The 560,792-nt window shown below is 49.3% G+C and overlaps 7 protein-coding genes across 20 annotated transcripts; 5 read left to right on the top strand and 2 right to left on the bottom strand.

The window, feature by feature from the left end:
- The first annotated feature begins 5,976 nt into the window (after window positions 1-5,976).
- On the top strand, window positions 5,977-11,394 carry SPATA24 (spermatogenesis associated 24). 2 transcript variants are annotated; one of them, XM_041766686.1, is made up of 6 exons: window positions 6,013-6,178; window positions 7,530-7,595; window positions 7,829-7,959; window positions 8,044-8,114; window positions 11,037-11,139; window positions 11,246-11,394. In XM_041766686.1, the coding sequence occupies exons 1-6, from the start codon at window positions 6,062-6,064 to the stop codon at window positions 11,373-11,375; spliced, it is 618 nt and encodes a 205-aa protein (XP_041622620.1). In that variant the 5' UTR covers window positions 6,013-6,061; the 3' UTR covers window positions 11,376-11,394. The 2 variants fall into 2 exon arrangements, with proteins under 2 accessions (XP_041622621.1, XP_041622620.1); XM_041766687.1 differs by lacking the exon at window positions 7,530-7,595 and having other exon boundaries at window positions 5,977-6,178.
- Window positions 11,395-13,035: 1,641 nt separating this feature from the next.
- On the top strand, window positions 13,036-17,790 carry PROB1 (proline rich basic protein 1). The gene has a single exon (XM_041766669.1). The coding sequence runs from the start codon at window positions 13,311-13,313 to the stop codon at window positions 16,377-16,379; it is 3,069 nt and encodes a 1,022-aa protein (XP_041622603.1). The 5' UTR covers window positions 13,036-13,310; the 3' UTR covers window positions 16,380-17,790.
- A 553-nt stretch (window positions 17,791-18,343) lies between these two features.
- MZB1 (marginal zone B and B1 cell specific protein) lies at window positions 18,344-20,626 on the top strand. The gene is made up of 4 exons (XM_041766688.1): window positions 18,344-18,672; window positions 19,508-19,635; window positions 20,006-20,116; window positions 20,216-20,626. The coding sequence occupies exons 1-4, from the start codon at window positions 18,469-18,471 to the stop codon at window positions 20,370-20,372; spliced, it is 600 nt and encodes a 199-aa protein (XP_041622622.1). The 5' UTR covers window positions 18,344-18,468; the 3' UTR covers window positions 20,373-20,626.
- A 1,817-nt stretch (window positions 20,627-22,443) lies between these two features.
- Window positions 22,444-37,037, top strand: SLC23A1 (solute carrier family 23 member 1). Its single transcript, XM_041766224.1, has 16 exons — window positions 22,444-22,599; window positions 23,913-23,974; window positions 24,606-24,740; window positions 25,197-25,354; window positions 26,061-26,149; window positions 26,310-26,377; window positions 26,753-26,934; window positions 27,047-27,167; window positions 27,435-27,591; window positions 27,899-28,046; window positions 28,590-28,695; window positions 28,854-28,983; window positions 29,082-29,225; window positions 29,662-29,757; window positions 31,917-32,183; window positions 36,515-37,037. The coding sequence occupies exons 1-15, from the start codon at window positions 22,518-22,520 to the stop codon at window positions 32,162-32,164; spliced, it is 1,926 nt and encodes a 641-aa protein (XP_041622158.1). The 5' UTR covers window positions 22,444-22,517; the 3' UTR covers window positions 32,165-32,183; window positions 36,515-37,037.
- PAIP2 (poly(A) binding protein interacting protein 2) lies at window positions 35,005-59,058 on the bottom strand. Of its 2 annotated transcripts, XM_041766226.1 has the most exons (5): window positions 58,909-59,028; window positions 58,041-58,243; window positions 39,770-39,933; window positions 38,262-38,441; window positions 35,005-36,025 (listed from the first exon to the last, which is right to left on the bottom strand). In XM_041766226.1, the coding sequence occupies exons 3-5, from the start codon at window positions 39,905-39,907 to the stop codon at window positions 35,969-35,971; spliced, it is 375 nt and encodes a 124-aa protein (XP_041622160.1). In that variant the 5' UTR covers window positions 39,908-39,933; window positions 58,041-58,243; window positions 58,909-59,028; the 3' UTR covers window positions 35,005-35,968. The 2 variants fall into 2 exon arrangements, with proteins under 2 accessions (XP_041622160.1, XP_041622159.1); XM_041766225.1 differs by lacking the exon at window positions 58,041-58,243 and having other exon boundaries at window positions 58,909-59,058.
- Window positions 59,059-147,603: 88,545 nt separating this feature from the next.
- ZMYND11 (zinc finger MYND-type containing 11) lies at window positions 147,604-276,779 on the top strand. Of its 10 annotated transcripts, XM_041765561.1 has the most exons (17): window positions 147,604-147,738; window positions 198,891-199,025; window positions 229,063-229,222; window positions 235,999-236,043; window positions 238,633-238,794; window positions 250,400-250,477; window positions 252,483-252,575; window positions 254,726-254,813; window positions 255,353-255,408; window positions 260,080-260,157; window positions 261,155-261,273; window positions 265,905-266,112; window positions 266,336-266,404; window positions 267,139-267,411; window positions 267,692-267,877; window positions 268,403-268,474; window positions 274,758-276,779. In XM_041765561.1, the coding sequence occupies exons 2-16, from the start codon at window positions 198,910-198,912 to the stop codon at window positions 268,454-268,456; spliced, it is 1,785 nt and encodes a 594-aa protein (XP_041621495.1). In that variant the 5' UTR covers window positions 147,604-147,738; window positions 198,891-198,909; the 3' UTR covers window positions 268,457-268,474; window positions 274,758-276,779. The 10 variants fall into 10 exon arrangements, with proteins under 10 accessions (XP_041621495.1, XP_041621492.1, XP_041621488.1 ...); XM_041765558.1 differs by lacking the exon at window positions 268,403-268,474 and having other exon boundaries at window positions 147,606-147,738; window positions 255,356-255,408; XM_041765554.1 differs by lacking the exon at window positions 268,403-268,474 and having other exon boundaries at window positions 147,607-147,738.
- A 22,053-nt stretch (window positions 276,780-298,832) lies between these two features.
- Window positions 298,833-550,317, bottom strand: DIP2C (disco interacting protein 2 homolog C). 3 transcript variants are annotated; one of them, XM_041767644.1, is made up of 38 exons: window positions 550,118-550,317; window positions 458,668-458,739; window positions 457,107-457,274; window positions 449,406-449,516; window positions 432,374-432,499; window positions 421,559-421,768; window positions 412,788-412,922; window positions 410,393-410,512; window positions 409,019-409,216; window positions 397,238-397,329; window positions 392,701-392,811; window positions 381,190-381,313; window positions 380,804-380,913; window positions 380,622-380,724; window positions 379,805-379,869; window positions 378,597-378,690; window positions 378,369-378,488; window positions 377,162-377,276; window positions 369,389-369,528; window positions 368,928-369,064; window positions 367,653-367,861; window positions 366,385-366,499; window positions 365,694-365,895; window positions 363,856-363,965; window positions 362,714-362,794; window positions 358,000-358,123; window positions 357,433-357,554; window positions 356,603-356,714; window positions 356,406-356,515; window positions 346,202-346,332; window positions 336,043-336,211; window positions 333,865-334,035; window positions 320,361-320,422; window positions 309,323-309,380; window positions 307,680-307,754; window positions 305,600-305,774; window positions 304,318-304,441; window positions 298,833-301,916 (listed from the first exon to the last, which is right to left on the bottom strand). In XM_041767644.1, exons 1-38 carry the CDS (start codon window positions 550,200-550,202, stop codon window positions 301,664-301,666), a joined length of 4,839 nt encoding a protein of 1,612 aa, XP_041623578.1. In that variant the 5' UTR covers window positions 550,203-550,317; the 3' UTR covers window positions 298,833-301,663. The 3 variants fall into 3 exon arrangements, with proteins under 3 accessions (XP_041623578.1, XP_041623579.1, XP_041623580.1); XM_041767645.1 differs by having other exon boundaries at window positions 457,107-457,271; XM_041767646.1 differs by lacking the exon at window positions 457,107-457,274.
- Between the last annotated feature and the right edge of the window lie 10,475 nt (window positions 550,318-560,792).

The raw sequence follows: 560,792 nt of genomic DNA, 5'->3' as shown, positions 1-560,792 counted from the left end.
ATCCATCCAAGTGTGAGTGAGAAAGCTAGGAAACTGCATGCTAGACTTCTTTTGGTATCCCCCCAAAGGGCCACACATAATATTTGTGCCCTCGTGTAGTCCCCTTTCTAATCGGGACTGGCCTTTGATCTTTAACCAACAGAATGTGCAAAACTAGTAGCTTCCATTTTTGCCCTTAGGGGAAGCCAGCTGCCATGTAAGTCCAACCATCCTGAGAGCAATAAGCTAAGCACATGGAGAAACCATGCAGAGGAGAACCAAACTGAGCTGGTAGCAAGAACTGAGAACCCAGACAGAAAATCCAAGCCGAGCTGTATAGGCCACCCAAGCTGACAAGCAGGATGGAAATGATCTGTCCAAGCCCTGTTCAAGCTGCAGAATCATGAGCAAATGATAATATGGTTACTAGTTTTTCCTTAATATTTAAATTCAATTTGCCAACCTATAGTATAACACCCAGTGCTCATCCCATCAAAGGCCCTCCTTAGTGCCCATCACATAGTTACCCCAGCCTCCCAATTATGGTTACTGTTTTAAGTAATGACATTTTGTGGTTGTTTGTTTGCAGCAGTAGACAACAAGAACATGCTGGCTCTCTTTTTCCCATATACCCTCCTTCATTAAATCCTATCATTTTGACCTCCAGAACATCCTAAGTCCAACTAGTCTCTTCATCTCCTCTGACCTTCTGACTCCAAAACTACCAGGCACTTTTTCTGATAAAAACTGCAGTAGCCTCCAGATACCTGGGGGCACAGCTGGTCAAGCCCCTGACTCTTGGTTTCCATTCAGGTTTTTTTTTTTTAATTTTTATTTATTTATGATAGTCACACGGGGGCGGGGGGGGGGGGCAGAGACACAGGCAGAGGGAGAAGCAGGCTCCATGCACCGGGAGCCTGACGTGGAATTCGATCCCGGGTCTCCAGGAATCGCGCCCTGGGCCAAAGGCAGGCGCCAAACCGCTGCGCCACCCAGGGATCCCTTCCATTCAGGTTTTATCTCAGGGTTGTGAGATCAAGCCTGTTTTAGAGCTCTGCACTTAACACTGAGTCTGCTTGTGACTCTCTCTCCCTCTGCCCCTCCCCCCTGCACTGGCTCTCTTAATTAAATAAATCTTAAAAAAAAAAACAACTGCAATAGTTCCTTTTTTTTTCTTTCTTTCTTTTTTTTTTTTTTTTTAAGTTTATTTAAGTAGGGGTAGGGATCCCTGGGTGGTGCAGCGGTTTGGCGCCTGCCTTTGGCCCAGGGCGCGATCCTGGAGACCCGGGATCGAGTCCCACGTCGGGCTTCCGGTGCATGGAGCCTGCTTCTCCCTCTGCCTGTGTCTCTGCCTCTCTCTCTCTCTCCCTGTGTGACTATCATAAATTAAAAAAAAAAAAAAAAAAAATTTAAGTGGGGGCGCCTTGGTGGCTCAGCAGTTGAGCGTTTGCCTTTGGCTCAGGGATTGATCCTGGATTCCCAGGATCAGTCCCACATTGGGCTCCCTGCATGAAGCCTGCTTCTCGTCCCTCTGCCTGTGTCTCTGTCTCTGTCTCTCTCTGTGTCTCTCATGAACGAATAAATAAAATCTTTAAAAAAAAAAAGTTTAAGTAATCTATACACCCATTATGGGGCTCAGATTCACAACCCTGAGACCAAGAGCTGCATGCTCTGCTGACTGAGCCAGCCAGGTGCTCCAAAACTATAATAGCTTCTCAAGTATAAGTAGTTTCTATGCATCTATTCAGGGCCACCCCCAGTCTGTATACCTTATTGCAACCAGAGAGATGTTTTCAGAGCATAAATTATGTCATCCTCTTGCCTAAAATATTGAGTAGGTTTCTTTTGCTCCCAGAATAAAAACCATAAAATTCTTAGCATGGCCTAACACTTAATTAAGGTTTACCAAGTTTCTGGCCATGGACCCTTCTTGCACTGTACATCCTTTTCTTTGCTCCATACTAACCTTTTAATGACTACACTCTTCCAACCCCTTTAGCCCCAGAGACCTTTCTGGAACCCTTTCCAACTCACCTGCCTCTACCTTTTTTGTTAAGTACCTCTGGGTAATCTTAATAGGTTTCAGCACAAACGTCCCACTTCCTCACAGAAGCCTTCCTCGACACCCCAGATTTGGCAAAATTTCCCTTTAAAATACTCTCATTCTAGGGCATCTAGCTGGCTTGTAGATAGAGAATGTGGCTCTTAATCACAGGGTCATCTATTCAACCCCATGTTGGGCATGAAGCCTATTTAAAAAAACAAAAACCCACCATTCCTCTCTTTCTTAGCTCCTGTCACAGCTATAATGTTATTTAAACAATGGCTTACTTTGGGATGTAAGTGGGTATTTATTTGATGAAACCCCACTAGACTGAGTTTCATTCTGGTTTTATCTGAGCTGAACCTTGAGGAAATGACGTCATCTGCCAGGACTTCCACTGGAAGTGCAGCCCAAATTCTTTGAAACTACTTTCAACAGGTGTTCCTTCTTGAATCTGAACTCTGAGGCTCCCTAACAAGTAGAATATAGAAGAAATTACACTGTGCCAGTGTTTAGGCCCAAACCTTAAGAAAATGGCCATCTTCCATTTCCCATCACTTCGGATGTGTTCTCTTAAGCCTAATCACCACGTTATAAGAAAATCCAAACAGCCCATGGAGAGGAATAAGAACCTTGGTTCTCAGCCTCAAATGAGCTCCCAGCTTGCCAGTTATGTAAGTGAGCCATCTTGGAAGTAGAATTTCTAGCCTCAGCACCTCTCCTCTCCTCCTCCCCACCAAAAATCCTAGATGAAACAATATGGAGCAGAGATGAGCTTTTACTACTGAACTCTGCCCAAATTGCAGATTCCTGAGCAAAATGATTTTTTTTTTTAAGCTGTAAATTTTGGGTGGGTCATTATACAGCAGTAGATAATGGGAACATCAATCAGAATGACAACCCTGTGCAGAAAGGCAACACTTCCCCGGTCAGGATCACAGAGCTGTTTGTGATGTCATGTTATGCTGACCCTCACTGAGCCCTGACTGAGGCCAGGAGCCTGTAGTATTTGCTGATATAAAGAGTGGGAGTCTGTGGCAGTCCCCAACCAGGGTGACCATCCTTCATGTCCATGCTGGTATGCAGGATGCAGACCAAAGGTTCTCCCTTGCTCATAATCTCCTATCCCCAGGGAACTGGCTGGTGGAAACTACTACATTCCAGAGTTTTGCCCTGGAGGGCAGTCTGTTCCAGCTTCCAGAGGTGAACATGAATGGCAAGGGACATCCAAGTAGCACTGCATGAAAGACTTAACAGAGAGGACACAGGTCAAGGGGAAAATCCAGTGATCTGCCCCATAGGAATGTCCAGCTTTGTCCAGACTGATTCAGATGAATACTCCTATTTGATAGACAAAATTTCAAGGCAGCTCTATGCTGAGGCACACAAGCCACACAGCACCTTCTAGGCTCATGCTGTCCAACACAGTACCACTAATTACTATGGCTATTTAAATTTTAATTTTAGGGGCACTTGGGTGGCTCAGATGGTTGAGCATCTGCCTATGATTCAGGTTGTGATCTCAGGGTCCTGGGATAGAGTCCTGAGCTGGGCTCCCAGCTCAGCAGGGAGTCTGCTTCTCCCTCTCCCTCTGCCTTTCCCACTGTGCTCTCTCTCTCAAATGATTAAATAAAAAATCTTTAAGAAATTTTAATTTTAGGGATGCCTGGGTGGCTCAGCAGCTAAATGTCTGCCTTTGGCTCAGGGTGTGATCCTGGACTCCCGGGATCGAGTCCTACATCAGGCTCCCTGCATGGAGCCTGCTTCTCCCTCTGCTTATGTTTCTGCCTCTCTCTGTGTTCTCATGACTTAAAAAAATTTTTTAAATGTTAACTAATTAAAAATCTTTAAAATTTAAAACAATTCCTCAAGTCACACAAGCGATGTTTCAAGTGCTGAACAACTAGCTATATGTGGCTAGTGGCTGTAATACTGGACAGTGCAGATGTAGACTATTTCCATTACATAAATTTTACTGGACTGTACTCCTATAGGCCCTTTATGATTGGTAAACAGAAATAGCCTTGCTCTCTTGGGGCCCTGGGTGGCACAGTCGGTTGAGGGTTGGCTTCAGCTGGGGTTGTGATCTCCAGGTGGTGAGATACAGCCTCCAGTAGGCTCCTTGCCGCCCCATGTGGGGCTCCACCCACAGCACGGAGTCAGCTGGACTGTGTGTCTCTCTCTCCCTCTGCCCCTTACCGCACTCATGTGCTCAATCTCTCTCTCTCAAATAAATCTTTCAAAAGCAAGGAAGGAAAGAAGGAAGGAAGGAAGGAAGGAAGGAAGGGAGAGAAAGAAAGAGCCTTCCTCTCAAGGATGTGAGAATAGATAGAAGAAACACAGAAAAATGAAACAAAGGCTACTACTGGGAGAAATGGCCACATTTATCAGGCCACAGATTTCAACCCTGAAATAGGCACGTTGAGGAAGTTTGCAGAGCAGCATGAGTGGCCTACCTGAACTTTCAGTTCCCCTTCCTGGTCACTGATAATACTTTTTTCCAAACTTCTTAATTGAGTCATTTCTTGCTTTAGGGTATCAAATTCCACAACCTCAGTATCCATTATGTTTAACAAAAATGAAACACAGCATCATGGTTAAGAACATGGACTCTGGAGCACCTGGGTGGCTCAGTGGTTGAGCATCTGCCTTTGGCTCAGATTGTGATCCTGGGGTGCTGGGATCAAGTCCCACATTGAGTTCCCCGCAGGGAGCCTGCTTCTACCTCTGCCTGTGTCTCTGTTTCTCTGTGTCTCTCAGGAATAAATGGTTAAAGTCTTTAAAAAAAAAAAAGGAACATGGACTCTGGGGGGCACCTGGGTGGTATAGTTGGTTAAGTGTCAGACTCTTGGTTTTGCTCAGATCATGATCTCAGGGTTGTGAGATTGAACCCCACATCAGGCTCCACACTTGGTGCAGAGTTTGCTTGAGATTCTCTCCTTCTCTGCCCCTCCTGCTTGTGCTCTCACTCTCTCTCTCTAAAATAAATAAATAAATAAATCTTAAAAAGAGAGAGAGAGAGAGAGAACATGGACTCTGGAATCAAACCTCCCATGTTAAAACCCTGTTCCAAAGCTTCTTAGCTTGGGTGACCTTGGCAAGTTACTCATTCTCATAGAACGTGCATTTCCTCATCTGCAAAATAAGGATCCTACTTCCCTACTTCTCAAGATCATTGTAAAGATCACATGAAATAGTGGTAACAAGGCATAAATGCCACAAAATAATACTGAGTAAATATTAGTTCTGATTTTTCCTAAGGTTAATCTTATTTGAGTTTCAAAAAAAAGCCCTCCAAAGAGATTTGGTGATGATGTGTGGTCACTTTAGATCACTTTATCCTTCTGTATCTCTCTGTTCCCCGTCACTTTCATGCCCCTCCTCTGCTCTCCTGATCTCTCCAGGGTCCTCTCCAGTACCTTGATATGGTCCCATATGGGTTCAGTGTGGCTGTCAACAGCCTGGTACCAGAGTATGAGGACTCATCTTGGGTGGCATCACTTTCCCTTCCTGATCCTGGGCTTCCCTTCATTGCTTGGGTTCAGGCCACCTAAGTACTAAGTGTATTCATACTTGGAAGAGAGATCACAAGAGGCTGGAGTTTCATACTCTGGGGGAAATCTAGAGATTAGGGCGTAAGAAGGAACCCTGTCAAGTTAAAGATGCTGGGGTTGCCTTAGGCTCCCACAGACCGCTCCGCAGGTCTTGCATTTAACAGGCACTGGGAGAAGGCTGAGAGAGTCGTTGTCTAAGTGAGGCCTGTCCACTTCCTTAAGGAAGTATAAGCCGGGCGCCGCCTGCCCCTCAGGTCTGCGTGACAAACACAAGATAAAACAGGTGTGCAAAATAAACAAATTCCTAAGGGTAGAGGCGCTTTCAGAGAGCGGCTCCTTTAAGAGGCGGGCCCCATCCCTGTTAGCCAAGGAGTCTCCGCCCCCGGTTGCCAGGGTGCTCTATGGCGTCGCATTCTCATTGGTGGGCGGCGGTTAGTGAGGCGCCTAGAGACTGCCATTTCCAACTAGCCGGCGGGGGCAGAAGATGGCGACGCCCCTTGGGTGGTCGCAGGGGGGGTCGGGGTCGGTGTGTCTCGCCTTCGATCAACTGCGGGACGTGATCGAATCTCAGGAGGAACTGATCCATCAGCTGAGGAACGTGGTACGCAGCAAGAAACGCTGGGGGAGAGGCCAGACTGGACACCGATATGGAGGGGGCGGGGCCAGACTCTCCGGACGGAGACTCTCGTGGGGCGGAGGCGGGGCGCGCTGTGTCCCGGCGGGTGGCGCTGGAGCCAAACCAGCACGGTCTTCACGAATATTTACTGGGGAATTTAAATCAAAGTCAGGTTGTCTTCTCCTCTTCGCCTGGTTGTGTAAGGCCTGGGAGTTATGCGCCGGTCTATTCACTGGGCTTCACTTTCCGCATTTCTTTTTTTATTTATGATAGTCGCACACACACAGAGAGAGAGAGAGAGAGGCAGAGACACAGGCAGAGGGAGGAGCAGGCTCCATGCACCGAGAGCCCGATGTGGGATTCGATCCCGGGTCTCCAGGATCGCGCCCTGGGCCAAAGGCAGGCGCTAAACCGCTGCGCCACCCAGGGATCCCATTTTCCGCATTTCTAATTGGACTCACTGGCTTCCCAGGGCCCTCAGGTGCAGGCACTAAAACTATAACTATCTTTTCTATTATGGACTTCCACCTCTTATCCCCCAGCGTCTAAGACAGCGCCATGCTGAATGAAGTAAGCACAGGTTTGTCCCTTGCACATGTTAACTTAAGGCTTCCGACCCCTTGATGTCCCGTTGCTTTTGCCTTCTCAATCAAACCCTAGTTCATGAGTTCAAAGCCCCTGGAGCCACAGATTACCTGTATGGGCACGGAAAAATCCTGTGCAGCTGGGGTTCATGCTTTTCCTGTTTTTGTTTTCTGTCTTGATAAGAAGGTCTTGAGATATCTCTATCTCAGAAACAAAAATGACTTAACATCTGTTTCTCACTCTGATGGGTGAATGCAGCTCTAGGCACCGAATGACCTGCAATTCCCTGAGGGTACCCCAGCTCTTTTTCTTCGAAGCTGGCCTTCCCATGTATGTTCTCCCATCTGGAACACTTCGGTTCCACCCCTGTTCCTCCTCCCGCAGGCCAGCGCCTGTTTAGCAGTCAGATGTCCTGTCTGATGACCCCTTCTCTGGAAGCAGTGCTGACCTTTCCCCAGGCTAGGGGCTGCCTCTGGGCACCAACAGCCCTTTGTGCTTCTCCATTGTAGCACACTCATGTTAGCAGGGCTGGCCAGGAGCTATCTCCTATATCAGACTGGTTGCTCCTTGAGGGTAGGACCTAGAACTGAGACTCTGTGGATCTTGTGGAACCAAATTCTCCCTTCTCAGAGCCCAAGTCTCATCCTAGGTGCCCTGGGTATCATCCCACTGTCTAACCTTGGTCCTGGTTCCTAGAAAGCACCCCTCCCACTCCAGCCCCAGGCCCTCCCTGAGCCAGGCTCTGTTGCAGATGGTTCTCCAGGACGAAAATTTTGTCAGTAAAGAAGAGTTCCAGGCAGTGGAAAAGAAGCTGGTGGTAAGTAATGGTCTCTGCAGGTTCCTGATCTTACCCCATTTTCTGGGATCCCTCTGGATGGGTAGAGTTATTCAGTATTGGCTCTGAGAGCCTCCAGCCCCAGTAGTGAGGACAAAGTCTTCTTGGGTCCTGGCTTCCATGTGCCTCTCCGAGAAATGGAGCTGGTTAAAGGAACCTAGGAGACCCAGGGTGGCTTGGGGGTAATGAGGTCACTGCTGCTGCTGCCCCTGCAGGAAGAGAAAGCTGCTCATGCCAAGACCAAGGCCCTCCTGGCCAAGGAAGAGGAGAAGTTGCAGTTTGCCCTCGGAGAGGTTGAGGTGCTGTCTAAACAGCTGGAGAAAGAGAAGCTGGCTTTTGAAAAGGCGTGAGTGGGCCTTGGTAGGGGGGGTGAAGGGTTGGGGGTCCAGTCTGCCTGTCAGCCTTCCCACTGTTTATCTTCTCCACTCAGGCTCTCCAGTGTCAAGAGCAGAGCCCTGCAGGAAACCAGTAAGAAGGACCAGCTTATCACCAAGTGCAATGGTAGGCGGGAGGCCCGTGCTCCCCCCCACGCTTACATGCATGGGCTCTTCTCTAACAGCCCAGTGCCCGTATCCAGGGCAGGGTTTCACCCCAACTTCTGCCCCCGGCTGAGGATACAGGCAGGCCCAGGCGGGCCACACCTTCGCAAAGGCCTTCAGGGACCAGGCAGGCCACGGAAATGAGGGAAGCAGTCGGTGTACAATATTCTTCATGGCCATAAAGGAACGGGCTCGCTCCCATTTTTCTTGAAACATAAGACCTTCTTAGTCCACCTTTTGTTTTCCCACTTTTGATGGGTATCAGAAATAGCGTACTTTACTTGTAACTGTTACAGGACGAACAGCAGGATAAGCACAGTCGTCTTTGGGAGCTGACCCCTACTGTCAGGGTTGGGGACCCAGCAGGGAGGAGAGGGGACTGTGGTGACAGGAAGAGCCATGCCACCTCTCAAGGGTTTAGTGCCTCTGCCATGGGAATGGGGGCTGAGTATTGGCAGATCCTTAAAAAAAGAAACCAGAAACCAGGTTCTAATGGAAATTTTTCTGATTTTTTTAGTGTTGGCAACTGACTTAGAAACTTTAAAACTATTGTATGGGCCAAGTAACATGTGTCTGTAGGCCATTAATTTTCATCTCCACTCTGTGCAGATGCCTATGGCCACTTGTTGGCTCAAGGTGGTGCTGTGAGTTTTGGGGTATTTTCTGTCAGCCACCCAGTGTCCCTAGATATCAGGAACCCCCTTTTAGTTTCCCAGAACACTAAATTCCCCTTAGCTAGTCTAAGAAATAGACATGAATTCCATATGGAACATTTGCTTCATGGATTGCAGCCGATTTTAGGTAGGCCACAGATCAGAGCCCAAGTCCAAAAGAGATTCAGGGTCCCTCCTGATGGGCTGTCATCTAGAGTCTTGGGTACCCCGTACCCACCAATCCATCCCTCTCTCCCTGGGTGAGTACTCTCACTGGTAAGATGCCAGCAGGCTGATACCTTGATCTCACTAGGTGGGCTGACAGGCCTTATGGCAGTATGAGCAAGGGCTCCCGTGGGGGCCCCCAGAGGTCCAAGTGAGGGCAGGGGCCCCCTCACTGCCTCCACATCCAAGGCCACTGGGCCCCAGTCCTTCCTCCCTGTGTACCTATCCCCCCCCGCCCCCAACTTTCCTAAAAGGAACCTAGAGTTCTTTCCTGGTGGTGCCCAAGCATTTTCTAGAGATCAGCCACAGCTGCAGGGCTCTGTGTCTACTTGTGCAAGGTGTGTGTGGGGGGATGGAACCTGGCTGCCTCCCCGTAGAATGTACTAAGCACCTCCAGTGGGACACAAGCCCTCACCTCAGCAACTCTCATGACCCAAGCCTTCCCCTGGCCTATGCCCTCCCCACCCCTCAATCTCCCTTTATGTGGGTTTAGTTTGGTTTTTACACTTACACAGTTTCTTATTTTTCTCAAAGGGATTTTTCTAACCATTCTCTCATTTGGCTATTTATTTTAAATTTATCTCTCATTTATTTTAAAAATTCACAGAAAGTTCTGATGCTTTTTCCCAAAAGAACTTCACAATCAATCTGGGTGACCTTGAGAAGAAGGTTCAATAGTTCTGGTCCTATGATCCACGGAACTCATTTTCCTTCTCTTCCTTCCCTTGCATCTTAGTCTCCTCTTTTGTATGTCGCGTCTTAATTTTTTTATCAAATCTTTTCTTCTGAAACCTTAAATTGCTTCAGCATTTCTGAATTTTTAGAGTTTGTGTTGTAGTTAATGTTTGTCCAGCCTTTAAAGGCAGTGGGATTTTCTTCCTATGAGGATAAGAATTTTCCAGGACTCCCCAAGGGACAGTTTATATAAATGAAGCACCCTCCGCCCCCGCCCTGAGATTCCTACAACCACTTTCAATTTTGATTCAAGACACAAAAATCATCTTTGCATCTAATGAGCACTTAATGTAGGGGGCAAGCTTTGCCACACTATCTCCCTGGGTGCTCCTCACACCCCTGTGGAACAGGGGCTGTTCCTATCCCCATCACAGATGAGGAAATGGGTCTAGAAAAGGAGGTAACTTGCCAAAAATGGTAATACTGTCTCATTGATATTAACACCGTTGAAACATTGCCTTATTCTGTTCAGTTCCTGAGTTTTAACTCTCTTTCAGGAGCTGCCTCCTTGAAGGTAGGGGACCCTGTCTTTTCCCCTTGTGAAGCCCTAGCACAGGACTGGATACCTAGCTGGTCCTCAGTAGGTCTGGTTGGATTGAGATGATGAAACTAAATGATGTTTTTAAGTCCTAAACTCCCAGAGTGTATCCTGTCCATTCATTCCCCAAATAAATTCATTGTGTCCCATCCATGTGCCAGGTACTATTTTAGGCCTTAGGGTTAAAGCAGTAAATTGAAAAAAATTTTTATCCTTGTGTATTTCATGGATATAAATCCAACTTGGGAAGAAGATAGGTGAGTAAAATATATGGTATGTTAGCTATAAGTGCTAAGAAGAAAAAGAAAGCAGGAAAAAGGGATAGAAACTACTGAGAGGGGTTGATACTTTTAGATTGGGAAGGGTCTTACCAAGGAGGTGATATTTGTAAAGATTGGCAGGAGTTAAGGGCAGGAGCCATTCATCCTCCTGCCTTTGGGCAGCACTGTCCACCTCTCTGCAGGGGCCTTCGCCTGCCCTCATGTGGGTCACCTGGTCCAGAACAGAGTTGTGAAATCACTGACACACATCAGACATTGCGCCCCTTAGCCACCATCCTGTCAAAACTCCATAATAAACTCATTCTTACTAAGGTGTTAGCAGCTACTTATGGAGCACCCCTGGGTGGGGGGAGCCAACTTCTTAAAATACCTGTTAGGGAATGAATGCCTTATCTCAGGAAGAAGCCTGTAGGATGGGAACCACCACTCCTCCCTGCCTCTCTCCCCCACAGAAATTGAGTCTCACATTATAAAGCAAGAAGATATACTTAATGGCAAAGAGAATGAGATTAAGGAGTTGCAGCAAGTTATCAGCCAGCAGAAACAGATCTTCAGGTGAGGGGTCTGGGCCAGGCTGGGGATTGTTGATGGAAGGGGGAGCCAGCTCTCTGGCCCCTATCCTAGACTGCCCCCAGCCCATGCCCAGACGGCTCCATTGCAGGAATCACGTGTCTGACTACCGGATCCAGAAGCAGCAGGAGAACTACATGGCCCAAGTGCTGGACCAGAAGCATAAGAAAGCCTCAGGGATGCGTCAGGCCCGGAGCCACCAGCGTCCCAGGGAAAAATAAAATGGTCGTCGCCTTCCTATTCTCTGGCTGTAATGCCCGACCTCTGCCTTCCCTGCTGTGGGGGTCCCCACCCCTGCCCTTCCTGTCCCTGTGGGTCCTGGCCCCTGCCAAAACAGACTTCACCTGGCCTGATTCCCAGGGAAGAGGCAGAAGGCACTCTTTTTTTTTTCCTCCCTGCCTGCCTTCTGGAGGGCCTTGGTGACAGAAGGGAGAATCAAGTTACCAGGGACTGGGTGGGGAGCAGGCCTTGGGCCACCGCCTTCCAGGCCACTCAGAAAAGGATGCTGCTCAAGTCCCCAGTCCCTGCCACTTCCCTTCCTCCCCTGGGTCGTAGGGGGAGGAGAGGTGTGGAGGTCTAGCCTACAGGAGGACAACTTTGTTGTCTAATAGGCACTGTTCTTCCTACTCTTGGTATTTAATCTCTCCCTATGTAAACAGCTCTGGTTACCCCTGGTTACCTGTAAACACCCCACTCTACTCCCAGTGCCCTGGTAAATTTAACTCTCCCAACTTGGCTATAGAGCAGGAAAGGCTGTGTGTGTGTGTTTGAGTGAGTATGTGATAAGCCCTGACTGGAGACAACAGGCAGTGGGTTCCAAGACCACAGTGAATTTGGGAAATCCATTACCATCATATAACAAGAATGTTACACCTGTGAATCATACTTGTATCCTCTTACACTTCCCCCAAACAGAGGCTTGAATCTTCACAAGGGGAAGGAAGGGAAAAGGACAATGCTATGTCTTTTTTTAAGGTGGGGAACAGTCTCTGAAGGGCCTATGACTTGTTAAAGTTGTATATGCAGCACCAGATGATAGGCAGGCTTGATCCTTTCACAAGCCATCACTGATGGCTAGATGATCATGGGGACACACCCAGTCAGGGTACCCACTCAGAGGCTGAGTCAGATTTGTCAATCTAGCCTAACCTGAGTCAGTGTGAGTGCATGGGGTGGGGGGGTTGCTGTGTTTTTGCCCGAAGGCCAGCTAGGGCCTGAAACATAGCAGGAACTTAAAGCCGGAAGTTTAAGGGCAAATGGTGCTCACTGTCATTATCCCAGGGCAGTGACAAGTGGTGACTGCTTCCCCACCAGCACCTGTCCCTGGGGTGAATCCTGAGGTGGTGGGGGCTGGAGTGAGGGCCTTGCAAGTGCCAGAGCTCTTTCTGCCTCAGAAGGGCTTCAGAGAGGGGTCATGGCTACCCCAAAGGTTCCTAAGAGACCCCACATCAGTGTCTTGTTTTAGGTGCCAAGGCCATCTGTGAAAGCTAGAGCTAGCCACCCCAGGTCCTTCCGGTATGGTCCCACTAAAGGCAATGGGTCCAGTCAGGTACAGCTTCCCGAGGCCCTAGTGCAACCTGGGGACTTGGGGGAGCCCTCCAAGCAAAGCTCCATCAAAGATCATGGGGTGATGGGTCAAGGAAGGTGGTGGGTGAACCCTTACATACTCTAGCTGGGACAAGTGATGAGAGGGCCAGAGAGAAGGGGTGTGCTCCGGTGGTAGGAAGACACTGGGGGGTTAACCGGAAGATGAAATTGCTCAGAAGACCCCGAAAGTCTGGTCCTGTTCCCCTGGCTCCCATTCTGACCCACATGGGCCCTGCTGTGCCCTGCTCGGCCTGTTTCTTAGCCTGTGAGCAGAGTTAGGCCTAGCTCCTGGCTTCAAACCTGCCCTTCTCTCACCTTCCAGTCAGCCCAAGACTGGAGAGCCATCCTAGGCCTCTGGCCCGCGCCAGAGGGGAACGTTGGAAAAGTAAAGCCCAGGACCCAAGGCTGTCCTGTGGGCGACGCCACTGATTCGCGATCGACTGCAGCCGCGGCCGCTTTAAGGCGCGGTGACCCCACGACATCCGCGGGCGGGGCGGGGACAATGCGGGCAGCCGCAGCACCCGCGGAGGCAAACGTGAGGGAGGTAGTGCGCGGCGCCCAGCCCCGCCATGCTGACCGCGCTCGCCCGGCCGGCCCGGCCTGGGCTCCCGGGGCGGCTGCCTGCGGCCCCCGCCCGGCGTCAGGACTCCTCTGGTTCGTCAGGCTCCTACCACACGGCTCCGGGTTCTCCAGGGCCCCCGGACGTTGGGCCGGACGCAGAGTGCCGGGCGCATTGGCCCGGGGTGGCCCCTGCGCTGGGGGCGGGCGCGCAGCCTCGCCTGTCCGTCAGCGCCCAGAATAGCCGCCAGCAGCCCGGGCCCGGCTCGGGTTTCCCGCGAGGCCGGGGCTCCAGCCCGCGGCCGCCCCAGCCGCAGCTGCGCATGCTGCCGTCGGGGGAGATGGAAGTCATCTTCGGCGCAGGGGCCCTGTTCGGCCGCTCCGACGCGGCGGATAGCGAGGTGCAACAACTCACCGCCCGCGCTTTCCGCAGCCTCTCTCCGCCCGGGCCCGCGACTCCGGCTCCCGCAACACCGACGCCCCAGGCCCCCGACGGTGGCTCCCGCTGGGCCACTTACCTAGAGGTACGGCCCCGCGGGCCGAGTCCTGGGACCCCAGCGCAGTTCGAGTGTGTGGAGGTGGCGCTGGAGGAGCGTGAGGCTCCCGCCAGGTCCCGCACGGTGCCCAAGCGTCAGATCGAGCTGCGCCCCCGGCCCCAGAGTCCGCCGCGGGAGGCGGGAGCACCGCCGCGCCCCCGGCTGCTCCTGCGCACTGGCTCCCTGGACGAGTCGCTGGGCCGCCTGCAGGAAGCCGCTGGCCTGGTGCAGACAGCACTGGCCAGAAAACTGAGCCCTGCAGCCCCTGCCCCAAGCAGCGCCACCTTCGGGCCCACGGGGCGGCCGGAGTGTGCGAGCCGAGAAACGGCCCGCAGTACTCGAAAGGTCCCGGAGGAGGCCAGGTCTCGGCCACCGCGCGTGCACTATGGTTCAGCACCCACCAAGGCACCGCGGCCGTGGCCCAGCCTCCGAGAGCGCGCGATTCGGCGCGACAAGCCCGCGCCGGGCACAGAGCCGCTGGGTCCGGTTAGTTCCAGCATCTTCCTGCAGTCAGGGGAGAAGACTCGGGAGGCACAAAGTCAGGAACTTAAGACTCGGTCCCCGCGACAGACTCCGGATCGAGCCATTCTGAGAGCACAGAGTCCGCCTTTCGAGTCGAGGGGCCCTCGGGAAGTTCCGAGTAAGGCTGGGAGGCCATGGAGCTCGTCCCCGCTGTGGCAGGCTCCAAATGGGACCGTACGGGGTCCTCCCTGCCCGTCCCCCCAGAATCAGCCCCCGTGGAATCGGGCTATTCGGAGGGTAAGTAGCCCGTCGTTCCCTGAAGCATCCCGTGCATGGGGAGATCAGGATCCCGCTGTCGAGGAAACTGTCAGCAGAAGAAGCCCCTCCCCACCGACTGTTTCCCAGTGGACTCAGGGTGTCGCCAGGACAAGAAGCCCATCCCCTGAAGCTCCTTCCCTCTGGGAGGTTCCTCAACCGGCAGTTGGGAATACCGCAGAGGGCAGTAGGAGCGCGTATCCACCGGCCTTGTCCTCCTCATGGGAGGCTCCAGATCGTACTAATGGGACGTGGAACCCATCGCCCCAAGACACGTGGGGTCCCACACCACAGGGCTCATCCATAGTACCTACGTCTAAAGCTCTGAATGGGATAGGAATGGAAGAGCTGGAGCTGCCTAGGCCGTCCACACCTGGGACTCTGGAGCTCACGGAGGCGCAAGGTCAGCCCCTGCGGGAGGTGCAGGATCCTGCTTTCCGAGGCAGTCCGCCGTCGCCAGAAGCGGCCGCACCTGAGCTAACCCTCAGTCGCCTTGTGGGCCCTGCGGATGCCGATGCGCCCCGGGAAGCCTTGGGCCTTGGAGAGGCCGCCTCGGGACGGCCTCGCGTGGCCATCCCGCGGCCCCGCGACGTCCGCAAGATGGTGAAGACCACGTACGCGCCAAGCTTCCCCGCGGGAACCGCAGCTCTGCGGCTGCCTGCGCCTCCTGTGGAACCCCGCGCGGAGGAGGGCGGCGCGTCCAGGACGGAAGCGTTGCCGCCGCTGGCGTCGCCAGCCCCAGCTCACTACACTTCGGTTTACCTCAAAGACTTTCTTCCGGTCGTGACGCACCCCTACGAGCCCCCAGAGCCGCCCCCTGACGCAGTCGCCCGGGACGCTCCGCGGCCCAACGGCGTCCTGAGGCGGAGAGCGGAGAACAGCACGGCCAAACCCTTCGCACGCACGGAGGTCCGCCTGCCCGCCGCACTGGCCGTGGGCCGCCGGCCGGAGGGAGCCGGGGGAGCCGTGCGCGGTCCTGGCGGGGAGAACCGGGAGGCTGAGGCGCGGCGCCTGGTCCCCGACGGCGAGGGGCGAACCAGCCCCTTAGGCGGCGCGCGCGCGTCACCCCAGCCGCCGCCCACGGGCCCGGGAGGGCCCCAGCCACCCCGACCACCGTGCCCCCGCTCGCCTCAGGCGCACCCCAGCTCGAGCGCCGGGACAGCACCCAAATCGGAGACGCCTCCTGTAGCTCCCGAGCCGGCGACTGCGATCCAGTCGTCTCTCCTGCGGGAGTCCCAGGCGTCGGCCGGCAGAACCGGCCCGCCCCAACCCCGTGCTGCCTCAGCGCCTCCGACGGACCGGCCGCTCGAAGGCCCCTTCCACGGGGCACGCAGGCCCCCAGGGACTGCGTACCCGGGGAAGGTCCTGGTGGACCCCGAGAGCGGCCGTTGCTACTTTGTGGAGGCGCCGCGGCAGCCTCGGCTACGGCTACTCTTCGACCCCGAAAGCGGGCAATACGTGGAGGTGCTGCTGCCGCCATCGCCCCAGGTGCCACCACGCCGCGTCTACACCCCGCTGGCCCTGGGCTCTGGCCTCTACCCGCCCGCCTATGGGCCTCTCCCGGGCCTCTCAGTGCCACCGTCCCTGGCCCCACCGGGCTTCAGCGGCCCCCAGGTACCCTGGGCCTCGGAGGCGGGGCCCCTGGACGGGATGTACTACCTGCCAGTGAGTGGAACCCCCAGCCCCGCACCCCCTCTGCTCCTCTGTGCTCCGCCCAACAGCTCGAGTTCAGCCCAGCCCGGCAAGGGGTCCTTGTTCTCAGGGTGAGGCCCCAGGGCCTATCCTGGGTATTGGGGCCTGTTTGATAGCCTTGGGGGTTCTGGCATCTAGTCCCCTGCCCGTTCCTTCTATCACCTCTTCCTTTTACGCAGCCCACCCAGTCTTCACACTGGAAGTTACCTTCAGAGGATATATCTGAGACTTTGGGACTGATGGAGCTGAAACTCAGAAAGGGGCTGCCTGCTTTCTCCCCCCAAAAAATTGTATACTCCTTTCCCAGGCATCCCCAGAGTGTGGTGTGTTTGTGTGTTTGTGAGGAGTCTCTGGAGTTGTTCCTAGGAACTGACTTGAGGGGGTGTTGGAGTTCAGGAGGAGCAACAAGAAATAGGATCAGCAGAGGGCGGATGTGTCCCTCCCTGAAGGTGGATCCAGCTGCGGTGGAGTAGGCTAGTGGGCACTGGTGCGATGGAGGGAGGACTGTGGCTAGCAACTCTGTTGTTCTTTGGAAGAGGATCTGAGCCTTGGCCTGGGAGGTCGTGTGGGAAAGGCTAGTGCAGCCCCTGGGTCAGGCTGGATCTGAGGAAGGGAGCTGTGGGGACAGCAGGTGGAGGTGGAGCAGGGAAGTTATATGGAAGGGGCTATGGAGGGTCAGCCTGGAGATGGGGATTGGGTAGGGAGGCAGCTATAGTCTCCAGCTGGGAGCCCCGCTTCTCATCCTCCCCTCAACCTCAGCATCTAACTTGGCTTCTCAAAGCCATCAGAGCTGAGCTGGCTCATCCTGGGGCCAGGAGTGGAGGTTTAAGCCATTCCCACCCAAGATGGGGGCCAGATGCAGTGACTCATCAGAAAGGACTTACAAACAGGGAGGATGTTTCAGCCTCTGGGAGTAGTGGAGGATGGGTTAGGGCTGCCAGTAAAAGGGATGCCATGGGGGTGGGGAGCAGGGCAGGGAGACTTGGAGCCCTCTGCTGATTGCACTCCCTCAGTAACAGATGTGGCAACCATGCCCAGAGAGGTCCTGGCTCAGCAGACTGGTCACAGCAAGGAGGGAACAGGACCCAGAGCCTGTGTGCTAATTGCCTTGAGATAGCAGGAGCGTCTGAAGAGGGCTGAGAGAGATGCATGGGGTAGGACATGTGAGTCTGTGTGTAGTTCTGAGCTTGAAGTGGCAGGGCCTTGTTGACTGATATGTGATAAGATGAGTTTGGGGAAGAACAGTTCCCATTAGGAGCAGTTGTTAGGGATGGAGATTGATGCCTTACTTAAATTCCAGGCCCCTAGGCAGTCTGAGTCCCTTGAAGTCCCAGACTCCCTGCCTTGGGCTGAAAGTTGACTGGGAGAGCTATGAGTCAGAATAACCTGAACAACTTCTCATGGCCAGGGATGCTGGTTCTGATGGCATGGAGGGCCCTGGTCCCCTCACCTCATCCTGGTGTGCAATAAATCACTGATCCAATGAGCCACGATGCTTGGAACAACTGGTGTAAGTTGTCTGATTTCTAATTTACTGCTGTCACTTCTAACACCCCCTTTAACACTCTTCTCTGCCTGGGTATGGTCTGGGTGGAGGCGGCCCTAGGGCTCAGGGAAGGAGCCCACGTGTGTCTTTCATGGATGTGACATCCTGGCCTCAGCAAACTCACCTCCCAGGGAGGAAGCCCTAGGCTGGCAACCACACCTGGCAACCTCATTCATCCTGGTGACTGGGTGGCCAATGGGCTTTAGTTACTCAGGCTTGGGGCCTCATTTCAGTATGGCCCTTCTAGTGTATGGTCTTGGATTCATCACTTCTGTCTAAGCTTTCCTATGCTCATAAAAATGACACAAATCATCTCTTCCCTCAAGGTACTCAGTTCAGTGCCCACTGAGTGGCCAGACTTCAGGGGAGGGATCTGCCCCCACGTGCCCTTGCCCAGGCCCAGCTGCCCCCTATGTCACTGCTCCCTATCTGTGAAATGGAGCCCAGTTGGCTGCGATGGGGATCCCAGGAGAGGAGATGCACACGTGGCATCTCTAGGCCCCTGGAGGAAGGAAGAAAGTGGGAGGGGTGAGGTGTTGGTTCCCCATTGGTCTGGGTCAGGCTTTCCGGGGTGGCTCCCTCTGTACACATGCACATGCACACCTGCACCCCAGCCACATGCTCACTGAGCCATCTCCACTGACCATGAGGCTGTCACTGACACTGACACTGCTGCTGCTGGGAGCCTGGGCCATCCCAGGGGGCTCTGAGGACAGGGCCCCACTCACAGCCACTGCCCCACAGCTGGACGATGAAGAGAAGTACTCAGCTCATATGCCTGCTCACCTGCGCTGTGATGCCTGCAGGGCAGTGGCCTACCAGGTGAGTACCTCCCCCCATACAGCTCCCCTGCCCCTGTCCAGGTCCCTCCTGAAGCCAGTCCCCTCCATCTACCTCAGATTCTACCACTGGCATTGATTTCCAAACCCCCACCCTGAGCCCTGAGTTAGACTCAGCTTTCCATGATATTGCCAACTGCACCTCACCGAAACCCCCATGCCTCAGTTTACCCATCTCTCGGCCCAACAGAAAGGAAATAATCTGGGACACCCCACAGTATCTTGAGACCCCAGGGAGTCACCAGCCTATCCTTTCAGACTTCTCCGTTTCCAGGCTTATCCTCAGGTCTAGACTCCTTCCCAAAACATGACTGGGGAGTACTGGTGTATTTGTGCATGTATGCACATGGGTTGAATGCATGAATATGAGTATGTGTGTGTCTTGAGTTCACACAGAAACCTATCCAGCATGCCTAAGTAACTCTGGAGCAAGGCAAGCCTATGAGTACACGTGTCATTGAAGACTGGGCTCTATTTTGGGTTTTTTTTTTTTTTCCTTTCCTTGTTCTCATGGTTTAAAATAGCATGGCTGATGGGCAGGTGTGCACTGGGGAAGGAGCCCCAGTGCTCAGGCCTAACTTCCTACTTCAGTGTTTCCTACCCACACACCCCAACCCCGGGAAGTGGATCCTACCTCAGCAGACCCAGTCCCAGCTTTCAGAACCTGGGGGAGGGCTGTGAGGCTACCTGATAAGAGCTTCTTGCTTAAAAGTCTCCCTTGCCACCTCACTCTCTCCCAGAGACCCAGGCTCCTGCCTGACCCTCCCCCACCATTGAGCAGTCTTGAAACCCTGGGTCTTAACCCCTCCTTGTTCTAGATGTGGCAACATTTGGCAAAGGCAGAGGCCAAACTTCACACCCCTGACTCAGGCGGGCGGCGGTGGGAGCTGAGTGAGTCGGTATACATAGACGTCCTGGATAAGAGCTGTTCCCAGAGCTGGCAGGGGTGAGTCAAGAATCTGGCCCCTACCATCCTCCTCTAGCAGTAGGGCTGATGGGTAGAGATTCCCACTCTCCCACTCACACCAGACACATAGTCCACTAGGGCTTTGGTCCAAGGTAGGGGGCTGGTTGGGATGAAGTCTGAGATCTAGAGCTGGGGGCAAGTAGAATGCTACGTGGCTTGGGGACAGGGTTGCTGTGTGACCTCAGGCCAGGGGCTTTCCCTCTTTGGTTCTGTTTCCCATCAGGGAGGATCAGAAACTGGGCTCTGAATTCAGCAAATGCCTAGTGTGCCCAGGTTCATGCGGGGATATTATCCCTTGCTGGCAGGGCTCCCATTAATGCTATATGCCTCTCCTTCCTGCTGCTTCCAGCTATGGAGTTCGAGAAGTGAACCAGGTGAAACGTCTCACAGGCCCAGGACTCAGTAAGGGGCCAGAGCCAAGCATCAGTGTGATGATCACAGGGGGCCCCTGGCCCACCAGGTGACAGGAGTGAGGGTGGGGTGGGATGGAGACTTTGGAGCCTTGATCAGCCCCCTGAGGGGCAGGCAGGGGTCTGAGGCTCCTGTTGGGTTCCCCTAGGCTCTCCATGACATGTTTGCACTACTTGGGCGAGTTTGGAGAAGACCAGATCTATGAAGCCCACCAACAAGGCCAAGGGGCTCTGGAGGCATTGCTGTGTGGAGGACTGCAAGGGGCCTGCTCAGAAGAGGCACCTGTCACAAGGACGGAGCTCTAGTTCAACTCCTTCCCCTTCCTGGTCAGGCCCTGAGGAGAGCTGCGGTGCCCTCTGGATTTGCCCCACTCCTCTCTGCAGGCTGCCTGGAGGGCAGGGGGGCCATGCTTTTCCATGCTGCCATGCCCCCTCCCTCCTTCCAGCTTTAGGACATTGGGGCCAGGTATATGTTGGGGGCAGGAGAGGGTGGGTAGGGGAGAGGCCTTCCCCTCTGGACTCAAATAAAACCCAATGACCTAGATTTCTTGATTCCTTCTCTGCAAAAGGCTCTTGTAGGGCTGGGAGGACAGACATTGGCATTTCTGCTGATGTTGTACCTAGGGAGGGCCAAATATACTTGCTTCCCCACAATTTCCCAGAGGTAGGTGAGGTGTGTCATGGCTAGAAATGTAAGTGAGCTGTCAAAGGATGGACCTAGTTGCATGGATGGTGAAACTGCAAATCCATCACGAGAGAAGAGAAAAACCAGTGAAAACTCCATGAGCAGGCTGCCTGACAGGCATACCTACTCAGCCACTCTGTACTGTTTGGGCACCTCCCTGAACACTAGTATAGTTGGGTCTATGCCCAGGAGCTGCTCAACGTCTGGACTTTCCCTCTGAGCCCAGCTGACAAGGTTGGGCCCTATGTGTCTGCCTGGGACTAGGCAGGGCAGAGTTTCTGGATCGAGCTGGATTCAGTATCTTGGCTCTAAGTCCTGCTCTCTCCAGAAATTCCTTTGACGTGGGACCTTTCCTTAGCACTGGAGGAAAACACCCCACTTGGGCCCCGCCTAAGAATGGGAACCTGTGGGCAAGCAGCCCTGGGAGGTGGACAGAACAAATACTCTAATCCCCAGTTGAGAGACACAGAAACTTAGGCTTAGAAAGTCAAAGAGGGGGCACCTGGGTTGGCTTAGTCAGTTAAGCACCTGACTCTTGATTTTGGCTCAGGTCATGACTCAGAGTGGTGAGATCGAGGCCCTCAACAGACTCCACATAAGAGCACAGTCTGCTTAAGATTCTCTCCCTCAAAAAAAAAAAAAATTATCTCCCTCTCTTCCTACCCTGCCCCCCAACTTGTGTGTATGTATGTATGTGCATACACACGCTCTCTCTCTCACACACAAAAAAAAAGAAGGAAAGGAAAGGAAAGGAAAGGAAAGGAAAGGAAAGGAAAGGAAAGGAGAGAAAGAAGAGGGGAGGGGAGGGGAGGGGAGGGGAGGGGAAAAGAAAAGAGGCTCAGACCAAGTCCCAGGCTGAGTAGTGGCAGGGCTGATAGGGGATTCTGATTCTGGGGGTGGAGGAAGGTCACTCCTGGAGAAGTGGGTGTGCTCTGGGGAGGCCCTGACCTCCCCAGCCTGCATGACTTATACTGCAACTGCAGCCTGGTCCCTTTCATTCCATTACTTGCTGCTCCCTATCTGCCTGAGGCCCCTCCTCCCTGGCCTTCACCCCAGGAGAGAACCCCTAGTCACGGGGAAGAGAGCCAGTACCCACGGAGCCAGCTGAGTTGTCAGTAGTACTGGGTGTGGAGATGGGAGCCTGTGACAAGGACCTGGGTGGCCGTGTGTTCCTATGGAGTCATTTAGACACACTCTGCAGCACAGTCTGGGTGTTATGGGTCCATTTGTTGTGTATCTGAAACCATGTGTGGGGGATCCCTGGGTGGCTCAGTGGTTTGGTGCCTGTCTTTGGCCCAGGGCATGATCCTGGGGTCCCAGGATCGAGTCCCATGTCGGGCTCCTTGCATGGAGGCTGCTTCTCCCTCTGCCTATCTCTCTCTCTCTCTCTCTCTCTCTCTTTCTCTCTCTTTCTCTGTGTCTGTCATGAATAAATGGATAAAATCTTTTAAAAAAATAAGATAGAAACCATGTGCAACTTGCCTGCCTTGTCTCTGTGTATATGGCGTGTGTAGTTTGGGTTGAACTGAATGTCCATGGGACTGTGCACCAGAATGTAAGGGGTGGGGCTCTGTCTCCACAGCCCACTGGGGAGTACAGGGGTGGAGAGAGGCGGGGAAGAAGGTGCTAAGGAGCAGTTTCAAAGCTTCAAACTGGTCAGACAACTTTGGGACACCTGGGAGCAGGAACCAAGGAAGGAGACAAGGAGATAGGCAGACAGAGGAAGAGCTGGAGGCTGGACAGGCTGCCAGATTCATAGCTGTGGCATGAAGCTGCTGCCTAGCTGGAGAGCACAGCTGCCTACGGGCCCTTGGAGCAGGGCCTGGCCATGGGCCCAACAACCCAGAAGTAGGTGGGCCCTGGGGGGCTTGCCCTGGGGCAGCACAGAGAGAGGCAGAACCAGGAACCTTAAGCCCTGTCCTCATGGCTGAGGAGCCCTAGCTCCTCGGACCCTCCCCAAGTCCCTTCAGCCAGCTCCAGGCCTGTGAGTGGAAGAGAGGACAGGCTGAGTCCAAGGCAGGCGTCACTGGCTGGGTGACATGCACTTGCACAGGGCCCAGTGCTTAGAAAGGTTTGGTTTAATTTGATTTAATACTCTGTTGTTGTTGTGTTAAAATTCATAATACTAAAAAAAGAAAACTCATAATGCTTTTGGAATGAGGGCCCCAAATCTCAATTATGCACTGCAGATTATACAGCCAGTCCTGACTGGGAGGGGAAGGGAATTGTCCTGACATAGGGTACAGGCAAAGCTGGACCAGCCTGGGCAGCTTCTCCTCCAGAGGCCCATCTGTTCTGTGCCTCTGTGATGCTGAGGGGTAAGTGGCCATGTGTGGGGAAGGCAGCCCTTTATTGAATTTATTTTTTTATTTTAAAAAATATTTTATTTATTTATTCATGAGAGACACACGGAGAGAAGCAGAGACACAGGGAGAGGGAGAAGTAGGCTCCCTGCAGGGAGCCCAATGTGGGACTTGATCCCAGGACCCCAAGATCACACCCTGAGCCAAAGGCAGATGCTCAACCAATGAGCCACCCAGGCGTCCCAGCCCTTTATTGGATTTAATGGCTAATTTATAGCATGAACTCAGGGGTTGAGGCCAACCTGAGTTTTTGGAATGGTGTCTAAAATCTTGCTACCTCAGTCAGATCACATCTCCTAGATCTGTTTCCTCAGCGGTAAATGAGGTTAACACCACCTAACGCCACAGCAATACATAGCAGTTGCTTGGCAGGCAGTGATTCCTCATTATGGAGAATGACTACTATGATGATAATTATTAACTTGATATTAAAAAGTGGGGAAGGGTTTTATTCAGAGTGTGACCTAATTAAGTGCCCACTGCCATTCTCTTCTGCACCACCCAGGGCTTGGTGAACTGTCCACTCCTCACCTCCACCCTGCCCTCTCTTAGAAATAAGAACAGGGCCCTTGCCCAGGCTCAGGTGCAGGCTGGGATGGGCAAGTGCGCAGAAGGTAAATGTGGCAGAGGCTTGGGTGGCCTTTACCACAACGGCCGTAGTTAATACGTTACCTCCGCCCAGGCCTGCCTTTCGCAATCAGAGCTGGAGATCTGGTTACAGATTTACTTCAAACGATGTCTGATGTGTGGACTAAAGTCCTCCTTGGCGTTCGTAAAGCCATCCTCTCTCTTCCTCAGGAACTGCTCACACCTGTGCCCCAAAGATGAGGGCCCAGGAGAACCTGGAGAGCCGGACACAGGTGCTGGGAATGGGTGGGAGCTGGGTGGGCACAGGCTTGGGTGGTGGCTAGAGAGCCTGCTAGTGCTTTCCCCCTGGGAAGGCAGAGACAAATGTTCCGACAAACTCGATTGAGAGTGACTATTCCAGGCAGAAAGTAGCAACTGGGGGATGGGGTGCGGGTGGCCATGAGGGTGCAGGAGTGGTCAGCTTGGGACTGGCTGACTCCTGCTTAAGACCAGCAGGGACCCAACCTACCCACCTCCAGGGAAACCCCAAGGACCTCCAAGTGGCAAGGGTGGGACCAGAGGCTGCCCAAGAGGGCCTGTCCGCAGACTTCAGCCCTTTGGCCCCCTCTCCTGTTGGCCCTTGGGGCCTTCTTAGAGGCCATCCCCTTGGCCAGAATGCCCTGTTCCCAAGGCCTCTGGGAGCCAGCACAGTGGACTCATCCCTGCACAAAAGAATGTGAGGAGGGAGCCACAGGTAGCCAGGTCAAGAGACAGCTGGTTGGATGAACCAAGAGGGAGGGTGGGGCTTGGACCCCATTCTGAGGATCCTACAGGCCACTCAGGCTACCTGATTGATTCTGGGGCAGAATGGACTCTGCTGGTCCCCATCACTCCACCCTGAGTTACTTCTCCCTGTTACCCTAGCATGAATCCGTGGGCTCAGCAGGGACCTCCACGAGGGATCCCACAATGTCCCTGCCCACAGAACCCAAGTTTGATATGTTGTACAAGATCGAGGATGTGCCACCCTGGTACCTGTGCATTCTACTGGGCTTCCAGGTGGGTTTTTTCATAGGGTTTCCCCACCCTGACTCTGCATTCTCCCCAGGATCCCAGTCCTGTTCCTGGCCAACAAGTTTATCTTGGGTAAGAGCAAAAGAAACCTAACGTCAACAATAGTGAACTGTCACCGAGCTGGGGTGGGGAGAGGGGTCTGATGGGGCCTGAGAGATTATCTCTGGGAACAGGTGTCACCAGCCAGACAGAATAGAACGTCAGTCACAGGGAGGAGGACCCACTCTACAAAGCCACAGGAATAACCTAGGGGCAGATTAGTAAACCAGAAAGAGGTGTGACCAGTAGCTCTCTGGGAATCCCACGTAGGAATCTCAGTCCCAGATGAACACAGTGCTAGGGTTAGCAGGGGGTCAGGTCCACTGAGGCAGACATGAGAATTTGAGGGTGTCCCTGTGATCTCGATGGGCCCTGCCCCATGCACTCTCCCCCATCCCCTAGCATTACCTGACATGCTTCAGCGGTACCATTGCTGTGCCCTTCCTTCTGGCTGAGGCGCTGTGTGTGGGCCGTGACCAGTACATGGTCAGCCAGCTCATCGGTACCATCTTCACCTGCGTGGGCATTACCACCCTTATCCAGACCACACTGGGAATCCGGTAAGCTGCCCTCCCCTGGCCTCCCCACCCCCAATATATAGTGGTCCACACAGCAGGAGCAGGTGGTTTCTCTGAGGGCTCTTTTTAGGGAGAGAAAAGTCGCTGTCTGCTCTCACTTGCTACCCCAGCCATCCTTAGAGGCAGGCAGCTGGGATCCTACCCTGGGCCCCTGAGGCTCCTCAGAGGAAGGGAGTCGGTGGGCTTAAGGGAATGTACCCTAGCTGGGCTCTCCCCCTGTTAAGCCCCACTCTGGATAATCAGAACCCACCCAATCCTGGCTTTTAGGTTCTGTGTGGGCCCCTTCAATGGCCCATCCTCCTGAGGGTACCCTGCCCCTGGGTGGCCAAAAGATGGTTGTGTGGTGGGAGGATGGAGGAAGGTTGTGAGTGGAGCTTGGATACAAGAGCTGAGCTGTCCATCTCCCTGCATGTGGCTCCTCAACCATCAGGAGCTGGGGTTGAGAAGGTAAAAGGGAAGGTTGTGGGCCAAAGACTCCATTTGTTTTCTTTCTCGGGCCTCCAAAATGTTCGAGTCCTGCCTAGGGCCACAGTGACTTTTCTCAGCTCTGCCCTGGCCCTTGTCCCTCTGTGTCTTGGCCTCTGGGTGTGATTTTTCTCTCCTTCTCTCTGTGCGCCTCTCTCCCCATCTCCCCTGTCTCTGTGTCCCTGCCCACCCCACCCCTGCCGTTCTGTGCCTCTTCTTCTAGGCTGCCGCTGTTCCAGGCCAGCGCCTTTGCATTTCTGGTCCCAGCCAAAGCCATCCTAGCCCTGGAGAGATGGAAATGCCCCCCAGAAGGTGGGCACACTTTTCGGGGGCTGTGATGGAGAGGGGAGGCCCAGGAGCCCGGAAGTGTGGACAACTGTCCCGAGTCTAGACCGTGGGGTACATTCATGGAGCACCTTCTCTTCCTCTCTTTCTTCCCTGGCCATGTGTGTGTCCCTGTCTCTGCTCCCAGAGGAGATCTACGGTAACTGGAGTCTTCCCCTGAACACCTCTCATATCTGGCACCCGCGGATACGAGAGGTGGGTTTGCACCTGGGATGTTAGAGGCTGGACCTGAGGAGGGAGCTAGATGGGAGTGAGGGCCATTGCTGAGTTGGAGGATTCAAAGAGGTGGTCCAGGAGCTTTCTTTAAAATGTAGAAGTCAGGGGCAGCCCTGGTGGCTCAGTGGTTTAGCGCCACCTTCAGCCCAGGGCCTGATTCTGGAGACCCGGGATCGAGTCCCACGTCGGGCTCCTTGCGTGGAGCCTGCTTCTCCCTCTGCCTGTATCTCTGCCTCTCTCTCTCTGTGTCTCTCATGAATAAATAAATAAATAAATAAATCTTTAAAAAAATAAAATAAAATGTAGAAGTCAGAGCCTCTACATAGTGGTTTACACTAATCTTTGCTCTTCTAGGTCCAGGGTGCAATCATGGTGTCCAGCATGGTGGAGGTGGTGATCGGGCTGATGGGGCTGCCTGGGGCCCTTCTCAGCTACATAGGACCTCTCACGGTCACCCCCACCGTCTCCCTCATTGGCCTCTCTGTCTTCCAAGCCGCTGGTGACCGAGCTGGCTCCCACTGGGGCATCTCAGCTTGGTGAGCGGCCACCAGGCCTGATCTTTGCCCAGCCCCAGCACTTTCACCCTTTTCATGTCCTGGACCCAGCCCAGCCTACCAGCCATCATTCCTTTGTGTCTTCTGCCCCTAGTTCCATTCTTCTGATCGTCCTCTTCTCCCAGTACCTGCGTAACCTCACCTTCCTGCTGCCTGTCTACCGCTGGGGCAAGGGTCTCACTCTCTTCCGTGTCCAGATCTTCAAGATGTTTCCAGTGAGGAGCTGACAGGCAGCTGGGGCTGGGACTAGGGCAGGGACTGAACCTGTGTCCAGGGCAAAGGTTGGGGGGCAGGCCCGGGACAGCAGAGGAACTAGAGCCAGAGCACAGATAAGGTCCTTGTCAGGGTCTAGAGAAGGTATAAGGGCCCAGGTCTGAGCTAGAGCAGGGTAAGGGCTGGGGCTAGGCCTGAGTTAGGGGCTGGTGAGCCTGGACCAAGACCTGCGGGGCCCTCAGTGCTCCCCTCACACTACCCCACTTCAGATTGTGCTGGCCATCATGAGCGTGTGGCTGCTCTGCTATATCCTGACCCTGACGAATGTGCTGCCCTCAGACCCTACAGCTTATGGCTTCCAGGCACGAACAGATGCACGAGGGGACATCATGACTATCGCACCCTGGATCCGCATCCCCTACCCCTGTGAGCCACCCTACTGGCCCCTCTGCCTCCAGTCAGATTACCTATGAGGCCCCTGATAACAATCCAGTTGATGACGTAATTAGCATTAGCTGTCCATTTATAGGATACTAGGCAGGCTGTTTCCCCAAAGCTTCACTCCAGCTTCATAACTCCGAGTGATCCCAAATAAGCTCCCACAACTGTATAGCTCCCGCCCCAGCTGGAGGTCCCTAAACTCCACTCCCCCTCCCATGTACTGCCTAGCCTAGTCCCCTCCCTGACCCAGCCAGCAGCACTGTACCCACCCTCCAATCTCCCTCTGATCCAGGTCAGTGGGGCCTGCCCACAGTGACTGCAGCTGCTGTTCTGGGAATGTTCAGTGCCACGCTGGCGGGCATCATTGAGTCCATTGGAGATTACTATGCTTGTGCCCGCCTGGCTGGCGCACCGCCCCCTCCAGTACATGCCATCAACAGGTACAGCCACCTGCCCTCTCCCACATCTGATCCTCTTAGGGGCCACTCAGGAAGCAATCATAGAGACAGGGTTGAGAACCAAGTGTGGACTTGATCAAGTAGTACTTTCCAGACCTTGTTCTCTGTATTTACGAAATGGGGATGCTCTCCTCACCAAGTGTTTTGAATAGCTGAGATAATGAAGCCTAAGGGAAACTATGGTCATCGACAAGCTTTCATGTGCCTAGCTAGCCCTGTCCACATGCATTCTCTTTTGCAATATACTAATGACTGTGAGACAGGTACCCTTATTATCCCCATTTTACAGATGAGGAAATTGATGCCCAGGGTCACCAGAGGGATTAAATTCAGGGCACTGGGACTAGCACTCTGGACATGGGCTCTTGGCTCCCAGATCTACCTTTGGCTTGGAGTGGGGAGTATTATGGACAGAACTGCAGCTTGGCACAGTCGCAAGAAGGCGAGCTGCCCGCCCAGGGTGAGGGGAAGACACAACCCAGGGCAGAGCCTGGACTAAGCTCTCAACTCGCCTTTTTCTTACAGGGGCATCTTCACTGAAGGCATCTGCTGCATTATTGCAGGGCTGTTGGGCACAGGCAACGGGTCTACCTCGTCCAGCCCCAACATTGGCGTTCTGGGGATTACCAAGGTGCCACAGAACAGAGTGGCACAAAGCCCTACCCTGTCTTTGGTGCAAACAAGCCCAGGCCCCTCTGTGCTGGCTTTTATAACAGGCCTTCCCCCCTCCCGGAACTCACCCTGCCCAGCCTGGCCCCAGGGCCTAAGCTGGCCCTGGCTCCTTTGCAGGTAGGCAGCCGGCGCGTGGTGCAGTATGGCGCAGCGATCATGCTAGTCCTGGGCACGATTGGCAAATTCACTGCCCTTTTTGCTTCGCTTCCCGACCCTATACTGGGGGGCATGTTCTGCACCCTTTTCGGTGAGTGCTGCGTGTGGCCGGGCGTCGCCTCGCAGTCTTGGTATGGTGGAGCCCACCCTGCCCACGTGGCAACCCCAGCAGTTATCCTGTGCCCTCAGGCATGATTACGGCTGTGGGGCTGTCCAACTTGCAGTTCGTGGACATGAACTCCTCCCGTAACCTGTTCGTGCTTGGATTTTCCATGTTCTTTGGGCTCACGCTGCCCAATTACCTGGAGTCCAACCCCGGTGCCATCAACACAGGTACCTAAGCCAGTCAGAATGTGTGGGTTGGAGGGAGGAGGTGTGGTGGACTCAACTCGGCATGGCTCCCTCCCCCCCCCAAAGGTACCATATTACAGAATCACAAATCTTGCCCAACTCTGGATGTGAAGCTGAAGCTGAGAAGCTATTGAGCAGCTGTTCTTTACTAATACACTTTCTATGGCATGGAGCTTTACATGTGCTCACTTATTAGGTACAATAGCTCCAGGAAACAAATACCACTGCCCTTCTCCACATGACAGGAGGAAAGTGAGGATCAGAGAAATTAAATTATTTGTCCCAAGACAACAAAACTGGGATTTGAATCTAAGGATGAGAAAGGCAGAGGTCCAAATAGGTGTGAAAGTTGGGATTTGTATGCTTTCATCGCATGCTTACTTGCCAACATGCCCATTGGCCTTGTCTTATTCCACAGGCATTCCTGAAGTAGACCAGATTCTGACTGTGCTGCTGACCACAGAGATGTTCGTGGGTGGGTGCCTCGCTTTCATACTGGACAACACAGTGCCAGGTATGGGTAAGCCCTGGGAGGGAAACACAGAACTAGGCTGGGCTCATATGCATTCCAACAGATGGCCCCTCAGTCAGAAGTGTGGCCAGGACCCACGCAATGCAGGCCCTGCAAGAAGCAGGAACAGTTGGGCTGGCAGAGTGCCCACAAGCTGGAAGGAGAGACCACTGGCTAGACAGAAGCACAGACATGCCTCATAGGTCTCCAAGAGACCGAGTCTAGGAGTTATTCCCAGGCCCTGGGCCTCGTGACTTGTTTATTTCTTGATAGTCATCAAGTTGAGGGGTGCCTTTGGGAGCCTTTGTTTTCTTACATTAGGGCAGATACAAATGAAGCATCAGTTTGCTGGCATATTTGGAGTGGGTTTTGCCAACCAACCTGTCACACTGGCTACTAGGAGAGCCCCTAATATTTCCCTTTGGTATATTGGCTTTTTGCAGGGATTGTGGAAGATACTTTGTATGGGCCCTTGAGAACCTGACAGGCCCATGCCCTCTAAAATACAGAAACTAAATGCCACCAGTTGCTCTAACAAGTAACAAGCATAGTTAACATTTATCAAAGATCTACTGTGGGTCAGGCATGACACTATGTCTCACTTCAGTCTCAACAAGTATCCTGTTAGGCAGACATTTCACAAGGAAACAGAATCAGAGAGGTTGACTCACTAAAGTTCACAACATTTGCAGATTTAAAAGGTTGCAAATCTGGGATTTTAACAAAGTCCACTGGATGCAGTCTATGGCTTGTGTCCCAGCCACTGTACCATACAGCCTGTTGAAGGTTTTCAGAGGACCTGGAAGATCAGGGAAAGCTCTGTGGAGGCAGAGGTTAAAGACTGCATCAGTCCAGGGCAATCAGGGATGGAAGCAGCAGGATGATGGCCCTCCACCCCCCACCAAATACAGCTGCAGGGTTGAAGCATGGGCAGGAAGGGCCTAGGTGCCATGGTCCTTTTAGGGATTTTAGCATCAGACGATGAGAGAACTCTTGGTAGCAGCTACCCCTTGGGCAAATGGGAGGTACCCGCCCCTCTCTGCTTAGAGGAAACCAGGTTGTGGACCAGACAAATGGCAGCCACAATACCCAGGGAACTTGGGGAGATGGAGGGCATCAGGTAGACAGCTGTATATAGAGGGGCTTGTGATTTGGAAAGCTGGATTAAGCTACCCAGATGTTAACAACCTCAGACTGTCCTGAGTTCCTCACACCCCTGTCCTTCAACCCAACTACCTATCAGCAACCATCTCTGCTAGGAATCATGTATGTTATGCTACATAATCCTCAGTAGTCCTTCAATGTACATTGATGAGGAATCTGAAGTTCAGAGTGGTCAAATCACTTGCCTAAGGTCATACAACTTGAATTCACACTCAGGTCTAGCTAACTTAGAAGCCAGTCCTTAACCATGCAATCACACACTTTCTTCTGTGTGATGGGCATTTTGCTAACAGGGTGCTTTGCATTTGCTCTTTCCCCATCTACAGCCCAAACACAGAAGGGCAAATTAGTTTAGCAAATGCTCCATCAGTCTTCTTTCACCCCAGCCCTCTTGTGAGATCCTGAGACCTCATGCACCCCTCCACCTCCCGAGGGAACATTCCCCTAGATGTAAATATATTTTGTATATCCATACTTCCAACAAAGATTTTACTTGGCTTGACTTCTTGCGGTATTACAAAAAGTTTATTTTCTTAATATGGAACCCTAATATTCAAATATTAGTACTGATTACAGTGTTTCTAAATATCCCTCCCTGCTCCCAAAGCAGAGACTGGACACAGTTAGGTCCTCCCTCATCAGCTTAGCATGTTAGCCCCATACTAAAGATGTAATCTGACAATTACTTAACCTTTCTGCCAGTTTCTTCATAGTTTTTGAAGAAATGAAATAATGAAATTAAAGCACTTAGCACAGAGCCTGGCACACTCTAGATACACAACAGATACTAATTATAACCAGTAACTTTTAGGGTTTCCTAGAGCTCTGGCCAAGTTAAGAGCCGAGATATTATGGATTCAGTAACCTCTCAGTCCCAGAAAATACTTGAGAATGAAGACAATGGATTCTAGAAATCTGTTTCAGGACAAGGTTATAGAGGTATGGAGGGGAGGTAGTGGAGGGCTGCTGGCCCTGCTAATCTCACTGTCCTATTGCAGGAAGCCTAGAGGAACGAGGTCTGATACAGTGGAAGGCTGGGGCCCATGCCAACAGTGAGATGTCTACGAGCCTCAAGAGCTATGACTTCCCCATTGGGATGAGCATAGTAAAAAGGATTGCCTTTCTGAAATACATTCCTATCTGCCCCATCTTCAAAGGATTTTCTTCAAGGTCAAAAGCTCAGCTTCCAGTTCCAGAAGACCCTCCAGAAAATATACAAACTGGATCTGCATGCACCAAAGTCTGAAAAATAACTCCTAGAAAAGGTAGGACATACGTTAAGACTGTCTTTTGTGGAAGCGTTGAAAAGTCACAATATTCTTTAAACAAAGAAAATCAAAACCACTCAGTTTCCATTTTTGTGACTTATTTGACTCTTCAAGGGAAAGGTGGACTGGGTAGAAAGTCAATATATGGATTCTGAGTATAACTCCTTAGCTATTTCGTAATGAGGGTAGAACTTTTCAACTGTTGTGTGTCACTGAGGTTACAAGTATGCTGACATATGGATCCCTTCAGCCTTCCGAGTATCTAGGCATGAAACTGTAGCCCATATGAGACAAACTCTAGCCATAGGTAGCCCCATCTTTGCAATTCAGTATGCTAAAAACAAGCCCCCCTCCCCAAAACCTCACAACACTTTATGACATGAAATAGATTGAGAATTACTGACACTGCACAAAAACAGGGAAAATTCTCTTACATATGCTGCCTTGTTTCAATAGTGTTAACAAAAACTCCTAAAATCAAAACAGGATGACTTCGATTACCCTAAAGCTGTGCCACATAGGCCCTGATGGGAGGATCTGTCTAAATGACATCAAAATTGAATAGCTGGGGCACCTGGATGGCTGAGTCAGGTTAAGCATCTAGCTTCGGCTCAGGTCCTGATCCTAGGGTCATGGGATTGAGCCCTGCATCAAGCTCCCTTTTCCTCTGCTACTCCCTTTGCTTTTTTCGCTCTCTCCCTCTCTGTCAAATAAATAAAGTCGTTAAAAAAAAACCTACTGTTTTTTAAAAAGATTTTATTTATTTATTTATTTATTTATTTATTTATGAAAGAAACAGAGAGGCAGAGACATGCAGAGGGAGAAGCAGGCTCCCCACAGGGAGCCTGATGCAGAACTCAATTCCAGGACCCTCGGATCACGACCTGAGCCAAAGGCAGATGCTCAACCACTGAGCCACGCAGGTGTCCCCAGAGAATAACAGATTAAAAAAACAAAAAACAAACAAAAAAACAAAATGGAATAGCTGATGCTCTGAAACTTGCCATCTCTACCTGTAATGCAGATGCCTGACTCTCCAGTTAAACAACTAAGCAGTTGTAATATGCAGTTTCCCGGACAACCAAAGTTCCAACAAAATGAAAGCCAAGCCTAGAACAATCACTTAAACAGAACTTTCTGTGTGTCAAGGACTGTCTTAAGTGCTTGATGTGTATTAATTTTTTTTTTAAGATTTTACTTATTATTCATGAGAGACACAGGCAGAGAGAGAAGCAGGCTCCATGCAGGAAGACTCTGGAATCATACCCTCAGCTGAAGGCAGACGCTCAACCACTGAGCCACCCAGGTGTCCCATTGATGTGTATTAATTAATCACACAATCCTGAGACAATTAGTACTGCCATTTTATTTTATTTTTAAATTTTTATTTTTTTTAGTCATCTCTACACCCAGCCTGGGGCTCGAACTCATGACCCTGAGATCAAGAGACACACGCTCTTCTGACTGAGCCAGCCAGGTGCCCCTATTAATACTACCATCTTAAGCAGGTGAAAACTAAGGCACAGAGAGATTAATTGACTTGTCCATGATCACTGGACTTACAACTAAGAAGTCTGGTTAGCCTATGCTCTTTATCATTAGGTTACAATGCCTCTTTAATTCAAATTTATAATCTCCAATTATACTACATTATGGTAATTTGGCAGTATGTGGAAATTAACTCATTTATCCCTGTATGAACTTAGAGGATCTGTAAGCTTCACACATTTGGCACCCTGCTGTGCCACTTGTGGTATTTAGTTGTTAGAGACAGAGGGGACTGGCTGTATCATGGCTCCAAAAAGAAAGAGAGCCAAGTAGGATTATCTCTGCTTTAGAGTTTCCTAAAAATCTACCTATTTTGGGGTGCCTGGCTGGCTCAGTCAGTAGAGCATTAGATTCTTGATCTTGGGGTCATTAGCCTGAAGCCTGAACTGATGACCCCAAGATCAAGAGTCACATGCTCTACTGACTGAGCTAGTTAGGCACTCCAAGATGACTAAAACAACAACAGGGATCCCTGGGTGGTGCAGCGGTTTGCCTCTCTCTCTCTCTGTCTCTCTGTGTGACTATCATAAATAAATAAAATAAAAATTAAAAAAATAAATAAAATAAAACAACAACAAAAACCCTACCTGTTTATTGTCTTTTAAGGGAGCTATTAAAAAACACTGGGGCACCTGGGCATACCAAGCCGCCCGCCCCCCCCCCCCCCCCCCCATGGAGAATGTGAGCCAGAAGAGACTACATGGCCTTTTTAACTTTGAGCCCAACAAACTCAAGAAAAGCACAGAGGACAGTATCAAGAACTGAGAAGGGCCATGAGGCAGAATTTTATGTAGAACCAGGGAATTGCTAGTTGGTTGACAGCCTATCCCAAAATAAAGACTAGCCACAAACGTATTATAAATAAGCTTGTGTAAGGGGAAAACAGAGATGACCCAGGTGAATCAAAATATCAAATCAGACCAGCAATGGCTTGTAAAGGGCAGAAGCCAATGGAGATTATACCAGAGTAAGGTTACCATTATATTGATCAACCAAAAAGTTTCCTAACATGGGTATCTACAACTGCCCTGACACTACAGCCTGAGGCAATCAAAGTGGGTTATGGAATGGGATATGGGGTTTATTTTACTACTGTATTTTGGACATTACATGCATAATGACCTACTTGACACTATGGAATCGAATAAAGCCTGCTCTCTTAGCAAATCTTGCCAGCAGGGTTGTCCTGAAGTACTGAGCCCACATTAAAGTGAGTATCAATCACCACAGGAGAGTCTGCATTCCAGCACCAATAAACACAAGCATCAGCTGAGTTCTACTATTATTTATTTTTTTAAATATTTTTGAAAAAATATAATTTTTTTACAATATTTTCAACTTAAACACTATTCACACTGAACACGTATGGCAGCTTAACCTACTCAAGTATGAAGTTTAAGAAGCCAAAACTGTTCTAGCTTTGTTAAAAGAAAAGTTGTGCTGTAGACTATTGTAGTGATGGTTAACAAAGCAAGGAAAAGCACCACTCAAATCATGTTACCATTACTTTGTTCAGTTGGATTGTGGTGGGTCAAATGTTACACTTCACAAAGGCATAGCTATGATGCAGTGACTGCTTAGAAGATGCAATTCTCAAATTACGTACTTCCTCAGTTGTAACACTAGAAGAATTCACTATGTCTTACGTGATTATATATACCATTGAAGCCAGGACTAGTTCTCATCTCATTACTACCTTATAACCTCAGTAACCAGACATACTTGTCTATACTGAATTCTTTCAAATTAACAAGGCCTTCTTCAGAAAAAGGAGATTGTTTCTGATAGTTACAAATGCAAATTTAAGTCTAAACTGAGAAATATGCCTAACCAAAACTTAATTTAAATGTACTCATTTAAAAAAAGTTTAGACATTATTAACAAGTGTTTGCTAACCCTAAGGGACTAGTTTATCCTCAAAAAAAGACAATTCACTAAGATTTAGAGGTCATTTTAATTTGGGCTTTGTCACAACTTGACTGGTGCTTCTTTCCTCGCTGTCTTCACATCAAGCCATGGGGCCAATTCTATTTTCAGTAAATGTTTGACAGCTTATTACTTAATAACAGTCTCAGCACTTTTATTAAGCATGCAAGACTAACAAAACTTTGGCAATGCATAAGTGTAACACAGTGACAAGAGAGAGCTTTTACAATTAAGTCTTCTAATACTGCCTTCACAGTGTGGAAATTGTGCTACATCCACCAAAAGAGGGCCCCGTCTACTCAAATATTTTAGTACTTCACCCCAGGAACAAACTCCTTTGCATTTGGATTCAGATTGCTCTTGACCTGGAAAATAAGTACATAAAAAAAGCAAGTTCATTAACAGATGGTTTCAGATACTCAGAAGCATTCAACCCAGATCCACATGCAAAAATATCTTCCAAAGAATGTAAGATAAAAGAACTCAGCTTGTAAGGTTAAACTTAACCCCCAAAAATCTATCTATAGCAAGGAAAGAAGGAACCAGATATAAATTATATATTTATATGAAAACTTATCACCTTCTATAGGTAAAACAGGAATTGAAATTAAACTTGCTCAAGTGTAACCAGAAACCCACTAACTTTACACAAGTTAAAAAGGAGTCATAGAATAATGAATTCTGTTCATTTAAGTATGATATTTGATTTTAATTGTTTCATACTATGCAAAAATACTTAATGTTGAAATGACAAAGTAGATTGGGGAATTGTTTATGCATTAGAGTTTTGTTCAAGATCCTCATTCAAAATATGGAGTTGTCTTCATAAGATTGCTGTATTCTAATTCCCACAGGAAGCAAGGTTTATAACAGGAAAAGAAAACTACATGTGGAATCAGAAGACCTAAGATGGAATTCCAGTTCTGCTCCTAACTAATTTCCTATGAAAGCCTGGATAAGTCACTCTCTCTGGGACTTTATTTTTGTCTAAGTTAGGGGAAGAATGGGCCAAAGTCTCTAAGAACCACTCTTCTATACCTCTAAATCTTTACTTTGCTAGGCAGATATGTCAGCATACTGAGAATAGCTGGAGATTTGACTCCACCATAGTTGATAAAAGATGAAAAGAAATCAAGATGTATTCCAGGCTCTGAAATGTAGGAATGCTAATAGGCTTTTAGATAAAATCTGTACCCCTATATCACTTACTTCAAGACTAAAGCATATTAAATAACATGTTGGGGCAATAATTTAACTTTAGTTTCCTAATATATATACAACCGTTTCCATGGACAGGACATATTCTCACTTTTCTCAAGGGAATTGTATCTAAACTTTAAAAGTGTGAGGTTTAAATAAAAAAGCAGCATTCTTGAATGTGTAATCTTTTGTCAGCTAAAAAATAATGAGAAGGAAAGAACAATCTCAAATAGACTGCGTTGAATAAATCACTTTCTAGACAATTATACTGGGTCCACATTAAAGTTATACATTATGACCAGCAAAGGATTTTACTTATCAGAGCAAGCAGGATTATTGTGGAATGACTAATGCAGCCATAAGTAAGTTTATCTCAACAGACTATTCAGATCACACATCTGCTCAACTGGATTGTAATTTATTGCAACAAGTCTATACTACAATGTAAATTTCAGTGTTCTCCACATAGCCTGTTAGAAGAATGGTTCCCAAATGCCTGATGGGCAAGCTGGCAGTACGCTCTATGAAGGTTTTTTAAAAATTTACATGCCTAGACAACTGATTCTGCAAGTCTGGGATGTAGCTGAGGGACTAATTTTTGTTTTTATCGCCAGGGTAGGAAATCACTGCACAGTGAAAGAGAACTGCAAAAAATACTTCGGAGTCTAGGAGTAAATTCTAGAGAACTATCCTGTATAAACAATTAGAGTGTCAATATGGACAGAAAGGTCAACATTATGACTTCAAATCATTTATCTTAATTTTAGTAAACAACTCATTAGGTTCTACTCTAGTGCTGATGTTTATCATAATTCCTAAAAAACCTTTTACTGCAAATATATCACCCCAACAATGAGACATGGAGAGTAGCTAAGAATGCAAATAGGTTTGTGTTCTTTTTCTATCAAGAGCTTGCGGAAGTCCGTTAAATCCCAGTTCAAAAGGAAATTATTAGGCAAACTCAATGAAAATCTTGGGTCAGAAAAAACAACACTCCAAATTACCACCTTTCAGATAAAAATCTGCAAATTTTGCCAAATGTTTAAGGCAAAATGAAAGAGCAAAACTTCTTCATCATGCTACTTTTGTATAGGCAAGTCACATGAACATACTGTGTACTTCCTTTGGATTAATGCTTTTAAGACATCCTCATATTGTAGGGCAACACAGTTCTTAAAACTAAAAGCAGTGGCAAGAAGTCTGTTAGTCTGAAACTAGCCCCAGAGTGTTGTCGGAAGTCATTCCATGTCATAAGTGAGACTGGGGGGCCCCTGTGTCCATAGTAAGCAGTACAATTTCTGAAGGGGAAGAATGTATAATTCTTCTTAAACAGATGATTGCTGGCTTTCCCATCTTATGGGAAAGATGAGCTAGTTTTAATAAGATGAAAAATAACTTTACCACAAGATCTTCCAGAGAAGAGCCATCATTGATAACAAGGTCATTAAATTGGTCTTGGATTTGGTCCATAGTTTGTGGGAGATCTCGAGCTGGAATAAACCACTCATGTTCTTCTTCTTCTTCCAGCATTTCTTGGAAACAGCGTTCAATAAATTCTTCTTCCCATAACTCCTCTTCTATCTAGATTTATAATATATAAACAATAACTTATAGCACATTTTGATAGGACATCACTAGGAATGGCTTAAAATATCTTGAATTAAAGTATTTAAAACCACAATATTGTAACTTTCTACTTTGCTTCTATGCCAAAAAAAAAAAAAAAAAAAAAGTGTCTACCATAAGACTAGGGAAGATCTGTTTAGGGTTTTGCTATCTTTCTTAGCAGAATATTCTTTTTTCCAATGAGGGTGGTGGGAAAGTAATAAAGGAGTGTTTTCATTGAGGAATTTGTCAGAATTACCTGTGATACTATACAAACCCTAAACCCACCCAAAAATAACTAAAATTCTGTCAGGGCATGGGCATGGATAATTAAATCAAAACAGGGATACCTGGGTGGCTCAGTGGTTGAGCGTCTGCCTTTGGCTCAGGTCATGATCCTGGGATCCTGGGATCGAGTCTCACATTGGTATCCCTGCGGGGAGCCTGCTTCTCTGCCCCTCTCTCTCATGAATAAATACATAAAATCTTAAAAAAAAATTAAAAAATAAACCCAAAACAGCCCAAATCATTCTCATTTGAAATAAGACTACATTGTTTTACTCTTGAATATCCATCACTGGATATGACAAAATCAAATTGGCTACTGATTACCAAAGCCATGATCAGAGAGGAACTGGACACAAGATGGAAACAGATGACAGAAATATAGCAATAAAAGACAACATTCATCAATGTATGAGCATTCTCTAAAAAGAACAGTGGTGTCAGGTTTTCAGGCTTATCAGATTGAGAACCTCAGGTGAAAACAGCACAATTCTATACCCTAGTACACCTATGTCTGTCTGCTCCTAAACTTATATTCTCTTAAGAGCAATCTGATTGGTGTAAGCAGTAGTTTCTAAACCTAACTGCACACTGGAACCATTTAGGAAGTTTTTTTTTGTTGTTTTTTTTTAATGGTTTTATTTTAAAGTAATCTCTACACTCAACATGGGCTTGAACTCACAAACCTGAGATCAAGAGTCACCTACTCCACCAACTGAGCCAGGCAGGGACCCCCGATCTAGGGGCTTTTAAAAAACAAGTTTCCCCAGCTCCACCCTAGTCTTCCTGAATGAGAATATCTGGGGAGGGACCCTGGAAAAAAGCTCTTTAAGGTTAGTTATTTCAGTGAGCATACAAACTTGGTTGTAATCAGTATACAAATAAAATAGGAGTGGTGGCACATAAATCCATATATTTCACATATAAGGGACCACATAAACACATTTCAGGGATAAGTACAATTACACTGAGGGCTGTCAGGGGCTATGAGAAAGATGATGTTTGTAAACAAAACTAACTTGTCTGTTGAATTCTTCTTCGTTTTCCATCCACATGTACTCTGCAAATGGATTGTCATCTTCATGAGAATGACCATTAATAATCACATCTTCATTGATGATGCTTGGGCTGGTACTGCTGCGACTTGGATCTTTCATGGTTGGCGTTAGTTGTCGTTTTTAACCTTAAAAGAATAGTATATTTTGTCAGTCATTCTTTCAGTTCTTAGCACCTAATACCACTAGGCATCATGATTAGGTACCAGTTACACATGATAAACAATCATGAACATGATTACAATGAACATGAGAAATCAAGCAATTGGAAAGTTTCTTTCTCAAATGATCTTCATGTTTAAGAAATAGCCAAGAACAGCCTAGATTCATTTAGTGATGTTTTCTGATAATAGTCAATGATGGTAATCAACTGCTTGAATGTAATTCCTAAATCATCTGATTTTTAAAATACTCCCTATGGGGATCCTTGGGTGGCTCAGCAGTTTGGCACCTGCCTTTGGCCCAGGGCATGATCCTGGAGTCCTGGATCGAGTCCCACGTCGGGCTCCTGGCATGGAGCCCGCTTCTTCCTCCTCCTGTGTCTCTGCCTCTCTCTCTCTCTATCATAAATAAAAATAAAATAAAATAAAATACTCCCTATGCCTTGCTTTATAAAACAAGCATGGTCTGGAAGACTTAAGTCATCAAGTGACTTTATGAAAAGCAAAATTCTACTTTTAAAAACTGGTACTGGTACTAAAAAGCCCAGAGACTACAAATGAAAACAGACTTCTTAATAACTTCTCAGATCTTTTGACCTCATAGCACAGTCTCTATTTGCTTTAAATCTGGGACCATGTCAAGTTCCATGTCTGGATTTGTCCACTATACAATGAATTTCAGGCATCTAATCTATGTAATATGCATGCTTTAAATGAGATAGTGTATTTCCAGACTGCTTTTTAAATTGTTTTATTTCATTCACAGTATATAATCAATATCTTTCCATCCAAGTTGATCAAACTACCCTGCTGAGAGAAAAACTTCTAGACTAAGTCCAAATGAAATCTCCAATAAGAAAAATGACATTAACATCTCAGGTTCACAGTAAAGGGTACATTAAGAAAATGCAACTTTGGGAAGTAGGGACAGCATTCAAAGCATAAGGCAAAACTCATCATGACTGTCATGGTGAGGAGGGATCTCCTCTAAGAATGTGAAAACTAAGAAAAAAAAAAAAGTGAAAACTAGGGACGCCTGGGTGGCTCAGCAGTTGAGCATCTGCCTTCGGCTCAGGGCAGGATCCCAGAGTTCCAGGATTGAGTCCCACATTGGACTTCCCACAGGAGTCTGCTTCTCCCTCTGCCTCTCTCTCATGAATAAATAAATAAAATCTTTTAAAAAAATGTAAGGGAATCCCTGGGTGGCTCAGCGGTTTGGCACCTGCCTTTGGCCCAGGGCATGATCCCGGGATCGAGTCCCATATTGGGCTTCCTGCATGGAGCCTGCTTCTCCTTCTGCCTGTGTCTCTGCCATTCTCTCTGTCTCTCATGAATAAATAAAATCTTAAAGAATGTGAAAGCTATACCTCATATGAAGCTTCCTAATTTTCCTCCTTAGTGCTCTCTTCTCTATGAACCATTCCATATCATCAGCATCTCCATCTATCACGTCAAGGTTAGTGACAAGCCTATTGGACATATCCTAACATCATGGGCAGGTAGGGCACAACCCACTCTAATATTTCCTCCAGGCTCTTGGCCTTTACCACTTCCCAAAGGGTGGGCTTCTTTTTCATTCTGCACTGGAGTAAGCTCTTCTTCTTTACTTTCATGGGGGACATTTTCCATGTTTGGATTTTTCTCCTGCTTCCTCTTCCTGCAGGAATCAGAAGCAGTCTTCCTCTCTTAGCCTTGAAATCTGGGGCATCAATTGACCTAAAGACCTGTAACTTCCTCCTTACCTGGGCTATAGGCTCACTCATCTTCCAGGCATTAGCAAATCCGTACCCACAAATGACTACCAAACTCCAACTAGCTCAAGCACTTAATCTCTTTTTATGTGAGTAAAAGCAGAGCAGTATCTAAATATAGTAGGTCTGGTTTCTTATATACTACTCAATAGGTGATGACATGGTCTAACCCAGCTGATATATTGCTGGCTCAAAGTCTGAAGCATAAGGTTTAGATTCTACATATTCTACTAATTCATTAAGTATGAAATTGCTAAAATTATATTTACATATAATAGGAGTCACTTGTACATAAAATCAAACAGCAGAGTGACTTGCGCCAAAGGGAGAAATCAGCATATCTAATATGAGAACAGAGTTTTGAAATCTTTAGGCTTGGGGCACCTGGGTGGCTCACTTGGTTAAGTGTCTGACTCTTGATTTTGGCTTAGGTAATGATTTCAGGGTCATGATATTGAGCCCCAAGTCGGTCTCTGTCCTGGGCGTGGAGCCTGCTTAAGTTTCTCTCTCTCCCCTTCTCCTCCACCCTCCAAACAAAAACAAACTTCAGGCCTTTTTACTCCAAAGTTACCATAATGAAGTAAAACACTAAAACTAAAACCTCCTACTACAAGTAGTTTTTTCCTTGGGTTTAAGGTTCAGTCCTTTAGATTTTTTTTTTTTTTTTTAAAGTAGGCTCCAAGCCCAACGTAGGGATGGAACTTACAACCCTGAGATCAAGAGTCAGAGCTTGAGTAAGAACTTACTGACTAGTAAGAGCAGTAAGAGCTTACTGACTCAGCCAGGTACCCCTCCTTGGGTGGGATTCATTTTATGGACTTATCCTTAAAAGTATGTAGAATATAACCTCATTCTGTTCATATAATGTGAATTTAGTTTAAGGTGGGAGTGGAGGGGGGGTGGCTTCTAGCCTAACACACACTCGCATATTCTGAAATCCTGAACACTACTGACAATACCATCATGGCAGTGACATTTTTAGGTAAGAGGTCCTCAGCTAAAAATTACTCAACTTCTGCTCTACTTATTATTGTATACATGTGAAAGAGAGGCAGAGACAGACTGAGATTTATGAGTGGGTAGGATGAAAACATGATTTGGGTTAGGAAAAAGAGGCACTATAAAAGCAGGACAGAAAACAGACAATGGCTATCTTTGATTTATTTATCACTAATCTTGTATGAAATAAAATCCTTTATTTTGATAACAAGTTCTTACTAAAAACCAATCAGTTCCTCTGAAGAAAATTACTCATTCTCCTATGTTAGGCATTACATTTTAGATTAGCCTCAAATATTATGAAAAGCAGGAGTCAATCCTGTTTTGCACTGAATGAACTCTGTTTACTTTGCATGAGCTGATCAGCAGGTTCAAAGACACTGCAATTAATAACAGCTTTTGTTATTTTCCCAACATGTATCCTCCAACTTATACCCCTTAAATACTTCCTTTCGGAAGACCACAATATTAACAAGAGACTTATAGCTTTAGTTAAAATAAAAAAAAAATTTACCACAGACTATGGGATATTCAATATTCAAATGGAATTGTGTAGTTAAGTAGCAACCATATGTTTGAGACATGTCCATTTAGAAGTACTTCTAACTTGTTTTGAAATAAGCCTCAGTGACTGAACGTACATCTACAGAGAAGTGCAAACTATGTTTTTAAAGAAAAATAATTTTCCATACAATTTATGAGTACAAGCCTTGTGTAAACAAGAAAAATCTGCCTCAGCAAATTCTATAGTTTGAGAATCCCAGGGGACTCCCTTCCCCCTTTGTTTGATGCCAACCATTAACAGAATATAAACAGAGTTTAGGAAAAAAAGGGCCTAATCTCTGTTTGACAAGGCCGTAAGTCAGCTTTCTGCGCATTATCCCCTTATCAAACAAGTTGTGGCTTTGGTATAGATCCTAGTGAAAGAGTCCATAAAGGACCATAGGTAAAATTACCTTATCAAGCAATATTTGGAAAGCAAATCATAACTGAAATCAAGAAAAAAGAACTGAAACCTGGACACTGACCATATACCTTAGAGAGCCAAGGGAAGGAACAACTCCTTACCAGACCACATTTCTGGCTACAGCCAAGCAAAGTGAAAATCAGGGTGATAAGGATCACTTACTTTCAGAACTCTGATAGACCTACAATCATTGAACACAAGGTGTTCTAATGTAATGTATCAAATTTTTAATTTTCTTATTCTTGACCCTTTTTGGACCACACTCTTTATATTTCATCTTCTGTGTGCCCTCCTGTTTTTAAAAAATTGGGTATGGGGTCACCTGGCCGGCTCAGTCTGTAGAGCACGTGACTCTTCTTTTTTAAAAAAGATTTATTTTGGAGAAAGAAAGAGAGAGTGCACAAGTGAGAGAGCACATGCGCAGTGGGGAGGGGAAAGGGAAAGAGAGCCTTAGCAAGTTCTGTGCTGAGCCTGACCAATGGGGCTTCATCCCAGGACAACCAAGAAATGGACATTTAACCAACTGCGCCACCTATGTGCTCCTTGTTGCTTTAAAAACTGGACTTTTTAAACTTTAAATTAGGTACAAAAAGCCATAAAAATGAGGTCTCATCAAATAGAGCATACTAATACAGAGAAATTATAAAAAACAACAACAAAGAATTTCTCAGTTGAAAAGTACAATAACCGAAATGGAAAATTTACTAGATGGATTACAACAAATTTGCTCAAGGAGGAAAAAGAAATCAGCAAACTTGAAGATTAAGTCAATTGAGGTTATTGAGCTTGAGGAAAGAAAGAAAACAATGAAGAAAAAAAAAAGAACCTTAGAGACCAATGGGAAATCATCCAATGTAACAACATACACATAATGAAAATCTTGGAAGGAGAAGACAAAGGGCCAGAAGACATGGCTCCTTGGGGCACTTGGCTGGCTCAGTCAGTAGAGCATGTGACTCTTGATCTCAGGGCTGTGAATTAGAGCCGCATGTTGGGTGTAGAGACTGCTTAAAAATAAATCTTAGGGGTGCCTGGGTGGCTCATCAGACTTCAGATTCTCTTTCCCTCTGCCCCTCTTCCTCTGATAAGTAAAATCTTAAAAAATAGAAAAAAAATCCAAAAAAAATAATAAACCCAAAAGCCAAAAAAACCCAACAGCCCCAAACTCCTCCAATTTGATGAAATCTGTGTTACTCTACACATCCAAGAAGTTCAACAAACTCCAACTAAGATAAACTCAAAGTGATCCACATCAAGGCATATTATAATGAAATTATTGAAAGACAAAAGGAAGCGACACTTCGAAATCTCCAAAATAAGATTAACAGTTGATTTCACATCAGAAACCAGAGGCCAGAAGACAAAGTGCTGAAAGACATTCAAAACAAAACTACTTTTCAAAAATTAAGCAGAAATTAAGACATCTCCAGATAAATTTAAAAAATGAGAGGGGCACCTCACTGGCTTAGTGGGTTAGCATTTGCCTTCGGCTCAGGTCACAATGTCAGGGTCCTGGGATCTAGTCCCATGTGGGGAGAAGGGGTCCCTGCTCAGCAAGGAGTCTGTTGACTCCCCCTTTGCCGTGCCTCCCCTCCCGACTCATGCTCTCAAATAAATATGTAAAATCTTTAATAAAAAGCGGGGGGGTGGGGGCGTGGAGAACCCTGGGTGGCTCAGCAGTTTAGTGTCTGCCTTTGGCCCAGGGAATGATCCTAGAGTCCCGGGACAGGCCCTCTGCCTGCGTCTCTGCTTCTCTCTCTCATGAATAAATAAAGTCTTTAAAAAAAAGGGGGGGGGGGGGGGAGAAAGCACACATTACCGGTACACCTGTCCTATAAGAAAAGTTAAGGTGAGTCCTTCAGGCTAAATAAAACAAGGACACTGCAATATTAACCTGAATCCGTCTGAAGAAATAAAGAACAATGAAAAAGGTAACGACACAAATACAGAAATTAGTAATAATGTATTTTTGGCTTTTAACTCCTTTTTCTCTTAAAAGACAAATGCATAAAACAGTAATTATTATGCATGTTAATGGGCACACAATGTATAATTTTTGACAATAACATGAGGGGTGTACAGTGCTATAAAGGAGCTAAGTTTTTGTGTACTCTTGAAACTAAATTGGTATTAATTTAAGCTTGATGTCACAAACTAAGGTGATTACTAGGGAAATAACTTTTTAAAAAACATTTTTATTTATTCATGAGAGACAGAGAAAGACAGAGTGAGGCAGAGACACAGGCAGAGGGAGAAGCAGGCTTCCTGCAAGGAGCCCGATATGGGACTCGATTCCAGATCCAGGAATCAAGCCCTGAGCTGAAGGCAAACACTCAATCGCTGATTCACCCAGGCAACCCAAAAATAACCTTAAAAATATACAGTAAAGGGTATATAGCTGGGGCCTATCATCATCCTATCTGGAGGCAGCCAGAAAGCAGCAGCTTCAAGATTCCAAAGAGTCTGTGAGCTCCCAGCTTCTCTAACTAGGAAAAAGGTTTTCTTTAAAAAACAAAACAAAAAAATATAAGAAATGCTGGAAATAAAAGAGAAGTACCTGATTTGCTTGAGTGATGTCTGAGAACACAAAGCAGATTATGACTTGACAAATCACACAACTGGAGGGACACCTAGGTGGCTCAGCGGTTGAGCTTGTCTGCCTTCAGCTTGGGGCATGATCCCGCAGTCCCAGGATAGAGTACCACGAGGGGCTCCGTGCATGGAGCCTGCTCTGCCTCTGTCTCTGTCTCTCTCGTGAATAAATAAGATCTTTAAAAAAATAAAAATAAAAACACAACTGGGAACTAAATCATACCGATCTGTTGCTATGCATCAGACCCTTTAAAACTGGCAGAAATGGGGCACCTGGCTGGCTCAGTCAGTGGAGGGTGAAACTCTCAATCTTAGGGTTATAAATTTGAGCCCCATGTTGGGTGCAGAGTTTACTTAAAAATAAAATCTTAGGTGTGCCTGTGGCTCAGTTGGTTAGGTGTCAGACTCTTGGTTTCAGCTCAGGTCAAGATTTCATGAGTAATGGGATGGAGCCCTGTGTGGGGCTCCAGGTTCAGCAGGGAGTGGGGCTTGAAGATTCCTCCCACAAGCACACCCTAGCTGTCTCTCCAATCAATCTTAAGAAATAAATAAGATCTTAAAAACAAAACTGGCAGAAATGAACTAAGAAAGCCAGTAATTTCCCAATTTTTTAAAGTTCACTATTTACTTCAAAACCATGATCATGCTATAAAATTCTCAAATTATCAGAAAATAACTCAAAAATTATAATTTTGAGAAATTATAATTTTCATCCTTAATCTCATGCAAAGATTTATTATTCTTGAACTCAGGACTTCGAGATTAAGAGTCATATGCTCTATCAACTGAGCCAGCCAGGTGCCCCTTATGCAAACAATTTTTAAAATAATATCCTGGGGTGCCTGAGTGGTTAAGTGGCTGACTGTTGGTTTTGGCTCAGGTTATGACACATGCTCAGCTGGGAGTCTGCTTGAGGATTCTCGTTCTTCCTCTCCCTCTGCCCCTCCCTCTACTTACCCTCTCTCACTCTCTAAAATAACTCTTGGGGAATCCCTGGGTGGCTCAGCAGTTTAGTGCCTGCCTTTGGCCCAGGGCGTGATCCTGGAGTCCTGAGATCGAGTCCTGCATCAGGCTTCCAGCATGGAGCCTGCTTCACCCTCTGCCTGTGTCTCTGTCTCTCTATGTCAATCATGAATAAATAAGTAAAATCTTAAAAAATAAATAAATAATAAATAAATCTTTAAAAAAAAACAGTAATACTAACTCAGAACTAGTTTAATATATCTAGTAGTTGTTTGTAATAAGATTTCTCTAAATGAAAACCACAAAATAGTAAAAACAGTAATGTATCACCTTATACTTGCTTTGTTTTAAAGAATCATTAAAAATTTTTCATTTTTTAAAAATATTTATTTATTCATTCATTCATAGAGACACAGAGAGAAAGAGAGAGAGAGAGGCAGAGACACAGGCAGAGGGAGACTCAGGCTCCATGCAGGGAGCCCGATGCGGGACTTTATCCCTCGTCTCCAGGATCACACTCCGGGCTGTAGGCGGCATAAACCACTGCGCCACCGGGGCTGCCCCATTAAAAAATGTTTAGACGGGGGGGAGGGGAAAAATAAGTTTAGATAGCAGGTGTTCGTATACAGGAAATTTTGTTGGAAAAGAAACCATCAAAGTGAAAGAATGTATATGTAAACCATACACTATTTAGAGAAGAAACAAATACAAGATAGATGTACAAAACAGGTCTAATACTGGGCACCTGGATAGCTCATTGGGTTAACTGTCCAACACTTATTCTCAGCTCAGGTCTTGATCTCAGAGTCGTGAGTTCAAGCCCTGTGTTGGACTCTATATCCAGTGTGGAGCCTACTTCAAAACCAAACCAAACCAAACCCAACCCAACCCAACCCAACCCAACCCAACCCAACCCCCAGGTCTAACAAATATACATTTTTTTCCTCTCCATCTCTACTCCTATCCAGAGGTAATCAGTGTTAAGAGCTTAGTATGTATCCTTTCATATCTTTTTGCTTATATAAACAGACACAGAGGATTTTTATATTTTAAGAGAATCATGCTGTAAATAAAGATCCATACTAGTCAACATGTACAGGTATACCTCACTTTCTTTTTTTTAAGATTTTATTTATTTATTAATGAGAAACACAGAGAGAGAGAGAGAGAGGCAGAGACACAGGCAGAGAGAGAAGCAGGCTCCATGCAGGGAGCCTGATGTGGGACTCGATCCCAACCTGAGCCAAAGGCAGATGCTCAACCACTGAGCCACCCAGGTGTTTATATCTCACTTTTTAATGGATGAAGCAGCACTAATAATTACTAATAATTACTTAACTACTTCTCCCCTCTGATGCACATCTACATTCCCAGCTTTTTGTTGTTGTTACAAACAATCCTACTCTGATCACCCTTGCACACATAATCCTTTTCTATTTATGCTATCTGTATAATACACTTTAAGTGGGAATAGGAGTCAAAAGCCAAAAGCCATGAGCATTTGTAACTTTAAGACTGATTATTAGCCGAAATGTGGTAATGTACAATCTTGAAATACACTGAGTGCTCCCACTTCTCTATCTTAACAGTTCTGGACATAACTAATATATTTTATTTATTTATTTTTTAAACTTTTCACATTTATTACAACTCATTGTTCTTTTTCTCATTTTGTTTGTTTACATGCAACTAATATATTTTAGTTTTGCAATCAGACTCAAAGTAGAATCTCACTGTTTTTTCCTTTACACCCTCTGGGATATGCTTACTTGCTTAGGAAGTCTTTTCCTACTCTGAGGTTTTATTTTTATATTTTCTCTCGTTAGTTTCACTTTTTTTTTTTTTTTTACATTTAAATCTTTAATTCACATGAGACTAAGTATGATGTTAAGGATCTATATTTTCCCATGAATACATCACACACCATTATTTAACCAAGGCTTATTCCACGTATTTATAATTAAATTCCCACTTGTACTATGTTTCTAGAATATTTATTCTGTAATTATAAAATGTATACTGCTTTATCTTCAACTACCTTGAGAATTTTAAACCATAGTACAATGAATGCTTTGTACCTTTCGTCTACAATCACCAACTGCCAGTGGTCATTTTCTTTACAGAATTTTTTTTTGCTTAAACCTAAGTTGCAGGGGCTTAGGTGATTGGGCACCCGACTCAATTTCAGCTCCAGTTATGACCTTGGGGGTCAAAGAGTTTGGTCCCCATTGGGCTCTGAGCTTAGCACGGAGTCTGCTTGAAATTCTTTCTTGCCCTCTGTCCTCCCTCTCTCTATCCACACTCTTGTTCTCTTTCTAAAATAAATAAATCTTTATTTTCTTTAAAATTTTTTAAATTATTTTTATTATTTTTAAAATTTTCTTTTTAAGGTTTTATTTATTTGAAAGAGAATGAGAGCAAGAGCTAGAGCAGGGAGAGGGACAGAGGAAGAGAAGCAGACTCCCTGCTGAGCAGGGAGCCCAATGCGGAGCTCAATCCTAGGACTCTGAGACCATGACCTGAGAGGATGGCAGCCGCTCAACCGAGCCACCCATGCACCCCAATAGATAAGTACCTAAAAAAAAAATGTAAGTTACAAACATCGTGATCATTCATTGTTAAATATTTCAGCACAGTATCTTATTGTTTTGATTACAGTAGCCTTTCAGTAAGTTTTTTTTTTTTTTTTTTTAGTTTTAATACTTAGTAGTACAACTCCCACCTCCTGGTTTCTTTCTTTGGGGCAGGGGCAGTGAAAATCTTGTACATATATCTTCATACGAACTTTAAGGTTTTTGGGGGGAAGGGGGGGAACACGAGCAGAGGTAGGGGCAGAGAGAGAATCTCAAGCAGACTCCTAAGCCTGGAGCCCAACATGGGGCTTGATCCTACCATGAACATCATAGCCTGAGCCAAAATCTAGAGTTGGATGCTTAATTGACTAAGCTACCCAGGCACCTCTTCATATAAACTTCTTGTCCATTAATAGTCTGACTGGAATTTTATTAAATTTTACAACTTAATCAGGATTGATACCAGTCTTTCCAATGAACACTAAAAAATGCTGGAGGAGGGGTGCATGGGTGGCTGAGTTGGTTTAGTGGCCAACTTTTGGTTTTGGCTTAGGTCAAGATCTCAGGGTAGAGAGTGAGCTCCACGTCAGGCTTTCTGCTCAGCAAGGAGTCTGCTTCTCCTTTCCCTCTGCCCCTCCCTATACCTGCATATTTTCTCTGAAATAAATTAATCTAAAAAAATAAAAATTAAGGTGTTAGAGGACTTTAAAAAAATTTACTTGACAGTGTGATAGCAACAGAGAGAGTATGAGCAGGAGGGAGTGGGAGAGGCAGCCTCCCTGCTAAGCTGGGACCATGACTTGCACCAAAGGTGGACGCTTAACAGACTGAGCTATCCAGGCGTCCCTGAATGACATATTTTCAAAGAAACCTTTAAAAGCCCTCAAGTGGGGCAGCCCGGGTGGCTCAGCGGTTTAGCACCGCCTTCAGTCCAGGGCGTGATCCTGGAGACCCAGGATCGAGTCCCCTGTCGGGCTCCATGCATGAAGCCTGCTCCTCCCTCTGCCTGTGTCTCTGCCTCTCTCTGTGTGTCGCTCATGAATAAATAAATATCTTTAAAAAATAAATAAATAAAAGCCCTCAAGTGTTGACATGAAAGTAAAATGGGAATTCAGAGAACATGGTGGAATTTTAAAGATTTATTTACTTAAGAGAGAGCATGTATATGTACTCTGATAAATGAAAAATCTTAAAAAAAAAAAACAAAACAAATGGCCAATAAATACACGAAAAGAGGCTCAATATTATCAACAATAGGGGAAGCGCAAATCAAAATCACAATGAGATCCCACTTTACACTAAAATGACTGTAATAAAAAAATAGATACTAACAAGTATGGGGTGAAGGTGGAGAAATCCCTCATTTACTGCAGATAGAACGCTAAAATGATGCAGCTGCTTTGAAATAGTATGGCAGTTCCTCAAAAGATTAAACATGGAACCCAGCAATTATACTCCTAAATATATACCCAAGAAATATGAAAATACATGCCTACACAAAACTTGTACACAAATGTTTACAGCAGTTATTATTCATAATAGCCAAAAAGTTATTAAAACCCAGTGGTCCACCAACTATATAAATACTATCTATGTCCATACTACAGAATTTTACTCGATAATTAAAAAAACAGGGATGCCTGGGTGGCTTAATGGTTGAGTGTCTGCCTTTGGCTCAGGGTGTGATCCCGTAGTCCCGGGGTCTAGTCCCACATAAGGCTCCCTACAGGGAGCCCGCTTCTCCTTCTGCCTATGTCTCTGCCTCTCTCTCTGTGTGTCTCTCATAAATAAATCAATAAAATCTTAAAAAAAAAAAAAAAAGGTTAAATACTTGATACATGCTATATCTTAAATAAACATTGAAAACATAACAGTAAGTAAAAGGAGTCCATCACAAAGTGCCACGTATTATATGAAAGCTAAGGGGTAACAAGCTTCTAAAATTGTGGTGATGGATATACAATTCTATGAATATCCTAAAAATCACTCTGCCGTATACTTTATTTTTTAAAGATTTCATTTATTTATTCATGAGACAGAGAGAGAGGCAGAGGGAGAAGCAGGCTCCCTGATGCAGGACTTGATCCTGGGACTCTGGGATTGCACCAGGAGATGAAGGCAGCCGCTTATCTACTGAGCCACCCAGGTGTCCCTCCCTTAGCTTCTGATAAACTGATCTCTTCCTTCCTCATATCTAGTGTTTCCCAACTTTATTAGAATGCTTTTCAGACTAACACTATTAATGGATACAAGTAAGAGTTCGTGAAACAATGCACACTTGGATTAAGATTGACAGCACATATGGTCCTGGGCGAATTAATTAAAGTATGGACTCAAAATATAATACCAGAAGCACTAACCCCGGGACCACGCCCTGAGCTCAAGCAACCGCTCAACCACTTGAGCCACCCAGGCATCCCTGCCCTTTACTTTAAATGAGTGACTTCTATCTAGCTCATGAGAGCTGTTAAAAAAAATATTCATTACCTACAGGGATTAGTAGGTGGCAAGAGATGTTTTGTTACATCTTTTGAGTTTAAAATGGATTATCTATTAAAAATTCAACTTCAATAAGCCCCTACTTTAATTCCATTGATTTTTTTCTACTTTTTAAATTTTTTTTAAGATTTCTATTTATTCATAGAGAGAGAGAGAATTAGAGGCAGAGACACAGGCAGAGGGAGAAGCAGCTCCATGCAGAGAGCCCGACGCGGGACACGATCCAGGGTCTCTACGATCACGCCCTGGGCTGCAGGCGGCACCAAACTGCTGCACCACCAGGGCTGCCCTTAACTTGTTCTTTCACTCTATTTTCCTTTCCTCTCTACTTAATTTCAGCCAATTTACTGTTTTTCAAGCTGACAAATGTTTTTCAACCTTTCATTTAATAAAAAATTTTAATCTATAAATCTCCTATACAGAACATAGTTCTCATCAATCTTAGCTAATTACAAATTATTTAATTTATAATGAACCACAGATTATATGGAAGAATATTTTTAAAATTTCCAAGTGGTGTGAGAATGGTGAAAATTAACAAGACAGGAAACAACAAATGCTGGAGAGGATGTGGAGAAGGGGAACCCTCTTGCACTGTTGGTGGGAATGTGAACTGGTACAGCCACTGTGGAAAACTGTGTGGAGGTTCCACAAAGAGTTAAAAATAGATCTGCCCTACGACCCAGCAATTGCACTGCTGGGGATTTACCCCAAAGATACAGATGCAGTGAAACACCAGGACACCTGCACCTCGATGTTTATAGCAGCAATGTCCACAATAGCCAAACTGTGGAAGGAGCCTCGGCGTCCATAGAAAGATGAATGGATAAAGAAGATGTGGTCTATGTATACAATGGAATATTACTCAGCCATTAGAAACGACAAATACCCACCATTTGCTTCGAGGTGGAGGGACCTGGAGGGTAGTATGCTGAGTGAAATAAGTCAATTGGAAAATGACAAACATTATATGTTCTCATTCATTTGGGGAATATAAAAAATAGTGAAAGGGAATAAAGGGAAAGGAGAGAAAATGAGTGAAAATATCAGTGAGGGTGACAAAACATGAGAGACACCTAACTCTGGGAAATGAACAAGGGGTAGTGGAAATGGTGGGCGGGGGTTTGGGGTGACTGGGTGATGGGCACTGAGGGGGGCACATGGGATGAGCACTGGGTGTTATGCTATATATTGGCAAATTGAACTCCAATAAAAAAAATAAATTTCCAAGTGGTTAAGGTTCTTTTGGTTACACTTTGGTCCCTGACTTCTAGTTTTATTTCATTATGTTATAAAATGTTGCCAAAAGAATCTTCATTTTTTGGGACTTATTACAATTTTGTTTGCAGACAGCTATGGTTTTTGCAAAATGTCCTTTGGGCCTGAAGAGAAAAATATGTGATTTCTACTTTAAGGTACACACACACAATATTTACTTTATCTGTTAAATTCTGAAAGTGGTGTTGAGAGATTATTTGACCCAGCTCATAAAATTTATCATTTTTTGAAAACTGATGTTTGGTTTAATGTCTTCCATCATAAGTTCATGTTTATTTTTCCTAGTTTCTTTTTCTGTTAAAGGATTTTATTTTTATTTATTTATTTGACAGAGTTAGCCAGATCAAGTGAGCTTGAGCATGGGAGAGAGGGTAGAAGCAGGCTCCCTGCTGAGCAAGGAGCCAAAGTGAGGCTCTCAGGGCTGGATCCCAGGACCCCAGAAACATGACCTGTGCTGAAGGCAGATGCTTAGCCACCTAAGCACCCCTTTCTTAGAGCTTCTTACATTCTATTCCTGTACTCCCCCCCCCCCAAATTTTACATTTAAGTGATGTCTACACCCAACGTGGGGCTCAAACTCACAATCCCGAGACCAAGTCACATGCTTTACCAACTGAGCCAGCCAGGCATTCCTATTTTTTACTTTTTAAAAAAGATTTTATTTCAGAAGAGAGAGTATGTGCACATGTGAGCAGGAGGGGCAGAGGGAGAGGGAAAAGCAGACTCCCCACTGAACAGGAAATGCGACTCGGAGCTTGATCCCAGGACCCTGTGATCATGACCTGAGCTGAAGGCACATGCTTAACTGAGCTACCCAGGTGCCCCTATTTTCCTATTTTTTAATAGAGGTTTTAAGATACTGCATTTATTTTCTGTGACTTACAAACTACTGAGGAGTATCAGTTTTCTCCCCCAAGTATGATATAATTGATATCAGCACCGTAACGTTTAAGGTGTACAGGATAATAATGTGACATATCTATTGTGAAATTAGGATAGATTTACACAGATCTCTATGAATTAAAACCAGGCTCTATATACCCCCAACTAATTCAAGACATTTTCTTTTAAAGTTATTTATTTGAGGGATGCCTGGGTGGCTCAGCAGTTGAGTGTCTGCCTTTGGCTAGGGTTGTGATGCCTGGGTCCTGGGATGGAGTCCCAAAATCGAGACCCACATCGGGCTTCCTACATGAAGCCTGCGTCTCCTGCTCTCTCATGAATTAAAAAAAATAAAATAAAAATTTTTTTTTCAGAGAGTGAGTGAGAGCCAGCAAGCACAAGCCAGGGAGAGAGGCAGAGGGAGAAGCAGACTCTCCACTGAGCCTAATGAGGGGCTCAATCCCAGGACCCCGCGATTATGACCTGAGCTGAAGGCAGACACCTAAGCAACTGAGTCACCCGGCGCCCCAATTTAAGACACTGAGAGTGCTTTCTCTTGTTCAGGCTATCCAACCCAATTCCTGCTCCCAGACAAGAACCTTTACTATGATTCTACTTAACCCCATTTCCTTCCTCCCTATCTCCGTGTTTAATTTAAGCAGTGTTAATTTCATACTATTTCATTTTCCCTTAGGTATAGATCTTTTAGAAGAATTTCTGAACCGAACACTTAAAATTCACATTATTGTCTGTTTACAGTTTATTAGAATCATTGCTCATCATTGTTTCTTTTATTATCTTCCCCTAACCTGACATGTTAGTTTTGGCTTTATATTTCCTCAAAAGGTTACCTGAAGGTATTTATTTCTATGCCACTGCATGTCTGAAAATGGCTTTTGCTTTCATGTTTGAATAGTAATTTTACATGAGACAGATTTAAACTTGTCCTTTCTATCATCTGCAAATATTCCAGCTTTCAGTGTTGTATTCTTTCTTTTATAAAGATCCTGTTCTGGTGAGAGTCTAACATGAGAGCTTAACACATGAAGAAATCTCACCAGATTTTGGTTAAGTGAGAGCAGTTTTTTCCTATTAATGCTATTAATGCTTTCAATCTACAAACTCACATATTCAGCTGTTTCTTCCCTCCCAAAATGCCTCTTTCACCTAATGGTTTCTAGAAAAAATTTAAATATGGAAATCTTTTAAGTCTTACAAACTTTTTCCCCTTGTTTCACCTCTAAAGAATTTTCATTAAAATTCAAATAGAAGTGTACCTGGGTGGCTCAGTTCATTAAATGCCCAACTTTTGATTTTGGCTCAGATCATTATCACAGGGTACTGGGATGGAGCCCTTTGTCAGGTTCAACACTCGGTGGGGAGTATGCTTGTCCCTCTCCCTCTGCCCCTCCTGCTCATGCTCTCAGATAAATAAAATTTTTTAAAAATTCAAATAGAGTCCTCTCTTCTTTCCTTAATCTGACTCCACAGGCACCTTTTCTTATTCCACCAGGCTGTCTTCTGAAGTACTGTGATTTCTTAAACTTAACTGTAGACACATTATTATCATAATTAGTTGTCTCTCTAGCAGTTAGTGAGAAAGGATAAAGAAATTTCTACTTCAGCTTGTTTTCCACTCAAATTTGTAAGCAGTACTGAATTTTTCGTTTTAATGTTTGGCAGTATACATTAATGATTAAAAGCAGGGGCTCTAGAATCCAAGGGCAAGTTATTTAACCCCTTCATGTCTCAGATTCCCCATCTATTAAGTGGATAATAATTACAGAATCTAGGCACAGAGCCTGGCCCATGACACTATTATCTATTTTGGTGCTTATTAAACATTTAGATCAAAGGTTGCTGTAGCAAGGTATAAGGTAAAAAATATAAAATTTCAAAAACCCGTAGGAGTCAAACATCAAAAAAACGAGGACTTTAGCCCTAATCTCAACTAGGTGTAACAAAGGTGATCCGGTGAGAATAAGGATGGCTCAGCACTGCGTATCACATCACTACTGACAAAAGCTCAAAGCACATCAGAAACGCCATTCTTATTCATAAAAACTGATACAAAAAATAAGCAGATGGGGGTACACCTAGATGGCTCAGTCGGTTAAGCATCTGACTCTTAATTTCGGCTCAGGTCATGATCTCAGGGTCATTAAGAATGAGCCCTGTGTGGGGCTCTGCACTTGGGTGTAGAGCCTGCTTAATTAAGATTCTTTTCCTTTCTCTCCACCACTCTCCTCTCCCCCTACTGCCCCACTCACTCTACAAAACAAATCAATAAATGTAAAAATATAGAAGGTTAAAAAATAAGCTGAAACAATTCAAACCTCTAAGTCTACACTATCCAATGCGGTGGCCAATAACTACATACGGCTATTTAAATCTAAACTAGAGGGGATCCCTGAGTGGCTCAGTGGTTTAGCACCTGCCTTCAGCCCAGGGCGTGATCCTGGAGTCCCAGGATTGAGTCCCACATCAGGCTCCCTGCAAGGAGCCTGCTTCTCCCTCTGCCTCTCTCCCCCTCTCCCTCTCTGTCTCTTACAAATAAATAAAATCTTTTTTAAAATATCTAAATTAGAATAAAAATACGTACCTAATAAAATAATCTCTCAAACTTTTATTTCCTCAATTTCAAAATGGGCAAGATAAAACTTGCTCTGCCTGTATAAGGTTATGATAATGAGTAACTTTGTAAATTACAAAAATATGTAAAAGCACCAAAGGAAGGGGCCTGAGGTCTTATTTTCTACCTTCTTTCACCGCTCACAACATCCATGAAATTGCTACGCTAACAACATTTTACAAATGTTTATATTTTCTATCGAAATTGGAGCATCATTCACTAGTCATAAAGGGATAAACCTGAATAAGGTGTACAGTGCTTACTGAAGTAAGAGCCTACTATAAACTTACTCTGTTCTGAAGAGGGTAGAGATCATCTACCTCAATTCATGCTCATCAGTAGCAACATATATATAATAAAACCCTCCCAGCTCCCAAGCCTTTAACCATCCCAGGGAGCTTCCACTGCCTAACACCCAACCCTTAAAGAGATAAATAGGCTGTCATTTTTGGAAAGTCACCTATCTTTATTTGTTGCAGACACTTATTTGTGAGAAAAGATTAGTCTTGTACAAATTTACAATTAACAAGTAGCATAAACAAGCTAATGTGTCCCAAATAGCCTTTCACAAACCGGAGTCAGAAGCACAAACCAGCAAACACATTAAAAATCCTTAGATCCTTTTCTTATTTCCTAACATAACCCTGTAGCGGTTGGAATATCAAAGGCTATTCTGAAGAAAATGCAAACACCACCTGCTCAACAGCAATTTGTGAAAAATCATGCCATGAAACTACAGTATTTGGCAGCACACGAAAACGGGAAGTTATCTTCTCTTGAAATAAATGTCAAAACCTGTCAGCTGTTAGACTTTTCCCCACGGAAGATCAGAAGCCAAATCCCTTCCTGAGTTTGAGGTTTCGGTGAGGTGATGGGGCTGCAAAATCTGGGCAAACAAGGCAACAAAAGGAAGCAGAAAAGGCCCCTTTTTGACTCACCAGAAAACCAAACTGCTGGCTGTTTCAATAATGTCTCGAAAAGACAAATTTCACCACAGGCCACGTAATTTTAGTGGCAGTGGGGAGTAGGCACATAGTGGAAGAGAAATGAAGAGGACGGGAATCCAAAAATATGAATCGGATGGGCCTTAAAGTTCATCTGGCTCACAACCCTCCCGGAGTAAAGGTCCAGCCCTCCAATCCTGAGCATGGGAAACGAAAATAAAATAAAAATAAACTGAAAATAAAAGAAAGAATAAAGAATGAGTGAAGGTGAAGAAAAGGGAGAAAGCGGATCAGAACGGCACTGGCCCGAGGACGACCGCAGAAGGCTCCCCTAGAGCGCTCGCCAGCCCGCCAGTCCCTCCGCCCCTTTCTCTTCCCCTGCCCCAGCTACGGGAGCAGTGCGCAAGCGCCGCAAGTAGGGGCTCCGCGTGGCGACGCGCAGGCGTAAACAGGGGAGAAACAATGAGCTTTGTTGCCGTAGCGGCGGGGGGGGGCGGGGGGCAGGGGAAAGGGTACTAGCGAGGAGGTGAAGAAGTGGAGGGGGGAAGGCACGAGAAAGTGCTATCCCGGCAGCCCTCGCGCGCCATCGAAGACCCGGATAGAGTGCTGCGAGATCCAAATCATAAATAATAATGACAATGAGAAAAAAAGCGACGGCCATTTCTCAGAGAAGAGCCGAAGTCAGTCCCAGCTCATCGCTCGGACGCGACTAAGGGTGCAAGGAATAAGGAAAGCCATACGAGACTTGGCGGCCAACAACCCGGGGGACCCTCCAGGTCCCTCAACCGTTGCCGAGGTGTTGTCCCTCGACCGCCGCGGTCGCCGCACCCTTCTGGCCGCTCTGCCCGAGGGAACCCCTCACCCAGTGCACGGCAGCGGGGACGGCAGCCAACGAATCCGGTCGGCCTCCGCGGATCTCCACAGGCAGCGCCGCTCCCCCGCTCGACGCGCGCTTCGCCCGCCGCCTCCCTTCTCCAGTCCAAACAAACACCCCAGTCCGGAAGTGACTTCACTTCCGCCGCCGCCGGCTCCGCCCCCTCGTTCTGTCCCCGCTGCCCTTTGAGACCACTAGAGGGCGCGAGAGAGAACGCGCGACCCCCGCGTTCTCTTCTTACCCCAGGCTGCACGCGTGGTGCGAGTGCGGGGGCCTTTCCTGCGTTCCTGGTGGACTCCGGAAGTCTTGTTGGATTCTCTTTGGGAGAGCGGAGTTGGGCCGAGCCTGTGCCCCGACACCCGCCCATCCTTCAGGAATGTTGGCATGCAGTGAGTGGGGGAGTTGGGGACTGAAAAATAGACCTTACCGCAACAGTTACCTAAAATACATTAACACCAAACAGGAACGTCTGTATAACGACAGCGCATTCACACGCTCATACCCACACCAAAATGATACACCGTGTCACACTAACGGTGACATGCACCTAGTGACATTCAGAGATCCTGAACCAGACATGTAATAAACAGAAATAAATAAGACAAATTCACAGGAGGATACTGAGCTGTAAAACTACCTTCATTTAGACACGTTCAGGTGCACACACGCCTTCTGAAGCTAGATTTTTTTTTTTAAGATTTTACTTATTTATTCATGAGAGACACACAGAAAGAGGCAGAGATACAGGCAGAGGGAGAAGCAGGCTCCCTGTGGGGAGCGCGATGTGGGACTCGATCCCAGGACTCTGGGATCTGACCTGAGCCTAAGGCAGACGCTCAATAGCTGAGCCACCCTGTGTCCCTCTGAAGCTAGATCTTTGTCACAGTCTCAAATTAGGAATAGTTGTTTCCCAGGCAGCTTATGGAAGCTTCTTTGTGGGTATGGGAAGAAATATCCAGTCCAGAGACAGTACAGAAGGGTGGAACCTCAGGGTCCAAGAGCTTCCTAGTTCATCATCCTGGATGCACTGCCCCCCCCCCCCATACATTAATCTTTGCAGTCATCACTGGCAAGCCTAAATATTTTATTTATACTAATCAAACTACAGTGTATAGCATGTGTAAAAAAAATTGGATGTTTGAATATGTAGACTCTGGATTTGAAAGGGGACATGCAAAATAATTTCTTACCTTTGGGGAAGGAAAATGAGGGACTGAGGTTTACCTTTTTGCTCCGGTAAAACTTGAATATTAAAAAAAAAAAAAAGCACATAAGGGGCTTCTGGCTGGGTCAAGCATTACAGCTTGCAACTCTTCATTCTGAGGTCCCAAGTTCAAGACCCATATTGGGTGTATAGCTTACTTTAAAAAAAATGCTTTTAGTATCTACTAAAACTAAGAAAAGAGGGGTGGCCTGACTGGGTCAGTTGGTTAAGTCTGCCTTGGGCTCAGGTCATGATCTCAGGCATGGAGTCCCTGCTCACTGGGGAGTCTGTTTGTCCCTCTCCTCTTACTCCACCCCATCCCCCACTCATGCTGTCTCTTTCTTGTGCTCTCAAAGAAATGTAAAAATCTGAAAAAATAAGACTACTAAGGAAAATTCCCTTCATGTGAAGGAATCCATAAGATTCATAAGACTCATCTTTAGGTCCATTTCATTCATTTAAAGTCTGCCTTAAAAAAAAAAAAAGTCTGCTTTAGGGGTTTTCCAAAGGCCCAAAGAAGTTGTTCTGCCATAGTTCCTAGGTGAACCTCTTTGGCCACATTTTCATATCTGTAGCCCAAACTGGGAGGAGGGGTTTGACTTTGTTGCTTGTTGAGCAAAGAGCTCTGGGAGGAAGGAGATAGTGCTGTTTTACAGGTCTGTGGAGTATGATTCATACAAGGAACCTGAAAAATAAACTATCAGCCTTGAGACTGGAAGAGGCATGAACCAGATGGAGGAAAATAAAATCAAAATAGGTGGAGTTTAGGGATGCCTGGGTGGCTCAGCAGTTGAGCATCTGCCTTTGGCTCAGGGCCTGATCCTGGGGTCCTGAGATCAGGTCCCACATTGGGCTCCCCGCAGGGAGCCTGCTTCTCCCTCTGCCTGTGTCTCTGCCTCTCCGTCTCTCATGAAGAAATGAAAAATCTTTTTAAAAAGTGAGGTTTACATTATCTGTACTTGACTCCCTCACTTAGAAGCCAATCTTGAAAAGATTAGAATTTGTGATTTAGTAAACTACTTGATTACATTGATAATATTGAAAAATATCATTGATAAATCCTGGTTTATTTTTTAAAAAGATTTGTGAGAGGGTGAGAGTGAAAGCAAGCATGCAAACATGCACATGTGCAGGGATAGGGGCAGAGGATGAGAATCTTCAAGCAGACTCCCCACCAAGGGTGGAGCCCAACTTGAGGCTTGATCCCATGAGCATGAGGTCATGACCTGAGCCAAAAACAAGAGCCCAATGCCCAACCAACAGAGCCACCAGGTGCCCTACTCCTGGTTTGTTTTAATCTGAACCATTCAAAGACTTGCATTGATTTTCTTACACAAAGGGATTAAGATCTCAATTTCTGGGGCACCTGACTGGCTCAATCAATAGAGCATGTGACTCCTGATCTTGGGGTTGTGAATTCAAGCCCCACCTTGGAGACAGAACTTAATGAAAGAAAAAATTTAGTATATAGTTCAAATACCATTCCCAGCTCACAGAGTTCACCATTGTGCTTGAGAAAAGCTTGATGGGCCCAGAGTACTTACTTGGTATCCTCTGGCTGTCCTTTCTTCCAAGATCCCTCTGCTCATTTGCAAAATGGGGTTCATAATGTTCATGGCATGTCTGGATGGTGGTCGTGATGGTCTATAAATGGAAAATGCTGTTACAGAGCTAACAACAATTTGCCAATGACAAAGACAGACACTTCTATGAGACTCCTAGAGGTCCAGTTTAAAAATACTGCAGAAATACTTCTCTTTAGTTCAGTTAGTAAAATGAATCCTAACTTGAGATGGAGATTGAAATAGGAATCAGAAGAGAGTATGACTAACGAAGGTCCAGGATGATTGTGAATAAGCTCCCAGTGTAAACTACTACCTTCCTGCAGACTTTTATTTATTTAAGTAGGTTTCATGCCCAATCTGGAGTCTGAACTCAGGACTCTAAGATCAGGATTTACATGCTCCACAAACTGAGCCAGGCACACCATTTCTGCAGATTCTTAAAGAAAATAGTTTATTTATTTGAGAGAGAGAGAGAAAGAGAGAGAGAGAGAGCACAAGCAGGGGGGAGGGTCTGAGGGAGAAGCAGACTCCTCACTGAGCGGGAGCCCAATGTGGGACTCAATCCCAGGACCCTGGGATCATGACCTGAGCCAAAGGCAAACACTTAACTGACTGAGCCACCCAGTTGCCCTCCTGCAGGCTTTTAATAAAATGTAAAATGTGCAGATGTTCTGACTCAAACACTCCACGTACAGGAATTTGCCCAAGGAAAATAGACATATGTAGAAACATGTAAGGCTAGTCATAGAAACAAAAAAATCTATCAATATGGAATTGTCAAATGAGTTATGATGCAACAGAATAAAACATTGGTTACTAACAAGATGTATAGCCTTTGGTAGGGTTGATACTTTAAAAAAAATTTTTTTACAGCTGGGTTGCTCAGTAGGTTGAGCATCTAACTCTTGGTTTTGGCTTGGATCATGATCTCATCATGTGAGATCCATTTTGGGTTGCAGAGAGCCCCACATTGGGCTTCGTGCTCAGCAGGTAAACTGCATGAAGATTCTCCCCTCCTCCCCTCATTTTCTCTCTCAAATAAATAAATCTTTAAAAAAGAAAAAAGGCTGCAAAACATCACAATCTTCTAAAATTACATATGTAAAAATAAGCATGTGGGTATAAATGCAAATATCTCCCTGAAGAGCAGCATCTATCATTTCACCTCCACACCAACTGTGGAGAGGGTGTGCTAACCCACCCCGGTGACAGGCTCAGTGTAAGCTGAAGACCAGGAAAGCTGCTTTCTCAGTGAAAAGTACCTGGCCCTCAATGACCAAGGCTGGAGCTAGCGGCTCACCTCCCTCAGGTGTGAGGGCTCATTGAAAGTTTCCCTCCGGAAGGGCTTGGTTCTCAGCCTGAAGCCCACAGCCTTCCCACTGCCCAGACTTGTCTTCTGTGAGACTTTCCTCACAGAAGGGGCCAGTGGAGAGCTGCACTCAGGAACTGTGTTGTCCCAGAGGCCCTCCAGGGCTTGGGACAGCCCCTCTGGACCTTGTGGGGAGACAGGTTTGAACTCCCTTCATCGAGAAGCTAGCCTTCTAGGAAGACCTGAGACTCAGAACTCAGGCCAGCTCTGGGATCCCTGGGTGGCGCAGCGGTTTGGCGCCTGCCTTTGGCCCAGGGCGCGATCCTGGAGACCCGGGATCGAATCCCACATCAGGCTCCCGGTGCATGGAGCCTGCTTCTCCCTCCGCCTGTGTCTCTGCCTCTCTCTCTCTCTCTCTGTGACTATCATAAATAAATTAAAAAAAAAAAAAAAAAAGAACTCAGGCCAGCTCATTTCCATTGCGCCTCCACAGCTGCCGGGGGGTGGGGTCTCACAAGCCTTCAGAAGAGGGAGGCCTAGTGGTGAGCATAATCAGGGAGAGCTGGGCAGCCTGGGTGGTGGCTCGGTGGTTTAGCACTGCCTTTGGCGGGGGTGTGATCCTGGAGTCCCGGGATTGAGTCCCACGTCCTGATCCCTGCATGGAGCCTGCTTCTCCCTCTGCCTGTGTCTCTGCCTCTCTCTCTCTCTCTGAATAAATAAATAAAATCTTTAAAAAAGATAATCAGGGAGAGCTTTGTCCTCAGAGGAAAGTAGCCTGCTTTCCCTTGGTGCGGTCACCACTGCTGAGACACCTGTTCCCACTCCGTGAGGTGAGAAGCTAGTTAGAGTTAGCCCTAACACTACCTTTACCTACCTCTACTCCTCCAAGTTCCCCTCACCTGAACCCTACCTCCGTCCCTACCCCTACATCTAATCATATCCCTACCCCTTCCTGTACCTGTTAACCCACCACCTACCATTCCACACCTACTAAATCAACCCTATAACTACTCTTACCCCTGCCCCATAACAACCTCTAACCCTAGCCCTACCCCCTAACCCAGACCCCAAAACCTACACCTACTCCTAACCCTACTCCAACCCCTAAACATAATCCTACACATAGCCGTATGCTTACTATTACACTGAACCCTTAACCTACCCTTCCCTTCCCCTTATACCTACACCTACAAGTAACCCTAACCCTACCCCAACTACTATACCTAATACTACTCGTATACCTACCCCTACACATAACACTACCACTATCCCTACCCTACCTCTATTTCTACCCCACTGTTCCCCTATACAAACTCTACACCTACCACTACCCATAACTTTAACACCTACCCCTACACATACCCATAAAACTAACCCGTCCCCAAACCTAACCCAAAACCTACCCTATGCCTAACAATAACCCTGACCATACTCATACCCCTATGCCTAACCATACCCCAACCCTAAACCTACTGCTAACCTAATCCTACCCCTACTCCTACCCCTACCCGTAGACATACCCCTACCTCTACATTAAACAAACACCTAATCCTAGCTCAGTCCCTAACCCCACAACTACACTACCCCTATGCCTTACCCTACCCTAACTCTAACCCTACACTACCCTCACACCTACCCCTGTGCCAGCTCCTACCTCTCTGCCTGCTTCTATCCCTATTCATACATCTATCTCTACACGTTATACTACTCCTACCCCTACACCTACACTTACCCCTAACACTACTCCTACTACTAACCCTACCTCTAAAACAACTCTTACACCTACACTTATCTGTAAGCCTAACACAAATCCAAACACTACTCCTATACCGACCGCTACCCCAACCCCTACCACTATGACTGCACCTACCCCTCACCTACACTAATAACTCACACTGAACATACCCTACACCTACCCTTACCTTTAACCCTACCCCCAACCATAACCCTCCCCCAACACCTATGCCAACCCCTACACATACACTTAACCCTAACCCTATAGCCACCCCTACACCTAACACTACTTCTACCCCACCACTACCCTAGACCCTCAACTACACCTAACACTACCCCATCTCTTACTCTTATTGCAACCGCTACCCCTACTCCTACCAGTACCCCTAGCCCTATTGCTAAACTTAATCCTATCCTTACACCTACCAATAACCCAACCCTTATCTCTATACTTACTGAAACACCTACATATTTATCTACCCCTAACCTGCCCTACCTGTACCCCTTAACTTACCACTAGCCCAACAGTAAAACTACCACTAACCCTAATCCTACCCCTACCCATAACTCTAACCAAGCTCCTACTTTTACCCCTAACCTTACCCCTAATCTTAATATTATCCCTACACATACCCCTATCTGTGATCCTACACCTAACTCACACCTACCATTCTCATATTTCTAGCCCTAGCCTACTCCTACACCTAACCCTAACTATACCCTTGCCCCTACCCATACTCCTACCCCTAACTCTATGCCTATGCCTAACCCTATTCCTACCCCTACACCTACACCTAACACTACCCTTCCCCCAACTCCTAAGCCTACTGCTACCACAACCAATAAACTTACCTCTATGCCTGCCCCTACCACTAATCCTTTACCTACACGTAACCCTACCTCTATCCCTACCTCTAACTCTCCCCTACCCCTCCTCCTACCCCTAACCTTACCTATAACCCTAACCATACTCAAACCCCTGGGCACCTGAACCCTAAAATTTCCCAGCTCCTACACCAATGCCTACCCCTAAACGTAACTCTTCCAATACCCCTAACCCTACTCCTACCCATACCCCTACCCTTTAACCTAACACTACACCAACACCATCCCTACATCCTACTATACTATACATTTTCCCCAACTCCTATGCCTATTGCTACCCCTACCAACTAACCATACCTGTAACTCACACCTACCCCTAACTGTTGTCCTAACCTTACTCCAACTCTGCTTCTAACCCTACCCCTACCCCTAACTCTACCCCTACCACTAACCCTACCATTACTACTACCCCTAACCCTACCTTACTGCTATATTGACCCCTACCCTTAACACTTCACGTAATCCTACTTTACTCCTATCACGACTACTGACCGTACCATTAACCCAGGAACTAGCACTACCCCTACCCCCATGGGTACCCCTTCTACTCATACCATTACCCATGACTATATACTTAACCCTCTCTTATCTCTAACCATAATGCTACCTCAACTCTTAATCCTACTCCTACACTTACCCCTACCTCTGCCACTAAACCCAACCTTACCTGTCTCCTACATCTACCACATTCCATAGTCCTAACCCTAACCCTACACTGACTTGTACCCTAGCCCTACTCATACCCCTACCCCTACACCAACACCTAACGCTGAACCCTATCCCTAACCCCAATCTTACACCTATACACACCGTTAAACTTACACATACACCCTACATTTAACCCTACCTTAAACCTATTCCTACCCATAACCATATCCCTACACCTATCCCTACCCCATTAATACACCTAACCCTAACCCTACCCCTATACCTATGCCCACCCCAACACCTAACGCTACTTCAACCCCAAATCTAACCCTAGACCTACAACTACATCAAACATTAACTCTACCCCTACTGCAAAGACTATGTCTACATATAACCCTACTCCTACACCTAACTTATATACATACTCTCTCCCCTACCCTTACTTCAACTGATATTCCCTACCCCTACCACTACTCCTATGCCTAAACTTACCTTTACACATACCTCTGACACTACACCTACCACCACTCCAAGCCCTAACCTACACCTACCCCTAAGCCTAAACCCTGTTTCTACCCCTAAACTGACCCCTACAATTACCCCTACACCTACCTTGAACCCTAAACCTACCCATTACCCTATTCGTACCCTACAACTACCCCGACTCTACCAGTACCCCAACCCCAACCCCTAACACTAACTCTAATGCTACCCCTACTACTACTCGTACACATACCCTTACACCTAAGTATAACTCTACCCTACTGTTACCCCTAAACCTACCCCTAATCTTACACCTACTGCTAAAACTAAAACTACCCCTAACCAACACCTACCACTACCCCAAACCTTAACCTGAATGCTAGCCCTATCGTTCCACCTCACCCTAGCCTACACGTACACCAACCTCAAGCCCAACCCCTATCTCTGCACTTACAACTAACCCTATCCCTACTCCTACCCTACACCCAGACATTGCCCTAACACTAACCCGACCCCAAACCCAACCCCTTCCACTAACCCTAAACCTATCTCTACACCTATCCCTACCACTACACCACAGCCTGTACCTACCCACAACCCTACTCCTACCCTTAAACCACTCCTATCCCTATTCTTACCCCTAAACCTACCCTTAACCTTACACCTAACCCTACCCATAATCATACCGTTAGCCCCAACCCATCACTACACTTAACCCTTCGTCAACACCTAGCCCTACCCCTAACCCTGAACTTACCCTTACCCCTCTGTTACCAATCTACTACACCTACCCCTACCCTACATCTAAATCTACTCCTTACATTATCCATAAACCTACACCTCAACCTACCCCTACCCTAATCCTGACACATTTCCTAACATTACCATTAAACATACACATAAACTTACCCATAACCTATACTTACACATACCTGTACACCTACCCATACCTCTACCCCTATAACTAATCCTACTCTTACCCATAACCCTACACCTACTCCTAACCCTACTGATACCCCTAATCCTAGCCCTCACTCTAAACTTACCCCTAAACTTACATGTAACACTAACTGTACCACTTACCAAATCCTACCTTTACCCCTAACCCTATACCTATGCTGCCCCCTACCCCTAAATCTAACCCTACACCTAACACTACTCCTACCTCTAAACCTATTGCTATTCCTAATCCAAACCCTCTTCCTATCCCTACCCATACCAGACCACCTAACCTACCCTACCATTAACCTTGCCCTACCCTAACACTACCCCTAAACCTGCCCCTACCACTAACACTAATCCTACACATACCCCAGCCATAAGCCCACACCTACCCTTCACTATTCATTCCCTAGCCTACCCTACACCTAACCTTAACCATACCTTTATCCCTACCCATACACCAACCCCTAACTACCCCTACAACTAACCTACTCCAACACCTATGCCTACACCTACCCTACCCTTCTCCCAACTCCTAAACCTACCGCTATGACTACCCCTAATTATACCTCTATGTGTACACCTACCACTACTCCTAACCATTACCTCTATAGCTACCCCTACCACTTACATTTTACCTATCCCTAAAGTTCCCACAAACTCTAACCCTCCTTTAGTCCTACTCCTACCCCTGCCCCTAATCTTATTTCTCACACCAATCCTACTCCAAACCCTACCTCACCCCACACTAAATTCCCCACAACCCTATGCCAACACTTACCTCTATCACTAACCATGACTCTTCCCTATTGCTAACCCAACTCCTACCTGTACCCCTACCCTTATCCCTAACCCCACACCAACCACTACCCCTATGCCTAGCCCTATATTTCCCCCAATCTAACTAACCATACCTCTAACCCTACACCTACCCCGAACTGTTGTCCTACCCCTCCCCCAACCCTACACTAACCCTACCCCTACCACTACCACTAAACCTTCCCCTACCACTATCCCTAACTTTATCTTACTGCTACATTGACCCATACCTCAACCCTACCCATAACCCTACTCTACCCTTTCCCCAACTCCAAACAATATCCCTAAACCTCAAACTAGCCATACTCCTATGCCTTTTGTTACTACTTCCCCTAACCCTATCCCTTCCCCTGACCCTATACTTAACCTTCTCCTTCCCCTAATCCTACCTCTTCCTCAAACCCTAAACCTATTCCTATTCTTACTCCAACCTATACCCCTAACTATAACCTTACCACTCCCCTACCCCTATCACTGTCTGTAGCCCCAGGCCTACCTCTACTCTTTCCCCTACCCTTACTCCATGCTTACTTCTACCGGCAGCCCTACCCCTACACCTAGCCCTAAACCTATCCCTAACACTTCATCTACCCTTAACCCTAATCCTATCCCTAACCCGTCTAATCCATCCACTAACCCTAACCCTTACCCTATTCTTACCCATACCCATACACCTACCCCTACCCTTACCCTAACCCTCCCTTACCCCACACGTACTCATACCCCTACCCATAACCCTACTAGTCCTACCTCTAACCCTATCCCTACCCCTACTACTAACACTATCCCTAACCCTACACCTAATCCTACCCCTAACCCTACAACTACACATACACCCAACACTTCCCCTACCTCTCTGACTACTGCTACCCCTATACATACACTTACCTCTACACCTACCACTGTGTCTATTCCTACTCCTAATCAAATGGTTACACCTTCCCTACAGTACAGTGCATTTCCATTGCACCTCCACACCTACCCTGAGATAGGCTTTAACTCCCTTACATGAGAGGCTAGCGAAAGCAGCAGCATACAAGGAGATCTTGTTTCTCAGTTAAGTACAGGGTATTTCCAATGTACCTCCACAGCTACTTTTGGAAGAGGTCCTAACTAACTCTCTTATGTGAGATGGTAGTTGAAAGCTGCATTTAAGGAATGCTTGTTTCACAGGGCTATGTAGGGTGAATTTACATTGTGCCTTCGCAACTGCTTTGAGATAGATTCTGACTCTACTTATGATAGGGACAAGGTGAAAGGTGCATTCAAGGAATGCTTGTTTTTCGGAGTTCAGTGCAGCACATTTCCATTATACCTCCATATCTAACCAAACCCTACCCCTACACCTAACACTACGAATACCATATGGCTAACCAGACTCCTACACCTATCACTATAATAACCCCTATCTCTATCCCCCCAACCCCTACACCTAACACTAACACTACACCTGTCTCTATGGCTAATCTTATGGCTAACACTAATCCTACCCATAACCCTATCCATATGCCTACAATGATGTTAACCCAACACCAACCCCTACCTATAACCCTTTCCCTACCACAAACTTCTCTCCTATCCCTGCTCCTACTCATAACCCTAACCCTATCCCTGCCCTACCCAACAGTATTCCTAAGCCTCAACATACCCGTATATAATACTCCTAACACTACACCTAATACTAATCCAAACCCTATATCTACACCTAACACTAAATGCTGTTTTTACCCCTAAGCCTACACCTATAACTACCCATACTGCTTCCTCTATGCTTTATCTGACACATGCCCCACACCTATCCCTACACTACCAGTCCCCTTACCCTATGCCAAACCCAAGTGCTAACCCTAATGCCTCCCTTAACACTACCCGTACTCCCAACTCCAACAATACACATACCTTAAAACCTAAGCATAAACCTACCCTACACTATTCAAACCCTAACCCTAATATTACACTTACTGCTAAGCCTAAAACTACCCCTAACCCTACACTTCCCCTTACCCCTACCTTTTCCCATCTACTACACTTACCCTTACCTTACACATAAACCTAATCCTAACACTATCTGTAAGGCAACACCTAAACCTACCCCTACCCTAAAGCTAACCCTACTCTTACACCCACTCCTAAACCTAACACTACCGCTAACCCTACATCTACCCTTACCTCAAACCTTAACCCTAACCGTAGCCTTACTACTCCAATTCACACTAGCCTACACCTACACTTACATCTAGCCATTCACCTAACACTCCTACCCTTACTCCTACACTTACACATCTACTACACCTTCCTCTACCCTACACCTAATCCTACTAATAACACTATACATAAACATACACATACCCTACCTATACCCTAATCCTAACACTGCTTGTACCATTACCCATAACAATACACCTAAACTTACCCCTACCCTAGCCTTAAACGCACCCCCAAAACCTACCCCTACTTCTAACTCTACACGTAACCCTACTCTTACTAATAACCCTACACCTGGGATCCCTGGGTGGCGCAGTGGTTTGGCGCCTGCCTTTGGCCCAGGGCGCAATCCTGGAGACCCGGGATCGAATCCCACGTCGGGCTCCCAGTGCTTGGAGCCTGCTTCTCCCTCTGCCTGTGTCTCTGCCTCTCTCTCTCTCTCTCTCTCTCTCTCTCTCTCTCTCTGTGTGTGATTATCATAAATAAATAAAAAAAACATTTAAAAAAATAACCCTATACCTAACTCTACTCTAACCCCTAACTCTAACCCTGACTCCACATCTATCCCTAAACTTACATGTACCGCTACCCTACTTCTCACCAAGTCTTCCTCTTAACCCTAAACATGACCCTACGAATACCCTGTCTGCTATTGCTAAATCTAACATTTTTTAATAATAAATTTATTTTTTATTGGTGTTCAATTTGCCAACATACTGAATAACACCCAGTGCTCATCCCATCAAGTGCCCCCCTCAGTGCCCGTCACCCATTCACCCCACCCCCCGCCCTCCTCCCCTTCCACAACCCCTAGTTCATTTCCCAGAGGTAGGAGTCTTCATGTTCTGTCTCCCTTTCTGATATTTCCTACCCATTTCTTCTCCCTTCCCCTCTATTCACTTTCACAATTATTTATATTCCCCAAATGAATGAGAACATAGAATGTTTGTCCTTCTCTGATTGACTTATTTCACTCAGCATAATACCCTCCAGTTCCATCCACGTCGAAGCAAATGGTGAGTATTTGTCATTTCTAATGGCTGAGTAATATTCCATTGTATACATAAACAACATCTTTATCCATTCATCTTTTGATGGACACCGAGGCTCCTTCCACAATTTGGCTATTGTGGACATTGCTGCTAGAAACATCAGGGTGCAAGTGTCCTGGCATTTCACTGCATCTGTATCTTTGGGGTAAAACCCCAGCAGTGCAATTGTGGGGTCGTAGGGCAGGTCTATTTTTAACTCCCTGAGGAGCCTTCACACAGAGATCAATGGAACAGAATAGAGAATCCAGAAGTGGACCCTCAACTTTATGGTCAACTAATATTCGACAAAGGAGGAAAGACTATCCACTGGAACAAAGACAGTCTCTTCAATAAATGGTGTTGGGAAAATTGGACATCCACATGCAGAAGAATAAAACTAGACCACTCTCTTGCACCACACACAAACATAAACTCAAAATGGATGAAAGATCTAAATATGAGACAAGATTCCATCAAAATCCTAGAGGAGAACACAGGCAACACCCTTTTTGAACTCGGCCACAGTAACTGCTTGCCAGATACATCCACAAAGGCAAAAGAAACAAAAGCAAAAATGAACTATTGGGACTTCATCCAGATAAGAAGCTTTTGCACAGCAAAGGATACAGTCAACAAAACTAAAAGACAACCACAGAATGGGAGAAGATATTTGCAAAATGATGTATCAGATAAAGGGCTAGTTTCCAAGATCTATAAAGAACTTCTTAAACTCAACACCAAAGAAACAAACAATCCAATCATCAAATGGGTAAAATACATGATAGAAATCTCACAGAGGAAGACATAGATATGGCCAACACGCACATGAGAAAAAGCTCTGCATCACTTGCCATCAGGGAAATACAAATCAAAACCACAATGAGATACCACCTCACACCAGTGAGAATTGGGCAAATAAACAAGGCAGGAAACCACAAATGTTGGAGAGGATGCGGAGAAAAGGGAACCCTCTTACACTGTTAGTGGGAATGTGAACTGGTGCAGTCACTCTGGAAAACTGTGTGGAGGTTCCTCAAAGGGTTGAAAATAGGCTATTCGGGGTCTTTTATGATTCCACACAAATCTTAAAATAATTTATTCTAACTCTCTGAAGAAAGTCCATGGTATTTTGATAGGGATTTCATTAAACGTGTAAATTGCCCTGGGTAACATTGACATTTTTACAATATTAATTTTGCCAATCCATGAGCATGGAATATTTTTCCATCTCTTTGTGTCTTCCTCAATTTCTTTCAGAAGTGTTCTATAGTTTTTAGGGTATAGATCCTTTACCTCTTTGGTTAGGTTTATTCCTAGGTATCTTATGCTTTTGGGAGCAATTCCAAATGGGATTGACTCCTTAATTTCTCTTTCTTCAGTCTCATTGTTAGTGTATAGAGATGCCACTGACTTCTGGGCATTGATTTTGTATCCCGCCACGCTACCAAATTGCTGTATGAGTTCTAGCAATCTTGGGGTGGAGGCTTTTGGGTTTTCTACGTAGAGTATCATGTCATTGGCGAAGAGGGAGAGTTTGACTTCTTCTTTGCCGATTTGAATGCCTTTAATGTCTTTTTGTTGTCTGATTGCTGAGGCGAGGACTTCCAGAACTATGTTGAACAGCAGTGGTGAGAGTGGACATCCCTGTCTTGTTCCTGATCTTAGGGGAAAGGCTCCCAGTGCTTCCCCATTGAGAATGATATTTGCTGTGGGCTTTTCGTAGATGGCTTTTAAGATGTCGAGGAATGTTCCCTCTATCCCTACACTCTGAAGAGTTTTGATCAGGAATAGATGCTGTATTTTGTCAAATGCTTTCTCTGCATCTAATGAGAGGATCATATGGTTCTTGGTTTTTCTCTTGCTGATATGATGAATCACATTGATTGTTTTACGAGTGTTGAACCAGCCTTGTGTCTCGGGGATAAATCCTACTTGGTCATGGTGAATAACTTTCTTAATGTACTGTTGGATCCTATTGGCTAGTATCTTGTTGAGAATTTTTGCATCCATGTTCATCAGGGATATTGGTCTCTAATTCTCCTTTTTGGTGGGGTCTTTGTCTGGTGTTGGAATTAAGGTGATGCTGGCCTCATAGAACGAATTTGGAAGTACTCCATCTCTTTCTATCTTTCCAAACAGCTTTAGTAGAATAGGTATGGTTTCTTCTTTAAACGTTTGATAGAATTCCCCTGGGAAGCCATCTGGCCCTGGACTCTTGTGTCTTGGGAGGTTTTTGATGACTGCTTCAATTTCCTCCCTGGTTATTGACCTGTTCAGGTTTTCTATTTCTTCCTGTTCCAGTTTTGGTAGTTTGTGGCTTTCCAGGAATGCGTCCATTTCTTCTAGATTGCCTAATTTATTGGCATATAGCTGTTCATAATATGTTTTTAAAATCGTTTGTATTTCCTTGGTGTTCGTCGTGATCTCTCCTTTCTCATTCATGATTTTATTAATTTGAGTCTTCTCTCTCTTCTTTTTAATAAGGCTGGCTAATGGTTTATCTATCTTATTAATTCTTTCAAAGAACCAACTCCTGGTTTTGTTGATCTGTTCCACACTTCTTTTGGTCTCGATTTCGTTGAGTTCTGCTCGAATCTTAATTAACTCTCTTCTTCTGCTGGGTGTAGGATCTATCTGCTGTTTTTTCTGTAGCTCCGTTATGTGTAAGGTTAGCTTTTGTATTTGAGTTCTTTGCAGTTTTTGGTTTTTTTTTTTTGTTTTTTTTTTATTTTATTTTATTTATTTATGATAGTCACAGAGAGAGAGAGGGAGAGGGAGAGGCAGAGACACAGGCAGAGGGAGAAGCAGGCTCCATGCACCGGAAGCCCGATGTGGGATTCGATCCTGGTCTCCAGGATCGCGCCCTGGGCCAAAGGCAGGCGCCAAACCGCTGCGCCACCCAGGGATCGCACTTTGCAGTTTTTGAATGGATGCTTGTATTGCGATGTATTTCCCCCTTAGACTGCTTTTGCTGCATCCCAAAGATTTTGAATGGTTGTATCTTCATTCTCATTAGTTTCCATGAATCTTTTTAATTCTTCCTTAATTTCCTGGTTGACCCTTTCATCTTTTAGCAGGATGGTCCTTAACTTCCACGTGTTTGAAGGCCTTCCAAACGTCTTTTTTTTAAAGAGTTATATATTTATTTATGAGAGAGAGAGAGGGAGAGAGAGAGAGAGGCAGAGACACAGAAGCAGGGAGAAGCAGGCTCCATGCAGGGAGCCTGATGTGGGACTTGATCCCGGGACTCCAGGACCCCAACCTGGGCCAAAGGCAGGCGCTAAACCACTGAGCCACCCAGGGACCTCTCCTTCCAAACTTCTTGTTGCGATTTAGTTATAATTTCGAGGCATTGGGATCCCTGGGTGGCGCAGTGGTTTAGCACCTGCCTTTGGCCCAGGGCACGATCCTGGAGACCCAGGATCGAATCCCACGTCGGGCTCCCAGTGCACGGAGCCTGCTTCTCCCTCTGCCTATGTCTCTGCCTCTCTCTCTCTCTCTCTCTGTGACTATCATAAATAAATAAAAAAAATTTTAAAAGTTTAATTAAAAAAATAATTTCAAGGCATTATGGTCTGAGAATATGCAGGGGACGATCCCAATCTTTTGGTATCGGTTTAGTCCCGATTTGTGATCCAGTATGTGGTCTGTTCTGGAGAAAGTTCCATGTGCACTTGAGAAGAATGTGTATTCAGTTGAGTTTGGATGTAAAGTTCTGTAGATATCTGTGAAACCCATCTGGTCCAGTGTATCATTTAAAGCTCTCATTTCTATGAAGATGTGTGTTTAGAAGACCTATCAAGTGTAGAAAGCGCTAGATTGAAGTCACCAAGTATAAGTGTATTATTATCTAAGTATGTCTTAACTTTGGTTATTAATTGATTGATATATTTGTCAGCTCCCATATTCTGGGCATATATATTGAGGATTGTTAAGTCCTCTTGTTGGATAGATCCTTTAAGTATGATATAGTGTCCCTCTTCATCTCTCATTACAGTCTTCGGGGTAAATTTTAGTTTATCTGATATAAGGATGGCTACCCCTGCTTTCTTTTGAGGACCATTTGAATGGTAAATGGTTCTCCAACCTTTTATTTTCAGGCTGTAGGTGTCCTTCTGTCTAAAATGAGTCTCTTGTAGACAGCAAATAGATGGGTCCTGTTTTTTTAACCAGTATGAAACCCTGTGCCTTTTGATGGGGTCATTAAGCCCATTCACGTTCAGAGTTACTATTGACAGATATGAGTTTAGTGTCATCATCATACCTATTCAGGCCTTCTTTTTGTGGATTGTTCCATTGGACTTCTTCTTAAAGAGGAATTTTAAGAGTCCCCCTTAAAATTTCTTGCAGAGCTGGTTTGGAGGTCACATATTCTTTCAGTTCCTGCCTGTCTTGGAAGCCCTTTGTCTCTCCTTCCATTCTGAATGAGAGCCTTGGTGGATAAAGTATTCTTGGTTGCACGTTTTTCTCATTTAGGACCCTGAATATATCCTGCCAGCCCTTTCTGTCCTGCCAGATCTCTGTGGAGAGGTCTGTTGTTACCCTAATACTTCTCCCCATAAAAGTCAGGGATTTCTTGTCTCTTGCTGCTTTAAGGATATTCTCTTTATCTTTGGAATTTGCAAGCTTAACTATTAGATGTCGAGGTGTGGAACGGTTTTTATTGATTTTAGGGGGGGGAATCTCTCTCTCTCCTGGATCTGAATGCCTGTTTCCCTTCTCAGATTAGGAAAGTTTTCAGCTATGATTTGTTCAAATACATATTCTGGCCCTCTGGCCCTTTCGGCGCCCTCGGGAACCCCAATTAAACGTAGGTTTTTCTTCCTCAGGCTGTCATTTATATCCCTTAATCCATCCTCATGGTCTTTTAATTGTTTGTCTCTTTTTTCTTTAGTTTCCCTCTTTCCCATCAACTTGTCTTCTATGTCACTCACTCGTTCTTCCACCTCATTAACCCTCATCGTTAGGACTTCTAGTTTGGATTGCATCTCATTCAATTGATTTTTAATTTCTGCTTGATTAGATCTAAATTCTGCAGTCATGAAGTCTCTTGAGTCCTTTATGCTCTTTTCTAGAGCCACCAGTAGCTTTATAATAGTGCTTCTGAATTGGATTTCTGACATTGAATTGTAATCCAGATTTTGTAACTCTGTGGGAGAGAGGACTGTTTCTGATTCTTTCTTTTGAGGTGAGGTTTTCCTTCTAGTCATTTTGCTCAGTGGAGAGTGGCCAAAAACAAGTTGTATTGGGAAAAGGAGAAAAAGAGAGGAGAGAAAGAATGAAAGAAAAGAGAAAATGAAAAAAGGAAGAAAAAAAAAGAGAAAGAAAAAGAAAGAAAGGGAAAAAAGGGTGGGGGAAGCAAACAGAAATCAAAAAGAAAAAAAAAACTCGGGGGAGTATCTTCTGATTCTGTATACTTTAAGTCCCTTGACTTCCCCTGAAACTTGTCCGTCTAGCTGGTCTTCTGGGGGAGGGGTTTATTTGTTGATGTTCAGGTGTTAGCACTTGGGGGAGCTGCTCAGCCCCCTGCCTAGTGCAGGGCTCCGTGGGGGTTGTTGTTTATCCCGTGAGGCCCCAGGAGGAACAACCACAGTGGAGGCAGCCAGCTCTGGAGCCCTGGATTCAGCTCCCACAATAGCTACAGAGCTCTCCATCTGCAGGGGTCTGGATGCTCCGGGGTGGGGCCGCTGATCTGCTCAGCTCAGGGCAGGAGCGTCCTTGCTGTCCTGGGCCCTCCTGGCCTCTGCCTGTCCCAGGGGGAGATCGGATCCTGGGCTGTGTCCCCCAATGCCCAGGGCTCCGGTGCCTGCGCTGTTGGATTCACGTTCCCATCTGCGCAGCCTCCTCTGTGGAGCCGCCGCCCGAGCCCCTCCAAGCTGCTCTGGGGTCCAGTTCTGTGTGCACTGCAGCCCGTTAGGGAGCTCAACCGCAGAGTGTGGCACACTCTCCCTGGGGCACAGGTGTCTGTTAGTGTCCCAGGGACCCTGAGGGTATCCCCACTCTCCTGGTGTCCTGCACTAACTCCCTGCGAGCGCCTTTCCACCTGGGAAGATGGGTGAAGCTCCTACTTCTCTGGGACGGAGTTTTCTGTCCTGGGGGCACTCGCCCCTGTCTTAACCTGGCTCCTCATGGGGTCCCTCCACCTTGGATGCCTTTTGTTTTCTAATTTCTATTTTCCCCGTCTTCCTACCTTGATAGAAGCACGAACTCTTCTCACTGTAGCATTCCAGCTATTCTCTCTTTAAATCTCAAGCCAAATTCATAGATTTTCAGGATTTGATGGTTATCTAGGTAATTTGGTGGTGAAAGGTGATTTGGGTCCTTTCTCTTCCCCAATCTTGCCCCTCTTCTGTAGATGGAGTTTTGAACATACTCAATAGAGATGTTTGTCAGAAGCTCATGTGACGCAACTGGAAAAATGCAGGCTTGGAAGGTGTGTCTCCAGGTGCAGTAGAGCAGTATTCATGGAACCTCCTCGCTTAGAATGCTGCTACATTCTCACACCAATAAGTACGCAGCTAGTTGAAAGATGGCTTAACTCCTAACCCTTACCCTAACCCTAAACCCTAACCCTAACTGTAACCGCTCACCCTCACTCCTAACCCTAACCCTAACCCCTAACCCTAACCGTAACCCCTAACCCTAATCCTAACCCATAACCCTGCCCCATCCCTAACCACTAACCCTAACCCCCTAACCCTAACCCCTAGCCCTAACCCTAACACCTAACCCTAACCCAAACCCTAACCCTAACGCAACCCTAAGCCTAACCCTAACACTAAGCCTAACCCAACTCTAACCCTAAAACTAACCCTAACACCTAACCTTAACCCTAACCCTAACCAGCTAAGTCTAAGCCTAACCTTAACCCTATCCCTAACCCTAACCGAAACACTAACCCCTAACACTAACACTCACCCTATCTCCTAATGCTAACCCTAACCCTAACCCCTAACCCTAACTCTAAACCTCAAATAGTAACACTAACCCTAAACGTAATCCCTAACCCTAACCCAAACCCTAATCCAAACCCTAACCCCTAACACTGAAACTAAATCTAACCCCTAACCCTAACCCTAACTCTAACACTAATGCCGAAACCTAACGTAACCCCTAACCTGACCCTAACCACTAACCTTTTTTAAAATTTTTTTCCTAACCCCTAAACTTCACCCTAACCCTAACCCTAACCCCTAAACGTAATCCTAAACCCTAACGCTAACCATAACACCTAACCCTAACTATAACCCTAACACTAACCATATAAAAATAACCCTAACCATAACAATAACCTTCTTTTTTTAAATTTTTTATTTATTTATGATAGTCACACACAGAGAGAAAGAGAGGCAGAGACACAGGCAGAGGGAGAAGCAGGCTCCATGCACCGGGAACCCGACGTGGGATTCGATCCCGGGTCTCCAGGATCGCGCCCTGGGCCAAAGGCAGGCGCAACCGCTGCGCCACCCAGGGATCCCCCATAACCATAACCTTCTAACCCTAAAACTAACCCTCTAACACTAACCCTAACCCTCACACTAAACCCTAACCCTAAACCCCAAACTCTAACCCTAAACCCTAACCCTAACGCTATCCCAAACACGTAATCCTAACCCTAACCCCTAACCCTAACCCTAACACCTAAACCTAACCCCTAACACTAACCCTAACAACTTATCCTAACACCTAACCCTAACCCCTCAACCCTAACTATTATGCTAACCCTAAACCTAACCGTAACACTAACCCCCTAACCTTAACCCTATCCCCCTAACACTAACCCTAACCCGCTAACCCTAACAACCCTAACCCTAACACTAACAACCCTAACCCTAACCCTAACAACCCCAACCCTAACCGTAAAACTAACCCTAACGCTAACCCTAACCCCTAACCCTAAACCTACCCCTCGCCCTACCCCTAACCCTAACGCTCACCCCTAACCCTTATGCTAATACTAAACCCTAAACCTAACCCTAACCCCTAAACCTAGCCACCTAACACTAATCCTACACCTAACTCCTAGCCCTAACCCTAACCCTAACCCAAACCCTAACCCTAACCCAAACCCCTAGCCCTAACCCTAACCCATAACCCTAACCCTGCCTTAACCCATAACCCTAAACTCTAACCCCATCCCCAACTCTAACTCTATTCCCTACCCCTATACCCTAACCCCTATAACCTATCTGTAACATAACCCTAATCCAGACCCTAACTCAGTTTCCTAATCCCTAATACTATAACTTAACTCCTAACTCTTGACCCTTACTCCATCCCTCACCCTAATCACTAACTCATATGCATAACCATGATCACTAACCCATAACATCTGACCTAACTCTAACCACCTATTGCTCACCCTAAACCCTAACTCTACTGTCAATTCTCCCCATTCACTTACCTTGTCGTTCTGAGTAGCCCCTGCTGATGTGGATGTGACTCTGAACAGTGCCTCCAGGGTCCTCCAGCGGGTCCTGAGGAAGCTGGGCTCCTGTCATGGCAGTCGTGGCCCCATGTCTTCCTGAGTCATAGACAGCGGGTCCTGAGGACAAGGGGGGTCCTGTCACTGTGGACTATGCCTCACATCCTCCGGAAGCCTCCCCGCGGGTTCTGAGGAGGCCAGGCTCCTGTCACCGTGCACGCGGCCCCACATGGGACTGAAGCCTCCCCGCGGGTACTGAGAAGGCCGGGGCTCATGTCAGGGTGGACGCGGCCCCACGTCACCCCCAAAACTCACCGCGGGGCCTGAGGAGGCTGGGGCTCCTGTCAGAGTGGACCCGACCGCACATTTTCCTGAAGCCTCACCGTGGGTCCTGAGGTGGCTGGGGCTCCTATCAGCGTGGACGCGGCCCTACGTCCTCCCTCAGGCCTCCAGAGCGCAGACCGGCTCCTGTTAGTGCCAGGGGACGAGGCCTACTGCGCACGCGCGCCTCTGGTCCAGACCTCGGCTAGGGGGCCCCCTGCGGGACGCTCAGGCGCTGCAGGAGGCCGTGCAGGAGGCAGCGTCCCAACGCCCAGGGCCGCACCTGCCTCCGTCCAGGCTCCAGCTGAGGCGTGTGAGCTTCGGAAAGGTCGCGCTGAAATGGAGCCCAACACGCGGCTTCCCCAGAAATACTGAAGAACAATGAATTGGAGCCCACAGAACGCGAAATGAAATGTGGACCAAACTTTTACCACGTCCTGCAAAACTCACTCAACCCTCTTCCACTGTGGGTGGGACTGCGGGCTGGTGCAGCCGCCCTGGAAACAGTGTGGAGGCTCCTCAGGAAGTCACCGATAGAGCTGCCCTGCGATCCGCAGGTGCACGGCCTGGAGCTCACTCCGAAGATACAGATGCAGTGAGACGCCGGGACACCTGCACCCCAATGTCCACAGCAGCCGGGTCCACAATAGCCACACTGTGGGAGGAGCCTCGGTGCCCTCGGGCAGATGATGGATAAAGAGGATGGGAGATAGATGATGGTCATAGATGATAGACAGATGATAGGAATGGTACTCAGCTATCAAAGAGAAGGAAATCTTGCCATTTGCAATGACGCGGATAGAACTAGAGGGATCATGTTAAGTGAAATAAGTCAGTCGGGAAAGACAATGACCGTGTGGTGTCTTTCATAGGTGGAATGAAAGAAGCAAAGCAGATGAACATCTGTGAAGGGAAGGAAAAACAAATAAGATGAAAACAGATGCAGGAAATACAGACTCTTAATCATAGGAAACAAACTAAGGGTCGCTGGAGGGGAGGGGAGTGGGGAGGGGATAACAGGGGACCAGCATGAAGGAGGGCACGTGATGTCACGAGCACTGCTGTTATCTCCAACTGGTGAATCCCTGAATTCTTCCTCTGAAAGTATAATACACTATACGTTAATGTCACCTGGACCGGATGACTCTGGTCCGCCTCTGGGCCTCACCCAGAGCTGGGGACTCTGGGCCTCAAATGGGCCTCAACGGGACCTGGTGAATCTACTCCTCACTTGGGCCTCATCTGGACCTTGTGACTCTGGTCCCACCTGGGCATCATTGGGACATGGTTACTCTGTTCCCCACCTGGGACTCACCTGGACCTGATAACTTTGATCCACACTTTGGCCTCACCTGGCTCTGATGACTCTGCGCCCACCTGGGCCTCAATCTGGACCTGGTGACTGTGGTCCCCATCTGGGTCTCAGCTGGACCTGGGGACTCTCATTCCCACATGAACCACACCTGGACCTGATGACTGTGGTGTCCTTCTAGCCTAACATTTAACTGGTGACTCCGGTCCCCACCAGGGCCTCACTTGGATCTGGTGACTCTGGCCTGCAGGTTGACCTCACCTGGACCTGGTGAGTGTGGTTGCCACCTGGGCCTGACCCATACCTGGTGACTCAGGTCCCCACGTGGGCCTCACTTGGACATGGTGAATCTGGTCCTTACCTGGTCCTCACCCAGACCTGGTGACTCTGGTCCCCATCTGGATTTCACCTGGACCAGGTGATTCTGGTACCCCTCTGGGCCTCAACCAGACCTGGTGACTCTGGTCCACAACTGGGCCTCACCTGGACCTGGTGAATATGCTCCCCACCTGGGCCTCATCTGGACCTGGTGACTCTGGTCCCTACCAGGGCATCATCGGGACATGGTTACTCTATTCCCCACTGGGACTCACCTGGACCTCGTAACTCTGCTCCTCACTTTGGCCTCTTCTGTACCTGGTGACTCTGGCCCCACCTGGGCCTCACCTGGAACTGGTGACTCTCGTTCCCACATGGACCTCATGTGGACCTGGTGGCTGTAGTGTTTCTAGCTTCTCATGTACCTGGTGACTCTGGTCCCCACCAGGGCCTCACCTGGACCTGGTGAGTGTGGTTGCCACCTGTGCCTCACCTGGACCTGATGAATCTGGTCCTTACCTGGTCCTCACCCGGACCTGGTGACTCTGGTCACCATCTATGCCTCACCTGGCCCCGGTGACTCTGGTCCCCACCTGGACCTGGTGACTGTGGTCCCCACCGAGGCCTCACCTGGACCTGATGACTCTGATTCCCACCTGGGCCTCACCTGAGTCTTACCGGGACCTGGTGACTCTGGTCCTCAATTTGGCCTCAACTGGATCTGGTAACTGGTCCCCACCTGGGCCTCACCTGGACCTGGTGTCTCTGGTACCTATCTAGGCATCATCAGGACAGGGTTTCTCTGTTCCCCACCTGGGACACACCTGGATCTGTTAACTTTGGTCCTCACCTGGCCTCACCTGTACCTGGTGACTTCGGTCTCCACCTGGGCCTCATCTGGACCTGGTGACTGTGTTCCCCACCTGTGCCTCACCTGGATCTGGTGACTGTGTTCCCCACCTGGGCCTCACCCAGACCTGGTGAATCTGTTTCCCACCTGGGCTCACCTGGACCTGGTGACTCTGGTCCCGTCCTGGGCCTCATCTGGATCTGGTTTCTGTGGTCCCCACATGGGCCTCACCTGGATCTGATGGCTCTAGTTCCCACATCAGGTTCACCTGGACATGGTGCCTGTGGTCCCCTTCTTGGCCTCACCAAGGTTGGTGACTCTGATCACCATCTGGGCCACACCTTGACTTGGTCGCTCTGGTCCTCACCTGGGTGTCATTGGGACCTGGTTAATCTGTTCCACACCTGGGCCTCACCTGGACCAGGGGATTCTGGTCCCCTTCTGGGCTGCTCCTTGACCTGGTGACTCTGGTCCCCTCCTGGGCCTCACCTGAACCTGTTGACTCTGGTCCTCAGTTTTGCCTCACGTGGACCTGGAGACTGTGTCCCGACCTGGGCCTCACCCAGACCTTGTGACTTTGGTCCCCACCTGGGCCTTACCTGGAGTTGGTGAATCTGGTCCCCACCTGGGATTCACCTGGACCTGGTGAATCTGGTTGCCACCTGGGCCTCACCTGGACCTGGTCTTTTTGGTCCCCACCTGAGCCTCATCTGGTCCTGGTGGCTCTGGGTCCCACATGGGTCTCACCTCTACTTGGTGACTGTGGTCCTCACGTGGTCCTCACCCAGACCTGGTGACTGGTATGTGAGGAGTCTGCTCCAGATTCCCCCTCTCCCTCCACCCCTCCCCACTGCACCCTCTCTCAAGTAAATATTCTGAAAATTAACATCAAGACATGTGAGCATCTTTATCCCCTCTTAAGAGGTGCCTTCGTATGTGTAATGACCATTTTAATGCCTTTCATGGACCCACCGTGAGTCCCATCAGAAACCCCTTTTCTTTGATATTATTGAAGTACAGTCAACACACAATGTTACAGTAGTTTCAGGGCTATAACTTAGTGATTTGACATTTCTGTGCATATTCAGATCTCCCCACGAGAAGTGTCATCACCATCTGTCCCCATACAAAGTTGTCACAATAGTACTGTCTCTATGGCCTAGGCTGTACTTTCTAAATATCTGTGAATTATTTATTTGAGAACCAGATGCTTATAGCTCTTAATATTCTTTTTTAAAAATTTTTATTTATTTATGATAGTCACACAGGGAGAGAGAGAGAGAGAGGCATAGACACAGGCAGAGGGAGAAGCAGGCTCCATGCACCGGGAGCCCGACGTGGGACTTGATCCCAAGTCTCCAGGATCACACCCTGAGCCAAAGGCAGGCGCCAAACCACTGCGCCACCCAGGGATCCCGCTCTTAATATTCTTCATCTGTTTTGCCCATCTCCCACCTGTGTCCCCTCTGGCTATCAGTCACCATGATCCATCACATTAACAAGAGAAAGGACATGGGCAGCCCCAGGGGGCTCAGTGGTTTAGCGTCTGCCTTTAGCCCAGGGCGTGATCCTGGATTCCTAGGATTGAGTCCCACGTCGGGTTCCCTACATGGAGCCTGCTTCTCCCTCTGTCTATGTCTCTGTGTCTCTGCCTCTATCTGTCTCTCTCTTCCTCTCTCGCTCTCTGTCTCTCATGGGTAAATAAATAAAATCTTAAAAACAAAAACAAGAGAAAGGACAAAGGCATACGATCCTCTCAAGAGTTGCAGAAAACGCATTTGACAAAATACAACATAAAAAGCATAGCGGGTTTTTTAATTTTTAATTTTTTGGCATAGTGGGTTTTGAGGAAACGTATATCAACAGAATAAAGGCCTTGTAGGAAGGCCCACAGCTGACATCATCCTCAAGGGTGAAAACTTGAAATCGTCTCCCCTAAGAGCAGGAACAAGCCAGGAAGTCTCCTCTCAGCACTGGAAGTCCTACCGTAGTCAACAGACAGGAAACAGCAAAGGTTCCACACCTGCAAGGGGGACATCACACTGTCCCTATTTGCTGAAGACGCGGTACTAGAAACAGGAAACCCGAGAGCCTCCACCAAAACCTGTTAGAACTGAGGAGTGAGTTCAGTAAAGTCACGGGACACAAACTGAACCTACAGAGCTCAGTAGCCTTGCTGTGTCGCAACAATGAGCACTCAGGAAGGAAATTAAGGACGTGACTCCCTTCTCAGGAGCATCACAGAGAAAAAATAATGAGACTGAACCAAAGGAGCACAAGACTTGTGCACTGAGCCACACCAGGCTCTGGGAGGCTGTCCTGGGCTCGTGGGGTGGGAGCCTCATCTTGTGAAAATGTCCGCAGTTCCTGAAGCCACCCTCAGTTTCAATGTCATTCCATCAAAATCATGGTGGCAGATCTTAGAAATAGGAAAAAAAAACCATAACATCCATCCGCCCCCACAAATGACCCTGGACAGCATATCAGTATAGGAGAAGCAGGACAGAGCGGGACGCAGCACTTTCCTATTTCAAACGATGTCACAGAGACACAGGATAAAGCAGTGTGGTTCTCGGGCCCCAGGCTGTCTCCGTCGGTTAAGCATCTGACTCCTGACCTCACCCCTGGTCTTGATCTCGGGGTCATGAGTTCTAGCCCTGTGCTGGGCTGTGGACGAGGCATGGAGCCTACTTAAACAAACCAAACCCACAGGGGTGTGGTTCTGGCATAAGCTGAAGGAGCAGAATAGAGAGCCCGGAAGAAAATGCACTCTGATACAGTCAACTGATTTTTTAAACTTAATTTAATTTAAACCCAATTAATTAACAGTATAGTGTATTATACTTTCAGAGGTAGAATTCAGGGATTCACCAGTTGGAGATAACACCAGGGCTCATGACATCACGTGCCCTCCTTCATGCCCGTCTACCAGTTACCCTGTCCCTCCACTCCCCTCCAGCGACCCTCAGTTTGTTTCCTGTGATTGAGTCTCTTTTTCCTCCATCTCTGTTTTCATCTTATTTGTTTTCCTTTCCTTCACAGATGCCCATCTGCTTTGCTTCTTTAATTTCACCTACGAATGAAACCATACGGTAATTTTCTTTCCTGACTGACTTATTTCACTTAACATGATCCCTCTAGTTCTATCCACATCATTGCAAATGGCAAGATTTCCTTCTCTTTGATAGCTGAGTACCATTCCTATCATCTATCTATCATCTATGACCATCATCTATCTCCCATCCTCTTTATCCATCATCTGCCCGAGGGCACCGAGGCTCCTCCCACAGTGTGGCTACTGTGGACCCGGCTGCTGTGGACATTGGGGTGCTGGTGTCCCCGAGTCTCACTGCATCTGTATCTTCGGAGTGTGCTGCAGGCCGTGCACCTGCCGGTCACAGAGCGGCTCTATTTGTAACTTCCTGAGGAGTCTCCACACTGTTTCCAGGGCGGCTGCACCAGCCCGCAGTCCCACCCACAGTGGAAGAGGGTTGAGTGAGTTTTGCAGGACGTGGTAAAAGTTTGGTCCACATTTCATTTCGTGTCCTGTGGGCTCCAATTCATTGTCCTTAAGTATTTCTGGGGAAGCCGGGTGTTGGGCTCCGTTTCAGTGAGACGTTTCCGAAGCTCACAGGCCTCAGCTGGAGCCTGGAAGCGGGCAGGTGCGGCCGGGGCTCTGGGACGAGGGGGAGCGCATGCGCACTAGGCCTCGTCCACCTCCATTAACAGGAGCCCGCCTGTGCTGGGGAGCCCTGAGGAGGACGTGGGGATGCATCCACGCTGATGAGCCCCAGCCACCTCAGGACCCGCGGTGAGGCTTCAGGAAGATGTGAGCCCGCATCCACGCTGACAGGAGTCCCTGGGCCACCTCAGGACCTGCGGGGAGGTTTCAGGAAGATGTGGCGCCGCGTCCACTCTGGCAGGAGCTCCCGGGCCCCTCAGGACCCAAGTTGAGGCTTTTGGAAGATGGGGGCTGCATCCATGGTGATAGGAGCCCGGGCCTCCTGAGATCTGGCGGTGAAGCTTCGGGAGGACGTGGAGCCACGTCCACACAACAGGACGCTGACCTCCTCAGGACCCCGGTGTAGACTTCGGGAAATATGGGGATGCGTCCATGTGGACAGAAGACCCCAGTCTTGTCAGGGCCTGTGGTGAGGGCTAAGAAAGATGTGGGTGCCGCATCCACACTGACAGGAGTCTCCGGCCCCCTAGGGCCCACTGTGAAGGTTTGGGAAGATTTGGGCCCACATCCATGCTGACAGGAGCCCCCAGCCTCCTAAGGTCTTATGGTGAGGCTTGAGGAAAATGTGGGACCATGTCAACACTGACAGGACCCCCGTCCTCCTCAGGACCTGCACTTTGGCTTCGGGACATATGAATCTGCGTCTATGCTGACAGGAGCCCACAGCCTCCTCAGGACCCGCGGTGAGTTTTTGGGGGGACTGGGGCCATGTCCAGGGTGACAGGAGCCCCCGGCCTCCTGAGGACCTGCTGTGAGGCTTCCAGAGGATGTGAGGCATAGTCCACAGTGACAGGAGCCCCCGTCGTCCTCAGGACCCGCTGACTATGACTCAGGAACACATGGGGCCACGTCCGCACTCACAGGAGCCCGGCTTCCTCAGGACCCCCTGGAGGACCCTGGAGGCGCTGTTGGGGGCCACGTCCACATCAGAAGGGACTACTCAGAACCACAGGGTAAGTGAATGGGTAGAATTAATGGTAGGGTCAGGGGAGGGGAGGCAGTTGGTGGTTAGGTTTAGGTTAGATGTTAGGGGTTAGTGTTTATGCTTATGGTTACGGATTAGAGGTTAGGGTGAGGGAGAAGGGTAAGAGTCAGTGGTTAGGAGTTAGGATGGGGGTTAGGGATTAGGGAAAGGGGTTAGGGTTAGGGTTAGGGTTAGGGACAGGATGTAGAGTTAGGGTTAGGGTTTAGGCTTTAGGGATTAGGGCTGGAGGTTAGGAGTTGGGGTTAGGGTTATGGTTAGAGTTAGGGTTGGGCTAGGTTTGCAGTTAGGGTTAGGGGTTAGGGTGTGAGTTAGGGTTAGGGGTTAGGGTTAAAGTTAGTGCTAGGTTTAGGGTTAGGGTGAAGGTTAGGGTTTGGATAGGGGTTAGGGCTAGGGTTAGGGTTAGTGTTTGGTTAGGGTTTAGGGTTAAGGTCAGGTCAGGGTCAGAGTCAGGGTACGGTTTTTTGAAAAGGGTAAGAGATAGGGTTAGGGAGTGGGTTAGGGGTTAGTTTTAGGGTACGGGTTAGGGTACAGTTTGGGGTATGAGATAGGGTTAGTATTAGAGGGTTAGGGGTAGAGTACAGGTTAAGGTTAGGAATAGGATTTGAGTACATTAAGTTAAGGTTAGGGTTAGAGGTCAGGGTTAGGGTTAGATTGAAGGTAGGGGTCAGGGTTAAGGGTTTAGAATAGGTTTAGGAGTTACTGTGAGGGTTGGCAGGAAGGTTCAGTGAATGTGTTTCGGTCTTGGGGTTTGTGTTTGGTTTTTGATTAGTGATAGGTCTTGTTTAAGGGTTAGGTTAACATTAGGATTAAGTGTAGGGTTAGGGTTATGTCTGTGTACGGTTAGAGTTTGGGTCTTGGCATGTACCTGCACTGGGACTCCTAGTATCTTCGGCAGTTTAGTTTTATGCAGTATATTAACTTTTGGATTCAAAGATAGCCTGACTCCACCAAGTCAGTGGACTCCCCAGAGAATCAAAATCCAGGCTTCTGCTGGGGTGAGAATAGACATGGCAGGCTTCTCCTGAGCTGAGCTAAGGAGGGGATTTGTGGTTCTAAATACTCTTTATTTGGATTTTCAGTTGCCTTTCTGATTTTATCTCTTGTGCTCACATGGTTCATCAATACTACCAATTATTATTTTAAGTTTTACTTGAATTCCTGTTTGTAAACACAGTATGACATAGTTTCAGGTTTACCACATAGTGATTCAACCCTTGGACACAACGCCTGGTACTGGACACAGGTGCCCTCCACTATCCCCATCCCCTGATTCCCCATCCCCCCCCCACCTTCCTCTGTTATTTATTAGTTTATTCTCTGTGGTTAAGAGTGTGTTTCTTGGTTTGCTTCTCTCACCGCCCCCCCGCCCCTTTGCCAGTTTGTTTGGTTTCTTAAAATTCACATGTGAATGCAATTGTATGGTATTTGGTATCTGTCTTTCTCTGACTGACTGAGTTCATTTAGCATAAGTCCTTTCCACTTCTCCCACATCATTGTAAATGGTTCATTTCATCCCTTCTGATGACCGAGTGATGTCGCAGTGTGTATATTTACCACATCGTCTCTGCCCATTCATCTGATGATGGACATCTGGGCTGTATTCACAGTTTGGCTGTTGTTGATAACGCTGCTACAAACACTGGGCTGCATGTCCCTCTTCGAATCTACTAAACTACATTTGTATCCTCGGGGTAAATACCTAGCTGTGCAATTTTGGAATCGTAGGGTAGCTCTACTTTTAACTTCTTGAGGACCCTCCACACTGTTTTCCACAGTGGCTGCACCTGTTCTCATGCCCACCAGGAGTGTAAGGGGGCTCCCCCTTCTCCATAGCCTCACCAACACCTGTTGTTTCTTGTGTTGTTAATTTTAGCCATGCTGACGGCTGTCAGGTGACATCTCATTGTGGTTTTGGTTTGCATTTCCCTGATGATGGGTGACACTGAGTGTCTTTCCATGTGTCTGGTGGCCATCTGGATGTCTTGTCAGACACAGAGTCCATTCATGTCTTCTGCCCATCTGCAGTTGGATAATTTGTGTTTAGGATGCTGAGATTTATATTTGCTTTATGTATTTTGGATACTAACTCTTTATTGGATGTGTTGTTTACAAATATCTCCTCTCATTTTGTATGTTGCCTTTTAGCTTTGGTTGTTTCCTTCACTTTGTGGGAGCTTTTCATTTTGAAGTCCCAATAGTATTTTTGCTTTTGTTTCCCTCGCCTCAGAGGCATATCTAGAAAGAAGATCCAATGGCCAATGTCAAAAACGTTGCTGCCTATCTTTTCTTCTTTTTATGGTTTCAGGTCTCAAATTTAGGTCTTTAATCCATTTTGAATTTATTTTTTTATATATATGGTGTAAGAAAGTGGTCCAGTTTCATTCTTCTGCGTGTGGCTGCCTGGCTTTCCCAACACCATTTGTTCTTATCCTGGGGTCAGGGTTAGGGTTTGTTGAAGAGACTGTCTTTGTGCCATTGGATATTCCTTCCTGCTTTGTTGTAGATTAATGGATCATAGAGTTACAGGTTTGTATGTTGTTTCGGCTTTCCATTATGTTCTATTGATCTGAGCATCTCCTGTTGGGAGATTTTTGATTGCTGATTCAATTTCTTTGCTGGTTATCTGTCTGCTCAAGTTTCTTATTTCTTCCTTTTTCATTTTTGCTATGTTATATATTTCTAGGAATTGATCTATTTCTTCCAGGTTCTAGGTTGCTGGCATATAATTTTTCAAAATGTTCTCTTATAATCTTTGTATTTCTCTAGTGTTGGTTGTTATTTCTCTTTTCTCATTTGTGATTTTATTTGGGTCCATTCTCATCTTTTTATCTTTTTTCTTTTTTAAAGATCTTATTTATGTATTCATGAGAGACACAGAGAGGCAGAGGTATAGGCAGAGGGGAAATGAGGCTCCATGTGGGGAGCCTGATGTGGGACTTGATCCCCCAGGACCCTGGGATCATGACCTGAGCCAAAGCAGATGCTCAACCACTGAGGCACCCAGGTGCCTTGCTGATTCAATTCCTTTGCTAGTTATGGGTCTGTTTACATTTTCTATTTCTTCCTATTTCAGTTTTGCTCATTTGCACATTTCTAGGGATTTGTCCATTTCTTCCAGGTGTCCCAGTTTGTTACCGTATAATGTTTCATAGTGTTCCCTTTTAATTGTCTTATTTTTCTGGTGTTGATTGCGATGTCTCTTCTCTCATTTGTGATTTTATTTATTTAGGTCTTTTCTCTTTTCTTGTTGATAAGGCTGGCTAGGGCTTGATCCATTTTATTAATTTTTTTGAAGAACCAGCTCTTAGTTTCGTTATTCCATTCTACTGTTTTGTTGTTTCTGTATTGTTGATTTCTGCTCTCATCTTTATTTTTTCCCTTCTTCTGTAGGCTTTAGGCTTTGTTTGCTATTCCTTTTCCAACTCCTTTAGGTGTAGGGTTAGGTTGTATATTGGAGACTTCTTGTTTCTTGAGATAGGCCTGTATTGCTATGTACTTCCGTCTCAGGACTGCCTTTGCTACATCCTAGAGGTGTGGAGAAACATGTTTTCATTTTCATTTGTGTTAAATTTCCTCTTTAATTTCCTGATTGCTCCATTCATTCTCCAGTAGAATGTTCATAATCTCCACGTATTTTTGGTCTGTCCAAATTTTTTCTTGCTGTCGACTTTGAGTTTCATAGCATCGTAGTCCGAAAACGTACAGGGTATGATATCAACCTTCTTGTACCTGTTGTACCTGTTGAGGGCTGATTTGTGGCCCATGATATGATATGTTCTGGAGAATGTCCCATGCGCACTTGAAAGGAATGTGTATTCTGCTTTAGGATGAAATGTTCTGACTATATCTGTTGAGTCCCTGTGGTCCAGCGTGTCAAGGCTATGGTTCCCCTGTTGATTTTCTGCATAGACGATTGGTCCATTGCCATAAGTGGGTGTTAAAATCCCCTGTCATTGTATTATTATCAGTGAGTCCCTGTATGTTTGTTGTTAATTGGTTTCTATATCTAGGTACTCCCATGTTGGCAGCATAAATATTTAGTTGTTTGATCTTGATAGAGTCTTTTTAATTATGAAATAATGCCCTTCTTCATTTCTTCTTACACTATTTGTTCTTTCTTTTTGGAAATTTAAATATTTTATTTATTTATTCATGAGAGATACACAGAGAAGCAGAGGCAGAAACATAGGCAGAGGGAGAGGCAGGCTCCCCAAAGGGAGGCCAATGTGGGACTCGACCCTGGGATCCCAGGGTCACACCCTGAGCTGAAGGCAGATGCTCAACCACTGAGCAACCAGGTGTCCCCCAGGGTTTGGTTTCAAATCTAGTTTGTCTGATATAGGTATGGGTCCTCCAGCTTTCTTTTGATGTCCATTAGCGTGATAGATGATTTTCCATCCCCTGACTTTCAATCTGCTGGTGTCTATAGGTCTAAGGTGAGCATCTTGTAGGCAGCATACAGATGGATCTTGTTTTTGTTTTTTTTAATTTATTTATGATAGGCACACAGTGAGAGAGAGAGAGAGAGGCAGAGACACAGGCAGAGGGAGAAGCAGGCTCCATGCACCGGGAACCCAATGTGGGACTCGTTCCCGGGTCCCCAGGATCACGCCCTGGGCCAAAGGCAGGCGCCAAACCGCTGCGCCACTCAGGGATCCCCGGATCTTGTTTTTTTTTAATAAAGATTTTATTTATGAGAGAAAGAGAGAGAGAGAGAGAGAGGCAGAGAATTAGACAGAGAGAGAAGTAGGCTCCCCACCAGGAGCCCAATATGGGACTCGATCCCAGACTCCAGGATCACACCCTGAGTCAAAGGCAAGGCTCAACCCCTGAGCCACCCAGCATCCCGGATCATGTTTTTAAGCCACTCTGATACCCTATATCTTTTTTTTTTTTTTACCCTATATCTTTTGATTGGAGCATTTAGTCTATCAGCATTCAGAAGATTATTGAAAGATATGAATTTAGTGCCTTTGTGTTACTGGTAGCGTTGGTGTTTCTGGTGATGTTCTCTGATCCTTTCTTTTTTTTTTTTAATAAATTAATTTTTTATTGGTGTTCAATTTACCAACATACAGAATAACACCCAGTGCTCAACCCATCAAGTGCCCCCCTCAGTGCCCGTCACCCATTCACCCCCACCCCCTTCCCTCCTCCCCTTCCACCACCCCTAGTTCATTTCCCAGAGTTAGCAGTCTTTATGTTCTGTCTCCCTTTCTGATATTTCCCACACAATTCTTCTCCCTTCCCTTATATTCCCTTTCACTATTGTTTATATTCCCCCAAATGAATGAGAACATACACTGTTTGTCCTTCTCCGATTGACTTACTTCACAGAGCATAATACCCTCCAGTTCCATCCACATTGAAGCTAATGGTGGGTATTTGTCATTTCTAATGGCTGAGCAATATTCCATTGTATACATAAACCACATCTTCTTTATCCATTCATCTTTCAATGGACATGGAGGCTCCTTCCACAGTTTGGCTATTTTGGACATTGCTGCTAGAAACATTAGGGTGCAGAGGTCCCGGTGTTTCATTGCATCTGAATCTTTGGGGTAAATCCCCAACAGTGCAATTGCTGGGTCGTAGGGCAGGTCTATATTGAACTCTTTGAGGAACCTCCACACAGTTTTCCAGAGTGGCTGCACCAGTTCACATTCCCACCAACAGTTTAAGAGGGTTCCCTTTTCTCTGCATCCTCTCCAACATTTGTGGTTTCCTGCCTTGTTAATTTGCCCCATTCTCACTGGTGTGAGGTGGTATCTCATTGTGGTTTTGATTTGTATTTCCCTGATGGCAAGTGATGCAGAGCATTTTCTCATGTGCATGTTGGCCATGTCTATGTCTTCCTCTGTGAGATTTCTGTTCATGTCTTTTGCCCATTTCATGATTGGATTGTTTGTTTCTTTGGTATTGAGTTTAAGAAGTTCTTTATAGATCTTGGAAACTAGCCCTTTATCTGATATGTCATTTGCAAATATCTTCTCCCATTCTGTAGGTTGTCTTTTAGTTTTGTTGACTGTATCCTTTGCTGTGCAAAAGCTTCTTATCTTGATGAAGTCCCAATAGTTCATTTTTCCTTTTCTTTCTTTTGCCTTTGTGGATGTATCTTGCAAGAAGTTACTGTGGCCGAGTTCAAAAAGAGTGTTGCCTGTGTTCTCCTCTAGGATTTTGATGGAATCTTGTCGCACATTTAGATCTATAATGTGTTCTATAGTATTTAGGGTATAGATCCTTTACCTCTTTGGTTAGGTTTATTCCTAGGTATCTTATGCTTTTGGGAGCAATTGTAAATGGGATTGACTCCTTAATTTCTCTTTCTTCAGTCTCATTGTTAGTGTATAGAAATGCCATTGATTTCTGGGCATTGATTTTGTATCCTGCCACGCTACCAAATTGCTGTATGAGTTCTAGCAATCTTTTTTTTTAATTTTTTTTTAATTTTTATTTATTTATGATAGTCACAGAGAGATAGAGAGAGGCAGAGACACAGGCAGAGGGAGAAGCAGGCTCCATGCACCGGGAGCCCGACGTGGGATTTGATCCCGGGTCTCCAGGATCGCGCCCTGGGCCAAAGGCAGGCGCCAAACCGCTGCGCGACCCAGGGATCCCAGAGTTCTAGCAATCTTGGGGTGGAGGCTTTTGGGTTTTCCACGTAGAGTATCATGTCATCGGCGAAGAGGGAGAGTTTGACTTCTTCTTTGCCAATTTGAATGCCTTTAATGTCTTTTTGTTGTCTGATTGCTGAGGCTAGGACTTCCAGTACTATATTGAATAGCAGTGGTGAGAGGGCACATCCCTGTCTTGTTCCTGATCTTAGGGGAAAGGCTCCCAGTGCTTCCCCATTGAGAATGATATTTGCTGTGGGCTTTTCGTAGATGGCTTTTAAGATGTTGAGGAATGTTCCCTCTATCCCTACACTCTGAAGAGTTTTGATCAGGAATGGATGCTGTATTTTGTCAAATGCTTTCTCTGCATCTAATGAGAGGATCATATGGTTCTTGGTTTTTCTCTTGCTGATATGATGAATCACATTGATTGTTTTACAAGTGTTGAACCAGCCTTGTGTCCCGGGGATAAATCCTACTTGGTCATGGTGAATAACTTTCTTAATGTACTGTTGGATCCTATTGGCTAGTATCTTGTTGAGAATTTTTGCATCCATGTTCATCAGGGATATTGGTCTCTAATTCTCCTTTTTGGTGGGGTCTTTGTCTGGTGTTGGAATTAAGGTGATGCTGGCCTCATAGAACGAATTTGGAAGTACTCCATCTCTTTCTATCTTTCCAAACAGCTTTAGTAGAATAGGTATGGTTTCTTCTTTAAACGTTTGATAGAATTCCCCTGGGAAGCCATCTGGCCCTGGACTCTTGTGTCTTGGGAGGTTTTTGATGACTGCTTCAATTTCCTCCCTGGTTATTGGCCTGTTCAGGTTTTCTATTTCTTCCTGTTCCAGTTTTGGTAGTTTGTGGCTTTCCAGGAATGCGTCCATTTCTTCTAGATTGCCTAATTTATTGGCATATAGCTGTTCATAATATGTTTTTAAAATCGTTTGTATTTCCTTGGTGTTCGTCGTGATCTCTCCTTTCTCATTCATGATTTTATTAATTTGAGTCTTCTCTCTCTTCTTTTTAATAAGGCTGGCTAATGGTTTATCTATCTTATTAATTCTTTCAAAGAACTAACTTCTGGTTCTGTTGATCTGTTCCACAGTTCTTCTGGTCTTGATTTTGTTGAGTTCTGCTCGAATCTTAATTAACTCTCTTCTTCTGCTGGGTGTAGGATCTATCTGCTGTTTTTTCTCTAGCTCCTTTATGTGTAAGGTTAGCTTTTGTATTTGAGTTCTTTGCAGTTTTTGAATGGATGCTTGTATTGCGATGTATTTCCCCCTTAGGAGTGCTTTTGCTGCATCCCAAAGATTTTGAACGGTTGTATCTTCATTCTCATTAGTTTCCATGAATATTTTTAATTCTTCCTTAATTTCCTGGTTGACCCTTTCATCTTTTAGCAGGATGGTCCTTTACCTCCACGTGTTTGAAGTCCTTCCAAACTTCCTGTTGTGATTTAGTTCTAATTTCAAGGCATTATGGTCTGAGAATATGCAGGGGACGATCCCAATCTTTTGGTATCGGTTCAGACCAGATTTATGACCCAGTATGTGGTCTATTCTGGAGAAAGTTCCATGTGCACTTGAGAAGAATGTGTATTCAGTTGAGTTTGGATGTAAAGTTCTGTAGATATTTGTGAAATCCATCTGGTCCAGCGTATCATTTAAAGCTCTCGTTTCTTTGAAGATGTTGTGCTTAGAAGACCTATTGAGGGTAGAAAGAGCTAGATTGAAGTCACCAAGTATAAGTGTATTATTATCAAAATATTTCTTCACTTTGGTTATTAATTGATTTAAATATTTCGCAGCTCCCACACTCGGGGCATATATATTGAGGATTGTTAAGTCCTCTTGTTGGATTGATCCTTTAAGTATGATATAGTGTCCCTCTTCATCTCTCACTACAGTCTTCGGGGTAAATTTTAGTTTATCTGATATAAGGATGGCTACCCCTGCTTTCTTTTGAGGACCATTTGAATGGTAAATGGTTCTCCAACCTTTTATTTTCAGGCTGTAGGTGTCCTTCTGTCTAAAATGAGTCTCTTGTAGACAGCAAATAGATGGGTCCTGTTTTTTTTTATCCAGTATGAAACCCTGTGCCTTTTGATGGGGTCATTAAGCCCATTCACGTTCAGAGTTACTATTTACAGATATGAGTTTAGTGTCATCATCATACCTATTCAGGCCTTCTTTTTGTGGATTGTTCCATTGGACTTCTTCTTAAAGGGGAATTTTAAGAGTCCTCCTTAAAATTTCTTGTAGAGCTGGTTTGGAGGTCACATATTCTTTCAGTTCCTGCCTGTCTTGGAAGCTCTTTATCTCTCCTTCCATTCTGAATGAGAGCCTTGCTGGATAAAGTATTCTTGGTTGCACGTTTTTCTCATTTAGGACCCTGAATATATCCTGCCAGCCCTTTCTGTCCTGCCAGGTCTCTGTGGATAGGGCTGCTGTTACCCTAATACTTCTCCCCATAAAAGTCAGGGATTTCTTGTCTCTTGCTGCTTTAAGGATATTCTCTTTATCTTTGGAATTTGCAAGCTTCACTATTAAATGTCAAGGTGTTGAACGCTTTTTATTGATTTTAGGGGGGGATGTCTCTATCTCCTGGAACTGAATGCCTGTTTCCCTTCACAGATTAGGGAAGTTTTCAGCTATGATTTGTTCAAATACATATTTTGGACCTCTGTCCCTTTTGGCGCCCTCAGGAACCCCAATTAAACGTAGGTTTTTCTTCCTCAGGCTGTCATTTATTTCCCTTAATCTATCCTCATGGTCTTTTAATTGTCTCTTTTTTCCTCAGTTTCCCTCTTTGCCATCAACTTGTCTTCTATGTCACTCACTCGTTCTTCCACCTCATTAACCCTCATCGTTAGGACTTCTAGTTTGGATTGCATCTCATTCAATTGATTTTTAATTTCTGCTTGATTAGATCTAAATTCTGCAGTCATGAAGTCTCTTGAGTCCTTTATGCTCTTTTCTAGAGCCACCAGTAGCTTTATAATAGTGCTTCTGAATTGGCTTTCTGACATTGAATTGTAATCCAGATCTTGTAACACTGTGGGAGAGAGGACTGTTTCTGATTCTTTCTTTTGAGGTTTGGTTTTCCTTCTAGTCATTTTGCTCAGTGCAGAGTGGCCAAAAACAAGTTGTATTGGGAAAAGGAGAAAAAGAGAGGAGAGAAAGAATGAAAGAAAAGAGAAAATGAAAAAAGGAAGAAAAAAAAGAGAAAGAAAAAGAAAGAAAGGGAAAAAAGGGTGGGGAAGGAAACAGAAATCAAAAAGCAAAAAAAAAAAAAAACAAAAAAAAACCACGGGGGAGTATCTTCTGATTCTGTATACTTTAAGTCCCTTGACTTCCCCTGGAACTTGTCCGTCTAGCTGGTCTTCTGGGGGAGGGGTTTATTTGTTGATGTTCAGGTGTTAGCACTTGGGGGAGCTGCTCAGCCCCCTGCCTAGTGCAGGGCTCAGTGGGGGTTGTTGTTTACCCTGTGAGGCTCCAGGAGGAACAACCACAGTGGAGGCGGCCAGCTCTGGAGCCCTGGATTCAGCTCCCGCAGTAACTACAGAGCTCTCCATCTGCAGGGGCCTGGATGCTCCAGGGTGGGGCCGCTGATCTGCTCAGCTCGGGGCAGGAGCGTCCTTGCTGTCCTGGGCCCTCCTGGCCTCTCCCTTGTCCTGGGGGGTGATCGGATCCTGGGCTGTGTCCCCCCACGGCCCGGGCTCCAGTGCCTACACTGTTGGATTCGTGCTCCCAGCTGCGCAGCCTCCTCTGCGGAGCTGCCACCTGAGCCCCTCCAAGCTGCTCCCGGGTCCATCTGTGTGTGCGCTGCAGCCTGTTAGGGAGCTCAGCTGCGGGGTGTGGCATGCTCTCCCCGGGGCACAGGTGTCTGATAGTGTCCCAGGGAGCCTGAGGGCATCCCCACCCGTCTGGGGTCCTGCTCTAACTCCCTGTGAGCACCTTTCCACCCAGGAAGATTGGTGAAGCTCCTACTTCTCTGGGACGGAGCTTTCTGGTCCTGGGGGCACTCGCCCCTGCCTTTGCCCGGCTCCTTGAGAGGCCCCTCCGCCTTGGATGCCTTTTGTTCCCTTATTTCTATTTTCCCCCTGTTCCTACCTTGATAGAAGTGCAAACTCTTCTCACTGTAGCATTCCAGCTATTCTCTCTTTAAATCTCAGGCCAAATTCATAGATTTTCAGGATGATTTGAAGGTTATCTAGGTAATTTGGTGGGGACAGGTGATTTGGGGACCCTTCTCTTCCCCAAACTTGCCCCTTTTCTGCAGATGGAATTTTGAACATACTCACTAGAGATGTTTGTCAGAAGCTCGTGCGACGCAACTAGAAAAATGCAGACTTGGAAGGTGTGTCTCCAGGTGCAGTAGAGCAGTATTCATGGAACCTCCTCACTTAGAATGCTCCTACATTCTCACACCAATAAGTACGCAGCTAGTTGAAAGATGGCTTAACACCTAACACTAACCCTAATACTAAGCCCTAACCCTAAGTTAACTCTCACCCTAACAATAACCCTAACCATAAACCTAACCCAAACACAAAACCTAACCCTAAGCCTAATCTTAAATCTCACCCTAACCCTAACGCCTAACATTAACCCTAATACCTAACCCTAACACCTAACCCTAACCCCTAACCCTAACCACTAACCTTAACCCTACCCCTAGCCCCTTAAGGTAATCCTAAACCCTAACGCTAACCATAACACTAATTCTAACCATAACCCTAACACTAACACTAAAAACCAAATCTTAACCCTAACCATAACCCTCTAACACTAACACTAACCCTTTAACACTAATCCTAAACCTCACACTAAACCCTAACCCTAAACCCCAAACTCTAACCCTAAACCCTAATCCTAATGCCATCCCAAACACCTACCCTAAACCTAACCCTAACAACTAACCCTAACACCTAACCCTAACGCCTAACACTAACCCTAAAAACTAACCCTAACACCTAACCCTAAACTTATCCCTAACCCTTACCCTGACCCAAACCCTTAACCCTAACCCTAACACCTAACCCTAAAAACTAACCCTAACACCTAACCCTAACACTACCCTAACCTAACCCTAAACACCCTAACCCTAACAACCCTAACAACCCTACCCCTAAACCTAAACTAACAACCCTAAGCCTAACCTTAACAACCCTACCCTAACATGAGCAACCCTAAAGCGAACCCTAAATACCCTAAACCTAAAAACACTAACCCTAACAACCCTAAGCCTAACCCTAAACCTAACAACCCTAAGCCTAACCTTAACAACCCTACCTTAACCGTTACCCTAACAACCCTAATGCTAACCCTAAAAACCCCAAAACTAACAACCCTAACCCTAACAACCCTAACCTTAACCCTGACCCTAACCCAAACCCTAACCCCTAAGCTTAACCCTAACCTAACCCTAACACCTTAAGGTAATCCTAAACCCTAACGCTAACCATAACACACTAAACCCTAAACGAACCCTTATGCAAACACTAAACCCTAAACCTAACCCTAACCCCTAAACCTAACCACCTAACACTAATCCTATCCCTAACTCCTAACCCTAATCCTAACCCAACCGTAACACTAACCCTAAACCCTAACCCTAACCCCTTAAGGTAATCCTAAACCCTAAGGCTAACCATAACACCTAACCCTAACCATAATCCTAACACTAACCCTCAAAACCAAACCCTAACCATAACCCTCTAACCCTAACACCCTCTAACACTAACCATAACCCTCACACTAAACCCTAACCCTAAGCCCCAAACTCTAACCCTAAACCCTAACCCTAACGCTATCCCAAACACCAAACCAAACCCTAAAACTAACCCTTAACCCTAACTCTAACCCTAACACTTAACCCTAACACCTAACCCTAACCCTAACAACTAACCCTAACACGTAACCCTAACCCTACCGTAACCCTAAACACCCTAAACCTAACAACCCTAACCCTAAAAACCCTAAACCTAACCCTAAAACTAACCCTACCGCTAACCCTAACCCCTAACCCTACGCCTCCCTCTACCCCTAACCCTCACCCTAACCCTAACCTCTAACCCTGACACCTAACCCTACCCTAACCCCTATCCCTAACTCTAAAACTTAACCCTAAACCTAACAACCCTAACAACCCAAACCCTAACAACCCTAAACCTAACCCTAACCGCAAACCCAAATACTAAACCTAACGCTAATCCTAACCCCTAACCCCTAACCCTATCCCTCCCTCTACCCCTAAATCTAACCCGAACGCTCACCCCTACCCATACGCTAACACTAAATCCTAAACCTAACTCTAACCCCTAAACCTAACCACCTAAAACTAATCCTACCCCTAACTCCTAATCCTAATCCTAACCCACACCTACCCTAACCCTAACCCTAACCCTAAACCCTAACCCTAACCCTCTAGGCCTAACACTAACCCTCTAACACTAATCCTAACCCTCACACTAACCCTAACCCTAAAGCCCAAACTCTAACCCTAAACCCTAATGCTAACGTCATCCCAAACACCTACCCTAAACCTAACCCTAACACATAACCATAACCCTAACACCAAAACCTAACGCCTAACACTAACCCTAACAACTAACCCTAACACCTAACCCTAACCCGACCCTAACCCTAACCCCACACATCCTAACCCTAAACCCTAACCCTAAAACCCTAAACCTAACCCTATCCCCTAACCCAAAAACTAACCCTACAGCTAACCCTAACCCCTAACCCTACCTCTCCCTCTACCCCTAACCCTCACCCTAACCCTAACCTCTAACCTTACCCAAACACCTATCCCTAACCCAAAAACCTAACCCTAAACCTAACAAATAACCCTAACGACCCTAACCCTAACTACCCTAAACCTAACTCGAACCCTAACGCTAACCCTAACCCTAAAACTAACCCGAACCCTAACCCCTTAAGGTAATCCTAAACCCTAACGCTAACCATAACACCTAACCCTAATCATAACCCTAACACTAACCCTAAAACCAAACCCTAACCCTAACCCTAACCATAACCCTCTAACCCTAACACTAACCCTCTAACACTAATCCTAACCCACACACTAAGCCCTAACCATAAACCCCAAACTCTAACCCTAAACCCTAATCCTAATGCCATCCCAAACACCTACCCTAAACCTAACCCTTACACATAACCATAACCCTAACACTAAACCTAACACCTACCCTAACGCCTAACACTAACCCTAACAACTAACCCTAACACCTAACCCTAACACTACCCTAACCCTAACCCCAAACACCCTAACCCTAACAGCCCTAACCCTAACCCAAACCCTAACCCTTAACCCTAACACCTAACCCTAACAACTAACCCTAACACCTAACCCTAACCCTACCCTAACCCTAAACACCCTAAACCTAACACTAATCCTAAACCCTAACAACCCTAAACACCTAACCCTAACCCTACCCTAACCCTAACAACCCTAAATCTAACCCTATCCCCTAACCTCTAAAACTAACCCTACCACTAACCCTAACCCCTACCCCTAACACTACCCCACCCTCTACCCCTAACCTTCACCCTTAACCTCACCTCTAACCCTGACACCTAACCCTACCCTAACCCCTATCCCTAACCTGAAAACCTAACCGTAAACCTAACAAATAACCCTTACAACCCTAAACCTAACCCTAACCGCGAACCCTAATAATAAACCTAACGCTAATCCTAACCCCTAACCCTACCCCTCCCTCTACCCCTAAATCTAACCCTAACGCTCACCCCTAACCCTTACCCTAACACTAAATGCTAAACCTAACCCTAACCCCTAAACCTAACCACCTAAACTAATCCTACCCCTAACTCCTAACCCTAATCCTAACCCAACCCTAACCCTATACCTAAACCCTAACCCTAACCATAACCCTTAACTCTCACCCTCACCCTAACCCCTAACCCTAACACCTAACCCTACCCTAACCCCTACCCCTAACCAGAAAACCTAACCGTAAACCTAACAAATAACCCTAACAACCCTAACCCTAACAACCCTACCCCCAACCCAAACAACCCTACCCCTAACAACCCTAAGCCTAACCTTAACAACCCTACCCTAAACCTAACCTTAATCCTAAACCCCTAACCCTAACCCTAATCTCCTAACCCTAACCCCTACTTCTAACAAACCTAACCCTAACCCTAACAACCCTACCCCTAACCCAAAACCTAACAACCCTAATGCTAACCCTAAACACCCTAACCCTACTAACCCTAACCCAAATCTGTCCCTACCCCAAACCCTAACCACTAACCCTAACCCTAACGCTAACAATAACATTTAACCCTAACCATAACCCTAACCATATGCAAAACTAAACCTTAAACCTACCCCTAACCCCTAAACCTAACCACCTAACACTAATCCTACCCCTAACTCCTAACCCTAATCCTAACCCAACCCTAACCCTAACCCGAACCCGAACCCAACCCTAACCCTAAACCCAAACCTAAACCCTAAGGCTAAAAATAACCATAACCCTTAACTCTCACCCTAACCCTAACACCAAACCCACCATAACCTGTACCCCTAACCCAAAAACCTAACCCGAAACCTAACAAATAACCCTAACAACCCTAACTCTAACTACCCTAAACCTAACCCGAACCCTAACCCTACATTCCCTCTACCCCTAACACTCACCCTAATCCTAACTCCTAACCCTACCCTAACCCCTATCCCTAACCCAAAAACCTACCCTAAACCTAACAAATAACCCTAACAACCCTAAACCTAATGCTAACCCTAAGCCCTAACCCTAAAACTAACCCTAACGCTAACCCCTAACCCTAACCGTACCCCTCCCTCTACCACTAACCCTACCCTAACTCTCATCCCTAACCCTTTCGCTTTCACTAAATCCTAAACCTAAACCTAACCCCTAAACCTAACCACCTAACACTAATCCTACCCCTAACTCCTAACCCTAATATTAACCCAACTCTAACGCTAAACCTAAACCCTAATCCTAACCCAAACCATAACCCTTAACTCTGACCTAACCATCACCCTATCCCTAACCCCTAACCCTAACACCGAACCCTACCCTAACCCCTACCCCTAACCCAAAAACCTAACCCTAAACCTAACAAATAACCCTAACAACCCTAACCCTAACAACCCTAACCCTAACAACCCTAAGCCTAACCTTAACAAACCTAACCTAAACCTAACCTTAACCCTAACCCCCTAAACCTAACCCTAATCTCCTAACCCTAACCCCCTAATTCTAACAACCCTAACCCTAACCCAGACCTTAACCCAAACCCTAACCCCTAACCTTAACCCTAACCTAACCCTAACCCCTTAAGGTAATCCTAAACCCTAACGCTAACCATAACACCTAACCCTAAAACTAAGCCTATCACCCTAACCCTCTAACCCTAACACTAACCCTCTAACACTAATCCTAACCCTCACACTAAACCCTAACCATAAACCCAAAACTATAACCCTAAACCCTAATCCTAACACCATCCCAAACACCTACCCTAAACCAAACCCTAACACTTAACCATAACCCTAACACCTAACCCTAACGCCTAACACTAACCCTAACAACCCTAACCCCTAACCTTAACCCTAACCCTCCCTCTACCCCTAACCCTCACCCTAACCCCTAACCCTACCCCTCCCTCTACCCCTAACCCTCACCCTAACCCCTAACCTTACCCTAATCCCTATCCCTAACCCAAAAACCTAACCCTAAACCTAACAAATAACCCTAACAACCCAAACGCTAACAACCCTAACCTAACCCTAACCCTAACGGCGAACCCTAATAATAAACCTAACGCTAATCCTAACCCCTAACCCTACCCCTCCCTCTACCCCTAAATCTAACCCCTAACACTTACGCTAACACTAAATCCTAAACCTAACCCTAACCCCTAAACCTAACCACCTAAAACTAATCCTACCCCTAACTCCTAACCCTAATCCTAACCCAACCCTAACCCTGACCCTAAACCCTAACCCTAACCATAACCCTTAACTCTCACCCTAACCCTCACCCTAAACCCTAACCCTAACACCTAACCCTACCCTAACCCCTACCCCTAACCCGAAAACCTTACCGTAAACCTAACAAATTACCCTAACAACCCTAACCCTAAACCTAACCCTAACAACCCTACCCCCAACCCAAAACCCTACCCCTAACCCTAAGCCTTACCTTAACAACTCTACCCTAACCTAACCTTAACCCTAACCCCCTAACCCTAATCTCCTAACCCTAACCCCCTAATTCTAACAACCCTAAGCCTAACCTTAACAACCCTACCCTAACCCTAACAAGCCTAATCCTAACCCTAGCCCTAACTCAAACCCTAACCCCTAACTTTAACCCTAACCCTAACCCCTTAAGGTAATCCTAAACCCTAACGCTAACCATAACACCTAACCCTAAACACCAAACCCTAACCCTAACCCTCTAACCCTAACACTAACCCTCTAACACTAACCCTAACCCTCACACTAAACCCTAACCCTAAACTCCAAACTCTAACCCTAAACCCTATCTTAACGCTATCCCAAACACCTAACCCTAACCCTTAACCTGCACCCTAACACCTAACCCTAACACCTAACCCTAACGCCTAACACTAACCCTAACAACTAACCCTAACACCAAACCCTAACCCTACTCTAACCCTAACCTTAACCACTGACCTTAACCCTAACCCCTAACCCTGACACTAAACCTCAAACACTAACACTAACCATAAACCTAATCCCTACCCCAAATCCTAACACTAACCCAAACCCTAACCCCTAACTCTAACCCTAAATCTAACCTCTAACCCTACCCTAACCACCAAACCCTAACCCTTACCCTAACCCAAACTCTACGCCTAACTTAACCCCTAACCCTACCCCTACCCCTAACCCTACACCTAACCCAACCCTAACCCTAACCCACTACCCCTCTCACCCTAACCCTACCCCTCCATCTACCCCTAACCCTCACCCTAACTCCTTACCCTATCCCTAACCCGAAAACCTAACCCTAAACCTAACAAATAACCCTAACAACCCAAACCCTAACAACCCTAACCTAACCTTAACCGCGAACCCTAATACTAAACCTAACGCTAATCCTAACCCCTAACCCTAACCCTACCCCTCCCTCTACCCCTAAATCTAACCCTAATGCTCACCCCTAACCCTTACGCTAACAGTAAATCCTAAACCTAATCCTAACCCCTAAACCTAACCACCTAAAACTAATCCTACCCCTAACTCCTAACCCAACCCTAACCCTAGCCCCTAACCATAACCCTTAACTCTCACCCTAACCCTCACCCTAACCCTAACACCTAACCCTACCCTAACCCCTACCCCTAACCCAAAAACCTAACCGTAAACCTAACAAATAACCCTAATAACCCTAACCCTAACCACCCTACCCCCAACACAAACAACCCTACCCCTAACCCTAACAACCTTAAGCCTAACCTTAACAACCCTACTCTAAACCTAACCTTAACCGTAACCCCCTAACCCTAACCCTAATCTCCTAACCCTAACCCCCCTACTTCTCACAACCCTAACCCTAACAACCCTACCCCTAACCCAAAACCTAACAACCCTAATGCTAACCCTAAACACCCTAACCCTAACAACCCTAACCCTAACCCTGACCCTAACCAAAACCCTAACCACTAACCTTAACCCTAACCCCTTAAGGTAATCCTAAACCCTAACGCTAACCATAACACTAACCCTAACTATAACCCTAACACTAACCTTAAAACCAAACCATAACCATAACCCTCTAACCCTAACACTAACCCTCTAACACTAATCCTAACCCTCACACTAAACCCTAACCCTAAACCCCAAACTCTAACCATAAACCCTAATCCTAACACCATCCCAAACACCTACCCTAAACCTAACCCTAACACATAACCATAACCCTAACACCTAACCCTAACACCTAACCCTAACACCTAAACCTAACGCCTAACACCAACCGTAACAACTAACCCTAATACCTAACCCTAACCCTACCCTAACCATAACCCCAAACACCCTAACCCTAAAATCCTAAACCTAACCCTATCCTCTAACCCCTAAAACTAACCCTACGCTAACCCTAACCCCTAACCATAACCCTACCCCTCCCTCTACCCCTAACCCTCACCCTAACCTCTAACCCTAATCCTAACCCCTAACCCTAACCCCTAACCCCAACCTCACCCCAACCCGAACCCGACCCCGACCCCTAACCCTAACCGTAACCCTAATCCTAACCCTAACCCCTAACCCCTTACCTCTAACCCCTAACCGTAACATGTCACTTTCCGAGAGGTTCCGTAACCCTGCTGGCGTTGGTGTGGACCCGACCATTGCCGCAGGAGGCTCCAGCAGCTTCTTAAGGACCCACGCTCCGTCCATTTGAACATCGCCTGCGTCTCACTGCAGGTCCTGAACGGCCATTTTCTGCAGGCTCGTCGTGCTCCCTTCAGCCTGCCTCCTCTTCACAGCCGGTCCTGAGGAGGCGGGGCTCCTGCGACGTGGACGCGGCCTCATGTCCTCCCCGGGCCTCCAGCGGGTCCCGAGGAGCCAGGGCGGCCCCTGGCGGCGCGGCGGACCAAGCCGACGGAGCACGCGTGCCCAGCAGGGGAGGGGAGCGTGGCTCGGGCGCCCTCTGTGGGCAGTGGAGGCACTGCAGCATGTGGTGTGCTGAGTTCCCTGGAAGCATCTGCGCCCTTCCCGTGTTCAGCTGAATCCATTACATTTTGGAGATTCAAACTGAAATGAATCTCCTGAGTTCTCCACCAATAGTTATCCCCTGACTTCTCCACCAATAGTTTAGGAATAATTAATTGCAAACCATATGGAATTAAAGAAAATGTAGGCACAAAGTTTGCAAGTTAAAACAAAATTAACTCAAAACAGTCTGTAGATAAATTTACAATGTAAAACTATCGAAATACCTAGAAAGTTAAAAACATGAAAGAAAATCTACATGACCTTGAATTCGGTGATGTGTTTTAACACCGAACATTAAAAGTCAATCCACAAAAGAAAAACAATTGATAACATGAATTTTATAAAAGTAAAACTTCTGCTGTATGAAAGACCTTGTTCAGAGAACCAAACCACAAACTGGGAGCAAATGTTTGCAACACATACATCTGATAAAGTATTTGTGAACTATACAGAAAAATCTCAGAACTCAGGAAAAAGAAAACAACCTAGATGAATACGGGTAAAGATCTCAAAGACACCTGGACAAACAAGATGTACAGATAGTAAACACAAATACAAAACTTTGTTCGACATCCCCTATCATTAGGAAATTACAAATTTACACAACAGTGAGATAATCCTGCACACCTGTTAGAAATGCTAAACTCCAAAAAATGAGGATACCAGTTGCTGGAGGGTGAGGGATAATAGCAATGCTCCTTCATGATGGAGGAATGCACACATGGCCACTGTCGAAGGCCATGTGGCAGTTTGTTCCAAAGTCCCTAAGTAAGTCTCACCTTAAGGTCCAAAAATCAGTCTTCTAGTGTTGGAAAAACTATTTCCAAACAAAAATTCACATGCAGTTATGCACAGCAGCTCTATGAATAATGGCTAAAAACTTAAAGAAATCAGGATGTCCTTGAGTAGATGAATCCATAAGCAAACAAGGGTGCACCCATGTGAAGGAAGCAGAATATGCCATCCCAAAATATGCCTCTCTGGCACAAGAATTATTTGGGGATAATTAATTTTAATAAACAGCAGACACAAAAGAGTCTCTGAAAAATGAGTAGAAATTGCCCTTTAGTGAGTAAAATTTACATTTATAAAGGAAAATTTATTTGTAAGGTGTCCCAGGAACGGGAGAATGACTAAATCTCAAGAAATTCTTATCCAAGGAGAAGGTACAGACTTAAATTTGCACAACAATCATGCCCTCTTTACTGTGCTTGGCCTGATGATCTCCCTTAACTGACCTTCCCACCAGCCAAACTCGTTTTGTCCTTATCCAAAGATGGCCTGTAGGGTGAAACCTGAGCCATTTGGGGAAGTTAATCAGCTCTACTGAGTATCTCCTATGTATACAGGACATATACATGTAATTAAGTTTCTGTTTGCTTTTCTCCTGTTAATCTTATATTGCAAGAAGAGGTCTCAGCCAAGAGCCTAAAAGAGTAGAAGGAACGTTATTTTATACAGTGCTTTCCCGTCAGGGTGGTAGCTAACAGTTACCAAAACACCACATCTGTACTCAGGAACGGAGCAATAAATAAAATCAATGGCAGGTGGTGGGAGCCACTTTGTCACTGTTGGAGTGGGAGCTACAGATCAGCAAAGGGAGATTACAATACCCATGTGGTGATGGACCTGGTTGGAGACATCAGTATAAACTCATCTTTAGCTTAATACAGACACAGACAATTCCACATTGGAATCTTTATAATTAGGTGTGTTTGCATAGGTGGGAATACATGCATATATTGCCCTGTATTGTCCACTGAGCACATTCATGTTCCCACAGGTAAGACTTTAATACCATTCCCATTGAAATAAGACAAGTCTGAAGAACTGCCCCAGCCAAGGAACCAGGGCTCTTTGAAGAAATTGCTGACACTAGGACTGAGACAGTAAATATAGGAACCATGATAACCTCGAAGTATCAGAGAGTGAGGAAGTACCAAGAAAAACCCCATCAAGATGGAAATATGTCAAAGGAGAACAGGAGCGAGTGGAAAGTGCTCTCCATCACCAAGCTGGAATGAACCAGAGACCAACACTGAAGCACTGGAGTCTAACCAAAGGCCTAAAATGACTACCCTGGTATCCACACTGGTAAATATAAATAATTTGTTAAAAAGGAAACCATAGGCCCTGAAAATGGAGTCACTTTTGTTAAGAGACCCAGGCCAACCAACCAAGACTAACTACCTAACCTCACTGCAATCTCACACACACCAGTCAACATGGAAAAGGTACTTATTGGCCCCTTCTAGTCCCCTTGCCTAAACACATCTTTTGCTGATAATTTCCTTTTTTCAATTCCTTCTCTGCCTTTAAAAACCTTTCCTTCCCTGTGGCTCAATGGAGCTCCTTTCTATTTACTAGATGGGATGCTGCCTATCATCTACTTATGTAGCCTATAAATTGGCATGCATTAATAGACCTAATAAATGCAAAATTATAGTCATTTCTACATATACAAAAGCCTACATTTTATATCTCCTCTCTTTCTCTGTCCTACTGATATAATCCTGCCACAGTGCCACCCAAAATTCCAAAGGATATTCCAATGAATATTCCAATTCCAATTCCAGTGAGTTACATCTACCGAAAACAATACGAATCTTTTCTTTTAAAAGATTTTATTTATTTTTTCATGAGAGAGAGAGGCAGAGACACAGGCAGAGAGAGAAGCAGGCTCCATAAGAAGAACCCAAACAATATGAATCTTGAAATAAAATATTGTTACTAATATTTTGTCACATCTTTTTCAGATGCTCTATTTATGAATTGTTCGATACAGTAATGTAATCTTTTAAATTACTCAGTTGCATTTTTATTAACAAATTACATAGGTACTTGTTTGATTGGTAGGGTTTCTTTCTTACAAATACGGTTGAATAGACCTGTCCTATGCAGTATTCCAGATAATAGATGTAGACAGCCCTCCATCAAGGAGGGTGTGCTAACTCCCCTCTCCTAAAATGTGGGTCCTGCATAGCATCTTCCTGCTCATGAAGACACGACAGATGCACATGAGGAAGAGTAACTTCATGGTGGAAAAGCCTGACCAGGTTGGCCAGGTGACCAACATTAACACAGTGACGGTGGCCTCCAGAGCACATTCCCTTGATACCCAGTGGTGACAGAACACTTTATTTCTGTGATCTGCTTCCTCGAAACCCATAACCCCAGTCTAATCGTGAGGAAAAGACCAAGTAAATCCCAGTGCAGGACTTCCTACAAAACATCTAACGAGTCCTCCTTAACACTGCCAAGGTCATTGAAACAAGACAAGTCTGAAGGATTGTCCGGCCGGGAGACATGTCATGGCCACATGTCAGGTGATGCTCTGCATGGGATCCTGGAGCAGGAAAAGGCAGAACAAAGAGAATCTGAATAAAGCAAGTGTGGAGGCCGAGAAAACTAAGGCCATTTTACCTTAAGTTCAGCGTTAGCACAAGTACAGCCATCCCAGGCCCCGGTGAATAAGAGCTGAAATTTACCTTGCTTCAGGTACTGGAAAAAACAGCTTACAGCTTAACGCCCTAGAAAGCCCCATATTAGAGTAAGAACAGAGCCCTAGCCAGTGGCAGGAAGCCCCATATTAGAATGAGAACAGAACTCAATGCCCTTGAAAGCCCCATATCAGAATGTAAACAGAACTTGAGAAATTCCTCCCCCCCTTCTGGAGGTCCCCCTAGACCAGCCCATAAAACTAAGCTGGAACCCACCTCGGGGTCCAAGTCCCTGCTCCGCTGTGTCGGGTATACTTGGACCCAAGCTCGAGCTTGAAAATAAACCCTCATGTGTTTGCATCGGTGTCGGCTCCTGGTGGTTTCTCGGATATGTAATCTTGGGCACAACAGTAAGGACTTTAGTTAATACTAACATAGGGGATCCCTGGGTGGCTCAGCGGTTTAGCGCCTGCCTTTGGCCCAGGGCGCGATCCTGGAGACTCGGGATCGAGTCCCACATCGGGCTCCCGGTGCATGGAGCCTGCTTCTCCCTCTGCCTGTGTCTCTGCCTCTCTCTCTCTCTCTCTCTCTCTCTCTCTCTCTCTCGTGTGACTATCATAAATAAATAAAAATTTAAAAAAATACTAACATATAAATATTCACTGATTCTGACAATTCTGAAGAAAAATAGAAAAAGTAGAAATTAAAGGTCAAATAAGGGGATCCCTGGGTGGGTCAGTGGTTTGGCGCCTGCCTTTGGCCCAGGGCGGGATCCTGGAGTCCCGGGATCGAGCCCCCCATATCTCTCTCTCTCTGTCTCTCATGAATAAGTAAATAAAATCTAATTAAAAAAATTGACAACTTTTAGCCAGACTCATCAAGGGAAAAGAAAAGACTCAAATAAATAAAATAAGAAATGAAAGAGGAATTATAACCAACACCACAAAAATAGAATTATAAGACACTACTATGAAAAATAATATGCCAACAAATTATTGGACAACCTATAGAAATTAATAAGTTCCTAGAAACATGCAATCTTCCAAAACTGGATTAGCAAGAAATAGAATATCTGAACAGACCAATTGCTAGTTGTTGGGCTGGCGAGACTGGGGGCCTCAAAACGGCCGACACCAGGCCAGCAACCTCCCAATAATGCCGCCTTGGGCCTTACCCTAACTTAGCACACAAAGACTGGTAACCCTTGCCCTAATCTTTTTTTTTTTTTTTTTTTTTTTTTTTTTTATGATAGTCACAGAGAGAGAGAGAGAGGCAGAGACACAGACAGAGGGAGAAGCAGGCTCCATGCAGGGAGCCCGACGCGAGATTCGAACCTGGGACTCCAGGATCAGGCCCTGGGCTGAAGGCAGGCAGTAAACCAGTCTCACCACTTTTATTCAACATGGCATTGGAAGTCTTAGCCACAGCAATGAGAGGAGAAAAGAAAAGAAAAGGCATCCAACTTGATAAGGAAAATCTAAAACTGTGACAAGACGACATGATACTAAATATAGAGAATCCTAAAGACTTCACCAAAAAATATATTAGAAGTAATAAATAAATTCAGTAAAGTTGCAAAACACAAAATTAATATACAGAAATCTGTTGCATTTCTCTACACTAGTAATGAACTAGCAAAAAGAAATAAAGGGAGCAATCTCATTTACAATCACATCAAAAAGAATAAAATACATAAAAATAAGTTTAATTGAATAGGTGAAAGACATGTACTCTGAAAGATAGAGGTCATTGAGTAAAGAAATTGAAGATGATACAAATAAATGGAAAGATACAGCATGGATTGGAAGAATTAATATTGTTAAAATGTCCATAGTACTCAAAGCAATCTACATATTCAATGCAATCTACCAATACATTTTCCCCAGAACCAGAAAAGTAATCCTATAATTTGTATGGAACCACAAATACACACACACAAATAGCTAAAGCAATCTTGACAAAGCAAGAAGTATGACAATCCCAGATTTTAAATTATACTAAAATGCCATAGCAGTCAAAAAAGTAGGGTGTTGGCACACAAGTAGGCACATAGATCAGTAGAACAGGATAGAGAGCCCAGAAATAAACCCATGCTTTATGGTCAAATAGTCTACAACAAAACAGGCAAGAATATGCAAATGGAGAAAAGATAATCTCTCCATTAAATATATTTGGAAAATCCAGACAGCTGCATGTAAAAGAACGAAACCTGACCACCTTTTAAGCACCACATAAGAGGGGCACTTAAGTGGCTCCTTCAGCTAGGCATCTGCCTTAAGCTCAGGTCTTGATCCTTGGGTCCTGAGATAGAGCCCCTCATTGGGCTCCTTGCTTAGTGGGGAGCCTGCTTCTCCCTCTCCCTCTGGCCCTCCTCTCGCTTGTGCTCTAGGGCTCTTTCTCTCTCTGTCAAATAAATAAATAAAGTCTTTTAAAAAAACTAACTCAAAATGAGTGGAAAATCTATATGTAAGGACTGAAACCATAAAAATCCTTAAAAATTTTAAGAAATAAACTCTTGCACAGTGGTCTTAGCAATTTCTTTTGTAACTGTCTCCTCAGACCAAGGGAAACAAAAGCAAAATATAAATAATCGGGACTACATCAAACTATAAAGTTTTTGCCCAGCAAATGAAACCAACAACAAAATGAAAAGGCAACTTACCAAATAGGAGAAGACATTTGCAAATGGTGTATCTGATAAGGGATTAATATCCAAAATATACAAAGAACTCATACAACCAAACACAAACATTCACAAAAAATCTGATTATACTGGGAAAAGGACCTAAATAGACATTTTTCCAAAGGAGACATGCAAATGGTCAATAGACATATGAAAGGATGCCCAACATTACTAATCATAAGGGAAGTGCAAATCAAAACCATAATAAAATATCACCTCACACCTGTCAGAACGGCTAAAATAAAAAAGACAAGAGATAACAAGTGTTGGCAAGGTTGCAGGGGAAAAGGAACTGTTGGTGGGAATGTAGACTGGTGCAGCACTGTGGAAAACAGCATGGAGGGTCCTCAAAATATTAAAAATAGAGCTACCAGGGGTGCCTGGATGGCTCAGTCAGTTGAGTGTCCAACTCTTGGTCTTGGCTCAGGGTTCTAAGTTCAAGCCCCATGTTGGGCTCCATGCTGGGCATGGAGCCTACTTAAAAAAAAAAAAAAAGACAAGAAAAGAAAAACTATATAATCCAGCAATTCCAATTCTAGAAATTTAAAGAAAACATTAATTTTAGAAGATATATGAGCCCCAAATTGTTTACTTGTTATTATTTACAATAGCCAAGATATGGATGCAGCCTAAGTCTCCACTGATAGATGAGTGGATAGAGGAGATGATGTGATATATCTAATAGGATATTACTGAGCTATAAAAATTATGAAATTTTGCCATTTGTGACAACTTGGATTGACCTCAAGAGTTATATGCTGAATGAAATAAATCAGAGAGAGAAAGACAAGTACCATATGATTTCACTTATATGTGGAATCTAAAAACAAATAAAACAAATTAGAAACAGACTCATAAAGACAGACAAACTGGTGGTTGATGGGGGGGGGTGATAAACAAAATAGGTGAAGAGCATTAGGAGGTATAAACTTCCAGTTATAAAATTAATAAATTATGGTGACCTAAAGTGCAGCATAGGAAATAGTCACTAACCTTTTAAAAACTTTGTATGGTCACAGATGGTAACGACACTGATTGCTTGGAGCATTTTATAATGTAAGTAAGTGTCAAGTCACTGTGTTGTACACCTGAAACTAACATAATATTGCATGCCAACTATACTTCAATTAAAAATAAATAAGTGAGGGCAGCCCGGGTGGCTCAGAGGTTTAGCGTCACCTTCAGCCTAGGACATGACCCTGGAGACCCGGGATTGAGTCCCACATCGGGGTCCCCGCTTGGAGCCTGCTTCTCCCTCTGCCTGTCTCTGCCCCTCTCTCTCTCTCTCTCTCTCTGTGTGTGTGTGTGTGTGTGTCTCATAAATAAATAAAATCTTTTTTAAAAAATTAAAAACTTCTGTTCTGCAAATGACAATGTCAAGAGAATGAGAAGACAAGCCATACACTGGGAGAAAACATTTGCAAAAGACATACCTGATAACGGACTATTATCTAAAATACACAAAAAAAGGAAAACTCCCTTAAAACATCATAATAAGAAAGCAAACAATCCATTTTTTTAAATGCGCCAAAGACCTGATCAGATTTCTTGCCAAAGAAATTATACAGATGGAGGGACGACTGGATGGCTCAGCGGTTGAGCGTCTACCTTCAGCTCAGGTCCTGATCCCATTATTCGGAATTGGGTCCCACACAGGGCTCCTTGCAGGGAGCCTGTTTCTCCCTCTGCCTGTGTCTCTGCCACTCCCTCTCTGTGTGCCTCTCATGAATAAGTAAGTAAAATCTTAAAACAAACAAACAAAAAATCACCACTGCACCACTGACATCACCAATTCATTGTAGAAAATGCTAACAAGTGACACATGGCCTGCTGATGTGGCACATCCTTAGTAAGTTCCTGAACAGACAACTTTGGGCAACTTGGGAAAGTAAGAAAGTGAGAACTGATAACGACGAAGACAGCTGAGCCCCCTCCCCGGGTGTGTGAGGCTCTGGCTCTTCTTTAGCTCCTCTCACACCCAGAGGGAAGCACAGAGAAAAGGAGCACAGTAAGTGTTGTTCAAGATAACAGGGCAAAATACTAGTACAATAGCAGATAAAGTTAGTGTCTTAAGGAAATACCAGAGAAAAACAGCAGAAGAAGGCAAAAATACACAATAATGTAGCAATACTGACCATGTGCTAGTGATTAATTGTTAAAGTTGGATAATAAAACATGGCAGTGCATCATGCCATTCCCTTGACTTTTGTTTATGTTTTAAATTTTCCATAATAAAAAGAGAGAGAGAGAATCAGAAAAAAAATCTAATTTAAAGCCCTTCTTTAAACAACGAAATAAAAATTTATAAAAGTGGTTAGAATGTATATAAAGACAAGATGCATTTGTGGTAAAGCTTCCTAGGGAAATACAATGCAACACAAAAGATTGAATTAATGCCAATGAAGGAAAGGCCACCGATTAACCAAGACCAGGTGGTGACTTTATGGGACAGATCAGCTCAGGCATGCTTCTTGCCATTTTAAGCTTTTCACCAGATACATGGAAACCTCACTTGGGAAAGCTAGCATGTGGATTTAAACACACACAAACACACACGCACTGTCCATTCCCCAAGGTGAGAGACAGCACTCATATGAAATTGGAACATACAAGCAAGCAGTTTGAGATAAATGGTTTGAGAAAGTTGGTTTGTGTACTAAGTTATTTCTTAAGTCACCGAGTACTAGGAAACAATAAATGTTTCTAAATAACAAATATGGTACCAATTCAAAGACAAAAAGGAAGTTTCTTGTGAAAATGATATATTGAATCCAATCTTTTGCAAATAGAATCAAATTGAAAATAATGTGAAGTTTGGAAGAACAAACCAGGCTTCCTATAGGGTTGTTTTCGTCAGTAAAATCACAGTATTAGTGGACTGTGGAGAAAACCTTTTTACATGGTTTTACACTGTTCAGTCTGAAATAAAATGTATAAATAAATAAATAAATAAATAAAATGTATACTGTGCTTCAGGAAATTTTGTCTGAAAATTGTATCTGCATTTGGGACTAGCTCCTCGTGAAAGACCCTAAGCTGAATAATAAGTGTGAGTTGTTACAGAAATTGTTATAGAGTTTTTGGGATTAGGAAAACAATAAAAATCTCAAGCATGCAATTTTGTTTGCAGGCATCCCCTTCGGAATGGCAGAAGCACAAAGTGCCCAGCATCCTGGCCGCCTAGTCTGAGTGCCATCTTTGTCACGGCATCCTGGGTTCTGACCACCTGCCCCTCTTGGCACCCCAGGCCCTGTCTTTAACCTAACATCTAGTTCCTACCCTGTCAACTCCTTAAATCTAGTTTTGCAGAGAACAAATGGTTTATTTAAACCGTGTGTCTGACAAACTTTTCAAAGACCCCTAATTTAGAAGAAAGAAAAAGACACATTTAAGAAGCAACTAATACTTTGTGATTTTCACAAAGAGGTCTAAGGAAAACTTAGAGGAGTAAACCTGGATATTTATTTTTTGTTTGGTTGGTTTGTTTTCAGCATTACTGAGTTACAATTGAGAAATAAAGTTGTAAGATGTTTAAAGTGTACACCACGAAGATTTGATACAGGTGCACACTGTGAAGGGTCCCCAGTGAATTGGCACATCCCATCACCGCACCTACTCACTGTGCTTTTGTTTGGGTAAGAACATTTGGGTTCCTTCGCTTAGCAAATTCCAGTTACACAGTACAGAGTTATCGACCCACACTTACCTGTCATGTCCTCAGACCTTGTTCATCTTATAACTGAATGTGTGCCTTTTTACCTATCTCTCCCTATTTCACCCAACCCAGAGCCCCCAGCATCCATGATTTTAGCCTCTATTTTTGAGATCAACTTTTTATTAATCCCCATGTAAGTGCTACCATGCTATGCTGCATTAGTCCCTCTTTGTCTGATTTAGTTCACTTATTATAATTAACTCTGTATTATGGATTGCAGCAATCCATAATGCTACAGATGGCAGGGTTTCCTTTCCTATTATTATTATTTTTTTAAGATTTTATTTATTTGATAGAGAGCTCGAGAGCATGAGCAGAGGGGAGGGGCAGAAGGAGAAACAGACTCCCCAAAGAGCAGGGAGCCTGAGATCATGACCTGAGCCACCCAGATGCCCTATTTCCTTCTAGTTTTAAAACTGAATAATATTCCATTACACACACACACACACACACACACACACACAGACTATTTTCTTCATCCATTCATCTGTTGACAGTTAGGTTGTTTTATACTTTGGTTATTATGAATAATGCTGGGAGTAGATATTTCTTTGAGATAATGGTTTTATTTCCTTTCAATATATATTCAGAAGTGGGATGGTAGGGTGGTTCAATTTTAACTTTTTGAGGAAACTCCATGCTGTTTTCCAGAGTAGCTGCATCATCTTACATTCCCACCAACAGTGTAAGAGGGTTCCCCTTTCTCCACATCCTCACCAACACCTGTTGTTGCTTGTATTTCTGTTGTTTCTTGTCTTTTTTAAAAGGATTTTATTTATTTATTCATGAGAGACACAAAGAGGGAGGCTAATACAAAGGCAGAGGGAGAAGCAGGCTCCCTGTGGGAAGCCTGATGAGGGACTCAATCCCAGGACCCTGGGAACACACCCTGAGCCAAAGGCAGACACTCAACCACTGAGCCATCCAGGAGCCCTGTTTCTTGTCTTTTTTTTTTTTTTTAATTTATTTATTAAAGACACGGGGGTGGGGGGCAGAGACACAGGCAGAGGGAGAAGCAGGCTCCATGCAGGGAGCCCGATGTGGGACTCGATCCCGGGACTCCAGGTTCATGCCCTGGGCTGAAGGCTGCCCTAAACTGCTGAGCCACCCGAGCTGCCCTGTTTCTTGTCTTTTAAATAATAGCCATCCTAACAATTTGTGAGGTGATCTCTCATCTTGGTTTTGATTTACATTTCTTTGATGATGGGTGATGTTGAGCATCTTTTCATGTGTCTGTTTGCCATCTGGATTTCTTTGCAAAAAGTGTTTATTCATATTCTTTGCCCATTTTTTGATTTAGTTGTTTGTAGAGAGGTTTTTTTTTGTCTGTTTTTCTACTGTGTAATATGAGTTCCTTGTATATTTTGGATATTAACCCCTTATTGGATATTGGGTTTGAAATATCTTACTGTTCCTTAGAGTTCCTTGTTGGATTTATGGGTTTCTCCCATTCCATAGGTTATCTTTTCATTCTGTGGATAGTTTTCCTTCACTGTGCAGAAGGTTTTCCTTCTCACATTCCATTCACCGAGTTGTATAGTACCAGAAATAACACTGTAGTTGAGGCTATAACAACTGTCAATTGAAAGGTATGAAGCAGGAAAGAACATATAGAATAAATAGATTATAGAAATATCCATTGGGGGAAAACTTTCTGTGATAAAAGAAAGATATTCTGACATTTAACAGCATTCTGTTGGAAATTCAGAAATTGAAATATTTCTAATCAACTTTCACTAGTTTTCTATAGAAGATTTAATTTTGTTTTCCTAGAACCTCGATGATAATATCCCAGACACACATAATCAACAAATGATGCTGTGCCACATTTTTAAAAATTGCATTATTTGCTAAAAAAGAAAAAATATATATATATATAAATTTTAGAAATATTTCCTTCAAACAGATAAATAAAACAAGTCTTAGTGTTTGATAAGGCAATGTTTACTTTTCCCAAAAATTTATTTCTGTGAAAATAATTATTCTCCCGTAGGGTCAGAGCATGAGCTTTTTAGTTTTATGTAATCCTGCTTGTTTATTTTTGTTTTTGTTGCCTTTGCCTTTGGTATCATATCCAGAAAATAATTGTCAGGACCACTGCCAAGGAGCTTACCCCTATGTTTCTTCAAGGAGTTGTATAGTTTCAGTATAGTTTCAGGTCTTATGATCAAGTATTTTATTCGCTTTGAGTTGACTTTTCAGTAGTGGCCTAGTTTCACTTCTTTGCAAGTGATAATCCAGTTTTCCCAACACCATTTATTGAAAAGGCTGTCCTATTGAGATGATCATATAACTGTGGTTCTTCATTTTGTTAATATACTGTATCATGTTGATTGATTTGTGGATGTTGGACCATCCTTGCATCCCTGGAATAAATCCCACTTGATCATGGTAAATGACACACTGTTGAATATGTTTTACTAATATTTTGTTGAGGATTTTTGCACCAATGTTCATCAGTGATAATGGCCTATAATTCACTTGTAGTGTCTTTGTCTGGCTTGGTTATCAGGGTAACAACAACCTTGTAAAATAATTTTGGAAAAGTTCTCACCTCTTCTATTTTTTGGTATGGTTTAAGGATTGGAATTAATTCTTCTCTAAATGTTTTATAGAATTCCCCAATAAAACTATATGGTCCTGGACTTTTCTTGGGTAGGAGGTTCTTGATTGCTAGCAATTGGTCTGTCACATTTTCTATTTCTTTAGAAGTAAGTCTTGATAGGCTATATTTTTATATGAATTTCTCTATTCTAGTTTTTCCAATTTTTTAGTGTGTAATTGTTCAGAGTAGTGTCTTAGAATCCTTTGTATTGGTGTGGTATCAGTTACAATGTCTCCTTTTTCATTTCTTTTTTTGAAAATTTTTAAATTTATATATTCATGGGATCCCTGGGTGGCGCAGCGGTTTGGCGCCTGCCTTTGGCCCAGGGCGCGATCCTGGAGACCCGGGATCGAATCCCACGTCGGGCTCCCGGTGCATGGAGCCTGCTTCTCCCTCTGCCTATGTCTCTGCATTTCTCTCTCTCTCTCTCTCTCTCTGTGACTATCATAAAAAAAAAAAAAAAATAAATAAATAAATAAAATAAATTTATATATTCATGATAGAGAGAGAGAGACAGAGAGAGAGAGAGAGAGAGAGAGAGAGAGAGTCAGCGACACAGGCAGAGGGAGAAGCAGGCTCCACACCAGGCGCCCGACGCAGGACTTAACCTGGGACCCCAGGACCACATCCTGGCCCAAAGGCAGGCACTAAACTGCTGAGCCACCCAGGAAGCACCATCCTTTTTTATTCCTAATTTTATTTATTTGAGTCCTCTTTTCTGGGAAGTCTAGCTAAAGGTTTATCTAGTTTATCTTTTTTAAAAACTAGCTTTTAGTATCATTGATCTTTTGGGTTTTTTTAGTCTCTATTTCATTCATTTATTTTCTGATATTTGTTATTTCCTTCTTTTCTACTAACTTTGGCTTTGTTCTTTTTCTAGCTCCTTGAGATGTAAAGTTAGGTTGTTTGAGATATTTTTTTCTTTTTCTTTAAATATTTTTATTTTTATGTAATCTCTACACCTAATGTGGGGCTCAAACTTACAACCCTGAGATCAAGAGTCACATATTCCACTAACTGAGCCATCCAGGCACCCCAAAATATTTTTTTCTCAATGTAGATGTTTATGTCTACATAAACTTCTTTCTTAGAACTGCTTTTCCTGCATCTCCTAATTTTTGTATTGTTTATTTATTAAAAGCAATTTTATTAGGGAGGAGTATGTTTACACACTCTGATATTCAAACTTTCTTTTAAAATATTTAAACATCCGGGATCCCTGGGTGGCGCAGCTGTTTGGCGCCTGCCTTTGGCCCAGGGCGCGATCCTGGAGACCCGGGATGGAATCCCACGTCGGGCTCCCGGTGCATGGAGCCTGCTTCTCCCTCTGCCTGTGTCTCTGCCTCTCTCTCTCTCTGTGACTATCATAAATAAATAAATTTTAAAAAAGGTTTAAAAAAATAAAATAAAATATTTAAAAATCCCTTCACAAACGTTTAGTTATGGCTATGGCTGTCCATGTGATTTTTTTTTTTTTTTTTTTGTCCATGTGATTTTAATGATAATAACATACCTACTTTACCCTCAGAGAAACACTGAAGAGTGAATGTGGAAAGGGCTATGGACTAAATCATGACCTCCAGAACTCATGTTAAAGCCCTAACCCCCAGTTTGGCTGTATTGGGGTCAAGAAGTAGTTAATGTTAAATGAGGTCAAAGGGTAGGGCCCATATCTGATAGGATTAGTGTCCTTAAAGGAAGAGACCAGATACCTCGCTTCCCTTCTCTCTTTCTCTCTTCCTGCCTTGTGAAGACATGGTAAGAAGGTAGCCATTTGTGTTGTTTTTTTTTTTTTTTAAACATCTTATTTATTCATGAGAGACACAGAGAGGGGAGAGAGAGAGAGACAGAGAGAAAGGCAGAGACACAGGCAGAGGGAGAAGCAGGGTCCATACAAGGAGCCTGACATGGGACTTGATCCTGGGTCTTCAGGATCAGACGCTGGGCTAAAGGCGGCGCTAAACTGGGGAGCCACCTGGTCTGAAGGCAGCCATTTGTAAGCCAGGAAGAGAACCCTTACCAGAAAACTAATCAACTAGCACTTCGATATGGACCTCCCAGCCTCCAGAAGTGTGAGAAGATAAATTTCTGTCATTCTGTAAATTTCATAATAAATTTCAATCTATGGTATTTTGTTATGGCAGCCCAAGTAGACTAATACAATGAATAAGTTAAAGGAGCTTGGAAAACTGGACAGCTACGTGCAAAAGAAGAAAAGTGGACCGCTTTCTTACACCATACAGAAAAATAAAGTCAAAACAAATTGAAGACCTAAATGTGAGACATGAAACTGTAAAACTCCTAAAAGAAAACAGGCAGCAATTTCTTGGACATTAGCCTTGGAAACATATTTATGGCTATATCTCCTGATGCAAGGGAAACAAAAGCAAAAATAAACTATTGAGACTACATCAAAATAAAAAGCTTTTGCATATCAAGGAAAGCCATCAAGAAAACTACAAAACAACCTATTGAATGGGAGAAGACATTTGCAAATGACATATCCAATAAAGGGTTAGTATCCAAAATATATACAGATCTTGTATGACTCAACACCAAAAAAAAAAAAAAAAGGAAAAAAAGAAAAAAAATGAATTTAAAGTGGGCAGAAGACATGAACAGACATTTCTCCCAGAAAGATATCCAGATGGCCAACAGATACATGAAGAGATGCCCAACATCAGGGAAATGTAAATCAAAACCAAAGTGAAATTTTACCTTACATCCATCAGAATGGCTAAAAACAATAGCACAAGAAACAACTGTTGATGAGGATGTGGAAAAAGGGGAGCCCTTGTGCACTGTTGGTGGGAATGTAAACTAGTATAGCCACCTGGAAAACAGTTTGGAAGTACATCAAAAATTAAAAATGGAGCTATCATATGATCCAGTAATTCCACTACTGGGAATTATCTTCCCAAAGAATATGAAAATACTAATTCAAAAAGATACATGCACCCTTATGTTTTTTATAGCAACATTATTTACAATAGCAAAGATATGGAAGCAGCCCAAGTGTCCATCAACTGATGAATGGATAAAGAAGATGTTGTATATATATAAAAAAGGGATATTACACAGCCATAATGCAGGAATGGAATCTTGTCATTTGCAATGATGTGGACAGAGATAGAGAATATTATGCCAATCAAAATAAGTGAGTCAGAGAAAGCAAATGCCGTATGATTTCACACATATATGTAATTAAGAAGCAGAGCAAACAAATAACAACAACAAACAGACTCAAATACATAGAAAAGACAGGTGGCTGCCAGAAGGGAGGCAGGGGGTGGGGGTGGGGGTGAAACAAAGGAGATCAAGAGACCACTTGTTGTGTGAGCACTTGACTAATGTATAGAAGTGTTGAATCATTACATTCAGCACCTGAAACCAATACAACATTGTATGTTAATCATATTTAATTTTTTTTAAAAAGTCCATATCCTCCACTAAATTTGGTTTGCATGTTCTTCCTCAAGCTAGCCTTTGTTATCAATTAATTTTATTTTCTCTTCCACAATGCCAGTTTTATAAAGCCATATCAGAAGCCGAAGAGGGAAAAGGATAGAGTATGGATAAGATGATGTGCTATCTTTCGCAATGCCAGCACATGTTTTATGCAGATGAGGGTGAATCTGGGTGGAAGAAGGGACTCTGGATTTACCCTCACATCTGTCCAATGCAGCCACCATTGCAGAGGTGAACTTTTGTTTCGTGAAGGCAAAGAGCACCAGGAGTCAGAAAGGCTTGGGTGAGCAATGTCTGAAAACCCAGGGGGACATTCTGAACTGAGCATTGCAAACCTCCATCGTCTCTGAGGCACCACGCACCTTAGCTATAGGGCGCATACAGATGCAGCGTGAGGAATGGCAACTTGAGGCTGCCTTGCCTGTGCGTTATTTAGGGGGTGAAGAACCCTATGAAGCTTCTGCTCCGTGTGTAAAAGGGCCGTTACTTTGCTCATTTCTGGAGCTGCCACCTGTGGCCGCAGGCTTGGCATCTGTCGGAGCAGCACTGTGGTCCAGCCCGTGCCCTGAAGCACCCACATCTGCCTCCGGTAGTCGGGATCTGTAAACACACCCTCCACCCTGTGATTCCTGACACTTGGATAAGCTATAAGTTTCAGGCTTTATTTACAGACATGAAATTTTTTTTATCCTTTTCATTTTCAAAATCCATCTTTCTTGGATTAATCTCATTTTCATTAAGATAATACAGTTTCATTCTTTTTGTTTAAAGATGTTATTTATTTATTCGTGAGAGACAGAGAGAGAGAGAGAGGCAGAGACATAGGCAGAGAGAGAAGCAGGCTCCATGCGGAGAGCCCAAACAACATGAATCTTGAAATAAAATATTGTTACTAATATTTTGTCACATCTTTTTCAGATGCTCTATTTTGACGAAGCTTGCTTAAAATATCTCGGAAAACTTCAGATATTTACATATAAAGTTTTAGAATAAAATTTACACACGTTAAAATGGAAAGCACATTTATTAACTCTAAACACAATAGGACAGGGCAAAAACAGAATTTTACATAAGAATATCAATTTATTTCCCCTTAAATAACTATAAATGATGCTATATAAGTGATTAAATAATATAAAGTAAATTAGTTAATTTCACTTCTGCATTAAGCCTGTCATGTTCTTCCTTAAGTTTGTGTGTGTGTGTGTGTGTGTGTGTGTACAAGACGCTTGGATCTGCAAGTATTATGTAGGCAAGGCACAATTCTAGGAAATCTCCCAGCTGCCAACTAATTTACTTAATAGGGAAATAAGAATACCATGTGACTTAACATAATGATATTGGGCCCTTGAAGATAAAATCCTCAGTTCTTTCATCTTCAGACTTTTCTCAATTAAAAAATAAAAAGGCAAAGCAAGGGACAATAGAAATCACCCACGCCCAGGAAGAAAAAAAGGAAAAAAACACAACACACAAAAAAAACGAAGAAGCAGTGTGCAGAGATGCGTCTGCTCCAGCGGGGAGGTAGTTGGTCCAGACCCTTTCTGATGAAAGAAGCACCTCTCCAAATGAGGGATGCACCTGGGATTACTGTGCCCCTGCAGGTGGGCTTGTTGAGCCCCCTCCTCCCCCGCCGCCCCCCACCCCGCGGCTGCCTGCGGAGGCCAATGCACCTGTGGCCTAGATGACCTGGTCTTCCTTCCTCCCGGGGGAGGAGCGCTAAGGGCCGCAGGTGAGAAGGCCTCCACGGCTCCTCTCCCGCCGCTCCTCCTCTCCCGGGCTCCTCCTCTCCCGGGCTCCTCCTCTCCCGAGCTCCTCCTCTCCCGGGCTCCTCCTCTCCCTCCGCTCCTCCTCTCCCCAGCTCCTCCTCTCCCCGGCTCCTCCTCTCCCCGGCTCCTCCTCTCCCCGGCTCCTCCTCTCCCGCCGCTCCTCCTCTCCCCGGCTCCTCCTCTCCCCGGCTCCTCCTCTCCCGCCGCTCCTCCTCTCCCGGGCTCCTCCTCTCCCGGGCTCCTCCTCTCCCGGGCTCCTCCTCTCCCGGGCTCCTCCTCTCCCCAGCTCCTCCTCTCCCGGGCTCCTCCTCTCCCGCCGCTCCTCCTCTCCCCAGCTCCTCCTCTCCCCGGCTCCTCCTCTCCCTCCGCTCCTCTCCCGGGCTCCTCCTCTCCCTCCGCTCCTCCTCTCCCGGGCTCCTCCTCTCCCTCCGTTCCTCCTCTCCCCGGCTCCTCCTCCTTTCCCGCTCCTCCTCCTTTCCCGCTCCTCCTCCTCTCCCGCCGCTCCTCCTCTTCCGGGCTCCTCCTCTCCCGGGCTCCTCCTCTCCTGGGCTCCTCCTCTCCCGGGGCTCCTCCTCTCCTCCGCTCCTCCTATCCCCGGCTCCTCCTCTCCCGCCGCTCCTCCTCTCCCGGGCTCCTCCTCTCCCGCCGCTCCTCCTCTCCCGCGCTCCTCCTCTCCCGCCGCTCCTCCTCTCCCGCCGCTCTTCCTCTCCGGGGCTCCTCCTCCTCCAGGCCGAGCTCCGCGGCTCCTTCTCTGGTCTTTACGGAGACCGGCTGCCCCGGCGACACCGCCCGCAGACCGTGGCGGTGCCGGAGTCCCTGGGAGCGCGGCAGCCACACGGATTTGTGTTCCCGTGCGGTGTTGCTCCATCACCACAGTTCTCTTGGCCATTACGTGTCCTAAGGAGAAGCCCCAGAAAGAGGAATAGGTGAACGAGGGGCACGGGGGCGGCCGGGGGGCCAGTGAGCTCCATGGCTCTCTCTTCAATGTGCGGCTATGCCTACTTAAAATTTTAAAAGTTTCACCTCATCATTTCAGAAGAGACAGGTGCATGGCTTTGAAGCCTTGCTGTCACTCAAGATGTATTCTCATAAGACTCCGATACAGTTTTCAGTTATTTTATTTTAGTTTAGTTTAGTTTAGTTTAGTTTTCAGTTATTTTAAATAATTAATTTTAAACTAACAACTAGTGAAGGTATAAGGAATCTAATTATAAGAGGAAAATATGCCCTTGACAAACGGAGAGAAGCTTAATTTAACATTTTAGTGGTCTCTTCAATATCTAGGCCTTTCCAGACAGAAAGCATTAACAAGCTTCGCGGCCCCTGAAGGTCTCTGCGTGGCAGGGGCCGCTGTTCCTCCAGCGCCAATGAGAACTGTTGATGGGGATCCCCGGGGGGCCCAGCGGCTCAGCACCTGCCTACCGCCCAGAGCGTGATCCTGAGTCCCGGACCGAACCTGCTTGTGTCTCTGCCTCTCTGTGTGTGTGTGTCTCTCATGAATAAATAAATAAAATCTTAAAAAAAAAAAAAAAAAAAGGAATTTTTGAAAATAGAAGAGAAAAAAAGAAACATGTTTCAGTTGAAAACTTTAGAACCTAAAGGAGACCAGTTACGCTTGCACTAAAACACAGCCAGAACCAAGAGAAAAAGCCTTACTTCAGAAGAACTGATACAGAATCTTTAATGAGTTTGTGAAGAAAGATTTGTCTGGGCCAGAACTCACGTGTGCGCTGCCAGATAAACCAGAGGTGGGTGCTTTGAGCACAGAAGCACTCCTTGAATTCAAAAAGCGTTCATCAGTTTACCTGAATAGGAAATGCCCCTGAATGCTCGTGCCTGCATATACAGATGGATATTTTCACAGGCGAACAGGACTGTTCACCAGAGTAGGACAAACTTGGGTGGAAGCCTGCAGAGTTGTTGATAAATACTCTCCGCAGTGTCACCTCATCCTTAGAAAAACTAGAAAGCAGAGGAAACCCAGAGCCACAGTACTGATGGGCTTAAGGAGTGAGAGAACAAAATAACAAATTCAAGAAAAACAAACCAGAAAGCAAGTACATCAATGTGGAGAGAAGTGAAGAAAAAAGCAGGTGCATGTAGCAAGAAAGAAATAAAAAAACCTTATTTCCTGAGGGAAAAAAAAAAGAAAGAGAAGTAAAGATGTAATCAGATTTCTACCCCTCTCCCCCTTAATACAGAAAAATGAAAAACCTGAGTCTTCCAGTTCCCCCCTGGACATTGGCATAGCTCCTTACGCATAAATATATTTTAATTGTATCGGTTATATGGGTATGATCAGCACGGTACCTATTGAATTGAATATATACCCTCCCTTTACAAAAAAGACACGGAGCATCCAGCAGGGCGCGGGGAACTGGTCCAATCCCCGCCCACTGGAGCGCGAGCTGCGGGCTCGTGTTCAGAGAGACTTACCTGAGAAATCATGTTCTCGTTTGCAGATCTTCCGGGAGGCACACTTCGGGTGCAGGGGACGGCCCCGCTCGTGGCTGCTGCGGCCCTGCTCGTGGCTGCTGCGCGGCCTGCGGGCGGACAGGCTCCCGGGGACTCGGGGATCCCACCCTCACCCCCCCCACCCCCCCACCCCCCCCCACCCCCGGCCTGCTGGCCCGGGTGCACGGGCCCGGCTTCGCTCCCACCACGCGGTGGGGTCTGGAGGGATTGGGGGGCCTACGGGCTGAGTACACAGGGGGGTGTTTAACGGCTACAATCGGAGCCCAGGGCACCAAGGCTCACAAGGAATCAAATGAGGGAATTCTTCAGAGCAGTAGAGATAGTGCCTTCCTGGAGCAAATCGCCTAAGGTAGTATCAATATACTCAGGTTGTATTCCTTCGTCTTTGGTGAATCCACTACGGAGTCATTCCCAGAGTTAAGCAGATCTGCTAAATGCTCTTTAATACTGATGACTTTCAAATGAAGGACTTGAAATTTAACTTTACCCAAGTACATCAACATACGTAAAAAGCATACTACTACTACTACTACTTCCTTCTAGAACACCTCATTTAACAAGAACATAGTTTAGGAGAGAAAAGCTTCCCAGTTCTCTTTCACGTTGCTGATTTGGAACGGCATCGTAGAAGTAAAAGGGTATGTCCGTATGGAAGTTAGCCCTAAAAGTTGGAGAGGAATTCCCTTATTAACATAAATGATTACAATACTGAAATGTAACATGGTGAAATATCTTCTGTTATATTGAATTCTACTTAATGTAATATTAGATTCAGAATAAAGGCTCTACGACAGGTTATGAAAAATAATGAGACAAAAGAATATCTTCCAGCAATGCACTACCTCTCATATAACAACAGTGGAATAGATGTGAGCATGTTTCTAGCATTTCTCTTGGTGCCGCGTGAGGGCAGGAGAGTCTGACTTCTACCCCCTACACTGACAAATTTCCTAGAGCTTTTGTTTTCCTTTTTTTTTTTTTTTTAACATTTTTATTTATTCATGAGAGACGCAGAGAGAGGCAGAGACACAGGCAGAGGGAGAAGCAAGCTCCATGCAGGGAGCCCGACGCGGGACTCGGTCCCGGGACCCCAGGATCAGGCCCCAGGCTGAAGTGGCGCTAAACTGCTGCACCACCGGCGCTGCCCTCATGTTTTCCTTTTTAAGTTAGTTTAACACCTCTAAGGTTTGTGAGAATCTACCATGTAATCTGAATTAATTCATTATGAGTTTATAGTCACTTAAAGTATAGAATACTTATCTGTACTTGTGTTACTAGTCACATCCATTTATATATATTTTAGTTTTATTGAGACATAAGAAGAATTTATCGGCTACACTAAGAATTTTAATCAGAAATCAGGAAAGGCAAATACCAGGGATAGAGCATCTAGCCTATACAACCCAGACCCCCCAGGTGCTTCGCTTAACTTAGCAGAAATGGGGCTCCTGAGCCTTAGGAAGCACTCTTTGTGGCTTTCTTACGTGAGGCCCAAGGCAGGGTGGGGATGATACCTCTCAAGGTGAGAAGCATGTAGCACTGAAGACCCCTTCCTCATGCTCTCTCATTTTCAACAAGCCAAACAGCTAGTATTCCTGCTGAGAGCTTATTTTGCAGAGCAGAAAAACAAGGAAGGAAAAAAATGACTTCTGTTGTGTTTTTAAGTTAATTTAAGCAAAATAAAAATTTAATTTTGCTGTGCCTGGTATGCCAGTGTTCAACCTTTGATTTAGCTTTAAGAGGTTTGCTTTGCTTTGTATTAGTTATATAGTGACAAGGAACTTAATACAAATAAATCCACTTTTCTCCCAATTCTTCCTGTGTTCTTAAAGGTACTTCCAGCTAAAGAACTTAGTTATTTCAGTGAGTAATTAAATCTGTAAGAATTAAAAAGGAAATACCATTTTGCCTATTTATCACCTTTTAAATTAACAAATACTTAGTAAGCACTTATTATTTACCCAATAATCCTAAAAGCTGATGTTTATCGGGTACCTAGTATATCAGGTACATATACATACAAATTACATGTGTGAGTCATGCATACGCTTATATCATATGAGGGGTGGGTACCTTAACCCGGACCCATTACGTGGTGTGATGCAACAGTAACATTACATGGCAGGTACTGAGCTGTAATCTGAATTCCAACCCTACAGGTTAGTGAGTAAAATCAAACCCAGGTATTGTTTTCTCAAAGTCCTAAATTCAAACTGGCATTCTCACTGCTTCTCTGATAGGTTCTCATCTTCTTTGTGCTTGCTAGTATTCAAGATTTTAAAGAATAAAGGCCAGTTTTTCCACTTACAGTTTTGAATATGCTTATGAACTGGTTTCTGGTTCCCCATGGAAGGAGTTTGGCAGTTACCACTCCATCCTAACAATGAGGAAATGCTTATTGGATTGAAAAAATCAACAACTCTTCTCAGATCTGTAGAAGGAGAGGACACAGGGCAAATACCCAATGCCAGCCCACTCTAGCCATCCCGTTCCAACTAAAAGAGGAGAGAAAACACACTGAAAAAAAAAAAGCACTTATGACGTTCACGGTCTGGAGGCACAGGCACAGTGAAGGCTAACACGTGGCCGGCCACAGATGTGACACTTCCCCTCCCCTCTCCCCACCTCAACACATCACCAAAGGTCTATTTACTACAGCTCCTTTTACCCAGTACATCATGTCTGCCTAACAGGAAAAAAACAAAAGCCACACTAAAGGCCAAAAAAAAAAAAAGCAGAAACACAATTTGAAGAGACAACAAGTATCAGAACCAAGCATGGCAGGAATGTTGGAATTATCAGTCTGGGAATTTAAAACAACTATGCTAGTGGGTAGAAAAGACAGCATCAAGAACAGATGGGGTTATTCTAAGGAAGAACCAGAAAGAAATACTAGAGACCAAAAACACCAGAACTGAAAGGAAGAATGCCGCTGATTGGTTTATTCGGAGACTGGACACAGGTGAAGAAAGAAGCCCTGAGCTTGAGGATCTATCAATAGAAACCTTCAAATCTGAAAAGCAAAGACACTAAGGACTGGAAAAACCCAGAAGATCCAGCATGTGGGACCACTACAAGCGTATAAATATATATCGTGAGAACACCAGAAAAAGAAAGATGGGAGGAACAGAAAAAAATACTTGAGACAAGGACTAAGAATTTCCCCCAAATTAATGACAGATGCAGGAAGCTCAAAGGACAGCAAGCAGGAGAAATGCCAACAACAACAGAAGAACTATGTGACTATGCCCAAGCACATCATTTTCAAACTACGGAAAATCAACGATAAAGAAAAACCATGAGAAAAGCCAGAAGGGGGAAATGCCTTACCTGTAGGGGAAAGAAGATAGGAGTCACATTAGACTTCTCCTCAGAAGGCGTGCAAGTGAGAAGAGCATGGGTGAAATAATTAAAGAGTGGGAGAAAACACCCACCAACCTAGAATTCTCTACTCTGTGAGATTATCCTTCAAAGGCAGAAGAAATAAAGACTTCCTGGGCAGCACGGGTGGCTCAGCGGTTTAGCGCCACTTTCGGCCCAGGCCGTGAGCCTGGAGTCTCAGGATCGAGTCCCACGTCGGGCTTCCTGCATGGAGCCTGCTTCTCCCTTTGCCTGTGTCTCTGCCTCTTTCTCTCTCTCTCCCTGTGTGTCTCTCATGAATAAATGAATAAAAAAAAAAAAAAGATTCACCTGTTTTAAAAAAACAAAAAGACTTCCTCACAAAAAAAAAAAAAAGAAAGAAAGATTGAGATCTGCCTTACAATAAACATTGACAGAAGTTCTTTAGAGAGACAGAAAATAATATAGGTTAGAAGTTCAGATATACGTGAGAAAGGGAAGGGACCAGAGAAGGAAGATAACATCTTTTATTTTCTTACTCTTAATTGATCTAATAGATAACAGTTTATTCAAAATATGAATAGTAACAAGGTATTTATTTGCTCACATGTGCTTAGGCATACTATATACACATGCTTATGTATACGTGAAATGAATGACAGCAAAGGGGTGGGAGAGAGGAATCAGGATTATTTTGTTATTATAAGGTACTCACACTGCCTATCTAGTGTTATTTGAAAGTAGAATGGGATTAGTTATAAATGCATATTGTAAACTGTAGATCAACCACTACAAAAACCTAAAAAGAAAAAAAAGTACAACTGGTATGCTAATAAAGAAGAGAAAATTGGATCCTATAAAATGTTCAGTTAAAAACCACAAAAGGTAGAAAAAGAGTAGAAGAGGAAATAGGAACATAGTACAAGGGCCACAAATAGGAAACAGTAAAGAATGTGGTAGATATTCATCCAACCATATTAATAATCAGTTTAAAAGTCAATGGTCTGAATATACCAATTCAAAAAGAATGTCAGGATAAAAAGCAAGACCCAAGTATATGTTGTCTACAGAAACTCACTTTAAATATAAAGACGCATATAAATTGAATGTGAATGGATGTAAAGCAAAGATACCCTGCTGACAGCAGGTGCAAAGAAAACAGGAGTAGCTGCATTAATTTCAGATGGAACAGACGTCAGAGCAAGAAGGGGCGTCCAGGATGAAGAGGGGTGTCACCTAACGCCAAAGAGTCGGTTCTCCGAGAGGACCTGGCAATCCTTAGGTGCGTTTGCATCTAACAGAGAGTGTCGCACTATGCGAGGCAGACACTGATAGAGCTGCCCGGGAAATGGGGACCCGCACCCCGGTAGCCGGGACTTCAAGTCACTCCTCCGTGGCGGGCAGATGCCGCCGGCAGCTGGGCACCAGCACCACCGAGAGCGGTGTCCATCCAACAGAGGGCTGGATGTGACCGGCGTCTGCCACCTGAGGACCCGGGAGCAGCACAGGTGTGCACCAGGTGGCTCCACGTACGTGCAGATTGTGTCAGGAAGTAAAGGGCAGTCCTGTAAATGCATTTTTTCTTGGGATTTTCTTACCATTTTCGGCCCCTAGCTAAACGTATGGTAGGAACACAGTATTCAGGGGTCCCTGGGTGGCTCAGGTCAGGCCTCAGGGGCCCCAGGGCAGGTTCCCTGCTCAGCAGGAAGTCTGCTTCTCTCTCCCCTTCCACCCTTCCCCCCGCCACGTTCTCCCTCTCTCAAATAAATAAATAAAATATTTTTTAAATAAAAGAACACAGTATACTATATATATAACACACAAATAGGTGTTGACTGACTATGTGTGTTATCAGTAAGCCTGATCGACGGTGGGCTGTTGGTGGTTAAAGTTCATCGGAAGTCAGAAGCAGATTTTTCAATTGTGCAGAGGCTCAGTGCCCATGACTGTTTGAGGGGCAGCTGTAGTGTATCCCACAACAGCAGAAAACACATTCTTCTCTAGCTCATACATAGCTTTCAGCCAAATAAACTACAATCTGGGCCATAACACACACTAAACAACATGCTTCTAAATAATACACGGGTCAAAGGACAACTCTAAGGAAATACTTTAAAATATTTTGAACTAAATGAGAATGCAAACACAACTTATCCAAATCTGTGGCATGCAGCAAAAGCAGTACTTAAAGAGGAAATTTTAGCATTGAATGCATATATTCAGAAGGAAGAAAGATCTAAAATCAATCCTCTGGGCAGCCCGGGTGGCTCAGCGGTTTAGCACCACCTTCAGCCCAGGGTGTGATCATGGAGACCCATAATCCAGTCCCACGTCGGGCTCCCTGCATGGAGCCTGCTTCTCCCTGCCTGTGTCTCTGCCTCTCTCTCTCTCATAAATAAATAAATAAAATATTTTTAAAAATAAAAATAAAAAAATAAAATCAATCCTCTGTTTCCACTTTAGGAAACTAGACTTATGAGTATAAAAATACAAGTTTTATTTTGACTTTCATATCTAAATGTATTTTATATATATATATATATATTCCCTGTGAAGAAATAATATATATCCTCTGTAAATATATTATTTATATACCTACACTTATGTGTTTATATATATTAGGTTATATCTGTGACACATATTAGTATGCATTAAGTATGTATGTTTTTTATATAATTGCTATTTTAATTGTGCTTTGGTGGACAGAAATAAAATATCATTTTCCATTGCTCAAATAATGCAGGAGAACAGACACGTGAATAAAACAAAATTGTATACTAGAATAATGGCAGGATAAACAAGTTGCTACTTTTTTATCTACAAAATAACAAAATTCTGACCTGGAATGACTCAGGGACAGAGTCCCAAGTCCCCTTTACCAAACATCTCTCTATAATCTCGTATCCCTGTTGACACTAGATTATTCTCAAAAATATTAAACCTTTTTTCTGATATTTCTTTTGTGAAATAAGGAAACTAATCAATAATGACTTCGACCACACCAATCTGGCTTCCACAGTGAAAATGTTTGTGTGAGGCTCAACAATAAGCTGCAAATGGCCCATCTGCACTCATTTTATTTGACCTCTCAGCAACTGGTAGCAAAGGGGAGTGTGCCCCGTGGCCAGAGCATTTCCTTCTTTCTCTTCCAACACCACACAGAGCTGGTTTTCCTCCTTCACTCCACAAAGAGGAAGGAGTAGATTGACATGAGATAAGAGGAGGGAAGAGAGAGGGAGGGCAAACAAACCTCTAGTTTCAAAATATTTTGTAAAATCCAAATATCAGGTGAAAGCACTCTTCCTACTTTTCCACGGGATTAAGAGAAGTATACTTATATCTACTATTAAGAGTACATTTAGGGATCCCTGGGTGGCACAGCGGTTTGGCGCCTGCCTTTGGCCCAGGGCATGATCCTGGAGACCTGGGATCGAATCCCACGTCAGGCTCCCAGTGTCAGGCTCCCAGTGCATGGGGCCTGCTTCTCCCTCTGCCTACGTCTCTGCCTCTCTCTCTCTCTGTGACTATCATAAATAAATAAATAAATAAAAATTAAAAAAAAAAAAGAATACATTTAGTAAATTTAATTTAACAGAGATGAGGAAAACATGATTTTTTTTAAAATTTTTATTTATTTATGATAGTCACAGACAGAGAGAGAGGCAGTGGTTTCCAGGGATCCCCTGGAAAACATGATTTTAATGAATTTCCTTAGTTTCATTATGAGTGATACAGATATACTAAGTTGTTTCTGACTCTCCTTTTATTTAAAAACGAGCATCCTTTTATTAGTTTTATTTTAAATTCAACAAATCTGTACATTATAGATAACATTGGAAAAGCAATTGGCAAACTATGTAGACTCAAATCTGAAGCAAATTTTCCAGCATAAACATAGGATATCCTACAGAACTGTACTGAAAGAAGCGTGTGATAAAAGTAGCAATAATAAAAATATTTTAATTCAAATCAGAATTTAAAAACCTGTCATCCAGACTAAATTTTTAATGTTTTGATAAAAGGATCATTATTAAAAGAATGTAACAGTTATAACTCTCACACGTGACCATAATCTGGGATTCCTTCACCTTATCTATCATCATCAACTCATTCTTTCCAGAGCAAAATCTAAGCATCCTTAGATTATGGATTAGATTATGAATTTATTATTATAAATTTATTTTATTTTATTTATTTATTTTAAATTTTTTATAAATTTATTATTCAATTTATATTTTCTTAAAGGAAACAATAAATTAAATAACCAAGATGGGCTCAATTGTGAATTTTATAGTCCTAAAGAGTAGATGGTCAAAGGGAACAATTTTTTTTTTCACTTTGGTTGACTCATTTGAATACAACATTTTGGGTTTCTTTTTCCTTCTTTCAGAGTATTTTTACACATGGAAAAGCCTCTCTTAATGAATGTGCATCTTTTATTTAAAAATTTTAGTCTTTTTTTCAGATGGAGAGAGTAGAAATTTAAATGCATGGCTGCATTAGCGGTAAATGTCAGATATATGCAAATCTAACATTATAGGTAAATACTGAGGCATACATTTGAAATGATACCTAGTGTGTAGTCCAGACTTTAGACTCTGTCAGTAGATGATACTGCACTGAAGTTTGCGTTGGGTTACTTGTCTGTCACCTGAGTCTAGGCGACATACTTATGTTTCTAAATCTCAGTTTCCTTGCAAGTACAAGGTGAGTAATGAAGTCACCGGTTGTTATGGGCGAAAGGAGCTAGTGCCGTGTTGGGCAGCTCGCTCCCTACTGCACAGAGCTCAGGATATTTTATTTTAATTTGATGAGTAAAGGTCCCTATGGTGCAACGAACAAGCAAGAGCACAGTTACAGAAGAATTAAACGTTGTCACTGCAATTCCTCACCATCATATGTAGACTTTCTTACTTTCATGAGATTATGAGCTAAGCAAACATCACTATCATTTTCAGTCTGAAACACTGAACTCACTTCTGGAAGTTGACTTTGAGGGAATACTGATCAGAAATGCTATGAGCACTCCCTTCTAATTGGACTCTGGCTTCTCGTTTTGGATTGCCATTTTCATAAAGGGCACACATGTATGTCTGGCTTCATTTTTGCTTCTATTTTTCAAAAATCCCACTCAGGGAATCTGAAGATAATACTATCAGGTTAAACAGTATGAAAGTGTTAATACTCAATTTCTTTGACTGAGAAAAATGGCTTCAATTTAATATTACTATGAACAGTAGAGTTGTTCCTATTTGACAGAATAAATGTATCGATAGAAATTTTAATTGAAATGTTCTGTTAACTTCATTATGTGCTGTTTTTGGGTACTCTCATTCCTGTTAAATACCATTTATAGCAATAAGGCAAATCTTTTAACATTGACTATTCTATTTTCAGGACAATTTTTTATAGAATAGAGGGGATGCCTGGGTGGCTCAGTGGTTCAGCGTCTGCCTTCAGCTCAGTTGGGGATCCTGGAGTCCCAGGATCGAGTCCCACGTTGGGCTCCCTGCATGGAGACTGCTTCTCCCTCTGCTTGTGTCTCTGCCTCTCTTTCTCTGTGTTTCTCATGAATAAATACATAAAATCTATGGAAAATAATAAAAAAAATTGAATACAAGAACAAGAAAGTAAAAATACAAAAATATACAAAATAAAAAATATAAAAAGGAAAAGTATATAAAAATATAAAAAAGGAAAAGTAAATCACATATAATTTTATTTTGCAGCAATTAGCATATGTAGTAATTTATCTGATCTTTTAAATTTTTTTTTTTAATTTTTATTTATTTATGATAGTCACACAGAGAGAGAGAGAGAGAAGCAGAGACACAGGCAGAGGGAGAAGCAGGCTCCATGCACCGGGAGCCCGATGTGGGATTCAATCCCGGGTCTCCAGGATCGCGCCCTGGGCCAAAGGCAGGTGCTAAACCGCTGCGCCACCCAGGGATCCCTATCTGATCTTTTAAAAATTAACATGTATATTTATTTTTATATGGTGTGATAATTTTCTCTAATGTATACCTTTTTTTAAAAGATTTTATTTATTTTATTGAGAGACAGAGAGCATGAGCAGGGGGAGGAGCAGGAGGACAGGAAGAGGGAGAAGCAGACTTCTCACTGAGTGTGGAGCCCGATATGCGGCTCTATCCCAGGACACTGGGATTGTGACCCGAGCCAAAGGCAGATATTTGAATGTTTAACTAAATGATCTACCCAGGAGCCCTCCCTAATTCTTTGTTTAACAGAAAAGAAGCTTTAGGAACAATTTCTTCAATGGTTACATAAATGGATATATAAATCCTATCTACAAGTAAACCCCAATTTAGCCAAGTTGTTAGTGTGTGTGTGTGTGTGTCTTGCTGATGTAATAGGCTGTCTACACAAGGATTCTAAAACGTGTGGGGTTTTTAAAAAGATTTTATTTATTTATTCATGAGAAACAGAGAGAGAGAGAGAGAGAGAGAGAGAGAGGCAGAGACACAGACAGAGGGAGAAGCAGGCTCCATACAGGGAGCCCGACAGCCCGACGTGGGATTAGATCCCCGGTCTCCAGGATCAGGTCCTGGGCTGCAGGCGGCGCTAAACCGCTGGGCCACCCGGGCTGCCCCCAAAATGTGTTTAACAGGTAACAACTGAGCACCTTTAATAGAAACCCTTGGTTAAAAATTAAATAGAAATAAATACATCTGGATTTACAACAAACAGCAAGCACTGATTTGAGTTACGGGCTTACCTAGAATGGAGGCACACACTAAAACAGCTTTATAATTAGTGTTCAGTACATTGGTAAAGATATAAGAAATTCTATAATTATCCTCAAATCTCATTGCAATCTGTAGATTCAATTACTTTCTCTTTCAGCAACTGTCCTTTAAAAAAATACGGTAACTAAAAGGCAACCCCCCAGCGAGCTGAGTTTCACTATTTCATTTACCTCCTTTGTGGGTATTCGGGAGGACTTTTCAAAACAGGAATAAGAAAAGAGAAATGAGTAGAATATGAAAAGACAAGCTGCCCCTGAGTGACTGTGTGAGGGCTTCGGGGACACCCAGGTTGGAGATCAAGCCCCGAGAGACTAGTGGCTGGTGAACGACTGAGGCAGAAACAGGAAGAAACGCATGGGTTCTCACGCACAGCTTTCGAGGGAGCAGAACTTCCTGTGTTTGAAATTCTTCGTGCAGTTGAATAAAGAGGAAAAAAAGGAACTGGTGCTCTGTGCAGCTTTGCTCCGACTGGATCTAAATACTGCAGGTGAGGGGGCCAGGGGGCTCAGCGGGGGAGCGCGGCCTGCAGCCCAGGGTGTGACCCAGGGTCAAAGGATCAAGTCCCGCATCAGGGTCCCCGCAGGGGGCCTGCTTCTCCCTCGGCCTGTGTGTCTGCCTCTCTCTGTGTCTCTCATGAATAAATAAATAAAAACTCAAAAAAGAAATACTGCATGTGAGCAAAAGTGACCATCAAATGGTAGATGCACAGTGACCAAGTAATTCAGGAAACACTTTGGACTACGACAACTCTTAAGAAAGTAACTTATCACTACAGTTAGTTACCTTTCCTTTCACTGTCCCCCTAGATTTTACTTCTTACACATATCCCCTGTGAGATCTATTTTATACATTTTTCTCTGAGATCTCTGAGGGATTTATTACTGGGCAATTCAGTAAGACACAGCTTCCTTCCCGCACTAGCAGGGGGACACAGAGGGACACGGCATATTTCATTGCTTCTACGAGACAATGTTCTCACAAGCTATTCATTGAGAATTATTACCCCTAATGTTCCTGTCCCCTAAGGGTTTTAAAAATTCCTCTCCAGTCTGTTGATGTTACAAAACTGAAACCTGGAATGGATCAAGAAGCTGTGGTCTATATACACAATGGAGTATTCCTCAGCCATTCGAAACAACGGATACCCACCGTTTGCTTCGACGTGGATGGACCCAGAGGGTGTGATGCTGAGTGAGGTAAGTCAGTGGGAGAAGGACAGATGTCATATGGTGTCACTCATATGGGAAAGACAAAAAATAGTGAAAAGGATTATAGGGGAAAGGAGAGAAAATGAATGGGAAAAATTAGAGAGTGTGACGAACCATGAGAGACCCCTAACTCTGGGAAACGAACAGGGGTGGGGAAGGGGAGGTGGGGGGGGATGGGGTGCCTGGGGGACGGGCACTGAGGGGGGCACCGGATGGGATGAGCACTGGGTGTTTTTTCTTTTTTTTCTTTTTTTTTTTTTTCGCGGCCAGGCCTGGCTTTATTCGTCGGTGCCTGGGCGGCAGCACTGGGTGTTACACTATATGTTGGCAAATCGAACTCCAATAAAAAAATATATATATTAAAAATAATAAAAAATAATAATAAAAAAATAAAACTAAAACATGTGTCAGGGTAACACCACTTGTAATTTTATGTCAGTTATCCAAATCTGAAAGGAAGCTTCTCTACGTAAAGTGGAGGATCCTTCAGAATGAGATGTAATTCCAAAGTAACTGACAGGAACTACTCTGATGTTCTCTTAACACCGAATTTCTGTGGGACAGCACTTGGCCAAGCATCCGACCAGCAGCACGGCAAAGCTGAAGGGAGAGAATCAGGAGGACTCCTCCGTCCTGTGCGTGCGTCTACACTACTGGATTGTGGACAAGCCAAGCCGTTCCCCACGGGCTGTCTCATTTGTCACCGCGAGTGGCAGTGATACGAGGAAATGACTTCCGTGGACGGCAGCACGGGGAAGGCCTTCTCCTCACAGCTCTGTGACTAGCTGCGCTTGCCCACCAACCCCAAGACCGTGAACCTCAGGATTCATGGGAAGGGGCAGGTGTTTGCCATGTTGATGTAAACCCACTACAGGGAGTCCTTCCTAGGGTGGTGGTGTAGCACGTAACTCACTGTGTCCTCCCGAGGAGTGACAAGATATTGAGAAGGTATCCCTGAGGGGAGGGTGCAGGAAGCACATAACACGTTGGTGTGTGTGTCTGCATGTGCGTGTCCCGGTGCCTTACATGCTTCTTGGGGGACATGGAAGGGCCTCTGCTGGGAGCCCACGGATCTGCCGCTGCCTGTGCCGAGGCCGGGAATCCTCTAAACCCAAACAAACAAGCCACCAGAAGGGAGGGAAAGAAAGAAGATAAACCAGGGGTGAAGACAAGGGTGCACGAGCCAGAAAATGACCTGATGGAAGAGCATCCCGAAGGATCTCAGAAGGGGCCAGCTGGGAGCTGGAAGCAGCCTCGGGCTATCCGGGAGCAGGTGTGGGACAGCACGGGCGTCCTGCAGGGACCTGGAGCCCTCGGAGGAGGCCTGAGGCCAAGTTGGCAAGCCTTGTGGCTTGCACAGGTGACGCTGATGCCTGGAGAGGCTGCGGCCTGCCCGGCGATAGGCCTAGGGCAGCTTTGAGGCGGCTGCGGGATGGGCGCAGGCTGAAACTGGGACTTCTGTGGCCAACTGCGGCAAGCAGGACGGCGGGAGGGCGGTGGCCCCAGGACGCTGAGGGCCGCAGTGCAGCTGCAGGGTGGCCAGGCCAAGCGAGGAAGCGGGTGGCCCAGCTGGAGGCCACGGAGACGCGAGCGCGGTTCACAGTCCGTGGTTCCTCGAGCACCTGGTCCACGTGGGAAGCGGGTAATACTATCTGCACCATCCGGGTGATGATCGTGAGAGCGGCTACAGACTGCAGCAGCCACTCCGGCGGCTGTTGTGATGCGGACAGGACACGCCTGTTCTCACCGGCTCTTCTCTACGACTCAGTGACATGGGGTCATGATATCATTCCTATTTTACAGATGATGGAAATGAGGCACGACTGCTGTGTTGAGGGTTGGCGGCCAGAGGATGCTGCAGTTAGGACTGCGACCCAGCCATCTCCTGCTCCCGACAGGTGGCGGCTTGCCCGAGGGTCTCCTGGCTACCTGGACCGTGAGCTGGGGCTCCCAGGCCACAGCCCGGCTTGGGGCAGGATGGGGGGGGTTCTGGAGGTCAAAGGACACACGCCTGCATGAACAGCCTTCTCTCTCATATGACGAACTTCCAGTGAAAAGACAGGGGTCTGCTTTCCTTTAAATGCCCTGAAGCAGCTTGGCCAGGGTTGGAGGAGCCCTGCTTTGAAGTGGTCCTGCAGACTGTCAGGCAGAAGCAGGAGAGTTTCTGGAGGCGCAGGAAGCACCCCGAGGAGACACCTGGACCTGAGGCTGCAGCCCGGGGGCCCAGAGGACCAGGTGTGAAGAGTGGGTCCCAAGAAGCCACACAGCCCTGGGGGAATCTGGCTTTCCAGGGAAATAGATCTCTTCTTTTTATACTGGAACACTTTTTAAAATTAAAATATGCACAATGCCTGCTTCAGCCACAAAGGATGGCAACTCTGTCAATAGTAATTGCCATTACAAGGTTCAGTCCGCAGCTCTGCACTTTGGAAAACATGATTTTTAATCATCCACAGGCTATTAGGCACTTGGATCCTAAGCAACACTAACTAAACTCATTATATAGTAATTTAATATCAGAATGCTACTTAACTCGTAGGGAAGATAGGGAGAAACTATCTTCCTATCTAAAACATCAATATCTAACATAAAAGACTGGCAAAATCCAATCAGAATCCAGAAAAGTACAGAATAAGATCAAATGGAGTTTGTAAAAGCAAGGCACAGTCCTAGAGAACACCACTGGCCCCGGAGAGACACTGCTCAGCCCTCTGTAGCGGCCAGCTCGAGGACACACTCACTTTAGTCTCTTTTATCAAAAAATGGTTCTTGCCGCCTCGGAGGGGGCACGCTGAGGCCAGAGGACAGGGGAGGCCTCGCTGCCCAGGCCGCCCGGCCTGGGTGCAAGCTGCTGCCTGGGAGCCTCAGCTCACGGTCCAGGTAGCCAGGAGACCCTCGGGCAAGGGCCCCAGTAGCTGCCACCTGTCGGGAGCAGGAGATGGCTGGGTCGCAGTCCTAACTGCAGCATCCTCCGGCCGCCAACCCTCTTGGGGGGGGTTCCGGGGGCGCAGGAGCAGAAGGGACACTATCACGGGGCCAACTTGCAAGCCACTCGCATTCCACGCTTTCCTGCTAGCAACTCGTTGCCGTGTTGACATCTTATATCGCAAATCTCTGCATCTGCTGGTGTAGAGCACAGACTCTACTTCTTGACTCCTGCTCTGGGCCCGGTGACTGTGGAAGCGCGTGCTCCAGAGCCCTGGGGTGTCTCGGGGGTCCCATAGCTGCTCTCTCTTTGAAGGGTGTTCCTTCTGTGCTCTTTATCTGTTTTCTACAAAGAAGGTCTGGATAAGATCTCATTGCCTGGCGTTTGTGACAATGTAATTAAGTGTGAAGCAATAATGACTTAAACTCACTTTGGGTCAGAGTAGTTTAGTCTCATTGGTGAGTTACCACATTTGTAAGGCTTTTCTTACGATGAGCTCCTCCTGGGACAGCTAACCCGGACAGATCTGTTTTATACTTCATTTCATTAGCTTCACTTGCCAATATTTATATTTTTTTGGCTTTTCATATAAATTTTGGGAAGTGAGCTGTGTGTAGATTGCAGCCACAAATCTCTCTACGCTAAAGAAATCAATGGAAAATAAGATTCTATACAATTTGACTGCATAGTTTTCTGAAATGTAGATATTCTATTAAGTGAGGGATAACTAGACTGTGTCATTCCATACATAGGGAACAACCAGTCTCTCAGACTTGTATGAGCAGTTTTTCCCCCCTGGTTATAAACCAAGATTTTAAAAAAATAAGGTACCTGTAACCCAAAGAAATACGCATTGACATTTTCTTCCATGGTATTTCCTTCTAATATTTAACAAAATGGAAATCATATGATACGTAGTTTTGGGTATTTTTTTCAATGAACAGTTTCTAACGCTAGACTTTAAAAATCTTTCCATGTGACTGTACGGATACTGCAAAAAACATTGTGATGAACCTCATTTATTAATTCATCAAATATTTCTGAGTTCCAAATATTTGGAAAAAGTGTCTAGCCCCAGGCAGTTGCACACCCCACTACCAGCGTCTTGGCTCCTCTCTCCTCCCAATTCTCCCCCAGCCCTCTCCCTGGGTGGTGAGATTGAGTGGTCTCCTATGCCAGATCTGTTTCTAAATCTGTTAAAAGTGGAGAAAAAAAAAACACCTTGTGGCATTACTGCGTTCTCTCTCAACAAAGCCATGCCTGCAACCCTATTGTCTTGCAGCAGATTAAAATTTCCTATTTGGGGTGTCAGCAGCTTAGTATTAACTTTTCTTCTATGTACCTTCTTGCTTTGACAATCCTGATGCTCTTCAAGGCAGGTGGTCTCGGGCTAACTGGGGACCTTGTGCATGGAAATGCAAAGGAGGAAACACATTAACGTGCTTCAAGAATATTAGCCCATCTCTACATACCTTTTCTGTTTTATACACAGACACACACATCCATGGACAGAGAGAACATTGCACAGCTCCTCTAAAAGTTTGGGAGACTCGCAAATCCAAGATTCTTTATTTCACAACCCTTGAGCTATTAACCTAAGAACAACATGATCTAATTAACATGTAGCTTTAATTAATGTCTTAAGAAGGACTACAATACTTGATTGACAGAGCCACTAATATGTTATTTAAAAGCAGAACAGTAATATCCTGACCGTGTTCTGTCAAGTGCAGTGAGATCACCAATTTTATCTGTGGCATCCTTCCATTTAACTATATTTATTGAGTGCCTGGGTATTTTATGGAAAACAAATCCTTTCATCAGTCTAGAAACACTAAACCTATAAACACTGTATTTACACTAAGATAAATATGTCACTAAAAGTAATTTTGTGTTATAGAGAAAAATAAAGAGGCCAGTTTAGATTGGGGGTTCAGGAAGGTCCTTTTGGATAAAGTGACAGTCGAACAGATAGACACCTGATGAGTAGGATCATCCCTACAGGAAGATGGGAGAAAGATGTTCTAGAACAAAGGGACAAACTTTGTATCATCCTGAGGTGGGGCAAAGGCCAGTGAGACAGGAATGAAATGCATAATGAATTTAAATTTAGGAGCTAAGGAGGTACCAGAAGATGCTGGACCTTGCAAGCCCCAAAACAGGGATTGGTTTGACTAGAGGCAGCAGAAAATTGTTGATTTTAAGTAGGGACGAACATGAACAATGTATTCATACATTTTTGCCTGTCTCTCAAATAGAATCCTTATGGTAGGTTTCTACATGTGGACATCTGAGGTCAAAGATAGGAATATTTTCCAGGCTCTTGCTATTTCAAGAGTCTATACCTAGTCAGTTCAGTAGTGAAAGAGCATCCATCTCTCTCACCCTGTATAATATGATCACCAAAGAATTCTGCTGTTTGAAGAAAAGCAGTATTCTGCTGTTTTTTCCTTTTACTGTTAACTTGAATATCAGTCAATATTTGCTGATAGTTCATATTTCTTCTTTTATAAATTACCAATGACTTTTGTCCCTTTTTTGAGGGGGATAATGCTGGTGTGTATCTTATTAATGTGAAGTAGCTTTTTAATTATTTTTAAAGATTTATTTATTAGTATTTATTATTGATTAGAGAGAGAGAGAGAGAACATGAGCAGGAGGGGCACAGGGAGAGGGAGAGAGAATCTCAAGCAGACTCTGCATGAAGTGCAGGGATCTCAATGGGGGCTTGATCTCTCGAACCCCAGACCATGACCTGAGCTGAAACTAAGAATCAGAGGCTCAACTGAACGTGCCACGAGGTGCCCTGCTTTTTGTATCTAAGGACTGTTACCCTAGCTCACTTCTTGCAGATGTGTATATATATATATATATATATATATATATATATATATATATATATATATGCATTCTCCCAGTTTGCTTCTTACTTTTACTTGTATGGTCTTCCCACTTACAAGGGTAATTTGCTATTGAAAAAACATTCTCCTAAGTTGAAAATGCAGTTGCTATTACTTTAAATCAGAAGGGATGCTATGTGTTCTGGAGTCCTCATTCATGAAAAACACCAAGTCTCATTGAAATGGACCTGTTTCCATTACCTAAGACAACACAGTGTAACACTTTCCATTTACCAGTTTCTCTGTAGTGTGTTGTTCATTTACATTCCTGAAGCTTTTTCACAGTTAATCTGCATGATATACTTAAGACTATGTTCTCGATCTTTAATGCAAAGCAAAACATAAAATCAAACATATTAGTAAAGGCAAAATAAATAAAAGCAATCCATTTCAGGAGCATGTCTGCGAACTCATTATTACTACATACCAGCAAACCAGGAACTCACTGAGAGACCAGAACTCAGCAGGAGTCCCCAGCCCTGTGGCTGTGAAGTATCCCTCTTTACCAGCCTCAGGAAATCTGAATTGGTCCTCAAATGTGAACAAAGGGAGAGGGACCCTCTCTATGAAGGGTCAAAGTTGTGATCCCAATGGGCGTATTTTAAAGTAGATCTGTATTTTAACTTACAGGACTCCTGTATTTTTATACAGCCAAATTTATCACTCCAACCTTTTGTGATAAAAACCATTGCTTTAGGACCTAGAATATTTTTCTCCACCTTCAACCTTATATTCACCTATATTTTCTTCTACCTATTGGAAATGATTTTTAGTTTTTTTTTTTTATAATGACATTTAAGTCATTGGGTTATTTTTAGTGAAAGGTAAGGATATAATTTATTTTTTAAAGAGACATATTTTCCACATCAATCTGTTGGATAATTCATGTCCTTTCTACTTAAATAATATTTCTTAAAGCAGAAGCTGGAAAAAGTAATAACACTGATGAAGTCAAGTTTTAGTTAAGCGTAGAAAATGCTGGTGGAGTCTGGGGAGAATTAGGACGGTTGCTGGTGCTAAGTCTCTGAAACATGCCCTAGCTGATGCAAACCACTCCTCATGGCTCACTGCAACTCCTTTCCTCTCTTCTCTGACACCCTTGCTCTCTCTTGCAGTGTGGCAGGTAAATTTAGGGTATAGCCTATGTTCTATGGAAATAACCGGTTTGGTCTTCTGGGCCTCCCCCAACTCCCCATCCCAAACCATCCCCTGCACACCACTGGCTCAGACCACATCCACTCCACATTCACTCAGCTGAGGAAATGAGGTAAATGAAACTGTTCTGAAGGCAAAACAGAACCAAGGGCTAAATGGCAGGCAAAACAAATAGGAAATCTGGAGATAAAGTATTTCACTTATATTAGGTAGAATGATAGTATCTGGGTACAAACACTAAAATGATGCCTACACAACTTAATTAGAGAAGACTGTGGAGTTATCCAGTCACTTCCTTCCTAAAAGGTAAGCTTCCTTCTATACTTACATAAGTTTGTCTTAGTTGAGCATCCTCCGTGAAATACACAGAACCAAAACCAAAACCAAAACCAAAACAAACCACAGAACGATGAAGTCCTCTATGTAATAAAGGACTTAAAAAAAAAAAAAGGCAATTTACTTAAAGCTTACTTAAATCGTTACAATTCCTGGTCCAGCATTCAAACTAGGTATAGCTTGATTTTTTTTCTGACACCTTTTAACCCATCTGCCGGATTTTAATGATGTATATTTATCCGTAAAATGAGTTAAAATTATTTTGTGACGCCTCTTGATCTAAACCAAAACTCTCAGAGATGTATTGGAAGCAGGGCTGTGAGCAGTAGAAAGATTGTTTCCTTGACTGGTGCGCACCATAGCACACCTATGCAAGTACTACTCATTTCTAAATTCTTAGTCTTAGGAGACCAGTGATGAAAGAAGATTGATGAGTTGGAGTAGAATCCCAGAATTTCCAGGACAGTCTTTTCCCAAAGATTTCAGGTACGGATGACCACGGAGAAGCAGAGTAAGAAATTTTGGCTGGCAGGTCTTCCTAACAAACTCTCACGGGAGAAGGGTCATTAGGGAAAATATGGGGCCTGTGTCCATACAAGTGTGCTTATGTCTGGTCACTGAGTAAAGCATACACTGGGCAGATGTAGAATTACAAAGAGTGAAGCTGCTTCTCCTCACACGGATTTGTCCTGTGTTTGCCCGACTGATGATGGGTGGTCCTGTTGCTCTCACAGTCCTGTGTGTGCACGCCTGGACCAGGGAATCTCGCACCTCCCTGCAGGGTGGTGGCGTTTTTTTGTTTGTTTGTTTTTGTTTTTGATGATGGCATGAACGAGGCTTCCAAAGCAGGCTGGCAGTCTTGCTAAGGCGCCGGGTCCCGCCGCCCCAGCAGGCAGCTGCGCGGGTGCAGGACTGTGCAGGAGGGTGCAGGGCCGTGCAGGACCGTGCAGGGCGGTGCAGGGCCGTGCAGGACGGTGCAGGACCGTGCAGGGAGGTGCAGGGCCGTGCAGGACCGTGCAGGAGGGTGCCGAACTGTGCAGGGAGGTGCAGGGCCGTGCAGGACCATGCAGGACGGTGCAGGGCCGAGCAGGGAAGTGCAGGGCCATGCAGGACGGTGTAGGGCCGCGCAGGGAGGTGCAAGACCGTGCAGCACGGAGCAGCACCGTGCAGGGCCGAGCAGTGCCGTGCAGCACCGAGCAGCACCAAGCAGGGCCGTGCAGGACCGTGCAGGGCGGTGCAGGACCGTGCAGGGCCGCACAGCACCGTGCAGCACCGAGCAGGACCGTGCAGCACCAAGCAGGGCCGTGCAGCACCGAGCAGCACCGTGCAGGACCGCGCAGCACCGTGCAGGACCGAGCAGGACCAAGCAGGGCCTCGCAGGACAGAGCAGGACCGCGCAGCACCGAGCAGCACCGTGCAGCACCGTGCAGGACTGCGCAGGGCCGAGCAGGGCTGTGCAGGACCTTCCAGGACCGTGCAGCACCGAGCAGGGCCTCGCAGGACCGAGCAGGGCCGCGCAGCACCGCGCAGGACCGAGCAGCACCGAGCAGCACCGTGCAGGACCGTGCAGGACCTTCCAGGACCGTGCAGCACCGCGCAACACCGAGCAGGACCGAGCAGGGCCGAGAAGCACCGAGCAGGACCGCGCAGCACCGAGCAGGGCGGTGCGGGTCCGCGCCTTCCCGCCCGCCCGCCCGCCCGCCCGCACCCGCGGCCCGCGCCCCAGCCCGGCGGTGCAGCGAGCGCCCGGAGCTTTGCGCGCCCGCACGTACGTCGCCTTCACGTGCGCCGCGGCCGGTGCCTGTGCGCGGCGGGGAACATGCGGAGGGCCGCTCGGGCCCGCGCGGCGGACGGGGCGCAGGGAAGGTGGGTGTGGGCGCGGCCGGGGCGGGGGGAGCGCGCGGCCCGCAGCCCCGGCCCGCAGCCCGCAGCCCCGAGCCCAGCGCGGCGGCCGGGGGCGGGCGGAGGAGCGGGGGCCGGGCCCGCGAGCGGCCGCCCCGCGCACCCCGCCATGTGAGCGGCGCCGCGGCCTCGCAGGACGCAAACTTTCCGCGGCGGCGGCGGCCGAGCCCCCCGCCCCCGCCCGCCCCCGCCCGGCCCGCGGCGCCCACAGCCCGTAAGTGCGGCGGCCCCGCAGGCCCGCGGCCTCCCCTCCCCGCCGGGCGCCGGTCCGCGGCCGAGGGCGGTAAACATGGCGGCCCGGGCGGCGGGCGGAGGGCGGGAGGGCGGCGGCCGGGCGGGGGGAGCCGGGGGCCGGGCGGCGGGGCCGGGCGGGGAGGCCGGGGCGGGGGCGCGCCCGGGGCCGGGGGGGCGGGGGCGGCGGGCCCGGGCGGCGGCGGCGGTGAGCGCCGGAGCGGAATGGTGCGGACTGGCCGGGGGCGGGGGCGGCGGCGGCGGCGGGCGGGGGCGGCGGCTGGGGGTCCGCCCTCCCGGCTGCCCCGGGCGGCCCGCGGGCTTTGTGTCGGCGGGCGGGGCGGCGGGTGGCGGGCGGCGGGGCGGCGCAGGAGGAGGACCGCGCGGGGCCTGGTCGGGCCGGAAGCCGGGGAGTCGCGTGAGCGCCGCCCGCCGCCGGCCCTTCGCGCGCGGCCAGGCCTGGGGCCCGCGGCCCAGTGAGTGCGGCGGGCGGGGCGCGGGCCGGCGGGGCCGTGGGGCGGGGGCGGCGGGCGGGCGGGCCCGGGGAGCCGGGCGGGGCTGCTCCGCGTCCCCCGGGGCCGGGCTCGGCGGCGGCGAGGCCTGCGCGTCCTCAACAGGTCGCCCCAGGGCCCGGGCGCGGGGGCGCGGGCGGCGCGGCGCGGGGGGCGCGGGGCCGGACGCGGGGGGCAGGGCCGGGCGCGGGGCGCGGGGCCCAGCTCCACGTGGACGCGGCGGGGCGCGGGCGCGGGGGACGAGCCGCGGGCGCCCAGCAGGTGCGGGCGGCCTGGGCCGGGGCGGGGGTGCTGCAGCCCGCGGCGACCCGGCGGCGACCCCCCGCCGGCCCCCTCCGGCCCCGCCGGCCCCGCCGACCCCGCGCCGGGAGGCGGGGAAGCCCGCGGGGCGGCAAGGACCTGTGCGGCGCGAGCCGGGGGCGACCGGGGCTGAGCCGGGGCTGCCAACCCCTCGGCTGCTGGGCCATCGGCTGCGAATCACGGTGGGAACTTTATCAGAGAGATCGCTCGGTTGTACTTTAAAAGTTTGCGTGCTTTGCGTTGAGCAAGGTCACCTCTGAGGGTTCCTGAGTCCTGCTTTGTACCAGGAGGGGATGGAGGAGGACCTCGCACAGGCGGTTAGTTTGCAGCCTTCGGCCGTGGCGCCGGCTTCGGGGGTCCTCTGCGGACTCGACCGCACGGCCTGGGCAGGGGATCGGACATCACAAGACGCGGGACGCGCCTGCCCCAAAGTGAATGTTTCCTTGCTTAGCTGTACCTGCGGGCAACAGGATTCTTTTACGTGGTACTGTTTCCCCATAGGTGCTGGTCGTGTGAAAACGGAGTCTCCCTTTTGCATTCTGTAAAGTGGGCCATTTATTTTTGCAGTCACTTTAGGAAAACATTTAAATACACACCTAGGCAAATGATCTAAAGAGCGAAATCACGGAAAATGTCGATTTCCACTCCTGAGCTCCCGAGTGTTCTGGGACATGGTCACGTTGGCACTTTGAGTGGGTGTCCTCCTCCAGGTTCCCTTGGATTGACGTGTTTATTTAAACTCTACCCATTTCCTTTAGGGCTGGTTCTGATAGTGTGTAATAGAGACGCTCAGACCCTTTGGCATACTTGGGACATTAATGGAAATGAAGAACGTCAACATTGGTGGGGGCCCCTGGGTGGCTCGGTGGGTTGAGCGCATTTGCCTTTGCCTCGGGCTGGAGCCCGCGTTCCCCCCCCTCCCCTGCTCCCCCTGGCTTGGGTGCAGGCACTCGTTCTCTTTCCCCCGTCAAATAAGTAAATGAATAGAATTTGTAATAGAGGGTATCGCTTACTGTCCTAATGACGCCTAAAGATATAAACCTCTGGTTGTCCTATTTAACATAGCTTTACCCACTTCCAGTTGAATTCTGCATGGAAAACCTGTAAGCGAAGAGGTTGTATCTGGTAGAAAACATTGAGACTTTGCCTTATGATATAGTTAAAAATTTTTCACTGCTTGAAATCCTTGACTTGGACTTGAGACTTTTTTTTTTTAACCAGGTGATTTTTTTTTTGTCATTTAGATTAGACAGGTAGCCTAGAGCAAAATGACTCTCAAGCTAAATGGCTTGTCTGAATTTCTCCTCTATCATTTACTAGCAAAGTAACAGTGGGCAGTCGATTAAATTCGCAATGTTTGGTCTCAGTTTCCTCATCTGGCGAACAAGAGTGATAGTAATTGTACCGACCTCATAGGGGTAGGAATGCAAGAATCACTATTAGACTAGGTCAATTCAGTGGAATCAAATTTGGTTCAGGCTGGTAACTTAAACTCCTGTGGAAAGGAGTGGACCTCTGAAATCACAGCGTAGCATCCTTACGTGTGCATTGTTTAGTTTTGTGTGTGTGTGTGTGTGTGTGTGCATTGTTTACTAATTTGTGTTGTAGCATACCTCTGAATCCCTCCATATTTTTGCTTTAGTTCTCTCAGAGGTGGAAAAGCAGCATTTGTTACGTTCCTCAGGGCTCATTTACTTGAAGCAGTTTTTAAGGATGTTTTTGACATTACTTTTTCTTGCTTTTATTCTCTTGACTGGTAAAATATACATAACACAATTTACTGTCTTAAAGTGTGTAGTGCGGTGGTATTAGATAAATTCACTGTGCAGAGATCACCATCCAGCTCCAGAGGTCTTTTCATTTTGTCAAACTTAAAGTCCGTATTTGAACACCAGCTCCCTGCAGCCTCCCCCAGTGCCCGACACCCACCTCTCATGACTTCTGTGTCTTTGATGAAGGGTCTGGGTAACTGAAGTACATAGAAGAACCATTTTAACCACTGGTAATCAGTGCATCATTTTCTCTTTCCCTGCATCTGTCACCCTAACTGCTTCGAGTGACAGGTTTTGTATTTACCTGAAGCAGAAGACTTTCGAAATAAAGAATCACTGCTTGTTATTTCTTGGTTTGATCACCGTGGACTTCATAATCCCTCACCAATATTTTTACTAGGAATTTTGACAAAAAAGAACAGATTTGAGTTTAATTTCTACCTGTGTTTCTTGCATAGTAACTTTGAGTTACTTTTTTGCAGTGGGGTCAAAATTTCAAAACTACTTAAGTCTACTTTGATACGGTGATTTTGTGGAGATTAGTAGTGATCTGAAAGTTCTCCACTTCATCAATGGTCTGTCCTTTGTTCTTGATTTTTGAAGTGTTTTGGTATTCACAGGTTGATGACATAACTGCGTACCCTGATACTATATACCAAGTAGTGTATGTTCGCTGTGTCTTAGACGTTGGGCAGAGTTCTCTACATAGGCTGTTCCGCTTTTAGAAATCCTACCTGTGATCATCTTAACAGCCCAGCAGTGTCTTCCTTATGGAAGGCTCCACTTACTCCTAGCACACCCCAGTCCCAACACACACTTTCCAATGAGAAATGAACAAACTAGTAGCTTTGTGAGAGAATGTGCTCTAAAAGTTTGAGAATTCCTGTGATAGGAAGTTAAAGTGATACAAACAAAGTTGAATGGGAGGGAGATAAAATCTAGTCTAAATATCCAAGAGTATGTTTTTTTTTCTTTCTTTTTTTTTTTTTTTGAATAATCAAGTCTTATCTGTAATATTTTAAACATACTGCACTGCCTTAGGGAAAGACCTCATTGCACATATGTGTGCCTGTTAATAATTTTCCACTCAAAATTCTTAAAAAGTTTAGTTGTGAAAATGCTGTAAGATATTTCATGTAGAAGTTATTTACAAGTGCAAATAGTCTGTATATTTATTAGGTCATTAAAAAATATTTCTGTAGTTCATTGTATAGTGGTAGGACATTTAGCAAATTGTTAGACATAGATATTTAGATACCTCAATTTTACAAAGATTCTAATTTATATGGAACTAGTAAATATTTAGATATTTAGTCTTTCATTGTACTTTTTGATTCTAGGTTATATTAGGTAGCTGAAAGGCTAAATGTTTCCTTAACTTTACATGAAATTCAATAAATGGAATACTGTTAAATCCACAACTTAAAGGCATGAGATGACTCTTGTATTCTTCAGAGAGGAGAGAAGTATGTTTAGCAGATCACATTATGTTGGAAAGATGTATATTGATGAAAACTTGTGTGGTGTTTTATTTATTTTGTAAACTGTGTAATATTTATAGTAGATTAACTAGTTTTAAATAAATGCTTTTGTAGTTCACATTGCTCCATAATTACTGTTTCGTAAGATTATGTTAAAGTATTATGTTTTCTTACAATAGGTAGAATTTTTTTTTTTTAAGATTTTATTTATTTATTCATGAGAGACACAGAGAGAGGCAGAGACATAGGCCCAGGGAGAAGCAGACTCCATGCAGGGAGCCCGACGTGGGACTCGATCCTGTGTCTCCAGGATCACACCCCATGCTGCAGGCGGCGCCAAACCGCTGCACCACTGGGGCTGCCCTAGAGATTTATTTTAAAGAAGGAGCACATGGGGATCCCTGGGTGGCTCAGCGGTTTGGCTCCTGCCTTTGGCCCAGGGCGTGATCCTGGAGTCCCAGGATCGAGTCCCACGTCGGGCTCCTGGCATGGAGCCTGCTTCTCTGCCTCTCTCTCTCTCTCTATATATATATATATATCTATCATAAATAAATAAATAAATCTTAAAAAATAAAAATAAAAAAATAAAGGAGCACAAGTGAGGGGAGGCAGAGAGGAGAGGGAGAGAAGGGCAGACTCCCTGCTGAGTGTGGGGCCCCTTGCAGGGCTCCATCCCCTGACCTGAGCCAAAATCAAGAGTCAGATGCTAAACCAACTGAGCCACTCAGGTGCCCCTTAACCTCAATTTGAAGTTTATTCTGATTTGTAACTTTGGGGTTTTATTATGTTCACCAATAAAAAAACTTTGTTGTGATTAATAATTTCTTATGTTCTCCAGATGAGAACTTGACTAAGTTTAAACTTGACTAAGTTTAAGTGATGACAGGTAGACCCAGTTAAAATTTTTAATATTTTCTCTGGTTTGATCTGCTTATATGCTAAGTAAATTTAAAATATGACAGGGAAGAATCTTCTTTCCTACTTAGGCATTTATTGTAGAAACAAAAGAAATCTATGTACAGAATTTTTAATGGATTTGTTGAAAGCTTGTCACCTAATCCTAATTTTCACAATTGGGATTAAAAAATGCTAAGTTTTTTTTTTTAAATCAGGAAGATACCGTGATTTATAGCAAGAGAGTCTGTCATAAATACATTTTAATTTGACCATGTATCCACATTAGGTCCCTTGAGAAGATCACCTTGGAAGCAGCTTCAGAAAGCTGGGTTTCATTGTAAACATCTTGCTTGTGGCAGCACCGTTTATTAAAAAAGGTGTCACTTAGTGAGCGCCTGCTGTAACCAGGCAGCTGTGTTCTCCTTTAGTCTTTCTAAACAGCCGGGAGGAGAGGGGGTGTAGGGTTAGGTGGTGAGTTACAGTGTCACAGCATAGCTGCCAGTGTCCTATAACGTACAAGAAGACCGGGTGCTGTAGGTGGCACAGAACACCTCATCGAATGGGTTTTGAGTTCCAAGTATGTGACTACCACACCCATACTCTATTTGGCTGCTGTTTCTCAGATATCCACCAACTACTGGGGTCTTCATACTGATATGCCTTCATCTTCCAAATGTAGGTTTATAATCCTGCAAAAGCACACAATAATAAAAGAATGTAACACTGTGCCTTCTTCGTTTACCAAAAGTAGGAGGTGGGAAGGAGTATTAGGTCCCTCCTGGTAGTTCCAACATTCCACATGCAGAGTTCTGGTTAGTTCTGGTTGGTAGTAACAGCTCGTGATCTAAGGGCAAACATCAGTAATTGGCTCTTTGTCTTACTGTCACAGTTGGCAGCTCACACTGTGAGGAGAACTTGGCATGGGGGCAGGGGGGAGCCTAGAGTCTTCATTTTAATACTCACGTATATAGGAGAAGGTGCACATTTTCAGAATTCAGTCCAATTCTAGAGTGTTCTTGCCATCTTAGGGGAAGTCATTGTCTTAAGAAAACTTTTAGCATTCCTTATGCCGAATAAGTTCGATTCGGATGGAAGTAGCTCATTTCTTGAAGGTGGTAGCTCCCTGTGCTGAGGCTTCAGCGTTCTGTAGGTGTTTCCTGTCCTCAGATGAGTACGAGCGGCACCTGAGGAGAGAGGCCAACTGAGGTGTGGCCCCCGTGGACCCAGACCGCCCTGTCCTCTGGATGTTGGGATGGGAGAGTAACTGCGGTTTTCTCACCTAATGGCTGAGGAAAGACTTTTAAGAAATCTTTTAATGAAGGGTAAGCATGGGGAAGGTGCTGCATGGGGAGACTGTGTCAGCGTGAAGGCCCTCCTAAGGAGTTTTCTCTGTCTCTGAGCTGCACCCGAGAGATGGTATCTGGGAGATCAGGTCCTGGGTTTGAAGTTGGTTTTGATGTGTAGCACATTTCCTTTGACTGTTCAGTCCTTCCAGTAGGAACGCCTGAGATTAACTTCTTTGGGATGTCCATCGATACCATATTTAAAAGATTTTTTTGGGTGTTTTATTAATCATGACAGGTGTTGTCTATTTTTTTTAAAGATTTTATTCATTTATTCATGAGAGACACACACACAGAGAGAGAGAGAGAGAGAGAGGGAAGCAGAGACCCAGGCAGAGGGAGAAGCAGGCTCCATGCAGGGAGCCTGAGGCGGGACTGGATCCCAGGTCCCCAGGATCACGCCCTGGGCTGAAGGCGGTGCTAAACCCCTGAGCCACCCGGCCTGCCCAGCTGCTGTCTTTTTAAATTATAGAGGAAACACAGTTTAAGGCCATTTATTTTTCTACTGTACTCGTGATTTTTTTTTTTTTAAGATTTTATTTATTCATAGAGACACAGAGAGAGAGAGAGAGAGGCAGAGACACAGGCAGAGGGAGAAGCAGGCTCCACGCAGGGAACCCGATGTGGGACTCGATCCCGGGTCTCCAGGATCACACCTTGGGCTGCAGGCGGCGCTAAACTGCTGCCTTGTACTCGGGCTGCCTTGTACTTGTGATATTTTTAAACATAAATGTTAAATTACGTTTACTATATAATGTCAAGATAGCTGTTATCTTTTATTTTGAAATACCTTCTTTTACTATTATGTGCACCTGCATTGTAGACCATGAAATCTTAGGAAGCCTCTCACTTGTGATCTGTATTCATGTTGGATTGTTGGGAGATAAGAAGCTTCCATTTGAATAATTTGAAAGTTAAATTCTATTTTCTGAGGATTATTATTTTTTTTATTTTGAAAAAGGTTTTATTTATTCATGAGAGGCACAGAAAAAGAGAGACACAGGCAGAGGGAGAAGCAGGCTTCCCTCAGGGAGCCCGATGTGGGACTCGATCCCCAAACTCCAGCCGAAAGCAGAGCTTAACCGCTGAGCCGTCCAGGCACCCCATCTGAGGAATATTAAAATTAGTTTTTAGACTCTGTTATTCAGGTGAATTAAGATGAACAGCCACCAGTCCAGTTTAAAGTTCGGCTTTTTCCTTGTTCGTTAGCTCCGCAGAAGCCAGGGTATCCGGCAGGGGGGTCGAGAGGGGAGGACGGGCCTCCCTGCAGGCACCGCCGCCGCTCCTCGCTTCGGTCTCTGCCGATGGCCGTCCTCGTGCGTTGGCTCCTTACACCTCATGAACACAGCTTTCGGAGTGTGTCGCCACATTTTCTTGACTGTTTTCTCAGTTTTACAATACCAGCCACATTCCAAAGTTGTAGTACTTGCCGTTGTTTGAATTGCGTTTTAAATGGAGAGTTCTTAGGGAGTTTGGCCTGGAAGAATCAGATGGGTGTATGAGTGGGAGGGAGTGGGAGGCGGGATTCAGCCAAGCTCCAGTGGTTCTAAATGCTGTACGTTCCAGGGACACGATCACAGGCAGTTGGACCTACGGGGAGCAATTGAGAGAAATTTGAATTTTGCCACATGACCTGCTGACCTGAATGCTGGCCACGGCGGGGTCCTCTGTTGGCTTCTGACGCCGGGCAGCCTGGGCTCCGCTGAGGGTCCCTTGCCTCAGAGGGTGCCGCGGCCTGGACACGGACCGTGGGCAGTGAGCGCAGGTGCCTGAGCACCCCCCCACCTCGCCCCCCGGATTGTGATAATGCTGTTGTCCAGGGTAGTTGGGAGCCCGCGCTCACCTGCTGTCCTCAAGGTAAAACTTCTCCTTCTGCCAGTAATTCTGTGGATCCTTTCAGTGACTTTTTTTTAAATTTTTATTTATTTATTTTTTTAATAGTATTTTATTTTATTTATTTTTTATTTATTTATGTATTATAGTCACAGAGAGAGAGAGAGAGAGAGGCAGAGACACAGGCAGAGGGAGAAGCAGGCTCCATGCACCGGGAGCCTGATGTGGGATTCGATCCCGAGTCTCCAGGATCGTGCCCTGGGCCAAAGGCAGGCGCTAAACCGCTGCGCCACCCAGGGATCCCATGACTTTTTTTTTTTTTTTAATGCGCAAGCAGTACTCCTTGTACTACTAGTAGTTTGTACCTTTTGCTTAGGTATCCACCTTTCCCCTCCTCATCCTACCTTCTATGCTGACATCAGCTCAGAATTTACGGGGTTGTGGACATTTGTGTTCTCTGCTAGATTTCGTCTTCTCCTCTCCACCTATTGCCAAGCCTCAGTGATCTGTCCCCTCAATTTAACTGCTTTAGCCTCAGCCAGTTCTTATTCTCTTGTTATTACCTCAGCTTTACCCCATCATCATCTTCACAGTTTCTTGACCTGAGAACCCTGACTGAAATTTCCGAGTACGTAGTGTAATGCTGTACGCGGTGTGCGTAGGAGGATGAGATGCTGCTTTGTATCTTCGTGGCTGGCGTGGCATAGGCACTACACCGTTGTCTGGGCTCTACATCCTACATGGCTTTCAAATGAGCTCCTCTTCCACTTTCCATAAAGACTTACTTGCCTGGGCGAGAAATCTGCAGACCTACTTGCACTCCCCATCTCCTCAAAATCCTTCTTAACACAGCAGCCGATGCAGACAGGGCAGGCACATTGACTACAGATGTGAAATGAAGAACCAAACCTTTCTTTTCTTATCTTTTTTTTTTTTTTAAGATTTTATTTATTTATTCATGAGAGACACACAGAGAGAGGCAGAGACACAGGCAGGGGAGAGAAGCAGGCTCCATGCAGGGAACCGGATGTGGGACTCGATCCCGGGTCTCCAGGATCGCGCCCTGGGCCAAAGGCAGGCGCCAAACCGCTGCGCCACCCAGGGATCCCTGATATTTTATTATAATTTTTTTTTTTAAACATTTCTTTTTTTTTTAACTTTTTTTTTTTTTTTTTTAATGATAGTCACAGAGAGAGAGAGAGGCAGACACACAGGCAGAGGGAGAAGCAGGCTCCATGCACCGGGAGCCCGATGTGGGACTCGATCCCGGGTCTCCAGGATCGCGCCCTGGGCCAAAGGCAGGCACCAAACCGCTGCGCCACCCAGGGATCCCCGATATTTTATTATAATTGTAGTTTATTCTTTTTATTCACCATAGTCCTCTGTCAGGTGACTAGAGACACTGAACTCTCCCCAGTTGGGACCCTTTGCTTCTGGAGAAATGCAGCCTTCCCTCCTGTCAGGCCTCTGGTCACAGTTCTGTAAACAGACCTGCCATTTCCTTTCTCCAGGGTCATCTGCTAAAATCCTTGTAAAAAAGCCAGTCTCATTGTTGAAAACTTGTTCTCCATAACCTTTTTACTGCATGGATTTTCCTACAAATTTAACCTTTTCTAGCCCGGTTTCACTGTTTGAAACCCGCCAGCCAGCAGGCACTGGCTGAGGAGACTTTCCCAGGTAACGTGACCGAAAATTTCCTTGCCTTTCAGCCTCAGAATGGTTGCGTTGCGTGCGCTACACTTTTTGATCTGTTGTCATCGCCTGGGTTGACAGGTGTAGGTGCGTTGCCACCCTCTGTGCACCGCAGGGGCTCCGCTAGCACTTTGCACGGTGGCCTCAGGCACAGATTGCCGCACCTCTCCTCCCTGGTTCTGGGTGTCCGGCCGTCCCCAGCCGAACCCGGGTGCCTGAACCGAGCAGGCCTGACGCACGTGCGTCCTGTCCAGAGGCAGCCACAGCCCGTCGTGCTCAGGAGCCCTGTGCACCACTTCACCGCGCGTGGGCCGTTCACACCGGGAGGTCGCCAACAGAAAGCACAGAACTGTGAAAAATGTGGCATTAAGTAGCCTGCAGAAAGGACACTGTGGACAGTCTGAGCTGGAACGGGCTGCCCTGCTCCCCCGCCCTTGGGACGCTCCCCTGTCCGCAGTGACAGCCAGAAGGCCACAGGTACGGAGTTGAGCAAGCAGGTGCATTCATAGACCTGTGATCTGCAAATAATGAGAATCCATGCTGATTTTCATTTCTGTATCTTTTATTTCATCTGAAAGTTAATGGCTACAAATGAAATGTGAGAAAATTGCTCTTACTTTGACTTCTATTAATTGGATACTTTTTCCTTGTAGTTTTTATGTCCTTAAAAATAGAGAACCTAGATAAGCAGTTGTGTAGAAAAGGGTTACACGTGTTAAAAAAACAAACTTGAAAATGCGTTTGGCCTCAGTGGCAATCTTATGAAAAGCAGATTAAACCAGGATACAATTTTTGTACTTTTGGTTTTGGTTGAAAATTAGCAAGACTGGGGCACCTGGCTGGCTGGAATGTGTGACGCTTAATCTCAGGGTTGAGCCTGAGCCCCGCGTTGGGCATAGAGATACCTTAAGAAGAACAAAGAATCTAAGAAGGCTAACTAATATCCGTGGTGGTGGGGATTTAAGCACCCCTGCTCTCTATTCAGAGAAGAGCCTCTGCCCTCCTACACCATGACCCTGGGAGGACCATCTGTCATTGCAGTGGTGGTCTGATATTTGGTGGACAGACATTTAAAACAATTTTTTAAAAAATTTTTATTTATTTATGATAGTCACAGAGAGAGAGAGAGAGAGAGGGAGAGAGAGGCAGAGACACAGGCAGAGGGAGAAGCATGCTCCATGCACCGGGAGCCCGACGTGGGACTCGATCCCGGGTCTCCAGGATTGCGCCCTGGGCCAAAGGCAGGCGCCAAACTGCTGCGTCACCCAGGGTTCCCTTAAAACAATTTTTAAAGGGAAAGGCAATCTTTGGAGAAAGACACATACCAGAAAGAGGTTAGCGTGTCAGTGAGTGGTGACAGTAAGGGAGGGCACAGACTATCACAGAAGTCAAGTACACAAGTGGTTTGCAACAGTGAGTCTGCTCCCTGCGGGACATTTGGCAAAGTCTGCAGACATGCAGACGTGTTTGATTGTTATGCTGTGGGAGATAGCGCTGGTGTCTGGCGGGTAGATGCCAAGGACTCTGCTAAGTGCCCCCAGAACACAGACGCTGCTCCATGGGAGAGGGCCCGAGGTTGAGAACCCCAGTGCAAGGCAGGCAGGTGTCCGTGTGCATGGCGACGAACCTGGGTTATCAGGAGAATGTTTGCTATCTGGGTACACGGTTTAAGTAGGTCGGTTGTATCTAATTAATGTTCAATTTCTAATCACCTTGTTTTAAGGAAATTTTAATGCTTAAAAAAAAACACTTATTTGGAAGATTTATACATCTTATTTTTAACTTTTTAAAGTTTTTAAAATTCCAGTATGCTTAACATTCAGTGTTCTATTAGTTTCAGGTGTACAATGTAATGATTCAACAATTCTTACACGTCTTGTTTTTAAATAAACTAAATATCTCTGTATTTTAGGTTTTTTTACTTACGTGAGTCCTGTAAGTTGTTGGAAAGCTTTTTTTCTTGTCCTGTGATTAATGTCTTAACATAAATACGGTAATGAGAGATATGCATACTTTGGGTTAAAGACCCTTATTTAAATTAAAAAAAAATCTAGTGCCCTCTTTATTTTATTCTATTTTTTTTAAAGATTTTCTTTACTTGAGAGACACAGAGAGAAAGGCAGAGACACAGGCAGAGGGATAAGCAGGCTCCAGTCAGGGAGCCCGACGTGGGACTCGATCCCGGAACTCTGGGGTCACGCCCTGAGCCAAAGGCAGACAGATGCTCAATCCCTGAGTCACCCAGGTGTCCCTGCTCTCATCTTTAGACAGTGTGAAAGCCATACATTGGAAGTAGATTATATTCTTTTGAGAGGTAGCAGTTTGGTCTGGATTTGCTTTCTTTCTTTCTTTTTTTTTTAAGGATTTATTTATTTATTTATTTATTCATGATAGACATAGAGAGAGAGGCAGAGACACAGGAGGAGGGAGAAGCAGGCTCCATGCCGGGAGTCCGACAAGGGACTTGATCCCTTTGTCCAGGATCATGCCCTGGGCCAAAGGCAGGTGCTAAACCGCTGAGCCACCCAGGGATCCCCTGGTCTGGATTTTCATAAGTATCCAGAACATGACTCCCAAGTTCTTACTTAGTAAAAGCATAAAGTAATTTGAGTCAAGATAAGAATATAAAACAAAAATACTTTTCATATTAATATTTTAGGTTCTGTAGGCACAGATATTTTCACTGATATTTGATACTTGGCAGTGTATAACCTATCTTTGATATTTTTTGGTGATGGAGGAGAGGAGGATATTATAAAGAGTTAAGTTTTCTTTTTTTTTTTTTAAGATGTTATTTATTTGAGACAGAATAGCACAAGTGGGAGGTGGGGGAAGGGGCAGAAGGAGAGGGAGAAGCAGACGCCTCGCTGAGCAGGACCCTGAGGTTCCAGGATCCTGAGATCATGACCTGAGCTGAAGGCAGATGCTTCACCAGCTGAGCCATCCAGGCGGCCCAAGAGTTAAGTTTTTTAATTTATTTTTTATCTTTTTATTATTTTTTTAAGGTTTTACTTATTTATTCATGAGAGACACACACAGAGAGAGAGAGAGAGAGAGAGAGGCACAAAGACAAAGGCAGAGGGAGAAGCAGGCTCCACGCAGGGAGCCTGATGTGGGACTCGATCCTGGGTCTCCAGGATGAGGCCCTGGGCCGAAGGCAGGCACTAAACCGCTGAGCCACCCAGGGATCCCCTGAGTTAAGTTTTTTTAGAGTGAATTTCATAATTTATACTTCATCATTCTGTTATTAAGAATAAGCTACTTTGTACAGTATTGAACGTTTGATATTAGGTCTTGATAACTTGAGGAAAATAATTTAGATTTAAAATATTTTGCAAAGTGTCAAACATTGAAGTGCAGGTTTGTGTAATTCTACTTTTGTGTTTGGCTCCTCACTTGAATAAGACGATACATTCTTTGGCTTATGTGACTTCTGTTTTAGGTGTGCTCTTCAGTGGTTTCTAGAACATTCTTAGAATGGTGCAGCCCCTTCATAATCCGATTCTAGAAGCTTTTTTTTTTTTTTAAGTTTTTATTTATTTATTCACGAGAGACACACACAGAGAGGCAGAGACACAGGCAGAGGGAGAAGCAGGCCTCATGCAGGGAGCCTGACATGGGACTTGATCCGGATCTCGAGGATCACGCCCTGGGCTGAAGGTGGTGCTAAACTGCTGAGCCACTCGGGCTGCCCTCTAGAAGCTTTTTATTCCCCAAGAAGAAACCTAAGATCCAGGAACAAATTCCCTATTGCCCCTCCCGCAAACCATGCAGCCCCTCCTCTGCTTGTACCCCCCACAGATTGGCCTACTCTTGATGTTTCCCATTGGGAGAGGGCTGTGGCATGTCGCCTTTTGTGTCCGCATCCACTCACTGAGCGTGCTGTTCTCGGGGTTCCTCCATGTTGTGGTTCGTGTCAGTGCTTCCTTTTTACGGGGATATAACTGACACAAGGCTGTGAGCGGTTAAGGAGGACCACATGTCGAGTTGCTGCGCTTGGACGTTTCCATGCCGTTACCACCGTGGAGCTAGCCAGCAGCTCTGTCACATCACATAATTATGATTTCTGTTTTGTGGTGAGAACATTGGAGATCTGGCCTCTCAGCAACTTTCTAGTGTGTAATATAGTATTGTTAACTATAATTACGGTGCTGTGCATTATACCCCAGGACTTGTTTATCTTCTAACTGGAAGTTTGTACCATTTGACCAACATTTCTCCAATTCTCTTGGTCATTTGCCTAGAAAAATTGTTGGGTCCCCCACCAACTCCTTTCCTCCTATTTTGAGAAACTGCTGAGCTGTTTTCAAAAGTGAAAAAAAAAAAAGCGGCTGCGTTGTTTTACGTGCCCACCAGCGTTGTACGAGGGTGCCAGCCTCTCTGTGTCTGCTGACACTTGTTGTCTCGTTGTTTGAGTGTGGTTGTCTTATGAGTGAGAAATGTCACCTCACTGTGGTTTTGATATGTGTTTTTCTAATGATGATGTTGGGCATCCGTTTGTGTGCTTATTGGTCATTTGTTTATCCTCATATCCTGATACCTGTTCATGTCATTCATTGCTCATATTTTGATTGGATTGCCTTTTTATGAAATTTTAAGAATTTTTTTATAGGTTATGCATACATGTCCTTTATTGGATACATGATTTGCAAGTATTTTGTTCTTTCTCTGGATTGTCTTTTTACTTTTGTGATGGTATCCTGTGAAGCACAAAGGCTTTTAATTTTCGTGAAGCCACTTCTTCATTGCATTTTTACACGACCTCTCATTCTTTTTTATACCTGCTTTGTAACCTACTGTTTGGGGGCCCCCATGCTATATTTAACCGATCCCCTATTGAATTACTATTACAGATAGCACTGTAATAAGTGCTTTGTGCATATAATGTGTGATTGTGCCACTGATGTTGCTGGGTCAACTGGTAAACACATAAATGATTTTGGTGGTTAATGCCACCTTCCCTCACATGAAGACTGTGATGTTTGTGTTCCCGCCAGCAAAGTTTAGGAGGGTTTTGCTCTGCAGTTACATAGAGGATGTTGCTGGGCTCTTCTATTTTTGCTAGTCTGCTTACTCTTCTAATAGATTTCTGCACGCACTCAGGGCTAAATCTGAACTTTCTATCTTGTTCTGTTAATCTCTGTCTTTTCATGTGCCAGTACTGCCACTGTATTAATTATATTTATTAATTATGTTTTAATTCCTGCTACAGCTGGCTCTTCCTCATTGTTTTTCTTATTTTGGAAAATTTTTGTTACAACTCCTAAATGAAATTTTTATGAAAATGTTTCTCGCTCCAGAAAAAATTTTGAGTACTGTAGTTGAAATTACATTATCTTATGAATTAACATAGGATGGGTTGGCATTTTGATGATATTGAGCCTTTCTACCCTAGAACATGATAGATCTTTCCATGTATTCAATTATACATTCCTATTTTTCAGGAGCATTTTATTTTTTTTTTATTTTTTTATTTTTTTTAAATTTTTATTTATTTATGATAGTCACAGAGAGAGAGAGAGGCAGAGACACAGGCGGAGGGAGAAGCAGGCTCCATGCACCGGGAGCCTGATATGGGATTCGATCCCGGGTCTCCAGGATCGTGCCCTGGGCCAAAGGCAGGCGCCAAACCGCTGCGCCACCCAGGGATCCCTCAGGAGCATTTTATTATTCTCACTATATTGGTTTCTATCATATATTTAATTTTCTTTTATCTTCTCTTGTTGTAAATGGGATATATTTCTGTATATCTTCTAACTTTTTTACTCATTTATATGAAGGCATTGATTCCTATATGTTACTTTTTTTTATCCCATTTTATTAAATAAAGTCTTTTGATTGTTTTTTTCCTTAATTCTTTTTACTTTTCTGGATGTATAATCATACCATCTGCATCGTGTGCAAATAGAGATAGTGTACATTCCTCCCCGCCCCCCATTTCTGTTCAGATTGCTTCCTGTTGTGCCCCTGCATTGGTAAATACCTCCAGTGCAGTGCTCAAGAACGAATATAGTGAGGACCCATGACTCTATTTTAGCAGAGAATTCTCTAATATTTCTTCAGTAATGCTGGCTTTGTCACTGTATACATGTGTAGGTACATATAGTAACCCTACTTGAACAGATGTTTAATTTTGTCAAGCTTTTTTTCAGCACTTACAGAGGTAATCATATTCTTCTAAGCTCTTCCAGTATTAAGTATGTTAATGTGTTTCCTTTTGTCGGAACCATCATTTCATTCTTGGAAAACTGCATTTATTCTAATGTGCTGTTTGGTTCTGCTTGCAAAAATTTTATTTAGGATTTCTGCAAGGATATCCATAAATGTATATGTATTGTTTATTGTTTGTAGTATGAATTTGTGTGTTTATTAAATCAAAGATACTCTCCATTTCGTCCTGACCCCTCTCATATTCTCTCTGATGTGGACTGGGTTCTCTCGGGGTCTGCTGTAGAGCCCTTGGCCCAGGAATTCCCTCTGTCTGCTTCCTGTGTTCAGTCCTGTCCTGGGACTGCACAGGATTCCCAGGTCTTCCTTTACAATGGTGTATTTACTCATGTTAGTAGCTTCCTGAAAGAGGGGTGCATAGGGCGTTCATTTTGGGGTTATCTGCAGATGGAAAGTCTCCATTAAAAATTCAAACTTTATTAATGGATCATTTGAATGGTTACGGAAACTTGTGTTAAATGATTTTTCCTTAGTTTATTTTATTTTACTTTTTAAAGATTTCATTTATTTATTAGAGACACAGAGAGAGAGAGAGACAGACAGACAGGCAGAGGGAGAAGTAGGCTCCATGCAGGGAGCCCGACGTGGGACTCGATCCTGGTTCTCCAGGATCATGCCCTGGGCTGAAGGCAGTGCTAAACCGCTAAGCCACCGGGGCTGCCCCGATTTTTCCTGAGTTTAGAAGGCACTTCGCCATCATTTCCTAGCTTGTACGTCGCGGTTGAGAAGTCCGATCCATTCCAGTGTGTGGCCTCTCCCCTGGAGGCGCCTCTGCTCCCAGTCCTCCCACCATTCCTGTGCTGGCGCCTGGTGGGCCCTTTCCACCCGCACACGCCTATCTTCAGTGATTCTCTCCTCTGGTCTCTGAGTTTTTGTTTTTGTGGGGCAAAGGGGCAAAACTTTATGGGGCATTGCTTCAATTTTATCTTCTGTTCCTTTAAGGAAATGTGTTATCTATCATCTTTAAAATTTTTCTCAATATTCCTATATAAATATATTCTGTGTATGGGTTCATAGATGCAATTCCTTTTCCATCTCTTTGATGATACTAGTTATGTGTATTTTGAAAATCCTTACTATTCCTGTATTCTCCGTTTCGGTCACCTGTCCCCTGTTCTTTTCTGTTTGCATGAAATGACCCTTCATCTCCTATTGAGAAGCTGCTCTCCAGTGTCTAGTGATCCGTGGCTGTCTGTCCATCTTGAAGGGTGAGGAACTAGAAAGCTAGTTTAAATTGTGTATGGGCTTTAATTGTAGGGATGTCAGGGGCCAGATGGCTGGTTCTCAGGTTCCCTCAGACATCAGTGTCTAAAGGTCCTTTCTTTGAGATCATTTCTCCAGGAAGTTTTCATTTGGCCTCTTGCCAGGGCCTGAGATCAGGTATCTGGAATTTGGTGATAGAAAGGAGATGCCAAGTATTTACAATTCATCATGTAGATTTTTATTGAACCTCCTGTTTTTAGTCCGTATCTCACCACCACCCTTCTTGTTGCCAGGTGTGCTTTCTGGTTCTGTATATACTTAGAGCCTGTGTCCCCGTTTCCTCAGGGATGAGAATGGGCGGCCGTCTGACTGAACCTAATGACACTACACATCCACAAGTCTAATTGGTTTTTTTTTTTTTTAAAGATTTTATTTATTTATTCATGAAAGACACACACACACACACACACACACAGAGGCAGAGACACAGGCAGAGGGAGAAGCAGGCTCCATGCAGGGAGGCTGATGCAGGACTCAATCCCGAGACTCCAGGATGACACCCTGGGCTGAAGGCAGGCACCAAACTACTGAGCCACCACTGAGCCCCCCAGGGATTCCCAAAGTCTAATTACTTCTTATCCAGCCCATTAAATAAGGCCATTTATTCAGTATCCCTGATTATCCCTGTACCTGCTGCCTCCTGTTCCCAAATGTTTCTGGAATTGTAGGCAGGTGGCTTGTTTTTCATCATCACACCCCTGTGTAAACCGGATCTTTGGCCAGAACAGTTGTAGTTCCTGTATCAATCTCTTTCCACTTTTTTGTGGAATGTGTGTTAATCAAACATGTTTGTTTGGTCCTTCTGCCTGTCCCCCGTCCCAGGCTTGCCATTGTGGCCTAAAACATGTATAACTAGTTCTTTTTCATCATCTCTTATCTCAAATAGTATCTCCTTAATTTTCTAGGATAGTCAGGATTGGTTAGATTATGCTGCAGTAACAAGCAACCTCCACATCTCGGTGGCTTAAAAGAACAGTGGTTCCTGCTCATCTGACGCACCCCTTATAGATTGGCTGGGAGCTGTGCTGTGCACTGGGACCTAGGACGACACAGCAGCCACTGTCTGCAGCATTGTGGCATAAAGGGGAAAAAAGCATAGCAGATCATAGAGGAATTCTAAATCTTCCAAAATAGAATTGGCATTGATCCTTTTTACTGAGACTCCATTTGCCACATCTAGTCATGTGGCCACACCTAGATATTGGGCAGTGGGGAAGTACAGTCCTACCAGTGCTGGGGTCAAGAACTAGAAGTTTTTGGTGAACTTCTAAGTTCACTAAACTAAGGATTACCATAGCAGCTTGGCCACCCTATGTAGGGATGTGTTAGGCATCTTTTCCAGAGAAACAGAACCAGTAGACCATGTGCGTGCACACAAATGCACATTATCGTGAAGGCTTTGCTTTGAATTTGTGGAAGCTCAGGGGTCCTAAGATATGGGAGCTGGAGACCAGGAAAGGTGGTGCTGTGCTCCTGTTTGAGTCCAAAGGCTTGGAAGCCAAGGGGGCTGATGGTGTGAATCCCCATTCCAAGTCAGGAGAGGGAGGAGAGGAATTGGCCACCCTAGTAGTGAGGTGGAAGGAAAAGGCACATCCCTCCTTCCTCAACCTTTTGTTCCATACAGGCCCTTTGCAGTTGGAGGAGGCCCCCCTCACCACTCACCATGCAGAGGGATGGAGGAAAGGAGAGATATCTGCTTTGCTGACTCCATAGATTCAGATGTTAATTGGGCCCAGATACAGCATCTAGCCAGCTGTCCAGGTGCTTGTGGCTTGTGACATTGGTATATAAAATTTAAAAAAAAATGTTTTTTTTTTTTTAAGATTTTATATATTTATTCACGATAGACACAGAGAGAGACAGGCAGAGGGAGAAGCAGGTTCCCTGTAGGGGCCTCTGATGCGGGACTCGATTCCAGGACCCCGGGATCATGACACGAGCCAAAAGCAGATGCTCAACCACTGAGCCACCCAGGTGTCCCAATACATAAAATAAACCATCCCCAGAGTGAGCCCTCACCTTTTGTTGCCTTCATACAACTTGGCACTATGCAAATTCATCTCGTTTTTATGTTTCTTGTCTGCTCCCCCCTCTTCTGAATTGTCCACGATGACCCAAGTACCTAGAGCAGTGCTTGGCAAAGACAAGCACTCATAAGGCCTTGGATGCATGATGACCGGATCATGAATCACGAAAGCATCTTCTGAAGAGGCTTGATTATAGAACTGCTTCTCTGTTTTCTTTTATGCCCATTAAACAAAATTAGGTATGTGTGTAGTATGAACTGCTGTGGATAACTAATAGTAGCTTCCTTTAATATTAAAGAGTTAATTTTTAGGTATTTAAAACATTTTAGGAAAAGTAGTTAAGAAATCACTTCTCATTTGCAACAACGTGGATGGAGCTAGAGAGTATTGTTTTAAATGAAAATAGCTAGAGAAAGACAAATACCATATGATTTAACTCATGTGGAATTGAAGGAAAAACAAGTGAAGAAAGAAAAAGAAACAAAAAATCTCTTAACTACAGAGAACACACTGCTGGTCACCAAAGGGGAGGGGAGGGGGAGATGGTGGAAACAGGTGATGGAGATGAAGAACACTTGTCCTGATGAGCACCGGGTGATGTGTAGAACGGGTGATGTATAGAAGTGCTACCCGAAACTAATATTACACTGTGTTAACGGGAATTAAAAACTTAGAAAAAGAAATAATCTTACTAGAAAACAAAATTATGTACTTATAATTTCTTTTTTTTTTTTTTGTACTTATAATTTCTTAAACTTCCAATGGTAACATCAATTTAGATTACTGGTTAAAAAAATCTTGGCTCAGTAATATGGAAGTGCAAAATTAGGAGTGTTGTCTAAAAAATTTTTTTTAAGGATTTTATTATTGGAGAGAGAGAGAGTGGGTGAGCAATAGAGAGAGCACGAGGGGAGGAGGGGCAGAGGGAGAAGCCGACTCCTCGCTGAGCAGGGAGCTTGATGTGGGGACTCCATCCCAGGACCCTGGGATCATGTCCTGAGGCAAAAGCAGATGCTTTACCGACTGAACCACCCAGGTGCCCCAGGAGTGTTACCTAAAAAGCAAATATTTTCACCTCTTTGTTATATAATATTTTTATGAGATACTCATATATTTCTGCTCTGTAAGGAGAGAGAGACATTTGTGTTCTATTTAATTTTATGTTACAAGATGTTAAAAAACCCAATCTTTGGGCAGCCTGGTGGCTCAGCGGTTTAGGGCCGCCTTTGGCCCAGGGCGTGATCCTGGAGACCCGGGATCGAGTCCTGTGTCGGGTTCCCTGCATGGAGCCTGCTTTTCCCTTGGCCTGTGTCTCTGCCTCTCTCTCTCTGTGTGTGTCTCTCATGAATAAATAAATAAAATCTTTAAAAAAAACTCCAACCCAATCTTTTGATCTTTTTTATCTTTTTTAGTTTCTTCTGTCCTTACAGAAGTGAGTCGTTACTAGCTTTAGTCCCTTTTGTTTGCAGATGACATTCTTATGAAAGGAAACATTTGTTTCTTCTTTGACTAAAAAGTTTTCACATCTAGGAAGTTGAAGCTTTTTATATTTATGCTGCTGTTAGGAAAGAAAGCTGCTGGTCCATTTTCGTTCTTCTGCATGTGGCGTCTTGTTTCTGAGGCTGTCCTTTCCCCATCATATATTTTTGGCTCCTTTGCTGTGAAGTAGTTGACCCTATGCATGGGTTTTTTTCTGGGTTCTCTTTGTGTTCATTGATCTCTGTGCCTGCCTTTATGCCAATACTAGATTATTGGCGATAGTTTTGTCTTTAAGAATGTTTCTTCCAGTTTCATTGAGAAGTAGTTAACACAGTACTATGTAGGCCTGATGTGTACACATTGGAGTTTGACTACGTACATCATGAAATGGTACCACAGAGTTGAATTAGCGTCCATCATGAAAAGAAATAAAGGAAAAAGATGATTTTCCTTCTAATGAGGACTCATAGGCTTTACTCTCTTAACAACTTTCACATACACTGTACAGCAGTGTTAGCTCTCCTAACAGAGTGAAGACAGGAAGTGTGATGCCTCCAGCTCTGTTCTTCAAGATGGAAAAGAACTAATTAGTCTGTACTCCAGAGTTCTATTTAGATAGATTTATTGGCCTCCACAGGTTTTTTTTTTTTAATATTTTATTTATTCATGAGAAACACAGAAAGAGAGGCAGAGACACAGGCAGAGGGAGAAGCAGGCTCCATGCAGGGAGCCCAAAGTGGGACTCGATCCTGGGACTCTGGGATCAGGCCCTGAGCCAAAGGCAGACAGACACTCAACCGCTTAGCCACCCAGGTGTCCCTCCACAGGCCATTTTATTTTGCACTCTTTTGGGATAAATTCAGACTTAGTCATATAACAAATACTTGTCGAATAGTTTGTGTTGGGGCAGTAGGATATTGTGCTGGATGGTCATGGGTTTCTGTCCTACAGAACACATGTAATAGAAGGAAGGAGAAAGAGCGAGATCCCCTGGGGTGGGTAGAGTGCTGGTTTTGTGAGCATAGAGCACTAGCTGTTATTTCAAAGGCTTGAGGCTAACTGCAGGGCCCTTGTTTCCACACTGTATATCACTGAGCAACAGAAGATTGAGAACAGTGCTTTTACAGACTCTTGTATTGATCTCAATAATATATTATATTCCCAAATAGAGAATGTTTTCTTTAGTATTCTCTAGATTTGGAAATATTCATCCTTTCGCATCTGACTAGAATTATCGCTCATTTGCATGTGCTTTTTATGTTCAGAGTAAAGGCTAATTACTCCTTGGCTAGTTTGGATTCATCTTCTGGCTTTCCAGGGATTATATATTCCTTGTCTCTTGGATAGTCAGCCTTAGCCTTTCAAGTACATCCTCTTCCTGGATTGCAAACATTTCAAGTCTTTTACATTTGAAATAAAAGTTCAAACGTGCCTTTGGGCAAAACATGATGAAATGAACATGTATTATTTCCTGAAATCCTATTAAAAAGCATAAAGTACCTAAACCTATGAGGACAAAATGAAAGATAGACTTGAGCATGGAAGAGCTGTCATAGCATTTGGTAAACCGGAAAGAAGTGTGTGGATTGGTTTTTGATTTAGCAGGCAGGATAGCTGAGTGCCCGCAGAGGAAAGGACCAGGAAGCATGCCAGTTTGGGCCTCACAGATGTGGACGTCTCAGGAGTTAGAGGTACTGGGTGGCTCTGGCGGCAGCATGGATGGCAGGGGTCAAGAACAGAGTGATTTGTCCTAGTGTATGCAGTACCATGCTCGGCACCTCCAACCCAGTCAGGACTGTCTCCTGTCCTGCACAGCTCATGAAGCCTATTACCTGGAAAGGGCAAACCAGAGCAATTCTGATCCAGGCCCACCCGAAGAAGGTGGGCGATGCCACTCTGAAAACGGGTATTAGGAGGTCTGGACTTACACGTCTAGCCATGGTGGGCCAGCGGCTATTGGGCTTGCATTCCCATGGCAAACTGTGGTGATAATGGGTAAGAGCTGCGAAGCAGTGGTTTGCAAGGCACTGGCGCATAGGCAGTGTGAGACTGGTCTTGAGACGAGAGACAGGAGAGACAGGAGGTGACCGCCAGGCTCACTCTGGTCTGTACCTGGGGAAGCTAAGATGCAGGTTGCAGCTGGGAGCAGTTGGTTGTGTGGGTCAGCATGGAGAGGGGGAGACTGCATGTCTCAGGATGAGGTGCAATATTTGCATTGTCCTAAACGTGTAGATGATCGATTTGAGCAGGAATTGGGGTACTGCTGTTGAGAAGAGAAAGGATGGGGGTGTGGGGGGGAGGATCGTCCGGGAAAGAAGTCAACAGGGAAGGGTAGTCACGTGATTTATGGATAGCGAGGTAAGTCCCTGGAAACAAGACTAGAGGCGGTTGAGAGCGATTGCCTTAGGATAGCAGAGTTGGGTAGGGAGGATTTTCATCCACGTATTTAAGTAAACTGAGGATCCATTTTGTTTTTTTGTTTTTTTAAAAGATTTTATTTATTCATTCATTCAGAGAGAGTGAAGAGAGAGGCAGAGACACAGGCAGAGGGAGAAGCAGACTCCATGCAGGAAGCCCGATGTGGGACTCGATCCCGGGTCTCCAAGATCACACCCCAGGCTGCAGGCGGCCCTAAACCGCTGGGCCACCGGGGCTGCCCTGAGGATCCATTTTGAATACGCCACAGATCGCGTGCTGTCCAGGTCTTTGCAGCGGCTCCGTCTCCCCCTTTCTCTCGGTCTCCTGGAGCATGTTCTGCTCGCCTTTGGTGTTTCCACGTCCCACGCACTCCTGAACCCCGTACAGTCAGGCTCTTGCCGCAGGTCCCCAGCAACTCCACTGTGTGGGCTGACACGGTTCAGCCGTTTGTGGGCCTTGTGGGCAGCGCGCTGTGCTCCCCGAGGCGTCCTGAGCGCTGCCTCCCTGAGGGCAGCCGTCCTGCATCTGCCCTTGGTGTCCCCTCTTCCGGCGCGTGTTGGACCAGCTCTCGGGGGTCCCAGCTCCCCCGCGCCCTGCCGCCTGCTTGTGAGCGCCTCCGGGGAGGGTGCAGACGCCCTGCTTGGGGGTCCCCAGGCCCAGCTCGCGGCACCACCACCTGCCCCTCAGTTTGCATTCCCGGAATCCAGTCCTGTGACCTCTTCCGGTCGCTGACCTGTCCTGTGCGCTGCAGTGGGCGCTGACCTAGGGCGACTCTTTCCCGGAGCTCCGGTTGGCCTGCTTGCCTTTTGCTGTTGGCTGGCTTGAGGGGAGCACCTCGCCCGAGCCCCGGCTCCCTGCTCCCCTCCTCCTTAACCTTTTGTGAAATTGGCTCTGCTCTTCCTGGTCAGGGAAGCCAGAGGTCCAGTTCACACACGGGGCTCCCTTCCTGCAGCCGGGGAGGATGTTGCGATGGGTCTCGTCAGGGCTGGGTTGGGCTCTGACCCATGTCTGCGGGGTCTAAGCCGGGGCAGAGGCGGTGGTGGGCGCAGAGCCCCGCTGACGGTCTCCTGCTGCCCGGCCTCATCCAAAGGGAGGCCCATCCTGGAGGATGCAGGGCTTCCGACCCGCTGTGGTGTCTCATGTATTCTCATCGACACAGACAGACCGCCTGTGGATTCCACAGTAGTTGTCCCTCAGAATTTCTCATTACTTTTCAGACTCTTGTGAAGTTGAAAACACACATATTCAGACTCGGTAAGACCTGCCATTAAAAAGGAGACTTAGATTTATGTAAATTTATATTTATGGTTAAATATATAAAATTCCACAAGGGATAAAATCAGGAAAAACACTTGACTTTCTGCTGTTTACATGTTTTCATGTTTTCTGCAAGATTGCATGTTCGTTTTTAAATTTGTGGACTAACTTGCACGGTGGTCCTGCTGGTTCCTTGTCAGCTGGTGCTGGATGGTGCATTCGCCCGAACTGAGTCTTGGTTTTGCTAGTACTAAAGACTAACAAATGTCAAAAACAATCATGCTATTTTAAAATAGGGGTTAAGGGATCCCTGGGTGGCGCAGTGGATTGGCGCTTGCCTTTGGCCCAGGGCACGATCCTGGAGACCGGGGATCGAGTCCCATGTCGGGCTCCCGGTGCATGGAGCCCGCTTCTCCCTCTGCCTGTGTCTCTGCCTCTCTCTCTCTCTCTGTGACTATCATAAATAAATAAAAATTAAAAAAAAATAAAATAAAATAGGGATTAAAAACTCAAATGTAGGGACGCCTGAGTAGCTGAGCAGTTGAACATCTGCCTTTGGCTTGGGCCATGATCCTGGATTCCCGGGTTCAAGTCCTGCATTGGGCTCCTTGCATGGAGCCTGCTTCTCCTCCCTCTGCCTGTGAGTCTCTCGTGAACAAATAAAATCTTAAAAAAAAAAAAAAAATCTTAAAAAAAAGTCAAATGTAATTATCTGTACCTTTAACTTAATAGAAAAAATAGTCTACTGGCAATAAATGATTATTGCAGAGACTACTGTAAAAGTCACTTAAAAACACAAAAATCTACTAAAAGACTCCTTTTTTTGGCATTCAAATTCATCACATTAAAAACATTTTTTATTGTGGTAAAATATACATAAAATTTACCACAGTCCATCCCATAAGACTTCATCTTGTGAAACTGAAACTCTTTACCCATGAAACACTACCTCGCCTCCACCCCCTGGCCTCCCGCCCCCACTGATCTGTGTTCTGTGTCTGTGGTCGTGGCCATCGGAAGGACCGGTTACAAGTAGAATTATTCGGTGCTTGTCTTCTTGTGACTGGCTGGCTGATCTCACTCAGCATAATGCACTCAAGTTTTCTCCATGTTGTAGCATGTGGCAGAATTTTCTTCCTTTTTATGCTGAATAATATTCCCCAGTGTGTGAATACCACGCTTTGTTAAGCCTTCATCTGTAGATGGACACTTGAGTTGCCCACATGTTTTAGCCGTTGTGAGTCATGCTGCTGTAAGCAGGGTCTCTCTTCAAGACCCTGCTTTTGATTCTTTGGGCTATATACCCAGAAGTGTAATGGCTGGATGATACAATAATTCAATTTTTAATTTTTTGAAGAACCTCAATACTGTTGACCTCAGTGGCCGCATTATTTATTCCTGCCAACAATACACAGGGGTTCTCCTTTCTCCACGTCCTCACTAGTGCTACTTTTCTGCCCTTTTTAAAAATATAGTAGCCATCTATGAGGTAGTATGAGGTAATATTTTACTGTAGTTTTGATGTGCATTTCCCTAATAAATCTATTACATTTTCAAGTGATAGGACATAGAGCCAGAAGATTACATGAACCTAAAGCACCTTGGTTTGATGTTTTCCAACTATGAGCTGTTTGGTGGGCAGATGAGAGTTTCTAGAGCCTCCTGCCATCATTGCTCCCCACTACCCACCCTCCCTTTGTGGGGTGTTTTGGTTTCTGTGAGTGAGCCAGGAAAGCACCACGTAAATTTTATTTTATTATTTTTTTAAGATTTTACTTATTTATTCATGAGAAACAGAGAGAGAGAGAGAGAGAGAGAGGCAGAGACACACACAGGCAGAGGTAGCAGACCCCAGGCAGGGAGCCTGATGTGGGACTTGATCTCGGGTCTCCAGGATCAGGCCCTGGGCTGAAGGTGGCACTAAGCCACCTGGCTGCCCCCAATTTTTTTGTCTTTTTTTAGATTTTTATTTATTTGTTTAGAGAGCTCAGGCAGGGGGAGTGGCAGCCAGAGGGAGAGGAGAAGCAGGCTCCCCGCTGAGCAGGGAGCACTACCCGGGCTGGATCCCAGGACCCGGAGATCGTGACCTGAGCTGAAGGCAGATGCTTCACCCATTGAGCACCCAGGTGCCCCAGCACTACATAAATTTAGGACAGAAGCACTATTCAGATAATTTAGAAGTTTCTTGAAAATAGTTTGCATTTTCCTTGAGTGAGTATGAAATAACTGGAGGACAAGCCGGTCGGTTTGTTTCCAGCATTCCACAGCAACCCTCAGAAGATCTCTGTCAGGGTGTCCTTGGAATGTGTCCTGTGCCAGGTCCTTCTCTTTGAGAAAGCTCAGTCTGGCTTTGCTTCTGGGTAGTAAGATACACAGACTTAAACTTTTGCATATGATTTGTTTTTTTTTTTCTTTAATTTTAACGTCATTTGGCAAATAAACATATAATCTAGGTGGAAATGGTTTGGCGTTTTAATTTAAAAATTTAAGACAATTTGCAAGAAATCCAGAATTATCAATAGCTCTTCAGTGTTTCTAAACCCAAGTTTCTTTCCTGTACTTATGTGCGAAATGATATGTATGTAGAGAATGATTTGTGATTTACTTTAACAAATGTTATTTTTCAGTAATGTTTTCAATGGATTAAATACAGATAAGGATATTGTTTACATTGTGTTAACTACCTTCCTCTTACAAAAATTTTGACGGAGGAAAACATCCATATAGGAACCTGAGCTTGGCAACATGAGAATAACAGCATGGCTCAGTGAATAGTCCCTAAGTAAATATACCCCTATAATCACAGTCTAGGTGGAGAAGAACTCTTAACAGCATTGCAGAATGTGCCCTCACCCAGGAGAAGAGAATCCAGTCCCTCTCCTCACTTCCGTGCTCTTAAAACTTCTCTGATCAGCTGCGTTTGAGCTTTTTGTGTTTGGTTATCATGTATTATTTTGTGTTTGGCTTTCCATTACATTTAGTTGTGTTCATTCATTTCATTGTTAGGTAGTTATTGTTTCATGGTAGGACTAAACCGTGGCACTTTTATCCGGTCTACTGATAGTGGGTAGTGGATGTTGATTTACTTCTGGTTTGGGGTTATTACAAATACTACTGCTTTGAAAATCTATTTTTTTTTTTTTTAAGGTTTATTTATTTGATTTAGAGTGAGAGAGCACCGTTGGGGGGGTGGGAGGCCAAGGGAGGGGAGGGGTCTCAGGCCGACTCATGACCCTGACATCAGGACCTGAGCTGAAACCACGAGTTGGATACTTAACTGACTGAGCTACTTGGACGCCCCCATTGATTTGAAATACTTGTATGTATCTTTTGGAGACCATGTCATACATTTCTGTTGAGTATATATATCTAGGAGTAGAAGGTTCAATTTTAATATATAATTCCAAACTGTTTTTGAAAGCACTGTATCAGTCTATACTTGAGTTAGCAGAGCATCCCAATTCCTTTGGCTCATAACTTGCTTGTCTTTTAATTTTTACTGTCCTAATGATACTGCTTTATAAAGAAATTCTTAATTTTAATGTAGTCCTATTTAGTAACTTGCTGTTTGTAGGTGAAAGCTGTCCCCATTTCAAGATCATGAAAACAGGATGCTGCACTTTCTTCTAGAAGCTTTACTATGTTTATAATCTATCAGGAATTAAGTTTGGTGTGTTTTGGACTGGTTGTCTGATTTTCTCTTCCCACATGGGTATCTAATTCACCTACATTATTTGTGGAAAGCCTTACCTGAACTCGCTGCTCTGCGGTGCCATCTTTGTCACAGAAGTCTAGTGACCATGGATGCATGAATCTGCTCTTGGGTTTTCTCTTACTTTCTATGAGTGTATGACTCTTCGTGTCCTTATGTAACACAGTCTTAATTGCTCTAGCTTTACAGTAAATTTTGATATATGGTGTCAGATCTTCCAATAAATTCATTGTGGCCTTGTTATTTTATTTTTTTTAAGATTTTATTTATTCATGAGAATACACAGAGGAGAGAGAGAGAGAGAGGCAGAGACAAAGGCAGAGGGAGAAGCAGGCTCCATGCAGGGAGCCTGACATGGGACTCGATCCCAGGTCTCCAGGATCACGCCCTGGGCTGTAGGTGGCGCCAAACCGCTGAGCCACCAGAGCTGCCCGTGGTCTTGTTATTTATTTGTTGTTTATATTACTGGTCATTCTTGATCATTTACATTTCCATATAAAATTCAGGCTCTTGGGATCCCTGGGTGGCGCAGCGGTTTGGCGCCTGCCTTTGGCCCAGGGCGCGATCCTGGAGACCCAGGATCGAATCCCATGTCAGGCTCCCGGTGCATGGAGCCTGCTTCTCCCTCTGCCTGTATCTCTGCCTCTCTCTCTCTCTCTCTGTGACTATCATAAATAAATAAAAATTAAAAAAAAAATAAAATAAAATAAAATTCAGGCTCTTTTGTTAATTTACATATAAAAATCTAAGAAAATATTGATTGGATTTGCGCTGAATTTTACATCAGTTTGAGAAGGAGCATTTTTATAATGCTCATTTTCTAATATGTGAATATGATGTATTTTTCCATTACTTAAGTCATTTCTACTTTCAATGTTTTGTGGCTTTCTGGATAGAGATCTTGCATATCTTTTGTTAGATTTATTCCGAGATCTGACTTTTTTGAGTGTTATCATAAATAATATACTTTTTTAAAAGATTTATTTATTTTGGGGGAGGAGTAGAGGGAGAGTCTTTTTTTTTTTAAAGATTTATTTATTTATTTATGATAGACAATGAGAGAGAGAGAGAGAGAGAGAGAGAGAGGCAGAGACACAGGCAGAGGGAGAAGCAGGCTTCATGCCGGGAGCCCGATGCGGGACTCGATCCCGGGACCCCAGGATCACGCCCTGAGCCAAAGGCAGGCGCCAAACCGCTGAGCGACCCAGGGATCCCCGGGAGAGAGAGTCTTAAGCAGACTCTCTGGTGAGCATGGAGCCTGAATTGGGGCTGGATCTCACAACCCTGAGATCACGACCTTGAGCCAAAACCAAGAGTCAGACACTTCACTGACTGAGCAACCCAGACGTCCGTGTAAATACCATCTTATTTTTTTTCGTTTACTCATTGTTACTCCTGTTGACCAATGAAAGGCAAAACTGCCACCCGCAAAATAAACTGTGTGCATGTATTTGGAATCTTAAGGTTTCCCATTTGGGAGACAGAGTTGATTGTAGCATGTTCCAGAGAGATAAAGGAGGTTAGAATTTTTAAAGAGGAAAGAAGGAATATATTTAAGTTGCTTTGAATAAGATGTGATTGGTGCTAGTGTGGCTACATTTAAACTCATCCATACCTGATTTGTTGCTAGAGCTACTGCTAAGCAGGAAGTGCAGATATGTCCATTTTTTAAACATTTATTTATTTTTAGAGTGAGAGAGTGTGTGCAAGCAGGGAAAGGGGCAGAGGGAGAGAAATCTCAAGTAGATGCCCCACTGAGTGCAGAGCCCATTGCAGGCCTTGATCTCATGACCCCAAATCATGACCTGAACCAAAATCAAGAGTCAGATGCTCAACCAACAGAGCCACCTGGGCACTCCTCATTTATGTCCCATCTGACACGCAACAGGTGCTTTGGCTGTTAGCTGAGTTCTGCAACAATTCTGAGAATTTGAGACAGGAAATGTGCATAAGCCCCACTTCCTCTCTGTTCTTCTGATATTCTTGAGGACATTTATTAATTTAACAATTCATCTGTAGATTTTTTTGAATTTCTCTATAGATAGAAGCATGTCTTCTCCGAATGACAGTTGTAATTATTCTTTTTTTTTTTTTTAAGATTTATTTATTTATTTTTTTTTGAGATTTATTTATTTACTTATTCATGATAGACATAGAGAGGCAGAGACACAGGCAGAGGGAGAAGCAGGCTTCATGCTGGAAGCCTGACGTGGGACTTAATCCCAGGACCCCAGGATCGCGCCCTGGGCCAAAGGCAGACGCTAAACCACTGAGCCACCCAGGAATCCTCTAATTATTCTTTTCTGATCCCCATGTATCTTATTTCTTGCTTTATTGCCCTGACTGGGACTTCCAGTATGATGTTGAATAGAAGTGGTGAGTCTGGGTATCCTATCTCATTCTCATTTGGAGAACTTTTTTGAGTCTGGTTTTTCTGCTTCTGTTTTTTTTGTTTGTTTGTTTTTCTGCTTCTGGTTTTAAGTGGATACCCTCTTTCAGATTAAGGAGTTTCCCTGCTATTCCTGTTTTGCTTTTAGTGGTTACGAATGGATGAAGAGTTTTATCCGTGTTTTTCTGCATCACTGAGCTGATTTTATTATTTTCCTTTATTCTGTTAATAGGCGAGTTGCTAGGATTGTTTAAGAAACTTGGTCACACTGTATTGTACTTTATGTATTTCTGGGTTTGATTTGCTAATATTTTACATTCATGAACATGAATGATATGGACCTGTAATTTTCAGTGTCCCTTTCAGGTTTTGATATCAAGGTTATTACGTTGATATCATACAACTTTGGCCTGTTTATTGTTTTTTTGTTCTAAGAAAGTTTCTGTAAGATTGGTAGTTTTTTCCCTTGCCTATTTTTGGTAGACTGTAAGGTGAAGCTGTATGGGTTCTGGAGTTTTTCTTTGTGGGAAAAATTTTAATCCTCAGTGTAACCTCTTTTGATAGATAAAGACTTACTTGGGTTTTCTGTTTCTTCCTGTGTGTTTTGGTAGTTGTTTGGTAGTAACCAGGGGTTTATCAGTTTTGTTCTTCCAGAGAATCAGCTTACCCTTTTATTGAATCCCTCTTTTAAAAGTCTGTTATGAAAAAAAAAAAAAAGTCTGTTATGAAAAAAAAAAGTCTGTTTTCATTGATTGCTGTTCTGTGTGTGTGTATAATTTCCTTCCACTTTATTGGTTTCATTTTTTATTTTAGATTTTCTGGAGGTTGGATGTGTAGATTATTGCTTTTTAGTGTCCTCCCATTACCTATGCAGTTAGGCTAGAAGTTTCCTTTTAAGTACATCGTAGAACTTTTGGTGATTAGTATTTTATTCCTTTTGTTACATTTTCATTCTTTTCATTATATTTCTTGATTTAATATTTTGTGACTTCTTTCAGCGACCTATATGTTATTCAGAAGTATGTTTTTTAGCTTCCAAAAACAGATATTTTTGTGTTATCTTTTGTTACTGATTTCTTCTTCAGTTCTGTGGGTAGAGAGCAAACTCTCTAATTTCAGTCCTTTGAAATTTGTTGAGACTTGATCTGCCCAGTGTGTGATCATTTTTGTAAACATTCCATGTGTGTTTGAACAGAATCTGTGCCTGTTGACTGCAGAGATTTATGTAGATTAGGTCAGGTTTGTTCCATGTTTCTGTAAATCTTCTGTGTATTTAGCAGTTTTTTTCTTTTACAGTTGAGAGAGATATGTTAGAATCTGTTGTGACTGGATTTGTCTCTTTTTGTTCTGTTTTGTATGTTTTGATGTTAAGTACATAAATGTAAGAGTATTTCCTAATGAGTTGAATCTTTTTATTATAATGGAATGACCCTGTTTTCCCTTAGTAATACTTAGTTGTTACACTCTTCTTTTTGTTATTACAGCTTTATTTGATAATATATTTCTGCATGGTGCTTTCTCTTTTGACTCTGCAAATTTTTTGTTTCCTTATATAAGATTTTCTTTTTGCAAGCAGCATTTAGCTGAGTTTTTGTTTTAAATCCAAGCTCAAAATTGTTGTCTCTTATTGAAGATACTTTGTTTAGATTTAATGTGTAATTACGAATATATTTGGGTTTTAATCTGTCATCATAATATGTTTTTTATTCATCTTGTGCCTTTTTCTTTCTTGTTTGTTGTTGTTTGAGGTGGTGTTGATAAAGCATCTTGTATTCTCTTTCTCCGTCTAATAGCTTGGTCCTTATGTGTTCTTTTTACTAACTGTTCTTTTATTAATTACTCTAGTGGCAGTAACGTGTCCTTGATGTGTCAAGGTCTAATACAGGTTTTTATTTTTCCCAGATAATGCGAGGAACTTAAACATTTAAATTCTGTATGTATTCTAAATCTAGAAGACAGTATTGTTGTTGTATTATACACTCAGCATTTACTTAGATTTACCTACATCTGTTCCTTTCTCGCTCTTCGTCCCTTTTCATAATTTCTGAGTTTTAATCTGGGATTCTTCTCCTCCTGCCCAAGGAACATCTCCAGTGTCTGTATTGTGGGACTACTGTGATAAAGTCTTGGTTTATAAAAACTGTACCTTATTCACCTCTCATTTTTGTAGGTATAAAAATTTCAATTGGCAGCTATTTTGAGAACTTTTTAGACATTATTTCATTGTCTTTCGATATCCATTGTTCTGATGACTCCTTTTGAAGTTTTATTGTTGCTCATTTGGAGATAGTATGGCTTTTCCTCTAGTGACTTTAACTCTTCCCTTTTATCTTTGATTTCAAGCAATCTTACAGTGAAATGCCTAGGTGTAGTTGTGTTCACTTGGTTTTGTTTTCTGGGAATGATTCTTGGTTCTGAGGCTACATGCCTTTGTCAGTTGTGGAAAATTATCAGCCACTGTCTCTTTGAAAGTCAGTTCCTCTTCAGTCTTCCTTTTCTCTATTCTTAGGATCGCAGTGAATATGTTAGACCTTATTACGTCCATATATGCCTCATGCTCTTGTTTATCCATGCTTTCTTCTGGATGCTTCCTTTTGAGAATAATCCTCCGGTTCACTAATTCTCTCGTCTGTATCAAATCTGATAGGAAATAATTCATGGAGTGCTGTAGTTATTGTACTTTTACAAGTCTGTCCTTTCCACTTAGCTTCTTTGCATGTTCTTTGCTGGAGTTACAAATCTTTTAATTTCTTGAACATATCAAGCATTGTTACTTTTTTTCAAGATTTTATTTATCTGACAGAGAGAGAGAGAGTGGGAAAGCATTCATGAACAGTTGGAAGGGTAGAGGGAGAAGCATATTCCGCTCTGGGCAGGGCGCCTGAAGCAGGGCTGGATCCCAAGACCCCAGGATCATACCTGAGCCTCAGGCAGGCAGTCAGCCTACTGAGCCACCCAGACGCCCCAAGCATTGTTATTTTAAAGGCCGTGTCTAATAATGCACCATCCAGAACTCTTCCTGCAGTTTGTTTCCATTGTTTTTGTTTTGCTTTTCTTTTTTTTTTGTTTGTTTGTTTTGCTTTTCTTGCCTTTTGGTGATACCCTCTTACTCTCTGTGGATTTGGTTATTTTTACATATGTTCCAGATACTGTGATGAAAAATTATAGGAATGAATTGAAATTCAGGATGATGTTATCCAGAGAGGATTTGTATTTGCTTCTGACAGCCAGCCAGGGGCCCCAGTAGACCTAGCTTACATTAATCTGCTCAACCGTTGAGGTGATTTGAAATTTAAGAAAAATGGTAGTTACTTTTATAGTTAATGAGCTACTTTCCTTTTCTGCTAGGTTATTATTTTATGTGTGAAGACTGAATTCCTTGTCCGTTTTCTTACTCCTAGGAGGCAGGCAGCCCGTTGATGTCTAAACTTAAAGTTTAGGGGATTACAGTATTCCTCTCCTCCCATACTAGGCACTTAATTCTAATTTTTAATCCTCTTAGCCCTGTATGTGTTGAAAGTTCCGCTCATGTTCTTAGTTGCTCTTACAGGGTTGCCTGGTGCCTCTATAAGGAGAAATGTGACTCCAGATACAAGGCTTACCTCTTGGTTTTCTGTTTGCCTTGATCTTAAATTCTGTAAGTTTTCAGTGTTTGTTCGTTGATGCCTTCAAACAGATTTTTTTCTTTTCAGTTCAGTTTTTCAGGTTCTCATGGGCAGGTACTTTGCTGTTACAAGACTGTAACATTCTGTGTAGTAGTTTATTCAATTTCTAATGATTGAGGAACACACATACCTGACTAGTCGTACACAACTCAGTTTTATTCAAAGTGCAATAATTACATGTATATTTTTTATAAAGGACAGGTATAAATTAATAAGAAAAGTTCATATGTCTCAATTTTTCAGAGCTTTTCACTTTGTAACTTTCAAATATTGTTTTTTTTTTTAAAGATTTTATTTATTTATTTGAGAGAGAGAGAGACAGACATAGGAGCAGGTTGAGAGGCAGAAGCCAACTCCCTGCTGAGCAGGGAGCTCAATGTGGGGCTTTGATCCCAGGACCCTGAGATCATGACCTGAGTGGAAGGCAGATGCTTAAACAACTGAGCCACCCAGGTGCCCCTCAAATATTGTTAACTATAATATGGCTGTAGCTCATAGTTTTCAGAATTTTAGGGTAGATATTATCTTTCTGATGGCTCATGGCAAACACACATTCAGAGACTGATAAAAGTCAAAGTTAATTCCTTTTTAAATTGAATAAAATCGGATTTGTAAGAATCTATTAATTGTATTGTTTTTCATTTTCTCATGTCACAGCTTATTTCTGATATGTCCATTCATTGTGATTTTATGAAATGATGGTAAAGCCAGTTTGATAGTCTCTTTGGGCTGCTGTAACAAAATACTGCAGCCTGGGTAGTTTATAAACAATAGACATTTATTTCTGACTATTCTGGAGGCTGGACATCTGTTGCAGGTGCCATCGTGGTTCAGGGAGGGCCTTCTAACCAGTTGGACTATTGACTTCTCCTGTCTTACACAGGGATATCTCTGGGGCCACTTTTGTAAGGCCACGACCCTCAGGACTTCATCATCTCTTAAAGGACACACCATCTATACCATCACCTTGGGCATTAGGTTTTCACGTGAATTTTGGGGGAACACAAATGGACACAATGGCCTCGTGAAAATTTTAATAGGAAGGCAAGGCTCGACATAAGAAAATCCATCTGTGTAATATATCACATTAGTAGAATGAAGGAAAAAAATACGATTATATCCATTGATGCAGAAAGGTATTTGACAAAATCCAAAATCCTTTCAAGATTAAAAACTAGCAGGAGGATCCCTGGGTGGCGCAGCGGTTTGGCGCCTGCCTTTGGCCCAGGGCGCGATCCTGGAGACCCGGGATCGAATCCCACATCAGGCTCCCGGTGCATGGAGCCTGCTTCTCCCTCTACCTGTGTCTCTGCCTCTCTCTCTCTCTCACTGTGTGCCTATCATAAATAAATAAAATAAAAAAAATTTAAAAACTAGCAGGAAACTAGGACTGGTAGGACCTTTCTCAACATGATAAAGGGCATTTATGAAAACCCAAACTACTACCGTAGACAACTGTGAAAGATTGAAAGCTTTCCCTTCAGATCAGGAATGAGACAGAGATGCCCGGTTTCATAAATGCTGCTTAATACTGTACGGGAAGTTTTGGCTAGAGGAATGAGACAACAAAGAGAAAAGGCAACCACATTGGAAAAGGAGCAATAAAACTTTGAAGGTGACATGATCAGGTATTGAGAAATTTAAAAGGAATACACGAGAAAGTTACCAGAACTAATAAACAAGTTCAGCAAAGTTGTAGGGTAGTCAGTTGTGTTTCAGTAACACCAGCAGTGAACTACCAGAAAAGGAAATTAAGGAAACAGTTCTACTTACATTAGCATGTAAAAGAACAACATACCTGACAATGAGCTTAACCATGGAAGTAAAAGACTTGTACACTATAAATTATAAAACATTGCAGAAGGAAATGAAAGAAGACCAAAATAAATGAAAAGACATCTTAGGCTTATGGATGGGAAAACAGAACTACTCAAACCAGTACAGAGTTCAGCACAATCTCTATGAAAATTCCAGTGGCCTTCCCCCCACCCCCCACCCCCCAAATTAAAAAGCTGATCTTGAAATTCATGTGGAATTTGAAAGGGCCCTAGATAGCCAAAATAGTTTTGAAAAAGAACAAAATTGGAAAGCAACATACCTGCTTATTTCAAGACATACTTCAAAGCTATGGTAATCAAAACAGTATGGTACTGACATATGGATAAATATAGGGAATTTAGGATTCTGAAGTAAATTCATATATCTGTGGCCAGTTGTTGTTTTTTTTCATTTTAATTCCAACACAATAAACACTGTTATATTAGTTTCAGGTATACAGTGTAGTGATTTAGCACTTTGTTACATCACTCAGTGCTCATCACAAGTGCTCTCGTTCATCCCCATCGATTTCATGCATCCCCCACCCTCTCCCCTCTGGTGACCAGCACTTTGCTCTCTGTAAGAGTCTCTTTCTTGGTTTCTCTCTTTTTTAATTAGCCCATTTTGATTTGTTTCTTCTGTTCCACATGAGTGAAATCTTACAGTATTTGTCTTTCTCTAACGTATTTTGCTGAGCATAATATACTTGAATTCCATCCATGTCATTGCAGATGGCAACATCTCATACTTTTTTATGGCTGAGTAATATTCCGTTGTATATACATACTACATCATCTTTATTCATTCTATTGATGGACACTTGGTCTGCTTCCATAATTTTGCTATTGTAGATAATGCTACTATAAACATTGGGGTGTATATGTCCCTTTGAATTAGCGTTTTTGTATTTTTGGGTAAATACCTAGTGGTGCAGTTGCTGGCTCGCAGGGTAGTTCTGTTTTAAAATTTTGAGGAACCTCCATATTATTTTCCACACTTTGGCCAATTGATTTTTTATAATGATGCCAAATCCATTCAATTTGGAAAGCATAGTCTCTTCAAAAGATGGTGCTGGGATAACAGGATTTACACATGTAAAAGAATGAGTTTGGATTCCTTCCTCATACCATAGACAAAATTTCAAAATGGATCAGTGACCTCAACAGAAGAATTAAAACTGTGAAGTCTCTTAGAAAAAAACATAGGGATTAATCTTTATGATCTTCGATACTGCTGTGGATTCTTAGGTATGACACCAAAGCAGGAGAAATGAAAGGAAAAATATATTTCATTTTACCAGAACTAAAATTTTTTATGCATCACGACCACAGGACGTTATCAAAGTGAAAAAGAACTTAAAAATTGGTTGGGACGCCTGGGTGTCTCAGCGGTTGGGCGCCTGCCTTCAACCCAGGGTGTGATCCTGGAGTCCCAGGATCAAGCCCCCCATCCGGGCTCCCTGCGTGGAGCCTGCTTCTCCCTCTGCCTGTATCTCTGCCTTTCTGTCTGTCTCATGAATAAATAAATAAAATTTAAAAAGGACTTAAAAAATTGGGAGGAAAGATTTGTAAAACATACATATTAAGAGACTATTTAGAGTATGTAAGGAACTACAGCTCACCAAGAAAAAGATAAACACCATTAAAAATGACCAAAGGACTCCAATAGACATTTCCCCAAAGAAGATAAATAACCAGTAAACATGGAAAGATGCTCAATGTCATTAGGGAAATGCAAATCAAAAGCATAGTGAAGGGGACGCTTGGGTGGCTCAGCAGTTGAGCGTCTGCCTTCGGCTCAGGGTGTGACCCTGGGGTCCTGGGATTGAGTCCTGCATCGGGCTTCCTGCAGGGAGCCTGCTTCTCCTTCTGCCTCTCTCTGTGTGTCTCTCATGAATAAATAAATAAAATCATTAAAAACAAAAACAAAACCATGGTGAGATACTACTTCATACCTACTAAGATAGCTATGAAAAAACCAAAACAGAAAATAGTGCATGTTGGCTGGGTGGGACATGGAGAAATTGGAAATTTCACACATTGTTGGTGTGCTATAAAGTGAGATAGCCAGTGTAGAAATACAGTTGGGTGATTTCTGAAAAGGTTAAATGGATTACTGTATGATCTAGAGTTCCACTTCTGGGTATATACCCAAAGAATTTGAATCAAGGGGCATCTGGGTGGCTCAGTGGTTGAGTGTCTGCTTTTGGCTCAGGTCGTGATCCTGGGGACCTGGGATCAAGTCCCGAATGGGGCTCCCTGCCCAGTGAGGAGTGTGCTTCTCCCTCCTGCTCCCTGCCCCAACTTGTGCTCTGTCTTGCTATCTCTCTCAAATCTTTTTTTTTTAAGCTCCTAAATTGCATACTTCTAGTGGATGAAAATAGTATGTGAATTATATCTCCATAAAGGTGTTAAAAAAAACAAAGGGTTAAGTCTTCCCCATGCACATTGTTTTTTAAGCTAGTATTTTGTCAAATCCAGAGGTCTGTCAAGATCATAGTTTACTGTTATAGCTAATAAAATAATTGAAACATATTTGTTGTTATTATGGATCTTGATCAGTGTTTTACATGCTGTTATTCTCTGTTGCTAAAGTAGTGTAATTTGCTTTAAATAAATAAGGTAGATTTCCTAGCAGAAGTGCTCTGTTTTGCAGGTTCTCCATGTTCTATACTTGGTAAATATGGAAATTGGGCAGCACCTGATTGTTTTGGAGGTTCTTTTTTTTTAATGATTTTATTTGATACAGAGAGGGAGAACAAGCAGGGGAGTGGCAGGGAGAGGGACAGGGAGAAGCAGGCCCCCTGCAGAGCAAGGAGCCTGGGCTGGATCCTGGGACCCTGAGATCATGACCTGAGCTGAAGGCAGATGCTTCATCGAATGAGCCACCCAGGTGCACCTGTTATGGAGGTTCTTGAAGGAATACAGTTGTTCTGTAGTCTTGAGACTTAGTAGCCAACCAGTTACTATCATAGACTAAACTAGCTTTATTCTTTCTTTTAATCTCGGGGCTTATCCAGAATGCATTCAGTCAGTAAGCACTTACTGTATACTTCACGATACAAATTGTTAAGGACATAAAGTTTGAAATGTGGCCTGCTCTTAAAAAACCTAATGCTGGGGATCCCTGGGTGGCTCAGCGGTTTGGCGCCTGCCTTTGGCCCAGGGCGTGATCCTGGAGTCCTGGGATTGAGTCCCGTGTCGGGCTCCCGGCATGGAGCCTGCTTCTCCCTCTGCCTGTGTCTCTGCCTCTCTTTCTCTATGTCTATCATAAATGAATAAATAAATCTTTAAAAAAAAAGAAAACTATTTGAGAAACTTAAAAAAAAACTAATGCTGAGTAATGCATATAAAATAATTATATAGCAATCAATAGCAACATGGCATTAATTGTAATTGTAGACTTTATATATATAGCTTGTTACAATAAAAACTGAATATAACCTAATTAACTTTAACTTAATGGTAACTAATAATAAAGCAAGTTATAGTAAGGAAGATATCTTTTGGAAGATACTAACAAAAGACCAAACATCTCAAAGAAACTAATGCTAGTATAGATTAGAACTTAATGTATGATTAGACGTGTATCACATTTCACTGGAGAAGAAAGAAATCTCAGCAAATTGTGATCTCTCTAGGATAAATATAGGAAAATATAGCCTTCTATATTTTCACCTCATGTTGTATTCAGAAAGTAACCCCACAGTTTCTATTTGGGCATGTAAGTTGTTTGGAATTTGCCCCTGTCCTAATAACAAGTAAAAAGCAGAACTGAAAAGCCTACCAATGTACTGAGATTTATTAATGCAATGAGGCCACAGGACAAATTGCTGCCACAAATGTTGGGCAGACAGAATTTACTGTAGCCCCCCGCAACCCCTACCCCCCCGCAACTTCCGCAGGAACCAGTGCTTGGTGAGAAAACTGGAGTATGACTGATGAATTGCAGGAGGCCCAGGGTGGGCACATCTGAGTTACAAATCCAGGGGTACCCAGTATCTCATGAGATTTACTTCTAGGAGCTCTACCAAAAATCCCCTTGGGATTCCATTGAGGGGGGAGGAGAAAAGGAACCACTTAAACATAGACCAGAGCATTTTTCTGTCCTAACAAGGTCTGCCTGCAGGAGGAACTTCAACCAGAGCCTGACCAACCCAGCGAAGGGAAATACCCCATCCAGCTCACTCTAGCAATCCTGTCGTACTAGTAGGGGAGACAGAACGGGAAGTTCTTGGGAAGATCACAGTGCCAGGGACACAGGCTCTCGCCAACTAGCGAGACTGACTCCTGAGACTCCAGAAAGCATTCCCCACACCTCACACTGCATGCCGGAATTTACTATGGAAGGAAAATAAAGGGCCTACTCAAAGCAAAACAAACACAAAAGGTTGAATCAGCGTCTTAACCTGGGTCTGTATGGCAGAGGTGGTGGAATTATTAGAACAGGAATTTTTATTTCTTACATCTTTCTTTTCTAAAGATATTATTCATTTGTTTATGAGAGAGAGACAGAGACATAGCCGAGGGAGAAGCAGGCTCCTCAAGAGGAGCCCAATGTGGGACTCCGTCCTGGTACTCCAGGACCACTGCCCTGAGCCGAAGGCAGACTCTCAACTGCTGAGCCACCCAGACACTCCCTTACATATTTTTTTTTAAAGAGATTTTATTTGAGCGAGAGAGAGTGCACAAGCAGGGGGGAGGGGCAGAGGTAGAGGTAGACTCTCCCTTGAGCAGGGAGCCTGATGCCCATCTTGATCTCAGGACCCCAGGATCATGACCTGAGCCAAAGGCAGATGCATAACTGACTGAGCCACCCAGGTGCCCCTAGAACAGGAATTTCTTTTTTTCTATATATTTTATTTATTCATGAGAGACACAGAGAAAGGCAGAGACACAGGCAGAGGGGGAAGCAGGTTCCCTGCAGGGAGCCCGATGGTGGGACTCCATCCCAGGACCCCAGGGTCATGCCCTGATTGGAAGGCAGACGCGCCACCACTGAGCCACCCAGGTCCCCCAAGAAACCCATTTTAGATATAAACACACAAATAGATTAAAATAAATGCGATAGAGAAAGATACACCATACTGACAGTAATGGAAAGGAACTGCTATATTACTTTCAGATGAAGCAGACTTTTTTTTTTAAAATTTATTTATTCATTTATTTATGATAAACATAGAGACACACACACACACACACACACACACACACACACACACACACACAGGCAGAGGGAGAAGCAGGCTCCATGCCGGGAGCCCGACGCGGGACTCGATCCCGGGACTCCAAGATTCGTGCCCTGGGCCAAAGGCAGGCACCAAACCGCTGAGCCACCCAGGGATCGCCTGAAGCAGACTTTCAAACAAAGAATGTTATTAGGTGTAAAGGGGAACATCACATAATGATAAACATATCAATACTGAAAGACGATATGACAATTTTTTAAAAAGATTTATTTATTTATTTATTATTCATGGTAGAGAGAGGCAAAGACACAGGAGGAGGGACAGCAGGCTCCTCCACGCTGGGAGCCTGACGCGGGACTCGGATGCGGGACTCGATCCCGGGACTCTAGAACCACACCTCGGGCCAAAGGCAGGCGCCACACCGCCGAGCCACCTAGGGATCCCCAAGATATGACAATTCTTATTTATTTATTTATTTATTTATTATTATTTTTTATTTTTTTTAAGATATGACAATTCTTAATGTGTGTGTGCCTACCAACAGAGTGTCGAAGTATTTCAGGCAAAAACTATTAGGCTGTAAAGAGCAGTAGGTGAATGCATTATTATAGTTGGAGATTTCAGTACCCCTCTCAGAAATGGATAGGTACGCAGTTGAACTCAACAACAATATTAACTGGGCATCATCAATATCTATAGACTACTTCATCCTACAACAACAGAATATACATTCTTCTCAGGCTCACTTGGAACACTTACATTTTCAGCTATAAACTAAAACTTAATAAATTTGAAAAGATTAGAAATCATACAATGTCTGTTGTTAGACTACAGTAGAATTAAAATAGAAGTAACAGAAAGATAGCTTGAAATTTCAAAATATTTGAACATTAACACATAGGCCGGAAAAGAAATCTTGAGAAAATTTTTAAAAATTTGAATTAAATGGGAATGAAAATACCTTATCAACTTTGTAGAATAAAGCAAATAAAGCAAAAGCAGTGCTTACAGGGAAATGTACAACGTTGAATGTATACATTAGAAAAGAAGAAAGATTAAAAAGAAAAAAAAAAGATCTAAAGCCAATATTCTGAGCTTCCACTTTAGGACATAAGAAAAAGAAAAATCCAAAATAAGCAAAAAAAAGAAAGAAAAGAAATAGAGCAGAAAAATGAAATTGTAAGTAGGAAATCAGTGGTAAAGTGAAGTACAAAACTAGTTGTTTGAAAAGATCAATAAAACCGTAAATCTCTAGACAAGCTAACTTAAAAATGATAGAGATAAATGTTACAGGTGAAAGAGGAATTAAAAAGCGGTGGGGGGAGGGGGTTAAGACGAGCTATCATTACTAATCTTCTAAACCATGAAAGGATAATAAAGGAATGCTATAACCAAACCAAACCTCTGTGCCCCTGTTGCCCCTTGATAACCGAGATGAGACAGATCAAGTCTTTGAAAGGCATAATCTGGTGAGACTTCTGCAAGAAGAAATAGTCTGTGTAGGCCTATATGAAATAAGCTGAATCTGTAATCAATAACCTTCAAAACCAGAAAGTACCAGGCCCAGATGGGTTCACTGGCGAATGCCCCCCAAACATTTATGGGAGAGTTTATACTTTTTCTCCACAGTCTTTTCTAGAAGGTAGAAACAGAAGGAAGACTGCTAAATTATTGTGAGCCCAACATTACCCTAATATCCAAATCAGAAAAGGCATTACAAGAGACTAAAGGCCAGCATCCCTCATGAATGTAAATGTAAGACTCTCCAATATTAGCAAAATGAATCTAATATTTTATAAAAAGTACTCTGCCCGTGACTAAATGGAATTTATCTCAGGCACGGCTGCTTCGGTTTCTGGAAAAGAGTTAATAGCAATCCATCACTTCAGCAGTCTAAAGAAAAATCACATGATTATTTGAATAGAGGAAGAAAAAAACCATTTGACAAAACCCAACATCCATTCATAATACAAACTTCCAGCTCGGGTGTGGAGGGTGGGGGGGGGGCTCAGCGGTTGAGCATCTGCCTTCTGGCCCAGGGCATGACCCCAGGGGCCCAGGATCAATGAGGTTCCCCCCTCCATCGGGCTCCCTGCAGGGAGCCTGCTTCTCCCTCTGCCTGTGTCTCTGCCTCACTCTCTGTGTCTCTCATGAATAAATAAATAAAATCTTTAAAAAACAACAAAACTTCCAGCAAACTAGGAATAGAATTTCCTCAACTTGATAAAGTCTATCTATAAAAACCTTGCACTAATATCCTACTTAATGATGAAAGACTCACAGGTTTTCTGCTGAGATTGGGAATGAAGCAAGGATGTCTCCTCTTAACATCCCTTTTCAATGTTGGACTGGAAGTCCTAGACAAGAAAAGTATACAGATTTGGAAGAGAGAAATAAAACTGTCTTCATTTACAGATGATGTGATTCCACAGAAAATCTGAATGAATTGACACCCACCTGAAACTAAAATAATTATAGCAAGGTTGTGTGATAAAAAATTAATACAGAAAAGCCTATTACTTGCCTGTACACCAGCAATGAACAAGTTGAATTTAAAGTTACAATTACATGTATATTATCACCCCCAAAATGAAATACTTAAAGTATAAATCTGACAAATGTGTATAAAGTCTATATGAGTAAAATAGCAAAATTCTGATGAAATAAATGGAGTGAGAACCCTTGTTCATGGATAGAAACAATTAATATTGTCAACAGATCAGTTCTTGCCAATTTGATCTGTAGATTCAGTGCTATCCCAATAAAAATCCCAGGAAGTCATATTTTGGATATCAACAAAGTGATTCTAAAATTCTTATGGGGGGGGAGGGGGGGCCAAGAGATCCAGAATAGCCAACACAGTATTGAAGGAGAAGAACAAATTTAGAGATTTCAAGACTTACTATAAAGCTATGCTAATTAAGACAATGTGGTATTGGTAAAGTAGCAAATAGATCAGGGTAATCTATGAAAGAGCCAGGAAAAGAGACCCACGTGAATATAGCCAATGATGTTTGATAAAGGAGCAAAGGCAGTACAATAGAGCAAATATAATGTCTTCATCAGATGATGCTGGCACAGCTGTGTATCCATGTGCAGAATGGGTCTAGACACAAACCTTATACCCCTCACTGCAAATAACTCAAAATGGGTCATAGATCTAAAATGTAAAATGCAGAACTGTAAAACTTCTAGAAAATAACAGAGGACACAACCTAGATGTCCTTGAGTATGGCAGTGGCTTTTTAGATACACCACCAAGATGCAGTCTTCGAAAGTTATAATTGATAAGCTAGACTTGGTTAAAATTAAAACCTTCTGCTCTGTGAAAGACAGTATTGAGAATGGTAGAATGAGCCATTTATGCCGGGAGAATTTTGGTAAGATGCACATATGATAAAGGACTGTTAGGCAGAGTAGACAAGAACTCTTAAAACTTGGCATTAAGAAAATGGGTCTGATTAAAAAAATGAATAAAAAATCTGACATCTCACCGAGGATGATACACAGATGAAAAATAAGTGTATGAAAAGATGTTCAACAGCCTATGTCATTAGAGAATTGTGAAGTACAATACTGGTTTATTAGCGCACATCTGTTAGAATGGCTAACATCCCCAAACCCAGCCAACACTGATCGCGGACGAGAACGTGGAGCAGTACGAACTCCAGGCTGTGCTGGGGGAGATGCTACATGGTGCAGCCGCTTTGGAAGACTGGCTTCTTACAAAACTAAACGTTCTGTTCCTGTGTGATCCAGCTATCGCACTCTTTGTTATTCATCAAAGGACCTGAAAACTTACCTGTGGAAACCCGAACCGGGTTGTTTATAGCAACTTTATTCATAATTGCCGAAACATGGGAGCAAGCAAGATATCTTCTAGTCCGTGAATGGATAAATAAACGATGTTACATCCATACAAGGGAGCATTATTCAGGGCTATCACACCGTGAAACAACACGGAAGAAATCATAAATGCATATTACTAAGGGGCCAACCTGAAAAAGCTGCATACATCCTATATGACCCCAACTATAGGACATTCTGGAAAAGGCAAAATGATGGAGGTAGTAAAAAAATTATTGGTTGCCAGTGATTGGGGACATGGAAGGTGTAACACAGGATTTGGGGGACATTAAACTATCCTGATGACACTTGGATGGCGGGTACTTGTTTTTGTGCATATGTGAAAACCTATAGGGTGTACAGTACCGAGAGCAAACCGTAAGGTAGACTGTGGTCTTTGGGGGAAAGTAGTGAGTGGTATGTCAGGGCAGGCCTGTTGATCGTAGCAAAGGTGATTTCTGGCTTGAGGTATTGATAATGGGTGGCAGATGTGTGGGGACACGGGACTCTTATTTCCTGCTGAGTTTTGCTGTGAACCCAAAACTAATCTACAAAACAGAATTTATTAGGTGTTATTACTTTTAAAAACTTATTCACAGATGGATTAAGAAGTCTATTAAAAATTAAAAACCAGGAAAATACACTTGACTATTTTTCTGATCCAAATGTGGGAGGACTTCCAGTCATAAAAGAATGTAGTTAGCAGGATTTCTGTATAACTCCATGTAATGTTTGCTAAAAGACAAAAATATCTCAGGAATAACCGTAATACAAAAAGATATTAATATATAAATGGGAAAATGGTATGAGCAGACTATTAATAAAACATAATTTGAAATTACTAGTAGACTTTGGGAAAGTTTCAAGCTAATGTAAGTAATAAAGGAATGACATTCTGTAATGAGATTAAAATTTTAGATTTCATAATAATATTTGATGTAAATACTTTAAAATATTTATAAAACTTGTTTGTTAGTATAATAATAAAACAACAACTTGAACCCATCCACCTCCAGAAGCAAACATAAGAACATACCTAATGCTCTCTGCCCTCCTGGTGGGTCCCGTGGATGCATTCTCTTCTCTGCCTCCTGCTATTTTAATCTTACTATCTTGTTTATAGATTCCTGCAATACAGAGCTTTCCCATATATGTATTTATCTCCAAGTATTGCATTATTAAATTTTGCTTTTTTAAAAATTTCTTGATTTGATTTATTTTATTCTCTCAATTGTAGCATTTGCAGGATATAAGAGGAAATATATAGATGGAAGGGATTGCATTAAATCTGGATTTGCAGGGGTAGAGAATACCAGGATCACCTAGGGGCTAGCCAGAGTTCTGGGACCAATACTCACCCATTAGGATGACTAGTATCAAAACCCAGAAAATTACAAATGTTGATGGAAATATGGAGATACTAGAACCTTGCACGCGAGTGGCAGAAAACTAAAATGGGGCACCCACTGTGGAAAACTGAATGTTGGGTTTTTAAAAACAAACATGCAATTGCTGGATCTTATGGTAATTCTCCTGGGTGTATTGGAAAGCAGAGACCCGGAGTCATATTTGTATACACATGTTCATAGCAACATTATATGCTAAACGTGGATACTACCTAGATGTCCGTCCACAGATGAATGGGAAACCAAATGTGCTACATACATGCAATGGAATAGTATTCAGCCATCAAAAGGAAGGACATATGGGTGGACCTTGAGGATGTGTTGTTAAATGTCAGGCACAGAAGGACAGATAGTTTCTGATTTCACCTCTGTGAGGTACTTAGATTTGTCGCAAAAGTGAAGCAGAACAGCGGGTGCCGGGGGCTGGGAGCAGAGGGGATGGGGACTTCGTGATTGCTGGATGCAGAGATTCGCTGTCACAGGATGAAGTAAGGTACAGAGTGAATGTATGTAACGCCACTGAACCATACACTTAAAAGTGGTGATGCCAATTTATGTATATTTTGCTACAATAAGAGAAATTGAGGGAAAAATTAGTGAGGAGTTTTGGCTTTGTACTTATAGTTTTTAAACTATAAGCCTCTTGAGAATCACTTTTGAATGAGCTCCTCTTCCTAAAGGGAGCCAAAAATTGAGGACCACATTAGATGTCTCTCCGAGTCTTATGGTCTTTTTTTTTTTTTTTTGGCTCATAATGAGGGTTTGCTCTGGGACATTGTTTACATAACATGGAACATAGCTGGAGAAGTTGAATTTCATAATTCTGTATCAGAAGCTTAAGTTTGTAACTGCGAGGCCACCTTGAAAGACTTGAAAAATGAGGCCCGTCCCTTCTTAGTTGAACGGATAGATTCATCTGAGGAATTTAGAGTTAATTGCACAAGGCAGCACATATGTGAGAGTCCTATAAGCAAATCATAACTAGAATATACAAGAGTTGAGTTGGGTTCTAGGGAAGGGGGCTTGGTCGGAGCAAGGAGGCTGGGAGCGAGCCCCAGGCAGAGCAGAGAAAGGGCAGAGCACAGCTTAACCAGGGGGAATCGAGGACGGCAGTTCTGGTCAGACTTAAGAATTCTGAGTAGTTCAGGCATATGTGAGTTATGTTAATGAATGATTTTAGATTTCATAAGGAGGGAAAATCTCAGTGATTGTTCTTTCAAGAGATTTTATCCTAATAGGTCAGGTTGGTTTCATTGATCTTATGTCTCAGAATTCCTTGTGCCCATCTTACATGGCGAGCGTTCTTTGCAAGGCTCTCTTTGGGCTTGTGAGCATCTCCCTTATGTATGTGTCTGTGTGGCCCGGTTCAGATTCAGATAGATCCCAGAAATCTTTGGTTTTAACTTTATATCTGTTTTACTTCATCCTTTAGCCTTGATTTTAGCCATTTCTAGCCTTTAAGTGATATCACTTCTAGAATTTCTGCTATTACTGTCCTCATTGTGTTCTTTTGGTTATGTTCTGTAAATAGTTATTTATTTTTTAGAATTTTACTTTTCTAAAAAATTTTATTATTTATTCATGAGAGACACACACACACAGAGGCAGAGATGCAGGCAGAGGGAGAAACAGGCTCCATGTAGGGAGCACGACGTGGGACTGGATCCCCGGTCTCCAGGATCAGGCCCTGGGCTGAAGGTGGCACTAAACCACTGAGCCACCAGGGCTGCCTTATAAATAGTTATATATAATAAATATATCTATTATTTATGTATTTTAAAATGCTAGCTTTGGTTTCATAGGTTTTCTTTTTTGGTTTTATATATTTTCTTTAGTTCTAAATAAATTCTTAAATTTATTCTTAAATTTAATTTCACATATGTACTTAAACATAAGTTGAATTGCATGTTTACAAGATATGGTCACTACCCTGAGACCCTCTGTGCTTCTGTTGTCTTGTGTTTTATTTCTACATGTGTCAGAGCCGTAATGAAGCCTAACAGTTATTTTTATCTTTGCTTTAGACAGCCAATTATCTTTCAAAGGAACTAAAGATATTTCTCTTCTATTTTCCCATACATTTGCCATTTTTCAGTGTTCCTAAGCTGGAAGTACTGTCCCCTCTGTGTGGAGTCTCCCAGCACATATTTAGATGACCTTTGTCCAGTCTGACCTTACAGTTAGCAGTTGATGCAGATGTCAAACTTCCTTTGCCAGCTTTAGGCTATTTCCTGGCAAGGACTACAGTTTTTCATTTTTGAGTACTTCATGGTGTCTGTCTAGCATAGCGCCGTACACAAAGTGGACATCTGTCGTCTTTAGGTGCACGGGTCTGGCTGAGGTGGGGTCTGGTGGAGTCCCTGCAGCCCCCTGCGGCCTGTACCGCTGCACCTGGCCATCACCTGGCCATCAGGTGTTGCTCATATGTCGCTCTGCGTCTTACTTGCTGGTTGGCCCTCCCTCCCTGCTCCCTGGCCAGCAGCCCAGCAGCCCCAGGAAGGCAGCTCGGTGCTCCCCTCCCATCGCAGGTGCTCCCCCCCACCCCCGCAGGCGCTCCCCCGCAGGTGCTTCCCCTGCAAGCACCCCCCCACAGGTGCTTCCCCACCTCCCCTCCCCACTCCCCCCACAGGTGCTCCCCCCAGGTGCTCCCCCGCAGGCGCTCCCCTGCAGGCGCTTACCCCCGCAGGTGCTCCCCCCACAGGCGCTCCCCTGCAGGTGCTCCCCCACCCCCTTACCCTGCTCCCCCCAGGTGCTCCCCCCAGGTGCTCCCCCGCAGGCGCTCCCCTGCAGGCACTCACCCCTGCAGGTGCTCCCCCCACAGGTGCTCCCCTGCAGATGCTCCCCCGTGCTCCTCCCGTAGGTAATCCCCCTACAGACGCTCCCCTGCAGGTGCTCCCCCACAGGCGCTCCCCCGGCAGGTGCTCCCCCGCGGGTATTCCCCCCCACAGGCGCTCTCCGTAGGTGCTCCCCCACAGGTACTCCCCCCTCCACAGGTGCTCCCCCGCAGGTGCTACCCCCGCTGTGCTCCCCCACAGGTACTCCCCCCACAGGCACCCCCCCCTGCAGGTGCTCCCCCCCACTGTGCTCCCCCGGAGGCGCTCACCCCACAGGTGCGCTGGCCCTGAAAAGTATCCTTATGTTTTAAAGGGGTTTCTTTCCAAAGATGTATCCATCAATTATACTTGTAATTGTTATTATCTTTCAGTTCTGTGTGTCTGTCCTGAACCCAACTGGATTTTCCTTAGGTTCTCTTAAAAATTCGAATGCTGGCTTTATGTGTTGGAGATTCTCTCTGTGGAGCAAACTGTGCAGCTATTACGAGTCATGGTGGGAAGATGTAGGACATTTGGGAATAGCCTAGAGGGTTCAGAATCCTCCTGCTGGGAAGGTACCTCTGAAGGACAGGTGCTCCGGGGGCCGGGGGCCGGCTGGGCCCAGACTCCGGGAGAGTCTTTGGGTGGGCCTCCGTGGGGCTCCCGCTGGGTTTCGGCAGAGAGAGTGAGAACCGCCTTGTGCAAACAGCTTCCGAGGCTCTGCCAGTGGGTCACGGACACGGGAAGGGGCCGGGCTTCCTTTGCTCAGTCTCTTCCCTTGAGAGAGAGGACGGGCCCGTCGAGGGGGCTCAGTGTCCGGCGGCGGCCCGGGGCCTGCAACACACCGGACCTGCAGTCAGGGGTCCCCAGGGCTGGCCCCTCTGCCCAGCCGGGAGCCCCGCCCACGTCCAGCCCTCACCCCCTGGGCTCTCCTCGCTGCCCCCATGGTGCTGCGGTCGGTGCCCAGCAAAATAACGGACGAGCAACCCGGCCCAGCCGTGTGGACATTTTTCTGAGTCCGTGGGCTCACCCATGTCCTCCCCTGGGACACCAGCTCCCAGCCTTTTTCACACCTCAGTCAGAAATAACTACCTTGCAGTTTGTTTATGGTTTTATTTGAAAGGAAAAATGTTTTCATTTGTCAGCATGTCTACATAAAATTGAAATTTTAAAACCATGAGTATAATAAAGTACCAAAGAATTAGGATATTTGAATTCCATTTATATTGATCTATGAAATTACATATAATATAGTATCAAAAAGTAAAATTTTATGTTATAGTTTTGCTTTGAAATAAAATTGAAATGTATGTATTTTTGATGTAGCCATTTGTCCTTTGGAAGACCTTTTTAACTCTTTATGAAGTAACAGTGAATAGCAGATTTTACAAAGTATTTGGCAACAGATGGTAGAAAATACAGTTGGTTATACTACATTAGCATATTCACTAGGAGTCAGGAGGTGCTGAGACTGTTACTTGTATTGATAGTGATTCATAGTGTAATCCATGCTTCTTTCCCCTTATGTTTTTGTATATTCCTGCAGTTAAAGAAGTGAACAGGTCATGGCACGTCTAACAAAAAGACGACAGGCGGATACAAAAGCTATCCAGCATCTTTGGGCAGCCATTGAGATTATACGGAACCAGAAGCAAATTGCCAACATTGACCGTATTACAAAGTAAGTGAATCTAAGCAAAAATGTTCTTGTAAAGTTTTTTTTGTAAGATTTTGGAGGAGAAAGGCCCAAAAATAACTTCTTAATGCTCATCAACCCATCACAAAGTAACCGTCACATTTTGTCTTATGCACTTGTTAGAAAAACAACACAGAGACATAAACAGGCAGCTTGCGTTACGGTGTTTTATGAATGAATACCAGAGAGGTAAAACATCAGTGTGTTCTATTTACAATAACTTTTAATGATTAAACATTTTTTAACTCTTGAGAAGAAATATTTAAGTCTTTTTATTAAAAAGGCTTTGCTTTTGTGTCCACTGTCTAAAACCTGTGAACTGTTCGTTGCTCACAGCTACAGGACAAGCGTGCGGGAAACACCCTCTCCTCAGTTCTCAGCCCCCTAAACCAGGATGTCCTGACCATTTCATTCCATATTTTGGAAGTTATATTAAATAAATCATCAATTTAAGAATTGTTTTTTTATCTTCCTAGTCTCCATGCTGTTTATTTTGGTAGACCAAGATTGGGGACAGGAAATAATCAGACTTCTCTATCAATAGTCACGTTATGTACTAATTACAAGGGGGTCTTTACATAGAACTTGATTCTGTTTCTCTGAGTATTTTTAAGAGAACAAAGCTAAATTCATTGTCTTAAAAATGTTTGATATATTTTGGTAATTTGGTTAGAATTTCTTTCTCTCTTGGTACACATTCCTTAGATGCTATATGTAAAAGTGGGAAACAGGTGATTTGTGAGCGGTTTAATGAAATGCTTTTTTATTCTTATTAATAAGTAACAAAACTGAGTGCTGCATTTTTGTCTCTTACCTACATTCTGTTAAAGATGATAAAGGTTGCTCATGAGATGGGGAGGGACCAGAGAAAGAGAGTGATGCTGTGTGTTGCTCTGTGTCTGTATTGATGCTCTGAGTACTTAAAAGTTGCTATGTACACCTCCTAGCTCCTGTAGGCCAAGAGAAGAAGAAAATAGTTAACACTTGTGGAAAATACAATAGTACAGAATAATTCAAATTAGTATGTTTGATTAGAAAGCAAATAATTTGAGGGTATGTTACAAAGTACAAGTTGCAGCAAGGTGGTATTGACCTAAAAACATTTTTTCAAAATCTCAAGAATACAAAGTCATAACTATTTTCCTATGGTTGGGATTTTTTTTTTAAACCATAGTTTATGTATATCAAAATTACTTATGGAAGAACCTGGAAATCAGATGGTGCTCTTTGGATTAGGGTCACTTAAGCTTGATGGAAGTAGTTCAGTGTTTCTCTGTCCCCAGGCATCCTCTGAGAGCCGTGGAGGTGCTCTCCCAGAGCAAGGCTTCACTGTCTGGCCGTGAAGGTTGCTGTTAGTTTGTGGCACTGGCGTGTGCGCAGACCTGTCACCTGGAGCGCACACCCCTGCTCATTTTGCACGAGGACTGGTTGATAAGCATTCCCTTCTCTCCTGTCCCAGCATCTTCCACCTCCCACCTGAGAGCCACTCCTGTTCTCTATTACGGGGCACACTTCATGGCATCTGCTGCTTCCACCGCCACCCTCATGTCCTTCGATCTGTGTGAGGCTGTCAGCCCCAAGGAGGCCCTGTGTGCACTCTCCCGGGCCTGCTGCCCTAGCTCGTGGGCCGAGCTGGTGTCCTTGTCTCCACCCTGACCAAAGTGAGTTGGGAGAAGTGTTGTCCTATGATAGTCAGGTTTCTATTCTGTATTCTGAGCAGGCGAATACTTTTCAAGTTTTAGATTAACTTTCATGGAGAGGGAGCGTGAGCAGAGGGAGCAGCAGACCCCCGCTGAGCAGGGAGCCCGACACGGGGCTCGATCCCGGGACCCTGGAATCATGACCTGAGCCGAAGGCAGACGCTTCACCTGCTGAGCCACCTAGATTAACTTTACATCAAATTGCCGTGCTCAGTGACAGTGACGCCTGAACGTAGTTCTCTTGTAATCGTTACACACGTGCCGAGGCCCCGAGGCTGGAGCAGAGTTCCCGTGGAGGAAGCACGTGCGGTCACCGAGGCCCCTTCTCTGCTGTGTCTGCTGCGTGACTCTGTCGTAACCGTGGACCTTCCACAGGTTGGGGCTTTGGGATCCGGGCTCTTCGGCTATTTGGAAGCCTGGCAAACCCTGAACTCGGCAGTTCGGGTCTGTGCACTGTTTGACTTTTGTTTGTGTTTGTTTATTTTGGAAAATATCTTTGAGGTCACCTTCAACGTAAAGGTTCTCCTTCATCCTTTCGAATTTGTCTACTGAAGAAACTGGTTCCTTTGCTCCGTGGTTTCCCGTAGTCTGGCTGTGGCTGGTCGTTCCTGTGCGCTCGTGGAAATGGACAGTTGCCCTAGAGGCTTGGTGGGCCGAGACCCCGTGGAGGTGGCATGTCCTGCCGCAGGCCGCCGCACTGCCACTTTCTCCTGGGGTTGGGTTTGCAGCCTTGCTATGTCGCTGACGGTGCCGGCGGTTCGTTAGGGAGTGCAGAATGGTGATAATCTACTTTCGTCTTGCTGTTTTAAACCGGAGTACTTCTGGAAGGACGTAAAATTGCCATCGCTGCTGTTGGGCATTCCTGTGGTATATTTGTGTCTGAAGGGAGAATAACACTCTTTCTTTTTTCCCCGTTTTTAAAAATAGCATTCTCTAATGGAAACTAGTTCTTTAATTGTCATTTGGAATTCATGCATTTCAGTAGTTTTAATATACTTCAGTCCCTTTCTGACGAAATCCTTATTTATGCTCCAGTTTTTCCGTCTGTCCCCAGCTGGAGTGTCTCCCTGTGGACTTCCGAAGTGGCTTTCTGCTTTCTCACCAGCAGGATTTTTCAGGCTCACCTCTCTTACACCCTGCTGCAGACCCGGAACCTTCAACTTTTCCAAGTGGCTCTGGTTTCTGTCGCATAGAAATTGTATCTCAGACGCGTGTCTGGCCCTTGGTGTGTTCACTGCTGCTTGCTTGGTCTGTCCAGGCCTTTCTGTGGGCAGAGGTAGTAAATAGAATTGTAAGAGAAAAAAAAACCTTATGAATGCATACTTATGTTTTCCTTTCAGATTTGTGGCTGCTTGGTTTTCTATAATTCTTCTACCAAAAATCTTTATTTCTTTGCTTGCAGAGTAAGGAGGTCCTGAGTGTAGGTCCTCAGTCATTTTATCCAACGTTGTATATGAACAGTTAGAGAGTAACAACACCAGCACTGTCACCCATAATGTGTGTCCTGGAAACAGTGTAAATTGCTTTATCCCTGTTCTCAGACACTTGTACTGACCGTAACAGGTGCATGTTAGACTGTCCTTCCTCACCCTGCAGCTGAGGTTCCCACCACCGCCCTTCACTGGTGTCCAGAGTTCATTCTCTGGTAGATCTCTTTGTTTATTCTTTTACCTGCAGTTTTACTGAAATATAATTGCCATGTGATACTGTGTTAGGTTATAAGGCGTACAGCATAATGACTTTGGGTATGCGTACATATTGCAAAATGATCACCATAGTATGTTCCGTGAACACTTGTCACCGCCCATAGTTACACACTTTTTTCCTGTGAAACTTCAGAGATCTCCTGTATTGGCACCTTTCAGACACACCATCCTTTGTTATTAACTGTAGTCAGCATGGTGTACCCGACATGCCCAGGACTCACTTATATCTGTAAGTTTGTACCTTTGCTCCCTTCCCTGTTGTGCCCACCGATCTGTTATGGTTTCTGTGAGCTGGGTCTGTTTAGGTAACCCCTGTGAGATGATGCAGTGTTTGTCTTTCCCTGTCTGACTGACATCACTCAGCACGATGCCCTCGGGTTGTACCCATGCTGTCACAGAGTGAGATAGGGTTTCCTTTCTGAGGATGCACACTCATGCCGTTGTACGTACAGCACTCCTCTGTCAGCAGGGATGTGGGGTCTTCCACGCTGTAGCTGCCGTGGACACGGGGGAAGAGGTAGCTCCTGGAGATACGACTTCATGTCTTGCGGATAAATACCTGGAAGTGGGATTGCTGTATCGATTTCGTGAGTGGCCTCCATCCCAGTGCCCAGAGAGGCAGACTGTCCAGGAGATGCTTACTCAGGGCGTCCTGGGTTGTCACTGCTTCGGAATGGTTATTGCAGCCTTTTCCCTGGAAGGTCAGTTTGGCTGCACATAAAATCCTGAACTTGTATATTCTCTTTCTTTGGTGCTTTGTGTGTTCTGCATGCTAGCTTAAAGAGCTCCTTCTGGTCGCCTTGTGCCCCAGGAAAAAGGCCTGTGTGCTTTTTACCAGAGTGTAATTCTCTCTGTTTTTAAACAGCTAGTGTTCTGTTCAGAAGGTATAACTAACAGAAACTTCTTTAATAGGTTTGATTATTTGGGATGGAAAATACTTTCACCAGAGGAGTCTGTCTGAAATCATAGTACACATATGGGATGAAAATTTGATTTTTAATTAACAGTTAAGCTGTCCCTCTGATTTAAAAGTATATGTTTATAAATTGGGTTTAATGATAATAATAAAATTCCATAGTTCTTATCTGAGAGCTAAATAAACAACTAGTTTTGATTTCTCAGTAAAAACATTTTATATTTTTCGAAACTGAGGTATGTTTTGTGATACTTCATCATCATAAAATGAAAACGAGCAAGTCATTTTATCATAAGTACAGTCCTCAGGTGAGATGAAGGTAAGCATAGGCAAGAATAGCTTCTCTTTTAGTTTTAAAGTCTGTAAGCAGGGCAGCCCGGCTCAGTGGTTGAGCGTCTGCTTTCAGCCCAGCGTGTGATCCTGGAGACCCGGGATTGAGTCCCAGGTCGTGCTCCCTGCGTAGAGCCTGCTTCTCCCTCTGCCTGTGTCTCTGCCTCTCTCTCTCTCTCTGTGTCTCTCATGAATAAATAAATAAAATCTTAAAAAAAAGTCTGTAAGCAGCACATAAGAATTCATAAATTTTATGGAACTTGAAGAGGTGTCATGAAATTAAAGTTTTGGAAGATTAATTACTTATATAAACAAATATTTATAACATTTTTATGCTTAAGATCATAATGTTTGAGCATAAGCTCTTATCTTACAGTTTTTAAGTCCAGGAACAAAGATTAAGAGTCCTATGAAGGGGGCACTTGGGTGCTCAGTGGGTGAAGCATCTGCCTTCAGCACAGGTCATGATCTCAGGGTCCTGGGATGGAGCAGGGAACCGTGTCGGGTTCCCTGCTCGGTGAGGGGTCTGCAGCTCCCTCAGTACCCACCCACACTCACATTCTCTCTTTCCTTCTCAAATAAATAAATAAATAAATAAATAAATAAATAAATAAATAAATAAAATCTTTTTAAAAAAATTGTATGACAGCAAAATTAGTAACAAATTTAAAGTTTGAATCCTTAAGATTCCTCATAATCCATTTTTATGTCATTATTAGGTGTATTTAGTGTATTTTAATATACTATATTTTAATGTTCCATAAAGTAAGTCATGTGTGTCACTTCTGTTTCATCTTAAACCCTAACATATTATTTATATCTCATTTGGATAATTATAATGTGGCATTAGCATTTTGTTAAGTATTCTAATAGTTATAATGCAAATACACTCTGTTGAAGCAAGTGTGGATTTTATGTTCATCTCTTCTAGCATTATGGCTAGTTTGTACCATTGTGAGAGGTCACATTGCATTTTGCTGCCTGCTGGGAAGAGCCTTTATGTCTTCTTGCTGTCTTGAGTACCTGTGACTTGGTGTTTCTAGAGGTGACCGTGCTTGACTGATGTGATTGTACTGACATTGGGTCCGAAGACTAGTCCCATTCAAGTTAATGTCTCACATCAGGGCATCAATTAATTTGCTTACTTTCAGGTCAAAGCCCAGGTATAAAATGTGGCCTCTGACCTCTTTTGCCGTGGTTGGCAGTGAAGTGTGTGTGTCGCTACAGCTGAACACAAGCCAGAACTGTGAGTCCTCTGTGTGCGGGTGGCTTTTCATGTTCCAGGAGGCATGCTCCATCTCTGTACTGACTTGTTGAGAATTAACTTTGTGACACTGCTAGAGACTATTGAGTTACGATTCTGCTTTGTCTCTATGTCTGTTTCTTTTTTTTGGCAGACTGCAAAAAAATATGGAAAGTTTCAAAAATCTGTGTGTCATGCTTGCACAGGAGCGGATCTTCTCTGTATGTGCTGCCAAAGCGAGCACTGTGATCCACTTTTGTTGAGCACGAGGGAGAAGTAGTAGTTGACTACTAATTCTTTGGAAATAAATTATTTTGAAAAACAGAAATATCCATAGCTGCAATCTGAAGAATTCTTCACAGAATTGCTAACTGCATACACACTTTGATCTATAGTGATCTATTCTCTCTTATATTTCTTCTGTGGTAGCATTTGGGCAGGTACACTTGGCCATTGTTATCACTGCTGTTTTATTTTCCGTAATAACATGCTTGCAGAAGAACGGATCCTGTGCAGCTGTAACCCACAGCTCCAGGAGCTCCACGGTGTGCTTTCTCCAGTACGCTAAATTCTTTGGTCACTCCTCTTGGCTTAGTTTATTGTCTAGCTGTTCTCATGTTTGACATTTCGGTGCAGTTCTGTGAAGGGAGCATACAGACAAGGCACAGAAGAGTGTGAACAACCACGGAAAGGTACATTAGTCTGACTGAGGAATAGGAGAAGCATCAGTGCCGGGATGGGGCATGGCCCACATGCTGGCCTGCACACCAGGCCTGTGTCCAGGGGTCATTGGAAGTCAGGAGGCTGGGGAGGCTGGGTCAGGGAGGCTGGACAGGATTAAGGCAGAAGGGCTGGAGGGATTGAGGGAAAGGAAATGAAAAAGCAGAGGGCAGACAGAGGGGTCCTCTGAGGCCGGCAGTGAGATTTCTATCCTGTACCCACAAGGGGTTATGGAGTGTTCGCTGTATGGGAATAGTGAGGGTCAGATCCGCTCACGTTTCCCTCCCCAAATGGATGGAGTGCCCCTCCCTGTCCCTCCCTGCTCTGGCCTGGTCTGAGCCCTCCATGGCCTCCTCTGCCTCCCCCTCCACACCCTGGCCCCCTTCCTGTGCCCTCCATCTCCCTCTACATCCCCCCACTGCGTCCCCCTCCCTGCCTCTGTGCTTCTCCCCATACCCCTCCCCTTCCCGCCTGTGTACTGGCAGCAGGAGCCTCCTTGGGCTTCTGACTCCCACTCTTGCTGGTCTGTGTCTTCCCATCGCTGGTACCCGAGATGTTTTTCCAAAGCACCATCTTATCACTAGTGCAGGCTGAAGAGTGCACTGACCACTCTTCTCTGTTCCTCTGAAGCCCAGGTTCCTGTGCTGGGTGTTACCATCTGGGCCTCCATCTCCGCAGGAGATGCGGCACCCTCCCACCCAGACTGCTGTGCTCCTGCTGCTCTGGGCTCCCTGCAGGCCTCAGACGTTCAGGTCACGCCCCTGGAGACCATGTGTCTGACCGCTTCAAGTGAACTTCAGCCTTGTGCTTTGTCAGTATTTTTCGAGATTATCGGTCTGTTTATATTCTTCTTCAGAGGTTCGTTTTTATTTCCCTGTTGTGCAGAAGTGCAGACACCTGAGCAGGATGTTTGTGTGAGGCCTTGGATGAGAGCTGAGTGTCCTGGCATGCCCTGCGGCTCCCCATGTGGATTTCCATGGGATGAGACTGTTCTCCGAGGTCTGCGCACTCTGTGATCTCCATTCTTTATTTTGTATTTTTCCTTCATTGATAGACAAAACATACCCTTCTTAGACTCAACCCAGATACCCTGTCCTGTGAGGTATTCGTTCATTCCTCATGATAACCAGTCCCATTACCCTTGCTCACAGTGATCAGTCTTATTACTAAACACGTTTCTGCATCCTTTGCTGATTGAGAGCACCTTGAGGGCAGGAGATGCACCTTTCCTCTGCTTGGATCTTACTGTGAGGTGTAACTGGGACAAGGAGGTGGAGACAGACTTCCCAGTAATGGTAAATACTCAGTCGCATTAGTTGAAGACATAGTTTCAAGGAGACTCAGAATTGAGAGATGTGGTTATTCAGTGACAAGCCCTGTGCTGGGTAGGGTTTGTCCCCATGAATCCTCCCAAGTCCAAGAGGCCTGTTGTCATTCTCCTCTTGTTGCTAAAGATGCTGGAACTCAGGCGGTAGGAAGCCATGTAGGTCGTTGGTGGTGGAACACAAATATAAATATAGAGCTGAGGTCACAGTCCAAGCTTTTAATCATTACCTGTTTCCTTTTGGTGTTCGATGTATTGGTATCCTTGAATGTGTCGAAGATTTTAGTTCACTGTTATGTACGTGTGCTTGCATATAACCGTGTGACCACAGCCCTGATGTAGAGGAGGCCCGCTTCACGGATGAACAGTGAGGCTATACGAGCAGATGATGATTTGTTCCCAGTTAAATGTTAGAAACCGCCTAAATCTTCAGAGTAGATTCTGAATTTTTAAATAAATTCATCGATAAAGGATCTACAAAGGTGTTCTTTAGGTTTTGAAGTTTATTCAATGAATTATTACAATATTTTTTTGTATACACATCTGAAGCACCTAGTAGCAGATCATTATTACTTTTTTTTGTTTACTGTGGTAAAACCTGCATCTTCACTATGCTTAAGTCTACAATTGAGTGGGGTTAAATACATCCACGCTGCTGTGCTGCTGTCAGCACCATCCACCCTGTACCTCACTATGCCTTGTGACTGAATCTCTGCACCCAGTAATCACTAAGCCCCTGTCCCCTCCGCCCCTCAGCACCCGGCACCCACTCCTTTCGCCTGGTCTTTGTGGCCGTGACAACTCTACGTACCTCAGAGAAGTAGAATTCTATAGTATTTGTGTTTTTGCAGCTGGCTGTTGGACACAGCACGATATCCTCAAGGTTCATTCCTGTTGTGGCAGAAGGAAGATTTCCTTCCTCCTAAGGCCGGGTAGTATTCCACCGCACGGAGTGTGGTGTACACGGCCTCTTGTTACCCATCTGTTCGTCCACGGGTACTTGGGTTGCTCCCGTGGTTCTGCCCCTGTGACTGATGCTGGCATGAGCGTGGGTGGACAGAGCTCTCTGAGCCCATGCTTCCAGTTGCTTGGGGTCTACACCCGGAAGTGGAGTTGCAGGGCCCTAGGGTAGCTCTGGCCATTTTCTGGAGGAGCCCCCACCTGCTGTCTCCCACACTTGCTGCACCAGCTTGCGTTCCCACCAGCCATGCACGAGGGCTCCCCTTTGTCCACAGCCTCGCCAGTGCCTGTTGTTTCCTGCCTTCTGGCTTCTAGCCGTCCTGACAAGTGTGAGGTGGCACCTCGCTGTGGTTTTGATTTGTGTTTCCCTGATGATCAGTGACGTTGAGCATCTTCTCTTGTGCTCATTGGCCATTCTTGTATCTTGGGAGACGTGTCTGTTCTACTTCTAGGCCCGTTTTTGAGTCTGGTGGTTCGTTGGTTCCAGAAGTTGTGTGTCTATTCTGGGTATTAATTGCTATCAGATGTATGCTTTATAGATAGATCCCTTTCTCAGACTGCGGGTTGCCTTTCTACTCTGTAGACAGTGTCTCCTGACACACAAAAATTTCAGAGTTTTTGTGAAGGCCACTTTATTTTCTTGGTCACAACAAGAAATCATCGCCAGATCCAGTGTTGTGAAGCTTTTGTCCTTTGTTTTGTTCTAAGGGTCGTAGCGCCGTAGGCCTTACATTTGGGTCTTTGGTCCATTTTGGGTTAGTTTCTGTGTGTGCCGTTAGGTGCGGGTGCAGCCTCCTCCTCTGCATGTGGAGATGCAGTTTTCCCAGCTTGGTCTGTTGGAAAGACCGTTGGTTCCCCATGGGGAGGTCTTGGCGCTCTTGTCAAAAGTCCTTTCAGTGTCTGTGTGAGGATTTCTCTCTGGGCCCTCGCCCCTCTCCCTTAGTGTGCGTGTCTGTCTTTATGCCGGGGCCACGTGGCTTGGTGACTGTAGCTTCGGCTTCGGGTAGTAGGTTTGAAACGAAGTGTGAGTCATCCAGTTTCTTTTTGTTTTGGGGATTATTTGGGCTATTTGGGATCTGTTGAGGTTCCACATGAATCTTAGGATGGGTTTGCTATATCTGAAAAAAGTTTCATGGAGGTTTTGATAGGGATTGCAGTGACTCTATAGGTGGCTTTGGGTGCTACTGACATTTGAAATATATGAATTCCTGCAGTCCCTGGACGTGGGATGTGTTTCCATTTGTTTACGTGTTTAATTCCTTCCAGCAGTGTTCGGTAAAGTTGGTTGTGCAGGCTTTCCTCCTCCTTGGTTGAGTGATCTTAAGCAGAATTGTTTTCATAGTTTCCTTTTGAGATTTTTCATTGTTCCCTTTAGAATTTCAGCTGATTTTATGACTTTGCCTCCTGCCACATTGCTGGATTCATTTGTTAGTTATGGCAGCTGTTTTTTGGAGTCTTTAGAGTTTTCTACGTGCAAGATAATAATGTCTGCAGAGCTCATTTTACTTCTTATTTCCAGTTTGGATGCTTGTTAGCGGTTTGTTCAATAGATGCTTGAGCTGGGAGGTACAGTACTGTGTGCTAGACGTGATGGAAGTGGACTTGTCTTGTTGTTGACCATAGAGGAAAGGCTCCGGCTTGCACAGTTGACTGTGGTATTAGCTGTGGGCTTGTCGTATATGGTGAAGTGGTTTCCTCCTGGACCTAATCTGTTGAGTGTTTTCGTGATGAGATGGTGTTGATTTTCTCAGATGCCTCTGCTCAGTTGCGTCTGTTCATCTCTCAGTGCGGCTTGTCAGCCCTCCTGAAGAGCATGTGTGCGTGGGCCTGCGTCTCCGAAGCTCCTGGCGGCGGGGCATTATTATTAAAGGTGTTTTCACTGTAAGTTACATCATCGCCTCACAGGACACTTGGGAAAGGGAAAGCAGAAGAAGAATCACCTATAATGTCTCTGTTCAGGTTCAAATGAGGGACCCATTTTGATTTATTTATTTCTGGTCATTTCTTCTATGCTTTTCCTTGACATTGTTTAGCGTTGACCATTTTGCTGCTGATCACCATAAATTATTATTGGTAATGGTTGCACGATATTCCAGGTGGTGAGACTTCGTGAAACAGTTTGAGAGGGAGGAGGGATAAGCACTAGGTGAACATGCGTGGTGAGGTTCACGTCACGTTAATTTATTTGCCCTCAAAACAGCCACAAAGGGTTGACTCTAGTAATTGTATTTTCTGGATATGTGCTTTGATATACGAAGAGGTTAAGTAACTTGTCTGGGTTTGTGCAGCTTGTTGGTTGTAGGAGCAGCTGTTAGAGCCTGGACCTGTGACTAAGGCCAGGCGTTTCCCACTGTGTCCGCTCACCCCCTCTAGCCATCATCTGTCGGATTCCTGCAAGCGTACAAATACGTAATGATGGAGGTCACGCGGTGGCGGTGCAGGAGCCATGTGTTAGAGCATACTTGGTGGGCCAAGGAGCACCTTCGTTCCTGCCCTCTGGGGGTATGTGATCACCTGCGCTGTTTATTGTCATGCTGCTGCTGTTTTGTTCCTGGATAACTTGGGTGTTTCCAGTTCTACACTGCGTCCTCCTGCTTCGAATCCTTGCTTCCTGGTGGACACTCAGGCTGTGCTGGGCGTCCCTCTGCCACAAACAGCCACCAGCACACATGCGGCATTCATTATTGCGCGTGCCTGGGAACACCGATCCCCTTGATTGAAGGATGTGCAGGTAGGTCGTTGGCTCAGCCCTCGAGGGGATGCCTATTTAGGAGCTGGGCACAGGGGTTTTGCCTCCCTTGCGGCTGTTCATCTGCACGTGTGTTGTCACTGAGGTGTCAGAATTCACATCCCTGTGTCCGTTACTGGGCAGCAGTTGTCCTTGCAGGGTTTGGGCTTTTCTTTGCTGTGGATGCCTCATCCTCCCCTTTGCCTGTTCTCCCCTTGGAGTTCTTGGCTGTGTCTACTGACTTGTGGGAGCTGGGTTCTCCTGGACGTTAGTTCCTTTACGTGCATCATGCTTTGTACACACCGTTTCTAGAAGCTCTGTGGATCTGTTTATTAAAGTTTCCCATATTGTTATTTGTGGAACAGAAAAATTGAATTTTGTAGTTGTCAAATTCATTGTCTTTGGCCTGATGTTTTGTGCTTTTGAAATCTTTTTTTTTGAGGGATCCTACTTAAGTAAGACGGCAAGAACGTTCTGCCATAATCGTTTTCCTGACTGTAGAGCTTTACCTTCCATGGTTTGTTGATCCATCCATTTTCCTTCCTTGCAGTGGGGGAAAGCTTTAGTTCTTTTTTTATCCTCTCTTAGTCTGCCTTCTATTTCAAAATTTAAACTTTACAGCCAGAGGCTCTAGTGGGAGATATTCGGGGGCCACGTGGGCCGGGTGCTGGTAGTGCTGTGCTGTTTGCCCTCGGCCCCGACACTTCTCTTTGGCGTGTCTGTGGGTGCCGAGACCCAAGACTAGGAAGTGGCACCTGGCATTCCCTCATCACCTGCCTGCTGGCTCTTGAGCGGTTGCGGGCCCTTCTGCAGCATCCGATCGTCCTGTCCACATGGAGCATGGAATCTTCAGTGGACCCGCACTGAGGGCAGGATCAGCTCTGCTGTTAACCAGCTGTGTTTCCCCAAGGAATTCCCTTCCTTTCACTCCTCTGCAAATGAAGGCCCCCATGTAGCCTGTGTCATTTTGGGGAGGGGGCATGGGTCGAGGGTGGGGGCGGCAGGAGGGAGAGAATTGTGAAGCAGGCCCCACTCCCGTGACCTGAGCCGAAACCAAGAGTTTAGCTTAATGGACTGCACCCCCCCGCAGGTGCCCCTGTGTGGCCTCCGTCTTAACAAAGATACAGAAAATTGCCATTACCCCCAGAAGTTCTTTTTACTCCCTGGTGCTCGTTCCCCACCTTCAGCCATGAGCACTGATCTGCTTTTCATGGTCGTGAGTAGCTTTGCTTGTTTTAGAGTTTTATGTACATGGAATCATACAATATGTGGTTTTCCATGACCGACTTTTCTTGGTCAGCATGGGTTGACATTCATTTGCTGCGCATCTTGACAGTTCATGGAAATCCCTTCACCTGCTCAGGGCACCTGGGATATTTCTGTGTGGGGTGTGCTCTCGTGCACAGGGGTAGTGATGCACATCTGGATGAATGCCCGGGGCACGTGTCACGGGTGCTCTTGGCAGTTGTGCTGGTGCAACATGGGAGGCAGACAAGCCAGCACAGGGTGGATGGTGGGCAGGTTCTAATTCATGGATGTGTGTAGTATTCGCACGTGTGTCAGGTGTACTCAGTGTGTTTTACCAGAATGTCACTTGTTCCATGCGTATTTGGGGGACAATTAAGAAAAGGTGTAAGCAGAGTGCAGAGTGCATCAGGTCACCTGTGGCAGGAGGAGGCGAGGAGGGGGAGAGGAAGGTCGGGTGGACGGGAGTGGGGAATACAGCTGCTGCGGGGGGGCTCTTGCCCGGAGCCCCTCAGCGGCCGAGCAAGCGCTCATCACAGGCCCGGCCCCCCAGCTCTGGCCCCCCGGCCCCAGTGCGAGCCCCACATTGTGACGCTGCCCGCAGGGACCCAGTTGCTGAGTGCAACAGCGTCGCTCACGTACTAACACCAGAAGGAGGTTTGTGCCCGGCGTGTTCACAGAGCTCACTGCAGAGTGTCCGTTGCAAAGCTCACGGCGGCGGCGGAGCCCAGCCCAGGGCCGTCAGGCCGAACCTTGGTGCAGCTTCACCTGGGAGGGGAGGTCATGGTTCCCGGCGAGGGAGCAGGGGTGCGGCGTGGGAGCTGTGTGTCCTCGCGGGCAGAACTGTGCGTCCTCGCGGGCGGCCGGGGCTCGTGTGCTGCGGGGGGTGCGGGGGCATCACTCCCCGCGATCGAGGCCCAGCGGCCATAGTCGGCCTGTTGGAAAGGGCCCGTGTTACCCAGAGGCTCCGGGGGCCGTGCATCACGGAAGAAGGTCTTTTCCTCTAGGTGAAAACTGCTTGATACTTTCTAAGTTTCCATCTAACCGTGAAGTAACTCAAGAGTTTACTGATTTTAATTAAAGTTGCACACAAATAATGTAATAATTGACAGTGTGCTGTTGGGGTAAATGTAGCAGATTTTGAAACAAGTCTTTTACTACCTTGACAATTGATGGGAAAAAATGGAGATTTCTTTTTTTGGTTGTTAATTGATACCCCCCAAACCTTCAAGGTGTCTGTTGGTGAGCCCTGTAAATCATTTTCACTAGTTCAAAAATGAGGGAAGTTAAGATTTTAACAGTTAGGCTTAAACTACAAGAATTATGAAAGGATGTAGAAAAACCAGCACGTTTCCCCTTTCCTGTTGGTTTCCCCCGAGTCTCTGGGGGGGGGTCTGTCTCCTGCAGAGCGTGGGGAGCACGAGTGTGTGGGGGCTGAGCCAACGGGTGCTCGTGTAGTGCACGTTCTCCTGCCACTGCGCCCCCAGGTCTGTGGGGAAATGCGAAGGAGATGCTAGGGGGATGGGGGGGTCTGCGAGGGGGCACATGGGGGGTTGCGGGGGGATGCAGGGGGGATGTAGGGGGTCTGCGAGGGGGGACATGGGAGGTTGCGGGGGGATGTAGGGGGGATGTGGGGGGTCTGCAAGGGGGCACAGGGGGTTGCGGGGGGATGCAAGGGGGATGCGAGGGAGATGCTAGGGGGATGTGGGGAGTCTGCAGGGGGGATGTGAGGGAGATGCTAGGGGGATGCAAGGGTTTTGCTGGGAGGATGCGAGGGAGATGCTAGGGGGATGTGGGGGGTCTGTGAGGGGGTGATGCGGGGGGGATGCAGGGGGATGTTAGGGGGATGTGGGCGGGTCTGCGTGGGGGGATGCTAGGGGGAATGCGGTGGGGTCTGCAAAGGGGGACATGGGGGATGCAGGGGGGATGTGGGGGGTCTGCAAGGGAGAGCACGGGGGGGTTGCGGGGGGATACAGGGAGATGTGGGGGGCCTGCGAGGGGGGACATGGGGGGTTGCAGGGGGATGTGGGGGGTCTGCGAGGGGGGGCACGGGGGGATGCTAGGGGGATGCGGGGGGTCTGTGAGGGGGGATGTGGGGGGGATGTGGGGGGTCTGCGAGGGGGATTCGGGGGGATGCAGGGGGGATGTGAGGGAGATGCTAGGGAGATGTGGGGTGTCTGTGAGGGGGGATGCGGGGGGAATGCAGGGGGCATGCGGGGGGGATGCAAGGGAGATGCTAGGGTGATGCAAGGGGTCTGCTGGGGGGATGCGGGGGGTCTGCGATGGGGGGATGTGGGGGGATCTGCATGGGGGGATGCCAGGGGGGATGCGGGGGGTCTGCGAGGGGGGATGCTAGGGGGGGATGCGGACTCCGGGGCCCGGCGTCTGCCAGTCAGGTGCTAATGGCCCCAGGTGCTGGCCAGATGTGCTTGGTGATGTTGGTGACTGAGGAGTTCCCCACTTCCGACGTGGTCGGAGATTCTGGCCCTTCTTCTGCGGCTCCCGTGGCTTCTACACTCAGAGATTGGGCCCATGTGCAGGTCAGCTTTGATCTCGTGTCCTCGTGCTGATATCTCACGTGGGTCTCTTTGGGGCCTGAGCCCGAGCACAGGCGGCTGGCAGACATTAGGTCGTGGGACCAGGAGGCAGGATTCACTTTCCCAGCCTGGTCAGCGCCCGCGCGGAACAGATCTACACCTTCATCCAGATGAAGACCTCCAGATTCCTCGATGGTGGGAGGTGTTCGGTGTGGTGTGTTGTGGACAGAGACACGTCCGTGCCTTGGTGGTGGGTCGTATCCATACTGTTTGCACTAGTGTGTCATCTCCTGGGATGTGTGTTTCCAACAGCGTGTTACAGTTAAAGAGATTGAATCATCGTTAGAAGGATTGAAGGTAGATAATTGCTTTTAGGAAATGAGCACTTGTGAGATCTCTTTTGTGACCATGTTAAATCAGCAGTGGCAGTTTACTGCTTAACTGCACAGGTATTGTCTTGGGACTTGGAGAGCTGCGTTGCAGAGCGTGCTGAGCAGCAGCGGGAAGCAGTATCCTAGCCAAGACTTGGGGGCAGAGTACAGGGGAGGATGGGGGAGAATTAAAACTTACTGAGGAAGTCCAGAGAAATTGAATTTAAATACTAGACATTTACTGTTTCATGACTAATGCCAGGTGGGCCACCGTCCGTGCGTCTCAAACCATTGGCTAGCACTGCCTCCTGATTGGTTGAAGATGGGCCCCTGTGGGGTCGGCAGTGTGTACGACAGCGGGAGGCCTGGCGTGACCTCAACCTGCATATTAACATACGTGTTTTTCTCATGGGATAAAGCTGCCTGATGGGCCGAGGAAGGGAGCCGTGGGCTGGGACCCTTTATTATCTTGAAGGTCACCTACGTAGACTCTGCACGTGCTTGACTAGGGCCTGAGGACGGTCTTAAGCTTGCCTGGTGCACATTGGCCTGGAACACTGTGAGAATCACTGTTGTCTTAAAAGCACGGAATAACGGGATCCCTGGGTGGTGCAGCGGTTTGGCGCCTGCCTTTGGCCCAGGGCACGATCCTGGAGACCCGGGATCGAATCCCACGTCGGGCTCCTGGTGCATGGAGCCTGCTTCTCCCTCTGCCTGTGTCTCTGCCTCTCTCTCTCTCTCTCTGTGACTATCATAAATAAAAATTAAAAAAAATAAAATGTTTAAAAAAAAAAAAAAAAGCACGGAATAGGGCTTGTTCACGTTCAGGCATTGCTTTATGAGCTTGTGTCAGTTGATGTTGCCGACTCCCTGGCGATTGTATCACAGTGAATGTTAACCGGAGGTCTTCTGTTTTGGATGTGCTGCGTGGACTACACGCGCAAGAGGAGCCCTCCAGCCGTGTTGGTAGGTACGTATTAACCCTTCCCTCGTATGGGCCCTGTTGTTTTGCTAATCCATTGTTTCCTGTTTGAGTTTTCTTACTCTTAGATTTTGCGATCTTAATTTTATGTGTTTAAAGCTCTTTTCCCTTGTTTCTTCCATTGTTTTAGTTCATACTTAGCCCCTAATACTGAAAAAAAAAAACACTGTTCAACTCCTTCTTTTGCATTATATTTAAATATCTGACTTAGAATTTGTGATGCACATCTGGATTATATTTATCCAGACTGCCATTGGCTTGTTCTACAGTCACTTGGGAAATATTATTACATTTTTCCTTCTTTTCTAATGCTTGTCTTTCAGTACTGAGATTTTTGTGTACTTGGACCTATGTCTAGATGTTTTGATCTTTTGTTTAGTGTTTCTGTCCAGCTGCATTTTTAATAAGTTGTCGGTACCGACAGAAGTAGTAAGATTGAGTGCCCCCTCAGTATTGTCCCTGCCCCTGATAAACTACCCTAATAGTCTCTGTGGGGCAGAGCTTGTCATTACCCATTGTTCCTCCTTCTTAAAACTTTTTTGTGATAACATCTTTCATTTCTGGATGCTTTCTACACTCATAAAATCCTATATTGAGACATCCTGAATCTGTCTGTGGTACGGGAAAAGAATAGTGGAAAACCCGGAAAGCCTGAATAAAGTCTGTGGTGTAAAGTCCAGTGGGCTACATTGTGCAGCATTAATTAGGAGTCTAAGAAGTACTGTGTGTCAGCCACACTTACTGTGGGATTATTTTGCAGCATATACAAATACTGCATCCTTATCTCATATACCTGAAACTATGTTCTATGTGAATTGTGTCTCAAAAAATAACTTTCTAAAGGAAAAATTAATAACTTTTGATAATTATACTTTTTATTTAAGAAGTTAACATTAGGGCACCCCCGGTGGCGCAGCGGTTTAGCGCTGCCTGCAGCCCGGGGTCTGATCCTGGAGACCCGGGATCGAGTCCCGCATCGGGCTCCCTGCATAGAGCCTGTTTCTCCCTCTGCCTGTGTCTCTGCCTCTCAGTCTCTCTCTCTCTGAATAAATAAATTAAAAAAAAATGCTTATTTAAAAAAAAAAAAAGTTAACATTAGATACAGCTGGGTAAAGGGAATGGGGACTGTACTGTTTTTGTAAATTTTCTGCAAGTGTGGAATTAATTTGAAATAAAAGATTTAAAATATGACATTAAAATTCTGTTACTTATTTATATATCCAAGAAGTATTTATTTACTTATTTTTAAAGATTTTATTTATTTATTCATGAGAGACACAGAGAGAGAGAGATAGAAACACAGGCAGAGGGAGGAACAGGCTCCATGCAGGGAGCCTGATGTGGGACTCGATTCCAGGACCCCAGGATCATGCCCTGGGCTGAAGGCAGGCCCTAAACTGCTGAGCCACACAGGGATCCCCAAGAAACAGTTATTGAGTATCAATTTTATGCAAAGCAATATCTAAAATAATTTGTCAGGGTGCCTCAACTGGGTGGCTCAATTGGTTAAGTGTCTGACTTTTTATTTTGGCTCAGGTCATGATCTCAGGGTCGAGGGACTGAGCCCCACGTCCCGCTCCGTGCTCGGCAGGGAGTGTGCTTCTCCCCCTCTCCCTCTGCTCCCCACCACCCCCTTTGTACTCATGCATTCTCTTTCAAAATAAAATCTTTAAAAAATAATAGAATAATTTGTCATCTGCTCCTACCCTTTTCTGCCTGCAGCTGCCGATAGTTCAGCAAATAGGTCCTGTGAGTCTAACGCCTTAGAGGAAAGTAAGTAGTACCTATCTGTAGATTCAGATGCTGAACTAGTAGTTTAAATGACGGGTGCGTATTCTTAGCCTTTGGACGACACTACTTTTTAAAGATTTATTTATTTTTTTAAACCGACTAAGCTACATAGGCGCCCCTAGACGAAGCTTTTAAATGAGTACTAATCACTAACTTCATTCTAAATTGGGTAAACTCAAACTTCTCATTCAGAAAATACAGGGTCTTCCCTGGAGCCTTTCTGTCTCCAGGCTGTGATGCTACTGGGAGGAAGCACTGTTGTGCACCGATCACGGTTCTTGTGGTTCCGTGTGCTAGGGAGAACCTGTCCTTCATCCCTGTGTTCTCCTGGTCATCCTGTCCCTATGCAAGGGGCTTCCTGAGTCTGCCCCATGCCCTTTCTCACCTTGTGTTCCCCCTCAACCTGCAAGGACTGGAACAGCTGGCTTCAACTGACTCTGCTTCTCTTTGAGCCCAGCATGCTGCCGCTAAAGAGAAAACAACTCTTCTTGTGTCGTAGGCATGTTCTACAGCTGTTTGTATGCATAGTGTATGGTAAAAGTCAGTGGATTAACGTACATCAAAGAATAGTAAGACTTAATGCCATTCTTGTTAAAATAAAACAAAATAGTGAACTTGGACTGAAAAGGAATTTCTCTAATAAGGCGGAGCTACTAGTATCCTGTAGCAAGCATCATACTTGTAATTGTGTTTATTTATGTTTGATAAAATACATCTACCAGTAACCTTCAGCAAGTGTCAAGTTAATGATGAACTATTATATAAGATTCCTTTGCAAAATCTGAGACAAGGATACCCACCATTCCCACCTGGCAGTGTTGTGCTACAGGTCCCAGTGAGAGGTGAGCATGGTTTCTCAAATATACTAGAAACCACCAGCCAGAAAATAATACATAAAATAAAATCCCTTTCTCAAAAGAAACAAAAATACACAATACCCAGGGAGAATCACAAAAAGCGTGCAAAAATTTTAGGGAGAAAACTTTGTTACATAGAAGATATAAATGAACCAAGTTTATCCGAAGAAAGACTTAGTATTGTAATGATGTTTATTCTCAAATTAACAAAATTTCAGCCATTTTCATGGATCTTGGCAAACTAATTTTAAAATTATTATGGAGGAATAAATGAACAAGAAGAGACAAGATGAGTTTAAGAGGAAATGGGGGACTGCCCCAGCCTGGCAAGTGGCTGTAGGAGGGAGGAGCTTGCCGACATGGCTGCAGGGGTGGGAGATGGTAGCTCCTTTTGTTTTTTGTTTTTGTTTTTCTTTTTATTTGTTGAAGTTTTTTTTTTTTTTTAATGTTTTATTTATTTATTCTTGAGAGACAGAGAGAAAGAGAGGCAGAGGGAGAAGCAGGCCTCATGCAGGGAGCCTGATGTGGGACTTGATCCCAAGACTCCATGTCCTGGGCGAAAGGCAGGCGCCAAACTGCTGAGCCACCCAGGGATCCCCTGGTAGCTCCTTTTGAAAAGGAACAGCAGTCTCCAGCTAATAATAGAGGGAGAAAGTCCTGAAGAGGACACTGTGGAAAGAGGTCTTCACCCTGCGCCTGCTTGCTGAGTCAGTTGGTTCTTCTCAGAAGGGGCCTCTCTTGATGGCTCTTAGATTCACCTCTAGAACTCTTGTGCAAGCACACACATGGTTATAGAATGTTTTTGAGAAACTGTATCTTCTAAAATTTTAAAAATTTAAATTAGATTAATTAACATAATGTATTATTGGTTTCAGAGGTAGAGGTCAGTGATCCATCAGTTGTATATAACACTCAGTGCTCATCACATCATGTGCCCTCCCTCATGCCCATCACCCAGTTACCCCATCCCTAACCTTCCCTCCAGCCACCTCAGTTTGTTTCTTAGAGTTGATTCTCATATCGTTTGTCTTCCTAATTTCATCTTGTTTTATTTTTTCCTGTCTTTCCCTACAATCCTGTTTGTTGCTTAAATTCCACATATAAGTGAGATCATATGATAATTGTCTTTTTCTGATTGACTTATTTATCTCAGTGTAATACCCTCTAGTTCCTTCCATCCACTTTGTTGCAAATGGCAAGATTTCTTCCTTCTTTCTTTCTTTCGTTCTTTCTTTCTTTCTTTCTTTTTTCTTTCTTTTCTTTTCTTTTCTTTTCTTCTTTTTGCTGGCTGAATAATATTCCATTGTCTATATATACTACATCTTCTTTATCCATTCATCTGTCCAAGGACATCTTGGCTTCTTCCACAGTTTGGCTGTTATGGACATTGCTGCTATGAACATTGGGGCGCAGGCGCCCCTTCAGATCACTACATCTGTATCTTTGGGGTAAATACCGAGGAGTACAATTGCTGGGTCGTTGAGTAGCACTATTTTAACTTTTCGAGTACCCTCCATACTGTTTTCCAGAGTGGCTGCACCGACTTGCATTCCCACCAGCAGTGTAAGAGGGTTCCGCTTTCTCCATATCCTCACTCACCAACATGTTTTTTCTTGACTTACTCATTTTAGCCGTTTTGACTGGTATGAGGTGGTATCTTGTGGTTGTGATTCATGTTTCCCTGATGCCGAGTGATGTTGAACAGTTTTTCATATGTTTGTTGGCCACTTGTCTGTCTTTGGAGAAATGTCTGTTTATGTCTTTTGCCCATTTCTTGATTGGATTATTTGTTCTTTGGATGTTGAGTTTGATAGGTTCTTTATGGATTTTGGATACTAGTCATTTATCTGATAAGACATTTGCAGATATAGGGGATCCCTGGGTGGCTCAGTGGTTTCATGCCTGCCTTTGGCCCAGGGCATTATCCTGGAGTCCCAGGATCGAGTCCCGTGTCGGGCTCCTTTAATGGAGCCTGCTTCCCCCTCTGCCTGTGTCTCTGCCTCTCTCTCTCTCTCTATGTCTATCATAAATAAACACAAATAAATCTTTATTTTTTTATTTTTATTTTTTTTAAAGATTTATTTATTTATGATAGAGAGAGAGAAAGAGAGGCAGAGACACAGGAGGAGGGAGAAGCAGGCTCCATGCCGGGAGCCTGACGCGGGACTCAATCCCAGGACCCCAGGATCGCGCCCTGGGCCAAAGGCAGGCGCCAAACCACTGAGCCACCCAGGGATCCCCAAAAATAAATCTTAAAAAAAAAATTTGCAGATATCTTCTCCCATCCTGTCCGTTGTCTTTTGGCTTTGTTGACTGTTTTCTTTGCTATGCAGAAGCTTTATATCTTGATGAAGTCTCTTCGCTTTTGTTTCCATTGCCTTTGGAGACGTGTCTAGCAAGAAATTGCCATGGGCAAGGTCAAAAAGATTGCTGCCTGTGTTCTTCTCTAGGATTTTGATGGATTCCTGTTTCACTTGTAGATCTTTCATCCATTTTGAGTTTATCTGTGTGTGTGGTGTAAGGATATGGTCTGGTTTCATTTTTCTGCACGTAGCTGTCCAACACCATTTGTTGAAGAGACTGTCTTTTTTTTCCATTAGATATTCTTTCCCACTTTGTAGAAGATGAGTTGACCATAGAGTTGACAGTATTTCTGGGTTCTCTGTTCTGTTCCATTGATCTACAGCTTTGTAATAGAGCTTGATAGAGCTTGAGATCTGGGATTGTGATGACATTCATTTTGTTTTTCTTTTTCAACATTCCTTTGGCTATTTGGGGTCTTTTCTGGTTCCATACAAAATTTTAGGATTATTTGCTCCAACTCTGTGGAAAAAAAACAACAACATGGTATTTTGATAGATATTGCATTGAATGTATAGATTGCTCTGGGTAGCATAGACATTTTAACAGTATTTGTTCTTCAAATCCATGAGCATGGGATGTTTTTCCATTTCTTTGTGTCTTTCTCAGTTTCTTTCATGAGTGTTGTTTAGTTTTCTGAGTGCAGATCCTTTGCGTTTTTCGTTAGGTTTATTCCCAGGTATCATATGGTTTTGGATGTAATTTTATTTGGGATTGATTCTTTAATTTCTCTTTCTTCTGTCTCATTGTTAGTGTTTAGAAATGCAACCGATCAATGAAACGAAGAGCTGATTCTTTGAAGGAATTAATAGGATTGATAAACCCCTGACTAGACTTATCAAAAAGAAAAGAGAAAGGACCCAAATAAATAAAATCATGGATGAAAAGGAAAAATCACAACCAATATCGAAGAAATACAATTATAAGAACTATGTTATGAGCAACTATATGCCAACAAATTAGGCAATCTGGAAGAAATGGATGCATTCATAGAAACATATATTCTACCAATACTGAAATAGGAAGAAACAGAAAACCTTAAGACCCATAACCAGCAAGGAAATTGAAGCAGTAATCAGAAATCTCCCAACAAATGAGTCCAGGGCCGGATGGCTTCCCAAGGGATTCTACCAAACATTAAAGAAGAATTGATACTTATTTTTCTGAAGCTGTTTCAAAAAATAGAAACACAAGGAAAACTTCCAAACTCATTCCCCAACTCAAAGACCCCACCCACCAAAAAACGAGAATTACCAATATCCCTGATGAACACAGATACAAGAACTCTCACCAGTATACTAGCCAATAAGATCCAACAGTAGTACGTTCCAAGGATTGTTTACCATGACTCAGTGGGATTTATCCGGGGTTCAACATCCACAAATCAGTGTGATACACCACATTAATAAAAGAAAGGACAAGAGCCAGATGATCCTCTCAGTAGATGCAGAAAAGGCATTTGACAAAATACAGCGTCCTTTCCTGATTAAAACTGTCTGCATCATAGGGATTGAGGGAACATACCTCAATATTATAAAAGCCGCCTATGAAAGGCCCACAGCGAATAATCATTCTCAGTGGGGAAAAACTGAGAGCTAAGATCAGGAACACGACAGGGATGCCCGCTCTCACTAGTGCTGTTCAACATAGTCCTAGAAATCTGAGCTTCGGTAGTCAGACAACAAAAAGAAATAGAAGTCATCTGAATTGTCAGAGAAGAAGTCAAACTTTGACTCTTTGTGGATGACATGATAGTCTAAATGGAAAAACCAAAAGACTCCACCCCAGAATTGCTGGAGCTTATACAGGAATTCAACAAAGTGGCAGGATATAAAAACAATGCACAGAGAAACTGTACTATTTTATACCATTATTTTTTTTTTACCGACTTTTTCCCTTTTTTAAATTGAGTTATAATTTACAAATAACATCTTAGTTTCAGGCACTCAACATAATGATTCAGTATCTGTATATACTGCTGACCCTTGAACAACAAGGGGTCCACTTACACACGAGTATTTTTTTAAGATGGGATAGTACTGCAAACGTATTTTCTCATATGATTTTTCTTAATAACCTTTTCTTTTTCTAGCTTATTATAAGAATATAATATGTAGTCCATATAACATGCAGAATATGTGTTAACTGAGTGTTTATGTTATCAGTTAGGCTTCTGGTCAACAATGAGCTATTAGTATTTAAATTTTGGGAAGTCAGGGTTGTATGTGGATTTTTGCCTGTACCAGGGGTTGACACTCTTAACAATTTGTGTTGTTCAAGGGTCGACTGTACTTTGATCACCACAATAATTCTAGTTAATATTCATCACATTGCATAGTCAGAAAAATTTTTCTTGTGATGAGGACTTTTAAGATCTATTCTCTGGGCAACTTTTGAGTATGCAATAAGGTATTGTTAACACCATGCTGTACATTTTCCCACACGACCTTTATTTTGTGGCTTAGAGTTGATACATTTTGACCCATTTCACACACACACAACCACCAGTCTGTTCTCTGTGTCTGTGAGCTTGGGGGGTGTGAGAGTGAGTGTGTGTGTGTGTGTGTGTGTGTTTAAGATTCCACATGTCAGTTAAAGATCCACTGGAGAGTTATCCATGTTGTCACAACAGGCATGATTTCATTCCTTTATGTGCCTGAATAATATTCTTGTGTGTGTGTGGTTTTGATTTGTGTTATTCTGATGATCAGCAGTGTTCAACTGCTGTTAGTCTACCTGCCGGCCATCTTCATGTCATCTTCGGGAAAGTGTTCATAGGTTCTGCCATTTTTTAATTGGATTGTTTTTCTCTTGGTTATTGAGTCGTAGGTCCTTTATATGTGTTGGGTATTAACCCGTGTACCCTGATTTTTTAAACATAATATGTCTTAGAGCTTACATTATTTTAACTATCTATAGCATTGCTTCATTTTTTTGATGATTATATAATAATTCTTGGTATGGCTGTATTATAATTTAGCCAATCCCCTAACACTTATGTTCAGATCCTTTCTGGTCTTGTTGTGAACAATGCTAGGATGGCTTTCCTGTCTTGTATATATATATTATTTCATACCTGTCTATCTATAGGAGGAATTTCCGGAAGTGGAACCGCTGGCTTCAAGGTGTACATGTTTCTATGTTCAATAGACGTTTGCTCCCAGGGGTGGCGCTCATTGACACGTTAACATGTGACATACCTTCCGCCAAGCCCTGTCCCGGTGAATATGACAGATACAAAATGTCATTTTGTGGTTTTTCTTACTAGATAGGATTTTTAAAACTATATTAAGAATATGTAGAATTTAAGTTAGGCCTTTTGGCTACATGTGTTACAAATGTATTTCCCAGATTAGCATTTGTGATTTTTTTAAATATTTTATTTATTTATTCATAAGAGACAGAGAGAGGCAGAGACACAGGCAGAGGGAGAAGCAGCCTCCAGGCAGGGAGCCCGATAGGGGGCTCAATCCGGGGTCTCCAGATCAGGCCCAGGGTAAAGGCAGGCGTCAAACCACGGAGCCACCCAGGGATCCCAGCATTTGTTATTTTAACTTTGATTATCATGCTGGTTTTCTGCTATATAGAAATTGCTATATAAATATATATAAATTTTATGTAAATTTTTCAGTCTTTTCTTAAATCACTGTGGCTTTTGTTTCATCTTAGGAAGGTTTTTCTCACACCATGATTGCTCTCCCATATTTTTCTTCTAATAATTTTGTGGTTTTCCTTTTATTATTTAAATCTGACCTATTCAGAATTTACTTAGGGGTACAGACTAAGGTAGGACTCCATCTTTATTCTTTTTCAAGTGAGTGAGCCCCTTGTCCTAATGTCATGTGTCGTTTGAACGATCTTTCCCCCACTAATTTGAAATGGCACTTTGGTTATAATCAGTATGTGAATTTTGGTCTCTTTCTGGACTTTGTGTTTATTCCATTGGGCTGCTGTTCATGTACAAGTTTAATTATTTTGGCTCTAATGTTTTAAAATCTGATATTATGGGCGCCTGTGTGGCTCAGCAGTTGAGCATCTGCCTTTGGCTCAGGTCATGATCCTGGGGTCCCTGGATCGAGTCCCGTATCGGGCTGCCTGCAGAGAGCCTGCTTCTCCCTCTGCCTGGGTCTCTGCCTCTTTCTCTATCTCTTATGAATAAATACATAAAATCTTTTTAAAAAAATCTGATACTACCCTGAAAGAATTTTCTTGAGAAGTTCTTTTTTAATTCTACACAGAACTTTAGAGTTAACTTGTGCCCTTTGTGGTGACACTTAAATTATCTTAGAGGCAATTTGGATTTTGTTGTCTTACATTTAAATATTAGGCATGTCTTTCCATCTGTTTATTTTCTCTTGTGTCTGTTACAAGCCACAATTTTTTTCATATAGACCTTGTCATTTTTTCTACTTACCACTATGTATTACTGTCTTTCTTATTACTGTTATAAGTAATCGAGGTCTTATGTTAAATCTCTGGTGTTTTTGGCTTGTATATTTGAATGCTATTAATTTTAGTATATTAGTTTGTATACAGACAATTGATTACATTATTTGGTTATTCAAAATAGTATGTCATCTGATTTTCTTGTGTTTTCTGGATATGTAATCTGCAAATAATGATCACTTTAAATCTTTACTAACTTTTACACCCATTTCTTTATTCCAGCTGTGCTGGTTATTACCTTTGACAAAGTGTTAAAGACATCATTGAGTATTCCTGATCAGGTTAAGGAAGTATTGATTCGTTCCGTTTTGTCAGGGGTGGGCTGTTGAATTTTACTAAATGCCTTTTAACACATACAGAAATCATCATGATTTCTCCCTTTTGATCTATTAATGGGCTGAATCCTATTTCTAGATTTCTTCATAATAACAAATCTTCGGAGAAATCCTGGAATTAAACACTTGGTTATGGTATATTACTTTGATTTTTGAATGTATTAATATATTAACATCTGTTTTATATTAATGATTGATATTATTTTGTCTATTGAAATATTTAGGATTTTTTTATAGTGTTCTTAGAGGACACTAGTTTTTTTGTGCTTTTCTTGGTAGGGGTTTGTTACCAATTATTATGCTAGATTCCTTGCTTTCCTTCTTTATTATGTGCCAGAAAAGTTTAAATCACATTAGAGTTGTCTGGCCATTAGGAGTTTGATAAAATTGCCTTGTGAATATATCCCTAGCTGGTGTTTTTCTGAGAAAGCTCTTTGCCAACTTCCTCTATTAGTTTCTTTTGGAATTATCCATTTTAAGTATTCTGTTTCTTTCTGTGGTCCATTTTTGGTCATTTATATTTTCCTAGAAAATTACAGTGTTTATCTTCTATTTTTGTGCATAAATGAACAAAGTAGTTGCTTATAATTATTTTAATTTCTTTGTTACATATGGCTGTGGCTCTGTAGACATTTCTAAGTTTATGTTTTTGTGCTTTGTGTCTTCACTGTTGATTAGATTAGCTAGTGATATGTCTGTTTTTCCCTTAGAGGCTCTTGGACTAATATTAGTTTTCAGTTGTTGTTTTTTAAATGGCACTGCTTTAACTTTTATGTTATTGTGCTTAGATTTTTTTTTCACTTTTTAGATAACCTTTTTGATTCACTAGTTTATGAGTTTTCCAAAAATAAGGTTGTTTTTTTTGGAGGCACCTGGGTGGCTTAGTCAGTAGACATCTGACTCTTAGTTTCGGCTCAGGTCATGATCTCAGAGTCCTGGGATCAAGCCCTGCATGGGGCTCTGTGCTGAACACAGACAGAGTCTGCTTGAGGGTCTTTCCTCCTCCCTCTCCCTCTGTTCCTTCCCCTGCTCACACACTCTTCCTCTCTCTAAAATAAACAAGTGAGGGACCCCTGGGTGGCTCAGTGGTTGAGTGCCTGCCTTCAGCCCAGGGCGTGATCCTGGAGTCCTGGGATCGAATCCCACATCGGGCACCCTGCATGGAGCCTGTTTCTCTTTCTGCCTGTGTCTCTGTCTCTTTCTTTGTATCTCTCATGAATAAATAAATAAAATCTTTAAAAAAAAAAGTGAATAAAATAAAATGAGTTTGTTTTTGTGTCCAGGTTTATGCTCAACTTTAATGAATTTTTCTTGGACCTGTTGAAGGTATGTTTTGAGTTTCAGAATAAACTTAACTAGATCTGCCTTGTTAATTAGGTCTTCTGTATGAATACCTAGTTTGTCTGCCTGGACGTTTTTGTGGCTGGAGAGAAGTGAAGTCTTATAATTCTGTATTCCTGTCAATATTTCCTTTATTTCTCACAGTCTTTGCTTTATAACAACCTATGCCCTGTGTGTCTTTTTTTTTTTCTTTAATAATTCTTGTCCTGGATTCCAGTCCTGTTCACTGCATGTCAGTCCTGCTTTGTTTGGATTGCATTCTTGTGCCTATGCCCGTTCTTGTGCAGTTTCTCTGAGGCATGTGAGACATGTATCGTGTAAACCGCACGTTTTTGGTGTTGTGATCAGTCTGTTTCATACTGTGGAGTTTAGCCAGTTTGTATTTATTACACATTGGTTTGGGTCCTGTCATCATATGTTCTATGCTTTCTGGTCCTGTTTTTTTTTTTTTTTTTAAGATTTTATTTATTCATGAGTGACATGGAAAGAGGCAGAGACACAGGCTGAGGGAGAAGCAGGCTCCCTGAGGGGAGCCCGAAATGGGACTTGATCCTGGGACCCTGGGATGTTGTCCTGAGCCTAAGGCAGATGCTCAACCGCTGAGCTACCCAGGCGTCCCATGTTCCTGTTTCTTTTGGTGTTTTTATGTTTCACCACATAATGTGTTTTTTTTATGAGTTTCTTCAGATGGTTACCTTTGTCATTTTAGGTGGTATACTTCACTCTTGAGGTCATTTCCATGAACAGTGAGGACATTAGGACATATTGACCTCGGCCATCCCCCTAACCCCCTTCCCACACTGGAGTGGATGATTTCTGCTAGCACTGATTTCATACATCGGACTGGAGCTGCCCCCAGCTTTGTCCCCTCTGGGTCAGTCAGCTAGGACGACAGAGTCACGCATCCAGTTTTCTCCCGCCTGGTTGGTGGTGCTCGCACGTAACTGTCAAAGCTGAAGTATGCTCCTCCCCACCTCTCCTTCTTAGCCCTCCCACTAACTGCATTGACAGAGCAGAACCTGTTAAAAGTTTATGATCTCGTAAAGAGAAAACACTTATCTTCTACAAACTGCACGTATATCAGTCCTCAGCTGGGGTTCACCACTTTTCTTTGTTGACAAGTACCCTTGAATTTGGAAGCTGGTTCTATGATGAACTCTTGCATTTCTGAAATGATTTGTTGTGAATGCTTTGATACTGAAATGTCAGATGAATTTGGTATAAAAATCTGGTGTGCTGGTGAATTTCCTCAAGGACTGTGCACATTGCCCCCACATGCTGCAGACGCAGCACCTCTCTGGCGGCTGTGGCTGGCCAGGTTCGCCTTGTCCTGTGTCTTGTGTCTGGATGTCCAGTGGCTTCCTGGTAGAGGGTGTTGGGATTTGAATGGAAAGAATGGGAAAATAGCACTCATTCAACCATATCTGTAACATTTTATTTCCTTAAGAAACAAGCTATGAAGCAAATATGCCATCACATTAACATGAGTTCATAGAATTGGTGAATACAAGGGACCCTGCAGCAGCATTCTCTGTGGTCCAGAGTATGTTTGAAATAATACACTTTTAAAGATTAAATAAAACACCATGTGACATAAATCAGGGAGTCGTGTATGCATTAGTGATCCAATCCAAAGTATATTTCATTGAAAATCACATTTTTGCCTTATTGATCCCAGCATACGTTCTCGTTTCTTTATGTCGACAGCCATTCATGTAATTCTTATCCATCCTTTAGTGTCCTTTCCTGAGTTTTGAGTCAGAATATTTTATATTCTGAAGTCTTGTGGCTAGAGATGGTAAAATTCTAAATTGAGAATTTGCAGAGTGGAAGTTCATGGCAATTGCTCCAGAGGCCAGAACTACATGTTAGCCTACAATCTGCTAAGTGATTTTTTTTTTTTTTTGCTGATTAAGGATTATTTTGAGCAAGTATTTTTCTAAATATACAAATAGAATTAAGGTTGAAAATAGCATGATAATTAAACTTAAGTATTCAGGACTCTGTTTCTTCAGTACAGCCTCAGAAGAACAAGCTGTTTCAAAGGAGAAAGAAGTCGCCTCTGTTTATTTATTTATGTGTTATGGAGTCCTAAGGGGTTTTTAAATCTGTTTTTCCTCTGTACTCAGGTATATGTCTCGAGTCCACGGTATGCATCCAAAAGAGACCACCCGTCAGCTGAGCCTGGCTGTGAAAGATGGTCTCATTGTCGAAACCCTAACAGTGGGCTGCAAAGGTTCCAAAGCTGGTATTGAGCAGGAAGGGTACTGGCTGCCAGGAGATGAGATTGTAAGTATATTGTGTTTGATCAACTTGCAGGTGTTGACTTTAAGTCTTTAAATGTTATTTAACTACAACCTATAGCGATTCAGTTTTAGAAGTTTAGGGATAGTTCAGTTCAGTGTTTCTTATTAAAGTAAAGGGCCTACCTCGACAAGATGGATAATTTCCTCCTTCTTTCAGGGAAAACTTACTCTACAAAGAGCCTACTTCCTCTGTCTAGGTTACCGTGAATCTGAAAAACAGAACACGTAACTAGTGTTTTTCTTTAGTAAACGTTAGTACAGATAATGCGGGATCATGGCAATGCCATCCAGACAGAGGGAAGGGGAGTCTGTCTTCCCCAAGAAAGCTGCCCCCAAGCTGGATGTCATCTGCGTCCAGAGCCACCTGTCAGGGTCCCCTTGGACGGTGTCCCCACTGACAGTGACCATAAGCCTGTTCGGTGACACTCCAGCAGAAATCAGGAAAGACAAAGTTAATTTTCTTTCTATTTTGCCTACTTTTTACTTTGACTTCCCATCTAAGTGAAGACATTTTAATCTTTTACTGTATACTTGTATACTTGGGCACATAGAGAAATGGATTTGTTTTTTAGGTAAACATTGGTTTCATGTGTAATATTTTAATATTCCTACCTTTATTTGCCTTTGATATTTCTAATACCTTGATTAGGAAAGTCTTGATTTTTGCTAAGGAATATCATTTAAAGATGATAGGTTTCAAATATAATAGATACAATTTTTTGGGGGGGTGGTTTCTGAAAGAAATCAATTTAGTAAGTAGGTGTTTTGAGAGTGTTTATTATGGATTCTCTAAAATGATTTAAAAATGACAAAATCTTATAATTGGTTCTTTGTGGGGACATTTCCCAAGAATTGTGAATTGTATTTCCCTTTCCGGCTCTATGGTGGATGTGCCAGCACATACGCTCGCCGTCAGGTGTCAGAGCAGGAAACTGACAGTACGTTTTCTGGGGCAGCCGGTCCAGGGAGCAGCCCCAGCATAAGTGTTAGAGGAGTTGTTCAGTTTTAACCCTGTGCGTATCAGTTTAACACGTGCCTTCAAAGTTATAGGAAAGAAAACTCACATTTTCCACAAATAAAAAACATGGAAGAAAAGACGTTTAATTTCACTGCTACCATTCGATCTGTGTGCACTAGAAGTGCTTGAAAACTTAAGTGAGAACGTTTCTATTATAATAATATCTCTGTTCACTTCCTCTCAGAAAAGTAGAGCTTTGTTGCCAATAAAGAAACTTTGGGTGCCAAGTCCTAATAATTAGAATGTGAGGTGATCTAAACCTGTCTCCAACCAAACGTTGATCATTGATAGCTTATTATATACTGAGAATAATCCAGGTAATAGAAAATTCTAATCCCAAACACTTGGAAATTTACAGACTTAGTATGGAAGGCTGTCCTAGTAATTAACCCATAGTAAGTGCAGCTGAATCCACAGCATTTTCCATGCAAGAGATTTTACCTCTTACCTTTTAGGATTGGCCTTCCCCTCTAAGCTTTCTTCCTCTTCAGGTTGGAGTTTCTCTCTTGGCTCCCACGGGCAGTTAATGAGCTGCCCCACGTTAACTGCTACGTTAGACTCTGTGTTCTGTGTTTAATGTGTACGTGTCCTTACTGCACATATTTATAGCATCCTCCCTTTTTCTTTTTTCAAGATGAAATTTTATATACAGATCAAACAACCAGTATACAAGTTCTATTAATTCTGATTGGTTCTTTTTTTTAAGATTTTATTTGTTTATTCATGAGAGACAGAGAGAGGCAGAGACACAAGCAGAGGGAGAAGCAGGCTCCCTGTGGGGAGCACGATTGGGACTCGATCCCGGGACCCTGGGATCATGACCTGAGCCAAAGGCAGATGCTCAACCACTGAGCCACCAGGTGTCCCTCTGGTTGGTTCTTACAAACATTTTTTATACTAAGTATGCATGTTACAACTACAACTGGGTATACAAAAATTATGCCTAGTTTATAAAATAAGTACTGCAAGTTCAGAAGCAGTGTAGTGTGGCAGGAAGAGGTCAGGTCTTACATGTTAATAGAGTTTCCATTCCACTTCACGCATTTATTTTGTTGTGTGACCTCTGATCCTCATTCCTCGCCAGTAATATGAGCCTATTAATATGTATTTCACTTGATTAAGGATTAAGTGAGATTATTTATGTAAAGTATAGAACCCTGTACTCAAAGCAAGTTTTGGCCAGCAAAGAAATATGCTTAAGAAATGCCTATATATAGTGTAGCAAAAGCATATACATTCCTTACTAACCACACAAGCAAAATTCTCATCAGGGTCTTTTTACTTTTTAACCTGTATCTTCAAACACGAGATTTGTAAGGAGTTTTCCCTGAGACACTGGATTTGTTAGAGGTCTAGCTATGAAGTGATGAGATGGTGTGTGTATCTCAAACCCGTGACAGGGTTAATACCTGCTCCCAGGGCTGCCATGCTCCCGTGTTTGTGCACTTATATAACCCTAGAAGGACACATGGCAAATGAGTGGCCCAGACATGCGGGCCACTCTGTATGAGGCCCGTTCTGACCCGCACAGCTCAGGAAGTGCACTCAGCCCCCACTGCCAGCAGCGTAGGGCAACCAGATGTCACCCCTAGTGAAACCAGCGATAGGGAAGGGCCCCCTGTTCTCCCTCACACAGAGGTGTTCTGTGGGCCAGAGACCGTCCCGCGTGCTGGCATTGCAATCTGAGGCCCTCATGGTTTCTGCACCTTGTACACGATACGATTCTCTGAATATTGAGTCCTTAAATTGAAAGAAACACGTTACTCATCTTGTTGACTTGACTTTCTGACTCACTACCAAGAGGAGAGGTTGTCTAGATATACATGGCCTTGGGAAGGAAAAGGATAAAGTTTCTTGCTTGCTCATTTTTAAACCTTTAATTGGAAGTTAAAATACTCTTTCCTTGGGAAGTTCTGTCATTTGAAAAATCGGTGGTAAAGCTCTTCTTTTCCTTCTATAATCTATAAAATTAGGAGCTGTAGCTCAGAAAAGGGGAAAAGCTGATCTCCCTTGATAAGTCCCCAAGGTATATTCCTGAGGTACCTTGTATCGGCACAGAGATGGGACTGCCATGTCTTTACTGCCATTATGGTGGGACGACGAGGTGCCCTACGCCACTCCATGGTAGCTGATCAGGAACCTGTTGGTGTCACGTTTTTTATTCTACCTCCGTTGCCTTTTCTCCCGATGCTTATTTTAAAAAATTGATACAATTGAAAGATACACATACCTCAAACATTATTCCTGTTAAACCTAGCTAGCAGTCACGTAATAAATGCCTAACGCTAAGTCACAGACTGGCCTCCATGGCACTGAGACTCCTTCTGCCAGACTGGAATGATTTCTAGACATCTTGGATTCTGATCCCCAACCACCGCTAGAGCTCTGTCAAAGTGGAGATTCATTGGGAGAAAGTATGACAGAAGTAGGCAGTGGATAAGCATCTTCATGGTGGTATTTTAAGTTGTGTCCGTTTGAGAAAGCAGAATGAAAGCCACAATTATTAAAAATGAGGCAACTCTCAGTTTTAAATGGTTTGCTTAAATATTAGTCATCAAAGCAGCACAAGTATTGGTATGAAGCCACTTTACAATGGCAGTCTTGCTGAACCTGGGAAACACTCTTGTAAATTTCTCCAGTTCTCCTGCATTTCCAGACTTGTGTGACATTAACATTCACTCAAAGTATCAAAAATTCTTTTTGAGATGGTTTTCAGAGCTTTCAAAATTATCTCAGTCAAGGCCAGTAGACCCAGTGCACAGAGTGAAACTTGGTGGTGTGTGACCGTTCAACGTGTCATTTTATCACGGTTTTTTTCTTTTGATTTTTTTTTTTAAAGAAATATTGCATGCTTTCATAGATGGCTCCATCATCTGCTTGCGCTAGAGAGAGGTGCATGGAGGTCTATGCTCACTCCATGTTTGATCTTCACATCTGGAGAAATTGATTTCTTGGGCAGAATTTTACCATTTGCTGGGCTGAGTTTGGCATTTAGTAGCTCCCTTTGTAGTAAACACATGTTAATTTCTTAGGACTTAACACTTCTGACTCTGGAGGTGTTCACTAGACATAGGAAGGTCTCGTAAAAGGGTTGAGGGTAATCCCGTAGGGCAGGCAGCCTTGTGCTAGGGATCATGTGCAGATAAAACATCAAATATGTGTTTCGATACTGACACAGTTACACTACTGTCTATTTCCATGACTTCCTGCTTCCTTCACGGCTCCTGACACCAAGCTTTGACGGCCCTGGTGTTTCACAGATGCATTTGATCTGACGCTGACTGATTTGGTTAGCAGCGTAGAGGCTGACCTCAAAGCGCACAACAATGGCAGGCACTGTGAAGCTACTGTTTTTACTCAGCTCCCAGATCTGGACTAGGGTCCCCTTTCTTATTTCCCTACTGCCATCTCAGAGTCAGTGCATTTGTAGAGCAGCCACCCGGTGACCCCTGGCGCTGTCACTTCAGCCCTTCTACTAGCTCTGCTGCTGGGGAATCAGACGCTCCTACACACAGGAGCTCAGGTTGTGGCTGCTGCGCCCTGCTTCAGTCTGAGTGGTTTCTTCCCACAGAATCCAGCTGGTCCTGCCAGTACGCAAGACATCATGCTGCTTTTAAAGTCAGTCTAGGTGAAAAGATAGAATTCTTTATTTTTGCTTTTTCTCATTTATTTAAGGTTTTTATTTCAAGAAGCATAATTAATGAAAATACACATTTTGTGGTTTCTTTGAAGAGATCACATGTTCTACTGGGGATATAGGGATTTAGTCTTAATTTACAGAGGGGCAAGATATACACTTTCCCCATCATTCTGTTTTTCCAGATTCACCTGTCTAAAAGCAGCTGTGGTTTATATACCTCTTGATACTTGGCTAAGTTCACATCTTTTAGATAAGAGGTAGGACTGCATCTGTGTCTTTTCCTTCAGAAATCACACCATTATACAGCCATGGCAAGAAGTGTTCTCTTGATTTGCTCTTGAAAAAATATTAAGAGAGGCTGCTGAATTCAAGCAGCTTGACTGTCTTAGCCCGTTTCCTAAATACAAGTATTGAAGTGAGAAATGCTTTTTAAGTTTAGATCTTTACATTTTTGTGCTTTAATTGTCATAAATTAATCAATCATATGTTTTAAATACCCTAAGTGCAAAACTTATTGCTCCTTGGATACCACTGATTGTTTTTAAGTGAAATGTATTTTACTACATTTATGCTAATTATGTGCACATTTCTTCCAAAGATCCATTACCTGTCTTAGATGCAAAGATATGTACAAAGCCACTTATTTAAGAAGTAAAGTATTAAGTGTGATTATAAACTAAAAATCAATTATACTATGGTTCTATGTGTATTCAAACTGTTGTGTACTTAGAAATTATTTTTGATTTGGTAAAGAATTTTCATTCTATTCACTGAGTATTTTGGGTCATGCTATCCTGTTATATTCTGTTCAGCTTTGATTGACTGGTTTTGTATGCATGTGTGTGTGTGTGTGTGTGTGTGTGTGTGTGGTTCCTTTTTTTCCCTCCTTCTGTCTTATTTCTAGTTTACCAAGCAGTGTTAAAGTAGTTTTATTTTTAACAAAATAATTAAAATTATTGGAAATATCTAATCAAATTCTTAGCTCTCAGTGATTAATTTTGCATTGTATCTATGTTAAAGTACCACATCAAACACATATTTGATAAAGTGAGATTTATCTGCTAATTCAGTGTAAGTAGGGGAGGACTTTAAAAGTTAGTATCTCTTCTGAATGTGATGAGGGTGGATTATAGTTTGGGAGACTCAGTTGCAGACATAGCCCTCCCAGTGAGCCCTCTCGATGCGGTGCTGCCTCTGAATCAAGTCAGCAGTATCTCTGGCTCTGTCCAGCTTACAGAAGTGCTGTGTCAGCTGTCTCAGGAACTTAAAGTTGGGAGAAAGAAGCTCGCACGGGCACTGTTACAAACACCACGTTGTGTTTGTGCGCTATAGCAGGCAGATTGTCTCATTAACCAGCAAGCGTTTTGTGAGTTTTCATCCTTACAAATCCCTATAAACGAGGCACTATTATTTTGTTCGTTTTACAGATAGAAAATGACCCACAGAGAAGCTAAGTATTGTGCCCCAGATCACAGAGCCCATGAAGGCCGGAGCCAGGATTTGCACCAGTGTGGCTCCAGTCTTAACCAAACGCTGTCCATGGTGATGGATGTAGGTCAACGGGCTGCTTCTAGATGGGGGACGGTTTTGTTCTAGGTTCTGGACACAGCTGTGTGAACCTCACACTGTGGTCAAGTATTGAGTTTACCATGTTCACATTCATCATTCCCAAGTTTAAAAAAAAAAAAAAGAAAAAAAAATCCAGCTTCAAACCAGTTTCAGATCTAAAAGACATATATTCATGGTCTCATGCAAATTTACGATGGCATTGAATTGAATTTATCAGTAAAATGTTTTCCTAACATCACTGTAGGTTTCATGGCACATGAATTCTCTGAATTTTCTCTTTGTCCATTTGTAGCTTTTGTGTTAGTGTCAGAATTTCCTCTTAAACTAGTAATGACTCTTGAGTTTGCATGTTACTGTCTTTTCATTGATGATTAGCACATTCATAGATTTTCAACTGATATCATCTACAAAATAATGTAAGTTGTATAGCAAATAATAGTTTGTGTACAAAATCCCTTTAGCTCTGTGTATTGCCTGATTTGAGCAAAGTTGTAGTAGAGAGACCAAGATTATTTTGTTTTTATTTTGAAAGGCCTACAGTATGCAGCCTTTCTCCAGGACAGCAGCCCCAAACAAGGTGAACTAATTTTGCACTATGTTATTTTACTTTATAATTCTGCCTTTTTTTTTGTATTACATTTCCATCTTTTTTTTTAAGGCTATCTTAGTTTATTCTTGCTAGAGTTATTCATTAAAATCATACTGTCTTTACATTGCTTCTAGTCTTGGATTTTATGCTAGTAGGTTTGCATTTTTAAAGCTTTCTGAAGTATTGGAGTGTCCTTTCATATAATGTGCTGTTGACCAGGCTCTGTCTAGAGTAGTTGCTGACACCTGGGAAAATCCAGTAAAAATGCATGCTTATCTTTTTGGCATACATTAAGTATTAGTCAAAAGTCCTATATCAATGGATTCTGTTTACTAAAAGACAAACTGTAGGCAACTCTGCCTATAACAAACATGCTTATATGATTTATATCCATAACAACATTTCCTGGATTAAAAATCTATTAACTTTTGAACTTGACTTTTGCATTTGTGTGTTCTGAGCAGCTGCTGCTGTCGTGAACAGAATGAACAGCACATACATGCTATTGTATGAACAGGTTTCCACGTATTCCTCTACTTTTACTTTGTTTGAGTTATACTTTCATTCTTAAAATCGTTGTGGAGAACTTCACTCTGGTGAAGAGAGATGCACTTCCATCTGCATGTCTCAGTGGGATGGAAAGAAGAAGGTCAGAGGAAGGCAGGAGGTACCAGAGATACCTGAGCTGTGTGCCAGTGGTATGCTCTCCTGCTGCCTTGTCTTGACCTGAGTGCCTGCCATTTTGAGAATTAGAGGAAGATGAATTACTGCAAAAAAGAAAAGATCAAATGATGAGGGATGGCAGTTTCTTTTGTTCATAATGAATCAAATATAAGCCACCGAAATCCTTGAAGATGTTTCTGAACAGCTGTGAAGAAAATATTCTGAAAGGCTCCATTTCGAACTGGGAAAGAGTTTGGTTAATTAAAAATCGAACAAACTGTGTTATCCTTACTGAAAACCAATTTGTCAATAGTTTATGAGGCAAACTTATAATAGCCAAAGTGCAGCTTCCCACATGAGCCCTGTGAGATGGGCGCCCTCAGTGACCATTGTCACGGCCATGCACCACACACATAGTCTGTGTCCAACTTGGTGAGCTTCGTTTCTTCTACCATGGGCACATCAGGGTTTTGTGTTAAATCAGTATCTTAAGTACTCTGACTGAAATCACTCCACCAAAGTAAGTTTGCAGAGTATCTACATCTTCAGCAAATAACAAGAAATAGTCATGCCTTTTTATTACTTTTGTCAATATAGATTTTTTTTTAATAAGAAGCAAACCAAAAATTTACATTTTTGCGGAATTAGTAATGTCCTCCAGCCATGACCCTGAATATGGGTAGGAAGACATGCATTTGGGAGCATAAGTGACTCTCTTCTCCTTTGAAGGCCTCTCATGAGGTCAAGCAATGACAGGTTTGGACCTTAGGTACCAAAGGGGAGTCAGTGCTTCCTAAACAGGGGCCAGGCTGAAGCCCATCTGTTGGGGGAGTAACTGACCCAAGTGAAAACATAAAAAGTGCCCAACCTCAGAAGCAGACTGTAGACAGTGATTTATGAAAAGAAAAATGACGGCGGAGCTTATGCCTGGACTTTCAGGGTCCCTGTTGAAAGTGGCCTTGATTGCACCACGTGTGGGCTTGACCCTTGTTCATTCCTTAACCACATCTGCAGAGAAAGGTGGAGAGTTAATCCATCACTCTTAATACAGGTATTTTTTTTAATAAAAGCAAAGAGTGATATTTATGAGGAATGAATTAATGAATTACTTCTAAATTAAGACAACTGATGACATCTTTCTGTTTCTTGTGAAATGGCATTGGCTGTACAAACACAGAGTGTAACAGAGAATGTTTAAGAGCACCTGCCCTTATGCTCATTTGTTTCCAGGGATAGTCCCAATAAGAAAACAGGCCTGCTGCTTTTTTGTTTCATTACATTTATGGTAATGTCCTTTGGAGAATGTGATTAAAACCTTAGTTTCACATTTTCAATTTATTTTTCCAAATTCAACAGACCCTGAAAATTTGACAACTGTCAGAACATGGACATTCTGATTAATGTTATTTTCAATAAAGCATCCAATACCATGGATGAGAAGCTAAGAATAGTGAGCATCACCATTTATTACTATTCTCTCTGTTCTCACAGCGTGCTAAGTACTTACTGTATTTTGTTTAAAGCGCAGAACAAAACAGAGGTTTGTTTATTGGAAATATGAAGTTATAGGTGTTGGTTTAGGGTATTCAGTTTATTGAAGAAATTATTCCATAGATTATATTTTAAAAACTGAAAGATAACATTAGAACTGGGATTGGCTCTGGACTTGCTTCATTTGGGCTGGTTTTACTATCACATCACCTTAAAATATTCTGATTATTAATACTGTTTAGGAAAGAAATTCAAAATTTAAAGAAGCAAATTTCTAGGTATTTTTCCCTCTTGTTTTAACACAGTAAATGTCTAAAATTGTTTTTAATGCCTAACTTCTGATGGACTTTAGTTTCAATTTTGTTCTTAGTCATTGCAGATATTGACAAAATGTCATACAAAATTATTTTGTATTTTTTGTAGGACTGGGAAACAGAAAATCATGACTGGTATTGTTTTGAATGCCATTTGCCTGGAGAGGTGTTGATATGTGACCTGTGTTTTCGTGTGTATCATTCCAAGTGTTTGTCTGATGAGTACAGGCTTAGAGACAGCAGTAGTCACTGGCAGTGCCCAGTATGCAGGGTGAGTACCTATGAGCTTTCATGTGCTGGTCAGAGGGTTGGAATTCACTGATAATAGCTGTGCAAGATACCCCAGGTGGGCGTGCCAGGTGAATGGATGATGGACTGGAGGGTGGGGGTTATCTGCTGAAATGATGGTGAATGAACACAGCACTCAGCGCAAACCCCAGAACACCTAACATATTCAGGGTATGGACCGTAGAAAGTTCCAGTCACATAAAAATATGCTCTCTGCCCTGTCACACTTGCCTCTGGATTGTGTGACTCCTGTCATGGCTAGCCTTTGGAAATCAAGGAACACCAGGTTCGCTTCAATCCGTCCTCTCCACTGAGAAAACACAGCCAGCAAAAGGCATGTTGTTGGAAAATTTTGTATCTACTTCCCATTTTATATCCATGTAATGTCACCTTTATTTTTTGTCATATCATGGGTTAGTTGATTCTTCACTTGTATTTTATTTGGAGGGTGGAGGGATGGGGCAGTTGTCTCTAAAGCATTCTAATTACTTAAAGCAAAATGAAATAGTCTGGTAGGATAAATAGGGACTTTACCACAATTATTTTCCTTCCTGTTACTTCCCTAGTGAGAAGTATAACGGACTGTGCTTGTTGGCTGTAGAACGTGGTATGTGTGCGTACAAGTGATGTGTGACGCCTTCAGAGTACATTGCATATGGCGTTGATGGTGATTAGTAAGGGGTTATTTTATTGCAACCTCTGTTGTTTTGTATTTGTATTTACTATGATCCATATTCGAAATCACACAAGTTGCCTAGGTTACTGATGGGCTCAGTAGCTGAATATACTTTGTATTATTCAGTTAAATATTTGTTAATAATGTAAAAGAGTTGTATCTTCATAATATTTTCCTTCTTTAGTTTGCATCTTAAATAACCTGCCAGGATGATGAGCTTCTAGTATTGTCTTAGTAATTTTGGCTTAGTAATTTCTTAGTAGACTTCATCTCACCACAACTGTACACTTTCCGTTTATTACCTAGGTTCACTTGATCTGACCAGCACCACTGTCCACACTCATGAAATACCTCAGTGTACTTCCCCTCAGTGGTACTACTGTACAGCCTCCATGTATTACCTCAGTGTACTTCCCCTCAGCGGTACCACCGTACTCGCTCCGTGTATTACCTCAGTGTACTTCCCCTCAGCGGCACCACCATACACGCTCCGTGTATTACCTCAGTATACTTCCCCTCACCGGCACCACCGTACATGCTCTGTGTATTATTACCTCAGTGTACTTCCCCTCAGCGGCACTACTGTACAGCCTCCATGTATTACCTCAGTGTACTTCCCCTCAGGAGCACCACTGTATACCCTCAGTATGTTACCTCAGTGTACTTCACTTGGTTTAATTGGGGGTGTGAGAACTGTATTAATATTCATATTCTTATGGATTTGACTATGCATTTTAAAAACAAGTATCTGTTTTCTTATAACAATTGACACGAGTTATTAATGAAATCTGAGGAACAATAGCAATGGTAGTAAAAATACAAAAGAACTGGGTTGCTGATCAGCTAGGAGGGATCTGGAACTCAGGTAGTTGCTGACAGGCAGGTGTCTTTACAGCCATAGCTTTCATAGTACAGACTTTTTTTTTAATATCTAGACATATCTTTTTTTAAAATTTTTTTAATTATTTATTTATGATAGTCATACAGAGAGAGAGAGAGGCAGAGACAAGGCAGAGACATAGGCAGAGGGAGAAGCAGGCTCCATGCACCGGGAGCCTGACGTGGGACTCGATCCCGGGTTTCCAGGATCGCGCCCTGGGCCAAAGGCAGGCACCAAACCGCTGCGCCACCCAGAGATCTCCATAGTACAGACTTTGAGCAAAAACACTAGGTAGGACTTTTGAAGATGGGTTAAACTGTATTGTGGATATTTTATATTCCTGAGAGGAAATTGAACAATTACATTTGTAAAGAAAATGTCTAATGCTACTTTTGTAGGAATTCACTGTCAGGTTGTCAAGTCCCATTTTCCATGTGTTTGCTCTACTTTTACTGACCAGATGGTTTTAGTTAAATTTCAGAGAGTTACCAGATCACATAGGAACACGGTAGCCGCAGCGGAGCTCAGTGCACCTCATCTGTTTTACTTTCTATCCTTTGGTTTTCCTTTTGTCCTTGTCAGTCTGGACTTGCCCATGTTGTGAGAGAGTTAAGCTTGCTGCGGGGATGCGGAGTGAGTAAAAACTCATGACTCCACACTGGTTTCGTAGAGCAGGAGTCACTCTGGGAGGCTTAGAAAGCCTGCGTCTGGGTTGGGGATGGGGAGTTTTATTTTGAGCTTTAAAACATCTAAAGAAATAGTTGTTTCTGTGTAGGATCTGTTCTATCGTTTTAATCTTTACAGTCAAGAAAAAGATACGTGCTTAGCGGTTCCTTTTCCGGGAGAAGGGGTAATAAGAATCTTGAAATTCTAATGAGATTTTAAATATCTTGTAGTTGATTTGTTTTTTTAAACAGCATCAAAACTTGAAGTAAAACCATTTTTGTGATCTAAAAGGAGATCTAAATGTTCTTGCACTTAATGAGCCAGAGAGTCTATAGACTGGGACCAAAGAACGTGGTTGCAGATCAGAATAGTCTCTCCAGTCTCCTTTCCAGTCAGGGCTTAGAAAGAGCGTAGATGAACCACTTACACTCATGACGGATTTTGAAGATAAGATGCCCAGGGCCACATTTCAGTGCAAGTTGAAACAGTAGGTGGAAGTCATCCATTACTACCTAAACTTGAGGATTTCTGGTATTTTACAGCAATTGGAAGACTTTTGTTCCTATTATGTATACTCTGTCCACTCTGGCGATGAAAATGTCCCTGAGAATTGGTCTCCATCAGCCAGCAGTTAGCCTTATCCAGATTTGCTTCAGTTCAAGCAGCTTTGTCTCCTGTATCGGACTACCTCCAGATATTTTAAGAAGGCAATGATAGGAAGTTTTCTATATTTAAAATAATTTTATTAACATTCATAATCTCAAGAATCTCACGACCCTGAGGATATTTCTTTGGAATATCTGCTTTTCTAAAAAATAATTAAACTGTAGAGACACAATAGATTGTTCTAGAAAAGTAACCTTTGAATGTCATGTTAACATTTTGCTCTGAAAAATATTCTAGTAATGTACTGTTTAGCACTCTTAACACGGAACTCTCCTTCATTACAAAAAGGGAGGGAGTTAAAATTATTTCTTTTATAGTTTGCTATGAAAAATTCAAATAATTTAGAGAAGGATAGGTTAAAAATGATATTTCCAGAAATTGTATGACACAGCAGGTGGATGTCCTCACAGACCCCTCCCCGTGTGCGTGTGTGTGCGTGTGTGCCCATCCATTTGTTCTGTGTTTGCATAACTTCACGCACATGACCGAATGTCGTGTGTATCAGCACAGGTCAGCACTATCCCAGGTTTCTTTACAAGGGTGTTGCCTCAGTTTACTTCCTCCTGATGCACATTCCCACCATCCCCACTATCCTGTCTGATCAGCAAGATCGCGCTGAAACTCTGTCAGGGGACTTGTCCCGCTGTGCCCAGAACCGTGACATTCGAGAGCAGTCTTCTCACTATGAGTTACTTCTGTGGGCAAATGAAGTTTGTATTTTGTTATAGTCAAGTGTATTTGAATTTTATATATGCCTAAAATAGCCGTGAATATTTCAGGAAAAAAATTTAGAAAATCATAACCTTTAAGTGAAATAGCTTTTAAGATTTTATTTGTCTAAAAGATAAATCTGTAATACACAGTGTAGTCAGTTGTATCTTTTAAAAGGAAAGAAACTTAACATATAAATAACATATTTATGTCACTCTGTGTGATCACCTTCACAGGATAAGTTTATTGAGGTAGAATTCATAAATTTAAAGGATGGGCACATTTAAATTTGTGATAAAAATCACCATATTGCCCTTTAGAAGATTATACCCGTTTATGCCAACATGAAAGTATTTCTCAGGTCTTTGTTACAAGTGTAATGGGATACAAATGAATGTGTCATTTCAGTTTTGCTTCATTTTTATATAGTTTTTGAATTACAAAGTCACCTTATCCTCCGCGCTTCGGTTACGGAAGGCAGGCCTGTGTGTGTGCATAAGCCTACGTACGTGTGTGTGTGGGCACACACATGTATGTGTTCGTATGTGTCCATGCATGGCTGTCTGTGTGTTATGTGTGTGTGTGCATGTGCTTGGATGTAGGACTAGGGGTTTCTTTGTGCATCTGTGTTGCATGTACACGTGCACGTGCATGTGGCAGTTGCATTGTGTGAACATATGCTGCGTGTCAGTGTTCCTGTCCGTGCCGGTGTGTGCTTGCATACATACGTATGCAGATGTTCATGTGTGTGCATGCACCGCATGCTTTCTGGCCTCTACTTCTGCTGGTGAACATCATAATGATGTTTGGTGATAACGTTTTGAATTTTTTTTTTTTTTTTAATATATGGACACACGGATGTTTTCTGAGCTACCCTAGGATCGCTCCTGGGGCCAGTACATGCTCCCTGGCAGACCTTTCTGTGGGGTTGGAGTGTCCTCTCCCCGCTGCTCTGTGGGAGCCCTGGGCGCATGTGTCCAGTGGGCGTGCGAGCAGGCTTATCAGGCTCACGACCCGTATTTCTATTTGGTAGATAACAGAAATGAAGGAACTTCACTGTTTTTAACTAATGCTAAACCAGGACACTGTCGCCATGAGGGGCCACCTGGAGTCGGATGGGTTGGCCCCGACTTGTAGATGTCAGCTTAGTTCTGGGTGAGCTATGTGGAGTCATCTGCACTGTAACTTCTGTTTGCTGAGACAGCAAAAAAAATCATGATGAAAGCTATTTCTTGAAACTCAAGATAGAAATTTACTTGTGAATCCATTTTTCATTCTTTTTGGTGTGTAGGCAGTACAGGTCTTTTTAAATTTCCAAAGTAGGGAGGTCATTCATTTAATGTTCAGAATGAATAGGACAAAATGGTAAATGAACCTGTTTTGAAAACCTGTCCTTCCTATGTCTACCATGAAAGTGTAACTGTCCTTGCCTTCTGGTCTGTTTCCCTCTATCAGTGTGGGAAGTTTATTAAAACATTCACCCTGAATGTAGGTAAGTCAGATTTTAACCATATTAATGAATGTAGAATGAGATTTGATTTTTAAATAGAAGTAGAAGCTTTTTAGTTTGTTTGTTTTATGGTAGACAAAGTATTATTTTAAAAATACAAAATGAACAGTAACCAAATATATTTTACAGCTTTTAAAGCCAACTGGATCATATTTTTATACTCATAAAAAACAAAATTACTTTTGAGAAGATCTTTTTCTTTTTTGGGGAGGCAGGGGAGATCTTTTTCTGAACCAGGTCCTTTCTGAGGCTGCTGAACTCTTCATCACAGGCCTGACAGTAGGAAAAGGTGACGGGAATATTGTTCCAGCCAGAGGGTGTTACAAATTAGATCTAGCATCTAAAACTATAAAATCTCATGTATTGTGGTCTGACCTCTTTATAAAATGACCTGGACCCAAACAAGACAGAACACCACACGTTTTCTGCATTGTCTCCCATGATGAGTTTAACATCCTGTCAGAAAGCTTGGAGTTGGGTGTGAAGTGTTTTGGGTGGTGGTACATTATTTGTTCTTCCTGATGTATCTTTTGCTGAATGGGTGAATTTTAATTAAACCTGACCTTTTACTCTGAGGGTTAAGAGATGATAGTTGAGCCAGTTTCTATATCAAAATGGTTCCAACTTAATCTAGAGACACAAATGCTCATTTGATGTTTCCAGTATTGATGAACTTAAACTATTGACAAAGTGGGCACAGTTACCTTTTATTGTCTCTGCAGATGTCTGCGGTAGGAGGGGACAAGGTGGGAGGGAGGCCGGTAGTGTTCCTGTGGCTGATGGCCTTACGGAGCAGAGGAGAAGACCCAAGCCCTGGGGCGGGTACCCAATGTTCAGAAGAGAGTGGGGAAGCACATCCCATGGAGGAGTCCCTGCTGCCCAGGTGTTTCCAGTCTTGTTCTGTAGTGTCATGTAGGAGAGAAAAGAAACAAGTCGATGTGAGGCCTAAGACCTGTGTTCCATAACGTGTCCCTGGATGTCCCTTTCTTGTTCTCCCACCCATGGAACATGCTCAGAGGAACCCACACCCCCCACAAGGGCGTCTGATGTCGGGATGAGAGTCCTCGACGTGCAGAGCACCCCCCTCTCTCCCTAGCTGGTAGTTGAGCAATTTCTTTGTGAGTATGAGGATGTAGTGGGTGTAGAAATACGGCCTCTTTTTACCATTCCAGTCATTTTTGTGGCATGTGGAATTAATTTGAGACTGTGCTTTGATACGTCGGCTGCTACAACACTGATTGTATCATCTGAACTGAGGCAAAACGCGTTGCCTCAATCAGACAGTCGTAACAATGAAGTGTAGGGACAGCTGGAGTAACGTTCTGTGCTGTTTGTGAGTTGCAGTCAAGTAGTCTGGAAACTCTGCGTCGGGGTTTCTGGGCTCCCGTCCCAACTCGGGAGGGCCGGGCTCCAGGAATACAGCTCAGCATGCTCTTCTTAGTTTGACTCACCCTCTGACCTCCAGCTTTTACCTGTAAGGAGACAGCGTAAGGGAGGGTTAAAACTTAAATTGTAATCCCTTTAAGTACAAAAAAAAAAAAAAAAAAAAAACTACTGCCAGGAAGTCAGGTGCAAATGGCTCTGGGACTTAGGCCAGAGCCACAGGGGGACCCATGTGGTTACACGCGGTGCGTTCCACATACAGAAGTGGGCACTCCGCGTTTTCACCCCTCCACGCTGGCAGTAGATGGGTGCTTTGCCCTCCGGTCTTGGAGAGGAGAGTTAACGTCCCTATGTTGGCAGTGGGGTGTGACAAAGACTGAACACAGGTATATTTTTAGAAAATTAGCCTGGTAAATGATTGTCTTTAAGGGGCTCCTGGGACCCCTGAGGTATGGAAGGAGAAGTGGCCGGACTTTGGGCCATGTCCACAAGGCCAGCTCTGCTGTGCACGTCTCAGATACCGGGTTTCTTACAAACGAGGATTCTTTCGTAGCCCATCATTACAGGTGGTTGCGGAGAGTACTTCCTGCATGTAGGGCCTCTGATTTCCCTAACAACACAGGCAGTTTACATGTAGATGATGTTCACTGCGATCACAGATAGTTATTGAGGAGAGCTTGGAGCTTGCCGATTCCTTGAGTAATATGGGTAATTTATACACAGATGTGTGTCTTTCTGAAGCAACACTAGAGGCTGCTTGCACCACAGTTGCCTGGGTGCTTGTTGAGAACTTAGCCTTGGGGCCGAGGACTTTCCAACAGGTGCCCCAGATGTCTGGGAGCTCACGAACATTGTGGTTGGAGGCCAAGGCGGTATTTAGGTGTCAGCTGGCGATGAGGTGGTATAGACACCACAAATAAACAAAACGGTTTATAGTGGCCAGAGAATGCTGACACAGCTTGGCTATGAATAAGTGTTTCACATTTGGAAGGCTTTCCTGTGCTTGAGTTGAGTTCAGCTGTATAGAATATTTTTTCTAGTAGGCAGTGAAGTTGGTAACAACGACCAGCAGTTCACCTGCTAGTCTTTGTTGAGCACTTACTCTGTGCCACATACTGTATAAGACAAGACCGTGGTGAAGACTTGGCTGAGCCGGACCGGTGTGGACGCTGTTTTCACAGAACAGAGTCTAGTCCAGTGGTTGGCAAAGTACAGCCCACAGACCAAGTCAGGCCTGCCAGTTTGCGTACTGTTTGTGAGTTTAGAATGGGTTTTACATTTTTAAATGGTTGAAGAAAAATCAAAAAGGAATAATATTTTGTGACCTGTGTAAATCATAAGAAATTCAGTTTTCAGTATCCCAAGGTGTTACTAGAACACAGCTGTGCTTGTGCAGTGCACGTGTTAATTAGGAGTGCGGGGTTGAGTGGTGGGGACAGACCTCAACCTTATGTCCTCAGAGCCTAAAATAGTTACCGACGGCCCTTCACAGAGGAGGTTTATTGACTGCTGGTCTCGCCCTATGACAGGAAAAATATTATGGATACTAGGGATCCGTGAGAGAGTCTGATGCCCTTGTCTTGGTTAGTCACAGACTGGGGGAAGTGGGTTTGGTCCACTCTAGCGGCACAGATTCATGATCTGAGGAAAACATCCCTGGATCTCTGATGGCACAGTTTTCTCATTTGGGTACCAGGTGTGTTGAGATGCTATTTCCACAAGTTCTTTTTTTGTTAAAATACGTTTCTGCAGCTGAAAAGCTGGATCTCTAAGGAATACTAAGGATTCTAGACCATTCTGTCCTGAGCGTGTGTTCTGTAGCGCTGCTTGGGCATCGTGGTCAGGAATCAGCTGAGGAGGAGCCTTGACAGGATCAAAGGTCACTCGTGCCTTCTTCTCACCAGAACCACTGTGAGGTCCTGAGTGTGGCTGTGTTGCTTGGTTTGTGTTTTCCCTGTGGCATCCACCTGGCCTCAGCAGTTGTTTGTGACAGTGGTTTCCCATACTCGGGAAGATGTTTGAGATTTTCTGTTATTTTCTCCCCATAGAGGGAAGCAGCTCCTTGGTCATCTGTTGTGTGCTTGAGAGCATCTCACTTTAGACGGTGTCTCACACGTTTGTAGCACACCTGCATTATTTTTGTTTTTCTGACCTTGCCGTTAAGAGCTGTCTTACTTATGTTACAAACAGAATATCATTTACCTTAGAAGCTACTCCAATTTCTGTTAAAGTGGGTTTTTCTTAAGCCACTTTGAATGTCTTGGTTTGGCTGACAGGCACAGTTGAAACAGTGCTGTGACTGTCACATGGGCAGCTCATACCACGTCACCTAGGAAAGCCTCACAAGTCATATGGTGCCATCCTACAGAGGCTGCAATGCTCCATTCATTTCTTCAGTGAAATATTAAACCTCTAAATTAAAACAGGGAAGTGTCAGAAAGAAAGCTCACAAGATGAGCAAGTGCGGAAGCATCTTGTGGCAAATATTTTGTCTCTTAGAGCTGTGGGGAGAGGCCGTGTGCGCTCAGGGTCTCTCTCTTGTTGGAGTGAGCGCCCCCAGCGAGCCCCACGGCCTGCAGGTGTGGGAAGCAGGTGCCTGCCACCCCCGGGGGTGCCCAGGGCAGATGAGGCCCAGAACCCCGTGTCCTCGGCAGTGCTCACGTGCACTGCAGTCCATCTACATCTTCAGGAGAGCCTTCATTACCAGAAGAGATGTTTGAATCGATTTATTTTCTAAGGTTCTAAAAAACACAAAACCAAAGGGGTTAAGTTCTAACGAACAGCGAAGTACTTTGTAGGTTGATGTTGAGAGCACAGCGAGGAAAAACCATCTTCCTGCACAGATGCGGAATGCCCCGTAGCCTGGAGAGGGCTGCTGTCCCCAGAGTCCCCACTCCACACCCATGTGTTCAGGGGCTCCCTGGGTGGAGCTTGAGGTATTGAAACGGAGACCCTGGGAGGAGGGCATTCCCACTCTGCTTCATCGAGTGGAGTTTGGAGCAGTACGGAGTGAGCCCTGAAATTCTAGTTCATTGCGTGAAGTGTTGGTTGTGTATTTCCCCTAAATTACATGTCACCCATTAAAACAACCATAACTCCACAGATGGTGTTATAAGACTTTGTAACCTGATGTAGGTTGCTGTTTTATTTGAATTTACACAAATTTGTGATTTAAATATCAGACTGGTATTTGGGATCAGTGGTTTTAGGAACATATCCAGAATATTTTGGAGTTAATGTGATAGAGCATGTAGCTGAAAGCTTTCATTTTCATTCTCTTCTCTTTTTAAGAGAATGCAGGTGTCCCAAAAGGTGAGGAAAACAGCCTGCTTGGCCTCTTACCCCTTGCCATCCATGTATCTGACAGTCCCTCCAGGTGTTCATTCAGTGTAGAAAGCAGTGCATGGGGAGGATGTCCATGTTGCAAGAACGTTGGTCCAGCGTCACACATAGCTGACCATGCCCTGCATCCCCTGAGGCCCCTGACGGCCCCCTATCCTCCTGTGTGGGGAGCAGGTGCACACAGCTGTCCCTTCCCTGTGGTGCCGGCTTACTGGATAGAGCAGCTGCTGGCTTCCCACGTGTTGCTCTGGGTCTTGTTAGACATGAAGGTCCACAGCTACGCCCGAGCTGCCCCTTGCCCCAAAGACTGTAACCCTGGAGTCCGGGGAGATGCCCTGTGTGGTGAGCTCCACGCAAATACTGCGGGTGCTTGGTCTCGGTTGCACGTCACAGCCGCCTGGTCTGTGAGCAAATGCGGGAGTGAACACACAGATACGAGCACAGGGGCCTTCCTTCAGAAATGTCAGCTCGTGTGCTCAACAGGGAGGTCTGACTTCTGCTTACAGACGTCCCACCAGTGTCTCTGGGGATGGATGGTGTTGAAACCGCTCTGTAGTGGTCATAAATTAGAAGCTGTGTGCGTGCACAGGTCATAAAATAGTCGAGTGCAACAAAAGCAGTAATTCTCTAGGCCAGAGTCCAGGTGAGAAGTGGAAAGAAGGGGCCAGTGTATTTTTATTATTTTAAATTGTATGTAAGTCCTCTCTGCACCCGTCATGGGGCTTGAACTCACAACCCCAGGATCAGAAGTTGCATGCTCTTCCAACTGAGCCAGCCAGGCATCCTGGGAAGGGAACACTTTAAACACAGAGGGCATGAAACCACATCTCTAGGAAGAAAATGTCCATTTTTCATGTCGTGTGTGGGGGTCATCGGTTTACTTAGCCACAGCAAAGAATTCTTAGCTCCTTCCTGCAGTCTGTGAGCACAAGGAGGACTTCCCTGGCGGCACAGTTCTCTGGGAGCCACGACTCCACGGGGCGGAGGACCGTCCTCTGGGGGCCCGAGGGGGTGAGGGCAGCTGGGATGTACTGACCACACCCAGTCCGCGGGGCTGGGGCTCTGCCGGGAGGCCTCAGCCTCGACGGAGGAAACAGGACATTTGTCCCTGCTTCCTAGCTGCCTAGAAATGACACAAAAGGTAGAATCCTGTCTTTTCCTCATCACATGAATTTAGGTTTTCAGAGACAGATTGGAGAACCTAATTGGCTTTGCAGGTCAGGCTAATGGAAATTGGAGTTATTACCAAAGAGAGCCCATAACCCTTAAGACAGAAGTTAGGTGTGCAGCTGTGCTGTACACAGTTCACAGGTGACGTGGACTCCAGTGACCTTCTACATGAAGATTAGTGTGTGTAGAAATTCACCATCCGGTATTACTGATTCACAATGCTCCCTAAAGGGTTTTGGCCGACTTTTTTTTATTTTTTATTTTCTTGGTAAAATAAGTGATTCTACATCATGTCATTATTATGTCATCATTTGTTTTATCTGGAAATGGTTGAAGTTCTAAATATCAAGAAAAAATGCATATTTCCCTAAGGTATTATGCCAAGTACAACATAATATTTTCCATTTTGTCACATCAAATGCTACGCTCTTTTAAAAGATTTCTCTGTATCAGATATGTTGGAAATAATGCATCTCTTGATACAATCTTTGCATACTGTAATCTTTTATATGTAAAAGTCTTTTACATGAATACAGACTGGTAAATAATCATATTTTATATCTGGCCTTTTCTATTTTTAACAGAGCATCAAGAAGAAAAACACAAACAAACAGGAGATGAGCACATACTTGCGGTTCATCGTCTCCCGCATGAAGGAGAGGGTAAGTCCTGCAGAGGGTCTCAGCGAGCTCCAGCCAAGGTCCTTCCTGACCAGTGATGGACTGGCACGTACCCACCCACAGCAGGGGAAAGGGTACAGGATGCCGCCACCGTACTGCCTTTGTGTGATGAATTGTTCCATAAGAGGCTTGTTTTGTTTTGACGGACATTTCTTTAGCTGCTTTATTTTTTTTTCTTTAGCTGCTTTAGATTAAACTGTCACTGTTACTCTCTGCAAATACATTTCTCTTGTTTCATCTTTTGTTTTTCAAAATCCTTAATTGCAGTGTAGTTGGCATATGATATTCTATTAGTGGCAGATGTGCAACACCATGATTCCACGTTTGTACACAGAGCTCAATACTCAGCAATGAGTAGAGTCACCATCTGTCACTACACGGTGTTAGGACAGTATTATTAGCTGTGTTCCCATGCTGCCCTGTTCATCCTTGAGACATACCTTTTTATAACTGGAGGTTTGTACCTCTTCATCCCCTTTACCTATTCTGACCCTCCTCCCCTCTGGCACCCACCACTTTGTTCTGTTTAATAGTCTGTTTATTTTTGTTTGTTTGGTTGGTTGTTTAGATCCCATGAAATCATGTGGTATTTGTCTTTCTCTGACTTATTTCACTCAGCGTAATACCCTCTAATTCCATCTACGATGTTGCAAATGGCAAGATTTCATCCTTTCTCATGGTTAAGTAGTAGTCCATTGTGTGTGTGTGTTATCATCTTCTTTATCTCTTTATCAGTTGATGGACAGCTGAGCCCCTTCCATGGTTTGGCTGTTGTGGGCATTGCTGCTATGAACATTGAGGTTCACTGCATCTGTATCTTTGGGGTAAATTCTCAGCAGTGCAATTGCTGGGTTGTAGGGTAGCTCTATTTCTAGCTTTCTGAGGACCCTCCACACTGTTTCCCAGAGTGGCTGCAGCAGCTTGCGTTCCCACCAACAGGGCAAGAGGGGTTCCCCTTTCTCCACATCCTCACCAGCACCTGTTGTTTCTTGTGTTGTTAATTTTAGTGATTCTGACTGGTGTGAGGTGGTATCTTAGTGTGGTTTTGATTCGTATTTCCCTAGTGATGTGTGGTGTGGAGCATTTTTTTCATGTGTCTGTTGTCCATTGGATGTCTTCTCCAGAGAAATGTCTATTAATGTTTTCTGCCCATTTCTTGATTGGTTTATTTGTTCTCTGAGTGTCGAGTTTGATAGGTTCTTTATGGATTTTGGATACTAACCCTTAATCTGATAAGACATTTGCAGATATCTTCTCACATTCTGTAAGTTGCCTTTTAGTTTCATCACCTGTTTCCTTTGCTAGGCAGGAGCTTTTTATCTTGATGAAATCCCAGTCATTCATTTTTGCTTTTTGTTTCCCTTGCCTCAGGGCACATATCCAGAGAAATATTGCTAAGTTGATGTGCAGAAGTGTACTGCCTCTGTCTTCTTCCAGGATTTATGTAATTTCAGGTCTCACATTTGTGTCTCCATTTGACTTAGTGTTTGTGTGTGGGTGTTGGAAGGTGTCCAGTCAGCCGGCCCCTTTATGGTCCTTTCCCTGTTGTGGAAACGTTAATGTTTTTGCACGTGTAATTCCATTTGTCAAAATGAAAATTTTGATTGGTAGTGTCAAAACGAAGTGGAGGGAACCCTGGATGGCTCAGCGGTTTGGCGCCTGCCTTTGGCCCAGGGCGCGATCCTGGAGACCCGGGATCAAATCCCACATCGGGCTCCCGGTGCATGGAGCCTGCTTCTCCTTCTGCCTGTGTCTCTGCCTCTTTTTCTCTCTCTGTGACTATCATAAATAGTATTATGAAAATTAAAAAAAAATTAAACAAACAAAAAAAACGAAGTAGAGTTTTCCAAAATAATTGTTCTATCAGAACCCTAAAAATGTCATAGTAAACTATGTAGTCCCTGTATATAAGTTCTGTTGTTTAGAAATTGTCTCGCTTGCCTCTCTCTAGCTGTGTTTAAATCTGATGTGTCTGATGACCTTTCAGGCTATCGACCTTAACAAAAAGGGGAAGGACAACAAGCACCCGATGTATCGGAGGCTGGTGCATTCGGCGGTCGACGTCCCTACCATCCAGGAGGTAAAGCCAGGCCCTCTGGCCTGTTCTCAATACACCCAGGGCTCCCGGTGACCCAGTAGCTCCTGCCGGCGCGTGCTTCTGATTGCCATTCCTTCTTGAGAGAGTGGCTGCCCACCCTCCTCCCAAAACATAACAGGCTGGGCCCTCGAGGGTGTTGCTGCCGCATGGCTGCCGTGCGCTTGCTCTGTGTGCGCATCAGCTGTCCTCTCTGAGAAGCCCTGGTGGTAAGCCATGTGCGAGTTCTTGGTACCTGCTGACTACAAGGGGCATGTGGCCAGGTCCACTTGCTGCTCCAGATCCAAGGACTCCCGTCTGGACGTGGTTTCTTGGCTTGAGTGGCTGGCTCTCAGGAAGCGCTAGAGCATAGGACTAGGGTCTTGGGACTTGAATGACACAGATGTCATAACCAGAGAACTGGCTCAGAGTTCTTAATGTTACCTGTTCTAGCCAAGGATGGTTAATGGGTTTGTTAATATGTAATTACGAGTTGCAGTAAAATCCCGTAGATCATTTTAATGCATTTCCAGTAGGGTTGCTGGATTACTAATTCTGTACGTTACATGTCATTTTGAATTCAGGATCTTGTGGTTGTCCGTAACAGCTTACAGGGAGGCCACAGGAATGACTTCCTCTCCCTTGGCCTGGGGAAGGAGTGAGGTGCTTCAGTAGGACCTGGGTAAAGGAAGGTCGTTCCCTGTGCAGTGGCTGCAGAGCCTGGGGTGAAACAGGAGCTCTCACTTGACCTCGTGCCCCCGGGTCTCAGGCCCTCAAGCACAGCCTCTTCTCCTAACCCCTAAGGTCTCGAAGGACCATGATGAGCACAGCCACCTTCCTGCCCTTCCCTGCCCTGACTTTGCTCTGCTGCTTCCTCTCTCTGAGACACCTGCCAGCTTCCTCTCGTTGGACCCTGGGTGATCGTGGGGAGTACTAGGTGGGCTGATGGTGCTTAGCAGGGGCCATCCATGAACAAGAGGCACTGTAGGGAAAAGAGACAAGAAGACACGATTTTTCTATCTTTGGGAGCTTGCAGTTCAGATCCAAATCCAGGCCATGATGGTGCAAACATCAAAAATCACAAAGTTGCTTTGGATGTGTGCAGTAGGGCTTTTCCACCTGGGTGTGTATCAGATCACCGGGGAACCCAGTGCAGTCAGAAACTCAGAGTGGAGCTTAGATAGGTGGATATTTGTAAATAAGCCCTGTGACCCTCGCTGGCAGACAGGACAGGGACCTCCATCAGCGTGTTTCTCCCAGGCCGTTGGGAAGGAAGGACAACTGCAGAAAGGCAGGATCTTAGTTATTCTTTAGAAGCCTTCATATTCTAATTTCCAAACTGATTTCCTAAAAGTACCACCAGGATAAGAAAATGCCTCCCTGTGACTTTTTTATGATTTTACTTATTTATTCATGAGAGACACAGAGAAAGAGGCAGAGACACAGGCAGAGGGAGAAGCAGGCCCCCTGCGGGGAGCCCGAGGCGGGACTCGATTCCAGGACCCCAGGATCACGCCCTGGGCCAAAGGCAGATGCTCAACCCACAGGCGTCCCTCCCTGCTACTTGCAAATTACTTTGCCATATACCCTTCTAAAAACTTTGCCTCCTCCACAAAATCCCCTCAGATTCCCTCCATAGTCCTTCCCTCTGGCAGCTAAAGGCAAAGCAGCAGGGAGGCCCCTGGGAGAGATCCTTCCCGCACAGCCTCTGGTGTAGACAGAACCCTTGCACCATCTTGTGCACAAACACCTTGGACTTTAATTTAAAATTCTTTACAATTCAGTTCCTAGTCCCAATTCAGAATGAGAAGTGTATCGTCTTCACGGTGATGGTAAAGTGTCACAGAGGCGAACAATTGTCTTTTTCTTAGTCTTCGTGCTACAAAGCAGCGGGTGTGTAGTTGGGGTCTCCCCGGCATGCCGGCCGAGGTGCTGTGTCCAGGGGCCCACGCGGCCGCTGGAGCTCAGCCAGCAGCCAGCCTAGCGCAGGGGTTGCCGGTGGCTGCCCGCACTTCCAGCCACGGGCGGGCTTGTCCCAGCCGCACTGTGTCATTCTGGAATGTTCTCCTGTTCCTGTGCTCTCACCCTGTTTGTGTAACGCAAACCAGCATTGTCCCTGGTAACTCTGTCGCCGTCTTGCTCTTGGTCCTCCACAGAAGGTGAACGAGGGAAAGTACCGAAGTTACGAAGAATTCAAAGCGGACGCCCAGCTGCTTCTCCACAACACCGTGATTTTCTATGGAGGTTGAATGGTTTTCTTTTCTGTACATGTTTCTCCACATCATTCGTGTCCCATGTCAGGAAATATCTTTGATAAAATGTGACATTCAAAACATTAACACTTTAATGATTTGTAAGCAATAACGTCAAGGTTTCAACTCGAAAATATTTGGTGATGTGGTTATAGCTTATAGAAGTAACTGGCCAAAGACTCGGCACACCACATGGTGAAACATTATACCTTAAGGTTTTATAGGTAAATTTAGTTGAGAGGCTTTTTATAAGCACTTTGGCTTATTCAGATCCTCCCCGTTAATGTCTTCGTCATTCCCAGGGAAACAAAAAGGCCGCCCTGTACCTAGACGTTCAGGCCTCTGTTGAAAGCAACGTGGAAGCTGCCTATAAAGTGTTGTTCTACCTCAACTTTAAAATAGACATTTTCACTTAAAATGGTATACGTCCACTCCCGTCACACCAAAAGAACATGTAAATGTTTGTATTGCTTTTGACAGTCTTGTGTTTCTCGATGGCTGGTAATAGGTAATCTCTGCCTTTAATTACAGCAGACAGCGAGCAGGCCGACATAGCCCGGATGCTGTATAAGGACACCTGCCATGAGGTACTGTTCCTGCCTCCTGACGACACTCTTGCCGTGTTCCGGACTGACTCATTTCAGAATTCCACTCTTACGTGTGCTTCGGTTTTGCTATTTCCTTTAATATTTTATTTCCATGTTTGACATACATGGAAAATAATCCAAGTAGAGGGGAAGAGTCCTCAGAGAAATCCTGGGAGTTAGATTTAGTTGTTAAGTGGCTTCAACAAAGACAGTTTGTCTCCTCTTCTGTGACTGCTCTCAAGGGCGTCGGTTACATGATGCAGGCAGCTGTGTTACACTGAGCAGACACTCAATAAATGTTACCCTCTTTTTAATTTGTAAAGTGAAGTGTAGTTGACGTATGGTGTCATATTAGTGCCAGGGTTACCGGTCCATCGGCCACTCACTGCGCATCAGGACAAGTGTGGTCCCGTCCAGCACCACCCACTGTCATCACACCGGGACTGACCGCATTCCCTGCACTGCCCCGTTCGTCCCTGTGATGTACTACCTTCATCTGTGCCCCAAACTCCTGCGCCCCCCCACTGGCCCCCCGCCCAGCAACCACCAGTTTATTCTCTGTGTTTATGAGTTGCTTTTATTTTTGTTGTTTGGCTTTTCAGATTCCACATGAGTGAAATTGTATGGTATTTGTCTTTCTCTGACTTATTTCGTGTAACATACCCTCTAGTTCCATCCATGTTGCTGTAGATGACAAGATTTCATACTTTTTGATGGCTGAGTAATACCACGGTGTACGTACCACATCTTCTTTATCCATTCATCTGTCGAAGGACATCTGGACTCCTTTCACAGTTTGGCTATTGCAGACACTGCTGCTATGAACATGAGGGTGCAGGTGCCCCTTCAGATCACTATCTTTGTATCCTTGGGTAAATACCCAGTAGTGCATTTGCTGGGTTGTAGGGTAGCTCTATTTCCAACTTTCTGAGGAATCTCCATTCCATTTCCAGGATTGGCTGCACTAGCCTGCATTCCCACCAACCGTGTAAGAGCATCCTCGCCAACATGTTGTTACCTGACTTGTTCATTTTCCCCATTCTCACCTGTGTGAGGTGGTATCTCATTGTGGTTTTGATTTGTATTTCCCTGATGATCAGTGACGTTGGGCATTTTCTCATGTGCTTGTTGGCCATGTAGGTGTCTCCTTTGGAGAAATGTCTGTTCATGTCTTCTGCCCATTTCTTGACTGGATTGTTTGTTCTTTGGATGTTGAGTTTGATAAGTTCTTCATAGATCTTGGATACTAGCCCTTTATCTGACGTGTCATTTGCAATTCTCATCTCCCACTCTGTGGGTTGCCTTCTAGTTTTGTTGACTGTTTCCTTTGCTGTGCAGAAGCTTTTTATCCTGATGAAGTCCCAATAGTTCATTTTTACTTCTGTTTCTCTTGCCTCTGGACACGTGTCTTAGCAAGAAGTTGCTGCAGCCAAGGTTGAAGAGATTGCTGCCTGTGTTCTCCCCTAGGATCTTGATGGATTCTGGTCTTGCATTTAGGTCTTTCATACATTTTGAGTTTATCTGTGTGTATGATGTGAGGAAACGGGTCCAGTTTCATTCTTCTGCATGTGGCTGTCCAATTTTCCCAACACCATTTGTTGAAGAGGCTTTTTTCCACTGGATATTCTTTCCTTCTTTGTCGAAGATAAGTTAGCCACAGAGTCTCATTTCTGCATTCTCTGTTCTGTTCCACTGATTTATGTGTCTGTTTTTGTGCCAGCACCATCCTGTCTTGATGACCACAGCTTTGTCATACAGCTTGAAGTCAGGCACTGGGATGCCCCTAGCTTGGGTTTTCTTTTTCAGCCTTCCTCTGGCTATTTGGAGTCTTTTCTGGTTCCATACCAATTTTAGGATTATTTGTTCTAGCTCTGTGAACAATGCTATTGCTATGTTGATAGAGATTGCATTAAATGTGCAGATTGCGGGATCCCTGGGTGGCGCAGCGGTTTGGCGCCTGCCTTTGGCCCAGGGCGCGATCCCGGAGACCCGGGATCGAATCCCACATCGGGCTCCCGGTGCATGGAGCCTGCTTCTCCCTCTGCCTGTGTCTCTGCCTCTCTCTCTCTCTCTCTCTGACTATCATAAATAAAAAAAAAAAAAAAAAAAAAAAAAAAAATGTGCAGATTGCTTTGGGTAGTGTAGACATTTTAAGAATATTTGTTCTTCCAATTCATCAGCATGGAATGTCTTTCCATTTCTGTCATCTCCAATTTCTTTCATCAGTATTCTGTAGTTTTCAGAGTACAGGTGTTTTACCTGTTTGGTTAGGCTTATTCCTAAGTATCTTGGTTTTGGTGCAGTTGTAAATGGGATTGATTCCTTACTTTCTCTTTCTGCTGCTTCATTATTAGTATATAGAGATGCAGCAGATTTCTGTAGGTTGATTTTATATTCTGTGACTTTACTGAATTTGCATATCCGTTCTAGCAATTTTTTGGTGAAGTCTTGAGTTTTCTATATAGGGTATTATGTCACCTGCAGAAATAGTGAAAGTTTGATTTCTCCCTTGTGGATTTGGATGCCTTTTATGTCTCTTTGTTGCCTGATTGCTGTGGCTAGGACTTCTACTACTATGTTGAACAACAGTGGGGAGAGTGGACGTTGCTGTCATGTTCCTGACCTTAAGGGAGAAGCTCTCAGTTTTTCCCCATTGAGGATGACATCTGCTAGTGGGTTTTTCATAGATGGCCTTTATAATGTTGAGGTATGTTCTCTAAATCTGCTTCGTTGAGAATTTTTATCATGAATGGATATCGTACTTTGCCAGGTGCTTTGTCTACATCCCTTGAGATAATCATGTTTTTTATCCTTTTATTATATTAATAAATGTGGTGAATTAAATATGGTGAATCATGTTGATTGATTTGAGAATATTGAGCTACCCTTGCAACCCAGGAATAAATCTCACTTGATCATGATGAATGATCTTTTTTTTTTAATGCATCATTGGGTTCAATTTGCTCATGTTTTGCTGAGAATTTTTGCATCCATGTTCATCAGGGATATTGGCCTGTAATTCTGGTTTTTAGTGGAGTCTTTTAAAAAAATTATTTGAGGGAGAGAAAGCACGAGAAGGGGGGATGGGCAGAGGGAGAGGGAGAAGCAGACTCCCCGCTGAGCAGGGATGATCTCAAAGTGGGGCTTGATTGCCGGACCCTCAGGTCATGCAATCATGACCTGAGCTGAAGGCAGGCACTTGACTGAGCCACCCAGGCTCCCCTTTAGTAGAGTATCTGGTTTTGATACCAGGGTAATGCCTCATCAAATGAGTTTGGAGGGTTTCCTTCATTTTCTGTTGTTTCGAATAGTTTGAGAAGAATAGTACACCTTATCTTCTTTATCCATTCATCTACTGATGGATACTTCCTTATGTTGGCTGTTGTGGATAACACTGCAGTAAAGATCAGGGAGCTTGTATCTCTTCGCACTTGGTCTTAGCCAAAAGGCCAAGAAGCAGTATCTGTCTCTTCGAATAAATATCTCTTCACAAAAATACCCAGAAGTGGGATTGTTGGCTCATAGACCAGTTCTATTTTTTATCTTTTTGAGGACCCTCCACACTGTTTTTCATGGTGGCTGCACCAGTTTGCATTCCCACCAACAGTGCACAAGGGCTCACCTTTCTACACGTCCTCACTGTTGTTGCCTGACTTGTTCATTTTAGCCATTCTGACCAGTGTGAGGTCGTATCTCATTGTGGTTTTGTTTTGTATTTCCCTAATGATCAGTGACATTGAGCATCCTTTCACGTGTCTTTTGGCCATCTGGATGTCTTCTTTGAAAGAATGTGTATTTAATTCTTCTGCCCATTTTTTAATTGGATTTGGCGGGCAGGCGGGGGTCGAGGTGTGGTAGTTCTTTATATATTTTGGATATTAACCCATTATCTTCTCCCATTCGTTAAATTGCCTTTTCATTTTGTTGGTTTCCTTCATTGTGCAGAAATGTTTTATCTCTTGGAATGAAAGATTCATGTTTGAGTTCCTATATAGATTTCACAGGCAAACCCCCCCCCCAACCCACAAAGATCGTATTCATACAATAAATTAAATACATATTATTAGGGAAGGTTTCCTGTATGTGTGTGGTTTATTTTATTTTAATTTATTTTATTTATGTTAATAAATATTTATTTTAAATATTTATTGAGTGTCTGCTATGTGCTGTGCAGTGTGTTAGTGATAAAGTGGTGATCAAGGTCCTGCTTTCTGCTCATGGGGCTGTACTCAGAAGAAAGAGACTCAAAAAAGAAACATATAAAATACATTTCTTTATGAGCATGAAAAAAGGAGTAAAGCAGAGAACGAGGGAGGAGGCAATGTAAGGACTGCTGCTCCTGGTCCTGGGTGTTTAATGTGGGCAGGTTGAAAGGACTGTGTGAGGGTGCAGCATTTCATGTGTGAGCCGACCAGAGAGAAGGCAGGAGCCAGGCTGGGCAGTAGGCCAGGTGTGCAGAGCTACAGAGGAACTGTGCCACCTGCACGCTGGAGATGGTTTGAACAGGAAATAGTATCTCTCGTAGTATTTATTTAAAAAATGAAATATTTGAGCTTAGGAAGAAAATCAAGACTGATTATGCTCATGAGAATGTTAATTTAAATGGATCTGTTTTATAGAGTTTAATGTTCATGTTTTACGTAGGCTAAAATAGTTGCTTTTCTTTTTTAGCTGGATGAACTACAGCTTTGCAAGAACTGCTTCTATTTGTCAAATGCTCGTCCTGACAATTGGTTCTGCTATCCTTGTGTATGTGAAATTTTGTGATTTTGTTTTTTACCTCGTGTGATGTACTATTCTAAGAAATTTTATTTCCAGTATGCTCAAGGATTATAATCCTTCCTCGATATTTTTCTCTATATCACATTGTATGTGATTTTACTGAGCATAACACCTGAAACCCAGGGGTAACCACTTGGCATCATCCATTTCTGACTTTAAAATGAGGAATTTAGGAAAAGACTCTGGGTCCCTTAATATACAACAAAGTTACTTTCTGCTTTTCCCCTCAGTGTTTCACAAGAAGTGTAGGCTTCGTGTGTGCTCATAGCCGTGTGATATCCCCTGGAGTGCCCTGTCGGGAGGGTGCTCACTCCCCGTGATTGGAGGGGCAGCACCAGGCCTGTGCTTCTCAGGCACCCCGACACTTCTCTGATTCCGTAGGCCTAGAGCAGGGCTTCAGACTCGCATTTCTTCCCAGCTCCCAGTTGTTGGTCTGCACCTCAGGAAGCAGTGAGGGCGAGGTGTTTGCCAGTGTTACTCATATGCCTCAGCCGGCACAGGGACGTCCTCGTCCCCGAGTGCTGCAGGCTGTCTCTTTTGAGAGAAGAAGGTCCATGTCGTTGCTCTCATGCAGATTATAATGTTTTTCTTGAAGGCAGAATCAATCTGAGAAAGAGTTCTGTGGGTTTAGGAGATAAAAGATAAAGATATTTTCAAGATAATGGACTGTATTTACTAACTTGTTCATTTTTTTAAATTGAAATTTATTTTTTAAAGATTTAATTTATTTATTAGAGCACGAGGAGGGGGAGTGGGAGAGGGCAGAGGGAGAAGCAGGCTCCCCACTGAGCAGGGAACCTGATGCTGGGTCTGGATCCCAGGACCCTGGGATCACGACTTGAGCCAAAGGTAGACACTTAACTGACTGAGCCACCAGGTGCCCCCTACATTGTTCATTATTAATGATGTGCTTGCATTTAGTACTTTAAAAATAATGTGACAAAGTAAAACATTTTATTTCCAGATACCTAATCATGAACTAGTTTGGGCTAAAATGAAAGGCTTTGGATTCTGGCCCGCCAAAGTGCTACAGAAAGAGGACAACCAGGTTGACGTCCGCTTCTTTGGTCACCACCACCAAAGGTGAGCATAGCATAGCCCTGCTCCATCACAGCTGACCCCTGAGCGATTGTAGGGTGCCCGTCAGGTGGTCCTTGGTGTTGGAGGGCCCCTCCATCTGAAATAGCCTGGAATTTATTCTAATTTTTTTTTTTAATTTTTTATTTATTTATGATAGTCACAGAGAGAGAAAGAGAGAGAGGCAGAGACATAGGCAGAGGGAGAAGCAGGCTCCATGCACCGGGAGCCTGATGTGGGATTCGATCCCGGGTCTCCAGGATCGCGCCCTGGGCCAAAGGCAGGCGCCAAACCGCTGCGCCACCCAGGGATCCCTGGAATTTATTCTAATTTGGAGAAACAAATCACATCATTTTTTTTTCTTTTGTATTTACCCATTGATTGATTTTGGTTAATTAGCTTTTACTATTTTCTCGAGGATTCAATAGAATACATAAGCACAGCGGGAAAAAATTAATAAAACCAGGAAACCTACTACCCAGAGTAGGAAATTACTAATACTTTATCGTTTTTACCTTTCTTTTTTTTGGTTTTGATTTTGTTTTGGCTTTTAAAGTTTTTATTGAGTTCTACTTGGTTCATACCCTGCCCATCAGCACGTGCCTGACAGCGACTTCTGGAAATGGTAGTTCTAGTTTTAGGGCCTGACACGGTGGGATGCGGTGCTCGCTTTTGCTGGGATGGGGGTAAGGCAGGGGTTTGGAAGGGCTCTCAGAGTGTGGTTGTGCCACAGTTTTGATGAGAGGACGTGGTCTCGGTTGTCTTCTCAAAGCGCCATTCGAAGCCACACACAAAAGTAATTGACTCGGGAGCAGGAGGCCTTGTTGATGCTGTGGTCTAAGAACGTGTGTAAGAATTACACACGTGTAACTCCCAGACCTTGTTTCCAACCTAGATGTTGAGGTTCCTTTGCTAGGGAGATGTGTATAGCAAAGCGTAAAAGTTCACATTTTTGTAATGTAACAATACACGTATCCCAACAGTAAAAACTATTTTTGTTACTGTGATCTTATTTTTGCACACGAAGTACTTCATAAAAGAATGTGAACTGTACTATGAAATTGTAGCTACCTCTTTCATTGTGATGTCAGGGCCTTAAAATGTATAGAGCATTGAAAATCAGAAAGTGTGAAGTATCATTCTGAGTAACAGTGTCGTGAATAGGGCTGACCGGATGCCAGGAGGGTTCCCAGGCACGGGGGTCACAGGGACGGCACCACGTCCACTACGTGATCTGAAAGGCAAGTCCATGAGGTGCCTTCTGTGTTCCCGATGCATCAGGATTTCTGCAGTTGTCACTGCTGTGAGAATCTATACACGAGGCACTGTATTCCTCTCCATGGTGAAGTTTTACTTAGTTTTCATTTAATTTAAGTAGAAGTTTAGTGGCAAGAATTTTTAATTGAATTTAAATAAAGAATCTTAAAGAAGTTTAGGCAAGAAACCTGTGACTAATTTCAAAACAAGCAGTTCCGTTCCCTCACAGACAGATACAGGCTTCGCGGACACTGTCCGGCCAGGAGACAGAAGTAATGCCACCATTCAAAGCAAGATGAGTGTGCTAACTATGTGGCTCTTAGCTGGTGTTTTCATTGTCCTCCGCGCATCACACTCGGTGTGTTGGTTTCCCGTCAGGACAGGCAGGCAGGCAGTGCACGCGTGGCAGGGACACAGGGCTGTGTTGGGGGGCAGCCCCGGAAGGCCACCAGCGCTCCTAACCTCCGGGCTTGGACCCCTCGTCCCTCAGTGCATGCGGTCGGGGCCTCGGTCAGGGCCTCAGGGAAACGAATGACCTGAGCTTTGTGTGCATGGTGTGCAGCAGATACTTCATGAAGGCCAGCTTTCCTGCGGGTACCCATGCAGTAGGGCACAAGGTTTGTGGGATAAAACACATTTCACTTAGAAAAACCAAGACTTCAGTTATTTTGTAAAATGCTGCTACTTCTAGGTCAGAACAAGTGATCCTCAGAACTGTTTCGTGGTATTTTACAATTTTTTCGTCCATGGCCAGACGGCTTCACAGTATCTCCAACCATGCGTGCTATTTTCTGTCATTTAGTGTATAATACAGGTAATATTTAAAAGAACGTGTGAGCTAATCCGCTTGGGTTCTGAAGAGAGAATTTCCAGAGTTTTTTTCTCCTAAATTTATTATTTCCTAGAAGATTGTATTGGAACACTTCGGGACAGATGAGACTCTGAGGACTTTACTATAGATAATACAGCTGATGGTTGAGCCCAAGAACCCCACAATCACAAATTCACGTATGACTTTTGACTCCCCCAGAAACTCAGCTGACGTCATCCTTTGTATGTTACACACATGACGTGTGACACTCTGTGCTCGTGTTGGGGGCTGCACGGGCAGCCCAGTTGGGCCCAGTAAACAGTGACAAGCATGAACCTTAACACGTTACACTCTACCTTATTAGAAGATTTCACGTCTCAAAAAATGAACTTTATACATTTATAAGCATGAGTTTTAATTAAGCAACATGTCACACAGCAAGAGGAGATAGCTCCTACCGGCCACCTGCCGCACATTTTCATTCGTACTGTTTTTACAACCGTAGGCATGTTTCAGTAAACATCTCTGGTGCTGAGGACTTCACACTGTTCTACAGTGTCACTACTAATAAATACTATTTTGCCAGTTCATACTTTCTTTATACATAAGTGGGAGAAAAAAAATTCTAGACAAATAAATGGTCTTGGACTGGTCCCTTCTGTATGTTCAGAACGTGCTGGCTCTCCCGGAGCAAGTTGTCACACTCCAGGAGGAAAGGCAGCTCCACAGAAGTGTGGTTTTTCTAGGATTTACAAGGTTTGCCTGCCCGAGGAGAAGGTAGCAGGAAATGAGCATGCCCGGTATAGGCTGCCGCTGCCACCAGGATGTGCAGTCAGCAGGGAGTCACGGGCAAGCAGCAGCATGCCTCGGGAGTTCACTTAAACGCCAACACATCTCTGAGCCCTCGGATTCTGACAGATGTGTAGATTCAGCCAAATTACATCTGACCTCTTTTTATTAGGGTGCCCCTAAATAGTAGGGTGTTTTTTATAGATCATATTGCATAATCCGCAATCCTCTTTAAAAGTGGAATCTGATTATCTACAGGAGGTGATTCCAAGAGAACAGGGACGTGTGTATAAACCACAATGAGGTGTGGTTATGTAATTCTCTCTCATTTTAAGAACAAATGTGAATTATTTTTTTATATCCGAGAGATAAATGGACAATTTAAGGAGAAAAAGTACTCTCATAGGTCATAGATTCATCCCAGGTAGTCATCAGCACTGCTAACAACAGAAATCTGTGTCAAATATACTGTGTTTAAAAAGTGAAAGTATACTTGGCGCTTGCCTGGTACGTGAGAGGCCCTCGATGCGTACTGTTGACTTAAAGAGTAAATGTGATACTAACTCATCACAAGCTCATCATAAGATCAGACAGGAGCTCTTCCATCTGTGCTCTTTGAAATAGAGGTCAGAGTTTTTACATGTTTATTTTGTAGGGTTTCTAATGTCAGGTGAGACCCTGCGGATGGAATATTCAAAAATACCAAGGGCAGTTCAGATTTCACAGCCTGGCAGTCAGGTGTGTCGTTTTGACCATGTGTGGACATCACCGAGCAGCCAGCTCAGCTCAGGCCAGCAAGGCAGGCACCTGTGTCCGTGGCTCAGGTGTGTGTGTGTGTGGCGATGGCCTCGGGCCATCCCGAACAGTAGTCAGGCAGGCTTGGTGAGCCCCGAGACCGGAGGCCTACAGTGGAAGCTGACAGTGCGCACGTTTACACGGAGGACGGACAGGATCAATCCGTGTTGGAGCCGGTTTCCCCCCTGGTGCTTGATGCTCTAGAGACACCTTCCCTCCTGGGGTGCACCTGTGTGCCCCCGTTGCCTCCAGAGCCCCCCGAGTCCCCTTGGCCACACTCCTTCCCAGCAGAGGCCGCGTGTGCCCCGTGGTCCTGCCCGAAGGCCCAGCGTGGCGCGTCCGCAGTGTGTCCTACAGCTGCAGACAAGGCCCCCCGGGGGCCGGGGGCCGTGGGCTGCTGCCTCTGGGCACCCCTCTGTTGGGGGGGCATTAGCCTGGGGAAGTTTCCTGGAGTTTGTCGGCTCCTCGGCTCCTTCTTGGTAGAGCTGCATACAGGTTCGCATCCAGTCCTCGGGGTCCGTGTTGCCCGCAGCGGGTTCCTGGCCGCGATGACGACGGGCGCCTCTGCCTCAGTCAGGGTGCCTGGGAGACAACGACGCGCTGGAGCCGCCGTGCAGTGGGTCGCGGTGTCGGCCCTGCTGCTTGTACGGATCTGTGCGTGCGCTTGGCTCTGCCAGCCTCCACTAGGCTCTGCTGGCCTCCACCCCGGCCAGGTGTGCGTGCCTCCACAGCACGAGGGCCGGGAGCCGCGGGGGCTGTGGCTGGGCTGCCTGGAGCCCAGAGCCCGCAGCGGGGCCGGTGCATTGGCCAGTCTCTCCCGCTCCGGTTCTGACCGTCCTCACTGCTTTCTCCTTGGTGAGCAGTCTGCGTCGCAGCCGTTCCCCACAGCCTCGGGGCGAGGAATCGCCCCAGGTCCTACTTTGTACCGGATAGAGTCTACTAGGGTTCCGGAAATTTCTAACTGTGCCTCTGGTGTTCCTTGAAGGGCGTGGATCCCTTCTGAAAACATACAGGACATCACAGTCAACGTTCACCGGCTGCACGTGAAGCGCAGCATGGGCTGGAAGAAGGCTTGTGACGAGCTGGAGCTGCATCAGCGCTTCCTTCGTGAAGGGAGGTTCTGGAAGTCCAAGAACGAGGACCGGGGAGAGGAGGAGGCGGAGTCCAGCATCTCGTCTACCAGTAATGAGCAGGTGGGTGTCCCTGTGAGAGGCGGCTGTGCACACGGTTGACGTGCCCTTCCCTTCTACAAACGTTGGTACAAAACCCACCCATGGGCCACCCGCAGCCTGGTCCCGAGCCCACCAGGGCCGAGGCTGCAAGGATTTGGGGGAGCTGAGTGCAGGAGGGAGCAGGTTGCTCACTGTTGTCTGTAGTGTCTGCAGTAACACGCTCTTACTTGTGTGATGCCCGCAGCTAAAGGTCACGCAAGAACCAAGAGCAAAGAAAGGACGACGTAATCAAAGTGTGGAACCCAAAAAGGAAGTAAGTTGCCCGCCCTGCAGTGTCCAGGTGGGCGGCTGTAGGAAGTGCCTCTCCGTCGCGGTCACGACGGTCCACCCCAGGGGTGCCGTCCATACCCTTGGCCCAGCTGGAACCCCACCGTCTGCCCGCCCGCCCGCCCGCAGTGCCAGAAGAACACACACCAACCTGGAGTCTGCGTCGCACAGGGAGGGCGCTTTGCTGCACTTCCTGGAGCTCTCCTAGTTACTCAGCATTATGAGAAACGGAGCATTTACCCGATCCTTCAGTTAGGTCAACGTTGAAAAACTGGAGGAAAGTATGGCTATGCTCCGCCTCTCAAAGTTGTATGTCCATGCTCTAAAACCAGGTCCTCATCTGGGCACAGTGACCCACGCTCAGGACATCTGTTAATGAATCTGGTCCACAGCAGTGACTAAATTGATAAGGGTTTTATGTCTTATATGGTATTTTTCTTTCGTCTGTCTGAAAAGCAAAGACTGTAGTGTTCATATGCCACAAAATGAAGTTCCTGTTTTGAATTCTTGCTATTCATTGCGAGAAGTTTTGGGGGCTTTTTTTGTTTTTGTTTTTGGTTTAGTTGTGGTAAACTACACATGACATAATAGACCATCTCAATTACATGTTTTTTAACAGTAGTTCATTACCCTAGTTTTATCCTCCTAGAGCTCGTTCTGGAACCAGGACTACTAATGGGTGGCTTCGTGTCGCGTCTCAGCACTGTCCTTGCCCTGCAGGAACCAGAGCCGGAAACGGAAGCTGTGAGTTCCAGCCAGGAGATCCCCACCATGCCTCAGCCAATCGAAAAGGTGTCTGTGTCAACTCAGACCAAGAAGTTAAGTGCCTCTTCACCACGAATGCTGCATCGAAGCACCCAGACCACCAGCGACGGAGTGTGTCAAAGCATGTGCCACGACAAATACACCAAGATTTTCAATGACTTTAAAGACCGAATGAAGTCTGACCACAAACGAGAAACGGAAAGAGTTGTGCGAGAAGCTCTGGAAAAGGTAAGGCCACCCGGAGAACCCTGAGCGTGACGGGAGCGCTCCCGTAGTGCGTTAGCAGCTTCTCTTGGGCATCAGCCAGGCAGCTCCTTTTTAAAACTAGAACCATCATATAATACCTTTTATAACTTTTGATTGCTAGTAAACCTTGTTTTCCTTCACCTAAGACATGTACTGCTCTCGATGAAACACAGGGAGGGGGGTCCCCCCTTTCCATAGAAACTGTGGAGTGAGGTGTGTGCATCGTGGGCGGGCCAGTCACGAGCTAATGTTCTCATTCCAGCTGCGCTCCGAAATGGAGGAAGAGAAGCGTCAAGCTGTAAATAAAGCTGTAGCCAATATGCAGGGTGAAATGGACAGGAAATGTAAGCAAGTAAAGGAGAAGTGTAAAGAAGAATTTGTAGAAGAAATCAAGAAGCTAGCAACACAGCACAAACAACTGATTTCTCAGACCAAGAAGAAGCAGTGGGTAAGTACGGTTTGTTCTCAGAGTATGACCCGTGAACATGTTCCACCCAGTGTCACGATGGCGAAATGGTCTGCGATGCAAGTCACCTCAGAGAGACCTACGTGGTTATGCCAAGTTTATACCTGAAGTAAGCTCAAATGTGGGTGGGTTTTATATTTTTTCTAGATGGGTTTTATATTTTTACTAGAAGTCCTCTCCCCGGTGAGCTCCAGGTCCCCCGTACTGAGTACCACTCAGGATTACTTCACTGAGTCTGTGAACCCTCAGACGTGTAGTTACTGTGTCTGATTTACGGGACCACATCCATGCACGCGCCATCCCCTGAGGTTGGCCTGCTGACTCCTCATGGCCAGGGCTCAGTCTCTGGAACCTGGTGTCAGCAGTCGCGACAGCAAATTAAGGATTTTCAGATCATGCTGCACAGCGTTTATATGTTAGTCTTTTCACTCGATTTACTATTCGATGGTGACGTCTCATGGGCCTCTGACTCTACGTAGAATCTGACACACCGTTCCTTTCTCACAGTGTCCTGTTGGCGGCTCTTCCCTAGATTGGGAGCTCGGACCACATCTCAGCTAACTGTTGGGGGAAACATTTGTGAGTCTTCATGGGATCCAGACTACCTTTTCTGAAGCAGGTCTTTCCACGTCCAGTAGGTGTTCCCTCAGGAAAGTGACCACTACAAATACCGTGATAGAGAAAGAAAAGGGAACTTAGCGTCTAATTCAGAACTTGATAGGAAAAGCAGATAAGTAACGAGATAAATACCACTAGACGGGAATTAAGGTGTACTCCAGATAATCCCCCGCACCAGGCCCCGGCACCCTGTCATTCTGTCTCATGCAAAGATAAGAGAAAGCTAGAAAGTGGGCCCTAGACTTATAAGGTTACTGAGGAATCAAAGAAATGAGAGGAGAAGGCTGTAATAGGGAATGGGAACGCTGCTCGTCCAGCATTCCCCAGCCGTGAGACTGCTGAAGCCCTGGTGGTGGGCCTGCTTCCCTGCCTCGTCCCCCACGTCAGTACCGCCCTGCGGCGCCCATCACTGCTGACACTCTGCGTGTCTCCAGCTTGTTGCGGCGCCAGGGTTTCCTTCTTTCTCGGGAACAGACAGTACTCCACTCATCATCATCTTTCTTCACCCGTGCCCTGGTGGACGCGGAGGCCGTGCTTTGCTGCACGTGCGGCAGTGAGTGTGGGGCTGCTCACGTCTTTGCAGCATCCCAATTTCACTTACTTTGGGCAGATACCCAGTAGGGAGATTGTGGGGGTCGGAGGGTAGCTCTATTTTTAACTTCTTGAGGACCCTCCATACTGGTTTCCACAGTAGCTGCACCAATTTGCAGTCCTCCCCACAGTGCAAGAGGGTTCCTCTTTCTTTCCATCCTCGCCAACACCTGCTGTTTCCTGTCTTGTTGATCCTAGCCACTCTCACTGGTGTGAGGTGGGATCTCATTGTGGGTTTGACTTGCATTTCCGTGGTGATGAGTGATATTGAGCATCTTTTCATGTGTCTGCATGTCTTTGCAGAAAGATCTTTGCAGGCCCTTTGCACATTTTTAAAAATTAGGTAGTTGTCTTTTTCTACTGAGTTGTTAAGAATTGTTTATTTATATGAACCACATATACCATATACAGGATTTGTAAATCTCTTCTCTCACTCCATAGGCTGCATTTTCATTTTATTATTTCCTTTGCTGGGCAGAAGCTATTAGTTTGATGTCTTCCCACTTGTGTAGTTTTCTTTTGGTGTCAAATCCAGAAAAATCCTCTTCAAGACCAATGTCAAGGAGTTTATGTTTTCAGGTCTTACATTCACTTCTTTAGTCCATTTTGAGTTAACCAGTGTTTGGGCTACAAAAGTGTTCTAGTTTCATCCTGCTGTGAGTGTCCACTTTTCCCAGCCACCAATTGAGGAGACTGCATTTACCCATTGTGTATTCTTGCCTCCTTAGTCGTAAAGTAATTGGCCCTATAGGTGCGGATTTATTTCTTGACTCTGTTCTCTTCCCTTGATCTGTACATCTCTTTTTATAGCAAAAAGGGAGCTACTTCCATTTATATGCATTTTTTTAGATGAGGAATTTGAAACTTATGAGATTAAGTGGAGTGACTAAAAACACTCTACTCATCATGTCATTTCCAGTAAGATGGAAAAGATTTAAAACTATTTTAATCAAATCTTAGGACAGAAAGTACACAGGTATATGACAGATGCTGGAAAATGGATGTAAGACAAGCTACAAATGAGAAACAGAGAGATGGGGAATGAATGAGTGAACGCATAAGTAAATGTCAGGATACTTGGGAGAAAGGATGGTGCTACTTAAAATTAACCATTTAAAGATGAGGAAACAGAGATGGAAGCTAAAAAGCTTGGTCCAAACTCACATGAGTAATTAGCACAAGATTGAAACTCAGGACTCATTCCAGCTGTGTCCAACTTTACTGAAATTGCAATAAGATTATAAGACATCTCAAAAGATTAATATTGATAAGAAAGCACAACATACCCAGTAACGAAGAAAGTTAGAGGCTAGGGTTTTAGCTGTAGGCTTTCTCCCTGGTCCTAATACCCAGGACTCTGACCGCCAGCCAAAATTCCTGCCTATACATACTTGTCTGGGCCTGTGTCCAAGTGCTGGATGACATCCAAGTGCAGCCCTCTCTCGCTCCCTGGTACCTGTTCGTCCTCACTGTGAGTGTCTGAGATCCCACTTTTCTTCTGCTAACTTAGCTTGAAATGGTCGTGTTTACTTTCCCCATGTCCAGATAGTCCAATGCTATGTGGATTCTTCACCCTGGTGTAGACCAGTTTTCAACCTCAGTACTGTTAACATTTGGACCAAAAACTTCCTGGGGGCAAGGTTAGCCAGGCGGGGCTAGCCCCCCTGTAGACTGTAGGTGTCCCCATCCCCAGGCACCAGTAAAGTAAGACTAAAGCAAAAAGGGAGAGAAACCACAAGAGACTCCTAACTCTAGGAAACAAACAGGGTCCCTGGAGGGGAGAGGGTTGGGGGATGAGGTGACTGGGTGAGGGGCATGAAGGAGGGCACGTGACGGGATGAGCCCTGGGTTTTACATGCAACCAGTGAGTCACTGACCTCTATGCCTGAAACTAAGGTTGGCTAATACAATTAAGAAAGAAAGAGAGAGAGAGAAGAGAGAAAGAAAAGAAAAGAAAAGAAAAGAAAAGAAAAGAAAAGAAAAGAGAAAAGAAAGAAAGAGAAAGAAAGAAAGAAAGAAAGAAAGAAAGAAAGAAAGAAAGAAAGAAAGAAAGAAAGAAAGAAAGGAGAAAGCTGAAAAAGAGAAAGAAAGAAAAGAAAAGAAAGAAAAGAGAAGAGGATAATTGGAAATAGGAAGTTCAGGCAGTTCTCTCTCAGAGTTTGTGAAGGGCAGTAGAAAAATGAGGGTGGTAGATCAAAGGAGATGTGAGGCCTAGGTTTTTAAAACTATGCTAAAATAAACATAGTAGTGGTGAAGATGGTAAATTTTAAGTGTACACATCAATGGTGGTAAATACACTCATGTGCTGTTGTGCGGCGATTACTACAACTCTTCCTTCTTGTAAGACTCAAACTCTGCCTCTACGTCACCATCCTGCTTTGTCTTTACAGTTCTGACCATTCTTTGTATCTCCTCATGTGTGATCGTACATATTTGTCTTTTTGCAGCTGGCTGTTGGACTCAGCACAATGTCCTCAAGGTTCATTCCTGTTGTGGCAGAAGGAAGATTTCCTTCCTCCTAAGGCCGGGTAGTATTCCACCGCACGGAGTGTGGTGTACACGGCCTCCTGTTACCCATCTGTTCGTCCACGGGTACTTGGGTTGCTCCCGTGGTTCTGCCCCTGTGACTGATGCTGGCATGAGCGTGGGTGGACAGAGCTCTCTGAGCCCATGCTTCCAGTTGCTTGGGGTCTACACCCGGAAGTGGAGTTGCAGGGCCCTAGGGTAGCTCTGGCCATTTTCTGGAGGAGCCCCCACCTGCTGTCTCCCACACTTGCTGCACCAGCTTGCGTTCCCACCAGCCATGCACGAGGGCTCCCCTTTGTCCACAGCCTCGCCAGTGCCTGTTGTTTCCTGCCTTCTGGCTTCTAGCCGTCCTGACAAGTGTGAGGTGGCACCTCGCTGTGGTTTTGATTTGTGTTTCCCTGATGATCAGTGACGTTGAGCATCTTCTCTTGTGCTCATTGGCCATTCTTGTATCTTGGGAGACGTGTCTGTTCTACTTCTAGGCCCGTTTTTGAGTCTGGTGGTTCGTTGGTTCCAGAAGTTGTGTGTCTATTCTGGGTATTAATTGCTATCAGATGTATGCTTTATAGATAGATCCCTTTCTCAGACTGCGGGTTGCCTTTCTACTCTGTAGACAGTGTCTCCTGACACACAAAAATTTCAGAGTTTTTGTGAAGGCCACTTTATTTTCTTGGTCACAACAAGAAATCATCGCCAGATCCAGTGTTGTGAAGCTTTTGTCCTTTGTTTTGTTCTAAGGGTCGTAGCGCCGTAGGCCTTACATTTGGGTCTTTGGTCCATTTTGGGTTAGTTTCTGTGTGTGCCGTTAGGTGCGGGTGCAGCCTCCTCCTCTGCATGTGGAGATGCAGTTTTCCCAGCTTGGTCTGTTGGAAAGACCGTTGGTTCCCCATGGGGAGGTCTTGGCGCTCTTGTCAAAAGTCCTTTCAGTGTCTGTGTGAGGATTTCTCTCTGGGCCCTCGCCCCTCTCCCTTAGTGTGCGTGTCTGTCTTTATGCCGGGGCCACGTGGCTTGGTGACTGTAGCTTCGGCTTCGGGTAGTAGGTTTGAAACGAAGTGTGAGTCATCCAGTTTCTTTTTGTTTTGGGGATTATTTGGGCTATTTGGGATCTGTTGAGGTTCCACATGAATCTTAGGATGGGTTTGCTATATCTGAAAAAAGTTTCATGGAGGTTTTGATAGAGATTGCACTGACTCTGTGGGTGGGTCCTATCTAGTTTAATCAGGTTTTTTTTTTTTTTTTTTTTTTTTTTAAGATTTTATTTGACAGAGCACGAGCAGGGGATGGGGCAGAGGCAGAGAAGCAGACACCCCTCTGAGAAGGTAGCCTGACAAGGGGCTCAATCCCAGGACCCTGAGATCATGACCTGAGCTGAAGGCAGACACTTAACCAACTGAGCCACCCAGGCATCTCTATTCAGTTTTCTAATGTGGAATAGTTGATGAGACTCACAGTCCTTCATATTTCTGTAGAATCAGTAATAAGGTCCCCACTTTAATTTCTGATTTTAGTAATTTGAGTCCTCTGCCTTTTAGCTAAAAGATTGAAAAGATCAATAAAATTGACAAAAAACCAATTTTGGATTTCACAGATTTTCTGTTTTTAATCTCTGCTGTCATCTTTACTATAATCTTTATTGTTTTTCTTAACGGCTTTGAAGTATTGGTTAGTGTTCTTTTGGAGGACCTTGTAGGACTCCCCTGATCATTTCTTGCAGGGCAGGTCACAAGTTCCCTCAGCTTTTTTATATCTGGGAATTTTAGAAGGACAGTTTTGCCGAATATAGGATTCTGCATGGACAGTATTTCTCTTTTGGCACTTGAAATATATCAGCCCACTGTCTTCTGGCCTCCAGAGTTTCTGATGACAAAGCTGGTGGTAACATTTTGAGGATCCTTTGCATGTGGTAGATGCTCTTGTAACTTGGGCTTTCAAAAGTTTGGAGATAACATGTCTTGATATTTACTTTCACATCGTCTATCAGATTGAGAAGTTTTCAGCCATTATCTCCTCACATGATCTCTACCCTGTCCTCTCTCCTCCTGCTGAGACTCCCAGAACACGCATCTTGGTACACTGAACAGTGTCCCCCCAGTCCCTCAGGTTCTGCTCACTCTTCTTCTGTCTTTGCCCGTGTTAGTTTCTGTTGTCCTAGCTTCTGCTCAGATTTGTCTTTAGAGATCACTGTTTCAGTTAACGGGACTTTTCAGCTCCAGATTTTCTTTTTGGTGTTCTTTTAATGGTATTTCCACTTTGTTCACACCTCATTAACTTCCTTCACATCTGTTTAGTTCTTTGAGCATCTTTAAAACAGCTATTAAAGTCTTTGTTTAATAGCTCTGCTAGTAGGTCCTTTTCAGGGACAGCTATTTTCTTTAAGTGCTATTTCTTTCTTTATATACCTTCATTTTTTTTTGTTGTTGAAGCTGAATACTACTGGACATTTGAATCTAATTTTATGGTAACTCTAGAACTGTTTTCTCCCCTTTTCAGGTTTGCTGGGTTTTGTAGGCTGTCTTTGTGCTGAGAATCCGTCTGAGGCATAAACTTAAGGACTTCTTAGGTCTTCTCTGAGCCTCTCCTTGGGCATGCACACTTCCTAAACTTCTCCTTATATGCAGTTTTGCATATACACAGCTGCCACCGTGCAGCTGGATGTAGGAGGCACTTGCTGCAGTGCTAAGAGCTGAAATTGACCAGAATTAATCAGAATTTACTTTCCACTACTTCCCCTGGGAAGTTGGGAGCCTTCAGCAGACTGCAGAGTTCCAAAGTAGTTACCCAAGACAGATTCTACCAAGGCAGTTATTTTCCACATGGGGAGAGATTTGTAGTGCCTCCGCCCTGTCATCTTTCCAGAATCCTCTCTCTGCACATCTGTATGCTGATGGGAATGAGCAGTAGAGGTGAGAAGTTGGTGTGCCAGGTAAGCTCATGTTCCCTGGGGACTAAATGCTGCGGCTGCCCCATTGTTACCCACTGTTCAGCTTGGTGCATAAAACACACCATCATCTTCCTGGTGACAGTGGCTGAAGGCTGAGCCACAGAGATCTTTAAAAGCTGAGCTTCCAAAGTGTTCACTTTGAGCCACTCCCCCCGTTTAAACACGGCCCTGATTTCTCACCTGCAGTGCTACAACTGTGAGGAGGAGGCTATGTACCACTGCTGCTGGAACACCTCGTACTGCTCCATCAAGTGCCAGCAGGAGCACTGGCACGCTGAGCATAAGCGCACCTGTCGCCGGAAAAGATGAAGGCGGGTCTTCCGGAGAAGCACCGACGAGTACTCTTCGCAGACACAGCAGTTTTTGTTTCCAAGAAGCCAAAATTGTTTAGAATTTGCTTCCCATTTTGCACCAGCCTTTAAACACTTTTCGTGAAGAAATTTTGCACAGTAGTTTAAATCTTTTGTTAATGCTCCTCCAGAGTTTTTCAGGGGGTAAAAGTAACATCAGTGGAGGGTATTATTTTAAATAAATTTTAATTGAGAATTTGTTGCATTTTCAGCAAATTTTAAAACATTTTTAGGTTTTACAGAGATTTTAACCTTTAAACAACAGATCTTTAAAAAAAACCACAGGTGAATACAAGTGAGTTTCACAAAGAAACGTGTAAAATAGATCTGAGTGTAAGAACTACAGAACTGTTTCAGAAATAAAACATACTACCTTGATGTGAAATTTATTTCCTAACCTTGTTGAGCTGGTTTTGTTCAGCTTAAGTCACTGTTTAAAGGCATTATCTGTTGGTTATGCCAGTGGGTATATGATTGAATTTAGGGAACAGGGTTGACACAGCAGGTGCTAGACCTGCATATTTTTTCTTAAATATTTCCCAATTGTGTTTTTCATTATTTCTTTTCAATATATAACTTTTATAACAAATTATTAGCTTTGATCTTGTAGTTTAAAATTGCAGGGAACTGGGGTAATCTTTTACTGAGCTGGATCTTAGAGAAAAATGAATATTTAAATTTTAAAGTTTGCACATTTCATCTTCGTCCTAACATGAGTGCTTGTAACAAGATAAAAAATAAAAAGCCAAAAACTACCTTTATCCATCCATGAAATTATAGATGAGGCATACAAATTTCTTTAATGCTTCCCTTCCCTCCCCAAGTATCATCTGATTGCCTATTATCTGGTGTCACCTCGTATATTGTAAATTAATACTAAAAGGAAAGAAAGCACTTAAGTTTCACAGAGGCCGTTATGTTTGTAGTAATGGGTCATTGCCTACTAATGAACTCCATCACTGTACACAGAATGAAGAATAATGCATGTTAATTTTCTTGTATTAAAGATGCCGTGATTTGTAAAAAGTCTGTATTTTGCGGAATGTCTGGATTAAGAAGCATTACCAATAGGAATGGATCGATAGTTGAATAATGATTTTTTATACATAGATATATGGAATACAGCCAGGAAAACTTAAATTACTTTTTTTTTTAAATCTCACCATTTATGTTTTTTTCAGAGACTGATCTTAGACCAAGTCAAATTCCCATTTATCATTTAGTTATTTTTAAAGGTTAGAGAAATAATTTGTAAATATTTATTTAGACCTTTGATATTTATTAAAGCAATTACACACCATGGAAGTGAAAGAATCAGGAGGAAAACCTTTTAAAAAGTTTTCTCCAGGTTTGTCAGGGTCACTCTAAAGATGAAAATGTAACTAAGTCTTCTGTGAAATAATCCTCCATCCAGGCCTGATGCTGTTGAGGTGGTGACACAAGTTAATTGACAAGCTGCTGCCCGCAGCCCGCTCCGCACCAAGCCTGAGTTAGCAACTGGGCGTCCTGCTCCCTCCCCACTGCCTGTGATCTGTCGCGACTTCGCGGGGCCCGCGGTCTCGGTAACCAAGAACACTTACCTTCTCTGATTGTTTTTCAAGTTTTAAAACTTCGATCCACCCCTATGAGAGCAAGTTCTTGTGGAAATATTTTTGGTGTAAAATCATTCCAGAGTATGTACTATTTAACTGATAGCTGCATGAAAGTAAGATTCGTGTTACTTTGGCTTTTTGTCTCCGTTGACACGGTTGCACATTTCCAAGTTACTACAGCGTGAAAACTGTGTGTTTAAAAAAAAAAAAAAACAAATTAAAAAAAAGAGATTGTGGCCTGGTTTTGTAAAAGTTTTAGGTAAAATTACAACTGATTGTTTTAGGAATCATTATTAAAAATTTTCTGCAAATCATAAAGCTATATCAAGGTGTTGAGCTTAGCCACTATGCACATTGTAATTACTCATCGTGGCTGTCCAGTTCTATGATGCATTCTGGCATTTTGTAAGCTGCTCTGACTAGCAATATATAGATTCATTTAATGTGTTAACATTGGTTAATAAATGTATTTAAAAAAACTGGCTTTAATAAATTGTTGGTTTCACCCATTCCCCTATGCCAAACCACACACAGCCAGATCACCTGGTGGCCCTGTACCGAAGTTACCATTGGTGACTTCATCACCTTTCTGTGGAGGCAGGGTCTTCATCACTTAAACATTTGAGTGGACTTTCACCAGTCCTCAAAAAGACTGAATGTACTTTCGCTGTTTCTTGAAAAATTCAGGTCTGACTACAAAGCCCATTTTCTGAACCCTTATGCTAGCCCGAACACTGTCTTGCATCAAAGTCATCCCATAAAGGCCGGCGTCACCCTCCAGATCATCACACAGTGATGGCTTAGCCCTCGTCGGTACCTGGTTCCGTGGTTCTCCCACTGCTGACGTCAGGATCACAGGAGAACTGGCTGGAAATTTGTTGGGTTCCACACCCAGCATCTGCACTGCTCACAACTTCCCAAGTGTTGGTGACAGGGCCATCCATTCACGAAGAGCCACTTATGTTTGAAAATAAGCTGCATAATAAAACTGTAGTATTTCGCAGATTTCCAGGGCCAATCTGTAGGCTCCTCACACCCCAGGAGGATCCAGGTCCCTTAGGTTAGGAATCCCCGATCCATGGGTCTTCTGTGACCTGAAGTAGACCCTCTCTGACCCACGTACACAGAGATCACCTGGGACTCTTAACTAAAACGCAGAGTCTGGCCCGGTAAGTCTGGGGTCGGTGGAGCTGGCATTGTGCCATTTCTCATCATCTTCCAGGTGATGTTGGTTCTGCTGGCCAGGGGTCACAGTGACAGGCAGGGACATTCGCGAAACTACCACAAAATAATGCTCTTGGATGGAAACCTATAGTGTCGGGCACATAGGTAAGTTTAAATGTCTAGTTTTCTAAGAGTCACATCTTCATTTAATGTATCCAAAATGTTTCAATATTTAATAGGCCAGTTAATGAACTCTTTAACGTGCTTATTTTGCACAAAGTCTTCGAAATCCAGTTGTGTGTTTTAGGCTTTCCACCGTCTCCATCTGACTAGCCATGTTTCCTTCACATGTGGCCGATGACTGACCAGGATGGACAGAGCAGGCTCAAGAAAACCTTTGCCTTGACAAGTGGCGCCCACCACTGCCTTACCCGTAGGCAGCGTTTACTCAGGAAATGTGTATTTGGGGGGCCTACTTGATAACCTAGCAGCTGACATGAAAACTCCGTTTTTGCCAGAATTTGAGCTGATAGACTCTGATCTCCCACTGGAGAGAAAACAGAGGCCCAGATCTGCCCAAGTTGAGAACCACGTCCCTAGCGTCAACCCCTGGAAGACCGTATGCGCCTTAGTAAAGTCTTACAACTACTAGTCCCTATCTTCCAGGACCAGGATGGAGTATAGCCGAAGGGGTGGGATGCTAAGGGAGCGCAGAAGACAGTGCAAATACTGATTTGTTCATCCAGCTAACAAATGCTGGATCTCCAGCATCTGTGTTAGATGCTGAGCACATAATCAGGCAGACTTAAGATAAAATGTCTTTGCCAAAGAGGTCTACCGGGTTAAGGGTTACAGACATTATTTTTCTTCAAAGTAATGAGAGATTTGATGTTTAAGGAAGGCAGAGGACAGGAGGGGAGGAGTCCTGGCACCAGAGACCAACCAAGATCCTGCACAGTGACTGCCTAGGAGGCGATGACGCGAGAGGTGAAGCTTAGAGAACACTGCCCTTGAGAAGTTGGTTCATGAATGGGAAGAAGAAAAACGGGCATCATGTTTAGGACAAGAAGAGGAACACGAGTGACGTTTGCATCGTGGTGGTGAGGTGCTCAACAAGGCTCAGACAATCCACCAACCGCAGTGCCTTTGTGGTTGCTGTGGGCTCCAGCACCCAGAAGAGCCTTGTCTGCTGGTGCACGTGGAGACGGGCAGACACACCTCCCCAAAGAACCTGCCCCAACCTTTCCTGCCACGTTAGGAGAACACCTGGAGAGTGCTGAGCTGAGCAGATACCCACAGAAAACAAACTGTAGGAATCCAGGAGCCCTGACAGCAGTTTGGTTCTCAGCTTTGCATCCTCAAGGAAAGACTGCACAGGGCTGACGGGCAGCTGCAGTGACCTCTGCGCAGGAGAGAAGAGCAGTCAGGAGACCCCGGCCACCCCAGTGGTGCAGGATGCAACTGTAGAACCCGCGGGCCCCGAAGTGGGGCCTCTGTGACTGGCAGGAGGAGGAGAGGCCCGACTCAGAGAAGAAATCAGAGGGTGGTGAGCAGATGCAGTTCCCGATGACTGTGCTCCACAAGAAGTCCACCAGCACCCTCTGGGAGCACCAGGCACAGGGCATCCCTGATTCCCCGGAGCAAAATCCACACAACCCCCTGCCCTGCGGCTGCTCCTCATCCTGAGGGCAGCAGTGAGAGTACACTCTGAGGTCAGGAAAGAGCCAGGACCTGTGCAAGGGAGAACCCGCAAACATGGCACTACCTTCTGGAAAGCAGGGGAGAGGCTTCCAGTAGCCAGTCAACTGAATCGGAAGAACCAAAGAAGACAAAGCTTAAGAATCCTGCCGCAGGGGGAACAAGAAGAGTGGAATTAGGCGTACCCATCCAAAGGCAGAGATGACCCGGTTAACAACAGCAACAACCAGAGTACAGAAGACAGCTAACAGATTTAAGGAGGTGTCTCCACTTTAAATGCAAGAACAGCAATGCAGAAATACTAGAAACATGAAAAAAAATTAAAAGCATCACCATCCAAAGATAATTCTCTAATAATTAAGCTTAAAAGCATGGAATTTGGTGACCTAGTTAATAAATAATTAAAAATTAGCTCTTTTGAAGAATCCCAAAGGGCAGGAAAACTCAGGAAGACCTGTCAGTGAAATGAAAAAAAAAATACAGGTTCAAAATAAGATATTTACCAAGGAGCGAGAAATTATAAAAAGGACCAAATAGAAATTGTGGCATTGAAGAACTCCACACATGAAATGAGAGCTGCAATAGAGTACATCTCCAGCAGAACAAATGGAACACAGTGAGTTAGAGGTTAAAGAATTTTGAAATAACCCAATTAGTGGAGAACAAAGAAGACTGAAGAAAACCTATGTGAACTATGGGATTCAATCAGAAGAACAACTACAAGAACTGGGGTTCCAGAAGGAGAGCAAGGGAGGAAGGGGCAGGAAATTTTATTTGAAGAAGTGATAGCTGAGAACTTCCCAAACCCAAGGAGAGAACTGGACATCCAAGTTCATGAAGCTAAATGATCACCCTCCTATCTCCATACACAAAGAACATCTTGAAGACACGTTATCATGAAACTGTCAAAAATGTAACATAAAGAATTCTAAAAGCAGCCACGGGGCAAAAAGGTTATAACCCCCAAAGGAATCCTTATAGGCTCTCAGTGGGTATCTCAGCAGAAACCCTATGGGCCAGAAATGAGAGTGTGATGACATCTACAAAGGGTTGAAAGAAGAAACTGCCAGCCAGTGAAGAATGCTCTGTCTGCTAAGTGCCCCTTCAGATATAAAGGAGAAATGAAAATCTTCCCAACAAAAGCAGGTCCTCACCACCTGCCTTACAAGAAATGCTAAAAGGGTTTCTTTGGAGCTGAAGACACTACTTATGACATAAAAACAGGAAAATGGGGATCCCTGGGTGGTGCAGCGGTTTGGTGCCTGCCTTTGGCCCAGGGCGCAATCCTGGAGACCCGGGATCGAATCCCACGTCGGGCTCCCGGTGCATGGAGCCTGCTTCTCCCTTCGCCTGTGTCTCTGCCTCTCTCTCTCTCTGTGACTATCCTAAATGAATAAAAATTTAAAAAAATTAAAAAAACAGGAAAATATAGAGTCAGACTTAAGAAACTCTAATTCTGTAATAAGATGGTGTGTTAGCCATTTAACTGTAAAGGCAAAAAGACAAGAATATTAAAACTAGTTGTACTTACTATCATTTGTTGCTGAGTACATAATATAAAAAGAGGTAATGGCAAAATAATTTAAAGGGAAGAGTGAAAAGTGAAGCTTTTGTACCTGATCAAAGTAGCATCAGCTAAAAAGTGGCCTGTTTTACCCATGCGATGGTGTATGGGAGCCTCCTGAGACCCACAAAGCAAGAACTGCAGTAGATGGACAAAAGTAACGAAAAGGAAACATGGGATATCACCACAGAAAATCTCAAATTCACAAAGGCAGACTAAGCCCGTGAAAAGAAACAATGGGAAGAGAGCACGATGGCACTGGTCAGTTCTTACAGCTCAATGGCAACTCTGAAGGTAAACAGGTTGAATTGACCAATCGAAAGGTACAAAGCAGCTGGAAGATAGAAGCACAAGACCCAACCATATGCTTCCTACAAAAAATCAACTTCAGGTCTGAAGACACACACAGGCTCAAGGTGAAGGGATGGAAAATGATACTCCATACACGCGGAAACCAGAACACAGGGGTAGGTATACTTCAGTCCCACGAGAAACGCTAGGCAAGAAATGGTAACGAGAGGCCATGACGGTCAGTACATCAAGGGGTCAATATATACGCACTTGACATTGCAGCACCTACATCATTAAGCAAGTAGTAACACATCTGAAGTGAAAAATAGTGCAGTAAAAGTAGGGGGACTTAGTGTCTTACTTCCAGCAACTGACAGATCATTCAGATGGGAGATTACCCGGGGCACGTTACACTTCAACCAGACACACTGGACCACATGGACCTAAAACACATTTAAGACCTTCCCTCAACAGAAGCAAAATACACGTTCTCCTCAAGTGCACATGGAACATGCTCGGGATAGACCATGTGAACAGTGTTGGCAAATTGAAGACAAATCGTAACAAGTATCTTTTCCAACCACAATGTTGTGAAGCGAAAAATCAAGGAGAAAGTGAGAAAACCTATGAATACCTGCAAACTACATAACATAGTCTGGAACAACCCATGGGTCAAAGAAGAAATCAAAAGGAAATTACAGATTATTTGGAAACAAATGAAAATGGAAGTAATACAAAACTGATGGAATGCTGCAAAAGGGAAGCTTACGCCAACGGATGTGTATGAAGAAAACAAACACCTCAAATAAATACACCTCAAAGAGGTAAAAAAAGAACAAGTGAGACTCAAATTTAGAAGAAAGGAAATATCAAAGATCAGAATTCTTTGAAATATTCTCTATTCAGCTCCGGTGCCCATTTTTTAGTCACATCTTTTATGTTGAGTTGTCTCAGTGCTTTGTACATTTTTTTTTTTTTTTTTAATTTTTTATTTATTTATGATAGTCACAGGGAGAAAGAGAGGCAAAGACATAGGCAGAGGGAGAAGCAGGCTCCATGCACCGGGAGCCTGATGTGGGATTCGATCCTGGGTCTCCAGGATCGCGCCCTGGGCCAAAGGCAGGCGCCAAACCCGCTGCGCCACCCAGGGATCCCCTTTGTACATTTTAGATGTTAACCCTTTACTAGATATGTTAACCCTTTATTGGATCATTTGAGAATATTTTCTCCCATTCAGTAGCTTGCCTTTTTTTTTTTTTGATGGTTTCCCTCGCTGTGCAAAAGCTTTTAGTTTGACATCGTCCCACTCATTTATTTTTGCTTCTGTTCATCTTGACTGGAGACAGATCTAAAAAAAATACCACTAAGACCAATGTCAAATACTGTCTATGCTTCCTTATGGGAATTTTATGATTTCAGGTCATACATGTAAGTTTTTATTCCATTTTGACTTTATTTTTGTATATGGTGTAAGAAAGCAGTCTAATTTCATTCTTCACCTCATGGTCCAGTTTTCTGAACACCGTATGTTGAAGAAACAGAGTTTTCCCCATTGCATGGTCTTGTCTCCCTTGTTGTTGACGGACATATAAGCATAGGTTTATTTTGGGCTCTCTATTCTGTTCCATTGTTTGTTTTTCAATTTAAATTCAATAGCCTACATAAAGCACATCATTAGTTTCAAAGATTTATTTTATTTTTTTTAAAGAATTTTATTTTATTTATGATAGTCACAGAGAGAGAGAGAGAGGCAGAGACACAGGCAGAGGGAGGAGAAGCAGGCTCCATGCACCGGGAGCCCGACATGGGATTCGATCCCGGGTCTCCAGGATCGCGCCCTGGGCCAAAGGCAGGCGCCAAACCGCTGCGCCACCCAGGGATCCCAGTTTCAAAGATTTATTTCAATACTTCATCAGTTGCACACAACACCCAGTGCTCATCATGTGCCCATCCCCCAGTTACCCCATCCCTGACTGATCCTCCCCTCCAGTGACCCTCAGTTTGTTTCCTTTAGTTGAGTCTCTCATGGTCTGTCACATGGATCTGTGTGTCTGTTTCTGTGCTGGTACCACACTGTTTCAATTACAATAGTTTTATAGTTTAAAATCTATTTATGTTAAAAAATAATAATAAAATCTGGTATGATGCCAGCTCTGTTCTTTATTCTCAGGATTGTTTTAGTTGTTCAGGATCTTTTGTGTTTCCATACAAATTTTAGGATTCTTTGTTCTAGTTCTGCGAAAAATGCCATTGGTGTTTTGATACAGTTTGCACTGAATCTGTAGATTATTTTGGGCAATATGAGCATTTTAACAATATGAATTCCTCCAATCCATGAGCATGGTGTATCTTTCTATTTTTCTGTGTCATTATCAATTTCTCTCATCAATGTCCTACATTTTTAATTTTGGCATGCAGGTCTTTCACCTCCTTGGTTAGATTTATCCCTGGGTATTAGTTTTGATGCAACTATAAATGGGATAGTTTTCTTAATTTCTCATTCTGATAGTTCATTATCAGTGTATAGACATGCAACAGATTGCTATATATTGGTTTTGTATCATGCAGCTTTACTGAACTCATCTATCAGTCCTAATAGTTTTTTGGTGGATGCTTTAGGATTTTGAATATATAGTATGTCATCTGTGAATAGTAAGATTTTTATTTGTTCCTTTCCAACTTGGATGACTTTTATTTCTTTTCTTGCCTAGTTGCTGTGGCTAAGACTTCTGATACCTAATGTTGAATAAAAGTGCCAAGAGGAAGAGCTTTCAAATTTTCACTGTTGAATATGATGTTATCCGTGGGTCTCTCATATATGGCCTTTATTATGTTGTCAGATGCATTTTCTGCACCTATTGAAATAATGATTTCTATCCTGTGTGTCCTTTACATGGTGTATCATGTTGATTGATTTGCAGATACTGAACTATCCATGCATCCCTGGAAGACATTTTACTTGATCACGGTGTGTGATCCTTTTAATATATTGTTGAAGTCAATTTGCTAATATTGTGCTAAGGATTTCTGCATCTATGTTCATCAGGGATACTGGCCTATAATTTTCTGTTTTTGCAGTGGCTTTGTCTGGTGTAGATATCAGGATAATGCTGGCCTTGTAGAATGAGTCAGGAAGTATTCTTTCCTCTTCATTATTTTGGATTAGTTTGAGAAGAATAGGTATTAATTCTTTAGAGTAGAATTTACATGGAATTTAAGAAGCAAAACAAATGAGCAAGGGAAAAAGACAAGGCAAGAAGCAGACTTAGCTGCTGAGAACTGATGGTCACCAAAGGGTTGACGGGTGGGGGGATGGCTGAAATGGGCGCTGGGGATTAAGGAGTGCCCTTGTCATGATCAACACCGGATGAGGCATGGAAGTGCTGAATCACGTACACCTGAAACTAATGTTACACTGTATGTTAACTATACTCGAAGTAAAAAAATATTTGGGGGCAGCCCCGGTGGCGTAGTGGTTTGGTGCTGCCTGCAGCCCGGGGTGTGATCCTGGAGATCCGGGATCGAGTCCCACATCCGGCTCCCTGTGTGGAGCCTGCTTCTCCCTCTGCCTGTGTCTCTGCCTCTCTCTCTCTCTCTGTCTCAATAAATAAATAAATAAAATCTTTAAAAAATTAAAAAAAATGTTTGGTAGAATTTGCATGTGAAGCCATCTGGCCCTAGTTTTGTTTGTTGGGAGTTTTGATTACTGATTCAGTTTCATTACTGAAACTGAAATAGTCTGTTCAGATTTTCCATTTCTTCCTGATTCAGTCTATGAAAATTATATGTCTCTAGGAATTTATCTATTTCTTCTAGGTTGTCCAGTCTGTTTACATATAATTGTTCATAGTTGTCTTTTAAGATCCTTTGTATTTTGTGGCATTTGTTGTAACTTCTCTTTCATTTCTGAATGTATTTATTTGGGCCCTCTTTTTTTTCTCTCTATGAGTCTTGCTAAAGTTTTATCAACTTTATCTTTTCAAATAACAAGCTTTTAGTTTCATTAATGTATTTTCATATTTCTTTCACAAAATACTTCACCAAACTTTCTCTTTGATTTCTTTGTTGACCCACTGGCTGTTTAGTAGCATGTTTTAGAATTCATGGATGTGATTTTTTTCAGTTTTCTTCTTGTAGTTCACTGCTAGTTTCATACCATTGTGGTTGGAAAAGGTGCTTGATATGATTTCAGCCTTCTTAAATTTATTGAGCTTTGTTTGTGACCTAACATGTGTTCTGTCCTGGAGAATGTTCCATGTGCACTTGAGAAGAATGTCTATTCTATTTTTGGATGGGATGGCTTATATATATCTGTTAGGTCCATCTGATCTAATGTATTGCTCAAGGCCAATATTTCCTTCTTAATATTTATTTTTTAAATTCAGTTAGCTAAATTCAATTTAGTACATCATTAGTTTCAGATGTAATGTTCAGCAATTTATCAGTTACATATAACACCCAGTGCTTATTACATCACGTGTTCTCCTTAATGCCCATCACCCAGTTATCCCATCTCCCAGTAGAATCCCCAACCAAGTTCCAAAGACTTTTTTTTTTTTTTTTTGCATTAAAAAATCCATCCTATACGAGAGTGTACGATGAGGACCAGAGTGTCCTAGAAGACCTGAGAGTGTACTGCAGGATGAGGACAAGAGGGTACTATGAGAATGAGAGTATACTAGGAGAGATAAGTTGTGTAGTTTTGTTTGCTTGGTTTGTTTTTTAGTAAATGAGTTTAAGCACAATTAGACTTCAAAGCAAACCTTTCTTAGTCCTGTAATGTTAGTACAACGTACCTAGGGAAAGTGCCTATTCAATGGCAACAAACTATGTAGCAGAATGACTATCTCCAGGCCCTCACTTAGCTGACTTCAGAAAATTTCAGCTAAAAAATGGGAAAAAATAAAAAAATTTAAAAACCCTAAACTAAATAGGAGAAATACTGTGGACCAAAAATGTGTGCTTTTTTTTTTTTTTTTTAAAGATTTTATTTATTTATTTATGAGAGAGAGAGAGAGAGAGAGAGAGGCAGAGACCCAGGCAGAGGGAGAAGCAGGCTCCATGCAGGGAGCATGTGGGACTCGATCCTGGGACTCCAAGATCAGGGCCTGGGCTGAAGGTGGCACTAAGCCACTGGGTCACCCGGGCTGCCCTGTCCTGTGCTTGAACATGACTCAAACCCCAAAACACATAAAAAGTTGATAAATTCAACTACATAAAAAATTTGGCATGACAAAACACAGATTTAAGAAAGTAACAAAGTAAAAAACATTTTCAACTCATGACAAAGGGCTGACCTCCTTGATTGAGAGTGTACAGCAGTAAGGAAGAAAAGGTTTTTACCTTTTTTATTTTTAAAATATTTACTTACTTATTTTAAAGAGAGAGAGAGAGAGAGAGAGAGAGAGAGAGAGCATGAGCAGTGGGAGGAGCAGTGGGAGGAGCAGAGGGAAAAGGAGAGGGAGAGGGAGAGGGAGAGAGAATCCTCAAGCACACGCTCTGCTGAGTGGGGAGCCTGATACAGGGCTCAATTCCAGGACCCTGAGATCATGACCTGAGCTGAAATCAAGAGTCAGACACTTAACCAATGAGCCACCCAAGCACCCCAAGAAGAAAAAGTCTTTAAAATGTTAAAGAAAAAAAAAAATGTTAAAGAGCTACAATCATGACACCATTAGAAATGAAAAATAAGGGATCCCTGGGTGGTGCAGCGGTTTGGCGCCTGCCTTTGGCCCAGGGCGCGATCCTGGAGACCCGGTGATCGAATCCCACATCGGGCTCCTGGTGCATGGAGCCTGCTTCTCCCTCTGCCTGTGTCTCTGCCTCTCTCTCTCTCTCTGTGACTATCATAAATAAATAAAAATAAAAATTAAAAAAAAAAAGAAATGAAAAATAATTAACATGTATCAACAATTTTACTTAGTTCATTAATGAGAAAACATGGAATATGTTATAATTGGTTCAAAGGGGGATTCCAAAAGTACCACATATTTAGAAAACAAGGAATTCTGAAATGAATTTATTTATGTATTTATTTTTTAAGATTTTATTTATTTATTCCTGAGAGACAGAGGGAGGGCGCAGAGAGAGAAGCAGGCTCCATGTAGGGAACCCGATGCGGGGCTTGATCCTGGTACTCCAGGATCATGCCCTGGGAAGAAGGCAGGTACCAAACCGCTGAGCCACCCAGGGATCCCCTGAATTTAGAAGTAGATATGAAACATTTCTATTCACTGGGAAATATTCAATTGTAATTCATGGGACATAATTTGCTATGGATAAGAATAATTAATACTATTATCAGTTTTCCACAATTTATAAATTGTAAAGTAGCCCAAAGACAAGAAAAGACAGGGAGACCTTGGGTAGGTGAGCTAGACAGGGCATCTGATAATCTTCCCTCCCTCCACTTAAAAATCTTTCACAAAATTTTCTTGCAAGTTCAACAACCCAGTAGCTTAAGGGACATGAACAGTTCACGGGAAGAGAAATATAAATGGTCTATTAAAATATTTTTAGAATCTTCAACCTTAGTTTTATAATGAAAGAAATGCAAATTAAAGACAATCCTGGGGGATCCCTGGGTGGCTCAAAGGTTTAGCGCCTGCCTTTGGCCCAGGGTGTGATCCTGGAGTCCCGGGATCGAGTCCCACGTCAGGCTCCCTGCATGGAGCCTGCTTCTCCCTCCTCCTGTGTCTCTGCTTCTCTCTCTCTCTCTCTCTCTCTCTCTCTATGTCTATCATAAATAAATAAATCTTAAAAAAAAAAAAAAGACCATCCCTTCTGCTGGTGAAGCGCTGCTGGTAAAGAAACCCAAACCACGGTGGGTTCTGTGCAGTCCGTCAAAAGCATAGATGCATCTGCCTTTCGACACATCAATCCTGCTTCCAGAAATCTATCCATCAGATAGTCTTGCTCACATATAAAATGAACTGTTTTTTGTCCAAACAAAACGTGATTGTTTACAACAGCAAGAGCCTGGAACACGGCTACGCGTCCACTGGCAGGAGTGGGGCTACAGTGTACATGGAGCACGAACGCTGCCAGAAGTCAGCCCTCGGGGACATGGGAGAAAACGAGGAGGATACGCCACAGTATCTTTTGAGTTAGAATGAAAGCAAGAATATTCACATGCAGAAACCTGGAGAAGACAAGTTGGGTGCGAGTAGTTACCTGTCATAGGCTAAGTCCAATGAGGGGCAGGTACTGGACGGGAACGCTGTCACCATACGTCTCCACAGAGTTGCCATACTTGGGCCGTGTGACTGGAACGACTATTCAAAACGTCGCATATGTTTAAATGGTCTAAATGCTCCAATGAAAAGATAACAGGGTGACTGAATAGGTTACAATAACAAGACCCGTCTACGTGCTGCCTTCCAGAGAGTTGCCTCAGACCTGAAAACACGTACAGCCCAAAGGGATGGGGAAAGATACTGCAAATGAAAGTGAAAAGAAACCTGGGTAGCAATACTTCTATCAGACAAAATGGACTTTGAAACAAACGCCATAATAAGTGACAAAGAAGGGCTACATGGTGATAGAGATGGATCTAACGAGAGAAGCCAACAACTGTAAGTATCTAATGACCCAGCACAGGAGCTCTTAGTGCAGAATGCAAATATTAACAGACACAAAGAGAGAGTAAGAGTAATACATTAATAGTAGTGACATAAAGACCCAACTTATTTCAAGAGACAGACCATCCAGGTAGAGAATCAATAAGGACACAGTGGCTTTGGACAACACATTAGATCATATGGACCTAACAAATCTATACAGAACGTTCTGTCCAAAAAGAGCAAAATAGACATTCTTCTCAATGTATGTGGAATATCCTTCAGGACAGATCGCATGTCAGGCCACAAGACAAGTCTCAATAAACCTAAGAAGACTGAAATTATATCAAACATCTCTTCTGATCACAACAGTATGAAACTAGAAATCAGTTAAAAGAAGTAAACTAGAAAAAAAGCACACACATGTGGAGGCTAACCAACATACCACTGAACAATATAAAGAAATCAAAAAAGAAATAAAAAATACATGGAGACCAAAGAAAATCAAAACACCGTGGTCCCAAATCCTTGCTACCCAACAAAAACTGTTCATAGCAATAGAGGTTTACCTCAAGAAAAGTGAAAAACCTCAAATAAACAATCTAACCATACACCTAAATAAATGAGAAAAAGAAAAACAAAGCACAAACTTACCTAAAGTAAAAAAAAAAAAATTGGAGCAGAAATGAGTGAAATACTTCAAAACAAAACAACCAAGAGTGAATTTTCTCCACACTGTGTGCTCCAGGCACTCTTCACATCACTGTTTCCACACTGTCTGCTTACTGATGTTTACAGCCCCATGGCTTCCAAGAACTCAAGAAATTCAGCCCCTCTCATTAACCAATGGCTTTGGGGAAACATTCTCCTTGTGCCTTCCCCTCTTCCTCTTCCTCTTCCTCTTCCTCTCCTCTCTCTCTGTCTCTCTCTCCGCCGCCCCCCTCTCGTTTCTCCACAAGCATGGCTCCCTCCACTCCCAAGGACCCACAGTCCTCTTCTCCTTTAAACCATGTCTCCACACTAAACAAAACCAGTAATCAATAGAAAAGATAAATGAAACCAGGAGCTGGTTCTTTGAAAAGATAAACAAACTTCATAAACTTTTTGGTGGACTCAAGAAAGAGAGCAGACTCAAATAAATTAAATCAGAAATGAAACAAAATAACTGACACCAAATAAATACAAAGGATTATATGAGATTATTACAAAAAGTTTTATGTAAACAAATTGGACAACCTAGAAGAAATGTATTAAGTCCCAGAAACATACAATCTTCCAAAACAGAATTAGAAATAACTAAAAGATCTGAACAGACTGAGTACAAGTAATAAAACTAAATCCGTCATCAAAAAATTCCCAAAAAAACAAAGTGCAGGACCAGATGGCTTCACCAGATGGTGAGTTCTACCAAATGTTTAAAAAAAAGTTAATACTTATTCTTCTCAAACTATTCCAACAGAGAAGAGGAAGGAAACCTTTCATATTCATTCTACGAGGCCAGCATTACTCTGATACCAAAACCAAAGATCATTCAAAAAAAAGGAAAGCGATAGGCCAATATCCTGGGCAAAGACGCAAAAATCCTGAAGAAAATATTATCAAAATGAATTCAGTAATACATTAAGAGAATCATTCATCACAATCAAAGGGGACTTATTCCAGGGATGCAAGGATGGTTGAACGTCCACAAATCAACCAAGATGATACATCACATTAACAAAACAAAGGATAAAAACTATATGATCATCTCAATAGATGCAGAAAAAGCATTTGATGAAATTCAACATCCATTCATATATAAATTGTCAACAAAGTGGGCTTAGTGGAAATACACCACAACATAATCAAACCCACAGCTAACAATCATGCTCGGTGAAAAACTTAGCTTTTCCTCTAAGATCAGGAATAAGGCAAAGATGTCCACTCTCTTCACTTTTATTCAACACAGTACTGGAAGTCCTAGCCGCAGTGATCAGACAAGAAAAAGAAATAAAAGGCAAAGCTTCCAGGGAAGATGGCAGAGCAGGAGGCTCCTTCGCTCATCTCATCCCACAGAATAACCCAGACAACGCCCACATCGTGTAAATCATCCAGAAAGCAACCCACAGACTGTCAGAACAGACTCTCCACAGCTAACTGTAGAAAAAGGGGCCACATCAAAGAGGGTAGAAAGGGCGAGGATGTGCTTGGGAGCCAAAAGGACCTGCAGGACTGTGCTCAGGTGGGAGGGACGCTGCAGGCATGGAGAAGGTAGAGAAGCGGACCCTGCACCGGGCACCACAGGCACAGGAGACCCACACTAGGAAGACGAGTCCCCATCACCCAAGCTGGCTTTGACAACCAGAGAGGCTTGACTTCATGAGTTTTTACAATCAGTGGGGCTTAACATTGGGAACATGGCTCTGGGAGACGTAGAGTGCAATGGGAAACTGAGTCCCTTCTCTTAGAGAGACAGCATAACAAGCAACCCACTGAGCTATAGCACCGAAGCAGCAGCATGAAAAACTGTGAGGCACACAGGAAGATTTGTTTAGGAATCTCAGATTGTGCACAGGAGAGGAGGGATTTCTAGATTTATCCAAGAACAAAAGGTGCCATTCTTCTCCCCACTACAACCTCAATCCGTGTTCACCTGCAGGAACCAGCACCAATTCTCTCCACCTAGCTTTGCCAGAAGTGTGCCCTGGCCCAGCTCCTTCTGTGGATCTCCCACATCCAACACACCCCACCTCTGTAGGAGTCCAGCCAACCAAGCAGTCCTGAAAGTGGAGAGGACCTCTCCGAAGTGGCTGCTTCTCTGTAGGAAACACACGTGCCCCTTCAGCAGCAGCCCTACCAGTGGGCAGGGGGCAGATACCTGGTCTGACTGCGGGCCCCACCCAATGAAAGTGTCTCAGGGGACAACACGGGGAGGGCAGCCTGCAGCTCAGTGCCACTGAGTCTCTGCCAAACAATTGGTCTCATCCAACTCAAGGCCAAGGCGGCCCTGCCAAGGAATTTCACAGATACAGATAAACATAATAAAGAGTAGATTAATCACGTACAAAACATATGAAGGTTAAACTACAGAAACAGTAAACAGTAAAATAAAGTATATCTATAAAATCAGTCAAGGGATTCACAAAATAAAAGGATGTAAAGTACAATGCATATACAAAAACATGGGGGGGAGTAAAGTTTTAGTGCTTTTAGAATGGGGTCAAACTTGAGTGACCATCAAGTTAACAGAGACTCTTACAAGCATAAGACGTTAATATAAACTCAATGGTAACCACAAATCAAAAACCTAGAAAAGAGATGCAAAAAACAAAGAGACAGGAATGTTAGCATATCATTAAAGAAAGCCATCAAACACCAAGACAGAAAGAGAAGAAACAGAGAAGAACCACAAAAACAACCCTAAAAGAAGTAACAAAATGGCAATAAGAACATACCTATCAATAGTTACTTTTTTTTTTTAAGATTTTATTTATTTATTCATGAGAGAGAGAGAGAGAGAGAGGCAGAGACACAGGCAGAGGGAGAAGCAGGCTCCACACAGGGAGCCAGACGCAGGACTCGATCCCGGGACTCCAGGATCTCGCCCTGGGCTGAAGGCGGCGCTAAACCGCTGAGCCACCCGGGCTGCCCTCAATAGTTACTTTAAATGTAAATGGACTAAATGCTCTAATTAAAAGACATATGATGACTTAGTAGAAAAAAGAAAAAAAAAAGCAAGACCCATCTATACGGTATATATATACCTTTTTTGCAAGTTCATAGGGAACACTCTCCAGAACAGAGCACATGTTAAGCCACAAAACAAGTTGCAACAAATTAAGAAAGACTGAAGTCCTCACATCTTTTCTGACCACAATGGTATAAAACTAGAAATGAACCACAAGAAAAAATCTGGGAAGACATGAATAGATGGAGGAGGCTAAATAACATGTGAGTAAACAATGAGCGGGTCATCCAGGAAATCAAAGGAGAAATAAAAATGTACATGGAGCCAAATAAACTGAAAATACAATGGTCTAAAACCTTTGGGATGAAGCAAAAGCTTTTCCAAGAGGGAAGTAAACAGCAACGCAGGCCTACCTCAAGAGGCCAGAAAAATCTCAAAGAAGCAAACTAACCTTATACCTAAAGGAGGTAGAAGAACAAAAGCAAACAAAACCAAACCCGGAAGAAGAAAGAAAATAATAAATATTAGAGCAGAAATAAGTGAAATATATACAACAACAGAACAGATAATAAAACCGAAAGATCAATAAAATTGATAAAACTTTAGCCAGACTGTTAAAAAAAAAAATGAAAGAGGGATCCCTGGGTGGCGCAGCGGTTTGGCGCCTGCCTTTGGCCCAGGGCGCGATCCTGGAGACCCGGGATCGAATCCCACGTCGGGCTCCCGGTGCATAGAGCCTGCTTCTCCCTCTGCCTGTGTCTCTGCCTCTCTCTCTCTCTCTCTGTGTGTGTGACTATCATAAAATAAATAAATAAATAAATAAATAAATGAAAGAGAACTCAAGTAAGTGAAACCAGAAACCAGACCCAGGCACACATACGCACAGGGGAATTCTACTAAACACTTGAAGAAGAGTGCGTATGTGCATATGTATTCTTCTCAAACTAGTCCAAAAAATAGTAAAAGAAGGACAATTTCCCAATTTATTCTATGAGGCCAACATGACCCCGATACCCAAACCAGATGAAGACATGACCAAAGAGAGAACCACAGGACAGTGTGATGAACCGTCAGAAAGGAAGAGGGCGGACAAGAGGGAGAGAGAAGCTTGAGCAGATGCCCCGCTGCGCAGGCACCCCAACTCGGGGCTCAATTTCACGACCCCAGTATCACGACCTGAGCTGAAGCCAAGAGTCGGTCACTTCATCGACTGTGCCACCCCAAGGTGCCCCGACTCTCCTCTCTTTTACCCAACATAGTCCTGGAAGTCGTAGCCGCGGCAAGCACACAACAAAAAAGAAGTAAAAGACATTGGAATCGGTAAGGAAGCAGTAGCCCTTCCGTTATTTGCAGATGACCTGATACTGTGTACCGAGGACCCTAAAGATTCTATCAAAGACTAAAGACTCTACTCATAACGCAATTCAGTAAAGTTGCAGGATAGAAAACCAATATAAAAAATTTTGTTGTAGTTCGATACACTGATAATGAAGTAACAGAAAGTCACAAAATCCCATTTACAACTGCACCAAATGTAACTAAGTACCTAGTAATGACCCTAAGCAAGGAGGTAGAGATCTGTACTCTGAAAGCATAAACCACATGAAAGAAGTTGACGATAACACAGAGAAATGGGACGTTCACGCTCATGGATGGGAAGAGTCAGGATAACTGAGACGCCCATCCTGCCTGAAGCAATGTGCACACTTAGTGCCGTCCCTATCCGAGTAGAAACAGCATTTTTCATAGAACAAGAACCAACAACCCTAAAATTTACACAGAAACACAAAAGGCCCCATAGAGCCAAAGCAATCTTGGGGGGAAAAAGGCAAAGCTGGAGGCACCACAATCCCATACTTCAAGCTGTACTATGATGCTGTAGTGACCCAAACAGTATGGGACAGGCAGGGAGAGACATGAGGGTTGATGGAACGGACGAGAAGGCTCCGACGGGCACCCGTGATTATATGGTCAAGCCACGTAGGACAGAGGGGGAGGGAGTATGCAACAGAGAGAGTCACTTCCACCAGCGGTGCTGGGAAAACTGGACAGCCACGTGCAGAGGAGCAGAACCGGGCCATGTTCTTGTAGCGTACAGAAGACTAAACTCAAAATGCATTAAAAATTTGAAACCTGAAACCATAAAAACCCTAGGAAAGAGCATGGGCAGGAATTGCTGCGATATCAGCCACAGCAACATTTTTCTAGATGTCTCCTGAGGCAAGGGAAACAAAAGCTATTAGGACTTTGTCAAAATAAAAAGAGAAGATATTTGCAAATGACACGTCTGATAAAGGGTTCCTATTTAAAAATGTTTGTTGGCCCTCTGAATATCTTTTTTTCTTATGCAAAAAGGTGTTTTTATTAAAGCATGGGGATGGGATTCCCGGCCAGAAAGACCTGCCTGAGTATATTTAAAAAAATTTTTTTAAACTTGTTCAAGTGTTTTGTCCATTTTTAGCAGGTCTTTTAGTATCCAAAACATATAAAGAATGTATAGAACCCAACGCCAAATAATAATAATAATGATAGTAATTCAATTAAAAGTGGGGAGGGGGAAGATATGAACCGACGCCTCTCCCCAGAAGAGCAGCAGGTAATCGGCGGCGAGGAGGCGCTCGGGGTCGGGGCCGTTGGGGGGAACACAAGCCGCGGCCACAGGGAGCGGTCGCCTCACAGCCCTGGGGACGGTGGCAGCCAGTGGGGAGCGGCAGCTGTCGGCGAGGCCGCGCGGGAGGGGGCCCCGGGGCTGGTGGGTGCAGGTGCGGCCCTTGCACTGCCGTGAGGGGCGGCCTCAGAAGCCAGACAGGGAGCTGCCCTGTGACCCGGTGGATCCCCGGCCTGATTGTGACCCGGTCAGTGCCTGGCCTGTGACCCGGTGAGTCCCCGACCTGCCCTGTGACCCGGTGGGTCCCCAGCCTGTTCTGTGACCTGGTGGGTCCTGGCCTGACTGTGACCCCGTCAGTCCCTGACCTGCTCTGTGACCCGGTGAGTCCCGGCCTGTGACCCCGTGGGTCCCCAGCCTGACTGTGACCCAGTAGGTCCCCAACCTGCCCTGTGACCCGGTGGGTCCATGACCTGCCCTGTGACCTGGTGAGTCCCCGACCTGTGACCCGGTGTGTCCCCGACCTGTGACCCTGTCGCCCTGAGCAGGCATTTACCCAACTTCGTGGAAATACTCACGTGGAAGGCCCACGGAAGGCCCGCGCACCACCTGCAGCATCCGTCACGGGGGTGCGGCCCCAGAGCCCTTGGGTGGCCGAGCCGCAGGACGCAGGGAGCCGGGGGGTCGCGGGGGGTGGGGGGACCTGCCGCCTCTGCGTGGAGTCCAGAACCACCACAAAGTGAGAAAGGGACGAGTGCCAGGCGGGGTCCCTACCGTCAAACCCCGCGGACCGTCCCAGAGGGAGTTGCGGGGGGGCTCCCAGCGACGCAGCCAGCCGCACCCAGAGCCTGTGGGCCGCCCCGGGGCTCCCTTGCCTCTGAAGCTCCCCGATGATGGAGCTGCGGGCGTTGCCTCTCACTCACCTGATCTGGACGCCACGCTCCCGGCCCCGCCATGGGCAGCAGGTAGTGGCCCTTGGCGAGGTGGGCTCCTGCTCCTCTGCGCTGTATGGGCCGTGCACCCGTACGCACATGCACGCACATGCACACACATGCACACACACGCACACTCACACGCGCACATACACGCTCACACACGTGCACACACAGCCCGCATGTTCTTTATTTGTCAGCCGATGGATGTTTGGGCGTCACACTCGCACACTCGACCCCGCTCCAACGCTGTGATCGCCAGGACGCCGTGGTGCTGACATGGAACACGCAGGTCAGCGCCACAGAACAGAGAACACAGGAGTGCGTCATCCAGGGTTTTGCCTTCTTTGTGGAGACTGCACAGCCCCCGTGACCTCGCATGTGTGCAGCCCACATGGAATCCACGTGCCCCGTGAGCGCGGCCCGGGCCGAGTCCCGGCTCTGCCGCTGCTGGATGTGCACCGCGCAGACGCGGGCTCCCCTGCCACCCCACGGCCACAAACGCTGGCGCGCAGGTACTTGCTGGTGAGCGCCACGCGTTCTGGAAGATTAAACTTTTCGGTGACCAGACGCGGACCCCGCCTTCTGTTGCGGGAGAGATCAGACTCCGAGCCTGGCTCTGAGGAGTCGGCCTTAGGCCTTGGACCTTAGGCCACCAACCAGCCAACGTCCCGGGCCCATCGGGTTGCCGTGCCGGTCGAACCCGGAGGCGAAGCAGCACGCTCGCCCCTAACAGTCGGAAAGGCCGATAGAGTCATGTTTTGTGATGAGGCAATTACGCCAGATCCAGCTCTCGGGGCCCTGTGTGCAGTGGGTGCACGGCAGCCCCGCTCAGCCCCACGGCCGCCTGGTGCCCCAGCCGAGCACGGGGCGGGTCGTTGGCACCTGGCCTGCGGAGCCCCCGCCACGCGCCGTCGGCCCTCCGAACCCCGGCTGCGTCCGCACCGCTCTGCGCAAGCCCAGCTGGGCCGTGGCCACACGCGGCCATCCTCACCAGCTTTGGGCATCGCGGGCACAGGCGCCCACGCGGGAATCCATGACACTTCTGGGCACGGACCGAAGCCCGTGGGCGCCAGGCAGCTCGTCCTCGGAGCTGCAGCCTCGAGAGCGCAGTGTTGGCGGCCCAGCCTCCCTCCCTGTCGGTGGAACCGGAGGGCCAGCTGGTCAGTGAGCCGCAGAGCCCAGCGTCCCTGCCCGGGCGCTGGCTCCACAGTGGCAGCACCCCGAGGGACAGTGTGTTCCGGGAAGTCCCTGCGTGTTTTGCGCCAGGAGCGGAGCACACACGCCCGGGGCTCGTTCTCTAGGCCTGTGATCGCCTCATCGGAGCCGCCAGGCCCTGGTCGGCCGGGTCTCACGGGCTATCGGCGGGGCCTGCAGAGGGGACGCCACGCAAGTGTCCCTACGGGGCGGGGGACATGGCACCGGGGCTCCACAGCTCACCGTGTGCCTGTCACCATCACCGGGGGGGTCTCGGGCCCCTGCAGAGCTGCCTCGAGGGGAGGTGGGGTCCCCCTGGTGCCCCCCACTTCCCACTCCCGTCACGGCCGTTCCTCCTGACAAGCTGCTGTCTGGCAAGGACACGTCCGCTCCTACCCCCCCCCCCCCCCGCACCGCTTTCCTGCGCTCGTACTTTACCTTCTCAGTCCTGCGGCGAGGGCACCCGGGCCCCGACCCCCGTCCTGGCAGTGACACGTCAGGCTGCGGGGCCCCGGCATCCTCGTATCCAGGACATAAGCTGCATCCTTGGTGTTTCCACGCGCTCCACGGCCACAGGCATCACCCTGACGCACACCGGGTGAGGGCCGCTCCGTGGGGCACCGGGGGTTACCTGCCCCCCCACGGCCTCGGGCTCCTTCCCCGGGGGTCACCTGCCCCCTCGCCCCCCGCAGCCTCGGCCTCCTTACCCAGGGGTCACCTGTGCCCCGAGGATGGACGACTGACCACCTGGAGCCCTGCCTCCTGGGGACGCCACCCCATCACCCGCCCGGAGCTCTGGGAAGTCGGGGCCCCAAACCCTGGAACCCAACCCGGCGGTGCAGCGAAGGCTGCTGTCCTTGCCACCTGCCACACTTTGTGCGGGGAGGGGGCAGGTGTGTGTGTCTCCCCTCGGCAGGTGCACGGACCACCCACCTGGGTGCCCAGGACGCCACGGGGGAGAGGACCACACAGGGACACGACCGAGCTGCCACCAAACCGATGCCGGTGACGCCTGGCGCCGGGGTCGAGGTGCTCCGGGGCCTGTGACCCGCAGGCTAAGCCCCGTGACCTGGGTGCAGGTTTGGGCGCTGCTGGTTCTCATGTGTCCACAACTTCCTCTGATACCATTAGGCTGAAGGTCGGTTCGCCCGCTCCACCTTCCACGAGACAAACCTTTTAAGAAATGCTCAGATCTTGGGCAAAAGACTGAGCTTTCGTGGTCCACGGAGCAGGGACCATCGGGGCTGGCGCAGCCCCTGGGCCTACCTCCTGCGATGCAGAGGTGCCCGGTCACACCTGACAAAGTATTTGCACACAGGACTCATGCTTACTCTCTTTCCCGCAAATTTACCAAGAATCTGTACACTTGCAGCAAATGTGAACAAATATATTTAGATATATTTAAAAGAATTAAAAAAAACATTTCACAAAACATTTGTTGCCATAGGAATTTTTTAAGCAATAAATGCCCACATCAAAATTTAAACATTGTTCAAAGTATGATCATCTGTACTAATAAGTAATGCAACAAATTATGTAAACAGAGTCAGATACATTTCCCATTTCCCTGCAGGAGTCACTTCCTTCCTGGGATTGAAGCTGTCCCAGACAGTTTTCCAGGGGAGCAATTAAGAAACTGCTATTTTCAGAGCAACAAAAATAAAAGCTTTTATTTGTTCATTTGAATATAAAACAGGCGTTATCACAGATGTACAAAGCTTACTGGTGGTTTAACATACGAGAAGGTTGCTGTCCTTTGCACATAAAAATTTTGTTTGAAACCGTGATTGGTTGAGTACATGAATTTCTCTAACCAGTCACCACACTCTATGAAATAACGCTGCTAACATTCAACTGATAAAAGGGGCAGTTTCCCTTGGGTAAAGTGTCAAGCAGGATTAAATATATATAATAAACAAGCACCATGAGGAAGCCGCCCTGTTGGGTTAGGTCTGTGTTCCAATGTCCGTTGTGTACCCTTCCTTGTGCAAGCTGATCACATGGTTTTGTCTGACTTCAAAGCACAAGGTCACAAGACAAACATTGTTACATTGTCATGAATGATTTACCTACAGCACAACTCCTAATATGGAACGATCCTTCTTTATTGCTGAAACGGGTTTCCTCTCCTTTTCCTTGCACAACTGATCTTCGGTCCCAGCCCCCAACCCTTTGGACCTCAACTCCAACACGAGAGAGGACAGGACGTCGCTAACGCGTTCACAACCGCACCGTCTTGCACGTGAAGCTGATGTGGGGAAGGTGACGGTCGGAGCGGAAGGGATACCTGACTGGTTTGCTCCCGACATCAGCTAGACCTCACAAGCTACCCTGCAGTCGTGGGTTGTCATCAGTATCCCACCCGAAACCCCCTTCCCCTTACACAAAGTGGGTGTGTGTAGGACAGGGTCTTTTCCCTGTGCGTGGTGGGGTTTTCTCCCCCCTTGGGAAGCAGAAGACTGTAGGAATGTGTATCTGAAGCGTGTAGAGAAATAGTCACACGTGGCAATGAAGTCAAACGGTATTTTAAAAATCAAATAATTTGTGGAGATGGAAGGATGCACCTCACATGCAGACAAATTGAAAAGAAATGACACTTAAAATTTTTAGAAAACAATTAGCCTTGGATCTCGGAAGTCAAACAAAACTCTCTTTTAGCAAAGGGCTTACTGCTGGCGCATACAGCAAAGGCAGGTGAAGACATCGCCTACAACATAATGAAAAGAGACTCTAAAGTTTGCCCAGCAACGATCTTGGTCATGCATTTCTAGCAACGAGAGCCACGGCAGGGTCATGGTGGGGCAGTTACGGCATCAATCCCGCCCGGGCAGTGGACACCTCTTCTTGGCTGGACACAGATGGGCCAATCGGATCGAGGAGTGTACGGAGGAGACGTGGAAACTGGAAGGCGTGTGGGGCGGCCGCAGCAGCGAGACGGAAATCAGACACGTGTTATCCACAGGTGGGAAGTGAAGGCAGCTGGGAGGCTCTCTTGCTCCAGCTGGTGGCTCTGTGGGGAGTCCTGGGGCCGCTCCTGCGGGTCCCCTGCGGGTCCCGCTCTCACCAGGCTGGGGAGCCCGGAGTGCTGGCCAGGGTGACGGTCTCCACGGGAGTCTTTTCCCTTAAAGCTGTTCTGGACAGTCTGTCCACTCCACACAGCGGCCGTCGGAGGGGAATCCGCACGACCCGGCGCAAACGACCACAGAAGAGCATTCCTTTCCATACCAAGGACCGGAACGGGGGACGCTAACAAAAATGATAAGAACAAGGAATTCCTGCAGCTAAGAGGACAGCGCTCCTTGCCACCTGCCTTCCCTAATGCCTGCTCAGCGCAGGGGGCACACGCCGGCGCCGACCGTCCCTCGTTGCCCCGCAAGGGAACATAGTGCACATGTAGCCTCACATTCCTTCCCCATCTCGGAGATGGTGATAATTTCACTTGCTGGTCTCTGGTTCTAGAAGAAACATTTAGACCGGGCACTGGCGATCTGGGACTGCTCACATCACAAAGTGGGTGTGAGAGAATCTGTCTTTATCTACAGTACAGTGGAGGGGACACCATGCAAGTGACAGGTTCTGCATTTTAAATTTTAAAATCTCCTTTGTTCATTAGTGAATTTATATTTCATATATATATATTTGTTGTGATACTATCCACGCAAGATAATACAACACTTTTTTTTATATTAGCAAACATTACAAGACTTTAATGTTCTTGAATGTTTTTTCTCTTTTATACTTCTAAAGAGATCAAAATAAATTAAACGTTTTGTACATAATTACATATGAAGAAGTTAACTTATTTTATCTTTTTAGTTTAGTACAAAGATATCTGCAAGATAGTTGCCGAAATACACCTTATTTATAATTTCTTCTCATTCTATGCTAACTTCAAAGGCCGTATGTCAGCCTTTGTTTCTCCAGCACGTTTCTGACAAAGAAAGCTGCTAAACTCTAATTGGAAGGTGCTATTTGGAAGGTTTTCTCGTACCTCAACAAACTTCCCTAAAAGGATGAGATCTAGCAATGGCTTAAATTAGTAACAAGATCCATGTCATTAAGATTTCATGACACATTAAACAGAGAAAACAATTCTTTGTCACACTACATAAATTGTTTAAAAGAACCCATCTGGAGGGCAGAATATTTTTTTAATTGCTATTTTGGCTTTAACAAAATACCACATTTACGAAGAAAGCACTTCTTATCCAATAATTAAAAAAAAAAAGTTTTTGAAATGGGTTTTTCCAACAAACTGAAGGCAGTAATCCAAAGTCCTTCTGAGCAAACTTCAGTGGTAAATTCACATTTCACATTTCACCCCCATGCCAATTGGGACCGCTGTGGAAAGTCTCACCGCCACGAGAACAGAGGCTCCGTTCCGGTGAATGTTGCCCTCGTGTCTGCAAACTTTAGTGACACTGAGAAAAACGTTTACTTTCCTAGAAAAGTCTATGGGAGCCAGAGACAAGACTACATGTTGTAGGCCACATAGATGGGGTCCAGCTGGTCTGCCAAAAACCCATCTCGCAGGTGCATGCGCTGCTTCTCCCCCCGGGAGTTGATGGGGATGACGCCTATGTCCACCACGACCACGACCCCCACCACCAGGTAATGCTCCTCCAGGACCACGTTGGTCACCAAGGGGACGAGGTCCAAGGCTTCCTGCTCTGACCCGTCCAGCTCGACCACCACCACCAACAAATTTGTCCAAGTGAACACGGCGCTGGAAGAGAGAAAAAATCATCACTATACCGAGGGACTTTGTTTAACAATTTTGTTTTCTCTTCAACAGGTACCATCTGGTTCTTTCCTCATCTGCCCACGCAGTGCTGGTCGGTGAGCCTGGGGCCTCCAGCTCACTAAGCCGCTCCGTGGTCCTGTCGCTAGCGCGCTCTTGGGGCGCACACGGCATCCGGACCCGGCCTCCCCTGCCCTCTGCTCCCAGCCGTCGCTGGTGCCCATGCGCTGGAAGGGCACCGCACGGCTGCCACCCTGTGAACACGAGATCCCTGCGGTGCCGCCTGGGTCCTGCCCTTGGCCTTGGTCAGCTGGGCTGGCAGAGGCTGGGTGGCATCGGGGCCTTTGGGGCTAGTCCTGACCTCCCTCGCGCCACAGCAGTGGAGGGATGTGGACGTGGAGGGAGGAGGAGACACGTGCGGAGCCACCCGCTCTGTGCCTGGCTGACTGTGGGTCCCAGTCAGAGGGGACAAGCCGGCTGTCTGCTGTACACTCGGGGCAGACACGAGCTACTGCCAGAAGGACTGTGTCTGGAATGAGTGCCACGAGCAAGCAGTGACCCGTGTGAGAAGAAGGCCCTCCAGAGCAGCGGGGATTCATCCAGAAGCATTTTATTTGGGATCTTTCAGAGGAGAGTCGCCCGGAGCATCTGCTCTGGCCAATCCGTGGAAGCCAAAGCTTGGTGCTTTATACACAAAGCCACCTGCACTTTATAAGGTTAGTCTTTAAACAGGGGTGGTTAGGGGCTTGGACAGACTTGAGGTCAGCAGGGGAGTGGGTCAGAGGGTCCTGGGCGAAGGGGGAGGCGGTGGGCGGGCTCCAGGGCCCACAGCATCCTCCCGCCAGCCACACAGAGGGGCTGTGGGGCAGCAAGGAGTCAGGAAACTCACTCCTGTAACCACAGGGTACGTCTGCTCAGAAAACACAAAGGCACATCTTGTTTAGTATGAGCAGCGTACCCATAACGTGGAAGGGAAATACCGGAGACTGTGTTCACCAGGTGACTCTGCTTCTGGAGTCGCTGTGACGAGCGTGTGCCTAGGCCAACAGCTCTGCCACAGCCTGAGTTGTGCCGTGACAGGTTCTTTAGGACGCTATAATAATCGCTCTGCAAAGCCCATGTGTGGACCCCACGGGCTCTGTGATGTCACAGATTAGCCGCCTGGGTAAAATCTTATGGCAGCATTTGACACGGATGACACAGTATGAAGCACGGAGTTGGATTTCTGTATTTGATGGAGGGGGTTTGCTGGGAAGCTCTGGGCTGGACAAGCATCACTTCCCCAGGGCCACCGATGTCCGAGGAAGGGGAAGGGACAGATTCGGTCGGCTGGACAATGCCACTATGACAACAGCCATGTCGAGTGACGTGAGTGTCTGCCTTCTGGCTCGGTGCCAGGTTGGAGGAACACAGGCTGGGCGAGGAGAGGGCAGAGGGAGGTTTCCAACCCACTAGAGCCCAGCAAAAGCTGATAATCGGTGCTCATGTGAGCACAGGTGAGTGTGAGAGCCAGTGGCAGGTGGCAACAGCAGTGCTTATAACAAAACCCCACGAGGTGCCACAGGACCCCCTGCCACAGACCTTTAAGGTTGAAATGGCATTTGCAACCAGATGGAAAGTGCTTGAGAGAAGCAGTACAAATGACTCTAAGTTATTTTCTTAAAAATACAGACATGGAAGGCGGTCATTGGTACGCATGGCTAGTTATGGGGTAACCGAAACAGCCCTGTGCCACATCTGGGTGTCCTGGCTCCTGTCTACCCTTGAGCGGCCGGGCAGCTTCAGCAGCTCTGGGGGGAGGACGGATGCAGCCGAGTCGGGAGCACAGGGCCGAGCATGGGGACGCAAACTCTCCTGCAACCATTGGCTCCCAAGGTGCAGTGACTGGTCCTAGGCCTGCCTGCGCCCGGAGAGCTGCTCCCGAGGGATTCTGGAAGGTGCCTGCCTGGGGGTCCCTGCCTGGACTTGGGGGGCAGCTGCGTCAGGTCTCTGCCGCTTTGGGACCAAGCGTACCAGCAAGCTGACCTCTCGTGCTGTGGGGCCCCTCGCTCTCCCAATGTGCCTCCTGGCCCCAGGGTGGCACCCATCTGGCCGGCTGCAAGGGGCGACAACCCTGGGTCCCCGCGGGCCCTCGTCTGTGCCAGCACCGCTTGCTGCAAGTCTTCCCTCCAACCCTTGAGCTTCCCCTTTCTTGTGTGACTCGGTCGCTGCCGCCTCCCTGCCCTCCCCTCCCTCCCGCGCCCAGAGGCCATGCACCGCAAGGCAGAACAGGCCTGGCGGGCCTTGCTCTCCTGGGGCCCTTACATCGCTGGCGCCCCTCCCGATGGCCAAGGCCCGGGTCACTGCGGAGGCTCCCCTGCACGGGGCGGTCCCCACGCCAGCTCACCATTCCGTGACGCTCTTGTGGGCTCTGATGACCGAGGTCTCAATGTCTATTGGGTGGTACCTCATCCCGCGCAGCTCCATCGCTTCGTCTAGGGCGCCCACCACGTACAGGGCATCGTGGCGCTCTGCGAGGGAAACAGAGAGAGCATGAACCTCACCACAATGGTGCTCACGCTGCTTGTTAGCAACAAAAATTCAAACTCCCGAGTGAGAGACCGACGCCAGGAGAGGCTGGTGGGTGCGGGCAGGTGGGTGCAGGCCGGTGGGTCCTTTGTTCGGGGCTCTGTGCAGCCCGGGGCTGCGGTAAGTGGCCGGAGGGGGACGCCGCCGCCCGCAGCACCCCTGCCCACGTCGGCGCGCGGGGGGAGAGCTTCCCGGGCCAGGCGCAGCACGGCCCGCGCCACCCCGTCGCCTCTGACGTCACGCGAGCTCCCACCTCCCGGGGAAGGAGGGGCTGGGAAGGTTCGCGAACGGCCGCCCCGGACGCCGCCCGACCCCCGGGGCGCAGGCCCGTCGGGGACAGGCGCGGGCGGCGGGCACAGCTCCTGGCCGGCTCCTGGCCGCGTCCTGGGCTCTCCCGCCTCGGGGCCCGCGGGGTGAGGAACCTGCCGCAGCGCGGCCCCGCCCGCAGAACCCCCTCCCCCCGAGGGCCTGGGTCGCCAGGATGCGCGGGAGTCCCCGAGAGCACCCCGAGAGCCCACGGTTTCCCCACGTCGTACACGGGAGACCACGTCTAGGGCACCGCGGCCAGGCTCCCGCAGCTCCCGCGGCAGGTGTCAGGAGCCTCCCGGGCACCGAGCCCCGGGGGTCAGCGGGGCAGGCCCCTCGGGGCTGAGCCCCACCTCCGGCCCGAGCGCCCTGCTGCCTCCCTTTCCTCCCAGAGGCAGGCGCGAGGCGCGGGGCGGGGGATGGGGGGCGGGGGTCCGGCCTTGGGGCGCGCGGCCCCCTGGGAACGCGGAGCGGTGGCACCTGGCATCAGCTTGCGGGACTCACACCGTCCTCCCCGCGCCGCGCTGCCCGGGGCCGCGGTGCAGCAGCCGGTGCAACAGCAGGAGCAGGTGCAGCAGCAGGAGCAGGTGCAGCAGCAGGAGCACCACTGGGTCCCGACTCCGCCCCCGCGCGCGCGTCCACAGGCGCACACACGCACGCTCGTGTCCAGTCCCGCCCCCTCACGCACGCTCACGCCCCCACGCCCCCGGCCCTCCCACTGCCAGGAGCCCCGCCCCCTCCGCGCCCCGCCCCCACTTCTGGGGCCCCGCCCCCACCTCCAGACCCCCGCCCACCTCCGTTGGCGTCCGTGAGCTCCGTCCGCCGCAGGAAGCCCAGGTAGCCTGTCCGCGCCCACACGGTCTGCGTGTCTCCGAAACTCAACCTGGAGCTGAAGTGGTCTGACTGCAGGGACTCGTCTCCGTAGATGGTGAAGTAGCCGCTGGCGTTGTGGGCGCTGTGGACCCAGATCTGCCCGGGAAGCCGCGGGGCGGTGAGGCCGCGGGAGGGGCGAGGGGCCGGGGGCCGCCCCCCCCCTCCCCGCAGCACTTAGAGCAGCCGACTTGCGCTAGCTTGCTCGGACTTACTCAAATACAACAATTGTTTCTAAAAAGCAATTTGGAAAAATGTTTAAAAGCTTTACAGCCTGTCTTCCCCTTCGCACGGTTTGCCTACTTCCAGGGAGTCCGGTGCCTGCGCGGCTCGGCCGTCGGGGCCCCTGACTCTCGGTGGCGGCTCGGGTCCTGGCCTCTGGGTCCTGCGTCCCCGGGGGCCGGCGGCTCGGGGCGGTGGGCTGCGGATCCTCGCCCCCGTCCCCGCCCCTGCTCCGGCTCGCGAAGGATCCGCAGAACGGAAAACCCAGCACACACCCGGACGGCCGAGCCGGAAAGGCCCGTAACCGCAGACACGGGGATTCGAGACCGAGTGTGTGACACTGGGGCAAGCGGGGAAGGAGGATTCGTGGACCGGAAGCGGTGGCCGTGCGGGCCGAGCCACGGGGAAGCCCAGAGGAGCGACTCCGGGACACCCCGAGTCTGCAAGCCCAGGGGGAACGGGGCCAGCTCTTCCAAGCTACACGGCATTCACAGCGAAGACGTCTGCGCCTGGCTGTTTTCATTATTTACACTGAAAAACGGGCAAGTTCCTGAAGTGAGAGACCATCTGCCTCGCCAGAGTCCCCATGGCCCCGCGCACCGTGGGCACACGCGGCCACTGCGCGGATCCCCGTGGAATGAACCAAACCCTAGAGCAGAGACCGAAGCGCTGCCCCGTGCCCTCCAGCGTCTGGTCTCATTAGGACACATGCCCGCTCAGAAAACGAGCGCGCTGGGGGTGGTGCCCGGCCGGAGCACGCGGCGAGCCCAGCGCTGGAGGACCCTGACCGGGTGCCGGCACCAACGCCCCGAGCTCACACCGGCCACTGCACGCCAAGGAAATTCCTACCTAGGACCCGCACGGGATTCTATCACCTGGGTTCTGATCGTTACATGCAGCTGGGATCCCCATGAAGGATCCGGCAACAGCCCAGGAAGGAAGGGGGGGCGGCCAGCCCCGGCCACAGCACAGCACGGCCGTCTGTTCACCAGGTGTGACACCCACGGCTGCTCTCGGGCTCTGGGGCTGGCGGCCGTCTGTACATTTTAGCTGCACAGGAGCTATCCTTACTGTATCACGTGAGGTCATGCAACAGTCCACGTAGCCTCTGCCCGCCCCCCACCCCTGTGGGCACTGGGTTGGGGCTGTGTGTGGGGCGGTCGGGTCTGTGATGAACAGTCAGCTGAGAGCAGGTGTGCATGCAGCAGGGGGGGGGGGCACAGGAGCCCACAGCTGGTGTGTCTACCTGTCCGGATGTCCTCTGTGGGGGGGGAGCAGGGGGCATGGGGGGGCAGTGGGATGAGGACGTGTCTCCTCCAGCCACACGCAGCCAGCAGCAGAGTGCGGGCAGGGGGCGGCCAGGCGGCTCTCTCCTCCCAAAGTATGAAGTACAAACAAGCCAAAGGGTCAACGCCCCACTGACTTTCCCACACCTGCCGTTTCCTAGGCTGCTTGCTCAGCTCACCGGCCCCTTAGGGTCCCAGATGGGGTCGCACCTGTTCCCGAGCCCCACAGCTCATGGGGACGCACTCGGAGAGGGGTGCAGGAGCCGGCTACTGGTGTCCCCAGGACAGGAAGTGTGGTCTAGGGGCTCCACCTCTGAGGACACCCCCTACTCCCCTCACGGGCAGCACCCCACATTTCACCCAGGTGGATGCTCCACATCTAGCTTCTCCGTGGGGGGCACCCCATCACTCCCTTCACTTGGGGGTGCCCGGTCACTCCCCTCTCCTAGGGGGCGCCCGGTCAGTCCCCTCTCCTGGGGGGCGCCCTGTCACTCACCTCTCCCAGGTGGGAGTCACCCAGGGGTCCTTTTGTTTCTGGGTTGGCAATTATGATCCGAACCCCTGGAAGTATCTATGTGGAAAGAATGTTGTGGTCAGTGGACAAACCTGCTCCACACCCATCCACCCGATCCTGCCCTCACGCCGTATGCCTACTTTTTTTCCTAAAATTGTTTAGGAGGTAGTATGGCTTTAAATCAAAATTACACACAGCACAGCATGACGGAACTACGACGTGACACGTTGCATCTTCTTGTAATTACTATGGTGATAAAGCTCATGTTGACATGATCCCAAAATGAGGGATCTGAATGAAAACAGGATAAATAACGTAACTCAGGTTGATGCTTACAAAATAGGAATTTTCAGATATTTGTATTAATTTTCCAATTATGTTTAACACTGCCTGAATATGACATGTTCAGGTGGAAGGAAGGCAGTGAATTAAGGAAATCATGGATCACGTTTCCAGAGCTGTGCGTGCACTCAGGGCTAAGGTATGCATGGCAGGGGGATGTGGCGGGAGCGAGGGAGAGCTGGTGGTCCCGGCCTACAGCATGTCCTCCAACTCGGAGGCCTGTCCAGCTCCCCTCTCCTCCCAAAAACGCCCTCTAGGTTTCCCGCACACCAGGGTCTTTTATTATCGTGTTCACAGCAACATCTCCTTAGTGGATGTTTGCTTGGAAGCATTCTGAACGTCACCAACAGCACATGCACATGTGGCGGCAAAAGCTGGTTCTGCAAATTTAGGACACAGCTCATGTCGGTTCTGCTAATCAGATGTCATGGGGTTGAGATTTGGCAAAACATTGCTGGTAGGAACTCCTGGGCTGTCCCTGGAGTCTGAAGCATGACGTGCTGGCTCTGGTTGCTGCGTCTCGCCAACAGCTGGTGTCCTGCCATCAGACGGGTACCAACCTGGTACCAAGAACACTGGCTGTTGCTCATGGAGACACAGGTGATAAAAGGTCCAGAGGAGCATCACATCCAGTGGAGGACAAAGAGGACAACTGGAGCCAAACTCAGGGAGAGGAGCCTCCGCTGAGGTGTGAATCCACGTCCTGCCCCCCTAACTTGGGTAAAGCCTGACCTTGGCGCACTTTGTCCCTGATCACCCTCCTCTTCGTCTGCTGTCCCGGCAGCCAGTACCTGGGCTTTTAGTGAAGCCCGCAGACATGAGAACCACTGTGTTTCCAACTTTCCTTTCGGCCGGTGTGACCGTGGGCCCCAATTCTGGCCAGCGGTACTGAGTGTGTCTAAGGCAGCTTCGGAGCTGTCCCTGAGGTCTGCACCTGTCGTTGCCTCTTCCTGCGTCTCCTACTGCTGGGATGCGGGAGTGATGGCCAGAGCTGGAGCAGCCACCTCTGACCCGGAGGCAGCCTTGGGGGTGGAATCCATGCACAGCGCAACATGGCAGGGCCCCTGGGGTGTTTGGGAATTCTTTAATGTGAAAGAAAAAATCTAACCTGTTTCAAACACTGTTTTGAGTTTCTGTACTCGTGCCAAATCTCATCCTGATATATTATTACACTTGAGAAAACTTTTTGGAGAAAATACTCTATACGTTTCTTAAAAAGTCAAAGCCCACATGCAGAGATGGAGCCTTATGCAGAAATATAGCTTTCTTCCCTCAATACCTACTTTTCCCGATTCCATCAGGGGCAAGCTGTGAGGAGAGCCTCTTTCCACCAAGCGGACCCTGCAACACAAAAGAGAAGGTATGACTCAGGTGGGTTTTCCAGCCCATGGTGTCCTTCCTCTGTCTTCAGCGCCTGGTCAACGCCGGGCTGGGCAGTTGCCGGGGATGTTACATCTGCCGGTGAACACTGTCCAACCCATAGACATTTAGAAGTCAAAGAAAAGGGGGTCCAGCAGCGAGCAGCTATGCTCCGTCAGGGAGACAGAGACCCGTGTCAGGCCGCAGGCACAGAGGCGATGTCCACTCAGCCTGCACAGCACTGGGGAAGCGACTCTGCGTCCGGAGTCACCAGACCTCCACTCGGCACTTGCAGAGGCCAGGAGGGAGGCCCGGGGTGGAGGTCTGGAGCGCTCGCAGCTTGCGGGCCCGGGGCTGTGGCAGCAGGGAATCCACCTCCCGGCCTGGGTGCATCTGAGGCCCAAGAGACCCCGTCTCAGCCAATTCAGACGGCAAACCTTTCAGAAAAGACTTTTTTCCGTTAAGTATTTTCCGTTAGGAAAAATACTTAATGGTGATTTAATCTTAAGAACCACGGATGGGGGCCCCAGGGGGGCTCAGCGCCTGCCTTCAGCCCAGGGCGTGATCCTGGGGTCCTGGGATCGAGTCCACATCGGGCTCCCCGCATGGAGCCTGCTGTTCCCTCTGCCCCTCCCCCTGCTCTCTGTCAAATAAATAAATACAATCTTAAAAAAAGACCAAAAAGAACCGCAGATGACACTGGTGTGGTCACAACCAGAGCTGACTAAATCCTTCCCAGCTGTCTCAAACGCCTGGTTTTGCGTCTCTGCCGAACTGCCACTAGACTGTGAGGCTGTCCCTTCATCTAAAAGGCAGTTTTTATTTAAAGAGAATGAAGCATGAGAAAGGGTTAGGACAGTACGGAAGGGGGGTCAGGGACGCCAGGGGCCACGTCTCGAGCCTGTGGAGAGGTGAAGCTTAGCACGCCTGAGCCTCCCTCCACACAATCGCAGCGGTCCTCCTGCCAAGGAGCAAGTGCTCCAAAGACGGAAGGGGCAGGGGAGAGGTGCAGCGGGCACCGGAGGGCGGCTCTGGGCACGCAAATGGAGGCCCGGGGTGAACCTGGGGGTGGAAGCAGGAACAGGGCCGACGCCTGGTCTTCAGCAGCCCTGGGGACAGAGCCAGATGTGCAAGAACTTTCTACTCAAGTTTGGACTGGACGGTCGGTAACTGCAAGGATCCCTGGGGCGGCCGTGGGGAAGACCTTGGTGCCGACGGCAGATGAGGCTCGTCAGGAAAACAGCCCAGATCTGAGCGGCACAGGGCTGGTCTAGGACACGCCTGAGGCCTCGTGGTGTTGACCTCCGCAGATAAAGTGCCAGGTGCGTGGCGCAGAATTGTTCAGGAGAGGCCTCTGAGGACCAGTGGGCTGGACGGACGGCTCCTGCAGCCCCTGCCTCGTCGCCGCATACGTTCTGCACATTTAGACACGCGGTACGCGAGTGAGCACTGTTGTGGCCCCACGGCCGGGAGGCGGACCGTGAGCTCGTCCCAACAGCGCTCCGTGGACACACCTGTGGCCGGCGCCCGCCTGGGCTTCTGGATGTTGGCAGTTTGCTACAGACGGACAAAGCCGGGGCCACGTGGCCTGGTCCTGCAGGAAACCTGACGGGTCCTGGGGGCAAACGCCACAGGAGACGGCCCTTCATCCCCAGAAACGATAAACATCCAGAGGGTCAAGTGGAGAAAACTGAACCAAAGCCTCCTTGAAGAAACAGGCAAAGCTGTCTCCTGAAAGGGCTGGGGTACGCGGCACATGCAGGACTGTGCACACGCGGAAGTGACACGGCGTGCGCTGGGAGGGCAGCACGGAGGCGGAAGGCCCCACTCGGCCTCTGACCTTCCCGGGCTGGGCCCCATCAGGGTGGGAGGCCCTGACTGCCAAGGTGCCCCTGTCCTGGCCTAAGAGGCTGCGGCGGGGGACCGCGTGCCCCGGGTGCAGCTGGTATGGGCTCCTGCCGGAGGGCGGGCTCGGAAGCGGTGGAAGCGGTCCTGTCCTCCAAGGGCACGGAGGTGGCGTCAGGATGCAGGTAACGCGGCGCACGCGGGGGCCAATGAACCCTGTGGGCCCGGGACCTGGATCTTCCGCCCTGTGTCTGGCTCCCTTGGGGCCACGGCCACCCAGCCGGCTCCAGGGGCAGTGAGACCCCTTCCCGGGCCCTCACTCCATTCACCCTCTGACCTCCCTGCGCAGCTGGCTGCCAGGGCCCTGCCCGGCTCGGACGCCTCTCGAAACTCAAGGACAAACCCGGGACATCCGAAAACATGTTTTTCCACCGAGGTTGCTGCCTACACTTCAAGTGTTTTTGCTAGAAAATAGGAGACACAGGGGATCCCTGGGGGGCTCAGTGGTTGAGCGCCTGCCTTCGGCTCAGGGTGTGACCCCGGAGTCCTGGGATCGAGTCGTGCATTGGACTCCCTCTGTGGAGCCTGCGTCTGTCTCTCTCCCTCTCTCATGAATAAATAAAATCTTAAAAAAAAAAAAAAAAAAAGAGAGACAGCAAGGAAGAACGGAAGCGTGGAAGTGTGACTCCTCCTCTGACCCCTACCCTGCACTCTGTCCTGGCCCCAGCCTCGCCAGCTGCCAGGTGACACCTAGGGCTGCAGACACGGGGGTCGTGGCAGCAAGAGGTCCGTCTGTAAAGGGTCCCGGCCTCGGACAGGCTCTCACTTGGGGGAGAAGAGTGAGGAGCGCCTTCCCCTTCCCTCCTGGGCCACACCGGCTTGCCAATGTCCCCTGACACAGCCGGCCACCTCCCGCTGGTGCACCATGTGCTCCAGGGATGGCATGTGCCACAGATGCCACCAGGAGCCGACACTCAGGATCATGGATCACAAACCCAATGCAGGTGCGTCCTGGAGGGACCTGGCCACCCCGTGGGTGCCCGTGGCCTGGACGGGGGGGGGGGCACCACTGGCACCTCGGCCCCCACTAGCTGCTCTGCTACAGCAGACGCAGTGCCGGCGCCACTGTCAGTAGAGGAGACAGGACCCTGAGTGGTCGCCGTGTGAAGGGGCGGCCCTGCGTGTCACGGACGCGCCTCTACAACCCGACGGGTCTTTCACTTAAACGTCTGAACGGCATCTTCTTCCGAGATAGTCTGAAGCATCTGAAGGACTGAATGCAACGCAGTAAGCGCATCTGCATACATTTCTGAAGTTCCAGAAGACAAGCGGAAATCCCTAGAGATGGGGGTGGTCGCTGCCGCAGGCGCCGCACTGCCATCTCCTCTGCGGCCCCGTGTCCTGTGCGGCTGGCAAAGCATGTCAGGCGGTGGGGAGAGGCCCGAGGAAAGCAGACACGTAGGGACATCACAGTCACATCCCGAGCAGGCGCAGAGCCACAGATGGCACCAAGCCCTGCTGCTGTGGAGGGAGGTGCTCCCGTCGCAGCTGGGGGTGACACGCGGGCAGCCCCCAAAGCCTGCAGCGGCCAGTGTCCTGGGAGCCCCAAACCAGGAGAGATCCCCCCGAAACGAGCAGGCAGAACAGGGGAGCGAACTCACCTACCACCACCCCGTCCAAGGAAACGCCCTGGAACACTACTGGCCTCAGGTGCCCTTGCCCCGACATCTGCCCTCCGGATCCCGAGGAGTGGGTTTTCTCGTCTTTCCTCGGGTGGGAAGGAGCCCGCGGTCCTTTTCTTCCTGTTGCGTTCAGGGGCCACCGGGCCGCGGCTGTGGGCCGGGCCCCGCGAACCCCTGCCTTCAGACCTCTGGGCTTTCTCTCGTAACCGACAGCATTACTCTGAGGACGGCTTCAGATTCCCGAGCCCCGACAGCGCGGCGCGGGCGTGTCAGGACACTGACACGGACTGTGGGGTGGGAGGGCCGCCGCCGCAGCCACGGGCCAAGTCAGCACTGTCAACTCGAGTCCGTCCTTTGTCTCACGTCCTCGGCTTCTGGGGAGGCCCCTCTGGGTCCCCGGGGAGCTGGGCGGTGGCCTGACAGCCTCGAGGGGATGGGCGAGTTGCTCCGTGGGAGGGAGCCTGGGGACCTGGAGCACTGGGTGAAGCCCTTCTGGTCCCGTCCCGTCCAGGGCATGTGTTCCACGGACGCCTCCCTCCTGCTGCCTGGGCGGCCTCACACCCCAGCCACGCGGGCCTGCGACGGCAACGTCCTGTGGGGGGACACACGGCTGGAGTTGGCAGGGCCCCGCGGAGCGCCCCCGGGGGCGTCCCGCAGTCTGCTCCACGCCAGCGGTCCTCACGACGCTCTTGCCCTCCCGCTCCGAGCCATGTGTGGACTCGATATGTCCTGCGCATCGTTCCTCCGAAAGTTTCCCTGAAGGTCGTGTCAACGTCACAGGAGACTCGCAAGAACGGAGAGTACGAAGAACATGTTCACCTTCCATCAGATGCACCTGCTAAGTCTTGCTCCATCCGCCTCCTTGCCTGTGCGGGGTCCTGCTCACATGCTCCGAGCGCCGGCGGGATGGCATATGTCCTGCCCCCTCAGTCCTCCACACGCTCGGGGCATGGCGACACCGGGCAGCCCAGTGCCGGCGCAGCAGCTTCATCCGCGCTCCTCCTCCACTTGTCCGCTGCCCCGACGACAGCCTGACCGCTTCCCTCTCACGTCCCGCCCGCTGAGCGCCAGGGTTTGCACTCGGTTGTCACATCTCTTTAGCTTCTAATGAGGAACATCTCCAAACCTCTTCTGTCTTTATGAAATCATTATTTAAAAAAAAATACAGCCCCCGCCTTTAAAAAATACCACCTAGGGGTGCCGGGTGCTCAGTCGGTTAGCGTCTGACTCTTGACCTCAGCCCAGGTCTTGATCTCAGGGCCATGAGTTCAAATCCCACGTTGGGCTCCAAGCCTACCATGGAGCTGACTTGAAAAATAATAATTAAAATTAAAATACCATTTAAAATCATTAAACAAAAGGGATCAAAAACAATGTAAAAGTTGAAAGTACAAAAATGTTATGAGAAAATTTAGGAGAAAAGCTTCACAACCTCAAATTTGATTAAAAAATAGAATCTCAGCTCGGCAGCAAAAGACGGATCAACTGGACCACACCAAAATTAAAGACTGTGCCAGGAATGAAGTCAACAGATGAAAAAGCAATTCATGGGATGGAAGAAAACATCTGGAAGTCACACATCCAAGAAGGGCCTAATATCCAGAACACAGAACATCCACCACTCTAAAAACAATTTGATTAAAAATGGGCAAAAGGCTTGACTAGACATTTCTTTGTAAGAGGCCAATAAGCACGTGAGCAGACGCTCGGTATCAGCAGTCATCAAGGAAACGCCAATCCAGCACGGTGAGAACCGCCTCAGCCCCGCTAGGACGGCTGCTACCAGGGAATGGAAACAACAGGTGTTGGTGAGGACGTGGAGACAGGAGCCTCGCGCCTGGGTGCAGCCACCCCAGACGCCGTACAGGGGGTCCTCAAGGTCAACATGGGGCGAGCATATGGCCCAGTCGCCGCATGTCTGGGTGCGCACGCCTCAAGACTCTGAAAGCAGATCCGGAGGAGAGCGCTGGGTGCCGTCCACAGCAGCATCGTTTACAGCAGCAGAGGTGGGCACAGCCCAAGCAGAACGCGGCCCATCCCTGCAGCCTGACACACTACGATGTGCACGAACCCGGAAGGGGATGGGCTCAAACAGTCGTGAGCCCTGGTGGACCCGTGAGCCGGGCCTGGCCATTCGGAGGCTCCTCCCGGCCCCCATCCTTGGAACGTGGTATAGACATGCTGGAGCCCACCCGGGCTCTGTGTACGACAGTCTGGTGGGTGGTGCAGGGCCCCGCTCTCTGCTCCCACCCAAGACAAGCCCCGTATCTAAGCTCCCTTTGCTCGTGGCCGCCGCCACCCGCCTCCTTCCCGGGGCCAGCCCTGGCGCACACACCTACAGAACTCTGCTCAGGAGAACAAGCCGGGCGCAGAAGGAAGGCGCCATACGGCCCTCTTAGGCACCTGGGGCCGTCAGGGCCACAAGGGCGGGAAGGAGGCTGGGGGCCGGGGCGCTAGTTTTGCTGGGGACAGAGTTTCGGTTCGCGGGGATGGTGGCGGGGCGGCTGCCCCACGGTGGATGGACCTAACGCGCCCGAAGATGCTAAGAGGGTGACTACGTCACACACGTTTACTCAGTTAGGACCTCATCACTTAGACATTATCTTGGGGCGTTCTAGTACTTCCTCAGGGCTGACCGGAAGGGCTGAGGGCAACACGCGCCTACCCACAATCCTGGCCACTCAATTAAGAATCGCAGTGTGCGTGTGCGAAACCACAGACCGAGGAGGGACCAGAGTCCAGGTGATGACGGAGCGCGTGCCCTGCCGAGGGGCCGAGTGGCCTTTCTCTGCACGGCTGGTGTCACGGAGCAGGTGCAGGAGGGACGGGCGCTCCGGCCGGGGTGGGGGGCCCGCCAGACCCCTTCCTGCTCCTTCGGAGGCCCGAGGCCCGCCGCCACACGACAGGGGCCCTCACAGCCGCCCCGGGAGGGCTCATGGCTCCTGAAGGACCGACCATGTGAGGCGGTAACTTGCAGGGCAAGGTGCCCCCAGGAGACCAGGGGGATGGGAAGCCAGTCCTGGTACGTCCAAGAAAACCCAGTACTTGTGACGTGGTGGCTGTGAGGACACAATGGACGTCTGGGTCTAGGGTTGGGGGGCCGGGACGAGCAAAGAGCAATCCAGGACGCTTGGTTAAATATGATTTTCAGATCAACAGCACTTTTGAAGTGTATGCCTCCCCGTGCATATTTGGGACATACTTGTTCTAGAAAGAGGATTCCTCATGGATCTGAAATTCAAGCGTAACTGGGTTTCCTATCGTTTACCTGCAGCTCCAATTTAGAGGATTTGGTAAAAGGCTTTGGGGTAAGATTTAGGGAACAAGCCAGTGGAACAAAAACTATCCAAGTCAATACGTTATGTTTTAATTATTTAAATTTGATCTTTACTGAAAAAAGACCACAGAACAATTTCTCAGAGGAACCTAAGATGTTGTAGAAAAAGAAGGAACATTTCGTCAAAACTCAACCAACTCTGGAACTGTGGAAGGGATTCAGAAACGTCACCGGATGGTTCAGAACCAGGTGGGGGCGGGCGGGGGGTGAGGGCGAGGTGTGAGGTGGCACTGCCTGGATGGGCACCCGCACGTGGCTCTCCCGACAGGACGGCAAGTGTCAGAACGAGGTGCGGAGATCTGAGCTAGCAGCGGGCTTTAAGGGATGCCGGCCGGGAGAACGTTCAGAGATGTGGGGGGAGGCGCTCGCTCGTCCCGAGGTCCTGGCTGCAGGGCTGGGCCCCGCGCTGCTCCCACCTGCCCAGGGCCGCCTCGGCCGCAGCTAGGGGGCTGCCTGCCCGGACCAGCTTGGGGTGCCCACGGCCGTGTTACGCTGGGCTGGGTGCTGAAGACGAGAACCACAGAGAAGGGAACCGTGTCTTTTCATGGAAGCCGCCAGCTGCAGGGAAGAGTGGCTCGCAGGGAAGACAAGGCGGGAACTCACCCGCTACTACGAGAGACACTTCACAAATGTCAACTCTTCCCTCTTGCTCAGTTTTCTCTGTCGGTGAAGTCGGGTTTTCAGGACCCTCCTCAGGACCTGCCCCTGTGGCCCTGATCTCAACCCGGAGTGCGGAGCCACGACCACGTCGGACAGACGGTGTGTTAGAAGACGGTGGGCGCTTCTGAGGACAGCCAGCAGCGGACGTAGGGGGCAGCAAACACTGAGACGGACAAGCGAGTCCCTAACTGCCGACAGAACGCACGTGCCTAGAGGAGCGACACATCGTTTACATGCACTGACCTACACGGTCATCACTCGGCTCACGGGACGGAGCCCAGGAGGGGCGGGTCCTGCGCCGCGTCCGACATCAGGAACTGCTCACGCTCACGCCAGGAGCCGACCACGAGCTGGGTCCCCTTTCCCTGGTCGGCCTGCCCCCAGGCCCCTCCTGCCGTGGACGAGATCACAGGCCTAAGCACACATGTCCGCCCGTCCCTCAGGGTCTGGGCACCACCGACCAGGAACTGACGGACTCCCCGTGTTTTCCCGAGACTTGGGGCCTCAGGTGAGGAGTACGGAAGCTTTATGCTAGCGTTTGTCTGTACGATTTAACTCCTCTTTAAACGCTGAAAACGTTCTTTCTTTCCTACCTCAAGTCTGCAAAAACCAAGTGCTTAAGGAAAGACCCAACTGGAAGTGGCTGAGAGACCGTGAATTCACCCTACGTGGACATATCAGAAAGAGGATTTTAAAAACTAATGGTCACTTTCAGGCCGTCAACCCTCTCCAGGTCAATTAGGTCCTGGCCAAACAGGTGTCCCGGGACTCCTGGTGGACAGGCTACACAAACCCGAGAGTGACCAATGTGCCTGAGTCTCAGTGCGTCTCAAGTCAGGACCACAGCCCTGTCTTTATTTTACACGAACGGTGAGAAATGAAGAGACAGCCAACACCTACGGCTCTCCTGTTGCAGCTGCATCCCCGCGGGACCCAGCGCCAGGCCAGCCCCTGCCCCTGGGTCACTCCGGCAGCCAGCGCAGGATGGACAGCCTCCACACCCCCGCCCTCACCGGCCGAGGGCAGCGTCACCAAGCCCATTCTGAGCACAGGGACACCGGGGCCACAGAGCCCGCCCAGACCTGAACTCTGATCAGCCGCGTCCCACAGCCGATCCGTCGCGTGAGACGCAACGAACACGCTTCTGGCTCCGTGGTGGTAAAGGGCCGAGGGGAGGCTGGAGAGTTCTAGCTGGATGAGGTTTGCTCTGGGGAACACGCCGGGAGGACGGTGCTGAACTGCCCTGGGCTTGAAAGCATGAGAAGCCACAGACTGGGATGCCGTGGATGCTGGACAGGCCCCGGGGCGTGACTCCTGGCAGGAGCTGCGGCCTTGGGACGCAGGAGCCTAACGGGGGAGAGCGGCGGTACCAGGGAAGCTTCTGCTCCAGGAAAGGGGTGAGCAGCCTCTTAGCCAACGACACAGCCTGGCCGGCCCGGAGCTCAGCTGCAGGTGCTGGAGAGCTGGTGGTGCAGGAGCCGCCAAGGGCGTGGGGGTTGGGCTCCAGGGACACAGAGGTCGGGCTCTGGGGATGGGGGCTCCAGGGATGTGGGGGGTCGGGCTCTGGAGATGGGGGCTCCAGGAACATGGGGGGTTCATGGAACATGGTCGGGCTCTGGGGATGGGGATGGGGGGTCGGGCTCCCGGCAACTGCGGCTCTGGGGACAGACCACACTACGAGGGCCCAAGGAAGCAAGCCCAGCACAAACTTGCGGGGTCTCAGGCCTCCCTCAGCTCCCGGCCACACGGGCCCCCGACCACAGGAGGCTCTGCTGCTGAAGACCTCAGAAGCGCTGGTCAAAGAAGTTTTACGAAGTTGTGCCTGCGATTTCTGTTCTGCTCCAGGAGTGAAAACCCTTGGTCCCCTAAGCCAGACACCCCCGAGACTCCGGGGCACTCGTGATACAGAGTGAGACTAACTGTCCTCTGATGGCCACTCGTGCAGTAAGCTGTCCGTCCTCTGGCAGAGGGTCGCATCTCTACCCAACTGGTCCCAGGGTTGACCCCTGCATGTTTTGGGGCCAGGCCACACACAACTGTGTGAATGTTACTCAAACGGATTCTTGGGGGTGCTACTGCTCACCTTCCAAAAATTTAAAATGTATAATGTTATTTCCAATAACTTGTAGAGAGTAAAGTAGCTTCGTTCTAAACCCTTAAAGTTACATTTAGAAAGGTCTGTGCTCCTGGTCAAGTTACTGTGACTCTTCAAAGCAAGTTTCCAAATCGTGGACACGATTCTGCTAGACTTTGCGGCAGGGGAGCGGGCACGGTGTGGTGGGCGCGTGCTAGGCTGTGCCCTTGGCCTCCTGGACCAGTAGGGTCTAGAACAAGGGCCACAGAGGCCAGGCAGGCTCCAACGGGACAGGGTTGGGCGAATGCGACACGCACCCCTGGGGCTCGGCACACTGGCTCTTGGATCGTTGGCGTGGGGCTGTCCCATGTGCCGGAGGGCATTTTCAGCTGCACCCCTGGCCTCCATCCCTGGGACATCAGCCATACTACTACTCCCTTAATTGTGCAAATCAGAGGTGGCCCGATGTCCACGGGGCCCGAGAGCCCTGCTGGGAACGTGTGCTGGCACGTGCACAGCCCGCCGGTGCCCTCCTCGGCCTCCCTGCCCCAGCTCACGTGCAGGATTGTCATCTAGGGACCCGCTGAGGCAACCCACTCAGCCGGGCGAGTTTGCCGTCCACCGGCTGTGACCATGAGCTCCTTCCTTCCCTTTGTTGTCAGTAGGCGAGCAAAGGAGGAGACACAGTGTGCGGCCCCGCGGGGCACCTGCTAGTAACATTTGGGAGACACCGGCACAGGTGCCCCCACCTGCCCCGTCACATAACCAAGGCACGGGCACCCCTGTCGTTCCCAGACAGTAACATCTACTCAGCAGGGAACCTCGGGGGTTTTGGCAGGTCCTCCTGGACGGGGCAGACAGTCCTTGACACGTTCTCATCTTGCTTCCGTCTCCACCTCCTTCCCCCACTTGAGAAAACTTACAAATGCTCACCTTTCGTTCTTGCTCAAGGCTGCTTGGGAAGCTGCAACAGAAGGTAACTTCACTCGTGTTTTAATTTTTCACGGGAACACCTTTACACAACATTTCAATTCACGTAAAGGAACATGGGCAGCGTGCCGGTCGCTTTATAAGGTGCGGCACAGTGCCAGCTACAGTGGCAGGGAAAGAACCGCCGGCTTCCGGCCCGACCGGTAGAGGAGAGACTCCGGCCACCCCAGCCCGTCGGCGTCAAAGCGCAGAGTGGACCGCCCCGCTGGGAACCAAACACGGGTGCAGACATGTCACGGTTCAGGCCAAGTGGTATTGCTTTCCGCCTTGCCGGCAGGCGGCATCCACCAAAGCCCAGACACCCTGCTCCGTCCCTCGCGAGGCGGCCCCAGCACGCTGGGCAACCAACCAACCAACCCACAAGTGCATCGTACCTGTCGTGTCTCAGAGCTCTCATATCAACATAGACGGTGGTTGGGTCAGGTCCCGAGGTCCCCTGCAAGCAAGGACACAGCGCGGTTAACTCAAGTTTGTGTGGGAGGCACCTGGCTCTGTGCTTCCTACTCATTAGGGAGGATTTCTTTGGCAAAAGTCTCAAACTGAACAGAACTAAAAAGCACTAAACCCACACCTGTCTCCAAGAAACGTGTTCGTGTCCAGTTTGGAAACCTCGGTTCTGAAAGGAGCATCTACTGGGAGCATGCTGGGCTTTCACGGGGCTCGACCGCCAATCCCGTTTACACAAGTGAGAGAGAAGAGGTGTGCCACATGCCATGCCCAGGTGCCCGTGGGCAGGCTGAGGAGGACGGAGGCACAGCTGGCTGAGAGGCTCCCACCACGGGCGTCCCAGGAGGCGGGTCTTCAGAGACACTTCTAGCTCCGCTTGCGCCTTGGCTTCCCTCCAGCCGAGGGAGGTAGATTTTGCCTGTGACACAGTTTATCAACAGTACACAGCTGGGGGCACGCGTGGCCGAGCTGCCTGTGTCACACGGGGTCCACGTGCTGGTCCTGGCGCCAAAGATCCCCTCAGAACATGCTGGGGTGACTTCTGACCCCGTGGGAGCCACGTGATAGAAGCTACGTTCCACACCAAACGTCTAGCTCTGCGTCTCGGGAAGGCCATGTGAAGCCGTGGGCAGAAAAACACGGCACCCGAGCGAAACTCCAAAAACAGACAGAGCCCCTCATGGAAAATTCGGAGAATACGCGGAGATTCTCCAGGAGACAGCGTTCACCCTGCACCTCCGAAGAGTGGGATGAAGACGCCTCGCCACAGCGTCCGCCCCCAACACTGCCGCCGCCGGGCTCTCCCCTAGGGGACACACCAGCACCCCCGTCAGCCCCCGTGCGGAGCGGACGCCCCATGGGACCCCAAGAACCACCTCCCAGCCTCGCTGCTCAGCGCAGCAGCCTTCAGACGGGGCCGGCGTCCTAGGCAACGCAAACGCAGGGCCGCAGGAGGCCGATCGAAAAGTCCGAAAACACACCACCAAACGTGGGAAGTGAAGTCACACGGACCAGGCCCCAAGGTGGCAGAGAAACGCTGACCCGCCAGGTGCCACCGACACGGCTGTCACACGCGGGTGCCAGGCCTACAGTGCGGCCCCAGCAGCTGCCCGGCTCCGCACCAGCTCCAGGCCGCGGGACGCCGTGGGGCAGGCCCCGGGAAACCTCCCCACACACAGGACGGTGGCAGGAGCAGATGTTTAGTGGCCACACGTTCAGATCTTTTCCTTTGTGAGGGAGGCAGGAGGGTGACTCGTGCCCAACCGCCGACTGCTCCCCCTGGCAACGCAAGTGCGCCCAATGGCACGGCGTCCACGTGGACTGCTCTGAACAAAGCAGGACTTTCTCCTCCCTCTCGACGTTCTCAATGCCGCAGTTCCTTCTCCAGCTCACTTCGGGACAGGGCACAGAGGATATGCACCCCACCCCACACAGCGTGACCGGCCACATCACACGAAGGCCTCTGCTGGACGGCGGCTCTGGGTAGGGATTCCGGGCAGTCCGGGGTCGCTCTCCGTGGGTTTTCACTGCTTATGGTCGACGGTCATTGGATGTCTGTGTGACAACCCTGGGTGAGCTTGCATGCCCCGCACCTGAGCCACAGCGTCCACCTCTGCTCCTCGAGGGAACAGACAGGACAAGGCGCCCAAGGATGTTCCAAGCTCCAGGGAACCAAGCACTGAGCTTACACATGGTCACGGTCAGCTCTCTGAAGAGGGATGTCCCTCCTCCCCCTGAGCACCTGCCCCGCGTCACCCCACGCACCTACAGGGATGTTCCCCCCCTCCCAGGCACCTGCCCTGTGTCACCCCACACACCTGCAGGGATGTTCCCCCGAGGACCTGCCCTGCATCAGCCCCACAGGGACGCTTCCTTCCAATGTGCTGTCATCCTCCATGGTCTGGGTGCCCAGGTCCACCCCTTCTAAATTTCCTACATGGCAGAAACGTCAGGAAGCACCGTGCGTCAGTCTCGTGAGGCCACGTGTCCCCCTAGGTGAGTGCGGGGTCTATTCCTCGGAAGCACAGACACACAGGAAGCTGTCCAGGTGCACTGCAGTCGGAGGGTCCCTGGGGCGCCCACCCCCGACCCTGTGCTCATCCCAGGCACTCCGCAGAGATGACCGCAGCAAGATCCAGCAGCCTCCAGCAGGCCCTCCTGGCTTGGGGACACACAGAAGCCAGACCGCGGGAGGGACGGGCTCAGGACTTCCACTGCATCTGCCCAGACTGAATGACTCCTTGGATCCCAAATGCTACCTGGGACAAAATACGCCTGCGTTTTTTCTAAGCTAATGTAACTCCAGGTGCTGTATCCTAGAGAACAGTAGGGATGACTAGGATCAGCCTCCTACCTGCGGGGGCGCAGAGGAGACATGTCAGCCCCTGCAGCGGAGCTGGGCTGCTGCAGCCAGAAGTGGTACACCAAGAATGCGGCAGAGGGGGCAGCCCGGGGGGCCCAGCGGTTCAGCCGCCTTCAGCCCGGGGCCTGGTCCCAGAGGCCGGGGATCGAGTCCTGCATCGGGCTCCCTACAGGGAGCCTGCTTCTCCGTCTGCCTGTCTCTCTCTCTCTCATATGAATTAAAAAAAAAAAAAAAAAAAAAAAAAAAAAAAAAAAAAGAACGCGGCCGAGAGTTAATAAACAGGTGTTTCCAAACTTGAAAAACCCTAAGGTACAAAATACTGAGATTTCAGCATAGATAGGAGGAAGTGTGTATTTAACATAAAATTTCCTCACTTGCGCAAAATTAACTTCACTTTGCCAAAGAATGTAAGCTGGAGTTTCAATGTGGAGATTCTTCTTCAATGCATAAAGGAGCCCCAAGTAGTCAAAGATCATCAGAGATTTGCAAAAAGGATCATCAGGAAAGAGAATATTCACTAATTCCAACTGGAGCTTATTCAGACATGAAGACAGAGCACGTTTGAAATTTCAAGTTACGTTAATCAGAAAAAAAGAGGATTCCCTCTAAAATTTAGCTGTAAATATGCTGCGTATGCACATATTCATCCCAAAAATCACTTTTTTTATTGGTATAAAAGTATCACGTCAGTCAGGCGTCAGATACTTCCAGAACAAGTGTGTGATATCTCCATCTCAGCCGCAGGTGTTCAGACTCCCATCCCCGACACAGCAGGGAAAACCCGCCCAGTGCTCGGAACGCATCACGGCCAGGAGCAGCGCTCACCACGATCCCTGGAGTGCCGGCAGCGGCTGGAGCCAGCACTTTAACCCCAGAGCGGCACGAGGGGCGCAAAGCCATGTTTCCAGCACACCGACGTGGGCCTCTCCACGTGCTGGCTGCGGCAGGGGCCAGGGACGTTACCCCCGAGTGGGGGTTGTGGGAGGCGGCGCCCGGGGGACACGATGCACGCCCCGGGCCTCGTGAGCCTTGTGGCCGCACCGGCAGCTGACCCGGAGCAGGCCAGCCTCTTGGCGGAGTTGCTACCACGCCTGTCTCACCATGCTCAGTGGGGTAAGGTGCAGACGACACAGCGCGTATTCAAGCAGCAACACATAAAAAGAGGATGTCGTAACCACGCGTGTTTTTGCTCGGGAATGCGGTTGCTTCATCATTTAAAAACAATCAGTCCAGTTTACTGTATTACAACAGAACAAAGGAGAAAAACACGATCGTATGACGAATCAGTGGCAAGAAACCCCTCACTCGTGGCCCAACTAGGAAGACAAGGGAGCCTCTTGTCTGAGAAGGGCCGTGCTCACCCCGGGGCAGGACGATGGCCTTGGTAGCCTCTCCCGGAAGCTGCACCCTAACGGTTCCCTCACTCAGGCCTGTGATCCACCCAGAATCGACTTTTGTGTATTCTACGAGGAAGGGTTCGGGCTCACTTACACTCATCCAAATCCTGTTGTTCCAAAACGTGTGTCAAAAACACGGTTTTTTTCTCTATTCAGTGGACTTGGTGACATGGGTCTATTTCTCATTTTTTTTTTCCACTTTTGCTGTTTTTGTTGTTTTGCTTCTCTCTGGTCGTCTCTCTGGATGCCAGTACACGTCTTTTTTTTTTTTTTTTAAATGGCATTTTCTGTAGGTTTTTTTTTTTTTTCAAGATTTTATTTATTCATGAGAGACACACACACACACACACACACACAGAGGCAGAGACACAGGCAGAGGGAGAAGTAGGCCCCCTGCAGGGAGCCCGATGCGGGACTCGATCCCAGGACTCCAGGATCAGACCCCGGGCTGCCCGGTACACATCGTCTTGACTAGCAAAGCTTCACAGGCAGTTTCAGCATCAGGAAGCTAAGTCCTCCGACACCCTTCTCTTTCAAGACCGGTTATTCTTTTCTGCAATTCCCTAACAACTCTAGAAGCGTTTTGTCAATTTCTTCCAGACAAGTCTTCTTAAATTTTGATTGGGACTGATCAGTTTTGGGGGAAAAAAGTCATCTGAAAAATACTGACTCACTGGTGAAGCACCTGCCTTCAGCTCAGGTCACGATTCCAGGGTCCGGGGGTCAAGCCTCGTGTTGGGGTCCCTGCTCAGCAGTGAGTCTGCTTCTCCCTCTGCCTGCCCCTCCCCCTGCTAATAAGTAAATCTTAAAAAAAAATATATGGACTCGTTTACTCCATGAACATGACATGTCCATTCCCACTCTTGGTGACCATGAACGAAGCTGCCATCCACATGTGTGCGTTGGCCCCTGGGGAGGTGTGTGCTTTCACTTCTCATACATGAATACCCAGGAGAGCACCGCTGGGTCATGTGGCAAGTCCACGTTCAACAGTACAAGAAGTTCACAAACTGTCTCCAAAGTTGTTGCACTATCCCACATCCCAGAGTGACGAGGCTTCAGAAACTGCTCGGTCCACACCTGACATGGGATCAGCAGTCTGTCTCTCTCGCTTATTAGTAATCGGGGTCACTAGGAGTTTACCAAATTTATTATTTTTGTAAAATTACCTTTTCACCATATTGAGTTTTCCATTGGTCTGTTTTCTACTTAACTCATTTCCATATTTATTTTTATTTTCAACGTTGGGTCTTAATTTTTTTCCTTTTTCCTAGATTTTTTTTTTTTTTTGAAGTGGAAGCTTAAATAGATTTTACACTTGTGGGCAGCCCCGGTGGCGCAGCGGTTTGGTGCTGCCTGCAGCCCAGGGCGTGATCCTGGAGACCCAGGATTGAGTCCCGCGTCGGGCTCCCTGCATGGAGCCTGCTTCTTCCTCTGCCTGGGTCTCTCTCTCTCTGAATGAATAAATAAATAAATCTTAAAAAAAAAAAAAGATTTTACACTCGCCTCTTTCCTAATACAAACATTTATGGCCGAGCGCTGCTTTACATGCAACCAACAAAATTTGATACACTGTGTCTTCATTAACAATCTTTTAAAAGTATTTTCTCATCTTCCTCATGATTTGTTTTATTCATGGGTTATTCAGAAATGTGTTGCTTAATTCTCAAATATTTAGGGATTTTCTGGCCATTTTCCTGTTATTACTAGCATATTTACATCACAGAGTATACTGTGTGACTGTGGTCACTTATTACTCATTGAAAACTGTTCCATAGTCTTTCTTGGGAATTGTTCATGTTTGAGAAAAATGTCAACTCTGCATCAGCTGGCGTCTGAGTGTGCTTGGGCAGCCACCACAGAATACACAGACCATGTGCCTTAACAGAAACTTACTTCCTCACGGTTCCAGAAGCTGGAGGTCTGCGACCAAGAATCTGGCACGCGTGGGCTCCGGTGAGCACCCCATCCTGGGCTTGCTGACCGCTGCCTCCCTCGCCGTGTGAGCTCGGGGAGCACAAGCCCTCACTTCCCTCCCTCTTCTCGTCACGACACCAGGACTATCAGATTAGGTCCCCACCTCCAGGACCTCTCTCAACCTTTATTACATTTTCATGGGTGCCACGTCTCCAGTCACAGCGCGGGTAAGGCTTTAAGATACGGCTTTTTCAGGGATGCGATCCAGGCCCAGCCGTAGGGTGTCTGTGAGGGTCAGTTGCATCGAGTGGGGCCATGTGCTGCTAAAACCTCTGTGCTCTTTTTCTTACTTATTTTATCAGTTACAGGGAGAGACGTTAAAGTCTCCAACTAGCACTATGATTTGGTCTTTTTTCCGTTTAATTCTGTCAGTGTTGCTCACAAGCTTCGAAGCTCAGTTTTTAGGTGCATCTGCATTCAGGACTTTCACGTTTTACAGTGAACTGCGCCCCTAATCATCATGAAGCAGACACCCTCGCTTTCAGGGTCTGTAACAGCACGCCAGTCGTCCTCTCTCACCTTGTGTTTATGTTCAACATGTCGACACCCTCGCAGCTACGGGGTCTCTCCTCCAACTGCACGGAGCTCAATCTCTTCAGCCTCCCATCTCTGCCTTTTAATTGGCCTGTTTGTTCATTTACTTTAACTGTGGATGCGACTGGCCGTGTATTTGTCCCTTTCGTTTGTGGTCCTTTCTTGGGGGGAGTATCTCGGGCGGTCAACCTTCTCTAGTGGCTGACGTAGAGATCAACGTGCCTCGTGATCCACCTTCACATAATGCGCCTTATGAACCAGCAGCAGCATTTTTCCATCCACCTCCGTCCACCCTGAGGTTCATCACCTCGGGCGCCACAGCCACTCAGGCCACAAATGCCTCAATGGTCTTTTTCCACTTCGAATACTTAACAGGCTTTAAAGAAATTTAAATTATTTACCTACCTATATATTGATAGAAAAAAATTCCAAACGTTCCCTTGGATTTACCTTCTCTCTAGCATTCTTGGCTTCTTCCTACAGACCCGAGCTGCCTCACCACCATCCTCTCTGACCACGTGGCTCAGCTCCTCTCAGAGACCTGCTGCGGTCCATGCACTCTAGGCGTCGCTCCGCTGTCCTCTGCGTCTGTGGTGTTGGTTGTGTGCACTGTCCTTCCTCCTCTGCACGTCGTCTATATAGGCAGGTGACTGCTTTAGGACCACCTCTAATTTGGCTCTCAGCATCTGGATGAGGACGCGCCCAGGTGTGCTGGCATCTGCTCCGCTCGGCCCTCACAGGGATGTCGAGTCTGCAGGCTGCTCGCTCCCATCAGTCCTCCCTCAGGTCTCACATCGTTCGTAGTCTCCGTCCCCTTGCCCTCCTGTTCTGGGATCCCGTTCTGGGATGTGATACCGCCCCAGGGACTGCGCAGACTGCTCCACTGCTCTCCTTGTGTGTGTTTGCAGAGCTTCCACTGATGGGGCTGGAAGTTTGCTCCCGGCTGCATCCAGTATCCCTTTGGAACCACGAGCAATCTTCTGTGTCTGTGGCTTTCGTTTCTAGCATTTCCATATGGTTCTTTCTTGTACTTGTGACCTTTCTGTGACGTCCTCCAGCTTTTCATGCAAAGCGCATGCCTTTTCAACTGCACTCTTTAACTTACGTCTCGTAATTGCCTCGGAGTCTCTGCTAACTCCAGCGTGTGTCCTACGGATGGCTTCTACATCCTCCTCGGGCCCCATATTACATGTCCTTTCCTCTTTGAGCTTTTCACTGTGTGACAAACACGGTTTCAAAGACCTGGGGAGACAGAAGTAGAAAGCCCGCATGCCCCACAATGGGCACGTCCTTCTCTGGTCTCGCTCAGGGTCTTGGCGACCTGTGCCGTCTGCAGGGGTCTGGGCTCTTCAATGGCTCCACTGAGACGCCACTCGAGGCTGGCCTCATGGCTGGGGGCAGGACCAGGAGCGTGGATCTGAGAGTCCGGACACCAGCTTTCTGCTGGACAAGGCGGTCCTCCCTTCCCTCCAGCCTCACTGCAGCCTTCTCCCTCCCACAGCCAATACCCGGCCTGTGGAGGCCAAAATGCAGCACGTGGTGAAGGCCCAGGGGCCTGGGACACACGTGCTCAGACCTCTTGCCCCACCTCTGTCCCTGGGGCGCAAGGGGGGCCACCTGGGGCTGCCTGGATGGAGCCACCCAGCATTCCTGGTCTCTGCTCAGCCCTAAGCACCTCTGCCTTCTACCCACTGATGCCCATAGTCCCTCGGAGGGAATGGTTTCTCCTCCAGGGCCCCCTGATACTGCAGACACCCATTGTTTTGTTTCCTAGAGGCCTAAAGATCCTCAGGTGATTCTCACGGCTCTCCTGCTGCCACCAGCATCTGCATGCTCCCCTCTGGACAGGTGGGGGCGCTGGGCAGGGATGCTGAAGGACGGGATTTCCACCCACCCTGCTACGCTGTGCCGTATGGTTTGGATGGTCTCTACGGTGAGTCCCTCCAGCTGCCCCTCAGTCAGATGAAGACAACAGGGGCTCTTCTCCCCACAGATGACCTGAGCTCACGGAGACGCCTGAGCATCTTCAGCTGACAGGTCTGAAAACCTGATCGTTTCTAACCATGAGAGCTGTTAGGACAGCTGTTCTGGGGGGAGAGGCTGTCAGAATGGGACGAAGGGTATGTGTTGGTTTGGGAGCCAGGTGATGGGCTGAAGTCGCCGTCGGCCATCCCTTCGGGGGCACCCAGCACCTGAACCCTATGTGGGGGATGCCCCTGCGGAGCTGTGTGGGCCACAGAGCCCTGTCCCTGTGCTGTAACTGGAGCCAGCACTGCCATCCTGACCCACCAGCCGCCCGCACCCACCAGGGGCGCCAGCACGCGTTGGGGCTCCCGCTGCGGCGGCGTCTGCACCGTGGCCCGAGCAGAGTCTGAGCTGGACAGCGGGGGGAGGGGAGGGCATCCGGCGCAGCTCAGCCACACCAGCGTCCTCCCGGCGTTGCGCCCTGAACCGGGCCTCCAGCTCCCCCGCCGCCTCCGAGAGTGACCCACGGCATCTCCAGAAATCCCTTTACGTATAAATTGCCAAGGAAGCTTTCTGAAACTTGCAAATCCGAACACGAATCCGAACATTGACCAGTTTCTGGTCCCAAGATGCAGGGCCGTGACATCGCTGTTACTCTGCACCAGCCCAACGAGGCGGCCCAGTTGGAGGTGTGCGCACTGCAGGCACTCCCAGGGGCACCGGCACTCTCCCCTCCACCCAAAAGCAGAAGGGGAAAGGAATGGGGAGCTCTAACTAACCAAAGTGTCATAACTAGCGATTTTCTTGAGAATTTCCTAAGATTTCCATCAGCCTCTGAGCTTCCTGGTTTCTTTCTCTCCAACGATCAACGACTTCACTTCTCATTATCGGGGGGCCATATTTCTCTTTCACTGTGTGAGTTTTAAGATTTAAGGTTGGTTATAACTGTTACTATTGATTTAAGCTTTCCCCCCAGGTAAATTAATCGTATTTTTCTAAAATATAACAAAGATCAAAGGTTGCGCTAAGCTGACCTAAGGGAAAAGGGAAGACCTCATTTTCCCTCCTTTCTTTTGCTGATGGGGAGGACGTTCGTTTTTGTTATAATGAGCTAACTTTCTGAATTGAATGCAACCATAGACCTTCCAGCTTATGCTTCTGAAGGGTAATTGTGGTTGCAGGCAGTATCTCTGTCAACAGAGGTTAATACGCACATGACACTTCTTTTTTTTTTTTTTTCACATGACACTTCTTAATAGCATGAAGGGAAATCTACGTGAAAGTTAAACTCAGAAGTCATAACTTGACCTAATGTCCACTTTTGTCAGAGAGATTCAACAAATACAAATTGTGTTAAAGTCATTTTTATGGTTAAAGATTCTGGGAAGTATCATGTTTAAGTATAAAACACGGTCCCTACCTCTACATTTCTTCCTCGTGTAGAGTCTCCAATAGACCAATATTTCATGTAAAATTCAAGTCAGCCACACTTAATTTTATGAGCCCATTCTTCTGCCACAGAGCTGTGACATCGACCTCAAGAGGGCTGTGTTGAAATAATGTGGCAGTTCCTGCTTCAGAACGGTAAGTGGGTGAATAAATCACTCGTTTCTGAGATCGAACAGCTGAGTCAACAGCAGCACAGAAATTATGACTGTCCCAATTTCCTATTTTTATGACGGTCTCACATTTAGATTCTTATACCTGCCCACTTGCATATTTGATAACGCTACATTTGTCAATTTTCAGGATTTTCTCTACACCAGGGTTTTACAAGCAAGCAGCCGTCAGGACACTTTCCGGCACGCTGCCCACCCACACAGCACGGGCCGGACGCTGTACAGCCTCCCACCCACAGAGACATGCATCTTCCGGTCGCCTAATTTAGGTCGTACAAAACAGCAGGTGTGACTTAAAATCTAGAGAGAAGGAAACTGCTGAAAACCATATTGGCTCCTCTGCTGTGTGTGGTCAACTCTGCTTAGACTGTGTTCAGAAGCAGCAAAGGTTCCGCCTCCACCTCCCCGCTCCGTCCAGAGGATCCTGACCTCTGCTCTGAACTCAGACTCTTCCCTCTGAAAACAGCTACCTCACCCCCATGCGCTGCAGGAGATCCAACCAGAGAACACTTCTGTTTTCAGGGTCAATGTCTTTTTCCTTAAGTGTAGGCCCTGGACTGGCTACTGGAGCTAACAGTGGGCAGCAAACCCTTACTTCTCACCAGCAGGGAAGAGCTACAAGTGACGCCACAGCCCTGACTTGGTGGAGATTAGTTGCTGCCATGGACTTAACTTCACACAGGAGGCTGGACTCGTAACAAAAAATTGCCTGGTTTCCCCAAAGTGAATTGTATCTGCAGCTAATGGAATCAAATTGTGGTACTTTCACAAGGTGGACTCAGCCATGGGCAGCCACGTGAGGCCCTGTCCTAGGTAGTCTGTCACCAAGCGGAGGCTCACAAGCCTCTAGAGGGACAATGACAAGCAGTGGCAGAAAGCATTAAGCAGGAGGGATGAATGCCAGCGGAATTCAGAGCAAGGAAAATACTTGTAGCCAAAGGACTTGGACCTGGAAAGAGATGCAGGATTTTGCCCTGGGAAGACGGCAAGTCCACTTCTGGCCGAGAACAGCGTGGGTCATGGTACCAGAAAGTAAGAGCACCAAAGACTCTATGGTGGAGGATGGTGCTTGGTGTCAGACTGTATGAAGTCGGGAGGATGATGGAAGATTCAGAGCAACATCAATGAAAACCATTCTCTTATAGTAAAAACCAGCCCCTAACTTATCTCCATGTAACATTAAAGTCTCACGAATCAGGCACATTTCATTCCGCAGTCATACCAACCTGCCCCCCAAAGACCAGAGAGCCCTCCTCCAAGTGGTAGGTGGGCCCGCAACATGGTGCCCAGGCGTGACCGCGGGGGCAGAGGGGAGACGCCCCTTCTCCGAACGCGGCTGCTCGAGAAGGCTGGGCAAGCCGCTGGGTGACCAGGACGAACAACCCTCTTGGGGAAACTGTGTGCCCACCCGCCACTTTCACATACATTGGCAATTCTGCTAATTCTACAATGAAGGGAAACCTAAAATGTTCAGCGCCTTTAAACATTTAGGGACAGTATAAATTCCTGTTTTTTCGATATTTTTACATAAAGGGATTAACAGTAATTACTTCTGGGTGGATGGAATGACAGGACTTATTTATATATTATTTGTGTTATATAGTTATTGGCTGCTCTGTATTTCCTGATTCGTTTTCTAAAATACTCCTTTATTAAAAAGTTCAATCTGTAAGAAATCCAGAAATAGGTTATTTCCCATATTTGTCTACACATTCATAAAGATTCAGTTTTAGTACATTTCACAAATCTTGTTAGGTATTTACTGTGGGCTGGGCCCTCTATTAACACCTCAGGGAGCAAGAGACGTGCCTTTCTGCCCTGACCGAGCACTCCGCCTGTGGGTTCGCTATCACCACGCAGGTTGGAGATGTGCACGGACTGACCGGAGACTAAGGTTCTGCTGACCAGCCCTGCTCATGGCCCTTACACTTACTCGCTGGCGTCCCAGGCACGGCGTGGACAGGCTACCTGTGGGGGAGGCCTTCCCTGACCCCGTGTCCAAGTTGCTCTTCACCCTCCTTCTTGGCTTGTTTTACTGAGAATACTTTACACAACTACGGAAAGATACTCTGTGTTCAGTGTCCACCTCACTGATTAGAAGGAAAAGTTCAATGAGAGTAAAATTGGACTCAGGATGACATAAAGTCACTTGATGCGAGGGGTGTCCCCTGGAGCTGCTGAGGCCCCTGGAGCTGTGGGGACAGGGCTGTGCGGCTGCGGGGAGGCCCCTGGAGTTGCGGGGACAGGGCTGTGTGGTTGTGGGGTCCTTCATCAAATACAGTGCACATGCTCACTGCCCCCTCCAAGTCAGAAAGTTCCTGACCTCTGCCTCACTCCTGGTCCCGTCATCCTAGCCAGCAGCTGGAGCCTGCACGCCGGTATCATGGTGTACTTTATCTGTACTCTCAGACACAAGGACGTTTCTAGCTAGTTTCAAATGCTAATCATTCAGAAAAAAGAAACTGGGTATAAATGAGTTAAGAATAAATTAAACAAGTGAAAAAACTAGAATGTACAATATTGATTAAAGATAAGGCCAAGTTTGGAAAATAGTGTCATGGCCCAGAACAGTGACATCACTTTGGATGTAGCAGAAATTTTGAAAATAAAAAAAACCGAGATAAACCCCTTCTATAGATGATGTTTCTCATGCAACCTCATCAGATGGGTCACTTCTGGGAGTCCCTTCTCCGCCCAGGTTGGCGGCGAGTCCCGGGGCCTGGAACGCCAGTGAGGACAGGGCTGCCTGGGTGCTTCCCAGGGTCACGCACAGGGTAATAGTGAGCATCTACTTCTGGGGTCAGAAACGGCGGGGGGTGGGGGTGGGGGACAGCAGGTGGGCAGGACAGAGATTGGGAGGCGACCTGTGGGTTGTGCTCAGTTCCATCACCTGCCGTGAGTGGCGTTTTTTCCTGTCACTTTGTTGGAGGAAGTCTGTAGCTGTGCCCTGGGTGGCCTGCTGCGTGTGGCTGGGGAGGGCACGTGGGGATGGCCCCGTCAGTCCTCCCAGGCAGCGTCTGCCATGGATCGGGGTGCTGGTGTAAAGGGTTTGAAAGAAAGGATAGTGAAGATGGTCACGAGGGGCCAATGAAGGCAGTGTTTCCCTCCACGGCCACCGTGGCCACCTCACCGCTGGGCCCCACAGACGCCACCTGCAGCCAGTATTTCTAGACTGAGCACAGCAGTGAATTCCGGGCCGACTGGTGCACTGGGCCTGCTGCCTACACAAGACGCTATCTATGCTTCTTGCCACCATGAAACGTTTGTCCAGTGCAGAAGCTCTAAAAAGCCTGACTTGGGGTCTGCGCCAAGTGCTACTCGTGTTAAAACGTTTCAGCACAGACCAAGAACTCTGTGCACCATGGGTGCTGGTCACAGACAAACACAGACTGAAAATAAATGAAGAAAAAGGGAAGAAAACCCACCAGAGAAGTGTGACCAGTCACATGCATTGGATCATCAGGTATCCTGTAAGCATAGCCGAGCATCAGCCACGGAAATGACACTGGCTGTGCCGAGTGCCTGTCACTGAAAAGTCACTCTGACGGGCACACGCCTAGATCCCCGTGATACCCACCTGCAAGCAAATCGCCAGGTTCACCCTGCAGCCGAAGGATGTGCTCACGGCCCGTGGGTGGAGACCCAGGTCCTTAAAGAGCTTGGAGAACGACTGGGTGAGCGCTATCCGAGGCCGCTCTTCCGCCACCACCACACACGTGCGCACGCGGGACAGGTCCAGTCCTCGGGCCTGGAGAGAACGACAGCGGTAAGGTGGCAGCCTTCCAGTGCCCAAGCGCGTGACCTCCTCAACCCGACGGGTACGAGCGGCACACGCGCTACCCAGACATTCGTCCCTAGGGCTGTGTGTGTCCACGGCATTAAAGTGTCCCAAGACGTCTGTGTGGAAAAAACCCTACAGGTTCCAGGGGACCGAGGCGCTCCTACAAACCCATCTAAGGTAACAGCAGGACTTAGCAGTGAGGAGGAGCAAGGTCCTGGATAAAATAAAGGACAAGGTCTGGGGAAGCAAGGAAGCTTCTGTACACACCGCTACCAACATGGGCACACGCTGGCCGGAAACAAGAGGACCTGCTTCTAACACAGAATGGAAAAGTAAACACAGGACGCCTCCCAAGTCCCACGAGACTGGAGAGCCCACGGCCAGCTCTGATGGCTGCGCATGACCGAGCACACCCCAGGGTGCGCACTACGTTGGGTCAGCAGAGCAAAGGGCAAGCCTCAGAGAGGGACCTCGGTGAGCTGAGCACCAGAGTCTGCGAAGCAGGGGGTCTCCAAGGATGGACACTGGCTGCAGCATCTGTTCCCCTGGCCCCCTGCACCATGGCCTGGGCTCTGGGGACGGACACTGGCTGGACCGTCTGCCCTCCTGGGCCCCTGCACTGTGGCCTGGGCTCTGGAGATGGGCACCGGCTGGACTGTCTGCCCTTCTGGCCCCCTGCACCATGGCCTGGGCTCTGGGGACAGACACTGGCTTCTACGCGGTACAGGGACACACAGCCGGGGGGCCTCAGGCTCGCAGAGACCCTGCACAATGTGACTCAGAGCGTCACTGGGTGGCACCAAGGCTCCACTTGTGTGTCTGTGTGTTTGGGAGGCAGTGTGGCCTGGGTCTGCAGATGAGGTGCCTGGAGCCAGAGATTCTAAGTTTGGCTCCAGAATTTAGTAAGTGTAAGGACCAGAATTTAGTAAGTGCCTAAATTTAGTAAGAGACCAGAATTTAGTAAGAGCCTTTAGTAAGGCTCCAGAACTTAGTAAGTGTAAGGACCAGGAAAGGGTGTTGAATTTCTCTGTAACTTGAGAGTCTTCATCTCTAAGAACAGTGGTTTCTACGCCAGACACCTGTTGTAAAGGTTACATGAATCAACACGTCAGCTGCTAAGAAAGCACTTGATCACATTGTTATTTGTGAAACATACTCATTTTATGAAATAATATAGGTGGGTACAAGTAGTAATTACATCTTACATGTTTCTTTTCCCATATGTTTATAATTTCACGTAATCATAGATTTACGTGGCTTTAACATTATCTTCTGTTTTCTTGTTCAAGCTTAATGCACTAGGTCTAAATAGGAGAAACTTCAGGAGGTAAGCATAGCACACGAGTATCTGTATGTACGTGGAATATTTGTGCATGCGTCTACACACTCATCTACGCACATGTCATCTGCATATACACAGAAACGTATGTCTGGGTGTGCAAACAATGGAGAGTAGCCAGAACGTACGCTGCAACAGGCGATAGGATTACTGCCCGCTCCTTCCCTGGATAAGGACTCTTCACCATGAAAACACGGTGATCAAAATGTTACTGGTTTAAATGGAGGAAGTGTTAATACCTTGTAGGATGCAGACCTACAAATCAGGGTCTTCAAGGAAAACAAAAATGAGAGGCTAAAATCAAGCCTATGACTTGAACACCAACATCAGAGTTGAAGGAGCTTCACTGAACAAGTGAATTCACCAACAGAAGAGCAAGCTTTTGAGGGCAGGCGAGGGAATCACGGGCATCGGGAGCACACCCCGACCTGTCACCCTTGTGGGCGATTATTCACCTTATAAAATCAAGTTTTCACTTGAAATCAGTTTTGTGAGCTCCAGGCGATAGCGGACTATCCCTCAACTCTTGTAACGACTTTAACCACGGGAGCCCCTCCCATGCTCTGGGCCGCGTGCCCCCCCCACCCCCCCGCCGCGTGCTCCCCGGGCGCCCCGAGGCCCTGGCCACGGCTTACCTTGAGGGATTCCGTCTGCGAGCCCAGCCCCTTGGTACACAGCTCCATCACCGAGTAGGAGCAGAACGTGTCCCGGACTTTGTACTGGCTCACGGCAAGAAGCCACAAGGCAGGGTTGGTTTCCAGCTCGGAAGGCGGAATGAGGATGGACTGGTGGCCGGAGTATACGCTGCAGAGAGAGACGGGAGGGGCCGCGTGAGGCCGGGGCCGCGTGAGGCCGGGGCCGCAGGACTCCCCCGAGCCTCGGGAACGCCTGCTGCCTGCTGGCGGGAGCCCCCCAGGTTCGCAAATACAAAATCAATGTGTGTTGACAAAAACCTTCTGCAAAACCCAAGACAACCACAGGGTCTTGTTCCACGGCTGCGTGTTTGGGCCGTGTCTGAACCCTCCAGCGCTGTGAGGCCGTCAGGGGTCTCTCAAAGCTGCTGTATTTGCAAATGTGGGGAGCACGGGGATGCATTTATAAAGATGTACGTGTTCTTCAGAGGAATGTCTAACCAAGTCCTTTTTTTTTTTTTTTTTCCTTTGTTTTTTTTTAATGTAACTGCTACACCAGCTGCGGGGCTCGACCTCACGACCCTGAGATGAGTTGCATGCTCCACGGACTGAGCCAGCCAGGCGCCCTGCCCTTTTTTTTTTTTTTTAATAATTGGCTTTTACTGCATCACTGAAGGAAGAATCTTAAACTCCTACGCATTTAAACCACGTGTCAAAGTCCTCCAATGGTAGTTCACTGCTAGAGCTGTGCACACGCTCTAGCGACCTCGTAATGCCCTGCTGCTGCTTTTGCTTCGCTGCTTTAAGCTAACGTATAAGCCAGGAGAGGCAGTTAATCTGAACACCTATGAAGGAACATAAGTAAAAGACAACATTGTACTTGACACACTATTTACACACACGCTGTATTAAATACGCTCAAGCATCTCAAGGCTGTTACCTTCGTGCATAACTCAAGTCCATGTAAACCAATTTCTCCTCTTAAATGAAAGTACTTCCTCTGGGGAGGGGAGAGTGGGAGCTTGGTCCCATCCTTCCTTCCACCGCTCAGGGTGCTGGCTGGGCAAGGGGAAATCACACGCGGGAACTTTAGCAAGCAACCCACTGGCTCTTGGGGCACGTTATGATAAACATCACTTAAAGACGCTGCTTTTGCGTCAGAAAATGCCTCAGCCCGTCACTTTGCAGCCCTCAGATGTCCCTCGAGGGGGGACGACCTGTGACGCCCCGTGAGGGCTCAGGCCCTGCCGTGACTGGCGAGCTGCTGTGCACCTTCACAGGTGTGACCCCCTGCACCCCTACGCACCCTTCTGCTGCTAATGCCAGTCCTGACTTTCAGAGGCTCCTGTCTCGTGTTTAAAATGATAGACATCTGCTTTCCAGGGGTCATACGCCCCCAATTTGGAATGTTTTAGGAAGAATACAGTATTTTTAGACTAACGAAAGGGGTTTGTTGGCAGATGTCTTCTCACTTGGGTTCTCAAGATGGATTCCACAAAACTCACATCCAAGACACGTGTGTAGAGGAAGACAGCAGGACACATAACTACCTTAGTCTGACCCGAGGCTAGTGCAGAGAAGCAAGCGCACGCAGCAGAGCGTGGGCACGGGCTGCGCGGCAGGGGGGTGTGACGGGCACGTCTCTGCCCCACGTGTCTGCTTCCAGGACACTCTTGCTTGTCTCTGCAGAATGTGACACACACACCAAGCCCCTCGCCTGGAAACACCCCACCATACATCCCTTCTCCAGACCACAAGTTCTTATACTCAGAACTGAGGTCCTTTCTGCTATTGGTCACAACCCAGACAATCGACAACCAGCGTGTGTGGAGAAAACCTAAGTGTTACTCGAGGAAGGTATCTGATAATCACGGGGAAGCTGACTTTTAAGTGGTAGTCTCCGAACAAGAATGTATGGATTTTATTTAATCCTTCGGAGTAAGGAAGTCTGAGAACAGTCTATGGAACTATCCTTTTTTTTTTTTTTTAAAGATTTTTATTTATTCACAGAGATGCAGAGAGAGAGAGAGAGAGAGAGACAGAGAGAGGCAGAGACACAGGCAGAGGGAGAAGCAGGCTCCACGCAGGGAGCCTGACATGGGACTTGATCCAGGGTCTCCAGGATCACGCCCTGGGCTGCAGGCGGTGCTAAACCGCTGCACCACCTGGGCTGCTTAAGGGACTATCCTGAACTGAGAAGCAAATCAGAACCGGTCTGAGTCAAGCTGGGAGGAGAGCTGAAGAGCTCTGAGGATGCACTGCTGTTCCCAGTAACGGGCAGAAAGGATGGTCGTACCCACAACTTTCGAATTTCCTTTGAAATCCTGCTGCCCCCAGAGCAGCATGCTCCAGCAGGGCTCCCGGAGAAGCCCAGCAATGTACCTGATGGTCAACACATCAAAATCAGGGAAGATCCCACTCCCAAGACCAAAATTCTGCCAGTTTTCCCCTAAGATTCGTCCTTGAGAAATGAACTTTGGTCATTAAAGATCACTTTCTACTAAGATCGTTCAAAGGCCAGCGAGCACAAGTCTGTCCGGGTCCCAAAGTCCCAACTCCTCTTCCCACGCTGCCTGTGAGCTGTCTGCGGCCACTGTTGCAAGCGACATCCCACCAGACAACCTTTGAGGATGAATGTAGCCTGGAGTTCACAGTTTGTGAAAAGAAACTTTCATCCAGAAGTTCTTATATCCAGAACCTAGGTATTTTTTTTTCTTTAAAACTTTATGTATTTATTCATGAAAGATGGAGAGCGAGGCAGAGACACAGGCAGAGGGAGAAGCAGGCTCCATGCGGGGAGCCCGATGCGGGACTTGATCCCGGGACCCCGGGGTCACGCCCTGAGCCGAAGGCAGACGCTCACCTGCTGAGCCACCTGGGTGTCCCTAGGACCAAGGTCCTTAAAATTTGTTTCTATCTGATGTAGGAAGCTGGGATGTCTTATTTTGTCCTCACCCTTGAAGCATACTGTGTTATTTTCAAAGTAACCTTCTAAGAATTATACACTTAGGGGCTGAAACAAGCCAAACATCCCCCTGGCTGCACCCCTATGTCCAGGGGCCAAATGATGCCACCCTGTGTAGACCCAGAGGTCCCACGGGCCATTCCTGGAGACAATTCCCCGGGGCCATGAGGCACGACGCTCTGTGCTGAGAGCCTCTCCCCAGCAGTGGGCAGCCCCGGGGACGTGGACACTCACACACGGCTCTCCCACATGGCCCCCTGACGCACACTGAGGTTTCGTCTTGCGATCGTGGGCACCGTCTCACTGTCCGCCCCTTGCACCACAGCCTCCAGACCTCCCCCCTCAGCACACGCACACCCGCGGCTACTGTAAGAGTCCTGGGTAGCCGATGTGTTAACTCCAGCACAAAGGAGGGACAAACATGACAGGAAGTTACCTCTGCTAAGCGAACATTAGAAGAACAATCTCAGGGCCAAACCGAGACCGAATATGGGATCACATTCCAGGCAACAGCCCAAGGTCCAACAGGCTGGCACACGACGCCCCTCATCCATCAGTTACCCACCAGGAAGCACGTGTCCGCTCCTCCATGAACAGATGTTATTCCACCTGTTCCAGACTCAGGGTTAACCGTACAACCTCAGGGATCCCTGGGGGGCTCAGAAGTTTGATGCCTGCCTTTGGCCCAGGGCGCAATCCTGGGGTCCCGGGATCAAGTCCCACATCAGGCTCCCTGCATGGAGCCTGTTTCTCCCTCTGCCTGTGTCTCTGCCTCTCTATGTCTATCATGAATAAACAAATAAAATATTAAAAAAGACTGTACAACCTCATTAGATCTCCCCACAGGATTTTTATCGAGGCTCACATTTATGCAGCTGCAGCTTCTCACCAAGGATTCTCACATTTCAGCACCGGGTTCCAAACACATTTGGGGACATCTGAGCCAGTAACTTAGGCAATCAACAGGCTGGTAAAACCTTATGACATTTCTCTTGATGAGGACAATTTATCGTTTCTGTATCGTTCCAAAGGTTTTACTTTGTAAATACTATCGTAAGGAGATCCAAAATGCAGAAAATTAAATACAGAACAGCCACGACTAGCTTTCTCAAGAACATCCATCTGGATTCGCCATCTGTTTGAGCAGAACCCCTCCCACATGAAACGACTGGGGTCCCCCGCGTGGATTCAAGGCTAAAGAATGAGAGACCTGCATGCACGCTCGTGAGAACCAAGTACGGTGCGCCTCTCTCCTCACGCCCACCAACAGGATCAAGTCAACATTAAGAAAAAAATCAACAAGACCTGATCACAAAGGACAAACAAGAAACCTGACTCACGGATTTCCTCTTCGCCCTTTCCTTGCTCAGCCCAACAGATGTCCATTAATTGTTTCCTTTAGTAACCAGCACCGATTTCTTGGCAACAGCTACAGACGCTTCCACTGACTAAACCACCCCACTGAGAAGCAGGTTGCTTCCACTGAAGATGATTATTTTCTGAGAATTCCTGGAACCTGAACTATTCTAGTTTAGATGCAAACTTCAGGCAGAACAAGATGATTAGAAAGACACGTGGGCAGTGTTTTCTCCACGTCGGTGGCTGGCCTCTTCGTTCTCCTGATGGAGACGTTTGTAGCACGGGGATGCTACTCTCGTGACGTCTACCCTACCACAGACTGTGCTTTGGCGTCGTATCTAAGAAGCCCCTGCCGGTCATCCAGAACGCTCCCTTCTAGGAGATCTGCAGTTTTACAGTTCATACTTGGGTCTATGACCCATTTGAGCTACTTTTGTGACGACTGTAAGGTCTGTGCCTACACTCGGTTTCTGGCATCTGGATGCCTGGTTTGAAGAGACCATCTTTTACTGTGATGGACGGTCTCTGCTTCTCTATCAAATGTCAGTCTATCTCCAGGTTTCTGCACCATGTAAATGACGGACACGGGTCCATGATGATGATACATCAATGAGGGGCCTAGATTATTAAAAAAAAAAATCCCCTCAGGCGCAGGCTGATAACGGGGGAGCCCATGCCTGTGTGGTGTAGGAGGTGCATAGGAAATCTCTGTAGCTCCCACTCAATTTTGTTCCAAATCTCAAACTGTTCTGAAAAATAAAGTCTATTAAAAAAAAACAAAAACACAGCTGACTAGGAAGGAAAAAAGGACATTTGGATGAAATAAAATTTCACACCCGTAATTTAGTGATTCCAGATATTGAACCAGAGAAAATACACAAAATACTGGAAACTATCAGAACTTGGGCACTCTGAGCAAGGCAGGTGCACGGCTCGCGAAGGCACGCGTCACATGTCACTGTCTTGACTTGCCACCTCAGAACCCCATGACAGGCTGCGCTCGCCTTCTGTAGGGTACACATGCCACAAAATCCACCCCGTGGGAAGCACAGAACTCTATTCACTATGTTCGCAGAGCCGCATCGCACCCGCCCGACGCCCAGTCCTGGGGGCACCTGTGCTCACCTGTGGACTCCAGCCCCAACCAACCACTGCTCTACTTCCCGTCTGTAGCTTTGCTTTCCCAGATGTTTCACAGAAATGGCTCATACGATACAATCACAAACGTGTGGGTCCTTTGAGTGGCTTCTTTCTCGTAGTATGATGTCCAGAGTTTATCCACGCTGGAGCTGTATCCACCGTAAGGACGTGCACATACGCGGTTTACCCTTTCACCAGCTGGCGCACACGTGGATTATCTTTCTTGTTTTTGCAAAGGATGCTACGGACCTTTCACACATCACATTTTTGGGTGTTTTCCCTTTGCTCTGGCAGATGCCGAGGAGTGGCGTTGCTGGGTCGTACTGTGCATTTAATTTTTAAGAACATGCCAGACCGTGGTTTCACCATCTTACATTCCTGTCAGCGATGTAGGGGAACTTCAGTTTCTGCACATCCTTGGTTACTGTTGCCTTGTGGTGTCGTTTTGAAACCAGAAAATGCAAGTTCTCCAACCTTATTTTCTGGGGTTTGTGGTTGTATCTGTTCAGTGAGTATGAAGTGTTATCTCACTACTTTAGTTTGCCTTTCCCTAAATGAATAAGCAACTTCATGTGCTAATTGGTTACATGGGATTTTTGGTGAAATGTCTATTCAAACCTGTTGCCCATTTTTAGATTACATCGTGTGTCGTATTCTTGGGTTTTGAGAGTTCGCTTTACATCTGGTTGGAAGGACTATCAGGTTATGATCTGCACAGATTCCTGTCCAGTCCGTGACTTGTATTTCCAACTTTCTTAATAGTGTCATTTGCGAAGCCACATTCATTCACTGCTTCTCTTAGGAACTGCACCTCTGACACCATATCTAAGAACCCTAACTCACGATGCCACCTCAGAACCCCATGACAGGGTGTGCTCGCCTTCTGTAGGGTGTATACCCCATAAAATCCACCCCGTGGGAAGCACAGAACTCAAAGGCTTTTACTATGTTTGCAGAGCTGTATCACACCCCCCAACGCCCACATCCTTTATCATGATGATAAAAACTAATTCCTCCGGACGCCTGGGTGGTTCAGTGGTTGAGTGTCTGCCTTTGCCTCACGTTGTGATCCTGGGGTCCTGGGATTGAGTCCCGCATCAGGTCCCTGCAGGGAGCCTGTGTCTCCCTCTGCCTGTGCCTCTGCTTCTCTGTGTGTCTCTCATGAATAAATAAAATCTTAAAAAAAAAAAAAAAGACTAATTCCTTTAAAGCTAAAACTTTAAGTTTTAGCTCCTACATCCAAATCTGCACCCATGGTGAGTTTATCATTACAACGCAAATAAAAGTTTACTCTTTGCAGGTGAACGTCCAACATCCCCAAGCGTCATTTGTCGAAAATACTACACTTTCATCACTGAGCTGCCTTGGTATGACTGTTGAGAAATGAAGTGACCACGCACAGGGGGTCACCGCAGTTCCTGGCTCTCAATTCTGTTTCATTGTCTGTGTTTCCTGCATCGGCCTTCCCGCTACCTTTACACCAACACCGCACTGTCCTGGTTACTGCAGTTACGTGCTCAAGTTGGGAGTCTGTTTTCTGACTTTGCTATTCTATTCAAAAATTGTTTTGGATAAAAAAAAAAAAATTGTTTTGGATATTGTGGATTCTTTTTTTTGTATGTTAGGATAGAGATGTCAATTTCTGCCAAGGGGAAAAAAACAAAACTTGCCGAGATTTTGACAGGAATTACATTAAATCTCTAGACCTATTTGTGGAGAATTTCCATTTTAACAATATTGAAACATCTAACCCATGAAGATCAACTATCTGAAATGCTTTTTAAGGCATATTTGATCTTAAAGAAATTTGGAAACCATTGTGACATGATTCTTAGAAAAACAATTTTATGACTGAATGGAATTTTATTTTAATTTTTTAAAAAGATTTTATTCATTTATTCACAAGAGACAGAAAGAGAGGCAGAGAGATAGGCAGGGAGAAGCAGGCTTCATGCAGGGAGTCCGATGCGGGACTTGATCCCGGGTCTCCAGGATCAGGCCCTGGGCTGAAGGTGGCGCAAAACCACTGAGCCACCTGGGCATCCCCTGAATGGAACTTTAGAATGAAGTTATAAAAAACTATTTGTATTAAACTTTTTAGAAATGTTGAAACAATCCCAACATTACATACAAGTTCTAGGTAGAAATAACTTTTCCCCTCTTGAATCATTTGAGGTCACTGACCTGATGTCCCATCAACTCCAAATATGTCAGTAGGTACTTACAGTGAATAAGTTTATTTTTCTCCATAAAGCCAATTACGACATCAAAATCGGGAAACATACATTTCTTCCACCTGTAGGACCCTTCAAGTCTGCTGGCTGTCCTGACGGTATCTTTCACAGAGATGCACCCGCTGATGCCATCAGCCTGCCTGGTGGGGTCCTCAGCGCTCTGTGACCCTGACCCTGGCGTTCATGGTTGCAGACAGCGGCGCCCCTGCACACCCCTAAGGTTGGGTCTGCGGCTCCAAGTGTGTTTGTTAGGAAGACCCTGGACGGGATGCCATTCCCCTCACTGCAACCCTCTGGGTGACACACAACGGCCTGTCTCTGCCACAGAGGGTCTCTCCCATCCTTTATAGTTAACAACTACTTCCTAGATGTCTACTCTCGCAACCAAGCTTTCAATCGGTTCATCTGAATAGTGAGATCATTTCTTATTTTACTCAAAGTGTTCTCTCTCATCATCTTTACTCTGATGCTGAAATCCCCCCAATTTGGCCAGTGAGAGTCCCCTGAGGGACACGGCCCATCCTACCCAAGTGCTTTCTTGCACAAAGAGACATTCAGGTTCATGTGGCGCGCTTCCTGTCCCAGCCCTGAAATCAGCCCCGCCTGGAGGAACACTCGCTGTCTGGGAGGACGCCCTATTCCCAGAGCTGGACGGTGCTGGCGTTCTCACCGCTCCTGGGTGGACGCTCCCGGGGCAGTTCTTAAGCAGGTCTGTTTGGATCTGTGTCTACAGAGGACTTCAGAAGCAAGACGTTGAGGTATCACGTATTCATTTTTAGTGCCACAGGCGCAATCCAGAGAATGCTGTAATTTCATGACTTCTAAAAGAATTTGAAGATGTTCATTAGATAAGGGCCCCAACTGCACCCCACACGTAACCTCCTTTCCCATTAGTCGCTCTGTCCGTGTCACAAGTGTGAGGCTCCACAAGCCAGAGGGACAGGAAAGCACCGCATCCACTGGCCTCGGCTTTACCGGCACCTTTGCCAACACACAGTCCGCTATAAAGTTGGTGCTTTGGGACAGGCTTCTTTCTCAGTCAGCCAAGGGTCACTGCTGGAATGCTGTATTCTTAACTAGCCCCCCCCCCCAAAAAAAATTACCCACGATGCTACTTCATTTTACAGCGAGGCAAAAATCATTAAATATTTTAATTTAATTCAATTTGCTCTCTTCGAAAGTTTAATTGTTCTAATTAGAATAAATGCCAGTGTTGTTCAAAAACAGAGGACTGGATTTTCATCTGACTTAATACTATTAAATATTACAAATGCATAATAACTATTTCCCAAAGTGCATTTAAAGACACAAGAGAGGGCAGCCTGGGTGGCTCAGGGGTTTAGCGCCGCCTTCAGCCCAGGGTGTGACCCCCGGGTCCTGGGATCGAGTCCTGTGTTGGGCTCCGTGCATGGAGCCTGCTTCTCCTTCTGCCTGGTCTATGCCTCGCTCTGTGTCTCTCATGAATAATTAAATAAATCTTAAAAAAAAAAAGATAGAATGTCTACTAGAGCCTATTAAGAAGAAAGTAAATCATAACCCCTTTCAGATTGATGCTTGCATTAAAGCAGAGTTAGAAAACTATGCAAACTTAAAGGTCTAGGGTGAAATCATGCTATCTGGTGACTGATTTAGAACGCTGCCTATAAAGTGAGGGCAGAAAAAACTAGAAGGAGAGATGGAACAAAATGGTCCAAATGTTGGCCCGTGGGGAGCCCGATGGTGGGCACAGATGATTGTCATGCACCTGCAGATGCCTGAAGCCTTAAGGATGCTACCTTTCAAATGAAACTGGAAGATGAGATGCAAGATGCTAACAGTGAGTATTTTCTGGTGTCACTGGATGGGGATCACAGAGGACTTTACGTTCCTCACGTTACTTGTACTTTCTGAAGTTTCTACAGAGAAAATGTATGGATGGTCTGAAGAAATGCTGGTAAACCTGCGGTATTCACCCTCCCTGCAAACCCTGGCTGAGCCTGCAGCGGGTGGGTGGGGGTGTGCAGGGGGTAGGAGGATGAGAGGGATGCAGGGTGGGTGCAGGGGGTACAGGGGCGGGGAGTGCATGGGGCATGCAAGGGCAGGGATCGGATGCTGGCAGGGGGCAGGTGAGGGGTCCCCAGGGACCCAGCAGCTGAGGTCTGTACCCTCCACCCCCCTTCCACCCTGATTTAATACCAATTCTGGGACAGGGAAACTGCTAGGATTTAAAGGCAGAGAACCAGGGCCTGGGCCGGAGTCTTCGCCTGGAAACACGGTCGGCACCAGGCAGCCTCCCAGGAGCCTGGTGTCTGTGGTCCCTGTGCAGGTGCACATCAACCCCCAGGGGTAGGGCCAAGGAGGGACGGGACAGGGACCCATCTGTGGCCCAGCCGCAGCTGGGCCCCGGGGAGGCAGGGGTCCGCCACACACCGTGGCATCCGCTCTGCAAACGCACACATGTGGTCAAGGCCAGGGAGGTACTCACCTGCAGAGGCACCACAGGACAAAGCCCAGTCCACAGTAGGGGTCCAAGCAGATGGCCACCTCTCTGGAGGGGTACAGCTCACACTGCAGCTTAATGGAGCGGCAGAAGGCACTGGTGGCTGCGTGAGACATCTGCAAGACAGCAAGGCCGCCTTTAGGCCCCAGCCTGGCCCCACGCCAGGGGCATCTTGGCAGGGGGCACCTGTCACCAAGCTCTGGCTCCGGAGCAAGAAGAGTGGCTGCCGACCCGTCGGCAGCCCCCCAAGACAGCGCCCCCCTCCGTCAGCCCCTCCACCCCCGTGAACCCAAGTCAGCCCCCCACCCCATCAGCCCCCCCGCCCCATCAGCACCCCCGTGAGACCCCCCTCTGCCCCATCAGCACCCCCATCAGCCCCTCCACTCCCGTGAGCTTCTCCTCCGCCCCGTCAGCCCCCCAACCCCACCCCATCAGCCCTCCCTTGTCAACAACCCAACCCCATGCACAGCCTCTGGTGCCCTCGGGGCTGGGAGGCCAGCAACTCAAGCACCTGAAAAGCAGCTTAGCACTAAGGGGTCCTCCAGCAACTGCACAGGTACCACTGCCCGTGGCCCCACTCCAGGCAGGGACTGTGTGTGATGTGGACTCATGTCTAGGCCCAACACCTGCCTGTCACGCGGCGGGGTCACCGGGCATAGTGGAGGAACAGCCCACTCTGACGATGAGGGACCAGGCTCAGGGAAGGTCACTCACACTTGAGCCAGAATCAGGGCCGGGGGCAGCGGGACATGCAAGTCATCCAAGCTCCCGTCTCTGCCGTCACCCCTGTATGATGGAGGTGACAGGAAGGGGGCCCCGCAGCCAGTGTGTAATGTTTATTATAAACTACCGCAAAGTGTGTCCAACAAAATCAATTTTCTCATAGAAGCTTTCTAGCCAGTCAAGCCTAAGTTCATGGTTTTAAACATGTCGTGAGTGGATCTGAGGTGGATGTTCCCCGGACCTGAGTGTGAGGGCAGACCCGGCCGGGATGCCTGCGACAGCACCCCTAGTCACCCCGGCAGCAGCGGAGGATGCCGGGCATGGGGGACGCCATCCCGAACACGGGAGCCTGAGCAGCTCTGGCAGCGTGTTTCATCGGGGGCACTCAAGGGAACCCACACGACCTAATACAGAACCACTGTAGAACCTCACATACGGGCGGTCCAGCCACGACACTGGAGGACGTGAGAAACGCTGCATTTATGAAACGCTCCTCCAACTCCCAGCTGCTGGATTGAGCGTTAGTAAGGTCCTAACTTCCTGAATTACCCACGTTCTCAGATTCACTGAAAACAACCTTTGCCGAGCCCCTGCTCTGGCAGGCAGTGCTGGTGGCAGGAGCGAGCCGATCCTTCAGCTCAACAAATGCTCATGTACAAGCGAGGCTGATGGATCAGCCGTTGCCTCAGGTGCTTGGAGCAGAGTGGAACACGGCCTTCAGCCTCAGGAGCTTACAAGCCAGTGGAAAACCGAGCGAGCTCTGCTCCCTGGGGGTCTGTGAGCACTCCTACGGAGCGCGTGGGGAGCAGAGGATGGGCTCTCACCACGCCCTGGTGGGGGCCCTGGGTCTTGGGGGTGAGTCAGCAGGAGCAGATCCCTCAGCGTGAGAACAGAGACAAATGCAACCAGGAAAGCTGAACGCCTCACGTCCATGCTCACTGCGATTCTGGACTCCCTCAGCATCACAGACCAATAGCCCAACCTGGAAGAACAACGCCCAGTTCTTGTGGAGACAGACTTGGACTGGGATAAAGATCAGCTGAGCCCCAAACAGTAAGCTCTGACGCTCTAACTCTGACACGCAGAGCAGGCATTTAGGTTGGGGGAATCGGGGGGACGGCAACTATATTTTTCAGACGCATCTCAGGACATCTCTTGGAAAGGTTTACCTTCCAGTGTGCCATCAGCCGCCCACACCACCTCAAAGTGAGCGGGATGACACGTGGTGGAAGGGAAAGCCACCACCAGGCTACAACGTCCTGCGGGGACACCCACAGGGCAGTCTGTCGGAGGCCACACGGGTCCTCCATGTGACTTCTGGTTGGTGCCGAGCAAACGTTCACCCAGGATCTATCCAGAACCCTCAGAGTTCACATTACACGTTTGAAGAGTATTATAAAACTCAAACCGCACATATAAACATATCCTCATGGGTCATCTTCTAAATCAGAGGTTAAACAGTACCCATTATGGAAAAAAAAAATGTTTACTGGGTAAACTACTCTCTCTTAATTTTTGGTATTGAGCTGAATACTCAATGACATCTTTGTCCAAAAGCTGAAAATGAATGAACATTTCCAAGAAACATGGTGACATGGGCCACCCAAGACGTAGAGGGATTTCCATCGTAAGACTATAAACCAGATGATTTCAGCTCTATGCCTCTCAGTATTTAAGGAATATGAGCGTTCATTAAATGAAATCACAACATACTTCATCTCAGGTACTCGTCAAACAAATTATATGTCAAAAGTTGAACAAGAACTTCCATAAATTTGAGGGGTGCCTCGGTGGCACAGTTGGCACAGCAGCTAACTCTTGTTTTTGGCTCAGGTCATGGGATTGAGCCCTGCACTGGGTTCCACACTCAACAGACTCTGCTAGAATTTCTCTCTCCCTCTGCCCCTCCCCGCCCCCTGCACCCACTCTCTAAAATAAATAAATCTTTAAAAAAGAAAGCTTTCATAAATCTGAAAGTCTAGTCACTCATCTCTCTGGGATCCCCAGGGTTTATGCTTCTATTAAATGGAATCCCCAAGTAGTAACAGCACAGATCACTTTACCTCTGTTTCAAGGACAAGCACCTTTATGGAATCAGGATGTAACATGACAGCCTTCACTCTGTAGATCAGGAAAAGGGAAGGATCCAAGGGTGTGTTTCCCTTCGGCTATGACTGGAGGCAGCTCAAGGCCACTTTGGGCAGTGTGCTAACTCCCTCATCCTGGTCTGAAAAGAAATCTGTGCTCCAAAAGGGTTTTGAAGGGGTGCCCGGGGGGGGGGGGGGAGTCAGTCAGTTAAGTGACTGACTCTTGATTTCTGTTCAGGTCATGATCTCAGGGTTGTGAGTTCGAGCCCTGGGGCTGAGCTCTGCTCAGTGTGGAGTCTCCTTGAGATCCTCTCTTCCTCTGTCCCTTCTGCTGGTGCACACACGTGCTCCCTCAAATAAATAAATCTTCAAAAGGCTTTTGAAGAATTATTTTATTTTATATTGCACTTTATTTGGCTTGGCACCTCGGATTCTACCGAAAAGCAGGGAAGATCCTGGGAAGATGGTCTCCATAGCAACCAGATAACAACTGCGTGGGCAGAAAATGATGAAACTATTTGGAGCACTGGAGTCTGTTAAGGCTTGGGCAGTCAGTGGTAATTAATTTTGGAAAAATTAAGACATTCCCATTAAGGAGAAAGTTGTGGGGATGCATTACATTTAGACCTGCCATGAAAGGCTCAAGAGAGTCTTCCAGGTTGAAATAGAAAGACATTAGACATAACCTGAAGCCAACTGAATAAATTAGGATCGCAGTAAAGGTAAACACAGGCAATTATACACCCTAGTGTAAAATTAGGGCACCTGGGTGGCTCAGTCGGCTGGGCATCTGACTCTTGATTTCAGTTCAGGTCATCTCAGGGTCCTGGGATCGAGCCCCGAGTTGGGCTCCATGCTCAGCGGGAGGCAGCTTGGGATTCTCTCCCTCTGCCTCTACCCCCACACCCCCTTTTTCTCTCCCACTCTGTAAAATAAATAAATGGCTTTTTATAAAAGCTAGTATAATTGTAGCAATACTTTATATAACTCCACTTTTCATTTTCTACATTCCTTAAGAGACTAAGACAGTCAAACAAAACAATTATCAGCTTCAAAACTGTCACTGTAACTTTGGGTTTAAATTCCATTTTTTCCCCTATATAACTTAAGAGACCAATGCATTTAAAAGAAGTATTGCCACATATTTTGGGCCACAGAGTGAGAGAGGTGGAGATGGAGCAGTTTTTAATGTCCCTGAAATTAAGCGGGTGTAATCCAAACTGGATTTGTAGGCTGTCCAACGCAATCCCCATAGTCATCTCAAGGACAAAACGTGTAGAAAATATACAAAAGGAAATGAGAAAGGAATTTGAATGTTTCACTATAAAAAATCAACTAAGCACAAAACAAGATAGTAATTCAGGAAATGAGTAACAGGAAGGTTGTAAGACATATGGAAAATACAGAGCAAGATGACAAAAGTTCCTTCTTTTTTAAAAAATAAATTTCATTCATTCATTCATTTTAGAGAGGTCGAGAGAGTGTGTGAACAGAGCGAGGGGCAGAAGGAGACAGAATCTCAAGCAGACTCCCTGTTGAGTGGGGAGCCCAACACACAGTTAGATTTCATGGCCCTGAAATCATGACTTGAGCTGAAATAGGGTCAGATGCTTAATCATCTGCAGCACTGGGTGCCCCCACAGAAGTCCCTTATCAGTAATTAGTTTAAATTAAACAGATTAACTCTCCAAAGACAAAAACTGGCAGAGTAAAATACATGATCCAACCATATGTTGCCTACAAAAGACTCAAATTTTAAAAAGATTTATTTATTTATTTGAAAGGATGAGAGAGAGAGAGAGAATGTGTGTGTGTGTGTGGGGGGCACAGGAGAGAGAGAGAGAGAAACTCCAAGCAGACTCTGTGCTGTGTGTGGAGCCTATGTGGGGCTGGATCTCATGACCCTGAGACCACAAACCCAGTGGAAACCAAGAGTTAGACCCCCAACTGACTGTGCCACCTATGTGCCCCCAAGAGATTCATTTTAGATCAAAAGACACAAGTAGTCTGCAAGTGAAAGAATGCATAAAGACATTGTATGCAAACATTAACCAACTGACAATTGTTTTGGTTACTGATTGTATGGCAAGCAGAGGCAGCTAAACTAATACTCGACATACAGACTTCAAAGAAGGTTCAAGAGACAAAGGCATTACATATTAATAAAGGGTTTGGTACAGCAAGAAGATTAATCAGTTATAAACATCTGCACACCTGACAACAGATCATCAAAACATATGAAGCAAAAATGGACAAAACTAAAGGGAGAAACTGTATTTCTTCAGAGAGACAGACTTCAATACCTTATTCTCAATAATGGTCAGAACCAGAAAGACAATATGTTAAAGAAAAGAGAGAGAGAGAGAGAGAGACTTAATACAGTAAACCAAAGAGATGTGAGGGGCGTTCAGAACACTCAATCACAATGGAATATACAATTTTTGCTAGAGCACTTGGGTCATTTTCCAGCATAGACCATATTTTAGGCCACAAATTAAGTCTCAGTAGATTTAAAAAGATAGATACTGTGTGAAGTATCTTCTCTACCCACAACAGGATGGAGTTAGGAACTGTTAGGAGAAGGAAAACTGGAAAACTCACAACTTGTGAAATTTAAGAAATGCACCCTCAAATAACCACAAGGAAATCACGAGGAAAATCAGAAAATACTTAGACACAAATGCAAATGGAATACAACATACCAAAACTTACAGGACACAGCAAAAGCCATGTTAATGCAGACATTTATATAAACAGTTATGTTTAAAAACAAAACAGATCTCACATCAACCACCTACCTTTACTACTTAAGGAATTAGAAAATGAAGAACAAGCTAAACCCAAAGCTAGCAAAGGAAGGCAATAATGAAGAGGAGAGCAGAGATAAGCAAATGGAGAAGTAGTACAATCAATGAAAGCAAAAGTTGGTTCTTTGAAATGATCAACAGAACAAACCTTTATCTAGATGGACTAAGAAAAAAAGGAGCAAACACCCAAATTACTAAAATCAGAAATGAAAGTAGGGACATTTACAGTGGATTCTACAGAATTAAATGTAATTATAAGAGTGTACTATGAACATGCACAACTTCTGTATGAAATGGAGAAGTTCCTTTTCATGGCAAGGGAAACACAAATTATCAAAAAGGAACACAAAACCTACCAAGACTAAATCACAAACAATAAAACAAATCTGAATAAACCTGTAAGTAATAAGAAGATCAAATTAGTAAAGATTTCCCAACAAAGAAAAGCCCCGGGATCCCTGGGTGGCGCAGCGGTTTGGCGCCTGCCTTTGGCCCAGGGCGCGATCCTGGAGACCCGGGATCGAATCCCACGTCGGGCTCCCGGTGCATGGAGCCTGCTTCTCCCTCTGCCTGTGTCTCTGCCTCTCTCTCTCTCTCTCTCTCTGTGTGACTATAATAAATAAATAAAAAAGTAAAAAAATAATTTGTTAAAAAAAAAAAAAAAAAAAAAGAAAAAAAAAAAGAAAGAAAAGCCCCGCACCAGGGATGCCTGGGTGGCTCGGCGGCGGAGCCTCTGCCTCTGGCTCAAGATGATTCGGGATCGGGCTCCCTGCATGGAGCCTGCTTCTCCCTCTGCCTCTGTCTCTGTGTCTGTCATGAATAAATAAATAAAATATTAAAAAAAAAAAAAAAAGAAAAGCCCTGTACCAATGACTTCACTGCGAAAATCTACCAAACATTTAAAGGTGAACTAACACCAGGGCGCCTGGGTGGCTCATTTGGTTAAGAGTCTGACTCTGGATTCCAGCTCACGTCATGATCTCAGGGTTGTGAGACAGAGCCCCACATTGAGTTCCATTCCCAGTGGGGAGTTGGCCTGGGATTCTCTCCCCGCTATGCCTCTGTCCTTCCCCACAACATACACTCGTGTCAGCGTTTCCTCTCTAAAATAAATAAATAAGTCTTATTAAAAAAATAGATGAACTAATACCAGCCCTTCTCAAACTTTTCCAAAAAACTGAAGAAGACACTTCTTTTTTTTTTAAAATTTTTTTTTTATTTTATATTTATGATAGTCACAGAGAGAGAGAGAGAGAGAGAGAGGCAGAGACACAGGCAGAGGGAGAAGCAGGCTCCATGCACCAGGAGCCCGACGTGGGATTCGATCCCGGGTCTCCAGGATCGCGCCCTGGGCCAAAGGCAGGCGCTAAACCGCTGCGCCACCCAGGGATCCCCAAGAAGACACTTCTTAACTCATTCTATGAAGTCAAAGATACCCTAAAAACAGAAAAGTACAGACTAATATCCTTGCTGAACACTAATGCAAAAATCCTCAACAAAGTACTAACCCAATGTGGTAGCATATTAAAAGACTTAATACAATAGTGGGATTTGTGTCTGAAAAGCAATATCGGCTCTACGTATAAAAAAAAAAAGAATCAACAGGGGGCACCTGGCTGGCTCAGCTGGAGGACCCTTCATATCGAGGTTAGAAGTTTGAGCCCCATATTGGGCGTAAAGATTACTTAAAAACAAATATTTTAAAAAATCAATCATACGTGACATTAAAAGAATGAGGGGAAAACCCCCATATGATCATCTCAATTAATACAAAAAAAAAGGATCTGACAAAATTTAACATCCTTTTATAATAAAAACACTCAATAGACTAGGAACAGAAAAAAGGGCCTCAACACAATAGCCATATATGAAAAACACAGAGAACATCATACTTAGCCGTGAAAAACTCAAAGCTTCACTTCTACAATTTGCCTGCTTTTCTATTCAGAATAGTATTGGAAGTTCCAGCCCAAGCAACTAGGTAAGAAAAATAAATATAAGGCACTCAGATTGGAAAAGTAGAAGTATCTCTGTTCACAGGTAAAATGAACTTAAATGTAGAAAACTCTTAAATACTTCATACAAAAAATTTGTTAAAAATCATAAATTCAGTAAAGTAGCAGGATAAGAAGTCAGCATATAAAGATCACTTGCATTTCTATACATTAAATGAAAATCTGAAGAGAAAATTAAAACAAGTCCATTTACAATAGCATCAAAGAATAAAATGCTTAGGAATTAATTAAAGAAGTGAAAGACTTGACAATGAAAACTATAAAATATTACCAAACAAATTAAAGACATAAATAAATGGAAACACATAACATATTCATAGACATCAACACTACCCTAAACAACACAGACTCAAAACAATCTCCATCAAGATATCAATGGTGTCTTTTGTAGAAGTAGAAAATACATAACAGAATTCATACAGAATCTCACGGAAATTTGAATAGCCAATCTTGAAAATAAACAGTGGACTCGTACTTCCTGATTTAAAAACTTACTACAAATATACAGTCATCAAAGCAGTGCAGTACTGGCATAAAAACTGATGCACAGATCAACAGAAAAGAATACAGAGCCCAGAAATAAACCCTTGCATATATGGCCAACTGATTTTTGACAAGGGTGCTGAGACCATTCAATGTGGGAAAAGAGAGTCTTCTCAAGAAATGGTGCAGAGAAAATTGGATCTCCACATGCAGAAGAATGAGGCTGGACTTTTACCTACCACCACATAGGAAAATTAGAAATATAAGACCCAACACAATGAAACTCTTGGAAAAAAGAGGATGAAAGCTCTATAACGCTGGATTTGGCAATGATTTCTTAGATGTCACCAAAAGCACGAGCCCCGCCCCCCCCAAAAAAAAACCCCACAAAATTGGACTTTATGAAAATTTAAAAATTTTGTGCATCAAAAGACACTATCCAGAGTAAGAAGGCAATCTACAGAACAGGAGAAAATTCAGGGATTAATAACCAGAATATACAGAAAATTTGTTACACTCAACAACAAAATAAGCAACTTGATTCAAAGAACTTGAATGGACATTTCTCCAAAGAAGACATGCAAAAGACCAATCACTACATGAAAAGATGCTTACCATTACTAATCATTAGGAAAATGCAAATCAAAACCATCACGAGATACCACTGCACACCCATTAGAATGTCTACTACTGAAAAAAACAACAAAACACCAGAAAACTCTTAAGAGTTGGTGAGGATGAGAAGAAGGTGAAACAGTGTGGCCACAATGGACAACAATATGGTAGTTCGCTCCCAGATTAGAAATGGAATCCCCATATGACCCATACATAGTTCCACCCCTTGGCATATACCCCAAAGAGGTGCTTGTACTTGTATGCTCACAGCAGCGTTCCTTACGGGACCCAAAAGCTGGAAGCAACCCCACTGTTAACTGAAGATGAACACATAGGCCAAACGTGAATTCCTTCAATGGAACGTTAACTCTGCCTCAAAAAGGAATTCTGACACCCGTGACAACAGAGAAACCCCTGGGACCTGGCAGTACCTGAAATGAGCCAGTCACAAAAGGGCAGTGCTGTAGGGCTCCACACTTCTATGGGGTCCCCAGGGTCGTCAAAATCCCAGCAACAGAAAGGAGGTGGTGGGTGTGGGGAGGGGACGGCTCCATGACAGTGTTTTAATGCCGCGGAACACGTATCCTTAGGTCGGTTATTAGGGTGTATTTGTTACGTGTATTTAACCACAGTAAAAAAAAAAAAAAATTGATAAATAAGAGTAAAGAAAGAGGACTGAGGTAAATGGCCCAAAGGGAGGGTCAGACCCCCGAGGGCTTCTCGAGGCTACAGAGGACGTACCGTACCCTGACAGGGACACCGCCTGGACCGAGGGTCCTCCCGAGGGGACAGGTGTGCGTCCGGCCCACCTACACACAGGTATTCAGAGAGCTGGACTGTGAACGCATCCTCTCCCTCGTTAGTTTTTAACAGCATTTTCTTTTCTCCAGATCACTTTACGGCGAGAACACAGCATATAATACTCAAAACACACAAAACCGGCTTGTTTCCGTCCGCATCCCAGTCCGTGGCAGGCCATTAGCAGCTAAGTTTTGGGGAAGTCAAAGTCATACATGGATTTTCGACTGCACGTGGGGGTTGGCACTCCTAAACCCAAGTCATTCACGGGTCCACGGCAGTTCCATTCGTTGGTGGGATTGAGGGTCACTGCCGTGGGCAGTGGGCGATGGAGCCAGCCAGGACAGAACCCAGGCTCAAAGAGCAAGGAACCCCAGGCACAGAGTTTTAGGACACACACCGGGATTTGAGAACTGGCAAGAAGAGAAACATGCAGTTGTTTATTAGGGGCTAACGAGGCTGTATTTACACATGAAAACATAGTTGGAACATTTGGAACTAAGCGGCCAGCCTAGGTAACCGCGGACATGGCGACGCACCGCACAGCCTCCGTGAAGGGCAGGTACCCGCCCTATCACACGCCCTGTCGAGTCTTACAGAAGCGGGTCGGGGGACAGCCCCGGGCGGCCTGTAACCGCGCCCCACAGAGCGTGCTTCTCACCTTCACTCCAGCGAGCATCCCGGTTGTGGACACACTGAAGTCAAGATAAGCTAGCGTGTCTGGGTTGGAAGGTTTGTAGATCTGGGCAGGCCGCTTCTTTGGCAAATCATCTGGAGCAAAACGAAGGTGTTAGCACGGCAGACCCAGTGGGAATGCAGACAAGCAGAGGGAGGTATGTGGCGGGCTCGAGGACTGACCTGTGTCCAGTATGGGGGGCCAGGCCCTGACGTCTACCGCCGCGGCTGCCTCCCTGGACCGTAACAACTTGCAGATCAGCTGCGTTGTCATCAAGCAGGCAGAGCGACTCACCTGGGGGGCAGACAACGTGTGGTTCAGGAAGTGGCGAGCCGCCATACGGTGCCCCTGCAGAGACACGCTGTGAGGCCACCGGTGCCGCCAGGCAGCCTCTGGTGGAGGCCCAAGAGCCAGGAGCCCTGCTGAGAGCTCGCCGGCGCCGCCAAGGCCCTGGGGGTTTCTGGAGCCGAGGGACACCGCGCTTATGAACGTGCTCACAGGGGAGCAGCCCACCCGAGCACCTCGAGAGCTGCCGCCTACGCCCACTGACACGACCGCGGTCGGCGCTCCAACATGGCCCGACTCCTAGGCCGGGCCCAGGCTGGGCTGTCCTCCTGCCTCCTCCTCCAGGGGGAAAAGCTCCTCCTGGTCCTTTTCAACTTCCCCAAGCATAAGAGAAATTACATCTGTGATTCAAGAAGGAACGGGGCGTTTCTAAATCTCGAGCAAGGAACACAATGATCCTTGGGGCGCCTGGCCGGCTCAGGCAGAGGCGTGTGACTCGATCTCGGGGTCGTGAGTTTGAGCTCCACATGAGTGTAGGGATGACTTAAGTAAGTAACTATTAAAAAAACACAGGACATTTCCATCAGTTTGAAGCAAAGCTCCTGCTCTCCGTTCCCGGTGCAGGTTCATACACGGGCTGAAATCCTGCTTCCAGAACGACGGGAGGAGGCCGCCCCCTGCCCCCGCCCCAGGAAGAGGAAGGCCCGGCCCCCGCAGGCAGGGTTACCTCCACGATCATCTTCACGGTGGGCAGCGTGGTTGCGATGTTCTGCGGATGCGGGGGGCGGACGGTTATGGGCACACAGCCGGCGTACAGGCAGCCGTAGAACGCCGCGATGAGGTCTATTCCTATGTGGGGAGGAAACAGCAGGGTTCTCATGCCACTGGACCAGTCCCCGTCAGGCGAGGTGCCAGCCTGGGGCCCCGGACCGCCGCCCGCCCTCTGCTGTGGCACCCGGGCTTCAGCTCCCACTGCCCGGCAGCCTGTTCCTCGAGGAGCCCAAGCTTCCTTTCTCTCATTTCGCTAAGGGATTGCTCGACACCACAGTTCTCAGCGTAGCCAAGGATTTAATCATCGATTAAGTGAACTACTTCAGATACGTGATAAAACAAACGAATACAAACGCGTGCAGGATTTCATCCTAGTGACGCCCCCAAGTCTCACTGCACACGCCACCGTCCCCACACACCAGAGGGGGGTGACCAGATGCCACGAGCCCTGCGGAATGCAGCACCATTGCCTGCCGGGCCAGAGTGTAGGCGGTGAGGCGAGCCAGCGTGGCCGCCTCCTCACCTGGCGGGTAGACAAGAGCCACGTGGTCCCCGTCTTGCAGGTGTCCTCTCTCCATGAGCATCACGGCGATCTTTTCGGCACGTTTATGCAGCTGCACGCACGTCAGCGAGCTTGCTATCGTTCCCTGAGGATCGCAAACACACGGGGGAGTGGTTTTTTGACCTAACAGCTTAACAAGGCGTCCTGCAGGAACCAGCCAATCCCGATTCCAGACACACACCTATGTGGATGGTAGTGAGTCTGCACACCTGTGGGCACTGTTAGCACATTTTGGTCACTTCCCCAGGACCCTGTGCCCCTGGTGGTCACTGCCCTCTCCTTCCCACAGGCTAAGGGCAGCACCAAAGAGCCATCTAGATATGCTCATGTGAACAAAAAGTATTTCATTTTTAAAAAGGTTTTACTTACTTAAGATAAAGCAAGTAAGCAAGTGCACGAGTAGGGGGAGTGGCAGAGGGAGAAGCAGACCCCTGCTGCACAGAGCCCCTAACGCGCGGTTTGATTTGAGGACCCCGGGACCATGACCTGAACCCGAGGCAGGTGCTTCACCCACTGAGCCACCCAGGAGCCCCAACCAGAAATATTAAAAAAAAATTACTTGGGGTGCCTGGCTGGCTCAGTCGGTGAAGCATCTGGGTCTCGACTTCTGCTCAGGATATGACCTCGGGATCCTGGGATCGAGCCCCAGGTCAGGCTCCACGCTCAGTGTAGCGTCTGCTTGAGATTCTCTCTCCCCTGCCCGTCCCCCCAACTCACACTGTCTCTCAAATAAATGAATTCTTTCAAAAAAATAATTACTTAACCTAAAAAAATACCTAAACTTACAAAAACAAGTTAACCTGGTAATTCTGGGACTTCAGGTTAATCGCCAAGGACGGGGAAAGTCAGGAAATATAAAACAAATTGAAAATATTTTTAACAAACACCACATTGAAAGTCGAGAAAGTCTAAAAACAGAAAAAAGAACCCCAAACAACAAACCAGTACAGGGAAAAATGAACCGTCCAATTCATTTCTGTGAGGTCAACACAGAAAAACGAAAGGAAACTATATTTGGACCAGAAATTATCTTAAAAGCACCGCAGCAACCTCCCGAGGAGCTCCAGTCAACATCAAGTGCCGAACAAAGTGAAGCCGGGCCGTGAAGGGTCCACAGCACCAGGCTGTGGGCTTCCTGGACGTGGGCAGCAGTCCGTGCCCGGGGAGGGTCCACCGCGGAAAGGCTCACTGCAGCGGGCAGCACTGTGCCAACCCGTAGAGCGAGTGGCAGGAAGGATCTCGGGCCTGGGACGCACACGTCACGCGGGAGGGTAGAGTCCAGAGGGAGAGCAGGGAGCGGTGCTCTGAGCAGGGAGGCAATGCTGCACAAGCAGACGTGACCCTGGGACCCCCGAACGCAGGCTGTGGCGGGCTGGGGACACACGCAGAATCCCCATGTACGCGGCCCGTCTGTGAAGCACCTGCTTGGGGAGGGCCGTGCGGCTTCCCTCCCCAGGACACAACCACCGGCCCCCACGGCAGCCACAGTTGTTCCCAAACCGCCGCCGCATTGAGCTCCAGGCCGCAGTGCGGGCCCCTGGACTGGTGGGGCCCCGGGGCCGTCAAGCTCGGGCGGGGGGAGGCCCGACTGGCCTGGCCCCGGGAGAACCTTCCCGTCACACGTTTCCCTTCATGGTCTTTCCTCCGAGAGAAGCTAAGGCACGAGGCGATGGCAACGCACGTCAACTGGGCAAGCGCGGGCCGGGGAGGCTGAAGCGGAGCCACCAACACTGGACACACTGGCGTCCCGAGATGACCCCTGCGCCCCCGCCCCAACCAGCGGCCGGGGCCCCTGGCGTCCTCGGGCACGTCTGAGCCAAGGCGGCGGTGCGGGGCCATGCTGTCTGGGCGCAGCCAGCACCACGGGTGTCAGCCAGGGGAGGCCGCGCTGCCATGGGTCATGGCCGGTCCCCCGTCTCCCTGTGCTGGGCAAGACCGCCCTGGGCTGTCCCCACCCCCACCCCCCCACGGGAGCTGGGCTCCCTGGTTCCAGGAGATCTGACGCCAGGCCTCTGGACACGCAGCCTCTGCGTCACAGGACAGCGTGGGAGGGCCATGGACGGTGTGCCTGAGAAGCCGCGCCGCCTGGTGGCCGGAGACCCACTGAGACAGGATACGGGGACACAGAATGGGGCGTGCCTCTATCCCTGGTGCCTCTGGAAGCATCAGGACGGCGCTCGCCCTCGTAGCAGCTGCGACGTGAGCAGAGAAGCCCCCGCAGCGGCTCTGCTCCGGAGTCAGGGTCAGTGCCCAGGGATCGAAGCTGCCCCCGGCCCCGCGGTGCATGGGGAGCCACCTCCGCCCCCACCCCCCGCCAGACTCCAGGGAGCCCTCTGGGCACAGGCCACGCCCGGCCCCAGGCCCCTGGGGGGCTTCCACGCAGCCTCCACCTCCAGAGACACCCCTGGCACTGTCGACGACGGCCACAGGTGCATGGCCCACCCGGCGGCAGCCCTGTCCACACCTGCAGGGGAGCGTGAGGTTTCCGCACAGGAAGAGCCTGGGAGAAGCCGCCTTGCCGCAGAAATCAGGGCTGACCTCCTCTCACGGACGTTTTGGGGGGAATCACGACGAAAGGGAATGCGGGGTGGCCGCCACCCAACCCCCAGCCCACGTCAACAACGCTGTGAACTGCGACATCACTTTGAAGTTTTACACTGAACTAAGTAGTGAGTGAAAAAATATGAGAAATTAAGAAAAAGCCAAGTTGAATTTAGAGTTTAAAATCCTAAGGAAGGTACTGGAACTTAAAAGAAAAAAAAAAAGTTTTGAAAACACTTGGCTCGTGTTCCCATTAAAAATAAGAAACGGTCTCCCGTATGCACAGCAGCCCCCACAGCCGGCAGCCCCTGTAAAGCCGACTCTCTCGGCACGATGGCGCTACCGTGGAGATCACACACGCAAGCGGCCTGCTGGCACAGACGGGAAGCTGCTCTCGCAAGAACCTTGCCACGTCCCCAACGCACAAGCCACAGAAGCTGCCACGCAGGACGGGGACGCAGGGACATGTGCTGGCCCCTCGCGGCAGGGACTCCACGCTGGACAGGTGAGACTCTTCAGCGTGAGCTCTGCCGGCTTCTATCCACACGCGTGTGGCTCGGTGCTGAGCTCGAGGGCACGGGAAGTGGGACCCACACACAGGGACCCTGACCTGCAGCCCGGCTGAGTGCTGGCTGCTCGCCGGCCCACAACCCGCGCCTCCTCCCCGCTGTCCCGGGTGCACCCTTCAGGGCCCTGACCTCTGCCTTGCCCCATCCGACCTTCTATTGTTTCTAACAAGGTCGTTCCTGGGGACTCGCTTTCCCCAGTGATCCAGTACGTCGCTGCAGCAGGTGACCGTGGCCGCGGGGTCCGGGGTGGGAGCGCACATGGCCCAGGCCAGCTCCCAAGGACCCTGGGTGACCACCTGAGGGCTGTGCTCTCCCGTGGGCACTGCCCAGGCCGGGAGTGGTTACAGCGGCTCGGGCTTTGCCCCCTGCGGGGACGGGTCCCCCACAAACACGCCTGCAGTGTCTGGGAGTGCGTGTAGGTGGCCAGGGTGGACTCCGACTGCAGGGGTGCAGGGCGAGCGGATGAGGGGCCACTCTGGGCAGGGTGGAGGAGGCCTTGGGCACCCGCCTCTGGCTCTCTCTCGGCTTGAGTTTCAGCACGACACCACTGCAGCACCTATGCAGCAAGGCCAAGGGCCAGGATGGCAGCTAACGGGGTCTGAGATGTCCCTCCAGAGGACAAGGGCACCCATGCCCGGCTCATCACTCTGGAGGGCTGCTGAGGCACCAGGGGGCCAGGCAATCAGCGGTACACAGCTGACGACCGCCGGCCGGGCAGCGGGTTAGGGAAGCGAGGAACGCCGAGGGAGCTCAGGGAGGATGCAGGGGAAGAGCAGGGCGGCAGGTTTGAGGGGCCAGGACACAATGCCTGTGAGTGCCATGCGGCCGGGAGCACAGGCAAGTCACGGCCCAGGCTCAGGACCACATCCCAAGACTCTTCCAGGGGATGCCTGGGACAGCAACCAGGCGCAGGCGACCCACGGGGGGCACAGAGCGCCCACGGCAGCCCGAGGCCATGGCGGCACCTGTGGGAAGGACCAGGTGTGGTTTCCAGGAGCCGCGTCACCTGGGAACTGGTGAAACCAGGTGTGGTTTCCAGGAGCCGCGTCACCTGGGAACTGAGACTCAAAGTGGCTGGCGCGGCCCTGGTCCCTGCTCGGAACGGCAGCAGGGCCTCGGACACTCTGGAACCTGCGGAGGAGACCTGTGTCTGCGCTCCGTGCCTCGGCTTTACTTCCACAGCAACAGGAAAGCCCAGTGTACGGAGACGTTGGCATTTGCTAGTCCGCACCGGCCCGTCTGAGGTCTTGTCCTCAAGCCCACGTGGATGCCACCAGTGAGCTCGCTTCTTCAACCCAAGTGTCAACACGAACCTTCGTGACACGCAGAAAATGATTTTCATTCTAACGAGTGAATGTCTAGTGAACGCCTGACCTCTCACAAAAAACTAACTAATGAGAGACAAAAATACCCCATAAACCTCATCTGTTCCCTTCTTTAGAGGAAATAGTACCAAACAACGAAAAATTATGCGAAACAGCCACAGTCAACAAAGAGGATGTCCAGTAAGACGGAGGGGGAGAGAGAGCTGCCCGCGAGTGGCTGGGACGCGCGCTCAGCCTCACCCGGCAGTTGAGCAGGGTGTAGAGGACGTGGTCGGGGGTGGTCTGCGCCCTCCACTGCAGGACCTCCGACAGGAACAGGAACTGCAAGAAAGCACAGCCGTTAGGTTCAGGCCCCTACACGCCCCACGCTGGAGCCGCGGCGCCTCCGTGCTGCTGGCGGGCCAGGACAGGGCGCCCCTCGCGGAGGACGGGGACATCCCGGTGGGCAGACCGGAGCGGAAGCCAGCTGGGAGGTGTGCCCTGGGGGATGTGGACGCGCCCATCAGGGAGGGGGCTGCGCCGGCTCAGGGAGGGTCCCGCCCCCCGCATCCCCGACGGGCTCGCAGCAGATGCTGAAGTCTACCCGCGGGCACTGCAGTCACGTCTGGCCTGCTGTTCGATGGGCCCTCTCCCACTGGCCGTGTGCAGTACAGTCGTTCCCTGCGGTCACCCAACGGCCCTGCCGACCACACGGATGACATGCGTCCCATGCACTTGGTCTGGGTGAACGCAGCCCTGTGGGGTCTGCTCACGGGGAACACCCGGGAACACCCCTAACCTACTTCACGAACAGAAACCTGCTCTGCAGTGGGAACGCGGGGACCAGTGCTCTCAACGGACGCTCCTCTGGTCTCCACGACCGTGCCCTGTGGCCGGCCTCATCACTGTTCCCAGCAGCTCACACAGCCCAAGTGCCCGGGACAGGGGCTCACACGGCACAGAGCGAGTGATGGGCGTGGGGGCGCGGCTCCAGGCTCCCCCCTGAGGATGCACCAGGGATGCCTGGTCCCCAACCGGGGCTGTGACTTGTGTTTTCTGTGTTCTGACAATTACAAGACAGAAGCCTTGCAACCAGGTGGCGGTGAGGCCGCCTGCGAATCACATCAGGGCGGCAGATAAACAGGCGCTGGGACGCCAGGACAGGACGGGCACCCCCAGACCCGGCCCCGGCCGTGCGGCCATGCCTGCTGCCTCTGCCAGGCCCCTGGGCAGCATTCCACCACACGGCGCCCTGACGGACACAGGGTCCCTGTGACGTCACAGGGCTGCGGCCGCTGGACCAGGAGGGCAGGATGCAGGGCAGTGGTCCCCTCGGGGCGGGCCGTGGTGAGGTCGCAGCCTGTGGGCATGGGCCTCGGGGAGGCGCCCGGCCTGGCGCTCACCTTGCGGGCCTGGTCGTTGTCTTCTATCTGGCCCAGGTCTCGGCCGCTTGCCTGCGCGATCCTCTTCCCGGACACCAGGTTCCCCACCATCACGGAGGCAGGGCCGATCTCTGGAAGGAACGTAAGCAAACGGTGAAGTTAGGCAGGACCCCACCCGGCGCGCTAGTGGGGGCTCCCTGGGATGGGCCAGGCGCTGAGAAAACCCTTGCAGGACAGAGTACGACGGTGACTCGAGGTCTGGGTCACAGATTGGGAACAGCGTTCCTGCCAAGTGCACCTGGGGCCCCGAGCCCGTGTCTGTGACTCTGTGGTGGGTGGGACGCGGGGGCCCATCACCCCAGCGGCTGGGAGAAACCGCGCAGGACACAGATGCGCCTCACTGCCCAGGCTCCCGGGTCACGTGGGCGGTGCCGTCCACAGCGACTGCTCTTCAGCGCGTGACCACGGACACAGGTGGTGACAGGGGAGCGTGCAGCTGGCACAGACATGGACCCAGCGCTCTGGGCTCCCTGCTAGGCCCACGCGGCGGAGCATGAGGCCAGGAGGCACCCGTCCCGTCACAGCTGCTCCGGCCCCAGCATCACGGACTCGATGACCAGTGCTCTCCTCACGGGACAAAGGCACGTACGACCTGCTCTCTCAGCTCTCCCCTCTTCCAACGTCAGACGTGACTTTCTGTAAGAACTTTCAACATCCCCAACTACGAGAAAGCCCAGGCACTCCCCAGGTTTCTCAGGACACCACGATGCACTGAGTACACGTGTTCCCAGGGCAGGACTAGCTGTCCCAGGAGACTGTGCCATCGCCTGAGCGTGGGCGGGAGACGGAGACTGAGGTGGGGAGGCCGCTCACAGGGGCAGCAGGACGAGCCTGCACGCCAGCCGCGTGTGCTTAGGCCTTGGATTGTGAAACACATGCGTGACGTCTCTGCCCAGTAAAATTTTTGTTAAACCTTCGCCAAAGGCGAACCTACAGATCGAGAGTCGGGGCGACTGTCGCACTGTCGTCGTGCACAAAGAGTGTATCGGCCGCTCACAAAGTCCTAGACTGGGTGAAGGGGTGCAGGCCCCCAGGCACCATGGCCGCGGCATGCCCAGGGAAGATGGGCACACGTGTGAGCCACTGCTCTGTCCCCAGGGCTGATGAGACGAGTCCATGTACAACATGCAGAAGCTGGCTGCATGGCTGGGAGCCCACCCCCCGCCACCCCCACTGTCCCTGGGTCCCCCACGTCCCGGGCCCTGTGACCTCTGACCAGTGTGGGCAGGACTACTGCATCCTCACTGTCCAGTCTCCTGATAAATCCCTTTTGTGCTAACGGTGCGCAGCCCCAGAGAGCATGGTCTGTTGGCTGGCAGGAGGGCAGAGCCGCGGTAACAACACATTCCCAACCACAAGGCGTGGGGCATGCGTTCACCCTTGCACTAGCGTCACGGATAAACTCAGGGGGTTCCTGACACGTTCTGAGTGGCCTTCCTGTACACTGGCTGCTTCGACACCTCAATGAGTCACAAGGAACAGCTGTCACTCTAATTTGTGCTCAAGTAAACTGAAGCCAAGTTCCGTGCTTGGTAAGAGGCCACCCGGCCAGGGCAGGCCTCAGCTCTCCCACCTGGGAGCCGGGGGCTCCTTCCCTACGTTCCCCACCAGCCAGGCCTCCTGCACACTGTGCTGGGGCAGGAGCCCTTGCATCATACGCTCAGGTGGGCAGCGCATGGCCCGGGAGTGTGCACGCCAGGGAAGGAGGGCTGAGCACCGCCGACAGCACGGCACCTGGTCAGCACCGGGTTCCTGAGGCCCCTCAGACCCCGCACCCCCTGCCTGCCCGTGACATGTACCTGGTTGCTTCTGTCGAGGTTTAGGCAGGTTTGTGACACAGGTATGGGGACACATTAGGACGTTGCAGGGGTGCAAGGAGCCCTCCAGGAAGAGCTGCTTTGTTTCCGACAAGTGGATCCCACCGAGTGGAGTTTTGGGGAGGGTGTTCGCCGGGACCAAAGCCAGGCAGTAAACCCCGACTTGATGTATGCTGTCAATCGCCTGCAAGGTCGGGGGGAGGGAACCACGTTAGGGCAGGTGTTGCCCACCAGCGTCAGGCAAACACGCAGACCGTGCCAGGCACTGCCCGTCACACGCAGGAGCACGTTACAGGAGCATGAGTTACAGGAGCACAAGCTGCAGGAGTGGGGTGAAGACACAAGACAACAGACATCCCCTCAAACCCAGCAAACTGAGTAATCCCATGTGGCATTTGTGGACTTCTGTTCTGTGCACACTGAGAAAGGAAAGACTCAGGGGTCAGAAAGAGTGCCATCACTTGTCTCATCCCCAAGTGAATGGTGGCAGCCACCAACCTCTGACCCCAAACCGCAGTCTGCTTAGTTATTTCCCAGAAACACACATAGAAACTTCCAAAGCAATGCTACTTCTGGTCCAGGAGCCCAGGTGGTGAGGCTGGCCGCCTCCCAGGGGGCAGCTAAGGGCAGCGGGCACCAAGGCAGAGAGGGGCCCTGGCCAGGGAAGAGCTACCTGAAGCACCCTGCTCATCCACTGGAAGCTGTCCTCCTCCGTGGAGTCCGGCCGCTGCTCGGCCACGATCACTATCCTCTCGTCATGCAGGACGGTCACCGAGAACACGGCTATCCTGTGGGGACAGGAGGGAACGCACACGGTGAGCACAAGCGGGAGATGCTTGGCAGTGAGGAGCCAGGACCGCTGCGAGGAGAAGCCAGCCTTTCCCGCTGAGGCCGCCTGCTGCTCTGCAACGGCAGGGCCACAGCTCTCAGGGCGGGAGGGGCAGCTGCACCGTGGCCGTTCTCTCGGCCAGCGCGGGCGGCATCGTGGGACAGGACCCCAGGGCGCCCTCCTCGCGCAGAGGCAGCACCTTCCCAGTGACCTGCAAGTGGCCACGCTCCACCCACGTGCCTATGGCTTCTGTGCCCGATGGCCTGACAAGTAGAGGCTCTAGAGCAATCTGAGACTTCCTTCAGGTCAGAAAACCCAGGAGCGGCATCACTGGCATCCACCGTGCGGCCCCGCGGCCAGGTGTTTATGTGGGGGCAAAGCCCAGGGCTCTGTCTTCCCACCTGCTTCTCACTCTGCTGTTACCTTTTGGTCTTTTGAAATGATCTGCACCAAAATGAGTGTTTGTGTCTTTTATATATTTACTTTAAAAGTAAGTTTTTACAAAAGTTTTTATTTATTCATAAGAAACACAAAGAGAGAGAGGCAGAGACACAGGGAGGAAGCAGCAGGCTCCCTGCAGGGATCCCGATGTGGGACTCGATCCCAGGACCCTGGGGTCACGCCCTGAGCCGGACGCACTCAACCACTGAGCCACCCAAATGTTCTTACAGGTAAGTTCTTCAAATAAACATTTTTATTTAACTCAAAAAAAAAGTTGATTAAAAAGATTGTGTGCAGCTCAGGATGTCCTTTTTTTTTTAAAGATTTTATTTATTCACGAGACACGGAGAGAGGAAGAGGGAGAGGGAGAGGAAGGGGGAGGGAGGGAGAGGGGGGGTGCAGAGACACAGGCAGAAGGAGAAGCAGGCTCTATGCAGGGAGCACAACGCGGGACTCAATCCCGGGACCCCGGGGTCACAGCCTGGGCTGAAGGTGGTGCTAAACCTCTGAGCCACCCGGGCTGCCCATGACGTTTCTATAAAACTACACATTCAGGACAAACGGAATGCCTGTGGTCATGGGGGTCCCATCCGCTGAAGGAATCTGCAATTTCCTATAAAAACCACCGCACGTAGACAACCAGGCACTGGATTCACAGAGCGCTCACCCACCTGCCCCTGTAGACGAATTTCATGGGCTCCACGGCCAGTGCTGTGGCGACGATGTCATCAGCGTTGTGTCTGCGCCCGCTGACCACCATGAGCCCGTCCATCTTCCCCACCACAAAGACGAGCCCCCCGGGGCCGACGAAGCCCAGCAGGCCCGTCCTCACAAAGGGGTACTCGCTGACAGGGGCGCCCGAGCTGGTCACGGGAAACACCTGCGGACACATGCGCTGTGAGTGCCGGGCCCCTGGGGCTCACCGGGACCATGTCTGCGGCACGGCTGCTGCCCCCCGCCTCTGCCGTCCACATGCGGGCTGCCCACAGGCTTCCTCCCCTGGCTCTGAACCTAAGTGACATCAGAGAGCATTACGAAGAGGTAACGAATGCTAATCAGTCCTTCTGTGCTGAATCCGTGGCATGAAAGTGATAAACCGAAAACGTGAGTTAGCTGTAAAATGATCTGTTCGTCACTGTTTCCTCATCTGGATGGCACCAGAAAGGAACAAAGGGAGCAAGTCCTGGCGCCCCGAGACCCTGCAGGTGAGCACACGGAGAGGAGGTGGGCTTGCACAGACTCTGTCCAGCTGGGCTGCAAACTCGAATCCACATTCAGCAAAGGCACCTGCACGAGGCACCTCATCCCGACACGTTCTCAACTGCAGGAGATGAATCCCTCATGACCCATGTTTCTTGTGCTTGCTGTCATCAGACGTGACCTCTTCCCCAAGTTAGATACCTTGTGGTCAGTAGCTGTCAAAGCTGGGAGCACAGTGTGCGGCCTGCAGTGTGCCGCTGCCGTGCTGGCTCGTGAGGCCAGAAGTGCATGTGCACATGCTGTGCATGGAGCACCTGCCACACGTGCGCAGGCCCAGGACGGGTGTGGGGACGCTGAGGATGAACACGGCACGTGCCACATGTGTGCACGCGATCTCGTGTTGCAGAAACGCTCGCCTCACTGGGCGTCACTCTGGGCCTCGGCAGGCCAGCCCCAAGCAGGGCCTCGGCCACGTGGGACAGGGTACCCCAGGGTACCCCCCCCCCCGCCCCCGCAGCAGCACTTGGTAAAGTGACAAAGGCAGGATTTAGACTGTTCTTAAAAATCTATTCCCGCACTTTTCAACACTGGCTACGAGAAAAGAAACTCTGAGAAGCCCAACGTGCTAACGATTATGGACAGCAGCACAGAGCTCCGGCGCTTCCACTGGTGAACGTGCTGTGCCGAGCGGGAGCTCCGTGTTCCGCGACCCCGCGCAGCGCTGCGGGGTCAGCCCGCGGACCTACCTCGAAAGTGTTCTTGGTCATGCCCGACAACCCATAATAGGACGTGCCCGTTGCGATGGCGCACACACATAGCTCCCCGATTTCGTCGGTTCTGCAGAGCTGAGGGATGCCGTCCGGCTTCACCGAACACATGATGGCTGCAGGCATGAAGCATGGGCGGGTCACGGGGGAGGACGGTGGAGCCCGGCGGAGAGCGCCCAGAGCACAGAAAGAGAGCGCGAGCCACCGCCGCCGCACCTGCACCTGGGCCGGGCACGTGCACACGAGCGCGCCGCCGCTCCCTCCCCGCCGAGGCCCGGGGCTGGGGGGGGGGGCGGCCCGACCCTGCCGGGGAGGCCCCACAGGGAGGCCCCACCGGGAGGCCCCGGGCGGCAGGGACCCCCTGAGGCTTCCGCAAGGCGCGCCAGCTGCGGCAGCGCCCCTCCCAACGCCCCCCCCTCCCCCGCGGCGCCCGCACTCACCGCCAGGCATCACGAGGCCGACGTCCTGCACCGTGAGGACCGACAGCTTCTCCTCCGAGTCCACCCGGATGACGCCGTAGGTCAGCCCGTGCATGGACAGGACGCCGCGGCCCGGAGGCTGGTTGCTGTCGTCGGTGGGCCTGAAAGGACAGCTCCGCGTCAGCACGCAGGCCACGCAGGGACACGCAGGGCACGCAGGCGCACGCAGGCACACACAGGGGCACGCAGGTCCACGTAGGCACACGCAGGGGCACGCAGGCCACGCAGGCGCCCCTGTACGCGCAGAGGCAGCGGCCGTGCGCGGAGCCCGCAGGCCACCCCCCTGCGAGCGGGGCGCCGGGGCCGAGCCTCCTCCGGCTGCAGGTCAGGGGCGCTCTCCGGACCTTGGGGTCTCCACAGCAGCCCCAGAACCCCCGGGGGCTGCAGGCCCCGCTCCGCCCCAAGCCGGGCTGTAGAGGGGACACCGCAGGCCGCGCGAGGACGGCGCCCGAGAACACGCGCGGGGGCGTGACCACCGGCCTGGGCTCCCACCCGGCCGCCGGGCCCGCGAGCGCCCCCCCACGGCGTCCCGCCTACGGCCAGGCCGCGCGCTCGTGCGGGTGCCAGGCGCCCGGGACCCTCCCGCTCCCAGACGTAGAGGCGGCGCCCCCCGTGCCCCCCGACGCCCTCTGAGCTCGGCGGAGACGTCCGGTTCCCGAAGCTGCCCGCGCTCAGAGCAGGTCCCGCCGCGGAGGGCGCCCTTTCCCCGCCGGCGCCGGCCGCCGGCCGCACGGGAGCACCCCGCACCTTCGGCAGGCGCACCAGGACACGTGCTGCGGCCGCGGAGCCGGACCCTCACCCCGCGCCGCCGGCGCCCCAGGCGCGGACAGGTGCGGCGGAGGCGCCCGAGACGTGGGCACGCCCGTCACCCGCCGCGGACCCGCCCCCGGGGCTGAGGGGTTGCTGTGCCGCGTGACGGAGCCGCTGAGGAAGGAGAGGACCCCGACAGCCACCGGTGGGCGCCGTGCTGGGCTCGCTGGACACGCCCCACGGAGTCGTGGGTGCACGCGGGCATGACGTGCCCCCGGAACGCTGTCGTCCTGCGGAAGGCTGAAGCCTCAGGGCCGTGCATCTGCGAGAGCGGGGGGCAGCCTTCCAGCCTCTGACCAGAAGGTCCCCCTTCGAGGACGGAGGGTGCCCCTTCCTGGGCAGCGGCCCTGCTGCTCGTGCCCGGCACCGTCGGCGGGGACTGGAGTCTGTACAGGTGGACGTGACCTCGCGGCCGCAGCCCCGGGTAAACGCGCCCTCCGGAGACCGGGAGCCGCAGAAGCGGTGCACTTGCTTCAACAGAAGTAACGTTTCTAGGGAACATTCTGGCAAAATGCAGGCTTCAGGAGAAATCTGGTCAAACCCGCCAGTGTGTGCACCTGCCTCCATGCGCAGTGTCACAGAGCCTCCCCCAAACACAGCCACACCCAGGCTGACGGCTCAGCGAAGTTCACGCTTGGTAACGGGAACACGAGTGAACAGCACACCTGTACGTGACGCGTCCTCCGTCTCTGGTAAGAGCAATGCACGCTTACTTAAGCGCAGCTGCTCTAGGAGCTCCCCGACGTCACACGGGACGGTTCCCCGGACGCAGTCTCACTACCCGCTGTGGTAGGGAGCTTGCTTTTTGTTGTAAAACAGTTCAGAGACCATTGTTTTCAGCCAGAAAAGGGATCGCACCGCGCGCACGGCTCACAGGCTTTGTTTCCCGTCCCCCCAGCTATTCCGCCGTGTCGTGGGGCAGGCGCTCGGCGGGCACGGGCAGGGAAGTGGCACCTGCTCCTGCTGTGCTCCCGCGCACACGACCCAGAGCAGAACCCACCCCTGCCATGGAGCGCTCAGGACGACGACGCACGGCAACCCCAGGCACCGGCTCTGCGACGCTCCTACTTCCGTTAGGCCCGCTGAGCCCCTTCTCCAATGGTTTCACGCTTAGACGAGCTATGAAATGTTATCTGAATTTAAAGCTTCCAGATTAAAATCGCTGACAATGTATTTTATCTCGTATCCTAGAAATATGATCACAGATCTCCTGTTGACCTTTTTTGGGGGCAGTCAGAACTGTTCTTGAAAACCCCACTTGGATTCACAGGCTTGTTGGCTATTTTCGCTCTGGGTCGCCGGTTGGCGAGCCTCTGTGCACATCTGTCAGCCTGACCCCGCCTCTGGACAGGTGTCCTGCTGCACGGGCCCCTTCCTCAGGGTCTTCCCAGCTCTGTAGCTCCCAGGGCAACGCTTTCAACATGGAAGTGATTCTGGTGGCAAAGGGGCATCTTTATTCTCTGGAATTGCTAATTAATTGCTGCTTTACATAATTATTACCCTTTCCCGCTGGACCATCAAAGTATTTCAGTATCTTGCAGTTGAAAAGCCTACAGAATAGTTCACTTCCATCCACGTGACCACAACGTAGCTTTAAGAAGTGGGTTCTACCCTCTGTGGTCCAGACGTGGAAACAGACCCAGACAGCGATCCCAGAGACAGAGACCAGAATATAACTTTGTTTTCATTTTTCAAGTTGCCTTTTTAAAATAATTCTACGGATAAGTTTGCAAATCATAAAATGCTATTTCTCCAATATTTTTAATTTTACAACTAATCTTAAAAGAAGTAGGAAACACAAAACACACGTGTGGATGATGGCCATTTCACAGAGGAATATGATTAAATACTGGGGTGAACACGGGCATGTACATGAAGCCAGGGCGCTGGCTGCGGTCCCGAGACCACGGCCAGAGTCAGACCACTGCTGGCTCCCGGGACCCCCTCTGCATCCTGCCTGTTTTGGGTACGATGCCTGAGGCTCCCAGTGAAGACTCTGGGCCCCGAAACCTTCCAGAAGACGTGCTCTGGTGCTGCTGGCAGGCGTTCCGCAGCTCACAGTGCATGGATGTCAGGATGCCTACCAGGCCACGACGCCAACCCTGAGGCCTGGCTCCTCCGTGGCTCAGAGGGGAACCCCTGATGGATGCATGTTCTGGAAATGGCCAGAGTCCCACAGGTCATAAGGGAACATGTTTCCGGTTTCCCCTTCACTGCTGACCAGACGCAGTTACTGAGTATCGTTTCCTAATTAAATGCACTAAAGGTCAGGGGAGCAATCAGCTGCTCTGAGCTGGTACTGGAGATTTAATTTCCTCTTCGTCACCAGGGCGCAAGTTCTCCCTGGAAGGTCACTAATCCAGAGGGGGAAGGAGACCATCTGAACAAGGGGTAGTCGGGTCCCCTCGCAGGGGGAGGGCCTTTCTTTCCAACAAAATCAGGCGACCTCACCACCAAACACTTGTTTCTTCATAAACTATCCTATGAATGGAAGCAAAATCTGAGGGGCTGGCCTTTATAAGGACGCTGAGAGTGTCCACCCGTCCTCCCCCTGGGACCATGGGAGGACGGAGCAGCCATCCTGGGCTCCACTCTGCGCGGCTGGAGTGGGACGGACGGGGCTCCTACCGTGTACATGTGGGAATTCCCCGAGTCTCCAGCGTGCTCGGGGATCAGACGACCCAGCGTGAAGGTCAGTGCAGGGCTCGATCTACAAAAGCTCGAATTTGTCCCAGCTTCTGTGGACAGCCATTCACGCACAACACCGGGAACAGGCAGCTTTCCTTCTGCTCCCAGAGAGGAACATAAAAACACAAGTGTGTGGGGTTTCTGTCACATGTGCTTGAAAAATGGCCTAAATATTACCGGTCAGCGGAAGAAACAGGTCCTGAACGTGAGCACTCCCTCCTCTCCTGAGACTGAGCACCAGTCGTAACCCACGTGCATGTCCTTGCAAGCCTGACGGCAAAGCAACAGCCTCAGCAGGCTTCCTGAGCCTAGCAGTCACGTGGACGAGACGGCAAGCCGATCCGGGATGGCACCCAGATGGGGAACCAACGTGGACCGGCCACTGTGCGCAGAGGCTGACCTTGATCTGGACTCCGCCGTCATTCCTGATTCTGAGAATGCTGTGGCTGCACCTCACGTTCCCGTCCCCTCCTGTCCCCGGATCTACCCACGGGCCTGGGTGAGGATGCCAAGTGAGTGCAGAGCTGCGGGGCTCCAAGATGTCCTAGGCAGCGGGGTCGGGGCCCTGGGAGGGTGTGGGGGCTCTGGCTCGGAGCCCCATGGGACGGGCCACGGGTGCTACACTTGCTCAGGTCTCTGACCCACCATGGCGTCCTCCATGGGAACTTAAACCCCACACGCTGCTCCCCAAGTGCTGGCAGTAAGCAGGCCTCCCACCTGTACTCTGGCGTCCTGAGCTGCCCTCTTCGCCCGTGTTGGTGCCTCACCGCAGGGAACTGACCTTGGGGGACCCCATGGTTGTCCTTCCCGCTGCTGTGTCGCTGGACCAGGACATGACACCAAAGTCTAGACTCAGAGCTGCACTCGGATCATGTAAAACGCAAACCAGCAGAGGAGCACACACTCCTCTTCTCGGGCCAAACCTGAGCTAGAAACCTGCCTGCATGTGCGTGGGAGCTGGTGTGGCGAGGTCGCGGGTGGGAAGCTCTGGGTCTCACAGCGTCTGCCCCTGGGGGCACACGAGGTGGTCGGGGAAGTGTGCGGGCAGGACCCTCACTTCTCAGTTCACATACTTAGCTTTTTATTTCTTGATAAAATACATGTGAAGCCGGGACGGACAGAATAGCGACTCCACCAGTTTACCACGCAGCATGTGAGCAGGTGCTGAACGCGAAGCCCGCAGGACCCCAGTCAGGACGCCAGCGCAGGTGGGCGGGCAGGGCAGCGCCTGGCCAGGCTGCACTCGCAGGGCAAACAGAAGAACCCGCAGGGAAGGGGACGGTCACCTGCCCCCTCCAGGTCCCAGCAGTGCAGACCTTTTTTACCAAAAGCTTCTGGAAACAGAATTTCCCTACTGAAACGTACTCCCTGGCCACACTGTTTTCTAGAAATTATGAGCTTAGGAAGGGCTTCTCCGCTGTGGGGGACGCGGCTTCCAGGCAGACCCTCAAGACGGATGGGGGAGGGGAGAACACAGAGGACCTCTGAAGGGCAGAGGACCCAGAGACGCCATGGCACCCACCCTGGTTCAAGGTCCTCACGGGAGGCCGAGTCTTATCAGAGTCCACCGCCTGGATTTGTGGCGGCCACGCAGTCCTGTGTGCAGGTGGCAACAGTCTTAATAATTGGATGTTATTCCCGATCAGTTGAGACAGTCTAGGGTGAGTCCCATCATAAAACCCACACGAGAAAGTGGCACAGCTACTTTCCATGATCACGGTGTGCACTCACCACACAGGGACACAGCCACCCCCTGCGCAGGGTCCAGGGAACGTGACCACGGCCCCGCGGGGGGACCCCAGCAGGAAGCCACACCCCCTACAGCACGTACTTAGTCTTACGGTATATCCACGGCTTTTTCCCATCACTTTCCGTGGATTCCTGAGATCCAAAGAATCGTGAGAGTAGCCAGCCCCCAGTTGCCGAGGCGATGCTTACGGACCACGGCTGCGCGACATACCTGGGAGGACCGCCGTCCCCAAACGGCGCCAGCAAAGTGAATGAGCCTCACTCCTGAGGATCAGGAAATGTGCAGTCAAACCTGTTTGGGGTCAGAAGGGCAGGTGGACATGCAGAGCCACGCGCCACAAACCTCTTCCATTTTAACCCGTGGAGCCACGGATGACAGTCAACAGAATACGGTGTTGAACTCAGGGAAACCATGAGAGTTTTCGAGGAGAGCACAGCAGGATTTGGTGGAGGCCAACCTCCGGGTTCACCTGGTGCTGCCTCAGCTCCACCTGTGACTGCCGGCCCCACACCCTGCCCACACCACGACCCCTCCAGCCTCGCTGTGGGGGGTAGGGCTGGCCAGGAGCTCGGGCGTGCCCCCTGCCCCGTCCTGGTTCCTTGCTCTTGGGAAATGGCGGGTGAGACCTGGAAGGTGTGAGAGTGGCAGGCAGGTCCGCAAGGGGAAGCCGACTCCGTGCAAAGCAAGGCTGGCTGCTGGTCGTGTGGCCCACCTACCCTCCCACCTGCGCGGGGCCTCACACAGTGGGGGGGGGCGGGGACCGGCGGCTCTGAAACCAGCACTCCCAGCCCAGGTGATGGCGCTGACCCTGGTGTGTACAGGGGGCTGTTTGGGGCAAGTGGCCGCTGACCGCAGGGCAGGTGCCCTGGAGGCCACTGAGCACACGCCCAGGAAATAAGGCTTAATATGCCTATTTTTGAGAACAGATTTTTAATCTTCTTAAAAATTTTAACAATTATTCAACATTTTTAGAGAAGTTTTAAAAGCCCTTTGCAAAAAAAAAAAATAAAAATAAAAAAAATAAAAGCCCTTTGCAGACTCCTTTCGCAGCTAATGTAACAGTGTGCCATCAGGTCTGGCCTGGTCCACGCTGTTTACCCTCACATCCAGAGAACAGATTTCTAGGAGATGCACGGAAACACACCACCTTGCTACTAAGGACCAGGTTCCTACGCGTCTGAATCTCTCACTTCACGACTGATGTGTGGCAATAGTTCTACGTGACACGACGGTGCAACCTTAACACCACAGAGAGCAGGGACTCGCCCAGGACCCCGTGGTGGATGCTGGCCACGCCGGACCCAGGACTGTGCTCGGGCTCAAACTGGACCCGGTTTAATCCTGATCTTGGAAGGACACGCGCTTGCCCATCCGCTGGCACAGCCGTCAGCGCTCCAGCCGAGGCGGGACTGAATTGTCAGAAGGGTCTGCGGGGCGTCTCCTGCTGGAGCAACCGTGACACCTTTCAGAAAATGAAGGTTGGATTCCAGTTCATGTTGTCATATTTCCTCATCAATTAAAATTATGTCATATTTTTAATTTCTGGTTCAATCGAAATTAAAACTTGCTTCGGATACCATAAAGGTTTTTATTTCTCAGCCCGTTAGGCAGTCTGGTTAGTTTTACGTTAATAATCACCTAAGTTGTGGGACAGTATCTTATTTACAGTCTCCCAGTGGGTATTTCTGGGAAGCCCAACCTTTGGGTAACGAGGGCACCACTCAGGTGTGTTGTATGCTAACAGCCCCTCCTCCGTCCTTACAGCACAGCACATTCCTGTGATGCACAACGAAACCTTATGAACAGCTGAACGCAAAGATACTGAGGAGTCAGATCCCGAGTTGGAAATATCCAGGCTATGCAAACAGTCCATTCCCACGTGATGAGGATGGCCGGTGGCGGGGGTCGGTCACACAGGCTTCCCTGCACCTCCCAGCCTGCGTGGGATCAGTTTTCTGCACCAGTAACTGTGGTGCCCATGACAGGTGCGCTCGGTGCCAGGGCAGGTGGTCAGGAGGGCTGACTGGACCCCGAGCACGAGTCCTGCACCGACGCACCAGCCACAGCTCGAGCGCTCAGAAAGCCAGGGCTTTTAGAAGTTTATGGCACAGTGGCACATGGGGCAGAAACCGCACTTCCACAGGCACAGCTCGCTGCAAACATTTCACTCCAACCATACGACATTCACCTGGTCCGCCCTCAAGGAACACCTGACCTGGACACGGGCACAGGGACGTGTGAGGGGCCTGCCAGGACAGGCTGCCGCGGCCTGCGCACCTGCCCATAGGTCACTCACAGGGAGAGAGGGCTTCTGACTCGAGAATCTGGGCCACCATTGGCCCACTCCAGTGTGTGCGAGGAAATGAAGCCAGCCCCCGATGACGACCTGGGTCCTGCCCTCCTCGCCCCCCACGGCCTGGGTCCTGCCCTCTCCCTTCCCTACGGCCCCGCGCCCCCCCTCCCCCCCCGCGGGGGCCCAGCCGTACCTCCGGATGGCCACGGTGAGAGCCTCTGGGGAGCTGGCGCACGGGCAGATGACCTCCTGGCGCAGGCCTTTACTTTGGAAGACATTGAGGAACGCGTCACAAGACGAGATGGACCCTGGAGGTGAAAGGGGAGGACGGTCGGCCAGTGGAAAGCACGGGATCGACGGAAGCTGCCTGCACCACGGACATGCCAACTTCACCGGTACTGCTCAGGAGGACGTCGCCATGAGAGCAGATCCTCGCGGGCCCACAGAACTCCAGAATTTAAGAGTATGACTTCTGTACTTCAAACGTCCCTGTGCGTGCGCCTTTCCCAAGACCCGTTCTACCGTTTTTGAGGTGGCGTTTGCAACGTGAGTGCATCAAAACGAAGGGAAGAAAACTGTCCCCGCATCAACCCGGCCGGTGAGATCAGGGGTTACCATGGGGCGCCCGCTGGCGAGACCACTTCCTAACACAGGTTAGCCCAGCCCGGTGCGGGGCGGGCGCTCAAACCAGCTGCTCTGGGGAAGGGACGAGTGACGTCTCTGACTACTACTAGATCCTCCGATGGCAAGCGCTGGTTCGCGTGCCACATGTTCTCTGACAAATCGTGTGCAGCTTTCATTTACACACGTGCAGGCAGCACCGTTTACGGGTGGCCAGAAGCCCACGGTCTCGCTCACTCGGCTTCTGGCTTGCTCCCTGGCAAAGCCAGCCGCGACCTGTTTCGACCCAGAGCAACGCTCCTCGAGGCAGCTTAGTGCCGTCCTAACCACTGCTACTTTGCTTTGCCTGGTGGTTTTCCCTATAGGATTTGATAATGAAATCCCATTAAAGTGACAAGTTACTTTCCTGATTAATTTCGCGTAGACCACGAAATAGCAATAGCTACTACTTCCTGAGCACCGAGCACGCCCGGACACAGGGACCACCCCACCGACTACTGACATCTCGTGACTTAGCTACCCTTTCGCAGCTAACGTAACAGGGATTAGAACCAGAAGCTTATCGCTTTCTCTGGAACGAGGATGTGGGAACACCAGGACTGGAGTCCAGGCCAGGGCCTGCGGGTTCTGGACTCCCCACTGCCCAGGGGTCACACTGGAGGTCATGAAGTCAGTCAGGGCAGCTCCCCAACCAAGGCAACGGCCAGAAAGGGAAAAGCTAAGCGCAGAAATGGGCCGTGGAGAGCGAGGCTCTCTCCGCCTGCCCGCTGGTCACTTACAGGGATTTGCACCATCGGCCACGATCAGCATCCGGAGGGAGGAAAGGTTGATGTCTCTCTGATCTCTGTGGGCGACGAGGGCCCAGTGCATGTCCCTGGACTTCACGCAAGCCACCTTTGCTGTGGGAAGAGCGGAGGGAAGGGCGTTAACGAGCACACTGCCGGCCACGGGAGGCTTGGCATGGGAGGCTCAGGGAGCTGGGCACTCCGGGGACCCTGGAGATGTACCTTTGTACTGGCAGACTTTCTGAATCCAGGACAGCGGGTTCACCTTCATTAGGGAGTACGGGATGCTGATCACGTGCATCATGTTCATGACACTCTGGAAGCAACACACGGGGGTGACTGCCGACCTGCTGGCAGGACAGGGAACCCCCCTCCACTTGGCGGGATGTGGGGACAGGACAGGCCCGGGCCCCGTCACACGTTCGCTCCACGCTGGAGACCAGAGGCACCATTTGCCATCCAAACACCAGAGAGGAGTGTGTGCATCTAGCAGGAGACAGGCCTGGCTCTAGGAGGTGGCAGCAAGAGACTCAGAAACCACATGTCCAGAGCCAGTGACAGATGGGTGAGGCCACCAAGACCCATCACAGAGGCCCTGCACCACATCGTCAGTGAGGAGCCCGACCAGCAGTGGGGAAGGCAGCTGCCACAACCCCTGGGCAGGGAGGTGGACCGCGGGCTGGCTGTGCAGTCCTCACAGGGGACAGTCACTCAGGGTGACTGTGGAGACCCAAGTGCCCAGAGGCACAGAGCTGCAGACGGCAGCACTCAGATTAGCAGCCCTGACCGTGTGAGCACGCACCTGGGGCTGTTTGCACTCCTAACACCTGCCAACACCCAGGGCACAGTGGAGGCGGCTCTACCGGACCCCCAACCCTTATCTAGGCCATGCTCACAGGCCCTCGTCCTAAGGAATCTGGCCTCACCGAGAAACCACACCCCTGCTTTCTGCACCTGTGTCTCATCACGCACGTCAAAGCCCTAGAAGTCTACCTCTGGACACAGTTCCAGCTTAAGACGCTCATAAATGGGGCAGAGATACCAACACTCACGACGTGCACAGCAAGCACACAGTCATGGCAAGGCTGTCTCCGTCGCCTGCCCGCACCTCCAAACTGCCCTCCCGCATGGACAGCCCTCGCAAGGATGAGACCCGGCTTCTTCACAGTGGGACCTGGGAGGGGTCCGGGTGCTCGCTGGGGGGGGGGGGCAGTGTAGACAGGGCGTGGGAGGGGTCCGGGTGCTCACTCCCACAGAGCGGGGAGGTCGGGGCATAGGAGGGGTCGGGTGCTCACTCCGGAGAGGGAGGGAGGACGGGCGTGGACCATCACCCCAGCGGACGCAGGGCCCCTGTGTGATGGCTCTTCTCCCCCCCACCCCCGCGGAGGCGGCTCCCCCTGCACCCCCACCGCCCGCCGGGTGGCCCTTACTGTCAGGATCCCGTGCCACAGGCCCACGTCCTTCTTGAAGTCCAGCACGTTCACGATGGTTTCCGCTGTGCCAAGGGAAACAGGACATTTACCGTGGGAGACCAGGGGCAAGGGTGATGGGCCGACCCGGCGGACACCCTGCCGCCTGCCCGGAGGAGGAAGCTGCCTGCGCTCGGCCCCCCTTCCATCCGTGATGCTCCCAGACTCGGCCCAAAGGCAGGTGGGCGTCAGCAGCGCCGCGGAGTCAGCGGGGACTGAGCGGGGCTGGCGGGTCCGGGGCGCATCTCACGGGGCAGACAAGCCGCCGAAGACACGGAGGAGGGTCCGGGTCCGGGTCAGCGGAGCCCCGGAGGGGGCGCGGGGATGCGGGTCCTCTGGGGGGACATCCGTGGCCCCTGCCCCGTAGGAGGCCCGGCCCGGGGAAGAACGTGTCCGCACGGCCCGGGAGCTCGCGCCAACCCCACGGCCGGTCCCGGCGGAGCTGGGAGGGGACGGCTGCCCGGTGGGGGTGGGGTGGGGTAGGGGGGGCACAGCCTAACCGTGTGCCCGCGTGGTGACACTGGGCGACGGGACCTCCGCGCGGGACGGGGTCGACTGAGGCCCCCGCGCGGGCCGGACCGCCACGGACGCAGGCACCCGAGGCCAGGAGCCTCGAGCTCAGGCCCCCGCCCCGAGGCCCGCCAGGCGGCCCCGGCCGCGCTCCTCCGGGCTGGGCGTCCCCGGCCGGCCCCGCCCCGGCCGACCCCGCCCCGGCCGACCCCGCCCCGGCCGGCCCCGCCCCGGCCGGCCCCGCCCCGGCCGGCCCCGCCGCGCGTACCTTCCGTGTAGCCGCACGCCTGCGTGAGGGCCTGGCAGTGGGTCAGCAGCGCGATCCTGGTCACGGTGACGCCGAGCACGCTTCCGTCCTTGCACGTCTTGTACTGCGACGAGAGGACGCCGTGCAGACGGGGTTCGCAGGGGCCTGGCCCGCCCGCACCCCGCAGCGGCCGCCGCGCTCACCTCTATGTACGCCGTGTCGTTGTTGGCATCCTTGATGTGCGGGAACCAATCCCGCGGCGGCTTAGACAGGTGCTTCGACTCGGTGACAAACCACAGCAGCTTCGGCCAGCCTTGAAGGTGAAGGACGGGGCGGCTCAGGGGGGCGCGACCCTGAGGGCAGGTGGCGCCCACCGCGTGCAAGGGGGGTGGAGGCCAGGCCTGGGGCGGGGCTGGGGCGGGGCGTCCGACAGGCCCAGGCACGCCCACCGGCGTAAGGACAGGTGGAGGCCGGGCCTGGGGCGGGGCTGGGGCGGGGCGTCCGACAGGCCCAGGCACGCCCACCGGCGTAAGGCGGGGCGGGGCCGGGGGCGGGGCCGGGAGCCCCGACAGCCGAGCCGGGCGCCTACCTTTGAACTGCGGGATCTCCCCAGTCGGGCTTTTCGGCAGCCCTTTGTGGCAAGCGTCGCTCGTCAAGGCCACGGTGACTCCACAGCTGCCGAGCAAGAACCCGATCTGCTGGCTTCCCGCGTCCTGGGGAGGCGGCAGGGAGGCGCGGCTGAGAGCCGGGACGGACGGAACCTGGCGGGGGGCCAGCCACGTAGGGCACGGACAGGCGCACCCGGTGCACCTGCCACGGGCACCTTGCAGGGCCAGCGAGGCGGCTGGGCCTCGGCCTCCCCATGTGCGGCGAGGGAGGCAGCGCCGCGCCTGGGACCCGACGGCGTGATCCCCGTGGAGGAGAGGGCGCCGCGACACCCCTCCCCGGGCTCCGAGCACGCGCGCTGTGGGTGCGCCGGACGCCCATTCCAGCCCCTCCTGCGTCGGGGTGCGCCCGGGGACAGCCCCCACCGCAGGGCACCGACGAAGCGGCGGGGCTGCCCGCGCTTCCCCTTCCCGCGCGGGAGCCGGGGCCCTGCGTGGACGCGCTCCCCCCGCGGCTGCCCCAGGCCGGGCTCTCCGGGAGCCTCGGTGCATCCTCTGCAAGAAGCTGCCCCCAAGGGGCCGACGTCCCAGGACCGCGAATAGGGCCTGTAAACCGGCGCTGACGTGGCTCCCGGGTCGAGCCCCTGGCCCGCAGACCCCTCCCTGGTTGAGGGTCCTTCCTCCGAAGGGCTGGGCCCTCAGGACGGCGACCACCTCCCTGGTCACAAGAGCTTGCAAATCCCTGTTTCTGACTTAAGAAAAGCCAGATGACACCTGACTTCGGCCCATCACCTCCAACCCCCTCCTGCAACACAGAGGTGCCAAATTATGTCACCGGGTAAGAGTCCCTCCGTGAGCCCTGGAGCATCTGACGGGCCAGCGTGGCGCGTCCCCCCACGGGGGTCTGCTCCCTCCCAGCGTGCGGGTCAGGAGGCATCAGTCACACGCCAACGTGAGGACAGCTCACAGAAAGCCCCTCTTGTGAACTCACTTTGGGTTGTGGCCCAACAACTACCAGCTGGTGTTCATCCGGTTCCATTCTTCACAGACTGGGCAGTTTCCCGGCTCTCCGGAGGTGCCTCAGGCACAGGCTTTGGACGCTCTGCTCCGCGGATACCTGGGGCCGAGCGGCCGTTCTGTCCCTGGTCCCGCGGTCCTGAACAGGCGCCCACCCCGACCCCTAACGTCAGACCCGAGCTCACGGCAGAGCCTGTCCGGACTCGGGAGACGCTGGCTGAGCCTGCTCACAGGTCTGCCCTGGTGACGACTGGCCTTACCCCAAGCTCGGCTGCCTCAGCCGAGAGACAGCCACAGGCGCCCCACTCTGTGACCCCACAGGGCTCCGCCTGGCAGGGCCCCGGGTGCCCCCTCTGGCTGCTCCACACCCCTGGCCAAACCATCCAGGAGCTCTAGTCCCCCTGCTATAAACCCCTCCTGGAAAGACAGCCTTCTCCTCCCACCCCAAGAACTAGGACGGAGAATAAGTAAATGCACAATACTCAACTGTTCAGTTCATTTCGTGACAGGATTTGGAGGACCGGCTCTCATCAGGGCCTCTGTGGCACATCCAGTGCGCACAGAAGCAGGAGGCAGAGGAGACGCTCACGGCCTCCCTCACCGGCACCTACGGGCACATCTTGCCCCATTCTGAACAGCACAGAGCCAGTGGATTCTACTGTTTAAAAATGAGTCTTCCAGGGCAACCCCGGTGGCGCATAAGTTTGGCGCCGCCTGCAGCCTGGGGTGTGATCCTGGGGACACGGGATCGAGTCCCACGTCGGGCTCCCTTCATGAAGCCTGCTTCTCCCTCTGCCTGTGTCTCTGCCTCTCTCTCTCTGTGTCTATGAATAAATTAAATCTTAAAATAAAAATAAAAAAGGAGTTTTCCAGACACAAAAGTCATGTTCTAGAGTCATGAGCCTGAGGACGGACGCTCAGCTTCTGGCTTAAGACAAAGTCATCTCTCCATTCTGTTTTCATAAGAAAACGGTCTTCAGGTGGTACAGGCTGATAATCTGAGGGCCTGCGTGGGCTGGGGAGCCATGAGCACACCACCTGGAAGGCCACAGCCTAGCTGCCTCAGCCAAGTGCCGGCAGGGCCAATAAGGCACAGGTGAGAGTCCACTCCCCTGCACGCACCTGCACTGACCTCACTGAACCACCAGGGTGGCCGCTAGAGGTTCTCCTCGGCAAAGGGGGCTGTCAGGGACCAGTGGACAGCAGAGGCAATGACAACACACCTCTCCTCCCATCCGTTATTACTGAAGTCACATTCACACGATTCTAAAGGTGTCCACTACAATTAAAATGAACAGCTTACATGTATGTCAAACGTCCAAAGGATACTTAACCTCATTATTTCAAAGCATTTAGAAGTGTTAAGTGGCGGCCAAACTGGTTTTTTTGCATGTTTGCATCAGTGGTGTTTGAAAGGATGTGCCTATGGTGTCAGGTGACACAAGGGCAGAGGTACGTGCCTCCCGGCTCAAGTGGTTTCAAGTGCCAACCAGCCCTGCTCTGCAGACACCAGGCTCTGGCCTTTCCAGGTTATCCTTTTGATGCTACTGACTACAGATCTCAGAGGGCCTTGAGCCCTGACTCAAGGTAACCAGCCCTTTGCATTTCCAAAGGGCTTCAACCCACTGAACTTAACATCAAGGGAAGAGGAGCATCGTAGGTCCCCGAGGAGGTTTTCAGGTGAAGTGTAGTAGAATCGACCACAGCAACAAAGAATCACCTAAAACAGCGTGGCTCTCCATTCAATCCCCAAGCTCCTCCACGCTTCTTAGTCGTGAAGATCGCAGGACTCGGGATTGGAGGAATCACCTTTGTGGGGTATCTACTGCACACCTCGAATGCTGGCAGCCAACACGTGAAGAATCAGGCCACTGAAGGCAGCTCTGAGGTCAGTGGCCACCAGCTGAGCTGCCCTGCTGGACACTGATGTCTGCCCAAGAGGTCAAGGAGGCAACTCCCAGGATTTGTAACCAGGAAACCAAACCAGCAACCATCCTCTTCATTTTCTAAGGGGACTTCACATTCTCTCTTTTCATTCTAAGGAGCAGAGTTTGAAATGTACACATGTGCCGTCAAGGGGCCCTGAGGCATCCCTAAGGCGCCGGAAGGTGAATAACCCCATTTAGTATCAGAGTAGCCATAGGACATCTGGAAAATTCTCCAGAAACTCTGAGCCTGGGGCACATGTAAACCACGACATGTTGGAGCTAGGAGCGTCATCCCACAGTTTGTGCAGGACAATGTGCTGAATGACGGCGAGATCAACCCAGTGCAGAGTCCAAGGGCATCATGCAGAATGTAACAGTGACTGAGGGGACCGTCCCTTGTGGACATCAGACCGTGGGTCCTCAGGGACCATCAATGTCAGCCCTAGTAGAGTCTCCTCCCCTTGTCTCTTCCTGGATGTCTCGGGTCTACTTTCCTATGGAACGTCATTCACGTGGATGGAAAAACTTACACTGATATGGGGGATATGTACAACTTAAGTTTCTTATACTTGACCACACTACAACGGCAAGATGTAGATGCACATCTAGTAAATCGTAGGTGAACAAGGGACTCCATCATGTCCAAACACAGAAACATAAGCCACAACCAACACCCCCCAAAATAAAAAAATATGTATCATTTATTCAGATTTCTAGTGTAAAGACAGTGAGGAATGAGATATTCTAAGACTTAGTTACTGACACATTACCAAGCTCAATTTTTTTTTAATTAAGGTATAATTGACATACAATATTCTATTAATTGCAGAGGTAAAACAATGATTCAGTATCTGTATACACTGCAAAATCACTACAAAAGAAAAGAACTTTAAAGATTTACTCTCTTGGCAACTTTCGAATGTGCAGCGCACTATCACTACGTACACTACGTCCCCATGACTTATTTATTTGTAGCTGGAGGGGGTAGCTGTCCACCCCCTCCAGCCATTTCACCTACCCCACAACCACCACCACTGGCAACCACCAAATCTATCCTATCTATGAGTTGTGTCTGTTTGGAGCCCATATTTAAGAGCAATCATATGGTGTTTGTCTTTCTCTGACTTCTTTCACTTAGCACTTCAAGGTCTCTCCATGTCATTGCAAATGGCAAGACTTCATTCTTTTTTATGTCCAAGTAATATTACATCGCATGTATATAGCACCTCTTCTTTTTCCATTCATCCATTGGTGGACACTTAGGTAGTTCCCATATCTTGACTATTGTAAATAATACTGCGGTGAACATAAGGGTGTATATATCTTTTTGAATTAGTGTTTTTGTTTAGAAAAATACCTAGTATAACTGCTGGATTGTAAGGTAGTTCTATTTTTCATTTTTTGAGGAACCTTCATCTGGTTTCCACAGGGGCTGCACCAGTCTACATTCCCATGAACAGTGCACAAGGGTTCCCTTTTCTCTACATCCTTGCTAAATACTTGCCATTTGTCTTTTTGATATTAGCCATTTTAAAAGGTATGAAGTGATATCTCATTGTGGTTTTAATTTACATTTCCATGATGATTAGTGATGTTGAACATCTTTGTGTCTATTGGCCACCTATCTCCCTTGGAAAAATGTCTATTCAGGCATTCTCCCTCTTTTTTTTTTAAATTTTTATTTATTTATGATAGTCACAGAGAGAGAGAGAGAGAGGCAGAGACATAGGCAGAGGGAGAAGCAGGCTCCATGCACGGGAGCCCGATGTGGGACTCGATCCCGGGTCTCCAGGATCGCGCCCTGGGCCAAAGGCAGGCAGTAAACCGCTGCGCCACCCAGGGATCCCCTCTCCCTCTTTTTAATTGGATGTGTCTTTTGCTATTGAGTGGTATGAATTCTACACGTATTTCAGATAGTATCCCTTACCAGAGACACAATTTGCAAGCATCTTCTCCCAGTCAGTAGGAATGGAATTTGCCTTTTCATTGTGCTGGTTTCCTTTGCTGTGAAGCTTTTGAGTTTAACGTCTCATTTGTTTTGTTTTGCTTCTGTTACCTTTGCCTTTGGTGTCCAATCCAAAAAATCATCACCAAGACTGATGTTAAGGAGCTCACTGCCTATGTTTTCTTCCACGAGTTTATGGCTTCAGGTCTTCAAGTCTTTAATCCATTTTGAGTGAAATTTTCTGTACTGGGTAAGATAGGGATCTAAGATAGTTTAATTCTTTTGCATGTGGCTATCCAGTTTCCCTAACATCATTTATTAGAGACTGTCCTTTCCCCATTATGTATTCGTGAATCTTTTAACTTTATGATCCTAAATTAATTGGTGACATACGTGTGGGTTTATCTCTGGGCTATTATATTCCACTGACCTATGTGTCTGTTTCTGGATAATAACATACTGTGTTAATTGCTATAGCTTTGTAATGTCGCTTGAACTCAGAGACAGTGTCCCCAACTTTGCTCTTCTTACTCTAGGTTGCTTTGGCTATTTGGAGTTTTCCATGGTTCCCTACAAGTTTTTGGAATGTTTGTTCTACTTCTGTGAATGGTGCCACTGGAATTTTAATAGGGCCTGCACTGAATCTGTAAGATATTTTGGGTAATATGGACATTTTAACAATATTATTTCTCCTAATCCATAAGCATGGAAAATACTTCCATTTATTTGTGTCTTCCTCAATTTTTTTTCATCAACGTCTTATGATTTTCAGAGGTCTTTCATCTCTTTGGTTAAATTTATCCCTAAGTATTTTATTTTTTGATATAACTATTGATGGAATTGTTTTCTTAATTTCTCTGATAGTTCACTGTTAATGTTTAGACATGTAACCAATTTTTACGTGTTGATTTACTGCCCTGCAACTTTACTCAATTCACTGAATAATTTGAATATTTTTTTTTGTGGAACTGTCTATATATAAAATCATGTCATCTCCTCAGAGATAGTTTTACCTCTTCCTTAATGATCTGGATGCCTTTTACATCTTTTTCTTGCCTAGCAGCTCTGGCTAAGACTTCCAATACTATGGTGAGTAGAATTGGCAAGAAGAAAAATTTCCAGCCTTTCACAAGTGAGTAAAAAGTTAACTGTGGGCTTGTCATGCATGGCCTTTATTAATTTGAAGTATATTCCCTCTATGCTCGCTTTGCCGAGTTTTTTTTTTTTTTTTTTTTTTTTTTTATCAACAATGAATGCTGACAAATAGACATTTCTCCAAAGAGGACATACAGATGGTCAATGATACATGAAAAGATGCTCCGCATCACTCATCATCAGGGAAACGCAGATCAAAACCACAATGAGCTATCACCTCACACCTGTCAGAATGGCTAACATCAACAACACAGGAAACAACAGGTGTTGGGAGGATGTGGAGAAAGGGAAGCCCTCTTACGCTGCTGGTGGGAACACACGCTGGTGCAGCCACTCTGGAGAACAGTGTGGAGGGTCCTCAACAAATTAAAATAGAGCTACCTATGACCCAGCGACTGTACTATTAAATATCTACCCCTCAAAGATACAGAAATACTAATTCAAAGGTATACATGCATTATCCACAAAAGCCAACTTATGGAAACAGCCCAAATGCCCATCGACTGATAAATGGATAAAGAAGATGTGGTGTGTGTGTGTGTGTCTCTCTCTCACACACACACACCCACTGGGATGTTGCTCAGTCATCAAAAAGAATGAAGTCTTGCCATTTGCAATGACATGAATGGAGCTAGCGAGTATGATGCTAAGTGTAATAAGTCAGAGAAAGACAAATACCATGCAATTTCAATCATATATAGAATTTAAGAAACAAAACAAATGAGCAAAGAAGGAAAAGAAAAAGGTGAACCAAGAAATGGCCTCTTCACTATAGAGAACTGATGGTTATCAGAGGGGAGGGGGTTGGGGGTAGGAGGAGTCAGGTGATGGGGATTAAGGAGTGTACTTGCTTTGTAAGTACTGACGTCGTATGGAATTGTTAAATCACTATACTGTACACCTGAAAGTAATATAACTCTGCATGTTAACTAGCTGGAATTTAAATAAAAACTTAAAAAATAACATTTGAATGTTGTGAATGTTTTTTCTGCATCCATGAGCATATGATTATCCTTCATGTTGTTAATGTAGTGTATCACATTGACTGATTCATGAACATTGGCCTACCCGTGCATCCCTGAAATAAATCCCACTAAATAATGGAATATGGTCCTTTTAATGTATTATTGAATTCCATTTGCTAGCATTTTGTTGAGGATTTCTGCATCTAAGTTCATCAGGGATATTGGCCTGTAATTTTATTTTCTTATGGCATCCTTGTCTGCTATTGGTATCACAGTAATGCTGCCTCGTAACAGGAGTTTGGAAGCTTTCCTTCCTCTCAATATTTTGGAAGGGTTTGAGAAGGATGGATATTACATCTTTTTGAATGTTTGGTGAAATTCACCAGTGAAGACATCTGGTCTAGACTTCTGTTTGCTGGAGGTTTTTAATCAATCTCCTTACTACTGACCGGTAGTAAGTATTATTCAGATAGTCTACTTCTTCATCATTCAGCATTGGAAGAGTGCATGTATATAGGAATTTATCTAATTCAAGGGGTCCAAGTAGTTGGCATATAGTTCTTAGTAGTCTCCTATAACTCTTTGTCTTTCTGTGGCTGTAACTGTTTCATTTCTGATATCTGAGTCCTGTTCTTGTTCTCTTGCCGAGTCTAGCTAAAAGTCCCACTACTCTTATCTTTTGAAAGAACCAGCTTCTTGGTATCACTGATTTTTCCCCCTATATTCTCTATGGTATTCCCACAATGATCATTGTTCCTTTATTCTACTAACTCTGGGCTTCATTTGCTCTTTTTCTAGTTCCTTGAGGCTCACAATTAGAACCACTGCTGCTGAATTTATAGATTTTGTATGTTCTATTTTTGTTTAAATTAGTCTCGAGCTGTTTTTCTCACTTTTCCTTTGATTTCCTTGTGGATCCACTGGGTTGCTCAGTAGTATGTCGCTTAATCTCCACATATTTCTAGTTTTCTTCATGTAAGTGAATTCTAGTTTCATACCACTGTGAGACAGAAAAGATGCTTGATGTCATTTCACTCTTCTTAAATTTACTGGGACTTGCTTTGTGGCCTAACATGGGGTCTATCCTGGAGAACATTCCAAATGCCCTTGAAAAGAATGTGCATCTGTTGCTTATGGATGGAGCGTTCCACATAAATTAACCATTGGTGTAGGACCCCTACTCCTGCCATATGGCATTTCTCCCCTTAGATCTACTACTATTTGTGTATATGTGCAGGTGCTCCTGTGCTGGGTACGTAAATGTTTACAAATGTCATGTCTTCTCCGTGGACTGATCCCGTTATCGTTATGTAATCCCCCTCTGTCTCCCATTAATAGTCTTTGTGCACCTTGTCTGATGTAACTACAGCTACTCTTTCATCTCCACGTCCAGGAATACCTTTCTGCCTCCCTTCGCTTTCAGCGTCTGTGTGTCTTTACATCTGAAGAATCTCATAGGCAGCACAGATTGCTCTTGCTTTTTTCCCATTGACTCACTCTATGTCTTTTGATTAGAGAATTTAGTCATTCTACATTTGAAGCAATTATTGATAAGTAGATACCTATTGCTGTTTTGTTTATTGTTTTCTGCTTTTTTTCAGTAGGGCCTTTCTCTTCTTTCCTTCCTTTTTTCCTTTGTGATTAATGGCTTTCTTTAGTGTTACACTTAGATTCCTTTCCCTTTCATTTTTGTCTCTACCAGAGGTGTTTGCTTTTTGGTCACCATAAGGCTCACACAGAACAACAGCCTGTAGACACGCACACATGTACATTTAATACATGTACATGTGTGTGTTATGTGTGTATATATATATATACATATATATATAGATATAGATACTCAGCCTACTTTAATTTGATAGCAACTTAAGTTTAAACATATTCTGAGTTTTTACCTGCCCTCCCATACTTAATATTTTCATATTACATCGTTTTACTTTGTGTATCCCCTAAGTACTGTAGTTTTCATGATTTTTACTGTTTTTGTCTTTTTATTCCAGTTCTATAAGTAATTAATCCATTACCTTTACTTTACATCGACCTTTACCAGTGAGGTTTATACTCGCATTTATTTTATTGTTACAAATCAATGCCCTGTCTTTTCAGTTTACAGAAGTTCCTTAACATTTCTCGAACGACCTGTTTGGTGGTGATGAACTCCATCAGGTTGTGCTTGTCTGGAAAACTAACGCTCCTGAATTCTGAATGACAGCCCTGCTGGCCAGAGTATCCTTGGTGGATACTCTATGCTCTTTTCAGCATATGGAATATACCCTGTGGCTCCCTCCTGGCCTGCAAGGTGTCTGCTGAAAAATAATGTTTCTACTATTATTTCTTCACTTACACTTTCTGCCCCTTTCTTTCCTCTCCTTCTGAGACTTCCTAATGTGGACGCTGTTCCACCTGATGTCTGACAGATTAAAACTTAAATTGTCTTTGTTTCCTTTTGCTGCTCTGTGTGAGGTCTACTGTGCGGTCTTCTTGATTGTTGACACTTTCTTCTGCTTCATCCAGTGGGAACTTCCCAGGGCATCCTTCAGTTCAGTTGTAATATTCCTAAAGCTCTGGGACTTCTGTTTGGCATTCCCTTCTGTTTTCTATCTCCATGTTGAAGTTCTGTGTTTATCCATTCTTCTCTGCAGTTCAGTGAGTGTCTCTGTGACCCTTACTTTGAATTACTTATCAGGTAAATTATTTATTTCCATTTCACTAAGGTTTCATCTTGTTCTTTATTCTTGAACAGATTCCTTTGTTTCTTCGTTTTGTTTGACTCTCTGTATTTTTTTTTTAAGATTGTATTTATTCATGAGAGAGAGAGAGAAACAGAGAGAGGCAGAGACACAGGCAGAGGGAGAAGCAGGCTCCATGCAGGCAGCCCAACGTGGGACTCGATCCTGGGTCCGCAGGATCACGCCCTAGGCTGAAGGCAGAGCTAAACTGCTGAGCCACCTGGGCTGCCCTGATTCTCTGTATTAAGTGGAGCAGCCACCTCTCCCAGGCTACAAGGAGTGGTCTGTGTAGGTGATGACCCTTCTCATGCAGCCCTGCCCTTGCTTGTCTCTTGAACTTCTCTGATTGTCTAAGCAGCCAGATTTATTCCAGACACATTCCCTTTGTTGAGGGTGTGCCAAGATGCCTCTGTGTTCCAAAGGGAGGAATCCCACCAAGCACCAAGTTTCAGTCTGACTGGAGCCAGGCTCTCTGGCAGCTTTCAATGTATGTAGATATATACAGTCCAGCGGGACCACAATCATAAACCCTGTTGGCCTCCACACCAGGACGTCTGGAGGTGTCTCCTGGGCTAGAGTTACAAACATCAGGGCTCCAGATGAGTGTGTAAGTCCCTTCTGGGAGGTGCCAGTGAGCTGTACCAAGATCAAGGAAGAGGGCAAAGTTGGCCCTCATCTGTGTTCCCTGAGAGTACCTCGTCATCTCCAAATGTGTGGGAAACCCGAAGCCTGTGCCTCAGGCTGCAGCCCCAGGACAAGTGAATAGGCTTTCATCACAGACACACTGGGCATGTTTTGTGTGCTGCCTGTGCGTGCCCTGCATGGTCATCTGTCAAGAACTCCCTCCAAGTGGTAGGGTCCTGTGGGGCCCAGGTATGCAAGCCCCCTGGCTACCAGAGCCAGGCATGCATGGGTGTTCCCTGTGCGGTCTGTGGGCACCTGCCGGCTTTAGCAAGGTGGCAGGAGAGTGGGGCTGTGGCGTGCCCACTGGCTCCAGCGCCGCAGTGGGAGTGCACAGGGGCTGGGGCACAGTCCGTGGCTTCAGCAGAGCAGCAGTGGCAAAGTAGAAGCAAAGCACAAAAGCGGCGCTTGTCAGTGCCTCTGTCCCCACAGTCCCCACAGGCCCCTGGCCCTGGGAGATGCTCTAAGATTAGCAAAGGGGTTCTTCACACACAGCATAATCCCCTTTCGAGCCGTTCCTGCTGCACAGGGCCCTGGGGCGAGTGAGTATGAGCTCCGTGGGCATACTGGGTACAAGCCCCATGTTTTGGGGGCTCACAGTCGGATGCAGGCTCCAAGCTGGAATGCCTGACTTTGGGCGTGGACCCCTCACCCCGGGAGAATGCTCCGAATCTCTGAGATCCCTGCCACGTGTGGGCCGTTGGGCCAGCGGGCGCCTCTGCCTCTCCTGCCCCCTCCCCTTACACGAGGGAGCTGCTCAGCCAGTTCTCAGGCCTTTCCTGGGAGGGAATCCTTCCGGAGTAGCGCTCGGCGTGGGGTGACCACAGGGTGGTGGGGGGAGGGTGTGAGGTCGGCACCTTCCTGCGCCACCGCCTGGCACGGCCGTTGGCGTGGTACCAGGGCACAGAGCCTGCACCTGAGTAACCGCCGGGCCCTCAGCAACCGTGCCCCTGCCCGTCCGGCTGACTCCAACAGAGCCCCAGAACCCGCAACACCCCGAGCCTGTTGGGCCACACGCAGCCGCCGAGGCTTCCCGAGCCCGAGCACCCAACCTGAGGGCTGCATCCCTCCTTACCTTTCTCGTGAGCGGCACTTCGATGGGCACGGGGACCACCTCGGCCAGCAGGCAGCCGTAGAACGCCACCATGGAGGCGGCGGGGTCGTTGTTGGGGAACACCAGCGCCACCTGCGGGCACACACAGGGGTCAGCCCCAGGACCGAGGGGGTGCAACCCGAGCGGCCGGCCGTTCCCAGGGAGGGCAGCGAGGGCAGAGCCTGCACAGCAGGCGCGCCGCAGGCTCGTTTGGGGCAGATGCATTTTAGCCAATTTCACGTACTTCCCTTTGACGTTTGAAGCCAGCCACGTCGCGGCCGGTCCCCCGAGACCCTGCCCAGGACACAGCCACCCAGGCGGTCGGCGCACGTCCTGTCGTGCACCTTCACGCACCCGTGAGCCACGGCCGTGCGCACGTGCTCCGCGGGCGCCTCCTCGTGTGTCCATGCGGCCCCCAGCCTGACATCGCCTGACCCCACGGGACTCCCTGCCCCTGGGCTTCATTTGCCTCCCCGCGTCCCAGTGTTGTGGGCAAGGGCATCTCAGGGGGCAGGGAGGGCCGGGCGAGCCTGGCGCAGGGCGACACCCGCGGCCCCTCGGAGGGCATCAGGGACACCTGCTCCCCCTCCGCCCAGAGCCTCCCAGGGGCCTCGGGGACGAAGCACCCAGTAAGCACGGGCTATAAAAGCTGGGTCAATCTAGGGTCCCACAGATCACGTGACTTTTAGGATGTCTCCCGACAGCCCTGAGGGCATTTTCGTGATGAACGAGTCTTCCGGAGGATGGTGTGAACTGTGCCCCTGTGTCGAGCTCTCCTGCCCCTTGCCTACTCACCTGTTTCCACACGCGCCCTAAAACCAGGATGAATTTAAACACACCTGACAGCATTAACTCCCAGTTATGCAAAGGCTTCATAACTTTGTACTTTTTTTTGAATTATTTTTATTGCCACATTTAACGTGTTATGCAAATTTGTCAGAACTTCCCTGTATGTGGGCGCCTACTGCCTACAAGCAGGTCACCCAGTGTGGCTCAAGTGGGGCTCCCTGGGGTTGCGGGCCAGCTCACCGACGCGGCCCCAACTCGCTGGTCCTATTGTGGCCCCTGGGGGAGCGGCCTCACGTTCTGGCCTCGGGCAACGCGCAGCTGTCCGGTGTCTGCGCGCTCCCTCCCCGCGGCCCTGGACGAGGTCGCCGTGTGCTCAGGAGCTCGCGGCTCCCGTGACTTAATGTGCACAGGTCACTTCTGCGTTACCTCACTCAGGAACTTCACCAGTTTTTTCTCGAATACCGTCCTACTAGATGTTATTAGTTTTGCCATGGGCAGTGAGTAGGACTCTATCTCCCTATTTCAATAAGCAAATGGGCACGAATGGATTCAGACGGCACTTGAGGACAGGACGTGCCGCATCTTAAACTTGGCCTCGTTGGACAGCGGGTGGAAACTAAGTTTGGGATTAAATGAAGGTTTCCTTTCTAAATGGCATTCCTGCGGTTGACTGAAGTCAACGAGTGATAGATCAGTCACCCCTCAGGCCAGGAAAGGCCATTCTGAAGGACCGTGCTTGAGAGAGCCTGAGGAGTACGTGCGGTTGTGCTAATCCTTATTCTGTTCCAGCCAGAGGCCAGGCAGCCATGAGCAGGATCCTCTGGAGGAGCCGAGGATTTACGTGTACGTCTGTGCGTATGAACCACAGCAGTTATTGTAAAGAACCACCTGAGGTTTAGAATAGCCCGAGGTGTGCTGCGTCGACGGCAGCCGCGTCCACAGCGCGTGTGTAGACCTGGATCTGGCAAAGCTGCCATCAGGTAAGTACTTGGAGGCTCGCAGCGAGCCGCTGCCCAGACCTCCTTCCCTGAAGCACCCACACGTGAGAGGGAGTCATCCAAACTGCAGTCAAATCACGGAAGACGCCGAACTTCCACCTGGAGCAGAGGGCTGCCCCTGTTCCTGTGGGAACAGGTCAGTACGGACTCGTTGGCTTCCCCCAGCATCTGTTCCAGGTCCGACACCCGACAGCACGGTGGGGACGCCGCGGACCAGCCCGTCTGCCTCCGAGCCCGGGGCTGGCTGCCGGCCCAGCGCTGCTGGTGGAGGCTCACCTGGACCTGAGATCCAGAACTGCCCCGCTCTGTCCGCGCGGCCCCGCTAGTGACGCCGCGTTAGGGACGCCCCGCAGGGCTGTGGCAATAGGACGGGATTGCATGTGCCAATGTGAAGGCAGTAAGAGCTGAATATAAAATCGTGCATGATTCTGTTCCTGACATCATCAAAGTGGTCGACAGAAAGGGTCAAACACCTGAAGACTCAGAATAAGAACAAAGTGTTTGCTATTGTTTGCAGCTTCAGGAAGGGAAGTCTGTGCTTGGCTCACTCTTCTCATGACATCTTCCTTCCACGTCAGAACCAGTCACACGTCTGTCTTACTGGTGCCTCCGCGGTGATTCCCGAGCCGTGCACAACACAGCTCCCCTCCACATAATTCTCCGCGTATTTCTGACATGGGTCTGGACCTAACCCTCCCCCCCCAGGGCATGGAGGCACCCACCTGGCAGGAGGCAGAGGCCACCCCAGCGTCCATGAGGGTCGCGCTCCTTAAAGCGATCCCCCCTTCTCTGCGTGCCCTGGCTCCTTCTCACACTGGTCGGCCGCTGGCCCATAGCTCACGAGGGCCTCCTCGGGGCGCACGTGCTCCTCCCAAATGAGGAAGCTCTGTCCGCCCCACCCCCCGACAGTGCATCTCAGGCTCTCACCACTTCTGAGACCTTCATCATGTTCCAATTTATACAAAAGCTAATTATCAATAATGTGTGCATGTTTTAGTACCGCCAGCTCCTAGAAGGCAGGCTCCACATCGCGCACCTCTGTACCTTCTGAAGCTCCCGCTACACATCTCAAACCCCATTCAGTGTAGGCACATAAATGCCTTCTTAAAAGCCCAAACTATGTTAATAAGGTCACCCACATGAAAAATGTCTATAAAGGTTTATGTCAAAGACTGAACGCTCATCATCCTGGGGAAAATTCTTTTATTCAAAAGTCATTTTGAGAGGGTAAAAAATTCTGTTTATTGCAATAGAAGGTTATGATCAACTGACCACTATCATTATGTATATTTATTTAGTAAAAGTACCTACGTGCACGCGCCAGGTACAAAACCACATGAATGATGTTTAGGATAACTTAGGAAGTAGTTCCCTTCACACAATTCAAGTCAGCCTTTGCTGAAAAACCTCCCTACATAGTTTATTTCTATCACAATTCCTACTAACATCTGAGCTGAACAGAGGTGCTTCACTTTGCCGTCGTTACTGTAGGAGAACTTAGCAGCTCTGGAGGCCACGCTGCACCAGGACGTTTAACAAAGCCACTCAAGACTGTCGCCAAATCAGAGCGAAGGGAGAGGTCACTCTACAATGGACTTTCTATTGTAGTAAACACAAAGCTGACCGTCTCAACAGCTTGGCGGCACCAAGGACATCGGCCCCGCTGAGCAGCCTCGCCTTCCAGAACCAGCCCCAGGGTATTGCGTTCCTCAGCTGAAGCCTGGGTCCCCCATCGTCCCCTCCCCTCTGCCCCTCCTCTCCCCGAACCTCGTATATTCCTCCCTGGTGGCCGCTTCACCTCACGTAGCATAAAACCCTCGAGCCCCTCCATGGTTAGTGGCGCCAGAACCTATTTCCTCTCTAAGACTGCAGGACCATCCGATGCGTACACCGCCACCGCGTTGCTCACCCGCTCATCTGTGCACGGACGCTGGGGTTACACCCCTTTCTGATTCTGTGAATGATGCTGCCCTGAGAACCAGACGTGTAGATTGCCGGGTCAGGAGGTAATTCCGTGGTGACTGCTGGGGCAAGCACCACCGTCCTGTTTGCCTCAGTGGCTACACCAGGGTCGGTTGCTGCCGGCAGCATGAAGTTCCCATTTCTCCATCCTCGCCAGCCTAACCCGTGTGGTATCTCAGTGTGGTTGAAAGGTACCTGTCCCGAGGCATCTTTTCAGGTCTTACTGGCCATCTGCCGAACTTCCCTGGAGAAATGTCTATTCAAGTTCTCTGGCATTTTTTATTTTTTTTGGTTGTTGCTGACTTGTAGGTTTTTTTTTTTTTTTAATATTCTGGAGACTAATCTCGTACCAGATACAGGCTCTGTAAACACATTTTCTCCCATCCTCTATGCTGCCTTTCACCCTCGATAGCGTCCTGTGGCACCCTCAAGCTACTGTTATGAAATCCGATTCATGTATTTATTTTCGTGGCCTGTGTTTTGGTGTCATCTAAGAAATCACTGCCAAATTCTGTTATGAATCTTCCCCCCAGGTTTATTCTAAGAGTTTTATGGTTTTTGCTCTTAACGTGAGAAGTGCTACAGCGTAGCTCATGGAGTTGTGAAGGCTCATGACACCTTGTGTCATGCATCCCGACTCACAGCTAATGTAATAAAGCCTGAGTTAGTGTGTTCGCGGTAGGAGACCCTGAACTCGGAATGTCCGACTGCAGGTGTCTGTGTCGTGCAGGACGAAGCATTTGCGGGTGTAGTAATGTCAAGAGACTTACCCGGTCTCCAGGTCGTACCATAGGCTCTTGCTTTGTACCTAATTTATGCAGAATGTTGTAAGCAACCTTCATACTTCTTGTCCACAGTTTGCCTATCAACAGAAACGACAAAGACACAAGTAAGTGGACACATGCATTTCCAGTTACATATCAACATACACATGAAATTATATATAGAGAGAGAACTAGTTCATTGTAAGCCTTCAAGTTCTCCTCAGTCTCTGGAAGCAAGAAGAAAAATAAGAGCCGGCAACTCGGATTCATAAAATCTGAGAAGCCTCAATGCTGGAATAAGGTTCTGATACAAATACTCTCGGTATGTAAAGTAGCTACAGCAAAGCCACAGAAAACTTATCATCACAGAAGTTCCAGGGGAAGATTTCAAGGGAGTGAAGTAGGGCAGGGATCATTGCAAGAGCGCATTACTGCTGATTCACCTGTTAGTGGGGTCCTGGCTCAAGTGACTGTAATGAATGCAAAGGGTCCTGGGGACACACAGTGGAGCCTGGTCCCCCTCCCTCTCCAAGTCCTGAGTCCTCAGCATCAAATCTTCCTAGCCTCGGGGACTTAGGATTTTTGGAGAAGAATGCTGAGAGTTAAAGATGGTGGTAAGTATTCTGAACTAAACTTTTGAACTCTGGGGAAAAAAGGAACACAAGGCAGGATTGGTAACAGGATTTTAAAAACCACATCAGGAAGAATGGCCAGCTTTTTTTTTTTTTTAATTGGAGTTCAATTTGCCAACATAGAGCATAACACCCAGTGTTCATTCTGCCAAGTGCCCCCCTCAGTGCCCGTCACCCAGTCACCCCAACCCCCCGCCCACCTCCCTTTCCACCACCCCTTGTTCGTTTTCCAGAGTTAGGTGTCTCTCATGTTTTGTCACCCTCACTGATATTTTCGCCCATTTTCTCTCCTTTCCCTTTATTCCCTTTCACTATTTTTTATATTCCCCAAATGAATGAGATCATATAATGTTTGTCCTTCTCCGATTGACTTATTTTACTCAGCATAATACTCTCCAGTTCTATCCATGTCGAAGCAAATGGTGGGTATTTGTCGTTTCAAATGGCTGAGGAATTCCATTGTATACATAGACATCTTCTTTATCCATTCATCTTTTGATGGACACCGAGGCTCCTTCCACAGTTTGGCTATTGTGGACATTGCTGCTAGAAACATCGGGGTGCAGGTATCCCAGCATTTCATTGCATCTGAATCTTTGGGGTAAATCCCCAGCAGTGCAATTGCTGGGTCGTAGGGCAGATCTATTTTTAACTCTTTGAGGAACCTCCACACAGTTTTCCAGAGTGGCTGCACAAGGTCACATTCCCACCAACAGTGCACGAGGGTTCCCCTTTCTCCACATCCTCTCCAGCATTTGTAGTTTCCTGCCTTGTTAATTGTTCCCATTTTCACTGGTGTGAGGTGGGATCTCATTGTGGTTTTGATTTGTATCTCCCTGATGGCCAGTGATGCGGAGCATTTTCTCATGGGCTTGTTGGCCATGTCTATGTCTTCCTCTGTGAGATTTCTGTTCACATCTTCTGCCCATTTCATGATTGGATTGTTTTTTGCTGTTGAGTTTATAATTTCTTTATAGATCTTGGATACTAGTCCTTTAACTGATATGTCATTTGCAAATATCTTCTCCCATTCTGTAGGTTGTCTTGTAGTTTTGTTGACTGTTTCTTTTGCTGTGCAGAAGCTTTTTCTCTTGATGAAGTCCCAATAATTCATTTTTACTTTTGTTTCTCTTGCCTTCATGGATGTATCTTGCAAGAAGGTGCTGTGGCCAAGTTCAAGAAGGGTGTTGCCTGTGTTGTCCTCTAGGATTTTGAAGGAATCTTTTCTAACATTTAGATCTTTCATCCATTTTGAGTTTATCTTTGTGCCTGGTGCAAGACAGTGGTCTAGTTTCATTCTTCTGCACGTGGATGTCCAATTTTCCCAGCACCATTTATTGAAGAGACTGTCTTTTTTCCAGTGGATAGTCTTTCCTGTTTTGTCGATATTAGTTGACCATAAAGTTCAGGGTCCACTTCTGGATTCTCTATTCTGTTCCATTGATCTATGTGTCTGTTTTTGTGCCAGGACCACACTGTCTTGATGACCACAGCTTTGTAGTACAACCTGAAATCCGGCATTGTGATGCCCCCAGTTATGGTTTTCTTTTTTTAATATTCCCCTGGCTATTTGGGGTCTTTTCTGATTCCACACAAATCTTAAGATGATTTGTTCCAACTCTCTGAAGAAGGTCCATGGTATTTTGATAGGGATTGCATTAAATGTGTAAATTGCCCTGGGTAGCACTAACATTTTCACAATATTAATTCTTCCAATCCATGAGCATGGAATATTTTTCCATCTCTTTGTGTCTTCCTCAATGTCTTTCAGAAGTGTTCTGTGGTCTTTAGGGTACAATCCTTTATCTCTTTGATTAGGTTTATTCCTAGGTATCTTATACTTTTGGGTTGTAAATGGGATTGACTCCTTAATTTCACTTTCTTCAGTCTCACTGTTAGTGCATACAAATGCCACTGATTTCTGGGCATTGATTTTGTATCCTGCCACACTGCCAAATTGCTGTATGAGAGTTCTAGCAGTCTTGGGGTGGAGTCTTTTGGGTTTTCTATGTAGAGTATCATGTCATCTGTGAAGAGGGAGAGTTTGACTTCTTCTTTGCCAATTTGAATGCCTTTTATTTCTTTTTGTTGCCTGATTGCTGAGGCGAGGACTTCTAGTACTATGCTGAATAGCAGTGGTGAGAGTGGACATCCCTGTCTTGTTCCTGATCTTAGGGGAAAGGGTCCCAGTGTTTCCCCATTGAGAAAGATATTTGCTGTGGGCTTTTTGTAGATGGCTTTTAAGATGCTGAGAAATGTTCCCTCTATCCTTATACTTTCAAGAGTTTTAATCAGGAATGGATGCTGTATTTTGTCAAATGCTTTCTTTGCATCTATTGAGAGGATCATATGGTTCTTGTTTTTTCTCTTGCTGATATGATCAATCATATTGATTGCTTTACGAGTGTTGAACCAGAAGAATGGCCAGTTTTGAAGAACCTGTACCCTTCCCATCCCCGCCCCCACCCCCAGCCCAGCGTGAGATGCTCCCTCCGTGGAACCCATGTGGGGACACAGCTTGAAATAGAATACAAGGATTCTGAAATCTAACCTGAGCTCAGAGACACATAAAGGTCTCTCACGGTGTGAGCTTCTGCAGCCTTCTGAAGCCGGCAAGGTGTGTGATGTTATGTTAATGTGATGGTAGCAATAGGAGCAACTTTAACTTTCCCATAAATTAAAATCACTGCTTTAATCTTTTTCCTATTTTAAATGTAGAAGCTAAATTTAGAATTTTTTTGCTTGTAACATTTGTTTTGAATGAAAAAAAGCCGAATTTGTTTTATTTCACTTTGGATTTTGCAGCGGTCCAAATTAGGGTTGTTACTGTTTATCTACCATAAGACTTACCAACTTGTCTCCCTCTTAGGGATTAGGGGACAGAAAATGTTTGATATCTTTATTTCTCCAAGTCCTAGTGCATTCCTGCTTTATATTATGTGTTCAACACATGCTTCTTTGTTTCATTAATGTCCTAGGCAATCTATAAAAAGCACACAATCACACTTAGGAAGGTTTTGTCTGCCCTTCCACCCTCTTCTAGAGCTCTTTCTCAATACTGCGGTCCCAAAGGCTGGCTACCTTACAAGTATTTGGTATTTTCCTGGGTGATCATATATTTTCCACAAATATAGTCATTAGCTAGGGGCACTTGGTGGCTCAGTTAGTTTAGCATCCAACTCTTGATTTCAGCTCAGGTCATGATCTCAAGGGTCATGGGATCGTGCCCTGGGTTGGGTACCACACTCAGCAGGGAGTCTGCTTGGGATTCTCTCTCCCTCTCCCTCTGCCCCTTGCCTGGCTCGTGCTCATACTCTCTCTCCCTCTCAAATAAATAAGTAAATCTTTTTTAAAAAGTCACTAGCTATTAGGGATCCCTGGGTGGCGCAGCGGTTTAGCGCCTGCCTTTGGCCCAGGGCGCAATCCTGGAGACCCGGGATCGAATCCCACGTCGGGCTCCCTGCATGGAGCCTGCTTCTCCCTCTGCCTGTGTCTCTGCCTCTCTCTCTCTCTCTCTCTCTCTGTATGACTATCATAAATAAATAAATTGAAAAAAAAATTAAAAAAAAAAGTCACTAGCTATTAGAAATGACTCAATGATTTTCTTCTAAAAGAAAGCAAATACTTTGTGTCTTCAAATCTCTTTAAATATGAACAATATCGGGGAATGATAGTTAAATAAACAATTACGATCAATTTGTTGTAATTGAAAGATTCAATGCACTGCACAAGAACAGATCAGTTACATCAAACGATTAGCACCCATTATATGTTTTGTTAAATTTTCAACTTCATTCTCAGTTTGGAATATTAACTTTGCTGTCATTGTACATTCATACAAAAGCCAGTTTACAACGAAGAGCTTGAAATGGGCAACACACTTTCAGCAAAATACTAGAAATACACTTAATGTTTTTCAAGGAGAAAAACAAAAAGTTGCTGACTTAAGTGAAAAGAGATACAACAGTTCTTCACTGATTTATAAGGAGGAAGAAAAAAAATCCAACCAGGAAAAGTTACTGGGAAAGTGATCATTCTAAGTGGAAGGACAGATAGAGCGTTTCCTATAAGCAAAGGCTAGTGGACGTCATCACCACCAAACTGCACTTAGGAGAAACGTTAAAGGGACTTCTTGAAGCTGAAAAGAGGGCACTAATTAGTAACAAGAAGACACATGAAAGTATAAACCCATTAGTGAAGATAAATATACAGGAAAGGTGGTGGACTCTATAAAGCCAGTATATAGGTCAGAGGACAAAAGTCGTAGATAGGGGTACACAAGATAAAAAGATATAAAATGTGGCACTGAGAACATAAATGTGGGCAGGGGCAGTGAAAATGTACAGGTTTAGAATGTGCTGGAACATACGTTGTTATGAACTTAAAATAGACTGTTATAAAAATAAGCTGTTATATGTAAGTGTCATGGTAACCACCAAACAAACACCTCTAGTGGATCCACAAAATATGAAGAGAAAGAAATCTAAGTGTAACAGTAAAGAAAGTTGTCAAATTACAAAGGAAAAGAAGAAAAAAGGAACAGAGTGGCCCTACCATAACAGCCAGAAAACAATGACCAAAATGGCAATAAGTACCTACTTATTAATAATTACTTCCAATGTAGAAGGACTGAATTCTCTGAACAAAAGACACCGAGTGGCTCAATGGGGGAAAAGCAAGATTAATATGCTGCCAATGAGAGACTCGTGGTTGTAAGGACACAAAGAGATGAAAGTGAAGGGACGCAGAAAGATATCCCACGCAAATGGGAAAAAAGGCTGGGGCAGCAACACTGGTAACAGACAACACACACTTTACAACAAAGACTGTAATAAAGACAATGTGGGGAATCACATAATGATAAAGGGATCAGTCCACTGAGAAGGTATAACATTTGTAAATATTTATGTACCCAGCATAGGAGCACCTACATATATAAATCAAATATTAATAGCCCTAAAGGGAGAAATTAACAGCAATGCAATCATAGTAGAGAACTTTAATACCCCACCTTCCATCAATGGATAAATCATCCAGATGGAAAATCAGTAAGGAGACAGGATTCTTGAACAACACATGAGACCAGATGGAGTTAATTTATGTAGAATGTGCCATCCTAAGCAACAGAGTACACATTCTTCTCAAGGGCATTTGGAACGTTCTCCAGATCGCACATTAGGCCACAAAACAAGTCTCAGTAAGTCTGAGAAGACTGAAACCATATCAAGCATCGTTTCTGACCCACAGTGGCAACAAACCAGAAATCAATTTTAGAAGAAAACCAAAAAATTCACAAATACATGGAGATTAAACAACATGCTACGAAACAACCAGTGGGCAAAGAAAGAAAAGAAATTTTTAAAAACATCTTTAGAGAAATGAAAACAGAAATACAACATATCAAAATGTACCATTTGCAGCAAAAGTGGACCTAAGATGGAAGTACGTGGCAATAGAGACCTGCCTCAGGAAACAAGAAACATCTCCAAGAAATCACCTATCTTATGCCTCGAGGATCTAGGAAAGGAAGGAATGTAGCTCAAGTTAGTAGAAGGAAGCAAGTAACAAAGATCAGAGCAACCAAATGAGAGAGACTGAAAAGACAACAGAAAAGATCAACAAAACCAAGAGTGGGTCCTTGGAAGAAAGCAAACTTGAGGTAGCCTCACCAAGAATAAAGGAGAGTAGACTCAGGATCAGAAACAAAAGAGAAGTTAGGACCAACACCACAGAAATGCAAGGGATTCCAAGAGGTCGGCATGAACGGTTAGATCTGTGCCAGCACACTGAACAAGCTGGAAGAAATGAAACATCCCAGGGATATAAAATCTTCCAACAACTATCAGGAGGAAACATAAAATCTGAACAGAATAATTACCAGTGAGGAGATTTAATCAGTAACTACAAACCTCCCTACAAACAGAAGGCTTTCCTAGTGAATTCTACCGAACAATCCAAGAGTTAATACCTATCCTCCAACTCTTCCAACAAAGAAAAGGGAGTGGATCCAAGCTCATTTTAGGAAGCCAGCATTACCCTGATCCCAAAACCAGACAAGGACACCACATACACAAAAATACAGACTCATATTCTTGATAAATATAGATGCACACTTCAACAGAACCCTAGCAAACCAAATTCAACAGTGCATTTAAAGGATCACATGACATGATTGAGTGGGATTTATTCCAGGGACACGCGGATGGTCCAATATTGACAAATTAACAGGACACATCACGTTTACAAAACAAAGAATAAAAATCCTATGTCCATACATAGAGGAAAAACATTTGACGAAATTCAACATCTTTTTTTTTTATGAGAAACTCTCAATAAAGTGAATATAGAAGGAACATACTTCAGCATTATAAGGCCATAGATTACAAACCCACAGCTAATATTCTCTGAAACCAGGAGCAAGACAAGGATGCCCAGTCTCACCACTTTTATTCAAGACAGTATTGGAAGTCCTAGCCAGAGTAATTAGGCAAGAAAAAGACATTAAGGATATCCAAGTGGAAAGGAAAAAGTAAAACTGTCTCTATTTGAGGATTACATAATTTTATATACAGGAAACCCTAAAGATGCTGCCAAAACAGACCCACAAAAGACCCAAACTGTTAGAATTAATCAATGAATTCAGTAAAGCTGCAGACTGCAAAATCAATATACAAAAATTGATTGCATTTCTATACACTAACAGTAAACTATCAGAGAAATTAAGAAAATATTTATAGTTGCATTGAAAAGAATAAAATACCTACGAGTAATTTTAACCAAGGTGGTGAAAGATCTGTACACTGAAGATTATAAGACATTGATGAAAGAAACTGAGGAAGACAGGAATGAATGTGAAGACATTCCACGGTCATAGTTCCCAAGGAATCTACAGATTCAGTGCAATCCCCATCAAAATTCCTATGGCATTTTTCACAGAATTAGAACAAAGAATCCTAACAATTGTACTGAACCACAAGACCCCCAAAAGCCAAAGAAGTCTTGAGTAAGAAGGGCAAGGCTAGGGGCACCCGGCTCCCTGATTTTGAACTACATCATAAAACTAAGGGAATGAAAGTGGTGTGGCTTTGGCAGTGAACAGAGAGATCAGTGGACCGGAGAGCCCAGAACTTGGCCCATTCTCATCCGGTCAGCTAAGACAGCGAGGACACACATGGGTGCGGGAGTCCCTTCAATGCAAATAAAAGGCCGTGAGAAACCTGGGCAGCCACATGCAGCCAACCCACTATCTCAGACCACACTTAAAAATGAACATGAAAAATGTGAACATGAGGCTTGAAACCATAAAACTCCGAGAAGAAAGCAAAGATGCTAAGCTCCTCAACATTAGTCTCAGGGATGATTTTTGGGTCTGAGACCAAAAGCACCAACCAACAAGTGGGAGCACATTAAACTAAAAGGCAGAGGAAACCATCAACACCATGAAAAGGCAAATTAGAGATGTCTGCATATCATCTCCCCAGTAAGGGGTTAATATCAAAAATACATAAAGAAGGTGCCCGGGGGGCTCGCTCAGTGGAGCGTCTGCCTTTGGCTCAGGTCATGATCTCAGGGTCCTGGGATCCAGCCCCACATCAGGCTCCCTGCTCAGCACAGAGTCTGCCTCTCCCACTGCCCCTCCTCGTCGGCTCGTGCTCTCTCACTTCCTCTCTGTCAAATAAATAAAATATTTTAAAAAATTAAATATATATATATATTTTTTAAATTTATGATAGTCACACACAGAGAGAGAGAGAGAGAGAGAGGGAGAGAGAGAGAGAGGCAGAGACACAGGCAGAGGGAGAAGCAGGCTCCATGCACCGGGAGCCCAACGTGGGATTCGATCCCAGGTCTCCAGGATTGCGCCCTGGGCCAAAGGCAGGCGCTAAACCACTGCGCCACCCAGGGATCCCAAATTAAATATATTTTATTTTATATTCAACTCAATAGCAAAAGAAAATATTCAATAGCAAAAACACAATCTGATTTAAAAAGGGACAGAGGAATTGAATAGGCGTTCCTCCAAAGACGACATCCCGATGGCCAACAGACATGTGAAGAGATGCCAGCATCACTCATCATCACGGAGATTAAATCAGAATCAGAGATATCACCTCACACGTGTCAGGACGGCGTCTACAGGATGGGAAACCACAGGTGTCGGTGAGGACGCGGAGATGGGAGCCCCTGTGCACGGCTGGCGGGAGCACAGGCTGGTGCGGCCACCGCGGGGAACAGTGTGGAGGGGCCTCGGGAGGTTGGAACTAAGCTGCCCTACGACCCCACAGTTCTGCTTCTGGAGATTTATGTGAAGCAAACAGAAACACTAACCTAAAAGATACCTGCCCTGTGTCCGCTGCAGCACTATTCACAGCAGCCGGGACACGGACGCAGCCCACATGTCCATCCATGGATACGGATGGATAGAGATGACGCGTGGTGCGTCCCCTGAGTATCAGCCACCTAAGGACTGCAGTGTTGGCACGTGTGAGAGATGGTCGACGTGAAGGCATCATGCAGAGCCAAAGAGGAAACTAGGATGCAGGACCTCACTTATTTGTAGCCTCCGGAAATCCAGCTCGCAGACACAGAGACCAGCCTGGGGCGTGGTGGGGGGGAGGCACGAACCTCCAGGTCTAAGTCACGAGATGTCACGCAGAGGCTGCCGACTGCGGGGAATGCTAGGTAATAGTAACACTCTACTGTCCACTTGAAAGGTGGGAATCGGACACGACGTCCCAGCAGCTCGTGGTGGCTTACCCGGGTCCGACCTGGGAACACGGCTACAGAGACTCCGCGGTGGCGCGAGCCTGCAGGACAAGGAGGCAGATGCGGGTACCAGGTACGCGGCCCAGGGCCAGGACGTGGGCACACGGCGGCTGCAGCCCGAGAACACGCCCCGCACACGGCGCACAGCACAGAAGCAGCGACACGGGCTTCCCAGTGCTCTGTGAGCTCCCGCGGCTGGTGCTGGGGGTACCTGGAGCCAAGGCAAGTGCCGACCGCAGAGAAAGCCGGGGGGCAGGGGGAGACAGACACACAGACACCGTGGTGAGGGCGCACGTGGCCAAGGACAGGGAACCCCCAGGCGGCCTCCAGGGCGGGGGAAGCAGGGACTCGAGGCTAGGAAATCAGTTCCTCAGCAGAACTGACGGTTACTGAAGGTGGCAGGATGCCTGGGGCTCGGGGTGCAAGGTCGCTGTCTTGGTGCGTGGCGGCCAGAAGCCCGTCCCCGGGGCTGTGACAACCTCTGCCTGCCGCGCGGCTTCCCTCAGCCATCCTGACTTGCCTGGCTGCGAGTGCGGCGACCAGGATCCGGGGGAAGCTACGCTTGACAGCTGAGGGGACCCATGTGGCCGAGAACGGGCTGCTCGGTCCGCCGGAGCGAGACACATGGTGTGGGGAGGATTCCCACCTGTGTGTCTTCTCTGTGACACCCGACGGTTCGAGGTTCATGTACTTAGAGTCTGTACATATAGAGCAGCTCCCGCAGTCTTCCTCCCTCACAGCGGCCAGCACCATCCCTCACGCCCTGGTGACCCACTGTCGCGAGTGGGGAAGCCACTGCTTCTGGCCTCTCACGGTGAACGCCGAGACAGCCCACAGCATGTGCCTGGCGCAGAGGAGCAGACGCAGAGACGGAGCGCGGGGCTGGTGGCGCCTGGGCACACGCATGCCCACGCATCCAGAGGCCTTCAGTGTGCCCCCCACAGCTCTGCTCGTCATCACCCCGCAGAAGGGCACGTCCTCGCTCCTCAGGGGACGGCGGCGACGCAGGCCCTCAGCCGGGGATCAGGGCTCGTCTTCGGTCTCCTGCCTTGAAGGCAGGGAGCCGGGCTGCGGTCTGTGCCCGCCCCGTGCCCCGCCGAGCATTGCGGGCGGACAGGTGAGTGTGCACGCGGACAGGTGAGCCCTGCCCAACAGTCCGCGGAGGAGCAGCCACGCAACTGCGCCAGCTCCAAGGCTGCCCCCGGCTGGAGGGGACGCTCACGATTCTGCCACCTGAGTAAAGCCTACCTCGACAGAGCACAACGCGAGGACCAGCTCTTGCCTCACGCGGCCGAAGTGCTCCGTACCCACTTAGAATCACCCAAAGATGGGGCGCCTGGGGGGCTGTCGGGGAGGCGTCTGCCTTCAGCTCAGGTCATGGTCGAGGGTCTGGGATGCAGCCCCGCGTTGGGCTCCTGCTCTGCGGGACACCTGCCTCCCCCTCTGCCCCTCCCTCCGCTCATGCACGCTTTCCCTCCCTCAGACGCTCGCTTCCTTGCTGACCCCACATTTGTTATGGGTTAGCAGCACGCCAGCATCTAAGGAGGCCTCTGCTTCTTCTCAGGACTCAGTTCCAACCACAGTGATGTTTTTCCCCACCAGGAAACCAAACAAACAAAATCTTTCTTTAAAATTACCCCCAAATGTCCTAGAATGATGAAGCCATGAGACGTATGCTCCTGAACCTCAAGCCCATCTCCGTGCGGGGTGCAGGGGTCATGACTGAGTCTGTGGCTGGTACCCCCGGGGCCCCATCCCCCTAAGGCCAGGCCCCGCATCCCTGGGTGTGCCACCAGCTTCCTGACCCCGACCGCCACCGCAGAAGTGTCTTTCTGCTGCCGGGCCAGCATGCCACTGACATGGAAACAAACCTGAAACGCAGACAAAGCTCATCTAATGTCACACGTGCAGACATGACAGAAGCCGCTTCGGTCTTTGACTTACTGGCTGGATTCTCTGCAAACCACCCGACCACGTGCTTCCTCCCGGGCCCAGCAAGCTACCCCCACAGTTCACATGGCAGCAATCGCACAGAATCAAGCACCAGAGACAAGCCTGTGCCTCCCACCTCTTCCCAGCATCACTTTGGAGAGAGATTGTCTTTCCCGAGGGATCCATGTCCACGAGTTCAGACGCCATTTCTTGACCCATCCTCCCGGAAGGCATGACTTTCAAGACTTACACTCGCCCACTGGTTTCCTGACCCACCTCCGATTTCCTCAGGGAGCACTAACAAGGAACAACTTCTCATGTTCACACCAAGCACCTCCCCTAAAACATCTCCTTTCGGGCCCCTTTTGTGTCTGCACCAGATGTGTAAATCCATGGGAGGCAGTGAGCCCGCGAAGCAGTGGCCACCGTGGAAGGTGAAGGAAGCGCAGAGAATTACCGTAGGTGAGGATATACAGGGGCTTCCCATTGGTGTCCATCGTGGTCAAGCACGGGGCCTTCGGGGAGATGGTCCCCCACCGCTGCAATGCGGCCTCCAACGACGGCGGCCAGTTGGTAACCACACCCAGCTGCTCCCCGCGCATGGCCAACATCTGCGCCCCCTCTGGCTTCGGCTGGTTTGGATCTGGTTGTTGCACTAATACACATGGACACAAAGTTTTAAAAAAAAATACATCCATGTTAGCACACTTTTTAATTCTTTTTACAGAAAGTAAGACTCTTACACAAGTTTACTAGTGGACAGAAATCGTACACCTGCACTTTCCTAGAACCAGAGCCAGGACCTACATGGTGGCCTCACCACTTAATCCTTGCACTTTACAAGACAATGTCGGGATGGGGTTTGTCAACTGACAAATGCACCGCGTATTTCAACGTGCCTAGAGTCTGGGGCAGCAACATCTCTGCTTAAAATACTGATTGGGGCCCCTGGGTGCCTCAGTGGTGGAGCGGCTGCCTTCAGCTCAGGGTGTGACCCCGGGGTCCTGGGATCGAGTCCCACATCGGGCTCCCTGCAGGGAGCCTGCTTCTCCCTCTGCCTTTGTCTCTGCCTCTCTCTGTGTCTCTCAAGAATAAACAAAATCTTAAAAAATAAAATAAAATAAAATACCAGTTATCAATACACGTGAGTGATTCTGGACTCCAGAGCTCACATCCTGCTAATCAGGTTGCCTGTGCCCACGGACACATCAATTTGAATTTGCAGCAAGTACCACGAACAACCAGCAAGAGCACATTCTCTTGTGTAAAACAATACATGCCCCAGGACGCAGTCAAAATCTTCCCAACTGGAGTCGGAAAGACCGCTGCTCACGTCTGGAAAAGGTTCCTCTCCCTCACGGTTTGTGAGTGACGCTCTCCTCTGCGGGACAGGGAGCCAGCCGGTCTTACTTGTACAAACAAGAGAATAAAGGGCTTGGGTGTGACGTGAGCAGCAGGATCCTGTTCTGACTCGGTTCACACGCAGGGGCTCCTGCGTCTGTCCAGAGGGGCAGGACAGGAGCCAGCCACACTCACTCTGCGCCCCTTGGAGCGCGCAGGTCACCCTGAGCATGGTTTCCTGGGCTTCCCTGTACTTCTGTCCCTGGAACGGAGGCCCCACACGCCCGCTCTGGTATCTACGTGGCCAGCCAGCACGCAGCCATCCGCAGGGGCCCTGGGGGGCAGGACCCACGGTCTCCGGGTAGGTTCCTGTTTTCAGGGGATGCCAAGATTGCTGCCCTGATGGGTGACCCGGCCTATCGGGCCCGCCACGACGGTGTGTGGTATCACACGGACCCGGGAATAATGGGGCAGCAAAGGGCCTGGTCACCTTCCAGCAGTTCTTCAAAGTCATCCACAAAGAACTCCCTTAACGGCGGCCGCTTCGGTCGCTTGAGGGTGTTGACGAGCTGCTGAATTTTCGCTGACACGCGGCTACTCACTGGCACCCCTGGAAAAGAAGCATGGACACGTGAGCTGCCACACCTCACCCGCTAAACACGTGTGCGCAGCCCCACATCAAGGGGCCTCCAAGCGCCACCCAGGAGCCCCAGGCAGGGGCTCGTCCGGGCGGCCACCACGGCGGCGGGGGGAGGCTGACCTCAGGCTGGGCCCGCCCGACCTGGCCCTCCTCACTCACCGACCCCGTCCCTGCTCCGATGGGTCACCGAGCCCACATGGCAGGGAGGCCTCCCGGAGTCTGTCTCCCCGTCGGGGCCAGGGCAGGCTGCCGACACATCAGGTTCAGGGGGACACTGGGGGTCCCTGCAGGCCCGTCCCGTCCTCTCACGGTACCGATGCCCCCGCCCCGTGACTCTAGTTCCACCCCCGAGTCCACAGGCAAGGCAGCTAGGAGAGCAATTTAAAAGCTCTAAATTCAACATTCTGGGTCACACAGATCACCGGCACGTGGCACACGTTCCCACATAAGATGAAATTCCACTTCATAATGTACTTCTTACTCATAACAATGAATGAGCATCTTGAAAACATGACATGGTTGTTGAAAAGAAGCTGAGGTCTGACATTTTTAAACCACCCAAACTAACGAGTCCCCGGAGCACCAGGGAGCCAACGTCCTCGGGGGACAGTGTGGCTCTGCAGGGATGTTGTTCCGCGGAAAGGCCCTCCGACACCTGCTCCTGGCCGTGCCGGCTCTGGAGGCCGCAGCAGGCAGGGCCCTTCAGGGGCTGCCACCTCCGCTGACAGGTCAGAGCAACAGACTCTGCTTTGGGCCCAACATAACGGAGCTCAAGGAAGCTTTTCTATCAAAGAAAAACCATTTTCATAGGTGGCCTCTGAAGGCTCTACGGGCGCTCTGAGATCGGAGTGTTGATTATTTTCTTGTAGTGAACACACAGCCCCAGAGCTGTGAGCATCTGCGCCCCGCTTTCTGCAGCGAACCCCAGTGGAGGGACGGAGGTGGTCTCCGGAGGCCGCTGGCCCTCGGCTCCACCTGGAGTGAGGATGTGGCGGGGACCACACGGGATTTCACTCGGGGTCAGAGCTCAGATGACAAGGCTGCTAAATGGTGACGAGGAGGGGCAGCGGCCAGCCCACAGGAGGGGAACTCGCAGGGAAGGCCCAGGCGGCCGCACGAGCTCTAGGAAAGCAGGCACGCCGACCTGGCCCGGGGCTCTGACCGCGACGAGGGACACTTCCCTGGGAGGGGTGGGGGGCCCACACCAAGGCTGCATGGCCGCCTTCGAGGAAAACCACGCCTCGTGTCCCCTGCGTGGCCAGAGCGTTGAGCTGGGGCAGCGGGGGTCCCGGTCAGGTCGTGGCCCCCCAAGGGGCAGGCAGGGCGGCCCCACTGCTGCGTCATGGCCCCGGGTCATTCTTCCCAATTGGAGAACAAACCCTGTTCCCTCGGGTCCAACGCCACCCCAACCACTGTGCTGCGCAGCCCTCCGGGCACCCCTGGCGCAGCTACCCGTGGTGCTAGCGCTTCACGCTCCTTTCCTCGCTGACTCCACATTTGCTCAGGGTTAGCAAGCACGCCGGCGTCTAAGGAGCCCTCTGATGCTTCTCAGGACTCAGTTCCCACCATGCTCATGTTTTTTCCCACAAAGAAACACTTTTGGTCAATAACCTGAGTTTTGGACCCGGGGCCTCCCCTTTTGGGTAGCTGTGTAAAGGGGTTGACCGACTGGGTCTACCACGTGCCCAGGAGGGGCATCGACCCTGCACCGGGTAGGATCCAGGGATGGGAGGGGAGGGGCGGGGAGGGGCCGAGTGAGCAGGGTCCAGGTTGGGGTCTAGGACGGGGAGGGGCAAGAGAGGGGCGGGGTCCAGGTTGGGGTCCAGGGCAGGGCAGGGTCCAGGGCAGGTTGGGGTCCAGGGTGAGGTGGGGCAGAGGGGGTGGGGTCCAGGACAGACGGGGCAGAGTACAGGGCAAGGTGGGGTCCAGGGTGAGATGGGGCAGAGGGGGTGGGGTCCAGGACGGACGGAGCAGGGTCCAGGGCAGGGTGGGGTCCAGGGTGAGGTGGGGCAGAGGGAGTGGGGTCCAGGATGGACGGGGCAGGGTCCAGGGCAGGATGGGGTCCAGGGTGAGATGGGGCAGAGGGGGTGGGGTCCAGGACAGACTGGGACAGGGTCCAGGACGGAGTAGTCTGGGGCAGACTGGGGTAGGCCAGAGGGGGGTGGGGTGCACGGTGGGGTGCAGGGCAGGGTGCAGGGTCCAGGGCGGGGTCGCAGGCGCCATGTGGTACCGGCTGGGCACCTACCGTCGCCGGTCTCCATGAGCTCCGCGTTGCCATACTTGGGCGCCGTGCGCGAGGTCGTGGAGCCCTGCGGCCGCTCCACCTGGATCGGGTGCTCTGAGGTGTAGGTGGTCACGTCAGGAGGTGCGGAGTGATTCTCTGTAAAGAAGCAAATCAGTGTCCTGAACATCATGATGGTTACTCTGCCAGCTCCATGGGTGCCGCGGCCTCTGGACAGAAGCACATCCTGCCGTCCCGCCGCATCGGGGAATTGCCGCAGCAGGTTCTGAACTGGGTTTTCAGAGATGCGGTGAGTTACGTGCTCGTTCGTCAGACTGATTTCCCATCTGTCCTAACAGAGGTGGCGGGGCCGATTGTGGGGCCTGCATGCCAGCTGTGAGCACTTCCGCAGGTCAGGGGTCACGCGCATCCCAGCTGTGCCCACCACCCCCAGGTCGGGGGGTCGCATCCCACCTGTGTTCACCACCCCCAGGTCGGGGGGTCACGTCCCACTGGGCGTGGCCCCTCAGGTCATGGGGGCATCTTGGCCTCTCCACACCCCCAACACCACGGATCCCCTAATGAGATGCAGGAAGGGTGCTAAGCGGCCGTGATGGGGGTGGGCACCCGGGAACACCAGCGCGTGACCAAGTCCTCACTGACAAACGTGTTTATGACCCAACCGTACAGGCGCCGCGTCACATACCGAGACGGCGGCCCTTCCCTCGGCGCCATGAGCATCCCTCACGCGGGGAGACGGCTCTTGTTTTTAACTGAGGAGTTTGTCAAGCCAGATGACCAAGGTGGTTTTGTGCCCTAAGCTGTGACCCTGGATGTCCTACCACTAACTGGTTCCCTGATGCTCGGGCAGCAGCCCATGAGGTTCGTGGCCACAGGCCACGCAAGCGTGTGAGTGGACAGGGGCCCCAGCGGCCTCTCCCCATGGCCTCCTCCCCCGAGGGCCTCCCCGGAGGTGGCCCTGCCGCACACACCGGGTGTTTTCAACTCTGAAACCACTCCCAGAAGGCGCGAGAGGTCAAACGGGGAGGCCGATGGTGTGAGCGCGCCTCCCGCAGCCTGAGGCAGCAGCAGGCCCAGCGTCGCCCCTCTGACCTCCGCCGGGAACCCACCATCGCAGACTCCAACCTTGCCATTCCACGGGTCCCCACAGAGGTCACCGGGGCGACCTGAACGTAAGTGGTGTCCTCCCAAGATGAGGACACAGATGCACAGAGGGACAGCGTCCCCCCCACCAGGACGGTGGCCTCAGGACACCTGCGTGCCCACCCGACCGTGGACCCCAGCCTCCAGGACGGGGACGGTGAGGCCCGCAGTGTGAGCCCCGGCTGGGCACCTGAGACAGCGGCTGGAGCACTCGCACCCCCTGGGAGGGCGATTGCCTCCATCTCAGCTCAGATCTCAGCTCAGAGGGCAGCATGGGTCGGGTGAGAGGGCGGGGGGGGGGGGGGGGGAGGGGGGCCGCTTCACCGGGGGACCGTGAGGCATCCTGGACCTGCGACACCGTCTCCACTGCCTGTCAGCCCACAAACTGTGCCGCCCAGGAAGCAGCGACCCGGGTCTCCTTCCCCAGCACGAGCCGCACCCCGGCCCCCGACAGGGCAGCTGAAAGGGGGTTCACTGCCCTGGGGTTCGACTTGGGTTGACCGTGAGTCGTGCTGTGGCCGCATCATCGGCGGCGGCTGCCGGGCCTTGTGCAGCGAGGCCGCATGGCCACATCTGCCCCCAGGTTGGGGCAAGAACGACTCCGTGCGTCTGGTGGCAGAGCCGGGAACAGCGAGCGCTTGGTGGCTTCGAGGTGCCTTCCTAAGCCGCATACCTGACGTCCCTTCTCAGAGTCGCGGCTCAGCCAGGAGGCAGGCCAGGCCACCCAGGTAATGGACGCTGCAGCGTCGCTCACCGACAGCAAGGAAGCGCGGACATCAGCAGCAGGCGCTCTCCCCAGCAAGAGTTCACTGGTCCTGTATCAGTCCCCGTCCTCTCAAACTGAAGGAAAATATGGTGGCCCCCTCCCACCACCCGCCGGGGCACCTCGGCCATGCCCCCCACGCTGCCCCGTGTCAGCGATGCCGCGGACATCTGCTCCCGGCAGCTCCTGGCCGTTGCTGTCCAGCCGCCTACAGTGGGGCGCCTGGGCTCCGTCTCGTCCTCGGACACCCCTCCGGGCGTTCTCGCCAGCAACGCACTGGTTTGCACCCCGCCTGGATGCGGCTTCCTCCACGACTGTCGCAGGCCGCGGATGGTCCCTGGCTGAACCTGGAAACCCCACTTCCTAACCCGACCCTGCAGCCACGTCCGGCTCCGCGGGGCCGACTGGGGCACTGAGGTGACCCGACGCCAGTGCCCGGCAAGGCGCAGCTGCGGAAGGACAGACATTTCCCCGGGTGAGCAGACACAAGATGAGGGAGGCGAGGGACACGTGATGACTCCGGTGAAAGGCCTCTGCCTCCGACGCTGGCTGAGCAGCTGCATTCCCCGTGGGCATGGGGATCCCCAGGTTTGGGGTGACAGAGCCCACGCGGAAGCCGGTTAACTATCCTTCAGGTCCCCAAATGATGTCCAGAGAAGAGGAGGAAACATGGTTTTTGTCCGTGAAACCACGTGCTGGGACCTCCTAAGGCAGTGCAGTGTGCTCACGGGCACCAGGGCTCCACTCACCGGGATGGCCGCACCCTGAGGTCACTGCCGTCACTGCGGACAAGCAGCAAGGAGAGGGCTCTGTGTGCCACATGCTCGGCTGGCCCGCGTGCCCAGCCGCTCCGGCTCAGGGCCTCCCATGTGGGCTGCGAGCAGGTTCCTTGGGGAGTCCTGGACACGAGTCGGACATGACCCTGACGGAAGGCCCCAGCCTAAAAGGGATCCGTGCATCAGCTCAGTGCTGGGGACGCAGCCTGACCACTCGGGGCCATCCTCCACACAAGCTGACGAGGGGTGGGGACCCCCAAGTGTGCCTGCCGTCCCAGCCTGGGAGCCAGGGGAGATCATGCTCGCCACTCCCTCTAGGCCGACTATCCGCACGCAGGACCTCGAGCGCCTGGCGGTTCTGCACAGCCACACCCTGGGTCGAGGCGGCCCAGGAGGGTGCCAGGTGCTCTGACCTCTGGCTGCGTGCCTCCTACCCTGACGCCGCAGAGTCCCCCGGACATAGGACAGCCAGTCTCAGGGAGGACGTGCTAACATCACAACAGAAAGCTTCAACTGCCAATAACCGCCTCTTGATCGTCACGTCGACGGGGTCACATTCCTGATGACAGCTCCAACCGTCCTGCAGCCGCCACAGACGGCTGACCACGGGGCCGGAGGCGGACGCTGCAGCCCTTACCGTTGATGCAGCATAGGGCTGCGCTCTCTTGGGTTACGGGCCGGCCACGGAGCAGAGACCAGAAGAGGACGACCCGCCACAGCAGGTACCCCTGCAGCCACAGGTCTGCCCCGTCCCGTTGACCACCGACGCCTGGGCTCCCGGCGGCCTCAGTCTCCCTGCTGCAGAGCAAGGGACCTGGCGCTCTGGTCCCCAGAGGATGTCCTTACCGTCAGGCCCGCGGCCAGACCTTTGGGTTTCCTTGCACCTGTTTTCCCCGGATGTGGAGACCGTCCCAGGAGCTCCGAGAACGAACCTGTGACACTCCTGGCTGGAAAGGTGTAAACGACTCGGTTACAACTTTCTGACTTGAATGCACATAAGTGCTGCCAACGGCAGTGAACAGGTGCACGTCTCCAGTGCGCACGGGCGTGTGAGCGCACAGCCAGCCCGTGCTCCTGCGGCAGGAGGCGCTCTGTGGAGGACAGGCTCAGACGCTTCTCCGTCCAAAAATCACTCCTTTGATTCTAAGAATAAAAACCAATGAAGTTTTGAGAGCTGAAAATCCCAAGAACGTTTCTGAGAAGACACAGAAGTCGACCTGCGTCCTAATGGCACCGAAGGAGCAACGGGGCTCACCTGGAACGGCATTAGGGAAGGACGGGAGGGGTAAGGCCGGGCGGGCGCCGGGGCGCAGTCACCAGAGGTGGCGGTCTTGCAGCACGTGGGCATGGACACACGGGAGCCTCGATGCTCCTGCGGGACAGCCTCTCTGACAGGCTGGCCCGGGCGCCAGCGTGCAGGTCGTGAAGGATTCGAGGGCCGGAATCGCAGATCCATGTGTTCGTGAAGAGCAGGTGGCCGTGAAAATCGTGCAAGTGCATGAAGTCAGCAACACGTGGGGAGATGGAGCAGGTCAAGGGCCCCCAGCGGACAGGCGGGAGGGGAGGCCTGAGCCCTTGGGGACACCCAAGCTGGGGGGGGCCTCCCAGGGCCCAGCCCCGCAGGGAAGGATGAGCACGGCCCCCAGCAGATGGACCGAAGGGCAGTACCACGTTTGTGCCCCCGAGGATCTGCAGCCATCAGCTGTGTTTATGCTCACCCGCCTCGCAGCAGAGACAAGGAAATCCGACAGCATCAGCTGGTGGGCACGGTGACACTGCACACCGCGGTCCCTCACGAGTCCTAAATCTCTCTGCAAACAGCAGCTACCCTACGACCTCTGCCAAGAGCGATGCATCCCCCATGGACGCGACCCCGAGGTGACGGCATCCCAGACACACTGTCAGCTGAGGGGCACCCGGGCCTCACGCAGGGCCTCAGCCTCACCTGGGGACCCAGACCTGGCCCAGGGACCCTGACACCTGACCCGGGGATGCAGACCTCACCTGGGGACCCTGGCCGGACCCAGGGACCCTGACCTGGCCTAGGACACTGACCTGACCCGGGGACTGTAACCTGGTCCAGGGACCCTGACACCTGACCTGGGGATGCAGACCTCACCTGAGGACCCTGACCTGACCCGGGGACCCTAACCTGGTCTAGGGACCCTGACACCTAACCCGGGGATGCAGACCTCACCTGAGGACCCTGACCTGACCCGGGGACCCTAACCTGGTCTAGGGACCCTGACACCTGACCCGGGGATGCAGACCTCACCTGGGGACCCTGACCTGACCCGGGCACCCAGCCCTGACCTGGAGACCCAGACACCTGACCCTGGACCCTGAACTGACCCGGGGACCCTGACACCTAACCTGGGGATGCAGACCTCACACCTGGGGACCCTGACCTGACCCAGGGACCCAGACACCTGACAGGGACCCTGACCTGACCTGGGCACCCAGCCCTGACCGGAGACCCAGACACCTGACTCGGGGATCCTGACCTGACTTGACCCGGGCACCTAGACCTGACCCAAGGACCCCTGACCTGGAACTGACCTGGGGACCCAGACACCTGACCCAGGGACCCTGACCTGACCCAGGACCCAGACACCTGATCCAGGGATGCAGACCTGACCCGGGGACGTAGACCTGACCCAGGGATCCTGATCTGACCTGGGGACCCTGATCTGACCCAGGGACCCTGATACCTGACCCAGGGACCCTGACCTCACCTGGGGACCCTGACATGACCCGGGGACCCGGACACCTGATCTGGGGGACCCTGACCGACCCGGGGACCTGGACACCCGACCCAGGGACCCAGACCTCATGTAGGGACCGGACCTGACCCGGGGACAGACCTGACCCGGGGCCTCACCCGGGGACCCAGGGATAGAAAGTGAGACGGAGGCTCTAGCATCAGTCCATCCACTGGACACATAGGCGAGTGTAAGCCCACGACCTGGGTTCATGCTCAGCCCCCTGCCTGGGAGGCGTCCGCCCAGAGCTCCACTTCTGGGTGGCAACCGACGCCTTTTCCTGCCGTGCTTTCCGCAAATGAGCCTCGAGTCTAGAGCCGTCCGCTGGCTTCCTACTGGGGTGATGCCGACACAGGGCACCGGAGTCTAACCCTCTTTTCTACGTGCCTCCAGCACGTTACACGCACAAGGTTCTGCATGAACACATCCCAGGAACGATCTGGACATGTTCGAGAACATTCTGGTTCTTGCTGGAACAAGGGCCTGCAGCGAAGGGATGGCATCCTGCCTGACATGTGGGGGCGACGGCCCGTGGGGCTCGACCGGTGACACCTCAGGACGGGAGGGGTCGGGACCTCGTGTCCAAGGGCTGCACGAGAACGGTGAGCTGGGCCTAAGGAAGATGTAACCCGAAGGGCCCACCCTGAATGCGGAGCTGGCCTGACCATGGGGTGCGCATGGGCCCCACGGAGGGCGTCCCCCGGAAACCCACAGCAACGGGGCTTTTGCGCCGCGGACCATCCGACAGCTGTGCTGCTGCGGCCGATTCTCCTTGGCCTCTGTGGTCTGCGACCCCGGGCTTCCCTCCGCCACCGGGCGGAGCAGCGCCGTCCCGGGCCCCAGCGGTACCTCGGCCTGAGCGGTCAGGCGGCGGGGTGGCTGGGCACCGCCACGCGCACCCTCCCATGCTCATGCGCTCCCCGTGCTCCCTCACAGACACTCACGTGCTCCCTCTCACACACGCTCCATGCACTCCCTCACGCGCTCCCTCCCACTCACACGCCCCACGTGCACCCTCCCACACACTTACGCTCCCTCCCACAGACGCTCCACACACTCCCTCACACACACTCACGCGCTCCCCATGCTTCCTCACACACGCTCCCTCCCACGCTGCACACGCTCCCTCACAAGCTCCCACACATGCTCACATGCTCCCTCACACATTCACATGCTCATACACGATCCCTCACATGCGCTCCCTCACTCACGTGCTCCCTCACATGCTCACGTGCTCCCTCATACGCGTGCACACGCCCACCCCCTTCTGTACCCAAGACTTTGGATGGTCTCAACAAAAGCTCAAATGTTGCCAGTTCTGTGACATCATCTCTTTCCACAGAAACTGTCATTCTCCTTTATTCCTTGTTTTATTGGATCTTCCACTGCTTTCTTTCAGGATTTTTCATATTTATAGAAAGTTTCTAGATATTCTAGGAACGTGCCTTTGTGTCCAGTGAGGAACGACTACAGCGTCGCTCACTGACGCTCGTTTGGGCGGCACTGAGACAGCAGAGACGTGAGTCATGCGACCTTTTATAGTCTGGATAAATTTAATTCTCCAGGCTGTAATTTCCTCTAGGGTTCCACAAGAAACGTCACGAGGGAGAACCAAGGGCAGTGATTAATTTGTCCAAAATGACATGTTGCTCTTGGGAAGATTCTGATACTTCCTTAAAGTCAGTGCAACTGGACGGCTGGGCGGCCCAGGCCAGAGTCAGTGGCAGAGGTGGGGGCCCCATGCCCGACCAGCCACACAGGGGATGGGTGACACGCATGGACGCCACCGAGGCTCCGAAACACACGCAAGAAAAGCCTGCTCTACTGCACGGTCACACACCTGTCAGTTTTAACTTAACTCTGATTTCACAGAGACGCTGCCAGCGGCTCATGAAGCAGCGTCGCTGTCACTCACGGGTGTGAAACTGAGCTCAATCACGCCACTTGGCGTGGCCTGTCACCGTGCAAAAAGGAAGAATTTTCCTCTCTCCTCCTTTTTACTCACCACCGCTCTGACAGCACAAAGGAGAGAAACCGTTGTTCCTTCTCCCCCCACTAAAACCGAAGCAGGACGAAGTGGCTTCTGAAGACGCCAGTGGCCGTGCGTGTGGGGACCGAGACCAGACGTGCTCTCTGACCAGCGGCCTGACCTTCTGCAGAACAAAGAGCTCACCTCTGACACTTCTATGGCGAAGTCAAAACTGAGGCGTTTAACTTCAACCTCATTGGAGGGAGTGCTCTCGAGGCAAAGTCCTAAAAAAGCGGTTTGAGTTTTTTTGAACTCTGACAGGTGCCTAAAGATCTAGAAATCCGCACTCGTGACTCTCAGGTGTTTGTACAGTACTTCGTTCACTACCTTTACCTGTTTTCTAAATTTGGGGTTTCTGCAGACATGAGGTTTGATGTGGCGAGGAGGACGTGCGTCAAGCACAGCACCTGGGCCGGCGGCACCCGTACAGTCGCTGCTTGAACGGGGAGCGCCCGGAACTACCCTGGCACCACCCCCAGAGCAGGTCAGCCGCTCTCTGGAAGACTTTTACTGGGAAGTTCAAAACTTTTAATTAATCCATCGCTGAAAATGGGTAAGAAGAGATCCAGACGCCACGCCGTCCCTTCCAAAGCAACACGGACTCGCCGCATGCAGTGAGCGTCAGGCTCAAGCGGAGGCAGAAACACACGCACCTCATTTGCCGGCAGTTCAGCCAGCACCACGGCTCACGCGACGCGCGCTCTTCCACTCTAACCATTCGCACGGAATCTCCTTTTCACGCTATTTTCAAACACCGCAGGCAATGCTTCCTAAGTGTGTGCTTGTTCCGACAGAGAGGGTCTTACTCATCACAGGAGCCACGTACGACGTGGCGTGAACCAGCCAAGAACCTTAAATACCTAGGGCAGAAAGCAGTCTAAAGCAGAAGCGAGTGACGCCCCCGCGTCCTCAAATGACATCCATGGTAACAGCAAACTCACTTAAAAATTCCCTGCCCTGTTTATCAGCATTATTAAAATGCCACGTAGAGGCGTATTTAGCGTGAGGAGAGAACACATAGAAACCTGGTTCCAAGTCTCCCTAACGAACGAGAACATGGTCCTTTAGGAGCAGAAAGCTCCGAACACTCAGGCCGCCAGAGACGCTGGGCGTGGTGCACGGAGCCAAACCCAGGGGTTCACCACGTGGCACCACCAACGCGGCCAAGCACCCCAAGAGTTGGAGCTGGGCTCTGTGCCGTCCCCCACATGGAGCCGGGGCCGAGCGCCCAGGGGAATGCGCCGACGCCAAGAGGGGGGCTCCCAGGGCCCCCTGCTGGCCCGTGAGAGCCAGGCACTCACCTATGTGCGTCTGGGCCATGACGTCGGCCAGCCTGTGGGCAGCGCCGCTCCCGCCACTTTGGGTGGACGAGGAAGAGGTTGTGGACGTGGTGGAGCCATGGATGGCCTGGCTGATCCAGTGCTCCATGTTGATGCTGCCCTGGCTGGACGTGGGGGTGCCCTGGGAGTCACCCTGCACCGAGCCTTCATCTTCCGAGCCAGAAGAGGTATCTGTGAGAGAGAGCAGACCCGCGATGCATCACAGCAGACACGCTCAGCTCACATGTCGCAAGCACACCCCCCACACACCCCGTCCGACAGCCTTTGCTTTGAACACTCCTGAGAAGTTACGCCACATCTCAGATTATGAATTATTTTTTAGTATAATGAACTTTTCATCCAAACACCTTAAATAAATATGCTTAAAACATTGTGTTTTGTTCTTTGACATTATGATCTCAGGCAGACATACTCACCAATTTGCTCCACTCAACAGTTTGGGAAGAAGCCAGGTATTTCTAGGCATGCATGCACCAAGCAGGAAGGATGGGGATGGCATGTTCTCAGAGGTGTTGGGCTTTCACGTGTTTCAAAGCATGTCTGTGCCCTTGTGTGGACCTGAGGGGGTTTCTCTGAGCTATAAATTTAAACTCCGTGTGAGAGAAGATAACCACATGCCTCCTCGAAGAGTAGGGTCTCCGCACAAAGACAACAGTGTAGAAGTTGGAAGGACTCTCGTCTCTGCCAGCAACCTATGTGCTCAGGACTTTGCTTCGTCCTTTGGTGAGGACATGTGTCATCACGGTATGTATTACGAGCAAACTAAATGTATTTAACAGTCTAGTAAAATTTCTTCACTTCTTTTTCTTTCTAGGAAAATTGTGCATCTTGGATTGAGAGAAGACACATACTTTTTTGATTAAAATTAATGGCACTATTTTCATTTTTTAAGATTTCACCTAGCAGAGACATTTTCAAGAATTAAGTACTGGTGTGCCTGTTACTTAAACGCCACCGTACGAGTGAATTCCAGGTCCCACTGCTGTAAAGTACGTGAGATGCCAGGGGGGTATAAAAGACTGTAAGTAGCTCAAGAACACTGAATGAGAATGAGAGAAGTGACAATTTGTTCTAAATCAAGACAGAGGATTTTTTCTTTTCCAACACAACAGTATTTGCAAGGGGTATTTACACTCACATCTTGTTAACACTGTGACATGATCTACACTGTCTGGAAGATTTTTGAAAGTCTTTAGGAATCTGTTAGAAAAGCAGCACTAATAGTAGGAGCCTGACAAATTCCCTCCATCTGCCCCATCTTGTAAAATAGCGGGATTACAGTTTACAGAGAAAGAAAATTGATACTTTTTTTGTATTCAGACCTAAATAGACTCCTTTCAATTTTTTTTAATAATAAATTTACTTTTTATTGGTGTTCAATTTGCCAACATACAGAATAACACCCTGTGCTCATCCTGTCAAGTGTCCCCCTCAGTGCCCGTCACCCAGTCACCCCCACCATCCGCCCTCCTCCCCTTCCACCACCCCTAGTTCGTTTCCCAGAGTTAGGAGTCTCTCGTTGTTCTGTCTCCCTTTCTGATATTTCCTACCCATTTCTTCTCCCTTCCCTTTTATTCCCTTTCACTATTATTTATATTCCCCCAAATGAATGAGAACATATAATGTTTGTCCTTCTCCGATTGACTTATTTCACTCAGCATAATACCCTCCAGTTCCAACCACGTTGAAGCAAATGGTGGGTATTTGTCATTTCTAACGGCTGAGGAATATTCCATTGTATACATAGACCACAGCTTCTTTATCCATTCATCTGTCGATGGACACTGAGGCTTCTTCCACAGTTTGGCTATTACTTTCAGGGATCATTTCTATAGTTTGTTCCTTTAAATTTTTTTGATCACGATAAAAGACAACCTAAAATTTACCATCTTAACCAGCTTTACGAAGTTCAGTATCCACTACACTATCTGTGTAATTGTCCCCAGCACTGACCTCAAGAGTTCTCTTCATCCTGCGAATCTGAAACTCTGTCTCCACTAAGCAGCAGCCCTCACTCTTCCCTCCCACGGCCCTGGACACGGCCGCTCTGCTCTTCCCGTGTGACTTGGGCCACTCCAAGTACCTCATACAGGTGGGTCACACAGTACGTGTCCTTCTGCGTGTGGCTATTGAACTCAGCACAACATCCTCGGGATTCATCCGTGTGAAGGTGTGTTGCAGAATTCCCTGCCCTTTTAAGGGTAAATTACGTGCTGTTTCATGTATATACTACATTCTGCTTACACGTTCATCTATGGGTGGACACGGGGCTGCTTCTGTGTCTTGGCTACAATAACGCTCCTCTCACTACGGGTGTGCAATGATCTTGAGACTCTGCCTTCAGTTATTTTGGCCATAGACCCAGATGTGGAATTGCTGGGTCATTAGTGATCTTATCTTTAATTTTTTAAGAAACTGCCATTCTGTTCACCACAGAGAAGGCACCTTCTTACACTCCCACCAATAGTGCACAAAGGTCCAAATTTCTCCATGTTCTTACCATCACTTTTAATTTTCTGGTTCTTTGTCAGTAGCCATCCTAGTGGGTGTGAGATTGTATCTCATTGTAGTTTTGATTTGTGTTTCCATAGTGATCACTGATGCAAGGCAGCTTTTCATGCATGACTGGCCCTCTGTACCTTGTTGGGAAAAACGTTCGAGTCCTCAGACTTAGGATTTTTAAGGAACACATTTACCCATATATCCATCCAAATATTACCATCTCCTCAACAAGTGTTCTCATGCCTTTACCATCAATCTTTCATCCCCATCCCATTTTTTCACAAGAAAACCACAGAAAAATATCCCTCATGATATAGACACAAAAAACCTCAAAAAGTATTACCAAACAGAATCGAGCAACCCATAAAATGGGTAGTCTGCAGCAGGACCAAGTGGTGACATTCAAAAGTGAATTAATGTTATACACCATATTAGAATAAAGGGAGAAAAGCCCTAAGTTAACCTTGAAAGTCACAGAAAAAGTATTTCATAGAATCTTACACTAACTCTATGATAAACCCTCTCAACAATGCAGGAATTGAACTTCCTCAACCTAACATAGGGCATCCGTGAAAACCCACAGCTCACACTGTATTTAATGTTAAGACTGAACACGTTTCCCCTAAGATCAAGACTACAGCAAGGGTATCTCCTCTTACCACTTTGATTTGATATTATCTGCAAAGCTCCAGCCCATAAAATACAACAAAAAAGCATCCAATTGGAAAGGAAACATTAAAAACATCTTTAGTCCTAGACAACACGATCTTATATGTAGAAAATGCCAAGGAACACACTAAACAATTTTTGAATTAATAAATGAGTTCAGGAAGGTCACAGGATACAAGATACAAAATACCTATACATGGGCAGCCTGGGGGGCACAGCGGTTTAGCGCCACCTTCAGCCTGGGGCGTGATCCTGGGGTCCCAGGATCGATCCTGCGTCAGGTTCCCTGCATGGAGCCTGCTTCTCCCTCTGCCTGTGTCTCTGCCTCTCTCTCTCTCTCTCTGTGTGTGTCTCTCATGAATAAATAAATAAAATCTTTAAAAAATATATACAGATACTATATGTATTAGAGGAATGCAAAAACAGTTTGTAAGTTATCTGGCAAAGGACTTGTATTCAGATTATATTAAAAAAATTTAGTGAGAAGACAGACAACTCATCTAAAAAATGGGAAAAAGTGTGAGGAGGCATTTAACCAATGAATATACACAAATAGCAAATATGCCCATTTGAAATTGCAAATTAAAATCACAATGAGGGACACCTAAGTGGCTCAGCGGTTGAGTGTCTGCCTGTGTCTCTGCCTCTCTGTCTCTCTCATGAATAAATAAAATCTTAAAAAAAAAATAAAACCACAATGAGATAATATTTCATATCCACTAGAATAGCTACAATGAAAGATCCAGACAACACTGTGTTGGTATAGATGTTGAGAAACTAATCCTCATATAGTGTTAGTGAGAATGTAAAATGGTGGCAGCCATATGGAAACAATCTGGCAGTTCCCTGAAAGTTAAGTATAAACTAACCATAGATTCATTAATTCAACTTCTAAGAATCTACTCAAGATAAATGATATATGTATACACAAACATATGTGATTAACGTGCATCGCAGCCTTATTCATAATAGCCAAAAACTGGAAACAAGCTAAATATCTACCAACTAGTGAACAGATAAACAAAATGTGGTATGTCTAATAGGATACAATTCAGCAACAAGAAGGATTTAATTGATGCATGCTACAACATGGAGGATGCTCAAAAATATGCTAAAGATGATGCAAAAGAGCATATATTATTAGTTTTATTTACAAAATGTCTAGGATACTCATAGAAGCATAGAAACTACATCAGTGACTGCCTATGGCTGAATGTGCGAATGGGAATTAACTGCAAATGGGCACAAGGAAACTTCCGGGGTGATGGAAATTTCTAAAATTAGACTGTGGCAATGGCTGCATAATCTATACGTTTATTAAAAATCATTGAGTTACACATTTATAATAGATTAGTTTTATAAAATGTAAATTACACCTCAAGAAATGCATGAAAGATGAATGTGTGTTCTGCAGGAGCTGAGGATAACATGCTGTAATCATCAGCTGCATCACGTTGGATGACAGTGTTGTTTTGACAAATTATTTAAAAACTCTATTATTCTTGATTTTACCATTTTCCCCTCATTATTTATAAATTATAATGCTTTTTTAGGTATATACTCATTTTCTGTCTTCCTAATGAATTCTTCACTTTCCATTATGCAAGATCCCTCTTTATATGTTGTACTACCTTTGTCTTCCTGTCTATTTTGTCTGATATTAAGAAAGACTTGTATGCTTTACATTTAATGTTTGCATTGTATATTTTTTCAACCTTGTATTCTTAATTATCCTCACTTATTTAAATGTGTCCTGGTTGGCTCAGTCAGTACAGTCTGCGACTCTTGATCTTGGGGTTGTGACTTCGAGCCCCACATGGGGGAAGAGTTTATTACTTTAAAAAAAAAATACGGCTGTGTCTCTTATAGACAATATAAGATGCATCTTCTTTTTTTATTTACCCAGTCTCACAATTTCAAACTTTTAATTTGGTGTTTGGTCCATTTACAAGTTTACAATTATTATAATCATGGATATGAGAGAGCTAAAATCTAATATTTTGCTATTTGTTTTCCATACATTTCTATTTTTTCCATCTGTTAATTTTTCCTGTCTTCTACTAGCCATATTTTTTGAGTTTCATTTTATGTATTCTATTAAATTCTTATCTATACTTATTTTTTAGTGGTTGAGGTACAGCTTATGCATCCTTAACAGACCCATATGGGGTCAATATTCTAACCATTTGCTGCTCTTCAAGTTTGACACTATAAACTTTCTCTTTCACCTCCACTCAAAACACACCTGACACTACTCATTTTCTACTGTTCACACTCTACTTCCTACTTCATAGAAGTAATAGCCACACAACAGTATATCCCATTCACCCATTTTCGTCCTATGTACAGGTGTTTTAAAGCACATTACAACAGGAAAACATAGTACTCCATGTTTACCCAACTACTTACTGTTTCTAGTGCTCTTTTTTCCTTTTTACAGATTACATTTTTCATCTAGTATCATTTCCCATCAGCCTAAATGACATCCATCAGCACGCTTGCAGTGCAGTTCTGCTGGCACCACATTCCCTCAGTTTTTGTGTATCTCATTATGTCTTCATTACACCCTTGTTTATTAAGGATATTTTCTCTGAATATGAGCTGACAGGTTTCTTTTTAGAATTTATTTATCTTTATTCATGAGAGACATAGAGGGAGGGGCAGAGACAGGAAGAGGGAGAAGCAGGCTCCATGCAGGGAGCCCGATGTAGGACTTGATCCCGGAGCCCCAGGATCACGCCCTGAGCAGAAGGCAGATGCTCAACCACTGAGCCACCCAGGCGTCTCTCTCTTAGGACTTTAAATATGTCTTACTATTGCCTTCTGGTCTCCATAGTGTCTTCATGTAAGTCATTCATCATTCATATGATGTTCTCTTGTACGTAACACATTTTCCTCTGATGACTTTCAAGATTTTGTCTTAATCTTTGGATTTCAGCACTTTGACTATTGCCAACTTAGGTATAATTTTTTTTAATACTCCTCCTGCTTTGGATTCACAGAACTTCTGGGATCTATAAGGTAGCATTTTACATCAGTCAGAGAAGCTCTTGACTCTTATTTCCTCAAACAGGTTTTCTGCCCTCTTCTCACTCCATCTTGGATTCCAATTCAAAGTAGGTTAACATTGTACCATAGATACTTAAGGTTCTTCTATTAACTTTTCTTTAATTGTGTCTCCCTGTTCCTCAGTTTCTCTTCATCTCCTTTCAAGCGTACAGACTCCATCTTCCCTCTCCAATCTGATGTTACAACCAATCCAGTGAAATTCCACCTGAGTGAAATTTCTTTTCTCTGCTCAGGTCACATATTAAGGCAACATTTTCCTTTAGTTCTTTAGTCTATTTTTATTTGATTCCCTGAATAAATATTTATAAACACATGTTTAAGAACTCCATCTTCTGCTGTTTCAAACACCTACACCAGAGCTTTCCAGCAGAAATAGGAGTCTTATAGTTTTCAACCTTCTAGTAGCCATGTTAAACAATATATGAGTAGATACAATTAATTTTAAAAATGTACTAATTAACTCAAAATATTAAAAATATTGTTTCAGTGAATAATAAATATGAAAATGAAATAAACTTCCTGTGATTTTTTTTTCATATGAACTCTTCAAAATCTGGTGTGAATGTCACACTTAAAGCAAATACAGTTGAGGCCAGCCACATGGGGTTAGTGGAGCACAATGGAGACCATCTTATGTTCATTTTACATTAACTCCTTTTTCTGTGGCCCCAGACTGCATTTCCTGCATCTCTTCATATCTAGTTATTGTTTACAGAGTAGTAGGCATTGTGGATGGCATGTGGATTCTATAACCCTCCTCTAAATCTGTGTGCTTCTTATTTTAGCAAGCAGTTCAATTACTGGTTGATCATCTTGACGCCGACAGACTTGGAGTTATTCTTTGCTAGTGTGGATCTGTGGAAAGTTCTACACCTTTCATCTGCCTGAACTCAGATCTCTGCCTCTGCAACGGAGCAGAATGACCAGCCTCACTCAGATCTCAATCCCTAGGCCATGGTCTAAACATTTATTCCAGGCAGAAAACTGGGAACTGCGGGACTCACCTCACAAGTTGTCCTGCTGTCATGTCAGGTTAGTCTGTCACCGCTGGAGGTCCACGGCCTAAAACAGCTGTTCCATTTGTTTGGGACAGTTTTATAGTTGCTTATAAGTGCATGGGTTAGTCTAGTGCCAGTTATTCCACTATGGTTAGAAGCAGAAGTGCTTGGCAAATCCTTTTTACATTTTTGTATGTAAAAACTATAGGAAAGCTTCTCCTATAAAAGAGTGTCAGTGTAACAATCCTAAGTAGATCTTTCCCAGAGACTCTGATACTCGTCAGTGACTAGTCATTTCACACAGAAAGTAAATACTTTAGGAATATGCTCTGAAGAGCTGTGGACACGAGATGAATTCCAACAAATGTTATCAGCAACCAAGAAAAACAGAATGAGAGACAATGAAGCTTAGCCCTAAGATTTCATTCAAACGAGTATGGTTATAAATATGTAGACAACTACTACACACAAAATAGGTTGTGAATAAAAATTTTTATGATGATGGTGCTGGCATTTCATTGTACAAAACTATCCTATATGATATTACCACCAGGACTCTTGCATGACGGTGTACAAAGTGTATTATATGTCATACGAGATTTGATTTATAATCAAATAATAAAATGCAAACATTTAATCAAAAATAGCATTTCCAATAATGTTCTTTTGTATTTTGCAAAGATATCTATACAATGTTTGATTTTCTACAGTTTTGTGTTTCATCATGAAACAAAAAACAAAATAACATCTCTGAGGATGGATTCAACATGTGAAAAAGCACATACATGAATAATTTCATTGCTTCCTGCAATGAAATGCATTTTAAACTCATCATTTTTCATAAAAAAAAGGTAGCTCAGAAAAATAACTATCTACTTGAATGGTGTCTAGTTCCAAACACTTGGTTTAAGTGGGTTTATTATCCTTGTAAGTCCATTCTGTTTGTTATAAAAACATAGAAAATAAAACTTTTCACCACATTAACAGTAGACAGTACAGATATAAACCCCTGGTTATATGGTCCAATTAATCTATGATAAATGAAGCAAGATTATGCAATGGCAAAAAGTCTCTTCCACAAATGGTGTTGGGAAAACTGGACAGCCACATGCAGAAGAATGCATACATCACACACAAAAATAAACTCAAAATGGATTACAGATCTAAAAAGGACACTGAAACCATAAAAGTCCAAAAAAGCAGCCAGTAGACACTTGGGTACAGGCCTTAGCAATATTTTTTGGACCAGTCTCCTCACACAAGGGAAGCACAGCACATGACTGTCAAACTGAAAGCTTTGCACAGTGGAAGATCCATCAACAAAACAAAAAGGTAACCCACTGGATGGAAGAAGACATTTGCAAATCATGTATCTGATAAGCAGGTTAGTATCCAAAATGTATAAAGAGGGGCTCCCTGGGTGGCTCAGCGGTTTAGCACCACCTTCAGCCCAAGGTGTGATCCTGGAGTCCTGGGATCGAGCCCCTCGTCGGGCTCCTTGCATGAGGCCTGCTTCTCCCTCTGCCTGTGTCTCTGCCTCTCTCTGTGTGTGTGTCTCCCATGAATAAATAAAATCTTTTAAAAAAATGTATAAAGAACTTGTACAACTCGAGACCAAAAAAAAATTTAAAAATAAAAAAATCTAAACTATCTGATTAAAAAAATGGGCAGAGGACCTGATTACACATTTTCCAGAGAAGACACCCAGACGGCCAACAGACACGTTAAGAAGATGCTTAACTTCACTCATCAGGCAAATACAAATCAAAATCAGCTATCACCTCACATCTCAGAATGAGGAGTATCAAAAATAAATAACAAATGTTGGTGTGGATGCAGAGAAAGGGGAATGAACCCTCACACACTGTTGGTGAATGCAAACTGGTGCATCCCTTCTGGAAAACAGTATGGAGGTTCCTCAAAAAGTTAAAAATAGAGCTAACCTATGATCTAGCAATCTTGCTTCTAGTTATTTATCAGAAGAAAATGAAAACACTAATTCAAAAAGATGCACCCCTATACTTTTTGTAGCATTATTTACAATAAGCAAGATATGGGAGCAGCCCCAATGTCCTTGGACGGATAGATGGATAAAGAAGAGATGGTAAACATATACAATGGAATATTAGCCATGGAAAGAAAGAAATCTTGCCATTTGCAATGATGTGGAGGGACCCTGAGGTCATTACGCAGAGTGAAATAAGTCAGAGAAAGACAAAAAGTGTATGTTTTCACTCACATATGGAATCTAGAAAACAAAACACATGAACAAACAGAAACCAGAAAGAGACTCAAATATGGAGGACAAACTGGTGGTGACCAGAGGGGAGGCTGGTGGGGGACAGAGCAGGTGAGGAGGACTGAGCAGTACAAACTTCCGGCTATGAAACAGGTCCGAGGATGCACAGTGTAGTGTGGGGAGCACAGTGGGCAGCACTGCCCCAGCTGCGTCTGCTGACTGGTGACCACACATACCACGCAGGGCACTGAGTGATGTGTGTAATTGCTGAATCACTGTGCTGTGCGCATCTCGGAGTTGAAGCGTGAGGTTCTCGTACTCTCACTGCTCGCACACACTCAGGACTAAACCTCAAAATACTCAAAAAAAAAAAAAAAAGTGTCGTATACGTTCATCTGTTCTTACCGCGGCAGGTAACTTAGGTCCAGAGAAAGGCAGAGTGGTCACAACAGCATGAATAATGTTGGAACCCAATTCACAGGAAAAACACTAAATAATTTAGGCCTGATCCTTCATGTTTTCTAAAGGTACCTGGATAATTTAACTTTGTCCTTTACTTGGGTTTTGAAGATCATAAAACAAAGATCATCATTATTTGGGTAAAGCAGAGAACTTAGGTAGGTAAATAAAATTCAAGGTTAAATAAAAGCAAAAATATAAATAGACTATTACCTTCAGTCGTTTAGATTGAGGCTGTCGACAGGCCTGTGCACCAAACTGGCCCTCTGCCGGTCTTTGTAAATAAAGTTTTATTAGCACACAGCCACTCACTGCCTGCTTTCAACCACCACAGAATAAGCAGCTGTGACAGATGCTACTTTGTCCACAGACCAAAATACTACCCATGTTACAGGAAAAGTATGAGGACCCCAAAGTGAGGTCACTGCATAAATTGTTCAATTCATTTGGTTTCTTAATACAATCCCATGACATAGTTACATTTGAAGGACTTGAGAATCTGCACACCCCAATCTAGGCAGAAGACAAGTCCAACTTCAGTTACAATTATGGAGGCAGAAACTCTTCCCTTTTGCTACGTGAAGAATTAAGTAAACTTCTGTGAGAACTTAAAGGCTGCATCATTTATGAATCTCAATGAGAAAATTAAAATATATTTTTGTGTCAACACACATGTAATGTTAATTTTCCGTCCACCTTTAATGCAGAGCATACATGCTGGACTTCTGGTTCACAGAATCTGACTCACAGCACCATTAGTTTGAAAACTGCAGAGACCGGGATTGCCTGGGCAGGCGGTGAATTAATCTTTACGAAGCAGACAGTGGGCCCGCTGCTCACCTGGAGGTGTGTAGGCATCCATCGAGGTCTGCACAACCAAGGACCTGCGTTTGGAAGGCATAGGCACCGCCATCTTCCTTTCTTTATGTTTAGCCAGCGCTGCCTGCACAGCCTCTGTGTGGACGTCTGAAACAGAAAGAGAGCTCAATCACCCCATTGTTCAGGGACATCCCAAAGGCCTTGTGTTCTTTTTTTTTCTCCTTTCTGTCTGGTCCTGTGTAATAGCTTATCCTCCTACGGAAACTGTCACCAACAGATGGGTGGGGAAGGAAGGAAAAGAAGCATAGACCGCGGGCTTGAAAGCTACAGGGAAATGACATTCGAATTCATTTAGACTTTCAATTTTTTTTTTAACCTTAGAATCTGTATAAATAATCACATGCTGGCTGAAAAGTGCCGCGTGACTATTCTTAGGCCAGCGGGCCTTGACCTGTGTGGGTTTTTCCTCAGAGGTCACACCCCTCAAGCCTCGTGACTCGTTTTGGTGTTCTGTTGAGGGGGCTCGGGCACTTCCAGGCTGTGGCAGTAATCCCCACCGATACTCACCAGGCCCTCCTGGGCCAGTCACTATGTTTGGCCTTTTGAGTATACTAACCCACTGTATTCACCCCACAAATATTTACTGGACACCGACTTTGTAAAAGCCTCCTCAGGGCCGGAGGTACGGTGCAAACCAGGCGGACAAGGGCTGTGTCTCATGCAGCCGACTTGCTAACGGGTACGGTACAGGGCAGGCATCGAAACAGGATCGCAGGCTGCCCACGCGACGGGGAGGCTGGGTGGGTGCTGCTCTGTGAAGTCTGACTACCGAGAACAAACGGCCCTTCTGGCAAGAGTTTCCAGGACATGGAGAGCACGCAGCTCCCAGGTGTGGAGGGCGACCGGGCAGGTGCCGGCAGGGGACAGAGACTGGGGAAGGACGTGCCACGAGGACGTGCACGAGGGCTGCACAGGCCGGGCAGGGAGCTGGCCCCAGTGAAGTCTGACAGGGAAGCGCTGGGGATTTGAAGCGGGGCCGCCAGGACCAGAGCCCACGAGTGGGGACTGTCTGGCTGCTGGGAAGAAGGCCGCGGGAGAACAAGCGGAAGCAGGGGACAGGCAAGAGGCAGCAGGCAGGCTCGATACGGCCGCACCATCTCCCACTCGGTCCCACGGAGGTGGGGCTCCAAGTACTTCACAACGAGGAAGCAGAGGTATGAAGCACCCCCACTTATTACCGTGGCGAGTGGCGTTGCTAGGTGTGAACACCGCCCCCAGAGTCCACACCCTTTACCACCAAGCACACCACGATCTAGCTGTTCCTACGAACACGCCAACGGCTTAGCATTTCAGAACAGAGGCCACCCAACCACCCCCACAGGCCACCTGCAGCCGGTGTCTCTTCTTTTGAAAGTGTGAAAAGACACGGTAAAAAGAAAAGCTATTAAGTGGAGGTCAGTATTCATTTACAGGTGCGGGGGAGAGAGTGGAAAATACACATGCAATGGAACGCTCCGACCTTAAGTACGTTTGACAAATTTTAATACTTGGAAATCCATCTATAGAACCATTGCTGCAACCAAGACAAAGGACATATCAACCCAAAGTTCCCGCGTGTGTTCTTCCAATCAATTCCCACCCCGGATAACCAGCTTGGTTCTTGACCTTCACACAAATAGGCTCACACAGATTATGACCTTAGAATTCTATGTGCCAGCACTACTTGGCGGATATACACATTCGTGTGGCTGCGCGGTTGGGTTCAGTACCTCATGGGTTTGACCAATGAGAATTAATACAACATATGAACACATCGTAATTCGGTCATTATTCCTCCAGTTGATGGATGTGTATGTCATGTCCAGTTCTGGGCTACTAAAAAGCACCAGCAGCGAGGACTCACGTACATGTCCACGTATTTATGTGGACATTTTCATTCCTTTTTGCTAAATAGCTAAACATGCAATTGCAGGGCCATGTGGTAAGTCCAGGCTCGAATTTTAAAGAAATCACCCAACCGCTTGCCAAGTGGTTATGGTAGTTCACATTTCCACCAGCCGTGTATGGGATTCCAGGCCTGACCCATCTTTACCAACGCTTGGTATGCTCGATCTTTTCCACAGCAGACACCATCGTGGTTGTGAAGTGGAATCTCCTTGGGGATTTAGGTTTGCATTCACCCGATGGCTGAAGCTGAGCACCCTCCGTGGACATGAGTACGGCATCTGTCATGAAGTACCTGTCAAAAGTTTTTGTCCATCTTTTGAGCTGCCTCTTTGTTACTGATTTATAGTAGTTCTTTACATATTACAGGGACAGTTACTTTCAGGTGTATGTTCTGAACCTATTGACCCTGAGTCCATGGCTCCCCTTACCAGTACAGCAGATGAGAAATTGTTAACCTTCAGGAGATCTGCTTTATTTTTTCCTTACCAGTGCTTTTTGACAGGAAGCAGAACCTACACCAGCCACCTAGCTTTGCTAACAGGACACCCCAGCCCCACGTCCTCCTTCAACTCATTCCACCCAGCCTGCCCCACTCTGTAGGCATCCCTCTGAAGTGGCTCCAGTTCCCATCCTGGTCTAACGCCCGGGGCCCCCCCACCACATTATCCCACAGATCTGTCCAACTTGCCCACTGGGCAGGAGTCTGTCCAAAGCACTGCCTTCCTCATCTCATTCTGCAAGTAACCTTACAGTGAGCAGCAGCACACCAAAGTGACACCTGCCACCAACCTTACAGTGAGCAGCAGCACACCAAAGTGACACCTGCCACCAACCTTACAGTGAGCAGCAGCACACCAAAGTGACACCTGCCATGGAGAGAGAGGAAGATAACCCACATATTGGTTCAACTGCAGCCCAAGCAGGGGGCTGGGGGCAGACATCTGGTCTGACTGCCGGCCCACCCATCAACAAAAGCCTCACAGGGGGCAGCAAAAAGAGACAGCCCTGGACTTCAGTTACTCCACCCTTAACAGTCAAGTGGGGGCAGATACCTGGTCGGACTGAAGGCCCCACCTCCAAAGAAAGCCCTGTTGGGCCAGCACAAGGAGAGCACCGTGCAGTACGGTGTGACAACAGCCCCGCAAATAGGCTAAGAGGAGGCATCCGGTCTGGCCCAAGGCAGCCAAGACTGGCCCCTTACAGCAAAGGGACCAAACCCTGCCCACACAGGCAGAGGGCCACTGCAGGTGCCTGGAAGGCAAGCATGGTTCGAGCACAACAGTGGGACACACACAACATAGGAGACACCTGACGTGCCAGGTTCTGGTGAACGGGGGACCCTGTACAGTGTCTCCAACAGAGCAGCACAGGACATCTTCACGAGACCACTATTTTCAAAATGAGAAGACATATCTGACTCTCCTGCCAAATGAAAACAGATGCAGAGAGTGAGACTTAGTGAGACGAGGAATATGTCCCAAATGAAAAAAACAGGATAAATTCACAGCAAAAGAGCTTAATGAAATGGAGATGAGCCATATGCCTGCTAAGGAACACAGAGCAGTGATCATAAAGATACTCACTGGCCTTGAAAAAGGAATGGAGGACTCAGACTCTCGGAAAACAAATAGACAATAAAAAATGAACCGGCCAGAGATGAAGAACTCAATAACTGAAATTAGAAATTAGAAAGTGTCTGCAAGGACGTCTGCTCAGCGCACGGCAGCGGGGCAGGTGAGGCCATGGCCGCAGAGCCCACTGCCCGGCTGTAAATCCCAGCTCCTCTCTGCAAGCTTGGGCCTCAGTTTCCTTAGGTGGAAAAAAGGAATGAGGAGAGTCCCACACACAGCGGGGCCGTGGGGATGAAGGACTAGCCAGGACGCGAGGCCCAGGGCAGAGCCTGGCCATGGAAATGCAGACACTTGCCGGGTACCTCCTTCCCTGGACCTGCTGCTGCTCAGGACCCACGTCAGCCTGAGAGGGGACAGCCTCGTGCTACAGACGCCACCTGCACCAGGGGCCCGGGGCCAGCTCTGCTGCACGGCGACCACTGCTGCTGACACCCTGGCCTCGGCCCAGTGCCGGCCGTGCATGTCTCTCTCCAGGCAGTGGTTCAGGTAGAGCACACACCGGGAGGCTGAGGTGTGGGCAGCGGGTGGAGACGAAGAGTGGAAGGACACGGGGTGGGAGGCCACTGGGACAGCGGGAGGGCCATCCCCAGACACGTGGTCCTCATCTGTCCCCACCACGGCCTCAGTGGACGTGTGGTCCAGGGGCACAGAGCAGAGGGGCTCGGGTGGGGCCCCCGACATCACCTGTGGGGCCTCTCACGGGTCACCACTCGCTCTCTTACCCGTGGACTTACTTCCAATGAAGGATGAACAATGTCACCATTCAGACACTAAATGAACATGTACCGAATGCCTTCTCTGTGCCAGGCTCTGCTCTGGGCGTAAGTGAGCCTTTTTTTCCATCATAAACTCATCCCATGTTTAACGAAGGCTTTTTTCCTCAGTGAACGACACGAGAGATAAAGTTTTACATCAGCTATAAACTACCCAGGAAAAACACCAAAAGTTCATCAGAGAAACAAAGGCCAGTGGCCTTGCTGGTATGAAGTGAGGCTCTGAGACTCTGGAATCGGGCTGTAGGTCACACGAGCCACATAAGCGTTAAAACGGTTCCTGGTACAGAGCAAGCAGCCACCTTCAAACACTTCCATCTATGGTTTTATATTTTGCACCACGAAGTCTTGCACATCTTCCGTTTCAATTTTCTTTAGGTTCTTTGTAAGTTGCTGGGGATCTTCCTGTTTTAGTTTAGGGAACATTATTTACTGGGAAAAATTTTTAAAGAAAATAGTAAGATTACCAGGAAACCACAGAAATAGTCAACGGGATTGAAAACGTCCTTAAATTTTAACATTTTAAAATTTACTGTACCTACCACATTTTCAGTCATTGTCTTATCTGTTGACATGAATACACAGGATTTTTGTTTAAGTTATATTGAGCCATTATGCTCAACCCTCATTATTTCCAATAATCTAGAGATTTCTCTGGAGTCTCTAGGTAGATGACATCCTGCAAATCTCCCTTCTCAACACCGTCTGTGTCCATCGTTGACACAGGCTCCTGTCCCAGAATGAACCAGAGAGAGCCACTTCTCTACTTTTGAAAACGTACAGAATCAGACACTAATTGCTTGAAGGTTGGGTGTCACACCTGAGCCTGCGGTATTTTTGTGGAAAGGTTTCTAGCTACTGCTTCCTCTTAGTCAGTGCTCATAGGACTACTCGAGGTTTCCATTTCTTCTGAAGCTTTTATATTAGGAATGTGTCCATTTAATTAAGTTTTCAACTTTACTGCCATGTGGCTATTCACACTATTCTTTTTCCCTCTGATGTATCTGTAGTAACGTGTCCCATTTTTAATTCCTTTTGTCATTTACTTCTTTCTTTCATCATTCTGACTGCAGGTTTTTCTATGTTATTAATATCTTCCAAAATAATTTTGATCTTTCTTGATCTTCTAAACTTTATCATCCTCATTTCTATTTCATTTTTTTAAATTACTAGGTTTTTATTTTTAGGACAAATTTAGGTTTATAGAAAATTGAGTGGGAAGTGCAGCGTGCTCCTCATTACATCCCCACCACACACTCTTCTCCCCATACTGACATGTTACCTTAGTGTAGTTCCACTGATGAGGCAATGCTGGTACAGGATTAAGTGAAGTCCACAGCTCCCACTGGAGCTCAGTCTTGGTGTTGTACATCCTACAGGTTCCCACATACGCATAATGACATGTACATATGATCACAGTGTCCTATTGAATAGATTCACTGCCCTAAAAATTGCTTGCTTCACCTATTCAAGCTTCCCTTCCCCTGAGCACCTGGCAACTGCTCATCGTTTTTATCAACTCCATATTTCTATCTTTTCTATCTTTTCCAGAACGTCATGTGTTTGGGGTCATACGGCATGGAGACTTGTCAAATCGGCTTCTTATACTTTGTCATATGGATTTAAAATTCCTTCCTGCTTTTTAACACTTGATAGTTAATTTCTTTTTAGCACTAAACAGTATTCCATGCTTGGATGATCACAATATGTCTACCCATTCATTAAAGGATGACTTGGTACTTCTAAGTTTTGGCAATTATGAATAAAACTAGTATACACATTCATGTGCAAATTTTTGTACAAATACATTATTTCCAGTTCATGTGGGTGAATATCAAGGAACACACTGCTGGATCACATAGTACCAGTAGGTTTTATTTTGTAAGAAACTCCGAAACTGTCTTCCTAAATAGCTGCACCAGTCTGCATCTCCACCAGAGTGACGGATGGTTCCTGTAGTTCTACATCCTCGCCTGTATTTGATGTTGTCAGAGTCCTGGATTTTTGCTAATAATTTATAAATATAATTTATAATATTAGTTATTATTATTGACATGATGTTTAACATCTCCTCCTCATGTATTTGCCATCTGAATACCTTCTTTGGTTAAGGTGTCAGTTCAGATCTTTTGCTCACTTCTTAATGGGTTAATTCCTTACTCTGGTCTTTGGAGGTTTTTTTATATCCTGGATACTAGCTTTTTGATTTTTTTTAAAAGTCAGAACTGTGTTTTGCAAAGATTTTTCTTCTGGTCTGTGCTTTACCCTTTTCATTCTGCCTTTTAAAAGCAGAGCAGAAATTTCTAATTTTTTTTTAAAGATTTATTTATTTATTTATGATAGAGAGCGAGAGAGAGGCAGAGACACAGGAGGAGGGAGAAGCAGGTTCCATGCCGGGAGCCCGACGCAGGACTCAATCCTGGGACTCCAGGATCGCGCTCTGGGCCAAAGGCAGGCGCTAAACTGCTAAGCCACCCAGGGATCCCCAGAAATTTCCAATTTTAATGAAGCTAAGCTTATCAATATTTTTTCTTTCATAGAGTATGCTTTTTGTACCTAAAAAGTCATCACCAAACCCAAGATCACCTGTATTTTCACCTATGTTATCTTCTGGGAATTTTACAGTTTTTGGGTTACATTTGGGTCTATGATACATTTTTTGAAAGATTTTATTTGGAAAATGAGCAAGAGAAAAGAGGAACAGAGGGACAAGCAGACACCGCACTGAGCACAGAGCCGGCTTGAAATCAAGAGTTGGATGCTTAACTGACTGAGCCACCAGGTGTCCTAGGTCTATGATGCATTTTGAGTTAATTTTTGTGAAAGGTTTAAGATCTGTGTCTACATTGTTATTCCAGTGCTATATGCTGAAAGAACTATCATTTCTCCACTAAATTGCCTTTGCTGATCAAATATTGACTATATTTGTGTGGGTCTATTTCTGGGCTGTATACTATGATACATTGATCCGTATTATTTCATCAACATCTGTCTATATCACCACTGACTTTATAGTAAGTCTTGAAGTTGAATAGTATCAGTCCTCAACTTTGTTCTTTACTGTGTTGGCTCTCTGGGGTCTTCACCTTTCCATATATACTTTACAACTGACTTGATATTCACAAAATAATTTGCTGGAATTTTGGCTGGGATTGTGTTCAATCAATCTGTAGATCAAATTGTGAAGAACTGACATTTTGACAATATGGAGTCTTATCCGTATACATGCAAACTCCATTTATTTAGTTCTTATGGTTTATCACTTTTATCATTTTCCTCATATAGGGCTTACAGATTTTTTTTTTTGAGTTCAAAGTATTTCATTTTGGTGGTGCTGATGTAAATGACATTGCATTTTGAATTTCGAATTCCAATTGTTCGTTGCTGGAATATAATAAAGTGATGGTTTTTGTATGTTAACCTTCTATCCTGCAACTTTGTTATAATCATGCATTTCAGATTTTTTTATTCTTGGGATTTTCTACATAGACAATCACATCATCTGTGAATAGAGTTTTAATTCATCCTTATCAATATATATATTTCTGATTTCCTTTTATTGTCCTATTGCATTAGCTAGGATTTCCAGTGCAATGTGAAAAAGGATCTGGTAAGAGGGGTCTTTGTTGCCTTGCTCCTCATTTTGGTGGTTTATCATTTGGTTTCTCATCACTAAATATGGTAAGTTTTTTTTAGATGTTCTTAATCAAATTGAGGAAGTTCTCCTGTATTCCCAATTTGCTGACACTTTAATAATGAATGGGTGTTAGATTTTGTCAAATGCTTTTTCTGTTATCTATTGATAGGGTCATAGGAGTTGTCATCTTTAGTTTCCTGATGTGATGAATTATGTTAACTGATTCTTGAATGTTAAACCAGCCTTGCATACCTGGAATAAATTTCACTTGGTCATGGTATACAATTTTTATACAATATTGCATTTGATTTACTATATTGTTGAGGAATTTTTAAAATCTATGTTCATGAGAGATAGTAGCCTATATTTTTCCCAAATGTGATGCTTTTGTCTAGTTTTGCTATCAGGTTAACACTGGTCTCAAACAATGCACTCTCTCTTCCTTTTATCTCCAGGAACAGAATATAGAGAGAAGCATAATGTCCACTTTAAATGTTTGGTAGAATTCACTAGTAGCCCATCTGGGCCTGGTGCTTTGTTTTGGAAAGTTATTATTGATTCATTTTTTGAAAAGACATAGCCTTACTCAGATTGTCTACTTCTGGTGTGACTGTTGACAGGTTGTGTGTTTCAAGGCCTGGGTCCACTTCATCTACATAATCAAATTTGTGGACACAGTGCTGTTTGCAATATTCCTTTATTGCCCTTTAATGGTCTACAGGATAAGTAGTGAAGGTCAGGTTTTCATTTCTGGTATTAGGATTTTTATCTTCTCTCTTTTAATTAACCTGGTCAGAAATTTATCACTTTTATTGATCTTTTCAAAGAGCCAGTTTTTGGCACCTTTGATTTTCTGATTTCTTCTTTTCAATTTCATTTTTTTTTTTTGCTTAAGTTATATTATTTTTCTTCTTTGTATTTACTCTGCTATTTTCCTAAAGTTGAAGCTTACAGATTTTAGATCTTTTCTTCTAACACTGGATTCTGCATATTTGCTTGTAAGCATTAATTTGCCACATTTCACAAATATTGATCACTGGTATTTTCTCCTTTTAGTTCAAAATATTTTATAAATTTCTCAGGCTTCTTTGATCCATGTGTTATTCAGAAGCATGCTGTCTATTCTCCAAGTGTGTGTGACTTCTCCAGTCATTGGTCACGGATTTTTACGTTAATTCCACTGTGGCTGAGAGCATATTTTTATTCCTATTCCTTTCAGTTTAAGAGTGTTTTATGGCCCAGAACGTAGTCTATTTTGGAGACTGTACTGTGTGAGCCTGGGGATGTGTTTTCTGCTGTTATGGCATCAAATACCTTATGCCATCAATTAAATCTTCATTTCAACCATATCCTTAACTGATTTGCTACCTACTGAATCTGTCCATCACTGATAGACAGATGCTGAAGTGCCACTGTAACTGTGGATTTGTCTATTTAGGTCTGTAGATTTATTGTCTTGTCTCGGGTATTGTGATATTCTGTTAGGCAAGTGCACATTAAGAATTATGTCTTTCTAAAAGAATCAACCCCTTTATCATATATAATCCCTGGTAATTTTTCTTGCTCCTGAGTCTGCTCCATAAAAAATTAATGTAGCTACTCTAGCTTTTTAAAAAAATGAGTGTTAGCATGGTATATTTTTCTCCATCACTTCACCTTTAATCTGTGTCTCTCAAGACAATAGACCACATACAGTGGCTTGTGTTTTTTGTCCACTCTGATAGTGTAACCGGTGCATTTACATCAGTAATGGGTTAAGTGATTTGTATGTTTCGATTACTATTTAACATGTTAGTTATCTATTGATTGCACTTGTTGTCTTCCACTTTTTTCTGCATATTCTAAGTTTAAATTGAGTATTGTATCTTTTTCTCTCTCTTTACTCCTCGTATCAATTATACTTCATTTTTCACTTTTACAAGTGGTTGTCCTTAAGTTCACAGTATGCATTTATAAATAATCCAAGTAGCATTCCAGCACTTCAAGGGTGGTACAGATGCTTCGTAACAAAGCATATGCAATTCCTATTTCCTGCCCTCAATTACACTCCTGCCATTCATTTCACTAATGCATATGCTATAATCACTCAAAATATTGTTCCTATTATGACTCTGAACAAACTTTAATTTCTAAGAGCAATTAAGAATGATAAAAACAACAGATTTTCTTTTGCCTTTGTGTAATCCTTCTCTAACATTCCAGCTTTCTTTACGTAAATCTGAATTTCTGACGCCACCACCTTCAGTCCACCAATGAACCCATTTGTTATTTGTTATGGTGTCTCGGTTTCCAGCACTGCCTTTACATTTTTTCTAGGACACCTACCTCCCCCACTGAGATCACCCACCCCCGTTTAGGCACAGTGATTTTTCCCAATGACTTCAGTTCACTGATGGATCAAAGAAGGGTGGTTGGTTTTCCATTTCTAAGTTTCTTTCTTGTTGTGAGGATCCATGTGACAAAGTCCATGCGTCTACTGCATGCTGGCATGAAGCCAAGACGATCTCCTCTACTCCGTTTTACTCTTTCTCATTTCTCCCTCCTGCAGACTTAACTCAATTTTCCTTTTCCAACTTCCTAAATTTAATCTTTATTTCTTCAGTTTGCAGAATCACTTACTATCTACTGTAAATATTTTAGGCTATCAATTTATTTTATTTTATTTATTCATGAGAAACACAGAGAAGCAGAGACACAGGCAGAGGGAGAAGCAGGCTCCACACAGGAAGCCCGATGTGGGACTCAAGTTTCGGGACCCCAGGATCATGCCCCGAGCCAAAGGCAGACATCCAACTGCTGAGCCACCCAGGAGTCCCTAGGCCATCCATTTCTAAGTACCACCTCTGTGCACATCACAAATTTTGTCTATTTTTTCACCTGAAAAAGCCTCTTAATGTGCTGCTTTCAGCCAGCAACCCACCCCAATCCAACTAATCTATCCCACACTACCTGCTATACACAGACATTTTCAACATGCAAATCTGATCTCATTTTCTGTTTAAATGACTAAACACAGATACCAAGATTGAGTTCATTTTCGTTAATTTTAAACAAATAGGACTTTAGAGTCTATCTTCAAATGCATCTTCCATCTTCCTTCCAAGTCTCCCAGAGCCTTGGTTTTAGAGAGCTCAGTGGGATAAAACTTTCTGCCATAGCAACTTTGCATACCTGCACTGCCCACCATTTGTCTTAAATGTGGCTAGAGAAGCAAAAAACCAGAATTTTAAATTCAATTTAAATTTAAAAGGCCCTATGTGTGTAGTGGGCTACCACAATGGACACTGCAGCTACAGATAAGCCTGTCCTTCACTGGAAATATTCAGCTGAGTAGGCAGTCTGATTTAGTGCATTCTTCTCTTACTCTACTGTAACAAAATAGGTTATTTCTGATTTATACTAAACAATGAAAAAGATTTAGTTCAGAGTTAATCAGATTGCAGAGTCAGGAAGCATATTAAAATCAGTGAATTTAAATTGACTGGAGAAAGATAAACCTTCTCAATGTAGGAAATTAAATTAAATTAAATTAATTAATTAAATTAACGTCAAGGAAAAACTGACTACAGGGTAAATACACTTGTTGGAAGCGAACACAGTATCTTCCGTATTTGTGTCTCACCTACAGTAAATAGCAAATGCTTGGTTCACAAAACTGCACGTGTGTTGAATGGATACCAGGCTACCAGCCCCTACGGCCAGCAAGTGAGCACTGCCACACATCGGACTCTAAACTGTCATCAGCACAAAACCACCCTGAGGGGTGGGCTCGCATGTAGAAGTTTGTAGTGATCTCCTTTCCACTTTTAAAGAACAACTTCATTTTTATAAGTCACAAGGAGTGGTTCTTGAATGACCCAAAAGGACACTTTAAACTGTTAAAAATTCATGAAAACATTAAAAAGCTTTTGTTTATAGGACTAATGCCTTGATATTTACTGTATGAGAAGGAAACTGAAAAACTTTGAGATGCAAGACTTCTCAATCGTCGTCTGCACAGTCAGAACGCAGTATCACCATATCCAGCGGCCCTGAAAAAATCCATGTACGTTCCTGAGAAGGTGAGTGTGGACACAACAAATCAGGTGTCAGTGTCATTCCAGAAATAGTTTGACCTCACAGACATCCCTGGAGGGTCTCGGGGTCCCCCTGGGTCCCTGGAGCCTGTCTGGTCTGCTGTCCAGGAAGGAGCCTGGGCTCCATGCCATTCGGCCGGAAGTGCGCGCCGGACCCTGGGGAGGACAGCCGCTCTGGCCCGTGACACATACAGAACGGAGAGGTGCTTTCTAAAGCTATTTGTCAGTTCACAAAGAGAAAAACCAGCAGTTTTAAGCTTATCAGGAAACCGTATGCTGCATGTTTATTTGAACGTTCTTCCTTATAGTTGGTCCTGGTATGAATAGAAACAACACAAATCCCAAAGTGTTCTTTCCTAGGGCTTCTGGTTGGGGAGAAGGGGGTATTAAAAAACAGCTAGAATTCCTTTAACTTCTAATTTAGACTTATCGAGTAAAAGTAATAAAGTGCCCAATACAGAGTTTGGTATTTTCTAGGTACTTAGGAAATGCCTCTTCCTTAATTCACTTTCCAAATCAAATTTTAGTTTCCAAATAAAGTTATTTAAAAAGAGGAGAGGTACACACTATTATAAAGAATTCTAGTAGGAGTTCATTACAATGTAAGGCCATGGGTTTGAAAATGAAATGGAAAAGTATAGCCAAGAGAGATTAAATTTGAGGCTATATGGTTGACTGGATTGATTGTTAATTAGGGCAATTATCTAAGAGATAATAGAATTACTTCTTGGTTGATATAGTTTGGTCAGTGAAGCATCCAAAGTACTTCTACTACAAGCTGAGTGGTCTAAGAATTCCAGAAAGCAAAATCTCCTGAGGGCCACAAAACTTTTTCTTTTGAGTATCTTAAGTCTTCCATGCTGGCTCAGGAAAACACAAACCAGAAAATCCTGACACCTGGACACTAGCAATCAGCCACAATAAGCTCTTCAGACTTCATTCCACATTTTTAAAAAGAATTTGTGAACATACAGTGAAAGTGCAACTCACAATACATTACTGAAATATCTAAATTATGAAAACTCAGGATTAGCTTATTTTAACAAGAGGAAATAGCAGAGAATAAGGCAGTGAGACCATCAGATGAGCCTAACAATGACCCCCAGGTCCTCACTAGCTCTCTTTCTGGGTGGCTGCCACAAGACACAGGAGAGGCACCCATGTTGGTCCAAGAAAATGAGAGCCCCACTGAGCTTCAAAAGCACATGCAAAGGTCCTCTGGATAGGTTTCCCCCCGTAAATCAAGCAGTCATTATTTATTCAAGGTGAGAGGAGTATGAATTTTTAGAAATTGAAACAGTCTGTATGCAGTAACATTTACACAGTATTCTCTACACAGTAAGTGAAGGTGCAGGGCCATTTCCAACAGCGCTACCCTACGATGGAAACCTCAATCCTCTAGTGCAGAACCAGAGACGATCACCTGTGCAGCCGCATGGCCTCTGCATGCAGGAGTCAGCACACATCCCCACACTCATACACCCCCACGATGACTCACCCTCAAGGTCCTGTTGCTATTACCTTCTCAACAGATGTCATCGCACTGACACACTCATCTTCTAAATGTGCATCAATCTCAGGGTCTTTCTAATTCCTCTGTGTGTAATTCATATGCCATAACCCTACCCAAGTCCCCCCTAAATCCTAAACGTCCTAAAATCTTCGAGTGGTACCCTGTCATCTTCAAGATAAAGCCTAAGTTCCCAAGCACAGCACACAACAGACCTTAAAATCTGGCCCATCCTAATTTCTTGCCTTTTCCCAACTGTGCTAGGCTTCTTCACCTTCTAGGCGCTATTTTAGGTGCTTGTCCAAAATATTAACTAGGTGCTATTTTAGGTGCTTGTCATCCATGAATGAACAAAAAACGATCCTCGTCTTTGTGAGCCTCATGTTCCCATGGTAGACAGGCAGGCAGAGAGGTAGAGACTGATAGGCAGATGCACAGACAATGACGGGTAGGCAGGCAGGAGGACAGATGACTGACAGTGTCAGAGGCGATGACTGTGATGGACAGACGCACATCAGGAGGGGAGGGCAGGGATTGTGCGAGGTGACACCGTGTCATACCGCTTTAACTGGGTGGTCAGAGAAGGCTCACAACAACAATAACTCTTGAGCAGAGACCTGATGGAAAGGTAACAAGCAGTGTGTGTATCCAAGGGAAGAACATTCTAGGCAGCAGGAGCAGAGAGCGTAAAGGCCCTATAGCAATTAGGTGCTTGACAAACATCCAGGAAGCCAGCATGGCTACAGAAAGGAGACGAAAGACAAGACCACGGCGTGATGGGAAGCCAGATCACGGACGTGGCAGATGCGAACTGTACTCTGAGAGCAGTAGAAACTACTGGAACATGGAGAAGAGGAGTGTCACCAGCAAGCCCATGTCTGGGTCGCTGCTCTGGCTCTTCCTGTGGACCATGAGCTCCTTCACCCAAAGCAGGCAGAGCTCCGGACTCACCCCCACGTCTGGGATTCTAACTGGAAAGGACAGACACAAAGTGTAGCAGGCGTCCTGCATCCGCCACCTCATGAGGATGCTACGTGACATGAACAGAGACCGTGAAGTAGGGCTCCAGGTGCGCTGGACCAAGACAGGTGCGGTTCTCTTCAAAGAGGGTGGTGCTCCTTCACCCTCATCCCTCCCACATCTATGCCTCCACCGTTTCCTACTTTGTCACTTCTCAGACTTCTATTGGAAAAGAAAGTGGTGAGGCAACCAGCTCCTGGCCTGTGTCCTAAAACAGCTGGGAGGACTTGGAGAATAGCCTTAGCCAAGGCCAGGAAACATCGGGTTTATCAGCCCCATCCCTCGTCATTAGGAAAGAGTGGTCACGCAGGAAACAGACTGTGCCAGGTCTTAATTCCCATCTAAATCTTAAAAAAATTTAACACAGAATGTCTGAGCTTAGAATGAGGCATGCGTTTCAATCTCCTGTGTGGTAAGAAGTCAGCCAATAGAGGCAGACAGAGCTAGATCTGCACCGTATTCTGCTGGTACCCGCCATGTCACCATTAACCACCACACACTCCCTGCCTTTGCAGCTCCTCATCTATAAAATGGAAAAAAGAACACCTGACTACTTTCCGTGAGAACTGAAGATAGTGATGATAGTAAATGTGTGTCCACATGTATTTGCACATCTACATGTGTGGGTCGGTATCCACATGTGTATCTCCACGTGCACGACTACCTACGTGTGTCTGTGTTCTGTGTCTGCATGTCTACACACGTCTACGTATCTAGGTCTCCATGTGTAACTGTATGTGTCCTATGTGTGTACTTACACGTCTCTGGGCCAACATGTCTGCCTGTTTGTACTTACGTGTGTCTGTGTGTCCACATATGTGTCTCCTGTGTGGGGGCTGTGTATACATTGATACGTGTATACATGTGTGTCTGTGTACCTGTCTACACTGTGACTGTGTGTGCATGTATGTCTACTACATGTGACTTTGTATGTATCCATCTGTGTGTCAGCACCCGTGTGTCTACTATATGTGTCTATACTACTTGTCTCTAACCACATGTGTCTACTGTATGTGTGACTACATACATTCACATGCGTGTCTATGCTTGTGTCAACTGTATGTGTGACTAGGTGCGTACATACATAAAACACTAACATGGTGGTGTCAAGACAAGTGAGGGAACTGAAGCATTTCATGGTAAGGTGACAGCACACGTGCGCATGCCTCCACCCAGCTAACCATCTGAGAGGCACCTCGGACACCCGAACAGGGGTGGGCTCCTGACACGTGCTGGGAGTTCAAGCACCTCTGGAAACAGAAGGTGTAGCTGAGAACAAGCTCCTGCCTCACTGCATCCCCACCGACCCCACATCGAAGCATCTGAGGGGGTGGAGGGCAGAGCGGCAGCGCTGGGCCTTCACTGCCTTTCGAGCCCACTCTTACTCCAGGACGATGACCCTGATGCCATAGGGCCCGCCCTGCCTCTTCCCACCTCCTCGGCCGGAGGCCAGCCAGGTAATGAGGCAAATGGCTCCTTGCAGGAAAGGGTGGGGGATGGGGCTCGTCACCCCCACTAGTGGAAGGAGCCATGAAAGAGAACCAAGGGCCTGGTTGACCCCCAGCCCTGCTGTGAACTGCCTGGGCCACCTCATCACACAGCCCCGGCTTCCTCCTCTGCAACATGAAGGAGCAGCAAGTACCTCACCTGTTTGTTGTAAAAACCAAGTGAGATAGTACCTGTGAAAGCGCTCTGCAAAACCTGAAGTGAAATACCAGGATTATCTCTTGTCATTGTCAGCAATCCACGTCCACCCAGAACTGAGGTCCCAGCAACAACGCTTACTGAGAATTTTCCTTAGCAACTGTAGTTAGGGAAGCAGGAAAAAGTTTTAATGCAGGTGCTGGGGGGAAAAAATCTCTCAGAATAACTAAAATATTAATCACCATACAAATTTTCTGATGAAAGAAATTATTGGAACAAAATTAACGAAAGAAATTTAAGCCAGCCAAACCCGGGAGACGGCTGCAACACAACAGAATCACCAAGACAGCATTCTCGTACAAAGCACCATAAAACACAAAGGGAAAAGAGAACATAGGAAAGTTTAAGGATTTTCTTTTTTTGAAAACTACTTGAGAAACAGAAATCCTGGAGTTTAGAGAGAAGGAAAGAAAATTATATCAGCAACCAGGATGATGCAAAGTAAAACCAAACTGCTAGATAGTAACACCTAAAAAAAAGCAAAACTGGGCTCATGAGAGTAACCACTGTTCACGGTTATGAAATTTTAAAGAGTAGACATTATCTTTAAAAACGTGAAAAGAGTTACTGCTTCCTGAGTTTGGATGTGTCCCCTGGGGGTATATTTGTTCAGGAGGCAGGAGGTCATCACCTGTGATCCCACAACCAACCAAAGGACATTCAGATGCACCCCATCCTGCCTCTTGCCCACAGCTGCTGCACACATATACCTGTCCACCCGTATCACCGTCACCAACTAGGGGACTTGGCCTTACCTGATCGATAGCGCTCATCTCGTGACCCTGAGGACCTTCGGCGGTGATAGCGAGTGGAAGAAGCAGGAGTGACGGGAGCCCGGCGCTCGGGAGGCAACGCTTGGTCCACCCCTGGGTTGAGGGAAACAGCAGAGTAAGGTAAGGCTTTACTTGGCGACCAGAGCTAACACACTTGGTTGAGGCATCTGGGGGGACCGGGCCCTGAGCCCCTGCACTCCTGCTGCAGCACACGAGGAGCTGGAGCACATGAGGGCTCGGGCTGGGCCAGGGGACATCACGGACACCAACGGCGAAGGGAGAAGCATCCCGGGCAGGGGAAGACTCACGCCCCGACACTACAACTGTTAGAGACACCAGCATAGGCTGCCTTACGTCACCAACAGGGAGAACACGGATGACAAAAATGAAGTGCAAACAACCAAGTCACAACGTCCTTCACACGATAAACTAGAGGAAGGGTCACATTAATTCTCGAGGGAATTTAAAATTCTGTTGATCATTAAAGGAACCTTGACATTTAATCCCGTTGGATATCTTAACAATACAATTCAGGGGACCAGGACTGAGCATAAATTGTTCATCTTTGTTCACTCGAAATTTCTAATTGTGAAATCTTACTCCCTTTTATGTGAAATAACTAAAAAGTTTTTAGTTCAAAAAGGCTTTGACGAATTACCGGACAGGATAAGACGGTCAGATAAAAATGACTTGATGGGTAGTTGTCAAAAACTGACCTAAATCTGGCGATCATGATACCTATTGCACCGCGGATCTGGAGCAGCAAGAGCACAGTGTCGCTAAAACTAAGCTCGCGCAGAAGGAGAGGGATTCCGAGCCCCGGGCATCAGGCAGTGACTGCTGCACCCTCAGAACAGGGCCAGCAACACATGGAGGAGAGAGCAGGCCGGCGCTGTTTTAACAAACCCATCAGTCCCTGGTTTCCTGTGATGGCTCCTTGAGGGTTAACTGTACCAGGGACCCAGTGCTTGTCTCGTGCTGGTGATTTCTGCACCTCATTTTTTTTTTTTTAAGTAGGCTGCACGCCCAACATGAGGCTCGAACCCGTGACCTGAAGATCAACAGTCATGGCTCTACTGATGGAGCCGGCCAGGCGCCCTGGCCTGTTTGTGGTTCATGATGGGTGAGGTTAACTGACTGCAGGTTAACTGCATTTGGCGAACTGCACTAGAATCGTGCAGAAGATAACCGGGCCGCAGTCACTTGGCGAGCTCCTGTGCGCGCTCCACTGACACGCCATCAGACGTCTTGATGATGCAGCCGTTCACCTGCCTAACCCGGTCCAGTGACAGTCTGCAAACGATCTCTTAACAACAACAACAACAACAACAACAAAACCCCACTATGCCTCTGTTTTTCATTGAACAGACACACAGAACTGATGAACTCAAGGAGCGCTATGATGAAGAGTGGTGGCCACTTGGCATTTATGTTCCTGTTTATAAACATGAGCTGACGATCCCCCAGTTGCCGTCTTCAGACAACACACGACCACTGGGATCCAGAGTCGCTAGTGTGTCGTGAATTCCCTCTGCTTACACTTGATTATTTCCTAGTTAACATCGATCGGTATCTTCCGATTCCATCATGTGGTTTTCAGTGGACCTCTTGCTCTTTCCTTTAGAACATTCCACCAGAAAGGAACACCCCGTCCAACACTTCCTCCCCCGTGAGCAATCCCCGACGATCTGGGGACAGGCTTTCAGCTCGGTGTCTTCTTCCCTCGAGACACTCCTGGTGGGTAGCCCCTGCCCTAATCCAGGCTGGCTGGTCCACACCAGCCCCGTACCCTCCACAGAGGTCCCTTCCTCCCGGGACTTGATTTTGCCTACACGTCTAAGCAAAATCACGTGTGAATTTGAAATCTTGAAAATGTGTGAATACGTGTATTTGAAAATTACGTGTGTTCGTTGCTCCTCACGTCCGTTGCTGAGAAGTTAAACGTCATCCTTTTTAATTTTGTTAAACATCATCCTGATGGTACATTACTCAGGAAAAATCTGTTCATAATTGTTTCTTTTCTCATCTGTGAACTTTGGCAGTTTCCTCCTTACTTCCACCAAAGGAGCTACAAGCCGGTGTCTCCCTCCCTCGCGGGGTCCTCGCCCGACTCACCCCTGCAGGTGTACCCGAGTGCAGCCGTCTTTCCCGCACAGACCTCTGGCCACCTGTCCTGTGACCCCGAGAAGCGTCCATCACGCGGGGCTGGAGCTCTTCTCGCTCATCTCGCCGTCCAGGGCGTCCGCTGGGATCCAGGGTCTGGCTGCAGGACCGCCTAGAACCCCAAATCCAGGAACTCTCAGGCCTGCTGCTCCAGAGAACAAACATCTCCGAGGAGTGAGGGAGACGGGGTCTCCTGCTTCCTAGACGCCGAGCCTGCCGGCCCCCGCCATGACGCCCGTGAAAGCAGTGCCGCCTGCGACACTGGGCACCCCCGTCATCGACCCCACAGATTAGAGGACGAGTCCCCGTGGCTGCCACTCTCTGGTCCCACAGGTTACGCTTCATCTGCTCACAGACGCGTCACGCAGTTCCGGGAAGAGCGAAGCGTGCACCCCCACGTGCCGAGGTCAGACCCGCCTGCTGCACACGCAAAGCGCCCGAGCTCCGTCAACCTGGGCCCGCAGCCCGTCCCTGGGCCGTCCGTGGAACCCCCGCGGAACCCCACTTGCCGAGGCTGGGAACACAGTGGACAGCAGCTTTCAGAGAAACGAGCTGATGGAACAAGAGAACAGCTCCAACAGCTCACCAGCCACGGGGCGTCTCGAGAACCCACCATGTCAGCGAGCATGTTTCCGCCGTTCATCTTCTGTCACCATGACCGGAACCTGAAGGAGCCTAAAGAACGTTCTGATGAGAAAAAGCCACCAAACGTGCAGCAACTGCAGGTTAGTTTTCACCTCATCAGCACAGGAGATCCACAGAAGTGACCGAGGGCCTTCCTGCCGCCCAAGGTGGCGCAAGGATGCAACTCACCCCCGGAACGCACCGACGGCCACGCTCGCACCCCAGGCAAAACCTGCTCTGGGGAAAGCTGTGGGCCCCAGAGACCACGCAGGGAAGTGAGGGTCTTGGGGGGCAGGGTCACCCCCGGACACACCGCAGACCCCAACTCGGTGGGTCACCGAGGGATGAGCACCCACACCTGGCACGTGCGAGCCTGTGCCCAGCCCACACAGTGGTCGCTCGCCAGGAGCCCCCGAACGTTCGCGGGAGCCGCCCCTCCCCCCGAGACGGGCACCCTGGGCTCAGGGACAGGCTGGGGGCAAAGGGCAGCTCCCCACATCCTGGTATAGCCACCACCTGGCACCTTCAAGCCCTCCAGTATCCGTGGTCTCAGAGCTGGACGTGCGCCCACCAGTGACCTGCCCAGGCCATGCCGCCAGGACCAGACCAGCCGCCAGGTGTCTGACAGCGATGTGTGCCCCGGATTCCAACCTGGGGCTGCCTGTCGCTGGTCGGCTCATAGGGTCCATGGGGGAGCCCTGCCCACGGGCAGGGGCGGGGTATGCTCGCAGCAGGTGCAGGGCCCCGTGACGCCCCCAACGTGCCAGGTCACACAGCCCAGCAGGACTGTCCACTCAAGAACCGTGAAGGGACTGGGGAGGAAGGCAGCCGGGCAGGCAGATGGTCATGCGCCCCTCCCTGCCCCTGCCCCCGGCCCCCCCCCCCCCCCCCCCCAGCCACCACCAGCCACCCACACCCAGTTCAGGAAGGACAACCCTGACCCAGTTCTGTAACCTCCACGATCCACCACTTCCAGACCAGATCCCGGAACCCAAACTGTCCTCACAGGAACCGAGGGATGCGGCCACACAGGCCCTGTAGCTCAGACACACCACGGGCTTCAGGCCACGACACCTGCAGTGTAGACGACACCTGGTCACTCAAGACGTCCAATGTTCCAGGAAACGCTCAGATGACAAAGGAACTACACGAAAAAGTCTTGGTTTTTGACAAACTTTCATAAGAAGCCACGAAGGGTTTGTGGAAGACGACCTGAGTAAAGCCGCACATGGGATCCAAGTCTTACCCTGAGCCCGCGTGGACCGGAAAAATCCCTCAGCGGCAACGTCAGCTCCCACTGGGAGTGGGTGACCTCCCTGGGCCTGGCTGGAACCCACGCCTCTCCAGTCCTGCCCCCAGTGGACTCCAGCGCCAGCCACTCTGCCCACGCGGATCCTGCTCCAGGACCTGGAGCCGTTTCCGGATCGTCCACCACTCTTGTGGCGATTACAGCCTCACGGTAGCACTTACGTCTGCAGCGCAGTCGAGCCTCAGCCAGGAATCCGCAGCACCGTCGCTGCGCGTGCAGTAAGGGACTCTCCACGCTGGCCCAGCATCGGCTCCGTGGGGTGGGGTGGGGTGAGGTCACCTGCCCGACCGCCATCCGAGCCTTCGGTCTCTGCCTCTGGCAGAAATCCTTGCTGGAACCCAGTACGGATGTGCCGACCGCAGTCCTGTGTCTGCATTCCAGGTGGATTAGGGACTCACTCTGTGGACATGCGTAGATGACCCTGCCAGCAGGGCGCCTTCCCGCACCCAGCACTCGGTGTTAGCTCAGCAGGTGGGAGCAGCTCGGGAGCCGGTGCCCGCGGTCAGGAGCAGGGCTTCTGCGTGCCTCAGGCCCCCACGACATCGTGCTCCGGCCTCCACTCACACTCTGGGCGCCGGCACGGACACGGGGGAGGAGCCGCCCAGCCAGTGAAACACCAGGACGCACAATGGGGACTCCGTGTGACCAAGCCCTCGGCTGCGAGAAGACACATTTGTTCGGCAGCGAGAGCAGTAAATTATGGGCCAGGATGGCGACCGTGGCAGCATCGCCCGGACACAGTTCCCCTCCAGCTGAGGGGGACTCAGGTCCCACAGCGAGTCGATCTGGACGCAATTCGCACCAAGGCACAGATGGGGCCGCGCACAGCAGCCAGTGAGGCCCAGGAGGCCCCTGCACCCCCGCCCTGACCCTGGCACACAGCAGCCCGGCTACGGCTGCGTCCTCAGACACGAGAACGTCCCTCGTCTTCCTAGACACCAAAAGCGCACAATTCACAAGCTCTGAAGTCGGCTCCTTGCGGGAGACGCCCTCACAGGCCTGGAAACCCAGCAGGAGTGTGGGCCCTGGGCATCAGGCGGCTGTGCTGAACCACCCGCCCTGGAAACGTGACGTCGGGACAGCGTGTCCGCAGTCAGAGCACCAGACACGGGGCTGCTGGGCTGAAATCCAGGATCAAGGATTGTAACACATGATCCAGCTGATGAGGATGTGCCGAGGCCCCGAATCACACTGTCCCTTAACCTCCCGGGTACAGAAACAGCGGGAACCGTTTACCCTTTAAAAGCATCCAGATCAGAAATGAAGACAAAGCCGTGCTCAGAGGAGGTGCCTGCAGCACGACTGTCCGTCTGCCGGGACGTTGGGGGACTGCACAGGGCTGAGCAGCATGCGGGCACCCGCCCCACCGCCCACGGGAGCTGTGACCAGGAGGACACGGGGCGGTGTCAGAGGCCTACGCTTCCTGCCACACACATGGGAGAGCATCCTCCTCCCCGAGTTGGGTGGGGGTAGAACCGTCGAAGACGTGACTATGTGATTATTCCAGTATCATTGTGAAGCGAGGGACCAGGGGGCCCGTGCGGACTCCCAGGGTCGTTGCTGCAGTGACCCCTGAGCTGGGCTCTGAGCAGTGGTCGGGTGCGGGGGCAGAACACGCGGGCCCTGCAGCCGGGAGCCTGCATCACCCGGGAGCGGACAGCGGCCCTTGGACGCCGTTGCGGCCATGCTCTGCACAAGGCTATCTGCGTCCCTCAGGAGCAGCGAGGCCCCTCATCCTCCGACGGGTCCCACGGCCAACTCCCAGGGAGCAGGAGAAAGCCAGCTCCCTTGCCCTCCGGGCCCATGGCTAGAATCCACAACTACGCAGTCACGGGAAGTCCCTGAGCACAGAGCCACGGCCTTGAAGGAAAAGCCAGGGACACAGCGTAGATAAGATTTCCAGAAAGGACTCACCCGAGACACGAGCACCGGGTCACAGGAAGTAGAGTCTGGCTGATTCGTGTGTGACAAGAGAGGATGACCCCGCTCGGCGAAGGAAGTGCCGGTATTTGTGGTCACGCTGGAGTTCCACTGCATCCCATCCACAGCCTTGTCGTCGCGGAGACACAGTCAGGGAAGCCGACTGTGCTGTTCAGGGAAGCCCGGAGACGCGGGCCGACAGAGGGGTCGGCTTTCTGTTTTTTGAGCTTTATTGGGTTTGGAGACGAACGGGACATCACAGACACAGGGCTGGTCCCCGACGGGTACATCTCAACTAGTATTTTCTCCTCGAAGATGACTCTCTGGACGGGTCTTCTGACCCCTTCTTTCCTTTTAGCTTCCGGCTCACTTCTTGTCATCTAGATTTAGGGAAGCTCTCGACATCGTGCTCCCCAAAGACTCCGTGTCCTCCGGGGTGCCAGAGTCCCAGCAGGGGCTCAGACCTTCCTGGGGACAGACCCGCAGTCCCCACTGTGGCCCAGCGCTCATGCGCCCACACAAGCCACCCTAAATTGGAACCATCAGTCCCAAATGCAGAATACTGTCTAGGAGTGTTAGTTTTCTCTGACAAAAACCACTTAGAAAAAAAAGGGGGCTCACAAAACACAAACGCCCTGATAGGAGCACATCTGGCAGGATAAGGCGACCGGCTATACATGAGTGCCTGTCGTGAGCTCCCATCCCAGCGTCTCAGACGGGGCACACGGGAGACAAACGCTCAGACTCAGAACCCCGGCTCCCCCGGCCGCGTCCCCAAGCTCTACAGAGTGAACAGACTCACGTGGGCGACTCCTCAGAAATAAAGACTCGCAGCAGAGCCTGGGCTCCTGGACCTGGAGCCACAGGGGCGCCTGCCTTCCCCTCCCGGGGGGGACACAGGCCCCTGGAGCCGCGTCCCCACATCTGCACCGGCCATGCCAGGCTTCCGTGGGCCAGGAAGCGCACCCCCCGCCAGCGCCTGAGCCCGCCACCCCGCGTCTACCTGCTGCTCCCGGTCAGCTGGCGGCCGGCCCGCAGGAGAGCCCCGGCAGCCGCCGCTTCCAGACCCCAAGGCCAGCGCAACATCAAACGTCTCTCTTTACTTCTTTGGGATTTTCAAATAATGGTTTTTGTTTGAGATAAAAACGTGAAGTTACCCTAAAGCTGACAAATGCTCATTTTCTTGTCCTACCAGGAGATGCATGGAGCTCACACCTGGGGGCTTCTTACACGGAGAACAAGGACGACGGAGGCGATCGAGCGTCGGACGGCTCGCTCTACCCATTCTTCTGTTCGCCAACCGCACGGCGCCCTCTGGAAAGAGGATGGCTCGCTCCCGTGGAGCTCAGGCCCAGGGGCCGGTGGAGGCCGGACACACAGGAGAGCGGAGGGCCAAGCATTTCAACAGGAACGTCACCATCGGGGTCGTAACACGCGTACCGCACGTTCAGAGGAAAGGCTCAGAGGGCCCGGGGGCTGCGACCGAGAGGCGGCCTGGGAGTCTGGAGCCCCCGTCCCTGCCCGACCCCGCGGCCCCGGCGCCAGCACAGGGCTGCGGGAGGACTGGCGGATGTGCGCCCACACGGGGTGCCCGCGGCGGCGGCGGCAGGTGGACGGTCTGCCCCGCGAGGCCCCGCCGGGGGTCTCTCTCAGGGGAGTGCGCTCACCGAAGCGAAAGTAAAACAGCGGCCGGTTCCCCGCGGTGCTGGCCGCCCGCTCTCTGACCGCAGCGTCTCGGATGTCGCACACCCCGATGTTGCCGGAGTGCAGCACTCGTCCCGGGGCTCCTTCACTGTGCTGCAGTCTACACCGGACCACGGCAGCTCCGTTCGCTGCTGTAACAAGTTGAAAAAAACTAATTAATGCAAACTTTAGTTTTTTTTAGATTTGTTACAGCACTGAGCAGAGCTGCCGACCCCACGCAGAATGGCACGAAGAACACCAAAGGGCCACGCGACACGGGCCACCCTCAACGCCCCGCCGACACGGTCAACCACGTTCTCCGCGCCGCCGCGCCTCAAGAACGTCTCCCGGGAGCGCGCAGACCTGCCTCTGTCTCACGCATCAGGATCCTACCGGGACCGGAGCCTCCAGTCTGCCCAGCGGCCCTCCCCCGAGACGCAGAGTGCCTCCCGCCACAGGAAGGGCAAGGCTGGGCCACGAAGACCACCATTGGCTCAGGGGTCCTGTTAGAGGATGGTCGGGGCATCTGGCCGCACCTGCCCTGAAAGCCCTCCACGCATGGCTGTCACCAGCCAAACACCTGACTCAGCTGTAGTTCCCTGAATACAGCACCCGGCAGGGAGACCCGGCTGCCTGCTGCGTCAGGCCAGCGCCACAGGTCCACATTCATGAAACTTCCTTAAACATCAGCTAAGACACATACACAGAACCAGAACAGAGCTGCAAACGACAGGACCTCCGCCTGGAACCGGCTCCCTGGAGGGTGAGCTGCGGGAAATGCCCCGGCCGCTAGCGGCCCCTCTGGCTGTGTCACAGGCTAGAGGGCAGAGGGGCAGAAGGGGTCATGTCTCCACCAGGAGCGCCCGAGCCGACATGTTTCACCGTGGCAACCACGGAGCTGAGGAAGGGGGCCGTCCTGCTCCGCTGAGGACCGGGGTCAGGTGCACGGCAGTCCCAACACCCAGCAGGTTAACGTCACCCCCGGCTGACCAGCGCTTCAACCAGGGCTGAGGTGCTCGAACCCCACGCTGGCAGCACGTGCTTCCTCCCACAGACGGCAGACGCTCGAAGGACACACTGCACTGCAGGGAAGAACCCTCCGCATTCTGGGACCACGTTTCAGTCCCACACGGGGTCCCACACGGTGTCTACATTCTACATCTGCCCCCCTGTGACATGCACAAAAACCTGCGGCCAACTGGATCTGTCACCATCGGCAAGAATGTTCAACCCACTAAACCAGAGTCATGTTTGCATCCTAAGTGCTCTCGTGGTTTTGGTTTGCAGTAAGCATTGCAAGGTGATCAACACGTTCTTGCCTTCTATGGATGAAATACGTATCGACTTTGTCAGGCAGTCACAGAAGAGTCCCACGTGCCTCCCGTACCCACACTGCCACCCCACGGCGGAGCTGGACGTGGCCAGCGTCACACCAGGACCGTGACCTTTGCAGGCGCTGGGCACCACAAAGGACTCGCACTCCCCGGTGTCTCTTGCATGTCACACTTCACTCATAAGATTAGATGCTCTATGTAACGTACGTACTCGGAGGCTGGGGCAGGTAGGCTCCGATCAGCTTCGACCTCTTCTTTTCATATCCTTTCTGGGTGATGTCGCCTGTAAGAGAAGGAAGGAGACATTCAGAACGGCCTCAGTGTCATCGGGTCACTCATCAGACCCTAAGATGCTGCGAGTTACGCCTCTGTGTCTTCTGTTGGCCTTTTAATCATGATTTAGAGAAGAAAGCACCTTGTCATTCACCTTGCCCCCAACCCCTGCCCTCAAATAGCCATTTAAGCCCCATAAAAACCTTCACGCTTGTCTCAGCCCCTCCCTGCAAAGTCTTGGCGCTCACAGGACGTGGAATCAGAGCCCGAATGTTCTTCACACCACCAAGTAGAAACCCCCCCACTCTGCACGGCTCTGTTAGGCCAGCCGACAAGGGACTGTGCAGGCATCGGTGCTGGGGGTGGCCACCCAAAGCACTCAAGTTTTAATAAAAATACAGCAAGTTGGTGAATTTGCTTTTTCTGATGACATATGCTCACTAAATTGTAGCAAACCATAAAGCACCCCAAGTGTTTGATGACTGACCTGACCAACCCACAGCTCCCCCGCGCAGTCGTGGGCACACCACGAAGTGCACACCTAGTTCTAAATAGCAGAAGTCTACAGAGAACGCATCCCACTATCAACCAGTGAGCATTTCCGAGGCTAACGGCACACTGGGGGGCCGCTGTCCGGTGTACCTGCACCACGGCCGTGCCCACGTTCAATCGACACCAAGGCTGCTCATCTGCTTTTTGGAAATGCTCCAACTCCCCCCTTATTTTATTTATTTTTAAATATTTTATTGATGTGACAGAGGGTGAGCGAGCACACACGTAAGCAGGGGGAGTGGCAGAGGCAGAGGGAGAAGCAGACTCCCCATAGAGCAGGGAGCCGACATAGGGCTCAATCTCAGGACCCTGAGGTCATGACCTGAGTCCAAGACAGATGCTTCACCCACTAAGCCCCCCGGGTGCCCCTCAAATCCCTCATTTTAAAAGGATGCCTAAAATCTCACAACCAAAAACCCCATATGCATCTACACACCGTGGAGCGTGTTCTTCCTTTATCAGGAACGTGGAGCAAGCAGGGAATTAGAGCATGGTCACAGGTCACGCCTTCTGACCTCTGCCCCCGACCACTGCCCCTCTTGTAACATCAAAGACCAGAAAACAACGTTGCACCTGTGAGGAGCCAGACTGAAACCAGAGGAAACCGCCGGGCGCCTGGAAGCCGTGGGCTGCGGGGGGTGCCAGGCCGGGGCGGGGGTCAGAGGCGGGCGGGCCCCCAGCCCCGCTTACAGACGAGTCTCTGCTCTTCCTGGACGGGGCAGAGGACCCGAGCCGCCCCCGCCCCAGGACCGGAGAGCAGCAGGCGCCGCGTCCCTGGGGGCACGACGAGGCGGCGGTTCCCAGCGCCCTCTGGCTCCCTGGTCTGCTCCGGCCGGTGTGGGGCCAGCGCGGGGCCCAGGGGCCTGGGCTCCCCTCCAGCCGCAGGCAAACATGCCCCGGGCTGGAAGCAGCCCTCGGGCTGAGTCCCGCATGGGGAGCCGGCCTTCCCGCTGAGTGCTGCACCCAGAAGGCGGCTGACGTTCAGAGGCAAGGACGGGGAGCACGGCCGCACCCCGGACGACCCTGGACGAAGCTCCGTGTTCCAGCCTCACCTCGCCATCGAGACGTTCGGCCGCAGGAAGACCAGCCCTTTCCCGGGAGGATGAGGACTCTCCGCCACCTCGGAAGATCTGTGTGGGGATGTGCGCGAGGATCTGCGTGGAGACGCATTCTCGGGGGGCGCCTGACCCCGCGCACGAAGGGCTGACGGCAGGACGCATCCATGCCCCTGAGCGGGCAACTCGCGTGAGCCCCGCTACAGTCCTGCTCAGGAGCAGCAGCTCTCAGGATTTCTGGAGACCCCGCTCGCTAACAGCTCTCACAACCTGCTGAGTGGGAGGATGCGCTTTTCACGGAGTAACTTCACGTGACTCGGGGCCAGCTAAGTCCCGCTCTAGTGGGCAGGCTGGCTGGCAGATCGCCTTCCCAGTGCATCCTGTGCTCCGCCGCCTGCTCCCCAACCCAGACCGCCGGCTCCTCGCCCCAAATGCCTCCAGTCCTCGCAACGACGGACTTCACACGAAAGAAACTTGCAAACAGTCCCCGTGTTTCTTGCCCGGGGCTCCAGATCTAAGCAGAACACACATTCGGGACGCATCTCAAACTACTACCCCTCGAAGCTGCACCTGAACGGTCTACCCCACCACCTGCTCCGGACGCGCGCCCCAACAGCCCGTCCCGGCCTGGGGCTCCAGCCACACACACACATCGCACCAGCCACGTGGAGCCTTCCTCACGACGTCCTGGAGGGCCGCTTACCGTTTGGCACACACACGAGCGGCCCACCCTCAATCCCAGGGTGTGAGCCTACGTGGATGGCATCTGTCTGCCTGTCCCCACGCCTGCCCAGGGGGACTGCTGGGGGCCATCTGGGGCAGGGTGGACAGAGACCCCCCAGACTCCCATGATTAAAGTGCTGGAGGTCACAGCTGGAGTGCGTGTCCCACAAGGATCCAGGGTCTGGGGCGAGGGCAGGGCCACTTGGGCTCCCCGAGCACCACGGCTGGCAGGGGACGGACTGTGGATGGACTTTACTGTCCATGGAGGAAGTCCTGTTGCTTTTAACTCTGCAACTCCTGTAGCCTCTGGTGGACGACAGTCCACAGGTCACCACCTCTGCAAATGTTCGCGAGCAACTTTCTAGCTGGAGGCATCTCACGTCCTGCCCGTGGGGCTGACACAGCCTGTGAGGGTTTGGAGGCTGATAGGGTAACGGGGGAAGAGTGAGAGAGGAGTGCGTGGATGGTTGATAGGAGATGGACAGACAGGGGGCAGATGGACGGACGGGCACACACACAGACAGTCAGATGGATAGACAGATGGATGACACACAGACACACGGACGGGCAGACGGACAGACCCGTAAGGATGAGACACATGCAGACCCGAGTGCTAACACGGCTCCGCCACCGGCCGACCCCCAGATAATGCCAGGACATCACCGGAACACAGCTCCTCCAAGTCTCCCTGCAGCTCGAAGACCCCTGGGCGCCCCCACCCAGGTCTGCCAGGAGCACGCAGCCCTCAGGGTACAACTGCATGTCCGAAGCAGAAGGTCGGCCAGGGGAGCCGCCGCCCCCTGCCATCACAGCCAAGGCAGGATTCTGCTCGCTGGGCCTCCGGCTGCCCCATGGCGACCCTTAGTTGTCACTCCCGCGCAGGGACCCCGACCCCAGGACCCCATGCTCCAGCGTGTGCCTCGCGCACCCCGAACGGCGCATTTCTAGGCTCCCGCGCTCAGGCCACCTGCCCACCAACCCCGGTCACCAGGAGTAAGGACGCGGGGCGGGAGGGAGGAGGAAACAAGCCACCTTCACCCTGCCCTGTGCCTCCCCAAGGACACTTACACCCTCCTCCCGCAAGCAGCTCCGTCGGACTTGACGTTCAGCAGGAGACCTCAGGGCTCCGTGTTCTCCCGCAGACCGAGCCCACGCGCACGCACGGCCTACATTCAAGGCGAAAACCCACGTGAAGCAAAACCAGCCACACGCTGCTGATTAGAGCTGTGCCTCCCACGCCCCAGGGGAGAGCCTCCTCTCACTCGGGCCGTGACCCTCTCAGGCGGGGCCTAGGCCCAGAGGAGGTGGCCACACCGACGCCGGCACCAAAGGGACACCGTGGGGTCCCATCCCAGCCCCCACCTCGCTCTGGAGCTCAGCCCCATGGGGACGTGAGCAGGGGTCTGTGCAGGGGGCGTGGGCAGGGTAACTGTGCAGGGTACCTGTGTGGGGATCTGTACAGGCACCTGTGGGGGGGACATGCGTGGAGACCCTGTGTGGGGATGCGCGCAGGGACGTGCATGGGGATCTATGTGGAGATGTGCTCGGGGACTTGTGCAGGGATCTGTCCGGAGGGATCTGTGTGGGGATGTGGGTGGGGAATGTGCACAGGGACGTGCACAGGGATCTGTGCAGGGACACGCGTGGGGATCTGTGCAGGGAGGTGCTTGGGGACGTGCGCAGGGACATAGGTGGGGGATGTGCATGGGACATGGGCAGGGGCTGTGCACGGGGTATCAGTGTGGGGACGTGTGCAGGGTACGTGGGCAGGGATGTGTGCAGGGATCTGTGCAGGGGACATGGGCAGGGGATCAATGTGCAGGGGGATTAGTGTGGGGCCATGCGTGGATCTGCACCTGTGTGTTGCTTGGAGCAACTGCAAGGGATCATGATGTCCCCGACGAAGCACAAGGCCATGCAGAACCCCATCCCTGAGTCCCCAGAGAAAAGGAGAAAACGACGCAGGTGCGGCTCACCATCCCCACCGGGCCTGTCTGGCCACAGCTTGAGGAAGGAGGGAGGCCTCGTGCCCGACCCCATGTGACCCCGCAGCGAGGAGGTGGCAGGAAGGCTTGGCCAGGACCACAGTGTGAGTGACAAATGCACAAACCGCCGCGTCCGAGCAACAGCGCTTGGTGGGAAGTGGAGGCACGTCTCTGCGGGGAGAGGCTTGGGCCCTGAGCCGTGGGAACCACCCACGCAGGCGCCTCTGGGCACGCAAACCCGCCTCCAGCGGGTACAGGAGCACCTGGGCCAGACAAGGTGACACGGTGATGGGCCACGCTCCACGTTCAGGTGGGTCGGCATAGCACCCGGGGTCTGCCCCGGACAGGCTGTTCCTCGGGACGTCCTGTCGCCATGCAAAGGGTCCCAAGGTTTCGTCTCGTTCAACTCATTGACCCAGCAAACACCTGGTACCATGTATGGTGCGCCGGGCGGTCCGCAGGGCTGAGGGGACGTGGCCGGCACTAAAGGTCTGCTCAACGGAAGATTAAGGAAACAGCCCTACTCTCACTTTTGAAACTTTCTTTACAGATGGAAATAGGGGCGCCTGGGTGGTGTGGTTGGTTCAACGGCCGGCTCCTGGTTTGGGCTCAGGTTTTGACCTCAGGGCCCTGGGATCAAGCCCCAAGTCCGGCTGCGAGCTGAGCAGGGGAGCCTCCTCTCCCCTTCCGCCCTCCCCCTGTGCTCTCTCCAAAGTAAGTAAACCTATAAACAAAAAAAAGGTGGAAGCAAAGTAGTGACAAAGTTTACGATTCCAAGGACATTCTTAAATTGCCCCACCTGGCAGAGTAACGGGAAATAATGAGAGACACAGTCCGTGTTAGAGACGGTGAGAATGGCTATGCTCTCCCTCCTCCTGGCATCACGATGCAAAATGTGCCAAGACGTTTAAATCATCTTATCTCATATATATAAACTCACTTATTTTAATCCTTTCTAAAATAAAGGCTCGGTGCTGAAAAGGCTGGCTGTCAACCCAAGGGACTCTGGGAGCAGGGAGAAGAGAGGGCGGACTCGGTGATTTTACGCAGTCGTCATTTCTGTGAGACCAATGAGCTGCAGAGGTTCCTCCAGCAGTCCCCGGCCAGCCGAACACACCTGAGCTGGATGACAGCCCTGTGTGAGGCTTGGGCTCCGATCAACAAACCTCGCTGCAGCTTGACGGTAACTCTTCAATCTTTACAAAGCAACACATCGTAGGTCCCAATAACAGGAAGGGCGAGCACACAGAATGACAGAAGAATCCTCTCCTATAAAATAAGGACAATCAATAACTACGGTCTAACTGAACGTACAGAGCGGGGCTGACGACGTGCTCCTGCTGCACGTGAGCACAGAGCGAAGCTGGTCAGATCAGCGCAGGACCAGGCCGCAAAAGTGTGAAGTGAAACTATTCTCCATGGATGCATAAGCACAACAGCCTCCAACGCAGGAAGGATTCGACGGCGACCCTTCCCCACCTGCTACTTCGCAGCCAGGTCCCCGGCATGGGAATCCCCACGCACACCGACCTCCATGCCCCACGCCTCCCTGACGACTCCGCTGCAGCCTGCACCCAGCCAGGGCACGATGGGAGACTGTCAGAGGGAAGCGCTGGGAATAAACCTGCCTGGATCTCAATCTTGGTTGCTCGCCAGAATGAGATTTGGATGAACTACACAAAATGACCATGAACTCTCGAGAGAGAAAGAGAGTAAAAAATATTTCCAACTGAATAAGAATGAAAATCAAAATTTGTGGAATAGAGCCCAAATAGTGGTTAGCAGCAGACTGAGGGCAGCAGAGGTTTGTTTCTGCAAAGAATGTCATCTGATCACTAATCTAAGCTTCTACCTTAAGAAAGCAGGAAAAAATAAACACAAAGCAATGAAAACAAAGTAGAAATTAAAAGCAGAAATCAGGGCAGCCCGGTGGCTCAGCGGTTCAGCACCACCTTTGGCTCAGGGCGTGATCCTGGAGACCCGGGATTGAGTCCCACATCGGGCTCCCTGTATGGAGCCTGCTTCTCCCTCTGCCTGCATCTCTGCCGCTCTGTGTCTCTCATGGATAAATAAATAAAATCTTAAAAAACAAAAAAAGCAAAAAGCAAAGAAATTAAAAATACAAAAAAAAAAAAAAAGGAAAAGGAAAAGAAAGAAAAATCAGTCAAACCAAAAACCTACATGGAAAATCCCAAAGAATTTACAAAATTAACTGCTATGTCGATTAACAGACTTTGTATCACGTTTATGACTTACAAAATTAAATCACATTAATATGTATCAGCAATGAATATCTGGGATTAAAATTCTAAGAACATTTCACATTCATAGTAGTTACGCAGATGAAGTATTTAGGTAAAAATCTAACAAAAAGTGCAAAATGTGTACAGGATCTGCAGGATCGCACAGAATCTATGCTGAAAGCACAAAATGGTAAAGAAAGAAAAATCCACACACATTAAGAGACACGCCATGTCCTGGAATGGCAAAGTCAGAATAAAGGTGCCAATTATTTCCAAATTAATGGATAGATTTAACAGAACTGAATTAAAATCCTAGCAGGGTTTTTGGTTTAGATACAGTTGATCCTACAAGTTACATGAAAAGTCAATAGCAAAAACAATGACAGAGAATAAAGTTGGACGATTATCCGATTTCAGATTCATCACAAAGTCAACAATGGTCAATGTGGTGCTGGCAGACGGACCCACAGACAGACCTAACTGCTCTCTGACGAATGTGCAGGATGAATCACATTAGAGAAAGGAGAGTCTTCGCCACGGCGCCCGAATAACTGGACGTGGATACGCAACCCTCCCAACCTGACCCTCATACCTTCTATAAAAATTGACTCAAAATGGATCTAAAGGTAAAACAAAACTGAAGTTTAAGAAGAACATGGGAAAATCCTCATGAGTTGGGGTTAAAGATGAGCCAGAAAAAAATTTAAAAAGTGGACTTCAAGATTTAGTAATTTATCCTGAAAGAGGCACTCTTGAGAATGAAAACAGAGCTCATCACCAGGAGAAAGTACCTCCAGACCACACGTGCATCAAAGGACTGGGAGGAGCACCCCGGGAGGACCTGGCAACGCGGACACCTGCCACGGGGAGGAACAGCCCTGGGCACAGCACCAGGCCCTTCCCTTCCCTGCACGTTGATCTTCAAATACGACCACCACACCAGGAAGAGCAGCCGGGCCTCCTCAGCATGAGGCCCGCGGCTTCCAAGGCAGCAGGAAGCAGGGGGCCCACTCCGTGTTCCCAACAGCGCCGGACAGCCCCTGACAGAGCCTGAGAGCACCTGATGGCCCCAGACAGCACCCAACGGCCCCCGACAGCACCCGACAGCCCCCAACGGCCCTGGACAGTGCCCAACAGTGCCCAACGGCCCCAGACAGCGCCCAAGAGCACCCGAAGGCCCCAGACAGTGCCCAACAGTGCCCGACAGCACCCAACGGCCCCTGATGGCCCCCAACAGCCCCAGTGCCCGACAGCACCTGAAGACCCCCAACGGCCCCCGACGGCATCTGACGGTCCCCAACAACACCCGATGACCCCCTACAGTGCCCGACAGCCCAGGACAGCACTTGAGAGCACCTGACGGCCCCCAACGGCGCCCAAGAGCAGAACCTGCATGACCCATGGTTGATGCACAAGAGGAAACACGTCCCGACGACACCCATGGGTATTTCTGCAGCTCCCACCCTCTTGGTGAAAGCAGAAAGGGAGCTGCCCTCGGATGTCAGGTCACACTGCCAACACTCAAACTCCTTTCCAGAAGCATCTCCCTGTGTGGCCCCCTCCCTAAGGGTTTTGTAAGGATTCTCTATGCAGCACTGCCATTTGGACGCACCTCAGGCATGTAGCCTCCACCTGCACATTTCTCTGACTTCAAAACCAGGTCAAGAGGCAGGTTCACCAGGGATTGTCACCCAAGAATCACGTCCGGTCCCTGACTGTGCTTAATGCAGCAAGTCGGCTCCTTTCTATTGTGGGTAACAGATAAAACTGGCTTATTTCTGTGAACTAGAGACAACGGCAGGGAGACCCCCGGTCTCCTGGAAGCATGCACACGGCTCTAACGGGCGACGTTCCCACCACGGCAGGCTGGGGCAACACTCAGAAACCATCCCCTCCCTGCTCTGGTTGATCTTCCAGGTGGAAGCCACCGTGTTCCCACTCCCTCCCCGGTAGCAGCTGTGGCCTTCTGGGCATCTTCAATGTTAGCGTGCCCTCTGCGAGCAGTCTTAAATCCTTGCTGCTGCTCACGGTGCACACACGTACACACAGGCGCACACCCATGCACAGACGCAGCTGCGTCTGGAACCCAGCACCTCCTGACCAGGACGACAGCCACCCCCCAGGGCATCCCCAGCACGGAGTCCTGGAAGGGGCGGGGGGGGGGGGGGGGGCGGGGGGGGGGGCGCGCGCGCAGCTGTCACCCAGCCGCCACCAGAGGGCAGAGAGGAGCAACACAGCCTGCGTGTCACGGGAGGTCAGGAGTGGCCAGAACCCGCAGGTGACGGCTGCCACAGCAGTGCTGTCCTGTGCACACAGGTGCGGCTCCCACGTGAACGTCCTCCACTGCTGACGGGCTGATTTTCAGGACTTGGATAACCCGGTGGCAAAGGGGCCGGGGGGTCGACTGGTTACACGTGAGAACAATTCTGTGCCCTTTTTTTTGCAAAGAAAAAAAGTTACCAAACAATCATAATCTTAGATCCAATGTAAAATAAGGAACTCCGTTCCGGAGCTAACGTGCTGCTTACGACCGTTGCTCCCACGCGGAAGGACAGCATTTACTTGAAGGACAAAACACAACCCCTGAGTTTCTCACTATCCCCATTTCATAGGGACCCAGAACCGTGTGACCTTCAGGGAAGTGTGGGGGACAGATGCCGACTGGGGAGGGGTTCTCTCCAGGGTCACCGGTTGGCCAAGGTCACGAGACATAGGGCTGCCAGGCGACGGTCAGCTGTAAGGCGGTCAGCACCTACCTGCGCAGCGCGCCCACCCAGGACGCGGCCCAGTGCTAACCTCCCCCCACCCCCAGGGTGACTGTGTCAGTGTGTCTGCGTGCCCGTGACTGGGGTCCTGCCCGTGCCTTAGCCTGGGCTCCTGCAGCCCTGCAGGCGACGCAGCCCCATAAAGACCCGTGGGTGGGTGCCACAGCGTTAGGGTGGGCAAAGAGCTGTGTGACTCCCACGCGTTCCCGCCACCGCCCTTTGGGCTTTTACACGTTTTTTGCTTGTGAATGTGTCTCTGTAACGTGTGGTACCCAAAATCATTTTACTTTTTAAATTTTTAAAAATTCTTTACTTTTTCATTTTTTTGTAGCGATGAGAACCTTCCAGATCTCTTTCAGCAACGGTCCACATGGGAGCAACGTCAACAAGGGTGCCTCGCCATGAATCTCCCCCCAGAGACCCGACTGGAGGTGTGACCGCCACCTCAGGCAGCACCCTCCGCTCCCTGGATGCAGGAGCTCGGCCTGTTTCAGGTTCCACGCGAGTAAATCACGGCGTGCGCCTCTCCGACTCCCTTCGCTCAGAACGCCCGCAGCGTCCATCCAGGGTGTCACAACGGCAGGATCTCGACCCACCTTCCTCATCGGTCCCCCATCACGGGACTGTCGGCAGTGCCCACGCTGTGGCTGCTGTAGGTGACACTGTGGTGAACGCGCGCACGTGTCTTCTCCACGGAGCGTTCTCCCTTCCTGCAGAACCGCGCCCAGAAGTGCATCTGCTCCATGTGTAACCGGTTCTCCGGGGGCTGCACCAGGCAGTGCCGACGGCGGCGCACGAGGGCTCCATCCTCTTCACGTCCCGCCGACACTTCCTGCTGCTCGTGTCAGCCGGGTGTGAGCTGCGTCTCCCGGTGAATGACCTGGGTGTACCCTGGCACGTGTCTCTTCGGCACCTCGACGTCACCTTTGCACAAGCATCTGTTCAGTTCCTCTGCCCATCTCAACTGCATCGTTGTCATCACTGCTGCTGATTTGCACGAGTCCTTTCCGTATTCTGCAGGTTAACTGTCATCAGACGGCCTGCGCCCTGCTCTGCCCCCCTCGGGGGTGGCCTCTGCATGGGATAACAGTTTCCTTACTATGCAGATGCTTTTAAGTTTCGTGTCGTCCCGTTTGCTCATTTTGCTTTGGTTCCCTCTGCACTTGGTGTCAAATTCAGGTGGACATCCAGGAGCTTCACGGTCTGTTTTCTTCTACAAGTTGTGTTTTCAGGTCTTACATTTAAGTCTCTCATCCATTTTGAGTTTCTGTGTGTCTGGTGTGAGAAAGTGGCCCTGCTGGCCGTGCTTCTGCATGTGACCGTCCAGTTGTCCCAACACCCTCTGTGGAAGAGACTGTCCTTTTTCCAGCGGATCTTCTCTCCTGTTGTCAGAGGAGTTGACCGCAGAGCTGAGGGCCCATTTCCGGGTTCTCTGTTCTGTTCCGTTGACCCACATGTCTGCTGTGTGCCAGCACCATCCTGTCTTGATGACCACAGTTTTGCAGTACAGCGTGAAGTCAGGCACTGGGAGGCCCTGGCTTTGGTTTTCTTCTTTGACATTCCCCTGGCTACTCGGGGTCTTTTTTGGTTCCACGCAACTCTTAGGATTGCGTGTTGCGGCTCCATGAAGAACGTCCTGGTACTTTGGTGGGGACTGCACTGAACGTGTAGATGGCTCCGGGACGAGTGGACATTTTCACAGTATTTACTCTCCCAACCCATGAGCATGGAATGTTTTTCCATCTTGTTACGTCTTCCTCTACTTCCTTCAGGAGTGTTCTCTAGTTAGGGTCACCCCTGGTACCTTATGGGTTTTGGTGCGATTGTAAGTGGGCTCAATGCCTTGATTTCTCTTTCTGCTGCTTCGTTGTGAGCACGTAGGAATGCAAACGACTTCTGTGCCCTGACTTCGTACCCACGTTGAAGTCCCAGCAATTTTTTGCTGCAGTCTTTGGGTTTTCCACACATAGTATCACTTCATCTGTGAAGAGTGAGTCTGAGAACTTCCTCGCTGATTTGCATCTTTTGGTGTTGTCATCTGTTCATATCATTTCCTTAAATACGTTTCCTGCCTCTTTCTCTCCCCCTCCTCCTGCTGGGATGATTGTAACGTGGAGACTAGTAGGATCCATGTTCTACTAGGGGTCCTCCCACCTGTCAACCTTTTTTAAAATTCTGGCCCCTGGCTGTTACTGGTCACCTTACGCTGTGCTGTGTTCTGGGTCGCAAGCCTCCTCATGCTCCCGGCAGTGGCTGGTGGCTGCAGTGCATCCTTCCTTTCCGGGAACGCAGGACTCCACGCGGTCTGCTTGCTTTCCCTCTGTTAGACTTCTCGTGTTCTTCTCTTCCCTGAGTTCAGGGACCTTACTTGTGCCTGTTACTCTGAATTCCCTGTCACATACGTCTGTTACCTGTAAACGGGGTTTGTGGTTTTCTGGGGATTTACTCTGTTCTTTTGTTTGGAACATATTCCCTAGCTGCCTCATTTTTTCACGTTCAGGGTTTGTTTCTAGTTTTATTTATTTTTATTTATTTATTTATTTATGATAGTTACAGAGACAGAGAGAGGCAGAGACACAGGCAGAGGGAGAAGCAGGCTCCATGCACCGGGAGCCTGACGTGGGATTCGATCCCAGGTCTCCAGGATCGCGCCCTGGGCCAAAGACAGGCGCCAAACCGCTGCGCCACCCAGGGATCCCTGTTTCTAGTTTTAAAGTCTTTTTTTTTTTTTTTTTTTTTTTTACAGATTTCACTTACTCATTGAGGGGTAGACTGAGCAAGGGCAAGGACGAGAAGCCAACTCCACACCAAGCGTGGAGCCCAACGTGGGGCTTTTGTTTCACACCCTGGGACAGCGGGAGTCATCAAGTACAACCAAGAGGGAGTGAAGGGCAAGTGATGCCAGGAGCCGGGACCCAGCATTCACACCAATGTTCACGCCCACAGAATATTCATGAGGGGAGAGCAAACACGAAGCCCCCACACAGCCAGGGATGCGGCACAGGGGCCCACATGACACATAACTAGTTCACGATAGGCTCTGACGGAAATTTCCAGGTAGAAAAATTCACATGAAAGACCGGTCTCTGCAGACACCGCGGCTCCCCAAGCAGTGGCCGTGGCAGCCACAGGGGGACGGTGTCCCCGCACCACAGATCCCACGCGGAGAAGGTGTCAGCAAAACGGACATGCTCAGGAGCGTGAACATTCAGACACGAAACAGAACCTGCAAATGCCCTGAAAATAGGAAAACGAGCCAGTTCCCAGGAATGCTGTCCTTCCCATGTATGGATGTGAATAATGGGAACGTGGGCTGCAGCAGGGAAAACGAGGACTGCGGCCGGCTCATCCACCGAGCGATGCGCAGTACATCCCACCGTGGACTACAGGGTCCCCAGGCTTCCTCCCGCCCGGACATGCCCACCAGGAACGTGTTTGTCACCACGGAGCTGCCTGTCTCGGATGCTTGTTAAAGCCGGTTCTGTCCCCCATGTTGAGTTTGGGGCATGAGCCACAGACCCTGTGCTACGCAGGAGGCTGAGGGGCCCGTGCTCCCCACCGGCTGGTGCTCCACAGTCGTGAGGTCGGTGCAGCCCCGTGGCCACTCCCGTCCCCAGCACAGGTCCGTGTGCTAGGCGTGCTCGCGCTCAGAGAGCCAGCTCGGGCCACCGCAGGGCCTGCTTTCCCAAGGCCCCTGGACCCCATGATGCGTGCTCCAGGTTGGAGAGGCTGTGAGGACCCGGCCCAACCGATGCCAGCAGGGACCTGACGTTCCGGAGTCTGGGCGTCAGCACTGGGGAGCGTGTTCTCCCAGGAGGGCCGGGCGGGTGCTGGGCTTGCAGCGACCCCGGGTCTGTAGCTGAGCAACCACGGCGCTGCCACAGATGAAGGCTTTTAATGTCCGCTCTCCACACAGACTGAACACAACCTCGTTTCTCACGTGCACGTTCTGAGGAGATCCCCCTTGGCAGGCGTGCAAACGTTAACTCCCCGAGAAACACGCGGTTCCACATCTCCATGTTTACCATCCTCACTGAAGCGAGAAGCCCCACAAGATGCACCACAGCCTCACGTTTAGGAACCGGCCATGCACTCGGCCGCACGCAACGGACAGGCCTCCCTTTGGGTTTCTGATCTGCGGAAAACACACCCCACTGATGGCTGGGAAAGAGACAAACGTCAATTATGTAAGGTCGTGCAAAATGCCTCCAAAAGTCAAGAGTATAATCTAACCCAGTTAGTGCCTGAAAACGTCCTAAATGCAGCAGAATTTCAACAGTAATTTGAATGTAATTAAAAGTATCAGAAAACCCTTTTAAAATGATACTGAAAGGACGACCATGGCGGCTCTCAGATGCAGGCGGCGGCCCAGCCCGGCCGTCACTTCTCACTGGCGCGGCGGGGTTTACTCCGCGACGCTCGCGCCCTCAGCCCTGCGGCCTTGCCCTCGTGGCTCCCAGGCGGCAGCGGCCCACACCAGGCGGCCCGGCCCCCGCAGACGCTGCTGACGGCAGTGGGCACGGGGCCGCGGCCCGGGTCGGGGGTCCTGGCCCTTGCTCCGCCTGCCCCGCCACGGCCTACGGGCCCGGACGCAGGAGCCTGCCTCAGGGAGCCCGCGGGCTCCGCCCCGCCGCCACGCAGGAGCTCCGGGCCGGCCGCGCCACCGCCCTCCCTGCCGCAGAAGCGACCCGCCCGCCTGGGGTCCTCACGGCGCGGGACTCGGGACCACGCCCGGCCGGCACTCTGGGCTGAGGGGCCGCAGGATGTGCGCACCCTCACGCGGGGCCTCCCAGGGCCCTGCCCGCCAACCTGGGGCCCCACCGCGGCCTGACCCCCGCACCGGGTGGACCTCGCGGCCCCGGGCCCGGGACAGCATCGGGCAGGAACCCAGCGGGTAGTCATGGGAGGGGACCCGGGGCAGCTCCTCGTGCACTTCGGGCCAGCAGTGCCGAAAGCCGCTCTCTCCCAGCGGGATCAGAGCGAAGCGGTGCCCCACGCAGACGCTCCCCGCGGGGTGGGTGGCTGGGCCCATGCAGGAGCCTCCCAACAGGCCTGTGTCCCGCGGACCCTCAGGCCGTCCACGCGCACGAGGCCACCCCGCTCCAGATCCCCAGGAAGCCCGGCGGAGCAGCCGCGACCTCGGGGGTCGAGCTCCCGCCCAGGACATTCCTGCGGACCCCACGTCCTCCGGGAGCAGCACTGGGTGCGGAGGGGCCGCGACACCTGCCTCCCCACGGCGGCAACACCCCCATCCGCACGAGAGCCACAGGGATTGAAGGCGCTGGCGGCACCGGGGCTGACTCAGGGCTCGCCCCTGCGCCGCCCCCACAGGCCTGTCCCCCAGGGCTGCCTTGGTGGGGCCCTCCCAGGCAGGCACCCCACGCCCCTCAGCCTCCAGGGAGCGAGGTCGTGCTGGGCCAACGGACCCTGACGCCCAAACACTCCGGGCCCAGGCTCTGCACATGGGCTGGCGTGGACCCCCAGGCCACATGCAGGCCCCAGGGGTGCATCTAGGGCCCGGGTCACATGCAGGCCCCAGGGGCACGTCCAGGCCCTGGGCCACGACCCCGACCTCAGATGCCCAGCCCGGAATTGAGGGGTAGGACTGCAGGACCCCACGGGAGCTGGGGGAGGGACGCAGACCTCATGGCCAGGTGTCTGACAGCGCCCTATGGTGACTCCTGGCCCAGGCCTCAGTTTCCACGACGAGGCTCTTGAGCTTCCGCCCAGGGGATACTGGACCCACAGACCACAGACGGGGTCGCCGTCATCAACCGCTGGGACCACACACCTGCTGTCCCCAAAACCCCCTGCTGACAATCACCCAGGAAACGGAAATTCTCGTGTTTTGTTAAGAATAAAAGCACTCCGGAGGCAAACCCGTAATCCCGAGACCGGCTGAGGGTGAGGGCGCCTCTGATTCCATCGGAGCAAGAGCTCAGTCACCAAACGCGGTGCCGAACCAGCATGTTCCCACACATCGTGTGAAAACCAGGGAGCATCGGGATTCAGTAGGTCACACTCTTTATTCTGAAAGAGATAAGGCACGTTTCTGCCCCCAAGACCATCAGACCCAAACCCCGGGCTGACTTTAAACACTTTACAGAAGAGGCTGCCGTGGAAGCAAAGCTCCCCGAATCCGCGCTTAGATGTGGACGCTGGCCCCTCGCCTGGATGCAGGGGTGGGGGGACGAGGAGCAGTGGCGAGCTGCCCAACCGTCCTCCCGCCCACTGCCCCCTGCTTGTCCACCCAGCACAGGACAACATGGGGGCCACTCAGGGCCCCGAAACGCCACCTGCCAGGAACCACAGCACGTGACCTCAGGCCCTGGCAGGTGCTCAGAGCACGCATGACCCCAGCTCCGCCCCCCCCACGTCCCTGACGCCTCCCAGGGCACACAGGTCCCATGGCTGACCCCCGCCCCTCAGCCACCAGCCCCCACCCCGCACCCCAGTCCCCCAGTCCCGCGGGCAGGGCACACTCAGAGCACACTAGATGGCCACACCTGTCGGGTGTCCTAGGAAAGATCTGTGATTAAAGATGCCACACTCATCGCCACAGAGATGAAACCAACATCCAGTGACCCATCTTGTGGCTACTAACGACCACGTGGGTAGAAGAAATTTCCCTCTGCATAGACAGCTCGCATTCCAGGCCCACTCTCCCTCCGAGCCAACAGCAGCAGCGAGTCTTTACGTCAGATGGAAACTAAGAACCTGGGACTCGCTGCATCTAACCAAGTGCAGCTCAGAAGCCTAAGGATTTCTGGGCCTTGGTTTCCACGGTAACAGGTTCTGCATGCAGTACCTTTCCCATCCTAGCACATCCCCACCACCAAAGAGGTCCTTAATTTAACTGGGGTGCAACGTATGAACCACAAGACCCCTTCCCTAAAAGCATGAAACTCCGCGATCTTCAGCATATTCCCCGGATCGGGAAACCGTCCCAGTAACTCCCAACGTGCCCAGCACCCCAAATGCAAGCCCCACATGGTGGCCGGCCACCTCATCCTGCCTGTCCCCTGCCCCCGCCCAGCCGCCTCAGTCCCTGGAGTCCCTGTTCTCAACACCCCTGGGTGGGGTCATACACGCGGGACCTCTGGTGTCCCCTAGCTTCACGGGCTCGAGGCCGAGCCAGCCTGCAGGACACGTCAGTGCGTCGTCCCTTTGTACGACTGAAGGGGACCTCGCTGAGCACGCGCTCGCCCGCCGGTAGACATCTGGGCTGCTTCCCTCTCCGGCTACCACGGACAACGGTGCCACAAACATTTCTGCAGACGTCGCACGTGTAGGCGTATGTTGTCAAGTTTCCTAGGCAAACGCCTAGAATGGTCACCCCCTAGCACACTGAGGAAATGCCCAACTTCGCAGAGCAGCTGCCCCGTCCCCCCAGGACCGCACAAGGGTCCCCACTCCTCACGCCCTGCCGGGCACCTGTCACGGTCCCGCATCTCATCACGAGCCCTAGTGGGTGTGAAGCATCATCTCAGGGAGGTTTTCACGTGCATTTCTACAAAGACACATCGTGTTGCGCATCTTTTCGTGTGCTTTTGAAGACCCCTGCGTGTCTCAGGAGAACCTCTATGCAAATTCCTTTGCCTGTTTTTAATTTGGGTTAGTTTTCTTTTTCTTCCTTTTTTTTTTTTTTTTTAGTTTTCTTTTTACTGTGAAGCTGTATGAGTTACACACTCTGGATTTTAGACTCCGACTAAATTTAATTTGCAAATAGTTTCCTTATTCTGTAGCTCTTTTCTTTCTTGATACCACTAGAAACACAAACATTTTTAATATTGATAAAGTCCATTTTTTTTGGTTGCTTGTGCCTTAGATGTCAGATCCCTGAGAAACCACAGTTGCAGCACTTTTCATCTGCATCCTCTCCTACGTGTGTTCTGGGCTGGAATGTGTCCCCCAAAGCTTCTAGGACCTAGATGTCCAGGACCTGGTTATGGGACTATTGGGAGAGAGAGACCTTAAAAAAGGAAGGTAAAGTGAGGTCACCAGGATGGATCCTGATCCAGGTCCTCCCGGGAAGAGGAGATGAGGACACACACGCAGAGGGATGGCCACGCGGGGACACGGGGAGGGGACGGTGTATGCACACCCAGGACGGAGACCTCGGGGACACCTGCCCTGCCCGCCCGACTATGGGCGCAGCCCTGTGAACCAGCTTCCGTGAAGCCGGTACCAACTTCGGAGCCCTTTCACTACGTCCCGTGACCGGATCCACGCGGTACACCCGCACACTGCAGCGGCCTTGCCAACACAGTGCTTCCGTCACATGGTCAGAGCCGGGGGCGGGGGCCAGGCCGTGGGGGAGTCTCTGCCCCCCAGGCTGCGGAGCCCCCTGCAGCCCCAGCTGCAGGCGAGGCAGGACCAGGACCAGCAAAAGTTCCCCCTCGTCCACGTCCGTGCGCGCGGTCTCGTGTACGGGGATGGAGTGGGCGCTCTCGGCGCATGGCAGAGCTCAGACACGGCAGCCGCCTCCGGGTGCCCTACACACTCGTCACCAGGGGGCACAGGCATTATTTGCACCGCGTTGAACTGACGAAGGCTTGCGGCCGGGGGCCGACCGTGGCCACGTGCCCTCCCCTCCAGGTCACCTCGCGGGCATGGGCACCGAAGGCGCGGGCACCGGGGGCGTACCGGGCTCACTGCCCTGCCCGCTCCTCCCCGGGCCGGAACGCCACCTCCTCTCAGGCCCGCGTGGACAGGGCAGGGAGGCAGCCCCAAGCCGCCCCCTGCGTCAAGCCCGCTGTCCACGCAGAACGGCCACCGAGGGGCCGAGTGCGCAGGCTGCTCTGTAACTCGTGACCTACAGCGTGCCCACAACCTGGACACCCACTTAGGACCGAGGGTGGCACATGGCTCCTCCTCCCTGGCCGCCCCGGGGCTTCGGGGTCACCGGAGATGGTGGTCAATCCATCCACGGAGACAGAGGCCCCACCCAGGTCGCCAGGCCCTGGCTGTTCACGGCCACCTGAACGCCCAAGCCCGGGTCCCATGGAGCTTCTGGAAGTAGGCAGGGAGCTGAGGGAGGGAGGGAGGGAGGGAGGGCGGGCGTCCTGCAGCCCCGGACACTGGAGATGCTGCGTCCACACAGACGCAGGGCTGTCGGAGCTGAGTTACGGGTTTGGTGACACTCTAATTAAAACGTCACACCTCGCTTCACAGAGAAGTAGCAGTTGAGGCCGTCGTGCACACTTACAGCTTGGTACCAGTATAGCTCGCTTCCCAGACGCACGACAGGACGCATGACGGGATGCTGGCAGGAGACCCAGCAGCTCGACTCACCAGAGACACGGGAGCAGGACGGTCACCTGACATGAGAGGTGCCACCGCTCGCAGGTCGGAGGTCACCAGGCGTGAGCGGGAAAGAGAAGGCAGTTCTAGTGGCCGCAGCTGCTTCCTGCGGGACTGAGATCCACCAACACCTGCCAGCTCAGAGTCCACGTGGGCACAGCCGCCCACGCCCTCTCACATCGCGGAGCTGCCCCGGGACCCATCCTCTCCAGCTGCTGGGAGGCCTCTGGCCGGACTCCCGCAGGACCACAGCCGGCGGGGGCCGCTGGTGCACACGCAGGCAGACGCCCAGTACTAATGAACTCTGCGCTGCTACACGGCCAGCTGCGACACACGGACAGGCCCATGAAGCCGACACCTGATGCCAGAGGAGGGCCAGTGTGAGCACCCTGCACCAGGTGCCAGGGGCTCCCGGGAAGCAGCTGGGGGCATGCTCGCCTGGCTCGGGGCCCCGAGGACCACGAACACCGGCCACCCGGACACAGACCACGGGCCCCTGTTGCTGTGGAAGAGAAGCCACATCATCACAGTCCACGCGGCGACCCCACAGACCCTGCCAGACCGTGTGTCCCGGGTGGGAGCAATCAGGGACAAGCAGCTAAGGGGACTCAAGAGGGAAGTTTGGCCCTGCACCTGCCTTGACCCGGCTCCCGGGGCTCAGCAGCCACCCGGGGCCAGGGCAGGCCGCGCTTCCATCACCGGGGAGCATTCCCAGGAGGGGCGGCGTGGCCCCAGGCCACTCGACAGACGTTCACGGCACACGTCGCCTTCTTCCCACTTATGCTACCTGTTACTCCAACAGGCGGATCTGTCCGGACTCCGTCTCCTTTCCAGATCACAAACACCCGCGGAGCAGCTGCTCCGCACCCAGGAAGAGGAAAATAGAAACCAAAGTCATGGAAAACCAAACAAAATCAAACTCCCAGCCCCCTTCCCCTATATTGTTAAGTCCCCTTAAAATTCCGGATAAACCCCAGACACGTGGCGACGGGGAGCCGGGACGGCTCAGTCCTCCACTCGGGCTCCGGCCTGGCCGCCACCAGTCAGCTCAGTGACGCCGTGGCTCCAGCGCAGACGCCACCCCCGCCTCTTCTCAGCACCGGGACCCCCATCGTGGGGCCGCTGCCCTCCTGCCCATGGGACCTGGCGCCCGGACACCACAAGCGCTGGCCCTCCCGCTCCCGTCACAACACTCCGCGCATGCGGGAAGGAGGGCGGTGGGCATCTACCCTCAGCTCGGTCCGGCCTTGGTTCTGGAGCAAGCCTGGCGCTTGGGCTGAACCCCGTGTCCCCTCGTGGACTTCTGGTGCCAGCCTCCCGCGGGGCTACATCATCCCTTGCTGGCGACCCAGCTGCCGTCCGAGGGGAAGCCATCGGGAGCGACACCCACATCCAGCCCAGCGCCTGCTGAGCCCAGATCGCGTTTCCAAAGACCCAGAACCCCACCCAGCACCCAGCACACGACTTTCAGCCTTCCTGGGAGCTTCCCAGGGTTGGCGGGCCACAGCTCGGCCTCAGCCGACCCGGACCACCCCCTGGGAGCACTGGCAACTGCCCACCTTGCACGGACCCGGCGGAGAGTTGGTGCATCCGTGTCCTCAGCACGAGAACAGACTAGAGGCCGGGAGCTGTGGGATGCTGTGCTCCCGCCTAGGGAAGCAGACGTCACCACGCCGGGCGCAGTGGACCCCACAGAGGCCCCGAACGGCAGGGACAGGTCAAGCCCGGTGGGCACGCGGCGAGGGGCGGGATGCAGCCCTCCCCCAGGAAATGGCGCACCTGGGCGGCCTGTTGCCATGGCGACGCGCAGCCACCTCGAGAGGGCGGGAATTACAGCTCCTTTCTGAGACTTATTCTCCATACTTTCTATTCACTCTTTGGAAGGAAGGCATCATGAAGTTCTAGTAGAGAAAAAAAACTTTTTTCTGCAATCTGTCACATCGAGATAGTAGAAATATCGCTGGGATTTTAATAGGATCCACGCAAAGGAGCAGATGGTACTATTTCAGGAACAGCGCTCACTGCCTTTTTAGAAACATAGTAAAGTCCCTGCCAAGTAAAAGGCTTGTTTATGCCTTTGCTTTGGAAACGGAGGGAAAGTCCCGCCTCACGATCCTCGTGTATTAAGTGTGTAAGAATTCCGAGGGATTACACACATTTAGTATTTGAAATAAATAACCGTACTGGGTTTACTCGGTTCCTAAATGCAATCCTGAAGGTGACAAAGCCTCCTGGACCGGCCAGGTCTGGATCCAGCTGCCTGAGTCACGCTGACAAAGGTCTTGGAAGGGTCACGCGGAGGCCTCAGTCCTTTGTTCCCAGACGAGAGCGGCCAAGCTGCCACCCACACTGCCATCCCCGAGGAAGCCCACGATCCCCGTTTATCCACCGTGTGGGGAGGACGTGCCCACGTGGGCCAGGACCACGTCCCGAGCAGAGGCTGGGTGCTGTGGAAGCCCCCACCCCAGGGGCTGGGGCTCACCAATGGCCTCAGTCTCCTTCCACGGCCACGGCGGCCCCGCTGAGGCTCGTGACATCAGAACCAGGTTTCTCTGCCTCTGGTCCCACTCCCAGTCCTACTCCTGTTCCTGCTCCCACTCCCAGTCCCGGTCCCGCTCCCCGACCCAGGTGATTTGCGGAACCAGGGATGCTGGGTAACAGCGCGGGTGGACGCACAGACGGCAGGAGGGCTTCATCCCTCCCTAACAGGACAGCGGGATGCCTTGTGTCCGCTCAGAGGGACGACGCTGCTCCACGCACCTCAGTGGCCTCCCCGGCCGGTGCCATACACACCGTCCTCTTACCACAGATGGGGTCCGGGCTCCCCGCTGACCCACGGAGCCTCAGGATGGAGAACCGTCCCCGGGGGACTGTGCATGGACACCTCCAGCATCGCATAGCACACGCCTACCCGGGGTAACCTTTTGCCTATTTTTGAAAAACAGTGTGGACTGCAATCAACTAACACAAATGCCACAAAGAAAACACGAACAAATGCAAACAAGTCCGCAAAACTCAAACCTCTTCACCGTGAACTAGTACGTGAACTTAAGCTTGTTTTCGTCAACACGTGGCCACTGCATGCGCTGTCCCTACGTCCCACCACTCCTGCCTGCCCACCCACGAGAGTCCACCTGACCCTCTCGGGGACCTGCTTCCCAGTTCGACCGTCTGGGAGCGTGAGTGGCAGCGTGACCTCCCCATCTGCCTCACAATTCCTCCAGCACAACTAGACACCAGGAACGCGGGTGATGACAAGGCTGGTGAAAGGAGGATAAGGAGACGCTGGGTCCGCAGGACCACCAGCCCCAGGCTCGACCCTCTCAGCTCCCGAGAACCCACAGCTGGCCGCGCGGCCCCACCCCGAGCAGCGACAAGACGAGAAAGAGGCAGGAGATTCACCTCTACGAGAGTGGGCACCATGGTCTGGGGACAGGCCCCCTGTACCCGCAGCCCTCGGACCTGCACCTGCAGCCCTTGGACTCACACCTGCACCCACATCTGCAGCCCTTGGACCTACACCTGCACCCGCACCTGCACCCATAGCCCTCAGACCCACACCTGCACCCGCGCCCACACCCACAGCCCTCGGACCTACACCTGTACCCGCACTACACTGGCACCTGCACCCCAGCCCTTGGACCTACACCTGCACCCGCACCTACACCCGCAGCCCTCAGACCCGCTGCAGACCTGCCGCATCCCGGCTTCGACAGGGAAGCACTTTGTCCTCAGCCTTCAGAGGTCCACGCACTCTGATCCAAACAGAGGTGGTCGCGAAGGAGTCGTGGGTCCTGCGCGCCCTCCTGCCCCCACCCCGCCGGCTCACGCACGGAGAGCAGGACCTCACAGGCTCCCACCGGACGCGGCGCCTGTGATCGGCCCACGGTCACAGAAGCCCTTCTGTCGGGTCAGACACGACTTCGCCTCCCCCTGGGCCCAGGGCTTGAGGCCACGAAAACTGAAGTTCTCCGAAGCTGCCGACGGAGCCCCCCATGCTGTCTTCTCAGCCCAGGACGGGGCACGGCCCGACACGGAAGCGGGCCCCTCGTCAGCAAACCAGAGGAAAGAGGCGGCACGTGTTTGTAACTGCTGCTGGCCCGAGGCTCCGCACGGGGCTGGACCACAGCGCCCGGCTCCGGGTGGTGGTCAGGCACCGTCGGGGCCGAACCCGCCCATCGACACCAGCAAACCGAGACCCAGAGACCCCCGGAGTCTGCCCAGCTGCCAGCAGGGGGCCACCAGCACCGCCTCGGTCCCTGCCACGCACTCGGGGCTGCTGCTCAGGAGCAGGTGCTTACCCGAGCTCGCCGGTCACTTCCAGAGGGACCTGGGCACCCGCGCTTCGATGCACTGGTGCTTTCTGCCCTGGGTCACGTCTGCGTCCAGGTGAGCAGCAGTGTGAGCACAGGGCAGCCTGCAGGAGGCCCAGCGGAGCACGCAGCGTCCCGTCCTGTGGGCACCCCCTGCACCTCAAGTGCCGGCCCCCTCACCTCTCCGTAAGTCGAAAGTCTGCACCTGCACGAAGCCCCAAAAGGCCTAAACACATTAACCGTAGGGCCCCTCACAACAGCCCTCCTCTCTTCAGTTTAAGATCTCGCTGCAACGGAGCGTGCCCTCCGCCCGACCTTGCTGATGGCCCCATGGCCACTGCCGCTGGTCAGGTGCCCGCTGAGTGCGCTCAGGGCTTGACACCCTGTGAACACCAGCAGCCTGGGCCCAGCGCCCAGAGCCCCGGGGGCCGGCATCTGGGGAGCTCTGTTGGGAATCAGGCATGGGCAGCAGGTGCATGCCCAGCCACGCCATGGCCAGACGGCCACGCAGAAGGCCGGCCACAGCCACGGTCACACGCACACGAGGCTCACAGCGGTGTCTCACCACACGTGCCGGCACCCTGCAGGGAGAGGCATCAGGGACGGGAGTGCCTGGCAGGCCGGGGCAGCAGTCCTCCCTGGGACCCTCGACTGCACTGGCTCCGTCCCAAATCCTCAGACCAATTCACAGTCTGACGAGAACAGCTCTAAGCGTCCCTCTGCTTCCAGGCACGTCATGGCCCACCCGTCCCCACAAAGCCCTGGAACCACCTCTCCTGCTCGGCACCACAAATGTGCCAACGTCCTAATAGGTTTCATCAAGATTCTGTTTGGTACGTGCTGCTCACAGCTGACCCGTCCATGAGCAGGCCTCAAGGGGGGACGAGGGGTCTCAAGCGTGGGCAGCAAGACCCAGAAGGCGACCACAAGAGACCCAGGGCACAGACAGGCCCCCAGAGGGGAAGGCACCTCGGCAGGTCCCTGTGAGCCCGTCCTGGAAATAAGCAGCCACAGGAGCAGGTGGGCGCGGGACCATCCCCACCAGCGGATGGCGGAGACCCCGGGGAGGCCCGATCCTTCTCAATGCCGTGGCTACGGCCGACAAACCCATTCGCCATCTCCAAGCCCCATCTGAAAACCCAACTCTTCGTCCCTTTTATGCACCCGTTCCACACAATCTTTCTCCTTCTTATTCTTACCATTACGTTTATTTTCAAAATTCAACCATTTTTGTCGGACATGCAAGACTAGGAAATGCAAACAGAAACAGAGAATGCAGATAAGCACTAGGGGTGCATGCAGATGCTTTGGCGCAGATGCTTCGGCGTGCTGCCCACCGCGCCACTCAGGACGCGGAGCACCGGGGTCAAGTCGCGGCTGGGGGCACAGGGACTCGGTTTCCCGTGATCGTGGCTCGGGCTCCGTCGGGCGCCCTCCACACCCTGCTCCATCCTGAGTACCCGCGCACCCTCCCTGATGAGAAGGTCCCTTACGACCCACCGGCTGCCGGCTCGCTCTCTCCAGCGGGAAAACCTTACGGAATGTGACCAGACTCCAGCTGTCCAGGCGGCCCTCCAGCTCCCCCCACGGAACCACGTCCGCCCGAGCGCCAGCAGCCCAGCGTCTCCTTGGGCGCCCGGCTCCCCGCCACCTGACGCCCTCGGACCCGTCCCCCCCCCGCGGACCCGCAGGCTGCCAGAGGCCCTTGCTCTTCCAGGCACATCGAAAGGCAGGAGAGGGATCCCTGGGTGGCGCAGCGGTTTAGCGCCTGCCTTTGGCTCAGGGCGCGATCCTGGAGACCCGGGATCGAATTCCATGTCGGGCTCCTGGTGCATGGAGCCTGCTTCTCCCTCTGCCTATGTCTCTGCCTCTCTCTCTCTCTGTGACTATCATAAATAAAAAAATAAAAATTAAAAATAAAAAAAATTAAAAAAAAAGAAAGGCAGGAGACCACATTCACAACATAACATCAAGATGCGCTCCTGTGACCGACCGGAGTGGGCCTGTGCACGTGCGTGGACGGGAATGAACGTGTCAAGATGCGAACGGTGATGCTCGGTGTCCGCTGCACAGAGACGGGGCTGGAGCCCCAGCGGCCGCACCTGCCCCTCGGGACGCGGCTGCCCCAGAACAGGGACTGTGCGGTCCCAGCACGTTCCCAGCATCCAGCAGAGGCTGACGACAAGCAGTTACCAAACCAAGACTGGCCTACGGATAAATCTGAAAAATTATTAAACACGATTCTGGAATTGTTATCAGGGAGCTCGTAACTAAATGTTTCCTTCCTTCTTCTGCAGGGCTTCTCAATGTTTGGTGCAGCGTCGCCAAAAATACCAATGGGCTCAGGCCAAGATACTCGAAACTACTGGAGCTCTGACAGCAGACCCCAAACTCGGTCTATGTGGAGTAATTAACAGTGACTGTGTTTGGACACTTGTCTTTTGTACTTAGATTAAAATAAAAAAAACACGACGCAGAAGTAGCTCACATTCTATTTCGATTCCCTGTATTTCTGTAGTAACGGGCCCCCCTTCCCCCTGGTTTCCCAGCCAACTGCTGAGAAGGGCCAGCTGGAAAGGACCGACGTCTGGGCCTGTCACAGTATGAGGGAGAGACAGAGATGCGCAGAGACACAGAGAAGCAGAGGAGTATGTGGCGGAGGCATGGGTGAGGGGAGGCGCCCGGGGGGCACGGTGTCCCCGCTCCTTGATCACGGGGCGTTGGCATCGCCGCCAGGACTCAAGCGCTCGGAGAAAGATGCTCAAGTGCTGGCCTCGTTCAGATTTGCGTGTTGGTTTACTCATAATTTTCTACAAATTGTGAAGATGATGCGTTTTGTTACTGCTACCAAAGAATTACATATAATATAAACTGGATCACGCTGGAGGGCTTGGGGCAGGGCTGTGGCTGGCACCGCTTGCCCTTCACTGCTGTCGAGGCAGGAATTACATTCCCTCGTTTCTCCGTAAAACAGGTTCCAAGGCGGTCACATGTCAATGCAAAAAGCCTGGACCCCTTCCTGGCTCTTGACTTGCAAGCAGAAGCCCCAAAGCACCCCAGAAGTGACTGCCCCAGTGACAGCTCCCAGATCTTAGTCAAGCCCCGAGCCTGAAATCCTCTCGTGACTCAACGACACCTACAGAGAGGACCGTAGGGCCGCACCTGCCGTGTTAAACACGGCGCTGGTTTGCAGACTTTGCCTTATTCTCACACTTAACTTCCAAGGTCGGTGCAGGAAACCCAAACCTCGTCCCCGGAGACTCAGTCCCTCTGCAGAGCACCCTGCCGGCGGGACGGGAGGGAGGCCAGCGGGGGAGCCCCGAGCAGCCATCGGGCCGTGGACGGTCAGCAGGCGGTGGCCCAGGGAAGCCCTAAGTGACCCGGAGGCAGTGCGTCCTGCCGTTGGACAAGGTGCCGGCTTCACTGCAGGGCTCCTCCACCAGGCAGGCCGTCCACTCCCCGCAGCCCAGCCCCCGAGCACTCCCCCGCCCCCATGGGAAGGACGCTCGGTCGGCCGTCCAGTCGTGAGCTGGAGGGTGCCAGCTGGGCTCTGTTGGCGTATTCCAACCACCCAAAGTGAGATCTAAAGATGCCATTGATGTCGGCTTGGGCATGGCGCCATTTGTCTCCGTCAGAGGAAGGACCATGGACGGCGACAACCGCTAACCTCACGAAATAAGTCTGTTGTTCCGTGTGGTTTTCGAGACTACCTAGATCGCTGGCTGTTTAGAAAACTGGGGCAAATGTCCCATGAAATGACCCTAATGTAAGGATTCCTGGTACTGCGTAGTATTTATACTTGATTCCCACGAGTTGTCAGTGTTTGGATTGGCTTTTTATGGAAACACTGGTTTTGAGAGTTTCCTCAAAATTTGCAGAGTTTATACCACAGTTTTTTCCTAGGAAACACAGATTTTTCCCATCTTTCCATCAATCGTGTTATTCCAAAAATGACGATTCCTCTTACATACGCACGCGGCACAGGCACATGTTTAAAAAACATCGAGCGTAATTCGGTGAGGATCACAAGCAGCAGAAACGGGACAGCGTCCCTACCCACCACCCCCGAGCTCCCAGGGATCTGGAGAGCACACACAATTCTTTTCTTCAGTTATAGATGACCGCGCCGTTCATTAAGCCCTCTGTGAAAATTTATCAGACACCACTATGAGTCTGCCCCTGTTCACCCGGCTCTCGGGGAGCCATGCTGGCGGAAGGAGCTGGAAGATCCAGGAGACAACAAGCAAACAGTGAAGGGTCAAGGCCGGGAAGTGCGGGAGTAAGCACTCGAGACCAAGTGGCCCGGAGAGCTCTGAGGTGTCCAAGCACAAAGACAGATGCCCCCGGACTCAGACGTGGGGCAGAGGCTGAGCTGAGGCTGGGACGAGCAGCCAGGCGGCCACTGTCCAAGCACCCCCACCCCAGATAGGAGAGCACCCTCCTGGTAAGCTGCAAGGCAGGCAACGTCTCAGAAGTCACACGGTCTCCGCACGCTCACCTGACGGGAAGCCTGATCCAGCTTTCTCAGCTCTGAGACCCGGTGTTTCTCTACAAGGGTCCCCCCAACCCCAGAAAGCACTGAGAACACAGAGTCCCCTGGAACGCAAAGGCAAACCTCAAACCTAGGACTCTGGTAAATATTTTTCTAAGCTAATTCAGGCAACACTGGAAGGAAACGAAGAAGATCGCCAGTTACGCCCTGAGCAGCGGATCGTTCAGGCCGTGGAGCAGCGTTCCCCCACCCCAGGCTGTCCCGTGAGGATGTAATGGGGGATCCGGAGCGTTGATCCTGAGCCCAGTGCTGCGAGAAGCCGCCCCGGAGATCCTGAGAACGCCCCGACCCTTGCGCAGCTCCTGCTCAGGGAGCGACCAGGACAGCCAACCCATCTCCAGGAGACTGCCGCAGGGTGGCACGGCATGGGGACTCGCCGTTTGCATCTGCGAGGTCACACACGCTAGCAGGAAGCGGCATTCCTCCCTTTCCCTGGTTATGGTCAGCTGGCTCCACTACCTGGGGGCCACAGGTTCAGAGAGCAGCTGTGTGCCTGACACGATGCCAGACCCTGGAGGGGATCGGTCCCGGGGCACACACAGCCGGGCCTGCTCTTTGTGGGGAGCCTCGGAGCAAAAAATAGCAAGTGCACGGCTCGCCAGCCCACAGTAGGGCTGGGGGACCTCAGGACTCGTCACCCAGTAGGGCTGCAGAATCTCAGGGCTCACCAACCCACGGTAGGGCCGCAGGACCTCAAGGCTTGTCACCGCACGGTAGGACCACAGGACCTCAGGGCTCATCAGCCCACAGTAGGGCCGCAGAACCTCCAAGCTCATCACCCCACGGTAGGGCCGCAGGACCTCAGGACTCGTCAGCCCACGGTGGGGCCGCAGGACCTCAGGGCTCGTCAGCCCACGGTGGGGCCGCAGGACCTCAGGGCTCGTCACCCCACAGTGGGGCCGCAGGACCTCCGGGCTCAGGAGAGGCTCTCCCTGCACTCCCTCTGCCTGAAGACAGAGCCCCCTCCACTGTCCCTCCCAAAGGCTTCACCAGCCAGGAAGGCGGCCCCTTGTCACAGGAGAGACAGGAACTCACCCCCCAGCAGACGGACTGTCATGGTCCCCCTCCCCCTGTCCTCCCAGGGGCCCCGTCCTGTTCCCTCAGTCGTTCACGCTCCCCCTGAAGACCCCCGCCCATGAGGCAGCTCGTCCGTGATCACATGTTCACGTATTTTCAGCTTTATCAGACAGTGTCAGCTCAGAACTCACAAGGGTGGGGGGAAGCCTTTCCAGGATTTCGCTTTCTACTCAAGAAGGAACCTATTGGCCCCAGACCAGTGCTCCCGTCCCCAGGGCCCCACACCGCAAAGCCTCCATCTGACCAGCAGGGTTCTAGCACCGTCCCTCAACCGGACGACACACCGCGCTCATGCTTCCTGGTGGCCGTCCCGCCCACGGTGAAAGCCGAGCCCCACGTGCCCCTGCACACCCCACCTGCAGACCCTGCCGCCCCCAGCCCCTCCCTGCCAGGCGCTATGCTCAGCTCACACCTGGGGTCGGGGTCGCATCAGGACAAACAGCTGCTCAGTCAACCAAGTAGCCCATTAACCTGAGATGCGAAGCACTCAAGGCTGACTTCGGCCCTTGACCAAATCCCCGCCCAGTTCTCGGCTGGGGTCCGAGCAGCCCCCATGCAGGCGGCCCCGGCGCAGGGCCGGACCCGGAGCCCCATGGGGAGGAGGGGAAGCCCACGCGTGCACGAGGGCAGGCGCTGGGGGAGGCCGCAGCGTGGTGCAGGCGTTCAGGCCGAGGAAAGGACGAGGATGGGGCGGACCCGCGTGCAGCAGCTGGCACCGGGGACAGACGGGCACAGACGCCCCATGACACACAAGCCGTCGAACACTCACCTGGCTGTTACATAAGAGTCAGAGCTCGGCTCTCAGGTGTCCTGTGGCTCCCGGGCCCCGGCCCGACTCCTGCTCCGACCATCCCCCGGACGCGCTGCGGGCTCTCGGGCCGCTTCCAAAGTGAACGTGGGCCTGGCACTACAGCTCAAGCACCTGCGTGCTTGAAAACCCAACTTGAAATACCGGAAAGGTGCTTTTCCTTGGAGGGAAGGAAGCTCACCCCTAAGAGGCAGTGACCGTGATCCTGAAGGAGAAGCCTCCTGGGACGGGACGAACGGTCAGCCGGGGTCCAGGGCGCTGGTAGGATGTGTCCTTACACGTGCATGTGCACACCCAGCGACTGGACATCTGCACCAGCTGGGGCTTCTCGGGCCAGAAACCAGTAACAGAGCTCCCACACTGGACCACGTCACAGGATGGGCGTCCAGTCCGATTCTGCAGTTTTTCCTTGCGCTTCCCTGGCGCTCGCCCTCTGACTGCTGTGCACGGCGTCTGGCACCTGTGCCGACTTTCCAGGGCCCGGTTCCCAACAGTGTCCTCGCTCCTGCTGCACCCCCAGGCCGGGCCTCTCTTCCGTTGCGCGACCCCGGACCCTCACTTCTGCCCCTTGGACAAGTCGTCGGCTGGGCAAGGCAGGCTCCTCACTCCAGACGCCAGGAGAGGCTTTAACCGCTGGGCAACCGCCGGGCCCCACGGACGCCTCCCCGCTCAGACCACCTAACATGCTCTCGGCTCCGGGACCCCAAGGCCGCACGTTGCAGCTGGCGGGACCCGCGCCCTCACGGGCTGCCCCGGTGCAGGGCACTCAGCTGTCGGCCACACACCCCTTCCTGCCCCTGCGCGCAGTGCTCGGCGGGCAGAGAAGCTGGGTACTCGAGGGGACGGGGATCCTGAAATCAGGTCACAGCGTGGCCCAGCAAGAGACTTCTTGAGCAAGAATGCACGAAGGTCGGGCACGAAATCCGCTCTCTTCCTGCTCAAGCTGCACCTGGTTCCCAAAAGTGAGCCTGACAGTTACGCTGCCCGATTCCAGGAGGGAGCGGCTGCGGCCTCACGTTGCAAACATCAGGAACAGGAGTCCAGGCTCAAGGACTTTCTCCTCTGGCCGCACCACACAAGGTTAATCGTCCTGTTCAGAAAACTGGGCTCACTCACGCCTGAAGCAAATGTGCTCTTGACAAAACTGCACATGGATATATTTGCAAACGAACCCCTATTTTAAGGAGAATCAGGGCTCCCAATTTAAAGAAATCACTCCACTGTGAAGAGAGGAAGTCATGTGATTTATCATCTGTAATTTCAGTTTCAGGTATCCGACGCCTGATAAATGAGCTCTTCGCCAACCAGATGAGACTCCACGTTTTAGCAGGGAGCGCCACTCCTCTTTCCACGGTGTGTCTGTGGCGAGTGTGTGCTGCGACTGGACGCACACGTACCTAGGGACACAGTTCTACATGGCCCTTCCCTTTCTAAATCACGCTGTCTCCCATTTTACACACCATTTGAATGCTAAACGCTCCATCATTAAACACCTGTAACCGGGTTTCTTTTTTTTTTTTTAATTTTTTTTTTTTAATTTTTATTTATGATAGTCACAGAGAGAGAGAGAGGCAGAGACACAGGCAGAGGGAGAAGCAGGCTCCATGCACCGGGAGCCCGATGTGGGATTTGATCCCGGGTCTCCAGGATCGCGCCCTGGGCCAAAGGCAGGCGCCAAACTGCTGCGCCACCCAGGGATCCCTGTAACCGGGTTTCTTTGAGTGGTTTTGCAGACTTCTCCCTCAGTCTATTTATTCCAAAGCAGCTTCTCTCACTTCCACCAGCTTTTCCTACGTTCTCATCAATAAACAATCCACTGCAGAACATTCTAGAAACTAAAATGATATTGAAGAGTGAATAGAATCACGCAGGCCAGGCGCATCCTAGCAACAGGCCACAACTGGTGGTGGGTGACACAGGACGACGACGCCGTTTAGCAAATGAAAAAGAAAAACTTGCCTGGTTTTTAAAAGGAATAAACACACACGGGTCAAGGTTCGTGTGTGAATGTCGATCTGCACACGACCTGAAAGAAACCACCCGCCCCGCCGGAACCGGCAGGCGTTCCTTCGGGGGGCTCTCAGCCGCGCGGCCCCATCCAGCAATCACGCGCCACGGCCTCCGCCCTCGGGAAGCCGCCCGGCTCAGATGTCTGTCCACTGCCCTGAAACCCGAGCCGATGCCTTCCCGTAAGTCACGGGGCGCGTCCCTCGGGGCTCACGGCCAACGGTTCCCCACACGCACTGCGTTTCCTGCAGCGCCTGCAGGCCGGCTCTGTGCACACAGTTTTCGAGTCTGGTTTGGGGATTTTCCCCCGTCACAGATGAATACTTAAATGTTCCTAAAACCTGAAAGCTGTTCCTGTTTTCACATTTGTTCCTTAATGGATATAAGATAAAGTTTTCAGCATCCTTCACCCTAAAACACCTCCTACCCAACACCAGCTATATTTTATCCCCTTTCCCCCCCCCCCCAAATAAAGTTAAATTAACACCAGAATTTAGCAAACTGGATCAGTTCAAGCTTCGGGAGAAAATGAGAACACAGGCAGGTTGAAACGGAGTTTCTCAAAACTACTTTAAGTCAGGGGTCAGCAGAGCACAGGCGGGGCCAGGTTCAGTCGGCATCCTGCTTTTCTACACGTGGCTCGTGAGCTTAACAACAGCGCCTACGTCGTGACGTGGTTGAAACCATCAAAATAACATTTGGTGACTTTTTAAATTTTCACACAACTCACATTAAAGTCTCTGTACGTGCAGTTTCACGGAGCCTCAGCAGGCCCCCCTGTGCCTGGCGCATGGCCGCGTGCAGATGTCTCCGCAGAGGCCGCGCCCGGCAGGCACACTCGCCGCCACGGACGGTCTATCTTGGGAGCGTTCCGCGTGGCAGGTCAATCCCCGTGTGTAGTGCTTCACTCCTTCACCTCCAAACAGTGCGTGTCCAGTGCAGCCGGAGAAGCACAGGGCAGAGCGAAATGCTTCGTTGTGGAAACGAAGGGAACGCCTGGTCTCGGCCTGAAGGAGCAGCACACGGCCACGTGGAGTCAGCACTCAGCTCGGCCTTGGACTCACAGGGACTCCCCCAAAATTTCATTCACCTCACTTTGTCGCAACATCCAACTCCTTGCGATATTCGCCTCACTGCCGTGGTCTGGGGCCAACCGGGTAGCACACCGAGCACACTCGTACCCGTTAGCATCGTGGTCTCCACCTGTCAAGTGAGCTGCAATTTCCTAAGGCGCCACCTCCCGCGGCCCAGCACCCCAGCCACACCTGGATCCGGCAAATACGAGTATTTGCCCATTGAGGTTTGAGAGGGATCAATGGCTCCTCAAGCACTCACAGCACATAGTACATAAAAAATAGCTGTTACTGGGGATCCCTGGGTGGCTCAGCAGTTTGGCACCTGCCTTCGGCCCAGAGCATGGTCCTGGGATCCTGGGATCGAGTCCCGCGTCGGGCTCCCTACATGGAGCCTGCTTCTCTCTCTGCCTGTGTCTCTGCCTCTCTCTCTCTCTCTGAGTAAATAAAATATTTTTTAAAAATAGATATTACCCAGGCCACTTGGACTAGAAACACCCATTTGCTTTTGTTATTTCACAAACTAAGCATAGAAATAAGAAAACAAATATTTTTCCCACCTGACTCGCTGGAAAACTCAAACCACCAGACAATAAAGGTCATTCTTTTCTTTGTTTTCCGACCTCGTCCTTCTGTCACAGCCAAACACAACACGGTACAAGCCAAGCGGGTTCGGTCTCCAGCACAGAGCCTGGCAAGGCCACACGGAGCCTCCTCAAACAGCAACAAAGACGGAAAACACCCTCCATTGAATTTCACTGCGTCTGTGGAAGGAAGCAGCGCCACGCCACCCTGCGCTGCAGACACGGGGCGGTCATCGCCGGCAAAGGGGAGCATCGGCGGGGAGCCCGAGGACACCCTGTCCCTGGGCCGCCCAGGTCAGCGTTGCAGGCTGGGGAGGAACACGGCCTCCTGCACACGGTCACCAACGTCCCCCTCACCCGAATTACAGCACGGAGTACACACGTCTGTCAATACAAGTGTCGCCCCCGGAATGCTTACTTCACCTAAGGAACTGTCGGTTGTAAACGTACAGAGCACTGCCTTCGTTCCCACGAGCGTAAGAGACCACAAACAAAAGCACAGGCACACTAACGCAGGGTCACTGCTCGCGCTTTCAGAAACTGCCCCCAGGAGCGAAACGGTCTTCAACCAGCGTCGGCCCAGAAGGTGTTTCTCCGTCCTGCTTCTGCTTTTTAAACCACGTACATGAGGAGTCATCAGTTTTTCCAATTTCTTTTTTAAAGATTTTATGTATTTATTCATGAGAGACCCAGAGAAGGGCAGAGACACAGGCAGAGGGAGAAGCAGGCTCCATGCAGGAAGCCCAACGCGGGACTCGATCCTGGGACCCCGGGGTCACGCCCTGAGCCAAAGGCATATGCTCAACCGCTGAGCCCCCTGGGCTGCCCAAGTTTTTCCAGTTTTAACCAAAGGCATTTTCCTACTATGCCGGTTCCACCTGAGCTCACACACATTCCAGAACAAGACACAAAACCACCTTCATTCCAACGGAGCGAGACCACCCCGAGTCAGCCTCACTGCAACGTGCGCTTCGTTACGTCATACAAATATGACTGAATCTGAATAAACCAAAACCCTGATGACTAACACTCAGGAGGTACCCGGGGAAACGGGACTCTCGCTACAAAAGCCACGTCTTTGATTCGTTGTTGCCGATGTCATATATTAAATGCACATCCCCGCGTTTCCATCCGGTCCCCGGCTTTGGCGGACAGCCTCTCGCAACGGCGTATGAAGACCTGCAACGGGGCCCTCGGCACTTGACGATGGGGAAAAAAAAAAAAGATTTCTAAACCACATCAGGAAAAGAAAATTCTATTTCAAAAATTTGAAGACATTTTAAGGAATAAGAAGTTTAGGGTTTTTTTTTTGTTTTTTGTTTTTTTAATAAGTTTTTAAAAAGATGTCTCAAATACTTTTAAAATCAATGCTTCTTTTACAGCATTTCCAAAAACCGTGCTGGCTTCCGTGTTCACTTCTCTACTGAGTTATCATGTAATTTTTGCCAATTTAAAACTAAGTCGTGATGACCATTTATTAAAAGCCTACTTTTAATTGGCTTTTTAAAAAGGAGCCCTACAGGGACGCGGGGGTGGCTTGGTCACAAGGCAGGCCGTGTGGGGCGCTCCCGCTCAGCCTGGGGCCACCGCTCCCTGCGTGGGCGTTCAGCTCTCCCTCAGGTAGACCTTTACGAGTAAACAAAAAGGAATCCTGCAGATGTGCCTTTTCCTTTCCTTTCTTTGTAGCGTAAAAGTGGGCCTCTCAGAAGGCTGTTCACACACGCAGAGGTCAGCCAACAGGACACACGACCGAACCCTTTACTCCTACACTTGCCTTTCTTCCCTCCACTAGAGAGCGTTCCAGAACCCCGCAGTGCCAACACGCCGGCACAGCTGCGGGCGGCAGGCCCGCCTAGGCCGCAACACTCAGGCCGCTGCTCCCGCCGGTTGGGGCCGCCGGCAGGTGCAAGGCCCGAGCCTGTCCTGGGCGCTCAGGGCACGGCCAGCGGAGAGGCACCATGCAGCGGCCGGCAGGATGCAGTCGCGGCCCCACGTCACTCCCTGTCCACAGGGCACCTGCTCAGGGGACTCAGGGTCTCTGCCGAGGGCCAGGCCACAAACGGCACAAGCTCCGCGGACCACGGCCTCCCCGCCCCTTCCTCTGGACTGAGACTCAGTTCACAGAAATTCCCCCCATAAACCATCAAACGGTGAGCACACAACCTTGGAACCGAAGTTCCAGGGCTTACATCTATTTCTGACAACCGATGTATTCAGGAAAGGGGATTCTAAGCCACTGGAATAAAGACGCTAAACCCTAAGGTAAACGGGGCTTCCCGGAGCCCAGGTCACGGGTCCTCAGCACAACCCGGGAACTTGCTAGAGACGCACATATTTGGGGGCACCTGTGTGGCTCCATCAGGTAAGGGCCTGACTCCTGGTGTCGGCTCAGGTCACGATCTCAGGGTCGTGGGACCAAGCCCCCCGAGGGGCTCCCCGCTCAGCAGTCAGCTTGAGATTCTCTCTCTCCCTCCCCTCCTGCTCATGCCCTCTCGCTCGTTCTCAATCAATAGAGTCTTTATTTTTTTTTTTAATTTTTATTTATTTATGATAGTCACAGAGAGAGAGAGAGAGAGAGGCAGAGACACAGGCAGAGGGAGAAGCAGGCTCCATGCACCGGGAGCCCGACATGGGATTCGATCCCGGCTCTCCAGGATCGCGCCCTGGGCCAAAGGCAGGCGCCAAACCGCTGCGCCACCCAGGGACCCCAATAGAGTCTTTAAAAAATATATCAACTTACTTATGAAACCAGAGCTCAAGTTCTAACTTCAGAAGAAAAAGCACGTTTTTTCAGCAAGTCTCAGATCCAAACGGGATCAGAAAATGAGCCAATCACACAGGTTGGCAGGTGGAAAAGATTAAAATTACGTGGCAACGACAGGGTGTGGGGAGAAAACTAAGCTCCTTGCTCACCCAGATGGTGGCTGTGGGTCCGCCAGGAGGTGTCTGCAAACGCCTACCCGAGCGGCTGCCTGCGGAGGGGAGCAGGGCCCCGGGCCGACACGCGAGGACGGCAGCGGCCCAGGCTGCACAGTGACACTGGCTTGAGGACGGGAAGACGGCACCAGATGGGCCTGGCCAAGCGGGGAGAGCCTCCCTGCGCTCCCGCTCCCACTCCCAGCCAGAGCTGACCTGCGTGACCGCGATCGGGGCCATCAAGGGACGTTCCCCGTAGGACCCCGGAGAGCTCACGGCCAGACCTGCCGGGCAGCAGGTTCCAGCGCCTCACGAGCCCTGCCCGGGCCAACCCGGGGATGGTGGGGCAGCGGGTGCACGGACGCGCCAGCGGGAAGCCGTGCCTCCCGCCGCCCCGACGGGTCTGTAGCTCCCACACCAGCCCCACCCCCCGCTTCCAGCCTCCAGACCCCGCCCAGACCCACGTCACGGGCCGAAGCGGCTGTCCCCACGCTACTGCGACCCAGACCAGAGTGACCCCAGGGCCGCTCGGAGGCCGCCCCTCCCGCAAGCAAAGGCCCTGCTGTCCAGCAAGGGAACACCCGGGCCCTGAGGTGCATCCCCCCACACCTGCCGTGCAGGATGACACACAGGGGAGCCCGGCTCAGGCCCTTCCGGCCACGGGTGACCCCTGCCGAGCCCCAGCCCCACGGCCACCCTGTGTGCCCATCCCCCAGCCACGCCGAGTCCACCTGCAGCTCCGATTCCTCTAAGCTGTTTCGCGCGAGCCACACGCCCAGGGTCACCATCCTTTCACGCAGACACGCAGCCGGAGGCAGTCTGGATCCCGGGGAGACCCCGGTCCCCCGGCCGCAGCCGGCACCCATCCCAGCACTGCCTATGACGCGGGGATTCTGGTCGCCCTATGCGGCGCCGTCGGGGTAGGGTTTGCACGGACGTGTCTCCACAAGCTGCTGTCCCATCCTGACAGAGTCCCGAAGGATCAGCGGCAAAATCCTTCCCTCCAGAGGAAGAACCACAGGGACCGGAGCGACGGTGGTCGCTTAATGTCACAATCACAACACGGTGGCAAAGTCCAACTATTCCTCATTTAGCTTTCGTGGTAAGAGGCTATTTTTTCGGTAGAAAACCTTCATCAAGTCTCCTGCTTGACGAAGCGTCACCCGTCACCCCAGAGTTGCCACACTGGACCTTCCTGAGCCCAACCCCGAGAGCGAGCTCTCCATCGAGAGCTCGGAAGCCCGCGCTGGCCCACAGTCCGTAGGTGACAGCAGGGCCACCAAGCCCGGACGCCCCACGGAGGAGCCACTGCGCGTAAACACGGCCGCGGGAGGAGAAACGATCTCTCGGGTGGGCGGTCACCCCTGACAAGGGGGGGGCACCGTCACAGGGCCGCCCGCACGGCCCCAGAGCCAGCCTCCTCGGGCTGGCCTCCACTGAAGGGCAGCCTCCACGCCCACTGCCTCCTCAGGCCGGCGGCGCCAACCGTCTTCTGCTTCCCAGAAGCAGTACCGTTCACGGCCTCCTCTGCCCCATCCTCCCCCCCCCCCATTTCTCACTTGCCCCGGGAGCGATTTCTCAGTTCGAGGGAGTCGATGCAGTTGCAGGATCCACTAGGTTCACTGGGAAATCTTTATCACCCCGATGACTGTTCTTAAACTTAAGCCAACTCTGCATGTTGTAGCCCCCGGACGGCCGCCTCATAACCAGCGTCAGCCCTTGAGTCTGCTCGTCGCCCGTGCACAGGTGCGCACAGCGTGGTGGGAGGCACAGGGCAGCCACGGGACGGGCCAGCCACACTCAGCCCCATGGGTGAACACCAGCAGAGCCACCCCTCTGACCAGCGTGTCTGGCACCCAAGCACTAGCAGCCAGTCACGTTAGACGGAGCAGCCCAGGGCCTGGGTCCCTTGGAGCAGAGGAAGCACATGAGCCAGACGTCCCATCACCACGGACCCTCTACAAACAGGCGTTATGCCCAAACATGGAGTACGGTGGGAGAGGAAGACCTCTCCAGGCAGTTCCATGCCCCCCGAACAAAAGGCACCCGCGTTCGTCCTACAAGGGAGATGCTTTAAGGCACGTATATTTTAATGGCTGTGAACTCTCGGGGTCTCGTTGCTTCTGCCATCAAACGAAGCGGATCATCTCAATGGCCGAGGTCCCGCAGCCACATCCAAGAAACGGGAAACGGTCCGGTTCCCAGCACGCAGGAGCCCGGCACGGCAGGCCCAACCGGCCCGGCCCATGAGCAAGACCGCACTGGAGACACCGAGTGATGGGACCGGACCGAGGTGCGGGGCAAGGGGCAGCCACCCACAGCCCAGGGTCGCAGTCCCCATGGTCAGCCGCCACGGGTCAGCAGTGACAGTCACGTCCTTTCTCCAAACTAAGCAAAATGATTCTAAAAGAGAGAAACCGTTAACGCTTGTCGCCCATCTCAAGACTCTACAAAAGAAACGTGAGGAAAACATCCTGTATCTTGCTCATGAAAGCAGTTTCTGACATCCCCAACGTCGCACTGCGGACCTCACCTGTGCCGCCCGCTGACCCGTGACAAGACTCCGCTTTCAGGAAAGCGGCTCACGCGCTGCCTGTGTCCTGAGTGGCTGCCCAGGGCCCGGGTTCTGCGTCCCAGCTGTTCACCTTGCCCACGGGCCCGAAACACATCACAGGAGGTTCTTAAGAACTGAATCTCTTCTTACATTACATCGCATAACATCTTTGCTGACTAGAGGGAGTTTAACCTTTGCCCCATCAGTAACAAATCATTCCTTTTGGCAAGAGAACCTTACGTACAGGTACCTATAACCCAACACACCCACCACCTGCCACTTCCCAGAACTGCCCCGCACAATGCCCAGCACAGGTCAGAGCAAGAAAATCTGCGACTGTTCTTCTACAACAAAATGATTAAGACGAAGGAACTGCATACTATTCACTAAAGCTAAGCATTTTGTTGTTTCACATACAAATTCTGATGAAAGAATTCAGTAGACTAATCCTCAGAAAATAGCACTTCCAGTGATGGCGACGGTGAACAGGGAACAATTCCTAAGTGACGGCTCATTGGCACGTGACAAAGCAAAGTGCCACGTCCCGAACCTTGGGAACAGGCTTAGTACCAGGTGGGTCCTCGCACGGGGTTGTAACCCCGGAAAGGGTGAATAAAAGGTTCATTTCATCTTCTGCTGGGAAAAGTGACACATTCTTTTTAGGTGATGCTGATTAAAAAAAAAACACACACACAAAAAAAAAAACAAAAAAACACGCTGCCCCAATACAATCATTACTAAGCTCTCACTGACACACACGGAACGTGGCATAACCGGAGGGATTTCTACATGGCCCGTCGCAAACCAGCGTGGGATGTACACACGTTTTTCGAACGCCCAACACCAGGTACCGCGAAGCCGCTAGGATACCAAAGGTCTCTTGCCGGCCACGGAGAGGTCACAGCTCAGCAACCCCGCTCAGCATTCAGTGTTTTATTTGTACAAACTCTATTAAACCCTATTTGGTTTAATAGGATTCCATCTGCCAAAGAAGAGATTCATTTGAGTCGACATGCCAATGCTCACGTTGTCACGTGAGGTGGGAGTGGCTTGTGTTCGCGTGCCAAGTCCAGGAAGGCCCGGAGTGCCGGCTGGTGCCCCCCTCACCGCCCCGCCGTCAGCTGCTGGACGGAACCACAGGGACATGCTCCACCTGATGTGGCTGAGATTGCAACTTTGCCTTATAAAAACCTCTAGAGCATGATGCTGCAAACGCTAATTTGAAAGTCAGGGAATTACTCAGATGACGAAGTTTATGACAAGCACGACTAGCCAACTATATATAAGACCATTATAAGACCCTCTCATTGCTTTTATAAAAAATTCTCATTTGAGGATCAAATGAGAAACACCAGCAATAATCAGCCCTAACTGTAGGTGCACCAACCTCTCCTGGCCGGTCAAGGCAGCCTTGTTTGTAAAATGGAAGAGGACAGCAAACGACCATCCTCAGGCTCCTCCGAGCACCCAGGCCACTGTCACGGGGGAGAGGGCAATGCGACACGGGAGGTCACTGCTTTCCTTTGGACGCGGTGATCCTGCAAGCGTGCAGCTCTGCGTGGTCAGAACAAACAGCGGTCCTTACACAGCTGGCCTCTGGGAGGAGGGGGGAGGGGCCACGCTCCAACAGCAAACCGTCCCAGAAAGAGTGACGCAGGGAGGACGATCCACAGGGCAACGTCTCAGCATCGAGAAAGAGCACACCTGTCATCTCGTGCCCGTAAGCACCACCGCGGGGAGGCGACGTCCCCTCCAGGGCTCAGGGGCAAGGGCTCGGCTCAGCACATGCCACCCACCCTGGCGAACCACGGGCAGCGGTAGGTACCCCAGGCTCTCTGTGCAGGCGTAACACACACACCAACTCCAGGGCTATTGCAGATCCAATCTTGTCATACCCAGTCCCCCCGCCGCGGCAAGACCTGAGCACCGTTTTTCTCAGCCACGCGTTAGACCTTTAATGATTTTGTATCTCCATCCCACCAAGCATCACCCTCCCGGGCACAGAGGCTGTTTCCAGAAGCAGGATGTGCACGACCATCAGCTGTGAAGCAAGAACTCACATCTAATACAAAATAAGTGGAGACTTAAAATCGCTGTGCAGGTTTGCTGGTCGGTATTCTAACAACGCTGTCCTGCTCCAAATATGCGAACACCGAGCCTGTCAGAACCCACCACTGTGCGTGAAATGGGCTCGCTTTCTGGCCTTCCACGTGCCAGGCATGTGGACCATGAGTCACGACGATGTGGCATACGCTGCTGCACCACAAGCTAAGATTGCAGGGTACTTGACCCCCGCTGAGCTCTGACCGCTGTGTGCTGAAGGGCAGCGTGGGGCAGCGCTGGGACCGCCCGCCAGCCCCCACCTAGGCCTCGGCCTCCTGACCAACAACAAACGTACCTGGTAAGCGGTGGCAACGCAGGTCGCACAGCACAGCACCCGCCCAAGTGGATAAACACTCCTCTTGGTTCACTTTCTTCCACCCCACTTGAACAACAGCAGAAGCTCTCACTGAGACTCACGAAAACTTATGTTACAATGAAACGTCACAAATGACACTGACCTGCAGGTAACGCTCACATGCCGTTTACTCAAATTCCGTAACGGGTACTTGGTCTTTAAATATTTTCTTTGCGCATCATGATGTTGTGTATGATTCTGACTTTGGCCAAAATGTCTAACTTTGATCTAATCACTCTGGCAAAACCTAACATGCTTACGTGCAGCGAATGAGCCAGTCCAGGATGCACCCTGTGGCACTCGACGACCGCCTGGCAGCATAACACCAACCATCTCTGGAGGCGTTACTGGTACCCGTCAAGGGAATAGCCTCCAATTAAAGGGAAAACCACCAGATCTAGAACAAATAGTCTTTACCACAGATCGGTTGGTGATTAGCAATGGTTCGTTTTTAAACGTAGAAACTCATCAGGAGGGAATCCATGGGTGGCTCAGCGGTCTGGCGCCTGCCTTTGGCCCAGGGCGTGATCTGGGAGTCCAGGGATCGAGTCCCACATCAGGCCCCCTGCATGGAGCCTGCTTCTCCCTCTGACCCTCTCTCTCTCTCTCTCTCTCTCTCTCTCTCTCTCGTGTGTGTCTATCATGAATAAATAAAATCTTAAAAAAAAAAAACTCATCAGGATAAGCAGGAATTAATAGAGGCAAATGTAAACCTGAAACATTTGCCACATTCGGGCCAATGCCGTTCTCGATGTGCCTGTGAAGTGTCTGTACGCTGGTTTCTGGCACTTTTCCACGCTAGCTGTCGTGTGCTGGGCGGGAGGACAGGCTCCCCACAGAGGACCCCGCGCTCACCTGTGCGCCCCCGGAGCTAACACCGCGCTCGCACAAAGGAAGAACCGTGGATGCTTGTCAAAGGGAGTGGGGCCAGACGAAGGGACAGTCACACTGTCGTCAGCCCTGTGCTTACGAACCTCCTGCCTCGAAGGTACTTAAATTCAACCGGTAGAAGGTTTTCTTTCTGAGAAACGTTAAACAATGATGGATGACAAAACAGGCTGGGAACACCCATGAGACGCTCGCAGTAGTTCAGTAACGTGAACCTGGCGGTGACGAAACGTCAGGAGTAGCTTAGCTGCTGGAGAGAAGCCCTGAGACGGCTTCCTTGCGCTTCTTCACAGGCAGAACCTGAGGTTTACCTTGAGACAGACTGTTTTTGTTCCGAGAAAGCACAATATCCTAGCAATGGTCCCTCCAAAGTAAAATCCCCCCAAGAAATGGGAAACCGAAATCACTCCTATAAAATCCAAAAGCGCAAATAATGTGAGATTGGAGACTGGCTCCTACGGTCCATCCCCAATGTGGGCATGTTTTGTGCACAAATACCTTTATTTTCCCTGTTGACTGAGATGCTCTCCAGCATCCTCTCATCCTCAAGTTCTTACCCTTCCGAACAATTCCTAAGCAGAAGCTTATGACCTTTTTCAATTTGAACAGAGTGATACTGTGTTGACTTTTCACTGATACAACAGACATCAGACTCTGCCACTTGGTGATCAAGGACGCGGACCGGCCCCTCTGAGAACACGTATCAGCAGCAGGAAGACGAGCACTTCTCCCTGTGGGTGACCACCTCGTTACGTGGGACTCCACCAAGGCCGGGATGAGGAAATCAGGGGACACGCTTGCAAGGGTTGATCGTTCCTTTGCTCCTGCAAGTCACCTGGTCACTGTGAGACCTCAGTCTTCCCTCCTGGGCATGAAACCCGTTTCTCAGAGCCGCTACGATGATTGTGTGAACACATGTCCATGTATCAAATGTGTGATGGGACTGGTTCCTACGTTACAGCAGAGGGCCGATAGCCGCCAAATTTCATATCTTATGTAGCAAAGAACAACTGTGCTCACCCTCCACTATCCCTGCACTAGCCAGATGGGCCTTTGCTGGAGCCCCATGGGAGCCATGTCCCTGGTAACAGGCAGTGCACAGTACATCCATACGGTGCACGCACATACAGTGCATGACCATACACAGTGCACCTACACACAACGGGGGCACATGGTGCTCCACATATATACCGTGTGCATAGAGGGTGGGCACATATAATGCGTATGCATAAATCCATACACAACGTAGATGCTACATAGGTAAAATATGTACACAAAATATACAAAACTATACAGAAAATGTACAATATATACACAATGTATAGTGTATGAACACACACCAGTGTATATGGTACACATACATCCACATAGTAACAGTTTGCATATAGAGCCCATACAAATACACGGCACAGAATATGTGCATGCCTCTATATGGTGCACATGGATACATCCATACGGTGCACGTACTATGTGCTGAGCACACGGTACAGACAAAACGGAAAACGTACAGGCAGCATGAATTACATGCATTTACACGGCGTGTGTTCATATATACCTATGTTTACAAACAATTCACATAGTATGTGTACAACGTACGTACATACAGGGAGTATATGCATATACCTCTGTAGGGTACGCATAAGCGAATCATTTAGATCCATAGGGTACACATATGTGCACATGCATGCACATAACACGTATGTGCACACAATGTACACAGCACACGCACACAATATACTGTGTGAATACAATGTACACGTGTGCAGAGTGTACGCACATGCAATGTACACATGGCATATACGCACACAGTGCGCATACATAGTATACACACGTGTGAACACAAACATTATAAATGCACACACATATGTGCACAGCACACACCCAAACGCCCGGAAGACCCTGCTTACTGATATCTTTCTACACCCCATGGAGGTACTGACAGGTCTACATAAGTGATTTATCTTTTTAAAGTTTTATGTATTTATGCATGAGAGACACAGAGAGGCAGAGACACAGGCAGGGGGAAAAGCAGGCTCCCTGCGGGGAGCCTGACACGGGACTCGATCCCAGCACCCCGGGGTCACGCCCTGGGCCGAAGGCAGACACTCACCCGCTGAGCCCCCCAGGCATCCCTATAAGTGATTGTTTTTAATCAGAACTCAGTGTTTTTAAAAATAATTGTAATGACAACTAGTGACCGAAACCATGAAAACCATAAAGCTGCTTCCCTTGGAGGTCTGGCTCGACATGAAGTTCAGTAAACACGTAAGGCCGGGAAGCTGGCGAGTAAGCTTTCTATAAAATTAGGAAGGAAGCTTTGCCCCCATGTCTTGGTTTCTGAGACCAACCTTCATACATGATGGAGCTCCTACCCTGCTTCTTGAGCTGCAGATTCTGTGTCAGATTCTTAACTCTGGGAAGCAGACAAACGTCCCAGAACAAGGCCGCCTGCCTGCCTCAGAGCTGACTGCCAGCGGCCGCAGCCTCCAGAGCGCAACCCCGAGCCCCGCGGGGCCCTGCACCCCAAGGGTGCCTGCTGCCAGCCGTCTGGCACATAAAACCTCCCTGACCGATCTGCATTATGCTTTTAACAATTCCTTGTTTCTTGAATTACGCTAGAAAAAAAGGCATAGCCCATGTGTTCCTATTTTTTAAAAAATTAAGACTTCCTAATTGAGACTGGTCTCTATCAATAGCCTATCATCAGTGTTCACTACAAACGTGTTTCCCCATGGAATAAAGGTACAACGTCTTTTCCAAACAAGTTTCCGGGAATACAAAAATCAAGGAAATTTACGTGAGGAGAACTGTCCAAATTATTGATCAAAGCTGCTAGTCAAGTATGCATGTAGGGATTTTCTTCTGGAAGATTTTTTATTTGCAATTCTTAGACCTAGAGGAGAAATTAGGAATGAACGCACCGGTACGTGGAAGATTCACACAAAACTGTTTTTACATCTTTTCGATAAAAATAAAACTATATCCTTTAAGTAAAGGAATGGCTTATTCTTCCTTTGAAGCTATGAAGAGGGTTAATAACCACGAGAGAGTAAGGTTGCGTCTGCAGGCCGTAAGAGCGAGTCCGCAACTGAGCGTGCGGGCCTTAGTTCTGGCGAGTCCTGGCCCAGGTGGTGCCCGAGGGGAAGCCGGCCCCAGCAGCCGCCCACCTCCCCATCCCCATCCCCCTCCAGTCAGCTTCTCCGAGACCATGAGAGCAAACGTCTAGGACGTGAGCGCACGTTCACAGGTCAGTGTCCACAGGAACCCGGGAACCTCGGCAGAGTCCAGACCTGCTCTCACGGGACAGACGGCAGCCCCTCAAGCCCCCCCCCCGCCCCGGCACGGCTACACCTGGCGTCCCCTCTACCTCGCCGGCCACGGGAAACCCCGGGAGGGGCTCCTGCGCTCATAGTTCTCTCTGGACCTGATGCAGCTCAAGTAGAGCCAGAACACTCTCCTTTGAAGAACCCACCATTCTTTCACTACAAAAACCTCAGGAAACCTAGGGACCTGGGGGTGGAAGAAATATCCAGAACGACAGGTTTCCACACTGAGCATGCACGCCCGGCCGGCCAGAGACCCTGTCCTGCCTTCGGAGTCCCTGACGGGTCTGCAGTTTGTTCCGGGGCCGGCCCTGACCCCGGCCCCGGCCCCGACCTTCCGAGCTCTCAGAATCCTGTTTATCAGGGAGAAACAAGCGTATCTATGTTTCTAGTTCCACGTAAGAAAACCTCCCGTGAACCCGTCGACAATCCTATCTTGGGGGAAAGCGTGACTCTTCTTTGTAAACAAAATTTATGTCCGTTAAACCACTCGCCACATATAATAAAAGGCATTTATGATATCTGGCAAGTCACTAATATTTTCACGGGCACCTGGGCATCCCTGTAGGTCGGTAAAATCTCACAGACTTTCAAAATTGTGCGAGTGACCACGTTCACCCCTCACGACACGTAACATACACTGAAACGCACACCACCGCCTCTGCAGGCGTGCTCGGCCATTTAAGCCGTTTATAAAAGAACAGCACAGCTGTATTAAGTGGGTGTCTGCAAACACTCGTTTGCTTCTGAAAAACCAGGTACACGCAAAACACATACTTTCTCCAGATACCTTTCACACACGGCTTCCTCGGACGACGCAGAAACCACCCCAGGATTTCTCAGGACCCCGTGGACGCACGGCAGTGAGTACGTACATCCTCTGCGGAGGGATTCAGCGTGTGTGCCAAGAATACATCTAGTCTCATCTCTATCGTAAAGAAATCTACGATACAGGGAAAAAAGCTTCATCACGTGTAGCTACAGCTCCCCGCAGTGTGAAGGAACACCGTTACTTCTACAACAGCCGGCAGGTCAGGGAGGGACCGTGGGTGCCCTTCAAGGATGGAGACCAGCCACTCCGCGGAACTACGGCGCCGCTCCCGGGCAGCGCAGGTCAAGTGCAGCTTGGGGTTCCCAGTGCATGTAAACCATATACCAGAGTCTTCCAAGTGGGAAACAGCAAGAGGGCTTAAAAATGTATATAACTTAAAAATATGTTATGCTTAAAAAAAAAAAAAAAACACAGTAACCAGTTAATCATCTGGGCTGTGAGTCGTGATCACTGAGCACAAATCACTAAAACGATGATTATGATCAACTTTAAAATATTGCAACAATTACTAAAAGACAGAGAACGTGAGCAAATACTATTCGAAAAACGGGGCCGGAGGACTCGCTCAGCGCAGGCTCGCCCGAGACCTTTCTCTTGTAAAACACGTACGAGCTGCAACGCGCAGTAAGGCAACATGTGTCTGGATGTCTGAGACCCCAGGACAGGGAATTATGTAATTTTTTTGACTTCAGAGGAAGTGTTACATGCACATTCAGTAGGAACCATGTCCTATTTTTTGTTACAAGCACTCAGATCACTCCTCTGAAATGTCATCACCCGCCTGACCTTTGGTAGCGAGTGACACCGTGTGGCTTTGACAAAACCAATCTGCCGTCCCTTCTGCCGCACGCCGAGTGCACGCGGGGCAGGGGACGCGGCCCGTGGCAGCGCCTGCAGGGCGTCTGCAGGGGAACGCGGCCAAGGAGGTCACGGGGAGGCCGTGATTTAGGACCCACACAGGGTGAAAGGCCATCAACCACTCCACATAGTCCACTTTACCCGTGTTTTCCAGTAGGAGCCCTTGGGAGTAGCTGCCTTGCCTTGTGACTTTCAAGCGCTCGCGGATGACGCACGCTGCTCCTACTCCCGTTCCTCCCAACGTCCGGGCTTCATGGGGCACATCAGCCGTGCACGTTCAGCAGAAGCCATGCCATGAACATCGAACGTGGACCTCGCCCCGGGCCAGCAGCAGGACCAAGAGACTCCACAGGGGCGTGGTGACGGGAGGGGGGATGGCCGAGGCCGGGGGTCCCACCCCGACAGCGGGGTTCTGGGCCCACACGGGGCGGGGGCTCCACAGCCCGCCCTCGCCTGAGCCCCCTCCCACACCCTAAGGTCGCTGGGGACGTCCTGGCGCCCGAGGAATAGGGTGCTCGCAGCACCGCAGGGAGCAGGATGCAGGTGTGGGTGACACACGGGTGTGAGCACCCACCTCAGGCCCTCAGAGCACGCCCGGCTCCTCCCCTATGGCGCCTCAACTCTCCGCAGAGGAAAGTCAACTGAGGCACAAATCAAATCAAGGCCATAAAATGCAGCCCCCAGTTTAAACATGAAAATTTAGCGACCTACTTCACCCGGAAGACAACTTGGGGCCCTACACACCGCTCGGTGGACCCCATGCCCGCTGAGCCCCACACCCCAGCACGTGTTTGCAGGACTGGAGCCCACGGGGGCCGTGGTGAACCCCGGGCGGCCCGAGCAGTGACCGCAAGCCCACGAACCTGAACGGAATGTGGGGCTTCCAGCAGGATGCCCGGAGCCTCAGGCCCCGCGTCCGGAGGGCGAGGATGGAAGGTGAGAGGGGCCTCGGGGCGCAGATGTCCCACGCGGAGGCCTGGTCTCCCCTCGAGTCCGTGTGTGGGAGCTACACCCGCAGGGGAGGACCCCAGGGGCGTCCTGGGGGCGAGGAGGCCACGAGGGTGGGGCCCCCACCATGGACAGCGTCCCCCGCAAACAGGCCCTGGAAGGCGCCTTGCCCCAGGGACGCTCGGCCTGCAGGCAAGGCCTCTGGGAGCCCCCGCAGGCCTCCACGCCGAGGGGGGGGACGGTCTGTCCCCCAGCCAGGGCACAGCACGCTCCTCCCGCGCCCCCCGAGCAGATGCCCCACAGGCAGCACGGGAGGAGGCGAGGAAGCTGAGAAGGAGTAGCGTGCACACACCCACGCACGCCCACAAACCACCTCCCAGGGCTGTCCATGGAACCCGCGGGGAACACACACAAAGGACGCGTGCCTTCCCGGGTGGCCCTCTGAGGCGGCGGGGGCTGGAGAAAACGGCGGCGCCCGAGAACGAGAGAAGGGCCCGGCACTGTCCTTAAGCAACCCTCCCTTCCATCCCTGACGGCCTAAACTTGGCGCGCCGTCGAGGTCCTTAGCGACACGATCTCCCCTGCTCGAGGCTCAGGTGAGTAACAGGAACCCTAAAGCTAGGCCGCTGCCCTGTTGCGTCTCGTCTCTGGTAACGGCCCGTCCTCATTCAAGAAGGATCCGCCATGAATAAGGAGCCGAGAGCGAGACACGACAGTTTCTGGTGAGACAGTGGGAGGAAGACATGCGCGTCCGCGGCCCTTGGCGCAGTGGCTATGCCCGGCACAGGGACGGCGAAGGAGAGCGACCAGCCAGACCCCCGACGCCCTCGGCAAGGGGAAGACGGGCAGGCACTGGGCATCGTGGAAACGCCGGAGGCCGGCGGACACTGCTGCCCTCGGACCCGCAGATGCAGGCCAGGAGCCCGAGGGACAAGCTCCGCGCGGGGCCGCCCGGCTCAGCCCCCTGCCTCCCAAGGACCGGAGCCCAGCTCATCCCCCAGCAGCTCCCTGGGCCTCGGCAGCCGCAGGCTCACCCGTCCTGCTCTGGGGACTCCGAGACCACCTCAGCTCCCGGCTCCCCCCGCGGCCCCACGCGGCCCCGGCCCCCCCGGGCTTCCCCGTGCCGACAGGAGCAGGGCAGACCCACGGCCCCGAGCGCGGGGAACCACGTGCCAGAAATGGCAAATATTCCGGTCTGGCCCATCTCGACAACTCCTTCGACAGCCACGTGGAGCCCTGCAGAAGACCTGGAGAGCCGTGTCCACAAGTGGTTTCACGTTTCAAGTGAAAAGCAGAAGAGGAACGAGCACGCAGGCCACGCACTTGGGGGCATCAATTAAAACGTACTTTCTTTCCGTTCCGAATCCGTGGCTTCAGAGTCTCCGGCTTCCGTAGAAGTGACACATTCGCTAAAGCAGCCAAGTTGATAAAACGAACAGATGTAGGATCTGCGAGGCCACTTGGGCGTCGGCGTGGCTGCCGTGCGCGTGTGAGAACACGGGGCGCGTGCACGCAGGGTGGGCCGCCGTGAGGCCAGCAGCCACGGCGTCCTCACATCACAGCATCCTCGTCCCGTGCAAGGAAGCCCTTGAACAGACACAATGCAGGGGCCCCCGTCCGTCACCGGGAGATCGGGTGGGTCACGGGACGCCCGCTGATGGAGCGCCCTGCAGCTGGCCCTCCGCTCACGACCAAGCTTTCCAGCAAAGTCTGGGCGCCCGTGTCCGCCGGGACTGCTGGTGGGCCCCATGCGCAGGCCCTTACTGAGTCTCCGCACAGACCGGGGTCTTCAGGAACCGTGACACGGAGCCCCGGAGACCCAAGTACATGCCTGTCTTCCAGGGTCTGCCTCAGTTTCCCCAGTGGAGGTCCATCCGCACCAGGGGTGACCAGGGCCTGCAGAGCGCCAGGGGGCAACGAGCCACTTTCTGCAGCCGTCGAGATGCCGACTGGCAGCTCGGGAACAGCCCGCCCCAGGGGCCATGGCCGGCCCCGGGCTCAGCCCCGCGCACAGGGCAGCCTCATGGGAAGCCTCCAACGCGTGTGTGCAGGACCCATTCAGCTTCAGGACGGCACACGGGACCCAGAAACACGGCCCAAGAGCTCCTGCTGCATCCCGTATGGACGTGCCAGGAATGGGTGCCCGGGACGGACGGGGCGGCCCCAGGCCACGTCCCAGCACCTCGAGGCTGCCCGACCCAGCGCTCCACATCTAACACACGGGCAGGGGGCACGCGGCACCGGCCGAGCACTCAGGGCTCCTGCGTGGACCCCACCCCTCCCCCCAGGGAAGGCACCAGCACGGAGGCAGGAAGACGAGGGATTCCTGGGGTCTCAGCAGCACCGAACCCGCAGGCGGGGCCCTGGGTGCAACTCTCTGGGTTGGGCTGTGCGGACGCCGCTCAACCCCACAGATGCTAGGCCTCCGCTCCTGGTGGACGGAGGTGCTGGGGCGTCCGCCTGAACCTCACGCGGGCCCCGAGCCAGTGACCCTGGGGCTGCGGGGCAGAGGTGCCGGGGGGCAGACGGAGACCCCCTCCCGCGTGGCTGTGGCGGCCATGGCACGGCCCCACGCAGGGTCTCCAGCCAAGGAAGGAGCTCATGCGTCCTTAGGCGCGGCCCTGGTTCAAGGAGGGCCAGCTGGCACACTTGGTGTCAGAGGCCAGCCTGGGTCATGTGACCCAGCTCTGCTCTCAGAGCACACGGGGGGAGGGGCGTACACACAGGCTGTGGGCAAAGCCCCACCCCCCAGCTGGGAGGGCACATGGTGGGGAGGTGGGCAGCAGGGGGCCCACGACCACCCGTCCCCGACCCAGCCAGGGCCCCTGAGCATCCGTTCACCACCCCCAGGTGCGGCACACGCCCGAGCAGCACACACCTGGTCCTGCCGAGAAATCCCGGCCTCCTCCCGGAGGCAATGCCGGCTCTGCACCCGGGTCCCTTCTCCACGTCAGCGCCGCCTCCTCAGAGCTGCCTGGACAGCCTATGGCGGGACCCCGAGGACGCAGCGCTGCCATCGGACCCGCAGGGGCTGGCCTGTCACCCTTCTCTGAACGACACTCCTTTAACTGATGCAACAGGCTGCGGCCGGGCCAACAGGCCGCCTCCCCGACCCCGCTCCTCCAGGCTCGGGCGGAGCGTCGGGCGCCCACGTCCCCAACCCGTGGCTCAGTCCCCCGCGGTGAGTGGTGAGCACCTGTTCCCCAGCGAGGAGCGCAGCTGCTGCCGGAGGAATCCCTGTCCAGCCGCTCATCGCCACGTCGCCTGTTGCATACACATCCACTGTTGCCACAGATAAAGTGACTTTCATTCAACTGTTCCCCCGCGTAGGAGGCCGTCCCTCTCTGTGTCACCGGCACCCACTAGGTCCAAGCACATGAATTCAAGGCCAGTTCAACACTGGTGACCTCACGTCGCCCAACTTGATGGGGCGTCGTGAACCTCCGCGCAGGTGAGCCGTGAAGAAGACGTTGTCACGAGCACACCTCCACTTCCGGACGAAACCTCTGCTGAGACACCGACTACTTGCTCACCCAGGATTTTAGACACCAAAACTCCACGTACGCACAAAGATTTTACCAAGAAAACAAAACAAGTCAGCGTCCACCGCGGCTCCTTTTTAGAACCAGCAGGGGAGAGACGTCTGAGCCACGAGCCACCTGCGCGTGACGATCACACGCCTCAGAGCAGAGATTCTCACATTTTAAAGAAACTGACTGAGCGTTTCCTGCGCTGGTTACAAGGGGGAAGCTTCCCTTTGAGCCGACAACGTGATACAGACCAAGCGCGGAGGGTGAGCAGGGACCGGAGCCCCGGGCTGCACGCATCACGTCTGTCCTCAGCTTCCCTGTCTTGAGAAAGGACGTCCTGGCCTCTTGCGCTCCTGAAAGCCCCGGATGACTTGTCGGCAGAAGGGGGACGCGCATCCTTGCTTTTAAATCAAGCTCGTTGGGGATCCCTGGGTGGCTCAGCGGTTTAGCACCGCCTTTGGCCCAGGGCATGACCCCGGGGTCCCGGGATTGAGTCCCACGTCGGGCTCCCTGCATGGAGCCTGCTTCTCCCTCTGCCTGTGTCTCTGCCTCTGCTCTGTGTATTCTCACGAGTAAATAGAATCTTTAAAAAAAAAAAAAAAGGTCTGACGTGTCATTTCACAGACGAACTCTACGTGGACGTGATTTATTACAAAGTACATAAAGTAGAGAAACAACAGTCGGCCTGTTCTGCGACTTCACTGTCCCGAGTGGCTGACCGGGTGTGCATCCGAGTAGCCAGACCTCCACCAGTGCGGGTGCGGGCTCGGGCCCCTGTGGGGCTCTACGTGCTTTACTTCTTTATCCTTGTGCCGCGTTTGAAACCTGGGTTCCCGGGGACCTCGGAAGGCACTTCCCACACACCAGCGACAAGAAACGACTGTGACTAAAACGCAGGGTCTTTTTTTTTTTTTTAAGGCCCAAATAATGGTCCCGGAGAAGATGCTAGGTCCGCCCAGTTTTCTTTCCCAAAGTTTAAAACCCCATTACTTCCTAGACCCCCGCCCAAGATCCTCTCCAGGGCAGGAGAGGTGGGCACAGGGTAGCTACGCGCAAGGGGGACGCACAGACGGGAGGGCCGCACAGGCTTCCTGAGCCCACGTGACCAGGTCCCACGGCCACCGGCTTCCGGCCCTCGCTGTGGGGACCGAGAACCTTCGCAGGGTGGACCCCTGCTCTTGGGGCCTCAAGGCACCGCGATACCCTGAAGGTTCCCACCGCCCCCACCACCACCACAGCCCGCGAACCTGCAGCGGAGTCTCGCTCCACCAAACAGCTGCCTGATGACATAAACGTTCATTCTTCGGGGTTAAAGTAACTATGTCCCCCCGAAAAATCAAAAATTTCTTCTTAATCACAGAGATGACCTTCCCCCTATGGTCCCACACACGGTAAGGGGGGCACAGACGCGGACTTTTCTGTCCGTTTGGGGGTCTGCCCAGGACTGGCCACATCGCAACTGCCTGCCCCCCACCCATCAGGCAGCAGCTCCAAAATCGGGGAGCAGGGGGCATGAACCCTCTCAGCCAGCGGCTCCTCCCTCCTGCCCCCAGGCCCGTCCACGCGGACCCGGATCCGGCAAAGTCACTGGAGGTCCGGGGACACGCACACAACACAGGCATGGTGGCGGACGGGGCTCATAGGCACAGGAGGCGGGCACCAACCCAGGCCGTCAGGGTGGGCTGGCGAGTGATTCGAGGCCACCCCCCCCCACTCCCAACCCCACCCCACCCCCCGGGATGCAGGGCGTCGGGAACCCTGGGCAGGTCGGTGCCAGGACTCAGACGCACTTCGGAGCGAGGTTTGCTTCCTCAGATGGGAAATCGGCATCCTGCCACTGTCCCCGCAGCGCTCAGGGATCCGCGGACGTCACGAAAACCCAAATCCATCACCTTCTCACCTGATTTCAGAATCCCCCGGAACAGACCCAGCGAAGCCTGAGCCCGGGCTAAGCACACAACATGGCATTTGGCAACAAGTTGCCCCCAGGGGGTGGAAACTGGAAGCCATGACACTGTCACCCTGTCCCGGATCTGAACGTGAAGCCAGGGCCGCGGCAGCTCCGGGTGGAGACGCTCACCGCTGAGGGAGGGTGCGCATGAGATCAGCCCACCGTGCAGCAGGTCACTCGTGTCACCCCAGACACCGCATCACGACCTCGCCATGACCTGCTCCCCGGGAGCAGCGCTCATGCATGGAGCGGTGTGTGCACCTGCGGAGGGAATCTCCACATGGAGGGGCCCTTGGGTCCCGGCCCCCGGAGGGCAGGAGGTACCTGCCCTGCACCCCTCCCTTCCTCCGTGGGTCCCCGGATGCGGCCGCGACGTCCGCCACCCGGCAGTGAGGTGGCATCCGAGGCGACAAGGGTCTTCACGCACCACTCTGCGAGGCCTCGGCCGCCGCCTTCAGGGGTCTCTGCGGGGAAGGACGGCCCAGCTGGAGGGCGTCCCAGCTCAGGCCCCCACTCGCACGCCAGCCCTCGAGGCTGCCCTGGGGACCCCAGCCACCCGGCCTGCCCCTCTGGGACCCGGGAGCCGCGTCTGGGAACGCCGGGCCGTCTCCCACCCCAGGTCTACAGAGTCCCTCAGGCCACGTCACGCTTCTCCAACTTCAGAGGCCGGACCCGACCCAAAACCAGGCCCCACGTGGGGTCCCATCAGCATGTCGGCTTCCCCCTCGGGGCCTGACGGCGGGAGCCCTGCTGGCGCCAAAGCGAGGGTCCCCGGCAGGCGCTGTTGGGCAGTGCACACGCCCCGGCTCAGGCAGAGCAGACCTCCGGCTGCCCGCGCACAGGGCCCCAAGCTCTGTGCCACCGGGCCCCACTCAGGACAGTCGCGGCCCAGGGGGATCCAGCATGGAGCAGGCCCATGACCTCACCAGATGGGTTCCTGGGTGCTCGGTCGGCGATGGGACTCCCGAGGCTCCAGCACGCATCCCCCTCACACGGCTGGACCTCCACCCAGAGGACGCCTCGCGTGTGCACAGGACCCTGAGGCCGAAGACGGCCACGCCGGGAGCCTGGATGACCCTCGTGCCCTCAGGCAGCCCCCCCGCCTGCTGGGTCATGGCCAGGACACGGCCAGGAGCCCACGCATCCACCCCTCTGGGTTCTCAGGCAGACCCAACAGGACCACTCGCAACCACACACGTCCCAGAGCCCACGTCCGACAGCATCCAGCTCCGTGGGCCACGGCGGCCGTCCTCAGCGGGGAGTCACAACTTAGAGGCCTCGGGGCACCGAGGGGCGAGGTCTACTGGATCGCAGCATCCCACGGGCTCAGACACAGCCGAGGCAGGTACAGAAGGCCGTCTGTGCGGCACGGAGCAGCTCGGCGCTCGCTGCGGCCCCACGGGGTGGGCACCCCCCACACACACAAGTTCGCGCATAGTCCCCTGTCACCCGGAAAGGAACCCAGCTCGCAGCAAGATCACCTCAGAAACACACTGGCACCTGCGTTCAGAGCAGACCCGCTGCGGGAGACCTGCCTCACCTGCTGCACGTTCGCCCCACACAACGTCCGGTGGGAAAACACCACGGCGTCCCAGGACTCCCGTCCCCCGGGCAGTGTGCGCATGCCTACCAGGGCCCTGCCCCCTGTTTATTCAAAGCATGACTGACTCGTTCCCTGGAATCCCTAACACGCCCCAAGCAGAAAACCCCTGAACCTCAGCATAACCCCCTGGGTTCCCATCACGGCCGTCACGTGAACACAAGTCCAGCTGCGCCAGAGAAGGAAAAGGTAGGAGCACGTCAGCTGCTCTGACTCACTGCTCTAAGTTTAACGCGAAACTGCTAAAAATACCGAGACAAACACCGTCAGAACATATTTAACTCTCTCCACCTAAACCCCAGCGCCCGTTGAGCACCACGACCTTTTCCCCTCGTTGCCCGGATGTTCCAAGCATAAACGCTGGACTTCGATGGGAGGACACCTTCCGGTTCCGGAATCACGAGGAATTTGGCAGCAAGTTTGTCCCCTGGGAGCTGTCGGGAGTCCTCGCAGTGCAGAGCATGTGGGGCAGGCCCGCCGGCACCCACGAGGCCTCCCCACAGGGCCCGGAGGCAGCGCCCAGGTGGCTGCAGCACCGCACAGTTGAGGCAAAGCTGGTACGTTAGGAACGAGTCGCTTCCTAAACTCGCAGCAGCTCCCGTGCCGTTTTCTCAAAACCAGTGCCTACGATCAACGATGAACTCGCTGACCCGTCACCCGTTTATCTTCAGGGGAAACAAACAGAGGACCATTTTTTCTCCCCCAAAATAGTTTTCCTCTCTTCCAAAGGATTCAGTTTAAGCTAAAGCGGACTATCTATTCAGCAGGACCCCGTGGCACGGCACGGCCTCTCCACCTGGAGCACGGCGGACACACAGGGCAGCCGGGGGCGCGGGATGCGATGACTGGCATGCCCGCACGTCACAGCACGTGCCACCACAGGTGCCTCCCCCCACCCAGGACCAGCGGGGTGACCTCCAGAGGGAAGAGTCTGGCTTCTGTGTCTCTCCTGTTCCACACGAAGGAAATCACACCTGGCCCTAGCGGCATCACACCGAGACACACCCATGCGTCGCGAACCACGAGGCCTCATTCCCTCTCACGGCTAACGTTCTGCGTGAGACAGTGTCTGCACCACGTCTATGCAGCGGCCAGTGGGCCAGCGCCCAGGTGCTTCCACGTCTGGCTAGTGTGGACCATGCTGCTGCAAACATGGGTGAGCGCACTTCCCAATCAGCATTTGTTTCCTTTGGGTAAATCCCCAGCTGTGCAGCTGCAGGGTAATAGGGTGGCCCTTTCTGACCCCCGAGGACCCTCCACTGTTCCCCACGGTGGCTGCACCAGCCCGTGTTCCCGCCCACAGGGCACCAGGGCTCCCCTGGCTCTGTGTCCCCACCAGCGCCTGTTCCCCGTGTGGATGTCAGCCGTCCTGACACGTGCGAGGTGGGATCTCGCTGAGAGTGTGACCTGCACTTATCCCCCCAATGCTCCGTGATGTCGGCATCTGTAGGTCGACTTTAGAGAAACATCTGCTCAGGTCTTCTGATCATTTTTAGTCGAACTTTATTCAGTGTTGAGCTACGGGTGTCGAGCTCCAGCTTGAGCTAAAATCAGAGTGGCCAACATTTCCCCAACAGAGAACTGAGGACAAAAAACCCCTAGTAACGAAGAATATAACCAAATAACACTAAGGGTAAAACTGGTTGGCGGGCATATACGGGAACAAAAGTCCCCAAGACCGACAAGTTGTTCCTTCTCTGCAACAAATGTCAAGTCACCGGTTTACCTGCTTCCAGAAGCCCTTTGCCCGATTCCTCCGGCTGCTCCAGGCCCTCGACTTCTCCATCCAGGAAAACCAGGCCCGGCTTCCTTGGCGCCACACAGTCTTCCTCAAAGAGGCACCGGGGCCTAAAGCACAGGAGCCCCCCACTCCCCAATACTTCCCAAACCTCTCCGGGCTCAGAAACCAAAAACCTGAACGTTTCCTGTCCTTCCACTTACTCTGGGTCATGAAACACATCGTGTGGTTTCTATTTAACTACGAGAAAAAGAAGGAAAAAGAGACAAAGCAGCCCGGTGGGGACAGGGACAGTTGCTTCCTCGTGACAGTCCTGTCTCCCGGGACAGGGCCTGGACCAGTGGGTGGATGGGCCCACAGCCGCCGCGCGTGCCGCGGCCACTCACTACTGAGCTATCACATCAGTCCCACCGAGAATAAACCCATTGGCTTATTTTTCACAACTAAGATGTTAAACACGTGTGGGAGCGTGAGACCCGGGACGCCCAGCATGGCTCTCCGTGTAACCGAGGACGTGAGGCTGGAAGGCGTCTCCCCAGCCTGGCCTCAGTCACCGGGGAGCCTGGACTCCCCAGGACAGAGTGAGTCTGGGGCAGGACTTGGAAGAAACCGTGTTTCTCTGAATTTTGGTTCCAAAAGAGCAGATGCACTGGAAACACGGGCTTGCATGTCGTCGTCTGTGCCGCTCCACGCCCCCCGAGAAGCCGGGCCGCGCGTGTCCATCCCGGAGAGCTGCCCAAGGACTCCCACGCAGCCTCCGTGGCGAGGGTCGGAATCCACGGGAGGCTGAGTCCTGGAGAGTCCAGCAGGCGCCTCCTCGGGCCAGAGGAGAGGACCCAAGAGCAGGCACAGGGAAGGCGACCTGCACTTCACGCGACTTCACGGCTACACATCGGAGCGCGACGTGCCTGAGAGAAGGCAGCCGTGGCCTCAGGCTGGACCCAGTCATCCCCGCGCGCTAAGGGACAGCGATTCCCACATCAGACCCCGGGGGGCCAGGATGGGTGGCAGGAGCACGGGACAGAGGACGACACCGAGGCCCCGAGAGGGGCAGGGCCTGACGGCGAGGTGCCCGGGTGCTGTCCCGAGCTGACGCAGGGAGAGGGGAGCGGGGCACAGGCTCAGCCAGCAGGAGGGGCTGCCCCGCAGGTGCCCAGGTCACGGGGCAAGACCAGGGGAAGGGGCCACTGCCAAGGACAATGGGAGACGGGCTGCCGTGGGGAAGGGGCCGAGTCCCCCAGACCCAGGGCAGGGCCGGGCCAGGCGGGCCCCCCACGACCAGTGGCAGTGCCACGAGGGCACGGAGACCCCCAGCTTCTGACCTGAGTGTGGACCGGGAATCCTGGGAAGACCCCGGGAGGGACCCCCCAGCCCTCGCTTGAATCTGGAGGGGCCGTGACCAGAAACCCCAAGCCCCGCCCACACCGCAGCGACTGTGGGAACGGGGCCGTTTCCAGCATCAACACTCTTCACTTTAGCCTCTGCCCCTCGGACACAGTGCATTGGGGGAAAGCCGTGGCCTGCAGCCTGTTCGCACGGGCGTCTTGCACAGAGCCACATGCACGCAGGGTCCTCCACAGCTCCCTGCGGCTGCCGGCACGCATCTTCCCAGCACTAACTCCGTTCCAGCATCCGGAGGCAGCAGTCTGTTTATCTGCCACCCACCCAAGGATGTCCTGCTGCTTCCAAGTTTTGGTGACTATGATCGAAGCCGCTGGGGACACCCGGGGGGCTCTGCGGCTGGGCGTCTGCCTTCAGCCAGGGTGTGACCCCGGGGTCCTGGGATCGAGTCCTGCGTCAGGCTCCCCACAGGGAGCCTGCTTCTCCCTCTCCCTGTGTCTCTCAGGAATAAATAAAATAAAATAAAAAAATAAAGCTGCTGGAAACAGGGCACCTGGGGGCTTAGTCAGTTCAGCACCTGCTCTTGGTTCAGCCCAGGTCCTGACCTCAGGGTTGTGAGATCGAGCCCCGCGTAGGGCTCTGTGCTCAGCATGGAGTCTCCTGGGGACGCCCCGGCCCTCTGCCCCCCTCCCGCCCACTCACGCACACACGTGTGCACTCTAAGGTAAAATTTTTTTTTTTTAAGATTTTTTTTTTTTTTAAAGCTGCTGGGAACAGTCAGAGGCAAGTTTGTGTGGCTGAGGGTACATTCGCTGTTCTGAGACTCGGCCCAAGGTCCTCCCGGGGCTGCACCCCGCCCGCAGCCTGCGGTCCTCCAGGCGCCAGCGCTCCTGCAGCGCAGCACCCTCCACGGCATCTGCTGTCTCCCACCCGGGCTCTCGGCCGTTCTCACAGGTGCGCAGCGGCCGCGGTCCCTCTTTTGAAGAGATTCACTTTGCTTTCAGGCCCAGCGTGCATTTAACACAAAAACAGCCGTGTCCCGGTGGAGCTCGCACACCCAGAACCATGTCTCACCTACGATCCCACGTTGTTTTAAATCCTAAATGCTAGGACGCCTGGGGGCCTCAGCAGGTGAGCGCCTGCCTTCGGCCCAGGGTGTGACCCCGGGGACCCGAGATCAAGTCCCGCATCAGGCTCCCCACAGGGAGCCTGCTTCTACCTCTGCCTGGGTCTCTGCCTCTCTCTGTCTCTCATGAATAAATAAATAAAACCTCAAAAATAAGTAAATCCTAAATGCTAAAAAAATTAAATCAAAAATCCTAAACGCTTCTGAAATGTACTCTGTACATAAAATGCTAAAAACTGATGTTTCCAACTTTTATGTAAACAAAAATAACAGAGTGAAAAATTTGCCAAATACTAAGATTTTTTTTTTTGCTTTTTTAAAAATTGTTAATGTTTCTGTGTGTATCTTCTGGGAATTCAAGGGCTTCCTTTATATAAATTGCAAGCGTCCCTTTTAAGAAGTAAGTTTTTCTGGCAGGAGGTAAGGGAGCAAAGCCTCGGGCTGGGTCGGGGCAGACCTGCGGGCTCAAGGCAGAGGGTGCGCTTGCCGAGACGAAAGCAGACCCCTCATTGGTGGTGCAGCCTCGGCCCATCCCCCCGTACCCCCTTGCCCCTCTGTCCCCCCCCCATGCCCTGCCCCCAGCTGCTGCCCACACTCCAACCGGAGCCCCAGGAAGCTGACAAACGAACACTAAACACACAGGAGGATGTGCTGAGGTCCTGGGTACCTGCCGGGGGGCGGCCCGCGTGTGCTTGGCTGCCCTGTGCTCCCGCACCGTCCGCCCCCCAGGCCTGGTGGCCGCCCACCCAAACCTACAAGAGCAGACCCCCCGGAGGCACGCAGCAGGGCGGGGCCCCGCAGGCCGCACCGGGTCCCTGAGGTCGGCCAGGACACCCGAACACCATCACCTGCATTCCAGCTGGCTCCGGGCAGCTGCACACAGGCCCTCGGCCCACCACCGCCACCCGGGGCTGGACTCCTCTGGCCGGACGCCAGGCCCGCACCTGGCGGCCGGAGCCACACGGACGCCAACCCCGTCGATGGGGGAGAGGGAGCCCCACGGAGGCCGCAGCATGGAGGAAGAACCACGTGAAAATGGATGCACGTCCTGATGGCGGGCGGCAGGGGGTGGAGGTGGGGGGGCGGGTCCTGGCCCACCCAGCCCTGGACAGGCCCGCTCTCGCCACGGGGACCGCCTGGGACGCCACTGCCCCTGACTTGCCACGGCTCCGAGGGCCGGGGTGAAGATGGAGCAGAAGCAGGCGGGATGACCAGGTCTGGGGAAGAACCGAGCAAAAAATACCCCTAGGTTTGCCCGAGATGTTCAGGCACGCCAGGCCTCATGCACACCTGCACGTGGTGGCCTTGTGGGGGTGACGGCCATCAGCAGCTCTTGCTCTAGCCAAACACGCGCAAACACCGCCTTTTAAGATTGTACTGATTCACTGATTACTTACAGATGGGGAACAGTGGCCTAAAACATCAAAAAAAATCTTTAAGAAAATTAACATGAAATCGTATATAATACAACCTTTAAAGGACAACCCACCAGTTAAAGCCAATTAAACACCAGAGGGTCTGCATGGGGGGCAAGGGGATAAGACACCAAGATCACCCGGAATCTCCCGGAGAGGGGGCCATGGGGATGGCCTTAGATGATGCGTACAAAGGCATTTTCCTGACCCGGAAAGACTGGAATAGCCGCGTGTAGATGAAAAACAGGAAAGCTTACTGCGTTCATTCCCAAACCAGGAAGTACTGGGAATACGCTCACCGGAGCACAGAAACCGACGAGCTATGGACACAGGCGAAAAGTGTGACAGATAAGCAACCGCCGTTTCCGCGGGGACGCCCTGGTTCCGATCCCGTTAACCCTCAGTCAGGTCACGGCCTCAGCGCACAGCCCGGGTCTTCACCACCGACTGCCACAGGGGCGCAGAGACGACCCCCGTTTACAGACGAGAAAACAGGCGACCAACACGGGAGGCGCCTACAGGGTCAAGGCCCCGGGGGCGACCCTGCCAGCTCGGGGCCCGAGGCGGGGGAGGGGGGGGCCCGGGCACAGCACTGCAGCAGCACCCGGAACAATGCAGGGTCCTCCTCCTCCCCCCCGGCTCCACGTGCCCCTGGGCCCAGTACACGGCCCCGCCCAGGAGGGTGCACGCCCCTAACACACCCTGGCCTCTGCGGGTCACGGTGGCAGAGGACGGGAGTGGAGCCTGCAGGGGAGCCCTACCTCGGAGCAGGGCAGCCACGGGGCAGAGCCCCAGAGGCCCAGCGACCGTGCACCAGGGGTACAGTACAGTCTGTTCGCCCGGGGGCCCTCCTGCGGCGCCTCCACAAGCCTGATTCCACCCCCGTCACCGCCCTCCTGCGCTCACGAGTGGGACCCAAGATCACCGGCGCTGTGTGGACACGCTGCCCCCCCCACCCCGCCCCAGCCCTCCCTGTGCCAGGCGCCCTCCCAACTGTGAGCAGAGTGCCCAAGGGAGCCAGGGCCCTCCTGCCTAAGGCTGGAGGGGGGTCGGGGGGCGTGCGGGCGGCGGCCACCCAGGACCCCCAGCACCCCGCCACAAGGCTCTCCTCCCTGCTTGGTCACCAGGCATCACCGCGGGGCCCAGGCCAGGACAGAGGGCGAGGGCTGCGTGATGAGCCCCTGGGGATTCTGGTCAACACCCTCCCCTAGAACCGCCACCCGGGCGAGCCTCACGAGTGGGTTCTGACAGGCCACTGCCTCGCAAGGCAGAAGCTTCTGGGTCAGGACGCTGGGGAAACATGGGGGTCCTGGGGACCCCCATGGGGGTCCAGCGAGACCCCGCTGTCCCCGGGGAGGCGGCCACGGTGGCCCATCCGGGCCCCGCACTCGAGGCACGTGTGGGACAGGAGGACAGAGCCCGGCCAGTCCGCGCAGCCAGGACACCCCAGGCCGCCGCACTCTCCCGGTTTCTCCCTTCGGTTCGATAACGAGAAAAGCTGTTTGTTGACGAGGGAGAAGCGCCCAACGAAACAGAGCAAAAAAAAAAAAAAAAATTGTTTCTAATTAAAGATTTTTAAATTCTTCTGCATACTTTTTAATAGTTGTAATTACAACCCTACTTAACGTTAAGCACTTGAGAAACGAGAGGTTAATTACACAGACTCTGGTAATTATGAGAAGTAAAGTAACGTATAAAATATCATGATGAATAATTAATAAGGCCTCTTTGATCTGGTCGAGACCAGGGACACGCTAACCGGCTCCAGCTCTCGGCTTCAGGAAAATCCCATCGAGTGAGTTGGGTCTGGGCTGCGGAGCGGGACCTCAGGACGGGCCTTCAACCCACGTGAGCGGGGCGTCGAGTATTTTCCATGAGCTTTGCACTCAGAGGCGCAGGAGCTGAGGCGTGGTGGCTCGGGACCCTCGAGGAACCGGAAGCATTGGGGACAACGCACCCGGGCCAGCCTGCACCCCGCGGGCCTGCACAGTGGGGCCTCCATGGCCCGACAGCCATGGGAGCCGCGCACACGGCAGGTGCCTGGCCCAAACACCACCAACCCCCCCCAAGGCGCAAAACCACCCAAGGAGTGCTGAACGGCGAAGTTACTGCCTACATTGTTTCGTTGAAATAACTAAAGTTATTTGAAATTATTCAAACAATTGAAATTACCTCATTTATGGATTTACGACGATTAAAGTTAATGCTCACAAATTACTCCGATTAGGACTTTAATCACTGCAGTAAAATAACCGTTCGGAAGCGCGGTTTGCAGAGGTTCCCCGTATCTGCACCATTTCCCACGTTTTAGGGAAAGAAGAGGGAGGACCGTTCCCACGCTCCAATCCGTCCCTCGGGGCGTTGAGGGCTGCGGGACAAGCTCCGCTTTATATCTGCGCAAGGCTAGGTCAGCAGCGGGGACCCAATCGTGCTTCCAGAGGGGGACTCCTGTGAGCAGGCCTGACGCGCGGCTCCACCAACATCCCTGTGCCCGAAGCGTCCCTCCCGGGCAACAGTCACAGGCGGGAGCGGGACCCTCCACACTCAGCATCCAGGCCAAGGCTCTGCAACGTTGCGACGTTTCGACCTTGGCGTTGCGACCTCGGCGCTTGGGGAGCAGATTCCCTTTAGGCCCGTCGCACATCTGGACACATCTGTCCAGCGCTGAGCGATGCTGTGCGCCCGCCTTCTCCCGCCAACGCCCCCAGGGGCCCTGCACACCGAGGAAGGAACCACAGACATGGCCGGGAGCGTCGGCGGCGGGGCTGGGTGCGCACGGACTTTACACCCCAGGCGACATCCAGAACGAAAGCACCAGCATCCAGTCACCACGGGGATGGGGGAGAGGGGGAGCAGGGGGGCGGGGTCCTTCCGACAAGTGCCCTGCCCCCACAACCGTCCCTGTCCCGTCCCTCCAGAGAGGGTGAGCCGAGCGGGGCCCACATGGTGCCCCAGCGCGACCCCGGGGGTGGGGGGCACCCCAGAGCAGCGGCTTCCGGAAGCCCCATCTGCAGGAGCGTGTCTCCACAGCAGCTGCCAGGACGCCTCGTTCTGAGCGTCCCGACCACCCCCCCAGGGCCCACTCACAACGGGGACCCATTGACCCCTCTGCCCTCCCACGAGCAGCTGCAGCCCAGGGGCGAGCAGGACCGGCTTTTGGGAAGCTGAGGACGTGCTGCAGGGCAAAGGCCTCCCCACCCCCCTGGAGCCCAGGTGCAAATGTGACCTCGCTTCAAAGCCGGGCAGGACGGCCTGCATGCACAGCAACGGGCCCGCGCTCCACCAAGAATGAACCCGAAACGTGCAGGAGATGCACGGGCAGCCCCAGTGGTCCAGCGGTTTAGTGCCACCTGCAGCGCAGGTCGTGACCCCGGGGTCCCGGGATCGAGTCCCGTGTCGGGCTCCCTGCGTGGAGCCTGCTTCTGCCTCTGCCTGTGTCTGTGCCCCTCTCTGTCTCTCACAAATAAAATCTTAAAAAAAGAAAAAAAAAGACGCGTGCGTCTCAAGTAGGCACTGTGACCTTGTCACCCGCGCTGTGACCTTGTCCCATGCTCAGGGCACCCGCGGCCTCCTCCCAGGTCAGGTGGCGACGTCAGGAGGCTTCTTGTTCACCCAGGAAACCAGGGCGGTGCGGATCCCCAGGGTGTGCGTGCTGGGGACCTGTGAGCACCGTGTCCTCACTGCAGACCCACGACCACCAGAGGGACCGGCCCAGAGCATCCCTGGACAGCACCCCACCCTCGAAACCCCCGAGGTCTGGGCAGCGTCCCCCACGCCTAAGGGACAGAGGTCGCGGGTTTGCGGACATGAGGGGCTGAAGACACGGTCGCCCACCTGCGTTGTCATAAACACTTGTCCACAGCGCTCAGGTGACAAGGTCACGGTGTTCCCTTCCTGCCTCCAACACCGGCGGCTCCTGGGACCCCACAGCACAGGGGCCGCGCTTCCTGCCGCCTTTGGTCACAGCAGAACAAGAGGAGCCCAGATGCAGTGTGACCTCGTAGTGATGATGAATGTGACGTCCGGTGGGTCCCCAGGACTGTGGCAGTGGGACTGTCCCAGCAACACAAGACTGGCTGGGGTGGTCTGCGGTGTAGACCCAGGTCCCTGAGGGCATATCAGCCAAGCCGGGCTTCCAGCACCTGCCACACCCCCCCGCAGGCACACGTCTATACCTCACAGCCAGCCGACCAGCCCCTCAGCCCCACCCGGCAGCTGCTGCTCCAGAGGCTAATTAGAGAGGAGCGTGACCCGCTGGCTTGAGCGTGGAGAGCCAGCGGCTGCGACCCCAGGCCCGGGACAGCTCGCAGTGGCGTGGACAGCAGGCCTCCCAAACCAGCTTATGGTTGGGATCAGCGGCCAGCAGGTTGGAATCCCGCATGGGCAGGAGCACAGCCGATTGTTCCCATGTGCAGGAGGCTCAGAGGCCGCGGTGGAAGCCACCCCGCCGTTGGGGCTCCCCACGCACAGCACCAAAGACGATGCTCCTGAATTCCGGCGGCTTCCCAACCTCACATCTACCAATGTTTGTCGCTTCTTCCAGTTTTTAAACGAACTGCCGGTGGGCGCCTTTGCTTTATTACGTCATCCCGCCTTCACATTAGGGAGAAAGAAGTCGTGGAATGTTCCGCGGGACGAAGGGGTCTGCACAAGAGGGAGTGAGGCAGTGACGGGGGCGACAGGTGGCACGGGCCAGGCGAGGAAGCACAGGCCACCTCGCCTTCAGCCACGCCCGCACCCAGCAGGCCTGAGGGGCGCCCGGGGGACGGGCAGAGCCGGGTGTCGGGACAGCCGCTGTGCAAGGTGAGGATGGGTCTAGAGGCGGCAGAAGCAAAGCCTGGGCTGGGAGGGGGGGTGTCAGGGTTCCCCTGGGCACCACGGCGGGGGGGTGGTGAGGGTCGGGCTCCGAGCTCTGCACCTTTGCTCTCAGAACCGAGGAGGACACGCTTACTACCTACACCGGTTTATATTCCAAGGCGACGAAGAGGCCGGGACACCTGTAAGTCGTTAAGGGCCTGATGGGGGAGGGGCTATGATTTTGGAACAAATCTCAATCTTCCACCATGAAAACAGCGGATGTGCCTTATAAGCCGCCCTCACCTGCCCGGCGGTTGTGGCGCCGTCAGATGGGACCGGCCCCCCACCTCCTACGTGTAGCAAACGTACATGGCTCTCCTACGTGTTCTTCTAAAGTGTAAAAGCCGCACCACTGAGGGGCCCTGTCCCTCAGGAGCACATACGCTCCCTCAACATGCTCCCCACCCAGCATTGATTTGGGTTTTTAAATCAAGTGGGGTCTTCTTTGCCCTAGGAAGTGGCCCAGAGCAGTTACTTTTTACACCACGGAGAATTCACCTTGTGCTGAAAGGGATGTGCCCTGGAGAGGCAACCCGCAGCAGCTACAGGACGCCCCTCCACTCCAGCAAACACCCCTACCCGCGGGCTCCTCCCTGCTCACCTGGGACCATGTCCACCACCTCGGTTCCGGCTTCCCTGCCTGAGCACCGAGCACAGGCCCCCACGACCCCAACACAGCGCGGCCATACGCCGCCACCGGTAGGCCCGACAGAAAGGGTGCGGGGCGCACCATGTACACACGGATGTGACAAATGGTCGCCCTTGTGACAAGAGCACCTACTTTATGATACTTGGTTATAACCCATACTTTCACAGCAGTTGCTAGAACAATTAATTTTACATTTATCCTATTTAAGCCAAGCTGTTGAAAAATATGAAACACAGAGTTTTAGAGAAATCATTTTTAGAAGGTGAAATTACTTTAAATTGGAAATTAATGAAATCTGATTCTTGAGGTGGGGGCACACGTGGGGAAACAATTTAAAAACATTTTTTCTTGCAACCTTCACACAGACCCTCTCAGTTGAGAATTTGCATCGCTGGAAGGACATCGTATCCCTGGGGTTGAAAACCACCCTGTTAACGTGTACGAATATTAGCTTTTTCACAAGCAAATTCGAACATGAGCCATAGGAGTGGGGGAAGTGGGGAGGGACAGAGGAAAAAGCTCAGCAAATACCACAGATCCAATAGCAACTGACTAGTTCATTTATCCTAATCATATACATGCGGACTATGTTACTTCTATTCACGAAATGGAGTTCATATCTGATCATAAGGAAATGATTTTCTTATTGAAAAAGAGAACTAAGTGTAAATAAAACGTAAGTCCCTTAAAGCAAAACGCCAGCACCGACTTTCCTTTTCTCACATCTCCCAATAATTTTCCGATTTGGGGTTTTGTCATGGTCTACCCAATGCCACGCATTTGTGGTAAGTCGGAATGCGGCAGGCAGGTGTTGCCTGGGTTTTCCTGACTACTGCCGCCACGCTGAGCGCCAGAAGGGGACCCTGACTCCCGTTTAACCCAAAATCTCAAGTCACCTGCCAAGGAATACCCTGTTTTAGATCAACTTTCCGACAGAAAAATCAAACTGAGTGCAGAGAAGCATCGTCATTCCTCTAAGCAGCAGGCCCAGGGCGATGCGACTCACCGTTAGTGTGACGGCGGTTCACAGCAGCTGCAGGCGTGCACGGGGCACGAGGTGTGCAGGGGGGGGGGTGCACGAGGTGTGCACGGGGGGGGGGGGGGTAATCCCAGCAGCTAGCACGGGCAATGACAGCGGTAATAGGACTGCTGTGGTTAGTACGGATCCTACAAGTGAAGGGGTCTGATGCTGAGACATAGCCGGGGGTTTTATATTAGGAACAGTGGTAATACAGTGAGGACACTGCGGCTGGATGTAAAGGGAGGCTCCGCACCAGGTGTGCACGGGGTGCGGGGCGCGAGGCAGCTGGTGGGAGGGACGCAGCCCGGGGAGCCGCCTGGCGCCCGCCGTCCCCCCAGCCACAGGCCCCGCATCCCCGGGCCGCCGAGAGCAGTGCCCAGGTCAGGGCCGTGGTGCGCAGCGGCGGGGTGGGGGGGGCGGCTGCGGGGATGGGGGCGGGGGCAGAGCCCTGCTGGGGGGAGGGGGCGGAGCAGGCTGCGGGGCTGCGGGGGCAGGGGGAGGCCGTGGACAGGACGCAACCCGCAGCCTCCACATGGGCGGGCCCAGGGCAGCCCCGGGCGGGAGCGCCCTCCTCCCAGCGGGGCTCACCGCCCCCGGGGGCCGACGTGGCAGGTCCCTCCGTGGACAGGAGCCCGGGCCTGGGGCCTGGAGCCCGCGACCCGGCCTGCGGGAGCGCCGCCCCGCCCCGCCCCGCCCCGCCCCGCACAGCCCCGCACAGCCCCGCACAGCCCCGCCCCGCCCCGCTGCGGCCCAAGCCCCGATTCTCCCTCCGCCCCCCCGCCCCCCCCCCGCCCCCGGGGCTCCCCCGCGGCCGGCACAGCGGCACAGCACGGGGCGCACCCGGAGCCCCGCACCCGGAGCCCGCCCGCACGGCAGCTGCCCTCGGGCCCAGGCGGCCGCAGGAGGCAGGAGGAGCCGCCGACAGCCGTGGCTTCGCGTACCCCGGACCCCCCCCCCCCCCCCCCCCCCCCGCCGTGAACCCGCCTCCCCGCGGCGCTCGGGCGCGGGTCGGGGGCGGCACCGGAGCCACAGCAAGGCGGCGCGGACCTACCTGCCCCGACACCCACGACGCCCACGACGCCAGGCACGGACCCCCGGGCGCCCCCGGGCTCCGGAGGGGGCCCCCGCCCTGGGCAGCGCTGCCGGGGGCCGCGGGCAAGGACCCGGAGAGGCGCCCCCGCCGCAGAGGACCAAGACCAAACACCGGGAGGTAGGCGGATGCGGTCGACGCTGGGGAACAAGGAACGGGAGGCCACAAAAGGCAGTTACCTGGACTTGAGCGGGAATGGACTACGTGCTCCTTAGAAGGAACAGGGTGACCGAATGGATAAAATAGGTAGGACCCACCTGCCCGCTGGCCCCGAGACGCCCCTGGGACGGGGACACGCGGACCGAGCACAGCGGCGGGAGCACTCCAAGCCACCGGGAGGGGGGGCAGGACATGAGGACTCCTGGCAGACAAGACAGACTTCAGACAAAGGCTAGAACAAGAGACAGAGAAGGGCAGGACTTAACGATAATGGATCAATCCAAGAGGAGGCCGCAGCCATTGTAAACATCTACACCCCTGCACCCAGCACGGGAGCCCCTGAACACTAACACAGAGCGGGAGAAAGCGACAGTAACACAGTAACGGTCGGAGACTCTAACAGCCACTCACATCGATGGACAGATCATCCAGACAAGAAGCTGACAGACACAGTGGCCCTGAGTGACAAGTAGACCAGCAGACCTAACAGATATGGAGGACATGCCATCCAGACACGGAACACAGGGGCAACCGGGTGCCTCAGGCGGTTACTTCAGCTCAGGCCGTGATCTCGGGGTCATGAGATCGAGCCCCACATCGGGATCCACACTCAGCACTGAGTCTGCTTAGGATTCTCTCTCCCTCTGCCCGCCTCACCCTTCTCTTTCTCTGTCTCTCTCTCTCCCGCCCTCTCCCCAGCCCAATAAATAAAAACAGAATACATATTCTGTTTCAAGTTCACATGGAACATTCTCCAAGACAGAGCACATGCTCAGCCACAAAAGTGTCAATAAATTCAGGAAGACTGAAATCATGTCAGGCATCTTCTCTGACCACAATAGTATGAAACTAAAAATCACAAGAAAAAAATCTGTAAAGAACACACAGAGGCTCAACAACATGCTATTAAATGATGAGTGAGTCAGTCAAGAATTCAAAGAAACCAAAAAACACACAGAGACAGATGAAAATCGGAACAATGGTCTAAAACCTTAGGGACACAGCAAAAGCAGTTTTAGGGGCAAAAGCATGGAACCTGCTAAGTACTCTCCCTTTCCCTCTTCTGCCCCTCCCACCTTCTCTAGAATAAAAAAATAAGAGAAATAACAGACACCACAAAAATAAAAGGATTCTAAGAGATTATGAAAAGTCAGAACACACAAACCAGACAAACTAGAAGAAATAAACTCCTAGAAGCAATCTTCCAAAAGAAAATCAGGAAGGAATAAAAAATTTGAACACAAAGAAATTAAATCAGTAATCAAAAAACTCCCAACAAACAAAAGTCCAAAACCAGATGGCTTCACAGATGTCTACCGATGAAGAGTTAATACCTGTTCTTCACAAACTACTCCAAAGAAAGACTTTTAAGTTTACTGCATGAGGCCAACATTACCCTAATACCAAAGCCAAATAAAGACACTAGAAAAAAATAGAACTATAGGCCAATATCCTTGAACACAGATGGAAAAATCCTCAAAATACTAGCAAACCAAATTCAACAATAAAAAAAAATCATTCACGATGACCAAATAGGCTTACCTCAGGGATGCAAGGGTGTTTCAATATTCGGAATCAATGGATATAGAACATTAACAAGAATGAAAACCATATAAGATGCAGAAAAGGCATTTGACAGAGTACAACAGCAATTCATCAAAAAACTCTCAAAGTAGTTTTAGAGGGAACACACCTCAGTGTAATAAAGGTCACCTATGAAAAACCGACAGTTAATATCCTCAGTGGGGAAAACAGAGCTTTTCCTCTAAGATCAGAACAAGACAAGGATTCCACTCCACCACTGGAATTCAGAGCACTGGAAGTCCTAGCCTCAGCAATCACACGAAAGAAATAAAAGGCATCCAAATCTGCGAGGAAGAAGTAAAACTCACTACTTGCAGATGATGTGATCCTATATGTAGAAAATAATAAACTCCACCAAAAATCAACCAGAATAAATTCAGTAAGGTTGCAGGATAATGAAATATATGGAAATATGTTGCATTTCTATACCTAAAAACACAATAACAGAGAGTGACAATAACCCCATTTACAACTGCACCAAAAACAGTAAGATACCTAGGAATAAACCTAAAAAAAGAAGTGAAAGATCTGTACTCTGAGCACCTGGAAAGACATTCCACGCTCACGGTTTGGAAGAGCAAATACTGTCAGAATGTCCACACCACCTAAGGCCATCTACACCCTTAGTGCAATCCCTATCAAAACACAAACAGCATCTTTCATAGAACTGGAACAAGCAATCCTAAAATTTATATGGAATCAGAAAAACCAACCTTAAGAACAACAAAGCTAGAGATCTCACAATGCCAAATTTCAGGTTAGACCACAAATCTATAGTGACAAAAACAGTGTGACCCTGGCATGAAACCGACACACAGACCAATGGAACAGAGAACCCAGAAATAAACTCACGCGCCTATGGCCAATTAATCCACGACAAGGAGGCAAGAATATCCAACGGGGGAAAGGACTGTGTCTTCAACAAAGAGTGCTGGAAATCTGGACAGCCACATGCAAAAAGAATGAAACTGGACTGCTCCCTTACACCAACAACAGAGATAAACTCAAAATGGATGAAAGACCTGAATGTGAGGCTTGAAAGCATGAAAGTCCTGAAAGAAAACACGGGCGCTCATCTCGGGACTGGCCTTAGCATTTTTCTACATAGGTTTTCTCAGACAAAGGACACAAAAGCCAAAATAAACTACCAGGAATGCCCCCAAAATAAGCTTTTGCACAGCAAAGGAAACAATCAACAAAACAAAAAGGCAGCCTCGTGAAGGGGAGCGGAGACCTTGGATGAGGGGCTGACGTCGGACCCTCTGAAGAGCTCCTACGGCTCACCGCACACAAGCGCGTGACTGAGCGCCGGGCAGAGGACCCGCACGGACGCTTTTTCCAAAGACAACGCGCAGACGGACAGGCCCAAGATGATGCTCAGCATCACTCGGTGTTGGGGAAACGCACAGGGAAGCCCAATGGGCTACGGCCTCACGGTCAACACAGGAAACGGGTGTGGCGAGGGCACGGAGACCAGGAGCGCTGGTGCCTGCTGGCGGGGCGCAGGCAGGTGCAGCCACTGTGGGGAACGCTGTGCAGGTCCCCAGGAACTGACCCAGCAGTGCCCCTGGGGGTTTACAAAGGGAACAAGAACAGTGACGGAGAAGACCCCTGCCCCCTGGGTGCACAGCAGCGCCTCCGCCGCAGCCAGGGCGTCCTCGGGCTGAGGATGGGTGCGCCGAGCGCCGGCCCGCGGACCACCTCTCTGCCTTGGGGGGGCGGCCCTGCAGGTACTGTGCCGGGAGGAAAGTGGGACGCCACCCCGTCAGTTGTGCGGGTGACCGGGGATCGCACGCACACTCCCGCAAGCAGACCAGGCGCTTACACTGACAACCTGGGTCACGGGGGCCAGGGGGGAGAATCACGACAGCTGTGCACGCTCCCAGAGCAGCCCCAGTCACCCACTCCACCAGGATGGGCACAACCTCCCCCATGAACCTCCCTGAAGTCAAGGCGACCCCTTTCCACGCGGCAGTGCTCAGGGGACACGCGGCACTTGGACCCGTGGATAGCCTGGGCTGCAGGCAGGGTGCACCCTTCTCCCGCGGCCAGGCCACAGCAGTCGGGGGAGGCCACCGCGCCACAGCCCTGCCTGGGCCTCCATGTGCGGCCCATGTCTCCTCCGAGCGTGTCCTCCCGACACCAAGGGACTACGCTGCGCCCATGTCCCAGGAAGCCAGCCGTCCTGCCAGGTCGAAGGCCAGGAAGTGCCTTGAGGAGGAGGGCAGCAGCACCAGGACCCGGGCCGGGGAGGGCAGCAGCACCAGGACCTGGGCCGGGCCGGGCCGGACCGGGCCAGGCAGCAGCACCAGGGGCTGGGCCGGGGAGGGCAGCAGCACCAGGAGGGCCCTAGGGAGCCGCGCACCCCTCATGTCCCTGGCGGCATGGCCACGTCCCTGGTCACCAGCCGGCACCCGCACAGCAGAGCCAGGAGGCTGCACTTGCACACCCGCACCTGCCTCACGAGGAGGCTCCGGGACCGTGAGCTGTGGACACAGGTGGCGAAACAGGACCTATGTGGTGCTGCCGGCGCTCCCGTAACCTGATTTCTAGGAATCTAATTTTAAACGTCTGCACAGCTAACACATCACAGAAATACAGCATGTGGAACACTGTGGCAGAAGTGCTAAAATATATATATATTAAAAAAAAAAAAAAAAAAACACCTAACCAAAAATAAAAGTGGCATTTCAGGCAAAGCCCCGGAATTAGAACACAGCTCTATCCCGAAGCTCTTCAAAACCTTTTTCTTCAACGACGCTCACCCCGTGAACACTGGCGATCGCCGTCACAGTAGTAGGAGAGCTCGGCTCCAGAGGACCTGAGTGGGCCCGAGGCCCCGCCCACACCCAGAGGCCCCGCCCTGTCTCGAGGCTCCGCCCACATATAGAGGCCACGCCCACCAGAGGCTCCGCCCACACCCCAGGTCCCGCACCGCCTAGAGGCCCCGCCCCCAGCAGCTCGCATGTTGCCCTAATGGGTCCCCGAGGAGAGGCACCGCCCAACCCCAGGCGGGACGCGGGGTCCAGGGCGCTCGGCCGCTGGGCGAGCCTGGCGCCAGGCACGGCGTGACCCCCCATCCACGCCGCGGGCGGGAGGGGGCAGAAACGGAGGAGCCACACTGCAGACTGGCCGCAGGGCTCCCAGCAGCTGCCCCCCCCTCCCCGCGCAGAGGCCCGCAGCAGGGCAGGGCAGACGCGCACCTGCACAGGTGGCCTGGGGCGGGGGCGCACTGGGCCTGGGGGGCCGGCCGCCACCTGGCTGAGCTGCACGCTCCTCACGCAGCAGGTGTGTCTCTTCCTAAAGCAGTTTGTACCCAGTTGTACCGGTTGCAGATTACTTAACTGATAAAATACAACTCCATAAAGAGAAACCAATTCCGTGAAAAGCAGAATGCTTGGCAAAGACTAGACGTAGAAAAATTTATTTTAGTTAAAAAAAAAAGTGCTTTTAAATAAGAGAAAATCATGAAAACCTAGGACTCTACGCTGTCCGTGACTCCGCAGGCCGCGAGCTCAGCGTAGGCAGGAGAGCTGAGCTCGGGGGTAGGGCTGCGGCCACCACCCTCAGGGTCCTACTTGAACCTCTTGAGCAGCCAGGGGGTAGGGGGTGCCTCCTGCCCGGGGGGAGCCTTCTGAGCACCCAGCCCCTCCAGGACGCACGCGCAGTGCAGGTGGGAAGCGTCCCAGGGGAGCCCCCCACGCAGAGCAGGGCTGAGGTTTTGCTCTACTCCCACATCCAGCTTTTGAATCACAGCTTAAATAAACTTCGGCCAAAGAAAGGAACTCAGCTGATGAGTGAGCTGGACAGACCAGAAGGGTTCCAGAGCACACACCCCACAGGCCCCTGTGGGTCCCTCCCCTCCCCTCCCCCCTCCCCAGAGCACAGAGCAGGAACGGGGCAAACAGCTCCCTAACTAAAGGTGTCTGGGGTGCATCACAGACCCTCCCTCCAGGGGCGGCAGGAAGGTGAGCATGCCCGTGGGTACACAGATGGAGAGGCACGCGGCCCCTGTGCCAGCAGAGCTATGCAAACACTTCAGGGTCCACACGTCACAAGGGCTGTCACGTCTGGAAAACAAAGCTATGCAGAAACGCAGGCCTGGCCAGCTGGAGATGTACGTGCCAGCAGGAGGCCCGGCTACCTCCCCGGCAGGGCACCAAACCCACCGTGCCAGGGCTCCCCTTTCTCCACAGCCCTGCCGACACCCGTGGAGTCTCGCCCCTCTCAGGCGTGGGGTGGTAGCTAACTGTGGCTTGGATTTGTGTCTCCCTGGTGACACTGAGCGTCCTCTCGTGGCCCTGCTGGCCGTCCGTAGGTTGTCTGAGGAAAGGTCTATGCAGGCCCTTTGCCCATTTTTTTAACTGGCTCCTGTGTTTAGCTACAGAGTTGCACAAGAACAGTGGGGAAGGATGGGGCTCTCCAACAGGTACTTAGCGCACGTGGACAACCACCTGCAGGAGGACGCTGGGCCTGACCTGTGCCACACACAAAATCACAGGATCTGAAACAGTGAAGCTCCTCGAAGAAACCAGGGGAAAGATCCTGGACGCCGGCCTTGGCAAGGATTTCTTGGACAAGACACCCATCCCAGAGGCAACAAAAGCAAAACTAAACAATTAGGAAGACATCAAAGAGTTTCTGCAGAGCAGAGGAAACCATCAAGGAACTGAAACGGCAGCCACAGGCCGGAGAGCATCTTCACACCCTTGGCCGAGAGGACTTCCAGCCAAAACAAAGCATCACATTTGTGTTTTCAACCTCGTTCAGTCAATCGTGACGTGTAGACATCTGTCTTTTCTGCAAAGTATGAGGCCTTCTGCAGCGGGCAGGCCTCTATGACACAAGAGAACGACCGAGCGATTTTGTTTTCCTCCAGGTGGGAGAAGAGAACAGTTTGGGGAAATCCAGCGACGTTCTGTGAACTCCTGACTACAAACTACCCAGTCGGCAGCCCTCGAGGTGAGCCCTGGCCACGCTTACCACCCACGAGACGTGGGCAAGACATTTAACCTCGAACCCTGGGCTGGTTTAATTTCTAACCCTACTTATTTCCTGTGGTTAAGGGACCACCCGATAAAATGATATACATGACACTAGCCAGTGTCAACATCGCTGGATCATTGTGTCACCTGTGGATAGATGTTAAGACACCGTGGAGAAGTAAAACTTACAAATATAACGTTAGAGTTTTTAAGATTACAAATGAATTACGGATCTATGTCACATTTCTTATATCCTTTTATATTCTTAACTTTATATTTTTTTTACTTGTAAAATATTTGCATTCTAAAGTATCTCTGAGGATTTTTAAGATTTTATGTATTTATTCAAGAGAGACACACACAGAGAGAGAGAGAGAGGCTGAAACACAAGCAGAGGGAGAAGCAGGCACCATGCAGGGAGCCTGACATGCGACTCGATCCCAGGTCTCCAGGATCACGCTCTGGGCTGAAGGCGGCACTAAACCGCTGAGCCACCCGGGCTGCCTTACCTGTGAGGTTTTAAAGACTTAATACATGAAGCATTTAAAACTATGCCAAATAGACATCTGAAAACATATAGGAAGCTTTTTAATAAACATCAGGGCAGAAGGAATTACAGCTCCCAATTCAACACACAACTCATAGCAGCGAAGAAGTCGAGGCAATTCGCAGACTCCTAAAGGAATATCTAATAAAATCCAAAAAGTATATTAAAAACGTTTTCATTATCATCAACTAATAAGGAAACATCTGCTGAATTAGGCCTGGGAAACCCCATCATCCCCCCAGCGCCCGATCCTCGCCCCGGCTGCTGAGAACAGACCGTGCTGCGCGTGGACCATCCGGATGGGAACACAGTTTCAAGTCGTCAAGTTTCACCGATTCTACAGAAAATAACCCTCACACTCTGCACCTGTGGATCCTCTCACCCTTTACTGTTCCGTTTTGCTTTGTAGGACGAAGTACGTACGCATTTTAACTGTTTGAAGGTTACAGACTTGTGACGTTTCATTAACTTCATTGTACAATGAAAGGGCACCTTTTTCACCAAAAGGGAAAGGGGAAAATACGCAATTTAAAGACTTTTAATCCTACAAGCCCAGTGATGATATCTAGTTGGCAAAAATGGGGAAAAATTCACTTACACACTAAATAAACCCTAGAAGTCAGCTTTCCAAGCAAGAACCTACAGAGCTGTTCTGCAGGGCTGGGTTTTCTTTAACGAGACGCCCATAGAGCCTCCCTCAAGTCCCGTGACCGGGCCTGAGGCACCCGGCTGGCTCCCGCCGCCCGCCCCCCCCGCGGGGCTGTGAGCTTCCCACACAGAGCCGACCCCCCAGCAAGGGCCTCGATGCTGCCCAGGAAAGAGCCCATCATGGGAACGAGGTGAAAAGTAGGAGATTAGGACACCGGGAGCGGGCTGGTCTCCTACAGGATCTAGTGCCGGGACACCTGGGCCCTCGCTGCCCTGACCCTGACCGGCACCTGCGACCCCAGTAAACGGTCGGGAGGAAACCCAGGTCTCCTGTCACCGTGCCCGACCCTAGGCAGGAGGGCCCGTGGCTGGGGGATGCCAGGAGGGGTAGGTTCAGGGCCGGGCATGGGGCTGGGACAACACGGGGCTGGGACGGCGCAGCAACCACCCCCGGGTCCCTTCTCCTGGGGGGCGGGGGGGGGGGAGGGAATGTGAAATCAGAAAGTTCCAGCCAACAGAGGTCTGAACGTCAGTTTTCTTCAAACTTCTACAGACACGGTTTCCCTTGGCGGCTCCTGGAGGACTGAAGCCATGCGCAGGGCAGCGTCCTCCCCAGGCCCCTGGCAGCCGGGCCCCCGGCCGGCAGGACTGAGCCAGACGCACACTTCTTTGCTGGGAAGACACCAGGGCAGGAGCCACTGGTCTGAGGGCTGGGCGGCACGCAGCCACTGGGGGAGCCGCACCCTGGCCTCACCCCTGGGCCGGGGTGAACGACCGGGAGCAGGCCTCCCAAGGACTGCACCCAACGGCCAGGCTCCTGCCATAAAACAGTTCAGGAGGTCCCCATGGTGGCCCAAGGACCGGCCCACACCTGTTCAAAGGTTCAAGGGCAAGGGCAGCTCCGACCGAGCTGGCTTCCGACAGGTGCAGGAAGGACCCTGGGCCGCCGGAGGCCAGGTGAAAGTGCCTCCGTGGAGGAGCCTGGCCACAGCCAGGCCACCCGAGGGTGGAGGGGCAGCAGGAGCCCCCGGGCACCTTCCTCCAGATGGGAGACAAGGAAACACGCTTCCGCTGGAGTAAAAACTGATTTGTCTGTAACGACTGACTATCGTGCTTTATGCTTCCAACATTTTCAGTACCATTTCAAAGGCTTCAAGGCCCTAAATCAGAATTTTCTTTCTACTGGGACACAGAAGTACTTTAGTTAAAGATACATATGGAAATGTGCCAAGAGAAAAGGGTCAATAACACCCTCGGCATGAACGCCCCCCACCCCGGGACCTCCAGCAGCGGCTCTCAGGTCATTTACAAGAGGGGACGGCGATGTGCATTATGTCTGCAAGCAGGACAGGTCTTCCCAGGAACGGCGTGGGCTGGGCAGAGGCCTGGGCTGCGAAGGGGCAACCAGCACTTGCAGGGGCTCCAGCCTTACTCGTCTCAGCCGACGAGCACATGGATTAGAGACCCCGGCACGGTGCCGTCCTGGAGGGCGAGCAAGCCCCGGGCGCTGCAGGCCGCGGCCTCCAGGGAGAGGGGCCAGGGCAGGCCTAGAGGGGGCAGGTGGGCCTCCCTGGGACGCTTCGGCGGCCTCTCCAACTGGGAAAGGACAGACGTCCAGGCTACTCACCACCCTTTTCCATTCTACAAACTTGGAAATATTTACATACCAAGTGCACAGTGTGATGCCTCAGGTGTCAGGACCCCACGGACCCTGCACGTCACCCCCCACAGCTGGGTCCTGACTCACAAGGGGACAGCAGCCACCTCACCCAAAATGCGGCCCCGAGCTGCAGGAGGGCTGCAGACTCTCCGCCCGCACTCGGCACCGACAGCGACAGCAACACGCGCACTCTCCTCCTGACCCAGAAAACGTGAAGCGGAACACGTAAACATGCGTCTCCTAGCACAGGAAGCGAGCCGCGGGATCTGTGACCTAGGCCACACAAGGGCTCTCCTTGGGCCCTGCTGCCGTGCAGGCCGCGGCAAGGCAGGAGGCCCACGTGCTCACCGAGGCACACACGCCCCGGGGACCGGGCACATGCCAGCTGGAGCGACAGCGGCCTCCAGCTCCCGGAGGACAGCAGCACGCGAGCGGATCCCGGGACTGCTGCCGTCGGGGAGGTGCGCGGGGCAGAGCACAGGCCCGCCGCAGGCGACACCAAAGCGGCTGCCACCACTCCCCGGCCGCCCCCGCCTCCGGGAGGGCTCAAGGAGCAGGCGCGTTCAAAAGCAGGTGGCACCTCACCCGAGCCTGTGCTCCCCTGGGGATGTTCTCACAGGACGCACGTGGACAGATGCGGGCATGCGCAGCTCGGGCAGGGCTTGCCCGCCCATCTGTGAGTCCTCCCCACCTGGGGGTAAACTACGTGGGAGCCCGCTAGCCACCTCTTCAGAAATCTGTTTCCGTGAGCCCATTTGCCCCTTAAAAGGGCACCAGCCCCCTCAGGAGCCACAGAAATCTCCAGCGTGCGACGAGAGCCTTCGTCCCGTCAAGGCATCTGGCCCCCAGGCCAACGTCAGAGGACGGCTTCCTCGGCTGCCCCTGGAGCCGCTGTGACAGCCCGAGGCGCTCCGCAGAGCTCAGGGCCGCAGCATGCCCCGGAGCACCCCAGGGCCCACACCCCAGGGCCGGGTGACGGCTCCGTGGCCTCCGATCTGACCTCGGACTTGCCGGGTCAGTTCTTTCCAGCTGCTTTCCGGCCTCAGGAGGGAGGCCCTGCGGGCAAAGCATCCCTGCAGGGAATCGAAACTACGCCCGGAGCAGAAAGAGCGGTCCTGGGCGGGCGAGACGCCCATCCACACGCACTTGCCCACCTTTGGGCCACACGTTCCTTACGTAAACTTGCAAGTATTTCCAGCACTTTGAGGACTGTCTCTGGGACACCCTCCCCAGTCTTCCCAGTGGTGGCCTCCGGGAGACAAACTCCCCTGGTTTCACCACCACTCATCTGCCTTGGATTCTGTGGGTAGTGAGTGGCCAAACCTGCAGCTTGCGGTCCCTGGAGCCAGGTGTCCCTGCACCCCGGGGTCCCAGCTGCAGCAACATGCGATTCCTCATTTGTAGAACTACTGAGCTGTGTGCCGCCACAGGCTCACAGGGCCCAAGGACACACGGGCCGGCATGGGGTGTCAACTGGTGCCGCAGAGGTCAGCCAAGAGCCCGTAGAAGGAGGATTACAATTTTCCACACAATCAACAAGACCGGTGAGGCTTAAGCAAGTGGAAGTTTGTTCACAGGTGCTTGCTCCAAAGACGCCCTTTCCAAAGGTTATCAAGGATCCAGGCAGTCAGGATCCCCACACACACGCCGTATGGGGGCTAGGGGCCAAAACGAAGACTGAAGGAGGAGGGAGACGTGAGCACGCGAGGCAGAGAGCACCTCAGGAGAACTTACAACAAAGTCCCAAATGAAAATTCAACCCGGGCCTCTGGTCACCTCGCAGACCCGGTCAGCCCAAATTATAAGCAACAGCATTCGCACTTTCATCTGAGCCTACAGGTGATCTCCTGGAAACACCCCACTAGGAAGATAAATCGAAAGAGAAGAAAAATCAATTCACAATGCAGCATAATGACTCAGCCAGACTAACCAAATTAATATAATCTACTGAAAGTCAAATCATATGTTTAAGATTAGGTTATTGTGCAGCTCAGGGGCAACTTTAGATTTAAGATACTTAAAGTGGAAAACGATCATGCTTCCCCTCAATTTTGATCACCAGGGCCCCAGCGAGACCGAGATGGAGTGGCTTTCATCGCTTGCAGGACAGATGCGATCATAAACGTGCACAAGTGACCCGAAGACAAGATGGGTCTCTGTGTTTTCTGCTTGCACTAGTCATGGGGCTTCCAGGAGCAGTGGAGCAGTCACAGGACGAGTCCACAGTCGGCACATGGTGCGTAAACCCGTCTTTATTCTGGGATTTATTTAACAAGTCTTCGAGGGTCCCTGCTACGGGAGCATTTATCTTCATTTACGAAGAGCCACGGGCTTTCTGGCTGAGGAAACAGGAGGTCATACCGTCCACAGTACTTGCACGGCCCGTATTCTAGCAAAAGGCCCACACGCCTGCGGCATCGCCATCTCCAACACACGGATTCAAAATTCTGATGCAAACAGGAATAACCAGGCAACGGGGGGAGCAACAACTATCGAGAGGTTCTAGAGAATCTGAGACGACATCGCGGGACGGCCAGTGTCGCACGAAGACCGCACCCGTCTCAGTCATCCCTGCCAACGTTGGCCTGGATTAAGACTTTATTTACACACAAAGGAAGCTGTAAGATTTGTTCTGATTTCACTTATAGGTGGGAGGTAAAAAACAAAACAAAACAAAAATACCCCAGATGAACAAATACCCAGAGCACACTGGTTGTCTTCGGAGGGAGGGGGCCGGGGGAGGGCAGGTGAAGAGATGGAGACGTATAGGCATCCAAACAAGTGACAGAGCTGAGAGGAGCAGCACAAAACACAGCCGGGACCACTGCAGGGACTCTGGGGACAGACGGTGATGACCGTGACGATGGAGAGCGTGCCGTGACGCGTGCGGTTGGCAGACCACTGCATACACCTGAAACTAATATAAACCTTGTACGTCAACCACGCTTCACTTTGGAAAAAAAAAAAAGATCTGCCCTAACACGCTTCTCTAATCACTAGATTGTCTTCACGATCATGAGTAACCACTAAATAGCTTCCTCTCAAGGATCTGAAACTAAAAATAGGATGACAAAAGAAAGCCACATCCTGACAACTTTATTAAGCAGATTATAGTTATGAAAATAAAGGATGTTAGAGGCTAGATTCCTAAAATACCCTTCGAAGAACTCTGTACCAGTAACAGCTGGTCGTTGTTACATCAGGTGGAAAAAATGGGATACATGGAACTAGGTTTAAAAAAAAAAATTCACATTCACCATGAAAGTTGGCATCTTTTTTAACATCCTACTTCCTACTTTGGACTTGATCAACCTACTTCAAGACGGTTGGCCTCAAGTGGGGAGGCAGGAAGGTGCGCGGCAGGCGGCCGAGCCGCGGTGGGAAGAGCGCCCAGGGCAAAGCAGGTACGGGCCCGGCAGCAGGCACGTGGCCTGGGCACGCTCTTCGAGCAGGTTTTCCTCTTGCAGGGACACCTGTACCTTGGGTCCCACGTGCTCAAAAAGTAATAGCGCACAGCGAGCAGAGGGCTGCCGAGAAACACACAGAAGCATCCTCCAAGACAGAGACCATCCGCGTTAAAATTTAAGAAAAAAAAAGGTCTATTTGCAACATCTGACTTAAGAGTCCGACTTGTGCCATCCATTCCCACTGACGAGACTGCAGCTCCCGGGAACCAGAGAGAAGCAGGTCCGAGCTGTGGGCCTCCCCGCCCCACCTCCACCGGGAGCTGGGGAGCGGGACGTGCACCTCACTCCGTGGGTCCGGGCACCACTGCCTCCCACGCGCGGGGGCTGCGCAAACCTGGCCACCGGCACCCCGCTTCCAGCCCGGAGCCAGGCCAGGCCACCTTTCCCTGGACAGACACTGCAGACGCGATCCCCGGCACCTCACTTACAGGCTTTTCCCCAGAAACACAAGAACTAACAAGCATTGTCTCTCGACCAAAACGATCAGGATTTCTGATAAAACCATCCCGCCCAGCCTCCTGACTCTAGAGGGCGCTGCGCACGGGCGTCGGCCCCGAGGGGCTCCGTTTTCTGTTTGTCTTCCACAAGAAACGGGTCTCAAACACGAAGATGAAGAGCCGAGTAACAGACGCCCGGGCACCCACCCCAGAGGACAGATTAGATTTTAAATGTGACGTTCCCGGATGGCACAGGCCTCAGCCCCGTCACAACCACGGGGAAGGGACTGGGAGCAGCGGTCCCGCTGGAGCTGGGACGGCCCACGCATACCCTGGGCCCACGGCACCCAAGCTCCACCCCACGGCGCCCACGCTGCCCCCTAGACCCCATAGCCCGTCGTCTCCGAAGGAGCCCGAGCACAGGCTGGCCCCCAGGCCATCCAAAGGTGGCCTCGCCGGCTGGGAGGTTGAGAACAGTCAGGAAACCGAGGCTCTATCGAGAGTGGGGAGTTTCTAACTGTTTGAAATCCAGTGTCCTCATCTGTTCAAAAGGGAGGAGGTCATTTCCTCAGAAAACCTTTTTTAAAGACTGAAAAAGACCAACATGAAAGCGACAAGGGCACGGGCGAGTGTGCGGCAGGCTCGCAGCTCCGCTCCCCGATGCCACCCGCCCCCCCCCCCCCCCCCCCGACTCACACAGGCCGAGCAGCCCTGTGACTCACGCACCCTCCACCCGGAGTGCGTTTCACCCAGAACCCGACGTGTGCCAACCAGGAGCCCAAGTCAAAAATTAAGGCGACTTCCTGCCTGTGTCCAGGGCCAGATCTCTCCGAGAAGAGGGAAGAAATTCTAGGAGAACAGCACTAAGTCCCTCGCTAGCGGGACGGCGGAGTCGCTTATCCCATCTCCGGGCGGGGAAAGAAAAGCAAACTCTGCTTCCTTCTCCTACGAAGTGAGAAGCCCCCGAAGCCTGGGCGCCGCGGTCGGCAGCCAGCAACTGGCAGCGCGGCCCTCACGGTCGCCGGGGTCGCGGGATGGCGGTTGTTGCGCGGGTGAAGCGCAACGTGAGCCAGGCCACGCGCACAGCGGGTCTCCCCGTGACAGGACAGCGATGCGATGGCGCCGGACCCGCGCGGAGGACGTGGTCGCACGTTAGCAACGAGGTTGCACCCCGGCGAGGGGATAGGCTCTTCCTGGGCTTTAAGAGTGTAGGTTGAACGACCCCGGATAATCCCATCCGGCCGTGGCCCACAGAGCTCCTCAGAGGCCACCATCCGCTACAAAGCCCACCGGCTCTGACGCCCGCTCTGTTGGCAGAAGGAAGTGAGAACGGGACGTGCCAAGCCTGATCGTGCTCACTCAAGAACCCAGTGGTCCGTGCCCGGTTCCCGCGTCAGGTTACTTTCAAGTAGTTATTACACGTGATTGAAGCCGTAGCCTCTCCAACACCATTAAGTCCATAGGGTGCGGGTTGGGGTGGGGGTACCCTAACACCCTACTGCCCGTGTTTGTCTTACTAGACGCTTTGAGGGGTGCTTGTATGGGGCACACAGCTAGGCCCCCAACTCTTGGTTTTGAGGCTCAGGTCACGACCCCGGGGTCATGAGATGGAGCCCCATGTCGGGCTCCCACTCAGTGCTGAGCCTACTTGAGATTCTCCATCCGCCTCCCACTCGTGCTTGTGTGTGATCTTGCTCTAAAATAAGTGAATCTTTTAAAAAAATACAATAAAAAATAAAAGCAGCCTGTGAAAGTTGACAAGGAAAAGCTGGCATGCACGATCACAAACCCAAACAGCGCTCAACCCAGGTGACTGGCCGGGCGAACGTGGAGGACACGCCCCAGGACGTCCGCGATGTCGCCGTGCAGGACAACACCCTAGGGTGCTCAGCAGGTGGGGCCCGGGGCCCTCAGCACAGCTCTGAGTCCTCCGAGTGGCCTGGCCTCTCAGACCCCCACTGGGCACCCGGGACCCCACCTGCAGGTCTTGTCAGGCGACGTCCATGTGCACATATCAGCGGAAGGGGCATGGTGACAGGGGGTTCAGCCCAGCATCTCTGCACACACCGAAGGAGGAACACGTGCAGCAGAAGAAAGTTGTCCCAGTGTCACAGCCGGGGGAGTCCTGGGCTTCAGGGGGCATCCAGCCCGCTCCCCCAGGTAGCTTCGGGAGTAGCTCCAGCTGGAAGCCCAACGCGGCCCAGAGACACGCTAGGACTGTGAGGTACATACAGTGTGTGTCCCAGGTACACCTGGGCCAGAGCCTAACTAAGACGTGCTGGCCAGGTACACCTGGGCCAGAACCTAACCAGGACGTGCCACCCAGGTACAGATAGAGCAGAGCCTAACTAGGATGTGCTGCCCAGGTACACCTAGGCCAGAGCCTAACTAGAACATGCCGCCCAGGTACACCTGGAGTGGAGCCTAACTGGGACATGCTGCCCAGGTACACCTGGGCCAGAGCCTAACTAGGACGTGCTTCCCAGGTACACCTGGAGCAGAGCCTAACTAGGATGTGCTACCCAGGTACACCTGGAGCAGAGCCTAACTAAGACGTGCTTCTCCTACCTGGATAAACTCAGTAGCAGGGAAGGCCGGGGATAGAAGCACCAGGAGCTCTGTCCCAGTGGACACACCTGGGAGAGAAAGAGTGGACCTGGGTATTTACCAGGCAGACGTCATGGCATGACGTCACCGACCCTCAATGCTACAGGGTGAGTTAGCAGCTCCACCTGACAGCTGAGGAACAGGCCGGGGGGTGCTGGCTCGTTCCCCCGACGATGCTGTGAGCGTGGAGCAGGGCCCCACACACTAGCCAGCTGCACAGCGCTCGGGAGGAGGTCTTCTCAACGGACAGACTCCTGTGTTCAGTCCAGAGAACCTCAAGATCCTCCCACAAATCCCTGCAAATAGGATTCAGAAAAACATCCAAAGAGATTCGGGAAGCACAGAAGAAGGTCATCCACAAGTTAAAAATGGAAGTTTGTGCTTTACGTTCCCGCTGCACTAAAATCCCGCCCCCTGAGGGCTGCTGGCCACCCGTCCTTTCTGAAGCACTCGGCCAGCGAGAGTATTTCATCTCCTCTCCTCCGACGACAGCGGCTTTGCACCTGCTCTTCAACACACATGACGTCCTTCCGAGGATGGTCGGCACGCCTGTCAGCACACGGAATACCCCGGCCTGACTGAGCGCGCTGTCTGCAGCCCAAGCCTAGGCTCCGCATGTCCTCGTCTCTTCACAAAGACCGCTCGAGCTCCCCGTGAGGTTAAGTAAGAACACGGTTTACGTTTCTGTCTTCATTTCAGGTAAAATGGCCTACGAAGCGTATTTTTCCCCAAGAAGCACCTCTTGATACTTCCTCAGAAAGACCGTCAGGGTGGACCGGGCCAACTTCATCTTTACAGGGAGGGGGCTTCGGCTCGGCGAGAAAGGAGACCAGGGAGTAACGCAAGGGTTCAGAGTAGACGCTCGTGTGATGTCCTAAGCGGCAACGTCAAGGAGTGTGGCCCTGTGTCAAAGCAGGGCACACCGGCCCCGCCCGGCCGGGCCACGCAAGTGTGCGCTCAGGGAACTCTGGCACATGCGCCCCCCGCCCCCCCCCCCGCCCCGGCTGTGTCTGTTCGCTGAGCTCCTGACACAGGCCCAGCTACGCTCGCATTTGGTCAGAACACGAGGAGAATCATCCTGTGATTCTGGAATCAAGTTTCCCTCTGCACCGGACAAGCGCCCAGAAGAGAAGCCAGACCCGTGAACGCCGCTGCCACCTCCACCGCAACCCGGCCCGAGCCGGCTGCAGCTGCAGCAGCCCCCACGGAATGCTGTTTACACAGACTTTGTAAGTCATTCTTAAGTTATTCAGTTTATTATTAAATTATTAAATGACCTAACCAGATAATTCAGTAAAAAAAAAAAATTAGTTCATAATTGTGAATAAAAATTAAAATGTAATGAATCCCGTCCCCGATCCTGGTAGACTGGTGTGGATCTGGCCCATGGGCTCCAACCGTTTCATTAGGACACAGAAACAGATTTCCATCCCAATCAGCAAACACAGGATTTAAAACCAGCAGCCCAGAAGAAAGACACATTCCTAACCCAGCATCAACCACAGAATCCCTTCATTTCTCATTATCTTGGATAGTGTGGTCTTCTTTTTTTTTCCTCCTGATTTTTAATACCCACTGTACAAAGCCCTTTAGTAAAGAACGGTCTCAATTTGGGATGTGCACGGCACGGAGAGCCCGTTTCACCCGCCCAGGAGGTCCAGGCCCAAAGCTAAACAGCAGCCTCCCTCCCCGAAAGGGACCGCTCGCTGTAATTTTAATTTTTACAACACAGTATCTTAGCATTTTCCCACTTTATTTGTCTCGGGCTTGTTAAAACGAATAACCCCAACCGGGTCCCAAAGAAGGAAGCGTGGAATACGCGTGTTTGGAGAGCCCGGGCACACGCTCCGCGGCGTGTCGACTCCGGTATCCCAGCCCACGCCAGCTGGGATTCCCAGTCGGCGTCTCCTCTCTGGGAGCGCTATTTATTATCATCACCAACAAATGGATGCAATTAGTTCTTTGGAGACGTGACACGTTTCTGACCCTCTTAGCAGAAAAGAACGGAGCGTTGGTAACAATAGGTCACCTCCGAATGGTGTGCAAACACACACACAATCACACACAATCACGAAAAAGGAACTGAAGTGGCAACTTCCAGAGTAGAAGAGAAAGAGGAGCTGCAACGTGAGAGGGGTGCCAGCCGATAACAGGCGGCCGGAAACCTATCACATCACCCCAGACGCCTTACAGCAGATAAAACGTCCGCTACTCCCAGGATCAGCAGTGATATGCAAAACTACGTCAAAGGACCGTGACCAAGAACTTGATTTTTTTTTTTAAGATTTTGTTTATTTATTCATGAAAGACACAGAGAGAGAGGCAGAGACAGGCCGAGGGAGAAGCAGGCTCCATGTGGCGAGCCCGATGCAGGACTCGATTCCGGGACCCTGGCGTCCCGCCCGGAGCTGAAGGCACATGCTCCACCCCTGAGCCAGCCTGGGCGCCCCAAGAACTCGATTTCTTTTTCAGGGCGCTTGAACAATTATGACAAGAACTGGAAATGATCTTGAATAACATGCCTGGGCTCTGAACTGGTGAGTCAGTCTATATATATATATACATCCCCGTGACATCAAAACGAAGATTATCCAATACATTCTCGTTACAATTCAGAAGAATGCTACAACTCATCCCATAAATCACTGCTTTAAAAAATAATAAAATAAAATAAACCAGCTCTAAAAAAAGAGTCAACCCATTTGCAAAAGGCTGGTATGAGGAAGGCAGAGTGACTCATAACATCCAACAGCTTGTAGCCTCCAAACCATAACAAGCGTATAAAGCCAGTGGGCCCCGCATAAAACAAAATAGAGTCATTGTTAGCGCTTTGACCTCTGAGGCTCAGATCTGAGCATAACCAGGGCATCAAATATCCTCCGAGCCCTTGGAACAATTTTACAGATCTGTGCCTTTCGTGTGTGTGTGCGTGTATGTGTGTGTGTTTACTCGCCCAGCTTCCCGGCTAAATTTGACATCTATATTTATTCATTGGGAAAAGAACATTCGCATTTAACTATTTTCCTAACTCTGAAGAACTCTTATCATTCGAGTCCACACATTTCCAATCCCACGCCCACCGATGCTGCCATTTTGTAAATACTTTTTCTTTAAACACAGGTAACAATATTTTCCATCTGCCACACCAGGGACTCCACCCCCTTCACCCCAATTCTTCCTGCTATTGGACAACTGTGAGGCGGATAGAACATTCTGTGGCCAGTCCTGAGGTCTATTCCAGCGGGGGGAGGGGGGGGTGTGCCTGTGGCCCTCAGCTCGCCCCCTCCACCTGCTGGCCCTGTCCCTTCCTCCTCTGCAATTATGACAAATGATCAGTGGACATCAGCAGGAAACCAGGGGTTTTTTGTTTGTTTTTTGGTTTTCTTTGGCACATATGTTGTCCAGAGTCAACGTCCTTTCAGTGAGGATGATGTTCACAAGGTCTGGGTGGCGGGAGACTTTGGAAGGCGGTGCTGCGGGGTCCGCAAGGTCAGAGCCCCGAGATCTGCAGTTACGGGGCCCCCAGGACACGGGGCCGGGACTCGAGGGCCAGAGCTAAGCGTACCTGTCACCTTGGGCCCAACAGCCCTGAAAATCTACAAGCATCTCGGGGCCCACGCCTCTCACATCGCGCTCTTTGGTGCCGGGAATGTGTGTGCGAACTGCGTGAATGCAATTAAAAACAAAACAAAACAAAACACCCCTGACCGACACAAAGAACCACAAAGAACGGGGCGTAGGTGAGCTTGGGCCCCCCACATCCAGCAGTGGGGCTCGCTCACCACGGAAGTGCTCCTCCCACTGCGCTGGACCCTCCTGACAGGACTGTGGCTGAAGCAATTTGGAATGTTAATCAGCGAAGCAGGACAAGGACTGAATCACCCCCGGAAGCAAAAGTCAGGGGACAGCGGACACACCAACAAAACCCCGCGACATGAAACACGGCATCTGTTTCTTAAAGGCCTCTCCTCCACAGACACCAAGCAATCCTCTCAGGCTGTATCCCGGCGGTTTCTCCAAGATCCACCAAAATAAGAATCCAGCCACTCCCGCAGGAGAGAAGGCGCAGTGTCCGCACAGCCCACGAAACAACCCACAGCCAACGCAGAGACTTCCTGCTACCTTTCAATCAACAACTGAAATTTTTTCCGAAGACACAAGTCTCTTCTACGTTTTGTTTCTTTTCTTTTCGACTGCTTCTATTTAAAGTTCTTCCTTAAGTATTTGACTTAAAAATATATTTTTAGATATTTACCTACACATTAATGAAATTAATTTGGCGGCCCTCTTTTTTTTTTTAAGATTTTATTTATTTATTCCTGAGAGACGCAGAGAGAGAGGCAGAGACACGGGCAGAGGGAGAAGCAGGCTCCATGCAGGGAGCCCGACGTGGGACTTGATCCTGGATCCCGGGTCACGCCCTGGGCTAAAGGTGGCGCCAAACCGCTGAGCTCCCCAGGCTGCCCTTGGCGGCCCTTTTAAAGCCAAAAAGGAAAGCGCCCAATTCCAACAGGCCACCACGTCGGGAAGGAAGAAGAAACCAAGGGGGTTGGGGGGGAAGGAGACCCAGCCACTGACCCGGCCGTGAGCCCACTCCCCGCACCCCGCACACATGTGGCTCAGGCACATCCAGACCCAGGGCCAGGGGCCGCCTGCCACCCCACCCCACACAACGCATGCAACTTCGGGGACCTGCCGCTCCTGGGGAGAGAGGCCCCCCCGTGCTCACAGGGGCGCAAAGGGAAAAGGAGGCCGAGTTCTGCAGCCAGAGTCCGTCGGCAGCCCTCACCCAGTGACCGAGGAAGGCGACAGCACCGCGGCCTCCGACACGATGCAGGGCAGCGCACCGGCCGACCGGGCAGGTGTGCAGGCCCGGGGACCAGCTGCCGTGCTCTGTCAACCGACGTCACGTGTGCTTCACACGCAACTGCTTTCCCCCTGCTCTGAAGCAACGAGGCCCCGGGAGTCCCACGCTTCCATGATGGTTGCTGATGCTGTCATTCGGGACGAAGACTCGAGGGTTCTCTCCGCGTGAATCAGGACCGCGGCTAAAACGGGATAAATGCTGATTTAACTTTTTCACGTTGCGAGTGGACACGCCCGGGGATTTTTAAGTTCCACAATGTGAAAACACAGAGACTTCTGGTCCTTCCAATCTTGGCTCCTTTGAACACTGGAAAACAAGTTGATCCATGCAACTGAAGCACGAAAGGTGTTCTGTGTGGTTACGGGACCTGGAGTCCCAGATGACCCTAAAGAACGCTCCGTTCCTCGTCCATCACTCGGCAGCGACAGAGCAGGTCCGAGATGACACAACTACTGCGCGGCCGGAGGGGAGAGGGGCTGACAGGCCAACGTGTTGACCGTCCGACTGCTCCGTTCTTCAGTGTTCAGCCCGGGTCTAGCGCGGTTTGCAGGAAAGGGGAAAGGACCACGAATCTCCCGCGGGCCAAGACATCAATGAGAAACCCGCTAAGCCCTTTCTAAAGGCCTGTCAGACACGAGGTGTTCACGGAGACTCGGACTGTGTGAACCTGGGCCGAACGTGGCTCTCCACTCTCTGGGCGGTGGGGACGTAGCACTCATTCCTCCTCCAAGAGGGATGGCCGGGGGCATGCCAGTGTCATCCAACAGGGAAGTGCACCCCAAGTCCACAGCCACGAGCAACTGCTCCCCGTGCAGCCAGCGGCGGTGGCCCACACGTCCTGCATGGTCCCAGGCTCCAGGAGCGGCTGTGAGCTGCGTCCAGGCCAGTCCCGTGGGGCTCTGACGGCTTCCCACTTTGGTAACACAGCCGGGGTGTCGACACTTGCTGTCGGTATAACGTGGACACAGCAGCCGCGTTGGGGGAAAGCATGAATGCCGGGCTGCCACAAGGAACACAGGACACAACGTGCGATGAAGACCAGGAGGGCCGCAGGGTGAAGGTTCCTCCTAAAATCACAGCGCTTGGGCACATATTTTCCACTGGAGAGTCCGTCCCTCCAAATGACGTGTCCACGCTGCACCCTTCACCTGCCACCTTAAATCTAAGCATCGATCCCAGCTGCCGGGCCCGCGTGCCCCCTGCCTTCAGGTCCTCTGAGGTGCTAGCAGAGCCCTCGTCGCCTTCCACCAGCCGGAATAGTGTCTGCTAAGCACACAGAGTCCAGGAAACAGCTTCCTCTCCTCCCACGGGACTGCTTCGCCTTACAGAACATCACAATACCCTGCAGCACCCCAAATTCGAAACAGAAAGACAGAAAGATGCTCCGTCCCTGTAGACCTGAAAGGCCGGTAGCCCTGGGCCACAGCCCCACGAGCATCCTTCCTGGGCCTGAGCGTGTTGGAAGGGGAAGCACCAAGTCCCATCAGCTCCTCCCTGCTGATGAAAATTGGCACGAGCCAGTGTACTTTCTGGCTCCCCGCCCTCCGGGAACCGTTACACACGCACACACACACACAAAAGTTCACCAGGCTGCACCGCTCGGTCCACGCAACCTGCCTGGGCCCGCAGGCCGGGGCACCGGGGCACCAGGCCACAGTCGGAACCGGAGCGGCTGCTGCTTCCAGGGACCCCGGACCGACCTCCAAAGAGTGACAGTCGGGCGCGTGACCCGGGTCAGGAGCGCCGGGCGCCCGCAGGACCCGCGCCCGGACCCCGCGGCCGCCGCACCAGCGCGCAGGGTCGCCGCGGGGAGGCCCCGGCTCGCGGCCGCAAACAAAGGCGGCGGGTGGCGGGGTCGCGGGGTCCGGGGGGCACAGCCCGGGCCGCCCCCACCCCCCCCCCGCGACCCCGCGACCCGAGTCCGCGCGAGCACAGGCCGCCGGCAGCTCGGCGCTCAGGCCGCGGACGGGCCCGGGCGGCGCGGAGCGCACGGACGCGCACCAAGGACACGGCGGCTGCAGGCGGCCCCCCGCCCCCGCCCTGCACCCCCGCCCCCCCGCCCCGCACCCCCCGGGCCGCCGCAGCGCCCCGACCCGCCGGCTGCCGCAGCTCGGGGAGGGCCCGGCCTCGGCCGCGGGCGGGAACAGGGCCGCGCGCCCCCCCCCCGCGCCCCCTGCCCCGCCGCGGCGGCCCCCGCCCCCGCCCCCTCCCCCCGCCGCCCTCCCCCCGCCCCCTCCCCCCGCTGCCCCCCCCCCCGCGCCAGCGCGGCCGGCCGGGCGCGGGGCCTGTTACCTTCCGACAGCTCCAGCTCCAGCTCGGCCAGCCGCGCCCGCACCTCCAGCGGCAGGGCCATGCCCTCCAGCCCGCGGTCCGCCATGCTCGCCGCGCCCGCCCGGCCGCTCCCTTTGTTCCAGGCCGCGGTCTGGCCGCTCCTCGCGCCCCGCGGACCCGCACCGAGCGCGGCAGGCCGGGCGCGGCGCAGCGAGCGCTCCTCCCCCGGCGCCGCCCCCGCGCGGCCCCGACGCCCGGCCTCGCGCCCGCGCCCCCGCCGCCCCCGCGCGCCCCCGCCCCGCCCCGCCCCAAGCTCCGCGGGCCGCGCTGACCGCGGGGGCGCGCGGGGGGGAGAGGAGGGGGGAGGGAGAGGAGGGGGGAGGGAGGGGGAGGCCGGGAGGGGGGACGCGAGGGGGCGCGCGGGGCGGGGGCGGGGGATGGGGGGCGCTCCGGGAGGGGCGGCGGGGGGCGCTCCGGGGGGGCCGGGGGGCTAGGGATTTGGGGGCGCCGGGAGCGGGGACGGGGGGAGGCCGGGGACGGGGGAAGGGAGGGGCTCGCGCGGTGGGGGGGGGCGGCGCTGAGGATGGAGCAGGGGCCGGGAGGGGGGCGCCCGGGCGGAGGGATGGGAGGGGCGCTCCGGGAGGGGCGGGGGGGCGCTGAGGACGGAGCAGGGGCGCGCGGGGCGGGGATGGGAGGGGCGCCGGGAGCGGGGGCGCTGGGGGGGGAGCCAGGACGCCCCGGTGGGCGCGCGCGGGGGCGGGGATGGGAACCGGGGACTGCGGAGCAGGACGCGCGGGGGCGGGGACGGGGCGGCGGGGACGCGATCGCGGAGCTGGTGGGGGGGGGGGCGTCGGCCGGGAGCGCGCCGGGAGGGCGGCGGGGGCGCGTGTGGGGCGCGTGCACGCGCGGCGGAGGTGGGGGCGCGGCGGCCGCGGCGCGCGCTCCGGGGACGCGCTCGGGGACGCGCCCGGGGACGCGGGGCGCGCGCCCCGGCCCAGCCCAGCCTCCGCCTCCAACCAGCTTAAAGGAAAATACCTGCTAGAGCCGGGCCTGCCGTGCAGACTTACACGGAGGTCTTCTGCGCCCGGAGGGCAGGATGTTTTCCGTGAATACGTGGGGGGAAGGGCGGGTGGCAGCGTGGCCGTGGGCAGGGGAGTCGGGAAGTCCCTAATCTAGCTCTAGAACGGGCCAGCCTGTGCCCTTGGGCTAATCCGCGCCCCACCCGGGCTGTTTCTCGGCCTGGGAAAGGAGAAGAAGGGGACCCACCTAATCCCTGCCTCCCCAAGCAGCCTCCCGGGCTGTGGCCCAATGGCACAGGGCCAGGGGACCCCGCGTCCCCAGACCCGGGGCTGCCACGTCTCCCGAGGCCCTGGCTGCGAGGGTCTTGGGACATGGCTGGAGGCCCTTTTCCTTCCAGTCCCCGGGCCTGCCCCTTAGAGGGTCACCTCTGTGCCCTAACTACCAAATCTGGGCCTCTGTCCTGATGGTTTGTCCCCCTGGCCCACTGAAGACCCTTGCTGGGATGCCCACCCCCCCATCCCGAACTCCACAAACCCAAAGTAGGCCAGCTCCTTTGGACTTCTAACTATTTCCACCATTTCCTTAATTATTCGGGTTGGAAACTCCTGCAGACTCCCTCCCCTGGGCTGCACACACACTCTGCTCCTCCATCCTCCCAAGGCCGTGGCAGGAGGCCTGGATCATCCCAGGTCATCCCTGTGACCCCTCCTAGCGCTGCCCTGGAGCGTTCCCACCTGGTTCTCCTTGACCATGTCCTTGAATGCATCCTTGACCAAGGGAGGGGCTGGCCTTGGCTCCCAGTTCCCAGCTCAAACACAGGCCATAGCACGTACCGCAGCGCCTGCTGAATACACACGCAGCCTGGCCAGAGACCCGAGGCCCTCCCCACCTGACTACAGCCTGCAGACCCCACACACCACCCCATGCTCTGGTTCCCAGGCCCAGATGCTCGTCTTAGGCAACTTTGCCCTTTGTTTTCCTTGGCACCGGTCTTCACCATGTGCCTGCACCCCTGCTCTGCCCATACCCTCCACCTCCATCCCTAACTCCAGAGTCTCTCCCTCCCTAGCTCTCTAGCTCTCCTCCCCCTCCTCACTGTTCTTATCATATTTGACCTTTTGTTTATCTTCCACATTAGCGTAAAGCCCCTCAAGACGGAGCCTTCCTCATCTATGCACTTCCCCTTGACGTGACAGTGGTGACAACTGAGAGAGGTGCTGGCATCTGTCACGCAGCCCTGTCTTCTCGGTGGGGAGTTGTGAGGGGAGATGGGCACATCACACCGAGCTTCAGAGGAGTGAACCCCAAGCTCCTCGGCCTCGTGTTCCATGGGCATGAGTGCCGGGGACGCTGGGAGCCACGCTGGATGCCCCATTGCTGTGTCCTCTTCGTGACAAACAGACCACGGAGCCGTGGCGAGCCCTGAGGCAGCCCGTCATGCTGCAGGCGGACGGCTTCGCAGAAATCAGGGGCAGCGGAACCAGGCCTCACAGCCCGTGTCTGGAGCAGAGCCTGGGCTCCCTCGTAGCAAAGTGGGACGGCACGTTCCAAACGGTGAGTGGCATCAAGTGCCCGCCGGGCGGGACGATGTCACAATGAAATATTCCCTTTCCGATACAGGGTTGGGTATGGGACCTTTGTGGGTGATGCCGTAACAGTCTGGCGCCAGAGAAGACCATGATTTTGCAGTAAACACACTGGTGCGGTTCTCAGATCCCCGGTCGAGGGCTCTTGGTTTCAGCAGCTCCCCGCAGGCGCGCACAGGGCGCAGGGGATGGCGCGCGGCCCCCCACAGCCTGACAGACGTCTGTGTCTGGAGATCTGCCCATCCTCCCAACTCGGTGCGGCCGCGGCTCCACGGCCCGCGTCACCGTGCAGTGCCTCGGGTAGCCGCCTGTGCCTCCCCGCCGTCTCCTGAGCGCGCCCATTACCGATCCCCCTCGGCTCTGCCCGCTGCCCACCTCCGGCCTCGGTGCACCCGCACCCCGTGCCCCCTCCTTGGCGGGGCTACCGGGCGGCCCCCCGAACAGCTCGTAGTGCCCGGCTCCGCGGTGGACAGCAGCTCTGTGCCTTGAGCCCAAGAGCTCCTTGGTCTGACACTGAGGCTCCCTGGGTCTGGCACCGTTTCCTCCCCCACCTGCTGCTCGCCTCCCACCCAGCACCTGCCCGCACCTGCGGAGCGCCTACCTTGCTGCTGTTAGTCCTGCCGTCCCCTAACCCTTACCCCGCCTGTGTCCCTGCCAGTCACACCCGCTCTCGTCCGCTCCAACGCCGCTTCCGTGAAGCTTCCTTCCTAACCCCGCTGGGAAGACTCGCCACCTCTTGAATTGCACTCTGCTGTTCCCACCTGTTCCCGGGTTTACCTAGGACTCCCCGGGCGCCGACTAAGGCCCGTTTCTCAGCGTGCCCCCGGGCCTTGCGGCGTGGAAGGACCATTTCCCCGCACCCGCGCTCCAGGCCTGCAGCCTCAGGGGACGGGGAGCGTGTGAACACCCCGTTAGACGTGCTTGTCTGCGCAGAACGGCCTGGTTCGAATCTGTGTGGGGCAGATGTAGCAACACCCCACAGAGGTTTATTACAAGGAATCGTATAAACGCTAAGGGGTGTTGGCTTCAAACATCGGCCCAAAGCCCTGAACATTGTTGTGTTGTCGGAGTTATTTATAGGAAGCCACCGGAGAACCCCAAGGCCGCCACCTGAGTGGTAGGACGCCAATAGCACTATTAACACACTGGTGTGGCCTAATTTATCAAATAAGCCAGTCTGTCTAACAAAACACAGAGGGTCCACGACCCAGCACGCAACCATCGGGCATGAGCGGGCACGTGGGCTTGGCCAAGCCGAAGGCAGCCTGGCCCAGGCCAGAGGACAGGACAAAGGGCATACACGTGGCCAGAGCTCTCCCCACCGCTGTCCGGCCCGGGGACGTGTCCTGGGGACCTGGCTGGGCCCGAAGGGGCGGCCATGTCACACTAGTCGGCTAATCATCGAGCCGGCTGGGGTCCCCGAGCCTCCGCTCCGTCTTGCACCACTGCCTGCGATGGGCCATCGCACACCGCCCCGTGGCTGCCCGGGACGGCGCGCCTGGTGTGACCCCGTTCCATGCCACTCCTGGCCAGTTTGGGAGAGACCTGGGTGGCTCAGGCGTGCCCCATGAGGATGGCACAGGGCGCTGAAGGGAGCCCGTGGGGCCACATGCGCGTGGCAGGGCAGGTGGCCGGCCGTGGGGGGGCCGCCCGGGGCTCACGGCTTGCCTCACACGAGCGTCTGTGCCAGTCGTACCCTTGCGGCCGAAGCCATCCTACAGAGGAGCACTGATTACCTCGCTCCTTATCGATCCATGCGGGGTTCGGCCGACGCGCTTTCTCCGGGAATCAACCTGGCGAATCCTCACCCGCCCCAGGTCATGGGGGAGCCCGGCGGTTGTATACTCCAGTGGGTTTCCTGGGGGCGCCTGAATCACGAACCCCGAGAAGTGGGGGGATCAAACCAGCCTTCGAGGCTCAAGCTCAGCTGCACAACTGTGTGTGGGCCTCGGTCTCATCTGGGGCTAACCGTGCTGTCGGTATTCAGCTCGGGTGCACGGAGTTGGGTTTCAAGACAGCAAAAGAGCGAAGAATCTGTCACGGGAAGTTTGGGTTTCATCGGGCAGTACTTAGAAAGCCGCCGGAACCCCGAATGAGAAGACTCCGTGCTCGCAGGGCATCGCTAACACTTGGAGACTGTTTTTTTACATCGTTCCAGAACTAACTAACGTGCGTGCGACTGCGTTGGGGGAACTGTGCGGGCGCTTGCAGCCCGCCGTGTGCTGTCCTCCTCGGCAAGCGAAGAATCACCCCCCCATTGACCTGACTGGGAGCGGGTGGATGGGCAAGGAAGAAAAAAGTCATCGCAAAAAATCCCACAGCACAATGACTTTGGTTCCCTGCGGCACTGCCAGCCCTGCGGAGGACTCGACTGTGAGTCAAAGATGCCCAGATGGAAAAACAAGTGTGTGAAATTCATCTTGGACAAATAGCCGGAACGTTTTCTTGTATACGTTACTGCAGATCAATACGCAATTATCAATGAGGTGATTATTTCTGATCACGTTACTGATTCGTTGATCACTTGTACCGGTGCTGCTGTGGTCGCACAAAACAACAAATTATCCAAAAATTAATCCTGTTTGGTCTTAGATTGCATCATATTTTTATAGCATATTTCCTCTGCCAATTATGATTGACTAATGCCTGGCTTAATTAAGCTAATGTCAAGATTAATTGTCATTCCCAGAACTCGTATCAATTAATCGCTGAGACAAGTGACACATGGGCGCTTTTTTTTATTCAAGATTTTACAAAGTGTTCTCAGATATAAGGAAGGTTTTCTTTTTTTTTTTTTTTTTTTTTTGAGTGTTTAAAACATAAGCTTTTGAAGGAGACAAGAGGAGAGTGGTTGGAGACTAAAATCCTGCCATCGAAAATCCACAGTGGGAGACAGCCTCGTAGATGAAGACGTTAATTTTCACCCAATTGCTTCGAAATGGAAGATATCCATGTGTACTAAGTGTAGTGCTCCTGAAAGGCTTCGGCCAGGCCACTAATGCTCCGCCACCGAGTCCCGAGGGCCGTCTAAACACTCAGTGTGTAAAACCCAGAATCGTGTTTTTGTGAAGATCATCAAAAACGGTGTTTTCACTGAGCCTGCAGCAGCTCACACACACTCAATGAGGATAAACAAAAATAAATACCATGATTCCCAGAGCTCCTGGGGGACTCAGTTGCTTGTGCACACCCCTAGGCACATGCACCGCCAGCACACGTGCCCCCGGCACACACACCCCTGGCACACGCACCCTGGGTACACGTGCACCCCCGGCACGCGCACCCCCGGCACACGTACCCTGGGGACACACACCCCTGGCACACGCACCCCCCGGCACACACAGCCTGGGCACACGCATACAGTGAGACAGAAGGGTGCTAGAGCAGAAGGGACTGAGTGAAGAAACCGAAATGCAGGCACCCAGAGCTCCAAACTAGTGATTTTAAAACACATGACAAATCTGATAAAAATCTTAAAAACAGGGAAGCAAAATGATATTTTGGAATGTTGCTGTGGAGAGTAGCTGCTGGTCGTGGGATCCTCAGGCTGCCCTGAGGCAGAGGCTCACCCTGGACGGCTGTGAGTGGGCGGCCCGCTGGCTCCCGCAGGAGGCTGCAGGTCTGGGTACAGGGGTCAGAGGGCGGCGCTGCCCTCACGACGGGGGACCTGCCCCCATGACGCTGGAGATGCCCCCATGACGGCGGACCTGCCCCCACTACTGCGCTCCCCCTCCCTGCCACCACCTCTGGCTCCGGTGGCTGGGGGGGGGGGGCAATGTCTCCCTGGCAGCCTCCAAGGTCTGGAGGACGCTGCCGGTCCGTGGGTTACAGGTCACCCTAGGGAACTCCTCCAAACTTGGCTGTCGCTGCAAAGACCCTATTTCCAAATAAAGCCATAGTCCGAGGTCCTGGGGGTTTGGACATCAAGGAATCCTTTTGGTCACACGATCCAACCGTAACAGATGTTAATATGGGAAAAAACCAAATCTAGATGGAAAGCCTTACGTGCCAAACAGCAGGAAATTCTGAGGGGCGAGCTACTTAGGGGCCGATTCTAAAACCAAGCAGCCCCAACGGGGGACTTGGAGCCATAGGAGGAGCTCTAAGTGACATGGTACACATGGCGTGAGACACGTTTGAAGAGCAGAAGCTGGGCAGCCCCGGTGGCATGGTGGTTTAGTGCCGCCTGCAGCCCAGGGCGTGATCTGGAGACCCTGGATCGAGTCCCACGTCAGGCTCTCTGCATGGAGCCTGCTTCTCCCTCTGCCTGTGTCTCTGCCTCTTTCTCTCTCTCTGCATCTCTATGAATAAATAAATAAAATCTTTAAAAAAAATGAAGAGCAGAAGCTGAAAATCTAAAAGGCAGCGAAAGACAATTGTGAGAGGGGTTGTGAGCACCCCCCGGCGGAGTTCGCAGTGTGTGGGCTACCGAAGGCCGTGGGCCGGGGCTCTCATGCGGGGTGGCGGCGGGCGGGCAGGCCTCCTGGGGCAGGTGGCAGCTGGGGGGCCCCGGGTGCAGGAGGGCCCCCGACCCCCCACAGCCGCGCTGTCCTCCCAGCACTGGGTCCGTAACTCCCGTGAGGGGACAGGCCCGAGGTCGGAGACGGGCTGGCGGAGTGGCTCGGGCGCGGCTCAGCCGTGGGGCCCGATGAGCCGTGTGTGAAATGCATTTTCGATTTAGCGCTGCCTTCTGCTGTTGGCAGTTCAGGACGTGGCCCCACTGCGGCGACGGACACCTGCAGGGCGACGACACCTGTGTGGAATGCACTTGCTTCATTGATCAACTGAGAAGCTACTCTTCTTTGTCATCTAAGATAGTTTCACTTTTTAATTTTTTTTTTACTTGTTTTGTTGTGTTTTTAAGACTTTATTTATTTATCCATGAGAGACACACAGAGAGAGGCAGAGACCCAGGCAGAGGGAGAAACAGGGTCCCCACTGGCAGCCCCATGCAGAACTCAATCCTGGGACCCTGGGGTCACGCCCTGAGCTGAAGGCAGACAGTCTACCACTGAGCCACCCAGGCCACCAGTCTCACTTTTTTTAAAGAAAAGATGTTATTTACTTGAGAGCCAGAGAGCAAGAGTGGGAGGGAGGGAGGGGCGAGGCAGAGGGAGAGGCGCTCCCCGCTGAGCAGGGAGTGAGACTTTCACTTTAATGTCCCTGCGGGTTAAGTCACGTTAGTGGGGAGATGCCTGCTTGAACACGGCCTCTGATTCTGCAAGTTTTTAGGAGAACAAACCATTAACTTTTATTATAATAACACGGTTATTGGTGAATGTGTGTTTTTCGGCAGGCGAGTGGGCTTCCTGGCACTGACCGCAAACCTCGCCAGGGCAGGAGGCAGCAGGGGGCGGCCTCCTCCTGCCAGCAGGGCCCACCTCTGGCGGACAGTTCACACGTGTGTTCTCTGCACACAGCTCAGCCCCAAGAGGAACAAAAGAAGCCAACATCTGAGCTGTTCCTTTCTCTCTTTTTTTTTTTTTTTAATTTTATTTATTTAATTAAGAGAGAGAGTGAGCAAGAGAGCACGCACAGAGGGAGGGGCAGAAGGGGAGTGAGCAGGGAGCCAGATGTGGGACTCGATCCCAGGACCCTGAGACCACGACCTGAGGCGAAGGCAGACGCCCAACGGACTGAGCCACCCGGGGGCCCCTGGGCTGTTTCCTGTTCATTCTCACCAGTCAGATGGGATACTTCACTTTTCCTGGGGCAGAGTGTGTGTGTGCACACGTGTGTGTAAATACAGAAAGGCTAGAAATGTTACAGTAATAGAGTTTTGTCCACATGGAAGAAAAAGAGCATGAGGAATGAGGAGATATCTCCCCCTCAAAAAAGTTCTAAAATACTGAAAATGGAATCAAAAGATGAATTGACATGAGTGGCCTTCCATTAAATTTTAGTGAGAGATTATTGTAAGATATGGGAAAATTATGGATGATGACCAAAAAACCAGTGGAGTAGGAAAAGATAAGGCAGTTAGTTTTAGGAAAACAAAAAAGAAAGTACCCATGATCACAGTATGCTATAAATAGGTCATATTCAGAATGAATTTCTTTGTAATGTTGATGCGGTTGGATTTAGGTCTATCATTTTGTTATTTGTCTTCTGTTTGCTGTTCCTCTGTTCCTCCTTTCCTGACTTATTTGGAATTGGTCCATTTTTTTTTATCCCCGTGCTGACATCTTCCCACACGTCTCTGCGCTGTCGTGTGCATCATTGCCATATACGTGCATTCCATGCACACTTGCACACACTCTAAACCCCACAAACCAGTGCGGTGATATTTGCTTTCCCAGTCATATGCCATACGTCCTACAAAAATTAGGACACGAAAATTTAAAGTGTACAGTGTTTTCTGTTTACCATTTTTTATGTTCTTTATTCATTCCCGTGGATCCACGTTCCTATCTGGGGTCATGAAAACATTTCCTTACAACTGGTGTTGCAATTTTGCTGGCAGTGCAGGATCGTTAGAGCATCTTCCATTTTGAATATTTGAAATGTTACCGGATTTAGAACTCCAGGTTGGCGGGCTTATTCTTTCGGAATAACCGCACTCTTGCCTCATTGTCTTCTGGCCCCACCGTTTCTGACGGGACACGTTCACTCCCATCATTGCCCACTTGCACATAGTTGTTACTTTTCTCTGGCTGCTTTCAAGATACTCTCTTTACCTTTGGGTTCAACAATTTTTTTAATAAATTAATTTTTTAATAAATTAATTTTTTATTGGTGTTCAACTTACCAACATACCCAGTGCTCATCCCATCAAGTGTCCCCCTCAGTGCCCGTCACCCATTCACCCCCACCCCCCGCCCTCCTCCCCTTCCACCACCCCTAGTTTGTTTCCCAGAGTTAGGAGTCTTTATGTTCTGTCTCCCTTTCTGATATTTCCCACACATTTCTTCTCCCTTCCCTTATATTCCCTTTCACTATTATTTATATTCCCCAAATGAATGAGAACATACACTGTTTGTCCTTCTCTGATTGACTTACTTCACTCAGCATAATACCCTCCAGTTCCATCTGGGTTCAACAATTTGATGTGCCTGGTGGTGTGCCCGAGTGCTGTTCTCTTTGTATTTATCCTGATTAAAGTTTGCTGAGTTTTTTTAATCTGTAAGATTTTGCTTTTTCACAAAACTCTGGTAATTTTCAGCTATTCTCCCAATATTTTTTTTTCTCTGCTCATTCTTGCTGTCCTCTCCTTTGGAATTCCTCCTTCCCTTGGGCTGTACTGATTGCTGTTGTCCTGGGGGCCAGTCTGCCAGTCTGACCCTTCCATGTCTTATTTTTCAATAGCATTTCTCTATTTTTCACATAGAATGGTTCATTGGCCCTTCCTTCTAACATCTGCAATCCACTCTTAAGCTCATCCTATTAATCTTTCATTTTGTGTACTGCACTTTCCCATTTTCTAATTTCCCTTTGGTTTGTTTTTATAATTTACATTTCTCATTAATATTCCCCCATTTGTTCCCTTATTATGACCATTTACTCAAATGGCTGTTGCAATGTGTTCTTACAATAGTTGCTTGAAAGTCCTTGCCTGCAAATTCCAACATCTGGGTAACCATGGTTCAGTTTCCAAAAACTGCGTTTTCTCTTGACTGTGACTCATCTTATTCCATTTCTTTGCATATATAGTAATTTTTTTGTTGTATGCTGGACATTGTGGACAATGTATGGTAGTGAGAGAAAGTCCTGTTTTCTTCCTCCACAGATGTTCGGGATGTTCAGGCAAACAGTGAAACTAGTGGTTCTTACTTTTGGTCTAGTCAGCCTTGGTTTTATCCTTTCTTACAGTGGGACTGTTTTGGTTTAGAGCACATGTTTAGGACACGTCCCTTACTGTAGTGTGGACTATATTCTTAAGGTTTAGACTTCCTGAGATTTTAACTCCATTCCGGAATCCTCAGCGAGGTCTCTCCAGCCCCTATCTCCCAGAGCTGCATGCTGCCGATGCCACTGTCCGCCTCTCAGGCTGCGGCAGGTGATCTAACGAGGCCTCCTCGAGGAGTCCCTCTCTTTGCTGTGCAGCCCCAGACTGAGCCAAGGAATCACAAGGAACCCCATGCAGACTTCTT

Source organism: Vulpes lagopus, chromosome 8 (assembly GCF_018345385.1).
Source record: "Vulpes lagopus strain Blue_001 chromosome 8, ASM1834538v1, whole genome shotgun sequence".
NCBI classification, from domain to species: Eukaryota; Metazoa; Chordata; class Mammalia; order Carnivora; family Canidae; genus Vulpes; species Vulpes lagopus.
Note: the sequence above shows the minus strand (reverse complement) of the source record. Positions and strands in the feature narration are given on the sequence as shown.

What these genes read in the sequence shown, in the direction of transcription:
- ZMYND11 (XM_041765554.1), top strand. Translation starts at nt 198,910, where the DNA reads ATGGCACGTCTAACAAAAAGACGACAGGCGGATACAAAAGCTATCCAG. An exon ending in GGCTGCCAGGAGATGAGATT is followed by an intron (nt 229,223 to 235,998) that starts GTAAGTATATTG and finishes TTATTTTGAAAG; the next exon opens with GCCTACAGTATGCAGCCTTT. An exon ending in AGACCAAGAAGAAGCAGTGG is followed by an intron (nt 267,878 to 274,757) that starts GTAAGTACGGTT and finishes TCTCACCTGCAG; the next exon opens with TGCTACAACTGTGAGGAGGA.
- SLC23A1 (XM_041766224.1), top strand. Translation starts at nt 22,518, where the DNA reads ATGAAGCTGCTGCCTAGCTGGAGAGCACAGCTGCCTACGGGCCCTTGG. An exon ending in ACCTGGAGAGCCGGACACAG is followed by an intron (nt 23,975 to 24,605) that starts GTGCTGGGAATG and finishes CTGTTACCCTAG; the next exon opens with CATGAATCCGTGGGCTCAGC. An exon ending in CACTGGGGCATCTCAGCTTG is followed by an intron (nt 26,935 to 27,046) that starts GTGAGCGGCCAC and finishes TTCTGCCCCTAG; the next exon opens with TTCCATTCTTCTGATCGTCC.
- DIP2C (XM_041767644.1), bottom strand. Translation starts at nt 550,202, where the DNA reads ATGGCGGACCGCGGGCTGGAGGGCATGGCCCTGCCGCTGGAGGTGCGG. An exon ending in TGTGGCACGGGATCCTGACA is followed by an intron (nt 378,691 to 379,804) that starts GTAAGGGCCACC and finishes TGTTGCTTCCAG; the next exon opens with AGTGTCATGAACATGATGCA. An exon ending in GGCCGATGGTGCAAATCCCT is followed by an intron (nt 377,277 to 378,368) that starts GTAAGTGACCAG and finishes TTTCACCTCCAG; the next exon opens with GGTCCATCTCGTCTTGTGAC.
- PAIP2 (XM_041766225.1), bottom strand. Translation starts at nt 39,907, where the DNA reads ATGAAAGATCCAAGTCGCAGCAGTACCAGCCCAAGCATCATCAATGAA. An exon ending in AAGAAGAATTCAACAGACAA is followed by an intron (nt 38,442 to 39,769) that starts GTTAGTTTTGTT and finishes TTATAAATCTAG; the next exon opens with ATAGAAGAGGAGTTATGGGA. An exon ending in CTTCTCTGGAAGATCTTGTG is followed by an intron (nt 36,026 to 38,261) that starts GTAAAGTTATTT and finishes CTTATTTTCCAG; the next exon opens with GTCAAGAGCAATCTGAATCC.
- MZB1 (XM_041766688.1), top strand. Translation starts at nt 18,469, where the DNA reads ATGCTCACTGAGCCATCTCCACTGACCATGAGGCTGTCACTGACACTG. An exon ending in GCAGGGCAGTGGCCTACCAG is followed by an intron (nt 18,673 to 19,507) that starts GTGAGTACCTCC and finishes TCCTTGTTCTAG; the next exon opens with ATGTGGCAACATTTGGCAAA. An exon ending in GGGGGCCCCTGGCCCACCAG is followed by an intron (nt 20,117 to 20,215) that starts GTGACAGGAGTG and finishes GGGTTCCCCTAG; the next exon opens with GCTCTCCATGACATGTTTGC.
- PROB1 (XM_041766669.1), top strand. Translation starts at nt 13,311, where the DNA reads ATGCTGACCGCGCTCGCCCGGCCGGCCCGGCCTGGGCTCCCGGGGCGG.
- SPATA24 (XM_041766686.1), top strand. Translation starts at nt 6,062, where the DNA reads ATGGCGACGCCCCTTGGGTGGTCGCAGGGGGGGTCGGGGTCGGTGTGT. An exon ending in AAGCTGGCTTTTGAAAAGGC is followed by an intron (nt 7,960 to 8,043) that starts GTGAGTGGGCCT and finishes TTCTCCACTCAG; the next exon opens with GCTCTCCAGTGTCAAGAGCA. An exon ending in GCTTATCACCAAGTGCAATG is followed by an intron (nt 8,115 to 11,036) that starts GTAGGCGGGAGG and finishes TCTCCCCCACAG; the next exon opens with AAATTGAGTCTCACATTATA.